This window comes from Panthera onca, chromosome C1, assembly GCF_046562875.1.
Source record: "Panthera onca isolate mPanOnc1 chromosome C1, mPanOnc1 haplotype 2, whole genome shotgun sequence".
NCBI classification, from domain to species: Eukaryota; Metazoa; Chordata; class Mammalia; order Carnivora; family Felidae; genus Panthera; species Panthera onca.
This window is the reverse complement of record NC_138346.1, coordinates 59183651-59758155: the sequence shown is the minus strand read 5'-3', so window position 1 is coordinate 59758155 and position 574505 is coordinate 59183651. Positions and strand designations below refer to the sequence as shown.

The window sequence follows — 574505 nt, the reverse complement described above, 5'->3', positions numbered from 1 at the left end:
AACTGAAAGAACTTTAAGGAGAAATAGACAAATCTGCAATTATAATTAGAGATTTCAACTGCTTTCTCTCCACAATTGATAGAACAAGTAGACAGGAAATACGTAAGGGTACAGAATATTTGAACAACATTATCAGCCAACTTGACCTAACTGACAGGTAGAGAAAATTCCACCCAACTGCATCAGAATACACATTCTTTTCAAGTATATATGGAACATTTATAAAGATGTGTAAAGGAAGAACTAAATGCCTATTTTAGAAAAGAAAAAAGGCATCAAATTAATGACGTCAGCTTCTATCTTAGGAAACTATGAAAAGCTACACAGCTATAAAAAAGGATGAGATCTTGCCATTTATAGCAACGTGGATGGATGTAGAGAGTATTACGCTAAGTGAAATAAGTCAGACTGAGAAAGACAAATACTACCTGATTTTACTCCTATGTAGAGTCTAAAAAAATGAAACAGATGAATAAGCAAAAAGCAAAATCAAACCTCTAAATACAGAGAACTGATGGTTGACAGAGGAAAGTGGGGTGAAGGGATGGGCAAAGTAGGTGAAAGGGAGTGGGAGGTACAGGCTTCCAGTTGTGGAATGAATAAGTCATGGGAATAAAAGGTACGGTCGGTGATACAGTAATAGCGTTGTATGGTAACAGATAGTAGCTATACTTGTGCGAAGCAAAGTATAACGTATGGACTTGTGGAATCACTGTGTTATACACCTAACACTAATGTAACACTGTGTATCAACTGTACTTCAAAAAAAATTAAAATAAAAAAATAAGAGCTACCTAAAACAACAACTATAAGAAGAGTAAATTAAACCCAAACAAAGAAGAAAATAAATAATAAAGATCAGAGCAGGAAAAAAAAAAAAAAACCCAGAAAACAGAAAAACAAGAAAAAACAAAACAAAAGTTGTTTCTTTGAAAAGATTGATAAAATTGGTAACGTTTAGCCAGACTGATCAGGAAAAAAAAGAGTAAAGGCATAAATTATGAGAATTAGAAATGTGAGTGGTAACTTTATGACAGACCCCATTAAAAAGATAATAAAGGAATATTGTGAATAATTTCATGTGAATAAATTCAACTATCCAGAAGAAATAGACAAATTTCTTGGAAGACACAAATAACCAAAGCTCACTCAAGAAGAAATACATAAACTTGAAGACCCTATATCTATTAAAGACATTGACTTTGGAGTCTAAAATCTTCCAACAAAAAAGACTCTCTAGGCCTAAATTCTTTACTGGTGAATTCTACAAATTCTACACAAACTTCAGATAACTGAAAAAGAAGATGAAACTTCCAAACACATCCCATGAGACTAGCATACTCTGGTATCAAAGTCAGACTAAAATATTATGAGGAAACTATAGACAAATAGCTTTATTAACATAGATATAAAAATTCTAAGCAAAATGTTAGCAAGTCAAATTCAACAATATATGAATAAGATAATATATCATGACCCGGGCATGAAAATCAATGTAATTCACAATATAAACAAACAATAAAAGAAAAGCCATAAGATCACCTCAATGATGTAGACAAAGCATATGACAAAATCTAACGTCCAATACTGAGAAAAACTCAGCAAACTAGGAATAAAAGTGAACTTCCTCAATCTGGTCAAGGGCATCCATGGAGAGTCTACAACTAACATCATATTTATTGGTAAGGATGGAATACTTTGCTCCTAAAATCGGAAACAAGACAAGAATGTCCACCCTTACTACTTCCATCCAACAGGATGTTGGAGATTCAAGCCAGTGCAGTATGGCAAGAAAAAGAAACAAAAGGCATCCATATTAGAAAGATGGAAGTATGGGGCGCCTGGGTGGCTCAGTCGGTTGGGCATCCGACTTCAGCTCAGATCATGATCTCACGGTCCGTGAGTTTGAGCCCCGCGTCGGACTCTGTGCTGACAGCTCAGAGCCTGGAGCCTGCTTCAGATTCTGTGTCTCCCTCTCTCTGTGACCCTCTCCCATTCATGCTCTGTCTCTCTCTGCTTCAAAAATAAACATTAAAAAAAAATTAAAAAAAAAAAAGAAAGATGGAAGTAAAGCTGTTTTTTTTTTCTACAAAGAAATTAAATTTACAAGAAATCTAGTAGAATATTAATAAGTGAGTTTAGTATGGTTGCAGAATACAAGATCGGTATATATGAAAATCAGGACTTCTATATATTAGCAAAGAACAATTGGAAATGGAATTTTTTTAACACACACTTTTATAGTAGCCTAGAAGTAAGTCTGATCACAAATATAAAAGACCTGTTCACTAAAAACTGCAAAAACACTGTTGATGGATATTTTAAAGGCCTAAATAAATTGAGTCAAATGCCATGTTTGTGGGTCAGAAGACTCAATATTATTAAGATATTAGTTCTCCTCAAATTCATCTAGAGATTCAAAGTAATCCCCGTCAAAATCCCAGCAGGCATTTTAATAGAATTTGATGTACTAATTATAAAGTTCATATGGAATGAAATGCAAAGGATCTAGAATAGTCAAAACAACTCCGAAAAAAGAATAACAAAGTTGGATTATTAACATTGCCTGATTTCAAAATCTATCATAAAGAAACAGTAATAAAAACAGTGTGGTATTGGTACAAAGCCAGACAAATATAACAAAACAGAAATTACAATAACAGAGTCATGCATGTAGGGGCAACTGATTTTTACAAAGACGTAAAATAGAGTAAAGATAGTATTTTCAACAAATGATGCTGGAACAACTTGATATCTACACACAAAACTAGAAAATAAATGAGTAAACAATAGAGAATAACTTTGATGCATACCTTACAGCATATAGAAATTACATCATAACCTAAAGATAGAATTGTAAACTATAAAATTTCTAGATAAAATCGTAGAAGACCTTATGACCTTGGGTTAGGGAAAGGCTTCTTATATATGACACCAAAAGCGTTTTAAAATGTTAATAAATTGACTTCATCCAAATGAAAAATTTCTGCACTACAAAAGACACGAGAATTAAAAGGTGGGCCATAGAATTAGAGAAACTGTTTGCAAATCACATATCTGGTAAAAAGCCTTGCATTAGGAGAATATTAAGAACTCTCAAAACTCAATAATAAGCAAATAAACTCAGTCTTAAAAAATGAGAATGAGTGATGGCTAATAAGCACACAAAAAGATGTTCTACATCATTAATCATTAGGAAATACAAATTAAAACTACAATGAGATATGATTATACACCTATTAGAACAGCAAAAATTTTAAAAACTGACCATACCAACTGTTGGCAAACATATGGAGGAAGCAGAACTCTCCTACACTGCTGGTGGTAACGAAACGTGATTCAAACACTTAGAAACAAGTTGGCAGTGTCTTCAAACGTGAAACCTATAGCAGCCGTATCATTCAGTCATTTCACTCATGGGGGAATATTTATTTAAAGTAGCGAAAAGAAGAGAAACAAACCAAATATTCTTAGGTGAAAGGGTGTACACACTCAAGGAGAGCCATATGCTGGCGTTCTGTTCAGCCATGGAAAGGAATAAACTACTGATCATGCTGCAACATGGGAGAATCTCAAGAGAATTATACTAAGTGCAAGAAGCCAGATACGAAAGGGTGCATAATGCATGATACCATTCATACACAATTCTAGAAAATGTAAACTACAACGTAGTGATAGAAAACAGATCTGTAGTTGCCTGGAAATGGAACAGCAGGAGAGGCAGTATAAAGGCTTCCAATGGGGCATGAGGAGACTTTGCAGGTGATGGATATGTTCACTATCTGAATCGTGATGGTTTCACAGATGCATGTGCGTGTTAATGTATGAAATTGTACAATTTTATAATGTACAATTTATTGTATGTCAGTTATTCCCAATGAAGCTATTAAAAATAGCACATGGAGGGGCGCCTGGGTGGCTCAGTCGGTTAAGTGTCTGACTTCGGCTCAGGTCATGATCTCACAGTTTGTGGGTTCGAGCCCCGCATCCGGCTCTATGCTGACAGCACGGAGCCTGCTTGGGATTCTTTCTCCCTCTCTCTCTGCCCCTCCCCAGCTCGTGCACGTGTGCTCTCTCTCTCTCTTCTTTCTCAATAGAAATAGTGTAGCTTTATTTTGGTCAAAATATCTATGGCATTTATATGGTTGGGAGGCAGCATATACCCTGAAAGATTGAAACAGCTTATTTTTCTTTTCTCTCCTTTTTTTTCTTTCTTCTCATCTTCCTTTTCTTCTTTTGCTTACTTACAATTTACGATTTTCCAAAAAATGACGTGTATTATGTGTGTAACAAAGCAAAATAGAAGAAGAACAATGAGGAGTACAGGAACCAGAGAGATAAAAAAGGAAAGCTAGTGATTTTGTTAACCAGATCAGAAGAAAGAACAGGAGACACAGTTTGGAGGAATTATAAAAAAACATTTCTTGTTCTAGAACACAGATTTTTATAAAAATTTGTCAGGCACAAAAATTTTAGCGATCAAATTGGTGAACTGTCATGCAGACCCAAGTTGTCAGAATTTCCCAAGGCAGTTTCAGAAATACGTACACAAATAAACAATTACAGTTTGTTATTTTCCAAGCAGCAACTTTGGTGCAACATGGAGTAGAAAACAAGCCCAACTGGTGGCTGAAAGTTTGGAAAGAACAAAATCATTTTCTATGTAATGATGAGTTTGGGGCTGGGAGAGGATGGATGGTCTAGGTCGAATTTACTGCCAGTGGCAATTCTGATAAACAGTTTTCTGTTTTTGGAAGAATTAGCTGCTGGATTATTACAGCTGACATACTTAGTGACCTAGATAATTTTCTGGAAGCAAAAGGATTGTGCAAATGCCATTTTTGTGTTAGAGCGGATGGCTGGTGAAAGGACATACTAGAAGATCAAATGTTTTACAAAGTCCCAAAGCCCTAAGACAGAACTACACTCCAAGACAGGACACTTCAACGGTCTGCTGTTTTGTAAAATACACAATGACACTGTTGACTGGGTGGGACGGGGAGGGGGCGGGGAAGGGGAGTGCAGCATAGCTCAGCAGATCAAGTCCACGGTTTTGGGAGTCAGACAACACAAGCCGAGATCCCAGCTCCATCACTTACTTTCTTTCTTTCTTTCTTTCTTTCTTTCTTTCTTTCTTTCTTTCTTCTTTCTTTTAATTTTTTTAAACATTTATTTATTTTTGAGAGACAGAGTGTGAGCGGGGGAGGGGCAGAGAGAGAGGGAGACACAGAATCCGAAGCAGGCTCCAGGCTCCAAGCTGTCAGCACAGAGCCCAACGCGGGGCTCGAACTCATAGACTGTGGGATCACGACCTGAGCCGAAGTTGGACACTCAACCGCCTGAGCCACCCAGGTGCCCCAACTCCACCACCTTCTATCTGGCTGCAAGCCCTTTATCTTTCTCATCAGCCTGATGCGAATTCCAACAGTTAGTTGTGGGTTGGTATGGAGACGAAATAGTACATGAAAGGCACTTATGTTCAAAACGTCATACTTACAATAATGTCCTCGATAACTTTTAGAATGTTTTGGTTCATTCATTAATGTGAACTAAAATAATAAACCAGAATAATAGAATGTTAGAGCAGAAGGACCCTTAGATGTCATGGTCAGTGCCCCTGGCTGAGACCTGGGAGGGGGAGGTTTACACCGAGGCAGAGCCAGACCCAGCTCTCTCTGTGTGAAGCGTGTCCCGTTACACGCCACAGTTGCTTGGCCCTGCTTATCTGGATTCACTGCAAGTTCTTCATCAGCTGAGAAGCTTCTACTGAGCAATGATTAGGATGTTTTAAGTAAGTACAAATGGTCAGCAGAGCTGAGCTCGCCAGGGTGCTCCGATAAGTATTACCTGGTGATGGCAATTACATGACGACATAGAGACAAGGCAAGAGACTAGTTCCAGAAGCTCCCTAGTGTGAAAATGAGTCCCGTTCTCCCTTGCTCTCTCTCTCTCTCTCTTTCACACACACATGCACACACATATACACGGTCTTTGTCTTCTTTGCCTGGCTCAGTAAGCGTTTATGCGGCAAAGCCATCTCGTTCTCAAACCAGAATGTCCTGCAATATAATTTATCCTCAAAATAAACTTCCATGTAAGGTTGTCCAGCTGTTCATCTATAATACAAACAAGTAAGCAAAATGGTGTTAAGGGAGGGGGCAAATTCTACCTTTCTCTTCTAGAACAACCTCAGAAGAAAGAGCTAGAATCCTAAATATTTGTATGGAGAGAATGCCTGGCAGAGAGTGTAACACAGCATGCCTTCTTCTGTATTTCCTTTAATGGGTTTTAGAATGCCTTTATTTTCTAAAAGGCTGAATCACAGTTTCCTTACTCTTCAGCGAATATGCTAGTCTTTAAGGATTTCTGTACATTAATCTGTCAAGTGACAATGTAACAGTGGAACCTTGTTTAACCCAGAGTATATCTGCATTTAGCTCTGCCTGAACTAGGGGATTTTGACCCCAGGACACATTATTTCAGATTTACAGACTGTCTGCCTATTCTAAAACACTTGCTTACCACATTGTTTTTTAAAACAATTGTTTTAAATGTAAACATTGTTTTAAATCAAGTTCTTACATGGTAGCTTCGTTCAAATTCCTCTTTAGCTTGGATCTGAGATTCCATCAACTCAATGCCAGCACACAATGTAGAATACGGGGAGGGGAGCCAAAATGGTGGAAATAGATGCTATTCTAGCTTCTCCTGGGCCGTGTCTATACAGTGCAACTTCATTATTAGTTTTAAAGCAAATCTCACTCAATTTAAAACCATGCATCAAAATGTGTCCCAAACATAAATACACATTATTTTCAGACTCTCAACTATTTGGAACCATCCACACATCTGTTCCTCTCTCCACTTCTTAGAAATGATCAAGACTTGACTCTGTAACTCTACAAAATTCTCGTTTGTTCCCAATTCTGCCTCCTCTTCCTGCTGTATTTTCACAAGGTAATGGAAAACAAAGTGACAGTGAAGTGAGGAGGGTCTGGTTCTATGTGTGAAGCTAATCGAATCCTCCTAAGGCGGTTGCCAACAGCATCCTGACCCTTGCTGGGAATCTTCAATATTGCGATGAAAAGTGCAAATTGTAGTTCAAATACGTCTTCACTCTAAGTGCATTGGGTCATTTACCTTAACAATGTGAATGTGCTCTCATTATCATGTTCAACTTGATTAGTGTATGGTCTAACATTTAAAAGTGCACTTCAGATAAAAGAATGTATGAATGCATGATTGGTTCCTAATAAATTGAGCAACCCCTTAATGAACTGTGAGCCATCTAGAGAGGAACTAGTATATACCAGTCACAGAAATGGCAACCCAGACAAAAATAGATTCTGTGTGTGTGTGTGTGTGTGTGTGTGTGTAGGGAGACATCTTCCATGACACAATGATTGCTAACTTTGTTGGAAAAATAACAGAATTCAAGACAACTAGGGAAATTAGTTGCTGGAACTAATTTAGGAGCCAAAGACAAATGAGCACTGTCTTTTGGCAAATGTTCGGCATGACTGAACTAGCACATCAGAATGAGAAAGTTCGAGAGGCAAAATCTCCCGTGGTTTTCTGTTTTCTTCAAAGCAAAATGGAGCTGACTTAGGATTTAAGATTTTCTTAGTCACTTAGGACACATTCTGTCCCACCCTCTTTATTCCCATTTCTCATTTTTATCCTGTCTTCTTTCTTTCTTTCTTTCTTTCTTTCTTTCTTTCTTTCTTTCTTTCATTGGCTTTTTGGCTTTTTTGGCTTTTTTCTTTTTTTTTTGCTAAACATATATTTTGTAAAGTGTTAGAACAGGTAAAGGCACAGGCCAAATAGTCGGTTCACACAGTTTAAAAGTAGCAGTGTGGTATCTCATTTATAAAATATATCTTACGTTGACTTCTGATTGGAATCTAAACATTTTCAGTTGGCTGAGGCAGTGTGCCTTTCTATTGTATTTCTTACTCATATCAGATAGATCCAGTTGAATTTTAAATGTGCGCTTGAAGAATTTATGTATTTACTCGCCGTAAGAAATTTAAGAATTATGCAGATCAGCATACCCAACAAATGTTTACTGGATATTGAGTAGATGCAAGAGGAATGTAAACAAATATGAGCCACATGTGTGCTACAGGCCATTCATACAAGGAAGGAGAGTTAGTAGAAACAGGACGGCGGGGAAGGGCTCATAAAGGAGATGAAACTTGATGAGCTTGGATGAGCTTGAAACTTGATGAGTCAGGAGATGAGCTTGACTGGACAGAGATAAAACCAGAGCAGGACAGAGGACATCGGGGCAGTAGCTTCCGCCAGAGAAAGAACACCTTGTGTCTGGGGTCTATGGAGGAGCCCAGTTGAGCCTGCAGGGAAAGTGCACGCGGGGGACCATGATGACAGGAGAGGCTGAGGGCCATGGAACTGGCTATGGATGGGAAAGTATCAAAGCCTTCAGAGGAAGCAGTGACTCCTGCAGAGAAAGACGACTCTGGCCTGGTGCGTAGGCTACATTACAAGGGGAGGGTGTCTTCAGGCAGAGTGTCCAGGGGAGGTTGTCCCAGATGGAGCAAGTGTGGTGGGGAAGAAAGAAAAGACAGTGATGAGAAGTAAGTAGTTTGAAGGCAGGATCCTCCAGGTGACGGGGCTCACCTGCTGTGGCAGATTTTCCAAAGATGGAGATAGACATGTATACGTAACTCCCATATGCTCTTCTTAAAATATGACCTTTTTTTTTAAAGTTTATTCATTCATTTTGAGAGAGAGAGAGAGAGAGAGAGGGACAGAGAGCGGGAAGGGCGGAGAGAAGAAGAGAGAATCTCAAGCAGGTTCCATGCTGTCAGCAAAGAGCCCAATGGGCCCAAACCCATGAAGCATGAGATCATGACCTGAGCTGAAATCAAGAGTCGGATGCTTAGCCAACTGAGCCACCCACACACCCCTTAAAATAAGACGTTGACACTCCTGCATGGGGCAGTGGGGTCTGTGTTGTCTCCTCTTGGCCTGGGGAGAGAACACTGTAACTGCTACAACCAACAGATTGCGGTGGAAGTGATGCCTTAAGAGGTTTGCGGCTGACGCTGGGACATAGAGGGGAAATATGGTGTCATGCTTCTCTTCCCCTCACCCCTTGTGTCTCTCTTTCTCTGCCACATGCACACACACACACACCTTGAGAGCCTTGAGCCGGCAGGCACAAATGCTGGAGAGGTCACCTGAAGAGAGCACAAAGAGACAGGCCTGAGGAGTCCTAGCCTTTCAAACCCATCGTTGTTTGAAGTCTTTATGCTGAGACCCCACATGCGGTGAAGCAGAAACAAGGCATCCCTTCTGTGCCCTTCCATACCCTCTAGAATCCATGATCATAGGAAATGGTCACTTATGCCATTCACTAAATTTTAAGGAAATGTGTTCTAAAGCCATAAATACCTGTCACACCCCATCGCTTGACTATAAACTCACTAAACCCACATAGTCTTTCTACAGCCCGTTTCAGTGGTCACCAGATTTTTTTCTATAAAGAGCCAGAGAAGAAATAGTTTCAGCTTTGAACTTACTCTGCTACTATTGTGTGAAAGCAGCCTTAGACCTTACCCAAATAAATGAGCCTAGGTGTGTTCCAATAAAGCTTTATTTACAAAAACAGGCATCAGGCTGAATTTGGCCTGGGTGACCACCGCCCCCGCCAACATCATATTCTTAAGGATCCTCAGCAGTAAGTCCCACTACCATAGTGGTACAAAGTCAGCCTTGAGGGCTGCACCAGGAAGACAGGGATGGTGCGTAGGGCCCATATCCAAGACCACATCACAGGAGCCAGAGGGAATAAAAGGCCTGGGGTGACCTAGTTTCCCACCCTCTGCCCCGACCCACTGAATAAGCTCAAACATTTCCAACGCAAGTTAAGTCCTCAAAACTGTCCCAAGCTGGAATCCCTCCTCCTCTTTTCTCCTATTTTGTTGTATTTTTAAGTGCCGCGTATTGAGTGTTCAGTGCTCTAATCCTGAGGGTTTTCCTACTGGATCAAAGCGTAACTGATTTGTAAAACCCAGTTCCCTGTTGCTAAGTGCTCAGAATTCATTTCAGAAAGCACAAGGGTGCTCTTCACCCATGATGCATGGAACTCAAGGATGGGTAAGAATGCATCCCATAGTCCAATTCCTATTCCTTGAAATGCCATCAACTGTGAGCCACGGACAGTGACAGTAGGAGAGTACAATGGACTTGCGCTTCTCTTCCTGCCTCCTGAGAGCGGAGTTGCTGTTGGGTCCTTGATATCTTTAAGTGCTGATTTTGCAATGATGGTGAAGTAAGCAGTACTGAGTTCACAAGTTCACATCACAGAATACACCGAGAAAGAGGCCTTAATGAGAGACAGAAGGACTGTAAGCTAGCCAGAAAATTCGCCTCTCCTTCCTCCTGGTTTTACAGGATTCTCTAATAAGGGGATAACTTGGAGAAAAAGGGAAGAAACTCAACTAAGTGGAACAGCAGGAGTCCCTCCAGCAATCTTCTAAGCTGCTTCCTGAGAAGGTCTCCAGCCATTCAGCAGAGCCCTGGAAGGCTTAATGAGAGCAGCCCCACGCAATGACCTGTATACAGCCGCTCGGGTGCTGGTTTCTCTGGGGCCTCTGCCAGCCCAGCATCCGCTGGTCCCTCAGGGAAAAAAAAAAAAAAAAACTGGACAGGAGGGATTCTGAGTGACCGCCATCGACCCTGGCCCAGCTGCTGTTTTATTGTGTATCTGTATCCACCTACAACAGTATCTGTATCTCCAACTGCACCTGTATCTCTAGGACTCTATATCTGATCTGTCTATATCTAAATCTGTGGTTTGTCTTATGTGAGGGGGTCACTGAAATGTAGGTAGTAAAGTGTGCTAAGATAAATGGAGAGTGAGAACAGAATTATGAAGAAAGCTTCTATTTCATCAGCCTAAAAAGCCATGGAAATCGCAAGCACTGATGGGTTGCAGGGAAAGTATGTCATCCTTAGATGGTAGACAAAAGACCCATCAGACCAACTGAAAGGGCTCTCGCGTACTGTAGCAGGTTAGAAATTTGGCAAGCTCAAACCACCAAAGTAGAAGTGGTTTGAGAATCTTTGAATGGGGAAGATCCTTTCTTCCTTCCCTACCTGTCCCCGAAATCGCGACAACTTTCTGAGGAAGCGGGACAGCAATCACAGTGCACTGTCACCTCGGGCCTCAGAGGAACTGACATATTCTTTCAGAAAGCACTTGATAAAACAGCTGTTTGTATGAGAGCTAGCTCAAACCTTCTGGGAAAACTGTGTTTACAAGGATTGCTTTGATTTATAAAAGGTAACAGAGTGCATTCCTCTTCTGAAATACCATAGAAAGGCCTTCCACAGAATTGGATTGTGCTTTTCAACGCAGAGTGCTGAATTTTGTGCCAGGCGGTGAACACGAAGGGATGGTCTGGAGAGCCTCACCGCCGGCAGGCCACGGACTATCCCTTGGTCTTCTCATCTGCAAAATGGACCTAATAAAGCAGCGTGGCTCCTCCGGCTGTTACAAGTAAGGTCCAAATGAGATCATATACGGGAAAGGACTTCAGGAGATGTGACGCTTTGCCAAGCTATTATCTTTGTGACATTTGGTACAACTATAACAAAAACTCAACAGGCAGAGACAGAGATAAAATGGAGGTGATCTGGTGACCAAGGTGTTTTTATTATTAAGCATTTATACAGCACTTTATATTTTCAGAGAGCATAACAATCTTTTTTCCTGAGTTACTCTGACAGGTTTACTTCTCACTTGCTGACCCTGGAGCAATTACCATGTCGAAACATGGCAGAAAGGGTGAAAGTTCGGAAAAGCAATAGTGCAGCCATTTCCCTTCTAGTTACACGTAGACACATCGGCCGTGGAGAAACTGCTCCCCTCCCACCCCCCACAGATCTAAACTAGAGGCAACATCAGATAGAGCCCAAGACCAAATTTTAACAACAATATTCCTCTCTCTCTGTTCACAGAACCAGGCTAGGAACCTAAAACTCAAGAAGTCTTATGAAATATACCAGCTGCAGTCCTGCTTTTCTGAGCAGCACAGTACAAGTCAGATTCTTGAGCTTTTCCCTGGAAAAGTAAGATAGACCCCACCCTGAAGCCCCCCCACCCCGCCGGCTCGTGTCCCGATGGGAGCTGCGTGCTTGGGGGCAGGGGGGTGCTGGTCAAAGGACTACAGGTCGCATACTGATTCTGTAATTGTTGATCCCTTGCAATCATGGATACCTTAAAAACAAACTAAGCTTTGGTGGCTCTTTCCATTGCTGGAGATGGAGGTTTAAGTTGAGGATGCACTTATTTTTAAGGAAGTAAAACACAAACAAAAGGTAACATTTCAACAGAGGAGGTGGATGTCAGGACAGAATGCTATTCTAAAACGGAGACATTTAGGTCCTGTGTTACAAGTTTGGTTTTGACTTGGGCTCCGTTGTAGCAACACTGGTTTGGGTTGGCCTTTTCACCCTTCCCTTGGCTGGGCCCAGAGAGGAAAGCAGGCGCCTGGTCCTTGGGAGGGAAGGACATGGACAAAGTCCCTCACAATAGTGGCAGGCAAGGGTGCAGAGGAGGAAGGACAGGGATGCCGAGGGGCGAGAGTGGCCCCTGGACCTCCTCGTGGAGAGCCGTCTCTGGTGCGCTCAGGGAAGGGGTTCCAAGTAAAGATGAGTTTTAAGTTTCTTTCTCACAGTCAGTCTTATCAGGTATTAGGTATTACAGCAGGTGAGAGAACGGTCAAGAGTCAGCAGTGCTTTGGGAAGTCAAGGGGAAAGCCTTAGGGGAGAATAACACAGCCTCTTTGTGTGACAGGCTGGGGGTTAGGATCCAGAAAGGGGGTTGGAAACAGAAGAAGCAAAGAGCTTAGAATGCAGAGATGAAAGACCCCAGGAAACGTCGCACCCCTCCCCCCACCCCATACTACAGATAAGAAAACAGGCCCAGAGAGCTTCATTTACTTCCCAAAGTTTGATGGAAAAGTTCCCATGCGTTATTTATGTGTTTGAGCTGGAGTTTTCCTGCCAATCCTCACTGCTTCCTTCTCCAAAAAAAAAAAAAAAAAAAAAGTTGGGATCTCTTATTCTGTTTTCTCCCCCAAACTGCTAAGATATACTGACTGAAGGCTAGGTCCAAGCTATAAGCCTCCAAACGAGTAGAATGGCTCACTGATAGGTAGACTTCTTGTTTAAAATTGTGCTGGGCTTTTTTCTCCTATTTTCCTCGGATTTTCCCTATCCTAACAGGTGCTTTTATTTTTACAGGTTTCCATGATGTCCCTTGACATATTCTTAGTTGCTTAGTCCATCTACAGTGTTCAGAAAGAGGTGCCATTGGCTCACCCCTTTCAGCAAGCATTTATTGTGGGCTTGCTGTAGGCGTCAGGCCTTGTTCTAGACCCTGGCTGTGTAGCAGTGGTCATGTGGGCAAAGACCCTACCCTCCCGGGGCACATGCTAGAGGTTTGCTGCATCTCTCAACCTCGGGCACAGTCCTCTATGGAATAGCACAGTCTTTGTTTTCTACTAAACCCTTGATGGGTGCTAGCACCCAGAAGTCTAGCCACAAACGAGGCAAACAATCCTATTTCACTCAAGCCCTATTGATTCTTCTTACTGTCTCCTTTGTCATTTTTAATCAGTACATCCTTTGCACCCTTCAGCTCCTACACCCCCAAGTGACTCAGGAAACACCTTTAAAATGCGCACAGTGTCATAAACCCTTGAGGAATCTCAGTGAAGCTCTCCTTCCCGTGTAGCGTCCAGAAGCCAACTCAAAAGGCAATTCACTTGACTGAGAAATGCCAAGTGAGGAGAACTTGGAAGTATTTTTGGAAGTTAGGTCTCTATTACACCAAGGTGCTTCATCATCTTGAAATACAGGATGAGTTAAGGATCTGTTAAGAGAAAGAAGGAAAATCTGGGAAGCTAGTTGGATTTATACCTGAAAGTTGAGAACTCCCAGCAGGGCACCTCCCAGTACTCCCCCAGAACCCTATGGTGACAGGGAGCCAACATCAATGTGATACAAGGCAAAACACAGGAGGCCGACCCCCATGTCTCCTCTTTGCTTTCAAGGCCGTGAATGGAGGTAAAATAAAATCTCCACTGTATCAAACCTTTCCAGATTCATTCTGGTGGAATCCACGTGAATCTTGGAAACCTCTTTGAAAGGCTTGCCAGCCCCAGGGCCTGGTGTAAATCTACAATTGCAAATAGTAGTGGGGTCTGGGCACCCATCAGTCAGTTACAACTATCAGGTCCTTGAGATGAAGTCTATCACTTGCTTGTGACTTTGGGCACTGAAAAAACCTGCAACAGATGAAGTGATCACAAGACGCGAGCCAAGCAAAGGTACCTTCTTGAGATACATACCCCTCTCCAAGCCAGGCCAAAGGGGTTCTTTAACTGATAGTAATCAATTTTAGTGATTGGTACGGAAACAAAAGCAGCTGGTTTACAATTGTGACAAAAAAGTTCCCAGATCGGCAGGAATTTCTGTGCAGGTGCCAAGCCAACTTTTCCCATCCCAAGTGACTCACCAGGGTCCTGGAGGCATTACCTAGACTGACTTCACGCTTCCCAGTCACGGCGACCCTGCCGTTCTCCTTCTGTGTTTGCTCTTGTTTGAATCATAGCATGAACTGACAATAGAATCATGGCAGGCAAAATCCCCAAATTAAAACAAAATTGTCTAAAGGGTGTGCTGCACCCCCACAGGCTCTTGCTGTGGAGATGCACGCATATCCACCACACTTGAAAAAAAACACAAATCTATCCACTTTCCTTGTTTTTTTTTTTTTTTTTTTTTTTTTTTTAGCAGATGTGTGACTAGAAGGGTCATTCTCTGCCTCGGTTTCTTCAAACTTGGGGTTTCAGGAGGATAAGATGTGCGTTTGGGAGGGTGGTAAAGCACAGCGGCCACAATATCTCAGCCCTGGAGGTCCTATTCAACTCTTTTTTTTTTTTTCTTCCTCTTCAGTGAGCTTTGCATAAAGCTTGCCCAAACCCACATGGATTTCTATAATATCCAAAAAGAATGACAATGAATGATGTGATGTAGGTGGAAACTGCCTGAAGAAATCTAAATTGTAACAGGAAAAAAAATTGACATTTTAGATTTTAAATGTTACACAGTTTTTATAAAGCTTCAGTCAATTTATTTTATTTATTCTAATGAAGAGCATTACAACTGCTTTACTGCACTGAAGCAAGCATCGATCACACCATTAATCACACCTTGTGAATAGCCACAAATCAAGTCCTAACAGCAAGCACTGAATCAGGAGCAATGAAGCATAAACTCCTTCACAATTTATGATCTCTCCAATTGCATCTTTTCAACCATTAAATTGCAAGATACCATAAATTTTTATCTTCTTCACTTCAGTCACATTATTGATTCTGCCGTGTGAAATATAGAAGCGCCGTAAATCTCGGCTATTGAATTAAATTTAAAGTCCCGACTTCAGAAAAGAAACCCAACACACTGCCATGGCTGTTAATTTACACTGAGGAACAAATGATAGAAACATTAAAATTTAAATGGACAACAGGGATTTCTAAAAGCCATAGTACTGTCAATCCTAGTCCTTGTCAACCTTGAAGGCTTTTTTTTATTATTATTAATTCAAATTTTAAAATGTAAAAAAAAAAAAAAGAATTAAAAAATTTTAAAGTAGAAGGAAGGTAGATTATTCACAAGAACTGATCATAGAAAGGTTCCTCCATGGGAATGGCTGCCAATATGACCAGAGATTTTAAAAGGCAAGACGATGATGGCATTTGCCCTCACCCCATCCCCGGGGATAGGTCCGAATGAACCCATGTGCCCCACATCCCACTCAGGACATCTCTGTCTGCAGTGATGATCCCACCGGAGGCACTGACAGTCGCTGGGCAGGTATGCTGTTGTCTCCATTTGCGATCCTGACTCCCAATGCACGTGCTGCCCTGTGGTCCCTCCCTGTGCCCCTAGCAGGCTGCCTTACCAGGCCCCCTTGCAGTCTGGCTTCCTGATGGGTTTAGCCAAAGGACCAGCAGAATCGCAAGGGGCGGGGTGTGAGAGAGGATATGGAGTAAGAGTTCCCCACTCCCTCCTGCTCTAATGCCAGAATTTGGCAAGGGTGGGGCACCTCCTTGACCACAGCTCCCGTGTGTGTGTGTGTGTGTGTGTGTGTGTGTGTGTGTTGGGAGGGGAGGCAGAGGGTACTCCTCCTTGGCACGAGCTCTTCCCAGAGTTCCACTAACACTCTTCCCTCCCTTTGCCCCTGCAGGCCTGGGTCAGGAAAGGTTTCTCCCAGTTTTCTTCTCCAGGCGCTTCACACCCCTTAATGGTGCCCTTAACCCTGCCCACAACTCTGAAAATAACCCCTTCATTAAAGTCTCTTTATCTTAACATCTGGAAGGGATTCTGCTTCCTGTTGGAAACTTGCTTGAGACAGGCAGGGCATAAAAAGATCTTAAAAGCTCCAGAAAGCAGGTGATAGCTGCCCAGCTTTACAGTAAAAAACAAAAACAAACAAACAAAACCCCCAGAGATATCACACCCCCAAAATGGTGAAAATCCTACGAAAACCCAAACCACATACAGATCAAAAAGGACAATTAGGTTTTGGCAGATGACTAGTCCTAGCTAGAATGATGTGTATGCATTATACCCAGAGGTGAGACAAACGAGACCATGAGTGGCCTTTCTCATAAGTCACCAGGCAAGCTGAGATCTCCTAGCCACAGAGAATAAGGGGGAGGTTGCCGAGCAAAGGCCGGACTAGAAAAGGAAACGGGCTTGCCTTCGTGCACACACTGATCTGACATACAGATGGGCAATTCAGGGTCCACTGTGATGTCCAGGGCTGGCTGGAATTTAGAAGACATGAGCAGGTCCCCAGCCTGTTCTCATAGTATCCAAAATAACCTCATGGTGTGTAAGTTGTGATCTGAGGGAGCCTAACGAGGCTTCTAACCTTATCTACTTTCCAAGATGCATGAATTTTCTGTCTTCCCAGCCACTCCCAAATCTCAGACCCAGCTGCTTCCCTCCCAGCTAAGAAGGTCATGCTAGAATAGCAGTTATTCAAGATGCAACTGTAATGATTGTCTCATGATCCAACAAACACTCCCCTTCCCTGCAAAAAGACCAGGGACTCTGGGACTTGAATATGCTAATTTCTCCAACCAAATAACAATCTTATGAGATAAAGTGGTTGGGTGTCTTTCCCAGTCTAAGACTGTGCCAGAAGTCAGGACATCCCTGAGAGCCAGCAAAGCCATTCTGGGACTGACCCAGGATTCAGCATACTCCAACAGACTCCAGGCAGGGCCGGGCTGAATGAGATTTCTGGGATCGTTCTTGATTTGCTTGAAACCCATGGGAGAAGTAGAAGAGCAGAGATCCACACCTGCATCGTGTGTCGTACATCCGTGTGCTCTGGACCTGGAGGTTCCTTCTCCAATGTGATCGAACTCCCTGCAGGCTATCACAGTAATGCCACAAACCCAGCGGGTGATTTCAGATATCCAGAGGAAATACTAAGGCTCTAGAAGAGGTGGCAAACTGATGATTCTCAGGCCCTTCACAAAACATCTGTTTGGTGAAATAATAACATATTCACAGGGACTCAAAATTCAAAATAGACAAGAAGGTAAGGTAAAATGTCTCCCTCCTACCCTACCACTCAGCCATCTAATTTTCTTTCCCAAAAGCACCACTGCTACAGTTTCTTTCTTACTATCTATCTATCTATCTATCTATCTATCTATGAATCTGTCTACCTAGATACAGATATATGTATGCATGTGTGTGTATAGACATATGCTTTCAGAAAATATTTATTCATATAGGAATAAGTGCATACATATCCATGTATATATTCTCTCCCTACTTTCACACAAATGGTAGGATATCATATACACAGCAGTGCACCTAACCTTTTTATTTCACAATACGTCATGAAGCACGAAAGGAACTTTCTTGTTGCTTTCAAGGCTCCAGAGCCGTTGTAGAAGATGAACCACAATTTGCCGAACTGGTCTAATATTGAGGGACATCTAGCTTGTTTCAAATTTCTTGCTCTTACAAACAACACTAAAGTAATGATATTATGCATGTCATTTCACAAACGGTGCGTAGGAGTTTTAAAAATTGATCAAATATTCTTTAAGAATCCAGTTTCATGTGAAAAGTGGATTTAGGGCTTCTCCTGGAAAATGAAAGTTCTGGGGCACCTGGGTGGCTCAGTCGGTTAAGCGTCCAACTTTGGCTCAGGTCATGATCTCACATTCGTTGAGTTTGAGCTCAGCATTGGGCTCTGTGCTGACAGCTCGGAGCCTGGAGCCTGCTTCGGATTTTGTGTCTCCCTCTCACTGCCCCTCCCCTGCTCATGCTGCCTCTCTCTCTCTCTCTCTCTCTCTCTAAAGTGAATGAACATTAAAAATTAAAAAGAAAAAAAAAGAAAGTTCTGGCAGTAGGGAACTCACACTCCCACATGGCAACAACAGCCAGCTAAAACTCAACGGTAATGCCTCTTGGGGAGAGTTAGGCGCTCTCTAGGCTCCTGGCCCCTGTGGACATTTGAAATCCTGTCTACCTCATTGTGGTAAGGAAGACACGAGATAATGACGGTAAGGCACCCAGAATGGCACTTAACACCCTGTGCATGGTTGAGACCTTTCAGGGAAACGAGATGCTTGTTAGAGGACTATTCCCTTCCACTCTCCATCCTCTCCCTTGGGTCTAAGAGTTCCTCATTCTTCAGCCTTTCTCTAGTCTCACTAGAAAGCAAACTCCATAAAGATGTAGACTTCATTTTGTTCACCACCTAGACCCCGGCACCTCAGAGAGCACAGGGCACATAAAATGATCAAGTGAGTCAATGAATGAATAAGAGAAGGCAAGAAAGCATCAGTAACTATATACTGGGATCTACGGACCTCAACTATAAATGCCTGTTTCTTGATGCTTTCCTGTTTTTATTCGTTTTCCATAGTTTTCCATTTACTTTCTCAATCTAAGCTTTTCCATGTTTTTAGCTACATAAACATCTTTCTAAGTTCCTTAATAGTTACTTTTCATTGCTCATCTTTTGGGTTATCTTTTCCATTCTGTCCACTAATTCTTTCTGGGGCTTTTAGTTGTTTCAACCTCCTGGTTCCAAACCAGAAGAAATCAGATTCGTTTTTTTATGTGTTCCCCAAAGCCATAAATCTAATTTCAAATTCCAAAACAGCCCTAACATCTTTGAAATGTTAATAACCCTATAAAAATATTCACATTAGTCCAAATTATATGATTAATGTGGCATCTTCCCCATGAACATTTCAAAGACTTTAAACACATGACTTTGTGGCATTTGCTATGTGATACAAGTTCCTCCTTAGGAAATTTAGAAGATTAACAATGTCACCTGATAAATGCAATTTTGAAATAAACAGCAAAGTCTTCGCCAGTCCACAATTATGTTCCAGCTTGCTTTATTATGTAACCACGGGCATGCCATGATTGTAGGAAACTAAAGTTTGCAAAGTGCTGGCCCCACATCACAACGACTCATTTGCTCTTCACTGCAGCTCCTATGGGGATGCGGCGGTATGTTGGAGATGGTTTGAGCGAGTCAAACTATCTTAAACTAAAAAGGGCAGTTGTTGCAAGAGAGACACAGGTATCTCACAACTTGAGGACAGGAAGTGTGGCTCCATTCAACAGGAACCGGAAGTGAAACTGCAGAAGCATCCCCTGCCGAGACCTCTGCTCCATGGGCTGCTCAGTAGGGTCACGGTCTCTCATCTCAGCTTCTCTCTGAGTCTGTTCCCCATCTCTCTGTCTGCAGTCCAGCTTTCTTTGCTGTTCCCTACACACACAAGATGGCTGCCTTGCAGCTTCAGAGGTAGTTTTCCACCCTCCCTCCTCAGTTACCAAGAGGAACCAGAGTCTCACAGTTCAAACTCTGTGAGAGACCATCTCATTGGTCCGTCTTGGGCCAGATGTCTATCTCAGTCCAACATGAGATAGGAGAGTAACACGACTAATCACAGTATATTCTTTGACATTCCAACTACATCAACCAAGCGCAGCTTGCTGGAGGTTTGCTTGTGCCTTACAGAAACCATGCAGATAAGCTTGAGCAAAAAGAGGGAATCACAGAAGAGAGATGTGGGCCTCTCTTGGCTCAAGGAAAGGAAGTGCAGTTCACTCACCCACAGCTGGGGCACCCCTGTGCATGGAAAACAGCCAGGCACATAATGTGTGGGGCCCAGTGCTGCATGAAAATGCAGGGTCCCTTGTTCAACAGTTATTAAAAATATACGATGGTGAGGGGCATCTGGGTGGCTCAGTCTGCTAAGTGTCAGACTCTTGATTTTGGCTGAGGTCATGATCTCGTGGTTCACGGGTTCAAGCCTCCTGTGGGGCTCTGCACTAATGGCACAGAGGCCACTTGGGATTCTCTGTCTTTGTCTCTCTCTGTTCCTCCCCTCCTCATGCTCTCTCTCTCTCTCTCAAAAATAATAAACATTAAAAAAAAAAAAAAAAAAGATTTTCACACTGGTGAAAGCAGAACACTTCTAAGCCCAGGGCCCTGTGGAACCAGAAGGACTGCACGTCCATGAAGCCAGCCTTGTGTGGACAGTGGATCTTTGAAAAGTGAGGACAAGGGTAGGCAAACACTCCCAAAGGTCTCTATTGTAAGCAAGTGCTATCATTTTACCCTTTTTATAGGTTTATTGTGACTAATTGACTTGCCCAGGGCTGTACAGGTTGCAGTAGACTTCTGACCTACATCTGCTACACCCCAAATGTATTACTTTAATTCCACTACATTCCCTTTTCCACAGCTTGGCAAATAATAGGCACTCAGGACACAAAAATTTCCAGAGCAGAAAAAATGATAAAACATTTATGGATAGGCTGCTAAATTCTACATTCTCTAATACGATGACCATCCATTTAGAAAGCACTAAATTTCAGTGGTAATTGAATTACAAGGCTTTTAGGTCCTTCCAAATAAAAGCATATTCTCACCATCACCATAATTTTTACATAACTACCCTAATTCCTGGAATTCTTTCTGAACCCCAGACAGAGTGCCAAATTGACATTCACTTTCTAGGAATCGTCAGATTTTCAGGCCGTTGCATATTACTCTCAGTTTCTCTCCCATCAAGGCATGCGATAACTCTCCAAAAAAGTGTTCCCCCTACCTTTTTACTTTTAATAAATGTAATTGAATTAGTCCTGGGCAGGAGCATCTGGCCTTGGGTGACCATGTGGAGGGTTTTTTTTTTTTTTTTTTTGGTCTGGAGGGCACATTTCTTGTTCTGGGGTCAATGAAATAATCAAAACCCAGTCCCTGGGGAGGAAATTTTATGGCTCTCATTTATTTGATCCACAATCTACTAAGCTCCATGCCATAGTCAATCAGCTGCAAAATAAAGGAGAGCACAGCTAGTTTGCTCTAGAAAAGGTAAAATCCATTGGATCCTGGGCTGGTTAAGTGAGAAATAGATTGATTAAACCTAGGTTGGGGGCCCGCAGGGCTGCAGGGAAAATGCCCAGTAGTTGGGAGCACACTCATTTATTTTGTTCACAAACAGAAACTGCCTTTTGAAAGGACGAGACGAATCCTAGTTAACCGGGTTTCCAACCCAGGCAATGGTCGAGATTGGCAGGCTCAGATTGTCAGAAAAGAACAGCAGGAAGGTAATGAAGGGACAGCACTTTAGAAGCTATGGGCCGAGGTTCACAGGGAGGAAGTGTCTGTTCAGAGGCGCCCACCACAGCCCGCGGCCACCCAGAGCCATCTCCTCAGTGACCCACCCCTCGCAGCTCTCACTTCTCGGGGCTGGCCCATCAATTGATCTCTAATGCCTGCCTTGGTTAATGTAATTGGAATGTCAAAGAATAAAATGTGGTTAGTTATGCGATATTCTCTTTCTCATAAAACTCACCCTTGGACAGAGGGAACCAGCCTTTGATGAGGACTGTTGCTGGGCTTCCAGAGAGCACTTATTTCTACATGTTCTCTGGGAGACATTTGAAGCATTGGAGACTCCAAGTTGAGCATAAATTTAAATGAGTGGTACAGGGGTCAGGGGGTTGTCAGACAATTGTGTGATCACGGGCTCTAAGAACTTTTTGCCAGCCCATAGAAATAGTCACCCCCCAAGGAATCCTCACACCCTGGCTGTCCCACCAGTACCACGTGCATGGAGATGGCTGTGGGGAAGGAGGCTTCCTTTCCAGGGTTTACCTGGGGACATAACCCTCTTCACCCCAGTGTTGCTGTGATTCAAAGCCATATGGCATCCTCCTGTTGGCCCTTTAATCTGTGGCCTCCAGGAGGGTAGGGACTCTGTCCATTACTTACTGCTGCGGGACTAGGGCTCAGCTCAGTGCCTGGCACACAGTAGGTGCTAATAAATGTTTGTTGAGTCATTAAATGGGTCCAAAGACTGTCAAGGGAAAACGCTCTGTGAAGAGAGATCTCAGCTGGCATGACGGGTGTGAAATGGATATTATGAATATTATCCTTGAGGTGGGGAGATGGGAAAAAGGCACATTAGTTTTGTTGGATTTTATTTTTTATTTACGATCATATTGTCACTGTGTCGGGCAGTGAGGTGAAGCAGTAGGAGCTGAAGCAGGTACAGCCTGGGGATGAGTCTGAGGTAGGGTGTGAAAATGGAAAAAAAAAAAAAAAAAAAAGAAAGAAAGAAAAAGAGTTTAGAAATGGCTAAAATATGGGTCAAGCAGGCATTGGTTCCCCCTTAGCAATGTGAGCACCCCCCCCCACCCCCCCGCCTTCAGGCTACATCTAAAGCACACCATTGAGATGAGAGCCATTGTTTGAAGGGAGAGCTAGAGAGGACACCCCATGCATCACACACTAGCATGTGGCTCGTGGAGGGCCTTCAGGTTCAAGTACAATTAGACACAGAAAGTGTCTGTGTAGGAGAACCCCCCCCCCCCCACCTTCTGCCATTGAGAGGGGTGGATTCCAAATTCAAGAGCAGGTGGCCTGCCCCACTTCAAACCTGCTACAGCTTTTTGTGTGTGTATATTTAGAGCTATTTGCTATTAGAAAACCCATGGAGATACTCTAAATTCATCTTTCTTCAAAAGTAGATGTAGCCTTTTGCTAAGAATAATTTGAGCATGAAATGGTTTTTCTGTCTAGTTTAAGCTGCTTCTGTGAATCACCAAAGTTGGAGTGGGTTGCAAGCATGTCAAATGAATCCTCCCACCCATACTGAACAGCCCTAGAAAAATGCCCTGAGAGACAGCAACCGCCTATTAAAACATGATAGAGAGGTGCTTTGTCCTGCAGAAAATGGACAGGGATGAGAGGAATCGGAACTCCCATCAGCAAACAACGAGTGTTTGCAGAATGAAAGCTGCCCTCAATATATAACAAAGCAGGCACACCCACTAGGGGAACACTTTCAAAAGCAAGTGATAAATATCTCAAACTCACATCATTTACTGTATTTTTAGATGAATACATAAGTACTGTTGATGCATGTGAAGTGTAATTATTTTTAACACTTTTTTTTTAACCCTGGAATTAGGCCAATTCTGCCCCCTCTAAGGCCTTTTGTACCAAAAAGTGAAGTGTGGAGGAGATTTGACGACCAAGTGGAAAGAGTTCCATGTTAAGAGATTGTACCCCCAAATTTTAAATCATTTCTTAATTCAGTCACTTACCTGATCGCGGAAGGCCCAGACGCTTGCAAATGCAAAATAGATTTCACACAGTTCAGGAGGAGAGTCTGGGGGAGTATTCTGGGCTGTCAGGAGACAATCCGGTAATGAGCACAAAGTCTTCAATAAAGACAAACAGAATAAAAGGGCTGTGTTAAAATTACTGCAGCCTTGCATAATAGCTGAGCTGCAAAGATGCTACAGAAATGGTAATGAGTACAATAATGCTCCGAACTTGGAGTGTTTTTATTTAAAGGATTTTAATTAACCAGAAAATGAGCATTAATCCCGGCGACTTGGAAAATAACACTCCAACTATTGCCACAAGCAGAAAGGTAAGAAAAAGAACAAGAAAATGTTATCTGGAGAAACAAGCCCTTTGAAAAATGAACAGTTCCGAGCACCAGCTAGAATCTAGAGCGCGTCCACTTCTGGATGGTCAACGCACAACGGCTGGTTATGTTCCGAAACTTCTACCCTTACGTTGCCGAGAATTCAAGTACCTTCAGTGTTCTGATTTCACAACTTAAATACACTGAATGAAACTTTCAGTCATCCAGAATCTATATTCTGAAAAAATAAATCACTCCTCGTTTCAGTCATCTTCAACTTTTGGGAAATCTGATGAGCCAGAAGGCCTCCACTGCCTGCCACCTCTCCTAAAATATCAAAGCAGTGGACACAGCAGACACCGAGGGAGACTTGTTTACCTACGAAGGTCTCAGCAGAGGAAATGCTGCCACAACCAAGTCTCTACTGCCTCTCAAAAGAAATAGTTGTTTTTATCCACCCCTCGAGCTTTTTTTCCCAATGGAAGAGAGCCTGGGTTTTTCCTATGAATAACCAAAGCAGAACTCAAAATACAGAAGTGTCCTAAAGCTTCCCGTTAGCAAGCAGGCACCTACAAGACGCAGACATCGCAGAGGCAAACTTCTTTTATAAGGAATTCTTTGAAATGCTCCCACACCATTTTTTTTTTTTTTTCTGGATTTACTCTTAGGATGCCGACTTCAAGGCTCTCTGGCCGTGATTTTCATTGCCATTAATAGTCACATGATAGCTAGAATTACAGTCACAGAGCCTCAGACTGAACACATCCCACACTTCACAACCTGTGCCTTGCCTTAAATTCCCATGACCTTCTAAGCTGAAATCCCAAAGTTATCTTAGACTCTGTCACACAAAACCTTGTCAGTTCTACTCCACAAATATCTCTTGAACCTGAGGTCTTTCTTCTCCGTCCTTTGGTTTAGCCATCCAGCCTCTCTTACTTGCAACAACTCCAATAATCTCACAAGGTCTTGCTGGTACCCTGATTCCAGTATTGGCTCCAGATTCTTCTTCCTAAGAAATAATTAACAGAATTCTCATGCTTAAAAATCCCCATTGCCCACCAGACTGAATCTATACCGGTCACCATGCCTTTCACCATCTTGCCCTACTTTTATCTCCTGCCCCTTAGCACAAATAACCCACATTCTGGACACATTGAATTTCTTAACATTTCTCATATGTGCGTGCTCTTTAACAACTTCAGCCATTGTACAAATTTTTTGGCAAAATCATCCGTTGACTGGCAAGAGGACCACATGCCCAGGTCCCTATGCTTTAAGGGGCTCCCACTGTGACCCTCCTCCGGCCACCCTTCTCCATCAGGTGGGCAATCTGTGGAGCCAAGGTCACATGCCTTCCCAGGGACTGCACATCCCCTTCTGCACCACACTCCTGGTGCCCGGGGTTCCAGAGTTCCCTGTCCAAAAGACCCAACCTGCTTCGGCGGCCTTTGTGGGCCTCTTTCCACGTGCATCCTCCAGAGGGCAGCCCACACCACTAGCCTGACCACTTCTAGGCTTGAGGTAGCTGCTTGCAGTGGGTTTGGGGTAAAAACAGAGTCCACATGTGGTACTTGAAGCCCCTTATGATACAGGATACAGCTGGGGTGGGAAAACAAAGAAAGAGGCTCCTGGAAAGGAGCCCCGAGGACAGGAACCAGTTCACTGCATGCCATTACATCCCATCATGGAACGCCTAAGAGTGCAAGAATTCAGAATTGAATTTGGTCTTCCAGGTCATTGTGAAAGTAAATTGATCAAGTTAATAGAGTGGATTATATTTTATTCAGCAGTTTATTAGCTTGATTTATAACTTTGAAATATTTAGATATATAGCATTTAGATCTTACTTATCCTTCAGCTCTGGGCCCTGCAGTCAACATTAGGGGCAGGCTTGCTTTCCTGTCCTGCTGATATGTTCTTCCTCCTTATTGCTGCCTAGTGAACTCCTATTCAGCCTCCAAAACCCATGGCAAATATTACCTCTTCAAGGAAGCCTTTTCTGGGGAGCCTGGGTGGCTCAGTTGGTTAAGTGTCTGACTCTTGATTTCAGCTCACATCATGATCTCACAAAGTTCATTAGATTGGGTTCAGCTGACAGCACGGAGCCTGCTTGGGATTCTGTCTCCGTCCCTCTCTGTCCCTCCCCTACTCACTCTCACTCTCTCTCTTTCTCTCTCTCTCAAAATAAAGAAGTAAACCTAAAAAAAAAAAAAAAAAAAAAAAAAGGAAGGCTTTTCTTTTCCTTCTAAGGCAGAATGAATCACTCTGATTTAATTGGTGTTTTTAATTGCAAATAGTAAGTAACATTGTTAGGGTTATATGTGCACAACGTAGTTTTCCTTCTCCTCTTTTTCATCTTCCTTTCCTCCTCCTCCTCCTTTTTCTTCAGTAAAGCTCTCCTCCTCCTCCCCTTCCTTCAGTAAAGTTAGGGAACAGGAATGCACCTGGCTGTAGACATGGCCTGGAGCCAGGAAGTGGGGTGTAGCCCGGTCCCCAGGCGGTGTGCTCAGCCATCTTCTGCCAGCTCTGTCTGCCACTCATCCACATGGTGGAAGATGGTCATGCTTAAGAAAATTAGGTAGGCTAGATGATCTATTTGCCCCTTCAAAGACGCACCGTTTAAAAGATTTGTGAGTTTCCTCTTCCTGAAAGTTTTATATCTCTTCCAGTCAAAAGGGCATCCCCAATAGAAGCCAGTTTCTTTTTTTTTTTTAAGTTTTAAAAATATTTATTTATTTTTGAGAGACAAAGAGAGAGAGAGAGAGAGAGAGAGCAGGGGAGGGGCAGAGAGAGAGGGAGACACAGAATCCGAAGCAGGCTCTAGGCTCTGAGCTGTCAGCACAGAGCCTGATGCGGGGCTCAAACCCACAAGCCATGAGATCATGACCTGAGCCAAAGGTGGACGCTTAACCAACTGAGCCACCCAGGCGCCCCAGAAGCCAATTCCTTAATGCCAATTCCACATTCTCAGGGAAGGGACTCTAATGTAAAGGCAGGAACAACAAATCCCATATCCTTCTGGGGTGGGATGATACCTTGAGATGATAGATACCCCCTCTTGTACACTTGTCTTTGCCTTATTGGCTCAGGGTCGTTATTGCCTTGGAGACTAGGGAGTGTGGAGAGAAAAGGCTGTTGATTTTCAAAAACCTTGACTTTCACTTCCTACAGCCTACTTGCTGAGGAGCCTCTGGACTTGGCAAAGGTGTGAAGATCAAGACCAGGCCCTCTTGCAATCCTGGATACACACACTTGGATCTGGCTGTTCCGAGAGCAGGGAGGACCTAGGTCCCATTACGAAATGGAGGCTTTATCAATGGTGAGACCCAGAGTTGCCCGCTCCCCAGGGCACCATGGTGCGGAGAAGTAGAAATGGTTAAGCAGTGTGTCTAGGCAGATGGGCCTTGAGAGGCTGTGCTGAGCACCATGGGAACAGTGGATAATTTCCTGTGTGCCGCAGACAGGACCCTTGAAGAAGCCTAGAAAGCCTCCAAGGCCTGAAGGCGCAATGCATTGCGGGGATGTACAACAGTGACCCAGAGGCAACCAGCAAGAACTGATAAACAGTCATGGATAATGACAGGGAAGGGGAGGAAACAGCCAAGGACTATGTGCTTGTGTAAGAACCTCTGACCTTCTCTTCAAGGAAAGGGGAGGATCCCTGACAGGAATGTCACATGGTTGAATGAAGGTTTGGAAGACGGATCTGGAATTAATGTTTTAGGGTTAATATTTTGAAAGTAAGGTGTATTTTTCTTGATTATGACATCTTCCTTAGTCAAGCCGCCTCAGGAAATTAAAATGCCGCATGCCTTGGAATTTACGTTTTTCCCACCCATGTAGACAAACCTGTATTTTGTGGGTGAGGGGAGTCTGATTTCAAGGGTAGTGAGGAGTAACCTTTACCCAAAGAAGTTCAACCTTGGAGCTCCCCAAGTAACACTCTGTGGGTCATGAGAGCTAAGCGGTGCCTGGCCGGGAGGCCGCGGGACTCCAAGATCAGCAGGGAGCCAGGGTGGGAGGAAGGAGCCAAATGGGGAGTGAGGACTGGTCTGCGGAACTGGCCGCTGTCCATTAGCATAGAAATTCTGGACAGAGTTGGCTCAACATACCTCAGGGGCATCTGACATGCTTGCAAAATGGCCCCAAACAGGAAAATTTGTGGTATGGGGTGACCTGTTTCTGTTGTTTAAGTGATATGTAAACACAATATCCAAGGACTTTTTTTTTCCTTCCTGGAGAGTTTTCATTTGCGGCAGCTACTGTATTGGAAGCAATGCTTTTTTTTTTTTTTTTTTTTTTAAATTAGGCAAGTTACTGGCTATGAAATTCTCTCTGCTCACAAACTTTGTCATCGCCATACTTTTATCAAAGAACATCTGAAGTCACTGTTTCATAAAACGCATTATATTATCTGAGCAATTATCTAAGTCACTGAAGACTTCCCGGGTAGTTCCTATTGTCTGCCATGATTTCTGGAAGCGGTGAACCATGCCACCTCTGCTCAGAGGACCCAGGGCCAGGGGCTTCCAGCTCCGGCAGAGCAGAGTTTTGGTTTGTTGTTTTTTTTAGTTCATTGAGAACTTAATAATCTATTTTTTTTTCTTTCCTTTGAAGACTTCAGGAAAGAAAGGGTCACTGCTCCACATGAGGGACAAATTGGTACCGTCGTCAGAGAGGGCAGATTCGAATTGTACTGTTCTGGAATGATCTGACAGATGGGGATGCGAGCGTAAAAGCACACTCACCTCTCCTGTGCGTGCCACTCTCCAGGCTTCCTGCAAGGGCAACCCGCTGTCACTTAACACAACAGCGGCGAGCATCGGCGGAACAATAGATTTTGATTAGAAAAACACTAATGCCATATCTATTTGTTAATTGTAGACTGTTAACAATTCCTGTCAAACGTGGGATTCTTTTTTAAATTTCAGAGAAGTAATCACAGCCTCCTGAAATTCGGTGGGAGCCTATCCATTCAGGCTTTTGTTTGCAGTGTGCAGTGGGGTGGGTGGGGGTGATGCTGTGAGAGTAGTTCTTTCCAAGGGCACTTGAGAAAGCAAGTGTTGAGCTTACCATTTTAATCACGAAGGCCTAAAGATAACCGACTGAAAAGTTTTTGATCAAGATGTTTACATTTGCCGTGTAAGCGCCGGAGTTGAGAGAGCGCATTGCCAAACCAAGTGCAGATGCCACGGGTTTTGTTCTTTCACGTGGAGTCTGCATGTTTACTTAGTGGCTCAGAATTTTCACGTATTTGACGTGTGCTGCTAAAATGAAGAAAGAATAAGAAAACCATCCACACGACGAGAAAATAAGGAAAATCAAAGCCATGAGAGAAAAGACTGCTTCGGGAGAGGGAGGTTGTCTGGGGCAGTCTTGTCTGAGAAAACAAGAAAATTAAACTAAACATCTATTTAAAAGCCCATCATAAAACAGGAACACTTAACAGCTACTGAACAGAGAGTATGAGAGAGTGCAGTAGAATAATTCTGATTTATCACCATTTGGGGTGGGGGTTATCTCAGCTTAATCTGTGGTAAGGGACCCGCACACAGGCAAACGTGCCTGGGCGTAGTTGACAAATAGCCTGAAATTTCTCTGCTGAAGAAGTGTGTGGGGAGGGGGGCGCGGTATATTTGGGGTAACACCTCTTCCTTAGGAAAGAAGGATCCAGGCACATTGAATCTAACCCAGGGACAGAGAGAGGGGACATAAAAGTAAACACAAGTCTATGCCTGTTAGTTGAATCTGTCTCCTAGTCTAGTCCCAGATTTGACTCATGGCTGGGTCCTAATAGGACACGGGGTAGAAGGAAGCATGAGACACTTGTAAAGAATAGGAAAATTGATGTAAGGACATGTGGTTCAAGCAACTTTGCTTGGGGAGCCTCCCTAGACTAAACCCAAGAGGAGAGCGGTCCCTTCCTACCTTGCCATCTGAACAGCAAGCACGTGTGGTCCTTCAGGGACACTGAGTGTTCCCCCTGGGGTGGAAACTCATTGCCTGGGGGAGCTCAGTGGAGGGAAAACCCATCACCTGCCCAGACTTGCTTCAGAGCACTTGTAAAGATACTCCTTGGGGACTCCCCAAAACACCTAGTGGCAAATATCATTTGCAGGAGCCAGGAGGTCAGAAGGAGAGAAGGGGATCAAAAAGCCAATGAAACAGTCATTATACATTCCAGACTTCCTGCTTTGTTGACTGGGATATTTAGGTAAGTGAATTGGTGTCACCATTCTAACATCTTGCTAAATCCCAAAGCTTTCAATGACTTATTGCTGATTAAGTGCTATTTGGCTATACACTGGACTGTACCTACCCTCTAATAGGACTATACAGTATTTGAATTTTAGGCACACAGCTTTCCTCCTCTACGATGTATTCAGATGTTTCTAACTATAAAAGATCCTTAACAAATATAGGTCTTAACCGCCTTAAAAATTACTTCTGTGTATGTTCAGTTTGTATTCATTTCATGCCAGTTATCTATTGCCACACAACAAATCACTCCAAAACTCAGTGGCTTAGACTCCATAAATACTGAAGTGTCTAAAACTGAAAAGACTGATGATACCAAGTGTTGGTGAGGAATTAGAGCAACTGGAACTCTGCTCCTCTGTTAGTGGGGATATAAAATGGTGCAATCACTTTGAAAAACTGTGGAAAACAGTTTGGAAAATAGCACTTTTGTAAAATATTAAATATACACTACTGGGGGCGCCTGGGTGGCTCAGTCGGTTAAGCGTCCGACTTCAGCTCAGGTCACGATCTCTCGGTCCATGAATTCGAGCCCCGCATCGGGCTCTGGGCTGATGGCTCAGAGCCTGGAGCCTGCTTCTGATTCTGTGTCTCCCTCTCTCTCTGCCCCTCCCCCGTTCATGCTCTGTCTCTCTCTGTCTCAAAAATAAATAAACGTTAAAAAAAATTAAAAAAAAAATACACTACTGTGTGATCCAGCCATTCTACTCCTACATATTTATCCAAGAGAAATATAAGCTGTGCAAAGAACTATGAATGTTCATAACAGCTTTATTTTTTATTGGCAAAATCTGAAAGCAAGGGAAATATCTGACCACAAGTGAACGAATAAACAGATTGTAGAATATCCATACAGTGGATACCCATACAGTAGTAACTCAAGTTTTAAAAATAAAAAGGAATGAGTATACAAGTATACACAATAACACAAATGAATCTCAAAATAATAATGCTGAGTGAAAAAAGCCAGACAAAAACCAATGTTTACTGTCTAAGTGCATTTGCAAAATTCTAGAACATGTAGTCTATAGTGACAGTTGGGAGGGGAGGGGAGGGCAGAGGGAGAGATTATGAAAGGGCACAAGGATATGTTTAGACAGGATGTGCAAATGTGTTCAATGATTAATATTTTGGAAATCTGGGTGAAGGGTATGTAGGAATTCTTCGTATCATTCTTGCAACTTTTCTGTAAGTCTGAAATTCTGTCAAAATTAAAAAAGAAGAAAGAAATATCAAAGCCAGATCTAAATTCAGACCCTCTGCATCTGAGGACTCATTCTGCTGCAAGTGACAGAACCTGCAACTCAAACTGATGCAAGCAAAGAGAATAAACCCAAATCTTAGGGTCTGCGTAGTAGACAAGTCCCAAGGAAAGGCGGTCACAGGCACGGCTGGTACCAAACCTCAGACAGGGTCTCCAGGACTCGATATCGCTCCACCTCTCAGCTCAGCCCTCTGCTTCGTTTCCTTCATTCTGAGCCTCTACCTGATGGATCCTAGCAGGTCCAGGCACATGTCTTCTTGGGTTTTGATCCAATTGAAAAGGAAGAGGGTTCTCTCACCAGCATAACAAGTCTTATTGCATCCCACTCACGTGGTTCCAAAAACCTTCTCAGTGGTCACTTCCTGTGATGTGGCCAGGCTGCATCGTAAGCTCATCTCTGGAGGCAGAGTTGGAGTCAACCCCATTCAAAGGGTATGTACTGAGAGTGGAAATGGGATTGGTTCTCCTCATGAAAATAAAAGGTAAACTTACCATAGGAGGGATACATGGATTCCGGGAGCACAAACCCTGGACCCCCACGGATACTACATTAGATATGGCTGTGTGACAAGCCCCTCTAAAACTTAGGGGCTCCAAAACAACAATAATTATTTGCTCACAACTATGCAGTTTAGGCAAGGCTCAGCAGGAATGGCTCATCTCTGCTCCACATCGTACAGCTAAGAAGGCTAGACTGGGACTGGAGGATCCATTTTCAAGATGACTCCTTCACACGAATGGCAAATTGTGCTGGATGTGGGCCGAGGCCATAACTCCTCTCCATGTAGGCTGCCCCACATGGCTGCTTGGGCTTCCTCATAGCATGGAGGCTAGAGGCTGTGTCTCAAGAGGAAGAAACAGAAGCTGCCAGTCATCTGAAAGGTTAGCATCACATTCACTGTATCTTATTGATTAAAGCAGTCATAGGCCCAGAATACATTTAAGGGGGTGGGTAAATAGAACCCACCTCTCCTTGGGCAAAATGACAAAGGATTTACAGCTGTCTTTAATGCACCACAGATAGGCTCTGTCTCATTCCATGCGCCCAAAACTGCGGAGTAAAAAATAAGAGTTCCAGTGTCTTGAAGCTTTGCTCTCACAACTGCATGTCCTGGGTCCCCACTAAACTCTGAAGAGCCTCTGCTGAGCATTTAAGAACCACCTTATCTGTGGCTCCTGGGTAGTTCATTTGGTTAAGCATCCAACTCTTGGTTTCAGCTCAGGTGATATCTCATGGTTTGTGAGTTCAAGCCCTGCATCAGGCTCCATGCTGAGAGTGCAGAGCCTGCGTGGGATTCTCTCTCTGCCCTTCCCCCACTCTCACTGTCTCTCCCTCTCTCTCTCAAAATAAATAAATAAACTTGGAAGAAAAAAAAAAAAAGAACAACCTTATCTGCTGATCACTAAAGCAGGGGATGCAATTCACATGTCTACAGAGGTCAGGCAGGTAATCCATACAAGTGAAGTGGGCAGGAGAGTTAGCATTTTGAACATGTTAAGAATATTCTTCTACCCACATACAAAAAAAAATGCACTCTCTTGTTTCTGGAAACATACAGCCCTCTGTCTGTCTTTTTTGTTTGTTTTCTAACTTAAAAAAAATTATGTATAGGACATAGATGTGTATTTCTCTACCTTAAGAAAAAAGCCATGGACAGAAGACATGAATAGATACTTCTCCAAAGACGACATCCAGATGGCTAACAGATGCATGAAAAGATGTTCAGCATCACTCATCATCAGGGAATACAAATCAAAACCACAATGAGATACCACCTTACACCTGTCAGAATGGCAAAAATTAACAACACAGGAAAAAACAGGTGTTGGCAAGGATGTGTGAAGAAAGGGGAACACTCTTGGTGCTGCTGGTGGGAATGCAAACTGGTGTAGCCACTCTGGACAATATTATGGAGGTTCCTCAAGAAACTAAAAAAAGAACTACTCTATAATCCAGCAATTGCAATATTAGGTACTTACCCAAAGGATACAAAAATACAGATTTGAAGGGGTATGTGCATCCCAATGTTTTTTATAGCAGCAGCATCAACAATAGCCAAATTATGGAGAGAGCCCAAATGCCCATAGACTGATGAATGGATAAAGAAGATGTGGTATATATACACAATGTGTACATATATATACGTATATATATATATACATATATATACGTATATATATATACACACACATATATACGTATATATATGTATATATATATATATATATATACACACATATATACGTATATATATATACGTATATATATATGTATATATATAATGAAATATTACTTGGCCATCAAAAAGTGAAATATTGCTGTTTGCAATGACGTGGATGGAGCTAGGATGTATCATGCTAAGTGAAGTAAGTCAATCAGAGAAAGACAAATACCATATGATTTCACTGTTAACCATAGAGAACAAACAGAGGGTTCATAGAGGGAGGTGGGTGGGAGATGAGCTAGATGGGTGATGGGTATTAAGGAGGGCACTTGTTGTGATGGGCACTGGGTGTTGTATGTAAGTGACGAATCACTGGATTTTACTTCTGAAACCAATATTGCACTGCATATTGACTAAGTAAAACATGAATAAGAAGAAAAAGAAAAAGAGAAAAAAACCTATGACAGAAATTGAAAAATATTTTACTCTAGGGATTGATGCAGAGTTGATGCTTTCTATGGAGACAGCTGCTACTCGGTTCTGATCAAGCACTGCCAAGTGGAAGTTAGGCCCCTGATGACCCAAATTTTCCATTTTCCAAGAGAAGATGAAAATTTAGCGATTTATGTGAAATCCTTTAATTTTACAATGTTGGTGCATCCAAAGGTCAAACAAAGCATCCGAAGGCAAGTTGAACCAATAGACTGCCAGTTAGTCACTAAAAGTATTAAGAATTTAGCATTCATTGTCAAGTATTTATATATTTAAAAAAGAAATTCATGCAGTCCTTTTATTTTTCTAAGCTAATGCTCCAGAACATGATTACGCCGAATAATTTATTAAATATGAAATAGTATGGATTATTTCATGTCTTAAAAATATTTCCAGTCCTACTTATGACAGATTAAAGACAGCCTTTTTTAAAATATATTTTTAATGTTTTTATTTGTTTTTGAGAGAGAGAGAGAGAGCATGCAAGCAGAGGAGGGGCAGAGGGAGACACAGAATACGAAGCATGCTGCTGGCTCTGAGCTGTCAGCACAGAGCCCGGTGTGGGGCTTGAACCCATGAACCATGAGATCATGGCCTGAGCCAAAGTCGGAGGCTCAACCAACTGAGCCACCCAGGAGCCCAGATTAAAGACAGCCTAAAATTCTCTGATACTCCTCACATCTAGAGGTGGGGTCAAATTCTCCTCCTCTGGATTATGGGCTGGCTATGATGATTTGCTTGTAACCAATAGAATGTGGCAGAAGTGAGGCCATGTGATTTCAGGGGCCAGGTCCAGTGAAGCCTTGCAGTTTCTGCCTTGGCCTCTTGTACATTCTCTCTCTGGACACTCTCCCTTTGGATGTTTCCACTTGGAAGCCAGCTGCCATGTTGTGAGAAGCCCACAGCACATAGAGAAACCCCATACAGACACATCAGCAGCCTGTCTGAGCTCCCAGCCAACAGCCAGCAGGAACTGCTTCCGTAAGAGTAGCCTCCATGAGCATCCTTCCCAGTCGTGCCATTGGATGGGTGTGGTTCCTGATGACATCTGACTACAACTGAATGAGAGACCCCAAAAGGGTACTGCCTAGACACGCCCCTTGGGAATTTCTTTTTTCTGTTTAAGATTTTATTTTTTAAGTCAACCCAGAGACCAAGAGTCACATGCTCTACCGACTGAGTCAGCCAGGCGCCCTGGGGAATTTCTGATCTAGAAAAATTATGAACACGATAAAGTGGTTGTGTTAAGATGCTAATACCTGGGGTAATTTATTCCATAGCAATACATAATGGGAACACTATCTTTTTTAAAAATTATTTATTTTTAAGAGACAGAGTGTGAGTGGGGAAGGGGCAGAGAGAAAGAGGGAGACACAGAATCCAAAGCAGGCTCCAGGCTCTGAGCTGTCAGCACCAAGCTCGACACGGGGCTCGAACCCACCAGCTGCAAGATCACGACCTGAGCCAAAGTTGGCTGCCCAACCGACTAAGCCACCCAGGCGCCCCTGGGAACACTATCTTAATGTGGTTGCTCTTCTCAGGCCTAAGAAAACACATCTATTGTTAGCACTATTTCCACTTAATGTTTTCTTATTGACACTGTTCATGAAGGTTTATGGGTTAATTTTTAAAAAATAAAATGTGTGGGAAAAAAAAAGAATGAAATTTTGAATCTTTTTTTTTTTTGCCTTGATTTCCTGTTGTGATGGTGAAAACATGCTATAAGAAATCAGCAAAAGTATTGTGCAGAATGTTTGTTCTTTTGTTTCTTTGTGGCTATCCAAACAACATGCCTGATGGAGGGTAAGCAGACTTTCAAGATAAAAACGATAAGTAAGCCTCTTCTAGGAAGATTTAGAGATTGTAATCAAAAGTACTCAAAATAATAGAATGGCTAATTATCTCATTAGTAAATTTATGAACTAAAGGTGCAATTTAAAAATAAAATACATAAATGCTCCCAGTTAGGCATCATGCAAGTCTGCCTGGGGGGCAACATAAAGGAGTCTAAGTTTTGACACGTGATACCCAGAGGTAGTAAGTTTTATAGTATGTGTTTTTAGAAGAATATTGTATAATTATTTGCTGTTTTGCAATGCCCTATGCCTAGCTTAGCACTTCAAGTAATACGAGGCTAGAGAAATGAATCACTTAAGGAAGAGAAAAAGAAGTCCTTACAAATGACACTGGATCCTTCCTCCACCTCTATTTTTAAAGGAACAAAATAGAAGACGCTATTTCTTTCTACTCTTGTAGAAAAATAAGAAAGGTAAGATTCCAGAAATTTAAGTGTCAACTAGAAAGCTCTGATGACTCTGAAAAATCCCTATAACCAATAAACAAAAATCTTCCTCTCCACCTGGGCTCACAGGATCCAGTCTTTGAATAAAAATGCCCAATCACTGCATTCCCTCAAGTAGCGCCGTCTGACAGAGTCAGATAATTCTTGTGATAACAGGACAGGATTTTCTTTTAACAAATAACCTTTTAAAAAATGGGAAGACTTATTACATTGCTTAGCAGTATGAGAGACTAGTCATAAAGGGGGAAAGGTGTGGGCTTGGTGATTTTTTTTTTACCCTGATTCTGCTAAGGAAACACAGTCTAGAGAAAGTCAAGAGCCAAACAGGAATGTCAGCCGCTTCTAGCCCCTAGCAATGGGGACTTCTTGTGGGAAAACCAGTCTTGGCTACATCAGTAACCTCGGACCCCTGCTTTGTAGAAGCTTGTCTTTTGCAACCGCCCATCTTGTACTAAGTCCACTGACCATGTTCACGTCTGGTAGCCTTGTCGAGGTCACCGCGAAGCTGAAGGCTCTGGCCGGGGAGCCGGCAGAGATTCAGGCTCTGTCAGTCACAGGAAGGGGAGGAAGGAAGAAAAGGCACAGATACAAACAGCCTTGACTGTCCTCGGTTTCAGTGGCTCATTTCCAGCTTCCTGTCTGGTTTGACTCTGGGGGAAAAATGAAAAAAAAAAAAAAAGGAAAGAAAACACACTGTTCTGAGTCTCATACTGTGAGCCAGAGCACATAGAAAGCCCGTCAAAGGGAGGAAGAGGACATACTCCATGTGACAAGCCTGTAGACATATGGGTGGGTGCCCGTGGGAAGGCTCAGAGACTCTCACTTGCTGTGCAGGCAGAAAGTGAGGCAAGGTGACTGGATGTCTAGTTGGGAAGCACCCTACTCCTCTTTCACAGACAGAAGAGTCCGCATTCTTCATTTATGTTCATCTGAGAACAGAAAGCCAGTCTTATGGGGAGCTTACCGTGAGAATCACCTGGCGCCATGATATCCCCGTGAGTAATCCTCTTGTTGAAAACTTCAAGAGAAGGTGCTGGATGAGCTCTGCCAAAATGTACCCACCACAGGCTGCCCTGTTCTCTGGAAGTAGAGCACGCCTACGGAAGCTTCATAAGCCGAAACGGCCCAGAGGGAAGAAGCAATTGCCATCATTTTGTATGGAAAACTTTTGAGTGTCCCCGAACCCAAAAAGAACCTCTCTTGGGCTTTCCTGATAACCTTAGGACGCGTCTTGCTCATGGATGCACAAAATAAATCGAGATAAAGCGCAGATGCTCTCAGATGCGGTTCAAAGCTACGGCAGCTGGCTGCTGAGATGCTGAGTGCGGTTCTGGGAAAGGAGCTTGGTGGGGCCACTCTCGCTGCCCGGGTGTCTACTGCCCCTATCGTGGCTCTCTGCCAAACAACGCTATTTTCATTCGTCCTCTTTTGTCCTAAAAACAAAATTGCTTTTCAGATTTTCTTCGGTTAGCGAAACCATGTACTAATGCAGGTCTTTTGTAACAGCCAAGTGGTCTAACTTGAACTTTGAAAAAGCAGGGGCTACCTGTAATCACAACTAGCCGACTGATGAAATGAGCAAGGGTTCCCTGTACGGTGCAAAGAAGGACCCACGAGAGGGAGAGATGAGGACAGAGCACATCCCCTCCCAGGGAGGGTACCCAGACTCGACTGTATCAGCCCCGTTCCTGGGGTGGGGGGCGGGGAGGAGGGCTTCTGGACTGCCAATCCCAGGGCCTCACTGGCCTCAGGGTGGCTTTTGTGCCCTCCTTCTGTTTTCTGCAGCGTCCTCTCCGCTTACTATCTCCTGGTTCTTCATTGAACATATAACATCTGGTGCAACTCTAAGGTATCTGGAACTCCTCCATAAGGGATGTTTCGCAATTTTTAGGGGTGCTTTTGACTGTCAAAATAACTATAGGAGGGGGGTGCTACATACAGTTAATGGGCAGGGCCAAGGATGTCGGATGGCCTGCAATGCACAGGCCTTGCCAAACAACAACGAATCATCCTTCCATCTGCGTCCTTCATGACTTTCAAATAATCCGCTGCACGTTCAGATACATGAACATCGTTGTAATTTCTAGCCTAGGACCTTCTTCCATTCTACATATAAACAGAAGTTTCTGCATTTTGCATGATTTTATTATGCTCTGAATTTTCTGTTTGACTGAGGAAAGATTATCCCTTGTTTCATTTGAGATTTGCCGGGAGTTGTCCCTGTTTCTGAATGTCAGTCCATGACAGTCATGCTCAGCTCTAGGTATCTGAGATGCCAACACAGCACTCCCGTGTCAGCCTGCATCTGTGGCTATCACAGGTGTGGTGACTACATCTCGATTGGCGTGTAGTTGCACGCCAGCTGTATATACGTACAGCATGTACGTATTAAAATCAAGGACATTTTATTTTAAATAACTTTTATTTCTCTTTTACATTATAATTGGACAGTGTATGTATTATGTGTAAGTAGATTATACTACCTATGAATGTCATAGGACAGTAAAGAGTGTGGACAAAATGTTTGGGATGTGGGGGTGGGCGGGTGGGGAACACAGGCCTGTCAGGGTTGAGAAACTGCCAAGATGAGCTGGAGCATTTAAAGTTAGTAAATTTTCACTTACTGACCCGAGTACTCTCCTCCTCCTACCTATTCTCGATAAAATGCTAAGGAGGAAAGAAGGGTCGAGGTGGGAGGGGGGGTCCTAAAAAATTCATACACACAGAGGGGCGCCTGGGTGGCTCAGTCGGTTAAGCGTCCGACTTCGGCTCAGGTCATGATTTCACGGTCTGTGAGTTCGAGCCCCGTATCGGGCTCTGTGCTGACAGCTTGGAGCCTGGAACCTGGTTCAGATTCTGTGTCTCCCTCTCTCTCTGACCCTCCCCCGTTCATGCTCTGTCTCTCTCTGTCTCAAAAATAAATAAACGTTTAAAAAAAATTTAAAAAAAATTTCACACACAGAGAAAAGGTCAGTAGAGAAGCTTCTCTAGTTCTAGAGCAGAACTTACAGCAGCCTCACTTGGTTTGTAAGATACTTTCTTCTGAGGCCTGATTTAGGTAGTGTCTGCTGTCTTATCTGCTGAATTCTTCCCACCCCAGCCCTGTTTCTTATCTTATCTTTCTTTCTTTTTTATTTATTTATTTTAGAGACAGAGCATGAATGGAGGAAGAGGGGCAGAGGGAGAGAGAGAGAATCTTAAGCAGGCTCCATGCTCAGCACAGAGGCCACCACGGGGCTCGATCTCATGACCATGGGATCATGACCTGAGCCCACATCAAGAGTCGGACGCTCAACTGACTAAACCATCCAGGTGCCCCATTTCTCTCTTTTTAAAACTTGTGTAATTTTGGTTGTATTCATTTAAAGTTCTCAACTCATTCTCAAATTCTTTAGAAGAAATGTGCTATGTGAATGTCTGTCCTTAACAAATATATAGTCAGCCCAGGAACTAAATGTTCATAAAATCTAACTGGTCCCTATTTTGAAAGCAACTTGCGGATTATTAAATTCCTTGAATGTTAGGGGCCTAATTTTCTTTTAGCTGATTAACTGTCTTTTTAAGGCCCCCATTTAATTTATTTTCGACCTAAGATACAGATGTGCCCTAAGATACTCTTTATAGTGCCCCGGACTTTCTTACCTTAAAACCACTTCCCAGGCATATCCAGAATCTGACCAATTCTGAATCAAAACTATTTCCAAAATCAAAGTATTTTTAAAATTTTAAGACCTTGTATCGGAAACAGCATAATTAGAGAAAGATTCAATTCAAACCCAAGACGTTTTTTTTTATTATATAAAGAATGGATTGTATAGTGTATGCTCGCACAGTGTTGTAGAATAGCTGTTTCCCACTAGAACATATACCACATTAGTCGTAAATTGAGAGCAGTGAAACGGCGGAGGTGTCCCCAGCACACATCCACGTGTTGTGGCTTGGATCCCTAACTCCGCCAGCCAGTCTTCAGAAGCCCAGCTCTCCATATGTCATCAAACACCACACAGCATATGGACTCAGTCTTAGGTACTGCAATGGCATAATCTTTAAGACGGGCAACTATAAAAAAAAAAAAAAAATCCTTTGTTTGGATTTTCACTCTCGGTTTAGACTCTGACATAGAAAAAATCGTCTACCATAATTACATTTTAAAATCCGAGAAATAAAACACCGAAGAGTGTAGCCAAGGTTAGGAAGGCAGTTGACCTATCTCTATACCTCTGAAATCAAGCAAGCACACTAGGTAAGAAACACTAAGGCAGCCATTACATTTTGTTTGCGTGCAAATGGAAGCCGGTCTCAGGCACATCAAATGGTTACATCAGGCAAGAGAACATTTTAGGTTTGGGGGTGGCTCAGTCCATTAGGTGTCTGACTCTTGATCCCAACTCTGGTGTTGATCTTAGGGTTGTGAGTTTGGGCCCCACGTTGGGCTCTGTGCTGGGCATGAAGCCTACTTAAAAAAAAATTAAAAAATGAAAGAACGAATTAGGTACCTGTCTTCAACATGTACCCACGCAATCAAAAGCATTAGTACAGAGCAATGGAATGTGCATACGCTTTAAAAAGAAATCTAAAGTAAACACACTCGTCCCTACTCCACAGGCATAGGCAAGTATCCCAGAGACCAGATTCAGATTAGGCGGATAACAGAATCTACTGTGCCGGGCAAGGGGACACTGGGCCAGGAAACCCCTTCTTGTCTGCTAGCTCCAGGGCCTGAGGGTCCCTCTTGGGTTGTCTAAGGCATTCTGTGGACCCCTGCAGGCCCCTGTTGTTGTTGAGGCAGTGTACAGCGTTGTTCACATATCCTGGCACTATCTAGTTTCACAGTGAGTTGATAATTGGCGGGAGGTGACAGGTGGAGAGAAGGGGAAGGAACAGAGGCAAAGAAAAAAGGCTTACCCTTCCTCATCTTCCTTGAAACATTGGCTGTGGTTTTCAACGTCAAATATCACAACCAAATGAGGCAGTGCAGAGCGGGCAAAAGAGAGCTGGTCTGGTTAATATTTGTTGAGCACTGATTTTTGTGCCAAGTGCATAGTCTTTTACTTACATTACATTACGTTACATTGCGTTACTCCTCCCAGTAATCCCTTATTGCCAGCACTATTATCTGCCCCACCCCCATTTTACAGAGGGAACTAAGACCCAGAGTGGTTAAGTGACTTGCCCAAGGTCACACAGTAAGTGCAGATGGTGTGAGTGAGTGAGAGTCCAGACTCTTCACCGCCAAGCTTTACTGCTTCCACTTACATCATTAGACCCTTGGTTTTACATAAAGTAATACTTTATCTTATGTTTTGAGTCTTTGATCCGTGGCACTCCAAAATCTCACATATCTATTCTCCATTAATCCAACAAATTCCCAGTGAAGTCAAGGAGTAAAAAAATGTTATCCCTGGTTCAAGATTGGAAAACCCATAAAGCCTTTAGAATTCCCTCTGACCTCAACATGTCTCTGCTTAAGCAGTATTGCTAAAGACTCCTGCCTCGAGTCACTGCCCTTCCTTTGGTGCCATTCTGCCTAGGCCAACAGGTCACAGCAGCTGGCCAAATGCAGAGGAAAAGCAGTTAAGTGATCATTTTTAAAGGAAGAAAAACAAAAGCAACAAAATACTTGATCAAGCTGTAACATTGCTCTGGAAAGGGCACAGACCAGCCATGTAAGTGTGGCTACCCTAACATATGCTAGTGACTCATACTTATCTAAGGAATGCGATATGTATTTTTCTCTAATTCTGGTTTTTATCACACATTGCAGGACTCATTATTCACATAGATATCAATTCTGGACACCATCAAAGTTGTTTTCTGGCAGGGGCCAATTTGAAATATTAATCATGCTAATGGGGTTCCTGAAATGCACATCAGCACATAAACACTAAAACACTAGACAATATAAAAACAATTCTCTTACCAGTTGTAGAACTTTTATTGACATGACAGAATCACTCTGTGATTGGACAGTAGAACACAGTTCTACCTGTAAGTATAATATAAATATTATATAATCTTATAAATGTATACATTATAATTACACGGTATTATAAATGCAACATGTTACATAATGTTCGGTGTAATGGATACATGTTATCTATACGTTTATGTACATATATATTCTAATTATCTTGTTATTCAACCATATCTTCATGCAAAGGAACACAAGTGCTCCTGAGCCATCCTTTCTGTGGTACAACTTTCATGTATATTTCCCTGCGCCCTCCAAGGAAGGTAGCTGGCCAATAGCGGCAGTTCCTGTGCTTTGCAAGTGCTGGGAAAGGCTATTAATCCTGAAGGATTTCATTCTGGATGATACGAGGGATTTATTGTCATGGAGTTTTGTAACAGTAGTAGGAACAGCAGCAGTAGTATTTTAGATTGAGTCATCTGCTTCAAATTATTATCAACTCTTTGGTTTACTTGCCTTTCAAAACTCAGGTATGTGATTGCAGAGTCTAAAGTAGGTGACACTGCTAATGATGTATTATCATTAACTTTGAGGCAGATCCTGAAAGCCATTTTCATCAAGCTGTACAGAGAATGCAAAATGAGCCGGCATGTTCAAACCCATTCAGCCAGTCAGGAAGGTAAGCATACCCCAGAAAATAAATTTTAAACCTCTCAAAGGATTAGAATTAAGCTAACATTGACTGATGCACTTTACTATTAGGATATAGTTATTGATAGGGCTTCGGTATTTATAGGCAGCAGCACAAACTTTACATTAAGAAAGTAATCACTAAAGTCAATGAGGGGAACAGGTAAGAAATAGGAAATTTAGAGTTTGCAAACCCACATGCTTACAGGGGGGCAGGCAGGTCATGGCAATGAGGGTAGGCTGGTAAAAGGCTGTGAATGGTAGGGGCTGTGAAAACCAGAGGGCATATGCCCTCCTAATGGCATACAGCAGCATAAAAACCAACACTGAGTATGGAAATACCTGCCCATGAAATGGTGCAGCTGAAGTTTGCCTCAACGTCATCCTGGCAGAACAGGAAGGGGGAGCGGGGTAGGAGGGCTCTAACAAGATTAGCTTTCAGTCAGTAAGTTCTTGAGGCTGGGGAACGGTATGTAGTTGTTACTATTCTCCTTTTACCTGCATATATTTGGAATTTTTCCATAAATAAGAGTAAAAATACTCTAAAAAAGAAGTCCATAAGGTTGCTAATTTTCAGCCTGAGTTGTAACAGAAAAAAAAAAAAAAAAACATGTAAAAAAGGCTTTAGTGTGTAGTATGTGGCCTTAAGAATGAAGACAAATACTAAATTCACTGCTGTCATTAATAAGAATGTCCCAAAGCCAATTGGGTTGTATGAGGAGTGGGTAGCTTCTGTTTTTATGTCTCTGGTATTTAATCATAATTACATATCAAATTCAAAATATGGGAGAATTGAGTCCTACAATGTAACATTTAGACACTCGCCCCACTCATCACCCCTCATCCCTGCACACCCCTCACTTAGTCAGCATCAGGCAGATTGATGCCGAGATGCTCTGAACAATGCATTATTCCTTAGTAGCCAAACATCTCTTTACTTTCCTCTTTGTGACGGGTGAATTCTCAGAAGTCAAGAGCAGGCCTTATTCATCTCCAGACTCCTGAAACATAGTGAGTAATTTAAAAATATTTGTTGAATTAATTAACAAATCAGGCTTTGTGCACTGGATATGTATACATATATATATAATGGAATATTATATTATTATACATTATTATATTATTATACATTATTATATTATTAATATATTATATATAATAGATATATAATAGAATATTACTCACCCATTAAAAGAATAAAATTTTGCCATTTGCAACATGGATAGAGCTAGAGAGTATAATGCTGAGTGAAATAAGTCAGGCAGAGAAAGACAAATACCCTATGATCTCACTCATATGTATAATTTAAGAAATAAAACAAATGAGCAAAGGGAAAAAAGAGAGAGAGAGAAACAAACCAAGAAACAGACTCTTAACTATAGAGAACAAATTGATGGTTACCAGAGGGGAGTCAGGGGTTGGGGGGTGGGGATGGGAGAAATAGGAGGTGGGGATTAAAGAGTACATTTATCGTGATGAAAAAATAAAATAAGAAAGTCTATGTATAGAAAATGAGTAAAATGAAATTATTGGGATAATTCAGAAAAATTTTAGCAAAATGTAAAGTGCGATGAGCAATGGAAAAACAACTATATTTCCCCAGATAAAAAAATAAAATGTGATTCTAAATATATTTAGTAAATAACTTTTTCTGGAATTGACTTAAAAGCAGCCCATTTCGTTCCCCATTTCCCAAGGCTGTCACAACTCTCTGGGAGTGGAATTGCAACAGACAATTTTCCAGTCAAGTGCCAGAGACTTATATAACAGGAAGTCCAATGCCAAAAGCACGACTCCATCCAGGAGGTTCCTCAAACTTATGAACGTCCTGGAGCCCTGGGGGACTTTCCTTAAAGAATGACCCAACAGTGTGGGGGGTGAACATACTTTGGGCATGAGCAGAGTGTTGCTCTACTCATGGGGTTAATTGGAGATGGATAGTGAGGGTCTCAGGTGGAAGGAAATGAAGACATCTCCTTAACATGAAGACAACGTTGTTGGCCAGGGAGGCCTGTCGTCCAGAGCAACTACTGAGCTCCCAAAATGGGTTCCTTAAAATTTAGGTGGACACATATAGGAGAGAGATATGAGTTAAACAAAATGAAACCCAATCGGGAAGTAATTCAAAATATCGTCACCATCACAAGCAGGTCACTTATTCACACACTGTGCCCTCTTTCTCCATCCTACAAAATAATAAAGCTAGTCCCCTTCACAGAAAGCACGCATATCCCAAAGCCATTTCCCCCTGATTTAGAGTCCCTAGAAACACTCATCTTTCCACTTCTTGGATCAGCCTGATTTGGTGATAGCAGACATGACAGAATAATTCAATTGTGACAGAAGTACCACAAGGGGACACACTTGTCAGTGGGCCCATCTGTCTGCTGTCATCCTCCATCCCCTCAAACGCCTAAGAGAATACTCTGCTACTCAAAGTGTTACAAACCGAAGGAGTTACACTCATCCCCATTCCAGATGGGATGAAGGAAGGTCCAGAATAATAGATGGTGCTTCCGTACAAAACCCAGTCCCTGGAAGCACAACTGACGAATCTAGAACTTCACGCCCTTGGGTGATTGTAGCCTCTCCTCTTTCTTATGCTCTAGAATTGCTCACAGAAAACCCATAATAGATTATGATGCCCTGCCCCTAACCTTTCACAAATGTTTCATGAGTAGCTACTGTACAGACAGCAATGGGCTAGGCATTATAGGAAACACAAAACAGTTTTAAAACTCCTGATTTCTGCCCTCAGTGAACTTAAGGGCTAGTGAAGAAAAGCTACACACCCATAAAAATTTAAATTATAAAATGATACAAGCCCAAGCTAATCACAGGGCCCCGCAAGTTCTATTTGGGATTTAGATAGAATAATTTAGAAGGTATAGTAAGTAGAACAAATTTTAGATCTCACACATTGACTTCTATTGACATACCAAATACTACCTTTCTGAAAGCCAGCACTGCGGTGGCACCTCCCCATTTGGCCCTCCATGGTTGTGCTTCTTATGTGTTAACCTGGCCTCCTCAGCCCAACTGTGAGGTCTCTGGGGGCAGCTCTTCTCTCCGATGCGTTACCAGACACATGGGCATTGTTGAGGGGCCAGGTGAAGACTCTACTCACAGATCCCTACTGGGTTCTTTTACTTGCCTCATGGTTTCCCTTCCCGGACAGCTTAACACACGTTACTGTGGTCATAGTATTGTCCCTGCTGAAATGTAAGTTCTAGGAGGGCAGGAGCTGGGTCTGTCTGGGTATAGTTATTGAAAGAATGAATGGCTGTCACAACTTTACTCAAACAACCATGACGATAACTAGAAAATCTGAGAGTTTGTAGAATAGTACCAAGATAGAGAGTTACAAAAAAAAAAAAAAAAAGGAACAAATAGAAAATAAGAAGATCAGAAAAACCCTAACCTATACAGGTAATATTATTGTGCATACATCCTTTTCTCCTGACTGCCCGGGGTTGTCTCTGTTTTAACTGCCATCTGGAAAGCCATGGGCCACAGAGGCCATCTTCAGCCCTGCTGACCAGCCTGCAGCCACACCAGCTGCAAGCCCTGAGCTGACTGATGAGTGATTTCCACCACTAAACTACCAGCAGCTTCTCCACTTACCTCCGAGCTGGCCCTGTTTCTGGGCTCCACCCACATACACAGAACCACCATCCACACAACCACTCAGATACTTCCTGACCTGAAATGGGGCCACGGGGATGCTGGTACAACCATGAATTCTCAACTGTCCCCGTGGTTCAGCTGGGAGACAAAAGTACAAAAATTCAGAAGGTGGGAGAGGCCCACGTAGTTTTAGGGAGGTGCAGAGATTTATCCCAGTGCATATGCTGGGCCACCAGCTCAGTTACACCACTGAGCCTTGCTTTGATATCACTAGTTCCTTTGCAGTCTCAATCTCCTCACACGTGCTGATAAGGGGCTCAGCTCTGGGTCACACGGGGAGAAGCAAATTGAGAATTTGGCCCGCCAGTGTGCAGGTAAAGAAGGTAAAAGTCAAAATATGGTTGCTGTCTTTGCTCCTTTCCATCATGCCACACTGAGTCTACAGACACACATGCACACATGTGCACACACACACACACACACACACACACAGTGCCAAGGCAGACCTCATAGTGCCAGGTCTGGATTCCAAACAGCTGGAGCAGAAAGCAGCCCTTGGCAGGAGCAGACAATAACAAGAGACACAGTATTGGGTCCAGATTGACACACAGAGTTCTTGGCATGACCACATTGCCACCCTTTTTCAGAGGGACTGGCACACTTCCAGGCCTCCCCAGCCCTTCCCCAAATGGCAAATCCTAGACCTTCTATGGAAAGGGCAAACTAATAGGTAAAGCCATTTGTTTCTCAGTGTTTTCGAGCTACATCAAATTATACCTGTTAGGCTAGGTCTCAGAATGAAATGTGCTTCCAAATTAATAAGAACAATGGTATGAAAGTAATGAGGCCCATTTCCTCACATGTTATGTCTTGAAGAGACCTTGAACATAATTATTCTAATGCTCTCACATTACAGTTGAGGAAAATGAGTCTCAGAGAAGTTATATGACTTGACGAGGTCACGCTGCCAGTTAGTGGCAGAGTTCTTGCCCGTGCCTTCCAGGTAGCAGTCTTTATTCTCTGCCATGCTGTCCTTGTGATTTATTTCACATCCGTCATCAGCTCCCTGAGAGATCATCATAATATCCAAATCATGATTTTGCAATGTCATATTCATAGCTAAAGCAACATGCTGTGATTTCACAGATACAGTTGCGTGTTCTGACCCAGCTTCAGGACACACACAGATGGCCTGGGGAGCAGGGGCATCGTGGTGTTTTGGGGGGGGGGGGGCTTTATTTGTTGTTGTTGTTGTTTTGCTGAAAATCAACCAACCAATAAGTGTCTATTGATAGTGGTTACGAGCTGATGACTTTGTAATGAGGAGGACTGGGTTTAAATCCTGGTCCCACCACTTAATGGTGAAGTGACCTTGGGCAGCTTCCTTACATTTTCTAAACCTTGGTGTCTGCATCCATAAAAAAAATTAAAAAAAAAATGCAGCTTCCTCACTGAGCTCTTATAGGGATTCAATGAGATGGGCCACTAAACATGCTTAGCACATGCCAGTTGCTCCTACTTACCTAATGAGTTCAATCTTTCATTTTTCTTTGATTCTGGTTTTTAACATACACTATAATTAGACCCATCATTCACCCATATGTCAACTCTGGACACTATCAAAGTTGCTTTCTGGAGGTGGTTGATTTGAAAATATCAGTCTTACCGGTGGGGTTCCTCAAATGTATATCAACACTTACAAGGGTGTCTAGAACACTTGGCTCTTTAAAAATCGTTCTCTTACGATTTCAATCAAAGTTAGCTATCTTCCTCAACATCCTCCTCCTCCTCATCGTTGTCCGCACCATCGGCATCCTCATCGTCTTCCTCAACCTCATCATCATCATCTACTGGGTGCCTAGCAACCATCCAGAGGAGATCTGCCTTCACAATGAGACTGGGCATGTTTATGGATCAAGAAAACATTAAGCTACAGTTTCTGAGAGTAGACATGGCAGGACACTGAGGAACAGAAGAGTGAGGGTTTCGTCTTCTAGGTTAGCAAAGGGGAAACATTTCCGGATATTGGAATCGTTTCTTCTTCTCCTCTCCTTCTCTCCCCAAAGTTCTACTTGTTGCCTCTAAAAAGTAGGCCTTCTCTTTCTGAAAACCTCCCAGAGAAGACAATATTGCCTCCTTTCCCTTCTCGGTTTTTACGTGGAAGGTACATAGCTGTAGGCTGGATCGTCTCAGACATTAACTCTGCCAACCACCTTGGTTCTTGAAATGGCAGATTCATAGGTGACAGACCCAAGCCTACCTCTTTCTCTCTCAGTCTCTCCATCTGTGTCTCTCTGTCTCTGATTCTTATCAAAATAACTTTCGCTTCTACAAAATAAATAAATAAATAAATAAGTGCCAAAATTCCATGCTCCTTAAATACAATAACAAAATTTTTAAATGTGGAAAAAGTAGGGGCACCTGGGTGGCTCAGTGAGTTTGGCATCCGACTTCAGCTCAGGTCATGATCTCACAGCTCGTGGGCACCGGTCGGCCCTGCGTCGTCGGGCTTTGTGCTGACATCTCAGAGCCTGGAGCCTGCTTCAGATTCTGTGTCTCCCTCTTTCTCTGCCCCTCTCCTGCTCAGGCTCTGTCTCTCTCTGTCAAAAATAAATAAACATTAAAAAATTTTTTTTTAATGTGGAAAAAGTAAACCTGGGTAAAGCAACTAAAAAATACTTTTTAATTATTGAGAAAAAAATGGTGAGAAAGAACACTATTAAAAATTTTTTAACAACCTTAAGTGATCATTTTCTTTTCAAAGTTTACTTATATTCTTATTTAAATTGTATTCGTCATCCAAAACCTAGATTTAAAGTATCTTAGCATAATCTTATTTACTATATTTACTATAAACATCTTGCCTATAGTATTATTTAAATATATTTTAAATTTATTTATTTACTTTGAGAGAGAGAGAGAGAGAGAGCAAGCAGGGGAGAGAGAACAGGGAAGAGAGAAAGGGAGAGAGAGAATCCCAAGTAGCCTTCACACTCAGCATGGAGCCCAACGCAGGGCTTGATCCCATGAACTGCAAGATCACAACCTTTGCAAAAATCAAGAGTCGGACACTTAACCAACTGACCCACCCAGGTGCCCCTACAGTATTATTTCTTAAATCTCACACTTTCAAATCATAGCCAAACTGCTTCTTCCAAGGAGAAATATTGTACTTCTCAGTGTTACCCCTTCAATCCCCTATCTCCAAAATGCAAAATTGTTTCCTTTTTTGTTGTAGGAGTTTTACTGTTTCAGCTTGAACCTGATCTCAGGACATAAGCCAATTTTCCTAAATTTATCTTGTGCTTGTTAGCAATTTGGATTTGTCTCTGACAGAGGCTAAACAGGGTTTAGAATATTAATTTAAACTCTTGTGCTAAAAATGTAATAAAAATCTTGGGTTTTGAGCATAAGAGGCTGCAACATTTCCATAACAATATGCAAAAAGTCTCTGTTCTTACTAAATGTACCATGGTGAAGTTAATCCTGAAAATAAAGTTGTTCTTTTTTTTTTTCTTTAATGTCTTGATACATGAACTAGTAATATTTGCTTCTAGCATAATCCCTAGCCTACTTAAAACAAAAGCTCTGGCACAGCGTGATACCAAGGCTAACAGCTGTCAGCTAGTAAAGGCACTCGCCAGATGTTGGAGCCCAGAGGCATCCAACAACAGTGATCATTACAGCCTTCAATCACCCCATTTAGAATTTACAACAAACTGAGCAGAAAGCCATTATTTCCACCTTCAGTATAAAGTTTTCCTCGGGCTGGGAGCGGGGTTCTGTAACGGACGGATGCACCATCTGTTCCAAGTTACTTCGCTCTTCGATGGAACTTCCACAGATAGAAACAAGTCCCAGATAAAGTCCAGAAATATTGGGATGTTATTTGCTATTATTTGAGGGATATCAAAATCCCGAAGGGTTCTTGATCATGCCTCAAAAAAGGACTTCCACTGTAATTAAACGAAACAATAACAAATCATAATATAAGGCATAAAATGAACAAATATTATGAATTAATCATACTTAGACAATTACAACCCATATGGCTTGTTAAACCCAATCTGCTACCTGTAGTGACATCGACTGCATACTGTATGTTCAACGCCGTAGCCCTTTCTCCCCCAGGATGTAATTACTTAATTTTGTAAATGAGAAAATGAGATGTAAAAGGCAATGTGTTCACCATTTGGTACCCTCTGGAGGCTCCCTTACCTGGTCAAAAGCATGCCTGCCACTAACAGCTCAGAAGGCTTCTGAATTCCTTTCCTCAGAGATGCTGATTCCTTGAGGAGAAAATGCCCTTTTCTCTCCTCCCACCCCATCCCGTCTTTTCCTCTCCTCCATTTCAAGCCATCCACAGCAGGAAGTTAGGAGAGCAGACATTCTTGTGCACCTTAACCAAGAAGGGAGAGTGTATTTCTCCTGTGTAATTTGACACCACAGTCAAATGACACCAGTTCCCTGGAGAAAACCTCACTTTTGCTGGAGTAAAAGCAATGATGTGGCTCAGAAGACCCCATGACTTTCCCACTTCCCAAGGTCACTGCCGATCTTGAGCAAATCTCATAATTCGCCTGAATGTCAGTTCCATCATCCCCACAATGAGAACAACAATGACACCTGCCTGTGCAGAACTGCTGTAAGATTCAGTGAAACATGCTCTGTGAAGGGCCCGACCCGGTGCTAGTCAGTGTTTGCTAACTGGGGAATGAGCCTCCATTCTGGAAATACCATTGGGAATTTGACCGGTTGAGGGAAGTTTTAAGGAACAAAAGGAACTAGGGAGCTGCCAAGAATGTTGTTACTCTGGAAGGGCACAGGTCATCCCTGCAGTGAAGATGACAGCAGAAAAATTAGGGGCTGAACCTGGTGCAGGCCTGGCCTAGATGTTTGGTGTATTGCAGAGTCATCCTGTTATCCACCAGTAGGCAAAGCCTAGAGAGTGCCACAGGGTGCCTGTAGATCACACTGGCCTGAGGGCTCAGAAACTAGGGACAGAGGCCCCACCAGCTGCACTGTCCCAACCAAACTCCCGGGGACAAGCTGTGGGCACGACGGATGTGTGCGGGCAAGCGCAGGTGGCTATGGGCAGGAGGAGCCAACTGCACACTCTTTACCTGAGAAGCTGATTCGTCCACGATCACGGTCCCCCTGTGCTGAGCAGCCGATCCTGGCGTCTGTGCGCACCTACACGATCTACTGCCAGATTAGAAGAGGTTGAGTGAACCATGAGCCTCTGACTTGAAAGGGATCCACAGAAGCAGTCGCTATGAAGAAGCCTTAATTAAGCAATTTTCACAGGATCACAGAAAATGAGAGGCGTGTGGCCTGTTTCACCTTTTATCCTCCTATAATCAGGTGCTTTGAGTAGTCCTGTAATATCTCTGACAGAAAAAAAAAAAATCCCTGGGTTAGCTCTGTATAACTGATTACAGAACTATCTTGTATCCTAATTCATTGTTTACACCACCTGTCAGGGAACCCAGAGGCTTCCTCAGCTAAATCAGATCCAGACTCTGGGAGGATGATGGTAGAGGAAGAATCCCTCCCCGAAGGGAGCCAGAGCCCCTATCCCTAATCCCTGTGTCCTGAGGACCACCCACCCCTAAGAGCGCTCTTGGAATTCTTGCTTTACCTGCAGCCCATCCTTTCAGGAATGCTCCAAGGCACAGCGGAGACCACTTAAGAACATTCAGATATAGTTTTTTTAAGAACTTGGGGAGAACGAAAAGGAAAGCAAGAGAGATTTGGCATCTGAGAGCCTGGGTTTGGGTCTTGGCTTATCCCTTTGTATACCTTGAGCAGGTGACATAACCTCTCTGAACTCCAGGTATAAAATGTAAACAGCAGTACACCCACCTCACAGGATTTTTATAGCACTAAATGAAAAAAGTACAAGTCAAATGCCTAGCATACAGCCTGGCACATGGTAGGGGCTCAAAACCCCACAAAAGTCGGCTTTATTTTTGTAGTTTTGTTTTCCGCCTTATAAAGTGTAGGTTTTGTATTGTATTCACCCTGATCCAAGCTGTCATCAGGTCTTGCCTGGATTATCGGAATGGCTCTTACCTGTTCTCTTTCTTCTTTCTTTGCCCACCACCTGGAGCCTATGCTCAACAAGGCAGCCGTAGTGACTGTACTAGTTTCCTATTGCTGCTGTGCCAAGTTACCACAAATTTAGAGGCTTATAGCAACACAAATTGATTATCCTACAGTTCAGAGTTTGGATGCTCCAAATGAATCTCACTGGTCTAAAGTCAAGGTGTCAGCAGGTCTGTCAGCCTCCTTCTGGAGGCTCTGAGGAAGAATGCATTTTGTTGCCTTCTCCAGCTTCTAGATCCCACCCCACCCCCAACCCCACCCCTTGCTCCATCTTCAGAGTCAGCACAGTGGGGCCAAGTCTTTCTCATACAGCCTCTTCTCTTATTCTCCCTTGCCTATACATTGGACCCGTCCAGATAATCCGGGGTAATCTCTCCATCTCAAGGTCACCTGATTACCAACCTTACTTCCATCTGCAATCTTTTTTATTTATTTATTTATTTAAAAAAATTTTTTTAACGTTTATTTATTTTTGAGACAGAGAGAGACAGAGCATGAACAGGGGAGGGTCAGAGAGAGAGAGAGACACAGAATCTGAAACAGGCCCCGGGCTCTGAGCTGTCAGCACAGAGTCCGACGCGGGGCTCGAACTCCCAGACTGTGAGATCATGACCCGAGCTGAAATCGGACGCTCAACCGACTGAGCCACCCAGGCGCCCCTGAGCCACCCAAGCGCCCCTCCATCTGCAATCTTAATTCCTCTTTGCCATGTAACATAACATAGTCACAGGTTCTGCAGACTAGGTCATTGGACATCTTCGGGAGCCATTATTCTACCTCACCATGATCCTGTTGAAACATACATCAGATCACACCAGTCTCTGCCCAACGCTCTCCCCCCAGCCAGAGTCCCACAAGGCACACCAGACCATGTGCTTCTCTGTGTCTCCAGTGGTCTATTCTCTTACTACTCTCCCTCCCTCACTCTGCTCTAGCCATACCAGCTTCTTGCTCTTTACTGATTAACTCAACATTCAGGCAAGCAGCCATTTCAGGGTGTTTGCATTTGAAAAAGCACATCACATACATGAAAGAGGATATCCAAGGTACAAACAAGCATATCAAAATATGCTTGATTTCATGAGTAAGTAGAGAAATATGGATTAAAACCATAATACAATACCACAGCACATGGCCAAGAATGGCAAAATAAAAAGACAGAAAATACTAAATATTGGCAAGGCTGTGAGCAGTGGGAAGCCTCATAAACAGCTGGTGACCGTGTAATTTGGTATCACTACTTTGGAAAACTGTTTAGCATATCCTATGACTCAGGAAATATCACACTATATTTTAATTGCTTTTTAATCTGCATTTCCTATTGACCATGAGGCCTTAAAGGCAGCTATCTTGTCTCGTACACAGTTGAGTCCTAAAGCAGTGCCTAGTGTATACTAGGCATTCAACAAATACTTGCTAAATGAGTGATTGAAGGCATGCCTCTCAGGACACCCTTCATGAAACACAGCTATACCCTTCCAGTCTCATCCACCCACCCCATGTGGTTATGTAGTTTCCATTACCAACCTTTGAGGTTCCGGGTTACATGTTTTGTTTTGCTTTTAAAGATTTTATTTTTAAGTAATCTCTACATCCAATGTGGGGCTCAGACTCACAACCCTGAGATCAAGAGTCACATGCTGTACCAACTGAGCCAACGAGGTGCCCCCCTGGGTTACGTTTTAAATAATTGATTAGGTTTCCTTACAACATGGTTGTTGTAAGGTTTCTTTCCTCCTCTACTAAGCCACCAAACCCTGGTTATTCTTCTGAGTTTGACCAATACCTTGTATATGTCCCAAACAGACTGGGCCTTGCTGAAGAGGTGAGTAAGCAATTGAGTGAAGTTCGCAAGTGAAACCTGCAGTGGAGCTCCATCTATGCCTTAAGGGCTCTAGCCCTTTCCTTAGATGCTTGAACCTCCCCCTGCCCCCCAGCTACTTCTGGAAGTCTCCAGACAATGTCTCCTTAGTGCTCATGAACATGTTCTCCCTGTGACCGCATGTTGGCCACCTTGTCTTTTCCCTGCTCTGCTCAGCTCTTCTCAGAGCCAGGACTCTGCTGTTTTCAAAGCTGCATGTCAACATGGGGCTCACCCTGCTCCCAGGGCCCACCAAGGGGTGCCTTCTCGCAGGGAGCCACCACTGCCCCACCCCACCCCGGTGGCACCACTGTCCTCATCAACACCCTGTAGGTTCCCAGATACCAAACCAGCACCATGTTCTCTGCAGTTTTCAAGGCACTGAAGTCCCTCCTTGCTCCTGCAAGTGTAATGGTTTGCCCCTCCCCTTTATCCTATACTTTGTCACCTGTCCCCCAAAAAGAAAATTACTCCTGTGACATTTGTCTGTGGCATCTGTCTCCTTAAGTTTCAGACATGAGTTAGTGTGTGCATCATCTTCCCAATCTCTTCCACTCTGGCCCTACGTCACAGGACCGTGACAAAAACTTTGGTCATATTAGCTAATATTTATTGTGTGCCAAATATCACCAGAACTCTTCTAAGGGCATTAAATACTTCTAATTAGTTCAGCAGCAGCACAGCCCTCTGAGATAGGTACTATTATTTTCTCCATTTGACAGAGGAGGGACTGAGGCATGGAAAAATTTAAAACCTTGTTTGAAGCCATGCAACCAAGAAGTGCCAGAGCCAGAATTCAAGCCCAAGCAAACCTTGAGCATATCAACTCTTGGCCGGCCCACCCCACCAGTCAATATTAAGAATGGAAAAAGAAGAAAAGCCAGCATTGATTTAATGCATACTAAGTAGTAGGCATTAGTCTAAGCACTTTGTCTACTGTCTTATTTGAGCCTCCCAACAATTAAGAATTGTTATGATCTTTTCTACAGAGAAAAAGAATCTGATATAGAGAAAAGTTAAATAAATTGTCCAACATCACACAGTCCTTAAGAATAAAGTCAGATTTCAAACACAAGCGCCATGACTCCAGAGCCCACGGTTGTAACCTCTGTGCCATTTGGCCTTTGCCTCTAAAGAACCACAGTGATGTCAGAGGGTCACCAGGGGAGGTGATGATGGAGCCTCAGGAATTCCTGAACATTTGTGATTTCCATTCATAGACATGGCTTAGGCTCCAGTTAGATTGCACCGGAATATATACAATATTAATACAACAAAATACTATTTTTCTCCATATTGCTATGAAGATTATAATCTTTAAGCACTCATAAAAGTCTCTAAGATCACCAAGACATCTTTTTTTCTGCCTTTAAGAAAGAATTAACGTTGAGGAAGGCACCTGTTTGGATGAGCACTGGGTGTTGTATGGAAACCAATTTGACAATAAATTTAATATTAAAAAAAAAGAAATAATTAGTACTGTAGCTGGGAGTATGGTGCGATTATCAAAGAGAAGGATACCTTTTGCCTCCCTGTCGGCAGGTGCCCTTGTTCCACAACATGTAACTTCTCCCATGACTGCTCCAAGGGGGAAAGGAATACCCTTCCAGACTGAACACATGTACCTTATTTACAATTCCCAAAGAAGAGAGAGATTTACTTCCTGTTTGTATCCCTACACTTAGGAAGTGACTACAACATGCTCCTCCCCTGAGCTTCTTAGAGCATGATATGGAGGGCAGGGGATAGCTGGTCACACAATATTTTAAGCCATCATGTCCAGTGCAAATAACACTCCCTGCAACCAGGTATGTGTGAAGTTTGCTACAATCCTACCATAAGATACTCTGAGAGCTCTTTAATAAATTTGACACAGGCAGGATTTCACAAGACATCACACCTGCCACCTGCTAAGAAGGTAATTGTCAACAAAATGCACGGAGACAGATGAACTTCCTAGTAAACATCCTGGAATAAAAAAAAAAAAAAAAAAAAAAAAAAGAACCTCTTTGCCTTAGGAAAGTTTCCCATGAAATCTCAACTCTTAGAGTTATAGAAACTATCAAATCACTTCTGTATAGTAAAAGAGAGTGAACCCTTACAAAAGGAAATGCCAAACTCTCAATGCTCTGTAGATGCTAATAAAAGTGTAAGTAATTAGACAAGGCTTTTTAAAAATTATTATCTAACATTGACACTACACTTAATGGCTGAAGAAATGTTCTCATTTAAACTCTATTTCAAAGTAAAATATTTGAAATAGCGGAAGGCCACATGACCTGTTGCTTAGAGAACCTCCTTTAGACTGAAACATTTGGGGCCCAGAAAAGTTTCCAAGGATTTTCATTCCCATGCCTCCACCATTTCACCTTAGCCACTACATCTCTCCTCTCTGTACAGGTATTATATACACTGTAAGTAGCACAAATTGATTTTATAAATGTTGTGACTGAAAAGTGAAGAGGAAAAATATCTAGCTTAAGGGTAAAAGAATAGAATTTTCCCATCAAGACTTTTCAGAATGAACAGTCCATTCTACATGGTACCTGCAATGACCCTCCTACCCATTATTACATAGAGACGTAGTCTTTAAGACAAGTCCATTCTTCACATATAGGATTCTGGCCCAAGCATTGAGGATTTTGCCATTCTCTTAATGATATCACAAGTACAATTGCTAAAGCAATTTCAATGGTCAATGTTTAAAACAGTAGACTATTGCTCTGGGAATTTACAATTAAAGGGAATACTTAAACCTCTATTTTGTCTTTATTATATGAACTATATTTCAGAGTAACCAACTAGCGCCAATTGCTGGAGGAAAGCTTTTTTTAAAGAAGAATTCTGTTTAATACATAATAAAAAGAAGATAGAACTATACAGTTATGATTTTGTAACCCTTAATGTAGTAATTGATTCAGGCAATAAACATCACTGGATGCTAAGAGTGAAAGACTGATGAAAAACTAGATATTTTTTGGCAAATTACTTCTTGTTATAAGAGGAAAACCACAGCGTTTTCATAGAAGGGTCTGGCTGTCACCAGCTAAACTCAATGATCAATCTTGGATTCACCAAACTTGTAATACCCAGGTGTATTTTGTCTCCTAATGTGAGGCAATATAAAGTAAAACCCAAAATATTTCACCTAAGTACTTTAAAACTTTTATAATTAAAATAAATACAAAAGACAGAGGAATAAACCCATTGCCAAAATGAGAAAGACATGAAATGAAGCCAGAATGTAGACCATTGTACCAGACAACCAGTCTCTTTAAGTCAATGATGTGAATTTAAAAAGGGGGCAGGGGAAAATTGTTCTAGATTTACAGAGACTTAAAAGACATACAACCAAACACAACATGTAGGCCCTTTGGGGATCCCTCTTTGTTTTGTTTTTGTTTTTGTTTTTTTTTTAACGTTTATTTATTTTTGAGACAGAGAGAGACAGAGCATGAATGAGGGAGGGTCAGAGAGAAGGAGACACAGAATCCGAAACAGGCTCCAGGCTCTGAGCTGTCAGCACAGAGCCCGACGCGGGGCTTGAACTCACGGACCGTGAGATCATGACCTGAGCCGAAGTCGGCCGCTTAACCGACCAAGCCACCCAGGCGCCCCTGGGGATCCCTCTTTGAACAAAACAACTAAAAAAAATTTTTAGAACAACTGGGGAAAATTGAATATGAACAATATATAAAATGCTACAAAGGAATTATTGTTGCAGTGCTAGAAAGGCATAATGCTATATTTGTATAGAGATCATACCGAAGAATTTACTTCAGAATATTTTAGCAAAAAAGAAAGGCTGGCAAATCAACTATATGTGTGCTAGAACTTTTTTATAATAAAAAGTTCTAAAAGTTAGACTAACTTCCACTTTTATTTCTTGAGGAATAAATAATGCTGGAATAAAATATTGGATATAAAATGGGAAGGCTAATTCTTAGACCCAGCTTTACTACTGACTCCAAAATTCCACCTGCGAAGATTCTTTTCTGCCTTTGAAATTTGTTAATGATATGAACACTACTAAAATGGAGTTATAAAATTTATAGATAATCCTGAAATATTTATGATTTTTTTGACTCAGAGTTTTTAAAAAGAATAATTTTCCTCTCTAGTTGACCAGTTGATTATCGATAATAAAAAATGCACTCAGAAAAATCTAAAATTATATTCAGTTCTCACACACATAAAAAATGTGAGCTTTAGGGTTCTCTGAAAGTTTAATGCTTCCCACATATCAAGGAATAATGGTTATAAATATGCCCACTGTAGATTTCAATGTTATAGTTACTCCTAAAACTTTTAAACTGGAGTTCAGAATGATGTGTCTTTTAATCGATCAGTTAAATTTTTTCCCTATTTTTCAAAAGATTGCATGGAGAAAGTTGTAAAAAGTTGACTTTATAAAACATGTTTTTATAATTAAATTTATATAAAATAATAACTGATTTCATCACATGCTCAAATATCAAACACACATTTCAAACTGAATCTTATTACAGTAGTCCTAATAGACCCCCTTGGACCTAGGCAATGGTGAACCAAGTCTTGGTCTTGATATTAGAAAACACAGGAACTAGACCCCGCAAATGCACCAGCACTGTGATTGACAACTACCTCCCTCTGCCTTAGCTTGTCTCTGAAATACCAGCAAAAAATGTCTACCCTGACACAGGGTACAGTCCAGAGATACTGTGGGGAGAGGAGATGATAGATCATATCCTTTGTACTGTTTGGGAGAAATTCTCTCTATATATTGAAAGAAAAATAAAACTAAAAATCGATATGAGGAATTAGGCATTCCACAAAACATTTTGGTAATCAATCCATGCAATTCATGGTACATAGTAAATTAATTTTAATTAGTCTGCTTTGCTACAGACCTGCCACAAATTACTACTGGCTCTGGCTGTACAGATTCATCACCACCCACAAAAAGGTAGTTATCGGAGATGTAAAACACAGCAGAGCAGGCATCTCCTGACCATCTGGACAGGTTTTCTTTTTAATTTTGGTCTATAGATTGGTGAAAATATTAAAAAACTGGCAAATTTCTATTTGATCAAGATTCTTCCAGCACAAGTAATTAAGATCCACTCAAACAAGCTAAGTCACATTGGTCAAGAATGAGATTACCATCAGAAAGAAGGTAGAGGGAAACTCTGAGCAGAAAATGGAGCAGGGCCCCATAGCAGACATAGCACCAGCAATCAGTAAAGCTATCCAGAGCCAAGGTCTACCTTCCTTCTAGAAAGAGAGCTTCTAGGGAGGTAGATGGCTATCTTGACACCATAGTATCTCCAGTATTTAAACAGTACATGACACAGAGTAGGCACTCAAATCATTGTTGAATAAATAACTGAATTTGCTCTCTCTTCCTCTCTCTCTCTCACCACCCCCAAGGCTAAATGGCCTTTCGTCCCTGCCTCTCTGCATTCCTGTTACAATTGATTCTCTTTTTCTCCCTAGATTGACTTTTGATGCTCCTGTGTACACAGAGCCAAGCATGGCCACACTCACAGTTCCCAAATTTACATATCTTTAATTAAAGCAATTGCAGAAACAGAGTAGCTCTCTCAGGACCAATTCCAAATTCCTAGGGGAAAAAATCTGAGTGATTCAGCTTAGGCCAGGTGTCCATTCCTACTTGACTGGACTATGCCAGGGGAATCGTCAAGGTCAATATAATACAAACATGTTCTGTGAGTCCATCTTCATGGGTGGTTGAGGGCAGAACTTAGAGGTCATGTCCTGGAGGAGCATCCCAAATGGTATCCACTTAAATCTGCTTTACTCACGTCCAAATGATCAAGACTGAAATATTCCCAGTTGGACCTTACATCAAATTAGTGAATGTCAGGGATCACAAGATGCTGTCTTGTCCAGCCTGTGCTACAACCTCATCAGTGAGTGTGCTGCATCCCATTCTACACAGCACACTTCTATCTATGCCCTCATAGGGCAGGAACTGTTCTGGTCAGGAACAGAACAGCTGGTCTGTTCACTGCTTATCCCCACTGCCTAGAACAGTGCTTGGTACATAGTAGGCACTCAATAGGCATTTGTTCAGTGAATGTTAAACACTGTCTTAGCCCATTCAAGCTTCTATAACAAAAATACCATTTGCTACCGGCCTTAAACAGCAAACATTTATTTCTCATAGTTCCAAAGGCTGGAAAGTCCAAGACCAAGGTGCCATTAGATTTGGTGTCTGCTGAGAACTCACTTCCTAGTTTGCAGATGACCATCTTCTCCTTGTATCTTTACATGTTCTCTCTCCGTCTCTCTGTCTCTTTCTGTTTCTCTGTCTCTGTCTCTCTCATCTCTCCTCCCCTCTCCTCGCTGCTCTCCTCTCCCCTGACTTCTTCAGTCTATAAAACAGCCTACAAAACATATCCAGATCTCCCCACCTCAAATCCAACCTGGATTAGGTGGGCTCCAACACCACTACACTATTCAACTGGACATGGATTGTTTTTGTAATTTAAAAAAGTTTGCCCCTAAAAAAGGTACGTACAAAAATATTTACCACGTGGGACCTGTTCTTCAAGAAGTCTTGCCTGACCCATGCTGGCCAGCTAAGTGTCTCATGGCCCCAGTGCACCACTAGAGCTACATTTGCCACATGATTGAAAATCCTCTGCATACATGTCTGTCTCCCTCCAATCTGTCAGCTCTTAGTGGACAGGGACCCACGGCTATTAAAATCCTTGACTCCCATAGGGGCTCCTGGGTGGCTCAGTCGGTTAAGCAGCCAACTTCGGCTCAGGTCATGATCTCGCGGTCCGTGAGTTCGAACCCCGCGTCAGGCTCTGTGCTGACAGCTCAGAGCCTGGAGCCTGTTTCAGATTCTGTGTCTCCCTCTCTCTGACCCTCCCCCGTTCATGCTTTGTCTCTCTCTGTCTCAAAAATAAATAAACGTTAAAAAAAAAAAATAAAAAAAAAAATCCTTGACTCCCTAGGTCCTCGCAGTGTCTGATGGTAGTAGAATTCCACTGAGAGTTTCTTGGATCAATGTCAATCATTTCTGTCAAGACAAGGAGAGGCATCTTATATTTTCGGCCAGTCTTGGCATTATATTGCACAGCAAAGTGGAAACAGCACAAGTGAAGTTAATAACTCACAGTAAATAAGTTGTTCGATTGAGTAACTCCATGTGTGGGCCCTGTAATTTGTAAAGTAATTGATTAGTCGCTTGTCCCTGCAAAGAACTTGCTGATATGTATTATAGCTGCAATTTTTAAGGCAGTAATTCAAGCAAAAAGAATCACCAAGGACTTTTCCTATGGGTACTCATTTTAAGGCCTTCCCATGAAATATGGGATGAAGAACTCTGAAGTTCTGGACTCCTATAGAACAGTTTGACCACAAGGCCACTCTCTTCCCTAAAGAGATCATGTTTTGAAGATAGATTTCTGACATCAATCTCTTTTCTTTCATCCTCTTCACTTCTCCAGCTTGTTGTGTAGAGTACCTTGAATTGATGAGGCTAACTGCTCTCCACAGGGAACACCTCCACAGAAAAGGGGTGGAATTCATCTCACAACACCATGGTCTGTACAGACCCTCCAAGTTCATGGATTTGGACTGAAGGACAGAGGGAATGAGCCAGATACTTGCTGACACCCAGAATTCATAACAGTGGGATCGAGTTCTCCTCCAAAATGGAAACAACACAGAATTGTGATCTTTTCTGATGTCTGATGTATGCAGACTATGACCTAAAAGGAAAACAAAGCATTCCTTGAAAGAGGTCTGCAAGTCTTTCCCGGGGGTTAGAGCAAAGCAGATCCCACAGCTTGTACTTAAGAAGCTGTAGCACAAGAATTAAAGAAAAGCAAACAGAATCATAAGCCGAGTTCCCCTTTCGAACCTATATGTGTACCTAGGGCTGGGGTGGAGGAGGGTTTTATGTTCACTTGGGAATCTGAGAATATCTGTTCCGGGCAAGTGTCCATGTTCTCTGAGCTTGGGAGTTAAAGAGAGAAACAATGAACTGGTATCATTTTGAGTATATTCGAGTCAATGAAACATTTGTGGGTCTAATGATACTCGACTACTTGGAGGGTGTAATATTAGATTGTTCCTTCTCATCCGTCACACACATGCCTTCATTAATTTATTATCTATTTAGACCGTACACCAGCTCCTCCTAGCTTTGTCCAATGGAATCCTCTTCCTTCCTTCAATCAGTGCTCGGCCCCACGGAAGCCATGGCCTGGGACTTTAGAGGGGAGCCAGCCGAACTGGCAAGGGCCCATCCTGCCATTTTGCCCGAGCACCACGGCCATTTGCATTTTTCTAATTTTGGATTCCTGCTTCAATAGACACATAGGACATATCTTGGCAGCGCATCCCCATATTCATGCATGAAGGTGCCTAGTCCCAGGTTGACTAATCCACTCCTCTAAATTACACGTGTTGGGTGACCACGGGGTTTCCTGACTGTGTTCAGTTTGGTGCAGCTATCTGAGTTTTTCAACATCTCAAGTTACATGAAGCATATGTTAGAATAAATCGACTGCCTTCTGCAGCTAGGCTTTGGCTTTGCTTCTGAAGAACTTCTAAGTGGGAAGATGGGAGATGCAGTTAGTTTGCAAGATCCTTTTCTCTCAGCTGGACTTGAAGCAGAGAAAACAAGGAAGTTGAACCTGACCATGGCTGTCTATGGCCTGGCATGCAGGAATCTGAAAGAGAAAGAAAGCAAAGGGGAAAGAGTCATACTAAAAGAAGATTCTCCATGGGATTGGGGTGGGATTTCAAGGGCTTCGACCCACAAGAGTAGTCCATCATGTGTTGTTTCCTTTACTAAGGAGAGACACAGGCGATTTCAGTAGAAGCTCAAACTTCAAGGGCAAATAGCTGTATAATATGTGGGGTCTACCGTTGCCTGTTTCATTAAGGGTGAGTCAGGCAGTGCCCTGGGCTCCTTCTGTTACATACCTGTGTGCTCACTGGTTCACGTATGGATTGAGGGGCAGAGGAGTCCAGGCACATACAGCAGCATCTGATGGCCTGAAGTGCTGGGGACCTGGCCCAAGGGTGAAGACTGGAGGAGTCACAATAAGAACCACAGAGCCCCTGAGACATAATGCAGCATAATCAAAGAAGGTGTCTGAATGGTAAGTAAGGCTCAACCAGTGGCCTGAGGCTGGAGAAGTCTGGTGGTCCTGGCACTCATTAGAGGCTGTGGGTAGCCCCAGGTTGTACTCAGGCACTGGGTGGCTTGTATTTTCCCTGGAGAGAAAGTGCCCTAAGTCAATTGCTTTTTCAGCTCCATGCTGGGCAGGTCCTTGGGCTCCAAAGTTGAAACACTTTGGGGTTCAATGAACCTGAGCTGGAACTTCCAATAGAAAGCATTCCTCTTTTCCTTGTGGTCTTGAAGTAGCTGGAGCAATGGGGACCATCACCAGCTCAAATCACTGGGACTTGGGGCCAGGACAATGAGTGACAAGTAGTGCTGAGTTACGTGGACACTCAGCACCATGGGGAATGCCTGGGGACATTCTCATGCACAGGCAGATTTGTAAAACACTAGAATCTCTGAATCTAGGCAGGCAGATTGCATCCATGGGACTGAACTAAATTGTCCTCACCTGAGGGTAAAAACCAAGACATTTGGGTTATACCTGGAAGAAATCGTTAAGTATAGTCATTAAGTACTGTAAGCACTATCAAGTACTCTAAGTGCTAGTGAAGACTCATATACTTTCATACCTGAGACTGAAAGGTAACCTGAGGTAAAAGGAAGATATGGAGAAAAGGGAAGGGTTAGAGAAAGGAAGTCTAAGGCCTTTTTAAAGAACTCACTCAGGGGCACCTGGGTGGTTCAGTCAGTTAAGCACCTGACTCTTGATTTCAGCTTAGGTCGTGATCTCATGATTGTGGGATGGAGCTCCATGTCAGGCTCTGCACTGGCATTATGAAGCCTGCTTAGGATTCTCTCTGCCCCTTCTCCACTCACATACATGCTAGAAGGAAGGAAGGAAGGAAGGAAGGAAGGAAGGAAGGAAGGAAGGAAGGAAGGAAGGAGAGAAAGAAAGAAGAAAGAAAGAAAGAAAGAAAGAAAGAAAAGAGAAGGGAGAGAGGAAGGAAGGAAGGAAGGAAGGAGAGAAAGAAAGAAAGAAAGAAAGAAAGAAAGAAAGAAGAGAGGGAGGGAGGAAGGAAGGAAGGAAGGAGAGAAAGAAAGAAAGAAAGAAAGAAAGAAAGAAAAGGGAGGGAGGGAGGGAGGGAGGGAGGGAGGAAGGAAGGAAAGAAGAAAGGAAGAAAGAAAAAGAAGGAAGGAATAAAGAAAGAAAGAAAAAGAAAGAAAAAAGGAAGGAAGGAAGAAAATAAAGAACTCACTCATACATGAAAAAAATTAGAGCTGCCTCTAACTCACAGGAAAGTCTAGAGAGCTCAGTCCAACAGGAAAAATCCAGAAGGATCCAGAGTCCAGAGGAAGCACAAACATTGCATTACAGCTCCTTGTCTTCTGGTCTAGCTGCACATCTTCCTCTCTCACGGGTACCAGAAAGTCCTCTCCCTCAGCCTTCTTTCCTTCTCCTTCTCCTGCCTATCTTACCTCCCTCTGGGTCCTACACCCCTTTGTAATTGAATTACAAGTATCTTCTGTCCTGGAGTCTCAAATTCTCCTGAGTGGGCCACCTATAGAACAAACATCTCTCTTATTAACACTGACTACCTTGTGTGGCAGAACTCCATAGCTTATTTTACTTAAAAAATTCACTCCCCACATAAGAGAGGATGGGGAGGGACATAGCAGAATGAGACACAGAATCCCAAATGAAGAGGGGGACAAAGGACCCCATGGTACCTAAAACAACTGGGATAATATTTGTGAGCCCTTTTTGTGTGCCTTGTCGTTGCATTTTCAGCTGTAGGCTTTGCAAATGCCTCACCTATAGGTTAGCCACATCCAGTCTCCGAGGTAATCCTGACCGAAAGGGAAGCCATTCTCCAAAATTCACAGAGTTGCTTTGTCTCTGAACCTGAAACCTAACGGGATTCCTGGATTCCAGCATGGCTCTCTCTTTGGCCTTTGGCCTTAACCTTCCTTCACCTGCCCTTACCCTCTCCTTGAGAATTGCTGTGAGAAACCTAACTACCACCCTGATCACTTCCTCTCCAGGATCACTTCCAGGGTTAGTTGATGTACTAACCCTGTCTTTTCTTCCTAGAGGGCCAGAAGCAAGGGGCTATGGAAGACTGACACAGAGTTTTTGGCCTTCCCCATTTGGAAGAGGAATTTCTCAGAGGGGACAAGAGGCAATGTAGCCAAATGGCTATCAAGAATCTCAATAAAGAGGAGTGCCTGAGCAGCTCAGTTGATTAAGCATCTGACTTCAGCTCAGGTCATGATTTCATGGTTCATGAGTTCCAGCCCTGCATCAGGCTCTCTGCTGTCAGAGCAGAGCCCACTTCAGATCCTCTGTCCCCCTCTCTTTCTGCCCCTCCTTGATCGTGCATGCACTCTTTCTCTCTTAAAAATAAATAAACATTAAAAAAAAAAAAAAAAGGAGGGGCACCTGGGTGGCTCAGTCTGTTAAGCGTCCGACTTCAGTGCAGGTCATGATCTCACAGTTTGTGGGTTCGAGCCCTGCGTCAGGCTCCGTGCTGGTAGTTCAGGGCCTGGAGCCTACTTCGGATTCTGTGTCTCCCTTTCTCTCTGCCCGCCCCCCCCGCCCCCGCCATGCTCTCTCTCTCTCAAAAATAAATAACATTAAAAAAAAAAAAAGGAGCCTAACAGCATTCTTAGGACTCTCAAGCAAAGCATTGAGTCCAAAGGACATATGGTGTCAGGAAGCAAAGTCAGGAGTTGAGAAGCTTGGAGCTGGATGGAATCAGGTTTGAGAGACCAGGAAGGGGAGCAGTCCTAGGATACCATGGTGTGGCAGGGGTCCAGTGAATTAGTTGCCCAAAGTTGCTCAAGGTCAGAACCCCCATGTACCTGAGGCTTACCAAACAACCTGTTCCTCCCTGTTTTTAATGCCTTCTCCCCCTTGTTCATCCAAAGACTCATATTAAGCAGCGCCTAACTCTGTTATTCCACATGTACTGTTATCACTGTGTGCAAGTTATTTCATTTTTCTTATCCAACTTATTTAAAGTAAAAACAAAAACAGTTCACCCATTTCTCCTATCCCCCACCGTCTGCTTCAATATACCCTCTGTTTCTATGAACTTTGTTCCCTTTATAGATAGATTTTTTTTAGACTCCATATATAAAAGAGATGTCTTTCTCTGTCTGACTTATTTCACTTAGCGTAATGCCCTTGAGGCCCATCCATGTTATTGCAAATGGCAAGATTTCATTCCTTTTTGTGGCTAAATCATATTCCATTGTATATACATATACCACAAATTCTTTATCAGTTCATCCACTGGTGGACCAAGCTAAGTATTTATTAACACGGTTGATCCTCCCCACCTCCCATAAATTGTGAACTACTTAGTGTCAAAGACTTTGTCTTCCCCCTTTTAAGATCCTAACACTCAGTCAAGCCCTCACACATGAAGATTCTCAAGAACGAATGAATGGAGATGTGATAGATGCATGTCTAATCTGACTCCCTAAATCACACTGAAACTGCAGCACAGAGGGGCACCTGGGTGGCTTAGTCAGTTAACCATCCAAGCATCTCACTCTTGATTTCAGCTCAGGCCATAATCTCACGGGTCATGTGAGCCCTGCATCAGGGGATTCTTGGGATTCTCACTGTTACCTTCTGCCCCTCCTCTGCTCATGTGCATGAGTGCATGCTCTCCCCCAAAACAAAACAAAACAAACAACAAACAAAACACACACACACACAAAAAAACTCTAGCACAGAGATTTAAAACAAACAAGCAAACAGATAAACATACAAAGATGGAAAAATGAAGGGGAAGACAACAAAAACAAAATGTGGGATGTTGGAAAACGGATGAACTTAGCTGAACTGGAAAGCTGAATCCTATGTCAGCAGGGATGAAAGCCAAGAACTAATGTGATCCACACAGTAGAATATGCAAAAGGTTTATAAATCTATTGCATCAGATGCATCTGGAAGTGGGGTGAAGGGGTAGATTAGTGCAGAGTTGTTTGAGGAGTAATCCCTTCCCAGTGTCCCCTCTTCTACAGGCTCCTGGACAAATGTCCCTCTCAGCCCCAGCAGATGTCTGGAGGGTTAATCTCTTGAGAGAGAATAAAATAAAGGGTCTCAGACTCAGAGACCCCAAGCATGATGGAAGTGTGTGTATCAAACAGGAAGAGCAAAGGAAGGTATCCTGAATGCCGAGATCCCAGACTGCTTCCCCCACTCAGTTCCAGACTGCTGGCAGCCAGGTATCCACTCCCTGGGAGAAGATGGGAGAAACTTCTCTGGGAATGTGATAGCCCAAGATGAAGTCCAGCAGAAGGGACGCCATATAGTGTCTGTGTGTAGGAATCATGGTTCTCAGTCCCTACTTCTGGTCACAACACCTTATCAGGCAGTCCACAAGAGCCACTTGTGTCCAGTGAAGGTTCCATATCTTGTGAAGTATGTTATTTTGACTAATCTGCATTCATGTTAAACCTACAACCAGAAATATGAGTAGCATAGAGCACATGTGTACCAATCAAATGTAGGAACAACATATACGAGTCAGTCATTATAAACCCCTGAGCTTTCATAACCTGTTGCTAGTGTGGCAGTACATGCTGTCCCTCCACTCTCCTAACCCTGGAAGCCTTAGACTCTGACCAGATTCTCTGGATTATGTTTCCGTGAGACCTCTCATACCACATCCAGGCCACAGCGACAATTGAGGTTGCATCTAGGGAAGGAGAGTCACCTACAAGGTGACTAATAAGCTACTAAAGACACCACAAAAAAGTTAAGGTACTGTGGCCTTCTAGCCCAACCCAAAGAAATATGTGTGTGGTATTGTTGCATACTGATAAAGAAGGTCTAGTTTCCATAGATTAAATAATACTGTACAGTCTTTTCAAAAAGCTGTCTCTGATTCGTTTCCACATTATTGCATAAAGCCACTAGAGTAAATAAAGGTCTTAGACCTCCGCTGCTCAGACAAAGGCCCAGCCAGATGACCTGAGCTGAGACTTCCCAACTGATAAGCTCTTCCAGCTGAGCCACCCACAGTGGCTTTTCCAAAACCATGCCTTAAGGCACCATGGGGCACCACAGTGAACTCACAAGAGCACTGTGGGATGTTTTGAATTTTCAAGTGAAACAGCAATGCCTATTGCTCGCCATGCAAACCAGCAGTATTCAGTTCTTTGGACCTAACTATCTAATAAACAGAACTAGAAAGGATCTCTTTAGGCCTAGTGCACTGTGAATAAAAAACTAAGACTTCAGGTCAAGGAAGTTTGGAAACCCATACCCTACGTGAAATGCCCAGGTGCCATACCCACCTCACTCTTCAGAGCTTCCAAGAATCTTTTTCTCCCTGTTCTTAAATATGAGCAGATAACTGAGCATATCAGCCATCCAAGGAAAGCTCCTAACATAAGAAAACACACACATATGCAAACAGAAAGAAAAAGAAAAAATAACTTGAGAAAACAGAGACTCTGCATGAGGGGAAACTTCAGTGATGGAAGCAAGAGAGGAAGGGAAGGAAAGAGGGAGGGGGAAAAAAAGGATCAAGAGGTTTCTAAAAGAGGATCACAAAATGGTATTCTTTCCCTTCTCTATGCAAGGGAATCCTTAGTTAATATCACACACATACATCCAATCACATTTATTCAAAGTATAGATAATCTCTGATGGCTGCAAAATCCTAACCATAATCAATACATCTCTTAATATTTCAGTCAGTCCCCAACACTCAACTCACCCTGCAGGCTTAATAGATAATTAACTAAGACTTGTGTTCTACCAGTTTCTGGTGTGCGTCCAAAGGCACTGATAATGACCTTTTTATATTTTCGGAGGTAGCCCTGTATGTGATTTAAAGTTCTAACTAGGTAGGGAGGAATCGTGCAGCACACGTACACCTCCCAGTACAAATCCTGGCCTCCTACTTATGTAAGCCCTTGGCATAGGCCCACAGGCAAAAGAACAACGACAAACAATCCCAGCAACTCATAACCATATAAACATAAATGACAACATTCTTAAAATCAAATATGCCCCCTTCATGTCAAAATACTGCCATCATTTTATTTTCGAATTCCACTTTTATAGATTAAACACAGTCTATCAGGCAATTATGGGGATATTTTTGTGTTCTAACAAAAAAAAAAAACAACAACCCTAATGTCTATAAGAGGGTCATTTTGCTATTTAGTTTTCACATAGAATTGGACTAAATCATGGCAATTAGTGTAACGGAAATGTTTATAGCAATCTCTGATGGCAGTTCCACTAATGTAATGATTTAGCTCAAGCCCAGTAAAAACATGAACATGTATCATTAGGATGAATTGGAATCAAAAGCAAAGCAACTTTTTGCTTACAGTAATTCAACATACATCATCTCATCAGCAATGCCAACTATAAAATTAAGGATATACAATTAGTCAATCAGACGGTTCCTGAATTAATTAATTAAGCAAAGAAAATCAGCAAGCAAGGACAGGAGTACATCCAACAACATGCTTCCCTCTCTTGGAGCACTCCTTTCCATTAATTTTGATGTAGTTATCCAATAAATCACAGCGCTAAATCTTCCCCAAATCTTAGGACACCTCCCAGATCAACCTTTGCAAAATGCTTATATTTGTAGCCACCACTTGGGTTTCTCATAAACTCACCCTCCAAGAGGTGACTTGGCTTTGTTTCTACATCTGAGAGTTATTTGTTTTGTAGTCTGCCTGGCAAAGCTACACCTCTAATAACCCACAAGGGTTCATTCAACAGCTGCCAATGGGATTGTGCTAAGAAATGGGGTTAAATGTGTTCCTCTGTTAGGAAGAATAAGCAGAGATTTAGTAAACTCGAGGCTGAGATTTCAAAACAAGGAATGTCACTGGAAATAAAGAAGACCATTCTGTAATGATAGAAGAAGAATTGTAAACTGTCAATGGTGGAATCTAGGTGCTGGGTATATCGGTGTTCGCTGTGAAAATCTTTCAACTTTCTGTATGTTTGGAAAATTTCAAAATATTATGTGGCAAAGTACATGGAATTAAAATGCATGACAACAGTCAAAAGACAAATGATAAATGAAGTTAAAGTGTCCTTACATGGCCAAGGAAGTGCAAAGAGTAAAATTCGCAGAAGAATCAAGTAAGTCAGAAATCCACATTGTAATTTCCAGGGGGGAGCATTAACAGAGTAATAGAAGAAGCATAACAAACTAATGGGGTGGAGGTGGGGTTGGAATAAAAGAAGTTTCTCAATCTCTACAAAAGTAAGAAAGGAGAGAGAAAGAATCTAGAACAGCTGGGTTAAATAGAAAACAAATAGTAAAATGTAAGATATAAACACAAATACGTCAGTATTTATATTAAAAAAATTACCGAATACTCCAATGAAAGGACAAAGTTGGTCAGACTTGACTTTGTAAACCATTATGCTGCTTATAAAAGACATACTTTAAATATAAGCACAATATTGCCATAAATTAAAGAATGGAGAAGTGCACACTAGACAAACAATAATCAAAAGGAAAGCTATATTAATATCAGACAAAGTAGATGTTAATACAATAAGCATTAACAGTTATAAAGAGGGTCATTTCATAACCGTAAGAGGATTAAGTCACCAGAACGACATAACAAATTAAAACTTATGTATCGACCACTATAGCCTCAAAATATGTAAAGCACGAATTGGCAATAGTAAAGAGAAATAGAAAAACTGTGAGAGATTTTAGCAATCTTCCCTGAGGAGCTAAGAGAAGAAAGAAAGAAACAAAAGAGTAGGGATAGAGAGGATTAAAACAACATGCTTAAACTACCTGACTTATATAGAGAACAGTATAGCCAACAACTGCAGAATACATATAGATACTTTTCAAGCACACATAGACCATTTACTAAAATTTACCTGAATATAAACATACCAAAATAATGTTGAGAAGATTGAAATTATACACACCATGACCTCTAACCACAATGGAATTAACCTAGAAATAAGTTACAAGAAGAGACATCTTAAAATCCCCAAATATTTAGAATTTATTTATTTTTTTATTTTTTTTTAACGTTTATTTATTTTTGAGACTGAGAGAGACAGAGCATGAACGGGGGAGGGTCAGAGAGAGGGAGACACAGAATCTGAAACAGGCTCCAGGCTCTGAGCTGTCAGCACAGAGCCCGACGCGGGGCTCGAACTCACGGACGGTGAGATCATGACCTGAGCCGAAGTCGGCTGCTCAACCGACTGAGCCACCCAGGCGCCCCACAAATATTTAGAATTTAAACAACACACGTTTAAAAAATACTGCAGATCAAAGGAGAAATCACAGTGAAATCAGAAAATATTTTGAATCAAATGGCAAAAATATGACACATCAAAATTCGTAAGATACAATTAAAGCACACTCACAGGAAGAATCGTACTGCAACTTATTATAATGTAACAATTATCAAGACAAAGTGAATTTCCCACAAAGATAGTTGAATAGACCAAAGGAACATAATTCAGTCCAGAAACAGATCTACACATTACCAATCACCTGACTTGTGACGAAAGTGCCCCAGTGCCATGAGGAAAGAATGGTCTTTCCAATAACGGTCAACTGGAAATCCATATGAAAAAAACAAATTGAAATGGATTGTGGAGCTAAAACAGAAAAAAAACCCTATACATATTTAAAAAAATGAACTTGGGAAAAACAGAAACTCTCCATGAGAAGAAATTTCAGGGAAAGAAGGAAGGAGGGGGGGGGAGGTAAAGAGGAATTTGAAGAAGTTAAAGAATTTGCCTGATAGCACAGTGATTAATCTATAAAAGTGGACCTCTAAAATAAAATGATGCTGATAGCTGACATGAAGGGGGCACATTTGATTTTAAGAATGTTGTCATTTATGTTCATATGGTTACAAATGCTGGGATTGCTTGTTGTTGCTCTTTTTAGCTGTGGAACTATGCCGAGGGCGTAAATAAATAAGAGACCAGGATCTGTATTGGGAGGTGCACGGGTACTGCAGGATCCCTCCCCAGATAGCTGTAGAGCTATGTGTGAAAACCAAACAATTAAGTTCAATCTGGAGGACAACATAGTAGAATTTCCTCATGGTCTTGTTGTAGACATGAACAAAAAGCAAAAATTAAAAAGAAAAAGACTGACAAATCATACTATAAGAGAATTGTCATTATATAAAAGTGACCGAAGAGATTTTGATGCCATATTGTGAAGCACCAGCTATAAAACCATAATCTCATTATACTCCCAATTTTTAAGAATGTGTTGATATTATGTTATATATGTGCAAATGAACAAGGGTAATTGCAAAAATGTTAATAGTGGTTATCTCTGCCTGGCAGGGGTGGGTAATTTTTATTTTCTTCTTTATGTTTTTCTGTACTTAATTTTTCTCGCATCGACATATAATGTATTTATAATCGCTCAAAATAATATTTAATTCCTGCTATGGTATGAGTGTTTGTGTGCCCCCTAAATTCATATGTTGAAATCCTAATGCCCTAAATGATGGTATTAGTAGATGGAACTTTTAAGGAGATGCTTAAGTCATGAGAGTCAAGCCTTAAGAATAGGATTAACACCTTATAAAAAGAGCTCCAGAGACGTCTCTAGCCCCTCCACTATGTGATGACACAGTGAGCAGGTGCTAGCTATGAACCAGGAAGAGGGCCCTCACCAGAAGGCAAGTATGCTGGTGCCTTGATCTTGAAGTTCCCAGCCTCCAGAACCGTGAGAAACATTCTGTCGTTATAGGCTACCCAGCCTGTGGAATTTTGTTACAGCAAACCAAATGGACTAAGACAATCCCCCCCTTTTTTTAAAGTAATAACTTTACTGACCTAAAAATGTGTTATCAATCTAATTTTTGAAAACTGGAGACTTCCTTACTGCTGAAGGAACACGCGACCAGGTTGCAATAAGTCACTCAATATCTAATTAGGTGAGGAAAGTCGTCTGCACAGGTGTTTTTCAAATGTTAATTTAATCAGCAAGAACCATTCTTCAGTTAGCATCTTTCCAAAGAAAACCTACATTTCACCATAAAGATGGAACAAAACACCCATGTTTTCATCATCCAAATGCAAGTAAGTAGTGTAAGACATTAGAATCTGGCAAGCTTATGCAGAGACATCACATTCTATAGTAAAGAAGTGTTCATGGCAAATGGGAAGATCTGGTTCCATGGTTCCAGGTTCTGACCCAACCGAAAGCACTTAGCCTCAGACCCCGGTGACAGCATTTTGTGACAAGACCGTGGTACCCTAACTGTTAATGGAGGGTGGAGGAGAGTTTGCAGACTGGGTGAACAGGAGTGTCTGAAAGAGGATCTGAGGAAGGGGGTGTAAAGGAAATGTCCTCTGGCCAGAAGCAGAAACAACCAGAAGGAGCAAAGAAAATTGAGGAATGCCAGAAAATGACCAAATCTTCCTTTCTCGCTAAAGAATACAAGGTTGGTGGGTTTTTTTGTTTTGTTTTGTTTTGTTTTTAATGCCGTGCGAGAGACTCCTGAAAGCCAACTTAGAGAAGTTAAGGAATTTGCTCAAGGTCGCGCAGTTGGTAAATAATTGAGCTGAGATCTGAACAAAGCCTGTGCCCTCCCTATGGCTCAAACACCTCCCAGTAAACAGAGAAAGGTGAGCCAGACATCCCTTGTTCCTGCCCGGGACACCAAACAGTACTGAAGGCTACAGGTATCTATAGCATTATTCTTCCAGCATCCTGAATGGCAAAATCCCAGAAGAAAACATGACTAAACAATTTCCCAATGAGGTGTTTATGAAAAGAGGGGAGGGGAACTAAGGCGGAGTTAGGATGTGCAAATGATGTAATGGGAGTTATGGTTTAGGACTCTATTACCAAGGAACAGGAGCCTCCAATTTGCACAACATGGGGGACTCATTCATTGTGTGTTTATGTTTCCTGGAGTTCATGGCAGCGTTACAAGTGGATAAATAAGTTGAAATAATGAAAGGATACATCATGGAATGCTTCTCAGATATTTGCTCATTCTAAAACATGTGACATGCACACTTTGCTGCCAAAGTAAGGACATGGCTGTGTCCAACGTCATCGCAGGCCACTTTCCTGGAGGCATTAAAGGTAGTCCAAAGCTAAAAAGAGTCCTCTGCATTGAGGATGAATCGCCAGGACATATATTCTCAGACTTGCACAGACTCTCCTCATGTGAGGATCATGGTTTTGTTTCTCAGTCTTGTAGCTTTCTGAATTAATCAAATGATAATTATATCATCTTTTTAGTTGCTATTTTTCCTTGTTTTTTAAAAAAATAAATAACATTTAACTGCATAAGAAATAAGCACATCCTTATTGAATTTCTTGTGCCAAATAATATATAATAATGCCAAACATACAATGTCCTCTTTGACTACCAGCCCCATCCCACCACCACCATCACCCAGACCCCAATTCATTCCCCTCTCCAGAGATAAAACATCGTTGGGGAACCTGGGTGGCACCTTGGTTAAGCAAATGACTCTTGATTTCGGTCCAGGTCATGATTTCGTGGTTCATGAGATTGAACCCTGCATCAGGCTCTGTGCTGACAGCGCAGAGCCTGCTTGAGATCCTGTCTCTCCCTCACTCTCTGCCCCTTCCCCCCTCGCCTTCTTTCTCTCAAAACAAATAAATAAACTTAAAAAAACAACCAGCATTGTAATCAATCTGGTATGTATCTTTCCAGACCTTTCTCAATATACTTAAAGGATATAGGTACCCATTAATACACACTATAATTATATGGTGATACCTTTCACACAAATGGTGTCATGCCATGCATATTGTTCTTCAACTTGTTTTATTAACTTAAAAAATCTGTCTTGGCAGGCTCTCGCTGGCAATACGGGCAGCTCTACCTCATTCCTGCCTAACTGCTCCGTAGTTACAACTGCTGTGTAGTCTGTGGTACCGTGGCTGTGTAACCACTCCCCACTGCTCCCAACGTTTCACTTTCACAAACAATGCCGTAATGAATGTTCTCGTATATACAACTTTGGGCAAAAGTCCAAGTCTTTCTCTGGGACAAATGTCTGTGGGTGGAATGGCTATAAATTATAACAGCTTCAACAAAAATATCATTCCCTCGAGGCCATACCAATTCACACCCTCACCAGTCACAAATGAGAGTGTGTGTGTTCCCCAGTCTTTACCACCACTGGACATTATTGGTTTTCGGTAAACCCAATGGGCAAAAATAGTGTTTGACTGTTTTAATTTTCATCTCCCTGAGTAGTAGTTAGGGTGAGCAGTAATTTTTTTAAATGCCTGTTTTCTTTGTACTTTCCTATATTTTATTCTACTACTTTGATGCATTTGTTTTTTCCAATTAAATCCATAGTCCATCTGAAGGTCATTTTAACTGCGTATTTTTGGTATACGGAAAGGCCTTAATATTCTTTATTTCTTACAGTTGGGAAATCAACAATCTGCCCACCATTTATTTAATATTCCATCTTAAATCTACATAAATCTCTATTTATCGTGGGTCAGCTTTGGAACTCTGTTCTCTTCCACTGATCTGTTCCTATGCGGGATATTGTTTTAATTACTAACGCTTAATTGTATGCTTAATGTCTAATTGGGTGACATTGGCTGTTTTGTACATTTTCTTCCCAGATGAATTTCAGAAACAGATTGACAAATTTCTCAAGAAAATGCCATTAGGATTTATTTAGGTTTCCTTTTCTGTCATTTGACAAAGTTTTAGAGTTTACAGTAAAACGTAGGTCTGCGAGCCTAATTCCTTCTGGAATCATGCTTGTAATCCAAAGCACCCAGATATCAAAGCGAATTTCAAGAACCAGTGGCTCAGTTGTGATCCTGTGACATTCAGCATCACATAGCACTCATGTTACAAGACACCGCTCATTAAAGTTAAAATGTGTTGGAAATGTTTGCTTGTCTTGCAGAGCACTCACAGAACAAGTTACTCGCAATCCAAGGCTTTACCATATTTTGTATAAATCTTACATAGTTTTTCTTCGATTTCTTTCTGAGTTTTGTTTGTTTTTGTTTCTTAGCTGAGCACGTACATTTGAATTCACGTCTGATGTGACTTCACTGCATTGCCAGCGACTACTCTAACCACGACACAAATAAAATCATCATTTTTGCTAGGTGGTCTCCAAAACTCACGTCATCATCGTTAAATCCACCATTCCGTTTCCTGGATCCATATTTTGTAATTAACTTGGTCTGTAAACAAATAATAGAATAATCCATAAGAACATCACTAAGGTGTCCTGACAGTGGTGAGTGACTGGCAGAGCTGCTTCAAGAAATTTCCGCTACCAAATTTCTTCTGTGCTGGGCCCTCCACCTGCTTTCAATGAAAGCAGCAATGCTTTTGCTATTTCATACACAAGCATTTTATATACAATTCCATTTGAAAGCAAACTCCCCTGACGAAAAAGAAAACTTTTGTTTTGAAAATCACTGTGTCGCCGTATGAAACTCTAGAGACAACAGGCCATTTGTTCAAGGCTGGAACAAAATCAAGGCTTCTTACTAAAGAAACTGCTGGCTGGGCCTGTGGAAACCCTGGGGACCCAGTTCCTTGTCGAGGTTCGTGGTCTACAACCTACCGTGTCTCCTCGGCCTGCTAAACTGGGCTTCATTCACTACCACCTATTCTCTTAATCGTCAAAATGTAAGGTTCCGCCTTCACTCAGTATCCTGAGTCTTCATCAGAGAGTCTAGTTTTTTCTCCTGTACCTACCAGAAGTTGGCTGTAACTATGACATTTAGAGAAACTGCCTGAAGACTATCTAATCTGCGTACTTATCAAGGACGCTCAAGTTTTACCTTTAGATGGGAATCAACAGTCAGAAGGATAACTATCTGGGCCTTGTACGTTCAGCTGTGACAGAAATCACTTTCACTCAACTAAATATTGTGCCCTGGTTTTGATTTAAGGTCATTCCAAAAGTCACGAATGAATAAATCAATGAGTGAATAAATGAACCATCAAACTGAAAGAGAGTCAGTCTGCAAAGTAAGAAACTATAGTTTTGTCACTGTAGACGGTTTTGGTTTTTTGTTTTTTTTTATTTTTATTTTTGAGACAGAGAGAGACAGAGAATGAATGGGGGAGGGTCAGAGAGAGAGGGAGACACAGAATCGGAAACAGGCTCCAGGCTCTGAGCGGTCAGCGCAGAGCCCGACGCGGGGCTCGAACTCACGGACCATGAGATCGTGACCTGAGCCGAAGTCAGACGCTTAACCGACTGAGCCACCCAGGCGCCCCTAGACGGTTTTGTTTAAAAGCGTATTAGAAAAGGAATGATAAACTTAACCTCTTCTCAATTCGATTGAATTCTGCACAACCAAAATAGAGTCTGATTACTGGAAATACCTCAGTATTAGTTGGAAAGGTCAAGTCAAGTACTGTAAGACACGTATTCAACATAGAATTTGTTCTCAAATTGTTATTTCTATCTTTAACAATCTAATATGCTAAAACTTCAAAATGAGTGCTTGCTACAAAGGACTTGCATTGTGTTTATTAAGAGTGATTTAGCCAATAACTTGTATGGATATGATGGCTACAAAAGCTGTCCATTTCTCCCACTACAGAAATGTGCCAGAATTGAAGAGTTTACTAATCACTTACTATGCTTTAAAAAACTGTCCCTTGTTGGGGCTCCTGGGCAGCTCAGTTGGTTAAGCGTCCATCTTCAGTTCAGGTCATGAACTTGGAATTTGTCAGTTTGAGCCCCACATTGAGCTCTGCACTGACAGCTCAGAGCCTGGAGTCTGCTTCAGATTCTGTGTCTCCCTCTCACTCTGATTCTCCCCCACTCATGCTGTCTCTCTTTCCCAAAAATAAACATTAAAAAAAATTTTTTTAAACTGTCCCTTGTGGCACTCCTTACTCAACTTTGATTGGAAAAGTTACTTCCCGACACACACAAAAGGGAAAGAAAGAAGTGGGAGACATGGAGAAAAGGAAGCCATTCCCTTCATTATAAAACATTATCTTCAGGAATATTCTACATACCTTATGTTTAAATGCGATTTCTATATAATTATTATAATATTCTAAAAATGGTAGAACTGTTGGCCAGAAGGTATATTTCCCAGAACTTTCCGTGGGTGAGAAAGACTCTGCTCTCCATGTCACTCCCAGTGACTTGCACCATAGAAAGATGTGTGCTTCTGTAGTTGCTTAAAACAGCTTTGTTCTAGCCCACTTGGGGCTAATGGTGGCGGGGGGTGTATTGTGCAGCTTTCTGTGGCACTGACTGAGACTGGTTGAGTTTTTTGGTTTGTTATTATCCATAGTCCTCTGGATAATTTTCTAATGAGGATGTACAATTTTTTATGTTTATTTATTTATTTTGAGAGAGAGAGAGAAAGCTGGGAAATGGCAGAGAGAGAGGGAGAGAGAATCCCAAGCAGCCTCCATACTGTCAGTGCAGAGCCCGACGTGAGGCTCGAACTCACAAACCGTGAGATCATGACCTGAGTTAAAATCAAGAGTCAGGGGCTTGGGGCGCCTGGATGGCTCAGTCGTTTAGCGTCTAACTTCAGCTCAGGTCATGATCTGACAGTCTGTGAGTTCAAGCCCCACGTCTGCCTCGGATTCTGTGTCTCCCTCTCTCTCTGCCCTTCCCCCACTCATGCTCTGTCTCTCTCTCTCAAAAATAAATAAACATTAAAAAAAAAGAGTCAAGGGCTTAACTGACTGAGCCACCTACGCGCCCCAATACTGCATTATTTTAGCATTAAGTGTTATCAGGCTGTGAAGAAGGAATTTTTCTCTATAGAGGAATATAAAAGAATTATAGGGACCATTTTGTATTTTCCATTCAGTTTGAAGAATTAGTGCCTAACCATTTCTGATATATATTTGGTCTTGACATCTTGAGACTTGACATCTTGGACTCATAACCCATCAGAGGAGGGGCACCTGGGTGGCTCAGTCAGCTAAGTGTCCGACTTCAGCTCAAGTCATGATCTCATGGTTCGTGAGTTTGAGCCCCATGTTGGGCTCTGTGCTGACAGCTTGGAGCCTGGAGCCTGCTTCAGATTCTGTCTCTCCTTCTCTCTCTGCCCCTCCCCACTTATGCTCTGTCTCTCTCTCTCAAGAATAAATTTTTAAAAGACATTTAAAAAAAAACCAACATAAAACATCAGGGGAAGCCTGAGGTTCTCAGTGTTTGGTCTCTTCTGTTCTAGAAGCACACACAAGTAAACCACCTACCGGTGGCTGCAGAAAGGTACTGCACAAGGGACATAAAAATCAGCAGGCATGGAAAATAGATTAGTAACTCTGTTTTATTGTAATTTCTGCCTCAGTATCTGCCAGGGGATTTCTGGAACATGCTAAAAACAAAACTCTTCCTAGCACGTGGCTGAGGGAATGGACGTTCATCCAGTCATTAACATTCCCTGGCTCTGAAGGATGACAGAAACCCACAAACACACTCAATTCATCATCCTGCCGGCTTCCCTAATATTTTTAGGCTCATAAAAAATGGCTGAGAAGTTTCCAGGAGAAGAAACTGCAGATATTAATAAGAGCCCTGTGGGAAACCTCACTCTAGCTCCGCTATGGCCAAAATATCACTGACAAGACCTAGCATAGACTTGAGACCCCACAAGACATATTTTCTCATGTGTGGCATAAGGCATTTTGTTTTCAAAGTTTATTAAAATTGGAAATTAGCTGATTACGAAGCACCGAGGTAGTAAAGTCAAGCTTCATAAGATTTTTTTTTCAAGATATAACCTTCCCTTTCTAAAACAAGTGAGCAGTGACCCACCCACAAAGAAAGGTGTCTTTTCTTATGCAATCCTGAGCAACCACTGGTGCTCAAAACTACCCTTTTATGTGAAGGAGCACTTTATCTTCAAAGCATGTATTTATTCCTTCAGCACATATAATGAGTATCTACAATGTGCCAGGTATATCAGAAATGTATTATGGGTGCTCTGATTTGAAACTGACGATGCACTTTCCCATCGAGGCACTGTCACTGTCATTATCACTCTTAGAGTCGGGCAAGCGGGAGACCTTGTCCGGAACCAGGACTCAGGGGTTCCTGTTCTTTAGAGTCTGCTCTGGTGCTTGGGACAGGCAAACCCCTGAGCCTGCACCAGGACCTATCTGTCTCCCAGCCCCCCATTTCTCACCTTCTGGGGGTCCCCAAACCTATACTGTTTCCTCACACTGTAAGATCAGCCAGATGCCCCAAGGAGTTGTAGAACAGACACCCGTGGGGTCATCCCAGAGTGCCGTGGCTAAGTCCTGGTGCTCAGAGGGCAACCTGACAAATGCATAATCCTTGCTGGCCAGTGTGGTAATTTTCTCATGTGATCAGATGAGACTGTGCATTGGAATAGTGCTGATACTCTGATTTTGTATAACTCAAATGGCTTATACAGACAGGTGCCCCCCCCCCCCCCCCCCACCACCACACACAAAAATACTAACCTAGGACTCCCTCACACCCTAGGGGCAGGTCTGCTCATTAAATCACTGAAATGTTACAAAAGCAGGTTAAGTGCCTTTGAAAAGGAATGTAATTTCAATTTACATCTTAGTTTAGGCTTAAATTTATGAGCTAAAGAATCTCATAGGGATGCCTAGGTGGCTCAGTCGGAGTTCGCCTTCGGCTCAGGTCATGATCTCATGGTTCATGGGTCCGAGGCCCACTTTGTGCTCTGTGCTGACAGCTTGGAGCCTGGAACCTGTTTCTGTGTGTCCCTCTCTCTCTCTGTCTCTCCCCCACTCACTCTCCCTCTGTCTCTCAAAAATAGATAAACATTTAAAAAAGTTTTAAAAAAAGTTCTTATGGACAAGCCTAGGAACCTACCCAATATAAGATTTTTAGTATAGGGAAATGCTTTCTGATTACCAAACAACTAATTTTCAAATGGATTTCTGGAACCAATTCGTTCTAAATTGGAGACTATCTGTACTGCTCTATGTATATACTATAGCACTCACTTACAAAGACAGTCAATTGTTTCATGAAATTCTCACTGTAAATCCCTTTTGGGAAAGGAATTTCCCAAAGGGAAATTCAAGGTGCAAAGGAAACACCATGCACATGTTTCTGTGTCTTATTTATGTTATTCATGCATATGCCTTAGAACACCTAACTCAAAACACCGCCTATAGGAGGCACTACAAATATTTGCTGATCATCATTTTTAAAATTTTAATTTCTTTCTTTCTTTCTTCTTTTTTTTTTTTAGAGAGAGAGAGAGCGAGAGCACACATTTGAGGGAGAGAGGAAGAGGGGGTGGGAGAGAGAGAGAGAGAGAGAGAGAGAGAGAGAGAGAGAGAGAATATCTGAAGTTGGCTCCACAACCAGTATGAAGCCTGACTTGGGACCTGATCCCACAACCGTCAGATCATGGCCTGAGCGAAAATCAAAAGGTGCCCCAATCATCATTTTTTAAGTAGAAAGTCTTCATTATGTATTTTTCTTCAAATAACAAATGTTTGTAGGAGCTTCATAACTGACTGAGTTGAGACCTTTTACAAAGCAAACAAAACGAGAAAACTCTTATATAACGTACGAGAATATTTTCCTCAAGAAATTCTTCTGGCTTCATAATCTTGTCAGAACTGCCAATGTTTTCCTTGTAGCTCAACAACAACACAAAAATGACACAGCTCTCCATATCACTAAAGAAGGATTTAAAAAAACCCAAACGATGGAAAAATGACATACAAATATCCTGAAAATGATTCAAATTCTCTCAGTCAGGGAAAGAGTCTTTCAGTCTCAGTCTCTCCTATGTCTCTGTCTTTCACACACACACACATTTACAACATGAACACACACATACACATAAACACAAACTCACAACACGAACACACACACACACACACACACACACACACACACACACACCACTTGCATCTGACAGGAAGCAAGAAGACAATGTGGAGGGTATGGTTTAAGTCAGTGTGAACCCAGTGAGAACAGTCAAATAATCATCAACTTCCAAAACAGACATGTGATGATGTGAAAAGTGGGAGCCATTTCCTGAGCCAAAGAGAAATTGAGTTACTGGTTCAGTTAACTAAATATTTCAGTCGTAAACTTAACAAGTGAGTAATTTTCATACTCAATATAAAAAGCAACATTTAAAGAACGCTGCGTGCACATATTTGCCATCTATGCAAATATCTATTAAGACCGTCTAGTAAATGTGTTGCATCTTTTATGTGTTTAAGTGTCAATGATTATAAAACATCGTTAATCAGCATTACATGGTCTCCATGAAGTAAATGAACTCTTGACAGTTCCATGACATCATTTAAAAAGTAGGTTCTTTTCAAAACCCAGTGTTTATGATCTATTTTTTAAAATATATTATACATGCTGGTAACAAATCAAAAATCACAAGAAGCAACTGAAATGTATCATCTGAAGAGTCAACACTCCTCCTTGGGGGTTTCTGTAGGTCAGTATTTTCACAGTTCAGCTGAAAAAAATACCAGCCAGCCCCTTGCCTGCATGCCAGAAAGGAGATAGATCGCCATTGTCTCGGGTCCACACACAGAAAGTGCACCTTGCTGTTCAGAGAACTAAAAGGCTATGTGCTTCCTTGTTGAGGAAATCATATTTAAATATGCCAAGAGAACTTGATACTGTGTTTCCACATATCCTCCATGGAATAACCATTGCTTGCTTAATATATCTTGTTATGTAAATGTAGAATTAAGGTATCAAATTATAAGGAAGGAAGGAAGGAAGGAAGGAAGGAAGGAAGGAAGAAAGAAAGGAGGGAGGGAGGGAAAGAAAGAAAAGAAAAGAAAGAAAGAAAGAAAGAAAGAAAGAAAGAAAGAAAGAAAAGAAAAAGAAGGGAGGGAGGGAGGGAAAGAAAGAAAGAAAGAAAAGAAAGAAAGAAAGAAAGAAAAGAAAGGAGGGAGGGAGGGAGGGAAAGAAAGAAAGAAAAGGAAGCAGAGGAGATGGAGAAGGAGAAGGACAAGAAGAAGAATTTGAATCCTAAAGCATATAATGTGAGTGCTCTCTCACTGCAAACCTGGCTGTATCTAACTGCATGTGTTGCCGTCATTCCCAGTCTTCACCAGTAGAGTATCCTTCTCATATACAAAAGCGATGGAGGTGCCACTCTAGGTTAGAAACAATTTCCAAAAAATAGGGCCAACTTGCTGGGCTAGTTTGGTAGAGAATACTCACTCTGAGCGTCACCACCTTTCACCCGTGGTGGAGAAGTGACCAGCCTGAGAGGGACCGAGGAGGCTCACAACCAGGTGCCCACACTGCCCCTGCAAGAGGAGGCTTGTGAAGACAGCTGCATCCTTGGAGGGTTCTGTTTAGAGTTTCCTCCCCTTCAGCCCGTCTCGGGCTCTTCCCACCTTCCGTCTTACTCCACCCTCCACCCAGTCCTTCGGGAAGATAATGACCCCTTCCTAAGTGCCTGTCTTCTCCATTATCTTTGTGCCATAGCTGAAAGATCACACCGCCCTCACCTCCAAGAGTTGTACTCTATCTTCCTCTTTTTACTCCTGTCTGACCTAATTTCCAAGAATCTTCCTCCAGATCCATCAGTTCTAAGCAAACAGGAATCCTTAAGAACTGACAGCAATGTTCCAAAGCAGGGGGCCGTAAACATACTTTTCCAACTCCAGAAATGTAGTGGAATTCTCTAAAACAGATACTTTGATTTCACGTTAACACGAAGAAAACTTTGATGACTGGTGCTCCAGAGTGAATTGGGTCCCCCCACCGCCACCAAATTCATATGTGTAAACACTAACCAGTGCGGTGATGGGATTTGGAGGCAGGGCCTTCCGGAGATAATTGGGTTTAGATAAGATCATCAGGATGGGGCCCTCCTGATGGGATGAGTACCTTTAGAAAAAGAGATGCCAAATCTGTGTGTGTATCTGCCTGTCTGCCTATCTGTTTCTCTCTCTCCTCCCCAGAGGAAGATACAGCAACAAGGTTGACAGTCTGCAAGCCAGGGAGAGAGCTCTCACCAACACTTGACCAGACTCCCAGCTTCCCGATTTCAGGAGACGGCAGTGGAGCTTAATGCTGACACATGTTAGAGCTAGTTTTTTATCTGTTCTGGAAGTTTTCCCTAGCCTTTTCTCTTGGTCTCATCCAAAATAAAGATCCCCACACGCACACCCCACCATACCTGTTACTCACACATAAAATGTTCTGATTTATAGACACAGAACGTACGTTAGTGGTTGCTTCGAGTCGGGAGGGGCGGTGAGGAGAACAGAAGAGAAGAGCTCAGGGAAAGTTTCCTTTTGAGGTGATGAACTGTTCCAAAATTGACTCTGGTGATGGTTGCACATATCGGTGAATACGTGAAAGACCACTGAACTGTATGCTTTCAATGGGTGAATTGTATGATAGACAATGACGATGCAATCGTAACTGAGTTAAACTCAACAAGGCTGTTGTTGAAATGCATGTCTGGTTTGAACCTGAGCATCCACTCCTGAGGACAGTGGACAGAAGGAAAGGGAGAAAGGGATAGCAGCCGAAGTCATGCCTTTGTGGCGTAGACTTGACATTCGGGAAAAGAATCAGGGTCATCATCTAGTTTGTTTCCCCCCATCGAACCGCCCTCTTTGGAGAGCCAGGTCCCGGCATCAGGGTCAGAGAAGGTTCTTGCATCTTATGCAGAGTAGAAGGGCATTCCTTCCCACAGCCACAGCCTGTCCCAGACCACTGACTGCCTTGTCAAAGCCCCACTCAGGAAAGATTCGATTAGCATAAGGGATCATACAGGTGGAGACACAGGGGTGAATCACGTCTTGGAAACCCGGTGGTAGTAAGCAGGCTACGGGAACCCCGGGCTGGCCTCTCCAGCAGGAACACATTAACATGCAGATCTGGCAGAATGGTTTCCCCTCCTCCTTGGAACACACCTCCTGCCTGATTCCTATCCAAAATTCTAATTAATAGGAATCCATATTTTCACACAGCTCTGGCAGTTTGAATATGCAAGTGCCTATTCAATGCTCCAGAGACCCCAAGCACCCTTTCAGAGCACATGGCTCTATACAAGGGCTCCTGAAATGCAGCCGCTGCCTCGCTGTCACCATCCTGAGAGCGTGGCAGCTGCACTCCCCGAAGCCAGCAGAGTGGGTCCCGTGCACAGAAGACATGCCTCAGCTCCCATCCACCATCTGCCTGGTTGGTGGGTGCACAGCCTCGGCACAGACAGACAGCTGCCCCTGACAATGGGGAAAACAGCAGCACTTCCTCAGCGCCGTTGGCAACAAGAAAAAAATTTCCCACAGAAAGAATATGTGAAATTGCTGCAAATTTCGGATGCGACTGCTATTATGCCTCCTCACAGCTAAATGATCACACTCAGTAGGATCGGTTCTGTTTAGCGACTGTAACAATTAGACACATTTATACAGAATAAGACACTAACAAGGCTAAAAGACTATTGTCCTGGACAAAGAGTTCCTCTCATGGGCTCTACCATAATAAATGATACCTTTTATGGGGGGAAAAAAAAAAAAGCCTCTTCCAAAACACTCTTTTAAGTAAAATGACTGTCACTAATTACCTTGTTGTGAGCACAAATAAAAATTACTTTCTTCAAAAATTCTAACTCTAAATAAATTACTCTAATCCAAAAGATGTACTCAATTAATTCTTTATTAAAATCTAAGTGATTGTTCTCGGGTGCTACATTACAAAGCTAAATGGTGCCCGGAAAACATTTATCACTTAGCTAAAGCAATTGGAGTATTTCCTTAGAAAAAGTTTCAAAAGTTAAAAAAAAAGATTCAAGGTTTGTCTATACAAGTCAAGCCTCTAAGATAAAAAATATATATACACAAATATAATTATACACTTGATCTTAGCCAAAAGGCAGAGAAGCGATACACAAATATAACTATAAAGGAAATTTCTCCTTTAAGGAATAAACACCCAAATTTTCAAATGTGACTTATTTGGATCCCTGCACAGTTCTCACGCAGCCATCCAAGTTCAGGTACGCCCTTCCTGATCACTCCCCTCCCCCGCCCCATGGTGTCATCAATGCTTAGCTGCTACAGTGATGTTGACACAGTTGTGAACTTTAGTTCTTTGGTTAAAAATAACTCAGTTTGTTTATTGGGCAAAGCACTTCCTGGAAGATATGGCACATAATCCAAAATGAGAAACTTTTTCAGAATTGTCCTACTACAGATCTATTTGCATCAGTTAGAACTATGTCCAATTGTGAGTAAAAAGAAGCCCTTTCTGACTCACATCTAACAATGGCTTACACAAGATGGAAGCTTATTTCTCTTGTATGTAAAAAGAATATGGAAGTGGGACTCCAGAATTGGTTTGTCGGTTTCACGGCATAGGCAGGGCAGCCGTCTTCTCCTATTACGCCGCTGTAATACCCTCAACATGTTTCACTTCATAGCGCAAGATGGCTGCTCAAACTCCAGCCATCTTATCCACATTCCAGCCAGTCAAGGGAGGAATGGAAAAAGAACATAACCAGCCCTCTAAAGACACCTCCTGGAAGCTGCGCACAACACTCCCCTGCATGCCCCTGGCCAGGCTTAGAGCCCTAGTAACTGCAAGATGGCTGGAAGGTGCAGACTGCATCTAGGCATCCAGGTGACTAGCTATTACTAAGGAAGAAGGGGACGGTGGATCCTGGGAAACAAACAGCAGTCCCGCTCACAGCATCTGAGAGGCAAGCTGCTGCTAACAACGAGGTGCAGCCCCACAATAATTCAGATTTCGTTGTTATTGCTGGACACTGGATTTAGCAGACCTTGAAGGATGAGGTCTGCAGTCATCCTGCTAACAGCTGCACCCACCACACCGGGGAGCGGCAAACTGCCTGTGAAGGACTGGATAATAAGTCTCTAGGCTCCGGGGGCCATACAGTCTGCTTCGTAGCACAAAGGGAGCCATAGATCATGCATAAACAAACGGGACCTGCTGTGTTCTAGTCAAACTTTTCTCCAAAATGCCAACAACTGCTCCATACCACCGGTTTTCTTAGAGTTATTGATCATGTACCACTACCAAAAAGTGTATGAGCATACTCCCCATTTAATGTTCACTTATAAAACATATATATGTAACCCCTTACTAACATATGATGTACATGCTATACCACACAAAAATAGAAATTGAAAGAGGAGGTTTAAAATACATAGGTAGTGGGGCCCCTGGGTGGCTCCGTTGGTTGAGCGTCTGACTTCTACTCAGGTCATGCCCTCGCCATCCATGGGTTCAATCCCCGCGTCGGGCTCTGTGCTGACGGCTCAGAGCCTGGAGCCTGCTTGGGATTCTCTGTCTCCCTCTCTCTCTCTGCCCCTCCTCTGCTCACAGTCTGTCTCTCTCTCTCTCTCAAAAATAAATAAACAACAAAAAATTTTAATACATAGGTAGAACTCGCCCATATTTTCTTCCTATGCTCCAAATGACTGTCTTGTACAGCCCACTTCGGGACAACCACCTTGGTCACTGGTTGTCATTTGTGGACGCTGTTTATGGAGCGCCATTGTGTGCCAACACTCTGCCTGGCCCTCAGGACACAGTGACTAATTAGCCACTCCCTTGCTCTCAGAGAGCTGGGATCCTGGAAAAAGAGGAGAAAATTTTGGAGGGCACTGTGATGCACTGTCCAGATTCTCCTTCCAGGCAGGACTGTGGCCCCAAACGTTAGGAGTGCCGTAAACAGATAGCAGTCAGCTTGCTAGAGCCTGCTCAGCTGGAGAGAGCTCCCCGCCCCCCACCCCAAAGGCACGCTCACGTCCAACGACTCATCGTGTGGGGATTTACAAGCCATCTTGCCCCAACTAAGGAGGACTCTGAAGGGCCATTCTGGCTCCAGAGCTTCCCACGGGGTCAGCCAGACTGTCACTGGCCTGCCTCACACCCCCACCTCATTCTCTGTCCACGGGCTTCCTCTCCCCTTCCTTCCACAGGTATTGATCCCAGGAGGAATTGAGTGTGAAAGATATATTAACAGCAGTGCAGTGCGATAAAGTGATTCTTTCAAGGGCACTCTGCTGGAATTCAAGGAAGGCACAGGTCAAGGGGTACTCACATCGGCTTGGGGCACCTCAGTCTATGTGTGTGGGGACAAGGGGAGGCAGGGAAGAATGTTGGTGGAGGGAAGGTCGGCCATTCTTTAAAACTTTGTAGGGGAGGTTTGGCCTCATACCAATTCTTAACAATTCTTGGTGTTTGCCAGGAGGGGAAGAGAAAGAGAAGAGCATTCCAGGCAAAGGAAGCCCCATGAGCAACGACCAACAACATTGCATGGGATGCTTGGAGAAACTGTAAATTTATGCTATGTCTAGGTCACTGATAGCTAAGGAGGTAGACAGGGGCCAGCCGGCGGTGTTTCTAACGACATTCTAATGAGTTTGGTCCGTAAGCTTTAGGTCCTTGCTACACACTTGTTTCCCGGACCAGTAACAACAGCATCTTCTGGAAACTTGTTAAAACTGCAGAAGCTCAAGCACAACCCCAGATCCACTGAATCAGAATCTGCATCTTCACAAGCTCCCCAGGTGATGTGTAGACGGGTAACGTAATCTACATAGTGTCAGGACAACACTACCTGTGCATAATGTATACATAAATACATAAGTTGGGGATGCATGCTCAGAAATATTTAAAGACCTCCACTCTGAGCAATGGGAAGGCACTGGAGGCTTTTAAGCTGGGAGGGTCATGATCAGATTTACAGTTCATCAGATGATCCTGGCAGCAGGCTGGCAAGTTGACTGGAGTAGGACAGGACAGGAGGTGGAGAGCTCTGTTAGGTTTGTTTTTTTAATTAGCTTATTCCATTTGGCCAAAAAAGATTTTTTTAAGACTTTTTTTTTTTTTTTTTTTTTTTTTTAGCAGGCTTAGGTACACAGCAATGTTGAGAGGAAGGTTTAGAGGTTTTCTGTATACCTCCTGCCCCACACCTATAACCTCCTCCATTATCAACATCACTCATCAAAGTGGTACATCTGTTACAAATGATGAACCTGTATTGACCCATCATTATCACGCAGAGTCCATAGTTCACATTGTGATCATTCTTGGTGTTGTATATTCTATAAGTTTGGACAAATGTATACGGACACGTGTCCATCATAGTAATATCATACAGATTATGTTCGCTGTCCTAAAAATCCTCATGTTCAGCCTGTTCATCCCTCACCACAACCCTCCCCCGCTGACAACCACTGGTCCTTTTACTGTCTTCATAATTTTGTCTCTTCCAGAATTTCATATGGTTGGAATAATATAGTGTGTAGCCTTTTCAGATTATTAATATGCATTTAAGTTTCTTCCGTGTCTTTTCATGGTTTGACAGCTCAGTTCTTTTTAGCCCTGAATAATATCCCATTGTCTGGATGTACCACAATTTATTGATCGATTCACCTTCTGAAGGACATTGCTTCCAAGTTTTGGCAATTATGAATAAAGCTTCTATAAACATCTGTGTGCAGGTTTATGTATAGACATAAGTTTTCAATTCCTTTGGTTAGATACCAAGGAGTATGATCGTTGGGTTTATGGGAAGAGTATGTTTAGTTTTGTAACAAACCACCAAACCATATTCCAGAGTGGCATTTTGCATTCCTACCAGTAATGAGTTAGAATTCATGTTGCTTCACATCTTCACCAACATTTGGTGTCAGTGTTTTGGATTTTGGCCATTCTAATAGATGTGTAGTTGTTTTAATTTGCATTTCCCTGATAACATATGATGTGAAGGATCTCTTCATATGCTTGCTTGCCATCTGCATATCTTCTCTGATGAGGGGTCTACCCATTTTTTAGTCTGGTTGTTTTCCTATGGTCAAGTTTTAAGAGTTCTTCGTGTGTTTTGCATAATAGTCCTTTATCAGACGTGTCTTTTGCAAATATGTTTTTCCCAGTCTGAAGCTTGTCTTCTCATTCTTTTGACACTGTCTTTCACAGAGCAGAAGTTTTTAATTTAATGAGGTCAACTTATCAATTACTTCTTTCATTGGGCATGCCTTTGCCGTTGTATCTAAAAAGGCATCACCGTACCCAAGGCCATCTAGGTTTTCTCCTGTGTTATTTTCTAGGGGTTTTATAGTTTTGCATGTTACGTTTAGATCTGTGATCCACTCTGTGGTTAAATTTTGTAAAATGTGTAAGGTCTGTGTCCAGATTCATTTTTTTTTTTTTGTATGTCAATGTCCAGGTGTCCAGGTGTCCAGGTGTTGGAGCACCATTTGTAGAAAAGGTTATCTTTACTCCATTGCATTGCCTTTGCTTCTTTACCAAAGGTTATTGACTCTATTTATGCTGGTATATTTCTGGGCTTTCAATTTTCTTCCATTGATCTAGTTACCTATTCTTTCACCAGTACCACATTTCTTTATTATTATAGCTTTAGAGTAAGACTTGAAGTTGGGTAGTGTCATTCCTCCAACTTTGTTCTTCTCCTTCAATATTGTGTTGGCTGTTCTGGGCCATTTGCCTTTTCATATAAACTTTAGAATCAGTTTGTTGATATCTACAAAATAACTTGCTTGGATTTTGCCTGGGTTTGAGTTAATTAAGTTGGGAACTAACATCTTAACAAAATTGAGTCTTCCTATGTATGAACATGGAACATTTCTTCATATATTCAGTTATTCTTTGATTTTGTTCATCAGAATTTTGTAGTTTTCAGGGCACCTGGGTGGCTCAGTTAGTTGAGCATCTGACTTCAGCTCAGATCATGGTCTTGCAGTTTGGGAGTTCAAGCCCTGCATCTGGCTCTGTGCTGACAGCTTGGTTCCTGGACCCTGCTTCAGATTCTTTGTCTCCCTCTCCCTCTTCTCCTCTTCCTTTATCTCTCTCTCACTCTCTCTCTCTTTCTTTCAAAAATAAATAAACATAAAAAAAAGAATTTTTTAGTTTTCCTCACATAGATCTTCTACATATTTTGTTAGATTGATAAGTATTTAATTTTGGAAGGTTCCTAATGTAAATTTTTTTCGCATTTCAAATTCCATTGTTCATTGCTGGTAAATAGGAAGTGATTGACCTTCATACATTATTAACCTTGCATACTGCAATCTTGCTATAGTTGCTTGTTAGTTACAGGAGTTTTTTCTTGACTCTTTAGACATAATGAACTAGAGATATGACCATGTCATCTACGAACAAAGACTATTTCATCACTTCCTTATCAATATGTACACCTTTTATTTTCTTTTTCATCTTATTGCATTAGCAAGGACCTCCAGTACAATATTGAAAAGCTGTGGTAGGAGGGAACATTCTTGCCTTGTACTTGATCTTGGTGTGAAAATTTCAAGTTTCTCACCATTATTTATGATTTAGCTATAGCTAGTCTTTATCAAATTAAGGAAGTTCCCCTTTTATGCCTAGTTCACTGAAATCTGTTGAGGTTTTACATACAATGACCAGATTTGAAAACATGGCCCATCAAGGGAAAGGAGGCTTTGGACTCTCAATGTTCATTTGGAAAGAGGAGTCCCTTAGAAGAGCCATGGTACTCTTTAATCAACTGCCAACCTCCCTTGGGAGCTACAGGACTTCTTTTATGGGTGCTGGATCCCAGGATACCAGGTTTTCCTTGGAAATCTGCCCCAAACATCGATTTGCCTATTGAAGAGTCAAGGATAGAGCACTGACCTAATTATTTCACTCCATCATTGCTCTGGGTTTTTGTGCCATTACTTCATCTTCTCCCTTCTCTTGGATATTATTCCTGACCTGAGAGAGTTCTGCCATGGGCAGCCAGAACCACCCTGTGAAGCAGTCCTACAGCACAAATCTATGCCCTTAATTCTTCCCTCTTGGTAGAAGCTCAGACAGATTCAAGAATGAATATACTTTAATCACTTAGATTAAGGGGATCAGGGAACTCTTTCCTACCAGTTTCCTGTCCCGTCCTACACACCAACTTCCACACTCTGCTTTTGAATATTCTAAATGTTCCTAGGCTAAAAGTCAAAGATTAATCTAAACTGGGGTGCTATACTGCAAAGGAAATAATCAACAAAACTAGAAGACAACCGGCAGAATAGGAAAAGATATTTGCAAATGGCATATCAGATAAAGGGTTGGTATCCGAAATCTATAAAAAACTTACCAAACTCAATGTCTGAAAAACAAATAATCCAGTGAAGAAATGGGCAGAGCCACAAATAGACACTTTTCCAAAGAATTCCATCCAGATGGACACATAAAAAGATGCTCAATGTCACTCATCATCAAAACCACACTGAGATACCACCTCACACCTGTCAGAGTGGCTAATCTTAACAACTCAGGCAACGACAGATGCTGGCGAGGATGTGGAGAAATGGGGACCCTCTTGAACTGTTGGTGGGAATGCAAACTGGTGTGGCCGCTCTGGAAAACAGGGTGGAGGTTCCCCCCAATATTAAAAATAGAACCACCCTTTGACCCAGCAATAACACTACTGAGAATTTAGCCAAAGGGTATAGGAGTGCTGATTCATAAGGGCACATGTAGCCCAATGTTTATGGGAGCACTTTCAACAATAGCCAAATTATAGAAAGAGCCTAAATGTCCACCAACTGATGAATGGATAAAGAAGGTGTGGTTTATATATACAATGGAATACTACTTGGCAATGAGAACGAATGAAATCATGCCATTTGCAGCAACGTGGATGGAACTGGAAGGTATTTTGCTGAATGAAATAAGTCAGTCAGAGAAGGACAGATACCATTTGTTTTCACTTATATATGGATCTGGAGAAACTTAACAGAAGACCATGGGGGAAGGGAAGGGGGAAAAGAAGTTACAGAAAGGGAGGGAGACAAACCACAAGAGACTCTTAAATACAGAGAACAAACTGAGGGTAGATGGGGGTAGGGGGCAGGAAATGGGTGATGGGCATCGAGGAGGGCACTTGTTGGGATGAGCACTGGGTATGGTACGTAAGCAATGAACCAGGGAAATCTACCCCCCCAAACCAAGAGCACACTGTGCACGTTGCATGTTAGCCAATTTGACAATAGATTGTATTTGTAGTTAAAAAATAATAATAATAAAATAAACTGTGGTGCTATATTATGGCCCAGATACACACCAATCAAAATAGATGCTAGCCTGGCTGGGGCAGGGCCTAGCAGCCTCCTGTTAAAACAGTCATGAGTCCTTTGGCTGCTGGATGGTGGGCCATCTAGAGGATCTCAGGGAGGGACCTGAGGGGGCTGCACAGGGTGCTCTGGAGAGGACTTTTTACCAATAGGTGAGCAAATATTCAATGTTGTTACAATGAGTACAGTCATTCTAGAGTACACCAGTTGAATGACGGACCAAAATGGGTAACATTTGTCTATTTTATTAAAGTATTTTCCCATTTTCGCTCCATTTTTATGGATGAAACAGGGGGTGCCCACTGGGGGTTTTGCCCCCTGGAGAGTTTACTGATGAAACTAAATACACACATAGTTGCAGAATCTGTCTTAGAAGTGTTATCTGAGGGAAAAGAATAGAACTTTCTTAAAAATCATAATGTAACCCTCACCATACTCTACAGATCTTAACTCTACAGCTAGCCCTGAATAAATGTACATTTTTTTCATCCTAATTGTTTTCAGACCACTGACTAGAATTACAGCATGAAAAGGCCGCTGTCATGTGCAGTATACATTTTTAATAGACATCTTTAAACATTTAGACAAAAAATTATTTTTAAATGGCAATTCTTTAACTGGTAAATGTAATTATCTAACTTTAAAGAAAAAAAAACACACACACCTGACAATCAAAATATTCTGTCACTGCTTTACCAAAGCATCTAAAATATCTTTTCAGCAAATGAAATGATTCTTTATTTTATGCTTTTAAAAATGCATTAGGGTAATTGCTCTGCAACAAATCACCTTCTCTGCTCCAAGCTTGGCTGCCACGTCCCTCACACGTCCATCAATTGTGCACATTGTCATGATCTCCTGATGATCACCCAGGGTGAGTCCCCCAACAGCATGTTTGTAAGAGTATTCAGTTGAGCAATCTGCAAAATAATTATATTTCAATGGAGATATTATGCTGTGAAAAAAAATCTATTATATGTCAAGTGCTAAATGAAGCAGTTATAGAGCCAACACACATCTATTGGTGCTTTTAATCAAAGCAAATAACTTTTGCAAGCCGCTCATTCCATTGTTTTCTTGCAATTTTAATTTGCTGCTTTAATAACAAAAAATATACATTTTAACCAGCAGTTGTCACTTTACTTCTGAATGAACAAAACATTACATTTTTTAAATTAGTCTTGGTTTACCGTCTCCATAAGGATGGAATCTATTTTTCCAAAGTCCTATAGTAAAAAATATACAGACCCTAGTTTCCCTACAGAGGCTGTCCAAAAATCCACGTTTTCCTTACATCCAAAGAGAGACAAAGGACCCCTTAACCATCTCTGCCAGGGACAGAAGAGTTGAGGAACTTTTGCTCCAATGCACTCGTTTGTTCCGTTGTAAAGGTTCAAGTTCAAAGTAAGGGAGATTCTTCATAGGCTTCAAGTTGAATGCAAACCTGCTTTGTTTCAACATGCCAGTCATTGCTACACAACGGCCAGAACTTGTGAGCTTATGTCTCAGGACTAAATGTCAAAACATTCATTTGTATTTCCAGAAAATTTTGATTATATAAAGAAGTCACTCTTTTAAACCTCAAAATGTAATATGAAGCCGTGGACATTGACGATATCTTGGCAAGGCTGACCCCAAAGGCTGTGATCTACAGTATCGATGAATTTCTCACGAGAACAGTAACTTAATTTCCGGAAGGCTCAATATGTGCCAGGTCCTACTTTAAGTGCTTTGTAAGCATCCTTTCCTGAAATACAATAATCCTATCAACTGAAGCCTGTTATTAGCCCAATTTACAGATGAAGAAACTGAGGCTAGAAAGATTAAGTCACTTGTCCAGTGGTCTAGGCAGCTTCCCTAGCTGTCCCTTGTTGCTGCTTCACAGATACTGATGGAGAGCATCAAACCTGCTCAAGAAAGCCTTTATCCACATAAAGCCATTTCAGGTCCTGCTCCACATCTCAACGGCCCACCAGATCTGGATGCTGGCCAAAGTCACTGGGACAGCAAAGTCCAACACTTAATGAAGACCTAGGAACCCAAGGCCCCAGGGGCTCCAGGCATCCCTTCCTCTAAGGGTCAACGATCCTAGCCCGAGGGGAAGTTCTGGATCGCTTTCCTTCTTCCTCCTCACGCCTGCAATCTTATTTGCGGAAAAGATCATTTGAAATCCTATCCAAACCTCACCGTAGGATTTTCCTTTCTAATATCTGCCCATTTTCCAAGCAGGAAGTGTGACTAATCACAACATTGTGATGGGAAGGACCCAGAGAGGACGTTCAAGCCTGGCTCTGATTACTCTGTGCCCCCTCAGCGCCCAGCATGCGGGGCTGCCCCTGGGCAAGTGCTCCTGGCTCCACTTCTCCCCAGACCCAGCGCCACAAGCCACAGGTAGGAAAGTGGGCGTGTCCCCGCCTCGGGCCAGCCCACCTTAATGCCACTGACCCTGCTGTTTGCTCTACCCTCTCCACCCCCTTCTCCCGCCCTCCAGCCCTGCAGCTCTACCCACTCGTTATCACTGAGCCTGGACGGTCTACAAGCTGATGTGCCACACACTGTTCAGTGCAGATCTTAGGAAGGAAAGTGCTGACATGAAGCTTTTCCAGAACAAAGAAACCCAAACAGATGCTAGGCCCTGGAGGAGAAAGCCATCTTAAGAATTGCAGAGAGGCATGTGTATGTGAGAGCATGTGTACGTGTGTGTGAGAGACAGTGGGGGGTGTGTGCGCAGTATATATGGTATTCATGTGTGTGCACACGTGTTTGGTATATGAGATGCGCCTGCATGAAGCCCAGGGAGAAAGGGATCCAGGAAATGTAACCAGTAATCTGATCTCAGCATTCTAAGGAAGAATGAGGGGGAAAATAATGCTGTTTGAAACTGAAAAGATCATCTTTTGCTGGACAGATTGCTAAAGTTTTTAGATGGAGAATTTTCTCCTCAGGGGTCACCTGAGTGGCTCAGTCAGTTAAGCGTCCGACTTCAGCTCAGGTCATAATCTCTTGGTTCGTGAGTTTAAGCCCCACGTCAGGCTCTGTGCTGACAGCTCACAGCCTGGACCCTGCTTTGGATTCTGTGTCTCCCCCTCTCTCTGCCTCTCCCCTGCTTGTGTTTACTCTCTCTCTCTCAAAAATAAATAAACATTAAAAAAAAAAAGAATTTTATTCTCAGGATCACAAGAGATCCTTGGGATTCTTTTAACTATAACACTGAACCAGACTCTGCTAAGCATTTCACATCAATCCCAACATACACCCTATGAAATATATACTATCTCCATTTTCCACATGAGGAAACTGCGATTCAGAGAGGTTAGGTCATTTCCTTACTGTCACACAGGTAACAAATAGTGAACTGGAAGTCACGTAGGGCAATGTGAAGAAAGAGTTGATGCTCTAAACTTGATGCTAATAGTTCATCTTATTCCTAAAATTAAAGATACTCATGCACTAATCACCACCTTTTTTAGCCCTGGAGCTCATACCTATTCTCACAACAGCACAGTCTGGGCCAAGGTTCACAGATGCCAATGAACAAAAAGTCACTGGGGGAGCTTGTTAAAATACTGATTCTTGGCTATATCCTAGTGATTCTGATTCCTCTTGTCTGAGTTAGGTCCTAGGAATCTGCATTTCCAACTAGCCTTCCAGCTGATTCTTGGTGGAGAGAAACAAAGACGCTGGTCTTAGGGCTCAGAATTGGTGTCAAGGTAACCTAGGTTTTCTGTCCTTACTAAACACGCATCAGGGGGGCGCCTGGGTGGCTCAGTCGGTTAAGCGTCCGACTTCGGCTCAGGTCATGATCTTGCGGTCCGTGAGTTCTAGCCCCGCGTTGGGCTCTGTGCTGACAGCTCAGAGCCTGGAGCCTGCTTCATATTCTGTGTCTCTCTCTCTCTGACCCTCCCCTGTTCATGCTCTGTCTCTCCCTGTCTCAAAAATAAATAAACGTTAAAAAAAAATTTTTTTAAACACGCATCGGGCTGTCTCACCATTTCCAGTAAACTCTCACTAGGGTTAGGGATGTGAAGGTATAAGACCAAAATATAGCAAAACTTGGAGAGATTGTTTTTCCCTTAAGGAATTTGTTTTCACACCCATAACAAATTAGTCTACTTCATAGAATCTCTAAACATACCGAAACTAAAAAGCAAGCCAAGTTACTTCAAAAGACTCTAAGTTTTGTGAGAGCAGAGACAGTGCCTGGCCCTTATGAGACATGCAATTAAGTATGTGTGGAATGGATGAATGAATGGAGAATGAAACCAATTTGCTCATCATTATTGACATTTCTAACTAACAAAGAAACTTGAAATCTTCAAAGCAGAGTTTCTCAGCCACAACACTAATGATATTTTGAACCTGATAATTCTTTGTTGTGGGGGGTCTCCTGTGCATTTTAGGATGTTTAACAGCATCCCTGACCTCTGCCCACTAGATGCCAGGGGCAACCCCCCACCCCCAGCCCTTCCAGACCAAAGCCACAACAACCAAAATTATCTCCAGACATTGCCAAATCACTCTCAGTTGAGAATGATTATTTTAAAAGAGGCAAAAAAAGTTTTGAATATTTTAATTGCTTTCAAAAGTGATTCTTTTCTAATCAGCATCTCCAGTAGCATTATACCCTTCTCCCAAAAGGTTTCTTTTTCTTTTTCTTTTTCTTTCTTTCTTTCTTTCTTTCTTTCTTTCTTTCTTTTATTGTTTGATGTTTGATGAGGGAGGGGGGTGGGGGAGTACAAGAGCTAAATCGTTAATCCTTATCTGCACAAAAGAAAGTCAAGAGAAAAAGACTGAAGCATGAAGTGATGGTGTGAACACAGGATTTGGAAGCACGCGGGTACCAGAGGAAATAGTTAAGAGTTAGAAGTGGTTGCCCCTGGAGAAGAAGAATCAAGGCGGGAGGAAGAAGGCAGGGGATTGCTGCCATTTGTTCCACGCCTTTTCTCCTGGGTTAACCCTGGGCGTGTATTGCCTTAATGGAAGCGCAAGCTGACTTACAGACATAGTGACAGCAGACCAGAACCAGCGCTCGCCCCCTACGCTGGTGGCTCGGCGGCCGCTCTCGCAGTGTGTGCCCACGGGCTGCGGGCCAGCAAGGGGCTGGCTCCCGCTCCGCCTGCACAACGTCGTGCGCACGTCAGGGAGGACGACAGTGCACTTTGTGGGGCTGTCTTGTGCTTGCAGCCTTTACCAGCAGCCTTCTTGTTGCTGCTCGCCTGGGGCTGTGCTGCACGCTGCTCCCTCAGGGGAAAGCCAGGCTCCTAGAGTGCTCACCTATTCACCACTGTCCCTCCCAAAGTCACCCGCCCACAAAGGTCCTCCCTAGCCATCCAGCTGAAAGAGCACTTCCCATCCCCTTTTACCTCTCCCCCCCACCTCCCCCCCACCCCTGTCCTGCCCTACTATATTTCATTCATAGCACTCATCACTACCTGAAGTATCTATTTACCTGCCCATTCCCTCTTTCCATTGCATATCAACTCCAAAAGGGCAAGGACTGTCTTTGCTGATGTCTCCCCAGTACCAGAGCCCTGCCTGGGCATGTAGCAGTTAAGAGAATGGGTGGCTAGGGGCACCTGGCTGGCTCAGTCAGTTAAGCGTCTGATTTCGGCTCAGGTCATGCTTTCGCAGTTCTTGAGTTCCAGCCACGTGTAGGGCTCTAGTGCTGACAGCTCAGAGCCTGGAGCCTGCTTCAGATTCTGTGTCTCCCTGTCTCTCTCTGCCTTTGCCCCACTCACACTCTGTCTCTGCAAAAATAAATAAACATTAAAAAAAAAAGTTTTAAGAGGATGGATGGCTGAATGGGCGAGAGGATGGATGAACAAATAAATGAAAACTTGTTTGGGGGTTCCAGCAGGATAGCGCAGCCACTGGCATACCCCTGACTGAAGAAAGATCCTCCTCCATCAAGGAAGGTCATCCTCTTTGAGTGCTTAGCTTCAGGAGGGACGCAGGTAGAGCAGTGAGGGAGGAGGAAGACACATGCCTAGCCAGCCACACAGCCGATCAACTCTGGGGATCGCTGGGATGACAGACATGGCAGCCAGCCCATCCTCACGTCGAAGTAAATGAGTGAATGAATACTCTCACGCTATGAATTGGGTCCCAGGCTTCAGCTCATGCAGTTCTTGGGTTAAGACCATTTCCAGGTGGCCCCAAATTATTCCCAGAGATTGGTTCCTGTGTCCTTTTATCTGCTCTACCTATGAAAGCCTGCCATCTCCCACCTGCCACGCCCCACCCCCCACCTCCACACACTTCTATCTGCAAGTCTGCAGCTCTCAGAAAGAAACCTACTTTGAGATTCAACTGATAGGTTTCAACACGTATTTTGCATACTCACATAGCTTCCTTAAGCCTTGGACATCAGACTTCAAGAGCACAGAACAAGGAGAGCTACCAGACTGACAAAGAATGCAGATGCACTTGACAGAGAGAAAGGCCCCAGGAAATTGTACTGCCATCTGTCTCATTTGCACTCCTGGGATTTTAATTTATGGAGGTAACGGAGTGGTGACATGGGGCTGCTAGTGCCACTGAAAGATTTGTATTACTTTCCCGAGAGGAGGGATCAGCCATGCTACCCAGGGCCTCATGATTTGGTCAGGAGGCAAAAGCAGGAGCAAGGGGAAAGCCCAGGCCAGTGACTTTGTTGTGTTTTCTGCAGAAAAGGCAAGGCTGGGAAGGGGAAACAGCCTTGGAGGATGGGCTAGGTTGAGTAATGTCAGCGGGTCTGGGCTCCACGGGTGGTCTAGTTGTCTGGTACCTGGCCCTGGGTGATATAGAGCAGGGAGCATATGCCTGGTGTGTGAGCCAGATAAGGCAGTGGTTTAGAGCATGGGCTCTGGATAGCAAGCGATGTAAACAACTTTGACCATTAATTTGGCCCTGTAATTAATGGATGCCAACTACACAAGTACAGACTCTAAGAAAACACAGTGAGAACATCATCACCCATAATGTTAGCAGACCTTCCTTTTACTTAATCAAAGCTGGATACTGCAAGCTAAGGAGAGAGTGAGTGACTAACAGATTCTAGACTTCTTCATGTCTTGGAGAAGTGTGCTTTGTGCAGTCTATGAGTTTCTGTTGGCACCAAAAACAATCTTTAAAAACCATGTGGAGTCATTAACAAATCAAAATCTTTGATAATTCATATTTCTAAAATTCCCTTAACAAAAAGAGATGTACTATTGTAACTTATAAGATTCAGAAACTACACTTGGGACAGCAAGGAAATGTAAAAATTCCAGAATAAGATTCTCCTTAGAAATTGGTAGAATTTGGGGGTGCTCGGGTGGCTCAGTCAGCTGAGCGTCTGACTTCAGCTCAGGTCATGATCTCACAGTTTGTGAGTTCAAGCCCCACATCAGGCTCTCTGCTGTCAGCACAGAGCCCTCTTTGGATCTTCTGTCCCCCTCTTTCTCTGCACCTCCCTTGCTCACTCTTTCTCTATCAAAAATAAATAAACATTAAAAAAAAAGAAATTGATAGAATTTTATTTTCCCAATAACATTAGAAACACCTATTTTAGAATCAGAGCAAATATTTTTTCTCAGATTAATAAAAATTAATAATCCAAAATCATAATAGGCAATTAGACCTTCACACCTATCATATTAATGATATGTATTATCACTATAATTCATACATATCATATTAATACATACATATCATACATATCATATTAATTCATCTATGTCATATGAATATGAATTGTGAAATAGAAAAAAAAGTTGACTTAACGTGTTTGGTTTGAAAATAAGTGTGAATTCCCCCCTGCCCTTGGTAAAGTTAAAATATTGTTAGAAACACTTAATCTCTTCAAGATTTGAGTAACTCTGTCCTTGAGTAACTTGTCCTTGTAACTCTATCAGCAATGCTCGGAGGCTTTTATGGAGGAGTCTTGTTTCTATCTCAACAGAACTTCTTATTTCTGAACAGTAATACCAAATAAGCCAACAGTCATTTATTGGGCTGTGCTGTGAGTGCCTGGAAAGTTATTAATCTTTTGGTGCCTAGGACTCTAGGAGACACACACAACAGAGCCATAATGACATAAGATTCGATCAGGTAACATGTATGAAATGATGAAAGAAAAGTTAAGAATTCAACTGGGTTGAACCAACTAAACATCAGGTGGGCAACAAGAACAGGACAAAGTTCCACAGAGGAATGGCTTTCAGGCCGAGGCTCCATGACTGAATAGGACTTAGGGAAATGGAAGACAAGGTCATCATTTTTCCAGGTAGGAAAAAGATTGACTGAAGGGAGAGGGACAGGCATGAGCTGACCCGCTTGGCAAAGAAGCAGAGGCTGGAACACAGTGAGTTGGATGAAGTCCTGGGCTTGATATGGTAAGTAATAGGGAGCTATAGAGGGATCTAATGGCAGGAGTGGCCTTTTAAAAGCTGTGTTTGGGAGGCACCTAGGTGAATCAGTCCGTTTAGTGTCTGACTCTTGTTTCCGTGTAGGTCATGATCTCAGTTCGTGGGTTCGAGCTCCCCGACAGGCTCGTCACTCACAACGTGGAGCCTGCTTGGGATTCTCTCTCACTCCCTCTCTCTCTCTGCCCCTCCCCTGCTCGTGCTCTCCCTCTCTCTCAAAATAAATACATAAACTTAAAAGAAATTTAGAAATAAAAAAAATAAAAGCTGTGTTTGGGAACAGATTGGTATGAGATATGCCGTTTGCAGAGGAAGCTCTTAGAAGAATCCAGGTCTAAGGCAGTAGGTCTAAGGCAGTCCTACCTATGGTGGGGACTTACAAGCCCTGGGGACATTTTAAAGAGAGGAATAGCCTAGTATTCTAAGTGGCCCAAACCCATGATTATTTAAATTTTTAAAATGGTTATTGAGAGTGAAGATTCACTGATAATCTATATGCTTCCAGATGAACAGACTGGGACAGACAGACAGAACTGGGACAGAAAGACCCCTTAAGGAGGTGGGCTATGTGTCCCAGTAAATTAAGAGTTAAGCTGAGTTTATGCAGACAGCAAGCATTCAGGTAGAGGTCCCTGGGCAATGAAAACACCACATTTTGGGTCTGAGCCCCCAGACAGAATTCAGAAAGGAATGAACTCTTCAGGAAATAAAATATTAGAGAAACTGCTCAATTTTACTTCTAAAACCTATTTCTTGCAAGACACAGCTGAAAAGAAAACTGTCGATTCTAAGGAAAGCTTTTATTTTATTCTGAGATTAAAACACACACACACACACACACACACACACACACACACAAACTTGAAGCGCCTCCTGTTAAAAAGTAGAAAGGAAAAAGAAAAGTTTCTGAAATTTGATCATTCTGTCCTGAAACTAGCCATAGTTAGAAGAGACAATTGCAGGATTTGTATTTTTTCTGATGTGTTTTTCCAGTTCTGGCCTTCTTTAATAAAAGTTTGCAATAGTCAATTCTCAATTAGCTTTGTTAACGGAGAGGAGCAGTGACACAGATAAAAACAAACTACAGATAACACAAAAATGATTTACTGCCACTCACAGGTTTTCCTCGGCCCCAGCTTCTTGCCTTCTCAAAGCCCGGCAATCAGCTCTTGCAGGCCCCCAACGTGTGGTGCCAGAAGGAGACTGTGGGTCACACAGATAATCTACTCAAGGGTAATGGATTTGACTACAATTTAGCATTGATTAATTATAGTGTCCAATTTTAATTCAGTGCTATTCACTAACTAATTAGATAAGGTTTTTCTATGTTCTATTTTTGGCACAGAAAATTCTAAGCATAGGTACTTTAAAATTAGCAGTACTGTTGAAATTTAATAATTATTTATCCCCAACTTCACAAAGAACACTGTACCAGGGTCAGGAGACTTAAGTTCTTCTCTATGATGGGGACTTTGCAACACCAGCTAGCCAATTTCACCTCTCTGAACTCATCCATAAAGTGAGGTTGGACAAGGTGGATAGCTGAGGTTGCTTCCACAGCTATCATTCTAGTCTAGGTCATAGTTATAATGCTTGGCTTGTTTTTAAACATGTTTGCCGTGAGACCTGTACTCACAAATTTATGGCAGTGTTTCTTACCCAGGGATGATTTTGTGCCCCACCGCCCCAGGGACATTTGGTAATGCCTGGAAACATACTTATTGCCATGACTGAAATGGGGGAAGGGAGGGATGACACTGGAATCTAGTGGGTAAAAAGCCAGGGATGCAACTAAACATTCGACAATGTCCAGGACCATCCTCTGCAACAAAGAATTATCTGGCCCAAAATGTTAATAGTGCTGAGATTGAAAAACCCTGATACATTGGAAGGTGTTTTGACATTGGTCAGTGGTCTATGAATTATCCTATTTTGGAAGAGAAATAGAAGTTTAAGTTGTAGGAGAATAGATTATTAAATTGGAACTTACTACTGAAGCACCAAACATTCTATACATATAAAATTCCCAAGTGAGGGTCCACACCACCATGTAGAAATTTCAAAGAGCGTTATTAAAACCTGGATAAGCAGCCCTAAAACCTGTGAGGAGGCTACAAGTGTTGCAAGTGTGGATATTGGGAGGATTTATGAAAGTCTTTCTTTTGCAGAGAGCTGCTGCCCTGTGTGGCTCCAATCCCACCGCACAGGGTGAGAGCTGGTTGGGGCCATTTTGAATTCCACCCCCAGAGAACCTTCTAGGAGCGGTGTGCTACAAAGTCTGTGCTGCGGAAACTCCAGAAAACGAGAGAGCGCATCTAGAGGGATATATATTTGTAGCCCAGTCCAGGACTGCTGTTGGAAGGATCTTGCAGCGGAGGCTCGGATGTGCCCAGGAAACGCTTAGGAAAAAAGATTCATCTTAAGCATTTACCAGACCCAGATGGTGCAAAGTTATCTCACAATCATGCCATCCAAGTAGACTTTCCTGTACCTTTTTCCTTCCAGCCTCCCTGTGCTCTGAGCCCAGAGGTACCTGAAAGTTAGAAAGTGGACGAAGAGAAGAGAAAAGAAAAGAAAAGAAAAAGCATCATCCATAGTTCCTTCCCTAAAGGCACGTGGCCTACAAAGAATAGGCCATAGTAGGATAAGAGAAATCTTACATTTAAATACATACTGAAACACTGATTAATACCCAAGCCTAGAACTTTATTTCTCAGTCAAGGCTGCACTCCACACCACTTAAATCAGAATCTCTGGATTTCAGATTTAGGCATCAGTAGTTTCTAAAAGCCCCCAGGGGACTGTAGTGTGTGGTCCAGTTTGTGAACCAAAGACCTAGACAAGTCAAACTGAAGGAATTGTTTGACAATTACATGGTGGGTTCATCAAAAGAAATAGCAAATATTCATAATTTATGCACTCAACAGGATTTGGTAGGAGTTAGGGGTAGATGACTGACATAGCACACTCTTCCTCAATCTGCTGCCCTCACTCTGACTCTCATCACCTGTCATCCAGACCATAACAGTGGCCAACTCACTGGTCTCCTGCTTCTGGACTTGGTCACTCATACTCTACATTGACCATCTATTCTATCTACACTGCCCTCCCAACCCAGTGATTTGCTAGGGAAAAAAACAAAAAATCAGACCACGCTCCTCCCTCACTTAACATCCATCAAAGGCTCACCATTACCTACCTAAGAAATTCCAAGTGCCCCAGCCTCCAAGCTTCACCTCCTGATCTCCCTATCTCTAGGCTCTAGGAACTCTTAAGCTTAAGTAAGCTGCCCAAGATGACAGTTGGTGAGATACTATTAAGTTCCATAAAGCTGCACCTTCATTCACAAATAATGATGACAATAATGGCATAAAAGGAAGGGGGAAAAAAGCACGGAACCCAATTGAACTCCTCCAAAGTTCAAGCCAGGTCCAAAGCAAACATGGTAAAGTGTATCCAAGGAGCTAACAGTATCAGCTGCTTTCCACCTAGGGCTGGAGTTCAACAAACAGCTCTTAAGGATACTAGAGAATCTTTGACTGCCAATGCTAAACTAACAGAAGGTTCTCTTGTTTGTATTTGCTTATCAAGGAATGTAATTTCCAACATAGAGCAGAGCCTTGGAGAAATAAAATACAAAGCCAAGAATATTTGTAGAGAATGCTTACACATGGTTGTTTTTAAAATGTCAATTGTGTGTACGTGGGTCTGTGATAGCTTCAGATATCAGGCTTTTCCTCCTCATCTAAAATCATGTCTTTATCAGACTGCTTCTTTCCTAGAATTTGCCCTCCACTGAGATGTGAACTTACAAATCAGCTTCGGAAGGATGTGCTAAAGGTTCAGACCACAGAATTTCAATAAAATCCCTCCTTCGTGACCCAAACACAGGTTTCAATGTACAGGTGTTTCAAAAGCGGACATCTCCTACTTCTTAGCTACACTTTGAGAAATGGAAAGAAACTTGTTTGGATCCAGCTTTTAAAAAAGGAGTCACCTGGGGCACCTGGGTGGCTCAGTCAGTTAAGCGTCCAACTTTGGCTTAGGTCATGATCTCACGGTTCATGCGTTCGAGCCCTGTGTCGCACTCTGTGCTGACTGCTCAGAGCCTGGAGCCTGCTTCGCATTCTGTGTCTCCCTCTCTCTCTTCCCCTTCCCTGCTCACTCTCTCTCTGTCTGTCTCTCTCTCTCAGAAATAAAAAAACATTAAATTTTTTTTAAATAAAAAGGAGTCACCCCTTAAAACTAAATGTATATCTTAACTTGCAGTTTCAATGCAGTTGATGTGTCCTATTTGTGCTGGAGACTCTCCAGTATGTGTTCAAATCCATTAATGTCTTCTGGATATGGTATTGTACCCCACTCATCACAATAAGAACTTAGCACCTGAAAATTCCAGATACACTGAGGTTGTCTGGCTAAAGAACACTGATCTTACAGGATTAAAATGAGAGTGGGGCACCTGGGTGGCTCAGTCAGTTAAGCATCCAACTCTTGGTTTTGACTCAAGTCATAATCTCATGGTTCCTGGGTTCAAGCCCCACAGGGGGCTTTGCACTGACAGTGCAGAGCCTGCTTGGGATTTCTCTCTCCCTCTCTCTCTCTGATCCTCCCTGGCTTACTCTCTCAAGAAACAAACAACAAACAAACAAACAAACAAACATAAAAAAATTTTTAAATGAGAATCACATACAGAGCCAAACAACAATAAACTCACATTAAAAATATCTCACACCATAGCAAGCATGCCCAAGGTTTCAGAGATGATCAATTAAGGAGCTACTGGCCCCTAATCTGAGGTTCATATTTGTTCATCAAAGTTCACGGTTATTTGTTTCCATCCTGGCTTCACAGAAAATAAACTAATGTAACATAAAATAAAGTAATAAAATAAGATGTTCTTGAACACCTCATGATACCCAAGGAGACACAATACTTCCATGTTAAATCAGAGAGGTTTTTTCCCAAGGTCAATGTGAGCTTTACTATATAAGATTGTGTTTATATATAAGATACAAGCACTTTTTAAACTGTCTGAAAATACTGGTAATCTGAAAACTATGACTTGCTTAAAATCATACACTCTGTGATGTCTTTTCAATAGTCCCTGTGATCTTCTAATATGGGGAAGTGGTTTTTACCAAGCTAACCACCAGCCTTGAAATACCTAATGATGCCCTGAGACTGGAGGGAATCATTCCAAATTGCTCTAAATTGAACTTCCCATGGTAAGAACAAAGGGTGACACTTAACTCAAGGCCAACAGCCACGGACCTTGGGGGGTCCAATTTTCCACTCAGGATTCCAGTCTTGGGAACTTCAGGATTTTAAAGTACAGTATCTCAATCTGACATGCAGAATGAACTTGCCCGTTTGCCTAGAGAAAGAGCCGGTGTGGTGGTTTTGTGATTTTCCTAAGATTTCTCTTCTTTGCTAGAAACTACAGATCTCCAGGCTAGAGATGGAGCTAACTGGGAAATTAGCCAAGTCACTGCCCCCATGTCACCATTTACCCAGATTCGCCCTAAATTTCTAAATGTTCTCTTTAAAGATAAGCTACCTCATTCTCAAAGTGCCTGTCAGCATTCTATGCCAGACCTATCACAGCAAATCATGAATGATAGAGCAAATCGATTCCCCCTCTGGGAAGAATCACATTTTATTAGGATATTTTTTGGTTGCAAGCAGTAGAAATCCACTTGAGCTAGCTTAAACAAAGAAAATATGTATTATAAAATTCTGGGGTGACTTAAGGAATTCAAGATTTGAATCAGAAAGAGCAAGAGGCAAGAATTAGAACATTTCAGGGAACGCTGAAGGTCTGCTTTCCATACCTCAGCGTCTCCTTCATTCTTTGCTTTCCAGTCTTTATGGTGGAAAATGGCCATCACTAGTACTCCCTCACTGATATGCTCTCCATTCAAGACAGCATCCAGACCAACCTGTGTGTTCCTGCCCCTAATTCCACTTTCCCGGGAAAGGAAACTGAGTGACTCAGCTTGGGTAAGTCAAGTGACTTGGATAAGTCACTCAACCAATCACCTGTGGTTCAAAGGAAAGGTCATTTGTTCAGATATGGCTGCTCACCCTGAAACAAGGGTAGAGAGACATGAAGACAGAACAGAGTTGACAGATGTAGAAAATAATAATACAGGATGCCCAGTTGACTTTGAGATGATGTAAATAACAAAATATTTTAGTATAAGTATGTCCTATACACTAATATACCATACAGAGGACACTAGAGATATTAATTAATACCCCACAGTAAAAGTTTCCATGATTAAACAGGTTTACAAAACATTGGGTAATATCTAGCAATTGATTGAATATTAGAATTAGTGCATGCTTGAGCCAGGCACAAAATTCAGCAGAAGATTTCATAGAACTTTTTAAAAAAAATATTTATTTATTTATTTTGAGAGAGAGAGAGAGAGAGAGAGAGAGAGAGAGAATCCCAAACAGGCTCCACACCGTCAGCACAGACCCCAATGTGGGACTTGATCTCGAACTGTGAGACCACGACCTGAGATCAAATCAAGAGCTGGATGATCAACCACCAGAGTCACCCACATGCCCCACTTAGAACTTTTAGTACACCAAGGCACTTCAATTTTCCAGGAGGGGAAATGGAGTGGACAGTGTTTCCCAAATGCATCTGACCTTGAAAAATCGCCAAGTACCTAATGTTGCTCCAAACCTAGTCTGAGAAGTGCTGACTTAAGACAAGTGCTGACTTAAGGCAAATGCTGACTTAAGGTTCCAATAGGCAACCACCTAGGATGTCTTGATGTTAAGCACATAAGAGGTCCCAGCAATTCTGGAGGTAGCCCTATGGAAATGCACATTATTGATAAAACACCAAGGCCTTGAGCCTGATTTCATGAATCTCAGCCCTGGTCATTCTCCTTTGTATATAGATTATTATCATAATAAACTTACTCTAAATTTTACAGAAGTCAAGTATCTTATTGAAGCCAGTTCGGCCCCCTTTTCACAGGGTTTCTGGACCATTTCTGAGATCTGTATCTCCTATCAAAATCTCTATTCTGTTTGCATACTACATTATGAACAGGAATGTTCTGATGGTGGCCAGTGACACTGTCTATAAGAAATGGCAACAAAATCATAACAGCAGATGAGTAGTCAAGGCTCTTTTTTCCCAATCATAAAAATCACCTTCTTGAAACTGCCGTGTCTTCTTCAGGACCCTTTGATTTTACCCCTTGAAACGCCTTCCCTGCTGTCTCTTCTTTCGGTACCTTGACTTTCTTCCCTGCCCACTCTTACTCAGAATGTTCGTCTGTCTCTTGAGTCAGCTAACATACCGGCCCATGACAGTTCCTTCTGAGGGCTCTGAAATGCCTCCAACGACAGAAAATTACAAACATAATCCAGTTGGAAATACCCCTATCATGGGTGTACCCTCTCGAACGGGGATGTGCCCGTTTTCAAAATGCACGTGTGTCGTGAGATCAAAGCTTGGAATTTTCTCCATTATAAGACCTAGAAGGACTCGTTATTACTGATTTAAACTAGGTTAATTGGAAATTGGAAAGATGACTGGATATCTGATGATACTAAAACTTTTTAATATTTGATGACATTTAAATGTGTTTTATGGTTATATTAGAAATAAATAGGAGAAAGAAAGAAAGAAAGAAGGGGGGGGAGCGAGGGAAGGAGAGTTCCCTAACTGCCGTGTTTTCTGGAAGTGGCTTCAAAATAGTGCAGGTGACAGGGAATGGATAATGCTGTAGATGGGACAGACTGGCTGGGATTTAGTGGTCGTTATAGTTGGGTGATATATACGTGGTAGGGGTGGGGCTGTCTATTAGATATCCTGTTTATTTTTGTGTATGCTCAGAATGCTCCATAATAAAAAAATTTTTAACAGACTCTTTTTTTGAGAGAGAGAGAGAGAGAGAGAGAACAAGCGAGGGAGGAGCAGAGGGGAAGCAGAGAGAATCTCAAGCAGGCTCCAAGATGTCAGCACAGAGCCCGACACGGGGCTCAATCCCACAACCCTGGGATCCTGACCTGAGCCGAAATCAAGAGTCGGGCACCCAACCTACTGAGCCACCCAGGTGCCCCTTTATAATAAAAAATATTTTAAATAAGTAAATGGGGTTAGCTGATCAGGACAACTTGGGGGCAGAGAGTGGAGGTTACAGGCTGAGTCGGGCCGCAGGTCCTTGATGGGGTCTGAGCTGTCAAGCTGAAAGAAAGCGTGAGAGGTTATCTTCTTGTCCGTTGTTCCAGGCTTCATCCTACAGAGCATTTACACGGCTGAGGAACCCACACGAAGGAGGTATTTCTGTTCTGGTGAGATCCTCTTTGCTCGGGCTCCGGACCAGCTGGGCACAAGACGTTAGGGAGTTTGCACCGGGTCTGGGTTTTGGACTGTGCAGTCACTCAAGGAGTGGACATCAAGCACGGAGTGTTTTTCATTTGCTGTCTGTGGAAACCTTTGTTTCTCTCCACTGGGCTTGGCAGGGTGCCGGCCGCCGTTCTGCGGCTGCTTTCTGCCACTCTCACGCAAGCCCCCTGGGCTGCTGTTCCCTTTGCTGATCTTCCTTCTGTCGCGCTGCAGTGACAAGAGGTGCTCTTCAAACCCCGGCAGGGAGAGTGCCTTTCTGAGAAGAGCACAAAGCAGGAGGCAGAGCCGACCCTCGGAAATCAAAAACACGACGACAGTTCCTGTGGGACATTTTCAAACATCCCACGGTCCCAGTTACCAGGAGTGCCCGGGCCCACCATGTGGCTGGACGAAGGAAATTCTGATTTGTGATCAGGTCTAATTAATGATCTGTTTGTCGCTTAAGTGTCTGAGAGACATGTTACTGCCTTCCTGGAAAGAGTCACTTCCTGGATCAGTCACGTTCTTGGTTTCAAACCACAGGAATCAGTTCTGGCTGATGTAAGCAAGGTGAGAATTTACTGATGAAGGAAGGACGACTTCGTAGCTCAGATTCTGCAGGAAAGCTGTCAACCAGGTTGAGAAAACAGGCAGGAAGCGAGAAGAGAAGTTGGCAGGGTCGCAGCTAAAACCCACAGCCCCTGTCCCTAAATGCGGGGAACCACCCCCACCGCCACAGAACTGGCCTTGGCAGCTGGTATTGTCCCTGCTTCTTTGCATCACTAGCTCCAGAACGAAGTCCAGCCAGGGGCATGGGATCGGCTGGGCCAAAGATCTGTCCACACCCTGCCTCCAGAGAAGGATGAGGAAAGGAGCGCCAGGTTTTCTCTGTTTTTTCTACCCACTGGCTTCCTGGGGAGAGGGAGTGATCACTGCAGGTGTCTATTTCACATGCTCCCCTACACTTCTGAAAAGCTGTGCCCTTCAGATGTGGAAGATTTGAACCCCAGACTGATGCAGAAGTTACTCTGGGGCTCTGCCGAAGAACAGGTGCTGAGTGGGAGTGAAGCCCCTGTGTTAGGACAAGTTAGGGGGAGGGAGTGAGAAGCGTCTAGCCTGCTGTGCCTCAGGGACTCAGGAGGGTCTCCCTGTCTACGGTTATGCCTTCCTCTACCTCACCTATGGGCTTCTAACATCGGCATTCAGTGCTTATTACACTCATTTTTTTTTTTCCTTTGGGGGGTGGGGCGCAAGTGAGCAAGGGCCAGAGAGAGAGAGAGAGACAGAGAGAAGCAAAGCTCACCCAAAGCAGGGCTCATGCTCACCTGAAGAGGGGCTCGTGCTCACCTGAACTCATGAGCTGTGAGATCATGACCTGAGTAGAAGTCAGATGCTTAATGACTGAGCCACCCAGACGCCCTTATTACACTCATTTTTAATAAAACAGGCTCTTGAAAAGAAAACAAAGAATGAATGGGCCGCCTGATGGCTCAGTTGGTTAAGCGTCTGACTTCGGCTCAGGTCATGATCTCACAGCTTGTGAGTTCGAGCCCCACATGGGGCTCTGTGCTGACGGCTCGGAGCCTGGAGCCTGTCTCGGATTCTGTGTCCCTCTCTCGCTCTGCTCTCTCCCCCACTCAAGCTCTGTCTCTCTCTCTCTCTCTCTCTCTCTCTCTCTCAAGAATAAATAAAACATTTAAAAATTTTTAAAAATTAAAGAATTAAAAGAAAAGAATGAAGAGAGCAAGGGGACTATAGTGACAACCTTCCCTTCTATCCCTTTTCCAAAAGAAATATGGAGTAAGAGAGATTTGCTAAGCCTGAAAAACTCCCCAAGAGACTTGACCCATTGGAATCTGCCTTTCTTGATTTGGGAAGGAGATCCCTGCCACTCCCGAACGCAGCCACAGAGCACGGTGGCGGCACAGGCTCCCGGCTGCACACATTAATATTCCCCTCGGTCATCCTTGCATCGTTCCAGCAGGTACCATACTCGCACACAGCCTGAACACGGTTATCGTAATGAGCCTGTGCTCACTTTGCAAGGTTGTCAAGAGTTAAATCAAGTCTGAACTCTTCATTTGTAATATCGTACAGTTCACAGATGGAATAATCCATGATTGCACCTTGGACTAGTTCAGAATGAACCCTACAGATTTGGGAGAGTGAAGCAAGCCTGAACTGACTGCTTCCGAATACTTTCTTTATTCATATCAGTGATCAATGCCTCTGTGCCTGCATTCATAACTCCACTTGACCCCCTGCCCGACATGTGTAATTTGCCATGCAGTAGATTGCCTTAGTGCCGCTCAAGGCTGTGATGGGGTAATCTCACTTCCCTTAATTGAGGGCACTTGTTTTCCCTTCACCAATGAGGAGAGCAATTGGAAATCCTGCTGAATCCACAGTTCCTCTCGGGGGCTGAGTTGGAAGTTATAGCCATTTCCTTTCCCAAAGTATGCCTTCCAGAGATAAGCCAGGTGCGTAATAATATAAAATACCATTCGAATGGATCCATCTTGTACTAATGGTAAACAAAATATCTGCCCATACCTAAAACCCAGGAAGACCAGTAGCATCCTGTCAAAAGAATTCAGGAGCTAACTTGAATAGGTTCCATCTGATCAAAGTTGATGCAATTTGAGTATAAAAGAGAATAATAACAGCAAGAGGTTGAAATTATTTAAATCCGTAAGTTGTACTGATAGCAAAAAAAAAAAATAAGTCACTGTAACATCAGTCACATTTGAAGGATGCTAGGGAACCAGCTTATTATTTTGAAAACTGATAAAGGGAAAGAATTAAGCATTTATGCCATTTTCCTCATATAAATGATAATCAAACAATAGATGAGGAAAATTTTCTCTTTATAGAAGTGTTCCAGAGGTGCCTGGGTGGCTCAGTCAGTTAAGCGTCTGACTCTTGATTTCAGCTCATGTCATGATCTCGCAGTTTGTGAGTTCGAGCCCTGCATCTAGCTCTGCTGTAAGAGAGCAGAGCCTGCTTGAAATTCTCTCTCCCTCTCTCTCTGCCCTCCCCTGTGTGCGCACTCTCTCTCTCTCTCTCAAAATAAATAAAACTAAACTTAAAAAAAAAGAAGTATTCCATCTAAAAAATAAAAAATAATTAATAGAATAAGTTTCACTTTGCAACTTGAAATTGATAAATGAGTACAGGCAAATCATCAGTGGATGTTCACATCACAGAAAGATGAACAGACACCATGCGCTTCCTGATGGAGGAACCCACCACTATCTATAAAGCAGTCTTGCCAAAAAAAAACCCCAAAAAAACCAAACCAGGTCTACTCCAATTACCAATCTGTTAGGTTAGAGGAACACATTAAATGGCCCCTCGAGGATGCAATCAGTAAAATCCAAACTTTGGGAAACTCTACAGGGCACAGAAACTTCTTCAACAATAGCAATGTTATTTCTTCAATACTAACAAAAGCTGGAGAAAAAAAGAAATGGAGGAGGACATACAACTCAAAAGAGATCTGAGAAAGTATAAGCCATTTTGCTATGTATGCACTTGATCCTGAGCCAAAAAATAGCATTAAATTTTTTTTTTAATTTTAAGACAATTAGAAAATTTGAACAGTGTGTAATTTGATAATACTAATAAATTATTCATTTTTAGATGTGATCATGGGATTATGGTTTATTTTTGTTTTTATGTATAATTTCTTATGTTGTAGAGATATTTACTGTACTATTCACATGAAATGACACTAAGTCTAAGATTTACCTTAGTATAATCTATGGAGACGCAAAGGGAGGGTAAGTTAGATTGACTTTATTTTAATAATTATTAAAGCCAAGGGCTTATAGTAAATCAAGGTGGTTGAACTATTCTCTCTCCTTTTACATGTTTCTAAATTCTCATTTAAAAAATTTTAATTAAACAAATTAAATAACTACTATTGATCAAAACAATTAACCATGTTAAAAAATGCTCTCAGTTAATAAGAAATTCATACAAAGAGAAAGTCAAAAACAAAATAAAATTAAATGTAACCCCAAAATTTACACATACAAAAAAAGCTTTTTTGCCATCATTGAAAGATCCTTTCCTCTATGAACTCTCCAAAGAGGCATGAGTAACACAAGAAATCTTTTTAAGAATTCTAGCCAATCAGTGTGGAAAGAAAAATGCAAATAGATCATTTTGCAGCCCCTAAGGAAATTCAAGCAGACATCATCAGTGGGTGCTGTAACCATTAGAAGAAAGGTTCATGGGCAATTTGGCCACAGCATTACCCAATAGATTACTTGGTGGTCGTAAACACAGAAGCTCAATGCTGCAATTGTGGGTCACTTATCTACTTGGGCAGCATCAAAGTGGGAGAGCCAGTCATTATGTGCTCCTGATGTGATGCAGTGGGACAAACACAGTTTTGATCATGTGCTCATGCTGAAAAATGTTGAATTCAAGCCTTTAGATCTAATTCCCAATTTATTCTAATTTCTTATATTTTCAGGAAATACATGGGATATAAGAACAAGTTAAATGACACCATGATGAAACAAATAGTCAAATCCACATGATTTCTACAGGACAAGTCAAAGGCATGGAGAGGGTAGGGGGAAGGGTGTAGGACAAGGTGACCATTCTTTATTAAAATAAATATGAGCTGTAGTAACAAAAATAGGCAATTAAATAAAACCTCTCTGTTGCATGTGGGGTCTCTGAGAAACAGGTTCTGAGACAGAATTTAGTACACTTAGAAATGTACTAAAGAGTGTCCTTGGATCATCTGTAATATGGAGGGTAAGGAAGCAGGAGTGAGCAGAGGGGGGAGATGACCTCCAATGCAGGCCCAAAGAGAGCCTCAACTGGGACTAGCAGGGCTCTTGCATGTTGTGATATAGCCAGGCAATTTTTACTCCTTCATTAATCAGCCATCAGACACAGGCAACTCCAAGGAAGACTTAACTTTGCATGAGGTAGCTCTCTGCAGCTGAGGCAGCCCTTGAGGGGTCAACAACTGAACACTCTCTGCCCATGCTGCAAGTCTTTTTTTTTTTTTTTAATGTTTATTTATTTCTTTTGAGAGAGAGAGGGAGGGGAAGGGGCAGAGAAAAAGGGAGAGAGTGCATCCCAAGCAGACTCCGCGCTGTCAGCACAGAGCCCAACATGGGGCTCGATCTCACAGATCGTGAGGTCATGGCTGGAGCCAGAATCAAGGGGCAGACGCTCAACCAAATGAGCCACCCAGTCGCCCCACACTGCAAGTCTCTCACTAAAAGGAGAGCTGCAGAGAACGTCTCTTGGTCCATTGTGGCCAACCCTTATACTGCCAGAAGCCATAACTTCCTATGTGCTCTAACAGTAACTCCCCTGAGGTTCTGGTGGGCTTCCTGCAGGAAAATACAGCCCCCCAGTGCTGTAGCTAGCCTCAGGGCCACAACTGATGCTCATCTGCACTCTCCTTTATTATCCATTTGAGATTCCACCACCTCAGGCTGAATAGCCATTGAACTCAATGACTTACCTGGTGTTGTGACCAAGACCCTCACCCCCAGTAGGTCTGAGTTGCCACATTTGCCCATCAGAATTGGAGAAGGAGAGTCAAGAGCCGCCCCAGTGGACCACGTGTGTGCCAACACATCCATCCCATTCTATTAGCCATCTCCTCACTCTCTGCATGTGGGGATGCCCTGGTTCTCCACTTTGATCTTGCCCATGACTTGTAATTGTAATAATTGCATTCACAAAAACTTAAGATTTTGGAAGTCATCAACCTAGATATCCTCATCCTGCTAGTCAGGGTTTCATTCTTTCCCAACTGGGGCCCTGACCTTGATATCCCAGTCCTGCCTTGGTCAGGAGATTTCATCTTTGGAGCTTAGTTACTCTGATGATTGCATCTTGAGCCTAGTTCTCAGCTCTCTCTGCCCTCCAGCCCTAGGAGTTGAGAGTTCTCCTGGTGCTGGTGCAAGATAACCTTTCTACTCCTGCCTCAACCAGCCATTGGATATGGGCTGCCCTGGAAAGAGGCGTGCCTTTGGGGAGGTGGCTCTCCACACTTGAGGCCACTCTAGGGGGCTGATAGGAAGTTTGTCTGCGAAAGCACTCCCAGCAGGCAGGGCAACAGCCACTAAAAGAAGATCCAGGAGTGCATTTCATTGTCCTCCACACTCCTTTTTCCTTAACCCTGTTTGATTTTCCCCTGGTTGTAAGTATCACTAAAGAAATATATCAAAGCTTTACTGTTTATATTTTAAATACTTGTTCCTTCAGGCACATAAATCCATTTTACAAATATGCCTAGAAGTCTCATCAGACAAATGTCACTTTTCTCGGCAATTTGCTTCTCATTATTCCTTTTAAAAATTATTTTAAAAATGTTAAGGGAATTGGACATAATAATCTAATGACCGCACATAGATGTTTACTATGATTGCTATAATGTTGGGCACACTGAGCACTCCACTCATGTATGAGGACAGATTTATTCATTGGATATTTTTATTAGCTCTTCTGGGATCACCTCACTTTAGAATCCCAACACTCTAGCATTTGAAAATCATCCATGGGTGCCTGGGTGGCTCAGTCAGTTAAGCCTCCAACTCTTGATTTCAGCTCAGGTCATGATCTCACGATTCATGAGACTGAGCCCCATGTCAGTGCAGAGCCTGCTTGCGATTCTCTCTCTCCCTCTCTCTCTCTGCCCCTCCCTTGCTCACACACACTCTCTCTCTCAAAATAAATAAACTTTGGGGGAAAAAATCATTCAGAGAGGTTCTTTCAGAGAACACAACAACATCCTCCTATCTTGACAGCCTCAGAGAATGCTAACACTGTGCTTATAATTCAACAGATGTGCAAAGTGTAATCTCCGATGGAGACTTTTAAGATACTTGCCCTGAATGACAAATGGGCTACATGTTCTATCAGAAGCCTGACACTATGGGCTGACAGAAAAGCATTTCCCTTGAGAATATAGCCTCCACTTACCTGGAAAAAGGCAGCTTCCTCTGAGTGGAGGAGGAAAAAGGCAGCTGGCAAGTGGTAGCTGTTCTAGACACCTTGACAGCTTAGGTATATCCCAAAATGGAGAGGAGGTTGAAGTTGAGCCATTGTCCACTTCCAGTTCAATACTCTCCAGCCCTGAAGGACTCATACACTCTATAGAGCATTAATATGGCCAAATTTGACCCTAGTGGGGTTCTAGGTGAGCCATGCTGTTTTCAGAGAAGATAGGCGTGTACTTATTTTAGGTAGTTATCGCGAGCAAGTATAAGTCACTGTCTTAATGCTTCTTGGCTTCAGGACCCTCCCCTCCCCCCAACCCTTTGGTCTGCTTAGGCGATTGCCTCACGCTGATCATTTTCCTCACTTGTACAATTGTTCACACCTCTCACTGACATAGATAAGGATGTCAGTCATCTTATATTCAGACTTCTTTCTCACAAAATTCTAACCTCAAGTTCCCAGGGAACTTGACCCTTTCTTACTACCTCTTCCATAAGGGAAAATGCTATCCCAAATGTTCTCCATCATTTCAACACTCTTGCCACCTGTTCTGCTCCCTGAGGACCTCATAAATGATTTCCAGTTGCCTCTTATCTAAAATGAGGGGATTGGATTAAAATTATCCCTAAGGTTCCTTTTAGCTCCAAAAGTCTGTGATGCTATAATTTTTTAATCATTCTTTTGCCCTGATACTCTCATTATCTAAGCTATTACTTCCATATTTCATGGAATCCTTTATAGTTGGTTATAGCATACTTCTATAATTCAAGCATAATATTTATAACAGGAGTCATTTTGCAGATGTAATGTAAAGTGTATAAATATGTGATTAGAAGATTGTAGGGTAATGGGGTATAATCTGATGATTTTAATGTATCATACAGCATTTTACAATATTGCTACACAATATAATGTATATTTTATGAGTTCTTGACAGCATTTTAAAAAATCTTCTGACACTGCTTTTCAGGTTGCTTAAGATGTTCATTAACTCTCTACTACTTCAGAATAATCTTTACTAAGTGAAACATCTGCCCTCAAATCAGACTATTTTTATCCTATTTTTATCCAAATGATGTGTCTCTGCTGCATGTTAATAGGTGCTCCATACAAAAGGATTTTATAATCAAGTAAATGTTGGGAAAGGCCGTATTAAACACTGTTACACAGTTTTTACTGCAGGACTTCTCAGGGCCTTTACGTACTTTGAAAGTAACCCCTTTCCACACTTTTTTCATGCTAACGTCTATCTAACATTTCATGAAGTACTGTTCAATGAAATGTAATTTGGGAAAGGCTGCCTTGTATTTGATGCATACTTTGTATTCTAATCTAGAACTGTATTAAAACTAATAAAGGAGAAAAAAATAATATCTTTTGAAATTTTTTGGCTTCCTTTTTTGGCCTGATCTGAGGTGGTTATGTTCTCACTCTGGGCATACTTCTGGATGCTTCTTCCAAGTGCTCCTTTTATTAAATCTCTTGGGACTAAATCTATGGAAAGAGGTAGGGACGTGAGGAAGAAAAGGAGGAGGAAGTAAATAGGAGAAAATGCTTCAACAAAGCTCTTTTGATGTTACGAGTGATGTTGAAAACTAGGCTAGTATCATAAGCAAATACTTTTTATTTCAGGAAGCATTTATGAGTCTCTTTCCTTTCTTAGGGCTGAACTTGTTTGAGAAAATGGTAATCAAATGATTTTAAAGACCACTAAATAGATTTTGAACAATTGAACATTCTTTTTTTTGATTTATTTTTTATTATTTTTTTAACGTTTTTATTTATTTTTGAGACAGAGAGAGACAGAGCATGAATGGGGGAAGGGTAGAGAGAGAGGGAGACACAGAATCGGAAGCAGGCTCCAGGCTCTGAGCCATCAGCCCAGAGCCCGACGCGGGGCTCGAACTTACAGACTGTGAGATCGTGACCTGAGCCGAAGACGGACGCTTAACCGACTGAGCCACCCAGGCACCCCGAACAATTGAACATTCTTTAAAAAAAAAAAAAAGAAGAAGGAAACCCTGGAAGCCCTGTAAGTTTTTACAGGGCATGATTTAATTAAGCTTTCCTTTCATGTGTTGTTTCCTTCAGCATTTACACCTTGCAGTCTTATAGTCTTATCCCCAAAGAAGAGCCAACTTCAGCTCCTCTTCTGAAATTCCAGGGGGAGCTTAACTTGCTTTGGAAAGAGGTAGAGGATAGCTCTGCAGCTAGATTTTTCTTCACAAGAAAGACTCAGTTTTTCATTCATCCAACAAACAAGACAGAAATGATTTGGAAACAATCCTTGCCCTCAAGGAACTTCGAGTCCAACTAGAGGAGTCCAACAGGGAGTGAGAAGGTACATAAAAGGAGAATGGACCAGGGGCGCCTGGGTGGCTCAGTCGGTTAAGCGGCCGACTTCAGCACAGGTCGTGATCTCACAGTCCATGAGTTCGAGCCCCGCGTTGGGCTCTGTGCTGACCGCTCAGAGCCTGGAGCCTGCTTCACGTTCTGTGTCTCCCTCTCTCTCTGCCCCTCCCCCGTTCATGCTCTGTCTCTCTCTGTCTCAAAAAATAAATAAACGTTAAAAAAAAAAAAAAAGGAGAATGGACCATTTTCCTGGATGGGAGCTACCAAGGGCGCATCTTGGAGGTGAATCTTACAGTGTTTGCTTGGTAGACAAAGTAAAACAAATGCAATCGTGACAGAGGGCACAGCTTGGGAAACCTCACAGAAGCATAGAGCAGTCTGCCACCCTTTGCTCAGAGCCAGTTGTTCCTATGGCTGGACATAGAGCAGGGCAGAGCTGATGAGGGATGCATGTGGGGGCCGTATTATGCATCATGCAGAATCAACTTTATCCCACAACCATTACGGACTCACCCGAGGGTGTAATGCACTGGGGAGACAAAGTGAATGTTCTATGCAGAACAATTAATGCAGGACTGTGTGGAGAACAGATCCAAAGGCACCACTGTAGAGACTGGGAGAGCAAAGGGAGGGCACGAGGGTCCAGGAAAGGGATGGCAAGGGCCTCAGTCATGGCAGCAACAATGAGGCTGTAAAAGATATAGTAAAATGAAATACCAAAGAGTAAAACACATGGAACCGGTTCTCTGTTGCAATACGCACGTGGAGGGGTTCTGATGTTTCTAGCTTCACTGACTGAGAAGACAGGGGTATCTTGTATCAAGATAAAGCATCTGGGAAGAAGAGTCAGTGTTGGCAGGGGCAGAAATGAGAAGGCTATAAGAGGTTCCCCCCTGTATTTCCATTTCTGTATTTCTGAGTGTGAGGGGCTTGTGAGACATCCAGGAGGAAGTGACAAGAGAGAAGTGGGTACGTCTGAGCTGGAAATTTTGATTCTAGAATTGTGTTGTGTAGCTGGCTGGCTGGGTGAGGTGGAGTGGGACAGCGCTGGACTCCTGAGCCACTGCTCTACCACCTGCACGATCTCCTTTCATACTCACTACTTGCGCCATTGTATACTCAAGAGTGGTCTTTAAGTCATCTCCCAATTGTCTTAATCCAATTTATTTTGTGAGGAAACTTTATATCATTCCTGTAAATTTTTAAATCTCATTTCCCATAAATAGTAGTAAATTAAAAATAAGTAGAGGGGCGCCTGGGTGGCTCAGTCGGTTAGGCGTCCGACTTCGGCTCAGGTCATGATCTCGTGGTCCTTGAGTTCGAGCCCCGCGTCGGGCTCTGTGCTGATGCTTGGAGCCTAGAGCCTGCTTCGGATTCTGTGTCTCCTTCTCTCTCTGCCCCACCCCCACTTGTGCTCTGTCTCTCTCTATCAAAAATAAAATATAAAAAGAAAATAAGTAGATAACAACCTCCCTAATACAATATACATAACAAATATACGATAATATAACTTCTTTTATATATAAAACAAAATATGGCCACAAATTAACAAGAAGAAATTATCAAATCCACAATCATAGTAGGACATCCTGGCATATTTTCCTCAGTAATTGACAGATAAAAGTAATAAAGATATGGAAGATGTGAATGCCACTACTCTTTTCAAGAAAACAAGTCTTTTTTTTTTTTTTTTTTTTTTTTTTTTTTTTCAACGTTTATTTATTTTTGGGACAGAGAGAGACAGAGCATGAACGGGGGAGGGGCAGAGAGAGAGGGAGACACAGAATCGGAAACAGGCTCCAGGCTCTGAGCCATCAGCCCAGAGCCTGATGCAGGGCTCGAACCCACGGACCGTGAGATCGTGACCTGGCTGAAGTCGGACGCTTAACCGACTGCGCCACCCAGGCGCCCCAAAACAAGTCTTTTTTAAAAATCATTTCATGGGGCGCCTGGGTGGCTCAGTCGGTTGAGCGTCCGACTTCAGCTCAGGTCACGATCTCACGGTTCGTGAGTTCGAGCCCCGCGTCAGGCTCTGGGCTGATGGCTCAGAGCCTGGAGCCTGCTTCTAATTCTGTGTCTCCCTCTCTCTCTGCCCCTCCCCCATTCATGCTCTGTCTCTCTCTGTCTCAAAAATAAATAAACATTAAAAAAAAAAATTTTTTTTAAATCATTTCATATACTGGGGCGCCTGGGTGGCTCAGTCGGTTGAGCATCCGACTTCGGCTCAGGTCATGATCTCACAGCTCATGAGTTCGAGCCCTGTGTCGGGCTCTGTGCTGACAGCTCAGAGCCTGGAGCCTGCTTCAGATTCTGTGTCTCCCTCTCTCTCTCTGACCCTCTCCCGTTCATGCTCTGTCTCTGTCTCAAAAGTAAATAAACGTTAAAAAAAAAAATTAAAAAAAAAATCATTTCACATACTAAGCCGTAAATCTAAGAATATCTATTCTACTATCTAAGAGTCCCTATCCTATTGACAGTATATTCTGACTATAGTGCTATAAGTTAGAAATAAATAACAAAAAAGTAATCTAGATACCTAGACTTTTTTAAATTTTTAAATAATTCAGGGGTCCAAGATTATATCATAATGGAAATTAGAAATTAGAACTGAGAGAATTAAAGTACTATGTATAAAAAATTAAGGTATAATGCTAAAACAACATTTGGAGAGAAATATATGGTATTAAATGAATATATTAGAAAAAAAAAGAAAGATTAAAGTTCACTAAGCTTAGAATCCAAATCAAGGAATTAGGAGAAAAAATGAAATAAGACAAAACAAAAGCCTCAACTCAGAGAAACTAGAAGAAAATAGTGAACATAAGAGTAATACTTAATGAACTATAAAACAAATAACAAAAACAATTAAAGGAATCAAAAGCTGGATCATTCAAAAGACTAAAATACAAATTTCTTTTTTTATATGTAAGAATATCCAGCTTTATTTTACATGGTTGCCTAGTCTTTGTTCTGTTTTTTGCTTTTTTGTTTTTTGTTTTAAGTAAGCTCTACATCCATTGTGGGGCTTGAACTCATGACCCTGAGATCAAGAGTTGCATGCTCTACTGACTAGCCAGCCAGGTGCCTCTAAAATACAAATTTCTTGTAAGATGTACAGGGAAAGAGTGCTGGCACAAAGAAAGATACCAAGAATGTTCAAAAAGTGCATCTGTATACAGTGGTTTGAAAATAAGAACTTTAAACCAAAATCAATAACTGAAAAATTAGAAAACTGAATAACTTCTCAGAAAAAAATATATAACTTATTCAAATGGACCAAAAAAGAAAGAAAAATATGAATAGACTTAGAACAATCACATTATTTGAATTAATAGTTTAAACACATACACAGCCACCTGTGTATCATTCCTCTACATCATCAACCTCATATCATTGCTCTACATCATCAACCATCAAGGTAATTTTTTAGAAGAGATATTACAATAGCAAAAAAGCATTCATGATATCTAGGAATAAATCTAATAAAGGATATACAAAAGAGAATTATAAAACTTCCATACAAGATGTAAAGAAAAAGTATACATCACATACCCAGTTCACAAAATGAGAAGACTCAATGCAGAGTGATGCTGATTCTTCCCAAATTATTTCATAAATTCAATGTACTATCTACTTCTTTTTTATTTTTTAAAAAAATTTTTTAACATTTATTTATTTTTTAGAGACAGAGAGAGACAGAGCATGAGCAGGGGAGGGACAGAGAAAGAGGGAGACACAGAATCCGAAGCAGGCTCCAGGCTCCGAGGCATCAGCACAGAGCCCGTCGCAGGGCTCAAACTCACAAACCGCAAGATCATGACCTGAGCTGAAGTTGGATATCTGACTGAGCCACCCAGGCGCCCCACCAATGTACTATTTACTTCTAATCAAAATTCTAAAAGAATATTTCACATAAGTTGGTGATCTTGTGATTCAAGTAGAAGAGTACAGACCAAAGAACAGCCAGGAAAAGTTTAAACCAAAAGGTAGATTCATCCTTTAAGAAAGATTATTATAAAACTATAATATGTAAGCCAGAACAAGACAGATGAAAAGAAAATAAGTCTAAAAACAGACCCAAATACAAGAAAATAACTTGGTATAGGTCCACAGTGACACTACAAGGTAATGGGAAAGGGATGGATTGATTACTCAATTAATGGTGGGACCATAGGCTATAAAATCAAACTCCTACCTAACCTCATAGATGGGCTAAAGGCCCATAGGTGAAAAACAAAACTAATACTTTTAAATACAACATAGGATACATTTTTTTAAAGAGAGAGAGAAAGAAAGCTAGCAGAAGAGAACAGCAGAGGGAGAGAGAGAGAGAGAGAGAGAGAGAGAGAGAGAGAGAATCCCAGTCAGGCTCCATGCTCAACACAGAGCCCAGTGCAGGGCTCAATCCCACAACCCTGGGACCACCACCCTAGCCCGAATCAAGAGTCAGACAGTCAACCAACTGAGCCACTCAGGCACCCCACATAAGATGCATTTATGACATCATGACAGGGAAAGATTTCTTAAATGTAAAGCCAGTACAATCCACAAAGGAAGATACTGTCAGATCTGACAGTTTTAATTAAAATTAAAAATTTTATGAAACAATGCATAAGATAATGTGAACAGATAAACAATGTGAAAAGATAAGCCAAAGAATAGAAAAAGATGTTTGTTTCTCATCTGTACCTGACAAAGTATTAATGCCCAGAATACGTTTAGAGCTTCTACAAATTGCTGGGTGCCTACGTGGCTCAGTCAGTTGGGCGTCCAATTTCAGCTCAGGTCATGATCTCACAGTTTGTGAATTTGAGCCCCACGTGGGTCTTCCTGCTCTCAGCACAGAGCCTGCTTCGGGTCTTCTGTCTCCCTCTCTCTCTATTCCTCCCCTGCTTGTGCTCTCTTTCTCTGAAAAATAAATAATTTTTTTTTTAATTAAAAAAAATAGCTTCTACAAATGGGTAAGAAAAATATAGACACTCCAATAAAAAACATAAAGCCACAGGAAATGAACAAGAAATGCACAAAAGAGAATGTCCAGATGCCCAATAAACATAAGAAAATATGCTCAATCTCACCTACAATAAGGGACATGCAAATTTAAACATAATAATAAAAAACACCATTTAATCTATTAAACTGGCAAACGCTAATTATATCTCAGCATATGAGGTGTTTGGCATAGATGGGGGAGAACGAAGAAATTCTTTCACGTTGCTTTTAGGAGTATAAATTGGTGAAAATATTTTATGAACAATTAGGCAATATGCAGTAAAACTGAAGGGGGGCGCCTGGGTGGCGCAGTCGGTTAAGCGTCCGACTTCAGCCAGGTCACGATCTTGCGGTCCGTGAGTTCGAGCCCCGCGTCAGGCTCTGGGCTGATGGCTCGGAGCCTGGAGCCTGTTTCCGATTCTGTGTCTCCCTCTCTCTCTGCCCCTCCCCCATTCATGCTCTGTCTCTCTCTGTCCCAAAAATAAATTAAAAACGTTGAAAAAAAATTAAAAAAAAAAAAACTGAAGAGAGAATTACCCTATGACCAGCAACCTACTTTTCAGGAATCTCAGAGAGGGTACCGGCTCACATAGATACGAAGATGCCTTGTACCTTGTGTTGTCATAAGAAGAGAAAAAAAAAAAGGAAACAAACTATTGATGGGGAAATGGATAAATAAACTGGTTTGTACAAATACCTTAACACAAGAGAGCTGTTAAAATAAACTATTTACATCTACATAGTCCAACTTGGATAAATCTCAAGTACATAATTTTGAGTTAAAAAAAAAAAAAAGTTGCGGAGAATGTGTTCAATATGATGCCACTCGTTAAAATTTAAAAACCCACAGGACAATATTTTATTTTTTGATACAGACAAGTGGAGAAGGTACACCATGTAGGGAAATAATACTGGTTATAATAATACCTGCTCTAGCAGATGCCACTGGGGCCCCACACATGTTTTCTCGAATTTTCCTTGCAGGGCAGTCCTAAGTGCCAAGGAGTTTACAACCAAAACAGAAGAAAGTTGGCAGGGAGATACCCCAACCTTCTCCGCCCTCAGGTGGAGCAGCTCTGGAGGTCATCCACACGGTCCCCTAAAGTCCCTTGTGGGAGCGAGCCCATTGCCCAGTTGACAATGAGCGGGGATAACCACCTCATACTGACAGACTTACCAATATCAGGACAGGGGCTACCTCACCTCTGTAAAAAGAAAAGGAGGAAAGGACAGGGGAGGGCACATTTTTATTGTATCCATCGTGCTTTACTTATTAAAAAAGAAAAAAGAAATATGAAGCAAATATTTGCAAAATGTTAGGGTGTTGGATTTATGAGCGTTATTTTATTTTATATTTTCTGGCCTTTAAGCGTTTCATAATTAAGAATTTAAAATGTGTAGTAAAGGGGCGCCTGGGTGGCACAGTCGGTTAAGCGTCCGACTTCAGCTCAGGTCACGATCTCGCGGTCCGTGAGTTCGAGCCCCGCGTCGGGCTCTGGGCTGATGGCTCGGAGCCTGGAGCCTGCTTCCAATTCTGTGTCTCCCTCTCTCTCTGCCCCTCCCCCGTTCATGCTCTGTCTCTCTCTGTCCCAAAAATAAATAAAAAACTTTGGAAAAAAAAATTAAAAAAAAAAATGTGTAGTAAAGTAAATGATAAATCCATGATAAAGAGAACACTAGCTCTGGATTCAATTAGATCCTGCCGGGGCCACATTTAGGATATTTGAGGCTCCAAGCAACTTTTTGTTTTTGTTTTTGTTTTTGTTTTTGTTTTTGCATTTTGATATTAAAATGTATTATAAAATGCATGGGCCCGTGTGAGGCAAAGTGATTTATCAATGAAGATTTAGAATGAGAGAAAAGAGCTAGTTATATATCTGTTACTGTTCTGTCAGGGAATAGGAAGATTCATCATGGTGGCCAGCCAGGCACTGTCTTTTCTTGTTCAGATCTGGGGACTGGCTCTTCACATCTTTCATTGCCAACTGCACCGTTTCCAGAGAAGTTTGTATGTGCCACACATGAAGAAAGGCGACAGTGGTGTTATTACTCACAATGCATGACTTTTCAGTACCGGCTCTGGTTTGCGGTTCCCTAATACCATTTGCTTAATTCTGGTTCCAGCATTACTCATGACGCGGCATCACCCACCACAGAGCCCATGAACACAGCTTTCTAACGATCATCTCCAGGGTTGTTTACTGTGTTTTCACTGACACTGACCATAAATGCAAGTGTTACCCAGATTATGCAGGGAAATGAGAATGATTGTTCATTTTCTGGTTGTGTTTTATTTACTATCTGGAATTTCACAGCATAAAGGTAGAACATTATATCTGCCAGCCACACCTTCTTGAGCTCTTTAGGCCAAATGACTACATTCCTAGAATGTAATCTCTTTCAATATTAACAGAGTTTCTACTTTCCACACAGGGCTACCAGCAAGAAGAGTAAGTAATGGGTGTGTGCATGGGGCAAGAAAAGCTGTCCTATTAGTTCAGCCATGTCTGTCCCCAGCCAGCAAGGCTCCAGATAGACCAGGGAGAACATCCAAGGCAAGAGACAACATCGGTTGGAAGGGCCCACTGGTATTAGGGAACAATAATCTCAAAAACCCTTGGAGATAAACTCAGCCACCCTGAGGACTGCCTGACATGTGCCACAGAGCCTGTGGAGGGCATGGGGTGTCCACACTGGAAGTCAGCAGCGGGGGTCACATAAGGTAAAGGATGCCGCCGCCACCGCTGCCTTCAAGGAAGGCATAAGCCAGAGGTAGCACCATGGTTGAAGCCAACACATACCGCTCAAATCCAGAAGGTCAGTGGCAATCCAGACCACCAGCAATCCAGAGCCCAAAACTCATCCTCACTTCACATGAATGAAAGTCACCCTATGTCAGCTTTCTGTGCTCCGTGGCAGCCCCTTCTCACGCTAACTAGCAAGAGCAACTTGCTTGCCGGGACACCCTTCTGGAACCAGAGCTGAGCCACAGGACCCAGAGGCATAAGGCCTGGAGCTCTTCGGGGCAACCCTCCAGAAGGGGTAGAGGGTCAGAGAGAAATGGGGCCCCATGCAAGTCCTGGCCCTGGTTCACGGCCACCCTGCCGGGGCGACACTGCTGACCAGCTAATCTCAGGTGGGACTTGGAAATTTTTGAGGAAGGCACAAAAAACACAAGGTCCCTAAGTGTGGGGCACGGGGGAGGGGCCGCTCGTCCCTGTCTGAGAGTAGAACGGTCCCTTGCCTCACAGATCCATACTTGTTTCACGTCCATCTGTTTGGAATTCACCCTTGATTAGGAGTTCTTTAAAGAGAAGGATTACGTCACAACCTTCTTCTGCATCCATCACAGATAACAGCACCATGCCAGACTCATACCTGATGCTCTGTGGCTAACTGCAGACCCAAGGACTGGCCAGATTCTTTCCTTGGAAGCAGGGTCAGAGAAATGCTGGTCTGGGCGTGACATTTATCGAAACACCACACAAGGCACTGAAGTTGAATCAGTAAAATTTCCCCTTCCTGTGAACCTTCCAGTCCTGTGTGCGGTCATTGAACAGCCTCTGGTGTCACAAGCAAGACTTTTGCTCTTGTCACCATCTGCTTGGACACTAACATGCTGAGACATCTTTCTAGCAATGCCAGAGAATATGGATGTCATCCTGTAGTCATCAGTGTTCTGAAAAATTATTTTCTGTATCTTTGTACAAATAATATTATCTCATAATCCTTTTGCGGTGCATGTGTGCTTGGGTGCGTCTATGCATATGTGTATGCGTATTTGTATGTTTGCGTGTGTCCATGTGTGTGCATGTGTGTGTGCTTTTTCCACTTACCTTATTGGGAAAAAAAATTGGAACAATTAATTCCTCTACCCAGGCTGCTAATTCTCTTTCTCTCTCCTACTCTCGGTCTTCTAGCTGATGTAACCTCTCCCTCCCGTGTTGCCTCTTCTCAGTGAAACTGCAGTGTTTCCACTTTTGAGTGTCATTTCATTACATTTTAAAGCAGCCATCCTGCATCCCCAAATTAACTCTTGTCTGGTGGGAAGTGTAAATGGCTTATCAGTGCATAACGTACTTCGTCAAAAAAAAAAAAAGGAAAGAAAGAAAGAAAGAAAGAAAGAAAGAGAGAGAGAGAGAGAAACCCTCACTGTAATGTATATTTCCTCGTTGTTGTGCTTGTGGGCGTCAATTAATGTCAGAAGGCTGACAATCCCTTGAACACATCCCTTTGAATACAGATGCTAGTGTGACATTTCCTGACATCTGGGCAATGTTTTCTACACATGGCTCACTCCTCTTGACCTTGATTTCCATGACATTCTTATACTTATTTCCTCATTCCCTTCTCCTTCTGGGGACAAAGAGTATAAAAGAAGTGGGTTCTCAGTGGACTATAAACCCTGTGGTATGTCTTTCTTTTTTCTCTCTTTCTCTCTCTCCCTGTCCCATAAAAAACTTACTCAAAGTTAAAAAAAAGAAAAAGTAAAACAATACTGTTTTACCCCTTTCTCTTACATTTGTATAGTTATACAACGGTTAGGTTTTAAAAGAAAGCCTCTAAAAATTGTAACTTCAGAATAGAGGCCAAGATTTTCGTCAGTGATCTTTTTTATAATAAAAACTATACGGAAAAGGACTTCCATTTGCAAAGGAAATGCACAGGATACTCTCCAAGAATGGAAATGGAGGGGTATCCAGGTTAAGCCTCTGACTCCTGATCTTGGCTCAGGTCATGATCTCACAGTTCGTGAGATCGAGCCCCACGTGGGGCTCTGTGCTGACGGTGTGGAGCCTGCTTGGGATTCTCTCTCTCTTCCTCTCTGCCCCTCCCCTGCTCATGCTTTCTCTCTCTCTCCCTTTCTTTCTCTCTCTCTCTCTCAAAATAAATAAACAAAAAAGAAAGAAAGAAAGAAAGAAGAAAGAAAGAAAGAAAGAAAGAAAGAAAGAAGAAAGGAAATTGAGACTAGGCAGACATACCTTGAGTTACTTAGATGGAGTAGGGTGGACCCATAGGGACTAAAGCTAACTCACTTTCCTGTGTTGCATAGACAGAAATTGCACTGGGTCAACACTAGCAAGGAGCTCAGAGATGAGTTGTAAAGCAATTGTATAACTCTAGGCTCCCATGTGGAGCCACAGACGGCATTTCTCGTTCTAATATCAACCCCGGGTATTCCGAAGCCCTCGGGGAGAGCCCCCTGTGTGTGTATGTGGGTGCCCTGCCTGCAGGACGGCCTGTGTCCTCTCCTTTTCTTTCTATTTGGAGAGTCAGTGGTAATTTCAGTTACAGAAGCATAACCGATGCCCAATGGGAAAATCCAACGTATCCTTTCAGAACATAGACTTGTTTCCTCACGGTGCGGCCCTCTGCATCTGGAGATGCACAAAAAACGCAAACCAGTCAGAAAGAAACCAAAAGGAAATGCCACCACAAATAATCAGGAGAGGTTTTTCTTGCATCCCTGCAGAGTTTGAGCTGGGGGGAGAAACACACTGCTTGTTTATAGGAATTTGACCTTATGGACTTCAAAGAAAAAAAAAAGATGCAGCAGGGGGTCATCGGTGAAGGAAATGCCTTTTTGTTAGATTTTTTAATGTCAGCCTTATAAATGGGTGAAGCCAAAGTGAGGTAAGAGATCCAGTAAATTGACTTTTTTTTTTTCTTCCTGGAAATCAGCTTAGTCTCACCATTCTTTATCGTGCTAGGGTCTTACCTTGGATAAAAATATGGTTTGCTTTTAAAATAAACTTGGGAGAGAGGGAAGATGGAGACCTAGAAGGATTATGGTGTTAAAACTTCAAAGCCTTTTTGCGTTGAAGCACAAATTCTAATTAACATTTAAAGGATACTCTGGAACAACCCTTCCAAAACCAAACCAGGAGAGACATCCAATGCAGCAAAGATATACCCGTTGGCAGTCCAAAAGGGATTAGAGGCAAACCCAAGAAAAATCTCTGTGGTGACAAATTGCCCCACCACCTTCAGCCCCAGTGAAACACTTCTGACTATGAAATGGCAGTTTTGTAAAGGAACATGGTTTGAACTCTAATAAAACATTTCTTCCCTGCTTTCCCTAAATTAACAAATCCAAGAAGAGATCTCTGAAGCTTTACCACGGTTGTATTTCTACAAATAAATCCCTGTCACTGGCCCCTGGCGTCCCGGGTCTAACGGTGGCCAGTGTCACCATGGCACATGGTTCCGCTTTGCTATTCTGCAGCCCTCCGATACCTGGAGCACATCTACATACGTCGGCAGGAAAAAAGAATTCTAATGACGGTAACAACTGCATCCTCTTCAGTGATTTAAAACTGCAACTATGTTTTCCAATCTGCTTGCAGTGATGGAGTGTGGAATGAAAAACCATGGATTATAGTCTCCGTGCCCATATGCTTATGAGGCTCTGTCTGCATCAAACCCAAAGATGACCTGATTTTTAAATTGGTTTCTGAACTCCTGCCTCGTAAGCTGAAAGACACAATGTATTTATTCAAGGAGAGCTCTGTAGAGGTGAAGGAGGTGATCCACGGAGACTCTACCATAACTTTTCCCCAACTGCCATTCATTAAACATGTTCCATCTCATGAACCATGAATCATTTCATTTTTAAGTACTCTTTTATTTCCTTTAAATTTATCTAAAACTTTATTAGATTCAGCTGGCACCGTCCTGACAGACAGCCTGCATACATTTTAAACCTTCCCACCGGAGAAGCATAAAACATTTAAAATCTATATTTGATCTGACAACAGCAGCACAGTGTTTGAATTAGAAACAGATTAGACATAATTGAAGATAAAGAGGACGCAAGCACCACTCCCATTTTGGTGAAGTGGGCTTTAAATTATCAGATTCATCCAGAATACATTACCGAGAAACATTGAATTGTTATCTTTAGACAGCCTTTTCTAAGAGTTTACAATTTCTCAGTTCAGTGAAGCTTACCACCAGCTTGTTATCAGAACAAAAAACGAAAAATCATTCGGTTCAGAGCACAGAACTGATCTCACCTCAAAAAGTACACATTTCCTTCTGATAACAGACACTTGATTGGACAGCCAAGGGGCTACTTGTCAGGTCCTTCCACTTCCCAGGTAATTCCTGAGTAGACTGCAAACTGGCATTGTTTCCCAAAAGGGCTCCCTGCCAAGCCCTGCCTCCATCTTTAATTAAACATCCCACAGGTCACTGGTATATACACGTACACACCCATTCACTCTTGCGCACGCACGCGCACACACACGCGGACGCACATCTTGGCTTCGCCAGAGCCCTTCCACTTTTCTCATTAACAATGGAACTAAACTCATTATGCAAAGCAAACTTACCCAATTTAATTAATGAAAGTTAAATAAATAGCATGCCATGTTTTAGGGGTTCTGTTTGTTTTAACAAACAAAATCAGACTTTGGAACAAAAATCAAACGTGGACCAGAAGAATAATTCCATTAAAAAGTGAATAACAGAGCACAAGCCTGTCTAGATTACTTCTCACTAAATATATGTTTACTCATTTTCAATGTGAGGCATATAAATATTCCCGTAAGGCATCACATCTCAAGTTTTCTAAAGACAAAATAAGAAAAGACGAAAGACGAGGAGATATTGAATTACTTTGGACAAATTTAGTGTCCAGCTAGATCATGGAAATCTCAGAACCCTTTTGGTTAAGCCAAATCTCAAACTTTAGATTTTAAATCAGAAGTTTCCACTGCAGGAAAGAAATAATATTTATAAGCAACTAAAAATATTCCCATTCTCTCTCTCTCTCTTTCTCTCTCTCTCTCTCTCTCTCTCTCTCTCTCTCTTCTCTATCTTATTTATTTGCATTCTGCCAAGCTTTAAAGAGGAGCTAAGGATTTTTGGAAATCTGCTTCGAGACAAGCATCAGACCTGGCATATAGTGGGTATTTAATAAGTAATGATAGAATTCAATGATTAATTTAATGATCATCTGGCTTTGATTTTGCGACTGCCTATCTGTACTTTAAGGTGCTTCCCTCAGCTCTTCCTCCAAAGCACATTCTTTGGTCTTCCATGTTCCTTTGCTCCTCGGGAGCATTTTTTAATAGAAAGAAACCTGAAGTGCTTTATGGTGTCCAAAAAATTTAAATTCGACAACCGAGATTTAAATCAGGGAGAGTCTTAAAGACAGACAAGTTAAGACCACATGTGTGCAGGAGGTAGGTATGTGTACATGACTGTCAGTGTGTGTGTGCGCGCACCCGTGTGTGTGTATGTGTGTGTGTGTGTGTGTGTGTGTGTGTGTGTGTTGTTGTTGGGAAAGTCAATCAGGTGAAAGTCAGAAAGTAACTTTTAGCCATATAATCCCTAGAAGTCAGCCTTCTAGACTAAGAAAGTACACAGTTTGGGGAGCCAGACAGATCTGCATTTAAATACTAATGCTCAGTGACCAACCACAGTCAAACGACTGGACCCAGTTTCCTCCTCCTCACGTGTGGAAAATGCTTCCCTCCAGGGCTGCCATGAGGTTTAAACAAGGTCACATCTGTTAGAAAGCTTCACACTGTGCAAACTCTAATTTAGAACCTACAACCTTACGTTCTGCACACACAATGTTAAAAATTGGGGGTGCATTCCTCAAAGGCACTTTGAATAATAAAAAAAACATCACAGTGATAATAAAACAAAAATAAAAGACAAACGTTTTACAACAAATGTTGATGTAACACAAACGATTTTCCAAACGTGTATTTTAAATGTAAAAACAAACTCAGATACAACATTTCTAGCAGAGCTTTTTCTTCTCTGAGAGTTTTCCAGCAGGGTGGAACCAGGGAGGGACCTTGAACAAGGCAGGGAGTTTGAAAAGCAAGCACCTTCTTCCAGCCTGGGGTAAACCTTGTGGCTGTTATAGGATTCTTGATGAAATTCTTATCTGAAATTTTTTCTTACCCTTTCCTGTATACATGACTGATAGAAGTCTGGGAAACAGTGGTAAATGCTGGGAGAACAGCATCCTTACCAGATTCCTCTTGTTTAAGGATCCATTTCAGGGAGTTCTCTTTGCCCCGCCACTGATTCCAACCATTTCCCTTCTCCAAAATGCTGATTACACAAAGTTCTTCTCCTGGAGGAGCCAAAATAGCCTTTATTCTCGCTGACAATATATTCCTTTGATGTCTCTGCCAGTCTGTTCTTCAGTATAGAAATAATAATAATAATAATAATAATAATAATAGTGCTCTTGCCAAATTTGGTACTTGATGCTCTAGACATACAAATTTCCTGCATCCAATATTGCATCCATGCAAGCAAAAGTTTTCCACCTCACAAGCCATCCCATCACATTTTCTTATCACTTTTCTTACCACCGCTGATTGCATTGACCCAAGCACTCTTCACTTCCTTCAAATACTTCCCCTGCCCTTCAGAATTGCACTGCCAGGCAAATGCAACAATTTGAAATTGCAGGCTAGCTCACCTGCTTTCATAGCCAACTCATGTAGACTAAAACACGCTTTATTTCCATAGGGGTGGGTTTTTCTTAACGTTTTTATATTATCTCTTTTGTATCATCTGTCCCCTTCTTAAGTATATCAAAGAGAAAAGCTAATTTCAAACGTTGAAGCCACTTTGCAAGGAGGTGGGAGAAGAGATCCCATGATACAGAGTCACGCTGAGGGCAGCTAGCAGAATCACTTCTGACTAGTTTCTAACAGAGTCAAAGCGGCCCTGATTATGCGAGAACAGGTCAGTCACTCATCAGGTGGCTATAATCTGAGTGCAGCTGGGCGCCTTAATTTCTTTTAAATTGTGACTTGCTTTTTTGAGGGAGGAGAAAATGGAATTTGTTTTTAGGGAAGACCCTCTTAATGAGCCTCTTTAGTCATGCAAATACGATGTCAAAGCCAACCCATTGTTCTCTGGAAGACCCTGAGCTGGAGAGGTGACCCAAACACCAAGGCTCCAGGCTGAGAGTTTGAGTGTCCTTTTTATGAATAGCAACTGGGCTTCTCAGCCTAACTAGTCTCTGTGGAGTCTCAGCGGGGCCATCCCTTCCTACCCAGATTTGGACCACCTGGAGCCTGGGAGATGGGAGGCTTGTGTCATTTGCGTCCAAGCATTTCTCCTGGGAGGATGAGACCTGAGGTGGAAGGATCAGGGATTTGCAGGTCAGAACCCCTCTTCTGGGGACAGAGTGAAGACCCTGGGTTATAGCCTTGGTACCAGTCCCACCTGGACTGGATGGCAGGTGTCCCCAACAGGGTGTTAGCTACAGCTGAACACATGGGGCTCGGGAACGGTGGGACTCAGGGAAACGTACACGGCACTCTCTCATCTGGGCTGTGGAAGATTCCATGTGAAGGAAATGGGTCCATCTCCTCTGTCAGTCAGCAGGAGGTGGAAATGAGTGTGTGTGTGGCGTGGAGGAGGTCAGGACGGGTTCTCTTTGAAACTGGGAGTTGACTGGACTCTAGTTCTGAAGGCCTGGAATTCCCATCGTGAAGGTTCTGCTGCCCCCCATCATTTGGGAAGTCTGTGGGAATTAGGAAGCAAGATTTTGACTTGTGGGTTTTGAGTGGCCCCTCCTGATAACAGCTGTGAACCACTCTGTGTTATCTATTACCCACAAGCCTGGCCTGAGTTACTCAGAGAAGTAGGGAGGGCAGCAGGCCCTCCCCAAGGCTGGGGTAGGCAGGTGCTGAAGGTGGGCTGGAAAAAAAGGCAGGGGGGCCCATCAAAGTGGCTATTTCATGAAAGTCATCAGTAGTATGGACAGAGCCTGGCATTAAGGTTAGAAGCCGGAGGGGTGCCTGGGTGGCTCAGTCGGTTAAGCACACAACTTCGGCTCAGGTCACGCTCTCGTTGTCTGTGAGTTTGAGCCCTGCATAGGGCTCTATGCCGTCAGCTTGGAGCCTGGACCCTGCTTCCAATTCTGTGTCTCCGTTTCTCTCTCTGCTCCTCCCCCACTCTTGCGTGTGCTCATGTGCGCATGCTCTCTCTCAAAAATAAACATTAAAAAAATTTTTTAAAAAGATTAGAAGGCTGAGTAGAAAGAAAAACTAGAGGAACTTGTTCTCAGGGACACTACTACATGGTTACCAGGAGCCCAGATTCCTGGGCAATTCACAGTGATAACTGAGGAGCTACTTTGGGGGGCGGCTTTCACTGCTGGAAAGAAGGTCAGTGGGAGCTCGCGTTATAATAACCTGGGTATAAAAAGGATAGGCTATTTCAGTTTCAGAAAATGCTTAAGCAGTAGGCATACAGACTGAGTTCTGATTATTACTATATGGTCTTAGTAAAATCAACAGATCACCTCTAAAAGGCACACGAGAAAGAATGCCTTTTAAAAACCTTTCTCCAAATTCAGATAGATCTCCTTTCCTGAGATTTAAGAGTAGACCCAAAGGAATACAAGATAGTTATATCAAAATAAAGAATAATAGCCTACTACATGTGTTAGAAAGTTTATGACATATGTGTGTGTGTGTGTATATATATATATATATATATATATACATATATATATATATATATATATACATATATATATATATATATATATATACATATATAATCTTTTTTTTTTTTTTTGAGTAGGCTTCATGCCCAGTGCAAAGTCCAACGCGGGGCTTGAACTCATGACCTTGAGATCAAGACCTGAGCTGAGATCAAGAGCTGGACGCTTAGCCGACAGAGCCACCCAGGCACCTCTATGACTTATATTTTTGTTTGCACTTCTAATCCCTGGAAATAAAGTGTTCTTGTCTTCAGTGTAGCCATTCACAAACGAAAGGGATGTTTGTGGGTCACAGAACACTGTCCTCTCACAGATCTTGCTTGTCACAGAAGAAAGCCAAATTTGCCAAATATCTTTTTTGTACTGACACATTTCATAGAAGAGCTAAGTACAATATTTAGCTTTGAGAATGGAAATATAAACACAATGTCAAGCCCCTTGAGATATATATCTTCCCAAAGACAGGGGCATAGAAGAGGCCTCCTTCTGATGTTCCTCTCTTTTCCATAACTCAGCAAGCCTATTACTGATTTTAAAGCATCTCCACTTACTTCTGATTTTATACAGCTAAGGCAAGGCCAAGTGTGAGTACCAGCAGCCAGAAACAGAATTTGCATGAAATCAGACTTCAAATCTAGAAGCACAGGTCTATCCAGCTACCTTTATATTTTCTCAGGTTTAACATAACTTTGCATGATTCTCAAGTTCTAGAGCATTTACCCCTACATGACAGTAAAGTTCATTTAAGGTGAGTTACAGTTTTCAGATAGATTTATCTTTGGGCCACTTTTATTGAGGCTTATATGATGCAGAGGGGGAAATGGTCAAGTTATTTAACAAATTAAATAAGTGGACACATAGCTTGATTCAATGTTTTGTTTATTGGTTCTGCAGGCTTCACTGAGGCATAACTGACATACAGTGACATACAGTAAAGTACACTTCTTTAAAAGGTACCACTTAGGGGCGCCTGGGTGGCTCAGTCGGTTAAGCGTCCGACTTCGGCTCAGGTCACGATCTCACGGTCCGTGAGTTCGAGCCCTGTGTTAGGCTCTGGGCTGATGGCTCAGAGCTCAGAGCCCGGAGCCTGCTTCCGATTCTGTGTCTCCTTCTCTCTCTGCCCCTCCCCCGTTCATGCTCTGTCTCTCTCTGTCTCAAAAATAAAAGTTAAAAAAAAAAAAAAAAGGTACCACTTAACAGATTTTAATTTCCATCTATACCGATGAAACCATCACCACAGTCAAGGTACTGAACCTGTCCATCATCTGCCCCAAATTTCCTCATGTTCCTTTGTTTGATTAATGTTTTAACCAAGGAGAATATATGCACTAGCTCTTTACTATCCTCCTTGCCTCAGAAAGTCAAATCGCCAAGAAATCTATTTATGAGCTTTATTTGGCTTTTATTTGGACAAGTTGAATAAATACAAGCAATTTGTTGACAATGCATTCTTTTTTTCAACGTTTTTTTTTTTTTTTTTTTTTTTTTTTTTATTTATTTTTGGGACAGAGAGAGACAGAGCATGAACGGGGGAGGGGCAGAGAGAGAGGGAGACACAGAATCGGAAACAGGCTCCAGGCTCCGAGCCATCAGCCCAGAGCCTGACGCGGGGCTCGAACTCACGGACCGCGAGATCGTGACCTGGCTGAAGTCGGACGCTTAACCGACTGCGCCACCCAGGCGCCCCGACAATGCATTCTTAAATGAGAGGGAAAAAAACACCTGTCTTTAAATTGCATCTTGAAAGAAGACGTTACTATAGGAAACCCTATTTGTCCCAGGAAATATTAAGCTACATGAAAGATGGAATTGAAAAGTAAGCAATCATATTTTGAAAGGTCCCTGATTTTCATCTCTTATAGGCCTGCAAATTTCTCAGAAGCTCAACCTGAGAAAAACAACAGATTCCTGACCACGAGCATTATAGTTTCCACCCTGCCTCAGACTAGGTGATAGAAGTGAAACCCTAACCTCGGGTTTTATTTTGGGAAACCACATTTTAGAAACGGCCTCTAATTAAATATTATTTAAAGATAAATAATATTTAAATAATATTATTTTAAATAATATTTAAAATAATAATATTAAAAATAATATTATTTAAAAATATTATTTAAAAATTGTTTGATAAAAATCTTAATGTTCCAGATAAAATAATGTCAATAGCCCTGTTAATATTATGGCACGACGATTTTCTCTTCTATGATCTTTGCCTCAGCTGGCGTCCTAGATTCCTGGCTCTGCTGCTTACTGGCCATGAGTGCCCCTGGGTAAGACATTTAACATTTAATATCCCCACGACTCAGCTTCCTCATCTATAAAATGGGATTCATGATAATTATAGGGTTTTCATTGAAGATGAGATAATGGAATAGACACTCGATTAATGTTAGCTGCTATTACTGTACTTAATACTTTTTCTAATGGTGCTATCTGCTAGCAATGAGAGGGGAAAGTCGCAAATTTCAGTATTGTTGCCATTCCGGAGCAAGCATTTATCACCCATCAATTTTTAGCGGAGCCAGCCATTCTCTCTCTGGTCGTACCTGGCCATCTGCCTATGGCCAAGATAAACTGCTCTCCCGGAGCATTATGTTTTAGAGAGAGAAAAAGCAACAGTCAATTGCCAGAGAGAGTGCCTCCAACAATGAAGCTTCCTGGGGCTAGAAGTGATCTCACCCTTTGCTGGAAGGCCTCAGTATTCCTCTTGTTCTCTGGCAAAGCCCCCCCGAGAAGCAGTTCTCCGAGTGTAATGTGGTCCCATGGGGGTCCAGCATGTCCTCTGTGGACAGCCCTGAATCATTAAGTACATATAATCATTACAAAGTGTTCATCTTCGTTCTGGGAGCTTGTTCGAAGGAAATCATCCAAAAAAGAGAAACAATAAAAAATAATAGACCTAGGAAAGTATACTGATGCTGATAGTGAAGAATTCTCAACAACCTAATGCAATATCTAAATTTTGGCACATCCGTTAATGCAGGAATTTAAAGTGGTAAACATAAAGACCATGTAGAAACAGAAAATGTTTCTGCTGCAATATTATTATTAGATTACAGCACAATATAACCTAACCTCATAAAAGTAAATATAATATGAGCAAAGATGGAAAGAAATATGCAAATTGTTTTTATGTTCCTGGAGTGGGTGATATTTTCCTCTTATTTTCCAAATTTTCTATACTGTTTCTCACTGTATTTTTTTAATTGTGGAAAAGGGTGGCTTCCCAGATAGCTTTGAAAGAAATGATGAAGTCCAGGGTTTTTTCTATTGGAAAGAAAGTTGTGTGCATACACTCACATGACTTGTGTGTTCGTGCGTGTGTGTTATTGTTTTGTGGCCTCTTTTGCCTCATCATTTAGCCAGGGGTTGGGGGGATGGGGTTGGTGAATGGCCATGCCAGAGTTTGCCTAGTAACCAAAAAGAATTCCTCAGGGGAAGAATTTCAGTTGTAAGAGATTTAAATATAGGTGTAGACGTGGCAGTTAAATGGTAGCTGGCTTGGCTCCTGGAAAGGGGGAGTTTTGGTAGATCTGGCTCTAGGCGAAAATGGACATAGTTTTGCATCGTGTAAGGAAAACAAAATGACTTTGGGGTATGTGTTAAAAATCCGTGTTCAACTTTGTGACCTTGGAGTAATCAATTTTGGTTCAGTTCAAGTTACTTAACTTTTCTGAACCTCAATTTCTTCATCTGTGGAATGGAGTAACTATGATCATCCTCCCCCGGAAAGCTCTAAGGAGAATTGTAGTTCGGTTGACTGTACTCGTTGCTGGGCATAAAATAACGAATAAGACACTAGGCTTGCTCTCAAGGAACAGACAGGGGAAGAGCATTCTAAGCAGAGGGTGCGAAGGCAGAGAGGAGTGATATCCCATCTTGGGCAATTACTAATGTATCAGTATCATAGGGCATGACAGAGCCCGAGAATTCAAGAGGCAGGGACCACAGAGACCTTTATATCCCATACCATTAAACTTTACCCTGTACATAACAGAAAGCCACTGAAGAGTCTATGCAGGGAGTAGAAAAAATTTTTTCCAGTGTATATAGTACACAACAGCAGCCCCATGAAGGATGAGGCTCAAGGCACAGAAATCAAATCAGAGGCCGTGGGGTTGGCCAGTGAGACATAACTGACCGAACAGGTCCAAAACTGAGCTCCTCAACTCCTCCCTACTCGCTCCCACCGCAAACCCACCCCGCCCCCCGGCTGCCGAACTCTCCACACCTTGGTTAGTGGGTGGCGATGAGCCTTCCAGTCACTCCTTGACTCCTCACTCTCTCACTTCCCACCTCCTCCCCATCAGCAAGCGCTCTTGTTGGTTCTATCTCCAGCTTGTAGTGGGAATCCAGTGACTTCTCACCATGTCCGCAGTTACGACTCTGCTATAAGCCAGTTTCATCTCGTGCCTGGAACACCGAGACAGAATCCTCACCATTCTCCTCTCTTCAGTCCCCCTTCAATACAGCGGCCAGAGGGATCCTTTTAGAACCTGGCAATCAGGTCACTCCTCTGCCCCAGTCTCCCCTACACTCTCCTTACCTCTCCCTTGCTTCTTTTCTGCTGAGAACTTATCACCTTCTAACAACACAGCAGGTGACACCTGGGCACCAGGATGAGTTGGTGGTGCCATAACCTGAGCGAGGGAGAGAGGGAGTGGTGCAGGTATGAGGTATGGGACATCCTGAAGGAGAGGGCTCCAAGGGATGTACAAGCGCAGGCACCTGGCAGACAGCTGAGCACAGAGATCACAAGGATTCCCTCTGCCACCAGACTTGCCCTTACTGAGGTTCCAGGTAATGTCTGGAGAGGGGCCAAATCCAGTTCAGGAAGTCTCAAACTTTAGGGTACTTAAGAATGTCCCAGGGATGCTTACTAAAAGTCGTAATTTCCTGACCTATTGATTCTGATATAGTAAAATCTATAAGGGGCCCAGAAATCGGCACTTTAACTCATGCCCAGAGGGTTCCGGTGCAGGCCTAACTTCTAGAAACAAGGATCGTGAACCTCTCTCTCACTTTGGTCTCTCTCGTTACGCCTGGCTGTCTGAAAAATAGGTTTACATTCCTATTATTTTTTAAAGTCTGGACATTGTCAGATGGAAACACCAACACCTGAGTAGCACATAGACTGCATGACTTCTGTGCATTTGATAAGGAATTTTATGATGATACTATATGTCATAATTATATTATGGAATGCAATTAGCACATTCCAGTGAGTTACACATAATTATATTAAAAGCAGCATTTAGGGCAATTACATCTTTTGTTGAATTGTTGTAATTTCATTAAGTATAGGAACCTGTAATGGATTAAACTCAGGAAGAGTAAAGTTTCACAGAGGTTCCCCTTGACAAGTATTACAGAATATGAGGCTTGTACTATTCTGCTGAGTCCCAATTAGGACCAAACACAATAGGGAATTAGAGGCAATTTGCCTTGTGTAACCCTCTTTGGTTTTGTTCTACCCCCACCTCCATACCTGCCACCTTCCCTCCTGATAAGCATCAGTCACTGACTCCAGTCTCCTTGGGCCTAATCCCCTACCTCCTAGACCCCCTCACCTCTCTCTGCCTTGCTCTCCATTCACTGAAAAAGACAACAGCTCATTTTCTCAGAGCCTCGGGAGTCCAACTTCTGGATACGTGCCCTCTGGATACGTGCACTCTCTGACCTCACCCACCGCAGACCTACTGAATCAGGATCTGCCTTTAAACAAGATCCCCAGTAGATTCCTCTGCACCTGCAAGTTTGAGACACCCCACTCAAAAGTCTAGAGTAGATCAACCTGGTCTACCGTCCTGATGAGGAAACCAAGACCCAAATTGATGAGCCCACTCGCTGGTGGTTAGCAGAATCGGACCAGAGCAAGAAGAAAGCCTTTACTCTTTTTACTGATAGCTACAATTAAGCACCAGCTGTGTACTTTGCATACACTTTCTCTTTTAACCCACTCAACAATCCTACAGTGTTATTAGTGCTCCCACTTTGCAAAACAGAAACCAAGACTCAGAGATGGAAACTTCCTCAAGGTTTGAATTAACCACGTATCTTAACACCACATCTTTCCAACCTCAACATCTATGATCTCAAAACAGTGCTTTTTATTTCTAACCCTTCACAAACAAATGATTGGAATGCCAGCTGTCAGGCTCATGAAAGAATTGTTTCTCTGCATTCGGGATCTGTCCTTGGCCCTCCCAGCCCAGGACCAAAGGGCTCAAAAGCTTTTGCTCCTGAGGGAGACTTCTTACCTCTTACATCCACCAGCTTTCAAAGCATTTTGTATTATTTCCTCCAATGTCCGAGTCTTCACTGGTGTGATGGTTAATTTTATGTGTCAAGTTGATTGAGCTAAGGGATACCCAGAGAGCTGGTGAAACATTATTCCTGGGTGTGTCTATAAGGGTATTTCCAGAACAGATTGTCGTTTGAATAGTTTCAATTACTCGTTTGAACTGAGTAAAGAAAATTCGCCCTCTCCAGTGTGGATGGGCATCACCCGATAGTTGAGGGCCCAAATCGAACAAAATGGCAGCGGAAGAGTGAATATTCTTCTCTCCCATCTTGAGCTGAGACATCCATCTCTTGGTTCTCAGGACTTTGGACTCCAGTACTTACACCAGTAGCTTTCCTCGTTCTCCAGCGTGCAGACAGCAGATCATGGGACTTGTTGATGGTCAGGATCGTGTGAGCCAGTGTGTGTGTGTGTGTGTGTGTGTGTGTGAGTATTTTTATCCTGTAGATTCTGTTTCTCTGAAGAACCTTAATGCAACTAGTCTGAGACATAGATTCATAGTTCCAGTTATCTCCAAATTGACTCAGCTACAGCTCCCATTTGAATTCAGAATTCCACCTTGGAGCCAAGGGGAACCCCATGCATCACTCACTCCCTTATACCCACAGGAGGCAGGGGAACCCTGTAGAAAGATTGAGATCTGCAGCTGAATATAATTGCACTCCATTTATCTCCCGTGTTGTTCTGGTGATGTCTTCTCCCATTCCAGTTTCCAAGTCAGAATTCCCTGAAACAATCAGCACAGCTCTTTCTTGAATGGGCAGTCTTACTTTTCACTTTTTTATACTAGACTTCTTAACCCCTTCCTTTTCCATGCTTCCCTCAGTGTTCCACACTAGCTTTGTTAAAATTCCTGATACCCAAGGGCCCACAGTTCTTATCTTCTCCTTTCTTCCCCACCCTGAGTCTTCATTACAGTTTTTTTTAGTGATCCAAACTTATTCATATTCCTCGTCTCATGTGAAACAATAATTGAGAATACCAACTCTAGGGTGCTATAATACCATGGCTTCTGCTCCTGTGAATCTGAGACAAACAAATTTAGCAAATAAAATGGAAACCAGAAAAGGGAAAAAATGCAGTTCCTACAATTTCCAGATTTGAGAACTGAGTTTGAATTTCTGAATAATCCGTGATATTCTGGCAGCTTGACCTATCAATCTTTGTCGAAAGTTCACCTCTACCTTCCTCTGGGCATTTTTCTTCAGGATAAATATTTAATTCAATATAATATATATGGAATTTGAGAACAAATGAAGAGAGAAAAATGTGATAGTAGTTAGAGGGGCTAACGACACGAACTGAATGTTTCACTGTTAATTGTTAATAGTAATTAATTATTAAGTATATTTAATTAATTAATTTCAATTACATTTAGAGTTACTTTAGAAGATACTTGAATAAATACCAGAGTTCCTTCCTCCAACTCTCAGAAAACCTTCGTCTCAATCTCAAACCCCCTTCAAATGTTCTAGGCCACAGTTCAGATGCAGATCTCAAAACACATTTTTAAATTATGTGTTGTAATTGATCTTAGGCATAAGGAGAAATTTTCTTGCTGTTTTATATATATTAACACAGGTAAAATATGAAACAAATAGATCATTTAATACTGTATAGATTACTTGGCTGAATTCAGCACTTCGTTTATTATTCACAACTTACCTGTGTGGAAAAGACATTAGTCTAGTTAAGCTTTCCAGGGTAGGGGTGAAACCATCTGACAGAAGGGGCAGCCATTGGGCTTGGCACCTCACCTTGGCAGTCTCTGCTTAGGGAGCACGGCTTCTCCAAAACTCTCTTCTGATTCCAATATAGACTATCAACAACTTGAGATATACATAAGGATATGGTCACTGTTCAAGAGAATCTAGCTTCCACAGAGTAAACTGTATCTGTGGCACTGACGGCTTTCCTCAAGCAATCCCAGTCCTGACACGTGGCAAGGTTTTCACCTTGACCGCAGACTCCCTGCAACCTCTCCATCCTCTGTGTCTGTTTTCATAGCAACACTCATAGGTTATTTCTTTCTGTAGGGATGAGAACTGAGTGACCTTTGGTGTTACTTACTTGTTTAAGTTGGCTCCTTCCAAAAGAATATAAGCATATCATGGGACAGAACTATAAGATAAAAAAGAATAGACCTCTTATCAGAAATGGGTGCCTGCTAAATTTGTCAACCAATTTTTTTTCATTTAATGTCATTAAATAAAAAGCGGGGTTTTTAAAATGAAAACCCCCCTGATTGCTACAGATTTATGTCACTGATTTTGTTAATATAACCAATCCAGTACTATCATGTGGGGAAACAGAGATAATATGCAAGAACAAAAGTGAGTAGGGGTTCTTTAATTCTTTTCAGTTAGATATTTGTACATTAATCTATAAAGGACAAAAAGATAGGATTTAAAACATTTTTTTTCATTTGAAAGGTTATTTCTATTTAAATCTCCTTTGTATTTTTTTTTAATTTTTTTTTTTTTTAGCGTTTTATTTATTTTTGAGACAGAGAGAGACAGAGCATGAATGCGGGAGGGTCAGAGAGAGAGGGAGACACAGAATCCGAAGCAGGCTCCAGGCTCCGAGCCGTCAGCCCAGAGCCCGACGCGAGGCTTGAACTCACGGACCGTGAGATCGTGACCTGAGCTGAAGTCGGACGCTTAACCGACTGAGCCACCCAGGTGCCCCATATCTCCTTTGTATTTTTTATTGACCACCTCCTTTATGCATTTTATTTCCTAGCTTTGATGTGCCTCCCCCAGCCATGTATTCCAAGAAGAATTTTCTGTTTGATTGAATAATTATTGCACTAAAACCCCTGCGAAAGTCTTGTGAGGAAATGCACTCAGATTAACTCAGATTTATGTAAGATCACAGTGCTCAAAAGTGGCCAACTAAGAATTAGAACCTCTGTTTTCTCCATCCGAGTTTATAGATCTTTCTACCACATCACTACTACCAAGCTTTAAAAACACTCTGGAAACACACAGAACATACTTAGGAGACTAAGCATCTCCTTTGATTTGTGGTTTGGGGCCCAGTTGGTGAAGAGTGATATTTATTATCTCTTGGAGGTAACCTCTCTTTCTTGAGTCCATATTAATCTCTTCTGGAAGCTTTAATTCAGCAGTTAAAAAAATAGAAATTGCAAGGACTGCCTACAGCCCCCCAATGAGTACTAAATGGGCTAAACCTTCTTGTCCCTTCTCTTCCTCTGCTCAACTTTTTACCATTTCATGAATAAATTGTCCTAACTCAGTTTTACTAACATGTAATATGAGAAAAGGCCAGCAGTTAATTAGGGATAAGCCTGTGAAAACTTGGGGGGAAGCTACATGTTTCAATTATATTAATGAACACACATTTGCAATCAAATCAAATGGATAAGCATTGTGTCAAGTTTTTATAAGAAGAGAATTGCATTTCACATGCATGAAAGCAACTCTCTTGTAACTTACAAAATACGTGACTAAAAATAAGCACACAGGAGAACCATTAAAATACTTATTATTTGAGTTAAATTAGAATTCTATGAGGATGGTTTCATCAAATGATTTGCGTTATTTTAATTTCCTTTCACAATCAACCAGATTCAAATTACTCTACCTGCTGGTTACACGGTTAACCAAATGCTCCTTAAACATCAAACCCCATTTTTTTATAACATTCGTCACTGATTTTTTTTTAAAGGTTTAATATTAGCTTGAAGCTAGCCTCTAAACATCCTCTGATTTTTAAAGTTGTCAACTCTTTCACATAATATTTCCTAGAAAAAGAAAAAGATCTCTGAGAGGCAAGAGCTTCATCTTTCAAAATGTTTTATGATTTAACAGTTGTCCTTGGAATTGAAAAAGATGATGCTAGACTCAGTTAAAAGTCAATACCTGTTCTTTAAAGTGTGCTAACTACAATGTGGAGCCTGGCACTCAAAGTGTGCATACAGTTCTAGTTTTTCAGCAGCCAGAATTTGACCATGGATAAGGAACCACTTCATGAATTCAGTTTTATCATCCATCCCATAAGTAGCTGTATTTCTTCAAGTGGCTTTGATACTTAAGACCATTAATAGTGACTAATTGCAACATTCTCGGGATTTCCTGGAGCATTTCCTCTAGCACACGCATTGGAACCATGTTCTTCTGTAATGGGAAAATAAATTGAAAAAAGTACGTATGGCCGATGATTTCATTTAAAGCCAGGAAGAATTAGAGGTGGACCAGAATCTCAACTTTCTACCTTCTAAAGCCCAACCAGTACCCCAGCAAGTAAGAGCAAGAGTTTATGTTACACAAGAGTTCTCAAAATGCTGTATGTTAACTGAATTTTTGTAAAGCGAGTCTCACTTTAAATACAATAGAGGATCTTGTTATGTAAGGGAATATATTGTAAATAACTTGGTAGAGTAGAAAATTCTTTTGGAAAGGGACAAATTATACATTTAATGTATCTTTCACAAGGAAATAGAGTAAAATGGTACACCAGAACCTATTTCAGATTTCTTAAAGTAAGGAAAATATGCAACTAAGTCTCTGTATAAATGGGAGGTGAATTTTTTCACCACAAACATTCATAAACCACCAGAATTAGACACCAACAGAGTGGCAGATAGAAAGGAAAGGCTCACCTCTAGCAGCAGCATCTCCTTACCACCACAAGAGCTCAAGTTAGGCAAGAGAACCCCATTTGCCACTATTTCCAAAGCCCCCTATGTCCTTATTGTAAGCAACCCAACCCTCAAGCAACCAGGAGACTGATATTTTGAGGAAGATGAAACCAAATTAGAGATGATTATCCAGTGTTGAGAATGGGTTTCTTTGCCTAACAATCCCTACTTACTCTCTTGGATAAATACCTATTAAACCAACCATTGTGTCATTCTGTAAGGTCTGGCTTCCATTTTCATGCTTGATTCACCATTATGTCATCCTTAAAAAGAAAGTGGAGAGAGAGAACTGAAGAGAGACTCAAGTATTGTTTAGGAGAAATACACCAATTATACCCTAGAGATTGACTCTTTTTAGTTGCCGATTTTATTCCAATATATCGATCATTTATCAAAACTTGTACTCTATATGTACAAGACACTGTGCCAGACTCTTTAGAGATAAAAAATGTGTAAGATAAATTGGAAAGGTTCAAATAGTGCAATGAAATGTTAGAAGACAAAGATAACCTTCTACTAGTGAGATGCGGGAAGAGAGAAAAAGGATGGAATTCAAGATGGCTTCATGAAGAAAGTGACACTTGAGAAATGGGTAGGGTCTGGGCATGTGAACATGAAGGAAAGAAAACCTGAATGTAAAGAACCTTGTAGAATACTTTCCAATGTATTATTTCATGAAACCCTTACCTCACCTCCATGAAGATAAGCTGTGTGACTGAGACTCACTAGAAGTCCCCAATCCCTTTCTTTTTACCTTGCAGCTATGTTAGAACCAAGTTACTCAGTCTGGTCAATGAGATGTAGACAGGAGACATGCCTGGGCATCAGATGCCATGTAGTCCTCCACATTTTCTCCTTACTTATCAGCCAGCCAAATGCAAATAATCCCCAGAAAACGCGAAGGAGGCCTCAGACCATTGGGATATCACAAATGAAATGTACCTATGGGAACCTGTGTCATTACTTATGCTAGAATTCTCCTCACCACACGTGTGCGCGCGCACACACACACACACACACACAGTTGCTGCCCCTGACAATGGCTTTAGGCTTTTGCAAGAGCAGGAACTAAATCTTTATTGTGTGAAGCAATCAGGGTTTGGGGAGTGTTTGTTATAGCAGCTAGCATTAAGTGGCCCGATTAATACAGGGAGTTCCTACAACCTTCATTTTATAAGGGAGAAAAACGAAGTTCACAGAGGGAAGAGCATACACAAGAATGCAAGAAGCTAGAAAAGCATGGTAGAATAGCAGAGATAGTCCAAGTTCACAGCCCTTCATAATCAGACCCCACCCAGTTTTCCAGCAGCCCCTCTAGAACTTGCCATGTTCCCAACATGCCATGCTTGTGCTATACCACTCTGTTTATGCTGTCCTTTCTTTCAAGAATTCCCTTTCCTATCTGTGTATTTCAAACATCTACTGGTATTTCAAAGTCCAGCATAAAAGTCACCTCAGTGATTGAACCTCAATAGCACCCTCCTTATTGCAATGGGATGTGGTATAGATAGCGAGGGACTGGAGCCAGAGGAAGGGTTCACCTCTGACTAACATGACCCTAAACAAATAATCCAAACTTCCTGCGTCTTTTTCCTCTTCTCTAAAATGAATTTAACAACCTCTATTTTGCAGGACCATTGTGAAGACAAGGTGAGACGGTGAATGAAAGAGTGCCACTGGTACACAGAAAATGTGAAACAATATTTGCTTCATTGATTCTATAGCCCTTTATGATTCTATTCATTCATATCTTTCCATGAAGATTGAACTCCAGAATAGTCAGAGCCTCATTTTACTCATCATCAGAGCCTTCATCTAATATTTAGTAGATGTTTTAATTAAACTCAAGTAGAGCTACATTTGAGACACACACACACACACACACACACACACACGAGGAGTTTAAATCCACAAAGGTTTTTTTCTTTGTAAAAATCCAGAGATGAGAATCGAGGGCTACTAAGGCCATTTCACAAATGAGTCAGGATCCCACGCTCCTTCTAGCTTTACTGCCTGCCACCATAAGGATGTGACCCTTGCTAGCCTTGTCTAAGATGGCAATTGGGCTCTAGGCAACATACTTATACTCCAAGTAGCACAAAGGAGAGAACGTGGCTCTCCCTAAATGGACACTTCCTGAAAGCTGCACAATCACTTCTGCTTACCTATCACTGGTCAAAATTTAGTTGTGTGGCCCCACCCCATTGCATGGGAGGCTGGGAAACGTAGTCTTTAGTCTATGCTTCCATATGCCTAAGAAATATTCAAAAGCTCTGTTATTGCCAAAGAAGACAGGATTTGTTACTGGTGGGACAACTAGTAATATCTACTATATTAAATATACAACCATACTTTGGAAAGTTGATTATAGCAGTGATATCAAATATGGAACCAAGGGGCAAAAGCCAAGAACAAGGAGAATTAGGATATTATAACAGTAATACTTACCAAAGCTACCTCCTGCTGGGTGTTTACTTTGTTTCAGCCACTGTGGTAAGCTCTTTACTCACATTAGCTCATTTGCCACTACAATTTTTCAAAGCAGCATTAGAGTTCAGATTTTAGCAAAACATTTATCCTAATTTGGGGTTGTTAGGTGCCTTAAAACAGCAATCATGATAGCTCATGATTGTGTGGATTAGAAACATGGGCCAGGCTCAGCTGAGGCAGATGGTCTCATCTGGAAGGTTCTGGACAGCTTCACTCACATGCCTGGAACCTGGGCTAACCTGGGACTGTGGACCTGAGTTCCTAAATGTGATCTCTCCAGAATGTCAGTGGTAGAGCAATAGAACTCATCAAATGACAGCTCAGTGCTCCCAGAGAATGCTTCAAGAGACAGGAAGGAGAATCTGCCACTTTCTTAAGATGTGGGCCCTGAAACTACCACAACACTCTATAATATTCTATTGGTCAAAGTAATCCCACAGCCTGTCCAAATTCCAGGGGAGGGAGCAAAGATCCCACTTCTCAGCGGAAGGTATGTGAAAGTATTTACAGCCATCTTGAATCTTCCACATGACCCTGCACTTGATCAGTAGCCAATAAATATTTATTGAATTGTTCACAGATTTGGCTCAGTTCTAGACAGCACAGTAAGAAGAGACACTGAGTGGAGGAGAAGGAGTTCAAAAATGAATCCACGTATTTGGGGCACAGGATCAGATTCTACGTGAGGCAAATGAAAGTGGAGTTCATTCCAAAACATGAGGGAAGAGAGGTAGCCATTTGTCCCCATTTCCTATACTTCACCAATAGAATGGATTGGTTGATTGCTTTTTGGAATTAACTGGGAATTTCTCTGAGATTCAAGCTGATCACTCCCTCCAGTCCTACAGACAAGAAAACAAAGCCAGACAAGAATGAGTTATTGCCTAAATACAAGCTTCTTTGGCAAGTCTTGGATGAAGGGGGTAAAAGGCAGTTGCTGGAAAATGCCCCAGGGAGAGCTCTCAAGAAAAGCAGTACCTGACAGGTATCTTTTCTAAAATGTTTAGCAATTCCCTTTACAAATGAGGCAACACTGAAATCTTGATGAGGCAGTTCTTTCCTGCCAGCGACATTTTTACTGACAGCATGGTTCCAGCAAGTTGGGAAAGTCATCTCATTGTCATTCAGGACAAGTGGGGCCCCAAATAAAGGGTTGGGTTTACAGTTGGTCTCAACGTTTTCCATTGGAGGCTGGGTCTAACTGATCTTATATGAACCCTCGAGCATCCTGGACAACCCACATAAAACCAAGTAATTGCAGTGACGACTCCCATTCATCAAAATCAGACGGGAGTAAGTTCTGCTTGTCCTGATAATGACTTGAAAATGATAAGTTAGTGAAATGAGCACTTATAAAGACTTTTCCTTTTCACCCCAACTAATTGGCCACTTCATTTGTAAAGGAGCCGTGGCTCTCTTTTAACTAGTTTTTCATTTCAGCCATTACAAGACTGCCTAGACCAGAAATCTTCCTAGGGTGCAGCTAGACCACACTTGTGTTAAGCTCTTTAGAAATGAGTTTCACATCCATTCCTGCCATGCCATGCAAATCCTTTAAAGGCTGTGAAAGTAAACACTAAACAGATCCAATCCTGTCAGAAGAATAAAAATGGGCTTAAAGGAATTCAGCCTGTGTATCTAATGAAAATCAGTAGTAACCTTTCCAGAAATATGATATATTGAATAATGTTTCTACCGTTTTCACTTGAATCCTTAAGGGAAACCTCTGTGGTACACTCACTGAAGGAAAATCAGTATTTGGTGGCTCTTGCTTAGCCAGTCTGAAAAGCCTGAAAGTTTCTGCATGTTTACAGGGAAGATGGGGTGTTGTGGGCATATGTGGGAAGGACCGATGCAGATTTAGCAAGTCAGCTAATAGCTGGGCAAATCGGACTTTTACCATAATGGTGCTATATGTTCAAGCATGTGGCGGGCCTAGATTGACTGACCTGTGAGTAACCTCCTTTGACTATGTAAACGGGATCAAGCGAGTGACTTCACTGGTCCTGAATCAGTGATTAGAAGTAGTTATCCAGCCTCCACTTGTATGTAACCAACTCCTTTGAGAAAATCTCCAACTTCACCTTTTCTCACTCGTAGAGAGTTTCCTTAACCCAAGTTCTGTCTTTATGGTAAGTGCCAAACTTCAGAGGACTGTCACTTGAACCAGCCAGCTATAATCTTCTCAGATTCTTGGGGGACAAAGAACTCAGACCATGAACGCTTCACTACCAAGGCAAGCAGACCAACTAATACATCCATCGCTCCCTCAGCATTGCTCTCACCAAAGCACCAAAGCATGACCTGGTTGCCCATACTCTCAACAGTGTTCAGGCTCACAAGAGATTCTTCCACAGCGTAGCAAAACCTGCCAGACCAGACAACATTGTGCAGAATAGCATGATGGTCAAGTGAACGGATTTGACTTTAATTTGCACGGAACGGAGCCCAGCCCTGCTACTCTCTAGCTATGGTAACTTGGGGCAAGTTATCCTTTATGTCTGGCTTCTGCATCTGTGAAATGAGGAGCCTAATGGATAGGAGGATTATGAGAAGCCATAGGACCTGCACATGAAGGGCTCAAGAAATATGAGCCATCATTGTTATTTCAGTTGCCAAGTAATGTTCTTCACTTTGGCTGCCGGAAGGAGTGGGCCAGGGAGGTCCTGACTGCAAAATGCTCTTTCCTTGTCTAATTCCACTCAGTGACTAAATTCAGACCCTGATATAAAAGCAGAACTGGTTTTGCAGACAGTAAACATGAAATTATCTTTTTTCGATCACGTTTTTTTTTTCTCATTGAGGTAGAAAATAATTCTTTACAAAAATAACTTAAACACACACACACACACACACACACACACACACACACACATTAAAATCTGCCCTGCTGGGCATCCATGTGCCCATACTTAGTAGAGAAAAAAAGAAAACTGAAACAAAAAAGGGGGAGGGCATCTCGTGAGATCATGTCCACTGCAAACCATGATTGACAAACATGTTCAACCAAACTGGTGTCGAGGACAGGCATTGGAGTACAGTTTTAACACTTCTGTTGGCAGACAGGCTAAACAGGTCTTAATTCATCGGCATTCTTTGGTTGGAGCTTGAATTGAATATAGATTCAAACCGATTGCTCAGGCTAGTTCAGCTCTCCTGAAGCTTTTTGTTCTCACCTACATCTGTCAGAGAAAATGGTCCATATTTACCTCATGGAGAATTCCTCTTTTAGGATGTAAGCATGTCAAAACTTTGAGTACGTCAGGATCTTTCAAAATCTCTAGGTACTGCACTTCCTAGGGGACAGCTGGAAGCTGCAAACATTCACAGCCTGACTGATTTTAACCCTTCACACTGAGAAGGCGATGTCGCATTATAAATTGGGGGAGATTTCCACTCACCGTCTCACACTCCACGAGAAATATTTACCATCCCCATCAGCTGCTGCTAGCCTTTGAGCCGCTCTGTGAAAGGTGTGAAGAAGGGGGGCAAGGGGAACCGAAATTCAGCTGCCAACCTCTGTAGCAGAAAAGATTTATCCCTTGGAAAATGTAGGCTATCACTGTAGAGATCCACCCCTTAATGGCTTTCAACTCTGCAGAAATTGTTGTCAGGGAGACTGAAGCGGGTGCTTGTCATGCAGAGACCATCTTGTCGGCATGTTCACCCAGACCGGATGACTCGCTCTAAGGTATTGGTTTCCACATCCCATTTACCCGGGCTCCATCATAACCAATATGCAATCGAACATACAAAAGACCTGATCTTGCCCATTAATGATAGATTCGCAAAGTGGGCCAGATGAGCCTCACAATCAACTCTCAGGGAAAATGCAGACATCTCTCCCTGGATGTGGGATTGTCGGCACAAAATGCTGTGAATTGTTCCATAGTCTTATGCTCCCTTTCTCTGAAGCCCTATAGCACTCATTATCCGTACCACACAATTTAGCACTTGATTATATACTGCCTTGTATTGTTCCCTAATTGTTTCTCCACCCAAATAAGAGGTGGAGTTTCTTGAAGACATAATTTTTTCCCTAACATGATTTCTATAATTGTCAGTAGCTACTTCCCTTATAGCTCTGTCTAGTAATTTTTCTTCCTTCCTCGTGTGTACCTCAAATCTACTGAGATGAGGGGAAGTACAAACCTCAACCACCACCCCCACCAAAAAAGACAACCATTAGAAAAATAAGAAGTATCTGCACATATAAGCACAGCAAAACAATGGATACGTAGAAGAAAATATCACTAAGATAAGAAATTCAGTAAACACTTGTTTCATGGGTTAGCAACCCCCCAGCCTGGTTTGAGCACACTTAAAAAAACCTCTTCACTCTTCTGCGTCCCCCATCCTTTTCAACATGGAGAGGACAGTTTCTAAAATAATAACAATGACAACATACAGAAACACTGATCCAACTCGACTCTGAATTAAAGTTAGCATCGTATAATCCACACCCATTACTTCCGGAATTGATTGTTTGAAATGTAACTAGGACTTCTGTTTCTAGAAGGAATATATTATATCTCCCTCATTACAGCAAATAAAAAACCATCTCCAATAGTTTTAGAAAACCAGATGGTTTTCTTTTACCCAGACGCTTCCTGAAGGGCAGAATCAACCTCACTGTGAATTCCTCTTTACACATGCAGTATGGGTCTTTAAAAAGGGGGAAATTAGGGGCACCTGGGTGGCTGAGTTGGTTAAGTATCTAACTCTTGATTTCGCCTTAGGTCATGATCCCAGGGTTGTGAGATTGAGCCCCATGTTGGGCTTCACGCTGAGCATGGAGTCTGCTTAAGATATCTCTCTCCCTCTCCTTCTGCCCCTCCCTTGTTCATGTGCTCCTCTCTCTATCTCTCAAAAGAATGAATGAATGAATAAATAAATAAATAAATAAATAAATATAAAAGGGGGAAATGGTTCTTCACAGAACTGTTATGTAACAACTAGAAAAGATAAAATCCAATGCCACATGGATTTCCTGACCTTCCTTAAAATTCTCTACTCAGAAGGGTGCCTGGATGGCTCAGTCGGTTAAGTGTCCGACTTCAGCTTAGGTGAATACAAGCCCCGCGTCAGGCTCTGTGCTGACAGCTCAGAGTCTGGAGCCTGCTTCGGATTCTGTCTCCCTCTCTCTCTGCCCCTCCTTTGCTCTCTCTCTCTCTCAAAATTAAACATTAAAAAAAATTTTTTTTAACTCTCCATACTCACAAAGGATTTGTAGACTGGCAGGCAGGTCCTTTGAGAATAATACCCAGGTCCCCCTCACTTAGGAACCACATGTTTATATATTGCAGAAAAGCAAAGTTTCATGTAATTTTGAAAACACTTCAGAAAAAAAATTTCTACAACCTCCTCTAAACCTCTGGTTTATCAACCAGCTGCATTAGAAAATGATTCTGCATCCTGGATGATTTGTGCTCCAACATGATGTGTCCAGGCTGTTCTGCCCCAACACCCCCAACCCCTCAGATAGCACTAGGGAGTACAAAATGAGAATGCAAGGCCCCGTATTAAAAACGTTATTGAGAATTTCAAGATGGCGACAGCAGATCATTAAACCAAGAGCAGTGCCCCTTGTGACTGACCTCGGGGAAGAACATGGAGAGGTCTGGCAAGCCCATTTTCAGTCCTTCCTGACTCAACGTCTTCCTCTATTTCTTCAGTGTATTTCTTTGTTTTCTTGTTTACCATCTATATTCCCCACTGGAATGTAAGCATCATAGATCTTGTCTATCTTATCCAGCACTGTATATCTAGCATCCATGCTGGCACACAGCAGACATTCAGTTATCAGGGAGAAGGGGACAGTGAGAAGGGAGGGCAGGAGGGAGGGAGGAGGAAAAGAAAGAGGAGGGAGGGAAAGACCACTGATTGTAGTTCATCCCCAGCTCTCCGACAGCCACTCATCTATTTTTAGTTGCCTTATTTCCCCTTGTACTTCTTGGGATCTCAGATCTATCCTGATAGGTAGGGATCAAAGAAAAACCTGGAGGGAGATAACAGAATATAATTAACATTACTAAGCACTTGCTAAAAGATCCTCATCTGTGCCGGTCCTTTAATACATAGACTCTCCTTTGTTTCAGCTAGAGTCTTCTGGGTGAGAGAAGCAGACACCCATGATATCCGCCGTGGGACCCAGGTTGGACAGGGACAGCACCTGGAGTGAGAATGCCTGCTCTCCTGTGCTCGCTGGCTCTCTTTCTCTTGCACTCTGTTTCTCTTGCTCAATCTCTCTCCCAGCACTTCTGCTTCAGCTGAAGCTTTTCTCTCTTACCCCCCAGCCTCTCAGATCACCCACAAATGCTTGCCCTGATAACCCCAGCTTTCACATGTTCTCTTGGGCCCTGACTCTACCTCATGACATTTCAGCTGAAAAATCCCACCTCTGGCCACTCATCCCAATATTCCAAATAGGCCAAATTCCCAAGAGAGTACCTGAGTGGTACAGCGGTAACAGGGAGCTGGCCAGGCCTGTGGATGTGCTGCCCTTGAATCAGACATCACTGATATCATGTGATATATAACTTGGCTGCCCAGGGCGTGTGAGCAGTGTAATTCCCATTAAGTGAGTCTAGGGGTGGGATGACACCTTACATGTTCGTTTTACATGTCCTTGCGATAGCCCTGATGAGGTGATCATTGTTACCCCCATTCTGTAGGTATAGAGCTTGAAGACCAGAGAGGCTAAAGCGTTTGCTCAGTTCCTACCAACGATAAGCATCATGGTCAGAAGTCAGGTACAGCTGAGCCTGCAAAGCCCCTACGAGGAAGCTGCCTCCAAACAGAGAGGAAGCCAGCAGAGGTGGCCCAGAATGCATGTTACCCACTCTGAAATTCAGAACTTCTCCTTCACACGCAAATCCCAAAAAGCTGACCTATCTGTAAGACTGCTGTAACTAAGTACTGCAGACTAGGTGACTTACCAACAGGAATCTACTGTCTTATAGTTCTGGAAGCTGGAAGTCCACAATCAAGGCATCAGCTGGGAAGCTCCTCCCTGAGGGAACCTGTTCCATGGCTGCCTCCTTGGCTTGTGGTTAGTCATCTTCATGTTCACGTGGTGTCCTCCCTCTATTGTATCTGTGTCCAAATGTCCCCTAATAACTTCATTTTAGCCTCGTGAAGTCCCAATTTCCAAATAAGGTCACATTCTAGGACTGGGGGTTAGGGCTTCATCATGTGAATTTTTGTGGCACACAATTCAGCCTCTAGCAGTGAGTGAATTGGAACACTCACAGAGCTCCTGCTCATTACACTGTTTCTCATGTTCTCAGAATCGGGGCCAGAGACAGCCATGGACAGCAAAGGCACACACAGCACTCACATGCCACCGCCGTTATTAGGACTGACCCTGGAGATGCTGGGGACTGCCTTCTTTAGTGCCTTGGAGGGACGAGGTCCACTCTTACTTTCCTTCCACCAAGGATCTCCTGCCAGCCTGTTTTCCAGAAATAGCTGCATCAAACTAACCTCAGTGAGGCCTCCTTCCCATCTCACCACCCAAGTCTCCTCCTCCACAGCTTTCGAAGGGCCTGACAGGAGCCAACTTCCAGTCACTAGCTGAGCCCCTCGCACAACAGAGGAGGCTCCTACATGCTTGTTGCACCACAGATCAGGCAGGATCCTACTTTTAAGCAAATATCATCTACCCTGTTCAATAGGATAAGCAGATTTATCGTAAAACATAACTTCAGGAAACAGCCACCTACAAGGTGTGAATGGTGAGTGCAGCAATGAGGTTAGACCATGCGAGTCAGGGCCTGGTCCCCCACACCAGTAACATACATGCGGGGAGCCATAAACACGAGCAGAGATTGGCTCGTGTCACCCTAAATGGTTAACACAAGAGTTTGGACTTAAGGCTTAGCTCAAATTCTGGTTCTGCCACTGATCCTACAGCAGTGGGCAAAGTTTTTAACCTCTCTGAACTTCAGTGTCTTTATCTAGAAAACAGGTACAATTACACCTACTTTGCAAAGTTAGGGTAAGGATGAAATGAGGTGACATGTACAAAATGCTAACACAGCCCTGGGCAGTGAAGAAATGTTCAAACAGTGGCAGTTAATGTTATCATCACTCCAAATCTTTGCTTAACAAATTTAACTTGTTATTAAATTTCATCTTAATTTTAAAATTGGTGTGCAATTTAACCCTAATAACAGGGATACCTCCTACCACTTCCTAATTTAATTGGCTTCAGGTGCACAGAGACTACCAATTAAATGCGAACAAGAAATCCAATGGATGGATTTGTAAGTCGGTAGACTTACAATAGTATTTGTCAATCTCGCAAACATAGATAATAATTCTGATTTGACAAACAACCCCCAAGCATCTGTCATTTACCTGGCATATTTTAAGACAATGGTAAAATATTTTTATTTTTTATGGCTGAATCGTACTCTACTGTGGGTGTAGACCACATTTTCTTTATCCATTCATCTGTTGATGGACACTTAGGTTGTTTGCACAAAAACCTTTTTGTTTACAAAAGGTTTCCACGTACATCAGCACATTTGATGCTCACAAAGGCTGGCACCATCTCCGTTTCCATCCTACAAATAAGAATATGGAGGCGGAAAGGTCATGTGCCTTGCTTGTCTGAAGGTAAAACCAAGGTTACATACATTTAACATCTTCGTGCCGGCACTACACTTTCTCTTGTTGCAACAACCAGGAACGGTCCCGGGAAGCCTGCTGGGTGAGGGCAGCTTGGGAGAAGACAAGGAAAAAGAGAGAAAAGAAAATTGTTTTGCATGAAAAACGAATAGGACTTTAATGAAGGAGAGAAGAGAGCACGTGGCAGAGCAACATGAGCACGTAGATAAAAGCAGACATTTCTTTAGAAATAGGAATCTCTGGAATGAAAATGTTTAAAGATCTCCACATTTCTTTGATGTAAACCTCCTCCACATTCCTAAAACTTTAGAAATATCTGCTATATACCCAAAAATCCTTGTGTGCATAGGTTTTGGTAGAAACCTAAGTAAAGGAACTGAAACATGACTTCAAGGTTGACAATAACCCAAGAGAATACATGCGCAGGCAAGTGGGAGGCGACCAGACACGGAAGGGTTCAGCTCAGAGCAGAGGTGACAAGAAAAATGAACCACACCCAGGATGCCCAGAGAGGTTGTCAGCCTGCACAGGGGACTTGTGATGGTACTCAACCCAACGTCACCCAAAATTCAGGGGACAAGCAAAGGCTAGTATGGATAACAAAGTGATTTGGTACTTTGAGGAAAGGTAGAGTCTAAGACACCTTTTTGCTTGTTACTCGGGAGAAGTTTTCAGTTTGGAGTTCTACTGGCTAGGAATGAGAATAAGAAGATAATTTAAACAGAATGCCCCGTGGCTACACTTCCAAAGAACCTTCAAAGCCCTCAGACTCCTTTGCAAGGGAGACATCAGGCAGATGGCTCTCATGACCAAGTTAATTCTGGGCACTACTAACAGCTGCCCATGGAACCCTGTGGCCAAAATGTTTGCAAATACACATAAATTTGGAACTGAAATAACTGAAGCATTGGCTTCCAAACTTCCTTCAGCAATATCCTTCTGCTCAAACAAAATCTTCCGTGGACCACACAGGGGAAGGAAGCTGGAAATACGAAGTCCCCTAAGCAAAACCTGGGAAGCACTCTTTAAAAACCCAAGACATTGGAGGTGAGGAGGAGGAAACACATCTTTCCTGAGAAAGTTTGTATTATGTTAATTTTCAGTTACAACAGACAAGGTAAATTCTCAACAATATTGTTTCAACTGATCTGTGGTGGAAAAACATCAGAATGGAGAGGGAGCAGGATATTGGTGGGGACTGAGGGAAACTTCTGGGGTGAGGGTAATATTCTAAGTGTTGATGGGCGTGCGGGTTACTTTTGTCAAAATGCAACAAATAGGTCCTTTAGATGCGTGTATTTCATAGACGTAAAGGTCATATCCAGTTGGCGGGGAGGGGGGAGACTAGCAAATATTGGACTCTAGTTAACGATATGCATGTTGAAGTATTGAAAGGAAAGTGTACAGATGTCTGCACCTTACTTTAAATTCATCAAAAATAAAACAAGATGGCTTGATGGATGGATAGAAGGATAGATAAATGAATAGACTGGTGACAGGGCACATGTCTTTGTCATGGTAGATCGGAAAATGTTAACAGTCGAATCTAGGCAGTTGAGCATACAGCAGGTTTCAACTTTGCTGTATACTTGAGATTTTTCCTAACGAAATACTGGAGAAAGAGTCTTTATCTTTTGGAGATATGTATTGAAATACCTACGGATAAAATTATACAATGTCTGGTTTGCTTCAAAATAATATGGAAGAACAAGTGTGAGGACAATAGAGGAAATATGATTGGCTAAGAGATCTTCGTTGTTGAAGTGGGTAACGGGAACATGGGCTTGTCTTAGTTCCAGCTGCTATAACAGAATCCCATAAACTGGGTGGTTTAAACAACAAACCTTTCTTTCTCACAGTGCTGGAAGCTGGGGAGAGCCCTCTTCTGGTTTGCGGGCATCGTCTTCTCTTGTGTCTTCACAGGGTAGAGAGAGAAAGAGGAAGCAAGTTCTCTCCAGTCTCTTCCTATCAGGGCACTAATCCTATCAAGAGGCTCTCCCTCATGACCTAATCACCCCCAAAGGCCCCCCTCCACACACCATCTCATTGGGTTTTAGAGTTTCCGTATATGCATTTGAGGTGGGGGGGTGGGGGAGACCCAAACATTCATTCCACAGCAGGAGTTAATTTTACTCTTCTTTCTCTCTACTTTTTGTGCATATGCTTGAAAGCCCTGTAATAAGAAATTTTTAGAAGTGAAAAAAAAATACTGCATTACATATTCTTTCATTTTTTATTTTTTTATTTTTTGAGAGAGAGAGAGAGAAAGAGAGCATGATCGAGGGAGGGGCAGAGAGAGAGGGAGACAAAGGATCTGAAGCAGGCTCTGCGCTGACAGCAGTGGGCCTGACGCCGGCCTTGAACCCACGAAACTGTGAGATCATGACCTGAGGCCAAACCAAGGGTCAGACGCTCAACCAACTGGGCCATGCAGGCAACCCCTCCCAATTTCTACTTTTAAAATATGATGAAATATTGTGTTAAAAACGTCTTAAGAAGCAATAAATAATACATTCTACCCTTTATGTACCCTGTAGTAACAGGTTCCCATTTAAAAGGTTGAAATAGCAATTGTCCTCTCTTATCAAATTCATTCAACTAAAATTGTGCATAACTTGGAAAAGGCCCAGATCCCACTCTAAAAGCGTTTCTCCTTACGAAGCGCCAAGAAAGAATTCCAAGTCGTTAAACTGTATCCAGCTCTGGTTCCTGACATGGTGACCCCGTAACGGAGATAATAAGAAGGCTACTATTTCGGATGTGGCTGCTGCGCCCAGCTATGTAAGACATACCCAGGCCCAGGGAGTCCAGGGGCTTGCCCACACAGGGACCCAGGTTTTTTGCCTCCTGGGTCACTGCTCCCACTTTTTCCATACCGCCTTTCCAGCAAAATGCTTGAACTCTCTTACCAACAAGAAAAAAAAAAAAATCACACTTTTGAAATTCATCAAAATGGAATTTCTCCTATATGTGCCCTATGCAATAAAGCTTGATTCAAAGAAACGCCCCCACATTCTGATGTTTAGCCAAACCACCTCAGGCTTTACAATGGGGCCAGAAATACGACAAAGCCCGGCTGCGTTCCAAGATCTTCCGACCTTCCTGCTCACCATCAAAAAGCAAAGCTCCTTCTCCCCCACTCCTTCCTCTCGGCGCTCTCTCCCCCACCTCAGACTTTCTTGTGGTATTTCAAAACATTTCCTTATGAACCTGGATAAAACACGAACAACCAAGGATATGGAAAACTGGAACCTTGTTTCCTGAACAATTTGAAACCTAAAAATAAATTAGCGCTTGTGTGTTCTGTTTGAGTTTTGGATGAAAGCCCAAGACGCTGTCTTTTGCACCTGAACTGGTTTGCCCATACCTGCGCGAGGGAACCGCCCTGCCCTTGGTGGAAATAGGATGGGTTATTGTTCTGTGTGTTTTAGGCTTTTTGGTCTTATTCAAGAGCATTCCCCTGAGGGCAAGAGATGGACCTGGGTGATGGATCACACAGAGCAAAGGAAATGTGTGGAGGGAGCGATCAGCCAGATGGGCCAGATGCTACAGCAGGCACTAGGTAGCCAGTGGGCTCAGTAAAGCCTGGTCAGCACGCAGGTATGACGGCCAGAGGGCGTGTAAAAAAGCGAAATGGGCGTGTAAAAAAGCGAAATGGCCACGTGGAACTGTCAGAGGGGCTGATACAGGTGAGTCAGGCTGTGGGAGAGGATGGAGCTCACTGTCAGCCAGGGCTGCATAGCGACCCTGTGAGAGAGGGCTCCGGAGCCAGCCCACCATGAGTGTAAAACTTGTCTCCTCCGCTTCCCAGCTGGGTGACCTTGGCTAAGGAACCTGACTTCTCCAGGTGTCAGTTTCCCCGCTTCCAAAGTGGAGATGATTTCAGTCAACATTGATTGATGAAGCATCTTCCACAAGTCAGCTCCTGTTCTGAGAACTCTATATTTAGCCTTCTGAACAACTATATGTGTCCGTATATTACTATCCCTGTTGGAAGGAGCTAAGTAAATTTGTAAAGGTCATAGGGCTGTCAAGTGGTGGGGCCCCACCACAGGCCAGGGAACTAACTGGACTGCAAAACCCACCAGTTAAACCAGTTAGCTCTCTTACCTCCCTTTTGTGGTCACTGGGCAACAGTGACCATTCATAAGACCCTCTGCGCCCCCAAAAGTGTTATAAAGCAATAGCTGAAGGAGTAGGCCTGTTCACCTAAGATTGCAACAACTTGCCAATAGCTAAGGTAGATGTAAATCAAACTGGGAAGAGAGAAGAGGGCTGGGGCCCCAGGGAGGACACCTAGAGGCAGACACCACAGGGACTACCAAGAAACACCAAAAGCAGCTGCCCGGGGGCAGGCAAGATGGCCTGAGGAGAGCCACAGGAAGTGCCCTCTGCAGGGAGCCGGTTATGGTCAAGATATGACTGGCAATCCCGGAAGTGACCCCTACCTCAAAATACGTATCCTACCTCAAAATCTAAGGTATTTGGTTCAGCTCCTAACCTGGAGAAGGCAGGACAGGACAATCATTACAAATACCACCTAGAAGGGGGTGGAGAGGGGAGGGCTGGGAAAAGCCGAGGCCATTTCTATCCCAGGGTAAAACTCAGAACAGTGCTCAACTGCTATTTCTTTTTTTTTTTTTTTAACGTTTATTTATTTTTGAGACAGAGAGAGACAGAGCATGCACGGGGGAGGGACAGAGAGAGAGGGAGACACAGAATCCGAAGCAGGCTCCAGGCTCTGAGCCATCAGCCCCAGAGCCCCACGTGGGGCTCGAACTCACGGACCGCGAGATCGTGACCTGAGCTGAAGTCGGACGCTTAGCCGACTGAGCCACCCAGGCGCCCCTCAACTGCTATTTCTTGGGTCTGTGTTCCTATCCGCATATTTGTTACTTGTGTCATCTCCATGGAGACACTAACTGTAAAAAGTTCTTAAAAATGAAAAACACTGTGCACTTATTTCAGTGAGAACAAGGAAGGAGGGTTGATGGAAACGACGCAGCCGCCTTTGAAGACAGCTCCAGGAGAGGGAGAATTTGGAAATGAGACACAAGTGGGCCAAATCCCAAGGGCTTATAAGACGGAAAAAAGAAACATGTGGAAGTCTGTTAAAGGCTGCAGAGATGGACCTCGGGGTAGCCAGAAGGAGGGCTGGGCTCTCCCACTCTTCAACCCGGCAGGGACTCCCTCCAGGCCTGCGACGGAAACAGCATCCACATGCTACCTGCCAACCACAAGCCCACTGGAGCCCAGGGAGGGGTCTGAGCCTGCTCTTTTCCCACCAAGTCCCTTGGTAGTCTATACAGAGTCAGCCTCTGATGGGTCTTCATCTCTCTGTCTCTGTCCTTCTGAGAGACGCAGGAAGGAAAGGGGAAGCATGTCTGCATCTCTTCAAGACTAAGAGAGGTTGAACTGGGGGCTGAGCCTGGGAAAGCTACCCACAAAGGGAGCCCGCAGAGGATGGGTCACCCTGACCGCCCTGCAGGCAAGAAACATCCCCCTCTGGCACTCGAGCCCAAACCAGCTGACTCTCCTTCTGCACCCGGGGGGTGTGCATGTGGTCAACATGCAACCCACCGCCCCTTCATCAGGAGAGACTCAGGGCCCATGTCTTCGTGCAGACCCATCAGCCTTCTGCGCATGGACGACCTCCTTCAATGCACCCCGGGGTACCTGTAGGCTAAAGAACAGAAGACGGGGTGACAAGACATCCCCACTGGGGGGTAGATGGAACAAATCAGTTGAAGACCTTTGAGGTGATAGTTAGAGGCCCCCCAGCCATGCTGACCGCACTCCGTGCAAGCAGGCCTAGGACCGTCCTGATCTTCAGAGTGGAACAAGACAGACTTCCTCTTTGCTCAGATCAATCACCTCGCACAGCTTGGCTGCACTACTGATTATTAAAAGACTCTGCTCCCACCAGATGAGAAGGATCCCAAACAATAGAGAGACAAAAAGAAAAGAAAAATGTGTCATGCTACATCCAGACCACGTGGAGAAGTCAGCCTGTATGACTTCCGTTTACTTAGCAAAGGTCAAAAAACACCATTTTACAAAGGATGACAACTATACCAAAGTTATATGTTTCAATTTCTGGAATGAAGTGTAAAGAAAAAGACGAAACGGAATAAAATATAAATTATGTTCTGTCTTGTTTGCATCTAAAGATCATCATTTTTGTGTAAAAAACACTGTTTTATAGGGTGCCTGGGTGGCTTACCTGGTTAAGCGTCTGACTTTTGATTTCGGCCCAGGTCATGAGCTCACAGTTCTTGGGATCAAGCCCTGCATCAGGCTCTGTGCTGAGCATGGAGCCTGCTTAGGATTCTTTCTCTCCCTCTCCCTCTGCTCCCCCCCCAAAATAAATAAGCATTTTAAAAAGAAGAGGTTTATTAAAAAATAATAATAAAAATAAAACTGTTTTATAGGTGGCTTCTTTCAGTTCTTCAAACATGCAAAATTCATTCCTGCCTCTGAGCCCTCACACATGCTGTTCCATTTACCAGAACTCCATGCTTTGCGTGACTTCTCTCTTTTATCCTTCAGGCCTCAGCCTGAGTGTCCTCTCTTCAGTAAGGCCTTGGCTAACTATCCCATCTAAATTAGGACCCCTCCCCTTATTGCCTGTCCTAGTACCCTGTTTCTTTCAAGGGCTTATCAGATTTGGAATCATCTATCAGTTTACTTTGATCTTTCCTACTGGAATATAAGTATTACAGACCCAACACAGAGCACAATGTAAGGCACGTAAGAGTGCTTGGTGAAAATGTACTTACATGAATGGAGGGAAGAACAAAACGTAGGATTTGGTGTAAAAGTGGGCCTGCCGGTGTGTGGGGGTTAAGGCCAGGAGCCCACCCTCACCTCGGAGGCTGTTCTTAATACCCCTTCTCCCAGCCCAGCCTTGTCCCAGCCAATTCAGTTTCAAGCCTCTAAACTGCCCTCCTCTACATACGGCCCATCAATGCCCTCACCTGCAAGAGTCTCAGTCACAAAGGAGGTACGAGGCTTAGTTTCTTGTACCCACTGGCTTCCCAGTGGGCGGCCCCCTCTACCAAACCTTTCCAAAGGCCAAAAGGGCACCCAGACAGCCATTGGTATGAGCTGAAGGTCAAGTACAGGACTGGAGTTGCAATAAGGCAATATTCCCTGTCCACATGAGACAGCTTAAATTCATGCTCAAAATATCTCACTATTAGAATTTAACCTGTTTTTTAAATAGACTTTCCTTTTTAGAACAGTTTCAGATTAACAGAAAATTGACGAGAGTACAGAGAATTCCCATATACCCCCCATACCTAGTTCTCCCTAATATTAACATCCCTCATTAATATGTACATTTGTTACAATTAATGAATCAGTGCTGACACATTATTTTTGACTGAAATCCACATTTTACTAGATTTCCTCAGTTTTAACCCAATGTCCTTTTTCTGTTCCAGGATCTCATCCAGGCATCACATTACATTTAGCCATTGTGTCTCCTTAGGCTTCTCTTGGTTCTGACAGCTTTTCAGACTTTCTTTGTTATTTTTTTAAATTTTTTTAGGGTTTATTTTTCAGAGACAGAAAGAGAGAGAGACAGGGCACGAGTTGGGGAGGGGCAGAGGGAGAGGGAGACACAGAATCTGAAGCAGGCTTCACGCTCCAAGCTGTCTGCCCGATGCGGGGCTTGAACCCACGAGCTGTGAGATCATGACCCGAGCCGAAGTCGGACACTAAACCGACTGAGCCCCCCAGGTGCCCCTCAACTTTCTTTGTTATTGATGACTTGACCAGTTTTGCATGGTTTGGGCAATCGCTCTATAGAATGCTCTTCTAACCGGGATTTTGGAGGTTTGGGATGAAGGTCAAAGAGGTAAAGTGTCACTGTCATCACATGAGATCAAGAGTACATACCGTCAACATGACTTATCACAGTAGATGTGGGCCTTGAGTATCTGGCTGAGGTAGTATTTGTCAGATTTCACCACTACACCCCCATTCACACTGTACTCTTTGGAAAGAAGTCACTGCCTCCATTTAAGGGATGGGAAGCTGTGTGTGCCCCCTCGAGAGGGAGGTATCTACATAAATCATTTGGAATTCTTCTGCACAAGACATTCGTGCCTTCTCCTTTGTTTATTTATTTGCTCAGTCATTGGAACCAGTATGGACTCTGGGATATTTATTTTACACTTCGGGTTATAATCCAATTCTATTTTATTTTGTCACTTAAATTGGTCCACCTTTGGCCACCGAGAGTTCTTCCAGTTGGCTCCGGTCTCCCTTTGACATACCTCTAATCAAGTGGAGTTTGGTTTTGTTTGTTTTAAGCACTTTCCTACTTTTCAGAACTACAAGATGTGACCTGTTTCTTAAATCATGCCAGTAGCAGACCCTGACGTAAGGTAACCCCAGAAGTAGGCAATTAAAAGGCTGCCCCTGCCTTTTATCGATGGACGGGGATATTTCTAGCCTGCATGGCTCCCTGGTGTTCACTTTTATGAAGCTCTTGCTTTGCCTCTCACCCAGACGTCATTTGTCAAGTGCCAAGGGGCACAGAAAGCCATGGGACAGGGGAGGTGGGAGGCCACAGTAGGGGGATGGCAACAGCAGAGTCTGAAAGACTGGGATTAGCTGTGGCCTCCACACTAGCTGAGTTACCTTAGAGTAGGTCACTCACATCTCTGAGCCCTGGCTTCCTCATACGTTCCTTGCAGGACTTTGTGACGACGAAAGGTAATTCATATGAATGCCTAGCACAGTACTAGGCCCAAAGTTGTTGCTAATAAATAAATAAATAAATGGTTAGCCTCATAGAAGAAAGATTGGGAGAGCCAGTCCACTCTACAGGGATCTCAGGGTTGCAAGCAAGAACAACCCGCTCGCTCGGGCCTCTCCAGCCAGCTGGGGCTCCGTCAGTTCAAAACCAAGCAAATGACTCATGAATTCTAATCCATTCTTCCAGTCTCAGCTTCCCTCCTTCATGCTGGGAGGCCAAATTACAGTATTTTATTATTTTGCCTCTTTACTGTGTATTTTATTTATCTCTGTTGTGCTGCCTAGTTTTTGGCATTTTTTCAAAAGCTCGACATGTTCCTACCTGCTATTTGTATTCTCGGTAAAACCACCAATCGCTATAATGTACCTCTCCCAACCTTCAGGAGGATTTCTATGCGGCGCGTTTGCCACACTGCTAGCTTCATTAATCTGGAACTGGATGCTGGGACTCCATGTACTGTTTCGATTTATATGTTCTCTCAGTATGTTTGTCATTTTCCTGAATCAGAGACTCTGCTCCTGGGTAAGCGGCTGCTCACGGTGGCCCCCACCAACCAACCCCCAACTGAATAATAGAACAGGTGTTGATAGAATAAAGGTAGGATATATCGGACTTCTAAACTGACCTGAAATCAGAAAGGTCAACAGTGCTATAGCCAGATGTCCTCTGAGTACAGGGCTCCCGGTCATGGTGCAAGTTGGTATCTGGCTTTCCTTCACTGAATGCCAAGAGTTCAGGACCACCTATGTCTTGTCCACTGCTGTATTCCCACAGTGTAGCACAATGCCTGACACATAGCGCATGTCCAATGAATATTTACTGAATGAATGAATGGGTTTTCCAGAAAAGTAGGCACTCCTGCTTTTCTTTCATTTCCTGGTAGGTGCAGAAGAGCTCTTCTCCTTAGTTCAAAGATTGGCTCCATTTGACGTGGCCTGCCATGTTGTGTTCTAAACTGTAATCTGAATCAGAGACTGAGAGACCCCTGGAAGGGAAAGGAGAGAACAAAGGTGAACTTGGATATGTTCCCATGGACATGTTCATGTTCCCATGAAGGGAACAGTGGCCTTAGAAAAGACCCCGGAGAACTCTCCCACCCCTGCTACCACGTGATGACACAGGGAGAAGACAGCAGTCTGTGATGGAGGAAGCAGGTTCTCACGAGGTACCAACTCTGCTGGCACCTTTCCCTGGGACCCGCAGCCTCCAGAACTGTGAGAAATAAATTTCTGTGGTTTATAAACCATGACATCTATGGTATTTTGTTATAGCAGCCCAAGCAGACTAAGACAAATGCCCTCTCACCCCCTCCAGGGAACTTCCCCAACCATCAGTACCAAACATACCCTTCCAGGCCCAGCCCACCCAGCACCAAGGTGGCTCTCTTCCACGACACCTTCCCGGGCCCACTGACTCAAAAACTTGAAACCTGTAGCATGAGCCCATGAGGCTCATCCACACGGCAGACACACACTCTGAGGCCCCTTCCCTTACTGTACAATCTCTCGTGCGCCAATCCTATATGGTGCCTGCACTTTTTACCTGTTCGCAGCTCATCTTCCCAGCTACCCTATAAATTCCTCGACAGTAGAGACGCGTCTTATATTTTTTGTTAGTTCTGTCTGTCCTGGCACCACCTCCAGCACATGGAAGGTTCTTTCTAAAGTCACCCACCTCCAAGGCACCAGCCTTAATCACTTCATCATTTCATCAAAAGGGAGGAAAAGGGAGGATGCAGAAAGGAGGTCAGAGAAAGGAAAGAGGGAGAGGGTGGGGCAAGGCAAAGAACATGAGCTAACCAAAATAAAAATAATTGAGCCCAAACACGCCCCGACAGTAGGTTAGGTTACATTTCACCGAAGTATCAAGTGGATTAAAACAAACAAACAAACAAACAAAAAAACAGTGACGGGGCACCTGGGTGGCTCAGTCAGTTGAGCGTCTGCCTCTTGATTTCAGCTCAGGTCATGATCTCACGGCTCATGAGATCAAACCCCGTGTCGAGCTCTGGTCTGGCAAAGCCTGCTTGGGATTCTCTCTCTGCCCCTCCCCTGCTCTAAATAAATAAATAAATAAATAAAAACAAGCAAACTAAAAAAAAAAAAAAAAAAAAGACCCAGTGCTGCTAAAGCAGAAGAGGCAAGTATGGCGAGCCTGCTTACCAATCCCCCCACTGCCTTTCTCCTTCAGGTTCCACTGCTAAGAGAAGAACCCCCTTTCCACAGCTCTAGCAGTCTGCTCTGTGCCTCACTGTGTTGAGTTCAATACTGTGTGCAATCAGCAGATGCTTACCACCTGGAAATCGTAGACCCATAGGTTTGCCAAGCTGGAAAAGCCCAGGCTAGGTTGCAATTCTAAACCTCATGTCCAGTGTCCCCTTCCAAAATAGAGAAGACCCTCTGGAAGCGGTATGAAAAATCTAGTATAAGCCATGTTAACTTTGCTGAGAAAATGTGTAAATTTCATCAGATTCTTAAAGGGGTCATGCTGTCAAAAAGTCACAGATCACCATCCTGGGCTAAGTTACAGACCAGGAAGCTCTGACCCAGAAAAGGTCAGCAAATACCCCCAAGGAAATAGAGCCAAGGTGGTAAAAGAACCTGAATTACAACCCAATTCTCCTGACTTCTGGCTGCCACTTTTTCTCCTGCACTTACTCTCTTCCTTTTTTCGTTATAAAGAGATTTCCTTTGTGACACTATTTGCTCTAACAGGATTTGACCTGTGGTATTCTGGATGCTTCACTCTGTTACATTTTAAGCACTTTCTATTTGCCTGCTTTCCTTCACCCTAATGATGCCCACAGAGATGTAATTTTCTCACTTCTCTTTTTCTATTATCACCTTATCTGGCCTTTGCCCACTCTCTTTTCTGCTACACATGGCATGTCTCTGGGTGCCCTTTTGTCCTCCCATCTTGATTTTATGAGAAGTATTTATTTCCATGTTTTCTGTATTTGCCTGGATGTATTCTTACAGAGCTGATAGTAAGACTCTTCTGTCTCAGCAGGAAACGATTGCTCATGGCAATTACGCCTGCTGTCTTCCTTTTCATTTTCCTCCAGCTCTTGATGAAATTGTGTTTCCAGAAACCCTATGAATTCTTTCTCAGACTCTTACATAACTCAGTATATTCAGCCATTTCTTTCTCATCCACATTTTTTGTTTGTTTGGTCGGTTGGGTATTTGGCTCATATTCTCTCCAAATAATTTGGTGCCTATTGTATCTTCGGTTTCTCTCACACTGTAGATGGTCTCCTGCATCTGAATGGACGGCTCGAGACTCAGGCACATTCGGTTGGTATTTGTATCATTAACTGCAGAATGAGTCTGTGAACCTGCCAGTTGCTGTGCTGCTTGTGACTCTGTTTTATTGATTTGTTGTTTGGGGGGGACTGTTTGTTCGCTCTTCTGTGGGGAAGGGACATTCATTTTGGGCCCAGTCTTAGGGCTAAAGTTTAGAATGTGTTCCTTTGTTCGAAGTTTATGTTCTTTATATGTTTATAGAGTTTGCCCCTTAGGCAAAGCTCAGTGTGTGTGTGTGTGTGTGTGTGTGTGTGTTCTGGGAATAATTCTAGAGGATATTTCATTGGACTTGAAACAGAGGCTCCAACATCTTCTCCATGAATCGATCAACACTTGAGGATAACTTCTCAATTCCACTTCCCCCAACCCCACCCGACCCAGTCCCATCCCCTTGCCCTGCCGCACTCTCAAGATTAGGGTTCCATCCCGGGAAAGAACGCCAGCAAAGTTAAGGCAGAAACCCCTGACAGGCCCTTACACACCACTCTGGGGTTCAGAGGAAGCCAGTAGCATCATGGGAAGGGGCTAGGGATGAGGCAGGAGGTAACACAAGAGAAGATAATCCAAAAGCAACTCGGATTCCTGGGATCCTTTCTTTGGGCCATGAGGTTCACTGATAGTGAATGTTACTTAGGAACAAACAAGACTGATGGCCTCTATCTGTTGAGACAGGGAAGGAGAAAATTCATCCCAAACCCCACCGAATAAGCAAGGGAGTGGAGGAGAGGTGGGTAATACTGAACCTTGGCTGCATTTCCTGGTTAGTTCAGAAGAGAGGGCAGCACAGGTTCTATGAGGAGGGCATGATGATCCCTTGGAAAGGAGTTGGGAGAGGCAGAGGCAGCGAGGCAGGGCCTAACATCCTCAGAGCTTTCATTATGGCAACTGCTCCCATCCACCTCATTCCCCTCCATGCATGGTACCCCTGTGAACTTTGAACCCTGCTAGGGGTGCCATCAAAGTTTGATCGATGTGTAAACTATATTTTTGCTGTAATAGGGAATACATACTGGCAATGTCTGCCCGATAAAATCTTGAGCTGAATGGGTCACAGTATGGAGCCTGGGGTCTGGTACAAGTTCCTGCCAATAGAAGGAAACAGGTTTAGTGTGATGTCAAGCCAGCCTGAAAAAGAGACTCCACATTCAATGCAGCTCACTAAACCTTTGCCCTTATGAATTTACAAGATCGTGTACCCTGCCGGTTAGCAATTCTATGCAAACAGAGTCAGCAAATAAATGATGTGATGACTATTGAAAACTTTTTTCAATGTTCTTATTTTTTTCCTTTGAAGAGGTGTTGACCTTCAAATGCACTGACAAAAAAAAAAAATTCAAGTATTCAGAAGGTTGCCAGGCATTCAGAAAGAATCGGTGAAAAGGATGATCTGATTTTAGAAAGCTAGAAATTAAAAAATAAAAATAATACCTATACATTCTCTTCCTCCCTCTGAAGATACCCAAAATGTCACCAATAGAAATTTGAGAGGCAGTATAATGGAACAAACACTGGCATCAGAAAATGAAGACTTTGACCCAAGTCTGCCTTTCACATGGCCTATGTCCCTCCCTGGGCAAGTCACTGAAATCAGGTTTTCAGCTACTTTTTCCATACAATGGAAAAGTTGAACCTCATCGTTAGCAAGGCCCAATTCAAGAAAACTAAACACATCAACGGACTAAATGTGTTCCTTTGTTCATTCAAAATGCAAATTACTTTACTGATCCCCATGGCAAAAAAATAAAAAGAATCTTCTATCAATTACATTATGGGTAGGAGACTCTGCATGATAATATAACTATGCCTTTATTTAAAAGGTTGGTATCTGGACACTTTTAAAGAAGAGACAATAAAGACACTATTTTCTAATCTTTCAATCCTTACAGCTGTCCAGATTGCATCAGAACATTCACAAAATGCATTCACAACCACTATCAAATTTCTTCCTCCAAGACACCATGAGAGAGAAGCATAATTATCACCTCCGTTTTACACGCGGGAAAACTAAAGCTCAAAATAACTTTCTAAGGACAGTGAATTGGAAGCAGAGTTGAAGCTAGAGTTAGTTCATTACAAGGGTGCCTGGTTTGGCTCAGTCGGTTAAGTGCCCAACTTCAGCTCGGGTTACGATCTCACGGTTCGTGAGTTCAAGCCCTGCATTGGGTTCTGTGCTGACAGCTCAGAGCCTGGAGCCTGCTTCAGATTCTGTGTCTCCCTCTCTCTCTCTCTCTCTCTCTCTCTCTCTCTCTGCCCCTCCCCTACTTGTGCTCTCTCTCTCTCTCAAAAAACATTTTTAGAGTTAGTTCATTACATACAATGCACAGTACAATGTGATTTTCTTATACTGTATAATGAAATGTGTCAACATTTAGAAGATCTACAGAGCTCGGTGAACCATTATGGTCCAAATGAACAATGAATAACATAAAGCCATGCATGGGTAAGTGATCCATGCAAAGTACAAGATAGATCAACGGGTTACAATATAACAGAATATGAAAATTTCATCGATCTGTTTTCAAACTTCATATTGGAATTAACCATCTAGAACTACCACTTGTTGAGCTTGAGAGTAGTATCAAGAATGAATTTCCACAATTATCTGAAACAGTTATGACAGTTCTGCTTCCTTTTCCAACCATATCTGTGGGAAGCTGGGTTTTTTGTCTATACGTCAACTTCGAACAAAACAACACACCCCAGCAGATTAGATGCCAAAACAGATGTGAGAATCCAGTGGTCTTCTAATAAATTAGATATTAAAGACATCTATAAAAATATAAAGTGATGGCACTCTTCTATGTTTTGTTTCCGAAAATAGAACTTTAAAAAAATTTAGAATGTTACTTGTGTTAACAGGCAATGAGACTGTTGCTCTTATTTTTTCATGAATTATTAAATAAATATTTTAATCTTTTCTCAGTTTTAACTTCTAGCATGGCAAATGTGAGTAGATATAATCTCTACAAACAAAATCTCTCTGGGGTTCTCAATAACTTTTAATAATATAAAGGGATCCTGAGACCAAAAAGTACAGAGAAGGAAGGCCACTATATGATGATAGAAGAATCATTTCACCAGGAAGATACAACAATCTCAAACCTGCATGGACTTAAAAAAAAAAGGTATCAAAATACATAAAGCATAGAGATTGGCAAATCTACCATCATAAAGGAAGATCTAATTGTATCTCTCTCAATTATTGTTAGGTCAAGCAAGCAAAAATGGGTCCAGAGATTGTGTCCATAAATGGATAAAGAAGATGTGGTGTGTGTGTGTGTGTGTGTGTGTGTGTGTATATATATATATATATATGGAGTATTATTCAGCAATCCATATATATATGGATATATACTCAGCGATATATATACATATATATATAAATATATAGAGTATTATTCAGCAATCAAAAAGAATGAAATCTTGCCATTTGCAACAACCTGGATGGAACTAGAGGGTATTATGCTAAGTGAAATAAGTCAGAGAAAGACAAATATCATGATTTCACTCATATGTGGAATTTAAGAAACAGAACAGATAAACATAAGGGAAGGGAAGCAAAAATAAGATAAAAAAAGAGAGGGAGGCAAACCATAAGAGATTCTTAAATACAGAGAACTGAAGGTTGCTGGAGGGACGGGGGGATGGGTTAAATGGACGAGGGGCATTAAGGAGGGCACTTGTCAGGATGAGCACCTGGCTGTTGTATGTAAGTGATGGATCACTAAATCCTACTCCTGAAGACATTATTGAACTATATATTAACTGACTTGGATTTAAATTTAAAAAAAAAAAGAAAAGAAATATGATAGTGTCACAAATACAGACCACATATCTAATTTAAAAATTGCAGTAGCCATATTATAAAAGTAAAAAGAAATAGATGAAGTGAATTTTATTTTACCCAACATATCCAAAATATCATTTAAACATGAAATATTAGAATTATTAATAAGGTGCTTCTAAAAAAATTAATGATAATGAAAATACTACACACCAAACCTTGCAAATATAGCAAAAATTGTACTCAGAGAGAAATGTATATCCTAAAATGCATAAGTTAGATCATTTAGAAACTAAGAACTAATGAGCTAAGCATCCAATTCAGGGCATTAAAAGAAAAACCAAAAAAGATGCTAAAAATGTAAACACACAAGTGAATGAAATAGAAAACAAAAGTAAAAGGCGGACGATCCACAAAGCCAAGTGTTGGTGGTATAAGGTTGAAAAGCAACAAAACAAACTGTGAAATCGGGCTCTTACAAAAGATGAGCAAGCAAGATCACACAAATAAAATCTCATCCCTGCGTCCCCCTTGGTGGCCTCAGTCCACACATCTCTAACCTGCAGCCATCAGGTGCTGTGCTTTCTGTGCGCTGGAAGGGTGGGTGGGTGTATTTGAAGTCGCAGCCTAAATGAGCCAAGGACACAACCGATCGGGCCTGTGGAGTTTCCACCCGCTGTGTCCCGGCTGAGCCATAGCTGCTCCGGGTCCGCAGGGCAAGCTGCTTGCCAGCTGAAAGAACCGGCGAAGAGCCAAGGGGCTGCCGAGCACCTGAAGCGGAAGCAGACAGGGAGCGAAGCTGCTGGGGGAAAAACACAGGCTGCCGACTGGGGAGGCTCAACAAGCAAAAGGCAAATCAGAGGCGAGTCAGTATTTCACCGTCCGCCAGCGCTGCATTTGCTACTCGTGAGGCGTGTGAACACCCCCATTCGGGGGGATGTGGGGTCCTGGAGGGCTCTCCGTGGCTACAGGAAATCTTTTGTTCATGCTGGTTGGGGAATTGTCTTTTGGTGTTCGTATCCTCCGTTTTTCCTCCGCTGTCTTCTAATACCTTTTCTGCAAGGACCGCAGAATCTCGCGGGCCCCGGTCATGTGTATAACAGAGGCCCATCCACACGTGCTAAGTCAAGATGTGTAGGCCAGAAAGAAAACACTCACCCAAATCGGCCGAACCCAAAGTTTTATAGGCATGGAAGGCCGTGAGAAGGAAAAAGAATTGCGAGTCAGGTACACAGAGTCATTTGCAGCTTCATGATCTCTGAAGAGAAGCGGCATTTCTAAACCGTAGGTGTGGAACTGAGGTTGGCTAGGACAGGTGCAACATGTTACACAGGGTACATTATCGCCAACTGGTCACCCATTGTAAATGAGTAATATCAACACTCTGCCTTGGAAATCTATTTGTTGTTAATGTACCTCAAACCACGGCCAAATAAACTCTTAAAATGGCAATACGGTGATTCATTTTCTCACACCCAAAGCCAGTTCAAGTCCTTTTGACTCTTGAAATGATCAGTCATTAATCTGCTAAAATGTTCCATGTAGTTGGAGAGAAAGCCCTGAATTCCAGTTTATCGGAAATTCAATTCGGAGTTCAATTAAAAATATCAATATTCTTCATTCAGAGAAACATCCCCCAAATAACGCTTTCATTTCCAATTCTAGTTAAAGGAACAGTCTGAGAAATTGCATGTTTTGTTGCTTTACACACCCATTAAAAAGCAGAAATAGGGGCGCCTGGGTGGCTCAGTCGGTTAAGCCTCCGACTTCAGCTCAGGTCATGATCTCATAGTTCGTGAGTTCCAGCACCACGTCCGGCTCTGTGCTGACAGCCTGGAGCCTGCTTTGGATTCTATGTCTCCCTCTCTCTCTCTCTGCTCCTCCCTGCCTCACACTCTCTCTCCGTCCCTCAAAAATAAATAAAATTAAAAAAAAAAAGAATAGAAATAGACTACAAGTGATTGATACCATTACTTCTGGCGATGACTTTACAATTCTTGCCCTGTTTATTTATAATCACCGTAAGTAAGTGAAATATGCGTCTTTATTTATTTAATCTTTAAGGAAAGAGACCTCGTTTGTTACCCAGTCATTTCTTCAACCTGATAGAGCTCAGACTTGAAAAAGAATTTTCTGGTTTCAGTATCTGGGTATGATGAGATTTCCATGGACCATTATAGTCTTTCCTATATTTTTTGATCTTTCATCTGGATTGTTTCTGTATATATGTAATGCCATCTCCTTGCTTTTTAATTCTATGACGTGGAAATCAGAAACAATCTTTATAATCTCAAAGTGTCCAGTGAATATACTGCATAATGGTTTGACCGACTGCTCCAAGGTCTGTATTATACAGGCAGTTGTACTCCTACTATCTATCAAACCAAGGATGTAGATAAGGTAATAAACCTCCAGCTAAAGCTTATTACACAGGACTGTAATTCTTCTCAATTCTTCTTAAGAATTACCGTAAGCAAAATACGAATGTTTCCTTGTTTCAGCCTATTTTTCCTCCTTTGCAAACTGAGCATTATTTTCATTAAAAATTGTCATGTAATTCTGTGATAAGGCTTACTGCAAATAGTTTAGAAATACACGTGCAGGCCTGCACTTAGGGTACCTGGGGCTCATCTTATTTAAATAAAAACATGGCCTCTGTGCAAGAGCAATGCTGAATTTTCACCCAAAATTGCATAAGCCTAGCATGTAAATGATGTGTAAATGAAGTGCTCCCTGAACAGGCATTAAGCGAGCATTAAGAGGGAAGACCATAACAGTCCATCATTTCAATGGTCCCAGCCCAAAGGTGCTTGAGTCGCTTTGACACAACAGAGTGTGACAGCTTCATAGGCATTGTTTCAGGCCGCTGAGTCCAAACTCAGTGGAAAAGAGGGAATAAAACTAGGCCCAACGAGTCACTGATGGCTGGACCCCAGCTCTTCGCCCCAGCCAGCACAGTCCATCAGTTTTCTAGATTGGGCTCACCAACTTGATCCATGGGAAGGAGGATTTTATGTAGCTTTGCTTTAAGTAAATGATGACCAGTTGTTGTAGAAATAACCCAATCAGTTAACTTTTTATTTGAATCCAAACTCTGGGCAGTGCTTGTGGGGTGCTCCCCAAAAGGATAAGAAGTGTTCCCTGGAACAGCTTGGAGGGTGCGGTCTCTCAGGAGTCCCTGCTCCAGTCTTTGCCTCACAGGTTGACGGTGTGCAGGGTGAAAGCCTAATGATCATATTTTGCTATGAGTGTTCAGGATAAAAACAGGCTGCCTTTTGCCAGCCAAGGATTAATAGTCATACATCTTTCCCCATTAAAAGAATCCCCATATGACAATCCAACCTCAGTAATAATGCATCCATTCATACAGGAAAATAGATCCAATGCCGTCGTCATAGGATCACCACACATCCCAGTACCTACTACTAAGCCTTGAACATGGTAGGTACTCAAATCTATATTACTCAAGTCAACCTTGGGTTATTTCTCAATTATCAAGGATGAGTATTTAGCCTTCATCCACAAACTTTCATCCAACCCCCTAGACCCACATTTGCCCCATGTCCAGCTGGAGGTGGGCGTGAAATCTGTGTCATAGAACCCAGTATCATCAGTCAGTTTGTGAGAAAATTACCCATCATTGACCTCATTAGTATCATTCTCCACTCCTATCAACAACCCACAGAATAGTTTATTTCTCAGTTATATTGCTGAAGGAATATGTTTTAGGTCTAATAAGGAAATTAAATATCTAGGTATCCACATCAAAGAATATATACCCAGAAAATAAAGGAATAAATATATGTATATGCCTACACAGCATTCACACACACACACACACACACACACACACACACACACATATATATATATAAAACACACACAGCATAGCAATCCAACCTCATATATTATTTTCCAAATCATCTTTTCAAGAGCAAATCTTAATTTTCATCATTTTTATGACATTTCTTTTTAATGCATGACTACGATAATGTAATTTAACCTTTTCTTAATATTTAGGATTGACTTTAGAAATTCAAGTTAATGTTCTCTCCTGTAACACAGTGGTGCTCTCAGGGCCTATTAATGTACCTAGGACTCCCTTTTTTGCTAGACTGAAAGGCTTCAATTTGGGGAGAGGAGTGTCTATTTGGGGTTACTTCTTTACCTGCTCAAGGATCTCTGTCTCCTCAGACCAGAGAACCAGAGATGATCACTGCTCCTTGCTGTCAGGTGTCTGACTCCAACACTTTTCTTTCCTCCTCATTCCCACCCCCACCACTTTCTGCTTCTAAAATGCCTGTGAGAATGGTTCATTCACTCATTTCTTCATTCTACAAGTATTTATTGAAGTTCTACAATGTGCCAGGCACCGTCCTAGGGATAGCATAGAACCTGGTTCTTGTAGAACCCACAGCCTGTGAGTGCACAGAGACATTAGTCAAAGGATCACAGAAATAAATGCAACATCACCTCTTAGGAATGAGGGAGCGATGGTGCAAGAGGCCCTGAGAGTACCAGGGAGGCCAGAGAAGGCTTCCTTGAGCAAGTGATGGTTGAGCTGATCTGAAGAGTTAATGTCACAAGGAAGGGCCTCGGGAGCATTCCTAGCAGAGGGAACACATGCATAGCTCTGTGGTCGAAGAGAATGAAGACAGCCCATGACACAGGACCCCCGTGGCTACACCCAGGCCTTTTGGTATCCATTCTACGAGCAAAGGATGTATAAGTGGGTGGGGGTGGGGGGCAGGTGACAACCAATTTTGCAATTTGAAAACACTACTTTGGCTGCAGAGGGGAGGACAGTTTGGATGTGGGCAATCGTGTGTAGTATATCCAACAGGAGAGTGTGGCACCGTCCAGGGATGGTGGCTTGGACAGAAGCGGGGGCTCTCAGTGAGGGTGCTGGAGACATCCGTGGACTTGGGTGGGAAAACAAGCAACTTCGGAGTGAAATGCAGTACTTCCTTCCATGATGAACGTCAACGCCAAACCACAGCAGTGTCAGCAGCACCTGTGACTCCAGCCAAGAGGAACCTCGGGCACTTTCAGATCACATCACAGTTGCTGCAGACAAATGGAGCTATCCCTTACGCGCATCACGACTGGAAAATTACTGTAGCTCTTGGGCTTGCCACGAGATCGGAGGACCCAAGGCATTTATAAAGAAGCCCATATATGATTGTGACTCAACTTTTAAACATATTTTGATAACAATATTTTTAAGATGATTGGCTTCCTTTGTAATCCTCTGTATTTTATTTAATGAACTTAAGTCTCATTCTGAAAAGGAGCCCAGAGGCTTTACCAGACTGCCAAAGGTTTCCGGTGCACAAAGTAAGTGAAGAGCTCCCGTGGGTGAAGGGGCTAGACCGTCTGAGAGCTATTTAGGAGGTCAGTGTGGCATGGCCCGGATGGGTTGAGCGAGGATGGAGAATGGCACCTGACCGTTCCTAGCGGTCTGGTTCCCGCGAACGGGTGGGCGGTGAAGGTCTAGTGTTTCACTCAAGACAGAAGATACCAGGAGCTCGCAAGGACATCTGTGGAGAAAGTGCAAGGGATTTTGTTAATGGGCTTGAGGGACATCTAGTTTGGCCACCTTTCTCACTTTGTAAGTCTCAGCAGACTCACAGCTAACTGAGAAATATTGGTAAATTGGGTAGGTGTCACCATACATACAAATATAAAAATATAAATAGGAATAGTTATCAAGAAAATTATAAGTTTCACAAACCACAAGAAACTTTTAAATGTAGAGAACAAACTGAGGGTGTTGGGTGGGGAGATGGGCTAAATGGGTGATGGGCATTAAGGGGGACACTTGTTGGGATGAGCACTGGGTGTTACAAGTAAGTGATGAACCACTAAATTCTACTCCTGAAATCATTATTACAGTATATGTTAACTAACTTGGATTTAAATTAAAAAAAAAAGGAGAAGAAAATAACAAGTTTCTATTCAAGCAAAACACTTTCCAGTTACAAAGTATTTTTAATACTCACAAATGAAACAGTTACCAAAAAATCTGCCAATTCCTCTCTAACACTGTTTTCCAGAGGATTGACTCTCTTTTTCCTGGAAGACAGTTTTCATTAAAACCTATAGTCAAGCGATGGATGCTGTCTCCCAACATCTTCCTTCCTTGGATCCCAATCTCCATTCTGTTTGTTTAAGACCCAAACTTCTATCGCAGCTCCTTCAAAAAAAATCAGAAACAGCATCAACCCAAATATCCTCATTATTTCTATTTCTACACATGAGCAACATATTGGCTTTGCCAAAACAATTAAACAAACTTAAATTATGACTCACTAGCGAGAGAGTTCTCTGATGACTTCATCCAAGCCTCCTGCCAGCTATCCCATCAGGCGTCTGTTGAATCCTGGACAAGAGGAGGGTTGCAAACAGAGGAGTTTCAATTTGGCGTCCGTCTCCATTCCTGTTTACCTTCAAAATCGCGTACACCTTCTAAACACTAATGCATTCAGATAGAGTTTTAAATACGAAAGTCAGACCGTGCCAGTCTGATTTGCCTTTGGCTCTGCAGAACTTGAGAGGGGTGTTCTCATTGTCTACTCTTTTCCCTTTCACCCGTGGAAAGAACATGTCAGGCAAGAATCCCTTCAAAAGCCTGTAGACAGGGCTTGAGAAAAAGTGGTTTTCTTGCCCTTGTCATTCTCAGGTGTCCATGGACACCGTGCCAGGGTTAAGACACTTTGTTTTTTCTCTTCATTTTCTTTTACCCACGTACCAGGCCACAACTCTTTCCCGCAGAAGAATCTCAAAGAAATCAAAACCGTGGGGATTTTACGTCCCCTTCCCCAACAAGCACACTGTGACTGTGATTCACCCTATGCTGAATGAGATCCATTTCAGTCGTCCTGCTCTCAAATTTCCAGACCTTCATACAAAATGTAAAGATTTGATTTGATTTGATTAGTGCACCTTCTTAGCGTTCAATCATTACCTTTGATCATGGGCTCGAGACAAAAAACAATTATTTTCAAAGGCATTAACTGCTACTCTAGGCTGCTTCTTGAGAGACCCAGTTCTTCTCTGTACTATAGAGCATTTCGACAAAAACTTTTGCATCAAACTGGTGAGTTTTTAAAGAAAATTCCAGATTAAAGTCTGCTTGGAAGACTGGACTTCCTGGCAGTTGGCTGAGGTTAGGCAGGTGGCTGGCCACATTTCTCAAACTTTATTTTTCCAATTTCCTATTACACAAATGATATAGAGTAAATAAATGTTGAAGGAAGAGAGAAGTTCGAAGAAAATAATGTAGTGAGCTTGTAAGTATCTTCCTCACACAGAGACTGTGACCTACGTTCTAGGGTAGAGGAGGCGTATTTGTTCAGTTTGTTTATCTAAGAAAGCAAAACGAAATCTGCATGTGTTAGAACTTTTTGAATGGTTCACTGCAAAGCTTGGAAACACAAACCAGCGAAAAAGAAAAAGTATCTCTCGTCTGATACCAGACCCCAAGAAGAGGGCCTCACCAATAATTGAATCAGCACCCCCAACACTGTCAAAGATCTCTTTCTCTTCCTTCTCTCCTCCTTTCTATCTGCTTCTCTCTGCTGGCTCACATCATTCTCACAAATCACCTTTACCTTCCAGGCTAGAACCAGAGCTACTTCGGTTCATATACATATATGATGCTGGGAGTTTACATATATATATATATATATATATATATATATATATATATATATGCATCCCAGCATCAAAGCAAGACAGTGAAGAACCTCTTCTTCCCTCTGACCGGCTTCTGTTTTCATAAATGCTGCAGAAAGACACCGGTCAGTCTAGTCCTGGACACAAGCCCCTTGTCAGACCAATCATGTTGCCAGGGAATATGGTCTTGTGATTGGGCCAGCTCCCGCCAGCTTCCTGTCCGGTGACAAGCACAATGCCAGGGAGGTGAGGTCAAATTTAAAAAGTGCAACTCCCTTTCAAATCATATATTAGACTAGGAACTTCCCGAAATACAGTCTCAGAAGGAAAGGAAAATGTTAAGTAAACAAAATAATGCCGTTTATGCAGCAATCGTGACTCTAGAGTCTTTACCAGGAAGACTTTGCCCTGGCGTGACACTTAAGATGCCAGAGATCGACGTAAGTTATTTTATACCAAAGCCCTTATTTCCCCCAAAATAAAATTATAATTGTGTGAATCATTAATAATGATGCAACATGGAAAAGAATAATTCTAGGGCATAAGGAAATGGGGAGATGTTGGTCAGAGGGGACAGAGTTTCAGTTATGCAGTTTCAATTATGAATAAGTTCCAGAGAGCTAATGTACAGCATTGTGACTAGTTAACAATACTGTACCGTGTACCTGAAATTTGCTAAGAGAGTAGATCTTAAATGTTCTCACCATGCACACACACAAAGGTAACTATGTGAGGTGATGGATGTGTTAATTAGCTTGATTATGGTGATCATTTTATAATGTATGCATATATCAAAACATCACGTTGTACACCTTAACTGTATTCAGTTTTATTTATCAATTATACCTCAAGAAATCTAGAAAAAAATCAATTAATTTAATTCCTTTTTAGGTTTTTACACATACACACACACACACAGAGGAATAAATTCTATAGTAACATTAGGTGAAGATTTTTTTTTTTTAATTTCTAGCATTCTCTGATATTCAAGTAGGTCTCTCGAAAGGTAAAACAAAACATTGAAGGGTTCTTTTTCTCATCATTTACAACAGGCTACATTAATAATTTTAGAGTGCCATTAATAATCTTTCCACATAAAAATAAATGTTCTAAAATTGTCCTAATTCAGCAACGTCAGCAGTGCCCAGGACACGAAATGAAAGTACCATAAACAAGTGTTATTAGTGGAAATGGCTATTTCCTTCAGCGCACAGACATAACAGGGCAACAGTAGGAGCCAGCGGGAAGGCGATTTTTCCACTCAGTGTCGACACCACAACCAACAGACGCACAGGACTCTGAACCGGAGGAACAGGAGGCTAGTGGCCATTGGCACCAGCCAGTGACCTCAGCCCTCCGGACCATCCTCTCCCCGGCTACACAAATGATAGGATTGGGGCAGACAAACTTTAAGATGCTTTCCGGTTCTGAAATATTATAATTCCAACCGAATCAGTTAGCATAAGTGGGATGTAAAGGAGCCATTTGTTTAATGGCTTGGAGGAAAGCCAGCTGTCAGCCTCTCCTTTCCGAAATGTTTATGCCCCTTGCCACCGTCTGGGCACAAGGCAAGCACATTGCAGTCCTTGTCCTCAGGGAGTCCGCAGTCTTGGGGTGCAGAGGGGAGCCCGGTATGTACACAGATCACTAGAACGCAATGTCCCGAGGGCTCTGGGAGAGTAGCAGGCAAGGGGCGGGGGAGGAAGTGACTAACCCACCCTGGGAGATGCCTAACAGAGGAGATGCTGTTCAACATGAGCCCGGAAAGGTGAGTTCAATAGATCGTCTGTGCAGATGGCCACGTTTGAGGGAAGAAAATCTGGGCAGGGGAGAAAGCAAGTGTCCAAGGAGCCCAGAATGTTCTGAGAAAGGAAATCTGGAGAGTAGACAGGTAGGGGGACCTCCCTTGTCGATGGGAAGACCCCCTGAAGGGCTTCCCCGCAGGAGTTAGGCACGTTCAGATCTGCCTCACAGAAAGCTCCCTGGTAGCAATGTGGAGGGTGAGTTAAGGAAAAGGAGCCTGAGGACAGGGACACCGGGCTATTGGGGATGTCCCGCATCAACAGCTGAGCCAGCTGAGAGGATCTGGGTTAAGGCAGTGGCGGGGATGGCTTTGGGGAGTGCGGTGGGGCAGGGAGAGACAGGACAGGTGCTGCCTAGGAAGGACAAGCTTCCCCGGGGCCCATGAACTACCTAATTTTTACCATGTTGGGGAAGAAAAATTTTCTTGGACCTTCTTAATTTTACTACACAGGGGCCCCTGAATTGAACTAACAAAGGACAAATTAACAGGAGAAAAGTCACAGGACTTTTGTTAGGATTTACGTGCACAGGAGAGAAGAACTGAAACTCAAAAAAGCAGTCAGACCCAGAGATCATGTGCCACTTTAACAAAGGCAAGCGGGGTTGTGCTTCAGAGGCAGATACATCATGGGGGAGTAACCAGAAAACATATAGGTGAACTAATGGGAGATAAGTTATTTTCCTAAGTTCTGTTTATGCAAACTTAATTCAGTGTCAGCTCCCCGTCTTGCTCTTCCTTTCCTGGTGGGAGGAGAGGGTACCTTCAAAAAGGGAAATTTATGCCCTGCTTTTAGGCAGATTTTAAAGGAAGGCAGAGAATTCTTCCCGCCATCTGTTGATTCTCAACTGCCTCCAGCTCAGAATAATCCTTACACCGAATCGGCACATTTTGGGGTGGCATTTTCTGCTCCCTTTCAACTGCATGTGTGGCTCAGAGTTTAACCTCACTGAGCCTCACTTTCCTCACCTCCAAAATGAGGAAAAAACTTTGCAGATTTGCAGCTAAAATAAAATGACACAATCCACTTGAACCACTCAAGATAACACTAAGTGTTCAACAAGCATAAATCATTATCATTTTTGTTATCACACACTGCTATCCGGTTCTCCGGTATGGCACGGGGCCAGGATGGCCGGGCCCACCCAACCTTGCCGTGAGATCAGTGCAGGCTGGGGCTCAGTGGACAGGGGAACCCAGAGTCATCAAAAGTAGAAAAAGCCAGAAAATGAGGGAATAAGTATGTTTGGGGTACCAAGGGTCAAAGCTACAAAAGCCAGAATCCGTCATCTAGGTTAAAACCTGGCCCTAGCGTGGAGGCAGAATGGAGAACCAAAGGCAAGAAAGGCAGGAAGATGTGGGGACTAAGTAGGAAGCCGAAAGCAAGGTTTCGAGAAAGGAAAGAAGGTCCAGAACAGGACTGAAGAGCCCAGAGCCCAGAGCCCAGGGTGTGGGTGGCCCAGATGGGTCAGAATGGCTTAAAAGACAGGCTGGATGGGAGCAGACAACCCTGACCACCACCCACTAATGACCTTGAGGATACCTCCCAACAAAAGAACAACCTTGTTGTGAAGAATCTTTCCACTCTCCAGAAAAAGAACAATTAAACCTTCCCCCGAAACCTTCCAGGTAAAAGGAAAAACATTCAGTCCTCATTGCCCTTCCCACCCAACACTGACACTATGAGGGAAGAGATCATTGAACAAAATAGGAACTTTTCATTGATTTGCAAAGCCTTGTTCATAATGTTTTTCCTGTTTTAATCCTTTCCCCTGACACTGAGGTAAACACAGTCATCGTGTCCATTTTACAGAGGAGTAAGGTGAGGCTTAGAGTTGGTGAGTGACCGGCGTGAGGTCATCCAGCCTGTGAGATCCTGGCTGTGCAGTGTAGGAGCACCCCCTGAACCACCTGCCCCCACTGGGGCAAAATACCAGGTTGTGGTGAAGCAAGGGGCAGTGACGGAGAGGAGATAAAAGCCCAAGTCTCTTCCTCTGAGACTGGAGGGAATGTGGGGAAGGTTAAATAATGGGCTAAGGAAGTTAACAGCCTATATTTTCTCTGAATAGCCAGGCTTGGTTTGTGTAGAAAAGTTGGGAGTGGAGTGATGGTGGGGGAGCATGAGGCCTTCTGGAAGGAGCCCATTGTGGTGTGGCCTGTGGAGAAGGCATATACTAGAACCTTGCTATTTATCATGTGACCCCGATTCAGCAGCAGGAGCACCTGGGAGGGGACTCTGCCCCCTCCCCCACCCCACACACACACTCAGATTTACTGAGAATCTGCATGTTAACCGGACCCCCCTGGTGACTCATATGCACCTTAAAGGGCAAGAAATACTGTACTGGAAGGCAAAATACCCAAGCCCAAAGCTTCAGTTTGAGCCCCAAAGTCAAGGGTCTATGGCCACAATACTGTTTTAATTCTCCTCAAAACATAAATCTCTGGAAGAGACAGAAATGTTTGAGCCTGGGTCAGCAATTCTGGGCATGGTCTAGGTATCAAAGTCCAGAAGACAGGTGGAATGGGATGATTCCACAATGTTCCCTGACAGGAGCAGAAAGCAGAACTGAATGCATAGCCTTGTGCAGGAGAGTGTTCCTGTCACATATTCTGTGGCCTAGGGGGCAGTGTGTCCCATCCCACCCCCACCATCCATCCAGTCATTATTGAACGGCCCCTATGAGCCAAGCACTATCCCAGCTGCAGGGAAAAACCACAGCAAATAAAATAGGCAAAGATCACTGCTTCCAAGAAGCTTTCATTCTACTAGGAAAAGAAAATAAATTAAGTGAAAATACACTGCATGCTAGATGGTGTAAGTACTACAGAGGAATATAAAGCAGAAAAGGATATGGATGATATCAGTGCTAGTTTGCACTTTTAGGTAGTGGGGCACAGGTAGATCCCCCTGAGAATGTGACATTAAGACCCAAAGAAGATGAGTGTGCAAGCTAGACAGTTATCTGGGGGAGGAGCATTGCAGACAGAATAAACAGCCAGTGCAAGGGTCCTGGGGCAGGAGTGTGCTTAGCTTGCTTAAGAAACAACGAGCCATCTGTGGTCGGAGAGGAATAAACAAGACCAGTAGGAGAACTGCTCAGAGAATCAGCACAGAAGCAGATCCTGTAAACCCTACGGAACCCAAAAGTTTTGCTTTTGCCACTGGTGACATGGCACCTCACAGTGAGGCGTGATGTGGCCCGACTTATGCTGTAGGATCGCTCTGGTGGCTGTATTGAGGAGAGGCAGAAGCAGGGAGAGCAGTGAGGAGGCTGCTGATAGAGTCAAGCCAAGAGAGGACAGGGACCCGGAGTCAGGTGGCAGCCGTGGCAGCGACGAGGAGAGGCTGGGTTCTGGATATTGAGAGAAGGTAGAGCCAAGAGGATTTCCTGTGGGAGGACTCCAGGGTGTTTGGCCCGAGTAACTGGAAAGACGCAGTTGCCCTCATCTGAAACGGGGAAGGCTGCAGGCAGAGCAGGCCAAACAAAAAAATCTGGAGCAATAGAGCACGGTTCGCAGCGCTCGGGGAAAACATGTGTCATGTCCTCATCTCGCATGTTCTAAGAGCAAGTGGTGTTTTAGCTTTAGTTGGAAAAAGTGGTTAGGTGGTCCCTCCTCCCCCACTTAAAAGGATAAACGAAAATATCAAATTACCAAGACTTTGCCAAATGTCAACAGTGAGCTGGCACCAAACGCATCTGGGCCAGTACATCGCCCTGAGCACAAACAGTGAAGATCCAGCTCATCGCGATGGAAACCGAGGGCTGGACGTGACCACGGAATCTGGTTACCACTAGCGGCCACGCTTCCTGGCCCGCCCCTGGCTCCCATCTAGATTCTCTCAGAATGAACCCTTTAATGAATGCTACTTGGTTCTCGGCTTCTTCAGTCACCACTGAGCAGGGCCTTTCTCTGCCTACAGGGCCACCAGCAGGGCCAGGAGAAGACCTGTCACCTTGTGGTCACTATGTGTCACCATGTGGTCACACACCAGACAGGTCACCGTGTGGCCACGCCTGATTCACATTTGGAGACCTCTCTTTTCCTTCCAGCTTCGTTGAGATCTAACGGACCTATAACATTGTATAAGTCTAAGGCCTACAATGCGATGATTTCACACGTCTCCGTTGTGAAATATTTACCACAATAAGGTTAGTTAACACATCCCTTCACCTAGAACAGTTACCATTTTGTTGTTGCTGTCATTGTGGTAAGAACAGTAAAGTTCTATTCTCGTAGATACATCTCATGCTATACATTGTACATCCCTGGAACTTAGTCGTCTCATAACTTGAAGTTTGTGCCCATTGACCAGCATCTCCCCATGTCCTCCACCTCCTGGCCCCTGGCAACCACCATTCCACTCTGTTTCCGTAGGTTGATGGTTTTAGATCCCGCATACGAAGGAGATCATATATTTGTCTTTCTTTCCCTATCTGATTTATATCACTCAGCCTCAAGTTCCAGCCATGTGGTAAATAGCAAGATTTCCTTCTTTTCTATGGCTAAATAATATTCTGTTGTATATATATATGCCACACTTTTTTTTTAACGTTTTTATTTATTTTTGGGACAGAGAGAGACAGAGCATGAACGGGGGAGGGGAAGAGAGAGAGGGAGACACAGAATCGGAAGCAGGCTCCAGGCTCCGAGCCATCAGCCCAGAGCCCGACGCGGGGCTCTAACTCACGGACCGCGAGATCATGACCTGAGCTGAAGTCGGACGCTTAACCGACTGAGCCACCCAGGCGCCCCAATATGCCCCACTTTCTTTATCAACTGACCCATCATTGAACCCTCAGGTTGTTTAGATGCCTTTGCTATTGTGAATAACGCTCAGTGGACATGGGAGTGCACACATATCTTCAAGACAGTGAGTTCATCTCCTTTAGATATACACCCAAAAGTGGAATTGCTGGATCACTGGGTAGTTCCATTTTTAATTTTTTGAGGACATGTCATACTATTTACCGTAGCAGCTTCACCGGTTTCCATTTCCACCAACAGAGCGCGCCTGGGTTCTCCCTCTCCACATCCTCGCCAGCATTTGTTATCTCTTATTTTTTGATAGTAATCATTCTAACAGGTATGTGAGGTGATATTTCATTATGGTTTCAATTTGCATTACCCTGGTGATCAATGACATGGAGCGCTTTTTCATGTATTTGTTGGTCATACGTATGTACTCTTTAGGAAAACGTCTATTCAAGTCCTCTGCTCGTTTAAAAAAACTTTTCTAATGCTTATTTATTTTTAAGAGAGACAGAGTGTGAGCGCGGGAGGGGCAGAGAGAGAGAGAGAGAGAGAGAGAGGGAGACACAGAATCCGAAGCAGGCTCCAGGCTCCGAGCTGCCAGCACAGAGCCCGATGCGGGGCTCGAACCCACGAACTGTGAGATCATGACCTGAGCTGAAGGTTGACACTTAAGTGGCCGAGTCACCCAGGCGCTCCCTCTGCTCATTTTTAATTGATTGAGTTTTTGTTTTGTTGTCGTTGTCGTTGTTGTTTTGCTGGTGCGCTGTTCCTTATATATTTTGGATATTAACCCCTTACCAGATATAAGGTATGCAAATATTTTCTCCCATTCCGTAGGTTGCCTTTTCGTCTTTTTGATTGCTTCCTTTTCTGTGCAGAAGCTTCTTAGATTGATGTGTCACACTTGTTGATTTTTGCTTTTGTGCCTGTGCTTTTGCTGTCCTGTCCAACAAATCATTGCCAAGACTGATGTCAAGGATCTTTTCCCCTATGTTTCCTTCTAGGAGTTTTACAGTCTCCATTCTTATGGGTAAATCCTTAATCCATTTTGAGTTAATTTTTGTGAGTGGAGCCAATAGGGGTCCAGTTTCACTCTTTTACATGTAGATACCCAGTTTTCCCAACACAGGGAAAATTGAAGAGATTATAAATCTCTTTATTAAACATTTATGAAAATCAGAGGCGCCTGGGTGGTTCAGTCTGTTAAGCATCTGACTTCAGCTCAGGTCATGATCTCACAGTTTGTGGGTTCAAGCCCCGCATTGGGCTCTGTGCTGACAGCTCAGAGCCTGGAGCCTGCTTCAGATTCTGTGTCTCCCTCTCTCTCTCTGCCCTTCCCCCACTTTCTCTCTGTCTCTCTCTCTCAAAAATAAATAAACATTAAAAATAAATAAATAAAGGGGCACCTGGGTGGCCCAGTCGGTTGAGTGTCTGACTTCGGCTCAGGTCATGATCTTGTGGTCGGTGAGCTCGAGCCCCACGTCTGGCTCTGTGCTAACAGCTCAGAGCCTGGAGCCTGCTTCAGATTCTGTGTCTCCCGCTCTCTCTGCCCCCTCACCCCCTCTCAAAAATAAATAAACATTAAAAAATATTTTTAAAAATAAGAAGCGATCATATTCATTGTCAGTTTAACTGAATGTTACAGAGGACTTTCCTTAGTAGAAATGAACAGCAAATGGGTTTATTCAACAAAAGAAAACAACAAAGATTTGCTAAATGGCTAATTATGTTTTTCAAAACCTAGACTCACTGACACCAAATTCACCAGGTACCAGCAATGCATTACCACTAAAATAGTAGGAGGAAATATATAGGCTCTTTGCTGAATAATCCAGCAAACAGGGGCACCTGGTAGCTGAGTCGGTTGAGCATCTGATAGTTCACAGTTCATGGGTTCAAGCCCCACGTCAGGCTCTGTGCTGACAGTGTGGAGCCTGCCTTGGATTCTGTGTCTCCCTCTCTCTGACCCTCCCCCACTTGCACATGCTCTCTCTCTCTCTCTCTCTCAAAAATAAACATAAAAAAAATTTTTAATAATAATCCACCGAACAACCAAAACAACCAAATGATAGAATGTCTCCATCACTGCTTTATTTTTTTATCCAAGGATAATGTAAACTACATTGAAATTACCATAACATTTAAGATTTGCCGAAGCTTTCCGGCTAGAAATACACGACCATAAATTAGATGAACTCACACACTTTGTACTTCCGTGTGTTTTTGTGGGATTTCAGTTGCGCACAGAGAACCTGATTTCTTCGGAGAGTTATCTAGTTCAGGATTTCATCTCTGCTCTTGTACTTAAGTTTCTCCTCTATGTCTTTACTTTGGTGGGGGGAGGGGAAATGAGAGGTCCACAGAGTGTCCTGTCATGTGGATATGCAATCAATATTAACCCAAGATAATGTAAACGATGTGTTCTTCATACAAACAGGTCTCTGTAACTCTTCATACTCTGAAGAAGCATTCACACACAAAAACACAAAAGACAAATGCTGTAATGCCTTACAAAATAACTATGCGAGTTTCCAGGAGTATTCACCAAAACAATACCATCTGAATTATTCTAGCCTGGATCCCTGCTGTTTTAACACACAAACACACAACCAGTTTATGTCACCTGCCAAGCAGCCTGTTTGATGCCTGCCAGGGAACGTCTGGGAATACTCTACTGTATTTGTAAGTGCACATTCCTACTGCTTGCCCATCCCCCCCTTCTCTTCTATATTATCAGACACGATGCTAAGCTGTCCATTGATATGTCATACCTCCAGCACCCCCAGCAACCGAAGCTGCATGCATGCCTTGCGAAGCCTCACGATTCTTTGCAGTGCACAGAAGACCTCTCAAGTCTCAGTCCCCTTGCAGTTGGGCATGGCCATGTGACTGTCCTGATCGATGGGCTATGAGAAGAAGGGAGTGTCATTTCTGGGATCTTGCAGGGCTATGAGAAAGCAACATTTCCAGATGGCACGGCTACATGGTGGGGGGCCCCTGTTTATCATGGTTTTGAGCCCCCTGCCGACTTGTGGGGAACATGCAACAGGAGCTAGAAACGAACATTGCTGTGCTGTTTAACACTGAGCTTTGACATCACTTGTTTCTGCGGTCTCCTGATGAACCTAATAACTTTAGCTGGCGTTGCTTCTGAGCCATCTGGACCAGCTATTTCCCTTATCAATGTTCTGCCCATTCTCCAGCAGATCCTACTTCCCCGCCCTGGGGAAGGACACATAAATTTAATTGCACAGATCCAGAATTCCTCCAAGAGGTGACTTCTCCCTCATGAAGCACCCCTTCTTCTGGCCTACCTTAGCACACCTCCCTTGGTCTTCCCAGTCACATTCATGGGCATTCCAGGAAGACAACTGCCGGTAATCCCTGTGCAGCCAGGTCGTACTTCCCAGACCCTGCTCCCAGGAAGCTCCCGTCCAGCCACCAGCTAGCTCCCTCCGGGTACGATCCTGGCCTTCCGGCTCCTCGCCAATCCACTCAAAGAATTCAGTTCACGGCTCGGTTTTTCTTTAAAATTTTTTTTAATGTTTATTTGTGAGAGAGAGACAGACAGACAGACAGAGTGTGAGCAGGGGAGGGGCAGAGAGAGAGGGAGACACAGAATCCGAAGCAGGCTCCAGGCTCCGAGCTCCGAGCTGTCAGCACAGACAAACTCACAGACCTTGAGATCACGACCTGAGCTGAAGTCGGACGCTCAACCGACTGAGCCACCCAGGCGCCCCATTGGTTTCTCTAAACAGCAGACCAAGAATTGCTTCAGGACTTGCCAGAGATGCTACTTTCTCCCTCTGTTCACAAAGGAACCCTCATATTTCTGCATTTTCTCTTTTCTACCATGGAAGGAATCAGCCAGTTTCTACTGAGAGCCAGAAGCCCGAATCTGAAATGTAGGCCTGAGGCCACGGGGATGATCTCATATATCGTATTGTCCATTCCAGCTCAGGCAATTCCCATGCAGATGCTTCCAGCTAGAGCTCCTCTGTGCTCCACTTCTGATTTCCAGGGTTTCCTTGTCTGTTAAGCCTGCCCCCTCCTGTTATTTTTAGATTTGATTTTACTCCTTCAAGAGGGCCAGGGATGGGGAAGGGAGAAACTTTTTTTTTCTTTTTAATTAAAAGCAGATGACAAAGACAACTCAGTCACGGAAAATAATAGGAGTCACACTGTCTCTCGGGCTCCCAGTCGTGCATTTCCGCCATCAGCCTTGACTGAACAGAGCTGCAACAATGCTAATCGAGTCTCCCCTGCCTCTTCTGGAAGATACACATTATCTAAACAGATGTCTGCTGGGATTCCATTAGAAAGCTGCATATGCCATTCTTCCTTTCCATTCCTGCTCACACAATGATTGCATTTTGGAGCTGGAGGGGGACTTCTATGACTACCTCCATATTCCCCAGAAGGAGCCCCGGGCCAAGGGAGGTTAAGGGATGCGACTGGGAAGGTGTGGTGTGCTCAGGTCCCTCCATTCCCACCCTCCAAACACTGAGCCCGTCTGTTGAATCCATGGTTCTCCGCCGCCCTAATAACCAAAATAGACCGAGAGCTCCTTCAGGTGGGACCCCTGCTTTCCATATTCTCTTCCTCAGTTCTCAGGTAACTGTACCAGGCAGATCAACGTTCATGGAGAAGCACTGGGTTTTCACACGTTCTTCCGTAAACTCTTGTTGTTGCTTACTTCCTTTCCAATGACTGTGCTTTTCTCTCTCTCTCTCTCTCTCTCAACCGAACGCAGCCTTATGCATATTCTGTGAGCCTGGACATTTGTTCGCTTGCCTCTTTGCCAACTCAAAACTGTTTGATTCCAGTTTTTCTTAGAAGACTTCATTTGGATTCAGTCTCAAAGTCACATTATCAAATGTGTGCACAGTTAAAATGTTCTATTACCATATACAATAATTCAGTAGTCCTGGTCTCTGTGCTCGGGTAACTTACATAGAACAGAACATAGCACGTGTTCTGGTCATGGCATAGAACTTCGTTTTGCATTGTCAAACTCTTGCCTTTCTTCCTTGTTTCCCAAAGAAGAAGGTCATGGGGTGGGAGTGACCAGATGAAATCACTTACAGGTTATCCATGAGACTAGGCCACAGAAGGTCTGATAAAGACAACTTCTGATCATATCATACGGCAGGGAGGAAAAGCATGTGTTCTAGAATTTCTGTCTACCTCCCTAGGAAAATGAAGAACTCTTGACTGTAAAAGATAGAAACCCAAGCTAGCTTGAGCAAAAAGACGAACTTATTTGAAGTGTCCCCTCCCCATCCGGGAAAAGCAAGAATGCCACTGGACATCAGAGACAGCTGGGACCAGGGACTCACAAACCCCCAGCATGCTCTCCTTTTCTCTGCATCGGTCTCTGGGGCAGCATTATTTCTGATGTTCCACGCTGATGTTGTCCTCGTCGGGAAACCCTGAGCTCTTCCTCATCCTTACTTTACCCATCAGGGAAAGATTAGCTCCCTCTCCCCAGTTCCTGTTGCAAAACTCCCAGGGAATGATTCACTTGGTCTGACGAGGATGAGGTCCTTACTCCCATCCCCGAATATTGGGGGCTTTTCTCAGAAGAGGGGAAATCGTAGAGGGCTCTTCGGTCACCCTAATTCACATTTACCACGATATGCAGCAACGGGCAAGTTTCTTAACATCTCTGAGCCTCGGTTTCTCATTATAAAAGGACAAGTTGGGAGGGGGCACAAAAACAATACCTTCTTCAAAGAGCTGTTGATTTCACATGGATAAGCAGTATTAATGGCTGGTGCGGTGTCTGGTCCACATGAAGCATCAATAAATGTTCATTTTTCCTTCAAGGTGAGTCTTAAAGTCAAGGAAGGAGTGAGCACATTAAAATGGAGAGGAAAAATTTTTGGAGCACAGGGAACCAAATGAGAAATGCTATACAATTCAGAGTAAGAGGCACTATAGGAGTTGTTAAAAGGAGGGTAATTGAGCCTTAAATCATTCCCACCCATAAATCACCCACAAGATCCGTGTTCTAGAAAAAGGGGGAGGGGGGGTAACATTAGCTATTGGGAACCTGGAATGTCAAGTTGACCAATGAATCTGTAGCTTGTGAGACATTCTTTGCCATCGAGGGGAAGATTATTTGAGTCAAGTAACATTTTAGGGCCAACATAAAAAGAATTGTAAAAGATTTGGATTTTGATGAACTCTGAGGAGCAAAAGCTGCATTTGCTCATATTCCCTTTATAACTTTCTGGAGTCCAGCCAATGAATATAGCCAGCTGTGCAGTAGGATAACTTGAATTGACTACAAGTTCTACAAAAAGATTCCCTATGTTGTCTTCCCTCATACATTTCATCCTTAAGTTTTATGAGAAGATAAAATAGACTTCATATTACACATTTCTTCCATAAGATTACTACATCAATGAGGCACTGAAATCAATAGATTGTAAAATTTCCAGTTTTCCCAAAGCTTTCCCAAAGAGTTTAATACATCTCAGATCTGGCTTTTTTTTTTTTTTTTTTTTTTTTTTTTTTTTTGCATTTGAATCGATTTGACTCCCACAAACATCTGTTCTTGATAAAATAATATGAAACTTAATGTCTTCATGGTGGCACAGAATCAAACTCTACCTCCTCTCCTCACTCCTCATCCAGTTCTTCCATAGTCCCCATGTCATCTGCTCTCCCAGTTTGTAAATGACCATGATGTCTTGCTCTCCAGCATTCACCTGCCCCTGGTTTCCATTTTCCTAGACACACGTGGGCGACCAAAGGTGGTGGCCACAACTCCTCATCACCTGTGGTTCGTGGCGTCTTATACAGCTGAATCTTTACACTTGCCAGATTCATTCCACTCCCTTGAGTTTGACTCAGCCTAGATCCTGGCTCTAAGACCCACTCCCTCAGTGAAGGTTTCTCTTAACTCTCCCAGCACATGGCACATTCTCCTCTAAGCTCTTACTTACACCCTCAATACTTATCAGTACTTTAAATTTTTTTTTTTTCAACATTTTTTATTTATTTTTGGGACAGAGAGAGACAGAGCATGAACGGGGGAGGGGCAGAGAGAGAGGGAGACACAGAATCGGAAACAGGCTCCAGGCTCCGAGCCATCAGCCCAGAGCCTGACGCGGGGCTCGAACTCACGGACCGCGAGATCGTGACCTGGCTGAAGTCGGACGCTCAACCGACTGCGCCACCCAGGCGCCCCACTTATCAGTACTTTAAGCAAAGGCTGCTTAGTATTGCAATTTAATTTTTACGTGCCCATGTCTGGGACCTTGTTGTCTACTTGTTCCCTGGTACCAAGCCCAATGCCAATACATAGAGGCTCCATAAATACATGCATGAATGAATAAATGAATGAATGAGTTGATGGAATGCATTTCTACACAGCTTGGCATTTTTAATCTTTGGGAATTGAGGTCTACATCAGACTTAAGTCTAAAGACAGCAGATTTTAGCTCAATCTTGTCAGTTACTCTTATCACAAATTACGTTATGGATCTGGGAGACACTAGGATCAGCAGATGGAGATAGAATTAAACAGGGAGCTATTAGGAATGGCATGGAGCTGTGACCAAGCACAGAGGTGGGACTGGTGACTAGGGATGGGCAATCATCCCAAACTCTGGTTCAGGAACCGAGTAACCTGCATTCCATCCAGGTCAACCACTGAAAAGCAGGTTCTGTGAACCAGGGCAAGTCATTGATTCTTTCTGAGCTCAAGAAAGTTCATATACATCTACCAATGTGTATACAAAGCCCCCCCGCGTCAGCAGAACAGATGACTACAGGGCTCAAGAAACATCTATGTGAAAGAAAGCAAGCCCAAAAAAGAGCTTTCATCATTTGTCTACTATTTCAGAAGAAATGTTCAGGAGCATGGGTGTTTAGGAGACCATCCTTTATGGGCTAAAATGACTAGAAGCAGCCTCTGTAAGTCACTGGAGAATTGGAAATACACTCTCGTCCTCTTGAATGTTCTTCAAGACTCAGTGAGAGGTAGATAGGTCCAAACAGAAAGGATGAAGGCTCTTCCCATCCCCTCCCCTCGACCCTTCCTGAACACAGTTGAGCACTACTAGCATTTTCATAAACATCTGACTGCTTAACAACCTGGTAAATAGTGGGACTGGGTCCCTGGGCACTGAATGACGGTGACAAAGGACTGAGGAAGAGGAGGAGGGGAGGGAAGGAAGAGGGAGAGGAGAGAAGGAGAGCCAACCTCCTTGAGACGTTCCCGTATGCCAAGCTCTGGGCCTCGGTCACTTTCTTACCTCACCTCACAAAGCAGCTCTCTGTTGCAGTGGGCAACCAAAGCCAAGGCCTTAGGAACTTGCCCATGGTCACATCTCTGAGTAGCAGAGGCACTCACCAGTCAAAATGCACAGGCTGCAAGGGACCAAGGGTGTCAAGGGACAGAAAAGAGACCCTGAGAGGGCAGATAGAGGATGCTTGAGGCTTGCTGGGGCCAGATCTGTGGCTTGTGAGACACTTTAAACATCAAGTCACCATCTGGTTTAATCCAGGTGTGACATTGTCCATCATGGGAAAGCAATGGGGGGGGGGGGTGGGGGGGAGGTGAGGAGTCATGCTCTGGTGGAGCCCGAGCAGCTGGAGTGAGGGAGAGAGCGTGGCACAGGAACTTGGGGACAGGGGCGACCTGCCCATGGGCACAGAAGGATTTCCACAAACAATCAGTACACACATTAGTGTGTACCAATAAAACATGAGTCCTAGTTTAACCCCGTGCAGACACAGAGCATAAGGTTTCCTTATGTGTAGAGTAGGAGATTAAAAAAAATTTTAAAGTCCTTTGGCAACCTCTTTAACCCATCTCTAATGAGGTCCCAGATGTCTCAACGGGGCCACAAACCCAGCACATCTAACTGCATCTGTGAGGACATGGTCCCCCCTGTCTCTACCAGAAGGCCATCCTGGGAGCTCTGTTTGGAAGCTAAGGCAATTAATTGGCATGCATGAACCTGGTGGGTAGAGTGATAGGGAGAGAAGAGGAGAGATTCCTAAAGCATTTCCCAAATTTATCTCAACTTTCACATTTGTGCTGGGAAAAACACACCCAATATATAACCAACGGGGATAGCTCATTACTTCAATGTTCCAAGTTTTCAATCCTCTAGGCAACTTCTGAGAAAATGTCATCCCCCAGTGAGGGAGGGAGGAAGGGAAGGAGAGGGAGGGAGAGGGAAGGGGAGGGAAGGAGGAGGCCCACAGGAAGGTCTGAGGATTGCTACAGAGCCAGCGTCTCAGGAGAACATGATTGAAAACAAATCACAAGTTTGCCGCTTCAGAGATGTTAACCAAATCATGGAATAAAAATTTGTAATGAAAAATATGGGCTGATATATACATATTGTTTATGCAATACTCTGGCAATCATTCTGCAGAGATGTAAGGAAATCAGAGCACAAAAAGAGGGACATCCATCGCCCACACCTATGCCAGGCGAAAGGGGAAGGGATCTCTGGTTTAAATTTTAAGCCAAACATAGGGCACCTGGGTGGTTCAATCGGTTACGCATCCGACTTCGGCTCAGGTCATGATCCGGTGGTTTGTGGGTTCGAGCCCTGTGTTGTGCTCTGTGCTGACAGTTCAGAGTCTGAAGCCTGCTTTGGATTCTGTGTCTCTCTCTCCCCATCTCTGCCCCTCCCCTGCTCACTCTCTGTCTCTCTCAAAAATAAAATTGAAAGCATTTTTTAATAAAATAAAATAAATAAATTTTAAGCCAAACATCAAACCATTAGTCAATAGTGATAGGGTAACAGTGAAAGGTAACAGTGAAAACGGAGCTGTCTGGATGTAGAATCCACGTAAAAGTGAAATGTTAACACTGCAAAGATCCCAGTCATTGGCCCAGGTTTCACAGTGGTAACAAACAACACCGAGAGAGTTCTCACTATGTGCAGGCACCTGTCCGGATGCTATTTGGTGTAACCCACTCAGCAACCCCATATGCAAAGTGCCAACCCCACACCCCGGTCACCAAGGGAGGAATTAAAAGGTCGTGCAAGTATGTGTAAGAGTCAAGGTTTGACTCCAGGCAGCCTGACTCCAGGAGTCCCCTTTGTTTATAATACTGTAAACATTTCTTTATGTCCATGTCCCCTATGCTTATAATATTAAACACCAACATTTACTGGGTACTTAGCATGTTCCAGGCACTGTCCTAAGTGGTTATGAGATGGTATTCTCATCCTTTGTTTTTAAATGAAAAAACCGAGGCACAGGGAAGAGCTATAAATGACCCCAGATCTCAGAGTATGTTGTACAACCAGGGCTCAGAACTAAGTAGCCTGGTTCTGGGACTCATGGCCCTGGCCAGTGGATAATTGCCTAAGAAACACACACATCCGGGTTGAGGGAAAGCGTTCACTGAGATCTTAAAAGCATGAGAGAATCCCACTGCCTGAAATCTGATCAAGGTCATGCGTGGGGAAATTTTCCACCTGGCTGCCCACATTAGGGACACAGAATCATGGGAACAAGATGAAAAACATACCTCTTGATATTTTTGCCACGTGGGCTTGGACCCCAGTTTAACAAACGTGGCTTTGCCCTCGGTACCACCCTCTTGGCACCCGTGGGATGGTTCTCCACCCAGGTCAGGGCACCCTTGAACTCTTCGTTTTCTCAAAAAGATAGCCCTTCTGTTTAACTTCCCAGGTACATGAATCTGTCCCAACTAGTCCCACACGTAAGTGGACTCCAGCCCTCATCAGTGAACCTATTCACAGACTGACTGCCCGACCTACTCCAGCCCAAACCCCCACTGGATGAAGTCACATTTGTAGAAAGAAAACTTACTCTAGGTTCGGTTCTTGCATTTAGATGGGCCACCAGAAAGCCAAATATCTGGGCTGTGTTATCCTCCGCCCCCCCCCCCCCCTTGCAGAATTTCTTCCCTTGAGTTGCATTTGGATATTTTGCTGTCAACATTTACCAAAAATCTTCTGTGGAGCCGTTAAATGAAACTCCTATAGCATCTGCCATAGGAAAAAAATTGAGGATATTGTCTACTGTATCACCCAGTCCCCATAGAAAAGACCCCATAACAAACTTGCTCTTTTTCAAGCTCAAAAAAGCTTTACTCATCTTGAGGAAATAGTATGTTTTGTCACTTCTGAGCATGAACATTATGTCTTAACTGCCCATCCCTTTTTCTATCTCCCTCTCACTTCTTAAAGCTTCTAGGAAGCTCAGAGTCAAACTTGAAATTGAAGGTATGGACCTTCTTAGTCTCTACAAGAGGCCATAAAACTTGTAATCTTACCATCTCATAGGAAAAAAATTAAGGTATATATTATTTGGTGTAATTAAGGTGTATATTTATTTCCTTATTTATAAGTTCTATGCATGTACCTGATTATATATTATTAGCTGATATTTTAAAGCACAATATACACAGAGGGCAAAGTTCACTGTTCATGACTAAGGATATAAATTCATATTTTAAAATGTCTTCTAATAATTTCAAAATCGTTTTGGCCTTTTCTCTCAGACCTCGCTAGATTGGACTGTCATCGCACTTGCTCTTAGTGAAGCTGAGACAGAGCTTGCCCAGGCAGCCCGGGAAGGATCAGCAGATGGTACTAGCATGAAAGGCAAACCAGCAGTTTCTTTGCAGGGATATTTTGAAGATACTATCCTCCTTTTGCGAGGAGATACTTAAGCATGGGTAATGGAAACCAGAATCCGAGTAACTGGACGCAGGTGCACGGCAAGATGCCACAGGTTGCCAATGGCAACCCAGCCAGCCAGCAAGGAGGCATCTCTGGGTGTGGAGAGTCTGCCCAGAGCTCCGCAGACACCGTCTGGGAGTGTCACGGGCTGGCCAAGGGAAGCATGTGACAGGCGCGCGTTAAACAGGATGAGATCTCAATGGCTCTCATTTTAAGACGAAAAGTCTCTAAACATTCTGATATGGGTGCTTGCCACACTACAGTTGATCTGATGTACAGATCACGTCCCTTCGGAATCCATCTATCTCTGTCCTCTATCTCGGTTTACCTTATCCTGGTCCTGACCTCCTAGTCATGTGCTCTCCTCTCGGTCACTCTATTTTTAGTCCTACTTACCATTATTTCTGGCCTGGGTCGTCCTGAAATCCTTTATGGAGTGGGAACGTACCTTCCTCCACGTCATGAGCAGGATGGATAGAAGAAACAAAGAGAAGGCTTTTTCTCAGTGTCCATATTGTTCACTTCAGCTAATGGTGTATTTGGGATTCTTTCATGTAAAAGAAGTCTCGGGGGTGAGTCAGGCAGCTCCGTGAAATTATCTGGGACTCAGCGGCCTGCAGTCACTCCTAAGAGTGGTCTTCCTGTCTGTCATCTTCCAGCAGCTAGAGCTCCAACCACCACGTCCGCTCTCCAGGCTGACAGCAACAGGACGGAGGGGTGGGGCACCCCCAGCAGAAGGGCTCCATGCCGCTTGCCCTCGCACAGCCTCACCCAGGTAGGAGGTAGAGTGAGAGGGCCGTGAGGGTGGGTGAGAAACAGTAAAAGTCAGGGAGGGGCGCCTCGGTGGCTCAGTCTGCTAAGCTTCCTGCTTCTGGTTTGCGCTCTGGTCATGATCTCACGGTTTGGGAGTTTGAGCCCCGTGTCCAGAATCTCCCCATTTGGGATTCTCTTTCTTTCCTTCTCTCTCTCTGCCCCTCCCCTGCTCGTGCTTGCTCTCTCTCTCTCTCTCTCTCTCAAAATAAATAAATAAACTTTAAAGATAATAAGTAAATAGATATGTGTCAGGGAGAATGGAGATTGGGAGAATGATAAGCAGTTTTCGCCACATCTGTTTTAAGATTCGAGATCTTTCAGGGGCTCCTGGGTGGCTCAGTTGGTTGAGTGTCTGACTCTTGATTTGGACTCAGGTCATGATCTCACAGTTCGTGATTTCGAGCCCTGCATTGACAGCACGGAGCTGCTTGGGATTCTGTCTCTCTCTGCCCCTCCCCCGCTTGCTCTCTATATCTCTCAATATAAATTTAAAAAAAAAAATTTAAATAAAGTTTAAAAAAATTAAGGTTTTCATTAGCTAAGTAGAACTCAGTATTAGAATGGCATTCAGGAGAATCCTCATTCTAGACCATCACCCTGAACCTAATTTGCATCTTTTTTTGCCCCCCATTCAAAGACCCAGTATCAATTACCACTCAAAGGTATTTAATTTTTTTTTAATGTTTATTTTTGAGACAGAGAGAGACAGAGCATGAATGGCGGAGGGTCAGAGAGAGAGGGAGACACAGAATCGGAAGCAGGCTCCAGGCTCCGAGCTGTCAGCACAGAGCCCGACTTGGGGCTCGAACTCACGGACCGTGAGATCATGACCTGAGCCGAAGTCGGACGCTCAACCGGCTGAGCCACCCAGGCGCCCCGCCACTCAAAGGTATTTAAAGTAAGAATCATCCCAGGAATACATTGTCCACTGTAGAAGCCCTAGAAAGTATGTGAATGCATAGTTAACACAGATGTACAGAAAGGCAAACATTTTTTTGTCTAAGAGAAACCACAATGGGTATCTTCTCGGACACAGTTGCACATCAGGTTTTGCAAACTGGATCCTCCTTCAGTTAACTATTTAGTGAAACTTGCAGTGAATTGGGGTGGGGGAGACCTCCATCTTGTAACATGAATGATCATATTCTAACACGTCTGTGTCTGGATTTGAAACGTTCGCTTAGACTGTTCTAAGTTAGTGCCAGCTCTCCAGACTAAAACGCGGCCTCTGACACAAACCCGAAATGCAAGTGTCACGATGGGCGTCGCCTCCTGTTTGAAGTCTCAGCTGCCACGTGTCTCCCAGAGACCCCAGTGGCAAGATGGTCCCTGGGATTTTGCTGCTTTCCCCTCGAACTGACTTCAAGAGCCAGACATATGAGCAGATGCTGAGTGGACAGTCTGCTGTTGTTGAACACGAGTCAGGGACAGAATTCATTGTGCAACGACGCACATCTCTCATCTTTCAGATGCCAAAAGTATAAAAATACCCCAGTGGGTCACTCACCAGAATAACATAGGCAGTGTTCCATTCATGAGCTCACACTGTGCCAGTGACATCACAGGAAGGCCTGTGCAGTTTACAACGAATCAACCAGAGACCCTAAAATAGATAGGCTCTCCCTTCCTGGGCCTCGCCCCTCCCACCAAACCTGGGGTGCTTGCTGGCTCGAGTTTACAGGAAAAGTCCAGGAACCTGGAGAGTTTCACTGAGCTGAAGAGTAAAACATGTTGGGGATGGGGGTTGAATTTAACTGTGTACCTTATGAGTAATGAAATCGCCACAGCAAAAGGTGTGGTTTCCAGAAGGCTGACAGGCCGTGAGCACATTCACTCACCCGCCAGCATTAACTCCAGTGCATGAGGAGGGGAGGGAATCTCTCCCTCTGTTGTGTATTTCCCCCTCTCCGAACTGCAAGTGAAAAAGGAAAACTATAAAACCAAGAGGCTGCATGTCCCCTGAGACATTTAGATTTAAGCTGGACCAAGCACTGCCCGTGTATCACAGGCCACAATTTCACCCTGGCAGGGAAGTGAACTAAGTGACTTAATGGGTATTTTCCATCTCTAATTTCCATGATTAAAAGAAAGAGGTTGAGAGGGGTACATGTGGAGCCTATTGTGAGTTTGCCAATGAATCCTAATTTAGATCAAAGAGAGTCAATGTGACACTGAACCATAAACACCCTAGTGTGCGTTACTTCAAGGAAGTTGTTAGTGCGTCCCCGATGGCTATTATGTGATATAGTTGCACTCTATAGCCTGCACCCTTTAATTACTAATATAGAAGAAAATCCCATATGAGAGGAAGGAATGTAAATGAGACCTCTGCTCTTTTGAACATTTTATGCATTTGCCAAATGAAAATTTGCTGTGGACTTTGGTTTTCCCTGATCGCTGTTGGTAGTGATCATTTGGCTCATGGGATTAAATCCGAATTTCCAAAAACGATTTCTGATCAGTGCACAGGTTTTAGATCTTTATGGATGCTTTGCACTGAGACATGGATCATCAGAACCAGATTGGGAACGACGTCTTTGAAGTTTTCAAAGGTAGGGAAGAAGCCCTCTTCCGTTCTCATCTTTCCTCACGCTGAGCGTTGCTCAGCGCGGGTCGAGGGGTACAGCTGAGAGAGGGACCTGTGGAGGCCAGAGCCTTGGTATCACCCCCAACTCGTGCACTATCCCCAACATGTGCCGGTAGCTCCTGTGTAGAGCGGATCGTGCTTTAGGGACACGGGTCTCGTTGTTGCGCACGACCACGCCTGCTGACGTGGGGTTTGCTCACGCTAAGATTTAAAAGCACAATTTTGAGAAGGATGACCCCAAGGGTGCACTTGAACAGCGCGATTTTAAAGATATTTCCTTCTCTAGGATTCTTCTACCCTTAGCCTATGGGCACAAAAAGAGGATCGACAACAACTTGGCACTTAAATGAGGGGCTGAGTGTAGGACCAGGCCTTGTACCAAAGCGAAGACGCTCATTAGACACAACAACGACTGAAGATATTAACCATTCCAGGCGATTTGCCGTGACCAACACTGCATCTCGTTCAGTAAAGCAAACTCCTGCTTTGCCATCTGTCTCATACTACAAAGAGATAATAATAATAAAATCGTTGCTTCATGAGTACACCAGGTAGAGGATAATTCTCTGGTAGACCACATCGGTGTTCTTCTCCGAAGGATGCCATATTCTCAATGAGGCAGAGAACACAGGGGAGAGTGTGTGATTATGCACAAACGGGATGCCTAAAATCAAAAACCAATGCAGCATATGTCAGTATTTAAAGCCCCATCAAAGAAACATCCAACTTTTCAGCTGTAACCCAAATACAAATTTTCCTTACCCTGTCAATTAGCAGATTACACAACTTCTGTAGCAGGAAGACCATTCTGCCAGCAGAGCCGTAGTGTTTGGAATGGGTCCAGGTCAGACAGATGGTGTGGAAAAAGGATGCAATGAGACGTTCCCGATTGGCAGAGTCAACAGTTCTTCCGTGCGGCAAACAGAACCTTTGAAGGGCGGAGCCACAAGGTAAAGTGTGTTTCCCACACCGCGGGAGAAGCACGCAGGCGGCCAGAATCACCAGGGTCATCAGTGACTAGCACAACAATGGGCTGGCTTCAGGGAAGCGTCTAGAGAAGAAAAATAGGCAAAACATTACATAAACGGAAAACTTGTTCTTTGGCACGTAAAAAGCGCCGCCCTCCTGCCCCAACCCTAAGCCAAAGGGGCATAAAAAGCAGAGCTATATCTTCTCCAAAACACAACGGTTAAATTAGTACAAGAAAGCGTTCTTGCTGTCTTTGGAATGCTGGCTATACTGTAAACAATCAAATGATGTACCCACGAGGGGAAGACAAAGGATATTTGCTATATTGTTATTAAATTCCACCTGTACATGTCACACTCTGTTTGCAAAACTGGCTCGCTTACCGACAGCACCCATCCAGCTGCACAGAAAAGCTTGATTCAGGAGCTGACTATTGAAGTTACTATGCATAGTAATAACAATAACAGCCCACTGAATTCCAAAAGTGAGCTCTAAAATGTAATCACTTTGGGGTGCCTGGGTGGCTCAGTCGGTTAAGCGTCCGACTTCAGCCCGGGTCACGATCTCGTGGTCCATGAGTTCGAGCCCCGCGTCGGGCTCTGGGCTGATGGCTCAGAGCCTGGAGCCTGTTTCCGATTCTGTCTCCCTCTCTCTCTGCCCCTCCCCCGTTCATGCTCTGTCTCTCTCTGTCTCAAAAATAAATAAACATTAAAAAAATAAAATAAAATGTAATCACTCATTGAAGATTTTTTTTTAATTTTTAAGAATTTAAATTCCCTTTCATTAAGATCAAAGAAGCAAGGCTATTTCATTAACTTAAACATCTTTAGGTCAGTAAAAGTGTCTTTGTAGCTATCTCTTTATTTTTTAATTTTTTTTTTAATGTTTATTTATTTTTGAGACAGAGAGAGACACAGCATGAACAGGGGAGGGGCAAAGAGAGAGGGAGACACAGAATCTGAAACAGGCTCCAGGCTCTGAGCGGTCAGCACAGAGCCCGACGCGGGGCTCGAACCCACGGACTGTGAGATCATGACCTGAGCCAAAGTCGGACGCTTAACCGACCCAGCCACCCAGGCGCCCCTGTAGCTATCTCTTTAATAGCAACCGGCCATGTAAGCACCATCAGTGCACTTAATCCTCTACACAACCCTGCAAAGTGGAATGATTCTCATCATTTTAGAGGTAAGAAATTAAAGACCCAAGAAAGGAGCCTGGACACCCCCTGGCCGTAGCTCGAAGTGCTGCTATTCCAATACCTGGGGTCTGGCTTAAAACCCTGTTTCTCCATTCCCCTATAGTGCCCCCCAAGGAGGAAGTGAATGTTTGTTGCAAGTTCCAAGTCAAACTTCTGTCTCCAAATGGAGAAGTACCCGGCGATGATGTGTGGATGAATTGGCCCAATGCAAAAGAGCCGGTTGGATGTATGTGCTAATTTTTATTCTCGCTACTTCTGGGCCTTCACTAGAAATCACTTCACCGTGAATTGATTTGTGCCCAAACACAAGTTGGAGTCTTACTTTTAGGCAGCTCTTCCTGAAGGGGATCCTGCATGACCAGGAACCTAATTCTGCCCTGCCACCTGTCTTCTGCTAAGAGACAGAAAGATAGGCAACTCATAAGGTGGTCATGGTACGTCTGATCTTCACAGCGCCCTTCTCCACCAAACCCTGATTCTTTTCCTTCTATTTTTGCCCACTCACCTATAGAGGCTCAGGTCTCTATGTTGCAATCGCGTAGAGAGGAAAACACGGAGGTCATTATCCGAGGCTGCTGGGCTAAGTTCTTTTCAGCTGCACTGGCAAAAGCAGACTCTGCCTTCGTACAGAGGCTGGGTTTTCTTTGACATGATCTTGTTGGAACAAAATGGGAGAGAACTCGCATGTCATGCTCTGTCTATAATAGCCCTTGATTAGAGAGAATATAGACCTGGCAACACGTTTGATGCTGTAGAGATTTCAGAACCAAAGCAAGGTCGACCTGCCAAGCCTGGCATGAAATTTTATGACTAGGACCACTGTTTTACTTCAGAACAACTATAAGAAAGATGATTCAATGATTAAAACAGCAAGTAACTTGGTCGTCAGTTTCAAGTTTTCAACCCAGGTCCCTGCCCTATATCCACACCCTGTGAAGAGAAGGGGGAAAAAAAGCACAAAAGGCTCATAGAAGTAACAATTGTCTATTTTAATGTTGGCAACGGATAAATGACAATTATGTTGTTAATTGATAGTTATTCCAATGAGTTGTCATCCATGTAGATTGTTCAGATTAGCAATGTTGTTTTTGCATTGTGATTAAACCACTGAGTTGCTGCATAAAGGCTGTTGTATTCCATAGTAGACACATTCTAATAACCCAGAAGAGAAAAAGGGCCAAGCCCCTTAAAAGAGGCAGTTGATTTTTTAAAAAGGCTGGGAGATATAAAATCTCGTTAAGATGTGATTTTTAGCCGAATGCTAGATTAATGAAATGCACTGTTTAATTAAGGAAGTTTCTATACAAATGAAGTATTAATAAGACAAAAGGCAGTAAAAAGGGAGCAACAACCGAAGAGGTTTAGAACAAATTCATACCCCAAGACTAAATAGCAGCCACCAACTCTGTACCTTTAAAAAACAAAACAAAACAAAACAAACAACTCTACATCTTAAATGTTTCTGTGGCTTTCCAACGTTGCAAACAATTTTGAAGTTTGAAGTTTTTCTACTCTATAGGAGCTTTAAGTTATAGCCGCTGATTAGTAACATTAAAAAAAGTGATCTCAAAGTCTGCAGCCAGCCATTCAAGAGGGCTTGACTGATCCCTCCCTGTGGCAGCTGCCCAAATCTTGGGTAGAGAAGCCTGTTGGAATTAAGCAGAACCTAGCAGCCATTTCATGGAATTTCGGCATGAAATTGGACAAAAAGCATCATGTTAAGCAAGCTTCTCTTTATTTCTTCTTAAAGTAGGTCCAGCCAACAAGCCTGGCAATGACTCTTGCTAAATTGGGGTAATATTCCCGTTCTTATCAACTGTACATACTTTAAAAAAAGGAAAAACCAACTCACCTTTTGGCAGTCATTTGCATCCGTGCAAGTATTTCTACGCTTCACTCCTCCACCCCTCACCTCTCTCAGTATTGACATTGCTGTACTACTGTCCCACTCGATGGAGCAGTGAACATCTGTGGTTTTAACCTGCCCAGAATTATTTCCCTTTCTTCTGATAATTGGACTCTAATTTCTGGGAACCACCCCTCATCTACACTAATCCTTATGGTTTAGATGGGACAGTGTCACACACACACACACACACACACACACACACCGTCTCAGGAGTGGACATGTATCTCAGGCCTGACTCATCAGCTTGATCCACTCCTCTGGCCACAGTAAATGGATCAGGGATGAGCACAGAACCCAGCCCGGTAAGAACCAATCTTGGAACTTTTTCTGGAACTCCTAGGAAAGAGAAAGAAGCAATTTGGTCACAACTTTATATGTTTATACCAGGCTTGAGAAAATAGGTAAATATAGTGTAGATAATGAGAGTCCAGCTTCTCACTGTCAGAGAAAAAAGTTAAAAATAAGGAAAGAAAGGGGGCGCCTGGGTGGCTCAGTCGGTTTAGCGTGCGACTCTTCATTTGGGCTCAAGTCATGATCCCAGAGTTGTGGGATCGAGCTCCGTGTTGGGCTTTGCACTGAGTGTGGAACCTGCTTGGGATTCTCTCCCTCCCTCTCTCTCTGCCCCTCCCCTACTTTCACATGAATGCATACTCTCTTGCTCTCCTTCAAAAAATTAAAAAGAAATTAAAAAGAAATAAACTAATTTAAGAAAATAAGGAAAGAAGGGAGGTTAAATGAACCCCAAGATTTTTGGATTGATATTAGAGGTACTAGTATGAATTTGTGGTTTTTAAATATGTACCCAAATGGGGGCACCTGATTGGCTCAGTCAGCTAAGCATCAGACTCTTGATTCGGCTCAGGCCATGAACTCATGATTGGTAAGATCGAGCCCTGCATTGGGCTCTGTGCTATCAGCACAGAGCCTGCTTGGGATTCCCTCTCTCTCTCTCTCTCTCTCTTCCTCTCTCTCCCCTACTCCCCCGCTCACACTCTCTCTCTCAAAATAGATAGATAGATAGATAGATAGACAGACAAATAAATAAAATACATGCCCAAATAGATGGATAGGTTTCTGATATACTCAGAAATAAATATGTGTGTGTATGCATGAGCTAGTGTATTTCATAGCCTTGTTTTTGAGAAGGCCTAGACACAATGACACCCCAGGAGTGATAAGCATACCTAAGCACCCAGATCTTGGGTTCCAAATACCATTCTCCAACAAAAGGAACCAGGGCTCCTTGGAGACATGATTGATTCTGGGACTACAAAAGAGAAAACATATGAATCTGTTGCATCTCAAAGTGCTAGAAAGTTGGGAAGGGTTCAACAACAATGACGGAGGCAGGGTGCCTGGGTGGCTCAGTCAGTTAAGCGTCTGACTTTGGCTAAGGTCATGATCTCATGGTTCTTGAGTTCAAGCCCCACATGGAGCTATGTGCTGACAGCTCAGAGCCTGGATCCTGCTTTGGATTTTGTGTCTCTCTCTCTTTCTGCCTCTCTCCCCCTCACACATTTTCTCTCTCTCTCTCTCTCAAATTAAATAAACGTAAAAAAAAAAATAATGATGATGGAGGCATATCAAAAGGCATGAAAGAGCTTCCAATAGCCAAAGATGAACCATTTGAAAAACAAAATAAATAATGACATTATTGGATTGTATAATGACAGTATAGAATAAAATAAATGTCCATAAATGTCCACAGAATAAAATAAATGTACAACGTGACTAGTCAGGTTGTAATTTATAGAATAAAATAAAAGTCCATGTCATGGACATTTATTGGTAATGATACCAATAAGTAATTGAATAAATATATCAATGGAGAAGAGACAGCTTTTTTTACAGAAAACTTCCAGCCAATAAATATAGATGGAATGAGGGAACTAGAAAATTACTATTAGAATAATACAGTAAAAATTGTTGCAGGCAAAATCAATTGATGATTTCCAAAATTAATGGGCAAAAGTTTGAGGAAAAATAAGATATTTGTGTAGTCTCAAAGTATCTCCCCCAAGATATGTATTAATTACAAAGGGAGATATTGTTAACTTTTCATTGGAGAAACCTGGCTGACACCATGTTAAATTAACATTACCAGTAATACGACATCCTGATATCATGTACCCCCAATATGACGGCCTGAGAAGAGTCTATATTATTTCTGAGGTATTCTTTTTTTTTTTTTTTAATTTTTTTTTTTTAACATTTATTTATTTTTGAGACAGAGAGAGACAGAGCATGAACGGGGGAGGGGCAGAGAGAGAGGGAGACACAGAATCTGAAACGGGCTCCAGGCTCTGAGCAGTCAGCACAGAGCCCGACGCGGGGCTCGAACTCACGGAGCGCGAGATCGTGACCTGAGCCGAAGTCGGACGCTTAACCGACTGAGCCACCCAGGCGCCCCATTTCTGAGGTATTCTTAACACAAATGCATGACCTCAGTCTCATCATGAGAAAACATTAGACTCAAATTGAGCGATGTTTTACAAACTGACTGATCAGTACTCTTTGAAAGTATTAAGGTCACTAGAGACAAAAATGGTTAAGGAAATGTCACAGAATGGAGGAGACTAAGGATATGTGACATCTAAGTAAGACGCGAGATCCTCAACTGGATGCTGAAGCAGATTTCCATGGAAAAAAATGGCGACCCTCAGTCTTTTTATTTAGATTGCAACAGTATTAAGTTCTTAGTTTTGAGCATTGTACTTTTGCCACCCAGGAAGTTAACATTACTAGAAGCGGGATGAGGGTATTCAAGAACTTTCTGAATGACTTTTGAAACTCTTTCACAAATTTAAAATGATTTCAAAATAGTTTTTGTACTATTTTGTACAGCATGGGGACTATAGTTAATGGTACTGTATTGTGTATTTAAATGTTGCTAAGAGAGTAGATCTTAAAAAGTCTCATCACAAGAAAACAATTTTGTAACTATAAATGGTGACAGATGTTAACTAGACTTACAGTGGTGATCATTTTACAATATATACAAAGCAAATCATTATGTTGTACACCTCAAATGAATATGTTCTATGTCAATCATACCTGAATTAAATTTTTCAAAAATTAAGATAGCTTTTTTAAAGTTAAAAAAAATTTTTTTTGATATAGAGGTTAAAAGTCAAGGGTCATTTAAGATTACTGAATAATGGCGCAGGAGGAGAAGAGTAGCCAGGGCCTGAAAATAGGAGCTCCTGGATCAAGCTATGACTGAAGCTAACCACGCCAAGACTTTTTGGTTGTTTCTGGACAAGGATGCAAATAAATTTATTCTACAGAACAATAAATTTAAATAAGTACAGCAACGTTGGGAAGAAAGCAAAAGAGAAGTGTACAACAAGGAGAGCAGGTAAGAGTTGCATTCTACAAAATGTTAAAATAGTGTCATTAATATTTTTAAAAAATTGAAATGTTTATAAATACGCTTCTCCAGCTTGCCCAACACTTCTGAATATCACTTCAGGTTATCCACTGAATTCACATTTTGCCTAGCGATACCGCCTACCTAGTGTGCCTGAGAAATGCAAGAAAACTCAGCCTGAAACATCTTTCTATTGGCCATGCCATAGGACATGAAATTCACGGTGTCCATTTCCTTTGGAGTTAATGCCCTAAAGATCTCTACTAAAATGGAAATCCTGTGGCCCAACATATAAAGGCCATCCAGGTTCTATCTGGAAGAGTAACAGTTTATCAACAATTAGCAACTTAGCACCAATTTATTAACCAGATTAAGCACTGCCCCCTCAGAGGGTCTTGGAGGAATGGAGCAGAGGATGAGGAAATTTTTTTAATGTTTATTTATTTTTGAGAGAGTGACAGAGACAGAGTGTGAGTGGCGGAGGGGCAGAGAGTGAGGGAAACACAGAATCTGAAGCGGGCTCCAGGCTCTGAGTTGTCAGCACAGAGCCCGACGCAGGGCTCGAACTCACGAACCATGAGATCATGGCCTGAACCGAAGTCGGATGCTTAACCGACTGAGCCAACCAGGTGCCCCGAGGATGAGTACTTTTTAATGAAAGAACCAAGAGGGAGGAAGAATTTGAAGACTAAGAGGGAAGATCTGGATAATGTGCTGACACTGGAGGTCCAGCTTGAAGGTAGCAGGCGGAGAGAGGAGAGAGGAGCACAGACAAAAGGAATAGGGAAAGAAGAATGGCACAGTGCCAAGAACAAACCCGCCAAAGATACCTGTCTGCAGCCACCTCTTGCAGTACTAATAGAATCATTGTCCAAAGGGCACATTAGAGGGGCACCTGGGTGGCTCAGTCGGTTGAGCTTCCGACTTCAGCTCTGGTCATGATCTCATTGTCTGTGAGTTCGAGCCCCGCGTCGGGCTCTGTGCTGACAGCTCAGAGCCTGGAGCCTGTTTCAGATTCTGTGTCTCCCTCTCTCTCTGACCCTCCCCCATTCATGCTCTGTCTCTGTCTCAAAAATAAATAAACATTAAAAAAAAATTAAAAAAACAAAAAACAAAACAAAGGGTACATTAGATTATGGCTGCCATATACAGTTGTGCTGGCTGTTCCCAGGCAAGGGGACAAGTCGGGATTGAAATCCAGCCCAAGATGCTCTTGCCAAGACGTGAGTCCGAAGGGGGGGTGGGGGGGGGGTGCTGCATCTGTTGAGAGGAAGGCCTTTCCTGTCGTTGAGCAAATACTTCGCAGTGGCAGCCTTGCATCAAAATAATTGTCAAGCCCTTTTCCCCGAGGGGACGAGAACGTGTTGATACTTTCCTGGTGGCACAATCTCCTTCCACTTCCAGGGAATGTGCCAATAGACCTTGCTGCCTTTCACATCCACTGTGCTCCCAGGCCACTCCCACCCAGTCGCCCTTCTAACACTCAGATGTGTTTTGGAGGTGGTTGAAGGCGGAGGACAGGGGGCTCTGGCTGGAAAGAACTTTGTAGCCGTTATCAAGTTATTTTCAAAGGCAGAACTACTGGAGCAAAGTCTGTGCCGGAAACGTTTTGTGTGCTGGTCTATCGTTCGAGCTGTTCGGAGAAGGACAGTGACAGAAGCTTCCATGCTACTAGCATCCTCAACAAAAATCGCAAGTTAAACATCTTCATCCACTCTTTTTTCTGCTACCTTATGGACTGCAAAAAATACTTGAGTCAAAATTAGGGCAATCACCATGCCCTGTGAGTTATTTATCCCTACTGTTCTCAGGACAGTGTTAACGTGCACGGCTGCTTCTGATATATTTTGACAAGGAGAAAGTGGCATATTAGCTCATTATCTCTTTAGAGCAGTGCAGAGACGCTCGGAGAAAATCCCATCTGGCCTTAGAGTATCTTACCTGATGAGCAGAACCAGCAAATGCTCACTTTTGTTTTGCCCAAACTCTTTTCTGCAGCTTTTTCTCAGGCCAGTAGTTGAAGCCAGGCTCCCTTTGGACCAGAAGTCATCTGCTGTCCCCTCAGGATTGTGGCCACTTCTGTAGAGCACCACGCACCCATGGTGAGCCCAGATGAGAGCCCAAATTTCACTAGTGAAGGAAGTTGAGGCGATCATCATTAGCATTTATTTCCTGGTTTTTCCTATCCATATTCCCAATCAGTGACGTAATGAAGATGCTGAAGATACAGGAGGCAGCCACGTAAGAGCTTTTATCTGAGACACCATCTGCCCTGAAGCTCTTCCTCCCGAGAGTCTGCTGCTGCCCAAAATATTTGCATAGGGCTACGTTCCTGCTGAATGCAAGCATGTTGCTGTAGAAGGACAGCACATTAATGGCCCTTTCCGCAATCACACATCCATTATTTATTGACCGCCTACTATATTTAATCAGGTCTTCCCGCTAAGCCCTGAGGAAACAGCGGTGACCGAAATAGACATGGGGAGTGTCATGTCCAATTTGCCATTCTTACCTAGCCAACCCTTTCCACCTTCAGTTTTTGTCACTCTGCCGGGAAGCCCTCCCTGAGCCCTAACTCTGATTTAACGGACCCTCTTCTATTCTCTCCTCACGTTCTGTGCACACCCCCATGGCACTTAATGCTAAAAGGGAACCCCCAGTCCCCAGGATTTCAAACAGGGGCAAAGGTTAGTTTACATCTCAAAATCTCCTTTCATTTTCATTTCAGTTGTAAAGGACCACATAAAATAACTCTTAAAACGTCACCCTTAAGTGCTACTGAAAGGAGGGGAAAATTGATATTCATTGCGCAAAATCTGGAAAAAATAAAGTCTATATTGCTCATAATGGCAAATGTGGTTGTGGGTCATGAATCTGGTCTAACTCACTAAAATCCATAAAAATAGTTACAACTTGTTCATAAAACACCTCTTGCGAGACTTTCCGTAAGAAACTTCAGAAGGTAATGAAACATCAGATAATAGGGAGTGCTAATTGACTCTGGCAAAGCCCTGAGAGGCTCTGCTTCATCTTCCTTAGGTGCGCCATGAATACTGCCCCCACAGACAGGTGACTTCTTCACCCAAGTTTCCAAGAACCAATAGCCAAAAGAGCCAGAGCCCTTCCTACCATGAGACCTCTAACCTAGATTTTACTTTTGAGTTTAACATGGTACCTTCTCGTGTCTTCCTGCACATTCCTGGGTCATCAGATAGAGTGATTTTGGTAAATAGATCCTATAATTGAGAATTAAGATCATTAAGGTCTCCCAGGCATGTCCCATGTTCAAAATTTAAAATTGAAACCAGGCCTATAATTCATAGTGAAAGATGGAAAACCAAAGGGAAACTAAAGTAGAAAAGAGAAAAAATTCTCACACAGGCTGAGAAAACCCTTTCATGTCTAGCTTCTCTCATAAAATATGGAGTCTTGGGGAAATCACAGTATCTTGGATTCAGAAAACCATTTTTACGCTTTTTCTTCTTTGCATTAAAAAAAAAAAATCCATGATAGTCTTGGCCCACTTCCTCAGGTTTTCCAGACCCATGAGCCATTCTGCATCACCATGGCGTTTATTATAATCTTGAGCTCTTGACAAAAGTAGAGGCAATTTTCCATCACGGTGAAACATTTGCTAAGTACTGACAAACACAATTTGCACATCTCCAAATGGAGCTAATTTTGACATGATAAAATAAAATAAGATTACTGCGTATTTAGGCTTCATAATGACCCATTTGATTTCACAAAATAATTCAAAGGGAGGTAGGGGAAATCCACCAATTACTAACTGTCAAAAACATATTAAGAGGCATCATGGCCAGTGTAAAGTTATTAAGTTAATCAATGGAAACTTCTGTTCTCCCCCCAGCCAATCTTCTGTTCAATATTGACTCTCTTGACAGTATCCTTTAATGCCTAGGAACTGCTTTAATAATCTTGAAACAGGAAAAAATAATTAGCATGTATTTGTAACAAAAGGTGTATAGACATTGATGCTGTAATTATAGATCATAATAGAGGATATAACTCAACGTCCTAAAAGACAGCTTGCCTGAACACACGTAGGAGATGATTTGGGGATGTGTGCAGGGATGGTGCAGTTGGGTACTTGGAAAATAATTTAGGCGGCAAGCAATGTGGTCTGCTTACCCAAACCACAGAGCGAATGTAATTAAAAGGGGGAATGGAAAATATTGTGGGTTTGCCCCCAAAAAATTGGGCAGGGACTTTTTCTGACTATAATCTTCTCTTGTTACAAACGTCAGCAGAAGGAAGTAGTGATGTGAAGAACATGAAACAATGGCAGATCTGTCCAGGCTATTCCTCTTAACTGCTTGGTATGCAGACAAACAGTGAGGAAGACAGAGGGAAGTCTGGATAGTAAGGCTGGTAAATTTAGATACTTCATCCCCTTTGATAAAAACTCTGTACCAGTCCCCTTTAGTCTTCCGCTGAATTCAATTGCAAGAAAAAGAAACAAAGAGAAAGGAGATAGAGAAACTCGGGGTTAACATGAAAAGAGAAAGACCTGCTCAAACAAAAACATGGCTCGCTTCTTCTGTCTTTTCTGCTACCACCAGGTTCCTGTAAAAGTATTAGAGAAGCTCTACAATAGAGTACCAGGGAAGGCACCATGTTCTCTCTCATACAGTATTTATTTATACTTTATTCTACTTGGAATTTCTTTCTTCAGGAAGTTCAGATTTTACTTGAGACTTTCCCATAGCACAATGTCTTGAAGAAAAGAACTAGGTCAGCGTAACTGGGTTGGATATTACGATCTGACACCACCAGTGTCGGGCTTGAGACCAGAGGCATCGGTCATTTTTCTTTCGTTAAAGTCAGGTTCCCCGAGGGGAGGTAGTGAGCTGGGGGAAGAGCATGAGAATCAAGAGAGGACCCTGGTGCCAGGAGCTGGGGAGATGGGCTAGGCTCCAGCTGAGGGAGGCAGACAGTGAGTTGATTATACATACAGATGTGCAGAGCAGTTCTTTGCTTTGAGCGCAGAATGCCTCTTGCCATCAATTTATTTCTCCCTGGGATGGAAATTGAGACTAATCCAATCTCCATCTTACTCAGTGGGTCCCATCTCCTCTCCCAACGGACACTTTGCACCCTCCCGTGGTGCGGCAAAGATACAATAGGAACATCTCAGATGGAAGAACCAGAATGCAGGGTCCACTTAATCATCAGGCACAGTAGGCACAGTACCTAGGCTCATAATACATTTAGGGGTCCATGCAGATGTTTTTAATTTGTTTTAAAATCAGGAGAATAATGAATCCAGCAATCATGCTCCTAGGTATATACCCCCTAAAGTTGAAACAGGCATTCGAATATTTACACGTGAATATTCATCGACGCCAGTAGAAAGGTTAAACAACCGAATTCCCACCAGTGGACGAAGGGATGACCAAAATGTGATCTATCCATGCAACGATGCAATACTATTCGGTCGTGAAAATATTCAGTCACGTAACTGATAATGTTCCATTGTGGATGAACCTCCAAGATGTGGCGTTAAGTGAAAGAAGCCAGATACAAAAGGCGACATGCCGTAGAATTCCACTTACATGAAATATCCAGAAGAGGTAAATCCATGGAGACAGAAAGCAGATTAGAGGTTCTCAAGGGACTGGGTGAAGGAGGTTATGGAGAGTAACTGCTTAATAGGTACAGGGTTTCTTTTCCAGGTAGCGCTTTGGAACTAGACAGAGGTGGTGGTTGTACAACATTGTCACGAAATTAAATGCCGTTGCATCGTACATCTTAAAATAGTTCATTGTATGTTATGTGAATGTTATCTTGATAAAAAAAACTAAGAAATGAATCCAACCTGGATCATATTTACCTTTGTACCAAGGTTATCATAAAATACAAACTTGTAGAAAATTCGTGAAGGGGCCCCCAACGCAAAAGTGCCTGCAGCATACCGAAGCCATAATGCAGCCTTGACAGAATGCACAAAGCCCAGGTGCAAGCCAGCAGGAACGTGAACTATCTGAGGAAGTGAGAGAAGCCACAGTGGCTGGAACACAGCAAATGAGGGACAGACTCCTTGAGGAAGATGGTCAAGTCAGCAGGGGATCAACCATGGGAAAGACTCAGGATGCTATTGGAAGTGCCAATAAAGAGTTTTAAGGAGACTGGTTTTTTTTGTTTTTTTTTTAATCCCTCTGGGCTGCTATTTTGGAGAGTAGACTAGTAGGGAGTCAAGAAGGGTGGTTACTTTGGTGGAGTCCAAATAAGAGGATATTGCCATAATCTGGATTAAGACAAAAAAATAATGGCTGCTGGCAGGAGAGGTGTAGAGAGAGACGCATGGCTTTGGAACATTTGAATTTTTTAAAAAAAATTTTTTTTTAAGTTTATTTATTTTTGAGACAGAGAGAGACAGAGCATGAACGGGGGAGGGTCAGAGAGAGAGGGAGACGCAGAATCGGAAGCAGGCTCCAGGCTCCAGGCTCTGAGCCATCAGCCCAGAGCCTGACGTGGGGCTCGAACTCACAGACCGCGAGATCGTGACCTGAGCTGAAGTCGGACGCTTAACCGACTGAGCCACCCAGGCACCCTGGAACATTTGAAATATCAACAGGACCAATATGGGGGATGAGAAGGAGAAGGTGGTCAAGGCTCATTTTCGCTTTTCTGGCATGAGCATCTAGATGCATATGATGATGCTATTCATTAAGAAAGAAGCCACCTGGGTGGCTCAGTCAGTTAAGCGTCTGACTTCGGCTCGGGTCATGATCTTGCAGTTCACGGGTTCGATCCCCATGTTGGGCTCTGTGCTGACAGCTCAGAGCCTGGAGCCTGCTTCGGATTCTGTGTCTCCCTCTCTCTCTGCCCCACTCCTGCTCACGCTCTATCTCTCTCTCTCAAAAATAAATTAACACATTAAAAAAATTAAAAAAAAAAAAAAAGATAGATACTGATGGTCCAGGATTAGGGGCAGACATTCAGAAATTGTGTTTTGAACATATAAATTTTGAAGTACCTGTGAAACTTTCAACAGGGAGGACAAAAGGGTAGTTCAGTATCTTGGGTGCAATTCAAGTGGGGAGCAGAGTAGGGACAGAAAACTTGGTGACTGTCCATGTCCAGAGTAAAAGGAAACCCCAAGAATGAATGAGATCAAAATGAGGAGAGTAAGAGTGCAAAATGAGGAGAGAATTCAACTCAGATCAGGACTTGAGAAAACCCAACATTTTAAGTGTCAGAAGAAAAGCTAGGAAAGGAGATGAGTGGAAAGAAGTAGAAGGAAACTCAGGAGGGCCATGGATGTCAAGGAAAGATACTGTTTCAAGAAGAGGAGGACACACAACTGACCCCAACACTTTTGAGGTCAAGCAGAATGTGAATGTTTAAATGTTACATGGTTATGCTGTGGAGGTCATTATCGACCTTTTCGAAAGCTTGTTGTTAGTGGATGGGACAGAAACCAGACGAGAGTAAATTGAGAAGAGGGTGGGAGAGGGGCATCTGGGTGGCTCAGTTGGTTGAGCATCCGATTTCAGCTCAGGTCACGATCTCATGGTTCATGAGTTCAAGCCCTGCATTGGGCTCTGCACTGACAGTGCAGAGCCTGCTTGGGATTCTCTCTGTCTCTCTGTCTCTCAAAATAAATAAACTTAAGGAAACTTTTTTAAATAAGAGGGTAGGAGAAGAGGGGGTGGACAGAATGTGGAACAGCTCTTTCAAGAAGTTGTGAAGCTGGAGGAGCAGGTGATCATGAGACAAGCCAAAGCCCGACTTCGCTCACCCTCACTGCCCATTTGGCAAGAGGGGAATGAAGGCACAGCAGAGACTGCTAATTCTTAGAGACCAGGGACGAGCATCAGAGGCCCTTCTGCAGCTGGAGGCTTGACGGCCCAACAACTTGACGGGGGCCGCACCACGACCCTGCTAATTTTGTGACTTTGCAAAGGACAGCGTTCTCCGCCCTTTCAGAGCAAAACCACAGAGAAACTGAAGTTTGGCAGCTTTCTCGCCAGCAGCTCTCAAGTTGTGGGGGGAAATCCTCAAGAACACGAAGGCATGATCACAGTGGGTCCGAGTCCAGAATGCCATCTTCAAATAATATTAAGACTCTGTACAAACAGCAAGCCAGAGGGCAAGTCGGGGAGGGGCAGAGGGAGAGAGAATGTTAATCAGGCTCCAGACCCAGCACACAGCCCGACACGGGGCTTGATCTCACAGCCTTGGGATCGTGACCTGAGGTAAAATCAGGAGTTGGATGCTCAGCCGACTGAGCCAAGCAGGCGTCCCCCGAACACATTGTTAGGAGGACACCCAGCGCCAGTGCTGAAGACGGAGCCCCGCCCCAAGATCCCCTTGCACGTTCCTCCTCACTGTTCACTTCCTTCCACCGCGCCTCTCCCCCCTGTGTCGTTAGTTTAAATTCTGGGACACAAGAAACATCAATACTGTCCCTTCATCCTTTGCCAACCGCAGAAGGAACCAGCCCAGCAGAGAGAGGCCCAGATGATACAAGCCTCCTGGTTCTGGGTGGTTTACACCTACTGGCCCTGCCGATGCATAGCATCAGGCAAATGATGCTTTCACAGGGCAGAATGTTACTTTTTCCTTCCTCAAGAACTGTGATTAGAGAGTTGGCTGTGTGCGTATGTTGCTGCCTTAGAGTCTCTAGTTTCTGTTTCAGGGTTGACTACTGTCTCCAGTGTTCGGGTAGATTCAAGAAGACTTGAACCAGAAAGACAGACCCCCACAAGCAACTTTTCTGGGTTTTTTTCCCCACCCTGAATGTGGCCTATCAAGTAAGCTTTGAGGTTCACACTAGAGCCTGAGCAAGTAAGTCTCTATGTTCTTTCTTTGAACATCATAAAATGTTTATTAGGTGTCCTCATGCATATAACCCTGTGCCAAGCAGACAGAGGGCCTACACTCTGGCTCTTACATACTTGAGGTACGATGTTCCAGATGTCGCATCTGTGGACACTTAGCAGGGTTATGCTGGAGCTCCTGGTGGGTAATGTTTAAGGGGGAAAAAAAAGCTAGCCCTCCCCTAACTTTGAAATAAAGGGAATATGTTGTTATAATGTTAAAGAGTACAGGAAACTAGATTAACAAGATAGAATTTTTTTTTTTTTTTTTTTTTTTTAAAGTCAGAAAGGCAATTGTAGTCAGAATGTCATCAGCCTATTCACCTTCAGGACAAAAACTACGAATTGATCATCTTTTTATCCCAAGTGCCAAGCTCATGGCACAAGGATCCAATGTGAGAAAGAAAAGTAAATGATAGAAACAGGGCAGAGATGTCTGTTACCAGCATTTCAGGTTAATACTAAGCTGCCAATGCAGTAAGATAGATTTTTTTTTCTTAAAAATGTTTGTTGTGGTTTTTTTTTTTTTTTGAGAGAGAGAGAGAGAGAGTGTATGAGCGCAAGTGGGGGGAGGGGCAGAGAGAGAGAATCCCAAGCAGGCTCCGCACAGTCAGCACAGAGCCCGACGTGGGACTCGAACTCACAAACCATGAGATCATGACCTGAGCAGAAGCCAAGAGTCGGCTGCTTAACTGACTGAGCCACCAAGGCACCCTGCAGTAAGATATTTTTAAAAGTAGAGGTATCAGAATTGGAAATGAAGAGACAAAACTTTTCTTATTTGAGGACTACATGACTGTCTCCATAAAAATGTTATAAAATCTATAGGCAAACTATTAGACCTAGCAAGAGAATTATGTAGGATTGTTAGACAGAAACAGTTTATAGAAATCAATAGCAAGTATATAGATCAGTAGTGACTAATTTACTCATTTAACTTAAAAAAAAAAAAAAAGTGGGGGGTGCCTGGGTGGCTCAGTTGGTTAAGCAGCCAACTTCGGCTCAGGTCATGATCTCGCAGTCTGTGAGTTCGAGCCCCGCGTCGGGCTCTGTGCTGACAGCCTGGAGCCTGTTTCAGATTCTGTGTCTCCCTCTCTCTGACCCTCCCCCGTTCATGCTCTGTCTCTGTCTCAAAAATAAATAAACGTTAAAAAAAAATTAAAAAAAAAAGTTATTCCTATAGCAAAAGAACAAAAAACCAAAAAACAACCAAAGAAACAACATAGAAAAAAATGTAAAAAGATGTGTAAGACCTTTCAAAGAGAAGATCGTATATAAAAAGAACATTAAAATAGACTTGAATAAGGGAAGATACAGAATGTCCATGGATAGGAAGATAACATTCTTCCTCCAAACTAACATATACACTCAATATACTTCCAATAGAATCCTAACATGATTTTTCAGTGGTACTTGACAGTTTAATCTTAAGCTCACAGAAAAAGCTAGGGACCAAAACAGTCAAACTATTTTGAAGGACAGGTTAGAGGTGAGCAGAGGCTTGCCCTACCAGATAGCAAGATGTGGAAGCTAGGGCACCTACGTGGCTCAGTAGGTGGAGCGTCCGACTCTTGACCTTGGCTCAGGTGATGATCCCAGGGTCGTGGGATCAAGCCCTGCATCAGGCTCTGCACTGAGCATGAAGTCTGGTTAAAATTCTCTCTCCCTCTGTCCCTCTCTCCCGCTTGTGCTCTCTCTCTCTAAAAAACAACAAAAAAAAGATATTAAAGCCATGGTATGGTTGTATGGTGCTCACACAGGGAAGACAGAAAGGACTGGAGGAATAGAGCTACATAAAAATGGAAACTTGATAAATGACAGAAGTAGCATTACAATCAGTGGGGGAAAGTTGGGCCATTCAATAATGTGCCAAGAAGACATCCATATGAAAATAGTAGAGACTTCACACCTAAATGAATAACTTCAAATTGGACTAACAAGCTAAACCGAAAAACAAAATGGTAAAATTTTTATAACACCAGAGAATTTCCTTAGAAAGACAGAATAGCTGCACCTCATAGATTCAATAAAACTCTCACAAAACGGCAACCTATATACACAAAACACCATAATGCTAGGAAGAAAAGCCCCATGTTGGAAAAAGATATTATTAGCCCATTGATCTCTAAAATAATATGTATCTGGAATTTATTATGTTTAATTTTTTTTGTGTTTACTTATTTTTGAGACAGAGAGAAACAGAGCATGAGAGGGGGAGGTGCAGAGAGCAAGGGAGAGGCAGAATCCCAAGAGGCTCCAGGCTCTGAGCTGTCAGCACGGAGCCCGACGTGGGGCTTGAACCCACGAACCATGAGGTCACGACCTGAGCTGAAGTCAGATGCTTAACCAACTGAGCCACCCAGGTGCCCAAGAATGTAAAAATCAATGCAAAAATGCAAATAATTAAAAAGGCAAAAGGGCAAAGGATTCGAATAGCTAATTCCCTTCAGAGGAAACATGGATTATAAACTTAATGAAATAGGCTCAACCGCACCAGAATAAAGGGAAATGAGAATCAAACTCATGAGTTATTTCACATCCATCATGTGGGAATATATGGTAATTCTGGGGGTCTGCAAGAGAGGGTTTCCCCAATGTGAAGCTGGCTTATGCAGCTGGCGGGCTGGTCAAAAGGACTACGTGAGTTGGAGTGGGTGTGGGGATGCCGGGAAGAACTGGAGAACAGAGCAGACAAGAGGCCACGGTGCCGTAGCAGCCTATATCCCAGCCCCTGGATGAAGGGCACCACGGAAGGCAGTCAGCTGGGCTTGAGCCTTCTTTACAATATTCCATCCAAGAGGGTGGTCTCCTGTGTAGAAGCCTCAACAGTGAGAGGCTAGGGGGAGTAGCACACCAGGGCAGGGGCTGAATTGCCAGTTAAAGGGTGGAACCAGTAAGAAAAGCACGCATTGTTTGTTACTCTTGTCGAATGCTCGCTTATGCCTGCTGATATCCGTGTCTTTATATACACGTGGCTTAGGTTTTCCGATGCCTGTTTAACTTTTTACCCTTACTTGTTTTTCTCCGAGATGAACTGTAAACCATTTTGTCAAATTCCAAAATAAAATTGCATTGCTTTTCATTGGAAAAAATACCTGCCAAGGCCAGCAGTTAGACAGTATGGGAACATGTGAACGCCTATACACTGCTGGTAGGACTGTGATTTGGTATGAACCCAGTGCAGATCAACTTGGCAATACTTAACAAACTTGAAGAATATCCTGTTGGCCAGTGACCGAAGTTCACGATACATACCTCAAACACTCACACAAGTGCACAAGGAAACATGTCAAGTATTTCATTGCAGCATTGTTTATAAGCGAAAAATTTTAAGTAACTGAAACATGCGTCGACAAGAAAATGGAGAAATTGTGATATACTCAATGAACTACAGCGTTTTTAAATGAATGCTTTAGAGAAACATGTATTCACATGGATACATCTCAACAACATGAATGAGAAAAACAAGTTCCATAAGGTTAATCTACACTATGATACCATTTATATAAAGTTTCAAAAACATGAAGACAATCCTATATATGCATATATATAATAAGCATGTAACACAGTTCATGGTATCATTCCGATAAACAAAATTGAGAGCAGCAGGTACCTCTGTGGGTAAAGGGAAAGGAATGGAATGAGACAGGGCTGCATAGATTTCACTGTAGCCAGAACTTTTTAAAAAGAAGCAAATGTGTGTAAAATATAAGATTGTAAAAGCTGGATGGTGGATACACGGGTATTCACTATATTGTTTTCTATATTTTTTTCTGTATGTTTAAATGCTTCATAATAAAAAGGCACAATACAAATAATAGCAATTTTGTTAATGTTTGCTGATAGACAGCTAGCTAGATGAAAGCGAATAAACACATTAATACATGATGGGGATAACTGTTTCCAAATGTAGGAAGAATATTGATTCCTCCAAGGCTTGTATTTACTTAATTCTTAGCTATGTATCAGGCACTGTGAGAAATGGTTTACATGCATTAACTTATTTAATCTCCTCCATCCCCCTTATGGAGATAATGCTTCTCCTATTATCATTTCACAGATTGGAAAACTGAGGCTGGGAATGGAATGTAGAGTCCAAGGTCACATAACTAGTAAGCAGCAGAGCCAGGACATAAACCCATATGTGTCTAAGTCTGAAATCTAGGCACTGTGTCTACTGTGAAAAGTTTCACCTTTATTAAACGAGTCAAGATGAAAAGCCACAGAAATTTACCAAGAGCACAAATGGGAAAGATGCAATTTACTGAAGATTTTTAAAGAATCAGGGTGTAAGGAGGACTAAGTAATTGGCTACACACAATTAAAAGTGAGGCCCAAACCAAACCTGTGTGCATAATGAAAATATGAAGGGAAGAACATATAGCATGAGAGATTAACTACAAAGCTAACATTGGCAAGAAAGCCAATATCCCTTAACCCCAAAAACACAGACAGCCCTTTGATAAGAGTCCTCAAACAGTAGATGGACTTTTCAGGCCTTTTAATCAGTTCCCTTGGGTACATTTCACTGGCCCTTCAAGGCTCACCCTTTCTGACTCACTCAGGCTCTAAACTAAGTTCTCCCTCATCTAAACCCGACTCATCTGGCACTGATGATGGTTTTTTTGTGGTACTTTCTACAGGACCAAGTCATCAACTAATTCAGACCACTTACGTTATGCAAGAAGGAATTGTATCTTATGTTTTAGTTGGCATTATTTGATAACAAGTAACAGCCTCCCAGACGTTAAGAACTAAAGGTGGAAGGCGAGGAACCTCTGTAAGGTTTTAAGGGTATCTTACTGAACCCAAGAGCCCGAAACGTAGACAGGCACAAAACATTGGAACAAAAACTGCGGTTACCAGCAATCAAGGCAGCTGTTCTCGTCATCTTTTTATTCTGGGATTGTACAGTCTTGTCTTTTATTCTTTCTGCTTCACATCCATGTCCCAAATGCAACCTCCCAAGACATCGGTTTCCCTGTTCTAAATTCGCAAATCACCTACTTGGCTCCAATTTGACCAGATGTCCACTCCTTGTCCAATCATCTAAACAACTCCTCCCTGAAGGTGGCAGAAGTAATCCTCAGAAAATAGGTCAAAAGTTGGGCAGCAATCCTAGAAATTATCTGCTACAACATTTCATTTCTGTTGTCTATTAATTGGATGCTTAGACTTTTCTTGGAGAAAATAGGCTGAATTTCTCTGATGGCCTTTTCCAACTTAAGGTTGGAGCCACTGAATGCTAAATTCAATCAAAATGAATCTAAAGATTCTCTGGTTGGTTCCCAGAAATGTTAAAATAGGATAGAATTCTACATCAGGTTGTAATTTCCTTAAGATGACACTTTCTGTGCTTCATTCTTTATTTCCATCCTTTCTGACAGGGCAGTCACTTCACTGACATTGTCCACCAGCAATTTAGATTCTATAGTTCTCTTTTCATATTTTTTTTTCCATTAAAAAAAAAAAAACTCCCTCTTTCTGAAGAAGAAAAATCAATGCATGAACTACAAACAATGGAAACCCCCAAGTACTGTCCCCTTCACCACAGAAAAATGTCTTCAGATGTGGAAGGAGAAAAAATTATGAGTTGCTGCTCTAAGCCAGAGGCACTATGATAAATGCTTACATTTTAATCCTCACAACAATCGTATGAGGGATACCATTGTTATCCCCTTTTTGTGGATGATGAAAATTAGGTTTTTTTTTTAAATTTTTTTCAACATTTTTTATTTATTTTTGGACAGAGAGAGACAGAGCATGAACGGGGGAGGGGCAGAGAGAGAGGGAGACACAGAATCGGAAACAGGCTCCAGGCTCCGAGCCATCAGCCCAGAGCCTGTCGCGGGGCTCGAACTCACGGACCGCGAGATCGTGACCTGGCTGAAGTCGGACGCTTAACCGACTGCGCCACCCAGGCGCCCCGAAAATTAGGTTTTAAGAAGGTAAGAAACCTATCTGTTCTCACATATCAAGTAGGTAGCTTAATACGGATTTATAAAAGAAAGAAAGGAATTAAAACCTGGGGAGTGGGGAAAGACTGAAGGAAACCGAGACCTCTCATTCGGCACCCTTTTAATACCGAAAAACTGCATTTAAATATATAATGAAGAAATGATTAAGAATCATGTTACTTAACAGCATATGCAGTTCTTTAAAAATTTCAAATCCAGGGGCACCTGGGTGGCTCAGTTGGTTAAGCGTCTTTACTCTTGGTTTCAGCTCAGGTCACGATCTCATGGTTCGTGGGTTTGAGCCCTGCATCGGGCTCGATGTGCAGAACTTGCTTGGGATTTTCTCTCTCTGCCCCTCCTCTGCTTGTGCTCTCTCTCAAAATAAACTTAAAAAAAAAAAAAAATTCAACTCCAGCTTAGAGGTCACTTAAATTTTTATAGTTAATATTTATTAATATAAAAATGTACCCATTTTATGAGAAACTTCAACAATTTTCTCATTCCTTACTCAGCATCTGCCTCCTTTATTCTCTTTACCATCAAATTTAACAGAATAGCTATGCTTGTCTCCATAGCCTCTTCTCCTGTGCTTTCAACCAGTCTTTTACCCAATACTCTCACCAACTGCTTAAAAAGATCAGCAGGCAACTCCTTATTGCCAAAACCAACGGTCTTTTCCTGCTTTGCATCCAACTTAACCTCTCTACTACATTTTATGTTCATCACCATCATGACACCATCTATGGTTTCTGACAACCTCCCTGATGACTCCTCTTTCTCCCAATTCCTTAAGTCTGACCGTTTTCCAAGGGTTCAGGCTTTAGCTCAAACAGATCCCCACGCAGTGTTCAAACATCTTGGATTTAAATGAGAGCTCTTGCATTTTTCTCTAAGACCCAGGATCCAAAAAGATTAGGAACCACTGGTAAAAATTAAATTCTGAACGCCTCTGCAATCTGACCACCTCCTCCAGCTCTTCCACTCGTCACAAATCCTCGTCATGTGTAACAAATCACACTGTGCCTTTCCTGACGCCATTTCCTCTGCCTTTCCCCAGATCTCTCCATGCAGAATTCTCCCTCCTCTACATTTCTGGAGCACGTTGCATCCTCTGCTGGTATATATTTATCACAATATATACAAATCTATCCAAAAGGCCAAAATCAGTATCTTTGGGTCTTCAACACTTTAGAGAAGGTGATTTCACTTAAAATATCAACCAATTCATTTTGTGCTCAGTATCAGACACAAGACTTGCTACTCATTTATGGCAAAAAGTTTTAAACATAGTATTTGGTGAACCAAATAGCTCTTTTACATTAAAAACATTCTTACCAACTTAATTAAAACTAAAAACCAAACGGTTACTAATAGGGTTAAAGCCAAATGCTATTAGTAATAATAACCACAAATTTCAAGCAATATTGAATACAAGATTTTTAATAAAACAAAAATTTTGAGATCAAAGATGCTTGCTCTATTTAAGTGATTCTAACCCAGGAGTGTTTATCAGAACCACTTACGGAGCTATTACAAAATACATATATAGTCTCCATCCCCAGAAATGTAGATTTAGGTAAAAAATGCAGCAAGACCTGTGGACGTTTTAAAATGCTCCCAGCATTTTCTGATGCAATACTGGCTAAAAATGATTTTCTATGAAGTATGTTTGACATGCCTTCAACTTATGAGTACACGTATTTTTACTATTTAAGTATTTCCACTATTTTGAAGTATCGTAAGCATTTTCACTATTTTGCCCAATGTTACTTACAGGGCACCTGACTTTTGCAACGTATTCCTTTAAAGCTTTATGTGCTTTTTGGTTAATTGCATTACTTCTCAAAGTCATTAAGTCTCAAAATACAGAAAATAAAATTTTCTTGTGATATTTTCTTTAAGTTGAGGTATACAGAGTACAGACATCTACCCAACTAGGTGACTACGTTCTGATAGTTCTGATAAAGAGGAATTATTTGCATGTAAATATACTGAATATGCACCCTCTAGGCCTTCACGAAAATAAAGCAATTGATGAAATACCTACTAAAGAGTATACTTGCACTAAGAAATATACTCTTACACAATACTAAGATTCTAGAACTAGAAAAAAATAGATCAATATATTCAGCACTTTTAAATACAAAAATAGAAATATTTGAAATGACCTAGGCTGAGGCTGAACACTGACTCTTTTGCTAGGTAAAGAGCCACAGCTCACAGACATATTCCTAGTGGGCACTCTTTAAAATCTAAAAGTGTAAATAATTTTTAGGACTACTTAACGTTCTTCATTGTATTCATGCTCCAAGAACTGATAAAATATGCTTGGAAACTCATGGATCAAAAGCACTCTATAAACTTACTGTAAAATTTCAATATTATTTAAAAACATCTCTACTATCACACTCTAGAAAGATTTTTAATCCCCTGACTTAATAGGTATTTTGCTCAAGTGAGCAACCTTCTCACATAATCCTTTTCACACATCTTCAGTAATAAAAAAACTTCTAAAAATTAACTGGAGTTTAAAGATTCAAATTATGATCCTTGTAACTTCAAAATAATTGTACATTCCATTAATTTCTATAATTCAAGTAATAATGCCTATTTCACATCACAAGCTTAAGTCTCACATTTAGGAAAGAAAACTCTGCCTGTGTTTCTGTGTATCTAGAGTTGTCCTATGCATTCAAAGATATTATTGACAGTGTCAGACTGGGCCTGGAAAACAATGGAAATCTTAATCTTCACCCCCACTGGAAACACGTGGAAAGTAACTGGATTTTTCATTTAAAAATATCCAAAATACAGTCATATTGTTAACTTTTCCTTTCCTTTTCACTCTGCCCTTATCATGATTAGACCTACACAAACTCAAAACATAACTTTTTCAACTAACTCGTGCCACGGTTACCAAAGTATGTCTTACGTTATCATTTTCAAGAATCTTCATGTAAACTCACATTTTTAATGAATCAAAATATTCTGCACTGCTTTAACTGCGGAAATAAAAACAAGGTTTGCAAAATGGGATTATTACAATTAATGTGAATCAATGTGGACTTAGAATTAAAAGATTTTTTTTCAAAAGTTTTATTTAATGAGCTCATTTTCAGGAGAAAATCAGTCATCTGCTAGTGCCTCTACTCCTCCCTTTTCAAGTAAATATCCCTTCTCCCAATAATTTCAGTGTCTGAGATCAAGAATCTGTGAAAAAAGGTGAAGAAAAATGAACCATACAGATTTTTCTTACCCCATACCACTGCAAATATTTTAAATGCATAGGAATACAACAAACTCAAAAGAAAAAAAATAGTGTTTTATTAACTACCACACTGTTATAATACACTTTAAACGTACAATAAGGTAGCCTTTAAGTTTGAGGTGGTCTTAAGAATAACAAATGAACAGAATTCCAAATTTTGAAATAGGTGAACTGCTGCAGTTATAGGTATACATTTAGGAAAATTGTATAGCTCTTACAAGACCAGCAATGAAACTTTATTTTGTACATTTTTTAATAATTGAAAATATAAACAATAATTAAAAAATAAAAAGAAAATACAGCATAATAAAAAACATACATTTCTCAATTAAATGTACTGGATACATATAAATTTTAAGGGAAGAAGCAAAAAAGGAAAATGGTTGATATTTAAGTGCAGACTGACTACCTAGACAAAAAAAAAAAAAAAAAGAGACTTAAAAAAATATCATAAACCTCTAGTTTTCTATGACTAATATCCATATGGTTGGAGTATCGTCACTATGGAAGTGATTTTATGTTTGCATATGTTATACTTTACTGGTAATTTACATGATGGCTTTTAAGGCCCTGGCAGACATATGGTTTTTGGAAACAAGATTGGATTGAAAAAAAAAAAAATCAAAAAAAAAAAAAATCACTGCTAAGACGCAATACACCTTATTTTTTTTGGTCCTCCAATATTCAAGAAAAGGGATAATTCACTTTAACATTTTCTTACCACCCAAATGCCTCAACCTATACATTTTAAACTTTTTTTTTAAACATTGGTTATATTGCCCAACTTCGTTATTGAAAGAATATTAACAAGACATTATTTTGGCAAATTAAATCTTAAACATGGCTTTTCAACAGGATTTTAAAAGGTGACTATCCCTAGAGTTCCATGTTAAAATGTAGTTTTCAAAATCTTACAAGAGTAATGCTTAAAATATTGTACATAGTTAACCTAATTAAAATAATTAGCTTCAAAATGACAAATTGATAAGCTAAGTAAAGCCTACACTATGTAACATTTGCTTGGAAACTTGATTTGTCAGTTATGCATAATAAAAATTCCAGTCATCAAGAAAATTACAAAAATTTTTTTATCATAACATGATTTCTTTCACCCACCAACTTTTTTTTTATCTTACAATAGATAAATACCAACATGTTCTCATTTTTACACTAAACCACACAGGATTGATGCATTTGGTTAGACTACCATTCGCATTGTTAAATTCAATTTTCTCTTTATATAACTTGGTAAAATTTCATTTCTTCTAGATTCCAAAAGTACCTACAAAACCCATGCAATTTTACCATTTTTAATATACTATGGAATATCATACAAAGTAAGGCATTTCAGTGTCATGTATAACCAAGTTACTGTCAATCCAAAAATTTTTGCACATCAATAAAAAGATATCTAAGAACTTAGGAACAATATTCTTCTCACTACTGTATAAAAATAACCACAATGAATAAGTATTTGTGTAATATTTACTCCATTGTCTCGTTTCCAGAAACTGTGACAAGCTGTAAAGGTATTTCAGTGTTGGTAAGGATATCCTGATTGCTGGTGGTGGAAGTATTAACAGTTCCTATCCCTGAAACAGAACCTTGTTGAATATTTGCAAGGATAAGTGTTGTTCCTCCTGCAGTAATCAAAGCATCGTCTCGTGCAGCTTCCACAGATGCCAGCACTGTACTGCTAGAGTGAATACCTTTTTTATTCTGATGTGTTTTAATATGTTTGGCAAGGTGGTCACTTCTCATAAAGCGTTTTGAACATTCTGGACAAACAAATTTCTTCTCACCTGTTAAAAAGAAATTAGGTTACTTAGTTTTTTAAATTCAACATGAATAGACTGATCATCTGCTGAGAAAGAAAATAAGCCAACACTGACAGAGACAGGAAGCAGAGTTCAGTTCCATTAAAAGCGTATTCGTTTCGTGAGCTGTCCTTGCAAGATTTCTCACATAGAGTACTCTTCCCTCAAAATAAATCTGTCCTCTTTACTTCTGAATGAAAAGTGATCTTCGAACTTATAGACTGATATTTGGATACGACTTGAATACCTCAGCTATGCCAATAGTTTGTTTTGAAACATCTGTTAGAAGACACCGTACAGCTAAAAAATGACCATCTGCAAAGAGCACACTGTTTTAAGCTATATTTAAGGTATTATTAGCATGTCATATCCACGATACTAAACCTTTTAAATGTGAATTCAAGGAACTACACAGGGTACTTAAGATTAAAGCAAAAACATAGCCTGTGCTCCAATAAGACTGATAATCCCAGGAATAATGGAGATGGCTAGCTGATGTGATTTTAGCTGGAATAGTCAAGAGCAAGCCTGATATACCATCATGTTATAGTTAATTCAAGACCCTGATGCCTAACTTTATTTCCCCAGTATGAATAAAATCCTTTTTTTAAATACAAAAGACTGACTGAACTTCTATTATGTTGAAGACAACTACAAAAGAGAATTACTGGAGGAAAAGGCAAAAGGCAAATCTAAAAGGAATCCAGAGAGAAATCAAGTAGTAAACAAATCTTGTATTTTGTGATTCTCTTCAAAATTCTTACCTATCTCTTATTTCAGCACCTCCACCTTAAGTAGGTCCTCATCAGACCTCACGCCTGAACTATGCTGCAGTGACACCCTAAGTCATTCCCCCCTCTCCTATCCAGTCAGTCAATGGCAGACAAATCTTCCTTAAATACCAAATCGTATCAGTGTGAAACTTCACCATGACACTAAGTGGTACGGAAATATAAGAATAACTTGCAGATTATGAAATAGATTCTCTACTGCCTAACTTAAAAGGACCTCCATAACATAGCTCTATCCTACTTAACAGAAATGTGCTATATAGAATCTCACCTTCACTCATGGCAAATGGTCTCTCACCTCTTCTATTCACATATCATTCTATTCTTCTGGGAAGGTATTTCCCAAAATTTCTTTTGGAATTAATCCTGAGAGATGCTCCATGGAAAATGGCACAACAATCAAAGGAGGCTGGGAAATGCTACACATACTACATCTCCCAACTTAAGAGATGCACAGTCTTCTTAATGTTCAATTAATGGTCCTAAGAGGTGTTGCCTTGAAGGTAGCTGGACTAAACCCTGTTTAACTCAGTGTTTCTCACATTTATTTGATCACAGACTTTTTTGTCCCCTTTTATGTTATTCCTTTTTATATCCTGATCAAATTCCACAGAGGAAAATTCTGTTACCAGGCCACTTTAAGGTCCCAGCCCACTGCCCAACAATGTCTTACTATCCCATGCAACACTGATCTCTGTCTCTAAGTACACTCGATCTATTTTCTTATTTTGTTTGCTGCAGCTTGAAACAGGTTAAACTCATCTGTCTAACCTGACAAATAAGACAGAAAATAAGTAGCACATGTAATATGTATACTACCAAATACTTCACAGGTTATTTTATATATTTAAAGACAATGTAGAAGGTGTGAAAGTAGAGTGAGAGACAGCTTATTTGCTTACTCTAACAGAGAACCTGGATTTGAATCCAGATCCAGAACCAACACTTTCATTTCACAATAAGCTTTATTGTGACTATAAATATATATTTTTCAATTCTTCAGTGTTGAGCATAGACTGATGAACACCTTGACCATTATATGGTAGCAGGAGAAAACTCTAAGATACATTAAGTTAGGATTTAGTTGGAGTCACTCCTAGGCTCATTTCATGTAACAACCCCACAATACCATGAAAAACAATCAAACAGAAGAGTTCTTCCATCAATAATGCCCTGGTTATTCCTCATTGAAATGTTTTTTGCTTACCTCACAGATACTAAAACAAGAAAAGGTAAAATACTTCAATTTATCAGAAAAAAAAAGAATTATTCTTTAGCATGTTGAAGAAAAATAAAGACAGATCAAGAGTAAAAGCAGACAACTAATTTAAAAGGTTAACATAATAAACAAGAATTGCATAAATGTGGCTTAAGACATTAAACAACGTTACAACAAAACAAAAAAAGCTAACTATATAAAAAAAAAAAAGCTAACCAAAGTCTGCATAAAATAAAATGTTATTTTACAAGATAAACCATATTGGCTTATTTGGAATTACTGTTCTTAAATTGGTATTACTGAAGATAAAAATTGAATGTAACTAGTCATATTTTAAAAGATTCAGATCAGTAAGATGTGGGGGGGGGGGGGGACTTCAAGATACTATGCCCTATAAGTCATTTTTTTTTTTTTCAGTGAAAAGTAAATATTAGTAACCTGTATGTGTTCTTCTGTGCCTCTGTAATTCATCACTTCGAGTAAATCTTTTACCACAGAACATCCAGTTACAAACAAAAGGACGCTCCCCAGAATGCCAACGCAGATGAGCTCTCAGATGTGAGGTCTTCCCATAGACTTTACCACATCCTGGTATATGACAAATGTGTTGCTTCTTTTTTCCAAGATTGGTACCTCTAAAAAACACACAGAGAATAATATATACTTCTATGGAAATATTCAAGTAAACATTACTACTTCTATATTCCCAAGCTGAATTTCAAATCGAAGACGTTAACGCCATGAGGTCAATCAGAAACCAAGACCATTTAAGATCAATTTAAATTTTTAAAAATGTGTGTGTGTGTGTATATATATATGTGTGTGTATATATATATATATATACACACACATATATATATCTCTAACATGTAATATCACATTATTAATTTTACTTCAGATTTAATGTGATTGCTGTCCAAATGTAAACATGCTCAAGAATTATATAATTTAAAAGGACATTTCACAAAGAAAGATTGTACAAATAAAGCTACTTAAGTATTCTGTCAGAACCATTCACAAATTCAATGCATAGGCCCAATCCATGTCCTAGTGGTATAAGAAACTAAATAGTCTCTTCAAAGTCACAATGTCAGCTAATTTAAAAATTAAATAAACCAAGAAATGACTACATAACCAATCACAGGTACAATAAAAACGATAGGCACCTTAAGCAGACTTTAAATTAACATGACTTAAGCATATTTATTCCTTTATTTGTATAGCCACACCCTGAATATACACGGAGACTTGGGAGAAAATCGTAAAAAAAAAAAAATCTAGACAAAGCTACTGTCATAGCTCCCTTAGCACTACAGAAAATAAATATAAATCAAAATTATCTTTACAGTTAAAATTCCTTTCATATTAACCATGCAAAGATACCCCAAATTACACATCAGAGATATAATAAAATACAGTTTCTCCACAGCATAAAATTTGACATTTGTTACATTTCAGTATTTGATACCAAGAACAGGGTTTGGGAGATATGTGCTTAGATGAATGAACACAGGTATTTTAGCCTAAGCAAGAAGAAAACTTTCTTGATTCCAGAACTGATATTCAAATAGTATTAAACACTATAGAAAGTGTTATTTCCCAAGCTTTAAAAAAAAAAAAAAAAAAAAAATTGGGCTGGTTACTAAATAAAAATGAGTTTATAAAAAATATGACACTTTAGACTCACTGTCAAAATCATATAAACTCTGCAATGTTTCCGAGATTACAAAAAGGTACATTTAAGACCCCCCCGCCCCGACTTCCCCTCCTCCCCCAATCTCATAGTCTAGGTATATAGCCTGTAAACTGTCCATAAGCCTGAAAATCCTCCTTTATATATTATACCTAGCGTTTTTCAATTTTTACTGGAAAAATGCATATTTCCCCACATTTATATTTTAATGTACTCACACTCAGTAGCATGTGAAATTGCCATAGGACAAACAGTGCTAAACGGTGCAGTGCTGGCTGTTAGATGCCATAGGTGTTCTGAACAGGGAGACATCAATGTGGGCTCCAGTAGTTAGAGAAGGCTTCGTGGAAGAGGTGGGTAGGATTTAGATAGAAAGGAGGGAAGGCATTCCAGGCAGAGGAATAGCATAAGTAAAGACAAGGAGGAGTCATGCTGTTGTCTTAAGGGCAAGGACGTCATAATCTAACACAATTCTAGTTTCTGCTCCAGTCCACCCCCAATTTCTATAACTCTCTTCCAAGAGCTGAGTTGAGTGAAACAGGTTTTTCTGGCTCACCTGCAATGCCAAAGTATTAACCAAAGCCAATATTTCATTTAATTTAGTTTTTAAAATTTATTTTATTCTTACACAGCCCTAAGAAAAAAGAGTAATGTTTGTGGTTATTGGTGTACAAACCAATTTCACATATTGTGTTCACCATAGCAATTTCACAGAGAACCCAATTCAGTTCACTCTTGTACTCATGACTTCTTGCCTCTATGCTAAGTGTACCACTCAGGTGAATCCATGTGCTTTTATAAACTCAAAAGTGCTAAATACTTTACTAACTAAACAAAATTTAGCTTGAGAGCACTAACAAAGCACAAGATTGTAACAAATTACAGCAACAAATCTGGGTTCTCAAAGAACCAAAGAGCTCGAGAGAGGTATTTTCAATTGAATTTTAAGAAAATGAGAAATACTATTTGAAAATGGGACAGGCATCTGGGGGGGGGGGGGGGGGGAGATGGGGACAGGATGCACACAAATATATCTAATTTAAGGGAAAAGCCTAACACCCGGGTCCAAATTTCTATTTAAAAAGGAAATTTTATTCAAGATAAGATCTAGATATGTTAGATATGGATTTATGACACGTGATGTGAAGGAAAAGAACTTTCTCAACAAATAAATATAAAGGTAATAATAAAAGATTTAGTCGTAAGTTTTCTTCTTGATTTACGTAATCAAACCACTAACACCTATACCACCTAGAAAAAACAAACAACTTTGAGTTTCTATTCCTAATTGCCTAAACTTGTTCTCAATAGTTTAGCAATGCCAAGACAGAGTGACACAATAAATAATGCTAAATTCTCAGTATGGGAATTAAGAAAAGTGAAGTAAATCAAGTACTTTCTTTTGCTTGGAATGGAAGAAATGAGACACCAACTGAAATTGCTGACAGATTTTGCAAAATAACTTAATTTTTAAAATATGGACTGATGTTTAATCCACACAAACCCCACATAACAATAATGCTTTTAGAATTTATTCTACTTTATTAAAATTACCTGCCTCTTCCACTAGAGTAAAAAGTTTCTGAGGGCTGGTTCTGCTTAATAAATATTGGTTAAATGCCCAGATGAATACAATTTTTAAATATTTAACTATATTTTACACCTTGCTCAAGAAGGTAAACAAAATTTTGTTCTCTGAATATTCCACTTGATATATGTGTATTTTTAATAGCTGAGGGAAAAAAGGCCAATATTCTAAAATGTTTGAAGTACTGCCCACCTCACCTTTGCAGAACCCTTTAGAATGCTCTGGATTTACTATATGCTATGCTTCTATTAATTAGATGCAACAACTGTCAATGATACAATTTTGCCTGTCATGTATACATCAGTTGAAGTTTGTTCAAATGAGCTCTAAGAAACAATAGTTTTTTTTCGTAAGAACTTCCATTTTGATTGCTTAGAATAATTTTAAAAAATGAACTCACAAAAGTTCTAGAAAAAATAAGTCTTTTTTTTAAGGTATTTCATAAAGACTGATTCACTAAAACTTTTGTGCATAAAACAAAGTTTGCAAAGTTTTAAGTGGTAGAACTCTTCTTTTACTTGTATAACAATGCATTATACAAACCACTGACAAAGTTGAAAGGCAATGTAAAACTAGGAAAAAATATCTGCACATATGATGGTTAAACACACGAATTAACAGATTCACAAAAGACAATTCACAAAAGAAATCTTAAAATGGTAAAATAACACACCAAAAAATGTTCAATCTCACAATGTAACAAAAAATATACTAAATGAAATAATAATGAGGAATTATTTTTCATATCAGACTTCAAAAGGTATTAAAAAAATGATGAAATCCAGTGTTGGCAAGGGTGTGGGAAAGCAGATACTTTCATACACCACTGGTAGGAGTATAACTTGAAACAGATAGAAAAGCAGACAATTCCCTTCGATCCAACAATTTCACTTCTGCCAACTTACAGTGATGAAGTAATCAGACAAAGGTGCAAAAATGTATGTGTAAGATTAGAATGACAGCAATAAACTCTCAAAAAAGATGTTAAATTCTTACGCATCCACACAACAATATTAACAGCCATTAAAAACTTGATGTAGACTCTATACAGACTTGGAAATATGGTCACAAAAATTTTCAAAATAAGAGCAGACATGTAAACAGTGAGAATGATTCCACTTTAAAAGATATGTAAAGTCTGAAAGGATATATACAAAAATGTTATAATGGTTATCTTGACATGGGGTAGAAGTTTGGTATTGTTTTAATATTCTTCTAGATTTCTGAATTTTTATGAGCACATATTAGTTTAATAAATACAAATCTAAAGGAAGTTCATTTTCAAGAAAATGCGTTAAGTAAAATATAGGCCAGATCTTGACCCTCAATTAGATTGGACTTTCACGAACAAATTTATCTTTAAAGTTCCTCTAAAAAGGAGAGTAAATTTCAGAGAAGTTATTGTCTAACCAAACTTAAATTGGCCAAAACATGTCAAAGAATAAATAATATTTCAAACAAATAATTACCCAGTAAACAAAAATACCTAAGGATCTGATATAGAAGCAAATCCACTCAAGAGGTAGTAAGTACAGTTTAGTGGTTAATGGTCTGGAGTAAGAAACTGGGTCTAAATCCCAGTTGCATGTTGCTCTTAAGAATCATTCAACCTCTCTGTGCCTCATTTATAAGACTTTCTAACATCTAAAACTCAGTAAGCCCTCAATGTTAGCAGTTATTAGTCATTGTTACCATCATTGTGAATGGGCTGGCCAATGTACAAATCAACTAATGACACCAACTCGAAGGCAGATAGGCTCTATTTCTATTAGCTTAAACTCATTAACTGTGTTAATAGTATATTTTGTCTATTTATGGCATATTTCTGAGAGAGATGTGTTAAGGCTTTTCACTATGACTAGGGATTTGATTAGTATGTCATTAAGAGTCGTATCAGTTTCTGCTCTCTATATATTTCAATGTTATGGGGGGAAAGTATCATAACTATTAAATCTCCTTTGGTGAAAACTTCATATTATTAAGAAACCTACCCCTATTTAACCATGTGATGATTTTCACCCTGATCCTTCGTTGTCTGACAGTAACACTGCTATCCAAGTTTTCTTGTTAACATTTGCCTAATAAATCTTTTTCCACCCCTTCAACATTCCTGTGCCAATTTATCTGAGATGCTCCCTATAATTAACATAAGGCTGGATTTTGTTTTTAAAATACAATCTGAGTTTTAAGGTCTTAATTATTAAGCTTAATCCATCCACATTTAATATAATCAGTGATCTGAGTTTTTCCTGTCATGTTATTCTGCCTTAACATTTATTTTTTTAAAGTACAGAATTAAAATACTACAGTTCCACTTTCTTAAAAAATTCCATCATTAAGGCTTATTATTCATTTCTGTTGAAAATAGAAAATGTTTATGCTTATCAACTATTTCTGAACTTATTTTTATATAACTGCTATTCTCAAGCTAAAAATCAACTCTTTATCTGTATTTAGGCAAATCTCATTGCTGGTTTGCAAATAGGCTAATTTCTCATATGGGCCTGTTAAATGGCATCTGTTACATTTCTTTTTAAGGCAAATTAAGTAACTTTAGTTTTAAAAAAGGCACTTCGATCTGAAAATTCTATCTTATATATTTTGTCCCCTAACTTTTTCTACCACACTCATACAGACATACACACAAAATGATCATGTAATGAGAAATTTCCCATAATTAAGTGATACCGCATGCAGTATTTCAAAAATTAGGGTGATGATATTAGCAGTGTTAAAAAAAAAAAAAAAGAGTATGTTTCATGTGTGCATACCTCCCACCACCTTCTTTACAGTTGGGACAGGTGCAAGCTACCCTTCGAAGTCTTTTTCCTTCTTGATGTTGTTGGTCCCCTTCTTCATCTACCACCTGCACTCTTAAGTGTGTTAGATCATTGGTATTCAATGTAGAATCACCACTGAGCTGCCACTCTTCAGGATCAGGTTCTTCTTCCTTGATCCTAATATCTAAAGAAAAAAGCAAATACAGATGAGAAGCAGCCCACTGGCCCAAAAAGCATGAGATGTGAGCCTCTCTAAGGTAAAGTGAATACTATGTAAAAGTCAAAAATCATGTCTATGGAACATAACCATTGGTCCTAAACATAATCATTGGTTCTCATTTCTATCTTACTCTAAATATCAAAGAATTCAGCCAAAAAGAGAATAAAGCGAGCATGAGAGCTTGCTTTTTAAAAGATTTATTAAGAAAAGTAATTTTCATATGTGGAATTTAAGATACAAAACAGATGAACATAAGGGAAGGGAAGCAAAGATAATGTAAAAACAGGGTGGGGGACAAAACATAAGAGACTCTTAAATACAGGGAACAAACAGGGTTGCTGGAGGGGCTGTGGGTGGGGGGATGGGTTAAATGGGTAAGGGGCATTAAAAGGAGGACACTTGTAGTACTAGGTGTTATACACAGGGGATGAATCACTGGAATCTACTCCTGAAATGATTATTACACTACATATGCTAACTAACTTGGATGTAAATTAGAAAGAAAGAAAGAAAGAAAGAAAGAAAGAAAGAAAGAAAGAAAGACATTTTTTTTTAAGCAAGCTAAGGCTAAATCACAAGCAATCTGAAACTTCAATTATATACTCGTTCAGCTAATCAATAAATCCAACAGTCAATTCAGATTGGAGCAAATTCTAAAACCCTTCACAGCCTATATCAATCGTTCCTATCAATAGGTACTATGGGAATGCAAAAGAAGGGATCATTCACTTGAAACTGTTACTCACAAATCTAACCTTTAAATTAAGTCATCATTACTAAAATATCTATAATGGCCACAATGTCACTATGGAAGGAGACAGAAATATGAGAGACAGTTTCTATTTTCAAGGAGTTTTATTACAAACCAGATTGGGAAACAAAATGAGGAGGCAATGGTAAGGAAGAATGGACATGGCAGGAAGTTGTGTCATTTTCTCAGCAGAGCCAAACATCTTTATATCGATAGTGATACAATATCATTTTCTACATGAAAACGAAGAGGTTTTTCATCTCAGAAAACTTTTTTAAAGAAACAATACAGGATTTAAAACAAACACTGAATATAACCATCTTTGGTAAAGCAAATTCTCACAGATTTTTATTCTGATTTATGTAGTAAACTAAAAATCTTAATGGAAAATTATTATTTTAAATCCAAAATTAGTCACTAATAACTGGGGCAAAAATAGCTTTAAAAAAATCAAATGTGTCTTGTAACTGCTGAATTTAAACTAATGAAAACTAGAATGTATAACCAACAACCAAGAAAAACACCTCAAACAGTGTAAAACTAGTTTATTTTATCAGGATAACCACAACAAAGTATCGGGGGGAAAGTAGGAAGAAAGGGAAGCATGGCATGGGCAACAGGGTACAGAGCAGTGCCATTCACCAAAATAGGAAATACCGGAGAAAGACCAAGTAGAATTAAAGAAGGACAGTTAATGAGCTCAAGGTTCAAGACCATGGAGTCTGAACGAGTACAGAAGCAGGACCTATACCTTTGGAGCTCAAAATAGAGGCAAGTGCTGGAGATACAGAAATTATCGGTATATATACAGTGATGGGATCTTTCCAAAGAAGTAGGTTAGATCACTCCACGACTATAAAGAGGATGAGAAAAGAAAGTAGCCAGTGAGGAATACAAACATTTAGGGAACAGGCAAAAGAGGAGGAACCTGCAAAGGTAATTAGTATCCAGGAAAATGTGCTACATCAATGAAAGAATGTGTTTCAAGAAAGAAAGGAAGTGGTCAACATCAAATACTGCAAATAAGTTAAGAAAGAAACTAAGAAAGTGGGCAAGAAGTGAGAATGTGTTTAATAACAAGTACAGACAAGTTTTTCAAGAAGTCTGGTTTAAGAGAGAGACAAAAATATGGCAATAGACGCTTGAGAGGACCAAAGAGGAGAATTAAGGGGAGGGAGTGTTTTGTTTTATTTTTAAAGACACAAAAAACTTGAACATGTTTAAATGCTTATGAGAAAGATCTATTACAGACAAACTGGTTGAAAATACAGGATTTTGAAACCCCTAAAAAGTGAGGAGGGGATGATGACCCATAGACCCTACAAGTTCAGCTGATGGAGCACAGCCACAACTCCCTCTATTACATGAGGTAAGAAAAGATACAAGCACATTCGTTCATACCATAAGTAATTAGCTGCTATGTGCTGTGAACAATGCTAGACTCCAGATGCAGAGAGAATTCGATGGCTAGAAATTGAAGGAAAATTGGTTTCTATTTCCTCAGTGAAAAGATGAAGAATTACACTATATATAAAATTCCTCCAAATACACAACATAAATGTGTATTGACTTCTGTTCCTTTATAATCTGATGCCCATCTGTATCACTATGACCAGATACATAAGTACTTGCACAAATATTGCATAATACTAGCTTTGTAAGTTAAAGAAAAGACATAGTACATGGATACCACATATCCAGAGTAGAGTAAGTTTGAAGTCCACACATGAGGCAGTTTATCAGATGTTTTTAAAGCTGCTCATCTTACATTATTTGTGATGAGGCAGCAGGTAAAAAGGAGGACAAAATACTAATATCAAGGATGGATAAAGCAGTCTAGACAGACAGAAGACTTGAAGACACCAAAGAGAAGAAAAAAACAGCAATTGATGAGAGAGGGCAAGAATGAAATGCAACTTAACTGAGGGAATGAAGATATTATATAGCACGTTCCTGCCCCCCATTGCTAGTTCTCTTACTGGAACCTATAAAATACGTTTAAACATTGTGTCGTGGACATAAATACTCACAATTTAGTGTCCTTTCTTACTGAATCTGAATACAGCACAAGCAAAAATACTTCACATGTAAATTGAACCCATCTTGTCCACCAACCAACCTTCTCCTGGCATCTCCTTTAGTTGACAGCATTACAAGTCACCTAATTTTTCGGACTATCAACTCTAGCAGAGTCCTGTCAGTCCATTCCCAGCCTCTCATCTTCCTCTTTTGCTAATCCATCTTCTCCACAGCCTCTAAAATGTTCTTCTTAAATAAAAATCTAATGACATCACCTTCCTGATAACCATACTTACACTAATTCTCTATTTTCTACAGTATAAAGACCACACTCATTAACTTGGTATTCAAGAATGTTCTCAACCTGGCCCCAACCTGGTCTTCCAAACCTCACTATTAAAAACACTGAAATTCTCAGGGCTCCTGGGTGGCTCAGTGGGTTAAGCATCCGACTCTTGATTTTGGTTCAGGTCATCATCTCACAGCTCATGGGATCAAGCCCCACACACATCAGTGGGAGCCTGCTTGGGATTCTCTCTCTACCCCTCTTCCACTTGCACTCTCTCCCTCAAAATAAAAAAAACAAACAAACAAAAAAAAAAAAAACAAAAAAAAAAAACAGTGAAATTCTCACCATTTTCAGAATACATGCCCTCTCTCAACGTCACTCCTTTGTGTGTGCATCTTGCCTGGACTGTTTTCTATCTCTTTTCCTTTTTCATCGAACTAACCTCTATTTATCCTTAAAGGCTACTTCAAATGTCATCTCTTTTATATATACTTATGGTAGAATTATATTTATTGGCTCATACATCCCTTTAGATATTGAGTGCTTCACTCCAAAGTGCTCAGAAAATACAATCTGACTAAATGAACAAAAACTTCCCTAAGGAGGAACTTCCAATATAGGCAATAATCTACCTGGAGAGACTTTGCCCTCTGCTTTTCTGTGCTCCTTCTATCTGCAAATAATACATAAAGAGAAGTGTTTTTTTTATAAGATTAAAAGTCATTTCATAGGGACAGGACCACTAAGTGTTCACTAAAAATAATAGATTAATTGCCCAAAATGTGTTACACCAATTTTAAATCACTCCACTTGTTCATACGCAATCTGGGGTATTTTAGAATCTTAATGATAAAATTAATTAATCCAATAAATTGGAAATAATTCCCCTTTGCTAACTGCATATCATTTTAATTACAGACACCTTAAAAATAAGTCTCCAGTACGAGGCAGTCAAGGTTACATCTTCCTCAATAGCCGAGTGTAGATGACAGGAAAATATTTTTTACTGTGCTCTATTATAATGTCTTACGTGTGGTACCTAATCATTCTTAGAAATCTATTTATAATGCTCAGAGGAAAGGGAAGTAATAATCCATCAAAATAGATCATACAAGTATGAAGAAGTACCCAATATTATTAGGTATCAGGAAAATAAAAAGCAAAATCACAATGAGGTACCATACCACCACAATGGCTAACATTCAAAACAGACCAGGCCAACTGTTGGCAAAGCAGTGGAATAACTAAAATTCTCCCACACTGCTAGTGGGTGTATAAATCGGTATAATTTTAGAAAACCTTTTGACCACATCTTCTAAAACTAAACCTATGCATACCCTATAACCTAAGCAATTTCACTCCAACAGAAATGCATACACTAAAAATTCACCCTAAATGAAACAATTCCAATGTCCACCAGTATTAGAATGGAAAATAAATCATAATATATTCATTCATACAGTTAAATGTGTTAAAACAATGAAAATTAACAACCTATATGCAACAGGAATGAATGTCACAAACATAATTTAAAACAAAAGGCTCACATTTTTTCTCTCTCTAGAAATTCTATTTTTATATAAAGCTTATTAACACAGGTAAAACTACTCTACGGTGACTGCCTATCTTTAAAAAGGGGTAATAACTGGGTCTAAGGAGATTGCTGGTTTGTTGATAATGTCCTATATTTTAATCTGGGTAATTTTTCCTAGGTGTTCATTCTATACAAATTCATCAAGGTACACACATATGATTTTACATTTTTCTGAATGTGTATTATACTTCAATATAAATATTATTCTAAATAAAAAATTTTTTGAGTAATCTATAGATTACTTAGGAATTCTGTGTCAATCAGCTTCTTTTGTTGCGGCTTCATCTGTAGTTCCTTATAATCAACTAACACCTTCCCCCAACATAGGAATTTAAAACAAAACAAAACAAAACCTTTAAGAGATGAGTGTGCTCTAAAAATTAAGTCCATAAACTGAAGTTTAGAATATAATATTATTCACTCAACAAGTATGTGAGTGACAATAATGTGCCAGGCACTGTTGTAGGTTCTAAGGATAAACAGTTAATACAACAGTTACCTTCATCAAGTTTCCTATTTAGTTGCGAGAAGACAGAACAATTAAGTAAATACACAGCATTTTAGGTGATAAAGTGTAATGAGAATGGTAAAGAGAGCAGGAAGTGAAAGGAGTGAAATACTAGCTGTTTTAAATAGAGGGGTCAGAGAAAACTGCCTGGAGGCAAAGGATGAGCAAGGTGGAAGAAAGTATTCTGGGCAGAAGGAAAAGCAAGTTGGATGCATGTTTGGTGTATTCAAGGAAAAGCAAAGAGGCCTGTGTGGGTAGAATGAAATGAATATGGAGAAAGTGTAGTAAGAGATAAGATCACAAAGTAAAAATGTGGAAGAGGAGGAGAGATGATCATATATGATGTTACACATTGCATATTACCTCACAGACCATTATAAGGACTTTACATTTCATTCAGAGTGAGGGAAGCCACCAAGGCATTAGGAGTAGAAGGGTGATATAATTTAAATTACATCTTACTAAAATAAATTCGGTATCACTCTGGATGCTGCATTAAAGAGACTGTTGGGAACAAGGGCATAAGTAGGGAAACTAATTAAATTAGGAAGCTAATACATAATTACCAAAGCAAAAGATGACAGTGGCCTAAAATTAAGGTGTTATTGAGGAAGTAGTAAGGACTGGCCAGTCAGGTAGAGTCCATGACATTTGCTAACAACCTGTTTATTACTAACAGGTTTTTTTGTGAGGTGTTGAGAACAAGAAAGGAGTTAAAGACAATTCTAAGGTTTTTGTGCTGTGTAATAAAAGAGATGGAGCTGCCATTAACTGAGATAGGGTAGACTGGAAGGTGAAAAGATTGTGGGAGAAGGGTGCCAATCAGGCCCCCATTTTTGGATATGAAAGTTTGGAGGTGCCTATGAAATAACCAAATGATGATGCTCATCAGGCAGTTGATGGCTCTGGAGTTCAGGCAAAAGCATGCCCTGCAGATATAAATTTGGACATCCATCAGCATACACAGCTGATTATTGAGAGTGACTTGGAATGGAATACAGATAAAAGGAAACCCTGGGCACTTCAACGTTCACAAGTAGAGGAGACTAAAAGGAACCAGCCAGAGACACGAGGAAACTAGTGTCCAGAAAGCAAGTGAAGCAGTCATTTCAAGAACATAATCATAGGTGTCAGTGCTTGATGAGTCAGGTAAAATGAAGACTGAGAAATGACTTTTGGATGTAAAAATGTGGTAATCACTGGTGATCTTGACAAAGACTGTTGCAGTAGAGAAGTTAGGACACAATCCTGCCTAGAGTAGATTGAAAGAATGAAAGATGAATTGCAAACAAGTACATACGACACTTCCCAAGAGTTATGCTGGGAAAGCAAGCATTCTAAGAATGTCACTGAAATTCCTAAGCTAGCCAACAAAGGCAGATTTAGCATGTCTAGTAGCAAATACATGTATTAATATATACTAACAATATAAAAAATGAATATGCTTAAAAAAACAAATGTGCTTATTTGAAAGGACTCTGGGTACATAAGAAAAAACAAGTTTAAATGCAAAAAAAAAATTGAAGCAATATAAATAGAAATTCTCAAAGAGGGGTGCCTGGGTGGCTCAGTTGGTTAAGCATCTGACTGTTGATTTTGGTTGTCATGATCTCATGGTTGGTGGGATCAAGCCCCATGCCAGGCTCTGCACTGACAGCATGGAGCCTGCTTGGGATTCTCTCTCTATTCCCCTCTCTCTCTCTGCCTCTCCCTGCTGGTGCACATGTGCAACGCTTTCTCTTTCTCTCAAACATTAAAAAAAAAGAATGTTAAAATAAACAGCACTTTTTTTTTAAGTTTATTTATTTATTTATTTTGAGAGAGAGAGCAAGTGGGGGTGGGGGGGGGGGGGGAGGAGAGAGAGAGAATCCCAAGGGCTAGAACTCACAAACCCCAAGATCATGACCAGAGCCAAAATCAGGAGTCAAAGGCTTAATCAACTAAGCCCAGGTGCCCCAATGGCACTATTTTCAAAATTATATTTATTCTCTACCTCAAAATGTTTAAATTTCCTTTTCATCTGGCTTGGTATATGGCAGTATTGTCTCACGTTTATGGTTGTTTTCATGGCCTACCATAATAAAACAAAATAGGAAGGAAGGGAGGGAGGGAGAAAAAGAGAAAGAGAAAGGAAGGAAGGAGGAAAGAAAGTTTGGCTGCTTTTGTGGATTAGGAAGATAAAGCCAGCCAGTGGTCTCCAAATCTTTGATTGGCACTATTAGTAAAGCTGTGAATATGCACCCCATAAATATTAAGCATATACACTCTAATTGACTATAAAATATTAGAAAACAAATACATATAAGAGATTAACAATTTTAATTTTATTGTTAATTACAATGGCTCAATATTAGATAATGCCACAACAAAATATTTAGGGCAAGATTCAATGTTATCAATAGCAGATAGAAAGTGACTACTCTGCCATTTTCTTGGGTGTTCAGTGATAACTTCATTTTCTTTGCTAGTCAATGCATGGCTTCTTTACATGGATATTAAAGACACTTGTCCACTTTAAAGGTTATTTAGTTAAAATCAGAAAATATAAATTCATTCAATTCAAGGATATATAAATAGCAATATGCAGCATCGTGCTAAAAGCATGTAAAAAGAGAGAGTGAGCAGGCATATCATATGTAACACAAACAGAGCTGACATGGAATCAATGAAGGCACCAGTGGTAATCTGTATGTATAATCAATATTAGTCAGGCATTAATAACCCAGGACATGCATAGATTTCTATTAAAAATATTACCAGAAAATGCTAAACGCTTCCTCCTAAGACTATTTATCAACAGAGCTAATAGAATATTTAAGATACATTCTTAACTGGTTTATCAAGTCTGGAATATGCATATTTAATTTAAATAAATAATACTAGATAAATATGAATTACCATACTGTTGATAAAATGAGATATTCTCCTTTATCAATAGTATATCATTAGGATTTTTGTTGTTCTTATCAAAGGCTTTCATATTCTGCCTTCAATTTTTTAAGCTCTGACGAAATTATTTCATTTGATTCTAAAGTTTATTTTATTTACATTTTCCCTTTAATCAGTTTCACCTGCCATAAAAAAAATCACCTGAACAGAATTATAGGATAATCCTACAAGATCTCATATATTATTTTAATTAGATTTTCACATTCATAATTATTCAGATTCCTAAGGATATGTGAGAGCTACCAAGTCTCTTTTTCCAATTTTTCTTTCAAGGAGCTAGTTCTAAACTCCAGACATTGATTCCTAGAAATATAACTGTGCTAGTCTAATCAAAAGAAATTAACACTTTAGGGGAAAGTTTTAAAACCAAACTTTATTCCTTTACTTATTTTAAACAAAATATATGTACATATATTATCTGTGCTTTAACATGAAGCAATCTCTTTCCCACAAATCCTATCTCTCTAAACCTAGATTATTCTTCTATGACTGCTCCCTTCCCCCTACTTAAAATTAATCTTTCATCTCTACTAATCTTTTTCAAATCCTCCCCTTCTCTTTTTTATAGCAGTTTTCAGAATCATCTTCGAAGCTTTTCTACCCAAGTGGAGATTATACAATAGGATTATTCATCCTAGTAAATATAGACAAGAGAAGCTTTTATCAGATACACACACAAATGTAAACATAATTAGAAATAACTGATTTTATAATATGCCTCATAGAAGACTTCACTTTATAACCATACCACAAATATATGAGAAAAAGGCTATGTGACTTGCAATTAATATACTGTAAACAGTAAAATATTAAGTCTCTGTTAAAGGGAGCAGTGTTCTATCAAATAACACTTAAGATTTACTCCTTGTTCAGACACTACTGTAGGCACTTAATATATATTCCTCTACTTAATAGATAAGAAAACAAACATTAGTAGTTTCAAGTAGTTAGAAGTCACATAATCAAAAATGGATAGAGTCAGAACACAAGGAAAAAAAATTATGCAAAACATACTCCAACTATTGCTAAAAATCGGTTCTCTACCGGGGTTAGTTCCCAGGAAAAGTAGCTTAAGTAAAGTTAGCTTCCTTACATATGAATATATGTCTTTAACTGTAGTTTGATCAAATGAAATTAATGTGACTTTTAAAATCTGGGGAGAATAAAGAAAATGTTGTATATACCTACAATGGAATATTGTACAGCCTTACAAAAAAAAAAAAAAGAAAAGGAAATCCTGTCACATGCTACAACATGGATAAACTTGAAAACATTATATGCTAAGTGAAATAAGCCATTCACAGAAGAACAAATGCTGTATGATTCTACTAATACGAAGTATCTAAAGTAGCCAAAATCACAGAAACAAAGTAGAAAGGTGGTTGCTAAGCACTAGGGAGAGGGAAGATGGGAAATGGATACAGAGTCTCAGTTTTACAAGAGGAATAGCTCTACAGATCTGTCCCATGAAGGTTGAGTGTTAACTACAGAACTATACACTTAAACATGGTTAAGATGGCACATTTAATGTCATGTGCTTTTTACAATAAAAAAAAAAATCTGGAAAAATCTTCCCTGTTGCTTCCCACCATAGAGGACTTCATTTGAGGAACCTCACAGATAAAATCTTCAATGTCACAGATAACAAGTTCAGAATAACTGTAAAGGATACACATCAATATAAGACAGTACTGCAGACAGTATAAGGCTCCTCCCTTCCCCCATAAGTTTTACAGACTAGTTTTCCTCTCTTCCTCAGATAAGAAAAGACTACTTTAAAGTTACTCTAAAGTTTAAAAAAAAAAAAAAGATAAAAGTTGTTCTCTGCCACATCCCCAGGTTAAAAAACCAAAAAGGATGACAGTTTCCAATAATCCTTGACTGCTAAGGAACAGCAAGAAAGTGATCTGTTACAAGTGGTTATCACAACTCTCTCTATTCATACCCTAATAATACCAAACATTCATTCTAAGAGTAGATTCAGTTTTCGGAGACAACTGAAGATGAACTGAAGTGACATATTACGAATATATTAAATACTTAAACTGGGAGATAAAACATTGCTCTTTATTCAAAACTGTGACCCTAACATAAGCTGGATCTTATAGAAGTTAATTAACATTCTTACCACCTAATTTCTAAATATTCTATCCCTGGAAACAACTTCCTAGTCTAAGTATATGATGACAAAATTACACTTAAAAAAACTCTTTTTCCTTAGTAAAAAAGCAACAGTGGAAATCTACAAAAACAGCAATCAAAAAGTTATGTATGATTCTTTAACCTCACCTCACACAATCCTATTCTCAGTTTTCATGCCAGCTACCCAATAAACTTCTTCCATGTTCAGATATATACATGTTTCATTACTCATCAAGAATGCAAGCAAAAAAAAAAAAAAAAAATCTACATTGATTTCATTACTAAGTCATTCTCATTTCATGTTGCAAGAACTCTCTTCTAAAATACATGGTTTGCAATCCTCTCTTAAAATATCTCTTTACCAATACTGAGTTGCATGTTAACTAAAATTTTTAAAAATATATTTCTTTAAAAAATAGTCATTACAGATTTCAGTTATGCTTTTTAGATACTACATATTATCATAACTTCTTGAAATACAATGGCAATGGAATACAGCATAATATAAACTCATTTTCTCAAATTTAAATAAGGTAGGCTCTTTTCATTAAGTTTTAATTATAAAAACTTAAAATTAAACACTGGAGAAGAGTGTTATCTACTACTTCAATGTTTATTTGTATACCACTTTATTTTTGTTAATGTTTATTTATTTTTGAGAGAGAGAGCACACGCACACAAGAGAGGGAGGGACATGGGGGGTGGGGGTGGGGGACACAGGATCCAAAGCGGGCTCTGCACTGACAGCAGAAAGCCCGTTTGCAGGGCTTGAACTCACGAATCATGAGATCACAATCTGAGCCGAGGTTGGACACTCAACCAACTGAGGCTCCTGGGTGCCCTTCGAATCACTTTAAAAATACACTGAAAACTTCTAAAATTCAAAACCTTCAAGGCATGAGTTGTTTAGGATGGTAGTTTACAAGATAACCACAGGGTACCATATTCTGAATGGAAATCTCTCCAGAAATAATTACACACTTACCTACTTTCTTTAGCAGAACCTGAAAATATTATTTAATCTTTAATGACTGCAATTCATTATTAAAATAATTTGGTACTGGACAAGCCCTAGAACACTGCACTAAGTCCAGAATTCGATTTTTTTATTTCATATATCTACTTTTTTTTTTTTTTTTTTTGCCTTCTTCCCAACTCTAGTGATATCAACCCTGTCTCCCAAGCTACACACCCATTATCCTTTCTAATGTGTATCTTCTAACCCAACTTGAAACTGGAAATCAGCCAAGTTTGTTAAAAATTGTATCTGAATACTGGAAAAATTAGGCCTAAAGAATCTGAGGCTTCTCCTGAGGCTTCTCCTAAGAAACTCCAAAAACTATGCCACAGTGGCTATACCTGTTGCAGCTTAAGGGCTTTCAAACTGTCTTTAAAGGACACTATAAACTGTAAATCTGTCACTAGAGAAAATGAATACGTAGGGTCCCAGGTCCTCATGTAAATCAGAGCAACTCCATGAGGTCAGTTTTACATACTGAGGTTCTGATAGCCATATTGCTACCACTATATGGCTAGAAAAAATAATAGTTTGGGGTTTTTTCCCCTGCCTCATTTAAAAAAAAATTCTCCATTTAAACAAAAGATTCCTTTTCCTCAATGTCTCAGAAATGCCTATTTTTCCCCCTAAGGATTATTCAACAACACTTTCTGTGGATTTTCAACAATCTTAACTTGAGTTGCTATCATCAGGAATAGGAAACCACACCACCTATGTACAACTTTGAACAATTATGTTTAGTTGTATGTTAAAAGTTTCACTGTTTTTCTATCTTTTCCTTTGTCTTCTACCTAACATCATCTCTTTGCCATACCACCTACATAAGAGGAGCACCTTGTCATTCTTGGGCTTGGCTATCACAAGGAAAATAAACCGAAAAGCCGCACCTCAGCAGTTTTAGAATTTATCCATTTTCCTTTGCCCTTAGATTCCAATGTCTTCAATCCAAACATTTAATGAGCACCTACTGTCACTAAAATTATAATCTAACCCATCAATCAGGACTAGTAAGGTTGTGCTACAGTAATAAACAATCCCAAATCTCAATGGCTTGACACAACAAAATTATTTATTTCTCACTGATTTTACATATCCAATTCAGATTTGCAGGGGGGATCGGCTGGCTCATCAGTCCCTCATGAACCTAAATGCTACCTGACACACACTTCCAAGACTGCCTTGATGAACAAGGTAAAAAGGAATGTGGTAAACAACATCCTGCTTTTAAATTTCAATTCAGTTTATTGGCCATAATTCACATGGCCACACCTGACTTCAAAAATGACAGGAAACATCAAGAGAACAGAATTGGACTATTTATGAAGAATCCTGACTCCCAAGTCCCCTTCGTGGTCAAACATTTAATTTATTCTCCTTCCTACAAGAGGAATACACCTGTCCCCTACCTGTAGAACACAACCTGAAAATTCCATCTAGTAATAGCATTAAGCTCAAAGACCAGGATCTGTTGATGGTATGGAAATAATCTATCAGATCCAGATGTGGTCCCTCTTCACAGAAACCTATTTACTAAAACAAGTTATCTACCTCTCCCTACACATAAAAAATACACAATGATATATGTAAATATAAGTATAACCATAAAAATGAGGTAAGAATGAGGTTAAGTATAACCATAGAAAACCACTCTCACTCAAAAGAAAGGGAACAGGAGACACAACAGTCAGTGGTTCATAGTAATTCATAAACCTCGCTGAACAGACGGGGTGGGGGCAGGGTATACTCTGATCACTAGGAGGAGTTTCTCAGCAGTGTTCTCTATGCCTCTTAGCTCTACCCTCCAGGACGTTTTTCCTTGTCTATTATCCTGCTTACCACAAATGAAGTGGACACAGAATGTGCCTCCCCAGCTAAGCAGAATTCTCAGCCTGCTGGTACAAGGTTAAGGGGCAGGGACTAAGAACATTAAATCTCAATCAGTTACAATTTTTTCACACTTTTTTCATGCTTGTGGTTTCTTCAGCTATACAACTCCCTGAAAAACTCAGAAGGCTTCTTATATGTTTGATTCTAGCCATTTCCAAGTGCCAGTATCTAGACCACAGATTTTTTTTCTAGATACAGCTTAGACTGACTAGATTTGCTGGCTCTCTTGTCACATGAAACTGTGTCTCTCTACTTAATTGTGAGTACTTAGGGCTTACCTTTACCTGGCTTTAGTAGGGAAGCCATACTTTCATCTCTTTTCCCTAACCAGAATGAATTAGTAGGCCGTTACTCTGAGTCACCTTAATGCATTCAGATATTTTAACAATAGATGATGGTCATCACCTTGTTTGGATCCTTGCCATAAGACTTTTAATTATTTTCTCAAAAGGCTTCTCAGTTTCATCTCTTACTGACTGAAATGTGAGAACCAGTTGCTTCTTCCAATCCTACAAATCCCCAAATAGCTTCTCATTCCTACATGCAAACCAGCCAATCATTTTCTAGCTCATTTCCTTCTTATAACTTGTCAAATGGAGCCAACAGCAGTTAAAATACAATTTGTTTTCCAGCTTCATCCCCTAAAGCTACAAATGCATTAGGTATATTACTTGTCCTCAAGTTATTGCAAACGACTCTGCACAGCATCTTCCCAGCCTCTAGTATCAGTTTCCTTGCTGCCTGATCCTTGAACCACATCTGAAGATTTTTTGTTAGAGCACCCTACAGTATTAATTTTGATTTTAGTCAGAGTAGGCTACACAACACAGGTGCTGCCCAACAGAAACATAATGCAAGTCACTTACGTAATTCTAAATTTTCTAGATGCCACATAAAAAAACTTAAAAACCGTGAATTTTAATAATATGTCATTTAACCCAATATATTCAAAATAATTACACTTCAACCCATCAACAGTACAGAAATTGACCTATTTTACATTCTTATTTTCTTGCATACTAAAATGTTCAAAATCCAGTTTGTATCTTACACTTAATCATATCTGAGTTCAATCCAGCCACAATTTAAGTGCTTCACTGCACCAGACAGCTAGTGCCTACCATATTGAACCATGCAGGGCAAAATTAGGTTGCAGGAGCAATAGCAAGCAAGCCCTGAAATCTCAGTGGTTTATCTTTTTATTCATGTCCATCATAGGTCAGCTGAGGGTGTACTGCATGCTTTCCACACTTAGGGGTCAAGGCTAGCAGAGTAGTCACTATGGTCTGTTTCATTGGCCAAAGTAAGCTATACGGCTACACCTAAGTTGGGTGTGCCCAGAAAGAAAACCAGAAACAATAGGTTAAGATAGCACTAATGACTACCATCTCCATTTTTTAAATCACATTTTAAAACTTTCAAATTACATCTTCAAGGAATTGGAATTCAACATTTTTCTTTTTTTCCAATATACACCCACTTCAAAATGCAAAACGATAAAATGGTAAACTACTTCTACTACTAGCCAGTTAAAACAGGAACTCTAGAATACGTATAGTTTCTTCACTATAGAACATAATTTTTTCTTCAAAAAGGATTCTGAAGATTTGGTAAAAGCAATTGAAAAGATGCGACTAGAACTCAAAATACTCCTTTTACTTCAATTGTGGCAAACAAGTACTTTAAATCTTCTTTAACTTCTCGTGCCAACCCTAAGTGATTACTGCTGCTGAAACAAGTCCAGGCTGAAGAAAAATGGTAGGGGAAAAGCCACATTCCTCAAAAGTAGGGTGAAAGAAAAATAAAGAGAGAAATAATGTTACTCAAAATTAAGGATATTTTTCAAAAAGATTTCCTTATGGTCCTTATCAGTTAACTTTCTGCCATTTAACACTGTAACATAAAAACCAATTGCCTACTTATTTATCCAAATTATATGGTAATACTTCAAAGCCTGATGTTTTATTTTCACAGGTTTAAGGTGAAACCCCCTTCCTCTTATAAATAAATGCTTATATTCTATTCCACCTTCATTTAAGCATTCAAAAAAAGAATTTTAGCATATTAGAGGACCCAAGATAATAGCTGGATTTGATGAAATGCTGGGAATTAAAGAGTATCCTAGTGAGTTACATGTAGTAGGCAATAAACAAGTTATCACAAGAAAGGGCTTAGGTAAATAAGAAAGCAAATTTTCCTTAGGAAATAAATGCACTGGTATATATGTGGACTGGTTTCATATAGCATTTAATTCCTCCTTACAAAATCTTTTCAAGTCTGGTGTTCTAACTTATTAAAAGACTAGGATAAAATAAGCTCTTTCAAATAAAGCAGAGGTGATAACAGAACCAATAAGCAATCCATGGAGATGCATTTCTGAGAAAAAATAATCCGACAAGTCAAATCTCAACCAACAAAACATCCAAAACCAAATCTATGGAGTCCAAACTAAATTTTCTGATGCCAGACATTAGAATAAATGCCTGTCCTTCTGCTACCCAAAGAAATTATTACCCACTAAAACTTTATAATCCTACAAGATTATCCTAGAAATGGTAGAAAATATAGCTTTTTCTGTATGTTTTATTGATGCTACCAAGGCAGCTAACTGTAGTCTCCATCCCTAAAAATCTCCTGAAAATCTTTCTAAGTCTCTTGTCCAGTTTACCTACTCTCATGACTTCATGTCCATCACCTCTACAGAATTTCAGTCCTCTATGTCTACTACCAACAGTCATTTCAACCTAGAACTACAAATTCAATCCATTAAAACTGCTTTCCCTTTGCTTCCCCTAGATCAGTTTCCCTTCCCAACTCTTTTGAAATGTCTAACATTCTTACTTCCTTACTTTATTCCTGTATAACTGAAATAGCTTCCTACCTTCTTTAGTGCTAATTTCTTCCCATTCCAATCTATTCTTGAAGTATGCCTTCCAAGAACTGATCAATTCATGTTATTCATCTATTCAAAAACCTTCAACCTTTTAACCTTCAGTTAAAAATATTAAAATCCTCACCAGTAGTATAGTCAGTGCTCCCCAGTCTTACCCAAACGTGTCCTATCAGCCACCAGTCCCCAAACAACATCCCAGCCTTCTCTTCAGCTATTACAGTATTTCCTGAAGTGTTCCTTATAATTAACCCAACAAAATACGAATCTTTAGAGATACATAATCTAAAAAAGAAAAAGGATGCTACTTCATTTCCTTAAACAGTCAAGAGGTTTATTTTCCACAGGATTTCTCAGAAACTTTACATGTTAAAGAGAATTTTCATAACTTGTTTAATAATATCTAATAACATCTCACAAACCATTTTTTTGGGAAATGCTAGGCTGTCTCCTGGATAGGCTGCCTCTATGCTCTTAATGCTTTTTGCCTTGTTGGTATATATCTTCCTTTCATTCTCTACCTATACAAATTTAGATTCCTCTACAGAAGTTCTGGAAGTTCTCTGTTCTCTGTAAGTCTTCCCAGACAACTGGAGCCCTCTTTGAACTTCTACACAATTATCTGTAACATACAATTATAACATCACACTGATTTATACTGTCAATTGTACATAGGTTTATATAGTTGATTACTGTTTCATGTGTCTGATTTAAATACCCCCAACAAATCTGTAAGCTTCTTGGAAATAGGAAAATATGCATCCTTCTCTTAACCACATAATATCAAAATTAAGGGCTATCTGACTTACTTGACAAAAGACAGTTGCACTCTAAGAAACCTGTTCAACTCCTCTCTTCTCTCAAACTCTTGGGCCTTAGTTACTATCCCTTTGCCAGAATTTAAACAGCAAAAGCATTTATAAAAAATCTATCTAGTTTTTCCCTTTCATGTGTAAGAAAAATCAAGAATATTTCATTGTAGTTTAGTATAACTGGATAGTGTCTAAAATTTATCACTTATCTTCATATTAAAGGTGATAAAGCAGGGAAACAGTCTCAACGGTCAAAATCCATCTCCCAGGTTTTCACAGAACCATACAACCTCTTGACACTTGTGATACAACCATGTCCAAGCTGTTATTATGAACAAGGCTCACTAACCAAAACAACACAGGGGATTTTAAACACCAAAATTAAAGTCCAATCTTATAAATTTCTTTTTTAAAAACTCAGCTATCCATAATGTCCCCTAATAAAAAACAGGAGAGAACAAGACCCACATTTCAAGAAGCTTTTTGGTATAGAAACTTCAAATATATACAAAATTAGAACAATATAATAAACCCCCAATGTACCCATCATGCAGCTTCAACAATCAACTCTGGTACAATTCTGTTTATCCATACCCACATTGTCTCCATGTTACTTTGAAACAAATCCCAGATATAACATTTCATCCACAAATTGTTCAGTATGCATTGCTCAAAGATAAAGAAGTTTCATTTTTAAAATCTCTCATCACGTTATTCTTAGAATATACAAAACTTAACAGAGTTAAAAAAAAAAAAAAAAGACTTCAGGTGAAGTCATTTAATTCTTCTAAATTCCCTCACATTCAGGCAAGACTAAATCTAAAATTCCTTTTGCTTCTATTGGCTTTTTTCTCCACAGGTTTATAGGTTGGTTTCTGAAACAGAATTCTAAACGTAAAGAGTCTGTTAAAAGCTACAAATTTCACACAATTACACAACTCCAAGTGGTATGAAATAAACAGGTACCACGCATCCCATACATCGGAACAAAGTTAACTGTTTCAGAAGCAAGCAGATAAAATTTACCTTATATATTACCAGACAAATCTATGTTTGCTCTGTATCCATTACTGATATTTGTTCATTTATTCATTCTAAAAAAAAAAAAAAAAAAAAAAAAAAAAAAAAAAAAAAAAAAAAAAAAAGAGGGGCGCCTGGGTGGCTCAGTCAGCTAAGCCTCTGACTTCAGCTCAGGTCATGATCTCACAGTCCATGAGTTCGAGCTCTGCGTCGGGCGCTGTGCTGACAGCTCAGAGCCTGGAGCCTACTTCAGATTCTGGCCCTCTCTGCCCCTCCCCTGCTCATGCTCTGTCTCAAAAATAAAAACATTTTTAAAAAATTTTTTAAAAAAAGAAAGAAAAAGAAAAAAGCAGACGTAAAAATGAGTGAGAAATGACTACTGAATTCCAAAAGGAGACAAACATGTAACTATAATACAGAACAAGGGAAATAGATGCTATTAAACAAGCAGTAATTTAAAGGAGGCAGGAGGCTCTAACGGCTATGGGACAAGGTAGCATCTAAGCTAAGACTTTAAAGATGTCAATCGGAAGGTTACTCCTCTCTGCTCCCAAAGTACTATCAGTTCAATGTTAGTACATCATTTGCCACTTTATATTACAATCTTCTACATGTCTGCTAACCCAATGGTTCCCAAAGGGAAGAAGAGGAGTCCTGCCCTCCCGAGGACATTTGACAATGTCTGAAGCCATTTTTTATTGTCATGACTGTAAGGTAGGGAGTGCTACTGGCATCTAGTGGGTAGAAGTGAAGGATGCTGCTAAACATCCTAAAATGCACAGGACATCCCCCACAACAAACAGATCAGCAGACCCAAAATATCAATGATGTGGCTATTGAGAGACCCTGGTTTAACCTGTTAGACTGTGAAAACTTTAGTGCATCTTTGTATCTCCAGCATCTGGCAAAGCAGAAATTCTGTAATTATCAGCAGACTCAACAGACCTCAATTTAAAGGTAATGGAATACAATTTTATGTATCAATTATACCTTAATACAGCTGAAAAGGCAAAAGAAAAGCCAGTGAAGATTTCAAGGAAACCAACAGCATGGCCTGTCTTTAGGGAAGAGAACTTATGCAAAGAATATATTGGTACAACTTCCAGTATCCTCCAAAATTGTAAATGCATACATTGTAGGGGGTGCCTGGGCAGCTCAGGTGGTTAAGTATTGATTCTTGATTTTGGCTCAGGTCTGGATTTCAAGGTCTTAAGACGGAGCCCCACCACAGGCTCCGCGCTGGACAAGGAGTCTGGTTAAGACTCTCTCTCTCCCTCTGTGCCCCTGCCCCGCTCACACATGCTCTCTCAAAAAAAAAAAAAAAAAAAAAAAAAAAATTAAATACATGCACTGTAACCTCTAATCCAGGAATTTTGCTCCTAGATATTTATCTTTCAGATATGTTTACTTTCTCTAAGGGAAAAAAGAGTACATGTATATAAGGATATGCACCACAGTATTAGCTGAAATATGACTGAAAATAAATACCCATCAATAAGAATCTTATTAAATAAATGACAAGATATTCATTCAATAGAACACTGTTGTTGCCATTGCTAAGAATGAGAGAGCTTTACACTTAAGATCCAACAAAAAAATTTTTAATGCAGAAGAATGAGGGTGTATAGCATGATACAATTCTAAGAAAGGCAGAGAACATATAGGTAAGGTATGTTAATGTCTGTACATGTATCCTTCCACTAGAAACATTTCATGCATTAAAAACATCCATACTTCATGTATCATACATTATATAATATATACATTATGTACTATATCACATGTAATGTATCATATGTTAAAAATACTATACTAGTGTCATCTATACTTCATTAATAAACTTTAAAAAAAAACCTGGTGGTGATGGCTATCTCTAGGATAGGGAACTGGGTGGTTAAGATAAGGAGGGAAGAAAACTAACTTTTAATAATTATCCTTTTATACTTTCTGAATTTGTGCCTTGTGCAGGTATCGTTTATTCAAGAACTAAATACATTTTTTAAAAGAATTTTAAATGCACTGGGGGAAGACTGAGGCATGGAAAAAGATTAAATGTTAGAAACAAGAGCCTAGCTGTAACAGTAAAAGCCAAACTACTGATATGAGAATGGAGAACAGATCACAAAAATATGGCAGAGATGAAACCAAAAGAACTTAGAACTTTCTACAAGGAAACAGAGAAGAATTAATCATGCACCAGCATCCAAACTGCTGGAGAAAAAAAAACAATTGTGCTAATTACTTAAGTAGGCACCCAGTCACCCCTGCAATTCTACATTTCATCAGTAATTTTGCTTTCCAATTCTCTCAGATGACCATTTTATATCTTCTTCCTTCTTAAATTTCTATCACCTGACCTCCTCGCCCATCTCAGCTTGTGTCTTATTACAAAGGGAAATCAGAAGCAGAATGACAAGAATTACCTTATCTTCCCACCACATATCTGCATCTGTAAGGCTCTATCTTATGTCCTTCCTGTCAAAACATGTGATTATCCCTACTTTTATCAGCGGCCAACCCCTACACCTGTGTCCTGTATTTCATCTTGCTTGCCCTCTTAAAAATTTTCCTCTATTATACCTTCCTTCTTTCTGCATCAATTTCTCACTCTTCATTGACACAGGCACATGAAAAACCCTACCTCGACCTCAAGTCCATCTCCAGCTACCACCAATTTCAAAATTCCTCTTAACAACAACAACAAAAACCTTAAAATATTAGTCTGTAATTACTACTGCTACTTCCTCTTCCCTTAAATCTCCTTTTATGTCATTCTATTCAGCCCTCCTCACCACTTGTCACCAACAACCAGAATCCCACTTCTCTATCATCTTACATACCTTCCACAATATCTGAAAAGAACACTCTCCCCCATTCTTAAGCAGTTTATTCACTTGACTTCTTGGATATTACTCTCTTCTTGGAAGTTACTATTTCCTTTGCTGGCATCTCCTCTAATTCTCACCCCCTGAATGCTGAAATGCATAGGATTCAGTTCCAAGGATTTCCCTCAATTTTGGCTGTTTTAAGTTTCAGTTACTGAATTTCTATTCGGTTCTTTTACAAATTTACTATGTCATTTTTGTTATAGTCTCTAACTCTGTTAAAAAGTGCTTAAGCTTGGGGGTGCCTGGGTGGCTTAGTCAGCGATCTTGTAGTTTGTGAGTTCAAGCCCCACGTCAGGCTCTGTGCCGACAGCACAGAACCTGGAGCCTGCTTCCGGTTCTGTGTCTCCCTCTTTCTCTTCCTCTCCCCTGCTTGCAATCTCTCAAAATTAAACACACATTAAAAAATTAAAAAAAAAAAAAAAAAACCCTTAACTTTAAAATAAGTGCTCAAGTTTGGCTTTTATCTCCTAGACCACAGTAAACAGCTTGTGTTAGTCTATGTTTGATAATTGTAGTATCTAGAGTTCAAATAAGTCTTATTTCTGTTGTCTGACAGGTCTCACTTATGCTGTCTCATCTTCTCATATGCCTGGTTACCTTTGATTCTGTGCTAGACATAACATTTAAAAAATCTAGAAAAATAATTTGAGGCTCCGAATTATACTACTTTCCAAACTCTTCCTTACCTACATTCTCTACTAAGTTATTAATTTTCAAAACACGTGCACTTGAAAATCACTTGGGAACTTATTTAAAATAGATCTTTCCTGGGGCGCCTGGGTGGCTCAGTCGGTTGAGCGTCCAACTCTTGATTTTAGCTCAGGTCATGGTTTCACAGTTTGTGAGTCTGAGCCCAGTGTTGGGCTCTGCGCAGAACCTGCTTGGGATTCTCTGTCTCCCTCTCTCTCTGTCCCTCCCCTGCTCACATGCTTTCTCTCTCTCAAGATAAGTAAATTTTAAAACAAAACAAAATAAAACAGATCTTTCCTAAGCCTCATGCATGGCAATTAAATTAGAATTGGGAGGAAGTAAACACAAGTTGTTGGCATTTTTTAAAAGTTCCCTGTGAGAGCCTACCATGCAGCCAAATATTGAAAAGCAATGATCCAAAAGATTTCATCTGGTCACATCTATCTACATTAATGACTCCCAAAGTCTCATCTCTAGCCCATCCACTGTTTATTGAACCATCTATTTGGGATATCTAAATAAGCATTTCATATTTAACAACGCCACAACAGAAGTCCTAATTCTCCATTTACTCCACCTTTCCCCACTTTCCTTATTACTAGCCTAGCCAAATTCAGTATCCTCTTTTGCCTATATTATGGCACTAGCTTTGTGCTTAAACTAGCCATTGCAATTCCCACCCCACCCCCGATCCCCATCTGCCACAGAGACCTGCCAGAGTGATCTTTTTAAAACATAAATAAAATGAGGTCATTTCCATACTCAAAACCCTCCAATGTTTTCCTATTAAAAAATAAATAAATAAAAATCCAAATACCTTACCATGGCCTATATCCTCTGGCCCCTGCCTTCTTCTAATCTCATCTTCCAACACCTCTCATTCACTAAACTCCAACCCCCTCAGTTCATTCTCCCATCCAGGAACATTCACTCCTCTAGATCTCAGTATGATAGGTTCCTTTCTTAATGTTCAGACCTGTACTTCCATTGTATTTCCTTTTAAGGAGGTTATTTCCTAAATATCCTACCTAAAATAACCACCAATCTCCATGGGGTTTTTTCATGTTCCCTACTATTCCATAACCCTATGTTATTTTCTTCATAACACTAATTATCTAAAATTACTGTTTACTTTTTTTTTTATCCACTAAAACACAAAATTCATGAGAGTGAGGACTTTGTCTCTTTACTATAGCAAGGAACTTAAAAAAACATTACCTGGAATACTTTAGCATACCCTCAAACATTTGATGACTGAATGAATGATGATAGATTACTCTCATCTAGGTTGCTGGGAGGATGATGTTACTATTCATCAGAGGAGAATTTATGAGATTTATGAAAAGCACCACATGTCAAGTACGCTCATAAAATAAAATTGGATACAAAAACTATCCCAAGAGGGGCGCCTGGGTGGCTCAGTTGGTTAAGCGGCCGACTTCGGCTCAGGTCATGATCTCACGGTCCGTGAGTTCGAGCCCCGCGTCGGGCTCTGTGCTGACAGCTCAGAGCCTGGAGCCTGTTTCAGATTCTGTGTCTCCCTCTCTCTGACCCTCCCCTGTTCGTGCTCTGTCTCTCCCTGTCTCAAAAATAAATAAAACGTTAAAAAAAAAAATAAAAAAAAACAAAAACTATCCCAAGAACCACTAAAATGACCAAGTATTTTAGAGACTGGCTTTAATAAAGTAATTCTCTTAGATTAAAAGTAATAGGGCACTATAGATCGGTGTATCAATGAAAGCATACTAATGAAAATCACACATTAGGTGATTTCCATTTTGCTGGGTCTAAGAATTCTAACTTGCATTATTACTAGTGGCTACATTATGGAAAAAATGTGGCTAATAACAAATTGAATATACTACTTAAAAAAATGAGAAAAATAACTTAAAAACAGATCCAGAGATCATTTGTTAAAGATGCATCTAATGAGTTGAATTAGTTGACCTAAGATTCCAAGATTTAAACTGCATAGCTACATCAGAACAATACTGCTATTATATTTACCAATGTTAGATAGATATTTGAGACTTCTGTATCATCCTCAAAGAATTATTCATGGATGCGTGAGCACTCTATTTCCATAGACTCTAAAAAAACAAGTGTTACCAAAAACATACATTAAAAATGATTTTACTTTGGAAGGTATATAATGTACTCCAGATAAAAGTTACGAATTGAAATTTCCAATGTCTTGCAGAAACTCGAATTATATTGGATGATTTGTAAATCAATAGAAATTAAAATCAAAAACTATGCTCCAAAGTTTCTAAATTATTTTGCTCAAAAAAGTGTCCAGTAAAAACTTTCATATACCCAAAATTCACCATGACCAAACTTAAAAGCAAATGGAGAAAAAATTTATGGTATGTAACAAAAGAGTAATGGCCTTAACATATAAAGATGTCTTAAAGGAAAAAAAAACAAGATATCTTACAAATCAGTGGGGTAGAAACATGCCAAAAAAAAAAAAGGAAGGCAATTTACCAAACACAATTTGCCAATAAAGAGGCAAATACATTCCAGTTCCCTAATAATAAATGAATGTGTTAGATTCTACTTATGCCCTCCAAAGCTTTGCCCATTTGATAAAATGATTATCCCAGTATGAATGAAGTATGCAAAAGTATAATGCTGGTGCAAGAGCATTTTTGCAATATATAGAAAAGCCTTAAATAATTAACATTCTTTAACCCAACAATTCCACTTTTAGTACTTCTGCACGAGTAATCAGAAATGTGAGCAAAGATTTCTATATAATAGGAAAAAATGAGGAATAACCTAAACATCTGACAATAGAAGATTAGTTAAATCATGGAACATCCATACAAACATACTTATCTACAAATAATCATGTAGAAAACTGTGGGAAAATGCACATAATACATTGTTTGAAAAAGTTACAAAGCTGTTGTGTACATGACCTCAACTTTATCGAGACACTTAATAATATATAATATGCACAGAAAAACAGACTAGAATATTATACAGCAGATTACTAGCAAATAATTTACCAACTTTACTGGCTGTGGGATTACTATTTTTTTTGTTTCCTTTTCAGAGCTGTCCTGAATTTCTGAATCTAGGACTCTTGTTACGTTTCTTCTTTCTGATTTTCTGCTGGACAGATAATTTTCTAATGGATTGATAATTTTCTATCTCCTGGTCTAATTTAGAAGTTAAAAATTACATTTTTATTCTTGTTACTTATATAAAAATTATAAATTTCTACAAAAAGACTAAATCTAGTCTCCATAAAGATCATCCTCCTAAAAATGGCAAGAACCTTTACCCACACCTAGATTCCTTTATTTTCATACTTAGCATTCCATTTCTTTTTCAACAATATAAACATTAACTACCAAAAATGAATGCTATATATTAAAACATAATTGATAAAATGAGTTCATAATGATATCCCCCAAAAATAAAGAGAATCTTTGATAGGACTAGGACGCCAATTCATCCAATTCATTCAAAAACAGATAAATTTCTTAAAAATGAATTTAATAGCTTATCTTGCCTTTTTTTTTTTTGAGCAGCAGGCAAAAGTTTATTGGGAATTATAAGATTGGAGAATAAGAACAGTAGGAAAACTCTCTTTACAGAGAGGGGATATTCAAAAGCTAAGGCCCTTATCTTGCCTTTTTTGTACAAACCTTTTTTTGGATAACCAAATAGCTAATAAGGGAAAGTTTTTTTATGGGAGAATCAAAAGTCGTAACACAAAAAGATTCAGACGATTAGAAAAATCACCATTGTACAAACCTTAACGAAATAATCCAAAAGACGATGAAAAGCTGTTAAAACCATTAGTTGAGAAGCGGAGAGCTGGAGGCACATCAACCAATAAAATAGTTTCTGAATCCTAATTTGAACAAATTAATCCTAAAAAAAGCCTCTACATTTTTAAAAATTTATTACTGAAGTATAAATTGGCATACAGTGTCATATTAGTTTCAGGTGTACAAAATATTGATTTGACAATTCTATACCTTACTCAATGCTCACCACAATAAGCATTAGTCACCATCTGTCACTATACGTTATTACAATTTTATTGACTATTTTACACTCCCTACGCTGTACTTTCATTTCCATGGCTTATTTAGTTTATAACTGAAGTTTGTATCTCTCAATCCCCTTCAACTATTAAAAACACATTTTTTTAACCAACTGGGGAAAGTTAAACATTATAAGGATATTAGGTAATATTAAAAGATTACTAGGAGCACCTGGGTGGCTCAGTCAGTTAAGTGTCCAACTTAAGCTCAGGTCATGATCTCATAGTTCATGGGTTCGAGCCCCGTGTAGGGCTCTGTGCTGACAGCTTGGAGCCTGGAGCCTGCTTCGGATTCTATGTCTCCCTCTCTCTCTGCCCCTCCCCTGTTCGTGCTCTTTCTCTGTCTCTGTCTCTCAAAAGTAAATGTTAAAAAAATAAAAAAAAATTAAAAAAAAGATTACTAGAAATTTAGAGTATGGTAAATAATATTGTGCTTATGTTTTTAAACATCCTTATTCATCAGAGCAGTTTTCAAACATCTTAAATCTTTTAAACTCATGATCACTTTTATACTGTCAAGGAGCTTTTGTTTGTATGACAATGTATGTCAAGGAGCTTTTGTTTGTGTGAGTTATACCGATTTGCCAGAGGATGGGGTGAGGGAGAATAGCTGACTATGAAGTGGTACGGGGAACTGGTAGGAGTGATGAAATGATACTGGATCTTGAGTATGGTGGTGATTACACATAAGTGCATGTGGCTGTCAAACTGTGCAGAATTATGCACTAAAAAGGATGAATTTCTCATTTAAGTTATGTCTGTATAAAAAATGAGAATGGTAATGCAAACTGGTGCAGCTACTCTGGAAAACAGTAGGGAGGTTCCTTAAAAAACTAAAAACGGAACTACCCTACGACCCAGCAATTGCACTACTAGGCATTTATCCAAGGGATACAGGTGTGCTGTTTCGAAGGGACACCCCCACGTTTATGGCAGCACTATCAACAATAGCCAAAGTATGGAAAGAGCCCAACATCCATCGATGGATGAATGGATAAAGAAGATGTGGTCTATATATACAATGGAGTATTACTCGGCAATGAAAAAGAATGAAATCTTGCCATTTGCAACTACATGGATGGAACTAAAGGGTATTATGCTAAGCGAAATTAATCAGTCAAGAGAAAGACAAGTATCATATGACTTCACTCATATGAGGACTTTAAGGTACAAAACAGATGAACATAAGGGAAGGGAAGCAAAAATAATATAAAAACAGGAGCACCTAGGTGGTTCAGTCGGTTAAGTGTCTGATTTCAGATCAGGTCACGATCTCACAGTTTGTGAGTTCGAGCCCCGCATCGGGCTCTGTGCTGACAGCTTAGAGCCTGGAGCCTGCTTCGAATTCTGTATCTCCCTCTCTCTCTGCTCCTCCCCTGCTCATGCTCGCTCTCTCTCTCTCTCTCTCCCCCCTTCAAAAATAAATAAAAACATTTTTAAAAAGTTTTTAAAAAATAATATAAAAACGGAGGGGACAAAACTTAAGAGACTCTTAAATATAGAAAACAGAGCTGCTGAAGGGATTGGGGGGGTGGGCTAAATGGGTAAGGGGAATTAAGGAATCTACTGAAATCACTGTTGCACTATACACTAGTTTGGATGCAAATTAAAAGATTAGTTAATTAAAATTTAAAAAGTTAAAAAATAAGAAATAGGAAAACATTTAAAATTTTTATGTACTCAAAGGGCCTTTGTTTACATAAGTATAATCTATCAATATTTACCATATTAGGAATCAAAATGGGGAAAACTTAAAGCTGTATTAATTTTAAAATAAACTCATTAGACGTTAACATAAATAACATTTTTATGGAAAATATATTTTCAAAATGTGAGAACAGTATTAAGTCTTTCCAAATCTCTTTAATATCTAGCTTATTAGGAAACAACTAGATCTTTATATAAGATTCTATGTTCAATCTGTTATCACCCATTGTGTATAGCTTCAGGAAACTCCACTGCACACTATATGTGAAGTGAGAGTAAAAAGGGCAAATAACATATTAGTATTATTATGAAAATACCTTTGATCTCACAGACCCCCATGAAAAGGGTACCAGGGACTCCCAGACCACATGCTGAGAGTGGTCCACTCCATTAACCACATCCATTTTGGGTTAAAATTACACAATTCTGAAATTTTACTTTAAAATACTCCAGAAGAATAAAATTTTAAACAGCAGAAATAGAGGAAACAAGAATGACAGAACACTGATAAATGTTGAAACTAGGAGGTGGTTACGTTAAAGTTCACTATACATTTCTCTGCTTTATGAAATTTCCCACAACTCTCAAATAAGTTACAAGTATTTTATTGTCAGTTAAACTTAATTTTTTTATTTTAGAGAGAGAGAGCAGGGGAGAGGAGTAAAGGGGGGAGAGAGGGAGGGAGGGAGACAGTGAGGGAGTGAGGGAGAGAGAGAGGGAGGGAGGGAGGGAGGGAGGGGAGAGAAGCTTAAGTAGGCTTCACGCTCAGTGCACAGCCTGACACAGGGCTCGATCCCATGACCCTGGGGGATCAGGACCTGAGCTAAAATCAAAAGTCAGACACTCAACCAACTAAGCCACCCAGCTGCCCTAAACTGTTAATTTTTTTTTAAGCTTTATTTATTTTTGAGAGAGAGGGACAGAGACAGAGACAGAGCATGAGTGGGGGAGAGGCAGAGAGAGGGAGACACAGAATCTGAAGCAGGCTCCAGGCTCTGAGCTGTCAGCACAGAGCCTGATGCGGGACTTGAACTCACGAACCACAAGATCATGCCCCAAGCCGAAGTCGGACGCTTAACCGACTGAGCTACCCAGGTGCCCCTAAACTGTTAATTTTTTATCCACTTCTGTGCTCACTATTATTTCCACATTTCCCACTCATTTCCTCTGGAACCATTTTTCTACTTAATCCTTCAGTAGTTAGTTTAGTGAGGTCTTTGAATAGTAAACTCTCAGGCCTTGAATATTTAAAATGTCTTCATTACATCCTAATTCTTGAGTAGAAGTTTAATTGCATATAGAATTCTTGACTGCTGGTTATTTTCTCTGAGTACTACGAAGATATGACTACACCATCTTCTGGCATCTGTGTGGCTGATGATAAGTTGGTAGGTCTGCAATTTCTATGTAAGTAATCTGTCTTTTCTGTTAAAATTTAAGATTATCTTTCTCCGTAATTTTAGTGTAAGTCAGGGGTGAACTTATTTTTGTTTTCCTTAATACCTGAAGTAAAATTTTCATCTGTGGACTGTATTTCTTCAACACAAGAAAATTCTCATCCATTATCTCAACGAATACTACTTCTCCTACCATTCAATCTATTCTCTTTTTATAAAATTCCTATGCTGGTGGCTCTCGATCTTTCAAGTCTCCTGACTGCTTGTTCATTATTTCTATGCTGTCTTGTGGGCAAATTCCTCAGAACATCACCATTCGCTCACTCTTTTCCTAGGTCCAGCCTAAAGATTGCCCTATTTCCTCCTTCCATTCCTCCACAAATTTATTTCACCTAATCCAAAACAATGCTGACAAGACACACCACCACCAGTAAAAAAGAAAAAGCACTATCAATTAAATATTGACATGCCATGGATTGTGATATATACTCCATGTTTCAGAAATATTAAATGTTAAACAATGTGTGTTTTAGAAGCAATGAAGTATGTTTAGCGCTTCTAGGATTTCTGATTATTGGTTTACATATCTACCCTTGTTTTACAACTTCCTTTTTGTCATTAACGATTATAAACATACTGATCTTATTTTATTATTACTTTTTTTAGAGAGAGAGCACGACCAGTAGAGGCAGAATCTTAAGTAGGCTCCAAGCCCAAAGCATAGCCCGACAGGGGGCTCGATCGCACAATCCTGAGATCATACAGGACTTGAACTGAATCAAGAGTCAAACATTTAACCAATTGAGCCACCCAGGTGCCCCTAAACATACAGATTTTAAATTAAACTCTTCAACAAGCTGTTCTTTCTTTAATCTGACATGAATTAATTTCCTAATTATTGATTTTATTGGCTATCTTTCACAGATTTTTGCATTCACCAAGCATTTTAGAATTTTGGTTTTCAAGTTTATCTTCAGTAAAATTTTTCTCTCTGTATCCCAAGTCTGGAATTGTTGCAAGTGCCTCCACAAATCTCTCTGGCCCCAGCACGGATCCAGATCTTATATTGGATTTAAAGGAAATATTAGGGATATCACAAATCCAGACTCTGAGCTAACAGTTCAGTGTTTCAGACTGGTTCAAATGCTGGTCAGATTGTGTTCCTGTCCTCCTATTCCCTGTAACTTCTTCACATTTCTCTAAGTGTACAGCCTCATTTAAGCCATACCTTGGAGTAACAGAGACCTACACTGTTTTAAACTCCCCTCTAACAAAAAGGAGCTGTACTCCAGCTCTTGGTTTTGGTTTTGTTTGTCTGTTTGTTTGTTTGTTTGTTTGTTTGAGGGAGAGCACACACATGCAAGGAGGGAAGAAGGGCAGAGAAGAAGAGGGAGAAAATCTTAAGCAACCTTGATGCAGGGCTTGATCCCACGACCCTGGAATCATGACCTGCGCCGCAATCAAGAGTTGGATGCTTAACCAACTGAGCCACCCAGACACCCGCCAGCTGTTGGTTTTAAGCAGTGAATCTGATTCTTGGCTCTTCCTTCCTCATGTGGGGTTACTTTTATCGATATTAATAGATAATTAAATAGGATATAATTCCTGACTTAAATACTTAAATAGCAGGTATGTTCATCCTGTTAAAAAAAAAAAAAAAAGGGAACTAAAAATTAAGCAGGATTAAAAAACTGTACAGGCAATAGAATTATAATATTAAAAAAACATACATGACACCATGTTTTATCTTGAGAAGAGATTAGAGACTTCCACATTCTACGTTAAAATTTTCAAAAAGAGGGGCGCATGGGTGGCTCAATCAGTTAAGCATCCAACTCTGGATTTCGGCTTAGGTCATGATCTCACACTTCATGAGATCAAGCCCACCATCAGACTCTGCACTGACAGCTCAGAGCTTGCTTGGAATTCTCTCTCTGCCCCTCCACTTCTTGCACGTGTGAGCACTCTCTCAAAATAAAGTAACATTTAAAAAAATTTCCAAAAAGAAAAAACTATTTCCATAATGTTTTTATTTTCCATACCAATCATGTACTACACTTTTATAAGCAGATCAAGCAACTTCAAGAAGTACAGAAAATACACACAACTGAATGAATAAAAAGTACTGGGGAAATCAGAGCATGAATGATTTTCCCAAGCTTTAAAATAAGAATTTTAGAAATTTCCAAAATTTAGTGAAAGACCATGACATGCATATACAGTATATAGATCACAAACGAAGAGTTCGTATTAAAAACAAAGCAGAGTATACTGAATAATATCTAACTAAAAGATCCTCAGATTGTGTTTAATGAAACACTTTAAGGTCTACATAAAACAGTAGCTAGGTTGATCCTCTATTTGTATAAGAGGGCTAAAAGATTTACCAATTACCTTAAGTCATCATGGATCACAGTCATTCACATTTTTTTTCCATTCTTTAGCTCTACAAAGACTGCATTTCCCACCATACATCCTGCTTTTCAAGCAACAGTTTTGGCCTCTTAGCAGCATTTGTCCATTCCTATAATCAGCCAATTCTGACATGTGATTAATTAGATAAAACCAAAAATTATTACTTTCACTTTGTTATAATCACCAATAAAAATGTTTCAGAAGATATTTCCCCCTACACTTACCATGAAAAAAATACAATAAGGCTAGTACCTTCCTCCAAAAAATGAAAGAAAAAAAACACATATTGATGTAAATTAAATAGCAGAACATCAAATCAGTGTAGTATAGCAAAAAACAAAACAAAACAAAAAAACAGAAAACCCACAAAGGTTAGCTGTAAAAGCCTTGGGCCAGTTTCCTTCTCTACCCAAATGTTAGAAAAGTAACAAGATTATTGCAAGAAAGAATTACATTATATATCTAAAAACACCTAAATAGTAGTTGACACATTTTTCTCTTTTACCCTTGCCCTCCAACACTTAACTATGAAAAGTTTTAAAAATCCAACTTTTTGTAATGCTTCCATTTTCTCCCTATAATTTTAAAAAGCACATCTACCAATTAGTCCACAACTATGCAGTTATCCAAGGGTAATAGGAAATTCCAAACATGAGGCTTTTTGCTCTAAAGAAGTAATGAGAGGTGCCTGGGTGGCTCACTTGGTTAAGCATCTGACTCTTGATTTGGGCTCAAATCATGACCTCAGGGTTTGTGGGATTGAGCCCCACACTAGGCTCTGTGCTGCTGACGGGAGCCTGCTTGGGATTCTCTCTCTTCCTCTCTTTCTCTGCCCCCTCCCCGCAACTCGCATGCACACGCTCTCTAAAAATAAATTAAAAACCTTAAAAAAAAAAAAAAAGAAAGACAGACTTCAAGCTGTATTACAAAGCTGTAATCATCAAGACAGTATGGTACTGGCACAAAAACAGACACTCAGATCAATGGAACAGAACAGAGAACCCAGAAATGGACTCACAAACATATGGCCAACTAATCTTTGACAAAGCAGGAAAGAACGTCCAACGGAATAAAGACAGTCTCTTTAGCAAGTGGTGCTGGGAAAACTGGGCAACGACATGCAGAAGAATGAACCTGGACCACTTTCTTACACCATACACAAAAATAAGCTCAAAATGGATGAAAGACCTAAATGTAAGACAGGAAGCCATCAAAATCCTCGAGGAGAAAGCAGGCAAAAAACCTCTCTGACCTTGGCCACAGCAACTTCTTACTCAACACATCTCCGGAGGCGAGGGAAACAAAAGCAAAAATGTACTGGGGCTCATCAAAATAAAAAGCTTCTGCATAGCAAAAGAAACAATCAGAACTGGAAAGCAACCGACAGAATGGGAGAAGATGTTTGCAGACGTGTCAGATGGAGACTTGGTGTCCAGGATCTATGGAGAGCTTGTCAAACTCAACACCCAGGGGACAAATGATCCAGTGAAGAAATGGGCAAGGGACGTGAATGGACACTTCTCCAAAGAAGACATCCAGATGGCCAACCGACACATAAAAAAAATGCTCAACATCACTCGTCATCCGGGAAATGCAGATCAAAACCACAACGGGATACCGCCTCACACCTGTCAGAATGGCTAACACTGACAACTCAGGCAACAGCAGATGCTGGCAAGGATGCAGAGAAAAAGGATCTCTTTTGCACTGCTGGTGGGAATGCAAACTGTTGCAGGCACTCTGGAAAACAATATGCAGGTTCCTCAAAGGATTAAAAACAGAACTACCCTACGACCCAGCAATTGCACTACTAGGTATTTACCCAAGGGATGCAGGTGTGCTGTTTCAAAGGGGCACATGCACCCCAATGTTTATAGCAGCGCTATCAACAAACAGCCAAAGTATGGAAAGAGCCCAGGTGTCCACTGATGGATGAAAAGATAAAGAAGATATGGCATATAGATGTCATGTGACTTCACTCATATGAGGATTTTAAGAGGCAGAGAAGATGAATATAAGAGAAGGGAGGCAGGAATGATATGTGAACAGGTAGGGGGACAAAAACATGGGAGACTCTTAAATGTGAAGAACAGGCAGAGGGTTACTGGAGGGGTTGTGGGAGGGGTGATGCGCTGAATGGGTGGGGGGCACTGGGGAGTTTACTCCTGAAATCACTGTTGCACTGTATGCTAACTTGGATGTAAATTTAAAAATAAAAAAGAAAGAAAAAGAAAGAAGCAATGATTTCCATAAATCTTTCTTCCTACCTCAAACACCTGACTGAATTTTAAATGTGCCCAGTCTTGAAGGATCAATTTGTATTTACATAACAAAATCTGGTAGAGAACTAAAATTTGAGAGCCTGAGTAAAGGCAGTCTTGGTGTGAACTCTGGGGACATTTTCTGACCAGAAAAAATGTTGGAAAAAGACATAAATCCATACTTTGTCTCTCCCCACTGATTTTCAAATACACAGCAATGGTAGACAAAATAAAACTTCAAAAAACAGAACTTCTCTAAAACAGCATGCATTTCTCAACGGGAAAAAAACAGAAATATAATAAGTGAGTGGGGTTGCAACTTGGGGCATGATGAGCTGCTCTACGTTCAGTCTGGTTTCTAAGGGATAAGAGGCACTAAACATACCCATCATGAGAAGGGGCCCAGAGTCAGATGCACTGCCTTAAACAGGCAGGAGCTGGTCATTTTTGTTAAAGGGAAACTTAAGAAAAACAAAAAGTCAAAGAAATTCCAGAGCCCCAGTAAAAAATCTGTGTCTTCTCATTTATTGTAAAATTGTTACATACTTAACAAAAACAAAAATTCAAACCAATGATGTAAAGTATTTGAAGCATTTCATCTGGGCATACTATGCTCTAACACAGATTTAAAAAACCTTATTCTTATTTTCAACTAAAACACATCCTAAAATAATTTATCTTGCTTCTTGCCAATTAAAACTCCAACACACCAAGGGATAGTTTTCCTATCACCAAATCTCCCCCAAATTAAAATTTCCTGGGTTTCATTGCTAAATATGCTGTTGTATACTATGCAGCATTTATTCTCATTTTACTTTCTCAAAAATTTTCCCCATTCCTAAAACTGGAACAAAATTCACTTTTAATGGCCTTCTTTTATTTTACCCTTCCTTGCCACCATTCAATAAACTAAATTACCACTTTAAAAAGTCCACTTCATATTTAATTCCTACAGTGTTGTTATTCTGATAGTATTTTAGAAGTAATGTATTTGAAGTATTTGGTGCTTTGTAACACTGATTTATGACCAACATAAATCCACAAAAATCACAAATAAATTCCCTAGGGATGTTTTTCTAACATGTACAGATCTCCACAACCTTAACTTTATTCAAGCATTAAAAACTGGTTTCGAAAAACTACCAGCTAAATCTTCAGAAGTCTGTCATTCTCAAACTTTTTGGTCTCAGAACTCCTTCTAAACTCTTAAATATTACTGAAGTCTCCAAAACTTTGTTTGTGTAGGTTATATGTTTTGATATTTACCATATTAAAATTTATGACAAACTGTAATTGTTTTGTTTAAAAATAGTAAATTATTATGTCAACATAAATTAACATTTTATGAAAAATGATTTTCCAAAAATATAAACAAAAAGTTTAATGAGACACCATGTTTTACATTTTTGTGAATATCTAGGTTAAAAGAAAACAACTAGAGTCTCATACTTGTTTCTACATTCTGTTTGCAACATGTGGTTTGGGCTGAAGCATAGAATATCTAGTCTTACCAAGATATGTGGCTAGAAAAGGAAGAAATAATTTGTCTTTCAATCAATTGTGGGTATTCTCTGATACTGTATCAAACTTGACAAGTGGCAGTTTCTTTTAAGTCAGTGGCAGTGTAAAATCTGAAACCATATTGATAAACTTTCCATACACTTGTTACAGGTGTATCTCAAACTTTGAATGGATCTTTTTACTGCTGCATGATTTTGTAACATGAACTGGTTATCTGACAACTACTGATTCACTGAGTTATCACACAGATCTTCCAAATGTTGGCACATTTTGTTATAATACAGTATCAAATCCTATTTATTAAGATCATATCCATCTCATCAAAAAAGTAATTAACAAGCAATCAAGTTCACAGAAATAAACTTGAGTTTTCCAAAATTCTGATTTTCACTGGAAAACCCAAATTTTATCATTGGTAGCAAATACTGTTAGGCTTTTTTTAAGTGATAGGCTCACTTAAATCTTTTTTTTTTTTTTTTTGAGAAAATATTTGCACTTAAATACATGAGTCTCTCAATAACCATAGTTTGTCAGTTGTTCTTTCAAGTAAAAACACTCTTTCACAAAAATAGCATTTAGTTCACCTTGCAACTCACACAACTGCACAATTGGAAAAGAAATTTTTTTAAAGATAATCATCTTGTTTATGGTATGACGTAGAAATTGCTTCATTAAAGCATACTTCCCATTTTGTCACAAAGAATATTACAAAGACATAGCAGGAACTGCAAATTAAATACGAGACAGCACTTCACATCCACTAGGATGGCTATAATCAAAAAGAGGGGTGCCTGGGTGGCTCAGTCAGTTAAGCATCCGACTTTGGCTCAGGTCATGATCTCACCACTGGTGAGTCCAAGCCCCACATCCAGCTCTGTGCTGACAGCTCAGAGCCTGGAACCCACTTTGGATTCTGTGTCTCCCTCTCTCTTTGTCCCTCCTCCACTCACACTCTGTCACTGTCTCTCTCTCAAAAATAAATAAACATTAAAAAAATAATTAAAAAATTTAAAAAGATAGTAACGGGTGTTGGTAAGAACGTAAAATGGTGAAATGGTGCAGCCGCTTTGGAAAAAGTTTGGTAAGCAGCTCTTCAAAATGTGAAACATAGTTACCAAACAATCCAGCAATTCCACTCCTTAGTATATAACCCAAATAAATAAAAACATGTCCACATAAAAACTGTCCTCAAATGTTCACAGCAGCATTATTCACAATAGCCAAAAGGTAGAAACACAGTCTGTCAACAGGTAAATGAGTAAAATGAGGTATATCTATACCATGGAGTATAATTCAGCCACAAAAAGGAATGAAATACTGGCCCAGGCTACAATACAGATGAAACTTGAAATTATTGTATTAAATTAAAGAAGTCAGACACAAAGAAGCCACAAAATGCATGATTCCACTTATCTGAAATAATCAGCAAATCCAGAACAGGCAAATCCAAAGAGACAGAAAGTAGATTAACAGTTGCCAGGGGTTAAGGGGAGGGAGGGAATGAGGAGTGACTGCTGATGGGCATGGGTTTTTTGGTTTTTTTTTTTTTTGCGGGGTGATGAAAATGCTCTAAAAATGGTGATGATGACTGTACAAGTGTGATTACATTTAAAAAAAAAAAAAAAAAAACAACACTGGGGCGCCTGGGTGGCTCAGTCAGTTGAGCGTCCGACTTCAGCTCACTCAGGTCATGATCTCACGGTTCGTGAGTTCGAGCCCTGCGTCGGGCTCTGGGCTGATGGCTCAGAGCCTGGAGCCTGCTTCCAATTCTGTGTCTCCCTCTCTCTCTGCCCCTCCCCCATTCATGCTCTGTCTCTCTCTGTCTCAAAAATAAATAAACATTAAAAAAAAAATTAAAAACAAAAAAACAAAAAACAACAACACTGAATTATATACTTTAAAGAGTGAATTGTGAACTTTACAGTATGTGACTTGTACTTCAGTAAAGCTATTTTTTTAAAAAAGACATGCAGCACTCGAGTCAAGATTTAGTAAAAACAACTATTTTGACTGGTTCATCAAGGTCATTCTTCAGTGAAAATAGCATTTTTCTTTAACTGCAAGCACATGGTCATGAAGAATACAACAAGCCTGGAAGTGGTACTACTTTCATTTTTGCCAGGACAGAAGCCATTTTAGCCACCATCAGGGAGATGTCAACATGATGAAAAAGGCAAATAACGTCAGTATTATGAAAAGTGGTGTCCTTGACATCAAGGACCTCTGAGAGGGTTTCTGGGATCCCCCAGGGATCCACAGACCATGCTTTTATAATGGCTGCTCTAAACCACTGCTTCAGGAGGCTCAAATGCAATTAAAGTCTTGCCAAGTACAGATCTGAGGCTTCAGAACAATTCTAATTTTCTAAGCATATATGACAAATTTCTTCAAAGAAAAAAAGTAATATCTATGGTGATGGGAATTACTTCAAAAAATTAAATTCAAGTGTCCTAATGTAAGAGTTTGGAATCTTTGACTCACTCAGGTTATAACAGTAGTACAATCAACACAATAACCCAAATACAAAATAGAAGAGTAAAACTAAGGATTTAGTGCACATCAAAACACTCAATAAAACGTTATCTAAAGAACATTAAAGTAATAATGATACCATCTCTTTTACAACTGTTTAATTTCTACACAACATTCGAAAAACAGACTTCTGAGATTTCTACCCATACTATCAATAACCATGTATCTAGCACGGTTAAATTTAATGCTCAGCTACATACCTGTAAGAATAAACTATCACAAAATCAAAGAATTTTAGGTCTGGAAGGCACCCTAGATATAGTCACCTAGTCCAACAACCCCATTTTATATAATGAGAAAACCAAGTTTGCAAGAGAAAAAGTAACTTGGCCAAAATCACAGCTAGGTAGTAGGGGAGACAGTCTTGGCTCCCAGTGCTATGTTTTCACCATGCCAACCTAATTCCCCAACCAAAAATAATGCATAAAACATTTAACTTACATCACACCAAGCACAACCAAGACACCTTACCTGCCAAATAAAAATTCTGTAATGCCACCAATCAACACCAATCAAAGGTGAAAACAGATATAAAATTGGGGAAAAACTACAAACATACTTGGCATAATGGAGAAATGAATCCTTGACTTCAAAACTTTTCAGTGAAGAACAATCTGGAAGACACTTTGATGTCTACCTTTCATACAAACATAGGGAATCGTATCATCACCTTTAAAGATACCCAGATACTGAAAACACCTTAAACCAAAAAATATCCCTACATGTTAACAAATCACTGATCTATGGCATGACATGACTTAAGACTCACCTGCAGGACTGTCAGCATTCTCTCCTGGGTGTAGCTGTATACCAGTAGAATCTATAGAGTTCACTGTAACTGTCTGTAGATTTGGCAACTGACCAGTGCTTAGACTAACTGGAGTTGAAGTCAAGGCTCCACCTGCTGCAACTTGACCAAGCGTGAGTGTCTGAACAGGCGTCAAAGTTATTTGCTGGGCAGCAGTATTCTGTATTTGTAAATTCTGCAAGTTCTGGACCCCTTGTACTTGAAATGTTTGCCAAGTTATCTGTCCAGAAGGGGTCACTGTCTGTGCCTGAATTAAAAAGGTTCCAGGATTCAGCTGCAACTGAAGATTTTGCAAAGCCTGTTGTGATATATTTTGACCACTGGCTTGCACACCATGGATTGTCTGTGGTGTAATACCTTGCACAATTTGGGCTTGACTGGTTGGCTGCTGAGACTCTTGAAGTTGTAGATGTTGTACAACAGGCTGAGCTGTAGAAACCTGAATATTCTGAGCCTGTGTCTCTTCAGAAACAGGCGACTGGATATAATTTCCCTGAAGATCTGAAGAATGGACTTGCCCACTAGAAGTAGTCAAGCTATTTGTGTTTTGTTGTAATATACCTGTACTATCTATAGTAACAGGCAACTGTGATGAAGAAGATGTTGGCACAAATAAATCTGTATCAGTATTAGTTTCATTAATATCAGGAGAAACCCGCTCACCAGTCCTTTCTGAATTGTCTGAACTATCCATAGCTTGTCCTGTGTTTATCAAATGTCCATCGGCATTAATGCCTGCAGTCATTGTCTGAGAACTGCCCGAGAGTCCCAAAGAATCTAGATCGACACTATTGATTGGTACAAAGGTAATATTTCCTGGCAGACCAAGAGGCACATTCGCAACTACTTGGGTTTGGCCAGGAAAAGATGAACCACCAATTGCAACTCCCTGAACCTGGACTTGACCAGTCTGTGGTATGAGATTCTGGATATTAGCAGGAGGTGTTCCAGAGGCAAGCAAGGTTTGATTAGAGCCAGGAATGATCTGAATTTGACCACTTTCTTGATTTATACCCCCATTATCTGAAGAGCCTGTGAAACCAATCTGAACTTGCTGACCATCTGTTGACTGAATCTGTGGTATTACTTGATATTGAACATTGGACACTGTACCATTTGATGAATCTGATCCTGGTGCAACTGAAAATATTTGCTGATTCTGCAAATTCTGAAGGGGAAGGACATACTGCCCACTCGAAGTAGCAGCACTTGGAATCTGTACTAGATTACCAGCTTCATCTTTTATAGTTGTAGGTGTGGCTGACAAAACCTCCCATCGGTTTGGTGCTCCTCCTAACTGTGCAGAAGCCAAATCGCCTGTCTGGATAAAGAAAACAAAAAATGTTATGCGATATATGTCTGTGAAATATTTGAATCAATCCTCAAAAAAATCTTAAAAACTGACATAAATCCTACTACCTGAAATTAAAAGTTCTCTTAGTAACACAGTAGACTTCAAATACTGAGACAGTACTATATAAACCATAATATTTACTATTATTTCCAATTTTGTTAATTATTACAAAGATAACCCATGCTATTTGAGCAGGAAAAAAATTCAGAGTATTCTTTGTTTTATGACCACAAACTGGTCTTCTATTCCCTCACCTATGATCTCTAATCTATACAGTTAAATAAATAAAAATACAGGTGGCTAGAAAAGATTATGAACCGCTCAAACCAAACATTATCACAAACACTGAGGAGTTCAAAAAATATATATACTAAAATATGTATCACTAAATCAGGTACATTATATTTGTGTACAAAAAGGAAACATAACCAGTACAGTGTTATCAAATCATCTAAATAAGAAAAATTAAGATTTGTGTATTACTGCTATAAACCTTAAGTCAAACTATTAAAGCTCCCCTTTTATGGCACATATTAATGTCCTCCAGAGTAAACTCTTGGCTAGGACTATCCCATTAGCAAGCCATCATATTCTTTACTTTTCCCATGAACTACAAAAAAAATATGAGACCTTAAAATTTTTTAATGAGGAAAGATTATTGCCCTGTGACCACATGGCAAAGTCACTCCACCTGAAAGGTTTTTCCAGAATCTAAAAGCTGGAGGATACAGACATGATTTTATCTACCACTCTATTTATGTTTGCAGGAAAATGACAGACATATACATTGTGTATTCTGTTACGTAACAGAATTTAGTTATCATCCTCATATTTTACAGATTGAGCAACACAGGAAAGCAGAAAGCAATAAAATCTTACACATCAACATCAAAGGGCAAAACTTTTTAAGAAAATAAAGGTAATGTCTCACATTGGAGCCGTTCTTTTAATGCCAAGTACTATGATAGTGATTTATGAGATTATTATCTACTCCTTACAACAATTTCGTAAGGTAGGTGTTATCACTATTCTCATTTCACAAATGAAAAACTGAGAAAAATCACACAGCTATCAAATGGCCAAGATAGGATTTAAAACTAGGCCAAGTCTAACTCCAGAACCTAGACCTTTAATTCATACCAAACTTGTCTCCCACTAAGATCAAGGGTAAAGACACAGAGAATAAGACTTTATATGAATTACCCTTAAAATAGTCATTCCTATGCCACTTCCTTCTCCATCTATATGTGAATTCCTATGACTATGCTTATCACCAGACAATGAAAACATAAGCAAATCTAGTCCAGCATTCTCAACCTAGGACCCATGCTTGGGCTTCAAGGGATCTCTGAATCCTCTAAAATAACACAGCAACTTTTTGAGAAAGTACAACTGGGGAGCAGAAGGATAATCTAGGGTTACACTGTATTCTCAAAGGAGGTCTATGACCATAAAAAACGGTTAAGGCATATACTGTTCTCTCAGTATAAACCAGTCCACAAAACTTAATGCAAATATTGTAGAACCACATTTTAAAAGTTTCTTAAAGAAACTCACTACCTAATTCTCATGCAGACGCGTAGTTGAAAAGCATGTATTTCAATGGATGAACCACAGTTTAATAACTCAATTCAAGACATTTGAGCATATGTGCCAAGTTGAAATAAGCATGAGTAAGCACATGAAACACACACTCTCTATTTTAAATGGTTCACAGTTTATCCAAGCAGACACAGAAATACATGCTACTACTATGTGAATATAGGTGTGCACTAGCCATAGAAGGGGAACATAGAAGATTGGGGGGGGGGGGGGAGGGAAGGTATCACACGAGATATTTAAAGTACTCTTAGAATAAATTTATGATTTCACTGTAGGCATCTAGGAAAGAGAGATGGGGCATTAATAAAGGCATAAAAAAATATTCACAAACAAAAGGAAATTCTAAAGAATGGACAGTTTGTGGAGTTCAAGAGAATCCAGAAAAGGCTCATATTCATAGAGAAAAGTAATGGGGAACAAGACATTTTTATCAAGGCCTGTAGTTAATGGCTTTGTAGATCCTGCTAAGGAGTTTGGACTTTATCCTGCAGATAATAAATGAAAGCTATAAAAGGTTTTTAAGCAAGTGATGCAATCAGGATCTGTGTTTTATAAAGATAAACTAAGGCCCAGTGAAGGAGACTGAAAGAAAGGCGGAAGAGACTAAAGACAGATAAACTGTGGGACCCAGTACAAATGTGTAAGCTTCAACTAAAATAATCATCTTTTAAATACAAACATTTAAACTTATCAAACTTAAATTACTAAAATGAAGACCAGTCATTAAAGTTGCATGTCATTCTTCAACTTCTATCTGGTATAGGCATTATAAGCTTAAGTCATCGTTCTCAATATCTGAGTAATAATTCATGTTTCATTTCAGTCTCTTGGCATCTTAAATAATCTAAAGACATTTACATCTAGACTTTATACTGAAATCTACCATAAAATATGTCTTATATCCAATCTTTATCTTCCTAAGGTTGTTGTTCACCTCTGAATTTTGACCAGCATTAAATTTACAATTATTCAACTTATATCAAAGAATACAGTATCTCAGGTACAGATTGTTTTATCATACTGGCATTTTATCTTTTTCATTCTTTAAAAAAAGTCAAATTTATGGCATCTGAAGTTTTTTGTTTTTTTTTTTTTTTTACAAAATAGTAGTAAAGGCAAATAATCAACCATCAGTGAACAGCTTTTTAGTCAAGAAATTCCTTGAAAATAAATATAACTACTCAAATGACAAATCTGAATAAGTACTATCCAAGGATCCAGAAGTTAAATAAAATAAATTGTGGTACCACTTTTCCCAAAAATGCAGGTCATTAATTGAAGGGAAATCCCCAAACGTTAAGTAACACAGCATGATGCATCTGAACTTTTTGAATAAACCTAAGGAGAAATGCATACATAAGAAATATTTATGAAGCACAAACCCAGAGGGAAGAAAAACAGCAACAAATAATTTAACCAAAAGACAGGCAAAAGGGATCTTTTAAACGAAATAAATTTAGTTTTAAAAAATTTACCAATATTAATTTTTTTAATAGAATTGGAGGAAAAACACTGATTCAGAAAACTATTAGACTTTCATGGTTTAAGCTATAATTATGTTTGGGGGAGGTAAGTATATTACATTATAAAGAAAAGAACTGACTTCTAGCTAAAACTGTGGAATTGTGTGTGATTTAAAGCAGGACTCAATTTTCTTATGTTAAAAATGGGGGTGGGGGGGCACCTGGGTGGCTCAGTCGGTTAAGCATTCAGTTAAGCATTCGACTTCAGCTCAGGCCATGATCTTGCAGTTGTTGAGTTCGAGCCCTGCGTTGGGCTCTGTGTTGACAGCCTGGAGCCTGCTTCAGATTTTGTCTCCCTCTCTCTCTGCCCCTCCCCCACTGGTGCTGTCTCTTTCTCTCTCTCTCTCTCTCTCCCTCTCTCTCTCTCTCAAAAATAAATAAACATTAAAAAAAATTTTTTTATGGGAAAACTGGGACACCTGAATGGCTCAGTTGGTTAAGCAACTCACTCTTGATTTTGACTCCGGTCAGGATCTCACCGATCTGGAGTTCAAACCCTACTTCAGGCTCTGCAATGACAGGGCACAGAGCCTGCTTGGGATTCTCCCTCTCTCTTTGCCCCTCCCCCTCCCCCTCCCCTGTTTGAGCCAGAGAGCCCACACGCCCGCTCTCTCAAAATAAGTTTTAAAAACTTAAAAAAAAAAAAAGGGAAAATTATTACCTCACAGGATCTTAAGAATCAAAATAAAGCGTTATGCTTTATAAACTATAAAGCACTATGCTATAAACCACTATGTTATAAAGCACTATCCTAAAATCCTATCATTATGATTACTCAGATTATGAGGACACAGCATGATTTGAATGCCTAGTACAATTCCTGGCATAAAGATCAGTAAATATTTATTGAATAAATAGTTAAAAGTATTTACTTTAAAATCGCTGCAAAGAAAATGACAGAAAGGAATGGATCAATAAAACTGACCTTGAGATATTAAAGTCTTCTATGAAAAACTCCCAATTTTAAACCAATTTCTTTCCATAATTCAACAGTAAGTCCCCCCAAACTTTCAAAACTATAGAGCCTTGACTAAGCCCATTCATTTGTAAGAGAAATTTCATTAGCAGCACCCCACTCAAAGAGATGACGATTCATAAAATCAAGAGACCAAAGTAAAAACATGTGATGTTAAGCTATTGGAAACACTAATGTTAGGCTTATTGGAAACACTACAGAAACAAAAGAAGAGAGACCTAAAAACACATAACCCAGGCAAGAACTAGCATTTGGTTTAGGTTCAAGATAACTCTCAGGAAAAATCCACCAGTGTTTGTCTCAGTAACTCTTCATATTCTTATCAGACAACTAACAAACACCAAGCTGACATGGAAGTTGGCATCATCGTAAAAAGTTGTAACTTGAAGGTACTCTTAGGTCTCCCTCTGTACATAAACACATAATCACACCGTAAAAAGGACCAAAACCAAGAGTAGCCCTAGGACGTTGCTATAGCAATTCATTACAAGGGCTTTCTCCAGTGCAACCAGGCATAAAAATGGAGGGGGGAGGAGCGGTTGAATGGGAAAAAAAAAAAAAGAGGCTATCTTCTCAGAGAATACCTGTGGAAGGGGGGAAAAATGCATAGCACTTATTGCATAGCATTTGGAAAGGATTATTAACTTCTCAGTTCCCACAAATGGCTTTGTGAAAGCCAGAACCCGGCAAGGACAAAGTGTTACTGGAAACAAAAACAAGTGTGAAGCTAAGGTGGAAAGAAACTAAGAACGACTCAAGTTTCTTAAAATCTTCAAGGAACACTAAAGAACTCAAACCAACTTCAAATAAAAACAATTACCCAATTAACTGATCACAACTTGAAGTACAAATGAAATAAGCAAATAAATAATCCAGAAACTCACATGAATACAGATTGGACAAATTAATGTGACATAAAGGTCTACTTCTTATATTTCTTGATTTATTTTTAAACAACTTTTAATAATAAAATACAAAAAGGGCTTTGACATCAAACCAACTTTGGGAGTCCATGCTGTGGAACATTATAGTTGAGAATGCTTTATGATTAGACCTATTCAACACTGGTCTGAAGGTAACCAAACCCTCTTGGCCAGGATCCAGAAAAAACCCCTATCATATTATAACAAATTCTAAATTCAAAATACTTAAAACAAATCTCCAGTGTAGCTCACTGGCTTTTCAATGCCCTTTTAATCTTAAAATACCAAACTCAACTAGCATAAAGTTGAATTTTATGTGTACATTTCCACTTGATTTCATACACAATACTATATGCAATGTGTTACCCTGGATTAGACCCTGGAACAGACAATGGGCATTAGTGGGGAAAAAAGTAAAATGAGAATGAAGTCTGTAATTTAGTTAATAATACTGTATTATTGTTACTTTCCTAGTTTTGACAACCGCACTATGGTTATATTAACATTAGGGGAGGCTGGGTGAAGGGTATAATGTAACTCTCAGTTCTATCTTTGCAACTTTTCTATAAATATAAAATTATTGCAAAATAAAATTTTAAAAAAGCACAGCTACAAAAGCTCTTAACAGGCCTCTCATGATTCCCAGTAATTTGAGTGATTACAGTTAGATTACCTAAGCACATTTTTAAGTAGAAAAAAATGCCCATAAAAATTGCTTAAATTTTTTCATTTTCTGAGATGTACATGTCTGAAATTCATTTTTAAAATGGAAAACTAATTTTCACACTTGCTAAGGCAAACATACTCAAGCCAGTCTTGCTACTTCTACTCAGTGAAAAAAATTTATGCATGCATACCAAACATACAAAGAAAAAAGTGCTCCTACTGATTCTAGTTCACGTTCATCTGGCGGGAAATGTGATGTCAGTAGAGATTTGGTAACTGAGAGGAGGAGTCAAAGAGGCAAGGAAACAAGCTCCCTACAAGTATATGGCCACAGGAGGATGAGACTAGAGACAGTGTTCTACTCCCAGGGCTGAGATTCCCATCTACAAGTACATATACATATACATATACATATTTATCACCCATAACTTCCTCCTTCACTCCTCCCCTCCCCCTCCCCTAACAGTGAGCTATATACACTTGCTAAGTTGTGGTTACAAGTTTTTGTTCTAATTGAAAATATTTTAAAAGATAAGTAGAAGCAATCTGCTTCACAATTTTACTTGTACAGTGGTTTTTTAAGATAAACAATTTGTTTTGGCTCTATGGGCCTAGAGGAATAATTCATTAAAAAATGCTTACCAATCCATAAGTTTAAAAGTAACAACGCCTCTCACAAATATAATTTTATGCTTTTACATTTTAATCAGCTTACAAAAGCACAAAACCTAAAATACTTTTTAAGACATTAAAACTACTCATATACCTCTACAATATAATTTGAAGCACTAAAAATACAAATACAATATTTAACAATATAGCTTAACATTAGCTTCACTTTTAGTGCCTAGACATACTAAGAATTTCCTGCAGACTATGCCAAATATCAAACTTTTCTGTCTATAGTGACTATTCAAAATATCTCTACACAAATCAATTCCCATAATCCACCTCAAAAAAAAAAAAAAAAAACAACTGGGAGAGGTTTTAATTATTTAACAAGTGAACACATCCACATGTTTAACGCAACAGCGACGATTCAAACAGATAAAATTCACAACTGATTGTCTTAAAAATTCTGTCTAGCTAATTTGTATTAAGCACTCATGAAACACACTGACCAGCTCCACCCTCTGCCCCCAAACTAAAAACACTACAAACAGGATCCCATCACATTGTATCAGACCGGTAATCATAACAAAATGGAAATACAGCTCTGCCAATCACATTCAACTGTAAGTACAGTATACGTTAGTATGCATGTAAATACAATTCCTTACATGTACTTTTGTTTCTAACACTGGTATTCCATATTCAATTTCAAAAGCCAAAGTATCGTGTAAGTAACTTCGCGGATTTCAACCGTCGCGAATGTTTCACTTACTCCACTTACGAAAAATCACAAATTTAAGTCATCTGCAAAAACTAAAATTCATCAATTTAGAATGGCCACTAAAAAAAAAGCACTCACAAAGTATTCACTGCTGCATACAGAAAGGTAATTCAAAGACTAAACCTTCATTCCTTTTTTGGTTTCTTTTTAGCAATTTAAGATTTAAATCAGTAAGATCTAGTAAGTTGCAGCAGAAAAAGCTCCAGGTTCAAAAACACTAGAAACTAAAGACACTGCCTCTGTAGTTGATACTATCTATGGCCGATAGGCTGTGCTTGAAAATTTTGTAGTGTTCAGCGAAGGAGTTTTCAGCACTGATATGAAATGCTCAAACATCCATTTTGGAGTCCTCCACCCCCGCCCTCTCTGACTTCATTTTGTAGTGAATTTGGATCGAGGCGCCACAGTGACAATTTAGAGAAAGCCGGGGCTGGCCTCTGATCCACAGAGGCACGCGAAGGAACCCGAAAGGGTGCCCCGGCTGCGCGATCCGTCCGTATCGCGGAAGACGCGGGCGCCCGGGAGGCCTTTTGGGCAGGCGGGCGCGCCGCAGGCCCGGGATGGCGGGCCCAGGGCCTTGGCGGGGGCGGGCCGCGCGCGCGAGACTTACCGCTCCGGCGGCGGCGGGGGCCCCGGCTGCGGCAGCCGCCTCCTCCTCGTCGTCGCCCGGCGATGGCGGCCCTATCTTGCTGCAGGTAGCGGCCAGCAGGGCGAGCGGTGACGGCTGAGTGTCCTACCCCCGATGGGCGGGTTCAGAGAGGGAGACAGGGGGAGGGGGTGGCGGTTAGGGCCGGGCCGCCGCTCGCACAGGAAGTGCGCCTCGGTCCTCGCAGGCTGCACCCGGGCGAGCGCCAGCCCGCGCTCTCCTCCTCCTCCTCGACTCCGGCTCGAGTCCTCCCGCTCGCACGCACACCAGCTCCACCGTCCGCGGGAAGGCGGGCGGCAGGCTGCGCGCCGGGCCTCCACCTTCCGCCCGGAACCCACCCCCGGGAGGGCGCACACGCTCTCACGCTCGCGCGCGCACACACACATACACACACACACACACACACACACGCGGGCGCGCGCGCGCGCACACACACACACACACACACACACACTCACACACACACACTCACAAAAAGGCGGCGGGAGGGGGAGCGCGGGCGGGGTCGGAGCGTTGGCGCCTCGGGCGGGCAGCTCCCGGGGCGGGGGGAGGGGAGGAGAGAGGCGCGGAGGGAGGGGAGAGGCGAGGGGAGGAGAAAGCGGCGCTAGGGGGGAGCCGGGCCGGGGCTCAGCCGCTCCTCACCTGGGCCGCCGCCGCCGCCGCCGCCACCGCGCCGTTTCCGTGCTGCTGCTGCTGCTGCTGCAGATACTCGCCGTGGCCGCCGCCGCTGCCGCCGCCGCCGCCGCTGTCCACGTCCAAGGCAGCCATTTCCTCTTGTTTCACGGGCTTTTCGGGAGCTGCAGGCACAGCGCGGGGGGGTGGGGGTGGGGAGGAAGGCGGGTGGAGGAGAGGGAGGGGGCCCGCGGGCCGAGGCGAAATTACTCCGAAAGCCCGGACCGAGTCCCCTTCCCCTCCCCCACCCGCCCCCCGGCGGCGGCGGCGGCGGATCCCTCCTCCTCTCCTGCTGCTGCCCCCGCCCGCCGCTGCCTGTAACCCTCCTCCTCCTCCTCTTTCCCTCCTCCTCCTCCTCCTCCCCGCGCTGCCCCTGCCCCCTCTCCTCTCCTCTCCTCCCCTTTCCCTTCGCGCCGCTCGCTCTCACTCGCGCTCGCTCCTCTCGCACCGTCAGTCACTCACACACGCCCGCCCGCCGCCCGCGCCCGCACACGGGGGGATGCGCTCCCGGCGGACCGGGCCGCCCGCCCCAGGGCCCGGCAGGGACACGGCGTTGCTGGGGCTTAAGGGGTGGACGGTGGCTGGCCGGGAGGGGAGGGAGGCGGAAGGGAGTGCGGCTTTCTGCCTCTCACAGACACTCGGTCGCACACACGGGGCCGGGAGCCGGCGGCGGCGGCCCCGGGCTGGCTGTGGTCGGCGGCGGCGGCAGCGGCGGCGGCAGCAAGGGTTGCTCTCTCTCGGCTTTACGTACCGGTCATAGTGTGTTTAGGGCACCTCAGGCGGGGCTCCCCGCCGCCTTACACATGGTGAGGAGCGAAGGCGGCGGCGGCGGGAGAGGATGCGGGAAGCGGCGGCGGACACGGCCGGAGCGGTCCGGGGATTTTTTTTTCCTATTTTGATTGACTGTGCGGGAAACACAAAAGGTGGAGCCTCCAGCCCAAAAGGGGGGAAGAGGGTGACAGCCCGCCCGGAAGTCCCGCCTCTCTTCTCCGCGCTCATTCGCCGCCACGCTCTTGGTCGGCAGTGCTCATTGGCCCGGATGCCCGTCAGTCGCTCGGTCAGCCGGCGCGCTTCCTGTTTGCCCCCGGGTGGAAAGAGAGAGACAATAAGCGGCCGTGGCGGCGTAGGTTCCCGAGAGCGGCCACGGCTCGACTGTTACCCCGCTGTGCCCGCCTTGCTCGCCGGCTGCCGCTGCCAGGCCCCAGACGCAGGCCTCTTTCACCTCGCAGGTGCTTGGAGCAGGCCCAGCCAAGCTGTAGAGAGCTGGGCCGGGGAGGAAATCCGTCCCCGGCGGCCCCGGTTCCACTCGACGCTTCCTCCATCCCGACAGCAGCCTCCGCCGGTTCTCCCCAGGGCCTCACGCTCTCGGAGCCGCCGCTTTGCGCTGCCAGAAGGCCGCCGCAGCTCAGGCCCGGGGCTGCCGCTACGGCCGCTGCAGCTACTGAGCAAACCAGACCCGCCCCACGAGCCCGGGGGGAGGGAGTTGGTATTGGGGGAGACACCCCCTCCGAGGCTGGAGGAGGATTTTCTCTCTCACACATTCAGCTCTTAGATTCGCAGTCAGAGCCATCTCGTTCCCATCCCCCTTAGCCCCAGGTTTTCCACGCGTCTCCCACTTGTACGTACCCTGGAGGCAGGCATTGAAAACAAAAATCTCAGTTCACCTCACTAACGGGAGAACTTTTTTCATTCTGGCCAGTGGCACCAAAACAGGCACTTAAAGTGTATCTCATTTGGTACATAGCGAGTATATATATTCAACGGGGCAGAATAATTTTTTTAATCCACTCAATCATTTTGCTGGTCAAACATACATTATTCCCTGCTTTTGGATCGTCTTGGTAACAAGTCAACATCCGAAGAAACCCACCAACTATTACCAACATCTTAAAAACAGTGATTCTTAGTATTTTTTCTTGGAACATTTTAGTTATTTACTTTAAAATCTCATTTCACGTATTGGATTAGTTTAACACTACTTTGCCCTAATCACCCTTCATATCTTGCTTTTGTCCCGGAGGGAGGGTAATGCTTAGGCTTTGTGTTTGTGTGTGTGTGTGTGTGTGTGTGTGTGTGTGTTTTGCCAACTAACATTTCTGCGTATGACCTTTAGATCTAATTGCCAAGAAAGGTTAAATTCAAGAGGTGGAAACGCTGTCCACAATAACCCTTTTTATTAGAAATCTAACTCAAACAAGAATTAATGTTTCAATTATTGTATTTTGTGTGATAGTTGTGCAGTCCAAGCAATTGAACTAGATTTTGTGTGTGCTAACTAAATACAATTCTTAGCCCGTTTGTGAGACACTAAATTTGCACCTCAATTCTAAGGCACTTATACTTGTAATCTATACTCATAGGATCAAAAACACTATATTTGGCACTTAATGTACAAAAGACATAACTTCTAGGGAAATAACCTAAAAACCACAAACATGCAAAAACAAGACTTGAAATTCAGAATTTCAAGTTGAGCTCATCTAATAGTAAGACCTTTGGTCTCATATTTAAATAGAAGAATAACTTTAAAAGGCGAGTAGTATAAATGCTGTACTATTTTACCCTTAAGTTTTTTAAAGGAAAATTAAAGCATCAGAATAAGCTGGCTTGGGATGGGGGGAGGAATGGGAGGCTTGAAGAGGAGGACAGACCTGAGAAAAGTGGAGTAGGAGAGGAGGAACGTCACGGTATTGTCACTTTTCTGGCATGGATATGTTGGATAGAGGATCATTCTGTCCCTAGAAGAGGGATTTTCAGCTGTTTCTCTAAGAGTGGCAGTGTGTTTTATGAGTCTAAGATACCACCTACGTGCCCCTTTTACAAAGTCTTAGTCCAGCCACCTATAGAGAGCAAAGTATTTGGCCACAGGAATTCATTTCCTCATTGGTGCCAACTGACAAATGGAATGCAGAAATCATTTTCAAACCTCTTTGGTTCATAGACCATTCTGACAAGATGCAAAAATACCTCACTCATTTAATCTTTCTGAAAAGGGAAAATAACCTACCAGAGCTAACTATTCCTATTCTGCTTTTAATGCAGCGCTTTTAAGAGCTATATATACCAAAAGTATTACTACTACATAATTAGATTCAGAGGACCCCCTCAGCCCACACTTAAAAGAGTGATCGTCATGCAATATCTTAAGGCTGGAAATGAAGACCAGTCTCTGGACAGAATACCTTTTTCTTGGCTATTCCAGCACTGTAGTCAAATCTTGAAGTACAGCTTATGTTAATTAAAAGATAGCAGGGTTTTCTCAGTAGAATCTACTGCCACATTACATAAGAATCCAGAACTGCAGTTGCTTATTACGAAGGGAAGCACCATGCTGGACATCATTTATACTTTCTCCTTTGCAAAGATGATTTCAGGAAGTTCTGTGCTGGCCACTGTTTTACATCACAGTAGGAGATCTGGGTGTTACTATATTTTCCTTTATCCTCAATTTCCTCACTTATTTTTGTATCTTCTATGTCTTTGTGTAAAGTTTTCTGAAATCCTTTGGAAACATAAATGTCAAAGGGCCTAAAAGATTTCTACACCCAATCCATGAACTTTAACCCATCTTCAACCCCCTTTTTCTCTACAAAGAGAAGAGGCTACTAAATAATGCTTGATTCACATCTGTAAGAGCCTAGCCATTCTGTATTAAAAACAGCAACAGCCCCGATGAACTGCGCCACAGCTGAAGGACTCTTCCCTTTCCCTCATAGTCTCTACTGCTTCTCTTCCTTCCTGAGCATCTGTGAGTGGACCATATGAAACTGCCAATACTCAACCATTTTCATCTAAATGGCAATTTTTAATAGTTGTACCTAAATCAATGTCTCTTTGACATAACCTTTGTTGCTGTGATTGTGACCCTCCTCTTACCTACCCCTGGATCTCTTTAACCTGTTCACACTGGATTTCAAGAATCTTCAAGTTCCATTTACATAATCACTATCATATTTCAGAAACATTCTGGTTGACATTGACTAGTATACTTAACCCCCTTCATACTTTCTATCTTCCCTACCTTATTAAAAATATACCTCAAAAAAGAAAAACAAAAAATATATACCTCAAAGACATATTTCTTATTTTTTCTTAATCTACCAAAAGAGAGAGTATTTTGGGGCTTTTCCTATGTGCCAACTCCTTCACATTTTTAATCCTCACAGCCTTAGGAGATATGTATCATAGACTTATCACTTTATAGATGAGGAAACTGAGGTTAAGCAAGATTATGGGACTTGTTCTGTGTTATTTTTCAAATAGGTGGCAGAATCAGGATTTAAACCCACATGTGTCAGTTTCACCAATCAACATATCAAGTTTTCTTAAATCACCAGTTTAAGAGTTTCATCTACCTATTATGGAAAAAAGAAAAAATAAAACACAATAGGGGTACCTGGCTGGTTCAGATGGTACAGCATGGGACTCTTGACCTCAGGGTCCTGAGTTTGAGCCCCACAGTCGGTGTAGAGATTTATACTCAAAAACAAACCCCTCATACACATATGCAATAAAGTAGATAAAATAGGTACATATGTATAAGGAAGATCATTTAATTTTTTTTTTATTTTAGAGAAAGAACACACAAGGGGGGAGATGGGTCTGGGAGAGAAAGAGGCTCCATGCTGAGCGCAGAGCCCCGGAATCACAACCTGAGCCAAAATCAAGAGTCAGATGCTTAACCAAATGAACTACCCAGGTGCCTGAGGAAGATCATCTTTAAAGCAAGTCTTAGGGTGTGAACTCCATGTGTCAGGGATCATATTTTGAATGCTCTAACCAATACCTAACACATTGTGGATGTTTAAAATTAAGCAGAAAGATTGTCAAGATAATTATCTTGTGGGAAAACAAATGATGAATTAAACCAATAAATACTACATGATAAAATTTGTTCAACCTTATAATAATCCTCCTCTTTCAAAATCACTTTTCCCAAGTAAGTTAGACCCTCATTTTCATTCATTCATTCATTCATTCATTAATGAATATCATCCTAGTACAAAAGGACTCATCTTTTCATAATTCAAGGGATCTCATTCTCTCGATCTAACTTATTGACATACCTAGATATTCTAAACTTTCTAATTGCCCATAACACTTATGAAAACATCTTCATGTCAGTCTAGGAAGCTAAGTGCACTGACAGATTTCTGAGTCATTGCAATTTTCTGAAAAAAGATGGTTTAAGTATTTCTACCTTGTTAATCTGTCTTCAAATGGGGCATCTGGGCAGCTCAATCGGCTAAGCATCCAACTCTTGGTTTTGGCTCAGGTCATGATCTCACGGTTCCTGAGTTTGAGCCCTGTGTTACCCCAAACCAGGCTCCACACTGACAGTGCAGCACCTGCTTGGGATTCTCTCCCTCTCTGCCCCTCGCCCCCCTCAAAATAAACTTAAAAAAAAAATGTGTCTTTGAATTATAGTGTCTTCTTAATTGCCTTTCTTAGAATAATATAAGATGCCAGAAAGTCTCTTGGTTGTAAATTAGCAAATTGATGAGGTAGCCATACTTAACAAATGACACTACCAGCCTGATTCCACTAAGGTATGATGTCCTTAAATGATGAGAAACAACCTTCAACCTGAACTATATTCATACTTTATTTCATGATTCACTGTCTTTTAATAGAATTTTTTCTATCCTTTAATCCTGTAATCCAGACATATCCATCAACTACAGTGGATCCTTGAACAACACGGTTTGAACTACATCAGTCCACTTTATGCAGATTTTTTTTCAGTAAATACAGTACAGTACTGTGTTTTTTCTCATGATTTTTAATATCATTTCTCCGCCTTACTTTATTGTAAGAATACAGTGTATAATATATATAACATACCAAATATGAGTTAATCGACTGTTTATGTTATCGGCAAGGCTTCCAGTCAACAGCAGGCTATTAATAGTTAAGTTGTAGGGGATTTAAAATAGTTAGGTTGTAGGGGTATATGCAGATTTTCAACTGTGCAAGGGGTCAGCGCCCCTAACCCCATGTTGTTCAAGGGCAAACTGTATTCCCAAAAGAGCCAACCATACCCAAGGCCTAGTTAGAGAAAGTAAGAGAAAAGGGAAAAAAAGAATCAGGTGGCAGGGAAAAAGCTGGATAGAACTGTATAAAGTATTGAAAACAGTTTTTACCTGAAGGAATAGAAGTTTTCCAATTACCACTAAAATGGTTGAAATGTCACACCATGTCATCATTCCGTTTCAACCCAAGAGGTGGAGTACAAAATAAATGCAATTATACATACACATACATCTATATATATTATATTTATAATATATAGTATAATCCACAATGATTAATAAGTTATGGTGTATTCATTAAGTAACATTTAAAATAAATGAAAAAAGATGATTCATTATGGATAAATCTCAGTAACGCTAAGTGAAAAAAGCTTGTTACAGCAGGATAAACAGTATAAACTTTATATATATGGAGTTGAAAAACATACCAACTTATATTCTGCACTACATGTGGAATAAAACTATAACATCTTGCATGGGAATGATAGACGCTAAATTTTATTTTTTTAATGTTTACCTTTGAAATAAAGAGAGCACAAGTTGGGGGGGGGGGGTGCAGAGAGAGGGAGACACAGAATCCGAAGCAGGCTCCAGGCTCTGAGCTGTCAGCACAGAGCCCAACGTGGGACTCAAACCCATGAGCTGGGAGATCATGACCTGAGCTGAAGTCGGACGCTTGACTGACTGAGCCACCCAGGCGCGCCACAAATGCTAAATTTTAGGTGGTGACAACCCTGGGTGTGGAGAGGAGAATGAGATCTGAATGGATTTCTCAAGAGGCTTTGTATTTGCAAGTTTTACTTAAGTTATGCTGAGTATGTTATTCTGGTATTGTCCCCTATTACTACTGTTTGCCTGAAATACTTCATAATCATAACTTTAAACAAAGAGAATAAATTAATAAATGAGTCTATGGCAGAGTAGTAAAATAAACATGCCCAGGCAACTGATTGACTGAAGGAGTGGAGGGGAGGGAGAGAATGATTCACATATGACTAAGTTTTCCAGCTTTAGTAACTGGAAAGATGCGTTAGAATAAGGAATGTAAAAAATGGGAATGGGTATGGGTTGGACAATCATGAGTTTCATTTTAGATGTGTTGAGTTGGAGGGGCTAGGAGAATATCCATGAGATATCTAAGAGACTATTGTAAATTTGAACCCAGAGCTAAAAAGAGAAATAAGTGTAGGGCATGGATTTGGAAGCCTGTGAAATAATAGAAAAAACATACATTGGCCTCTGCACCTGGCTCCTGGCACAGAGCCCCTAAAACTCTTGTGATTCCCTAAGCGATAAGAAGGTACATCTAACTCTAGGTACATCTTGTGTTCAAATATTTGATCTTTGACCCTGGATCTCGACACAGAGCACCTAAATCCCTTGGAATGTCCTAGATGATAGGAGCATCTTTTGTTCTAATGAGGTGACTTGGGGTGGGCTCCTGGACAGGGGCTGGTCACTAGAAAGACCAAGCCGTGATTAGAGGCTTAGAACTTTCAGCCCCACCGCCACCCCCTGGAAAGGTACTGGAAAATGCGTTAACAATCGGACATGCCTATGTGATGATGGCTCCACAAACATCCTCTAAGTACAGAGTTTGAAGAGCCTTCCAGGTTGCTGAACTCATGAAGTTGCTAGAAAGGTGGGATGCCCAGAGAGAGTATGGAAGCTACGCCCCCCATTCCCCCTGTCTTGCCCTATGTGTCTCTTCATCTGTTTATCTGCATCCTTTGTGGTAAACTGGTAAAGGTAGGTAAGTGTTTCCCTGAGTTCCGTGAGACATTCTAGCAAATTATCTACTCCTAGGAGGAAGTTGTGGGAACCCTGATTTATAGCCTGTTGGTCAAAAGAACTTGCAATTCAGGGCACCTGGGTGGCTTAGTCTGTCAAGCGTCTAACTCTTGATTTGAGCTTAGGTCATGATCTCATGGTAGTGAGATCAAGCTCCATGTCAGGCTCCCTGCTGGGCATGGAGCCTACTTCCAATTCTTTCTCTCTCCCTCTGCCACTCCCCCACAGGAACATACTCCCTGGCGCTCTCTCCCAAAAACAAAACAAAACAAACAAACAAAAAACAAAAAGAAAGAAAGACCCAAAAAACTGGTGAACTGGGCTCTAACATCAGGACAGTCTTGCGAGATTGAGCCCTTAAACCATGAGGTCTGACACTAACTCCAGGTAGATGGTGCCAGAACTGAACTGAACTATAAGGCACTCAACTGGTGTTGGTTGGTGTGGGCATAAACATGCACATTTGGTACCAGAAGGGAGAATGTTCTGAGCATCGTGAATGTGAGAATAAAGAGAAAAACCAGGGAGCTTTTCCTAGATGGAGCCCTTACCATCTTCATAGGTGCACTTAACTTCAAACATGAACAGTCTCCCCATCCTTAAAAAGCCTCCTTGTGACTCTGAAGTTTTCTTGAATTATTGTCTTCTTTCTTTCTTTCCCTTCCTTCTCCGAGGTCTCAATAACTTTCTACCTACTGCCTCCCTAATTTAATGCTATACTCAGTTTCTGTGCCTACCATGCTACTCAAAATTGCTGTCTGAAAGGTTGCCAATGACTTCCTCATTGCAAAACCATGGGTTCCCCATCCGCGCTGATTTTCATTCTTTTTCAGGTTTCTTAGCATTTGACACTTAATCCTTAAAACTCTCTCTTCCCTTCAAAGGTCATCTGCTCTCTGGTTTTCTCCCAAATGAGTATTTCTCCATAACTTCTCAATGCTGTCCAGTAATGTTATCTGTGATGATGGAAGCACTCTGTTTGCACCTACTACGTGGGGCTATTGAGCACTTGAAATACAGTGAGTATGACCAAAGAACTGAATTTTTCATTGTATTTAATACTCATTAATTTAAATTTAAATGGCTGTGTGTGGCTAGTGACTACCATATTGGACAGTGCAGCTTTCAAGTTTCTTTTTCTCCTCCTAGGTCCTAAATACAAAAACATTACTTCAGACTCAGTTTTTGATTTCCTGAACTTATCTTTAAAACTCATCCTCTGGAAGCTGAACCATTCTCGGAACTTCAGCCATGTCTCTAAATTTAATCCCCAAATCTTATCTTTAATTGCCTCCTGTCACCTTGACTTCCTCAAGCACTAAAAATTCTCTTAATCTCTTCGGGTGCCTGAGTGACTCAGTTGGTTAAGTGTCAGACTTCAGCTTAGGACACAGTCTCATTCACGATCTCATAGTTCATGAGTTCGAGTCCCGTGTCGATCTCTGTACCGACAGCCTAGAGTGCCTACTTTAGATTCTGTCTCCGTCTTTCTCTGCCCTTCCCTGGCTTGTGCACGGTCTCTCTCTCTTTCTCTCTCTCTCAAATATACATAAACATTAAAAAAAATAAAGGGGTGCCTGGATGGCTCAGTCGATTAAGCATCTGACTTCGGCTCAGGTCATGATCTCACAGTTCGTGAGTTCAAGCCCTACGTGGGGCTCAGTGATGACAGCTCAGAGCCTGGAGCCTGCCTCAGATTCTGTGTCTCTCTGCCGTCCGCGCCCCCCCCCCCCCCCCAGGCTCTCTGTCTCTGTCTCTCTCTCTCTCAAAAATAAACATTAAAAATTTTTTCTTAATAAATAAGTAAATAATAAAAAATAAAAATTCTCTTAATGTCTCAACATTTACCTCAAACTCAGAATATTCAAAGCTGAACCCATAACTCTACGGAACCAGCCCCCCTTTCCCTTATGACATTCCGGTCTCTGACAACAGTGTCCTCAGCATTTTCTCACATGCCCACACGTGAAATTACCCCTGTCACATCTCTTTCTTCTCCCATTGGCAGCCTGTTACCAGGTGCTAACAAGTCTTCCTGCAGAATGTCTCAGCTATCTACCCATTGAGCCCACAAAATTTACTGAACCCCACCCTGCCAGATACTGCATGACCTTCACCCTCAAGAAGCAGATAATCTAATTAAAAGACAAAATATTAATAACATATGAAATTCAGATAATATAGAAAAGAAATAACAAAGTCTAAAGTTCACTAGATGCGTTGTCAAAGCAGTGCCCTCTGAATTCAGAAATCACTGAGGGGCAGTCAGCTCCTTCTGAAAGAGATCAAAGCATGCTCTGCCCTGGGCTGGACTTCCGTAGCTCTAAAGAGTACTCCAGACTTTCCCTGAGCCTTTCTGTTCTGCATCTGCCGCCAAAGTAATCTTCTTTTACCTTGCTTTAAAATGTTAGTGGTTCCTGGGGTGCCTGGGTGGCTCGGTAGGTTAAGCACCTGACTCTTGACTTTGGCTCGGTCGTGCTCTCAGGTTTGTGAGTTCAAGCCCCGCATGGGACTCTGTGCTGATGGTGTAGAGCCTGCTTGGGATTCTTTCTCTCTCATAAATCAACATAAGGAAAGTTTTTAAAAAATGTTAAGTCATTCCCAAGATGTAACAAACACAGGGTCTCTCTTGCAACTCCTCACTGCCCTGTGTTTAATCACCCTTCCCACCAGGACTGTGCCTCCCACTCTCCTGCTCTCATACAAATTCTCACATGCCTTCAAGCTTCCTTTCAAGTCTTAACCTCTGCCGTAAAGCCATTGCTTCCAACAATTGGTTATTCCCTCCCCTTTAACTTTCCGTTACATTTGAATATGTACCCTTAATTCAAGACAGGGCTGTCACCGCTGTTTAAATTATATACATATTGTGTACAAGCATGATGTATCAGCTTCCCTGACTTCCCTGAATCAAGGAAGGAGAGGGGTATGGTTTGAAAACAATATAGCTCTTCATTTGTCCCCCTGGGACATTTTTCTTAAAGCTATGGCATGAACTTATTTGAATTTCCAATATTAAAGAAGAATGGTAGATGTGTATGCTTTATCAAAACACCTATCTTGTTTAATAAAAGAGTTCAAGAAACAGATCTACGGCGGTGAGCAAATCGAAGATAACCAATAAATATCTGTTGAATTATTCACTGATTTCAATAAACCACACATCTGGATTGTTGGGATTAAAGTTTCAGACTTCTTATTTTAATGGAGAAACTGCTAATAAAATGAGCGGCCACAAAACTAGGATTCACCAGCTGAACAAATCATCAGAAACTCATAAGGAAATCTTTAAATGTGTTTGTTATATGCCATTTGAAAGATATACAATATGTGTAGCATATATGTAAGTTATAAAGCATAATAAATAATCAGTTACGTGACCCGGTCAACTAATTTATTTCTGGTATTGACAGGCCACTCATAATTTAAGGGTTCTACCATACTTGAGAGCAAGTGTCATTATATTTGCTCTAATTATATATATTCCAGTGAGTTATTTGCTCAGTCTAGTACATTAAAAATATAATTAATATTTTTATTGAAATATTAACATTTACATGAATATTTAAATTCTGCAGTCAATATTCCTGCCTCACTCATAGCATTTGAATGCTTTTTATTTATTTCTAGCACAATCATGTACACATCTAATGAGTTTTTCCTTTTTTTTACTCTATTTTGAACATTCTGATTTCATACTACCGTAAGATAATCTTTCTACTTCATATTTCCTCCACACTGAACTGAATAAGCCACTTATCTGCTTATGTTACTAGTCTAGTCAAGTCATTTCATTGCTTCTTTGTATTGACTGTCCCTCCCTCTGGTTTTGTATGACCAGCTTACTGCATGTTCCTTCTTCTAAGTCAATGAGATATAAAATGAAAAAAAAAAATGGTCCTAATATTGATCCCTGGAGCTTTGTAATCCATCTGTTCCAAACTCTTCCACACGTTGATATCAAAGTCAGTGTTTAATCTACTTAAGTAGTTCATCCCTATACCATACTTCTCTAACTTCTAGATTAGTTGTTGGTATAGTATTCTTTTCATGGTGCTTTATCCCAAGTAATTGGCTCATGGCTTCCCTCAGCTGATATTTGTCGTTATATTTCACATCACCAAGGCAGATGAGATGTGAATCCATGCTGACTCTTTGAATTAAATAATAGCTTTCTGATACTTCCAATCATTGATTTTCTACAAAGTTTACCAAGGTCTTATCCTCCATGGAAATTATACTTGATACTTCTAAGTTTTAGGGGCACGTGGATGGCTCACTTGGTAGAGCATACAACTCTTGATCTCAGGGTTGTGAGTTTAAGCCCCACATTGGATGTAAAGATCACTTAAAAAATAAATACTTTTTAAAAATTAAAAAAAAATAATTCTGAATTTTATATGCAGGAGAAAAGGGATATTTAGGGAATGATCAATAATTTAATGAGGGTTTGGTTTATTATAACTGATATAGACAGTCTATAAGAATTTTAAGTCACCTTTATTGGTGAATTCAAGCATCTATTAACAATCAGGAAAAAATACCCGAAAAACAAATAACCCAGTGAAGAAATGGGCAGAAAACATGAATAGACACTTCTCTAAAGAAGACATCCGGATGGCCAACAGGCACATGAAAAGATGCTCAACGTCGCTCCTTATCAGGGAAATACAAATCAAAACCACACTCAGATATCACCTCATGCCAGTCAGAGTGGCCAAAATGAACAAATCAGGAGACTATAGATGCTGGAGAGGATGTGGAGAAACGGGAACCCTCTTGCACTGTTGGTGGTAATGCAAATTGGTGCGGCCGCTCTGGAAAGCAGTGTGGAAGTTCCTCAGAAAATTAAAAATAGACCTACCCTATGACCCAGCAATAGCACTGCTAGGAATTTATCCAAGGGATACAGAAGTACTGATGCATAGGGGCACTTGTACCCCAATGTTTATAGCAGCACTCTCAACAATAGCCAAATTATGGAAAGAGCCTAAATGTCCATCAACTGATGAATGGATAAAGAAATTGTGGTTTATATACACAATGGAATACTACGTGGCAATGAGAAAAAATGAAATATGGCCTTTTGTAGCAACGTGGATGGAACTGGAGAGTGTGATGCTAAGTGAAATAAGCCATACAGAGAAAGACAGATACCATATGGTTTCACTCTTATGTGGATCCTCAGAAACGTAACAGAAACCCATGGGGGAGGGGAAGGAAAAAAAAAAAAAAAAAAAAAGAGGTTAGAGTGGGAGAGAACCAAAGCATAGGAGACTGTTAAAAACTGAGAACAAACTGAGGGTTGATGGGGGGTGGGAGGGAGGGCAGGGTGGGTGATGGGTATTGAGGAGGGCACCTTTTGGGATGAGCACTGGGTGTTGTATGGAAGCCAATTTGACAACAAATTTCATATATTAAAAAAAAAAAAAGAATCAGGAAAAAATAACTTGAAATACAATAGTCAAAATCTAGTAGTCAAAACTCCATAGAATTATGCCTAAAAAACTGAGTTTCAGTGAATGTAAATTATATCTCAGTTTGTTTAATGGGAGAAAAAATCAAATAGAGAAAATCTTCACTTTACAAAATCTGATAGGAATACTGAAAGTGAAAGACCAGAAGAAGCGCATAGGGACTGGAACCTGTACATAGGGGAGGTTTAACTCATCATGGAAACTTTTTCGAGGAGGAGATGAGAGCATATGAATAAAGGCCAAGCAATGAATATTTTGAAAGCAGGTAAAATCCATCAATAAAGCAATGGAATGGAAGGAAGTATAAACTATTTAAAGCTTATATGTTCAAAGTGAAGGCGTAAAAAGGCAAGTGAATAAACCCACAGGGTTCCCCACAAACACATATCTCTGAACACAGCAAGATAATAAAAGAGAGCAGTATATATCTGGATATATCTGCTTTGTCCACTCAAAAGCAGGGATGAGCAGAAAACTTAGCACAGAGTAGGACTTCACTACATTTATTCGATAGATGGATATTTAACTTCTTTAGCCTATTATCCCATTATTAGTCAGTTGTCCCTAGTTTGTTTATATTTTGTTTTTAATTTGTTTTGTTGGGTTTTTTAAATTTTTTTTTAACGTTTTTATTTATTTTTGAGACAGAGAGAGACAGAGCATGAACAGGGGAGGGTCAGCGAGAGGGAGACACAGAATCTGAAACAGGCTCCAGGCTCTGAGCTGTCAGCACAGAGCCCGACGCGGGGCTTGAACTCACGGACCGCGAGATCATGACCTGAGCAGAAGTCGGCCGCTTAACCGACTGAGCCACCCAGGCGCCCCAATGTTTTGTTGGTTTTTTGATTAATGTTTTATTTATGAATACTTTTAGACTTATAAAAAGTTATAAAGATAATGCAGAGTTCCCATCTACCTCTAAGCCAGTTGCCCCTAATGGGGACTGACCAATCATCCCAGTTTTCTTGTGACTGCCCTGGTGTTAGCACCAAAAGTCCCATATTCCAAGAAATCGCATTCCCAGGCAAACAGGGATGGTTAGTCACCTACTACGTCAACATCTTAAATTACTGTGGTCTTTGCGTCAAAACTAAGAAACCAACACTGGGGAGTTACTGCCAACCAAACTCCAGACCTTATTTGGATTTCACCAGTTTTTCCAATAACGTCCTTCTTTTCTGTTCCAGAATCTGATTCAGGATACCTGTGTCTAGTTGTCATGTCTTCATGTCCTCTGTCCTGTGACAGTTTCTCACTCTTTCCTCACTTCTTATGGCCTTGACTTTTTTGAGGAATAATTGTAAAGTATTTTGTAGAATCTCAGTTCGGATTTGTCTGATATTTTTCTCATATTTAGACTGGTCTTAGGAGCTTTGGGACCCTAATTTATTTTTTAATTCTGCAAAGGTCATGCTGATTTTCTTGGCTCCACTAGCCACGGTGGACTTTAAATTCTTCAGAATATCGTTTTAATTTTTAAAAGATAAAATCACTTGTCCAAGAGTTAGAGTAAATTTTTTTATTATAGATATAGTTCTCACATTACTATTCTACAAAGGGCAAAATCAAATTGCTTCAAATTCAAAAAATTCTTCTTTAAACTTTGAAAATGACAGATAACTCGGACTCATTACCCACACAGCCTTCTCCACTGATACTATCCTCAGAGGGTAAAACTACATCACTGTTTGGCTAAACAAAGGTAGGAAGGTTTATTTTTCTTTTCTTTTCTTCTTTTTTTAATATTTATTTTTGAGAGAGACAGAGAGACAGAGACAGAGTGAGAGTGGGGGAGGGGCAGAGAGAGAGGGAGACACAGAATCCGAAGCAGGCTCCAGGCTAGAGCCCGACACGGGGCTCGAACTCACGGAGTGTGAGATCATGACCTGAGCTGAAGTCGGACGCTTAACCGACTGAGCCACCCAGGCGCCCCCAAAATATGGCACTTTAAAAAGTTGCATTTCTTTGACTACAGTGGAGGTGAGCATTTTTTTATATTATTACTGAAGTATCGTCGACACCCAGGGTTATATTAGTTTCAGGTGTATACCACAGTGATCTACCATCTCTGTTGTAAGTTATGATATGCTCACCGCAAGAGTAACTGCCATCTGTCAACATACAACACCATTACAATAGCATTCACTATATTCCCTATGCTGCCTTTCATTCCCGTGACTTAATCATCCCATAACTGGAAGCCTGTATCTCCACTCCCCTTCAACCATTTTGTCCACCCCCTCCTTCCCTCTGGCAAACATCAGTTTGTTCTCTGTATTTATAGGTCTGTCTCTGCTAGGGTGAGGTTTGCTTTTTGTTTTTTGTTTTTTTAACTTAAATCCACAGTCGTTAACATATAGCGTAATAATGATTTCAGGAACAGAATTTGGTGATTCACCACTTACATATAACACCCAGGGCTCATCCCAACAAGTGCCCTCCTTAATGCCCCTCACCCGTTTAGCCCATCCTCCCACCCACAGGGTGAGCATTTTTATATGGTTAGTGCCGTTTGTATTTCTTATACTACACTTGTTTACACACTTTAAAATCCAATGTCCAGGGTGCCTGCTGGTTGAGCCAGTGGACTGTGGGACTCTCCATCTCGGGATTGTGAGTTCAAGCCCCACGTTGGGTGTAGAGATTACTTTTAAAAATGAACTTAAAATAAATTTAAAAATAAAAAAATAAAAATCCAACTTCCCCTCAGGGCATCCATCACTTTCTTCTTGATTTAAAAGTGCACATTAATGACATTAAACTTCTCTCGTAGAGGTTTCAAATACGTACATTTCTTTACCTGTTTTTCGTTTGCCTTTTAATGATGTTTTGATTTTCAGAGGTATGTAGTGTTCTCATTTGTTTTCTGCCTCTAGTGGATGTTTTCGGTTTTTTTGTTTGTCTTCGTTTGTTTTTATGGTGAGCTCAGTCCTGAATCTTGGTTGTTCTAGTTCGGGGCAGCTCGTGTGAGTCTAGGAATCCCGCAGTGCGACCACTTCAGCACAGGTTCGTATGTTCTTTCCTAGTGAGGCAATGCCCTGAGTCCTCCCAGTCCCAAGCTTTAGGAAAGAAAAAAGAAATAAATTCAAAAGCCCACTGCCCTGAATGTTGCCAAATTCGGGCCTCCGAGGAAAAAAAATTCCAAAGACAGTAATAACTCAGTTAAAAAAACAAAAACAAAAACAAAAAAACTCTTTTAAGACAATTCAGCTCCCAAGCCTCAAAACTGTCCGTTTTAATAGCTGTAGGGCTGTACCGACTGGGGACCCCCAGCCCACTGCTTGTGAGTACCCCTGCCTCCAAGTCCTTCCCAGGCTCCTTGCTCCCTCCAAACGGGGATGAGAGTCCGGCCTCTGAAGTCAGGCTCCGGGGGGCCAGGAGTTCTCTTTCTATTTCCCCTTCTCCTTGCCTCCATTTTAGGACATCTCAAGTCATGACAATTTCAGGACAAATGCCAGGACTGAAAGTTATTAAAAAGAACCAGAAAGACTTAAACGCCTTCTTCCTCTTTTCTTTTTCTTTTTTTAAATGAAAACGTGTAGGATGGCTCACGTTTTACATTAAACTTAAGCCAAGAAAAAATAAATAAAAGAGAAAAACTTAAGGTAAGAAGAAGGCCTGGCTCACATACAGTAAACGTAGTCACTTTTGCGCCGTGAATCAAGGGGCCTGGGGAAGGCCTCCTCCTCACACATTCCCCAGAATGTCTCCCTGCCACAAACTCACCATAAATGGTTCCTTTCTCAAGTGCTTGACCCGATACCCAGATAGAGTGGGTATTTGTGAGTAACTGTGAGAAATGTGATCCTTCTCGGAAGTACTGGGGTCTGTGAACCAGGTGTTTGTCCTCAAGTCTTGAGAGACGCAGACTGCCCTACAAAAATAAAGCTCTGCTTATGGTTCTGCCTGACCTGCCCTTTCCAGTTGAGAAAGGGGCCTCGACGGAGACGAGAGCCCCCATGGCCTTGATCAAGGTGGGAGCAGGAACTCAAGCGCATGCTTACTCTGCCCATCAGATAATCCGTCCTGATGGCGATACCACACTGATATTAAATGGTATAAAAAATAGGAAATGGAATATGGTTTTGATGCTAACCTACTCACTGGTCCCAGAAGCTGCTTTCATCCCGAAGCTGTGCATCAGAACAACTCAACATTCAGCCAGCAACCCTAGGTCGCATCGCTGATTCTAAAAGGCTCCAGCCCAGCTCCTGCTCAATGAAGCTGTGTTATAGAAATATTTTCTTTAGCACTTGTAAACTGCTTGCTTTCTAGAGTTTCCTTGTTGGTGACCTTATTTTGCCATTCAGCTTCAACATTAATTCAGCACGGAAGGGAAGTGGAGGGATGTCCCAGCCTGAGCCCAAGCTGGGCTCAGAGCCAGGATTCAGATTCGTCCGGGCATGTCTGATGGACCTGCCAGGAGTCTCTCAGCATGAGGGTTGGAGGAAACTCATGGAAAACAACATCCTAAGGCAGTGGGTGTGGGGGATACATCACAGGTATCAGAATCACCAGGGAAACTTGTAAAAATATGTACACCCTGCACAAACGTGTCCCTCATCCTGGTCGTGTGTGTGTGTGTGTGTGTGTGCGCGCGTGTGTGTGTATCTATGTACACAAATGGATGCACACTAGCAGGAAGCACTGCTTTGGCACCAAAATTGGCCCCAAGATTTATGTAGAAATATATTCTGTATTAGCCAGCACCAGGGGCACTGAGTACTCCAGAGAACACAGGGTGGCTTCTCTGCACATGAGAGTTCCCTGGGCTCTGGCAGTGTGGCCCTGCTCTGTAGCTCTGAACACCAATGGCTTCCACACTTCAGGGACTCGCTGCACCAAGAATTCTTAAACTGGAGATCCTGGCTTCCTGGGAATCCAAGAATAGGCTACCAGGGTCCCATACACTTCTGAAAAGTACTTACTGGGAGTACGCTTTTCTGGAAAAGTTTCTCTAAGTGTCTCAGATTTTGAGAAAAGGAGATGACCCTCAAAAGGTCAAGAACTAGAAACTGCCAAGAAAACATTGGGCAAGCAGATGTTATAAGATTGTAAGAATGTCATAATGACGGATACAGGCAAAGCCAGAAAGACTGTGTTTTGTTTTGTTTTGTTTTGTTTTGTTTTGTTTTGTTGTACTTTCAGTTAATGTGACTTATTTTCACCTTGAGGCATCCATGACCTGGTGAAACTCTGGTTACATGAAAACATGAAATCCCACCTCTGCTTCAAGCCCACCTCAAGTGTCTCCACCTCCCTCCCACTCCCGAAGCCAAAAATCACTGCTCCCTTGGCCCAGGCCTTGTTTGTTTACCTCGTATAACAACACTTTTACCTTAGATTTTCGACCTGTGTGCACACATCACGTCCCTTCTACAAACTGTAACCTTTGAGAGTAGGAATCATGCCTTCCCCATATTCTCCTTCTTATGATGTCAATAAGCATATTGACTTAGTTCTCAACAGACGAGGGAATGAACAAATTACAAATCCGTCCCATCTACCAGACCTTTTTATTCCCTTTTACTGAAAGACTAGCCCTATTTCCTTGTAAATTATGCATTTCAAATGCATTCCTTATCATTTATATTGTCAGTCAATTGATTTACTTCTTTATGCATCGTGCATTAATTACCTGCCTTACCTGTTTTATTTGGTTGTAAACTGCCTGAAGGGTAAGGATCACACGTAAGGCACACTACGTAAACCTACGAGCCTCTTGGGAGGAACACACGGGGCTAACCAATGTGTTCAGCGTCCCAGACGGCAGGCTCAGGCTCGCGAGGAAATCTTTCGTGAGAAAACATCGGCCAAGGTAGAACAGAGGTGGGTAGAAAAGAAAACAAAAAACAAAAAACAAACCACAACTGCTAGTAGGAACAAAGCTAAAGAGTGAAATCGTCAGGTTACAGAACTGACTTCTAAAGAGGAGGTAAACCAAAGAGAGAGCAGCCTGAAGCTGCGTGAACGACAGTTCAACGAAGAGGCCCAGCCTCCGAGGGGGTGTGGCTGGACTACAGTTCAGAGCTTTGGTGTTGGCTCCGCACAGGTTCTGGAAGGGCTGCCAGCTTTTTTCTAGCCCGTTACCCTGTTTGGTTTGTTCCCTGTTTGTGCCAGGCTTTTCTTGTGTTCAAAAAACCCTGACCGCCATTATTACATGTAAAATGATGTTAATGAATCATTTTAGTCTGTTTTTAGAGTAGAACGCTGGCAGGGTATTTTTAAAATTTTTTTCTTTTGATGTTTATTTATTTTTGAGAGAGAGACAGAGTGTGAGTGGGGGAGGAGCAGAGAGAAAGGGAGACACAGAATCCGAAGGAGGCTCCAGGCTCTGAGCTGTCAGCACAAAGCCCGATGTGGGGCTCGAACTCACAAGCTGTGGGAGATCATGACCCTGGCTGAAGTCAGACGCCTACCGACCGACCGACCGACCAACCGACTCACCGAGCCACCCAGGCGCACCAGCTGCAGGGTATTTTTAAACGGATCATCAGAGAGAGGCACGGACAGAAACACGGTGGCGCTCTCTTTCTCTCCTTTACTTCTCAGTTTAATATTTACTTAACTTCCATATCCACCCACACATTAACACACCCTTCATTCCCTACAACCGAAGGCTCTAGAAGATTGCGTGATCTGCTGACCATTTTAGCTTAATGACTGAATTGTTACAGTATGATTATTCTGGGGATGTTTACTAGCTGAGGGTGGGCAGCGTCATAAATATGACACATAAATATTCCACAGGCAAGAGTCAACCTAGGGAAAGTGCAAGTGGGAGGAGGAAGGCCAGGCCAATTAGTGGCTAGGTGGATAGGAGCTTAGCTAGTGGTTCCAAATTAACCATGACTACTCAGATACCAGCCCCAGGACACAGGGGTAATTTCAGGTTGAATACAGCTAAATAAATGAGATAATCTTCCATTGTGTATATAGTTTGTCACAAGTTTAGAGTATTCATCTTTCAGCAGCATGCATTGGGTGCCTATGTGTGGGAACCATCGTTAAACAGAACGGAAATCCTTGGATTATCTGTCAGTCCTGGTGGTAATTTTGCATCTTCTCTCGATCTTCACTCTTGGAGGTCATTATCTTGCCTGTCTCTATTATTTGCATCTCTGGACCCCCAAATAAGTTTGTTTTCAGCTAAGTCTTTGGGGGAGCAGAGTCCTTGCATGTCTAAGTCAGACTGTATGTAGTTCAATTAGAATTTTTTAAAAAATCTGTGTTCCATAAGCTAATCCATTTATAGGTTTTTATCATTGTTTGCTCAGTTTACTAGGATGAGCCAATTTTGAAAGTGTCCAGTGTTGTCACAGCTGGGCTGGACTATGCTAACAGAAAAGAGAATTCCTCTAGATCTCATTCGATATCGGAATTAGGAACAACAGCTGCCTCGGCCAATACGGCTGGTGAATATGGGGCAGAGAGAGCCCAAAGCCTGGGAAGCTTGAGCTTGCTTACCATTTCACATGTTCTCTTCAAGAACCCTAACAAAATGTAAAAGTTAGTAAGAAGCCATAGGATCCAAGACATATGTACATAATTCTTTAGCTTCTAAGTCCTTACCAACTAATTAATTAGCAGTTAAGCAAAGCATGGATCTGGTATCAGAAGACTTACATTCTTCATGTACAGTTTTATGACTTGAGGCAAGATCCTTCACTTTTCTGTGCCTTGGGTTCCCCATCCATAAAGCAGAGACAATAAAACCTGCCTCATCTTCCTCTCTATATTGTGAAACCTAAGTGAGCAAGCCTGTGAAGACTTTTTAGAAACTGTAAAGAAGTGTAAAATTGTAAGGATCATTGTCAATTAACATTCAACCTGAAAACTTTCCTAATTGAACTCCATCTTAAATTTAGCAGCAATATGAACTTAAAATTCTGCTTTGGGAGGAGGGCTTACGTGCTTATTTTAAAATTCAAAGAAATAAAACCAATTCCTATAGGTATAATCCTATGAATAAAAATACATTTTCTTTTTTATTTATTTGTTTTCTTTCTTTAAAATTTTTTTTTTTAATGTTTATTTTATGAAAGAGAGAGAGAGAGCGCGCTAACGGGGCAGCGGTGGAGAGAGAGGGAGACACAGAATCTGAAGCAGGTTCCAGGCTCTGAGCTGTCAGCACAGAGCCTGATGCGGGGCTCAAACTCACGAACCATGAGATCATGACCTGAGCCGAAGTCGGACGCTTAACTGACTAAGCCACCAGGCGCCCCAGTTTTCTTTCTTTTTTAAATAACAAATACAATTTCGTTGGAGGGAAAAAGCCCATTGGGGCAAGTGTTTTAATATACAGTTTAGGGAGCAGATACTGTTTTCTCAACTGCTGAGTGCTAGAGCAAAATGAGAATCAGTAGTACCTGCCCATCCTTCCAAAGGGCTCGCAAGTTTGGCTGCTAAGAAGATCTTGCTCTTTCAGATCCTCTACTTCCATTTTCCACCATGGAAATGTTTACTTGGTCCCAAATCACGCAGACCCAAAGCTTTGGCACTTTCAGTCCCTTTGATCACAAACTGACGGTACAGATTTGGATGCTCAGGCAAGTTGACTGATGGCCAGATATTTATGAGTATGCACAGACCTGAGGGATACCCTTCTAATGCAATAATTCTTAAGTCCACGTGTGCCAACCTCCGGGGCGTAATTAACATTATTTTACTTTATTTTGTAAATTGCACCCTGTGCAACACAGCCCTCGGGGGCTTCTAGAGAAAATGAGCACATTATAACAAATAAAATATTACAGAACAACAACTAATAGCTTAAGCAAGTTAAAAATAAGAACCCATAAAATAGTCTTGTTGCTGGGCCACAGGGGAGGAACAAAGTCCTTTAACCACTAAGACTGTTAGACGCTTTAAGACTTTTCCTTCTTTCATGCAAGAGGAGCAGGAGAGGGAAGAAGGATTGGAAGAGGAAAACCACAAGCTCCATTCAGAGTGCATTAGTTCCCAGCAGGACCACAAAAGGCCCCTGAGTTATGGTAAGGGACCAGCACTTTCCTGATGCCCATAGTTAGGTAAGGTCATATTTGGTTTCTTGAGATGTATGGTCCAACTTTCAACAACTAACTAAAGACTTCTGTGCTTCACTTTCCCACCAGACTCAGACCTGATGTCATTTTCTTCATTTTCCTAAATAGGAAAAGTTCCAAATTATTTAAAAACTTAAATAGACCTTATCTATCCTATAGGTACAAATAATAACACCAACTATAAATATATAAATAAGTGCACACATGCACACACACACGTATACACGTACACTCCCACATCTGTAATTGAACTTCCAGAGGCCCTTCTGCAGATGACAATATGGGCTAACAGAAATAATCTTCTAGCCAAATACAAAGCCAGTCCACTAGGCATTTTTAAAATAAGAGTGTACTCTAATTTTTCCTTAAGCCTCCACAAAGTTTTGCATTGCTATCAAAATATTTTTGGAAATTCTGTAATGTTTCTCCTTTTCCCTTGGCTTCTTATTTCTGGCAAGGACTAAACCCCAAAATATCTTTCCTCTGGGACACTGAAATAACTGTCCCAAAGCAGCTGCCAGAGCCATAGCTATTCAGAGATTTGGGACAGATTTCCAAGGAAGGCCACTTAAAATTTTTATTGTTTGAGTCAAAAGCCCCACCTTCTGAGATTCTCAAAGAACAGGTGTGAGGGGCGGTGCTGTCTCCTGGATTCTCTTATTTTCGTTCACAACTTAGTCTGCTGTTTCACTTCTGTTTCTTCCCTCCTCTTGTCTGCCGCCCACCCTCCTGTGGGTTCTATTTTAGATGCAAAGAGAAAAAACAACCCACCACTCCCTCTCCCCACCCCACCCCCATCCCCAGGGCTCTGAGGTTGTATTTCTCCTCTGCTGACTTTCCAAAAGCTTCCTTATTCTAATGGTGCCACAGAACTGGGTTCTTCTTACCCAGGGCCACCTCCCTCAAGTTTAGAACTATGCAGCGGGCGTATCTAGTAGATTAAGAGAAGAAAGAGGTCTCTACCACCAAGCAAGCTGCCTGACTGGCCCAAGCTGGGGGTTTCCTGCAGACAAATAAGGTTTGGACTTGTTATGTAGCACACAAAGACCTTTACATCAGTGGTTCTCAGCCCTACTCGCGTCTCAGAAGCGCCTGGGAATGGTTCCCAAAAATACCTTTGTCAAAAACAAAAACAACAACAAAAAAAACCCCAAACCAAACATAACAAAACAAAACAAAAACCTTTGTCCAGGCCTGTTGAACTGAATCTCTGGCCTGGGCCTGGGCGTTGCAATTTTTTAACAGCTCCCAGATGATTCTATTGTGCAGCAGGATTAAGAACCACCGATTTAGATTCCGCTTGTGGAAGTTATCCAACCCCGAGCTTACTCCCTTCCTTCCAAATACACCCCAGGAGATTCCTCTGCCTGCTCTCACACCAAAGATTTCTGGGAGCCAGGAAATGGAGTATGGTGGTCTAGGGAATGCAGTTTAGTTTTAGAAAAGAAGAGGGTTGAAGAGAAAGGTGGCACCAAGGCATGGAGGAGGCTGGTCCTGGTGGTCCTCCCGGCCCCCTACATGTAGGGGCACACAGCTGGTGTACATGAGGCCCCTCCTCTCCCTGGGGCCCGATCCTCTTAGAACTTGGCAGATGAGGCACTTGAAGCATCATGATGCTTTCTTGCCTGCCTGGGAGAGGGGAAAAACTAAGTTGTGGGGGACACCGGAGACTCACAAACTGTGATGCACAGACTCAGGATAAGAACACATCCCAGCCAGCAAAAGGACAACTTAAAAATTAAGTCACATCTATCCTGTAAGTGTTAGGATACAATAACAAGTGTGATTTTACATGCAGATTATAGCCAGAGAGATGGACACATAGCTGCTGCCTTGACACAGTCTATTCCTGGTCATACAAAGGCCGGGGACTCCACTGACCAGGGAGAAAGTGGTTCCTAAAGCCCCAGACCACCGTGGTCTCTTCAGACCCTCCAGCTGCTCACCAAGCAGTTAGGAAAGGATAAGGAGTCCCTCCCTTGAAGCCCAGAGTTCTAACGAACTCCAGGGGGTTCTAACCCTCCCTCGTCCCAGTTGCTAAGGCAACTGGTGGGCACCATCCAGCTCTTCTAGGCCAATGACTCTGCTGGGCAAGGGTCCTACCCTGTACTTAGCTTTTGCTCAGAGCTTCTTGGCTCTCCGCCCGCCTTCCTCTGGCACATTTACAGCTGCTGTTGCACTCTTGGCTTAGTCTATACAGAGAAGGTCTTTCTTCCAATCTCTCTCTCTCTCCCCAGATGTCTCAGAGTTTATGTGGGAAAGCATATTCTTACAGCCTGTTAAAGAGACCTTCAAAGTCATGCCTTCTCCTGCAACCTTTGGAATCCACTGGATCCAGGCAGTGTGTCAAGTGGATTGAACGGGAGGGTGTGACTATTTTGCATGCGCTGGGTAGAGTTCCTAAATGTTTCTGGGTTTCCCCTAGCATGGTTCTGATTGTGAGCATCCAGAACTCGGGGTCTTGCCCTCAGAAACAACCGTGAAAAGCACGGGCAGCAGGATTAATGCAGATGTGCAATATGGATGAGGTCCAGCTACCGGGGAGCAAGGGTTTTACATTTTCTTGGCCAAATTAAAACCTTCCCCCATTCACACCACCTTGGCGCTTCCAATATAATGAAGCTCCATTACTTGGAATTTGGGGTGTGTTTCTTTCCCCACCCCACCCCCACCCTCAAAGCAAATTCAAGCAAAAAGACTGAAAGAGAGTGAATGAATGATCTCTCTTTCAGATAATGAACTGCCAGAGTCCTGGCTCCTGCCAAACCATACCCCACCACCAAACCAGCAAATGTCAGCCTGTGCCGGTCACTGTTGCTCCTTCCCAGAGCCACGTCATCCCGCCTGACATCCTAGCCCGTCTGGGGCTAGGGCCCATCCCTTCCTAAAGCTTTAGCATAAATTCGCAAACATGTGCAGCTCCCACTTTAAGAAAGTTTTTTTGCTTTGCTTTGTTTTGTTTTGTTAATGAAATGAAACCATGTAACCTACTGTATTTATTTGCATTCGAATCCAATAGTTAGATCTGGATACTGAATATGATATACCTTTAAAACTTGTCAGAGTGATCACATTCCAAGACTGGGGACAAGGAATGCCTAAAGGCAGACCCTCCTACAGGAGGGGACTGACTGGCAGGGAACGCCCTGCCTTGGAACTGATGCGCCCTGCTGCAGGGGTTTCTTGCCTTGTTTCATTTTTAGAAACCAGAAAAACACGAAAGGGCTCCAGTTCTAACCATCCCACTCAGGCCAGGCCCCAGGCAAAACTAGAAAGCAGACCAGGAGGGCCAAGTCAGGCTTCCAGCTCCTACTTGCCCCGTGAAAATCAAGGACCCAGTCAGGGACCCCATACTCCCCAGCCCAGGGTAGACAGAAGCAGCTCAGGGGCACATGCATCCCAGAAGTCTCTGAATACAGGACAGAAGAGCAGAAAAATCAGTTAGGTATGTCAGGGAGTCAATATAATAATCATCATGATGATAATAAAAATAATAATGGCCACTAGGATTCTTATCCCAGCTCTTCTACTTAGAGGCTTTGTGACCTTGAGCGTTTAACCTCTTTCTTCGCCTGTAAAATGATGACAATTATCTACCCTGCCCTTGCCCCAAGGGTTGTCATAAGAACCAGATGAGATCATGTAAAAAATTTTTTTTCAAAAACTATAAAGTTGGTTTGTAAGCTGTTCAGAATATTCATTCCTTTCTTTTTTTAATTTTTAATTTTTTTTTTAATTTTAGAGAGAGGAAGTGGGGGGAAGAGGGGAGGAGGGAGAGAGGGGGAGAATCCCAAGCAGGCTCAACACTCAGCATGGGCTGGGGGCTCTATGTCGGGCTTGGTGTGGGGCTCAATCCCACAACCCCGGGGTCATGACCTGAGCTAAAGTCAACAGTCAGCTGTTCAACCCATTGAGCCCCCCAGTGCTCCTGAATATTCATTCTCTTTAAGGCTATTTAACATCAGTAGATATGCAAAACCAGATACCACGCCTAAGTATTATACTAAGTAGATGAAGTCTTAGCTATCTATTGATAGTTAAATATGCATATGGTATTTTTCTTATAATAAGTTACTGTTACTGGGAGATCTGTAAATAGCCTCATTGCATAAAACCAGTTCCAGCACTTGCTAACGTGGGCTTCTACCTCTTGATGTGGTATAGTTTCAAGGGTCCCTAAGGAGTGCTCTGTACAACTCCGAGTGGGTGGTGCAAGTCTTTAGCTAGACCACATAAAAATTATATCTATTCTCATTGAATGCAGCTATCTCTATGATTTGTGAGTAGGCTGTTCAATGAGTTCAGAAAAACATTTCCTTCTAGCTCCAGCTGGCAAGATGTCAAGATTGAAAAACACATTTCCTGCTTCTCTTTCTTGCCCCAATTGGGATGGATGACCCTAATTCTCACCACCCCATTTCCTTAAGCCATTAGCAGTGATTGAATCTCTGCCCATCCCAATGAGCCTCACACAGACGATTACAATGCACAGCGGCACCCGTAATAGAGAGAACTATGTTGTGAAACTCCAAATTTACTTTTAATTCCGCCTTTGACAGACCAAATTGAAGCCATGGGTTATACTTTGTTATGGCCGCTTAACGCTAGCTGGAAAACTCAGGCACCCTCCAGTTTGTAAAAGTTTCCTTCTCCCATTAGCCTCAGATCAAATGAGATACCTCCATCTCTATCTTGATGGCTTTCAGTGCACAAAAAAAGAGTCCGTCATGATGGGGGAGGTTCTATAGAAAGGACAGCCAGAAGCCAATGTCCCCGAGGAACTGGGGAGCCAGCAGAAGAGACAACGAGGCAACCAAGCATTGTCCTCTTACTGTCCATACATTCACACACACTTGTTACAGGCTGCTGAGCGAGGAAGGAGTTCCATAAGACACACAAAAGCTCTGCAAGCAATATTCACTCATTCTTAAGTAACCAGGCACCACTTACCTGCTCAAGCTCGAGAGAAGAAAAAGATAATAACAGCAACACTGCCACCGACTGTTCCCCCTCTTCACTCTCACAACGAACCCACTATGATCCCCATTTGACAGACGAGGTACTAACAAGGCTTAGAAAGGTTATGTAACTTGCCTAATATGTCATAGGTTTTTGCTGCAGAGCAAAAATTCCAACCCAGATTTATCTGATTGCCGAGCCTCTGCTCTTACACTCGGCTGGCTTCATTGTCCAGAGGAGTCAGTCAGGAAGCCTTTGGGATGCTGAGGCTTGAATCGGCTCTTGAGTGCAGCGTGTGGCTTGGGTTGAGGGAGAAGAGGAGAGGGTGTAATCCAAATTGCTGAGTTTGTATCCCCAGGGCTCACCACACTGCCTACTACATGGTAGAAACTCAATGTGTATTTAATGAATGAATAGATGAGAAAATGAGAAACAGTACGAGCAAAGGTAGGGAGATCAGTCTAAGAATGGAGAGCAGATGTGGGGAAAGGGATAATGAGAAAGTGGAAGGGGAAAGAAGCGCAAGGAGACCAGACTGGAGCAGGTCTCACTGTAGCAAGGAGTAGGAGCGGAGGTCAGTCAAGCCAGGTGGAGCTATTTGAGGAAGGCTTAAAATTCTAGAGTCATGAGTCTGCATTTAGTTCTGTGCGTGGTTAAGGTAATTCCTAAGAAGGGGAGTGATAAGGTGGAAGCCTTGATTGAGAAGGTGAGTCTGGGTCTGGTGTGTGGGAGCGGCCGGAGGTGGAGCCCCAGTGAGAAACACACTAGGGAGGACTGGGGGCTCTGATTGGTGACCTAGGTACGAGTGGAGCGCAGGCTTGTCTTTTTTTTTCAGGTTTGTGTCTTAAACAGACAAGAGAGTTGGGCATGCCATCATGACTGCATTATTTAGGGCAAGCAGAGGACAGTAAGGAGGCGTGCATGTTGTTTTCATGACAAGCAAGCTAGGATATGGAGATACGATGAAAATAAGCAGCTCAGCCTCACTACACAAATAATTACTTTTAAAAATCTGCGGTCATCAGGTCAAAGGAATTAGCTACTACCTGTCTGAGCAAGTGGTTCCAAGTATGTTTAATGATCTTCATTGGCCTGAGATCTTTTTTTTAAGCCCTCAAATAATTAGAGCAGTTCTTTTGTCAAATTTAGGTGGATCCTCTTGCTATTAAGAGTCATGAACCACAGGTAACCATTACTATTTGGCAAACATGTTGAGAACAAAGGCAGGACCTTCTCCTTTAGGGGGAACCTCGCAGTGGGTTCAGCACGGAGTACACAGAAATGAGTGCCTCGCAAATACATGTGGCCTTGACTTCCTAGCAACTGAGAGAGCTTTCTCCTTATGTCCCATACAGAGCCGACACTCACCTGCTTCTAGCAATGCTCAAAGAGCTACTGGGGCTCCAAACATTTGTGCCCAACATCAGTTCTCTGACTGTGCTTTAATCACATACATTCACAGGGGGGTTTGCCTTAAGAAATGAGCCTTAGGGTTCTTCGATGTTGGTAGTATCCTGTGAACAGAAGAGGATTTGAAACTGCAGGCACATAGATGTTCATTTAATCATTCAACATACTTACTATGTACCCACTATGTACCAGGCTCTGTTTATGGCACTAGAAATATATCAGTGAACAACACAGGCAGTCCTGCCCTCATGAAGGTTACCATCTAGTCAAAGAAGACAGGTAACAAACAATAAACGTAACTAGTAAGTTGGAAAGTGTGGAGTGCTATGGAGCAAAGGAAAAGTGTGAGGATTGGGGCCAGTGTCACAATTTTAAATAAGGTGGTCAAGGTAGGCTTCATTGAGATGGCGACATTGATCAGAGACCTGAAGAAGATAATCGTCTGTGTTGTTCCTTACTTATTATACCTAAAACCTTTCTTAAAGCATCAAACGTAAGGTAAAAATGAGGCATCAACATCTGGTATAAGCGGAATTGGGGACTAGCCTTCTTGTTGCGAAACTAACCAGACACATATTCAATATACTTGCATTTTAACAAATGCGACCGGATAAAACTTAATTTTCTGAGGTAGAATGTGCTAAAATAGCACTCCAAAACCCTTTCTGGGTAACAAAGTTCCCCCGTTAAAACTCTGGCCCTGTCAGTGCCTTTCTGTCAGGTACCATACTTTCTCTGAAAACCACAATAAGAACTGCTCTTTTATCAAGATTAGAAACAGATACCAAATGTTTAAAGGGGATAATTAATAGCCAACAGCAAATCTTTGCATTAATGCAGTGGCAGGTGAATGAGTTATGAAAATTCCCTTTACCAGAGAAACAATCAGCTGCTTTACCACTCACCCTGCAGCCTTTATTTCTTGCTTGGAAAAAAGCCATATTTATGGCTTTTATGGGGGAAGAAAAGAGGCCAGGAATTCTGTGTTGGATAAATTTGATATCTGTCTAACCAATGATAACAATTCACGTTTAAGTGCGGATTGTTAAAACCATAATCTCCGTTCCAGATTCTAAGCTATCGTAATACGTGTGTTTTCAAGCCTTTTGGATTCCAAATGGCTCCCAGATCTAGAAAGTTATCTTACTGCTCAGCCAGGCAGGGGTTTGGTCTTGCACAGAGCCAGTTTCAACAAAGTCCCTGAAACACAACGTGTTCTGAGAAATTAGAAAGTATGCAGCGTGTGTTTCTTTTACATGATTATAACTCAGTTTCTGAGTGGTTTTCATACTAAGTGGTTCTGCTCCGAGATTTCACCCCCAATATCACCTCCACATTTCTACGTCCTGCCTGCATTTCTCTGGTAGCTCATATATCTTCAACTTCTGACTCTGCTCAACCCAGTTCAGGCCTTCCTCAATTCTTTTTTTTTTTTTTTTTTAAATGTTTTATTTATTTTTGAGACAGGGAGAGACAGAGTATGAACAGGGTAGGGTCAGAGAGAGGGAGACATAGAATCTGAAGCAGGCTCCAGGCTCTGAGCTGTCAGCACAGAGCCCGACGCGGGGCTCGAACTCACGGACCGTGAGATCGTGACCTGAGCCGAAGTCGGCCGCCCAACCGACTGAGCCACCCAGGCGCCCCAGGCCTTCCTCAATTCTAAGCTGCCAGAGTATCATGGCTGAAATACTTGAATACTCATGTGAAAGGAACTCAATCAACTTCTGCTTTTGTGTCATTTAGCAACAGTTGCTCTATTTCCTTCTCTTCTATTAAGCAATTCTGTTTGCACAGAAAAAACATAACCAACAAATGACTCTTCTTTTGTTTACCAAGTACTAAAAGCAGTGATAATAAACTAAACCATGCCAGACATTTACATAACCTACTCCACACTCACATGGCAATGTCACATAGGGCTACGCGATGTGAGCCCCTTCAGAGGAGAAATGACAAAGAACTTCAAGGACAAGAAAAATTGCTTTTACCAAGAAAAAAGAAGCATGGTTTAATTGTGATTTGACTTGACAAGGGACGCGTCCTGCTTTGAACAAAAACACAGGAGCCTCTTGGGCAAATTAGCAGGTTGATGTTGAATACACCGGTTTATCTTTCCCATCTTTTGCCAGATGCTCCATTTCATGGGTTGGTCTAGAACCACAAAATATATCCTATTAAAGCACAGGAACAAAATAGATGCTTTCTTCCACAGGAAGGCTCAACATGTAAATAACCACTGTCTCTTTGACCTATATCCATCCCTGAGGCTGCACTCGTGACTTTCTACAAGCACCAAGCACCCCTGTATCTCACTATCACCCCAACCATCCTGCTATTGTGTAGATGAATTAACTGTGACAAGATGAAGTGACTTGCTCAAGATCCAGTCACCAGAACTAGCACTCAGGTGCTCTTTTGCCCAAGGTTACACAGATAATTAATGAAAGGTGATATCATTCCCTGCCTTCCAGCTTCTGGCAACACCCAACTTCCCCACCTTCTAGTATCTGCCTCAACGCACCTCACCTGTGCCCTGCACTCAACCAGAATGTCTGACTGCCAAAACATGCATTTGAACCCATGTTTCTTCTACGTCATTTGGTTGAGTGCCACCTGTCTTAAAAGCAGGGCTGATGTACAAAATATTTAACCACTGCTATGGTCTAAGCACTTGACCATTCAGAAAGGATATTGGCTTAATGCTGAATCAAGGACCTGGAGGCTCCCCTCCCCCCTCAATAGGCCCTGTTAGCTGCAGGTGTGTGGGGAGATCAGAGGGACCCCTAGGGGCAGTTTCTAAAGAGAAAGGTGTAAAGGATCCAGTCTTCCGTAATCCGTGCACCACGTGTACAATGCTTCCAATTTATTATTCATTCAACAAATATTAAGCACCTACAATATGTTTTTCCTTGTGGGAAAAAGAAAAGCAGTCAGACACACCCTCACGTCCTACCTTGTTTCTCGATGGAAGAGACAAGAAATGTCTGTCAATAGTTACAACAGAAACCAGAAAATTGTTTTAAGATAGGTCCAGGAAGATGGGTATGGCTGTTGACAAAAGGAGGCATCGTTTGTGGTTATGCATCACAGAAGGCCTTCTGGGAGGCTCATTTCAGCCATGGCTCTTAAAGGGTGGGGAGGATTTGGGGAGGAGGAGCTAAAAGGGACAGTATTCCAGGCTTTGGGAAGAAGTGCACACAAAAGTAAGAAATGGTAGACTACAGATGTAGTCTAGCTGGCTGGCTGTCACTGGTGGCACGTTTACAGGCATCAGCACCAAGGAGTGTGGCCATAGGAAAGGAAGGGGTTAGCAACAACTGAATGAATACTCCAGAGCACTGCTTCCTGGGCTTCAGGGCATGCTCCCTGGGAGCCCTCTCATTTCTAAACTGGTCAGGCACCCCTCCCCCAATTTCTGACTCTACTAGAGAACAGGCAGGCATTGGCTAAATGGACCAAGGGATTACATGCCCTTGCCAGGCTCTGATGGGCCAGGGAAGAACTGGCGATTGAACGCTGCCCTTGGAATCACTGCCTGGGAACAGGATGCATTCTCCAGCCTGCTTGGAGGCAGCCCAGCACTGAGTCTGGCTCTACTCCAGCCTGGTTCCAAAGCCAGAAGTGGGAGTATGTGACAATGGGCCGTGAGTGCTCCCTCATTCCTCAGTTGGGGCTGGAGGTGGGAGAGGGGAGGGTTTGTTAAAAGTAGATCTAAAATAGGAGTAGGCAGAGAACACTGTGTGAAGTCATTTAAGAAGAATGATCGACTCTCAGAGTTTGCTCTAGACTAAATTGGAAGAGATTTTTTTCAAAGTTGCTTTTACCATCTCCTATCGAATATACGGGTCCCTCATTATTTTAGTTCGATGATGGAAACCAGCAACTTGCTAATTGGAAAGAGCATGGGCTTTGGAGTTCCACCAATCTGGCCCCAGCTCCTTCCTTGTCAGGAAGAGAACATGCTTCCTATTTACCTAGAAATGATGCACTGGCAGGGAGGGTTCACGGATTCAAGATGAGGTCTAGGAAAAAGGAAGTTAGTAAATAAGAAGTTGTCAGTGCTTCTCTACCATGATGCAAGAACGATGGAACTCTGTTCTCCCTGACTGGTAGTCTTAAACAGAAGTATTTGTACAGCAAGTACAGAGAGGAAAACCAGCTCCCCTGGTCTAAAGGCTGTGCTCCCTGCGAACAGCCAGCTCCTTCTGTTCTTATTCTACACCCCACAATCTGCCTTTACATCTACAATCCAGTTTCCTGAGTAGACTTGCTTTAGAGCATCCTGTGTATATAACCAGCTCCAATTTTCAAACAAAGCCTTTCTCCTATTGCATTGTTTTCCATATTGGAGACTTTAATCAAATTCTCAGAGGTCCACGAATTCTTTAGAATAACTTTTAAAAGTTGTGTTTTCATTTGAAAGATCGCATAAACATTTTAACACAAGCATCACCTGGATCACCATCTTTTTACAGAGTAATGCTCTGTAATATCAATGCCCAGACTGGATTTGCATTGATGACTATTTTGGTCAAGTGACCATCTAAAGTCTCATAATGTAAGTGTGAAAGCAATAGTTCTCAAATGGGGATATATTCAAGGGTCCACACGTTTTCAAGTCTGAGAAACATTTCTTAACTATCAATAACATGACAGGCTGGTTTATCTATCAGTCTCTTGTAAGTTTGGCTATGATGAATTGATCCCTCCCAGCTTAATCACCCTGAATGAAGGGACCCAATAGTTATTGCATCTGTAGAGCTAAAGATCAGATCTGTGGTATCTGTACCAATACTCTGCCAGTCAGTGAAGCAACCAGTTAAATGACCTCCTCCTGAAAAGCTCTACCCTCTTGTATGTGACACATAGATTGTGAATGACCATCAGAAAAACTAATCTTAGATCTGAAATAGAAGACCTTTTGATCTCTACTCTCAACTTTGTAAAATGCAGGTGAAGCTACCTCCACTACTATTAATAGGGATATTGGGCTAATAATTCCAGACTTTCCGCCGTGCCAGGTCTGTCTGGCCCTGCTCCTGACTCAGTACTCTTATCTTAAGGAGATTACGATGTGCCAAAGACCAGTGAGATGAAAGAGGCATGAGAAAGAACATTTGGAGAAAGTCATACCTGAGGTCTGCAGGCTAACTCAGGTAGGACTATGAAAAGTTTCTTTAGGCAAATCATGCATCTGAAAGACGTCTCTGAGTCTAGGTCAGAGTAGCAGTATTCATGTTTTGGATGCAAATAACGAAGTCACCAAGGGGACTCATTTGTTCTCGTAACTGGCAGTGCAGAGGTCGATCCGACTTCGGGTGTAGACTCAGTGGCTCAGCACTGCCATCAGGACAATTTCTTCCTGCCACTCTGCCCTGCCAAACACAGCATTGGCTCCAACCTCAGGCTGGCTCTCCTCATGAACACAGGATGGATGGCTGCCAGCAACACGTAGACCATGCGCTTCCTCCTTTGGGGATGCTTTTATTCAGCATTCCAAGCAACAATTCCAAGATTTCACCCTGATTAGAGTCCTTGAGATCTCTCTTCTCCAACATTCACATCGAATCAATCAGAAAACGATGGATTCTACCTTCAAAATATATATGGCATCCAACCACCTGTCACCACCCTATTGCCATATTTCACCTGGATTACTGGAGTCACCTCCTAACTGGTCTCCCTGCTTCTGCTCCTATTCCCCCTAAAGCAGCCTGTGTGATACTTTAAAAATGTAATTCAGATCATGTCACTGCTCAGAATCTTCCAATGGCTCCCCATCGCACTTGCAAATGAGCCAGCGAGTTTGCAATGCCCTGTTAAGTGCCTGATCTGGCCCCCGGCACCCTTTTGGGACCTCAGCCCCTGCCACACCCCCTCCCTTTCTCACACCAGGTGTGCTCAGCTTCTGATCAGGGACATTATACTGGCTGTCCTCTTTGCCCAGGACACTCATCTTCTGGAGAGCCACACGGCTCACTTCCAAGTCACTTTGTCGGTGAGACCTAACCAGGTCAGCCCATTGAGAACCGCAATGTCTGCAAGACCCTCTGCACTCACAATCTCCCTACCCTGCTTACTTTTTTCTCTAGTACTGCTCACCTAGTGTACTCATTGATTTATTGACTCCTCCCAGCAAGAACGTAAGAGATTTATGTCTATTCGTTTCCCTGATGCAGGTGCTCAAAAAGGTTTGCTGAATGAATGAATGCATCAGCCCGGCTCTGACACCTCACCTACTTCTGAACTCTTTTTTTTTTTTTTTTCCAATGTTTATTTTTTGAGAGAGAGAGAAAGAGAGAGACAGAACGTGAGGGGGGGAGGGGCAGAGAGAGAGAGGGAGACACAGAATTCGAAGCAGGCTCCAGGCTCCAAGCTGTCAGTACAGGGCCTGATGCAGGGCTCGAACTCATGAACCACGAGAACATGACCTGAGCCGAAGTCAGATGCTCAACCGACTGAGCCACCCGAGCGCCCCTACTTCTGAACTCTTATGGGAAAATGCCTAAGACCATAAAGTTAGGAGCAGGACCTACCAAAGTTGGACTACGCTGGATGTCTCCAGAGAATTCTGATTGGAATTTTGATTATGTTCTAAGAAAGAAAATGATAGGAATCAACAGACAATCGGTGGGGTTAACAACGCCTATGGTGCTTATGTAAAATGATGGTTCTTGGGTCCAACCACAAACTTACAAATCAAAATTTCAAGGGACAGAGATTATAAAAATCTCCATCTTCTTTTGTTCTTTCTTTCTTTCTCGTTTCTCCTTCTTCTCCATCTTCTTCTTTGTCTTCGTCTTCACCCTCATCTTCGTCTTTTTAAATCAGCAGCTCCAGGTGATTCTTCTGTTCATTAAAACTGAGAATAGTTTGGGGAGTGTGTATCCATACTTGGCAGGAGCAGCACAGGTGTACTGTGAGACATAACAAGTATGACAAAGACAACTGAGATATAATAAACAGTATTTTTTAATGTTTATTTATTTTTGAGAGAGAGAGAGAGAGAAAGAGAATGAGCAGGAGAGAGGCAGAGAGAGAGATAGAGAATCCAAAAGGGTCTCTGTGCTGACAGCCCGAGGCGGGGGCTCAAACTCACAAACCATGAGATCATGACCTGAGTTGAAGTGGCATGCTTAACCGACTGAGCCACCCAGGTGCCCCAAGAATATTTTTTTGGTTGTTTATTTTGAGAGAGAGGGGGAGAGAGAATTCCAAGTAGGCTCTGCACTGTCACTGCAGAGACCGAAATAGGGCTTGATCTCATGAACCATGAGATCATGACCTGAGTCAAAATCAAGGGCAGATCCTTAACCGACTGAGCCATCCAGGCACCCACAGAAGAATACTTCGAAGTCGAAACTGTTAATGAACTTTGGGAGTTGGAGTTCTCTTTAGATAATTATTTCCTTTTGTTTGCATAAATCTTTGTTTCTTGATTTTTCCATACAAATAATCAATATTCAAAAAACAATGGTATTTTTGTCACTTAAATAGAATTAGATTAACATTTTGTTAAATTTCATGCCAGTTTATAGGACTAGATTTTGCTTTTGACATTTTAATAATCATATTTAATCAATCTCTGAATCTGAAGGACAGTTTTTAGTGAAGTGCTATTTTTTGTTCAACAATAAAATTATCATTGTTTTTATCCAACTTATTTAAACAAACAAACAAAAAGTTCACCCATTTCTCTTAGCCCTACCACTCCCTGCCTCTGGCAACCACCAATCTGTTCTTTGTATCTATGAGTTTAATTATATGTTTTTTTCTAGATTTCACATATAAGAGAGATCATATGATACTTGTCTTTCTCTGGCTTCTTTCATTTAACACAATGCTCTCAAAGTCCTTTCGTGTTGTCACAAATAGCAAAATTTCAATCTTTTTTATGGCTGAGTAACATTCCATTTGTGTATTTGTGTGTATGTGTGTCCCCCAATTGCTTTATCCATTCATCTATTTATTAATGGACACTTAGACTGCTTCCATGTCTTGGCTGTTGTAAATAATGCAGCAATGAACATGGGGGTGCATATATTTTTGAATTAATGCTTTCATTTTCTTCAAATAAATATCCAGAAATGGAATTGCTGGATCACATGGTAGTTTTATTTTGAATTTTTTGAGGATCCTCCATAGTGTTTCCATAGCAGCTGCACCAATTTACATTCCCATCAACAGTGCACAAGGGTTCCCTTTTCTCCACATCCTCACCAACGTTTGTTATTTCTTCTCTTTTGGAGAATAGTCATTCTGACAGGTGTGATGGTGATATCTCATTATGATTTTCATTTGCATTTACCCAATAATTAGTAATGTAGAGCGCCTTTCCACGAACCTATTGGCCATCTCTATATCTTCTTTGGAAAAATGTCTATTTAGATTCCCTGTCCATTTTTTAATTGGATTGTTTGTTTTTTTGCTATTGAGTTGTTTGAGTTCTTTATATATTTTGGATATTAGGTTCTTATTAGATATATGATTTGCAAATAGTTTGCCCCATTCAGTAGGTTGCATTTTGATTTTGTTGATTGTTTCCTTTGCTGTGCTTTTTAGTTTGATGTCATCCCACTTATTTATTTTTGCTTTTGCTGCTTTTGCTTTTGGTGTCAGATTCAAAACATATCACCAAGACTTATGTCAAGGATCTTACCACCTATGTTTCCTTCTAGCAGTTTTTTTTTTTTAATGTTTATTTATTTTTGAGAAAGAGAAAGAGAGAGAAAGCATGAGCAGGGGAGGGACAGAGAGAGAGAAGGGAACAGAGGATCCAAAGCAGGTTCCAGGCTCTGAGCTGTCAGCACAGAGCCCGACACGGGGCTCAAACCCATAAGCCGTGAGATCATGACCTGAGCCAAAGTCTGACATTTAACTGACTGAGCCACCCAGGCACTCCTTTAATCCATTTTAATTTTTGTGCATGTTATAAGATAGTGGTTTAGTTTCATTCTTTTGCATGTGGCTGTCCCAGGTTTCCTAACACTATTTACTGAAAAGACTGTACTTTTCCCATCATATATTCTTGGCTCCTTTGTTATTATTGACCGTATAGAGGCACCTGAGTGGTTCAGTTGGTTGAGCATTCAACTCTTGGTTCTGGCTCAGGTCATGATCTCACGGTTCATGGGTTTGAGCCCTGAATTGTGCTCCTGTCTCTCTCTGCCCCTCCCCCCCCCAAAAAAATACATACATACATACATACATACATAAACTTAAAAAAATAATGGACCATATATGTGTGGGTTTATTTCTGGGCTCTCTATTCTGTTCTATTGATCTATGTTTGTTTTTAGTGCCAATACCATATTGTTTTAATTACTAAAGCTTTGTAATAGTTTGAAATAAGGGAGTGTGACACCTCCAGCTTTGTTCTACTTTCAAAAGATTGACTATTCCAGGTTTTTTATGGTTCCATACAAAGTTTAGGATTTCTATTTTTTTTTTTTTTTTTAGGATTGTTCTATTTCTGTGAAAAATGCCATTTGATAGAGCTTTCATTGAAACTGTAGATTGCGGGGCACCTGGGTGGCTGTCAGTTAAGCGTCCGACTTTGGCTCAGGTCATGATCTCACAGTCTGTGAGTTCGAGCCCTGCATCGGGCTCTGTGCTGACAGCTCAGAGCCTGGAGCCTGCTTCAGATTCTGTGTCTCCCTCTCTCTCTGACCCTCCACCGTTCATGCTCTGTCTCTCTCTGTCTCAAAAATAAATAAAACATTAAAAAAAAATTAAAAAAAAAAAGAAACTGTAGATTGCTTTGGATTGTATAGACATTTTAACAATATTAATTCTTCCAATCCATGAGCATGGACTATTTTTCCATTTATTTGTGTCTTCTTCAATTTCTTTCATTAATGTCCTAGAGTTTTTAATATATAAGTCTTTCACATCCTTGGTTAAATTTTTTCCTAGGTATTTTATTCTTTTTGATGTAAGTGAGATTATTTTCTTAATTTCTCTTTCTGATAGCTCACTTTTAGTACATAAAAATGAAACATAATTTTTAAAAAATTTTATGTTTATTCATTTTTGAGAGACAGAGTGTGAGGGGGAGGGAAAGAGAGAGGGTGAGACCCAGACTCTGAAGCAGCCTCCAGGCTCTGAGCTGTCAGCACAGAGCCCCACGCAGGGCTCAACCCACAGACTGTGAGATCGTGACCTAAGCTGAAGTCAGATGCTTAACTGACTGAGCCACCCAAGTGCCCCAAAAAATGAAACATATTTTTTTAGTATAAGTTTTGTATCCTGCAATTTTATTGAGTTTGTTTATTCTAACAGCTTTTTGATGTATTCTATAGGATCTTCCTGTATACATTATTATGTCACCTGCAAATAATGAGTTTTACTTCTTTCTTTCTGGTGTAGATGACTTTTATTTCTTTTTCTTACCTAATTGCTCTGGCTAGGACTTTCAATAACATGTTGAATAAAAGTGCAAGGGTGGACATCCATGTCTTATTCCTGATCTTAGAGGAAAAGCTTTCAGCTTTTCACCATTGAGTATGATCTTAGCTGTGGACTTGTCATATATGGCCTTTATTATGTTGAGGTATGTTCCCTCTACACCCACTTGGTGAGAGTTTTTGTCATAAATGGATGATAAATTTTGTCAAATGCTTATTCTATCTACTGACCTAATCATATTTTTATCCTTCATTTTGTTAATGTGGTGTATCACATTGATTGACTTGTAGACATCACACCATCTTTGCATTCCTAGAAAGAGCCCACTCAATCATGGTATATGATCCTTTTAATGTATTGTTGAATTTGGTTTGTTCTTTACTGAAGATTTTTGCATCTATACTCATCAGGGATATTGGCCAGTGATTTTCTTGTGGCATCCTTGCCTGCTTTTGGTAACAGGATAATGCTGACCTTGTAAAATTCATTTAAAAGGGTCCCTAAAAAAAAAAAAAAAAAAGCCACCTGGGTGGCTCAGTCGGTTAAGTGTTCAACTTTGGCTCAGGTCATGATCTCACAGTTTGTGGTTCGAGGCCCACATCAGGCTCTGTGCTGACATCTCAGAGCCTGGAGCCTGCTTCAGATTCTGTGTCTCCCTGTCTCTGCCCCTTCCCCACTCGCACTCTCCCCCTCTCTCTCTCTCTCTCAAAAACAAATAAATATTTTTTTTAATTTTAAAAAGAGTTCCCTGCTCTTCTATTTTTGAGAAAAGTTTGAGAAGGATTTGTATTAATTCTTCTTTGAATGTTTGGTAGAATTCACTAGTAAAGTCATCTGGTCCTGGACTTTGTTGGGAAGTTTTTGATTACTGATTCAATCTCCTTATTAGAAATTAGTCTATTCAGATTTTCTATTTCATCGTGATTCAGTCTTGGTAGGTTGTATATTCTAGGAATTTATCCATTTTTTCTAGTTTGTCCAATTTGTTAGTGTAAATTATTTATAGCAGTCTCTATTAATAATTTGTATTTCTATGGTATCAGCTGTAACATCTCTTTCATTTCTGATTTTGAGTCCTCTTTTTTTCTTGGGGAGTCTAGCTAAACACTTGTCAAGTTTGTTTATCCTTTCAAAGAACAGCTCTTAATTTCATTAATCTTTTCTATTATCTTTTTAGTTTGCATTTCATTTATTTCTGCTCTAGTCTTTGTTTACCCTTCTACTAACTTTGGGCTCCATTCGTTCTTTTTCTAGTTTCTTGAGGTGTAGAGTTAGGTTGTTTATTTGAGGTTTTTCTTGTTTCTTGAGGTAGGAATTTATCACTATAAACCTCCTTCTTAGAACTGCTTTTGCTCTTAACAATAGAGAACAAACTGATGGTAACTGAAGGGGAGTGGGCAGGGGGGAAGGGTTAGATAGGTTATGGGTATTAAGGAGGACACTTGTTGTGGTGAGCACTGGGTATCATATGTAAGTGATGAATCACTAAATTCATACCTGAAACTAATGTTACACTGTACATTAACTAACTGGAATTTCAATAAAAACTTTGAAAGAAAGGAAAAAAAAAACTGCTTTTGCCACATCCTATAAATTTTAGCATGTTACATTTCCATTTTCATTTGTTTCAAAGTATTATTTTATTTTTCTTTTCTTTGTTGAACCACTCGTTATACAATAGCATGTTGTTTAATTTCCACGTTTGTGAATTTTCCAGTTTTCTTCATGTAATTAATTTCTAGTTTCATACCACTGTGGTCAGAATAGTTGTTCGATATGATTCAATCTTCTTTAATGTATTAATACTTGTTTTGTGGCATATGGTCTATCTTGGAAAATGTTCCATGTGTACTTGAGAAGAATGTATATTCTGCTGCTTTTGGATGGAATATTTGTATATATCTATTAAGTCTCTCTGGTCTAACACATCATTTAAGGCCAATGTTTCCTTATTGATTTTCTGTCTGGATTATCTATCCATTGATGTAAGTTGGGTATTAATGTCCTCTACTAGTCTTGTATTGCTATTTTTCCTTTAGATCTATTAATATTTGCTTTATATATTTGAATGTTTCTCTATTGGGTATGTATTCACAAATGTTGTATCTTCTTGTCGGGTTGACCCCTTTATCATGTGACAACTTGCCTTGTCTCTTACAGTCTTCTGTCCGAAAGTCTATCTTGTCTGACAGAAGTCTAGCTATTCCAGCTTTCCTTTGGTTTCCATTTGCACGGAATATCTTCTTCCGTCCCTTCACTTTCAGATGTAAGGGTGTGTCCTTACATCGAAAGTGAGTCTCCTGCAGATAGAACACAGAGGGGTCTTGGTTTTTTTTATCCATTCAGCCACTCTGTCTTTTGATTGGAGAATTTAGTCCACCTATATTTAAAATAATTATTGATAGGTATGTGTTGGTTGCCAGTTTATTAATTGTTTTCTGGCTGTTTTTACAGTTACTCTCTGTTTCTTTCTTCCTCTGCTGCTCTCTTCCTTTGCGGTGTGATGACTTTCTCTAGTGGTATGCTTACATTCCTTTCTGTTTATCTTTTGTGTATTTACTACAGTTTTTACTGTGTGATTACATTAGGTTTATCTGTGACAACTTATATCTATAACAGTCTATTTTAAGTTGATAATGCTGGGGCACCTGGCTGGCTCAGTGAGCTGGGCGTCTGACTTTGGTTTGGGTCATGATCTCATGGTGTGTGGGTTCGAGCCCCATGTTGGGCTCTGTGCTGACAGCTTAGAGCCTGGAGCCTGCTTGGTATTCTGTCTCTCTCTCTCTCTCTCTGTCTCTCTCTGCCCCTCCTCCATGCACACTCTTTCTCTCTCTCTCAAAAAATAAGCACTAAAAAAATTTAAGTTGATAATACCTAATTTGATCCCATCCTTTTTATAAGGATGCTAATCATATTGGATTAGGTGCCATTCTACTCTTAATCTTAACTAATTATTTCTGCAATGACTCTATTTCCTAATAAAGTCACATTCCAAGGTACTGGGAGTTAGGACTTCAACATATGAATTTGTTGGGGACACAATTCAATCCATAACACCATCCCTTTCTCTTTGTGATTTTAAGACCCCTAAACAACTTTCTGGTTACTAGGATGGTTCCCCAGGTACCCAGGATTTAGCAGAGGATCGTGGAGAACATATATCCAAGAGGATCCTCTCTTGGTCACTAGAGATGAGTATCTCCATTGTGAACTGATGTTCCGTTCTTTCAAGAGTCTTCAGTGAGTCTGGCTAGCATGACTCAGTCCCTGAGAGCCTGGTCACTCTGGTTATATTGACAATGTGAATTTGGGGAACTACACAATAGTGACGAGCAGTCATTAGGCCCAGTTTGCAGAACTGGTTGACTTCTCTCTCTGACATTAATGTATCCTCTCTATAACTGCAATCTCTCTAACTCTATCCATTTTGGAAGGTTCAAAAAACAGCTAATAATGTCAGGAGATGTGCCTAGTGAACATCCTCCACCAGTCCTGTTTCTTGGCAATCTCTACACCCAACCTACTTCTAAGGTTCCGGGCCTGACATCCGCAGATATGAAGTATGTTATACAGCATGCCCTCATTAAAAACGGAATTGAGGTACCTAAGGCACAGGGGGAGATTCCCAGATATTTTACCACAGTTAGTCCATTCTATCACTGGCCCCATCTTTCTTGAACAACAGGCATTTTGAAAAGGAGTTAACTTCTGAAAGCTAGTTTGCACAACAAGGTAGCTAGAGCTATCAACCCAGGAAAATATCCACCTGTCTTTCCTATGCTCTGTGGCAGGATAGCCCCCAGTATCTTTTGTAACTTGGAGCCTTCATGGAGGAGAAGAAACGTCTGATTTCAACTTAAACAAATATTCTTGCTTGCATATCCTTTTCTGATTCCATCAAATATCTTTCTCTCCCTGGAGAGAACGCAAGGCTAAGGCGTAAGTGGAGGTTCTTAGAGGCCTCAGACATTATTATAAACTTGAAAAAATGCTTTCTTATATTAGCTTAGCCATTTTATCAATTAATCTCCTTGTTCTATCCATGGAAAAGGATATCATCAAATAGTTCAGTTATGGTTGGCTAAATATATTACATGAACCCTGTGGGCCATTAGCACCAACTCTAAGTTTGAGAGTTTTAGATCTACTCCAGCTTTAAAACTCAAAACAGAGGAGCCAAAACTTGAATGCAATGAAATTTGCAAACCCTAGTGGCTGACCCAGAAATTTAATACAACAAAATCTGAATACAGGAGAAGCTCTCTTAATGGAACATTACTTAACCAACTTACTGGATTACCTTTGCTCTCTAACTCTCTTTAACCCCCAATGATGCCAGGTGCACTGAATGTTAGCAGGCTACTCTTTATCACAGTATTTTTCAAAGTGTAAGTCTTCATATCAATTTACTGGGTTGACATAAATTCACTGAGTCATGACTGGCATTTTTAAAATGAAACAGTACAGAACAGTTATATTGTATGCTTAAAATCAGTTATTTATTCTAAAATGTGTTTATATTTATGGCATCAAAAGTGAAACATGAGTGCAAAAAAAAGAAAACCCAAAACAAGTAAATTTTAAAGCCAGACATGAAAAATAATGTAAAAATGAAGTTGAACACTTTGAAAAGACTATAAAGGCAGGTCACTAAAAAATAAATAACAAAAACTGATGTCAAATTAGTTGCAAGCTGGAAAACTAAAAAATGAGGAAAGAAATTATAAAGCCTAAAACAACTCCACACTAATATTGTTTACAAGTGTCTTTAAACTCTCTCTCCCGCTATAGAAAAACAAAGGTTGGCAATCCTAAACCCAAGGTATCAAGAGTGGGGCTTATGCAAGAAAAACAAGGAGCATTTCCAATCAGGAAACCCACACAGTGAGCCCCACACCTAAAAACTGGGAAATGAAGGTACAAGTATACGTTTTAAGTACAAATAAAAAGTTTAAGGTTTAAGTTGTCTTAGAAGTCTAAATCATACATGAAAAAAGGACTTACATATTTTTAAATTTTGGCCAGTCCGTAGAATATGATGGAATAGAATTTGAATGTTATAAACTCACTGCACCTATCAACAAAGGAAGGAATGACAAAGCATACCATTAATGTATCGGAGAATGTAATCAGATGGCTAGAGTATAAAACAACATGATCAGAGCAAAGTACAGAAGAAAATCATTGTCTCACATCAGGAAGGACTAACCACTTATAAGCTAAAGACTCATAATCAGCCCAGATAACTAGTTTTCTATGATGCTTTCCTGCCTCCTCCTTCTCGTTGTCCTCTTGCCCCACGAGAACTGGTTACTCCTTCATGTGCCACTTGCTGCTGTAAGTTTGTCTATTCAGGGACCTACCAGAGCCTCCGTAATAATTCCCTATACATCATCGTTTATAAATGTGCATGTCCATTATCTAGATGCCAAGCTCCTGGAAGATAAGAACCAGGTGTTGCCTGGTATTCTCAGCATCAGCCTGGCGCCTGGCACTTGGTAGGTACTTAGCAAATTTTGTTAAATGAATGACTGTGCACATAGAAGTCAAGGTGTGGCCCTAATTTTCAATAAAAATGGAAGGCAACTTAGTTTGAAGTAAATTGTAAATCTGGCATTAAAAAAAAAAAAGGTTATAAGGGCACCTGGGTGGCTCAGTTGGTTAAGCATCTGACTCTTGATTCGGGTTCAGGTCATGATCCCAGTGTAAGGAGATCTGACCCAAGTTGGGCTCCTCACGGAACCTGCTTGAGATTCTCTCTCCCTCTGTCCCTGTGCCCCTCCCCCATGTGCTTGTGTGTGTGTGTGTGTGTGTGTGTGTGTGCGCGCGCGCGCGCTCTCTTTCTCAAAAATAAATAAACTTTAAAGGAAAAAGGGTTACAGTAATACAAGCAGGATGGCACTGTTACATTTTTAAGCTCAAAAAGAAAATCACTGGCAAGGTCAAAGTTCAGTAGGCTGTTACAACCATTCTATTCACTTTGCCTTGACTCTGGATTTAATATGAACCTTTCTATAATTTTGGCTCCCTGTTTGGGATCTTGACACTTCAAAGGAAGTCCTCCTAAATAGTCAAGACAAGTATTCTGGTCACTGAAAAAGAAAATGTTTCCACCTCTCAAACTGGTAAGTTGATTTTCTCACACAAATCAGTAAAGACTGATCTGGTCTGGGAAAAAAAATGGAGGAAAACCATTGTTTTACTCTCAGGTATGTCCCTCCACCTGTAAATGTCCAAAATATCACTTTTATTACTTAAATTACATAATTAAAGTAATTTTCCTGAGTAATGGTGTAATACATACTGACTGTAGAAAAGTTGCAAAGATCTAAAAAGTATAAAGCAAGAGAAAACACACACACACACACACACACATACACATACTCTCTCTCTCTCTCATAATCCTACTTCACCATGGTATCAACTCTAACATTTGATGCATTTGCTTCCAATTGTCTTTTTTGCAGTCTTCTTTATATAGCTGAGATTACTATACATGATACATTTTTACGGCCCTAATCTAACAAGATAAGTTCACCTATCAAGTTTTCTTCTATTTACCCTGCCCCATGAAGAGTTTTCCTTTCCCATAACTTCAAACTTTCTAGAAAGACCTCTCTCTAGAACATAATATCAGTGAGATTCTATTCATCAATCAAAAAATGTTTATTGAACACAAGCTCTGTGCAATGTATCAAACTGATGACACTGAGTACAGACAGAAATAAAAGTGACTATGTTTAAAGAAATTAAAAAGCAGATTGAAGAAACAAACCTTCTGTACACAAAGAAAACATGTCAAGCGACCCCCTGTTTAATTAGGTGGCAAAGTAAAGAGGTACAGAAGGGGGGATACCAAAGGTAGCTTAAGAGTAAGTGGGTGCTCCTGGCTTCGACAAATAAGACTAGATACATTCTACATGAATCATTTCATTTAATCCTCCGGTGAACTTTGGGAGGTGAGTACTACTATTCTCTCCCTTTTACAGCAGTGGACACTGCAGTGCGAGGAGGCACGTAATTTGCCTCAGATCATAGAGCTAATATCTCAGTCTGTCTCCAAAGTTGGGCTCTTAACACTGCCTTCTATGCGATGTCCAAAGGCTTAAGAGAGACTGGAGAGTCCAAGAAGAGGGGGAAACATCCAATCAAGTGTTAGCAGAAAGCAAAGTATGAGCTTGCAGTCTATGGTAGGGAGCAGAGGAGAAGAGGTAAACAAACGGAGTATTTGTCATTAGGTGATCTCTTCCTCGGGCAGGACCGGAATGGAGGCTAGAGGCCGTGGTCTGCCATTAAGATGCTCAGCCCTCCGGTCATATTGGAAGACGGGACTTCCCTGGGGATTTCCTGCCATCCTGAAGTCGGACAAGCTGCCTCACCTTCAGGTAGCCCTAACCCTTCACCCCACCCCTCCCTAAAGGTCTGGCGAGCTGGGGTTCTTGGAATAAAGATCCTCATTCTCCACGGACACTCACTGCTGCTCACGTACCTCGGCACACGCTCGCATTCACACACACCTTCTGCCTGGAAGAGAGAGCCCCTCACGACTTCAACTTTCCAACGTGGGGCCCACAGAAACGAAGACCTCTGGTTCAGCACCGGGAGCCCCGGCTTGGTTGAGGACTCCCGCAGGAGTCGCACTGGAACCCCGACCACCGAGCTCCCGCCCTTCAGATCTGAGCACCCGCAGCGCGATGCACTCTTGGCCGCCGCCTTCCCCCGAGAGCACAGAGTGCCTGCGCTCCACTCTTAAATCCACGCTTAACTGAGCCGCAAGAGCAAATCTGAATGGGCCCCGGCGGGCCCTCCACCAGCCGCCCCTCCTTCCAGGTCTCTGCCCCGACTTCCGCTGAGCCCCTGGCGGCCAACGCCCCCCCCCCTCCCCACCCGGACGCTCGGGCCCAGCCCGGCGGGCGTCCAGGCGGCGGCGACCAGCGCGGGAAAGAGAACTCTACGCCCCCTCCGACGTCAGGAACGGCTCGCCAGCCACCCCCTCCCCCCCCCTCACCCCCCAACCCCGTACTCCTTCCCAGCGCCCGGCTTCAGGCGCCTTGGCCCCGGCACGGCCGGCGCGGGCCGGTCACAGCCACCCGCAGCCGCGCCCCGCCCGCGGGCGCGCCGCCCCCAGAGCCCCTGCCTCCCCTGCCTCCCCCGCCGCCCCTCCCGCTCCGCCCTCCCCCCTCTCCGCGCCCACCCCGTCCCCTGCCACCCTCTCCCTACTCGGTTCTCCTTCCCCTCTCTCACCCGAGCGCTGCCCCTTCCTCCTCCCCCGCGCTCGGCCGGGAGGGCCCCCCCCTCCCCCGCCGAGGAACGGACCCCTTCCCTCCCCCGGTTGCTGGAAGCTATGGAAGTTGAGGCCCCGGCCGCCAGCCCGCCTGCGTCCCAGCACTTCTGGACCCAGACTCAGCAAACACCCGGCGCTGAGCCTGCGACACCCGCCCAGCAGGTTAAAGGCGCGCAAGGGGGTTTCCACGAGGCTTTTTCAGCAAATTAAGCTTTTCACACGGTGGTTCCTTCCTTAGCGCCGGGGGAAGTAAGGCAAGGTTGCAGCTCCTGAGAGGAAATGTTCGGACGCAGAAGGGGTTGTGGCCCTGAGGCGCGGTGGAGAGTGGGCAAGATTTGGGGTGAAAGAGCAAAAGTCCGGGGCCAGACCTGCGTCTCCTGCGTCCTGGGCCTCTTCAAGGGGATCCTGCGTCCTGGGCCTCTTCAAGGGGAGCCCCCTTCACTTCCCTGCGTGCGCCCTCCAGGCCTTCGAGGTGCTAGAACCTTCTTTAGCATCTTTAGCGCCTTTCCTTGGTGGCCCTCAAGACTTCACTGAGAACAGCGGAGCCAGTATTTTAGGTTTAGGTGAGGGGATCACAACCCCAAATCTTAGGAATTTAGAACCAACGTTCTGACTTGACCAAAAAGCAAAAGGATGTGCTCGAGGAAGAGAGTCGGATGGAACTACAAAAAGATGGTCAGACGGAGAATAAAAAGATTGGCTTATCTTGGCATTACCTCTAGCTAGTTTTAGGCCTTGAACAAGTCAGGGAAGCTCTTTGAGACCATTTGCCTATAAAATGGAATAATAATAAGCCCTACCCTCAATGTTATTGTAAGGAAAAGCAGATTGATGCATGTGACAATGTAAACTATAAATCGCCATACAAATTTAAGGTATTGTATCTTCAGAGATTTACGGCCCAATCCAAGGAGAAAAAGAAACAAGATAGCTTAACCTTGACTTCTAAGAACACCACAGTGAAAGCCACATTTCCCAACATGGTTTTAGCCATACTTTGAAGAAGATCCCAGGGAGCTGTGGGACTGTCACAAAATTCTTGCAAAATCGTCTTAACCAGGATACTTGTATTTTACCTTCATTAAAAAAAAAAAAAAAAATTGCTTGCCATTTAGTACCTCTGAGAAGAGGGGATGTTATGAATCAAAGACGGAGTGTAAAAATAGTGAAAAAGTAGATGGAGACTAGGAAATCATTCAGCTGAACCAAATAAAACAAGTTGTGTGTTTTACTACACAATCCCTCAGAGCCTTTGAATGCACATTGTGACTCAAAAGAGATTCCCAGGAATCTGCGCGTGAGGCCTGATGGATCTGTCAAGAAATGCACCCGAACACCAAGCCTGTTCTTTATTCACATCTTCATCACAGGCCGATTGGACTAATCTCATACCCGGGATTTCTAAGCTTTGGGACCTCAGGCAAATCATTGCAATTTCCCCTTCTTCATCTGTAGCCAACTGCTTGCAAAGAATTAAAACCTCATAGATTCATTAACCCAACTTTTATTGAGGGCCTGTGTGCCAGGCCTAGCACAGCACGGTCGGCACACAAGCACAGGAAGCAAGTAAAAACTTCAGCCCTTAAGGAGTTCCAATGGCAGGAGGAGACGCACACAAACAATGAAGCGACGACCGGTGCTGGCCATTCACCTTGAGCAGCTGTCAGTTGGCCTAGAGCGGAGGGATCTGGTCTCACACGCAGATGCCTACAGGGAAGAGATGGGGAATAAAAAGGTGAGAGTCTGGGAGTGCAGAATGGGAGAAGACAGGCGTGGTCTGCAGGCAGAGCCACCGTGAAGCAGACGCTGATTGTTGACCCAGTCCTTCAAGAGAAGCCAGACATCTGAACTGTTATGTGAAATCCCCTGACTTCCGAATGTTGTCAGCTAGGTCAGGCTTTTAAAACACACTTGCAGGACCATCAAAACTCACCCCGCGGGCTGCCAGTTCGTAACTTCTGGGCTGCCATGTCACCAAAAATTATTCCATAGTGTGATAAGAACACAAGAGGCTTGAGAGACATTGTTTTATAACTACTATCAATAAAGGAAGTATGAGTGCCAGGTAAGTGATATTCAGTCTTCATAACATAGAAAAATATTGATAATGGGCATAATATGTGATGATCTTATTACTGTTTTGATTTTAATAACCTATGTGAATAAGTCATCAGGATCCAGTACCTTGGTTTACCCATCAAAAAAACAACAGAATCTTGGCTTTACCTTGGTAGCAAAACACTAAATTTTCCAAAGTAAAGCAAATAGAATAGAAATGATGAGGGGAACATGCATATTTGCTGAATTTGAAATGCTGTTTTATAATCCCACTCCCTCTAGGTTCTCAAAATACTTGAGTTTGGGGAGGAATTCTGGTACACACATACTATATTTATTTTTTTAATGTTTTTTATTTATTCTGAGAGAGACAGAGCGAGTGGGGGAGGGGCAGAGAGGAGAGAGAGCAGGCAATGTGCCTGTCAGCACAGAGCCTGACGTGGGGTTCCAACTCATGCACCTTCAGATCATGACCTGAGCCCAAACCAAGAGTCGGATGCTTAACCAACTAGGCCACCCAGGCACCCCTATAAACGTAATTATATTTATATGATTACCAATTGTTTCAAAACTGCTACCCAATACAGTTTGCATTTGTTTTTGCCAAACATCTCACCCAACTGTAGTTTTTTTGTTTGCTTTTTAAGGGATGGAGTTCTGAACCAAGTTGCTGAAGGGTTACCACAGAGGGACCCAAATACTGTCCGGCTAGTTTGGCTGAGATTACTTCAAGGAGAAACAAATTAACAATTGATTACATTGGTCTCCACTAGTTTTCTGACTGCTATTTCTCACTCTCCTTCATGGGATCCGCTCTCTCCTTCCTTGTGTTATTAAGTTAACCTTTCCTTTCCTTCTCTTCTCCCTGCAGAGGTTATTTGTGCCCACAGCTTATATTATCATATGGACACTGGGACTCTCAAATCTGTTGCTCAGGCCCATCCCTCTGTCCTGAACTCTAGGTCAGTGTGTCCAAAGACCAGATGTCTCCAAAAAGGATCCCACAGATGCCTCCAACTCATCATGTGATAACAGAATATGGGGCACCTGGCTGGCTCAGTCGGTAGCACATGTGACTCTTGATCTTGGGGTTGTGAGTTCGAGCCCCACGTTGGGTGCAGAGATTACTTAAAAATAAAATCTTAAAAAAAAAATAACAGAATACATCACCTTTACCCCGAATCCCACTCTTCCTCCTCTATTCCTGTCGTTGGCTATGATATCTGTTACCTATGCTAGATACCCAGGGGTTATCATAATCTCCTCTTCTTCCTACAGCCCCTACATCAGGTCAGCCATCAAGTTTGAACTTAGCAGCTTGTTATCTCTTCTCCACCCTCTCAACAAACGACCTTAGTTTAGTTCATCTTTTATCTGGACTTTATTAGGATAAAGTTGGAAATACCTCACCTTGCCCACAGGGCCCTCCACAATCGACCCCTCTCTAGCCTCACTTGTCCCTGCTTTACTCCTTGCATGCTCTGCTCCAATAAAGACTGTTAGTATTGTGCTCATGTTGATGGAATCCAGATGTTTGCAACTCAGCATCTTTGTCAGCCTTAAGCCTTTACTCAGACCCATTTTCCTTGCATTGGGCAGCGACCAAAGCAGAGAGTAGTGCAGACTGCCACATCACCAGAACAGGCTCTAGAGGACCCCTCCTGATCCAGTGAGCCCCCACCACAGTGTGCTTGAGATGGCTTTACAGGTCCCACTGCCTGCCTCTACCTTGTGGACCCACTGAACATCTTCACCGTCACTTCTCTAAGCCACCTTGTCTCTCATCCTTGGACCTCAGGAATGCTAATGTCTGTCAACAATGAACACACGTGTATCCCTTAAGGTTGCTGCCAGTGTCATTGTCTTATTTTGGAAAAAAATGGCCTCAACGAGGAGAGCCTGGTTTTCTCCTACAGGCCCTTGTCCATTCCGCTTCTGTTCCCAGCCAGGTCACAAGTGGGTTTTTTTTTGTAGGGAGGAGAGACCCCACCTAGCTGTTGGCTGAGGTCAGCTGACATTTCTCATCATAATCAGAGTCCACGGCCCCATGTTACCGTTGGTGAGGATGAGGCTAACTTGGGCACTCATGGTTTTCAAACATAAGTTTATTAAAACAAAAAAAATTGAATTAATAATAACCCATCCTGGTGTAGTTTTGGCCACACTTTGAGGCCAATAGTGAGAAAATCCTAACGTTCTTAACAAGGAAATGTATTGGGGTTTTCAGCGGGAGGGAAGGACTTTTCATGGCACTCTATCCCGCAATTAAGATAGGGCAAGAATTGCCTTTAGATGCTTGACTCATGTGCACAGAGGAGAAGGGAACAACTGTCACTCTGCGACAATAAATTGTCAATGTAATTATCTATTAATGTCCTGCAAACTGAAAGTCATTTGATATTTTCTCCAAGAAAACATCTCCAAATTGTCAGCAGTCTCCCCTGCGTCCTAATTATTGTGTCACTAACTGTGTTGGTTTCATTTCTTTTTTCCACAAAATGGGTCCCTCAGCATCGGCTGATCATAGTTATCATTTTTTAATGGCCAAATTTGATGGATTTACAAAGAGTTTCCCCAAAGCCGTGGGCCATTTGGGCCTCATGCATCAGTGTGAGGCAAATGTGAATTGAGTAATTCTTTCTCAGCCATTTGTCAATACCTCAGAGGAGGAAATGTCAGCAGCACATGACGGTGATCAAACTAGTTATGAATTTGAATTTGGCTGTTCTCCTTTTAAGGATGATAACCACATGATGTTAACCATCTTTTATCTTTACATTTCATAGTTGGGTTTTTTTTTTTAACTATATCGTTTAATTTTTATGCCCTAATTCTTGGCCTACCTACCAACCATCAGGAGGATAACACCAAAGGAACTAGATATTTAGTCTACAATAGTAATAATTAAAAAACCAGGGGGCGCCTGGGTGGCTCAGACAGTTAAGCGTCCAACTTCGGCTCAGGTCATGATCTCACAGTTTGTGGGTTTGAGCCCCACGTCAGGCTCTGTGCTGACAAGCCAGGAGCCTGGAGCCTGCTTCGGATTCTGTGTCTTCCTCTCTCTCTGCCCCTCCCCCGCTCATGCTCTGTCTCTCTCAAAAGTAAATAAACATTTAAAAAATTTAAAAAAAAACAACAGCTAATAGTTAACACGGGCTTACTAGGCTCTGTTCTGAGTGTGTATTGACTTTGTGTGTTGGGACTCATTTAATCCAACAAAAGCTCTATGAGATCGCTATTGTTATTATCCCCATTTTACTGATGAGAAACTGAGGCAGAGAGTTTTATTAGAGTTACAAAGCCAGGCAGTCTTCCCTTAAAACCAGTCACCTGTATCGGGAATAGCAGCATCTTCATTATCACCAAAAAACATTTATTGGATAGTTAGGACAGGCATGTGAACTGTCTCACGTGCATTCTCACATTTAATGCTCTCACCCCATAAGGAAGTACAATTATTATTCCCCATTTTACAGAAGAGAATACCGAGGCTTACATAGTTATGTGCCCAAGGTCACATAACTATTAGGTGCCAGGTCAGGAACAATGGATCTGTCAGATTCTTTCCCACTGTGACAGTTGCCTGTAAGGATAGGATTCTGAATCTGGCAGCACATTAGGCCCTTAATAAAGTCATCAGCATATCAGCAAAGAAATTAAAAATGCCCTGGGAGGCCCTCTGGAGAAATGGCAGATTCTACGGCTGGGGCTGAAAACACGGGGTGAGCTTGGGGCATTTTACACTGACAGAAAGTAAAGTCGTGCTCACAACAAAGCAAAACACAAAAAGGATGAAGGCGTGTCAGGAGGACACAGGGGCAAACCGGAAGAAGTTCCCAGTGACCAAACCTGGAACATTTTGAGCACTGAATACATACCAATAGTATTCGATTATAAGTCAAAGAAAAAACAAACACCCATGAGTCCATACTGATAAAAAATAAATGACCGAACAAATAAATGAGTAGAAGAGAAAAACTGTCCTTAAAGAAGGATTCCAAATTGTAAATGTAGAAGGAATGAGGAAAGTACAAAATCGCCTTAGAGCCCTGTGGTAATAATGGTGGCAGGCAAGATCCTCTGAGGAATGTGAAAGTTGGTGGGTGAGGCTTTAAGGAGAAACGCGATCTTTGTATCGCCCCAGGTTATCTACCCAAAAATAATAATTACTGTGGTGTTTTTCACATATATCCACAAATTCGTTGATACTCCTTCCTCTAGAATAGGAGTTTCATTCCTTTTCCCCGGAGTGTGGGCTGGATTTAGTGACTTACTGGTAACAAAGAAAGTTAGTAAGTTGGAGCACCTGGTGGCTCAGTCAGTTAAGCGTCCAGCTCCAGCTCAGGGCATGATCTCACAGTTCATGGGTTCAAGTCCTGCATCGGTCTCTGTGCTCAATCAGTGCAGAGCCCGCTTAGGATCCTCTGTCTCCCTCTCTCTCTGCCCTTCCCCTGCACATGCTGCACGCTCTGTCTCTCTCTTTCTCAAAAATAAACATTAAAGGGGCGCCTGGGTGGCTCAGTCGGTTGAGCGTCCGACTTCGGCTCAGGTCATGATCTCGCGGTCCGTGAGTTCGAGCCCCGCGTTGGGCTCTGTGCTGACAGCTCAGAGCCTGGAGCCTGTTTCAGATTCTGTGTCTCCCTCTCTCTCTGCCCCTCCCCTATTCATGCTCTGTCTCTCCCTGTCTCAAAAATAAAATAAAAAATGTTAAAAAAAAAATTTTTAAAAATAAAAAAAAAAATAAAATAAACATTAAAAAAAATCTTTAAGAAAAGTAGTAACCTTACTGTTGCAAAACCTGACAGGTACCACCTTAACCAAGTGGTCAAGGTTAACATCAGCTGTAGCGTTGTACTCATATCACGAACCCCCTGATTCAATGTCTTGAGAAAGGCACTTCCCCTGTGTGATCTTCTTCCCAACAATTCACACCCCAGTCCAGTCATGAGAAAGCAGCAGACAAACCCAAATTGAGGCACATTTTACAAAGTACCTGACCAATGCTCTTCAAAAGTGTCAAGGTCATGAAAGACAAGGGAAGCCTGAGAAACTGTCACAGACTGGAGAACACTAAGGAGACATGACAAGTAAATACAACGTGATATTCTGGACTGAATTCCAAGAACAGAAAAAAGATATGAGTGAGGAAAAAATAAAAATTAAAAAGTTGCCCCACCTGTGCTTTCGAAGTAAACAGAGCACAGAGACTCACTGAAAGTTAGCCAGAGCTGCCCTGCTTTGGCTCCAGCGACCTTGTGAGGGTGCCCAGAGGGAAGGGATGTGACAAGTGGCAGGGAAGCAGCACAGAGATGATAGCAGGACTCCGAGGAGGGGACATGATTAGCTGTGACAGGAAAGAGAGGGGTGGTGGGAGAGCAAAGGAAGGGGAGTCTGCACTTCAGGCCGTTTGTTTTACTTGGCTACCCTGCCCCATCAGTTCCAGTGCCTCTTAGCTGCCTCTCTTCCTCCTGTGCCTATTGCCTTTTAATATACTGCATGATTGTGCTAATGCTGTTTGTCTGTCCAGATTCCTCTCCACTCTTTTCCACTCTGCTCTGTGCCCCAGGGGACTCCCTGCCTGCGGCTCACCTGGGGGCCAGCCAGTGGGGGGCACAGGCAGGAGCTCTGAGAATAAAGGAGAATGGGGTCCAGTCCTGAGGCTCCCACCCCACCTGGGGTGCCTGGCCTGGCCTGGCCAGGTCCCTCTAGCAGAGGCCACAGCCCCCACCCAGAGTTCTCACTGGGTTCTGGTGACTGCCCCTTCTCTTGCCCTGTTAGGCTCACACGTGGGCACTGATTCCCCCACAGTGGGTAGTTCTTGGGTGCAACTCCGTTTTCTCTTTCTCAAAGAGAAACTCTCAAAGTCTCAAACCCTGAAGTCCGCCCACATCTTGGTAAATCCTCTCATGAAACTTGTCTCGATTACTCAATTGACTAAGTCATCTGTTTCCTGCTGGGATCACAACTGATGGAAAAAGTTACTATATTTATTGTCCATTGTTTATCTTCCCCTTTAGAACATAAACTCTATGAGGGCAGAAATGTTAAGTACTCCCTTCGCTGCCATGACACTCTGTAAATAAATATCTGTTGGATAAATGAGTGGATGTTCATTTTATCCGTACTGTCTCACACGGTAATCACTCATCGCATGTGGCTATTGAGCACTCGAAATGTGGCTGGTAGGACTGAGAAACCATTTTAAATCGTATTTAATTTTAATTTCCATAGCCACAGTCCTAGTCTATGGAAATTTCCCGAGCATAAGGCAATTCTGGAGCTACCGATGTCCGCACTGCCCCAGGAGGAGTCTGGAGGGTGGCTCGGTGGTCTCAAATGTTTGCTTCGCCCTGGCGAACTGCAGTGCTGGCCTTCTTGTAGGCAGCCCGACTCAGGAATGTGTGCCTTGTTTTTATACATTTACATTTTCATTTCCCTGCAAACTGTCCATTTCTTGGATAATAGAGTTACAGTGTGCTCACCAGGCCCTTACAAACTTGCAGCTTACAAAAGAGCTCTGGCCCCTAGCCAAGGGAGTCTCCAGCTGCTGACTGACCCTGCCTGGAAAGTCAACTTGGAAGAGACGCAAATGTCCTAATCCTCTTCCAAACCACTCTAAGTAGGTTTTATCCAGTGACCTGTAAAACCAAATTAGTAAAGGGACACTTTAATTCCAGCTCATTGGAGAGCTTCTAAAATCTTTGAGAAAGCCAACACAGCAAATTTCTGTGCTGGGGGGCTGAGAAACGCATCCCATTTCCAAAAGCAAAATGTCCTTGCTTTCTTCTGGTTCTCGCACATCACTCGACATGCAGAAGATGTTTTCTGAGGCTTTCACAGGGATCTCCAGTGAGGTGGGGAGCGGTTCCTGCGAGGGAGAAAAATATGGTGGCCTAGGGAGGTCAAGTGATTTTCCCCAAGTTCTGCCAAGTCCAGTCCCAGCTCTGGTCTCCTGACTCTGGTGCAGGGAACATTTGCACTGTTCTTATTATTACCCTAGGAGCTGGCTTATTGCACAATATCAGGAAATAGTCCATATGAAATCCTGGCCCACAAAGCATACATGTTCTGCTTTTTATTCTGCAGCTTTTTTATAAAGTGTGTTTTCCTTTCCCATAATGTCATCTGGAAGCAATTCCTCCCAACAGCTGGATTTGCTTTCACAATTGGTAAACACGTAAAATGGAAGGCAGGGGAAGATGTGGAGTGTCACCAGAAGAGCCTTTCCCCCACCAGCTTGGCTCGTGTTCTGAGGCTTATCTTGGGTCTCTGCACAAGCCTCATCAAAACTGAGAACGTCTTCAAACAAGCGACCCACACTGCATTCCCTCCTTCAGGGGGTCAGCATGTTCTTTGGGGGAGAAATTTTCTGAATACTTTGCAGATAAAATCGATCAGATGCAGACCAGATTGCCAGCTGCCAAGATCTCGGAGCTACACGTGGAGGCCAGCAAAGCAGCACCTTCTCCAAGACCTCACCATCCTGGTACAGTCAGGACCTCTGGGGTCCTGCAGGAAGCCTCCCGCAGGGCACAGCCTTCCCAGAGCCACTGCCACCAAAGCCAATACAGGACGAGAGCCCAAAGAGCACCGACTAGGTCATCAGAGAAAATGAATGTCCTCCCCACCCCACCCCCCCATATGCTCCCGAGGAACAAGTTTTCACGCAGGCACAAACAGAAGGCAGCCAGTACTCCGGAAGGCCAAGAGCACAGCTGTCATCTGGGTGTTGGCTCACACCCTCTCCACTCTGTCTCCAGGGTCTCGGGGGCCGCTTCTCTAGGGGTTCACCAATATGGTTAGTTCTGGTCCAGGAGGTTCAGGGCACAGTTTAAGCTGGAATACAGTGCCGGGGGGCAAAGCTGAGGCTTCAGGCACTCTCCTCCCATATAAGAAACGCTATTCTTTGATCAAAGTTTCAAATTTGGAAGAAATCAACCTAGCATATGGCTCAACTCTCAGAGGGAGCACGAGAGTATGCTGTTGACCAGGCAGCCCTACAGAGATGCAGAAGAGGGTATGTGTCACCCGGCCCAGCGGCGGGGATGACCTCAACACGGTGCCGGCCAGATGGGGAGAGAGTGGGGGGTAGGAGGGGCTTCCTTCCAAGCACCACCAACCCTCTGGGTAGCCAGGGCCCCCCCCCCACTTCCTGTGAGGGAGCTTCCCTGTGCTGTGGACCCTTGGCTGCAAAGTCCTCCTGGAAGAGATGAGCACCCCGCCCACTGAACAAACAAAAGGAGCCGATCAGGAGCAGGGCTCACCAGAGGACCCTGAGGAGGCTGACTGCCCAGCTCCTCAGCACAAGCTGCAAACGGAGCCCCTTTGCCTGGGCCCATGGTGGGTGGAGTGCACTCTTTCTCGGGTCTGCTTCTTTCCTGGGGTCCATCTTCTCTCTCTGTCCTCCAGGAAGAGGCTGTATCTTGTCTGGAGTCAAGGAACAGAAACTTCATTGTACAGTTTTCCAAATCTCATGCCTCATATCTGAAATGGCGAAACTCCGTGTTTCTAGTTGCAGGCCAAGGCTGCTTCCTCCAGACCCTGGTCACTCTGGTCTGATCGCCTGCACTGCTGGGAGGGCCCTCGGAGTCCACTCGGCGAGATTCACTGAAGCCCAGGGGGGTGGGTGGGTGAGAGCAACCCCCTGGTTAATACTTCAAAGTGAGACTCTAGATTAAAGCAACTAGAGCTCTAACAACCATATGCAATGCGTGCACCTTGTTTGGATCCTGATTCAAATGTACCAACCGTAAGGAGACATCTTGGGATATTTCAAGAAAATTTGAATTTGGACTGGGTATCAGAAAACATTTAAGAACTTATTGTTAATTTTGATAAGTAAGTGTGGAAAAAAACATAAAAAATAAATATGTAAACAAATTTTTATATGTGTGATAATGGTGTTGTGGTTATATAAGACAATGCCCTCATCTTTTAAAAAGTATACCCCTAAGTATTTGGAAGTGAAATATGACATCTGGGATTTATTTGAAAATACTTAAGAAAAAAATATCATGATGGGTACAGCTAGGTGGCTCAGTTGGTTGAGTGTCTGACTCTTAATCTCAGGTCTTGAGCTCAGGTTCGTGATTTCAAGCCCCAGGTTGGGCATGGAGCCTACTGAACAGAAAAAAACATGATGAAACAAAGATGGCGTCTTAGTCCATTTGGGCTCCTGTAACAGAATTCTATAAACTGGGTATAAACAACAAAAATTATTTTTCACAGTTCTGGAGGCTGGAAATCCAAGATGGAGGTGCCAGCAAATTCTGTCTAATGAGAGCCCACGTCCTGGTCCATGGATGGTGCCTTCTCATTGTAACCTAACGTGGCGGAAGGGGTGAGTGAGCTCTCTAGGGTCTCTTTCATAAGGGCACTAATTCATTTATGAGGGCCCCACCCTCGCGGTTTAATCACCTCCCAAAGGCCCCACCTCCCAATATCACATTCAGGGTTAGGTTTCAACATACAAATTTTCATGGGGACATTAACATTCAGACTATAGGATATGGTAAGATGTTAATGGTTAGATCTAGGTGATGGGTGTATGGGATTCTATATACTACCCTCTCTACTTCTATATATGTTGAAAAACAATTATAATAAAAATTTTTAAGAATAGACTATTTTATCACAAAAGCTCACAAAGGACAACAAACACACATGTTTACCCACTCAGTGGTGACTGAATCCTGTAATGAGGTTCTTCATCCTCCTCATGGTCAGGAGGGGTTAGCTCTTGCATACAATAGGGAAGTGACGGGGCCCAGTCCAAGATGATCCGTAGGAGCTTTGGGGGTGCAGCAACACCCTCAGCCCCTCCGCCTGGCAAGAAGCGGGAAGGAGCTCCTCTCCCAGAGCAAATGCAGCCTTCTTTGCTCCTGCTGTCACTGGCTTTGGGGGCTGTGGTTTCCTCCTGTGTGTGCTGCATTGCTTCATGAGCAGTTCAGGGGCCTGTGTGTGGGTGGTGGAGTAGGACACAGGCCACTAAGTACTAGGTAAAGTTCTTGCTATTACAGCTCGAGATCATTCCTGCTGCCTTCACCCCCACTACCCCCCGCATTCTACACTGTCCCATCCTGCACTGACTCATTCACAGACATGCATCAGGGTAATCCTATGCCAGTCCCCTTGCGGGGCATGGGCGGGATAATGACGGTCTTTGAAGGGCAATGGAAAAGGCCTCCAGTTAGAAAAGTCAATGCGGGCCTGACACTTACTCTTTCCCTTCTTGCCCTAGGCATCAACTTCTGTGTTCTCATTCTAGGTTAGTCCATACTCTTTAGCCTTAACCTGGTCTTGGGAAGGAGAAGATTCTTTGCCATATTACTTATCTCCTCTTTCTGGAAAAACAAGAAAACCAATTTTCCCCCTTCTGCTTTGAAATATGCTGGGCATTCTGTTTTTCCTTATGTCCTTGAGTAAAAAGTAAGTGCCCTTTACTGGTGCTGGGCCATGCCTGTTCTTTCATTCCTTTTTTTTCTTTTCTTTTCTTTTCATTTTTATTCCAGCATAGTTAATATACAGTGTTTATTTGTTTCAGGAGTATAATAGAGTGATTCAGTGATTCCCTATATTAGTGCTCAATAAGTGTGCTCTTAATCCCCATCACCTATTTCATTCTGGTAACCATCAATTTGTTCTCCAGAGTTGACAGTCTGTTTTTTGGTTTGTCTCTTTTTTCCCCTCTTTGTTAATTTGTTCATGCGTTTTCTTTCTTTAATTCCACATATGAGTAAAATCATCTGGTATTTGTCTTTCTCTAACTAGCTTAATTTGGTCTCTAGATCCATCCATGTTATTGCAAATGGCAAGATTTCATTTTTTTGTGGCTGAATAGTGTTCCAATGTATGTGTATATATATATATATATATATATATATATATATATATATATACTGCATCTTTTTTATCCGTTTATCTGTCGATGGACACTTGGGATGCTTCCATAATTTGGCTATTGCAAATAATGATGCAATAAACATCAGGTGCATGTATCCCTTCAAATTAGTGTTTTTATATGGGGTGGGGAGTAAATACAATAGTTTGATTACTGGATCACATGGTAATTCTATTTTTAATTTGTTGAGGAACCTCCATACTGTCTTCCAGAATGGCTGCACCAGTTTGCATTCTCAACAGTGCACAAAGGTTCCTTTTACTCCGTATCCTCACCAACACCTGTTGTTCCTTGTGGTGTTGATTTTAGCCATCCTGACAGGTATGAAGTGACACCTCATTGTGGTTTTGATTTGCATTTCCCTGACGACGGGTGATGTTGAGCATCTTTTCATGTGTCTGTTGGCCATCTGTATGTCTTTGGGGAAATGTCTGTTCATGTCCTCTGCCCATTTTTAACTGGGTTATTTGGTTTCTTTGGGGCGTTGAGTTGTGTAAGTTCTTTATATATTTTGGATACTAACCTTTTATCGGATATGTCATTTGCAAATATCTTCCCCCATTCAGGAGGTTGTCTTTTAGTTTTTGTTGGTGGTCATACTTGTCCTTTCTTAGTACTGACCAGAGCACCCAGTCCTTTGGAGTGGAAAGAAAGGTCTCACATATAGAGCAAGTGCTCTTGCTAAAGACCTGCCCAAGTTATTGCCAACATATTTCATAAGTAAGACTGCTCTCACAGAAACACAAAATAAATTTTAAAAATCCTATTTATACTTTGTTAGACTCAATATTTGATATTTCTACATTTTAAATAGGTTCTCTAATTTTGCTTTTTTCCTTCCTAATGGTTTCCATCTTTGTCTCAATCATAAGTTAATGAGAATTACAAGTCTTACCAATAACATACGCTTTCATTTTTTAAATGTCTCTTCATTTTTAGTGACTAATAAGGGCACTGACACTGCACAGACTGAACTGGAGCCCCAATGGTTGTGGCGTCAGGTGGTAGCTATGACATTTCACTCGTCAGCGGGTCCGTGGAAGTCCAAACTCAGTCTGCAAAGGGCGAATGGAGAAGGTCAGTGTATACAGTTCGAAAGTGTGGGTGGTTCAAAAGCCGAATGTACAAAAGTTGAAAATGTTGCCCAGCTCCAACTAGAACGTAAGTGTCTTGCAGACAGGAATGTTGTCCATTTTGTACACAGTGGTATCCCAGTGCCTAGTGCTATCCCAGTACCGTCCTGCACACGGTAGATGCTTCATGCTTTCTGGATTCATGAACTGCCCGTGCTTTGGAATTCTTGCAGCCACTTGTCACATTGTACTGTATATGCCAGTATCACATTTAACTTCAAGATTGACAGTATCTTGGAAGCAGAAGGAAGCCTTTTTTCTCTTGCAACATCTACATCATCCATAACTGAGATTCAATAAATGCATATTGACCAGGTAGAAGTACCTTTGTATTGTTGGGAGCTAGCTAGTGATTAAACAGTTTAAAAACAAAATCCCTCACTGGTCATGAGAAAAACCATAGCTCATGCTACAGAAATGGACAATTGCTGAAGCCCCCAGAAGTTTCTCAAGTACTGTGTGGCAGGGAAGTAGATTTCCTGCCCCAGAAATCTGGCAAAAGAATTCACTTGAGGATTTAAGTCTGAGAAAAAAAAGACCCAAGAAAGGAGGCAGAGAAGGGGAGGTCTTTTCCAGGGCCTAGAGATTAAGGCTATTTAGATACCACTTAAGAAAGGAACCAGATGCCAGCCAGGTTTGTGCTTCGGTTTAACCATGTTCTCTGCAAAACTTGCTTATGGGAAGATCAGAAGCTCTGACGATCATTACTGAAGAGGATTCAGAGAAATTATCGTCTACTCCCGGTTGAAGAGAGAACAAGTCCTGATCTTTTTTTGGTGTCAACCTCTACTGAAATGTGCTGTTGTCAAATCAAAAAGGGGATAGATTCGAATTTTACAACTCTGATGAAAGTGAAATAAAAGGAAATCTGTATCATCTTAATCAAAGCATGTGCCACCTGAGTCGGCTCCCTGTCTCGTCCCTTGGCCTTGGTGACTCTCATGTGCTGGAGGTTAAGGGTTTGTTAAAGAAGATGGGTTTTGATTAAGTGTCACATTTAGTGTGATGTGACATGCTCTTTATCATTGCAAGGGAAGATTGGGGGACCAGGGGGAGCTTTATAGCTAGTTCCCAATATAAATTAGGAGTCTTGGGGAATGGGTACTTTGCAGTTGGCCTTGATCTTTCCAGGGCCCAATGAATGTGTGTATGTGAGAGTGTGCACATATGTATGTGTGTGTGTGTGTGTGTGTGTGTGTGTGCGCGTGTGTGTGTAGGGATGGCAGAAAAGTCAGTTTTCACGTGCCTGCGCTAATGGGCTGGTTACCCCACTTGGAGTTTGACTTGCAATTGTAACATAAGCCTCCAGCTCTAAATTTGTCCATGTTCTTGATATGGGGCAAAGTTCTCCCTGCTTTTTACTTCTTTGGAATTTCACTGTTGCTTAGGGAAATCTCAAGCATTCATTCATCCCTTTGGGGGGCAGTGACACAAATTTGAGGAGGGAGAAGCGGGAGGAAGCATTCCAAGTGCCACATGCCATTTCTAGCCAGAGGCCATGGCCGTTGCGTCCCCTGACTTCACCTAGAGAAAGGAGAGCAGTCAGAGCCAAATCCTCCTCCCTTCAAATCGAAGATGTGCTCCACACCTTAAGACTCAGATTCTGGCTTAAACTGGAGTAGTGAGAGCACAGTGAAAACGGGGGTACAGTAAATCCCCAGAGTGCTCATGAAGGCAGGGGGTGGGATTGAGGGAGACATCCCAGAAGGAACCATTCCCATCCAAAAGGCACCCCACCCCGCCTCCAGATCAAGTTTTCTAAAATATCACTTGTGGAGCTCCTGGCTGGCTCAGGGGAGCATGCAACTCTCGATCTTGCAGCTGTGAGTTCGAGCCACACATTGGGTATAAGTACTATTTAAACAAATAAACTTAGAAAAAAAAAAGACTCTCGTCAAGTCAGAACCCTTCCATAAATACCCTTCCCTTCCCTCCCATTGCCTTTATGCCACAAGAATAAAGGAAATCCATACCCTTTGTTCCAGCATTCAATGCCACACATCCTGGCACTGCCAAATTGGCCTACTTACTGCCTCTCAAATGACTTAGCTTTTATCTTGCAGCATTTGCTTGTCACTCCCCTGTGTGGAATGCCTTTTCTGTTTCTCTCACCTATGGCAAGATGGCGCCCATCTTCCAAACATTGGCTACGGCCCTTTCCTTTTTATGAGGGAGTCACAGCCCACTTGAGACAATGCCTCTTTTTATTCCAAAAATCTGAATGGAGCTTCTACTAAGTGCCCAGAACTGCTCTAGACACCTGGATTAGGTCACAGAACAAGACGAAGACACCTGCCTTCAAGGAGCATGCGCCGTAGTCATCAGGAGGATCGTGCGGTAAACTTAAAAGACAACTCAAAAATATTACTTAATGGTAACAGTTACTATGGAGAGAAGAAGAAGAAGAAGAAAACAGAGCAGGGTAAAGGAGATCAGGAGCTCCCACTGTTTGAGGCCAGGGGCTGGCTACAGTATTACAGGATGACCAGGGTGGGTCTCATAGAGGGATGTGTGGACCAAGAAACTAGAGGAAAATCCATAATGTCGAATAACAAATGGAAAGGCCTCCAGGGGCACCTGGGTGGCTCAGCTGGTTGAGTGACTGACTTCGGCTCAGGTCATGATCTCCTGTGAGTTCAAGCCCTGCATGGGGCTCTCTGCTGTCAGCACAGAGCCTGCATTGGATCCTCTGTCCCCCTCTCTCTCCTCCCCTCCCCCGCTTGTGCTCCTGAGCTCGGCTCTCTCTCTCAAAGATAAATAAACGTTTTTTAAAAAAGAAAGAAAGGCCTCCAATGTTTGGTACAACCAGTTCAGGTGACATTAAGGAAGAAGTTAGGCAAGGAATGGAGAAATGCTTAGGTTTTTATTGCTATGTTCAAAAGTAATTTTTTTTTAATTAGAAAAATTATTTACTTTTACTCCTTCCCTACATCTTACTGTTCAGGAAACCATCTTACAGACATATCTGCAATAATGTACTGTTCCCACTCTGTTTAAAGGCAAAGCAGCATAGGGAAACACCATCAGCGGTCCAGACTTCTCAGCTTATGGGATCTTGCTTCCTGATTTTACATGAAATCCTGAAACTTAGAAGTGTTTTCTCCAAAAAGGAGAAAACAGGGCATTGTAAAAGAAAAATCACTTTATTCAGTATTACAGTTTTAGAAATGGAATATGTTTTCTTTAAGGAACGAGAAACTTTTTTCTCAACTGTTATTGGTTTGTCAGTATAGGTCAGCAGGAAGAAACATTAACAAGCCTGGCTCTTCAATATCAAGACATCTAGTCCAAGCGATGGTATGCTTTCTTCCTTTTCAGAGATGCTTCTTTTTCTGGTGCTTTCCATCCTTTTCCACGTTTCATATTAGACGATCAGTACAACCTTTAAAACTTCCTGAACAAGAGCAAATCCATAGCCTCTGATTTCTTCCCAAAAGGCTTTCCAACCCGTGACTGTTCCAGCCACCAAACAAACCAACAGGACACAGAAGAGCCCAATGAGTAGAAGAAATCTCCTGAGCTGTGGGATGTTGGGTGCATTGGATTGGTCCAGCATTATGAAACAGAAACTTCCCCACTATCCATTGTAAACAGGAAGCTGGATGCAAATCCTTCCACACTATATTGGCCATTTACTCCGTAAGCCAAGAAAGCTGCTGGCCTCTGACACCCATGTTCATCAGAGACAGAGCCAACGCTAGGAGGTTCTGCAACAACACCATCAATTGTTCCTCCCACGACGAGGATGTCAGAGGCCACCCGCAGGGCTTACACCATGGTGGTCCTGCACCCAGGGCGACCTCTTCAGCTTCAGATTGGGACCATCCAGCACAAGAACAAGACTTACTAGTTCAAAGTGTCCGTGTTGGTGGTGGCAGGGGCAGCTCTCAGCCTCAGGCCCACATGCCACCTGGAAGCAGCTAAGGTAATTTTTTAGACATTAAAATTACAAAAGCATTAACTGGCGATTGCTTCTTGATATGGAAAAAATAATAAATACACTTCAGAAATTGCAGATACCCCTTTGCTTCATGAAAAAGTCCCTCCCTGTCTTTCTTCCCCTTTCCCTGACTCAGCGATTCTCCTGCTGCTTGGCTTTGACCCTCATCACAGACACTTCCCTGGAGGCTTTCTAATAACCGGCCCCTGGGGGACGCTCTTCCAGCTGCAGTCATACTTGGAGACAACCTAGCTCTGGGATGGAATCTGGAGCCGGGTCTACACGCTTGCACTTCCTTCCCATGAGTCTTTGCGCGAGTTCCTCAACCAACCTGTGTTCGTCTGTAAAATGGGGTCTATCTTAACAGGGTTCTACAGCTCACTTGAGATAATTCTTGCAAAGCATTGGGTATAGGGCCTGGCCTAGAGCTGACCCGCAGATGACTGCTCACCTTTGCACCTCTGGCCTCGGGGAGCTGGGGGTGAGGGAGGGGTGGTTGTGCCTCCTGCCTCCTGTCTCCTGTTAGAGCTTTCTTCCTCTTTCTGCAGGAACCCCGAGAACTTCATAGCCCCTGCTGTCTGTCTCTCATCCACGCTGTCTTCTGCCCAGCCCACAAGTGGTAAGGTTTCTCACAGCGCTCTCTGCCCATACTTCCGAAGCGGGCTCCTCACAGCCACAGCCACAGGCACAGCCACAGCCACAGCACTGACTTCTACCCCACCCCACCCCACCCCATTTATATTGGTGGCCACCACTCGATTTCTCTATCCCAGCTCCTCTCCTGCACTCCAGACTGGTGTATCCTCGTACTGGGTGCCTCTGCCTACCCAGAGGTTCAAATCTGCCCCACCAGCCCTAGGCTCTACCCCCATCCCTCCATCTCCAGAGCTGGGTCTGTCTTCCCACCCCTCCCCCTTCCTGCTTTGCCTCCTCACCTCCAGGAGTATTCCCGCTGTTAAGAAAGTTCTTTACAAAGTAGCCCCTGCTTTCCGAAAACTCTCAGGGCAATAAATGGAGGCAGATAAGGACAATCTCAAGAGGAAAGTGGTTTGACTAAAGGAAGCACAGTAGTTAGGTAAGAGGGCAGGAGAGAAGCCTACCTGGCCTGGGGGTCAGCTCCGACTTCCTTAGGAGAGCTTGGGGAGCCAGTGTAAGATGTTTCCCAGGAACAGACCTAAATACATTTTCATTTTGGAGCAGGGCAAAAGTGGGATGGGAGGCCTCTTAAGAGTCGCTATTACCTGAGGGGAGAAATAAAGATTGCTTGGCCCAGGGGACTGTCACTTGTGAAGACCCCACCTTACTTGGAGTCAGGCATAATACCACAGGAGGCACAATTATATTGCCCTTTTTGAGAGATCTCTCATAATTTTGTAGGTTTTTTTTTTTTAATTATATGGCTACCAGAAAAGAATTTAATATATATCAACCATTATTTCTCTCAAAGGCCATAAAGAGTCAGAAAATCTTGAATATAATAAAAATTAAACCTATAAATTGCTCTCCAATTTAATGAAATTTTTATGAAATCAAATGTTAACAATTAAAGGATCTAATTTACATTTTGTAGCCATTGCAATAAAAAATTGTAAATTTTAATTTTGCACTTCCCGTATTTTTGAACCAACAGTCCCCCCCCGCCCAACACCCTCAGATTTCAAGTGTTTTGGTAGGACCTTGGCACACTTGTAGCCCTAGTGATAAGCTTAGGGGTTCTTCCTGGGTCATCAGAACCAGACCTACATCAGCCAGAACGGAGAGTGTAGTGGGCTTCAATATGCTCCCCGCACAGAGGTGACTGTTTTCAATGCTTCCATCCCCCCACAGCCTGCAATGGTGACATTAGGCACCAAAACCCAGACTGGCAGGAGTGTAGGGGATTTGGGAGAAGCAAAGGGCAGCACCCCCTGAGACTGAGTGAAAGGCACATGGCTTACTCTTCAAACATGACTTCCTTGACCAAAGTAATACAGACTCATTGAGTAAAATTTGGAAAACAGGAAAGTAAATATACTGCCCATAGTCCTGTTACCCAGACATGAACATTGATCACTTTTTTATCTTCTCGGGATTTTTTCTGCATAGGGGCGTTCTTTTTTTTTTAAACATAGTTATAGTTGTGCCTATAATTTCACATCCTGCTTTTCTTACTACATTGTGTTTCCTTGTGTCATTGCTCACTTTAGTGTGCTATATAATAAGTGCATAAAATGTCATCACATGGATTTATCAGCGTTTACTGACCTATCGCCCTATAGTTGAACATTTATATTGCTTTCAACATCTTACTCTTATAAATTTTTTGTTATTATAAATGACATTGCAATGCACGTGTGCACGTAACCCTTTGTTTAATGTTTATTTATTTATTTCGAGAGAGAGGGAGTGCATGCACACACAAGCAGGGGAAGGGCAGAGAGAGAAGGAGAGAGAAAGAGAGAATCCCAAGCAGGCTCTATGCTGTCAGCACAGAGCCCAACGCGGGGCTTGATCTCACGAACCCTGAGATCATGACCTGAGCCGAAACCAAGAGTTGGTCGCTTAACCTATTGAGCCACCCAGGCACACCCACATAACTCTTTTTTGACATTTAGGATTATTTCTAAAGATAGAGTCTCAGAAGTGGAATTATGCAGCTAGCAAATACAAATGCTTCTAAGATTTTTAAATTCATATTGCCAGATCGCTCCCCAAAGAGGGCTGTATTAATGTGCACTGTCACTAGCAATATGTGAAAATTCCAGCTTTGAGATGGCTTTCCACTGCACTGGCTATTATCACTAATATATGTATATATAATATGTAAAGTAAAATATAATATAATATATTATTATAATATAACCTAAGAGGTAGAAAGTGAACTTGTCTTCTTATGTAAAATTTTTGGTGAGGCTTATCATACATTCAGAGAAGTACACAAATCATAAGTGAATTTTTACAAAGTGAAGACTTCTAAGTAACCAGCACCCAGATCAAGAAACTAAACGTTACCAGAACCCCAGAAACACCTGTCATGCCCCCTTTGACCCCTCGTCCCCCACGCGAGGGTAATCACTACCCTGACTTCTCATACCCTAGGTTAGTTTTGGACAGTGGCACTGTTAACAATTTTCATTTTTGTGGTTACTAGAGGAGCTAACCCTTTTTCCACGTATTAGTTGATGAATTGAGTTCCTCTTTTGTAAATTATCTTTTCAAGTTCTTTGTCCAGGAAATAGTTGATTATTAAGCAATCTCCTAATGTCAAGTTCGGCTAAAGTTGGACTGTAGTCATCTGGACGCTGTTCAAAACTGAGGAAGTGTGCGTGTGCGTGCGTGTGTGTGTGTGTGTGTGTGTGTGTGTGTGTGTTTATGCTCCCAGGAGCTCACTCTGACCATACTCTTACTTCATCATGCTTCTTTCCTGCGAGGCAAGGTGGCACCTCTGTAGGGAACACCTGGCAGGGGTAACTTTTCAGTGACAGAGCTGAGCCTAAATAGACTCCGCTGTTCTTTCAGTGTGTGTGGGAGTTACAGAAATAGGTCACTGGACCTTTTTAAAAATAGAACTGACACATTTGGGGAAAGCATTGTTTCTGCTGAGATAGCATACAGTAGGAGATGAAATGATCTCTACAGAGTAGATGAATTTAGACATTTGGTATAAAAAATAAATATCTTTAATGGTAATAACTCACAAGATATATAATGTCTTTCGTAAGAAAGGTCAATAAACATCATTACCTGCACAGCCTACGGAAAGGTTTCCCCTTCGGTTCTAACGTGGGATCTTCTGAGGTGCAAGCAGCAGCTTGCTGGCCCCCGGCCGGCCCCACCTGGCAACAGCTGTTGATGGAAAGAGAAGGGCCACACCGTCAACTGCAGTCAGCATTTGTTCCCCCACCAAAGCCAAGACGTCCTGTCTCAGTGGGTTTGCATTCTCTCCGCTTAAGTTATGAGACAACCCCCTGCTACCCGTGTACCACTATCTGTGCTACAAAACAAGCGGGGACAGCGACCGCTGCCTGAGTGCAGCTCCATTCCAGCCCTTCCAATGGCTTGACCAATTTGTGGCAGGCCAGCCCCACATCTTTGCCCACAGGCTCCCCAAGAGCCGTGTAAGGGCCCAGGTCTGCCCTTGGGGGGCCCTTTTTGGCCCTCTCCTGAGACATCCTCAGTAAGCTCTCTCTGGCACACCCAACCTGCCGGGTTCAGAAGCTCCATGCACTTAGGGGACAGACACTTCTGTCTTCTCCAGGGATTCCCGAGGAGCTGCTGACAGTGCCATGCTTGGGCTCCACTAATGAGACAGGCAAGATGTTGGCCGGAAAAGCAAAGCTTGGGGTTACTACGGGGAGCACACTTTGATTCAGCCCCAAGGAAGGCAAGGAAGGCAAGGAAGACACAGAAGGGGGTTGGTTGTCCCACGAGTGGGGGTGAATGAGAGCAAGGGAGGAGGGGACAGACACCTGTGTTTCAGGAAAGTCTTGGCAGCGGGGGGGAGGGACAGGGCTGATAGTGCCCAGGCAAGGGAGCAGCGGCTGTGAGGGGTGGGTGGTGGCGAGCAGGAGGGGACAGGGGTGTGAGACATTTCTCAGAAGTAGAACACACGGGCAGGACCTGAGGACTTTGACATTGGCACCAAGGGAAAAAGAAAAGTCCCAGATGCAGATGCAGCATTTTCTAACAAGAACACAGTTCCTTTTTGAAGACACGCATCCACCCAATGAGCACATGTTGAGCTCTTGCCTTGTGTCAGATAGTTGTAGACTCTGGGAATGACATGGAATTCCTGCCCCAAAGGTGCTTTCACTCTGCCAGATGGTGGGTGGGCTGTGTAGACAACAAACAAATAAGCAGGGGGAAAAAAAGGATGATTTCCTGTGGTGATAAGTGGTCTTGAAAGATAATTTGTGCTTGGGGGGGGGGGGGTTGTGTGATCAGAGAGGACTTTTCTGAGGAAGTGTCATTGGAGTTGATATGAAGGAGCCAGTCAGGGAGAAGAGCCAGGTCAAGAACATTCTAGATAATCAAAATTGCCTCTGCAAAAGGCCCTAAGTAGGAACACATGGCACATTTGAGGAACAGAAAGAAGACCACTGTGGCATGACGAAGAGTTTTACAACACAAACTTGTTTTCTATTTGCTGCAAGGCCACTGCCTTAGAGTTTCATCTTTGGTTTCTAGACACTCCACATCCCTTCTAGACCCTTCTCTCATCTCTTTTCTGTCTCCCTCCAGACCAGCTGCAGTAAGAAGTGAGACCAGTAGCTATCAATCCCATCTGGGAGTTGCGGAGGGACTAGAACCAGTTCAGTCTTTGTAGAAACCAAATGGGGAGGAAGTCCTGGGGCCAGCCTGGCTCCTTTTTTCAGGTCCATAATTCTTAACCACTTTTGAACTATGAACCCCTTTAGTCACCTGATACAAGCTGTGAAAAAATACAAGTATGTGAAAAAATTACCTTATAAACAGCAGATTAGCCTATGAATACAAGTCTTATGACCATTGTATCTTCCATAGAGATATATCCATATATGACAAAATGTAACCATAATGATAATAAAAATACATTTGCACAGTGTTTTTTACTTTCCCCACACATTTCCACTTAATATCCTTTTGTCCCATTGACATCCTTGACACATAGGTAGGAAAGGCATTTGTTGTCCCATTTTGCAGATGAGGACACAGTGATAGAAGGCTAAGCAGCATGTGTGCAATAATAGGGCCAGTTGGCTGTAGCTTTGGGACAAGAACCAAGGTCTTGTCACTCCAAGGTCCAGGCTCTCCAAGAACAGGTCATGCAGTGACCATCTTGACTTCTCTTTGACTTCTTTCCCCATGCCCTTACCCCAGGGCCTGGAGACACTCACAGCAAAGACAATCTTTACACATACAACTCAGCCCACATTGCCCTCCTGGTGAGGAATCATATGGATATGATTCTTCCATAGTGATATGGAAGAAGTGATATTTTCTAACACAGGCAAAGAGGCACCGAGTCTGATTATAGAAGTCAAAATTGTGTGGATGGAGGGGAACTTCCCGCTGGGGCTTCCTTTTGGCCAGTTAAACTTAGCGAGTCATTTCCTTTTTCTTCTGAAGACTTACAGCATTTCCTCCTACAGTCCCACAGAAATGAATCTCAAGGAGTGCCATCTAGTGGCCCGGACTATAAGGATCACCGATTATTTTCCCCTCACCATCCCACCCCCACTCCATGGGGCCACCTTGCTGATCAGAAAATTGGACCCATGCCTCTTACTATCCACCAGGTTAAACACCTGGTGTTTAGAACAGTGTCTAAGTGTCTGTAACTCTCTCCAACCAGGATTCCTTGGGTCAAAAGGAGGCAATGTGGACCTCCTGAAAGAGAAACAGGTGAAAACCCATCAGACTGGTTCAGCTCCGGCCTTCATCACCTCCTTGGCAGAAGGGAAAAGAAGTCTCACTACTGTGCCTCACAGAACAGAGAGAATTAGGATATCAGGATAAATGGGAACCCAGTCCAAATGCAGCCCACCTCCCAAATAATGCTTTCTAATGAAAAATAAAATATCCAGATGCAGTAAAAGAAAATATTAGTAAATTCAGCAGCAGTTTTTAAAACCCTACTTGGGGCACCTGGCTGGCTCAATTGGTAGGGTGTGTGACTCTTGATCTTGGGGTTGTGAGACGAGCCTCATGTTGGGTGTGATTACTTGAAAATCAATCTTTAAAAAAATTATTTTAATAAAAAGAACCCCAAACCCTACAAGTCAAAACCACAATGAGATACCACCTCACACTTGTCAGAATGGCTAAAATTAACAACTCAGGCAATAACAGATGTTAGCGAGGATGCAGAGAAAGGGGAATCCTCTTACACTGTTGGTGGGAATGCAAACCGGTACAGCCACCATGGAAAACAGTATGGAGGATCCTCAAAAAGTTAAAAATAGAACTACCCTAGGATCCAGCAATTGCACTAGTATTTATTTAGTCAAAGGATACAAAAATACAAATTTGAAGGGGTACATGCACCCTGATGTTTATAGCAGTATTATCGACAATAGCCAAACTATGGTAAGAGCCCAAGTGTCCATTGACTTATGAATGGATAAAGAAGATATGGTGTATATATACAATGGAATATTACTCAGCCATCAGAAAGAATGAAATCTTGCCATTGCAATGACACAGATGGAGATAGAGTGTATTATGCTAAGTGAAATAAGTCAGAGTAAAACAAATACCATATGATTTCACTCCTAAGTGGAATTTAGGAAACGAAGTAGATGAACATAGAGGAAGGGGAAAAAAGAGAAAGGGAAGCAAACCATAAGAGGCTCTTAACAATAGAGAACAAGCTGAGGGTTGATGCAGGGAGGTCGGTGGGGGATGGGCTAAATGGGTGATGGGTATTAAGGAGGGCACTTGTTATGATGAGCACTGGGTATTATATGTAAGTGATGAATCACCAAATTCTACTCCTGAAACCAATATTACACTATATGTTAACTAACTAGAATTTAAACTAAAATTTGGGAAAAAAAAAAAAAACCAAAGAAACAAACTCCTGCTCTATGGCAAAAAAAAAAAAAAAAAAAAAAAAATAGCATGGTGAAAGAAAAACTTTGCCACATTTATCACAGATACAGGCTAATCCGTAATATTAGGAATATAAGGAGCATTAAAATATTAAGAAAAAGAGGCCAAAATAAAGGCCATATATGAAAAACCTGCAGCTAACATCATACTCAATGCTAAAAAATAGAGCTTTTCCCCTAAGATCAAGAACAAGACAAGGATATCCACTCTTACCACTTTTATTCAACGTAGTACTAGAAGTCCTAGCCACAGCAATCAGATAAGAAAAAGAAATAAAATGCACCCAAAATGGTTACGGAAGAAGTAAAACTTTCACTATTTGCAGATGACATGATACTGTAAATAGACAACCCTATAGACTCCACCAAAGACTACAAGAACTGATAAATAAATTCAGTAATGTTGCAAGATACAAAATCAATATACAGAAATCTGTTGCATTTCCGTACACTTACAGTGAAATTGCAGAAAGAGAAATTCAGAAAACAATCCCATTTATAATTGCACCAAAAACAATAAAACACTTAGGAATTAACTTAACCAAGGAGGTGAAAGGCCTATATTCTGAAAACTATAAAACACTGATGAAAGAAACTGAAGAGGACACAAACAAATGGAAAGATATTCCACACTCATGGATTGGAAGAACAAATATTGTTAAAATGTCCATACTACCCAAAGCAATTTACAGACTTAATTCAATCCCGACCTAATACTAATTTTTCACAGAACTAGAACAAATAATCCTAAAATTTGTATGGCACCACAAAAGACCATTGAATAGACAAAGCAATCTTGAAGAATCAAGCCCAGATATCAAGATATACTACAAAGCTGTAGTAATCAAAACAGTATGGTACTGGTACAAAAATAGACACATAGAGGCACCTGGATGGTTCAGTTAAGTGTCCGGCTCTTGGTTTCAGCTCAGGTCATGATCTCACAATTAGTGGGATTGAGCCCCGCATCGGGCTCCACACTGATAGCACAGTGCCTGCTTGGGATCCTCTCTCACCCTGTCTCCCAATCCGTCCCCCGTGCGCATGTGCTCTCTCTTTCTCTCTCTCAAATAAACTTAAAAAAATAGACACATAGATCAATGGAACAGAGCAGAGAGCCCAGAAATAAACCCACAATTATATGGTCAATTAGTCTTCGACAAAGGAGGCAAAAATATGCAATGGGAAAAAGACAGTCTCTTAAACAAATGGTTCTGGGACAACTGGACAGCCACATGCAAAAGAATGAAACTAACCATTTTCTCACACCCTACACACACACACACAGACACACACACACACACACAAAACCTCAAAATGGATTATGGAGTTAAATATGAAATATGAAACATGAAACCATAAAAATCCTCGGGAGCAGAAGAACTTCTCTGACATCAGCCATAGCAATATTTTTCTAGATATGTCTCCTGAGGTAAGGGAAACAAAAGCAAAAATAAACTATTGGGACTACATCAAAATAAAAAGCTTCTGCACAGCAAAGAAAACAATCAAGAAAACAAAAAGACAGGGACAATACCTAGCTGGCTCAGTTAGTGGAGCATACAACTCTTGATTTGGGGGTTGTAGGTTTGAGCCACCCTGTCCCATTGGGTATAGAGATTACTTAGAAATAAAATCTCTCTTAAAAAAAAAAAAAGAACCTGCTGAATGGAAGAAGATATTTCCAAATGACATATCTGAAAAAGAGTTATATCAAAAATATGTAAAGAACTTACACAACTCAACACCAAGAAAACAAATAATCCAATAAAAAAATAGAAGACATGAACAGACATTTCTCCAAAGAGAAACAGCCAACAGACACAGGAAAAGGTGCTCAACATCACTCTTCATCAGGGAAATGAAAATCAAAACCACCATGAGATGCCACCTCATACCTGTCAGAATGGCTAACATCAAAAACACAAGAAACAGGGGCACCTGGGTGACTCAGTCGGTTGAGCGGCCGACTTCGGCTCAGGTCATGATCTCACGGTTTTGAGTTCAAGCCCCGCGTCGGGCTCTGTGCTGACAGCTCGGAGCCTGAAGCCTGTCTCGGATTCTGTGTCTCCCTCTCCCTCCACTCACGCTTTGTCTCACTGTCTCTGAAAAATGAATAAACTTAAAAAAATTTAAAACACACACACACACAAGAAACAGCAAGTCTTGGTAAGGATGTGGAGAAAAAGGAACCACTGTTGGTGGGAATGCAAACAGGTGCAGTTTCTAAGGAAAACAGTATGGAGGTTTCTCAATAAATTAAAAATAGAATTACCATATGATCCACTAATTCTAGGTATTTAAACAAAGAATATTAAAAAAACACTAATTTGAAGGGATACATGCAGCCCTATGTTTACATTGTTACTATTACAGCATTATTTGCAATAGTCAAATTACGAAAGCAGCCCAGTGTCCATCAATAGATGAATGAAGAAAATGTGGTACATATATTCACAATGGAATATTAGTCAGCCATAAAAAAAGGATGAAATCTTGCCATTTGCAACAACATGGATGGATCTAGAGGGCATAATTCTAAGTGAAATAAGTCAGAGAAAGACAAATACCACATGATTTCACTTATCTGTGGAACCTAAGAAACAAAGAAAAAAAGAGACAAACCAAAAAACAGACTCATAACTATAGAGAACGAACTGATGGTTACTAGAGGGAAGGTGGGGAGGATGTAGATGAGTCTTAAAAATATGAAAAGTTGGGAGGCACCTGACTGGCTCAGTCAGAAGAGCATGTGACTCCTTTTTTTTTTTTTTAACGTTTATTTATTTTTGAGACAGAGAGAGACAGAGCATGAACAGGGGAGGGGCAGAGAGAGGGAGACACAGAATCGGAAGCAGGCTCCAGGCTCTGAGCCATCAGCCCAGTGAGCATGTGACTCTTGATCTTGGGGTCATGAGTTTGAGCTCCACATTTGGTGTAAAGATGACTTAAAAAATAAAAAAATTAAAAAAAAAAGATGTATACTTAAAAAAAATTAATAAAAATATGAAAATATATTCAGCTTCTGGGGCACCTGAGTAGCTCAGTTAGTTAAACGTCCAACTTCAGCTCAAATCATGATCTCATGGTTTGTGAGTTCGAGCCCTACGTTGGGCTCTGTGCTGACAGAGCCTGCTTTGCATGTTCTGTATCCTTCTCTCTCTGCCCCTCTCTCACTCTCTCTCTCTCAAAAGTAAATAAATAAACATTAAAAAAAGATATTCAGCTTCACTCATAATGATATAAAGCATATTAGAGCTACATTGACATATTAGTGTTTATCAAATTATCAAAAATTCAGAAGTTTGGTAATATACTCTGTTGGCAAGGCTGTAAGGAAAAGGGCATTCTCAGCGTGCCTGGCTGACTCAGGCAGTAGGGCATGTGACTCTTGATCTCTTGTGAGTTCAAGCCCTGCATCAGGCATGGAGCCTACTTAAAAGTAGGGGGATCCTCATAATCATTGGTGGGAGAGCAGAACGGTACAACCCCTAGGGAGAGAATTTGGAAGGCCTAGCAAGACTACCTATGCATTTACCCTTTGATCCAGCAATTCTAATTCCAGGGATTCACCCTGAAAGTGCAGTGCCACAAACATAAAACAGTATTTTTATAAGGTTCTTCACTGTGAGACATTATTTATAATAACAAAATATTAGAAACAACATAAATGCTGACCCATCAGGATACTAATTGAATAAACTATGAGGACTTCACACAATGGAGTAATATAAAGCCAAAAAAGGGTTGAGGAATATTTCTATGAATTAATATGTGGTGATTTCTAAGATATATTAAGAGAAAAGATAAAGGTGTTCAATACTGTGATACAGCATCTTCCTTTTTTTTTTTTTTTTAAGTAATCCCTACACCAATTGTGGGGCTCAAACTCATGATCCTGAGATCAAGACTGGCATGCTCTACCAACTGAGCCAGCCAGGCACCCCTATCATGTTACATTTTGCATAAGAAAAAAAACACAGGAAGAATAAACCAGAAACTAATAAAAACATTGCTTATCGTGGATGGGTGGGAATGCAGTGGAAGGAACTTAAGGATGGGGATAAGACTTCTGAATGTACATTTTTATATATAGTTTTGACTTTTAAACCTTATGAAACTTTTGTAACTTTAGCCCTGTAAGTTAACCCTGTACATTCAGGGGCACCTGGCCGGCTTAGCTGGTGGAGCATGGGACTCTTGATCTTGGGGTGGGGGTTCGAGCCCCATGTTGAGTGTAGAGATTACTTAAAAAAAAAATCTTTAAAAAATAGTTTTCGAAGATTTGAAGAAAGCAAACCCTAAAACTAAATGCAAATAGAAACAAAGAAATCTGACTGTATATCAGATTGATAATGGAACCACACACACGCACACACACACACACACACACACACACACACACACAGATTTCATTTCAATGGTTTGTAAATACTGTCCGTGTATACCTCTAGTGGGATCATTCTAAGAACAGACAGAACTGCAAAGAAGTCTTGAATTTTTTTCTTAGAAGGCTTCTTTGAAATGGTATTGGAGTAGTAATTCTGAAACTATTTTGAGTACATTGTAGGATAGAGCAAATGATGAAATACATTGATGCGGTTGGGAATCAGGGTTCTCACTGTGGAGGAAGAGAGATACAGACATGGAATGGGAATGGAAGGAAGAACTCTATGGAGCTGGATTTGAATTGAAATAAATTTCTTTAAAAACTTTTTTTAGGGGTGCCTGGATGGCTCAGTCGGTTAAGTCTCTGACTTCTGTTCAGGTCATGATCTCATGGTTTGTGAGTTAGCGCCCTGAGTCGGGCTCTGTGCTGACAGCTCAGAGCCTGGAGCCTGCTTCTGATTCTGTGTCTCCCTCTCTCTCTGCCCCTCCCCCACTCGTGTTCTGTCTCTGTCTCTCTCAAAACTAAGCAAACATTAAAAAAATTGTTTTAATTAAAAACTCTTTAAATACAGTTTTTAGCTTTGTCCACTAAAGGGGTCTATAAGCAATGATATTCCAGTTGCACTATTCTAGTGGCCAAAACTTGTTTCTGAATGCCATTCTCCACTAAAGGAAACCTTGGAGAGACGGCTGATTCCGGGTCTGGGGCAGGGAAAGTACAGAGTGAGCCAGAAAGTAAGAAAGTGCACAAAGACTGATGCGAATGTATGGGAAGGAGCTCAGCTTAAAGGGACTTCTACTGACCAAATTTGGGATAATTAGTCTATCAGAAAGAAGTTATTATAGTCGATTATTTCACTCAGGTGGCTGTTGGCAGCCTCAGCAGATTCACATCCAAGATCACCCCTGTGGGCCTCTCCACGCAGCTGCCTCACAGCACAGCAGCCGGCTTCCCTCAGGACAAGTGAGGCAAACAGAGAGCTCCCGAAATGAAAACCACCATCTTTTTATAACCTAATTTCGGGAGTGACATTCTATATCTCCCGCCATGTTCCAGTCTTTAGAAGTGAGTCACTAAGTCTAGCCTGCACTCAAGGGGAGGGAGACAAACAGGATATGAATTCCCGGAGCTGGGGACAATTGGGGCCATCCTGGAGGCTGCCTACCAAGTAATCAAACATAATGACATCACCTATAATGGGACAGACTGACATTACATGCCTCCTGAAATAACGGAGTGGTAAATACACAAGGTCACCTATGTAGCATTCCTGGGAAGAAAAGTAAGGGAACAGAGAAATCCAGAACGTGGGACACTCTATAAGAAAATTATTCCAGGGGCACCTGGCTGGTTCAATTGGCAAGGCATACCACTCCTGATCTTAGGGTCAAGAGTTCAAGCCCCATATTGCATGTAGAGCTTACATGAAAAAACAATTTTATCTTTTTTTTTTCTTTAACGTTTATTATTGGGAGACAGAGAGAGACAGAGCATGAGCAGGGGAGGGGGAGAGAGAGGGAGACACAGAATCTGAAGCAAGTTCCAGGCTCTGAGCTGTCAGCACAGAGTCCGATGTGGGGCTCGAACTCACAAACCATGAGATCGTGACCTGAGTCGGATGCTTAACTGACTGAGCCACCCAGGCGCCCCAATTTTTTTTTTAATTTTAAGAAAATTAGTCTAAATTCAAAAATATCAGGATCATGAAAAAGAAGAAAACGTCAAATTGAGGTTACAGGAGACTAAGGAGAAAAGATAACTCAATGAAATCTGTGATCCTTCATCAGATCCTGATGAAATCAAAAACAGCTATAAAATGCTGTTTCTGAACTAATTAGGGGATTTGGATAAAGACTACTTTAATGATCAAGTATATGTGAAATTTGTAGGTGTGATCATGGTGCTGTGGTTATGGAGGAAAATCTAACAGAAACATGCTGACATATTTAGAAGTCAAGTGCCATAATATCTGCAAGGTAAGCAGTTTAGCAAAAAAGCCAAAAACCGAAAAATCCCAACCCCCTAACAGAAATACCTGTATAAGGGCACATGGGTATTTGCCATATGAAAGATACACTCATGTTCCTTCTCCTACTCTTTCAACTTTCCTCTAGGTTTGAAGTCTTGCACATAAAAGTTTACAAAGGTGGGAGGTACGGGTTGGTTATCAGGACCCTTGGTATTTGCCAGGCCATCCTGGAGATTCCAAGGAACCCATGAGGGCCATAAAGGTCTCTGTGGTGCTCAGTGTACATGCTGGGGATTCTGTGAGTCAGCCCTCACTCCATCGCGCAGGGTCCAAAGATGATGGGGGGGAGTCAGACCTGAATTGTAATCCTTGCTCTGTCTCTTCCTGGCTGTGTGTCTTGAGGCAAGTTACTAAATGCCTCTGACCTCATTTGTAAAAAGAGAGATCAGGACCCCGAGATCAAGAGCCGTATGCTCTTCTGACTGAGCCAGCCGGGTGCCTCCCATCTTTTGTTGTGATGTGCTCAATAAATAATACTTCCCAATCCCACCTCCCAAACTGCCAAATCATTCATTCATTCATTCAACAACCATGCATTGTTACTCCCTGCAAGGGCAAGGGGTATACATGTGAATTCAGTTACTCCAGGGAACTCGTGATCAAACGGGGGGGGGGGGGGGTGGGGGGGGGGAATACACTGGTAAATTCTAAAAGTGCTAAGGCTGTGACAGAAACACTGGCGTCCAGAGGGGGAGGGGCTGCCGCAGAAGCCCCTGGAGGTGGGCTTGGTGGCCTGAATGGGGGATGAGGGAGGAGAGGGAGCCGTACTGAGAGGCCCCAGGGGCAAAGGCAGAGAAGACTGGAAGAGAGTCTGGCAGAGTGGACAGGGCCAGGTCGGACACTGGTTGGGGGGGGCCACGGGAGCAGTGTGGGCCCTGGTCTCAGAAGTAATGGGGCGCAGTAGGCCGCGATGTTTTGTTCAGAAAACATACCAGGGCTCAGCTATCTGAGGTTGGTTTTAAAACACTGGAGGGAGGAGAGTTCTCCAATAAAAAGAAAAAAAAATTTAATAAAAAAACACTTGAATTAATAAACAAATAGAAGGAAGTAACAGACCCTAAGCTTTCCCCTGTTGCCCTCCTCCCTGAAGGGGAGGAGGGAGGCACGGATGGGGGACGAGGTCTGGCAATAGGGCCTGCCTGCTTCTGTGAAGGGAGAGAGTGACTACCAAAGAGTAAGTAAGGCTCATCTATCACCTGCTATCACCATCTCCTCATCCAGTTTCTGTCCCCACGCACATAAAACTATGAGGTCCACCCACCACCCACCCCATCTCTGCTTTCCAAATCACGTATTTCTGGAATGCATTAATTTTTTTCCCCTTGCTGGGGAGGCACGGAGGCCCCCCACCCTGTGCCAGCACACCAGGCACTGAGAACTCCGGGGTCCCTGCCCCAGCAGGCCCCCCAGGGCCCCGCTGCTGGGCTGAAGGGGTGGTCGAGGCGGCTGGGTGGGAGCACTGAGCCTGGCTGGGTACGCAGACGCAGAAGGAAGCTTCTCGCCTAATTCCAAATCATTTTTCTAAGAACAAAAACTATGTACAAATGAATATTTCCATCTTTATTTCAAATTCTAGGTTTCAACTGCAATATTAATGCTACTCCACAGTGTAATTTACTTGTAATAATATATCATTATTTCCATTTTACAGTTCTCTTCTTAAAGTAGTAAAGCAAATGTTTAAAACAGCACAAATCCGCAGCCCCACAATTCTCCATTCAGGCTCAGAATTTGTGCTCTCCTTTCAGAATTGCACATAATTGAAAACAATGAAAACCCCCGATGTGCTAAATGCTCTAGTCATTAAAGCATTTTTTTACTTTGGAATAAAAGACGATTCTTGTGGTTATAGTTATTATTTATTTATTTATTTTTAGAAGCCCCAAACAAGCTGCTTCCTGTTCCCAGACTGACATCTGCTGGGGATGTCAGGCTGACCGGCTTCCCGGGCAGGCCCGCAGCCGGCTGCCACTCCTCCCAGCCTCGGGGGGCAGGGGACCGCACCAGGAGGCCAGGGCCCCACCGGCAGTCCAGGGCCAGAATGGCCTCTGCAGGCCAGTATCCAGGGTCGGTAACCTGCCCCAGGTACCCAGTTTCTCTCCTGCTTCCAGCAGCTGGGTTAAGCGCCAGAATAGCATTGGCTTGGTCTCCAGTGTTGAATCAGGCAAGAGGCTGGTAGACAGGAGAGAGTTTGGGGGGCAAAATCAGGCACATGGGCAGGATGATTGTCATCTGCGTGCAAACAGGCCTGCAGACTCTGGAGAAGCCCACGCTGTTTCTTTGCTTTCTCTGGGACGTCTCCATGTGCATCTTTCTTTTTCTTTTTTCTTTTTTGGTACTGGTTCCTTTGCCTTTGATACAACAGCTCCCCTTTAGGCAGTCCTGGGAATCGGGAATCAGGCCCTGTAGGGGAGGGTCTCCGTCCTTTGTGAATTAGATTTCAACGCCCCTTGGCCTCACGGTTAACAACCAGGAACGAAGCTTCCTTTTCCACCCAGAATGAGGGGCTCCCTGCCTGTTTCCCAATTTGTAGGAAGCCTGGTCTCCTCCCTCTCCTCCACAGTTTAAATCACCGAGCCGGTGGGGGTGGGGACCTGAGGGGCTGGGGCAACAGAGGGTTCTTTTCTCTCTCCTGGAGAGATCTTCCAGCTCCAGGGCCCCTTTATGATCTGTGTCTCTGGCTCTGAGCTCTGGCTTCTGGCCCCATGAAGGACATTTTCCCTAAGGTGACTTAGGCCCCCTCAAAGTCAGCATCCTGCCCCAGCCAGACCTCTAACACACCTCCTACATACCCCGGCCCTGCCCCAGCACCTCCAGTGGGGACTTTGAGCCCTCCCACCCTCCCATATCCGTCCTACATCTGTCCCTTCATGACCACCAACATTTCCTTCCCCCTGCCCGACTTCTTCTACTCCTGCCAAACTGCTCATCTCTGCACCAGGATGAAGGCACCCCCAAACCCACTTACACACCTCTAATCAAACCTCATCGTCTACAGAAAAAGCCCAAGGCCCTTGGTCTGACCCAGCCCAGACCCAGCCAAGATCTCCCAAGGCCCAGAGCTGCCCTGGGATGACTTCAGGCAGGATGACGGGGAGGCATTAGAAGATGGGGTGCCTACATGAGAACAGTGAGTTTGCTTTTTACTCTCATTTCTCAGTGTCAAGGAAAAAAGTCCGGTTTGGTGTTAGTCACCTTGTTTGTTGGCTCATTTTATAAACTTTTAACTTAGAATCGTTTTAGATTTCCAGAGAAGTTGCAAGAATATCACACGGAGCTCCTGGACTCCCTGCTCCCAGTTCTCCCACTGTTAACGTTGCCAGGGGAGGCCGTCAACACCTCCCTGTGACTCTCCCTTTCAACAAGAGCCCTTCTGCAGCCACAGCAGGGAGGGTGAGCTGGACGCTAATCACATTGCTTCGTTTGCAATGAATATCTTTTCTGTTACCTTTTATTTCCAGCAAGTGATACTACTCACCCACGTTCTGAATTCCAAAAAGCTCTGAAAAAAAATGAAAGGTTTTTTTGTAAGTTTGGAGCCAAAGCTGATTTGAGGCAATCTATAAATAGTCTTTATGCTGCTTGGTGTAAATATTCATACATTTCTCTGCAGAAATATTCATTCATTCTTTGGCCCTCTGGGGATGTTAAGTGATGTTGCATATATGCACTATATCACCTTTTGAAATCAGAAAAAAAAAATGTGAATTCTGGAACACATCTGGCACTGGGGGCTTATCGTGGGCTTACCATTTACAGTTACGATATAAAGTTTCTTTTGAAAACAAATTTATGTAAAAAGAGCAAGTCATTTCAAGAGAAACAGTAAGTAAATTGTGAGTACAGGTGACCTGTACTTTTAAGTTCCTCTTTCACTTTTTCCTACCTCCTCATAGAAGCATATGGGCGCTAAACAGAAAACAAAGAATCTGCAAGGCCTTCAAGATCTGGTCCAAACACCCCGGGTGGTCTTCACCTGTGCTCTGGCCCCACTCTCCCCACCACCCCCCAGCCTTATCTCAGTGCCCTCAACATGCCAGACTTACTCAGGCCTCCAGGCCTCACACAGTCTGTTCCATCCCCTTTCCCCACCTCTTTCCCTGGCAAACTCCCTCCCCTTCTACCAAACTCAGCCCAGATGCCACCTTGTGCAGGAAGCCTTTCCTGGTTGCACCCGGTCTTGATTCGGTGCCATCCTGTGTGGTCCCAGGGGACATAGTACCCCGGGGAAGGAAGCAGTCTTAGTTTGACTCCAGTCTGACTCGGCCCCTTTCGGCTGGGTGGTTTGGTCACTTAATTATACTCACCAACATTAATCAGTGGGATCAGTCATGATAGCTGCTATTTGCTACCTACAAATTCATTTCATCCTCACAAGCCTGAGAGAGAGAAACTGTTCTGATCTCTATTTAACATATGAAGAACTGAGACCCAGAGAAGTTAAGTTCCTTTCCCAAGGTCACGGTAGGCAGGGGTGGCACGGATTTCTTCCTCCATCCCTCTTGATCCCCACCATAGAGCAGCTAGAAATGTACTTACATCACAGGGCTGCCGGGAGGGAAAAATGGGATAAGCTTGGCCAGGTGCTGTGCCTCATTTCACAGGCTACTTCTGGACACTGGGTACCCCAGACACAGGGCACTTACGTGCTTCTGAGGATAGCCCAACCCAAGGGCTTACAAGCTGTTGCTCTTTGCTGCTCCTCTTGGCTTTCTCATCTCCTCACTGGAATCTTCTTGCCCAAGCCCACTCTGGGTGGGGCCTCCCCACAGCTTTATGCTGTAATCAGTATTTACAACTCTGGCCTCTCCCTCTGAGCTCAGCAGAAAAAAATGTGTCTTTTATTTAGCACCCTGCACAGGATCTGAACCAAAAGAGTTTTGTAAAGAAATGCAAAGAAAAAATGATGAAGTAAACGTATGGATGGATAAATGGATGAGCAGATGGACAGATACATGGATGAAATTAACAACGAATGGATGCATTTTTGTCCTTAGAATTTCAAACGCATTTGACATACCATGACTAAAGCAGAATGAAAAATAACATTATCCAGATAACACTCTTAAGCAGATGTACAGAGGCTGAAGAAAAAAGGAAAGAAAACAACCTGTCACATTGCATTGCGCTGTATGTCTGCATTTCTAGTAAAATAATGTGGTAGTAACATTCGACCCTTATGATTCTCACTTGAGATGGGAAGCCGGGAAGGGGACAACTGGCATTTATGATAAAGTTAAGACACTTCGGCTGTCATTGAATAAATGTGGTGGCATAACAACACTGAGAAGTGAATCTGAGAGGGGCGCCTGCGTGGCTCGGTTGGTTGAGTGTCCGACTCTTGGTTTCAGCTCAGGTCATGATCTCATGGTTCATGGGTTTGAGCCCCACTTGGGGCTCTGTGCTGACAGCACGGAGCCTGCTTGGGATTCTCCCTCTCTCCCTGGCTCTCTGCCCCGCCCCCACTCGTGCTGTCTCTGTCTCTCTCAAAATAAATAAATAAACTTAAAAAAAAAAAAAAAAGCAGATCTGAGGCAAGATCTTGAAAGGGGCCAGGCCACGCAGGCCCAGCTGTGATGACAGCCACCCTTGAGCACATGGAACAACTATGTAGATGACCAAACGTGACCCAAGACAGATGGCCTGCATTTCAAAGGTGACAAAGGGATGCAATGTCATTGATATTCAATTTATTAGACTACTGCCCCTTATCTGTTTTCTTCTAACTCTGGCAGTGGAAGGATAATATATGCATTAATGAGTGCAGTTTTTAAAGGTACAAGTGTCTAATTATGGGATAAGAGGAATTACTTAGCTGCAGAGTGCAGAAAAGTCGTGAGTCCCGGAATGGCACCCTCACACACAGCAGTTTAATTTATATGCTATTTATCTCCTCACTTACACCTGCCAGAAACAATTAGCACTTGGTAATTTGTTGATCTTATCAAGGCCCTGGGATTTGTTATCATAGTTGCCACCAATATAAACACTGTGTGAAATAAACAATTTAAAAATAGCCTGCTATTAAATCATGCCCATTTAACCGGGTTTGAATTTCTTTTAGTCTGGTGGAGTTTTCACATTTTGTCATTTCTCGATCAATATATTAATTTTCCAAAGGATTTTAAGATGCTTTCAGAACCCTATACTATCACAGTGGGAGTCAGGATCCTTTTCAAACGTGCCAGAAATCAGTGCCTGTGGAAACACAAGGGCAACCGTGAAGATACACTCTTCCAAGGTTTTCAAGAAGCCGTCAAGAACAGCAACCTCCCCCCCCCCCCGCCCCCCATCCCCACCCCGCTCGCCCTCAGCAGCCCCTAGGACTCCGGTAACTTGGGGTCAACCGGGATTCCGTCCGTTCCGCCCTCCCCTTCTGCGCCCACTCCAGAAGGGCTGCCGGTGCGCGGAGGAAAGCGCTCCCCCGCTGTCAGTCGCGCACTGGGGGCCCTGAGCCTTGCTGCGGCACCTCCTCGGCCCCCGGCGTGTTCTCTGTAGGCCACGTGGGATGGCACCTGCAGAGTTTCCCTGAACTGTGCCCCACAAAACTCTTCCGAAGTGACAACAGGTGTGACGGAGGGAAAGGTAGTTTTAGATACGAGCTCCTTTACTCCGTCTCTTCCAATTACATACTCTCCTTCCCCATCTAAGCTGAAAGGGGGTCCGGTTCTCGCTGCCCTAGGGGAGGCTTCTGTTAGAATAGAAAACAAAACAACCGGGCTTTCTGGCTTTTGTTATTCAAAACCTAAATCCTTAGGAGAATTCAGCTGATTCTCCAGCAAAGTCTGGATGAATAGAGTGGGATTTACCCCAGCCTGGAAAGTTCTTGAGCCGGAGGGAGGAGAGCAGGAGAGAGAGGAGGGGGAAGGAAAAGAGGACGGCGAGGAGGGGTGAGGAGTAGGAGGGGAAAGAAGGAGGAGGCATCACGGGAAGGGGGAATCTGGAAGAGAAGGGGAGGGAAAGGAGGGGGCTCGTGTCCGTGTGTGTTCAGCAGAGTTCAGGGAGGTGGCTGGGCAGAGCCCAGGGAGGTAGCAAAGGTCAGCAAAGTCACCTAGACCAGAGTTTGCACTCAGAAGCTTTCCAGAACCGGGCACAATGGGTGGAACAGGACTGAGAGGCAACAGGAAGTGCTGTGGACAGAGGAGCTGCGAGAGAGTGTGTCCCTCCCAAGGACAAGGCTTCCCATACCCTGAGTATCACAGGAGGGCCAGCCCAGACCTTGGACCCGGGCTGGGATTTGGGGCATCTGAATGGTGCCTGGATGGATCAGTGAGTCAGCACCCTCCTGGCTCCTGGAGCTGGGGCACAACCCCGGGGGGTGGGAGGCTGGTGAGGCAATTTCCGGAAATTACATACCTTCTGATACACTTGAGTCTGTGGACTAAGATTTATATCCACATCATATCTTTGGGGGATGCTTATTCACAAAATTAAACACATTTCCTTATTGTTGGACTTCTTAGAGATCTTAAAATGCTAAAAATAATACATTCTGGATCTCAGAGAATGGGATGCAATAGGTCACTTGTGCGCTGGTAAATGATCAATGACCAGCTGAGGGATCAAATCAGGGATTAAAAGCCCTGACTCATAGCATTTGCCAATTTCTGTGGTGTAAATACTCTGAGGGGCCATTCCAGCGGTAGAGCTGCCTCGGATATTTTGCTGAGGTCCTTGTTGCTCCCTGACCCCAGTCGGCCTCCACTCTCCACAGAGCTTGGTCCAGAGGGCTGTCCACAGTCAACCTCCTACAGGCACATCTCTGCCTTGGAGATGTTTCCCAGGTGGGCTGATCTAAGACTTGTCCTTTTACACATGTGTCATCAGTTTTAATTAAAGGAACCAGTTTCCTGTTCATTATGGTATTCCTACAGCATTGAGTTCAAGTGATTATATCTCTGCCAAGATCTGTGATGTAGCAGGCATAACATAAAGAATGAATAAAAGGCTGGATCCCAATGGTAGCCAGCCTCCAGGATGGCCACAAATGATTCCTGCGCCCTCGTATTCATGCCCTTGGGGAGGATTGATCTATGTAATGAAGGGGAGCAAATTTTGCCATCCTAAAATATGTGTCTTTGGCAAAAGGATTACTTTGAGCTAAAGGCAACCAAAACTCGGCAGATTCAGGAAAACCTCTTTACCTCCCCCCCCCACCGCCCCCCGCTTCAACTGCCTAAATTTATACTGGAAAAGGGGCCTGTTTCAGGGAGACAGCTATTACGAGAGACACCTTCTTATCCTAGAAACTTATCTACATAAAAGGACAGCTTTGTTTTCCAAACTTCTCCTGTGCCTTCCTGTGAATGGCCGTCTTCTGCTTGGTATCTCCAGACTCCGACCCCTTCCCTTGGCTCTGGATGTTCTATAAGCTCCAAACACCTGGCTGACCTTTGGGTCTCATATAATTACGGGACTCCCGTTTGTTTGAAATTTGTTTTTCTTCTGTTAATCCATCTTATATCAATTATCAGACCAGCCCAAGAACCTAGAAGGGAAGAAGGGAAACATTTTCCACCCCTACAGTAACAAATAGGAAACCTGGGAAATGAGTGTGGGACTTCTTCAGAGGCTAGATCACAAAAGACACTGCGGTTTTTGCCTTGCCCCTTGGGTTGCTGGCTCTGGGGGAGCCAGAGCGAGCAGCATGAAGACTTTCTAGCAGCCCTGCAAACGAGTCCACGTGGTTAGACACTATCTGGCCACAGTTTGCCAGCCGTGGGAGTGCTCTATCCTGGAAGCAGATCCTCTGGGTCCAGTAAGCCTTTATCTGGATGCCTGCAGCCCAGCTGAGCAGCTCCTGGGTCTCTGACCCACAGAAGCTGTGCGAGATAATGAGTGCTTATTGTTGCTGTATGCTGCTGAGCTTGGATGTATTGTGTGATGCAGATATTTATAACTAGTAGAACACCTAATCAAGAGGAGCTCTACAACTTTTACCAGGGGAGGAAAGATGCATGTGGACATACACAAATTTGTGGAGTCAGCCAGTATATGTATAATCAGATACTGACTATTACCTGGTATGAGAAATAGGAGAGGGGAGGGAAGAGGTTATGCAGTTGAAAAACAAGGAACCCATCAGGGAAGCTTTCAAGAGGTCGGTTTTGGAAGAAAAGGAGATTTGAAGAAAGGCAGGGCCACATTTTGGTGGCCAGGTCGGTGGGGGAGGCATCTCTCCTTTTTGGAGAAATCAGTTTCTGAAAAGTTTACACAAGCATTCTTTGCAAAATGTGAATGTCACTTGAAAATCAAGACTATCTCTTTTTTTCTTAATTTTTTTTTTTTTAACATTTATTCAGTTTTGAGAGAGAGAGAGAGAGAGCGCAAGTGGGGGAGGGGCAGAGAGAGAAGGAGACACAGAATCCAAAGCAGGCTCCAGGTTCTGAGCTGTCAGCACAGAGCCCAACGTAGCACTCAAATTCACGAACTGTGAGATCATGACCTGAGCCAAAGTCAGACGCTTAACTGACTGAGCTACCCAGGTGCCCCTGAAAATCAAGACTTTAGGACAATAAGAGTCAACCTGTTTTTAGTAAAGTAACTCATAAAATTGTGAATTTTGCACCTTATAAAAAGTACAAAAAAAAACTTACCAAGACACACAAAAGTTGTTACCAGTTTGTTGTCTCCTACCACTTACATTGTGTGAGACATAACAGAACATTTATTTATTAGTTGGTTTAAATTGCAGAATAAAAAGATCCAGTTCTTGGTGGGTTGGTTTCCATCCTGGAAAAATGGATATAAGCTGAAATAAAGGGAATGATTTCTATTTAGTCAAAAGGAATAAACAAACAAACAACAGCCCTTCAATCAACCAGAGAAAATTAGTACCTCTTTCCAGTCTATTGTTTTTCATTTTGCTTTGCTTTTTGTTCTTGTTTTCTTTCTTAAAAGGACGTTGAGAGCCATCATGGAAGTCATGATGATATGGAAACACTGGCTGGAAAAGCATCCTGGTATCTTTTTCTTTTGCCTAATTCTCCTTCAAGATACTAGCTTCAAATGACATAGGGAGTTTGCTTAAATCAAATAGAAAATTAAAGCACGCGAATTAAGGAGCTGGAAGAAAAAGTACTATAAAGTAAATGAACAAATATGTAAAAAAGGTACTCAGCCTCACAATAATTAAAGAAAGGCAAGCTACAAGGAGATGCAATTTCTAAAACCCTATCAGGTTGGCAAAGATGAAAAAGTTTGATAATACTCAGTAAATGAGAGGAAAGGGGAGTAAGTCAAATCACAGGATAGGGATGGGAATGCAAATTGGCACAATTTCAGAGGCAATTGGACAACATCTAGCAAGATGTTAAATGCACATACCCTTTGACACAGTAATTCCATCCCTGGGTATAAGTACAATTGGAGGATATCCATTGCAGCCTTGTTGGAAATCATTAAAAAAAATGGAAATAGCAATGTACACAATCGAGAGTGGCTAAATCACAAGTGATAACAAAGGCAGGGAGTGCTTGCTTGTTTTGGGATCAGCACTGTTCTAAGAGTGCTACTATGTGCAGTCACGTGATCTCGTAAGAACCCTGAGACTCCATTCTCTTCCTATCATGGTACAACCATGCCATACGGACACCATCCTGCCATCCAGATTGCAGGGGGAGGTCCACCTGTGCTGACACAAAGGCCACTTATGCAATAGAAGGGATAACAGGCAATTTTAGAACAGGTTGTCGAGCACAATCTCATTTATGATAAAGAAATAATAAAGTGTGTATATACGCTTACATTTATGCAGGAAATATCTAGAAAGATAATCCAGAAAGAGTTAACTGTGGGATCCTCAGGAGAAGTGTCCATTTTTTATTTAATATCTTCTTTATTTTTCAACTTTGTGTATGTATGTATGTGTTTACTTATTTACTTACTTACTTGCCTAGTACACATGTGTAGAGATTTTGCCTGGAGTTAGACAAACTGCACAGGTTGAGGTCACAGTTTTCAAGACTGCCTTCACTTCTGACACCAACTGCTATGGAGCACTCAGTTTCGATAATCCACTGTAAGGGCTCACAGAACCCATTGCGGCTATTCTATTCATGGTTTTGGTTTCTTACACGGGAAAGGAGGCAGATGAAAGCCAGCCAAAGGAAGAGACACATAGGACAGAATCTGGGAGGGTTCCAGACATGAGACTTTCATTGTCCTCTCCTGTGGCTTAAAGATGCATTACCCTCCTGGCACTGATGTGTGACAATGCACACGGAGAACTGCCAACCGTGGAAGCTCACACGAGCATCAGTATCCAGAGATCTTAACGGGTTTTCATTATGTAGGCATCACTGATTGATTGCCCCCATGGTTGAAGTTTACAGATTGATACTACAGGATCCAAAGCCACACACTAAATTATAACTGATCTTTCTGGAGGGGCCGGTCCTTACTCTAAGATCCAGGGTGGCCATCCTATCCCTAAACAAAGACAGTCGTATCCGGGATGACACAGATTAATTCAAGAAGCTGAGGGTGAAGGCCAGACCTGTTTTTGGGCAAGGCCAAATTCTTTATTACACATTTTTGTAATAAAAACCTGGAATAGCTATACGGTTGAAATGCTTATTGGTACACAGTATAATTTCCAAGCTGTGTTTTTATGTAAGAGGACTGGTTTGCGCTGAGACTCCCTGGTCACGTGGATTCTTGTTCTGCGTTTTCTTAGATTCTATATTTGTCTACTTGGCATCCATTGGTTACAGGGTCACACTAATGGCCAGAGCTGTTTACATCTACCTCCGTGAGCCAGCTTTTGTGGGCACCTGATAATATTACAAATCCTCCAATCGGTCATGAGTCCGTACTCCCCACCACCTCTTTTATTGCACTCACATACCAAGCCAATATTCCTCTGCCCTAATAACCCAGGGCCAGGTAGCATATAACAAGAGACCACCTCTATAGCCCAGAGCCTGCTGACTCAAACTAGCCAATATTAACCTGTTTTCTCTGCCTTGCCTTGCCTTCCTGTGGGAAACAATAAAGGTTCTGGCCCATGTTTTCCCCTCACTGCTTCTGCCTCCTGACCAAAACTGGTGCTACCCCACGTGGCCTTTGTGGCACAATGTGCTCCCTTCTCTCAGGAAATGTAAGTAATAACAATCTTCCTTCAATGGCATTAGCCTCGTTGTGTCATCTCCAAAATTAAAAGCCTGTGGGTACAACCGAGGCAACTCTGAGACCTTCCTCCAAAAGGCCTAGGTTTTAAGAGGGTAATAATCCTTACTGATTGGCACAGGCCTGGGCTCATATATGCTCGTTGAATTTATTTTATTTTATTTTATTTTATTTTATTTTATTTTATTTTATTTTAGAGAAAATGAGAGGGGGGAGTTGGGGGGAGAAGGGCAGCAGGAGAAAGAAAGAGAATCTCAAGCAGGCTCCACACCCAGCACAGAGCCTGACATGGGGATTGATCCCACGACCAAGAGCCAAAACCAAAGAGTCAGATGCTCAAAACCTGAGCCAAAACCAAGAGTCAGATGCTCAAATGAGTAAGTCACCCAGGCGCCCCACATGCTTGTTGAATTTAACGAATAAGTTTATACGACTAGTTTTTCCTACAGTGATACAGCCGATAAACTATTCATCTTGCTTGATGTGATCAGGGCCATACGTGGAATTTGAGAAGTTCCATAAACCACTTGCAGAAATATGTATCAGCTTTCAAATTCTGCACTGAGTGAATTTACTGGAATATTGATGTCCTACTTGGTCAGTGTTGTTTTGTTACTCTTTCTACTCCGCTAACCCCAATTCATTTAGTTAGCAAATACACTTATATCTATCTATTGCTAAGAACTAAAACATCCTTGGTCAACTTAAAAACTGAAACTCAGAATGAAGAGAAAATTGTACTTATTCCATTTAGGCTGGTTGCATGACTTAATTTAGGCTCTGAGCAAATTTAGCTTATGAGTGTTTTTGCTTGTTATAAAATGTCAGGGATTTCTTGGAGCTGGCTTTAACCAAAACACCTGTGTATGAACTCTCAGACAAAGATATGAAAAACAGAAATTCTGGTAAACTGAAGGTGTACATTTGATAGTTAATTCTATATATGACAGTGTTTGACCCAGTGGTCCCTGAAATGAGGTTTGGTCATATTCATGCATTTTTAGGGACATAAGGTGTAAAGATGGGAGTGGGTTAGAAAGGAGAAAAACCTCAATAATATTAAATAAAGAACAAATTTAAGCCTTGAGCAATAAAAATGGATAAAGCACTGAAGTTCTGGACAAATAAGATTATGAAATGCCAAGCCATAAAGAATGAAGAATATTTGGAGTTTTAATAATGTAGGTGAGCTTTTATAGCAATTGTAAAAAAATAATGTGATTGCCTCAGGCAATAGTAGAGCCTGTTTATAGTCAGTTTCTAATAATTCCCAAAGGCAGACCCCAATTAAGAACTCAAATTCTGAACCAGAAAGGTTGAAAAACATTTTGAAGACAACTCTAAAATGGCTCTTTGGGAATACTGACATTTTTCTAGAGATTAGTTAATGAAAAATCATTTTAGTTATACTATTATACTTAGCCAAATTATGCTGGAAAACCAGAAAAATTAAAAACACTTTGGTTTTATAATACCCTTGGAGCTTTAGCTAAAGTTAACAAGCTATAAAGGAACCATGGTTTACCAGCCAAGTGTAAGGTGGGGAATTGCTTTTGTTGAGTCAGGGTAAAGAGTGTTAGTGATAAATGCTCTTGAGCATGGCAAATTTTGTGAAGTCATGTGTATCTGGAGGCTTTTAGCTGCAAGTGACAGAATACTCAAACCAAAGTGTCTTAAACAATGAGAGCATTTCATTCTTGCACAAAACACGACGTCTGGAGGCAGGCTGATCCAGGTTTGGATCAGCACCAGTTAGTGATGTTTCTTGGTCCACTTTTATTTTTTTTTAGGTTTATTTATTTTGAGAGAGAGAGAGAAAGTATGAGTGTTGGAGGGGGTGGGGGGCACAGAGAGACAGGAAGAGAGAGAAAGAATCTTAAGCAGGCTTTGCATTCTCAGCCCAGAGCCCAATGCAGGGCTCCAACCCACGAACAGTGAGATCATGTCCTGAGCCGAAGTAGGATGTTAACTGACTGAGCCACCGAGGCGCCCATGCCCATCTTTTTGACCTTCCTTTTCCACTACTCCGAATACAGTTCTTTACTAAATCTATTATTTTCAAATCTAAAAGGAATGCTATCCAGATAGCCCTGGAATTCATCTCAAGTCCTCACAACAGGAGGGAAAAGAGCGGGGTAATCTCTTCCGTTCTCCCTCTTTTAGGGGAGGAAAAATCCACTCTTCTTCCAGCTGTGTCAAGCCCTGTCCTCAGGCTTCTTTACATTTCGGAGGCCAGAGTTGGGTCACCTGCACAGTAGAAGAGAGATTACAGGATGAATTTGGGCTAATAATGATTCATCTCCTAGAGATGGGCACACTTACTATGGAGCAAAATTGAGATTTTGTTAGCAAGCAAAAAGCAATCAGCAGTGTTTGTGATATTTGGAGGCTTTAGCAGGTGAAAGGTGGGGCATCAGTCCCCTATAGCTCAGCTGGTCATTCCTATTCAAAGGATGCATAAAAAAACGAAATTTAGGGGCACCTGGCTGGCTTAGTCCATTGAGCGTCCAACTTCGGCTCAGGTCATGACCTCGGTTCACGAGTTCAGGCCCGACATCGGGCTCATTGCTATCAGCACAGAGCCTGCTTCAGATCCTCTGTTCCCCTCTCTCTCTGCCCCTCCCCTGCTTGTGATCTCTCAAAAAATAAAAAACATTAAGAAAAAGAAGTTTTTTAAAGGAAATATATCTTTCATTTATTATATGGTTTAAGTTGGGTAAGGACCTCAGTAAAACCAGGTATCATATGTGGCATCATTTCCGTTAAGCTATGGGATAAGCTCCTTACTTAAAAAACTTGACCAAACCTAATATGGCCCTTCATTAAATCTATTTTCAAGTAAAAAAGAAATGATATGGGGTGCCTGGGTGGCTCAGTTAATTAAGCGTCTGACTCCTGATTTTGGTTCAGGTCATGATTTCCCGGTTTGTGGAATGGAGCCCCACATCGGGCTCTGAGCCCTGCATCACGAGGGCAAGAACCAAGGAATCTTACCACAAAAATAGACAAAATGCCAAGCCTCATGAGAGATTACCTGAAGCGCTGGAACAAGGCAAGAAGCAGGAGCCAAGGGGCCAGAAGGCGCAGGTTCCCCAGGGACTGACACTCAGCGGGCAGGCTGTGCAGTGTCCACACTGACAACATACTAGGACGCTTCTGAAGTACCTGATGGCTGCTGGCCTGCACCCCAAGTGCTCCTCGACCTCCCCACAAACCATGTCCCCACAGCCTAAGTAAAGGTTTAATCAGTGGCGCTTCTAGGATTCTGTGCTAGCCCGCGAAACCTGGTTTAAAAAAAAAAGGAAAAAACCCCCACAAAAGCAAAGGGCAAGTTGAAGAGAGCTGTGTGAAAGCTCTCTTTCCCTTCAAACTGCCCCCTCCACAGCCCCTCTGCTGTGGCTTTTCACTGAGAAATAAGGTACAGAGGCCCCATGTCTTCCCTGTCTTTTCTTCTATCCCAGTGGAAGAAGCATTTCTGCATCTACCAAAGACCGGGTCCTCCACCCATGTGCCAGATCGAACCCCGTCACCCTACCACCTCTCAAGGACCACACTTCTGTCCCTTCCTTTCCCTCTTTGCCTCCAGCCTCAAACCCTCCTCCTTCCCACTGCTAAAAAAATCCAACGAACCAACCAACGAACCCACCAACCCACCAACCAATCCACCAACCCCCAACCACCTCTTTTGCCTGAACATCTCCCTCTACCTTCGATCCCATTTCTATTGTCTCAATTATGGCAAAACTTTTCACAAGAGTCATCCAAACTTACTTTCAAGTGAAACAGAACTCATCAACCAGCTCACCTTTACACACATCTTTTTTCAACCGCTCAGCAGCATTTGCTTTCTTTTTGAAACTCTGCCTTCCCCTGGCTCCTCTGACCATACTCTCCTTGGTTTGTTCTGATATCGTTAGCTGCTTCTTTCAGTCTGTTTGGCTGATCTCCACTCCTTTCCTTGACCTTTGTTCCAGGCTCATTCATGGATCCTTTCCTCTTCTCTTCCTATACTCTCTCTCTAGCCTAAGTGATCTACTTCAGTTCTCAGGTTTTGAATACCACCCACAGAGTAATGATTCTAAATTTATGTATCTGCTGCCTGAAACTTTCTTCTGAACTTCAGACACATGTAGCTAGTGGCCAACAGGATATCTACCACGTGTGTTTAAAGGGCATCTTGAGCCTACATTTAAAACATTTTTAAATTGGTTTGTTTTCTTATTGAGTCTTAAGAATACTTTGTATATTTTGGTTAAAAAAAATTTTTTTTTTTTTAAATTTTTTTTTTCAACGTTTATTTATTTTTGGGACAGAGAGAGACAGAGCATGAACGGGGGAGGGACAGAGAGAGAGGGAGACACAGAATCGGAAACAGGCTCCAGGCTCTGAGCCATCAGCCCAGAGCCTGATGCGGGGCTCGAACTCACGGACCGTGAGATCGTGACCTGGCTGAAGTCGGACGCTTAACCGACTGCGCCACCCAGGCGCCCCTAAAAAAATTTTTTTAAGTAGGCTCCACACCCAACATGGGACTTGAACTCACAACCCTGAGATTACAAATTGCATGCTGTAGCCAATTGAGCCAGCCAGGCATCCCTATTTTGGTTAAATTCTTTATCAGATAGGTCTTTTGCAAATATTTTCTCCCAGTCTGTTGCTTGTCTTCTCATTCTCTTTACAGTGTCTTGCAGACGTTTTTAATTTTAATGCAGTACAGCTCATCAATCCTTTCTTTCATAGATTGTGTCTTTGGAATTAAAGAAGTTATCACCATATCCAAGATCATCTAGATTTCCTCATATGTTATTTCCTAGGAGGTTTAGTTTTTAGTTTTGTATTTTACATTCAGGTTTGTGATCCATTTCAAGTTACTTTTTTGTGAAAGGTGTAAGGTCTATGTCTATATATATATATATATTTTTTTTTTTGCATGTGGATGTCCACTTGTTCCAGCACCATTTGTTAAAGAGATTACCTTTGCTCCATTGTATTGTCTTTGTTCCTTTGTCAAAGATCAGTGGACTATATGTAGGTGGGTCTATTTCTGGGCTTTCTATTCTGTTTCATTGATCGGTCTATTCTTTCACCAGTACCACACAGTCCTCTTTACTATAGCTTTATAGTAAGTCTTGAAGTCCGGTTGTGTCGCCTACACTCAAAATACATTCTCAATTCCTACCTCCACACACTTTCCATAACTGCTCCTCCCTCGAGTCTTTTCCATTTCAATAAATGGCACCATCCATTTGCTCTGGCTAAAAACCTAGAAGTCACTCTTGATTCCTCCCTTCCCTTCTCTCATTCAGTCCATCATTGTGTCTTCCTCCAGCAAGCAGATCAAGTCAAGTTGCAGCTCTCCATTTCTGCCTAGTTCAGATGAAGAGCCAATCTCATTGGTTCTACCATAACTGGTCTCCCTCTTGCCCTCCTCCATAGTCAGCGAGCCCCACACCTTTTTATCTTCAAAAAAAGGAGAGGAAATTAGGATTTATTATACGCATTTTATATTTACCCTTAAATGAAAACACAGCCAGCCTGAGCAAAGTGGGATTTTTTATGAGATGTGTTGAAATCAGATGGGGATATGAGTTCAGGCTAAATTCCTGAAGAAGAAAGGTAAAGCCCTAGACTTGTAATAGCCACTGCAGTAGCCACTCAACCACATGGCTACTGAGCTCTGGAAATGTGGCTAGTTTGAACTGACATGTGTTTTAAGTATAAAATACACTCCAGATTTTGAAGATTTAGTATAAAATTAAAAAAAAAAAAACAACACAACCCTAAACAGTCTTAATAATTTTTTGGTTGATTACACGCTAAGGTGATAAAAATTTGGAATACTGGGTTAAATGAAATATGTTATTAACATTGTTTCTTTAAAATGTGGCTGCTAGAAAAATTTAAATTATATCCATGCCTCACATTCTATTTCTGCTAGGCAGTGCTGCCCTGGAAGGTATATAACGCAGGCCTGGTGTGGTTCTCTGGCCTGATGTCCCCTTTCCTGCTCCATCTCTCCCGGGCATGTCAGCCAGCACATTTGCTTCTTTGTCACAGGATGCTCTCATGACTGGGAGGACTGGTGAGATGGCTGATAGATCAAGATTCCAAGTGATCTTTGAAGACATGCATCAAGGGCGCCTGGCTGGCTCAGTTGGAAAAGCATGCGGCTCTTCATCTTGGGGTTGTGAATCTGAGCCCCACATTGGGTGTAGAGATTACTAACATAAATAATAAACTTAGGAAAATAAAATAAAAACACACATCAGACTGTATGGCTTTGTTGTTGTTGTGGTTGAAAAACTCTAATGGCTATCCATTTAAGTTACAATGAAAGCTCAACACTATGTCATACATACAAGGCCCTGTGTAACTGAGAACCTCTTACTCATTACACATTAGCCACCCCAGCCTATCTGTTCTTCTAAAACACGGGGCTCTTTCTTCCCTTGTAGCCTCTGCATTGGCTGTTCCTACTGCCTGCAATGCTCACACCCTCTTCACTCCTTGAGTTTTGGCTCAAATGAATACACGGAAGTTCTCAGATATGATGTCATTCTAGATGCATCTTTACATTGCCTTCACATCTTTCAGTTATTTAAATGAAAAACTGCATAACTATTTTAATCCCATTTATGTAAAAACAAATATGTATGCGCATATATGTACATACAGTAACTATTTGGAAGGATACACACCAGGTAACTGAGATTACTTCTGTAATCATACTGTACACACTGCCCCACAACTGACTTTTCCATAAAGCAGTATGAGTAAGAAATTTTCCTATGCCAGCTCATATAGATGCACTTTATTCTTTTTAATGGCTGAAGGTATTCTTTTGCATGAGTGTATTATAACTTGCTTCACCATTTCCCTATATTGATGGATATTTAAATTGTTTCCAATTGTTTTTGCTATTACGGTTGAATCTTATTACAGCTGATATGGATTTCAATTCTTTGGATCATAGAAAACAATTTACCTTCTTATGTATGGGAGTCAGTTTTTATCATATTTTCTGAAATAATTCATCCTGTTCAATTGCGAAATGTGGCCATCTTAAGCATTAACAAATTCTTTGTATGTGGTTTATATATTGATCTTTCTAACCAACATCTTTAAAAGTTCAAAGTAGGGGTGGGGCACCTGGTAGCTCAGTTGGTTGAGCATCTGATTCTTGATTTCAGCTCAGGTCATGATCTCACAGTTCATGAGATCAAGCCCCGCCTCAGGCTCTGCTCTGGCAGCACAGAGCCTGCTTGTGATTCTCTGTCTCCCTCTCTCTCTGTGTCCCTACCCTATTCATGCGCACTCTCAAAAATAAACATTAAAAAAAAACTTTATATAAGCACTTTGTGATGATTCAATAATGCTAGTAATGCTTTGTGCACAAGGGCTGTAATTATATAATTACATTTATAATTGAGGGATACACTTTTCTAAATTGAGGTAACATACAGTACAGTACATAAATCTTGATCATACAGCTTGATGAAATTTTACATATGTATACATCTGAGTAACTGCTCCCAAGATAAAAATATAGAACATTTCTCATACCTTAGCAGACTGACAGCACATTTTCATTGACTAGGATACTTTTTAAGCTGCTTTCTTTCAAATTCCCACATTCCTCATTTCTTTAGGATGATTACTTACGATTCTTATGCTAATAATAATTTGGAGAAGGGACAGTAGGGTGAAGAAATAGGGGAATCACAAGTGTCTGTTGGGTGTTTTCTCATCTGTACTCATCTCTAATCATTTATCTATTTTTAGAAACTGCTCATGGATGTCCTAGGCTGAGTTAAGGAGAAAATCATGGATTGCCAAAATTTGCAGGTTTATACGATCCAGACTGACAGGATTTTCATTCTATTGTCCCCAAATTGTTTCTATTCATTAAGGCCAATATGGGTCATTCAATGAAGATAATCCTATGTATACTATACTATTTGTAAAGTTATGAACATTTTTTAAAGATTTTTTTTTTTTTTATTTTTGGGGCACCTGGGTGGCTCATTTGGTTAAGCCTCCAACTTCAGCTCAGGTCATGATCTTGTAGTCCGGTCCCTGAGTTCCAGCCTTGCGTTGGGCTCTATGCCTGAAGCCTGCTTGGGATTCTGTGTCTCCCTCTCTCTGTGTTCCTCCCCAGCTCATGCTCTGTCTCTCAAAAATGAATAAACACTAAAAAAAAAAATAAATAAAAAATAAAAAAAAATTATTTTTAAGCAATCTCCACACCCAGCATGGGGCTCAAACTCAAAACCCTGAGATCAAGAGTTGCGTGCTCTACCGACTGAGCCAGCCAGGCTCTTTTTTTTTTTTTTTTTTTTTTTTTTTTTTGAATGGGTAGTAATGAGCTGTGCAATTTTGGTTATGCAATTTAATTTCTTTGTGTCTTTACCAGAAAAGGGATAATGAGAAAAAAAAAACCTGGAGATGTAAGAATAATAATGGAGATACATAAAATAATGAGAGAAAAGTAGGTTATGGTCAGATTATCAATGGCCTCAATTGCTGACTTGATATATTTGGATTTCCTTAGCCTTTCTTTTTACTGCTTTTTTTTTCTTGACTGTCCAAAGTCCCCTATGGTATTTTAGTTACACTGTATTGAATAGAATTTTGTGGCTACTCTGTAAATGTAATAACAATTTTCTGTGAGAAAATTCCAATTTCCAAATAACTAATTTACAACCTACTCTTTGCAACAGTTTGTGACTTGTCATTTTGTTAGCATTACTTAACCTTTCTGCTCCTCAGTAACTTCTGACTTACAGAAAAGGTGAGTTAAGCAAGATATTCTAAAATGACATTTTCAGCCTAAAAATTCCAAGATTTACATGAAGTCCGGGCATGTTATTAGCCAAAAAAAAAAAAAAAAAGTCAACATTTATCACTCAATCCAACAATTTCCTCTTTCAAAACGTTCTTTAGCAAAAGTAAAATATTAATATTTCTTCTGCAGAACAGGTATTTAAAGAACCACAGAAAAACATGCTGCATAGTTTTCTTGTGTATAATACATAAGGACTGGGCCTGTTAGGTGATGTTAAAGGGAATTATATAGAAATTTACATCTATTGTGTACCTCTTATACATCTGGAACTCTCTTTAGTCCTTTTGTGCCAGGGCATTTAATCTATGTGTCAGTATGATCTTCATTATGTATATGAAGAAGGACCAGCTTGCACAGGGCGACATCCAAGTAGTGGATGTGTTATCTGAACCTAGATCTGATCACAAGCTCTCTCCACCCTATAAAGCTGTGCTTGTAACATGGTACAGAAGGTGTGAATTCCCAAGAAGGTGTAATGGAGACAAGTATGGGAAATGTATATGTTTGTTGGGGTAAAAACCTAAGCTGCTACAAGAGAAATACAGTAGCTCAAAGAACACTGAAGTTTATTTCTTTTTCATTTACCAGCCTCACGGTTAGCAGTCAGGCAGCCGGGTGCTCTGCTCCTCAGAGTCCTTCCTGCCATATCGTGGCTCTACCGTCCTCTGGGGTGCTGTCCTCGTATGGATTTTTAATGATGGGCTCTCTGGGACCTGTTGGGAAGGAAAATCGCTCCTGAGGGAAACACACATCCAACAATTTGAAGGCCTAGATCTGGAATCAGCCTTCACTCACATTCCACTGACAAGATTTTAGTCATGCGATCTACACCTGGCTGCAAAGAAGCTGAAAAAGTTTGTAGCAAGACAGCCAGGTGCCTAGATATACTCTATTAAAATTACGAAAAAGGAATGCATTCTGGTAGCCAACTAGCATACCCTCGTATTATGTCACTTCTCAGAGTAAAATCAACAGAGTTGATAAAATAATCGGCAAGCGCCTCCTTCAAACAGTTCATAGTTATGAAGAGTAGAGTGTTTTATAAAACTATATCCAGAGGACTAGGAAAACGGACTTGCGATGTAATTAACTGAAATGAGATCTATTCCTTGTACTCTTAAGACAACCAAGATGGTTTATTTCACCAGAAAAAAAAAAAAAAATAGCAATTTGCACAAAGACCAGAAGGAGAGTCAAAGAATCAGACGCATCACTATTTATCAGTCTTTCCCACATTCCTATGGCAACAGAATGCACTGATCTTGCTGGATGGGTTCTGTGCCTTCAAATGCAGGCCAGACACAGGCACTTGAGGACGGTTTCTTTCCTCCTTAGCAGCTTGCCAAGCACGAAAGCAACTCTATCATACATGATGAGAAAGCAGATCTAGAAATGCTTCCCTGGAACAGCATCAAAATGAGCTGTGGTTTGAGAAGCACAACTACAGAGTCAAACGAAGAGTTGGATCTGAGAATCTCAACTCCAGTGATCGAGATCTCATGTTTCACTAAGAACTCTGTTGCACATCCTACAGCTTGTACGTCTGTGATGCGAAACAGGCACATCTCCCTATTACCTCCCATTCTTATGTGTCCTTAGGAGAAATACTGTAACTATCTGTGACCGTGTTTTCACTGTGACCACACAGAGGCAGGGCTAATAAAATGACTTCACTGGTCAAGTAGACAGAAGTATCCTCAATCGAAGATATCCATTAGAGGACCCAGAAGTGATTTCCTAAACAACATTTACATTTCTCTCTTCTAATTTTACATTTGCCAAGCAACTTTCTGTTCTATGATTTAGTCTTGAGTGGGTACAGATGCTACGAGAAAGTACTCCCAATGTAAGTTAAAAGAATTGCTATCATTTACTAAGCACTTGCTCAGTACTAAGCAGTTTCAGCATTGTACATGTACAAATTCATTCACTCCTCACAACCATGAGAGAGGTCCTATTACCTGCCTTTGATAGCTGAGAAAACTGGCTCAGAGTAAAGTAACTTGCCTAAACAGGGACACACAACCAGGAAGCAGTGTGGCCAGGATTCAAACCCCGGCCTCCTGACTCCTGAGTATACACCTTTATCATCATTTTCTTACTTACATATCAGGAACATTTTACTGTAAATTGAAGAACTTGTCATTCTAGTTTATAAATTAGTCTCAGAAGTTTGGAAAATGTTACACACAGCATAGGCTGAGCTGAGAAAAGCAAGTCCTGAAACCTGTAAAGCCAAGGCCCGTATCAGATACTGGCTTAAGAACTCTGCGAAGTGCTGCTGGTCCAATGAGTCCCCTGTTTTTAAAAAATATTTCCTAGTTGCAACATGGGGCTTTTCATTAAGATACTAATTTGCAAGTGGCTCAGGATATTCCTAGACCAGGAAGGCAATTCAAAAGCTGTCAGTTTTTATAGGGGCCCCCCCAAATTAATTAGGAGACAAAGTCCCTCAAAAGTCAAACCTCTTTTTTAATTTTTGAGAGAAAGAGAGAGGGGGGGGGGGGGGAGGGGCGGGAGAGAGGGAGACACAGAGTCTCAGGCAGGGTCCAGGCTCTGAGCTGTCAGCTGAGAGCCCAATGCAGGCCTTGAACCCACGAACCACAAGATCATGACCTGAGCCGAAGTCGGACTCAACCGACTGAGCCATCCAGGCACCTTTTCTTTTTTTTTTTTAAGGTCAAACCTGGCTCTTTTATTCTATCACTATAGTATATTTTTACAAGCTTAAAACGAGACCAATTTTCGTGACTAAGCAGCTTGCCATTAGGAATAATCATTTCTGAAGTCTCTGGCAAAATAAAAGAAGAGCATTTAGTGTATGTAAGTAGACTAATCAGAAAAATATGAGACAGGAAAAGAAGGGGTTTTCTGTCTCTGACTCTTTGGGGTTTTTTTAAGATTTTATTTTAAAATAATCTCTACACCCAACATGGGCTCATACTCACAACCCTGAGATCAGGAGTTGCATGCTGTCCACTGATGGAGCCACTCAGGTGCCCTGGTCTCTGACTCTTTGAAGGAGAGGGGACAGAACTGTTACAAAGAATCTTTGAGAATATAATACAAAGAGACAGCTGGAGATAAATATCAATATGGATTTTAATGCAAGAAAGTTAACTTAATCACGAGTAAGAAGACTTGCTCTCCAAATGGAGCTGGCAATTTATAAGTGAACAGAAGCTTCACTCATAACTACGTAAATAATGATAAGTATTTGTGCTTTTTTGGGCGGGGTTCTGGCTCTAATTTGAGCCATGCCTACAAAGCAAGTTATGAAGGTAATATGATAAAAGTAAACTAAGTGTTATCACACTTTTTTCAAGCTCTCAGCACAAATCTAACCTCATCTAACACAAATTTGACTCAGATGGATCTACAGATAGGTGAAGAAAACATCCACTTATAATCCTAAAAATACATTATTACCAATATCAAACGAGGGAAAACATGAAGATATAGGCATATACCCAGTTACCTGTATGTAAAAGTTCTTAGAATTCTCAACTTTTGTAGAAAATACAATTTTTCATGTGTATAGAGAATGCTGCAGAACTTCTAACCAAATTCAACATTTTTAGCATTTAATTTCAGCCCGTAGTGAACAGTTACCTCAAAACTTCTTTCTTTTATTAATGGTTCTGTTCTGCAATGCACAATTATCACATTAGAAGTTATAGAGAAAGTACAATTACACACTCTTAAAGCCTTTTTAATGAGATTTCAAACTTCTTTAAGAAGTCTATGCAATTTGGGGCATGTGGGTGGCTCAGTCAGTTAACCCTCTGATTCTTGATTTCAGCTCAGGTCATGGTCTCACAGTTCACAGGTTCGAGCCCCATGATGGGCTCTGTGCCGGCAGCACGGAGCCTGCTTGGGATTCTCTGTCTCCCTCTCTCTCTGCCCCTCCCCCACCCTCTCTTTCATAAATAATTTTTTTTTTAAAGCGTTCTCTTAAAAAAAAATAGCCTGTGCAATTCACTTTGGAGAAGATTCGAAAGCAAGAGATTTGATTTCCTCTTATATTGCTGAAATCCTTACCAATCCACTAATCTATACATTCCTCCAATACAGAAAAATAACAAGAATTTACACAACAAACTTGGTCAACTGCACCCTGAGTACCTGAGTTTCATTTATGTTTTATCTAGTTCCACTTATTCTTATTTTTCTCCTGTTTACTAATTTTTATGTTGGCAGAAGACCAGTATTTGATTCCTGAAAAGAGCATATTCACTAAAGAGCTTCTCAATTATATTCATTACTTGCCCAAATACTCTTTAAATATCCTTTCCTCTGTATAGCTAAATCTCCAGATGCTTAAAAAAATACTTATTTATTTTAAGAGAACACAAGCGGGGAGCCTGACATGGGGCAATCTCATGAACCATGAGATCATGACCTGAGTCGAAGTTAAGAGTTGGACGCTTACCCGAGACTGAGCCACCCAGGTGCCCAGCCAAATCTCCTTTAAAATCACTTCTTTTCTTGCCTTTTGTGCTACACTAAGTAACTTTCAGTGTTAAGTTTGTGTGTGTGTTTTTAATACTTCCTTATCTTTAATGTGACAAAGTAATATAGTAGAGGCAAAGGCTGGCCTGAGTGTGAACCTGCATTCCACTGAAATGGTGCTAGGATCATAGAAAATCACAAAAGGCCATGGACGGGGAAAAGGGAGGTCTGGCAGGACTGTGAACATGGGAAAGAAAGTGAGGCTCAGGGATGAGGACACTCTGAGACTATCATCGTAAGAGAAGGCTAAGTGGCAAAACGTCTCCAAATAACTAAGTTTGAAACTATTTTCTTTCAGAATTTTCTGCTACAATTTTTGAAAGTTCTTAACTTACACATACTAAAATTTCAAGTAGCCTAAAATATTCTAATAGAAAATATAAGAACAGTTACAGTTTTCAAGGTCTAATCTTTTTAGCAGTGAACTTTTACACTCACTGCAGAAAAGAAACAAGAATGTAACCCACCAGACACAAATGGTTAGTTTTCACAGTAATTCCATAATTTCAAAGGAAACATTAAAAACGAATACTCTCCTCAATATAATCAGAACCACCACCAAAAAGCCCTTAATTTTTGAAGCAGAATTTGTTTCCAGCATTATTTTCTTTTTGGTCACGGTCTATCTATGGTCTATCCTTTGTAACGTCATTGCTATCATCTTTCAAAAAAATGTCCATCTACAAATTAATTAACTTTCTTGAGACAAATCCCTGGTATACTATTCTTCTGATTCCCGTGAAAGACTCACTTTTAAGATACAATTGCAGCTGCCCCACACTGCCAGTTACTGTGTCATACACACGCCTTAAAATTCTGTAATCAGCAACCACCAGGTGCCGTATCGCATTCAGCACACCACAGTCAGTCAATACAGACATCCCCAAACACACCAAGGCTGGTTTTGTCAAATGTTTTATTGAGTGTAGACATCTGGAGTACTGTAAAACATGCATTATCTGTAGATTCAAAAAGGAGCAAGCCACATTGTCCTCACTGTCAAATGTGTCAGGCTTGGCATCCATGATGGAGATTAATGAAGTATCATGAGAGTAATATGGTTCCTGAAAAGCCTCTACAATTTGGACTAGGGTCTTAATCACGTGAAAAGCAAAGCTGTTCACATTTAGTGAACTTGCATTTCATTGGAGGTACACAGTATTTTAATTTTAAAACAAAAATAATTCTGTTTTTAGAAGATTCCCATCCCCCAACTGTATCTGTCCCTCAGTTTTCAGAAATTTTAATTTAAAAAAATCATATCCCTTTTTGGAAGTTGTACATTTATCTGAACAATAACTAAAATTTATTTCTTCTTCGGTTGCTGAGGTGTATTAAATTTGAAGAAGATAATATCTCCATCTTCGACAATGTAATTTCTGCCTTGTTGTCTGTACTTTCCAGCAGCCTGTAAAGAGGAGATAGAGAGGAAATGGGTTATTTTAAAACTAAATACATGAGGTAAATGGTAGCAGCAGATGCAAAAAGTATTCTACTTCTTGGGTCATATTAAACACAACAAGAAATACAGGAAAACATGTAAGTTCAAAACTAGACTAGGAGAAGCAAAGTCTTCCTGATTTGGGCAGAACTAGATTTTCCATATGTACATAATCATAATGTATTCTCTACTAAATTGTTGGTACATAAATGTAATTATACCAATATCATTAAGTTTCATTACATGCTGTTTATGGTACATTTCTGATGTGTCTGCAAACATCCGGCAAGTCACTGTAACAAAACAGATCAAACCAGGCAGGAAGACTAGACAACTAGTTCGAAGCTACTTTATTTGCTTAAGGAAAATATTTGGTGATACTGGTGATGCCAAAGAGTCTGCTACAAGAGAGACTATTACCAATTTTAATGTACAGATTTTAAATTATTTCCTTGAATTTTTTTTATTTAGTCTTGACAACGACCAGAGTAGTGTGTACTAAAATTCATCACAAAGAAGTTTACTGACTAACGGCCCTAGTTACAAGCAGACTCTAACAGGTTGGAACTGCAAAGACAGATATTTCTCCCACTTGTAAATTAGTCGGCAAAGCAACTGATTCCACCTGCTGGCATGCAGATCCCCAAGTGCAATCCGCCAGTAATTCTAATACAAACAAGCAGCAGTTCCAGGGACCCAGGTTCACCCCAGGCGCAGCACACACACTCCACCCTAAGCACAACAGGCTCTTCAGCATCTACACTTAACACTGCACACAACTGACACAGTCCCACAGGACCCCACCATCGACCACTCAACAATGAGAACTCAAGGATCTTTTGGGAAAAATTCTCCAAAGTATTTTCTCTCTGCTAGAATTTACTGAGAACATGAAACCTTTGCCCAACAAGATTAGTACTTCTCTTTGAGGATGTTGATAAGAATGTTCAAAGTCAAGTACAATTATACTAATCAGACACAACACTAACAAAGATCATATATCTGAGGTTAAAATCAACAAACCAGATCACAGAACCCTAGTAAGCATATTTTCAAATGTCTAGACTACTTATTAAAAATCACCTACTAACAATGTGCTATTAAAATGGAACCATTTTTTTAAAAAACCAAGATACCCTAACATTCTAAAAAGATACAGATAGATATACACATAAACACACACATACCCACATTCACATGATTTCTGTAAAGACATGTGATATATTGAAGGCCATATGCTACTTATTTTGAGAATCTAAAGCCCCCTGTTATAAAACAGTATAGACAATTTAAATCAAATACGTATTGACATGACATATTAATGTAAGTTTATATACTTTGTTAACACTCAACTTTACTACTAATTAAAGGTGACAGTGTTCCTTTAAATTCTCTAGAGACCATTTAATCCATTTCCACTGCTATCAGAAACACTGGTTGAAAAAAAAAATCAATACCCATTTGTGAATCTTGAGTATGTATTAAACAAGACACGTCTAACCAGTTCATTTGCACTTGAAAGCAGCCATCTGTAGAAGCCAGCTTTGCCTAAGCAGATATGATTGCTAATAATGTGATATCCCTGTAGACTACAAAGCCCACACAGAGCTATTCAGTATATAGTTCACAGCACTGGCATTAAATTAGTTATGCTGCACTGGTGTTAGAAATACATATATATATATATATATATATATATATATATATATATATATACATACACACATACACACATACACATGTACACAATCTTGCTCTCAAACGTAAAACCTACTTGATAATATACAAGTAAATATTTGTTGAAAAGAGAGCATAATGCAATTCATAAATGCTTTACTTGGAGTTCAAATTCTGAAATATTAGTTTTGGTGATGAAAAACCACATAAAATACTTAATGGTATTCTAAGCTGAAAAGCCAGAGGTCATTCTTTTCTAATTTATAATATAAAAGCTTCCAGTAAGTGTTAAGCATTTCTACAAGCAAGAAATATTATTGTATTATATATGATAAAGTTTCTCTGTATAGTGCAAGGAAGCATTCCCAACTTATGTATCTTTCAAGTTTATTACAACATAGACACTGATTAAGGATTGGTAAAACATGTTTATAGAATATAAAAAAGAAGCATCGGTTCTTGAATTCTAGTACTAGAAAGACATCCTTAATCATCTTTACTTCATGAAAAAATACACATGCCAACATGATGTAGCATGTTGAAAAATAATCTGAGATTTTTCAAGTCTGATTAGCATTCCTGACAAAGTTCAATCTCAGTATTTGTGTACCTATCAATACAAATGACACCATTAAAAAGTTAGTGACTTTGTTTAGTTATAAAATGTAACTTCTTTCACTCCACTTAAAAATCAAAATGGGGCTCTCACTCTACACTGAACCAATTATACCAAGATTTTTCCCTCTTCTTCCTGGGGTTCCAACAGTTCTATTAAAGTCCTGCTGTCCAGTATGATCTTTCCAATGATTACCAATGAGAATAAACTAAACTTGAAACAAACTTTTTTTGCATTCCTTTCAAATTACCAAACAGTAAACACAAGAGAGACCTTTTAAACTTCTTAATATTTTCTATGGTATTCTTCAAATACCGAATTAAATGAAAGATAAAGAAGCCTTCCTACAATGTCAGTTTAATCACTTGACCTATTTATCAATTACAGATGACACAGTATTAGATTTTGCTAAGTAAAACCTAATAAAGCCAAACTAAGCTTGCAGAATTTACGTTAAAAAAAAATCATTTATTATTCATGTATAAGCACTGCTTCGTTGTTAGTGGTTGCAAATCAAATTATACTTATTAGCTAAAATAAAGCATGATTTTGGACCTGCCCTCTAGTGTTGAGAAAGCAAATCAAATTCCCAAAGATCTTAAAAAAAAAAAAAAAAAGTACAACTATGAAGTTTTAGCAAGAACAGATTTTGATTAACTACATTTCTGTCCCTTTCCTTGAATTGATCATGAGCATATATATACTACTTTTACTTTAGATATTCAAATGTAAAAAGTATAATTTTCCTTTGGCCATTAGTGAACAAATTCTTTGAAATTATTTATAATTACTTAAAATTATTTTTATTTTCAGTTTTAGAAAAATGCCACAAATACATACTGATAATTCACACATTTTAAAAATTATCTAAAAGCATGTAAACAGCAACAGCTCTTCAATCAGCTGACAGGAATACTAAACCCTGACACACATTTTAAAAGACAGCTATCATTCATTTTAATGAGTATTTTTATATTAGTAAAGATTATAAAATATGAAACCAGAAGATAATTCCTTACCTTGACTGCATTTTCAGAACCTTCTTCTTTAAAATCTTCGTATTTCATTACTTCAGCCATAATGAATCCTTTTTCAAAATCTGTGTGAATCTTTCCTGCAGCCTGAGGAGCCTTCGTCCCTTTCTTTGAGAAGAAAGACCAGAGAAAACTAATTGCATTTAAGATGATTGATTGTAAGCGTAGAGTTTCTTTTCTCTGATCTGCAGTTGGGTTCAACTTAAACTTAGTTTAATATCACAGTTAAAATGTCAGATATACAATTAGTCCAATGCGAACACTGGGCACTGTCTGTGCAGCAGATTTTAGCACAGACAGATCAGTAGATATTAAAGAAGCATGGCTTTGTTTTTCCTGACAGTCATCCAGTTTTATTGATTTAGATGCAGTGGTCTAGTTTGGGTGTAGGTTTCATTTCGATTTTCTATTCTTCACAGTGGAAAAAAAAATAAGGATTTTAAAGTAACTTTCAAGCTGAATTATCAAAGGTTTAAAAAAGATAAAAAGCCTTAAAATTTCAGCTCATCTAAAGAACATATAAAAATCAATATACAAAGGGACATTTTAAAGACATTTCCAACAAATCATAAAAATCTATGTTCAGCAAATAATTTTGAAATTCTCATAAAATTTCAGTAATAAAATTTCCAAACATTTAACATAATACAGTCTGCCTCTAACCATCAGGAAGGAAAATTCAAGTTGATATGGGAAGAAAAATGTCTTATAATTACTCCATATGTTAAATTACAAGGACATACATTCCAGACACACACAACCATGGAAAGAAATTTGAGAAATAATGGTGACCTAAAGGCTGCTTAATAAAGCATGTTAAAGTGATAAGGAGTCTGACACAATAAAGCACAGTTTTTACAATAAAAGATGTATTGGGTTAATATGGCTACTCACTGATGCTTACCTGACTAAATATCTTAGCACATTAAATCATGGATACTTACAATCAGTCTTAAGATAAACCAGCTTTCACATTTTCAAGCCCAGAACATGTTATCTTTCCTGCTGCATATACTTAAGTTTGGAAGTTTAAAGGCTTTAAAATATATAGTGAAAATAAACCGTGGCAATTTGTTTACCAACTTGGATTTGCTTTGACATTATTTTCTTAGTCTATATAAAAGGACCTTGGTTAGAAGTCAATCAAACATTTCTTTACAAAGAGGAGAAGGAATAAAAAGTGAATCTCATTCACACAACACATTTAACGTTACATTGAACTGCCTCTGTGATTCTACCCATATTAAATCAAAATAAATCTAATGATAAATTATGATAGTCAGTGAAAACAGAAATCAAAATAGCATTAAAATTTATCATGGAGCATATACTAAAAAAAGCATAATGGAAGAATCCATAAGACAAGGAGTATTTCTAAAAGTTCTGACATTATTTTTATATCCTGTAATGCTATTTGGGACTACATATATTTCAAAATATTTTTAAGTAGTAACTACCATATTACAATATATTTACATTTAAAAGCAAGCCATTACAGTTCACAGTTTCTATTGTCCTCTGGGAATAAATTAGTCATTCTTTCTGGTCGTAATCAGTATACATCAATATTTAAAATACATATCACATTTTTAAAGAAGAAAGACTGAATATATAACATTGCAAAAATAAATACCACTTCTATGAATTCAAATAAAAAAGCATGAATTATTACACATTGAGTTTAGCTCTTTGAGCCCAACTGTGTATCTATGAAGAGCATAATGATGTCATATTGCTTTTATTGCTGAAAATGTAATCCGAGCAAAGCAAAGGAGGAAAGAACCACCCGCAACCCAAACAAACTTAGCGAATACAAAATGAAAAGCAACATCAATTTCACTGCAGACAAACCCAGTCACACAGATTAAGCAAGCACAATACTGGTGCGTCTTATCTCTGACCACAGGAGGAGGGTAGACAGATTCTACAGGATGAAGAAATTCAGACTATGTAATAGGCAGAATCAATTGTTACCTGCCTCAATCAATGCCGCTCCACTTTCACTGTTCAGCAGCTCACAAATAATTAAAGTTATCCTGGACAAAAACCTCATCTGTAATGACTAGCTAACCGCCACCATGACAAACTTCAAAGTCAGTGATATCAATCTGAATTCAATAGTGTGGAACTGGATATAGCTGATGAATAAGTATGAATCTTACCCTGATGGTCCATGCACGTACTTCATCTGGGCCTGCAGTGAAAAAGTATTCTAGTTGGAGTGCTGCAAACCCAGCCTTAATGATCTTTGGCAAAGCGCTGAAATAAAATGAAACAAATTCACTCAACATATAAGTTGATTGTGCCAGAGATCAGTATAGAGCTAAAATTATTCATTTCAAGCAGAAATGTTAAAGATATTAGTAAATGACCATTCATCTTTCATAATACACTTGAAGAGGACTGAAAGCATGTAACTGTTTCTAGAAACCCCTTCTAAAATAGGTTTTAATTATATTAGTCTGAATGTATCATTTCGAACTGTTTACTATAAAAAAAAAGAAAAATTTGATCTACCCATCCTAAAACTATTTTCCTCCAATATTAATTATTTCCAGGACATGGGTCATGAAAGCAAAATTATTTGACTGAAATCCAACGTTTAAACAATATATTAGTGTTACTCAGAAAAAATTAAGGCAACTGATTCACCCTTTCCCCTCCCCCACTGAACATGACGAAAGAGTTTTGGCGATCATTCCTTCTCAAAAATATACATAACTAATACCTATGTTATAATTAAAACACTGTACAGAGATGACAGATGACAGTTAAAAACTTAATTTAAAATAAATCTTTTCACTCTGTCTCATGGTAAAGAAAGGAGAAGATTCCCTCTTTATAATGGTAATTACTCTGTCATTTATTATTCTATCAGCGCAAGCAATTAAATTACTGCAAGGAAATAGTTGATAATAAAGTGTAGGGAAAATGAATGCTAATTAACCTTTGTGTCATGTTCGCTTCCAGATACTTCTGTCTCTCCTCAGCACTCAATTCTTGCAACTTGAGTTCCAAGGCCCCACTAAAAGGAATGACCAAGGCACCTGGGTCATACTTGTCCACCCACTCTTTAATTTTTATCAACCTGTAGACAAAAAAGGGCACAACATTATCTTGTAGTGCATGCATGACTGTACCACATTCATTATTATCAAGTAGCACATACATATTCATAAGAATTGCACGGTTTTATGATGCCATCTTTTTGTGTATAGCTTTCCAAGGTCAAGGCATTAACAGGCAGCAATTGCTTCAGGTATATGCCATGAGATTTTACTGTAATCTAGTTTTACTTTAGCACATTTTCAATACAAACTATTATACAAATATTATAAAACTTTTTAAACTTACACTAAATTTTTTCAGCATTAACACCTGTGCCCTTGAAAACCTCAATTTTATGATTTATATTATTTTCCTTACTTTACGAAGTAAAATGTTAAGAAGCAAAAACGTCAAGTTCTGTTTATATAGGAACCATAACCTAAAAAGTGCCAGCTAATTGTGAAGTTTTTGTCAAATAAATAATTGGTTCCACCCAGATATTTATATGCCTAGTTCAGTTCCCTCTGGGACTAACAAAAGCTTACAGTTACACCTGGTTGTGAGGGAGATTTCTGCTAATCAAGACAAACATATCCAGAAACACAGATTTACAAACCTAGTTGATTATATATACACACCATTCTTAACGAATCTCACTTTTGTAGGACCACAAATAAGGGAACTGCAGAGGAAATACATTCCTTTAATCACAAAGGGTTTAGAAAGCCAAATCAGTTAGGGAATAGATACCAAGTGTTTGCTGAAAGGATGTTATTGAATGATTTCTTTTTCTTCCAAATCATGGAGTATTCTGGCAAAGCAGTAGTTAGAAAATGAAGAAGTATAGTGAATATATTAACTAGGTTCTGATTCTAGCTTTTAATTCCTGGGCAGGTTACTGAAACTTTCTTTCTTTCTTTTTAATAATGTTTATTTTTGAGAGAGAGACAGAGACACACAGAGAGAGAGAGAGGGAGAGAGAGCGAGCAGGGATGGGGCAGAGAGAGAGAGAGAGAGAGAGAGGGAGAATCTGAAGCAGGCTCCAGGCTCTGAGCTGTCAGCCACCCAGGTGCCCCAAGATTACTGAAACTTTCTAAGCCTCAGTTTCCTCATCTATAAAAATGGAGATAATTATAGTACACATTATATTGTAATGAACCTAGAAAAGTAATGCCTGGCCTCCAATAAATGGTATTACTATTATTATAACTGTTAATAATAACAGTAGTTACTATTATTTTCATTCTCAGATTATCATAGATTATATGCCTATGACTCTGGAACAGGGTTTAGTATAGAAGTGAATATAGATGTCATAGAAACTTATGTTAAAAATGTTAATGCATACAAGTCTTACATAACCCTACTAGTCTCCCAAATTTAGACCAAGGTTTTAATAGCTATTATGGCAAAAAAAAATTGTGGCAGGTATCCTTTAAATAATCAATGTAAATGCCACCTTAGAAACACAAGAACTGGACCACAAATTCATCAAAACTCACCTATCAAAGAAAATGACAGGGGATCAGAGTTATTATAAAATTAAGACTATAGCCTACTGAGTAGGATTTAGGATGGGATAAAGGAGTGAAGTATTCACACAACAGTTTGTACATGTTTACATACAGCAGTTTGTACATGTTTGTTATATAAGGCTAACCTATAATTTACTTATTTAATATGTTATCAGTGGTTTCTGATCTTAATTTTTTTTTTCCTTTGGTCACATCCTAAAAGAATGGAACAATCCCTAAGATTATTTTGGAATAAAGTATGTGTCCTTTAAAATAAGAAATCCAAACCAGATATTTTATTATCCAAAATTATGAAGGACAGGTTAAAGAAAAAAGGGAAAATCTGTTTTTATTTTTATTATTATTTTTAAAGATTTTACTTTTAAGTAATCTCTACACCCAATGGGGGGCTCGAACTCACAAGCCCGAGACCAAGAATTGCACACTCATACTCCACAGACTGAGCCAGACAGGTGCCCCCAAAAAGGGAAAATTTAAATTGATATACTTCTGCCTATAAGAACATTATAAGATTCTAAGTTACTTCACAGACTTATACTATTCAAACAAACGATATGGTTTAATAACATACGTTTATTATACAAGTCAGAATCAAGTGTGTGTGTGTGTGTGTGTGTGTGTGTGTGTGTGTGTGTGTGTATTCATTGAAAATGAAATAAAACAAGCCCAGGTAAGAGGATAATATAAAAATATAATACACATTTTGTTTCATAAATATGGTCAACATAACTAATAAAACCAGAACTGTTATGAAACAACAAGATAAGAAATAATTACTTAGGCTAAAACATCAATTCAGAATAACAATAGTTCTACCCTGTCATTTTAACAGCCTTTCCTGCAGAATCCTCAGAGGGATTATTTGCATTCCTCAGGTGTTCTATTGTACAATTCAGATGAATAAAGACTTACAAATCATTCCTCTACCGCCAATGTGAGACTTTGATCTGGTGAATACACCATTGTACCTTAACTATAATTGGCAAAAAACCTGACAGTGTAGAGCATCACAAGCTTAATAACAAAGGAGAATATCTCAAAGTGTTGACAGATGATCTTCATAATGCAGAAGCAGAGCTGGTACATTTTAGCAATAAATGAGCACTGAGGTCTAAAGGTCTCTAAAGTGACTGACATCAGACCTGCTATAGCCTCACTAAAAGAAAAAGGTACCGGAGCACTCTCCGTAAAGTGAGTTAGGCTCTTTGCCTGCAAGCTTCACTTTTGTGACTTTCACTGTCATAGAAAACACAGGGAAGATGAAAAGTGAGTTAGGTTCTTTGGCTGTCTGCTTTACTTTTGTTACTTTTACTATCAAACAAAAGTGAGAAATGTCCCAAAGTGATTTTTAATTACATATTTGAAGTAAGCCTTCGGTAATGAAAACATAGTCCTCAATTTTAAGATTATAGACTGAAATACATATAATATATCTATTAGGTCTTATGGTTACAAAAGTGTGATAATGAGGCCAAGATCACAAGTTTGAACCCCATTGGGACCAGTTACCTTTTGCAGAAAAATGTCTATTCTATTGCTACAAACCATACCCCAAACTATAGTTAGTCATCTAAAAAATGTGTGCTACTAGCACAAGAGGGATATGAAAAATCAAAGTTGAGCTCAGTACCACCACCAGAAAAACAGTTTCAAGTACATTCTGTCAAAGTGACTGAATAATAATCTCCATATACAACGTTAACAAATGTCTAAAGAACACTATCCAATTGTTAGAGACCAAAATAATGAAAATGATGATGAAACTGTCACAGAATATCAAATTATATAAGGAGAGACAAAACAGTAAAGACACTACACTCCCAAAGAGTTAAGCTGTAAAGACTTTGATAATGTTCATTTTGCAAATTTATACAACCAGATTATTGCAAGGGGATCCACCCTTCTCTTGATAAGGAGCCAGAGCCACGCTGATTTCCCCAAAGTCTTATGAGTGACAAATGGAAAAAGGAATTGCCATTAGTTGTATTTTTCTCTCTGGTAATGATTCCATAGCAAGGGGACAAAGCAAAGACGAGGAGTTTTAAGACTAAAAGGATGATGCTTTGGAGATACACTGGCAGGTTGTGAGGTTAGACTGTTTGGCAGAACAAGATCTTTAATATTAAATTAGTATTCGATTTCCAAAAGATCATGTCTCAAATGTATCTTTGCTCTTATAATCTGACCTTCTCAGCAAGTCTTGAAATTCCAGATTCCATAATTTGATTTTCCTAGGGTTTATTTACATTGCTTGTATTTCTTTTCCCAGATACTAATTTTATTTCTAAAAATTCTATTTGTTTCTCTTTCAAATCTACCTGCTCTTTTTAAGAATATTTTACTCTTATTTAATGAGTTCTTAGTCCCTTTCCCTATTTTAAGCAGATTAAAAGTTCTTTTCGGACTGCTCTAATTACTTCTGGTTTCTTGGGTGAAACTCTGCCCCCCATCATTTGTCACCTGCAAGCAGCCTCTCACAACAGTTGGTTCCTTTGTATGTGCTGTGCCGTTTGGGTCATTTGTGTGTGGTCATTTGGCAGCAGCAGTCAAGTTCCAAGGGAGTCTGCTTCCCCATGTTTAGAGATCTATCTATGGAGTAGTTTTGCGCTTATTCTTCCAGGAAAGAGCTATGGAGGGTCACGGGCTCTGGATCATTTTAAGGCTTAGTTATTTCTGCATTAGGTTATTGGTAATGCAAATTAAGGCCTCCTACCTCATATAGTTCTGTCCTAGTCTCTAATTCCTGATAGTACAGTTTCTTCCTTTGTCTGGAAGGGGTGGGAATGGAAGGCATTTTTCTAGCACCTGATTATGGAAAGGATAGCTTTTTCTAAGCTTTTATGAATGAGCCTCATTCTGGTACCTGCAGTCCAGGGCCCATGCCTGGACTCTTATTCCTATGGCCACCAAGGCTTCTAGGCCATATATTAGCTGGGTTTTCCTCAAGAGCCATACCTTATTGATTTTACTCTCTACTCTCACTGAGTTTCCTCATTGTTTTTGGCACCCAGAAAACCCCTTACTGTCTTTCAAGTCCTTCTGTGTGTTCTAAAAATACCACATCATCATCAAGACCATCCTCGTCTGGTTATTTTCTCTGGTGTTTCCATACATGAGGAACAAGAGGGGAGCCTCCTGTACTGGCTCAGTCCACCATCTTTTTTGCATGACTCTGACATTTAACTCTTAACATACTTAAAAAAAAGATAATATATGCAATCAGGAAGAAATAGATTTTATACTTGATTCAAACATATGGTGCACAGACATATTATTTTCATACACATATCCAAACTGACACAGGTTTCACAAAACAATACTTACCTTTATAATGGGAAATAGGACAATCTCGATGGTGCTATTTGATATTCTACATAACTAAATTCTTGCAACTTAAACTCCTGAAATAGTTTTCTCTAACATACTTTCATAAGAACTTTAACTTTTTTTCCATACTTCATGTCCATCTAGCCATTTGACTGCATCCTAGCTACTAAAGATCACTCAACCCAGCACTAAAGCCAAGTTATATTGTCATTTATGGTATTTTTGCTGAACATGAGAACTCTCTCCAATCTGTTCACTCTAGTTTGCAACATCAAAGTATATTTAAAATCCTTAAAACTGTTACATATGATAGGATTAGGTCCTTATATACAACCTACATAATTTTCTGTGAATCTAGGTCTTACTTTTTTCTTTCTTTTTTTAAAAATCAGCAGTAATATCTTATTTCTGACCGACTGCTAGCCAAGAACCATATGTCAATATTCAGAAAATGATGCAACTTACACAAAGGAGGATCTAGGGCTGGTTCATTCAGTGACTTAATATCATTCAGTCAATGTTATTAAGGACTTGACCTTTACTAAGCTAGTTCTCTCATGTTGTTCATGGTATGGATGTACCATAAATCCAGGGGGCACTGATAAACACTGAGGTCATTTTAGTCTCCCTGCCTTACAGGTTTACTCTCTCTTCTATTAAAACTGCTCAGAGTACCAAAGAAATGACTTTAAAATATCACATTCCTTTTTTCCATTTTCCAAACATAATCACTGCAAATTAATGTCAATTTACAGTGTTGTAGAAGAAAAGAAAAAAAAAGAAATAATGGCTCACGGAAGGTAAGGTTATCCTCTTAAAGATGACAGAAACACTGATTAATCCAGTTCTTTCACAAATGGCAATAAATGACACTAGAATTATTAATACTAAAATTAATACCACAAACAATATACAAACTGAAATATATGCTGTAAGCAGTATTTGTTCAAGGCCAAAAAGTTAACTCCAGAAAATCCAAAATTCCCAATTCTTTAGAATTCTTTCAATAAAGTTATTAGAATGGCGTTACTAGAATAGGGAAGCCAATGGGGGCGGAGGGGAAGGAGGGAGAAAGGAAATACCAAAAAAAGGTAAACTTTAGTCTAATTGATTCGTGTCTAAAAACCTAATCCCTGTTCCAAAAGAGATCCCCATCTTTGATGTATGCAACAGACTTCAAATTTCAGTGTTCTTGTCTGACTTCATGGAGCTGTACAGAAGAACAATTATAACTTTGTTCCTCAGAACATGGTCACATCACTTGGGTATCTATTGGAAGTGCAGAATTTCAGAATCTGCATTTTAACAAGATCCCCAGGTATTTCATAGATATATTAAACTTTCAGAAGCACGGAACTAAAGGACTTTGAAAATAACAGCACATTAACTGAAAGGGGGAAAATGTCTGAGATAACTCCTCAGACCAACAGACAACTAAGCAGATGCTGACCACCTATCCCACTGATATGAGAGGAGGGAGAATAATAAAAAAAATTCCTGCTTACATCTTTCAGGTTCAAAACCACAAGAGAAAAAAGTCACTAGAATTTCAGGAAGTGTAAGGAAAAGGTCTGCTGTGAATCCCCTGCAATGTCAATGAAGTTCCAAATTCACAGTAAAAATAATTACTTTAGACAGAATTACTATATGGTCACAGTTTCTTACTGTGTAAGACATGATTACACGTCTCTTATTCTAATAAGCCTCAATACCTGGAAAAACATCTGTAGTAAGTTAACTTTGGAGTCTAGATTCAAATTATAAGAAGTGATTCCTACAGAGCAGACTTTGTGAAATTTAAATTCTTATCAAGTAAAAGGGATATTATACCACAAATTGTTCCCTATAAGGACCTCACAGAACCACTGTCTGAAAAACTCCACTCTTTCTGCAGTCACCATAGTAAGATGGCCTTTGTATACATCTAAGCATGTGTGTGTCTGTGTGTGTGTGTCCATGTGTGCATAAAAGGAAATAAAGTCTACAGAAATGGGCATTCCTTTTGCAGCAAATAAATAAAAACCAGGTTCCAGGCTCTCTGGTTCAAGGATTAACAAGATTTCTGACTCTAGCAGTAACTGGAAGGTTATGAAGAAACTGAAACGATAGGTGCTATGACAAGGAGACAACCTTAAAAGCAAATTAGAAAAATTGGGATATATTTATCCTAACACTTTGGGTTCACCATGACTCTGACATTTCTTTAACTCTTAACATACTTAAAAAAAAGATAATATATGCAATTATCTATATTCAGCAAAAAGGCTTTGTTTACAAAAAAATTCTTTCAATGAATAGACAGGAGGAAACAGCAGGATGAATCCTAATTAGTTGGAGAAAACCATAGTAATCCCATTCTCTAGCTGGCAACTGGTTTGAGAATGGGCATAGGAACCCCGTTCTGGTCATGGGGCATGAGGGGAAGCCTCCTAGAGGCTTCAGAAAAAGACTCTGAAAGGTTTCTTTGGCTCTTAAGCAAGAAAAGATGGGCGTCTTTACTGCACACTATTTCTGGATCTTACCCTGGAATTCTAGGGGCCACTTTGTGACCAACCGAAGTGGGGAAAGAGGAGAAAAACCCTTCTTCTTGATAATAATATCACAACCTTGAATTAAACAGGAACACTGAATTAAGCAACCCTAGAGACATATTACCTTGGGTCTTATTATTATGTATTAGAATGGTGTTTGTTATTTATAGTTAAAAGCATCCTGATACTGATAATGACCACGTTTTGGGATTATCTTCATTTAAGTATATGAGTAACTGGTCAAACTCCAATTTATTATTTAAGAAAACTGCTCCTGCAGAGTCTTCTCTGAGCTTCCACATAGACAGACGCTATTACCACGTTCCACCCTGTATTATAGATTGCCTATTTTCTTCTCTTCTCCCACTATAATAAAAACTTCTTGAGGTCAGGAACTGTCTTTTGTTCCCAGATATATCCACAGAACTCTCCCAACATAGCACTGAGACACAGTAGATGTTCAATCATCTTCTGAATGGATGATAAAATGGAAAGAGCTTTAGGCTAATAACTAGTTGAGTGACTACGGGCAGTTACTTAAGGCCTCTTAGCTTTAATTTACTAATCTGCAAGCTGATGAGTAGTTTTCAGTATGTTCTGGGTTCTCTAAAGGAGCTCCCAAGATGCTAGGAGACAAAAGGGTGGAAAGAGATGAAGGAACATGGAGGCTGTAGATCCTCCACTCTCGCATTTCAACCACAGCTGCATCATTCTTATATGTTGAATTTCTGCATCCGATTTCATCAGAAGAAAGTTCTGTTGTTTTTAACAACTCTAAAGTTCAATGAGTAGATCCTTTTTAGATGGCAAACTACCATTTTATGGCATATGCCAGAAGCTGAACAAGTGTAAGTGCTAAAGTCTTTCTGCTTAAATACTACTTTTCACCATCTTTAAAAGAAAAACAAAACAAAACACCTCTCTCTTCTCCTCTTCTGTCATTCTCTATTCCCTCACCTCATTTTTTTTTTTCCATAGCACTTATTATGTTCTCCTACCCAGCACTGGTGAACCCGCTTACCCAGTTATTAGGGCAAGGAATTTTTAAATACTTTGTTCCCTGCAGTATCCCCAGCACCACTTATAACCGTGCCTGGCACAAACAGATGCTCGTTAGGTGCTGGGCAGATCAACAAATAGGAATGAATTAAATTGAAAGTTAATCTACAGATTAGGTAAATGAACATTCAGAAGTACATATTTAACAAAAGAAGTGTCCTTGTACAAGAAAATTACAAAGTACCATTAACAGAAATTACGGACTGAAGTGGAAAGACATCCGTACTCATGCAGTCAAAGACTGAATACTGTTAAGACAGCAATATTCTCCAAGCTGATCCACAGACTCAACGCACTCTATTAAAATTCCAGCTGCCTTATGTGCAGAAATTGACAAGCCCATCCTAAGATTCATATGAAAAATGAAAGGCCGAGACAGACTAGCCAAAATAATATTGAAAAAAACAAACAAAACCCCAAACTGGAAGGATTCGCCATTCCCTATTTCAAAACTTACTAGGGACACTTGGGTGGCTCAGTCAGTTAAGTGTCTAACTTTGGCTCAGGTCATGATCACACGGTTTGTGGGTTCAAACCCTGCATCGGGCTCTGTGCTGACAGCTCAGAGCCTGGAGCCTGCTTCAGATTCTGTGTCTCCCCCAGCCCGCCTCCCCCCCATCCCTCCCCTGCTCGTGCTCTGTCTCTGTCTCTCAAAAATAAACAAACGCTAAAAAAAAAAAAAAAAAAAAAAACCTTTAAAACTTACTATAAAAACTATGTGTCGAGTAATTAAGATTATGTGGCACTGGCATAAAGCTAGACATACAGATCAATGGAACAGATGTGTGAGTTCAGCAAAAAGCCCATACACCCATAATCAATTGATTAAGACCATTTTAATTGTGGTATGGAGGGGTTGTGGGAGGGGGGATGGGCTAAATGGGTAAGGGGCACTAAGGAATCTACTCCTGAAATCATTGTTGTACTATATGCTAATTTGGATGTAAATTTTAAAAAATAAAAAATAAAATAAAATAAAATAATAAAACAATTTTCACTGTGGTAAAAGAAAAACATAAAATTTATCATCTTAATCATTTTTAAATGTATAGTTCAGTAGTGTTAACTATATTCACACTACTGTGTAATGATCTTCACAACTTTTTCATTTTGCAAAACTGAAATTTTATACCCAGTGAACACCACCTTTCCATTTCTCCCCGAACCCCAGTCTCTGGTGACTATCATTCTACTCTCTGTTTGTATGATTTGACTACTTTAGACACCTCTTACAAGTAAAATCATATAGTTTTTCTCTTGTGTGATTTGGCTTATTTCACTTAGCATGATGTGCTCAGGATTCATCCACATAATAGCATATGTCGAAATGTTTATTCAAGCCTTTGCCCATTTTTAAACTGTGTTATTTGATGTTGATTTTGTTACAGTCAATTGGTTTCTGACAAGGGCATCAAAACAATTCAGTGGATTTCCTTCTTTTTAAAGGCTTAATAATATTCCATTGCAGGTATATACCATATTTTGCTTATCCATTAATTCACTGATAAGCATCTGGGTTGCTTCTATCTCTTGACTATTATGAACAATGAGGCAATGAACATGGGTATGCAAATATCTCTCAAGATTCTGCTTTCAATTCTTTGGGATATATGCCAAGAAGTGGGATTGCTGGATTACATGCTAATTTTATTTTTAATTGTTAAAGGAATCTCCATACTGGTTTTCATTTCCACCAATACTGCACTAAGGTTACCATTTCTGCACATCCTTGCCAACACATTTTGTTTTCTTTTATAGTGCTCATATCTTAAAGGGTGTGAGATGACTGGTACCTCATTGTGCTTTGATTTGCATTTCTTTAATGATTAGTGATATTGGCATCTTTTCATATGCTTGTTGGTTCTTTGTATATCTTCTTTGGAGAAATGTTTATTCAAATCTTTTGCCCATTTTTAATTGCGTTATTTGTTTTTTGTTGTTGTCATCTTTGCATTACAGTCAACTGATTTTTGACGAGGGTACCAAAACAATTCAACGAGGAAAGAATAGTCAACAAATGGTGCTCGGACAAGTGGACATCTACAAACAAAAAGAAAAATGAACCAAAGCCCTAAATGTAAGGGTTAAAACTATAAAACTCTTAGAAGAAAACTGGTGGAAATCTTCATGACCTTGGATTAGGCAATAGTGTTTCAGATAGGACATGTAAAACATAGGTAACCAAACAAAAAAATAAATTAGACTTTATCAGAATTAAAAGTTTTGTTCACCAAAAGACACTATCAAGAAAGTGAAATAAGAATCCATAAAATGGGTAAAAACATTGGAAATCATTTATCTGATAAGGGTCTAGCAGCCAGAATGTGTATATTTAAAACTTAACAATAATTATAACTTACAACTAACTCAGTAATAAAAGTACAGAAACCCAACTTCAAATGGGCAACCATGTCTCCCGGAAATGTCCAACAAGCATATGAAAAGATGCTCAGTATCGCTAATTATTGAGAAATGCAAATCAACACCATAATGAGATACCATTCTATAACCATTAGGATGTTTATAACTAAAAAGATAGACAATCGGGGTGCCCGACTGGCTCAGTTGGAAGAGCATGCGATTCTTGATCTTGGGATCATAAATTTGAACCTCACGTGGAGTGTAGAGATTACTTAATAAGTAAAAATTTTTTAAGAAGTTAAAAAAAAAGGATGGACAATAGTAAGTTGTATATCCATACAATGAAATGTAAGTTAGACATAAAAAGAAATGAAGTACTGATACATGCTACAACACGGATGAACCTTAAAACGTACGAGGTAAAAGCCATCAAACACAAAGGGCCACATGTTCTATAATTCAACTTATTTGAAATATCCTCAATGGGCAAACCCAGATAGACATAAAACAGATCAGTGGTTACCAGGGGGTTAGGTAGAGAAGGCAATGGGGAATGACTATTAATAAGCACAGGGTTTCTTCTGGGGGTAAAATGTTCTGGAATTAGTGGTGATGGTGGCACAACACTGTAAATACATTAAAACCCACTGAATTGTGTATTTTAAAAGGGAGAATTTCGTGTACACTGATTATCTAAAAAATAAAAACCCCAAAGCCTAAACTTAGATTTTAAAGATAACAAAAATGCTAATATTCTGTACATTATGATCCTATGATGTCTGACCTTTTAGAGAGAATAGGGATCAATAGAAAAAACAGAAATTTTGGAGTAAGGCAAAGATCAACTCAAATTTCAGCTTAATTGCACACTAGCCACAAGATCCTAAAAAAGCCGTTTAGGTTTCCTGAACCTCTGTTTAATCACCTATAACACAAATAACAATACTTATCCTCACAGGTTGATGTTAGTATTAAAGTGCCTAGAACATAAGAGGCCTTCAAATGTTAGTTCCCAACCTTAGCTCTCTCCTATCAGTGAATGGGGTCATTCTTAATCATTACTGTAGAGTTAAAAATACTATTAGATTACCTGCGAATAAAGAATGAGAGTTCTTTTTAAAAATCAGGTCTAAAAAAAAAAATCAGGTCTGTATTTCTAGGAAGAACTCTTGTCTCACCAACCTTTTATAGATAGGGACATAACTGGAAGGGAAAGAATTTAAGCACAATGATTGAAAAAATATATATTAAGCAACTATGTGTACTAGTAAGCATTACGCTAGATCTTTCAAAGTTACACTTTGAAAAAGGGGGTACTGGGGGTAAAGGAGCATAATAAGTGTTATGATAGGGGAAGTAATGTGCTACAGGCATAATGAGGAGGGGGTGCCACAATCCCAACAAAAGAAGATTTTGGCCTCATTTAAATCAGAAATCTCAGAAAAACAGAAACCAATACACTTAATTGTCTTTTCAATTGTAACATTGTTTTCAGGTTTAGTTATAACAGGAAAAGCAGAAAAGGAAAGGGGTTTTTACTCATGATAGAGCTGGAATTTTGTGGGGCCAATAAGAATGTAAGAAACCACCAAGGGAAAGACAAATATGGGTGTGTATGTCAGAGTCCATTTGCACAGACCTCCTTTCCTAAATGGATCCTTCTTCCTGAAGTTGTTCTGAATTCAGCCTCTGTAGGGTGCTTCTATAATCTAACAAAAGGGACCATTCCCTCATGATCCTGTTTATCGAAATCCTCAGTTTACCATGTGGGGTTCATGTAAATTTTATAAAAGAACCAACACAGAAGGACCCAAACCCAAGGCAAATAGTCACTGTAAAAAAGGGAAAGTCACTGTTTATGTATCTGTGGAGAAAAGGGATTTGGGGACAGAGGAGAAACAAGAAGCACGAAGAAACAGAAGAGCTCTTATGTAAACTTCAATCGCTGCAAATAGGTACCTGCAATTATTCTTATTAACATATATTTTCAGAGAAGCTAAATAGAACCATGTTAGATGAGAAATGAAGTGACTTTTATCAGTGGTATGCCAAATGGCTTAAGAGAAGAATATTTTTATACAAGAAAAGGAGTAATTGGGCAACATGGGAAAAGAATCACATCTACCAAAACTTGTAGTTGGTTTCATAGCTTGTACTTTGTCCTAACAAGTAATAATAAGCCATAGTCCATTATTTTACTGACAAGACATTGTGTGCCAAATGAATTTTTGTAAATAAAAAAAGTTAATTTATTTCAATGAAAGGAATCCTATAATTAAAGAACTCCCACAGGCAATCCCTTTGCTAAGGGAGGCAGTACAGAATATAGTTATAGAGCACTGTCTGGGGCCAGACAGGAGGAATCCTAGCCATGTTATAGAAACTTTCTGAAGTCTCAGTTTCCCCACCTATAAATGGAGATAATAACAGCAAGGCTGGTATGAAGATTAAATGAGAAAATACATGTAAAATGCTTAGTATGGTATCTGACACATGGTAGGTGCTCAACATATATTAGCTTATAAAGATAAAAATGACAACTGCTGTCTTTTTTAAACACCTCAACTCGGTTCTAATTTCTTACATAAAACTGTGTTGCATCTGTGTTCTGGCTATTAATCAGATTTATCTGATAAGGCAGGTCTAAGGACTAACCACATCAAAATATCTTTAAAGAGATTTCTTTTCCTCTTTATATTGTCCTGTCTGCTGTATAAAAAATGGCAAGTTTGCTACTCATTAAAATCATAGCTGAGTGATATTCCTACAGTGTCTAAGAAGGGGCAAAATATTATTTAGGGCTGCAAATATCGTACAAGAAATAGATTTGAGGTAAAACAGTAGGAAGCATACTTTCTTTTTCTTTTTCTTTATTTATTTTGAGAGAGAGGGAGGGAGAGAACAAAGCAGTGGGTTGGTAGTAATAAACAAGACAAACATGGTCCTTGTTGTCACAGAGCTTACCAAGTCAGCCTTACCAAGTTCATCTAGGTATTTTTTATGTATACTGATATACATCTGATAGGAAACAAGGAACCAATGGTGGTTTTTTAAAACTTTACTTTTTCCATTATGGCCCTTTCTACCCAATCCCACTCCTGATTCACCATGTTGCTCTGTGTATTTTATGGGTATAAATAGGCACAATTATTCATTTCCCTACTGATAGACATGTAAGTTGCTTCTAATTTTAGACTATTATGAATAAGGCTGCTACTATTTTGTGTAACAGGAACATTTATAACATATGAGCATACATTTTTACTCCAGAAGTTGGAATTACTAGACCACAGGGTCGATGTTCATTGGAGTTTGATTCATTGAGTGGATAGGTCTAGTAAGTTTTCTTTTTAAAAATATTTTTTTTTAAGTTTATTTTTTAGAGCGAGAGACAGAGAGAGGCACAGAACCTGAAGCAGGCTCCAGGCTCCAAGCTGTCAACACAGAAACTGACACGAGGCTCGAACACACTAACTGAAAAGAACATGACCTGAGCTGAAGTTAGACACTTAACTGACTGAACCATCCAGGTGCCCCAGTACCTATTTTCATGTTTATTCATGTATCTTCTTCCATAAAGTGTACGTTTGAGACTTTTGCCCATTTTTAAAATTGGGTAATTGGTCATAACATTGTTCATTTGTAGAGACTTTAACAATATATTCTGGACATAATTCCTTGGTCAGATATATGTGTAATAAATATATTTCTTCAGTCTGTGGCTAGTTTATTCACTTTCTTAGTAATGTTTTTTGATGAAGGAAAGTTATTCATTATGATGAAGTCATAAGTGTTTTATTATAAGTGTTTTCTGTAACTCATCCAAGAGATTTTTGCCTATCCCAAGTTGTGAAGATACTCTCCTATGTTTCAAGGAAAGATGGTGGACTGAGAAAATGGCACAGTGATTTGTTTAAGGCAAATGAGGGGCTTCTAGGGTGGCTCAGTCGGTTGAGCGTCCGACTTCAGCTCAGTATACATAAAAAATACTTGTCTTGTTTATTACTACCAACCCATGATCTCACAGATCATGAGTTCGAGTCCTGTGTCAGGCTCTGTGCGTTCTGACAGCTCAGAGCCTGGAGCCTGCTTCGGATTCTGTGTCTCCCTTTCTCTCTGCCCCTCCTCAGCTCACGCTCTGTCTCTCTTTCTCTCAAAAATAAATAAACATTAAAAAAAAATTTTTTAAAGCAAATGAGAATGCCCTGCACATGAAAAGAAGCTACAGTGTCAAGGCTAATAAGCTAGGAGGCTGTTACATAACTCAGACATGAAGTGGTGAGGTTTTAGGTTTAGTTGATAAGCAGTGAAAATAAAGAGAAAAGGGTGAATAAGGGCCAGATTTAGAAGGGAAAAAAATGGAACTCAGTGATTAACTGAATATGGTATATGAAAGAAGATATGTTAAAATGATTTAAAGAATGAAGAACTTAAGCTGAAAAGATTCAAAGGGTGCCAGTACCACTAACAAAGAGGAAAGTTTAGAAGTAGATTCCACTGTGGATGCTTTATAGGAAAAAATAAGGAGTTTAGTTTTATACATCTTAAGCTTAATAATGATAATGGAATAGCCAAGTGGGGATTTTTTGTTGACAGTTAGGAATAATGAAACTTGAAAAGGACTAAGAGAAGAAACTAAGGAGGCCAATTTGCAAATTATTAGCAGAGCGGCACTCCTCAGCCTAACCTCCGTGTACCACGGCATCAGGATCACCTACAGACTTTTTGGACGTGACAGTTCTCAGACCCCTTCCCAGACTTACTGGATCAGAAATCTGGTAGTGAGGCGAACAATCTATGTTTTAATAAACGCTGCAGATGACTCTGCCACACACTAAAGTTTGAGAACCACCAGCATATAGGTTAGAGTTAAAGGTAGAGTACAGAGAGAAGTGAAAAAGGTTAAGAGTCATTCAATCACTAATCCCTAAGGAAGAGCCATGGCAGGCACAGAGAAAAATCAGTAAAGAGATTAGAAGTGAAAAGCTAATATACCTGCCACCCAAAAGCCAAGCAGAAGAGAAAGTCATGAAGTTTCTAAAGACAGTTTATTCTGGTAGGGACACAGACAGAAAGATAGAAACAGGTACACAGAATAGAGCATATTTTCATCTATTATTGATCTTCTCCCCCCAATACCATGAGGGTCATATCGCATTGAAGAAAAATATTATTCAGGATATATTTTCCACACTAGTTTTCCCTTAAAGAAGAGAAATCTGCAAACGAAGTAATACAAAAAATACTACTATAAAACCACATTTCTTTTAAAAGGAAAGGAAGAACTGACAGGCATCTGACATATGTAATTTCATTTAATATTTACATAACTCAAGGAAGAGGAGAATAGGCTGTAGTGTGAAAGGAATATGGGGTCAAAATAAGTTATTCTAAAGACTGAGACATAACAGCAAGCTTATATGCTGACAGGAAACATCCACCAGGGGAGGGGGAGGGGAACTGATGATGCAGGAGAGAGAGGAGAAATGAAGGTGAATGGGGATACATAATCACATGCACAACTGAAAGATTGTCTTTGGCTAAGTACATAGACCAGGATCAGCAAATTATGGTATGTTTTGTATCACCTGCAAGCTAAGAATAGTTTTTACATTTTTTAAAAAATTACTTTGTTTTTAAGTAATTTCTATACCCAACACGGGGCTCGAACTCACAACCCCAATCGGGATCAAGAGGCACACGTTCTACTGGGTCAGCCAGGTGGCCAGTTTTTACATTTTAAAATGATTTCTTAACAACAACAAAAAAAGAGAAGAAAATTTTGTGACAGTAAAATTATATGAAATTCAAATTTCAGTGTCCATAAGGAATATCGACACTGCCATGCCCATTTATTTACATACTGTCCAAGACTGCCTTCGCAGTCTAACAGCAAAGCTGAGTAGCTGCAACAAAGATTGTGTGGTCCTTAAAGTTGGAAATACTTACCATGTAACCCATAACAGAGAACATGTGCTGACCCCTGGCATAGTCTATTTACCTGTACTCTAAACCTTAGAGGTATCTAACTAGCATAGACAGACTTCAAATGATCTACATATTTCTAGTAATGAGGACTAAAAGTCAGTGTTGAAACATAAGGGATACATTCAACCCATTTCATCTGGCCAGCTATTCAGTCAACAGTATTTACTGAGTCCAGGTTCAAGCACTGAAAATACAAAATGCAGAAAATACGGGCAAAGTCCTTATTCTCCTGGAATTTAAATTTTCACAAGACAGACAAATAAACAAGATTGTATAGCTTGTGATAAGCGCTCTGAAGTGAATACACGTGATGCTGTGAACAAAAGGGAGTCTAGGAGATGTCTCTAGACAGGGTAGTCAGGGAAGGTGTTTCTGAGAAGGCCACTGGGGCCAACCATGGTCAGGAGAAGGGGTGTGGTTAATAAGGGGAGCAGACAATTAAGTGTTCTTAGATTTCTGCAGACACAGAAAAACACGTGAGGATGGAGAAGTTCATACACTGTGAGCGGCACATGCAAGGAACACTTTCCCTGATGAATTTTCCAATGGTATTTTTACTACAAAGTACACACAGTGTAATTATATAATGGGTTCAAATGGTTTGGGAACAAAATACAAATTACACACACACACACACACACACACACACACACACACACCCCACTGTATAATTACTTAATTACCCGAGAGATAGGAATGGCTCCAGAAAACCATTTCCGCTTATCAGGTATATACAGTAACAGTTGTTGTTGTTTTTTTATTTTTTTGTTTTGTTTTTAATGAGGAAGAAACATTCCATACAATGGAAGTTTTATAGGATACTGGCAAACGCAAAAATGCTAAAGAAAGTATATATAGTAGGCATTTCTGAATTGCTTAAAATAAAATTCAGCTTTCCCTACTTTTTAGTCTATGAATACATCACAACAAATAAATATCAAAAATGAGCATAAAAGGATAAACAATACCAGAAGCCATAAAATGTTCTTCCATTCTATTTCATACATAGCTAATGCAGCATAACCTATCAGCTGAAGCTTGACAAATGATAAGCTATGAACTTTGGGGACAGAGTTAGTGTCATTTGGTTCTTAATTCTAAATTTCTTATTTAGCATATATTAAAATAACTATTTAAGACAAAACCTGTCCCTTCTGTGGATCAGCTATGCAGTTTGTTCCATGTTAAAATAACTAATTCTTTCATTATCTTGTTTTTCAGGCACAAATAAGTTTCTATTTAAAATTTAAGCAGACTTATAAAGTACAAAATAAAACATTCAGTAATCTTTCAGATATTTATAAAATTATACAATTCCAGTTTACTTCTCCTTATGAAAAATAGAGAAAACATGATTTGCAACCATTTAAAAAGCCAGACACAGGTCTATCGAAATGTACGGTACATTCAATGTAATGATTCATAGTGTCTCTAATAGAAAGATTCAGCAGTTCTCAATCGAGACCTTTATTCCTTCTCTGAATAAATGATGCCTGAAATTTTTATTCTTGTTCTAATGGAATTTCAATGGCCTTCACTGCAAATCTACTGGAAATTTTTGCATATTAAGTGGAAAAAATTAAATGATGTTAACCACATTTTAATGTGATTAAGGCTGACAGGGTCATTATTTCTGCTAATCACTCAGTTTAAAAAGCTCAAACAAAACTTTATAACAGACAAGGTTTTTAATTTTCTGTATATCTTGCTGAAATTAAAAAAAAAAAAAAAACTGTAGAAGAAAAAGAAGGAAAAAAACCATACTACAGTCCTTGACAAAAACCAAGGAGTAGTTCCTACAATTTGCAGATGGGTTTCATTATACTTAATCTGGTGATGTAAAAACAAAAATGCAAAACAATCTTACATTGCACATGCTCCTCTGGTTTCTTTCTTTTTAAACACAAAGAGGGTAAGAAAATGCGCTTTGTAGAATTTTGAGTTCTGTGTTTCCTATTTGCTGCTAAATGGAAACAAATACAGTTTTTTCTTTAGATCTTATAGCAAACTAAAAACAGAATTAATGCAGAATACTGCCTCAAACAATTCTTCAATGTTCTATTTTTTTAGATTAATCTATGCCCTGCTACTACTAATATTTCAAATATATCAGTGTAAACTAAAAATCTTCACTGAGATAAATCTCCAAAAAGAGTGGCACTAATTGCTATTAGAAGAATAACAAGAATTCTAATGACCAGAAGTGCTTAGAGACAATTCATCTTTTCTGTTTTCTGATAGGATATTTACTTTGTTCACTGGTCATTCTATACCAGAAACTTAGAATTAATTACTTAAGATCATAGGTAGAGTTGGCGTAAGTTTGGTGCTCTACTTCCAAAAACTTATTCTTAAAAGTTCAATATTACAATATTCTTGAAGCAAAAATGAGCAGGAACTTAGCCAAAAATGCTTCACCAGTGTCTTCTCTAATTTTCTGAGCATTTCAATATTCTCCATAAAGAATAGCAGTTAAGCTAGGTACATAACCCATACAATTATGTAAGAATGAATCAAATACCTCACTACTTTTTTTGTTGGCTGTGAACTGCTTAACTAATACTGGTTGTTGAAAATCGTCTTTATCTTTCAGCTACTAAAATGGCAATTTCTAAAAATGATTTGAGGACTGTAATTCATTTTGACATATAACGTAATATAACTATTCCTAATCCAGTAGTCGTAGTTTTTACAAAAACAAAATTAATTAGCTTTTAGAAAAATATGACAAGCAAATTATTTTTTAGGAGAAACACACACCTGAAGTTCAGGCAGTCTAATTCATACTGATTCACCCCAATCTAGTAAACTTAAACCAAATTCAATGACTACAAACAAAACATTTCATACATAAAAAAGATTAAGTACCCATTTTTTTTGCATTGTAGTTTTCTAAAGCTGTATGAAACTATGATCACTGCAAATAATAGTCAAACTAACAATTATAAAACTTAAGCTACAGGTGCAGTACTTTTATCCAAAACCCCCCAATCATTCTTTGTAATTCTCTAAATTACTCAACTGCACGTGAATAGATAAATGAGTTTACTTCACTGATCAAAATCTGAGTAGCTAACAAAAGCAAAGCACCTGGCCAATAAACAAGTCCTTTGAAATACAACTTAGTACTAAAGTTTGAAAAACTGCTGTTCTGTTTTCATAGTGAAAATCATAACCAAACTACTTTCCAGCAAGAAGCTCAGCCTTTTGTGAAGAGAAAGAGATTAGGGTCTGTAGTAGATTACATAAATATCAAGATGTTCAATATTAATGCTACATTGTAGACATAATCTTTGATAGCTACACAAAGAATTAATATTGCTGAACTTAAAAAAAAAATTTAGTGTGATGCTATGCACTGGGGCATCAACTAATAATCCTCCAGAATTTCCGTGCTCATCTAAAAAGAGTCCCTGCTGAATGTTCTAATGCATCTTATTGTGAATCTTCAGCAAATAAAACTTCATGTATGAGCTCATGATGTGCTTTGCTGCCGGAAAGTCACAGACTCTGTGGGAAGCTCTTTATCTTCCCAGCAGTCCGTTCTCTGAGAACATCAGTGCAGCTACTGTAGTTACCTGTAGATTACTTGTATTTTCTCACATCTGTGTCCAGCAATCTAAACCATGATGATAAAGGGTCATTAGGTTTTGAGTGAGGAAGGGGATGGACTAGACAATTTGCTCTGATAAGCTCCTTGTTGGGAGCTCTAGTTTAGAATGTGAAATGTCGGATATGTACAGTTTTACACTAGAAGGAAAAAAGAATTTCACTTTTCTGCACTAACAATTAAAAATGATGTGATTTAATGTCTCACTATACTCTATTGATTCACGTTTTATTTGGGGGATTTATAATTAAAATTATTTAAGAGAAATAATTTTCTGCTTGTAAAATGGACGTCTACGCTCTATTAGCCACAAAGAATTCAGGTACAATTACTAAGATAACTGCTGTTTGGAGCACAGCAAAGCAATTTCCCACAGTGGGACTTACAGTTCAATTTACCAGTTGGGCAAATATTTTGTGCTCTGTAGTGGCCTAGAGAGTTAAAAGCTATAGGTAACATTTGAGCAGTGTTATACCTGGAGAAAAGTTTCTTCAATCCAAATGGATGGTTTAGATTTCAAACTAAAGAGAATATCCTAAAACATTTCCCCAAATTAATATTATATAATTTTAAAACTAACACAAACTACATTTGTCACAGAAACTGACTGACCTCCTGTCCTCCCCGAAACACGGCTCCTAATTTAGAAATCAACACTGTATTTTATTTTCGTTATTTGTGTTGGATCATAAATCGTTCTGATACTTAATCACAATTTCCTAGTAATCAGCTGATAGAATATCGTTATATTCTTGATTAGATTATAGAATGAGAATACTAATTACTTAACTTTAAATGGCTTAGAATAATTGTGTCAGGTTACAGAAATATGAAAAAGAAAAAGTGTGGGGTTGGTTTTTTTTTTTTTTTTTTTTTTGGTATCCTTCAGTTACTGTGTAGCACACCACATAGTTAGGACGACAGAAGTATTTTAGTTTAGGAAAAGAAACAGAGACATTAAAAATGCTTGCTAAATTTGCATTCATAATTTACCTCTTATTTAGGTATCCTTATCTTAGTACAATGTTGTGTCTTCTACCCACATTCCTCCGGAAGGAAATGTTAAGAGGTAACAGTGACTAGAACAAATAAAACACTGAACTGCCTGGAAGAAATGTTAAAATTATAGAAGTATGTCAACAAAATCACCCAATATTTTAAAATGAAACATCAAATAGTGCTTTGTTTTTTCTGGAAACAGTCTTAAAATGGTATTCATTTGGACCATTTGAAGGCTTTCCAATGCTGGTGAAGAAAAATAAAAAATACTTATTGTGAAAATTGTTTGGTAGCACTAAACACAAGCAAGCAATATTTTCCAATAGGTTAAAGAAAAATTAAGCATTTAAAAACTCCTGTTCTTCCTTTCAAATACATGAATTGTCTAAAATCCATTTATGAAAGACCATAAGATGGGAGGTATGTCACTATTACCAATGTAGAGACATTTTTAAAAATAAAAATTACTGTAAAATATAACATTTGGGTAAGTAACATTAATATCTTAAGGCAATATGAGAACGCAAATCTGAAATAATTATTCATACACCAAGCCATTGTAAACCTAAATCATTTCTGAAGACCTGAATGTGTCAAGAACTTTGACAATTATGACTGGAGCCAGGAAACTGTAGCAGTGCAGAATTTCTTATGAATTTCTCCAGTTACTTTTTATAAATGCTGTCTTGGATGACAGCTTAATGTGTACCACATGCAATATTTATTCTTCTTCAGTGTCAGGCTGTCTAGCCATCCAAGGGAATACAAAGAATGTCACTTATTAGGATAAAAGCACAAGGAAGGTAATCAAGGACATATGTAACATCAGCCAATCATGCCCTATTTCAACATCCTATTCCATTCATAACAGTTCAACAATTATTTGCTTACTGATAACTTGCTTTCAGGCTGTTTGTGTTCACCATAATGGTGGTTTGCATTTATTTTGCTCTTTAGAATTGGACACTTGCTGTGCTATACATGTTTGTCAAAACTTTATATCTTCTGTCAGAAATGGCTTAGCATATCAAATAATTTCTATTTGTCAGGAACTACTAATACAACAATCAGTAGCCCTTGATGTCAATAGGGCATTCACATAACTATAAAACAACAAATGTATAAGTATTAAATGTTCCACAGAAAAACATTCTGTAAGTGATACATAGTAAGAAAGTCATTATTATTGGCTAAGCCACACTCACATACCTACCTCTGCTTATGGCATTAAGGATGCTTAATAGGCACTGCTTTTTCTTTTGTTTCAGTTTTCCAAGATTATGAAACTCAATCTAATCTGATGGTCTTTGAACTAAACATCCAAAATGTCTAATACCAAGTCACATTAAAAAACACACTTGGCCACCCATACAAACTTCACTTAATAACAGATATAAAATAATGTCCCATCATACATCATAATCATGAAATGCATAATTACAGAAACATAATTACTTAATTATACTTAATCAGAAAACTAACCAGATAGGACTTCAACCATGTATTCTAGTTTCATTTGAAAGATTTTAAAAGGATTAATTTCCAGAAACCTAGACAACCAAGATGTTTACCTCTGAACACAGGAAAGGAAACAAATGGTCAATATTCTCCATATTCTCTCTCTCGGTCTCTTTTTCTTTTCTGTCTCTATCTCAGATTTGGCCTGAAATAAAATTCTACTGATGTTAGAAACATTCCACACAAACTAATCCATTTTAACTAATCCACACTAAGCCACTTTCGTGGGGGTTTTTTGATTCTTATTTGGATATTGTATAGATTAGTTTCGGTGGAATGTTTCTACATACTAGAACTTCACTTCAGGCCAAATCTCCCCACCCCACTCTACATATGCCTTGTAATGCAAATCGCATATGTCTTCCTTATGAGAGACAAAGAAATAGTGGTATCTTTGGAGTCCTCCAGCACAACAGATAACGTCTAAGGAGTGACTGGGCAGGCCACTGACTTCTAACACCTTGATGCCAAGACACATGACTTCAAGGAATCAATGACTTATGAAGGGCACCTGGACCCTCTTCTTGTTCTGACCAGTTCCTGGATCCCTAAGAAGACACGTGCACCAGACCACAATTGCCAATAAAAACCCCACACCCCATGCAAAGATGAGACTCATTCTCTTTTCCTTTCTCAATCTCCTGGACACTCTGTATCTCTCTCTCTCTCTATATATATATCTTCAAGAAACTCTGCTTTCACTTCCAAAAAAAAAAGAAAACATTTTTGTGGATTTTTTTAAATCTACATCTATGAACTATGTTGTAAACCATCAATTTTGTTAGTTATTTAATAAGTGTTACAATGTACCTACTGATAGTACTAGGGAAAAATCCATTTGGATAAAGTTGGAAAGGTATGGGGATAAGTCTTGATTAACAACAACAACAAAAAAAACCACAGCAGGATTTTCTAAGTGTTGCTGTTTCATTTAAAAGTTTTGAGAATTGGGGCACCTGGGTGGCTCAGTTAAGTGTCCAACTCTTGATTTTGGCTCAGGTCACGATCTCACAGTTGTGAGAATGAGCCCCATGTCAAGCCTGCTTGGGATCCTCTCCCTCTCTCTCTGTCCCTCCCTCCCTCGAAGAAAGAAAGAGAGAGTGAGTGAGGGGGAGGGGGAGGGGGAGGGAGGGAGGGAGGGAAGGAAGGAAGGAAGGAAGGAAGGAAGGAAGGAAAAAAAGGAGGCACCTGAGTGGCTCAGTCAGTTAAGCTTCCAACTCCTGGTTTTGGCTCAGGTCAGGATCTCACAGTTTGTGGGTTTGAGCCCTGCATCAGGCTAAACAGTGATAGTGCAGAGGCTGCTGGGATTCTCTCTCTCCCCCTTGCTCTGTCCCTCCCTTGCTTGCTTTCTCTCTCAAAATAAATAAATTTTAAAAAAAGAAAGAAAAGAAATAAATGTCTTGAGCATTCATAAAATAGTAAAATCTCACCAAACATGAGGTTTGGTTACATGCCTAAACAAATTTTTAACTGGATACTGAAGCATTGTTTTTTGTTTTGTTTTGGTGGGGAGAAAGAGACAGTAAATAAAAATACAGTGAAAGGAAGGGAAAATGTACGTGACCATACCCTTATAAATTTCAGAAGCTAGAACACTACAATATTAAAAAACCAAAAATATGTATATGTAGGAGAAATAAAAGAAAATGGAAAATTGCTTTTTTAAAAAAAATTTCAGGTATAATTAACATACAGTGTTATATTAGTTTTGGGTGTTATAATGTTTCAACAATTCTATACATTTCTCAGTGCTCATCAAGGTAAGTGTACTCTTATTCTCCTTTACCTATTTCACCCATCTCACCACCCACATCCCCCCAGGCAACCACCAGTGTCTCTGTATTTAAGAGTCTTTTTTGTCGCTTTTTTGCTTTGTTTGTTCATTTGTTTCTTAAAATTCCACATGAGCGAAATGACATTTGTCTTTCTCTGACTTATTTCACTTAGCACTATACCCTCTAGATCTATCATGTTGTTGCAAATAGCAAGATTTCATTCTTTTTATGGCCATGTAATATTCCATTATGTGGAACATTCCAAGATGTGTGTATATATGCACATCTTCATCCATTCCTCTAGGGATGAATACTTGGGTTGCTTCCAGGTCGTGGCTATTGCAAATAAACACAGGGGTGTATATGTCTTTTCAAGTTAGTGTTTTCATTTTCCCTGGGTAAATACCCAGGTAAAATACCCAGCCCTACAGTGGCTCTACCAATTTACATTCCCACCAACAATGCATGAGGTTCCTTTTTCTCTACATCCTTGTCAATATTTGTTTCTTGTCTTTTTGATTTTAGCCAATTTGATACGCATGAGGTGATATCTCATTGTCGTTTTGATTTGCATTTCCCTGACTAATGATGTTGAGCGTCTTTCCATGTATCTATTGGCCATGTGTATGTCTTCTTTAGAAAAATGTCTGTTCAGGTCCTCTGCCCATTTTTTAATTGGATTTTTTTTGTATTGAGCTGTATAAATTCTTTATATATTTTGAATATTAACCCCTTATCAGATATATCATTTGCAAATATATCCTCCCATTCATAGGTTGTCCCTTTGTTTTGTTGATGGTTTCCTTAGCTGTGCAAAAAGCCTTTTATTTTGGTGTAGACCCAATAGCTTATTTTTCCTCTTGTTTCCTTTGCCTGAGGAGACAGCTAGAAAAATGTTTCTACAGCCCATGTTAAAGAAATTACTGTCTGTTTTCTTCTAGGAGTTTTATGGTGTAAGAAAGTGGTCTAGTTTCATTCCTTTGCATGTAGCTATTTTCCCAGAACCATTTATTGAAGAGACTATCTTTTACCCATTGTATATTCCTGCCTCCTTTGTTATAGATTAATTGACCATATAATTTACTTATTTATTTTTATTTCCTTTATTTCCAATCTTCTAGCTGGTATGGGTTTCTGTGCAATTTTCACTAGAATACAACTAACCAAAAAAACAAAAAAAAAAAAAAACCACAAACCTATATTTTTTGTTCCATGAAAAGTATGCTATAAATGCAATAAAATGTTCCATACGTTTTCTCATGAGCTCGAGATAAAAGATGTCTTTAAAATGTTTAACAAGGTTTCTCACTTTATACTTCTCAAAGTAAATAGGTAAATGTTTGCATTCCAAGGTTGTTATGAGGACTAATTCAAATAAGAGAACCTATTATGTTAGTGCCCCAAAGTCTAGCATATAACACATGCTCAACAAATGGTAGTTACTATTTTGTCCAAGACTTGGTTTTATGTATACATACGTACACATATAATGTTCTTTCCATTACACTGCTATATACAAATACAGAATTTAAATAGAGTATTATACAAATTATCTATTTGTACTTCATCTAGTAAGAGATACACACATGTACAATTCCCTACTCCAAGGTCTCAAAATTCCTTACTCCTTGAAAATGCAAGGAAATACATCACTATATGGCTAAAAACACACAAACAAAACAACCAAGTGGTAGAAGAAAGTACTTGTCTTAAAAAATGATTGATAATATGTTATTTTCTATGTAAAAATATATTAACCACTTTACTGTCCCTATAAATGGCTATTAAATTGCTACATGTTTGGAATATGGTTTTCAATGATAAGTTCAAGAAAATAAACATACAGTTTAGGTAACAATTTTTACATTACCTTCAGTCGGCATTCTCTAATCAGGTTATAGTGAGTGAATCTGTAGTCTCAAATTTCAGTGTGTTAACTGTTTAAGACCAACAAAACCTTATCTAAATGAAATTTACAGTGATAGGAAATGTAGCATTTATGACCTATTGCTCAGGCCTGGTCTACCTTTCCCACCACCGATGGCCCAAAGCTGAGATACCATGGCATAGTATAGTAAAGATCATGAGCTCTGGAGATAAACTGCTTAGGTTTGAATCTTGGCATCACTGACTGGCTATGCAAAGCCAAGTTCCTCAATCTCTCTATACTTGTTTTGCCTTCCTTAAAATAACAATGGTACCTATTTCATAAGGTTTTGGGAAGTCTTAAATGTAACTGGCATATAGTTAGGGATTCAGTAAGTACTGGCCTGATGACGACTACAATTAATACAACATTTTAGGCATAGGAATTTGTCTTTATTCTAATTCATGATATTCTTTCACTTCCCTTTTCATTTACACATCAACTCCAGACAAAAGAAAAATGGCACAAGTTAAAAGGCAACAATTTTAAATATAAATTATGTATGAAAACTACTGGTGACCTTCACATTTCAGACATCCAGATATGCTCTTTGGGAAAAATCTTTTGAAACATCATTTAAAACAAGAAAAAAGCAAAAAAATGATTACCAATAGACAGATATTTTTCTTTTAAATATCAAATGGACTAAACCCAAAGATGTTTTCCACAGATTATACAGTTCTTTTTAAAAGAATTTCTAAGGAAAATGCTGATATTCATCCAGGAATACTGACAACTACTCCTTGATCTTAATGACAAATACTACAAGTACTGAAAAGGTACCTTAATATCTTTATTAATGGAAACACTAATCTCATTTACCTCTCAGCTAACTTAACCCATTCCTTTTTTGTTTTGTTTTGTTTTGTTTTTAATGTTTATTTATATCTGAAGGAGAGAGATGCAGGGCATGAGTGGGGAGGGGCAGAGAGAGAGGGGAGACACAGAATCCAAAGCAGGCTCTGTCAGCACAGAGCCTGACGTGAGGCTTGAACTCACAAATCACGAGATCATGACCTGGGTCATGAGTCAGACACCCAGCTGACTGAGTCACGCAGGCGCTCCTAACTTAACCCATTCCTAACCTAAAATGCGGATCTCTTAATCCTATGATGAAATGTTTCATTTTAGTGAAAATTCAATTCAAGGCCAAAATAGCACAGTGTTGTGTGGGCCAGGTTGGGATTTGTCTGTAGATCCAATGAACTAATGTAAATTAAAACACTGTAAAGTTTTGACCAATGTTTAGTTGCTATTTATTTTTTTTTTAAGATTTTATTTTTGAGGGGCGCCTGGGTGGCTTAGTCGGTTAGAGACTTCAGCTCAGGTCATGATATCACGGTCTGCGAGTTCGAGTCCTACATCCGAGAATCTGGAGCCTGCTTTGGATTCTGTGTCTCCCTTTCTCTGCCCCTTCCTGGCTTGCGTGCTTTCTCTCTCTCTCTCTCTCTCTCTCAATCTCAAAGATAAATAAAAATAAATTTAAAAAATTAAAAAAAAAAAAAAAAAAGATTTTATTTTTGAGTAATCTCTACCCCCAAACATGGGGCTTGAATTTATGACCCTGAGATCAAGAGCTGCATGCTCTATGGGGCGCCTGGGTGGCGCAGTCTGTTAAGCGTCCGACGTCAGCCAGGTCACGATCTCGCGGTCTGTGAGTTCGAGCCCCGCGTCAGGCTCTGGGCTGATGGCTCGGAGCCTGGAGCCTGTTTCCGATTCTGTGTCTCGCTCTCTCTCTGCCCCTCTCCCGTTCATGCTCTGTCTCTCTCTGTCCCAAAAATAAAAAAAAAAAAAAAAAAAGAGCTGCATGCTCTACCAACTGAGCCAGCCAGGCACCCCAAGTTACTATTATTTTTAGTAAAGTTCAATCTGCTTCTTTGAGGTCATACATTGAGGGACTTTCAAAAGAAGTGTTTTGTGAACAATAGCGTGGATTAGCAAGTTACTAGATAAGCATGAAAAAGGAAAGATGAAATTCAAAGTAAATCTATATATTCACAAACATGACTTTAAATGCTGTTTAAAACCCTAAAATCTTTCTGGATTTTGAGAAATTAACTATCACAAACTAGAAAATAAATGATGGTCACTCTTAAAGCCCTGAATTCACTCTTACAACACATTTAGGATATGTTTAAAAAAATCTAATTGCAATGTATTTGAATAAGAATTTACAAAGTTCTTTTCAAGCAGTTGTTTTCAGTGCTCTGTCATGCATGCCTTTGCTTTTGCTATTCCCTCTCCCCGGACTGAGTTTTCCTCAGATTCTCTCAGGGCACACTCCCTTACTTCAAAAAGGCCTTCCTTGACTACCCTAACTAAAGTGGCACCCTCTTACCCTGCTTTATTTTTATTCATTGTTTTAATCACCTCCTGACATTAAATATCTGTTCACTGGTTGTTTATCACCCCATTAGACTATAAGACTTAGGGGGGCAAAGTCTTTTTCTGCTTACCATCTAGAATGGTACATGACACACAGAAGGGCTCAATGATTATCTGCTTATAAAAGGAAAAAGAAAACATAGTAACCACCTCCTCAATGAGTTCACAGTCTTCATAAGAAACATAAATTTGAAATTTATATTAATGATCAGTTTTTATGAAATTAATTTCTTCCTTTTTAAAATGTATTTATTTTGAGAGAGACATAGAATACACATGAGCGAGGGAGGGGCAGAGAGAGGGGGAGAGAATCCCAAGCAGGTTCCGTGCTATCAGTGCAGAGCCCGGCACAGGACTCGATCCCATGAACCCTGAGATCATGACCTGGGCTGAAATCAAGAGTCAGATGCTTAACCAACTGAGCCATGTAGGTGCACCAATTAATTTCTCTTATGAAAGCATTTAAAAGACTGAATGGAGGGGCGCCTGAGTGGCTCAGTCAGTTGAGCATCTGACTTCAGCTCAGGTCACGATCTCGCAGTCCGTGAGTTTGAGCCCCGCGTCAGGCTCTGGGCTGATGGCTCAGAGCCTGGAGCCTGCTTCCGATTCTGTGTCTCCCTATCTCTCTGTCCCTCCCCCGCTCATGCTCTGTCTCTCTCTGTCTCAAAAATAAATAAATGTTAAAAAAAAAATTAAAAAAAAAAATAAATAAATAAAAGACTGAATGGATACCAGTGTACAGCCCCGAACTTTATAGACAGGGGTGTACTCAAAGTTCCTAAGTTCCTTATTTTGGAACATATTTTTAAGGAGAATTTAAAAACTGGAGGTACAAATGGTCACAGATACCAAAACATGTCTCATCGACACTGCACTATTTCTACTATGTTATGAATTAAGTAGGCTTCTGAGAGTACTTCATAATCTAATGTTTTGATGGAGAAATGTTTTCTAGGTCACATTAGAATAAGGAGACGCAACAGTCTGAGTAATGCAAGTAGCCTCAAATATAGATACGCCAATTCTACAAAGGGGTCTTATTTCTACTTTGTCCTTAATTCTAGCCAAAGTAATAGCTGCCCACGATGAGGAAAGATGGGAACATGGTGAGACCCAGAAAAGACTTATTTTCAAGGGGAAGAGATATGAAAGAGGGACAGAGTAGAAGACCAGGTCTTAACTCCAACCCAGCCAGAAAGCTGCTCATAAATTGGGTATTTGCAACCTCAGAAATGCTGTATATAGTTCCACAGTTAGAAAAATCCTACCATGACAAACCTATACATGAGGGCTGAGAAGGTTCTAGATACTTGAATAGGCATCTTTTCTTTGTGAATCTGTTAAATCTAATGCCTCAAAATCACAAAATTCTATCACTGGAAGGGAATCTTAGAGATGATCTTAATTCTTTAACTTTCACTGCCTCACCTCCAACACGCACACATACATATATTCAAAAATAGAGAAAATGAGATACAGGAGATCACAATGGAATTGTTCTGAAAGGCTTTTTAAATAATAAACACTGGGGCATGGGTGGCTCAGTTGGTTAAGCGTCTGACTCTTGGTTTCAGCTCATGTCATTATCTCGTGGTTTTGTGGGTTTGAGTCCCCAATGGGCTCTGCACTGGCAGCACAGAACCTGCTTGGGATTCTCTCTCTCCTCTCTTTCTCTCTGCTGACCACCCCCCCCCCCCGTCTCTGTCTCTCTCAAAAATAACTTAATAAACTTAAAAAAAAGAATAAGCCCTTAAAAAAATGCTATTGTAACAATTCAACAATGATTTCATCTAATGGAAGCCAAGAAATAAAATCCTCTACTCTGCCAATGGTAAAGTCACAGGGCCCAATCTGAGGAGATGGGAGTGGAGTCATGGAAGATGGTGGTGATATCATGGGAGTTTTATCGCTATTGCACAACAGAGATGGTTCTCCACCGTTCATTTTGTTTTGGAGGACAACTCTATCAAAGCAAGGAATTAACAGCTATAAACATACGTATGATACATTTTATTCCTTTATCCATATCATGAAAAGAAAAGCCAAGGGAATATATTCAGAAGATACATTTAGAAGACTACACAAGTCCTTTTTCTATGATTGTATTCTATTTGAGTTATGGTAATTAAATTTGGGAAATATTGTTTATACAGACATATTTTATGTGAACATTCTGATGAATTATCTTCAATACAAGAAAGACTAAGTAATTTGCTTGTGGTCAAAAGAGCAAGTTAGCAGCAAATAAGGACCACAACACTAATATTTCAAATTCTAAAGTAGCAGTATTCTTCCTTTTTTTTTAGTTTATTTTGAGAGAAAGAGCGCGTGTGAGCAATCGCACACGGGCAGAGAAACAGAGAATCCCAAGCAGACTCCGCACTCTTAGCACGGAGCTCGACTTGGGGTTTGATTCAGTGAACTGTGAGATCATGACCTCAGCCAAAACCAAGAGTCAGATGCTCAACTGACTGAGCCACCCAGGCACCCCTGCAGTATTCTTAATATACCAAAATACCTCATAATACACACTACCTACTTTACAAATAGACTATATGCTCCAAGTTTCTTAGAATTTATCTTCTTTACAGACACAATGTTATTAATGGTACTCAGGACTTTGGTCTAGTCTATTTAACTCATAATGTAGTAGCTGAACTACAACACTAACTCCAAAGGTAGATCTTATGACTGGGGAATACAAGAGAGAGTACAGGAATGAAGGGCCGAGAACATTATACTCTTTTCCTATTCTACACAAGCAGGATATTAGACAAAACACTGAAACTGCCCAAAAGGGCACCCTCTCCTTTCCTTCTCTATTGACTTCTCCCAGGAAAAACTGATGCAGATCCTATATACAGCATTTAGGTTCCATTCCAAACCCTTCCCAAGGCCCTGTTCTTTATCTCCTACCCCCAACAGTCCTAAAATTTCTGGGCTTTAAACTTCTCCACCTTTACCAACTACTACTAGTCAAAATTCCCATTTTATGAGTGTAGCCCATCACAACTCACAGCTTTGGAAACAAAATTTGATTTAGAGGTCCTTAAGCGCCAGGGCACAAATTTTTTTTAATAGTCCTTGAATTATTCACCAAAGTAAGTGGGGGTAGAGAGGCAGGGGAGTTGTTTTGTGTACATGAATCATTTGTAATTTGAAAAACACTGTATAAGTCAAACTTTGCCTTTCATTTCTGAGATTATGAATGTGTGTGTATGTAAGGGGAATATATATTTTAATTTCATATGAGAGAATCCTAGAGAATAATTGTTTGTTTTTACTTTGTATGGAAAACATTTTATTTGTTCCTTTTTTAAAAAAATTAATTATTTCTAGTTCACGTACAGTGTTATGTTTCAGTTGTACAATAGAGTGATTCAACAATTCCATACATTACATAGTGCTCATTGTGAGAAGTACACTCTTTAGTCCCTGTCACCTAATTCACCCATCCCTCTACAGACCTCCTCTCGGGTAAGAGAACACTTTTTCTTAAAAGAGCTTTAGTCTCTCGTAGCTAGAAACAATTTTGTGAAATGTTTTCCTACTATATGCAGTGAAATTCTTTAACTACTTTAAAAAAAGATAAATGCCCTGACATATTTGACAAGTTATATCACTCATAAATCAGTAAGTCAACAGATGGTGCTAATGAAAATAAAAATTGACCCTCCCAAAAGTATGACTTTCTCAGATTCATTGAATCATTTTGCAAATAGAAATTATTGTCTATAAACAGTGTTGGGCAAAAAATGCAAATGAGCCAGGACAAATTCTTAAAATGCACAGTATGGTGGGTCAACAGCATTATACTCCTATAAAAAGATGTACTTTCTTCTATAATCATCTTTGAGGTGTTATTTGGTTTTGTTATGATAAAGTGCTTTAGATCACTTGATAAGAATATGAAATTGCTGAAAGAGCAACCAAAATCATTTTAATGAAAACCAGAAAGAAATTCACAAGTATTATTACATGTACCTGTATGTACAAATGCTAAAGATCATCCCAAGTAAAAAGATTATTGAATGGGCAAAGATCCTTTTCCTCCCACTTCTTCTAGAGTTCTACCTCTTGTAATTAAAAATTTGTTTTGCTTTTAGTATATTCTTAACTCTCAAAATTCTGCATCAAGAAGTTATGAAATAATTCCACAAAATCCATTCACCAGAAATTATTTGAAATCCCAATTTGTAGAACATATGATACTGTTTCAAAGCTTTATCACAATACAAATTAAAAAAGCAGATAGTTGAGAATCATCTAGTAGCAAAAACAAAAGACTAAAATGAAGAAGGGTTCTTTAAGACAATTTTTTAGATTCATTTATAACAAGTAAAATTAAGAATATTTTGTAGAGAAATTCACCAATTTGATCAATCCTGTATTAAAAAAATTTTTGCTTAGACATCCAGAATACCCTTGACCTGCCCTATCACTCTTTCATCTCTGTCAAAGGAGCAAATTAAGCACTAGTCCTCATAAAGGAATCATCATTAAAAAAAGTATTTGATTTATGAAAACCATTACAAATTATCGCTCATAAAATTTAATTCAGCCCAAAACCCCCTCACATGTTAAAATAAACCTACTAGCATTACGTTGTGATTTCGAGTAGTTACCCAGAATAAGTAAAGTATCCTCATAGGCTTCACAGTGTTAGGTACTTCAAGATGAAGGAGACGTAACAACCCCCCAAAACTATATGAACCACAAGTGATAAAATATAGAAATTATAATCCCCCCAAAATGTTGCATGGATATGTCAGAGCTTTTCCTTTGCTAGACTAATGGATGATGAGAACATTTAAAAATTTTCCTTTGCCAGACTAGTGGATGATGAGAACAATTAAAAAACTCATACATGTGAGTCTTGCTTTATACAATAGGGTATGTTCCTGAAAACTTTATGTGAATTAAACCTAATTTCAAATCTACCTGAGAAGCTCTTAAACTCAAATGACTAATTTATTTCAGAATACTTATTCCCATTTTATCTATTTCAAGTAAATCAAATGTGTAACAATGTGATTTTTCCACAGTAGCATAAATTTCTAGCTTCAATAAATAATCTTCTTAGAAACTGATGACTTCTTAGAATAATTTTACAGAAATAGTTTTATATTTATAGATCTACGTACATATGTACCCATGTATACATAGATAGGTATACAGACATACAAAATTATATGTAAAAAATGAACATACTTCCTTTTGCATGCATAGTTGCTGATACAGTACCTGTAATTCTCACACAAAGTTCAAGAAAATAAGAAAATGTTGGATATATTCTCCCCCTAATCAGGTACACAATGTATAGTATCGCCAAACTATTTTTAGTTGTTGTATACAAATTATGTGGAAAACAAACAAAAACAGAAAAGTGGGGATGAGGGAGCTGAGTCACAGAATAGTAAGAATTAATAAAACCTTTTTCTATTTAAAATTCATTTAGTGAAACTGACACACTGCCCTTTTTTTTTTTTTTAATTTTTTTTCAACGTTTTTTATTTATTTTTGGGACAGAGAGAGACAGAGCATGAACGGGGGAGGGTCAGAGAGAGAGGGAGACACAGAATCAGAAGCAGGCTCCAGGCTCTGAGCCATCAGCCCAGAGCCCGACGCGGGGCTCGAACTCACGGACTGCGAGATCGCGACCTGGCTGAAGTCGGACGCTTAACCGACTGCGCCACCCAGGCGCCCCGACACACTGCCCTTTTTGACACAATCGCCTAAAAGACAGCATATATTTTGTCTACCTATCTCAAATCAATTCCAACACCCAGATTAATTGATTCATATAATATTAGTCAAAAGGTAATGTTTAGTGACCACAAGCCCACCAAGGCATATGTAAATATATGTTTATATGCACACATATGTACACCAGAAATTTGAACTTCTTAAATTTTTGCTATATTTTCCAGTTGAATATGAACACGTAGTATAGCAAGCAATAAAATGGAATGATCCTTTACCAATAGTTTTAAGAAAGACAGAGATAATAGAACACAAAAATAAAACACAATTGGAAGCTATGTAGGTATACAAGATACCTAAATTTAGTTTGCTCTACTGATTTCACAACTGGATGGCATATACTACTTACAGAGCAGCAAAGGTGCAAAGATTGAAATGTAAACCCCTAATTAAGGAATGGTTTGACAGTTCTGATGTCCTGTACCTGCCTGACACCATAACTCAGTAGGCAATCTCAAATGAAAATACTGCATAAAGTACAATCTTAGTTGTAAGTTACAAGTGATTGTGTTTAAAAAATGAAATCCTCAAGTGTTCAAAAATCACTGGCACCCACCAAAACAACAACTTCTACATAGTTTTACATTCAAAGAACAGCAATTTGTAATAATAAAAAAAGGTTTCTGTGGATTCCCCTTACAACATCTTGATTACTGTTATCTGATCATAACACAACTGTAACTAACCCGGCTGCCAAGTCAGCTTCTCTTCAAGGAGCTAGGTCTTAATCATAAATCAACAAAATGACTAATTCAACATTGTTTAAACCAGTGAGTAGAGGCCTGGAGCCATTCCAATTTTTACATCTTTCAAAAGGTCAATATACCTACTCAAAAACACAATAGACTTATCTTTCAAAGTGCTTTCTTCTTTTCTAGGATTGAGAAACAATGTTACCATTTAAATTTAAAGTGAACTAAAACCTTCATTACGTCTGAAATGGTGACCCACTAAAATATAGTTTCAGTCTTCCTCTTATGGCCCAAATCACAAATCCTTCCTCCTCCTCTTTCCTGATCATTTAAAATAGTTTTCTAGATCTAAAGACCCATAAAAATATTTATTCCTGCACCAGTCTTCATTTGCCACAGTAACATTACACAATAACCGTAAGAAACAAAACTTTTTCTTTTGCTAAAGGAGCAACTGATGCAAATGGAGCTTAGATATAAACACTCCCCCAAAACGGGATGCTAACACAAATTAAAAGGATTTAGTGGTTAAAATGTATCTTAACTATTTACATCTGCTTGCAGTGTTAGAAATGATGAAAACCCAGCGTTCATATCCTTCATAATAAAAATTTATTCTGTACTTTAATACAAAGGCTATGTTGCATAAACAGAGGATTTAAAGCTGTAGCAGAGTGGCTGAATGAAAGGAAAATGGCAATCTTTCTGGCTCCAGTAGATGCCATTCCCTATCACACAATGTTTCCCACTCATAAATACATGACAAATACTTCCTCAATCATTTTTTACGAGCAGGGATGCACAGGGGGTAGTCAATGGCTAGCTTGAGGGAAAATAGGAACAGCAGGCGGCAGAAACTGTACAGAAAATGGCTATGTGGTAAATTCTCTTCTGGAACATCACTCAGTTACCCAGTCTTTGATCTTTCAGCTACAATTACACTAACTTCCACAAGATCTGATCCCCCGCTCCCCACCAAACATACACACAACCCCAAACCAGATCATTAGTTATATATAAAATCTAAAATTTGGTTTTATAAATAGGATCACCCATACCTCTACATTTTTATAAATTAAAATTTGCTATTTAGACAAGAGTTTGCTTTCAATTGACTATAACCATATCATCATCACAACTGGTCTCACAAAAAACATGGGGTGTCTGGCGACAGCTAAATCACAGACTGGCGTCTCCCAAGCAGTCTGTCTACCATTAGGGTCTGGGAAATGGTATTTACTATACAATTAGAGCCAGGGAGTTCTACCTGTAATCATCCAAATACAGGTGTGAGAAGCCCCTTTGGGCAAGGAAACTGACTCATCCCTTTTCATGTAAACTTTGATGTCTGTATTGTTTCATGAAGCCTCAAGAAACCTTGCCATTCACACTACAATAAGATTTATTAACTGAGGTCAAGTAATAAATTTTAAAATTCCTTCCCAAAGGTAACAATTTTTAACACATTAATCATCAAATTTATAAGAATTTGGAACAAGACAGAACTGATTATTTTAAAGTTAATTATCTACTGGAGGGCAGTGACCAGGTAGAACTAAATTTTCATGTGAAGTTTATGCTTTCCAGAACACTACCAATAAAGAAGACAAATTCAGTTTCCTTTCTGGAACACAAAATGTCTTAAAGTAATATCAACAGGGCATTTTTAGTTGCAGTAATTTCACAGAATTTATTCTAATCATTTATTGGAGTTAACCATCTGACATTAATTATTGTTTTGGCTTCCAGTCTATGAATGTTTATTTTTCAGTTTAAAGCTTCTCACTCTTTGATATCATATGGAAATGAGAATTTTTAATGGAAAATTGAAACCATGTGCATCTAAGTACTTAATGAAGTACAGGGAAAAACCGACAATATATTTTAGGAGAACGCAGATATTCTGCTCTGGATAGTTTTGATTTGTTTGTATGACTTAATAGTACAAAGCACTGAGGGTCCAGTGAGGCGAGTCAAAGTGAGAGCAGTGCCGAATGTGTACATGCCCCATGTTACATGAATATAGGATGTTTTCAAGTTATTTGTGAATGAAGGAAACCCTGCACATTTGGGTTACATGTCCAAAATGGCAATCAACACATGAATGCATAGTTTTTACTTTTCTACACTTTAAGTATTTGGAACAGATACCTGATCTTCCTCTCTTCCCCCCAACCCCCGCCCGCTGCACACAGTTGTTTCCATTTAAAAAATTTTCTTAAAGCATTTAATCAGGATTTTAAAATTTACGCCCAGCTACAATCTCAAGTGGATATTTTAAAGCCACATGTAATACCAACAGTTAGAAATTCCTAGTTTAAAAAATATTATTGTTCTATGCAAATTCTCATTTGGCAAAGGAAACAAACAATAATGTCTATTAAATTTAAACTTAATAAGTAAATACGCATGATTCAATATTGCCTAATTTAATTGTTGTTTTTTCTTAAGTTCTCTCAGTGTAGATCAATTAGGAGATTCATCTCAGAATGTAAATACCAAAGCTTTCTCATCCATTTTAAGCTTTTTAATAATAAGGAGAAAAATATTAAAATCTAACAGCAGTAAGTTCGTGTGTGTGTGTGTGTGTGTGTGTGTGTGTGTGTACGGATAGAGATATGATGTCTGAATATATCTAGGAGGAAAAACTTACCATTTGTTTTTCTTTCTAATGTAGTCTTTTTCAGAAAGATTAACCAAGTAGACCATTGGTTTTGAAGTCAGAAATAAGTGTTTATTCAACACTTCAATCTAAAGTGGGAGACAGAGAAAGAATCCTTTTAAAACGTTGAGCAAATATTGAGTAAGTCACTGAAAAACTTGAAAGTAAACTCTTTCTAAACAAGTAGCCATTTTCATTTTCATAATTCTTATTTGTAAAACACTGGCTGTTATGCAATATCAGAAGTAGGGAAAAAGAAAATAATAACAAGCCTGGGAATAAGCAATCATTGACAGAAATAAAGTTTAACTAGATATTAATAACAATAAAATATAAAATAATGACAACTCTAATTCATTCTCTAAGAAATCAAAGCCAAGGCAGTAAGAGGTGGCAAGATGTTTACAACTTACCTCTTTGTCATTCCAATCATGATAGAAGCGAACAGGTTTCTTTTGATCTATAACCCAGGATTTGACTTTGCACATTATATCCTATACAAGATTGAGAAGAAAGTAATTACAGGGCGGATACTAAACATTTAGTTACTAAATAGTAAAATTAAAAGTTTTCAAATCCTCAAAATAAAAAGTCAATTTTATATGACAGGGGAACTAAATCACACAGATCATTTGTTTTCAATACCTCATTAAAAATCCAAATACCAATGAAACAGTGTTGTAGCATTAACATTTGAATATATAAAATGTGGAATACTAGCACGATTAGTAACAGTCTTAGAAATTTCAAGACAATTCACATACACCAAAGATTATAAGAGTTAATAACATTTCAACATCACCTAGTGATGCCACTTGCAAGATAAACATGCTATTAGGAAATGGAGGGAGGGAGGAATACTAGGAAGAGACTGAATTATAATTTTTTCCTTAAAAAGGAAAACAAACAAAATAGACGAAATTGAGCCTATTATTGATGATCTACCCTCCAAAATATTAAATCAACTGACCAAAACCCTTCTAATTCTGAATTAATTTTTTGCCAACACCTTCTTCCTGCCCACTTCTCCGGTCCCCGCTCCAACACCGCCCCCCCACCCAACCTGCCAAAGCCTCCATTACACAATGGCAAGAGCCCTGCACTGGTGACCTCCAACCAGCTGCATTCACTTTCAGAACATCTCTCTCTGCTGGAAATCTAAAGGCCTTTTAGTTAGCAAGCTAGTGTGCATTCAGAAGGAGTAACTGCAGGAAGAGCCCAATGTGCTTTGTTTCTCTAGCCTTTCTTCACAGAAAGATTAATCATCTGTGAAATGGAAACGGCAAACAGCAAGTGACACAAACTGAACCCTTCAAGTCTTTCCTCATCAGTTTTGTGGTTCTGAATCTAAAAGCTGCGTGTGGCAAGGTTCTTCTTACAGGCAGGTGTTAATAAAAGGCTCTTGGGTCTGAAAGGTCAAACTTAGCTCTTCCAGAAGAAGTGCATTTGAGAGTCATCTGGTTTTTTGTTGTTGTTGTTAAAGATAATTTATGGATATGTTTTAAATATGCATTTCTCAAAATTTTATTGTAACACACAATTATTAGTAATAGAGTTCTTGGGTTCTCATCGATGTATTTACCATAAATCAGTTCTTTTTCTATAAATATCCACTTGTATAAATTACCTCAGTATTTAGTATACCTTCCTTCCAAATCTTGCTGTTACCAACAGGAAAAATAAGGAAAAAGCCCTATGTCCTTAGATCCTGATTTGAAACTCTCCAGGAAAAGGACTTCCCACAGATTTTAACAAGGAAGGGGCAAGCTGAAAACTTTTAATGAAATCTAACATGTTCTGCTTAAGAATAATCACTTTTACTCTTCTATAACTGAATTTCACTCATAAATGTTTAAAAGTGGCTAATGTAACACCATTTCCTACAAGGAGAAGATCAAAGTGCTATATTACAAATGCATTATGATTAAAAAAGCCCTGTGCAGCCTTGCTATTAACTGTTCTTTAAACCCTAAAAGGCTTCCCATAGATCTCACTTGGCACTGCATATACAACCTTTGACAAGTAATGTAGACCATTTTTATTCATTGCCTAAAATTGTAGGCAATTATGTGCGTCACACTGGCCACCTGCAAATTCTGAATGCCTGCTCCAGTTGTCAGTGCAAAAAACTAATGTCGGAGGGGATTAATCTAGGGGGAGAGAGTCCTCTTTAATGGCTCCAGCAGGTGAAATGGCCCAGCTGGTTACTATGATGAGTGGCCAGAACAGCTTATGTAGAGACATGCAACAAGATTATACAAAAGGAGGAAACAGTGGTACCATCTTATATTTGGTTCCATTAGTTTTTTCAATTAAAGAAAGAAAAGAGAATAGACAAAAGAAAGCCAGACCAAAAATAAGGAAGGAAATTAAATTTTAATCATATAAAAAGTATAACATACTTTTGTAACTGTAAACACTTTTATAAAACCAAAGGGCCTCAATAAATGCTCATCACTAGTGAAGGAATTTGAGTATTTCTTTTTCATCTTAAATTAACTACATAATCACTGCAGACATAGAAATGTTATCAAAAAATCTTCTGGCATGAATCTTCCCCCTCACATCAACACATTAAACTACAAATTAGAAACACTCAAATTTTAGTCAAAGAGAATTAACTCATAATTAAAGTTCTCAAACAGTATATTCATCAAAGCCACATTCAAAACTTTTTTTTTTTTTTTTTTGACATGGGGCTCGATCTCATGACCATGAAATTATGACCTGAGCCAAAATCAAGAGTCAGATGCTTAACCAACTGAGCCACCCAGGCACCCCCACTTTCAAATCTTTCAAAAAATATATTATAGATTATAACCAAATGTTTGACAAGTTGAATTTTAAAATTTAAAATATTTTATTTTGTACTAGTACTCTCTATATTATCGCTATAGAAGATTTAACAGCCAAGAAAAGATACCTTAGATTATTAAAAGGTGCCAGTTTACTTAAGACAAATAAAAAAGGTCACTCAGATAAGATTATTTTACATAAATGACCATTATACGGTATAGTTGTAATGTGTTTTTCTTACATAAAAATTAATTTTAATTTTAGCAAAAAACTAAAAGGTGTTTTATGTTCCTTATCTGAAAAAACTCTAATCAGATTAAAGAAAACATTTGGACTTATTTGTATATAATACTTAATGAACTAAATTTTTATGCTTTATATAAACACATATATTAATAATTATGATTAGAATAATAAAAGGTTCTAGTTAATTGACTATGGCTAACTGAGAAAATAATACACATTTAACCTACTTTTAACAATTTGGAATACAATCAAAACATAAAAACACCTTAATGCTTGAGGCATCAGAAGTTACGTTAGGATTTCATAATTTCTTTAGTAACATCATTATGTAGAAATTCAGATGTGGGAGGATAACTTTTGTTTTGATAACTTTAACAAAGTCCTCACTTTCAAAAACCTATATACATAATGAAGGCTATGCAAAAATTCCTGGATATTTGAACTTTTTGGTTATATTGTAGTGATGTGAGTACACTAATTGGAGAGGTAAGAGCTTAATGCTTAAATGTGAAAATAAGCCCTAGATCTACCATTTACCAGCTCTGTGATCTATTATTTTATTAATAAATCATAGATGATGACACTATCTACTCCTGGGGGTTGTTGTGAAGATCAAGTGAGATAATGCATATAAGGTGTTTCAGTCCTTAGCACAGAGTTAAAATTTCAGTAAATGTGATCTGTTGCCATTGTTATTATGATTGTTGAAAGATTAAATACCAGTCATCATTAGTCCTTTTCTTCAAATTTCTTAAGTTTTACCAACAATAGTGTCTTTCTTAGTGAAATTTCAATTCAGGCTTCTAGTCTTAACATTCTACAAGAACTAGTTTTTACTAAACAATGATCTTTTAACTGCAAAGAAAATCCAAATTCACCTTGAAATCCTCACTCATCTGCTTTGACTCTTCTTTCTACTAGTCTCATATTTGACTTAAATGCTCTATTTTTTTGATGTATTTTATAATTTTTGTTAACAGCAGTTGTAATGTATGTAGGCTCAGGGAGAACGTGTGACTTGTCTATATTCCCACAGCTAGTAAGTGGCAGAACTAAGATTCAAATTCAGGTCTAAGTGACTCGAAAATTCACGTGCTGTCCAATCACACTGCCTATTTATCTTCCTTATTGTCTTTCTAATTGCTCCTTATTTAGCTTAGTTATTCCCAAGGTTGTTATTCTAAGTCTTCATCTCGGTCCAAGGTCATCAAGGAAATTTAGTATTCCTACTATTTGGGTATAATACCTGATTATCAATCCATGTATCACAAAAATATTTTTCTTTGCACACAATAACATAATTGACTTTCCAAGACTACATACAACATTTCTCTGTTTTGGTATTCTTCAGTTTCCATAGCAAGAATTATTAATCTGTGACCCATAAGTAGATTTCAGCGTTTCCCTAACACCCTGAAATTGTATGTAAAGTCCTATATTTATGTGCCTCTGAGGGATGACAGCACATATCTTTCAAATGCTTTTACAAGGGATTCATGATCCACGGATCCAAAACCATGGTTATGACTGACTCTGGCAATACTCAAATGCCCCCAAAATAGCCAATTAAGGAAATGTTTTAGGTCCATGGACTTCCAGACCTGAGGACCAGAGACACTAACTTAAAACTTGTTTCAGCCAGACTCTCACTCAAAATTCATCTACACTGATCAACAACATGCTGATAAAATTCCTAGCTACTATAATGTTTAACATAATTCTAGTTAAAATTATAACAGGGATGTTGGAGAATGTTACAGATTGAATATATCATTATTCTAAAAGAATGAACTGTTTGAGCGTAAAAAATATTTAGAGAGAAAAATATGTGACTTACCTTACTATGTAGTAAACCATAAAGCTACAGTAATTAGAATAGTGTGATACTAGCACAAAAAGAGAGGTACAGATTAGGAACAACATAAAAACCCATTAACTGGAGGTTTGCTAATAAATTATGGGACATTAATATAACAGAACAGTTTTTATCCATGAAGACAAGACCTATCTGCACGTACATTTGCATGGGAAAATGTCCAAAATGAATTCCTAAGTGATAAAAGCAGACTCACAACAATGAAATAAAGTTAAGAATATGGATTTTGTGGGGGCGCTTAGTCGGTTAAGCATCCGACTTCAGCTCAGGTCATGATCTCACGGCCCATGGGTTCGAGCCCCACATCAGGCTCTGTGCTGACAGCTCAGAGCCTGGAGCCTGCTTCAGATTCTGTGTTTCCCTCTCTCTCTGCCCCTCCTCCACTCGTACTCTATCTCCATTTCAAAATAATAAATAAACATTAAAAAAGTAAAAAAATAAGGAGTATGGATTTTGTCATCAAAAAGATCTGGGCTTGAGTTCTGGCTCTGCCACTTTCTACCTGTGAAACTTTGGGACACTTAACATCTCTAATTTTTGTTTTGGTAAAACTGATGTAACTCCAATTCAACATATGGTGATCATGAGGATTAAATGAGAAAATACACGCAAAGTTACTACCACAGCTCCAGGCACATAGTAAATACTCAAAAGGTATTTGGTGTTATCGTTTATGGCAGAATGCATCATGTGATTCCGCTTGTGGTTTTGAAACTATATAGAATATAAATATACCCAAATAATGAAACTAGGCAGATGCCATACCAAATTGTTAGCAACAGAAATTTCTACAAGATTGGATTCCAGAGAGACTTTCCCTTTGTGCCTTCTTTTTTAAAACTACAATGCTGTTTTATTTCTTTCTAACCAAAAACACATCATCTTTATAGGAAAAAATATATATTTACAGTGTGAGGGGGAAGGGAGGACTTCTCCTATTCTCTGCTCACCATCTGTAACCCTAAAATTTGATGACTAAATAGATAAGACCTGGCAGTTTATCAAGGTGACTCACTCTTATTCTGTAATAATTATAGCTTCCAAGTCAGATGCTTGTCTCTAGCCAAATCCACTACCCCAGTACCTGATGCTGACACCCAGATGAGCTGATCTGTGCTGGTTAGGTGGCTTTAACTTAAAACACAGCCAACAATGCACTCACCAAAAGAAAGGGGACCAGGACTTCTGCTCAAAATAGTCTGGCTACGAGTCCACCAATATACCTTGTTCTTGCTCCAACACAGAGTACCTCCTTTTAAATATTCCAAATTGAGGAAAGACCAATCTATGTTTTCTCTAATGAAACAGACAGACCTCCATTGTACATTCTAACATGACATTTAGGATCTGCCTGAATCAGAATATTAAACATTTGTTGCTCTATTAGATGAATACTGCTGTTTATGGAGACCGGAGTACTGAACCTTGACTACCATCTTTCTACATACTTCAGGGACTAAAATTCCAGAAAGGAATCAACAAAGGACCAAACTGTAGGACAACTAACTGGCAGCAATGTTCTGCATGGGTGTGGGTGTAGTGTAAGAAGGATATCATCCAGAAATCAAAATAATAGGTTAATTCTAGCAATAATCTGGGTAGAATGTATGTTGGCAGTTGTGGGTTTTCCGTTGTGTGATTCACTGAAGTAAACAGTGAGAACTTAACATAGCAAAGCTCTTGGCTTCTTGGCCATAAAGTCAGTGGCAAACACCCAATTCATTCATGAGGTATAGATTTCAAGAGGATTTGAACATTACCAAAAAGAAGAAGGCAACAATCCTGTACGATTCCTGTAAATAAGTCTGAATGGATTTCATCATGTTCAGGGAAGGATGGGGGCAGGAGTGGAAGAAGTCCACAAATTTGATTTTAATAAAAAGGCTACTGAATGAAGAATGTTATAAAGGAAAAAGGAAATGATCATGCACATGCACACACACACCCTCTTAGTGAATTATCTGGCATACTTGGCAGAATTAAAAAAGATATAGATATATGCAAAAAAGATTCTGTTTCTATGAAACAGAAGCATGAGGCCATAAAGACAGAACACGGTAATGTCAGAAAAAAATGGACGAAATGTCAAGAGAGTTGACAAACTAAGAAAAATTTGTAGAAACCAAACCAATGCAGAAAGTAGGAAATAGAGGTAGGAAAATAAAGACCCAAAATGAAAATTCAACTGATACAAGGCAGAAGGTAATCATTGGTTTGAATGTCAAACTTGAGAAGGTGTACCCTGAGTATCAAATATACACAGTATAAACTATGTAAGCGTATAGCTTGATGAAGTATCACAGAATGAACACATACTTTGATCAATATATAGAATATTATTAGTATTGCAGTCACAATGTTCCACTCCTCTCCGGGGACAATCACAATCCTGGCTTCTCTGTATAACAAAGTAGCCCGTTATTGAAATTTATAGAAATGGAATCATATAATATGTATTATTTTGCATCCAGCTTCTTTTGTTCAACATAGTGAGATTCATCCATGTTGTCAGATGTAGCAGTAGTATGTTTTTTCTTTGTCACATAATAATCCCCTGTAGGAATATTCCACAGTATCCTTTATACATTCCACGGTTGATGGACATGTATTGTTTATACTTTAAAGCTATTATGAATAAAGCTGCCATAAGCATTCTTGTACATGGAGTTTGGTAAATCTGTGCATGCATTTCTCTTGAGTATATACCTAAGCCTGGAGGAGTTCTGTCATAGTTCATACATTCACCCAAATTTAGTATATGTTGCCAGTTTTTCTTTCCAATACTTGGTACTGTCAGTGTTCTTAATGTATGGGGTAGTCTGAACTTGCATTTCCCTAATCATTAATGGAGGATTTCTTCCTTCATGAAATACGTGTTCAAATCTTTTGTCCATTTTTCTATTGGGGTGTCTTTTCCTTATTTATCTGTAGTTCTCTGCATATTCTATAGACAAATTCTTTGTTAGATGCTGCAAATATCTTCTTCCACTCTGTAGCTTATCTCTCCTTTCTCTTGTTTAACAGAAGTCTTAATTTTATTTATTTATTTATTTATTTATTTATTGAGAAAGAACGTGCGTGTGTTGGGGAGAGGGTCAAAGGCAGGGAGAGAGAATCTTAAGCAGCTTCCACAATCAGCACAGAGCCTGACACAGGGCTCGATATCACAACTCCAAGATCATGACCTGAGTCAAAATCAAGAGTCATATGCTTAACCGACTGAGCCACACAGCACACCAACAGAAGTTTTAATTTTAATGTCCAATTTTAAAATCCTTTCCTTTATGATTACTGATTTTTGTGTCTTGTTTAAAAATATTTGTGTATTACAAGGTCATGAAAATATTTTATGCTGTATAATAGATGCTTTATTCCATATGAGTTTCACTTTTTACGCTATGTAAACTTTTTTTTTTTTTTGCATAGGGTGAGGTGGCTGAGGATTTATTTCCTCTCCCACGAGGATACACAACTGACCCAATGCCATTTCTTGAGAAAAGCATTCCTTTTTGTTGCTCTGCAGTACCATCTTCACCACAAATCAAATTGTATTTGTGGCTGTACAGCCACTGTTCGTGGTCAATTTGTCTGTCCTTGACTTTCTTAATCACTGCAGATTCAGAATAGTCTTGATATAAGATTCATGTGTACCATATCCTCTCTGTTTTTCTTTGAGACCATCTTGACTATTTTGGGACCTTTGCATTTCTAGCTAAGATGCATATCTTTTTTTTTTTTTTTAATTTTTTTTTTTTAATGTTTATTTATTTTTGAGACAGAGAGAGACAGAGCATGAACGGGGGAGGGGCAGAGAGAGAGGGAGACACAGAATCGGAAGCAGGCTCCAGGCTCTGAGCCATCAGCCCAGAGCCCGACGCGGGGCTCGAACCCACGGACCGCAAGATCGTGACCTGAGCTGAAGTCGGACGCTCAACCGACTGAGCCACCCAGGAGCCCCTAAGATGCATATCTTGTAAGCAGCGTAGAGGTAGACTTTTAAAATCCAATCTGACATTTCTTTGTCCTATTTAATTTTTAAAAAATTTTGTTGAGGTGAAATTCACATAAACTCACATAAATAAAAAATTAATTATTTTAAAGTAATTTTGTACTAAAAACTTGGTATATTCACAATGTTACAGAACTATCACCTCTATCTACTTCCAAAACATTTCTATCACACTAAAATAAAATCCCATATTCACTGAGCAGTTTCGTCTCCCCAGTCTCTTAGCCCCTGGTAACCACCAATCTGCAGCTCTGACTCTATGAATTTACTCATTCTGGAGATTTTGCACAAATGGAATCATACAATATGTGACCATTATGTCTAGGTTCTTTCATTTAGCGTAAGGTTTCCAAGGTTGATCCACAGCTAGCATCAGTCATCATTTACTTTTTAGGTTTTTTTCCCTTTTTTCCTAAAATTCCAATATAGTTAAAACGTAGTGGTGTATTAGTTTCAGGCGCACAAAACAGTGATCCAACAATTCCATACACCACCCAGTGCTCATCGTGACAAATGTACTCCTTAATCCCCATCACCTATTTCACCCAACTCTCTCCACCCACCTCCCCTCTGGTAACCATGTTTGTTCTCTATTGTTAAGAGTTTGTTTCTTGGGGCACTTGGGTGGCTCAGTCTGTTACGTGTCTGATTTCAGCTCAGGTCATGATCTTGCAGTTTGTGAGTTTGAGGCCTGGAGCCTACTTTGGATTCTGTGTCTCCCTCTCTCTTTGCCCCTCCCCTGCTTGTGCTCTCACTCAAAAATAAATAAACATTAAGAAAATAATATATATTTTTAAAAAAAGAGTCTGTTTCATGGCTTGTCTCTCTCTGGTATTCATTTACTTCTTTTTTTTTTTAATTTTTTTTATTTTTAGGTAATCTCTACACTCAATATGGGGCTCAAACTCACAGCCTTGAGATAAAGAGTTGCATGCCACACCAACTGAGCCAGCCAGGTGCCCCAATACTCATTTACTTTTGAAGGCTTAATAATACTCCACTGTATGTATATACCACAATTTGTTTAAACACTCATCCCCTAAACACTCATATCCGATGGACATTTGGGCTGTTTTCCACATTCTGGCTATTGTGCATAGCACGGCTATGAATATGCACGTACATATATTTCTTAACTACTCGGTCATATGGTAATTCTATGTTTAACTAAGTTTAACTCTTTGAGGAACCACCAAATTGTCTTTTAATTGGAGTATTACTCTACTCTTTTACTCTATTATTGCCTCTTCCCACTGATTGTGTTATTATTGTCATGTATTTTAACTGTATCTATATATTAAAATCATAAGACATTTTCTTTTCATTTTGAAATAATTTTAAACTTAAAGCTACAAGAATAATAGAGAAATATCTATACATCCAAATTCATTAATGTATTATCTTGCCACATTTGTTTTATCCTTTCACTGCCTGTATATATGTATATGTGTACATATACAAGAAAACATAGGCATATCATTATATCTACATATTACATATTGCCAGAATTCAGTGATGGACTAGATATGTGAAAGGATGTAAAGAGACTGTGTCAGAGATGAACAGGTTTCTGGTTTGCATAATCTAACAAGTAGTACATTTCACTGAAATCAAAAACACTGGAGAATCAGATTTGAGGGAGGGTACCCTTGAGTTCAATTTCAGGTGTGCTAACTCTGAGATATCTTTGAGCTATCCATAAGATGTTAAGTCAGGAATTAAATACACTAGTCTGGAGCTCAGAGGAAGATAAGGGCTATAGACAGAAATCTGGAAGTCATCTGTACTTAAATAGTAATTGTAGCAAAGGATATGGATGATATCACATAAGAAGAAAATTGAGAGAGGAGAGCCTTAGATTCAATTTTAAGTAATGTCAGTATTTAGTAGCAAAGATATAAGAGGATGAGCCTGCAAAAGAAACAAGTTGCTAGAGAAGGAGGGAAAGCAGGAGAATGCGGTCATGGAATCCAATGGAGTAGTTTAAGTGTACCCAATAGTGTCCACTGCTACTGACAAATCACAATGACTGAAAACGTCCACTGGATTTAAAACTACAAAAGTCACCAATGACCCTGGTGAAAGCTGTTTGAGTCTGATGAGCAGATAATCCAGATAGATCAGACTGAGTTATCATGAGGTAGAAAAAACAAACTCTTTCAAGAAGTTTTTAAGAAGGAGAGTCATGAGGGGCACCTGGGTGGCTCAGTCGGTAAAGCAACCAACTCTTGGTTTCAGCTCAGGTCATGATCTTACGGTTTCATGAGTTCAAGACCCGTACCGGGCTCTGCGCTAACAGTGGAGCCTGCTTGGGATTCTCTCTCTCTGGCCCTCCCCTACTCATGCTATCTCTGTACCTCACAAAATAAATAAATAAACTTTAAAAAAAAAAAAAAAAAGGAGAGTAGTGAAAATATGGTAAATGAAGGATGAGGAGTTTGGTACTAAGGAAGAAATTTTTTTCCCCCCTTGAGATTAAAAAGGGCATCTTTATATAGAAAACAATCTAGCTTGAGAGGGATAAGTTGTATATACAAGAAAGAAGGGATTACTGGTGATCAAAACACAACTTTGTGAATACACTAAATGCCACCTGAATAGTAAGGGTAAACTTCATGATATGTGAATTTATCTCAATAAAGTAATTTAGGGGTGCCTGGGTGGCTCAATCCATTAAGTGGCTGACTCTTGATCTCAGCTTAGGTCTTGATCTCACGGTCCTTGAGTTCAAGCCCCATGTTCAGGTTCCATGCTGGGTGTGAAGCCTACTTAAAAAAAAAAAATAATATAAAATAATTTAAAGGCAATGAAGAGGGGAATAAAGAAAGGATGACTAATAGTGTAAGGTTTCTGAAAAGTTGGGACATGATAAGATTCAAAGAACTGGAATAACCACCCACTGATAAGAGGAGTGAATAAGCAGGCTTTTTAGATTTGGCTTGTGGGAACCTGAGTGAATTTCTGTCTGGTAGTTTTTATTTTGATCTCTGAAGTAGGAGGCAGGGTCATCTACTGAGGGTAGGGATGGGTGAAACACAAAGTGGGCATAAATAAGATGTTTGAGGAGAAAAGGGAAGCAGTTGAAGCAGAGAGCAGGAAAGCAAATAAGAAGGCTAGATATAGGTAGGGCTCATTTGAGGCTGCTAATAATGAGTTAATGGGGATACTAACACGTCCTACTTAAAATTTTCTCCATCTATGTTTTGTTGGCTGCAGGCAAGGAGAAAGTGGACAGGAAAGTATGTCTATAGCATAGTTACCGTAACATCAGTTCATTTAGGAATTCATTCCCTAAATGTATTAGGTATACATAAAATTGATGATTCTAAAGTAGTCTGGCCTCAATGAGTCTAATCCTCCTTGCCCAACTACAACATATTCTTTTGCGTTACCCTGGAAGTCTTAAAACAGCTTTGCACTTCCTAACTGCTATCCTCAAATGCATAACAGTGAGCACTGAGGACCTATAATGTGCCAAGTCTCCTACCATTTTACATAGTATCCCAAACACACTAATCAACATGGGTTTACTCTCAGGCCACAGGTTCTGCTGAGGAAACGGTTCTTACTCAAAAACAGTCTCCTGGCCTGAACTGGTGGGTCTTTGACCTATGAAGGGGTCTCATGCAAAAACGACTGCCAAAATGGGAATAAACTGAGGCAATTAGATGCTTGCTCTCAGGAAATACTGAGATAAGAGAACTGGAGACTTAAGCTGAAAGGACACACTGAGCCAACATAAAACAGAGTAAATTACATGATGTGATAAACAGGCTAATTAGAAGTAAGCAGAAATTGGGGTGCCTGGGTGGCTCAGTCAGTTAGGCATCTGACTTCCGCTCAGGTCATGATCTCATGGTTCGTGAGTTCAACCTCCGCATGGGGCTCTGTGCTGACAGCTCAGAGCCGGGAGCCTGCTTCCGATTCGGTGTCTCCCTCTCTCTCTGCCCCTCCCCTGCTCACACTCTGTCTCTCAGTCTCTCTCTCTCTCTCTCTCTGTCTCTCAAAAATAAATAAACATTAAAAAAAAATTTTTTTTAAAGAAGTAGAAATTACGAAGAAGCAGAAATGAGGAATAAAAGCAATATACAAAACAGCAGATGAACTGTAGTGGCAGCAGAAAAAAAGTAGAATTCTAGTGAAGCAGAAATGAAGGCCATCTGAGTTACGTGAATGGCAGAGCACCACACAGAGAAGGTGCACATACTTTCAGATTCCTGGGTGATGCCCTGGGCTGATTTACAATTCTACTCCAACAGGTCTGGCTATATACCACACTTCCTGATCTCAACATTTTTGGATTTCCATTTCCTTTATTGTCTTGTATTTTAAAAATAAAAATCCATTTCTTGAAATAGCCTAAGTTGAATGCCTCGTCCTTATGACTAAATATTAAAAAATACAATAAAACTTCCGAGACTAAATCACTCAGGGGTTCCTGGGTGGCTCAGTTGGTTAAGTATCCAACTCTCAATTTTGTCTCAAGTCATAATCTCAGTTTGTGGGATTGAGCCCCGCACTGGACTCCACACTGAGTGGAACCTGTGTAAGATTCTCTCTCCCTCTGGGGCATCCAGGTGTCTCAGTTGGTTAAGCGGCCAATTCTTCATTTCTGTTCAGGTCATGATCCCAGGGTTCATGAATCTGAGCCCTGTGTCAGGGCTCTGTGCTGACAGCATGGAGCCTGCCTGGGATTCTCTCTCTGCCCCTACCCTGCTCCCACTCCCTCTCTCTCTCTCTCTCAAAAATAAATAAAAATAAACATACACCTGCGTGACTCAGTTGAACATCCTACTTCAGCTCATGGGCATTCTACGCCAGTCATGATCTCATGGTCTGTGAGTTCAAGCCCTGCTTCGGGCTCGCTGTTGTCAGTGCAGAGCCCACTTTAGATCCGTTGTCCCCCCCCACCCCCCGCTCCTCCCCCTGCTCCTCTCTCTCTCTCAAAAATGAATAAAAACATGAAAAAAAATTTTTTTAATCACTCAGAAGATTTTCATCTTTAGTATATTTTACCTGTATGTTCACATACTACCAAATAAGTAAAAAAATTTTTCCTAAAACCTTAAAAGAAAAACAATGATTTGTAAAATATCTTACACTGTTAAGATAATCATTAAATTAATCCTGGTCAATTACATTTATATTCTCATTCTTCCCATCTCAGTTCAAGAAAAAGGAGACACTTTGCCTCAATCCTTCCCATTGATGAAAGCATCATTGTCAAAAAATACCTCCTTTATGCTTAGAATACTTACTATGATAATCACTTCTCCTAAACCCATCAAGTAGTCCTATCTCCCATAGTTTGACTCTCAGGATGGTATTGCCACATTAATTTAAGCAACTTGTCATTCTGATTTTGAGAATTTTATAACCTCTTTCCTAGTTTTGGGGTATGTGTATTATGTAGACTCAAATAATGTACTACAATAATTTTTTTTTAATGTTTTATTTTTGAGAGAGAGCGTGCGTGCATGTGTGCGGGGAAGGGGCAGAGAGAAAGGGAGACAGAGGATGCAAAGCAGGCTCCACGCTGATAGCAGAGAGCCCGATGTGGGGCTCAAACCCATGAACCATGAGATCATGACCTGAGCCGAAGTCAGAAGCTTAACTGACTGAGCCACCCAGGCATCCCTGAACTACAATAATTTCTAATCACATTCCTGGTTTGTGCATTTGTAAATGGGCTGCTATATTTAATAAATACTTTTTTTCTTTAACTCTGGGTTCATTTCCATACATTTATTTTATAAAAACAATAAAATTAAAATAGAAAAATATTTTAGGGGGAAGCATTCATAACTCTCTCTAATCCACTATTATCACTTAATATCTCCTTCTGGACTATTTTCAATGGAGATTTCTTCAGTTACAGCCACAATATACTTGTACAATAATGTTCATAGCAGTATTATTCACAATAGCCAAAATGTAGAAACAATCCAAATGTCCACAGAATGTGGTACATACATATAATACTATTCAACCTTAAAAAGCAATGAAATTCTGATCCATCCTATAACATGGATGAACCTTGAAGACACTATGCTGAATGAAATAAGCCAAGCACAAAAGGACAAAAATTGTAAATCTACTTATATGAGGAACCTAGAACAGGCAAATTCATAGAGAAATAAAGTAGAGGAGAGGTTTCCAGGGGCTGGGAGGGGGAGGAAAAGATGGGAAGTTATTATTTAAAGGACACAGAGTTTCGGTTTTGGACGGTGAAAGAATTCTGAAAACAGACAGTGGTAACAGGCATATAACACTGTGAATGAACTTAATGCCACTAAATTGTATGCTTAAAATGGTTAAAATGGTAAATTTTATGTTATGTACAGTGCATCACAATCAAAACATTTTTTCAACGTTTTTTTGTTTTTTTTTTTAATTTTATTTTTGGGACAGAGAGAGACAGAGCATGAACTGGGGAGGGGCAGAGAGAGAGGGAGACACAGAATCGGAAACAGGCTCCAGGCTCCGAGCCACCAGCCCAGAGCCTGATGCGGGGCTTGAACTCACGGACCGCGAGATCGTGACCTGGCTGAAGTCGGACGCTTAACCGACTGCGCCACCCAGGAGCCCCCAAAACATTTTTATAAAAAGTAGGACACTTCTCTTTAGGCCATGTCTGAAAGGATGACTAAGAAACAGGGATGGAGAGGCAGCAAAAGGAGGAGAGTTCTAGTAAACGAGCTCATGTGAAACCAAAATGTTTAGTTCACTATCAGGCAAGTTGAGAAAATTTAAGTCAGGAAAGGCTGAATCACAAAGAAATCTGCGAGACATGGACTTTATGTTGGCAGTACCTTTATAGGAAGATGGTGAGGTATTTTAATCAAGGGAATAACAGATCTGCACTTTATGTTTGCGGAAAACAAGGGACAAGAGGGCAAAGAAGTCAGGTAAGCTGCAAAAGTAAATGAAGCATAATGATGCCCAAAACTAAATAAGTCATGAAAATAAGAAGGAAGGAAGGAAAAGATATAGGGAATATTCGGGAGATAAAATCAACAGAATGGGATGTAATGGTAGAGAAGAAAGAGGAGTCAAAGATATTGGTTTTCACTTCAAACAATCTGATGTCATTAACTGAGGTAGAGACTATGAAAACAGAGAGAATATAGGGAGAAAGATAAATGAATGCAGTTCCGCCTCACCCTGTACTTGCAGCATTTTATTCTTTTAGAAAACAATCTAAGTCATATAAGAATAGTTCTGGAAGGGTACATAAACTTTCAAGAGGAGAAAAGTGTAAATGAGAAGACAGAAATGGGAGGATTATACCCTTTTGAATTTTTTTGTTTTAGTCAAAAATATACCTATTACATATGCAAACAATGTTAATAATTTTAAGTTATGTAAAAATCAACTTTAAAAAGTGCCCTAAGAATAATGAGAAGAAATCTGCTCATAGCTATATGTTTTGGGGGACATTAATTATTTAACTCAGAGATACTGACAGAAAAAAAAAGACTCAATTACAATTTCTGGTTGTTTTCTTTGGTTGTCTAATTAATTGCTGGTTCTATGAATATTTTTTAATGTGATAATTTCCAAATAATTCATCAATACAAAATAAATCCTTCCTTAAAAGCTTCTACTTACATTTTCCAAAATTTGTCTTTCCAAATGAAATGTACACACACTTAGAATAGATTTAAAAATCAGCCTTGATCTTGATGCCCTGGTGTTAATGTTAAATCATAAACCGTCCCAAAAAGGTACGCTGAAATCCTAACCCATGGTACTCCGTGTGATGTTATTTGAGAATTAGGATGAGGCCATATTGGAACAGAGTGGGTCCTCAGCCCAATTATGGCTGGTTTTCTTATAAGAAGAGGGAAATTTGGGGGCACTTGGGTGGCTGAGTCAGTTGAGCATGTGACTTAAACTCAGGTCCGTGAATCTGAGTCCCACATCCAGCTTGCTACTGTCAGTGCAGGGCCTGCTTTGGATCCTCTGTCCCCCTCTCCTTGCCCCTCCCCTGCTTGCACTCTCTCAAAAATAAATAAACATTAAAAAAAAAAAAAAGAGGAAAATCTGGATGGAAACGCAGAGGGAAGATGGCTTATGTGAAGATGGAAGCAGAGACTGGAGCTATATAGCCACAAACCAGGGAATGGCTGGGGCTACCACAAACTGAAAAGGCAAGAAAGGATTCTCTTCTAGAGGGCTCAGAGGATGCATGGCCCTGCCAACACCTTGATGTTAGACTGCTAGTCTCCAGACTGTGAAAGAATACATTTCTATCATTTGAATCCAGTTTATAGTATTTGTTATGGCAGCCCTAGGAAACTAATATACTTGGCTAATTAATACCAACAGGAAATGTTTATCACACACTTGCCTTCATTAGTGCCTCAGTTTTACCACAGACAGCAAGATACACTATACAAGGTGTTTTTATGTCAGAATATATCAACTTTACACTTAGGAGAGATTCTGTTTTAGCATTAAAAAGTTGGCTCATGTTTTATGCTAGAGTGTATCTAAGTTTATTTACATAAAAATACTAATGATACCCAAATCAAGAAAATAGAAATTTCGTAAGAAGAGAGGCTTGAAATGTTGCATTTTTGGAAGATTACCTAGAAAACAGACACCACAGAATGAATATTAAGGAATAATCATATACCTAGTAAACAAAATGATCTATCTAATTTTCTTATAACTTTCAAGTAGTTATCTCTCTTATAGCCTAGGGTCTATGTCCAGTTAAAGTCCCACCAATAACATTTTATACCTTTAGACCATTTGTTAGAGAATATAAGGAAAAAAATTTTTAAGAACTCTCCTTTAAGAACCAGTTAACATAATCACATAGGTACTCTCTTGTGAAAACTAGAGATAAATCAGAAGCAAGGGAAAATATAAAATACCACCAAATTAAATTTGTGATCCTAAAAAACATTCCAAATTAAATAGAATGATTAGGACAAAAAATCTAAATGCACATTGAATGAAGGGATGTATAGCAGAGACTGTTGTTTCCTGTCCATAACCCGTTTGCTCTCACAGGTCAAGTAAATGCTGATGGCTTCTTATACTGTAAGCATCTGTAACGTTGCCTAAGCACTGTGCTCAGACCACACAGACATCAGGTGCCAGGGACTTAACACTCCTAGGAGCAACTCATAGCCAATGACTAATGGAAATCAGTTGATAATCACCCCAGCTTCCTCATCCTTTCAATAGAAAAACAAGACATTTTTTTTTCTTTCTTTCTTTCTTTCTTTCTTTCTTTCTTTCTTTCTTTCTTTTTAGAGAGCATGAGAAAGGAAGAGGGAGAGAGAATTTTTTTTAAGTTTATTTATTTATTTTTAAGAAAGACAGCATGAGTAGGGGAGGGGCAGAGATACAGGGAGAGAGAGAATGCTAAGCAGGCTCTGCACTTCTAGCGCAGAGCCTGATGTGGGGCTTGAAGTCATGAAACCATGAGATCATGACCTGAGCCAAAACCAAGAGTCGGATGCTTAACCAACTGAGCCACCCAGGCACCCCAAGATGCTTTCTTTTAAGTTTATTTATTTATTTTGAAGGAGAGAGCAAGTGGGGAAGGGGCAGAGAGAGAGAGGGAGAGAGAGAATCCCAAGCAGTCTCCGCACCACCAGTGCAGAGTCCGACGTGGGGCTCGAACTCACGAACACCGAGATCATGACCCGAGCTGAAGCCGGATGCTTAACTGACTGTGTCACCCACATGCCCCTAACAGACAATTTCTACAACCACTAGAAGAGCTTGTTAAAACATATTCCCAGAGATTCGGATTTAGAAAATCTGTAGCTTTAGTTTCCATTTCTAACAAGCTCCCAGGTGATGGTGATATTGCTAGTCTGAGGACCACACTTTAATTGTCCTTGATCTAAAATGAAGACTGGGACAGCAGGGGACAAGGAAAGTACAGAAATGATTTGGGGAACACACAGAAGACCAGATTCTGTGTATCAACCCCTCATTTTATCTTAGCCTTCTCACCTTCACCACTCAAGAGGGTTGGGATCCCACTGTCGCTTTTGGCCACTTTTACCTGGGGGTCATCTGCCAATCCTCAGGAAAGGGCTAAGATGCCACAGCTCTTTGATTTATGACAGAGGAGACACTTCATTGGAGTAGGGAAACACAGTCTTTAAAAAAAAAATGGTGCTGGAGTAACAGGTTTTCCATATGGGGGGGAAAAAGTCAAATTGATGCCTGCCTTCTACTATTCACACACACAAAAAATTCCAGGTAGGCTAAAGACCTAACTGCAGATGGTAAAATAATAAGGCTTTTAGAAGGTACAAGATCATCTTCATAACCTTAGAGTAGGAAAGATTTAAAAAAGACACAAAAGGCACTGTACTTAACACTGAGTCCTGTTCCTCAAAAGATACCATTATCTCAGAGTCGGAGAAGATATTTGCAATCCATTTAAAACAAATGATCAGTATCCAGAATACATAAGTAACTTTAACAAAGTAATGAGAACAAGACAGTGATCCAACAGAAAATGGGCAAAATTAGAACTAGCACTTAAAAAGTGGAAATCTAAGAGGAACAAGGAGGAAATCTAAGAGTCAACAAATATTAAAAAAAAAAGAAAGGTCTCCAATCTTAAATAGAGAACTACACATCAGAACCCTAACCAAATGCCATCATACCACAGTTTGCAAAATGAAACAAAATCTGACAATACCAAGTGTTGGCAAGAGGATAAACTCTCATACACTAGGAAGCAGTGTTATCTAGTAAAGCTGAAGATACATATACACTCCTACTTCTAGATGAATGAATGCCTTACACTACCCTTATATGCACCGGGATGTAAAAGAGCTGCATTGTTCATAATTATCAAAAACTTGGCGGGGGGGGGGGGGGGTGAGGGAGGGGGGTTCAAATGCCCAGTGACAGTAAAATGGATTTTTAAATTATGATACATTTTTTCCGTAAAATATTTTACAGTAAGGAAAGCAAATGAATTAAAGGTAAGTGCTACATGAATGGGTGCACAAAATAATGTTGAGTGAAAAATGCTCATATAAATACATATAAAATGACACTACATCAAGTTTTAAATCAGGAAAAACTAATTCATATTGTTTTAGGTGGCACATACACTGGTATAAAAAAGCAAGGATATTATTATAAATTTCAGAATTGTGGTTAGCTGTGGGAAGATGAAGAGGGTTAAGACTGGTAAGTGATGCAGATATTTCTGGATGCTAATAATGATCTATTTCTTGACATGAAAGTAGGTTTTACTAGCCTTTATTTTACAACTATTTTTTAAATACATATGCATCTTTTTGGAATACATTTCACAATTTTAAAAAATGTTAAAAAAAAAAAAAAAAAAAAGACAGGGGTGCCTGGCTGACTCAGTCAGTAGAGCATGTGACTTGATATAAGTTCAAGCCCCATGTTGGGCCTAGAGCTTACTTTAAAAAAAAAAAAAAAAAGACAAATTGGCCCTGCAGTCAGACTGATCTTGCTGAAAAACTTGTTCTACAATTTACTAAGCATGAAATCTTGAGCAATTCATAAAATCTCTTGAAATTTAGGCTTCCTCAGTTTTAACATGGAGATAATTTATGTTTCACATGTTGTGGGGTTTAAATAAGATGACATATATAAAAAGTGTCCAAAAATGCCTGGCTCAATAAAAAGAAAAAGAAGATCTCCCTGCACTAAATGATTCAATGCTGTAAGAGATCTTAATTCTCGCCAAATTAAGTTACAGATCCAACCCAAATCCTGTTTCTGCTAACAACTAAAAAAAATTTCTAAAAGCCATGTGTTTCTAAAAGCCCCGTATTTACCAGTACTGGGTTTGCAACAAAAATCTATGGCATACATTCTCAGTGAGGGTGATATTACTCCTAGAGGGGCAAAAATTAATTCTTATGGGGGAAAAAAACCTTAGTTATTTAAATGGCTTGTGGCCCTCCAAAGTTCAACCCTATCCAACAAATCCTTACTCATTAGTATCTAATTTCTCATTAGTAACAAATTAAATTAATTAATTTAAATTAAATTTTAATTAACTTTTTTCCTTTGGGACAGTCATAATGAAAAAAAAAGGTTAAGAAATACTGAACTGTAATTCATTCTGAAGCAGCTGAGTCTAATATGAGGAAAGAAACTGATGGAATGATCACAGTTTTGGGAAACAAGAAAATTACATAACGCATTCCATCTATCCAGAAGAGCTGAATGGGGAGAAGGTGTTCAGATTCTTCTGTAAACACAAGTCCAAGTGATGCTTTCAAATCTGATACAGAAATTTTAGGAATATCCTTAGAAATAAGAATAAAATACTGTTACAGGGAATTAAAAATAGCACTCAACATTCTAGTTTTCTTTTGAGAGGAAAGGCCAGGAAATGGTAGCTCAAGGACTTAAGAAGAACCTGATGCCCCTTTCTCCCATCTAAAAAGCAACATTGATAAATTTATTTTTAAGATAGTTGATGTTTTTGAAAGACATAGGGATGTCAGTAACTTTCAATAAACTAAGGAATGACTGCTTAAGGATTTATTTTTATCAGTAACCATGCTGTTTAGGGCAAATGAATTGTTTTCAATTTTGACCAACATCTTTCTCACAATGTTTTTCCCTTTTTAAAAAGGAGTATTTTTCATACCCGTACTTTCAATCCCCTTCTCTGTCCTAAATCTTATACAATTCCCTCAGACAAATCTCCCTCCTTTCTCTGTTCTATTTGACTAAGAAATGACTGAAATAGCCATGATGTTAAGAGAAGTAAAATGAATTGGGCTTGTTCCAGACTACCAAGGAAATCAGTGGTCCAACACAGCTCTCCTTGTTCCAAGTCCAAGCACTATTGACCATAATTTACTAATAGTCTGCTCAAGCGTTGAGGCTAATTCTTAAGAGTGTAGAACTCTCTAATCAACTGAGTTTTCCAAACTTACTGCAAATAAATTAAAAAAGGGAAAGGATACTCAGTTTCCAGACATGAGAAAATTAAAAATAAACACATGTATTAAAAATACATGAAAAATTAAAAAGACAGAAAATCCTTCCTATGACAAAAAGCATAAAAAGCAAGTATGGTTTAGGGAAGATACTAGTGAGAAAATATGTAATTTTTAAAAAGATTTTATTTCTTTTAAAGTAATTTCTATACCCAATGTGGGGCTTGAACCTACAACCCTGAGATCAACAGTCATCCTCTCCACTGACCAAGCCAGCCAGGTGCCCCAAGAAAATATATGATTAAGGCCATCACTTTTCTAATGTAAAAGACAATTTGACCATAAACTAAAAGCTTCCAAACTGATTTTGAAACACTAATTATATTACTAATAATTTCTCACTACAACGTGATAAAAAATACATTTGAATATTAAAGACAATGACATGTGTTTTCATTCCATAAAAGATTAAAATTATCTAATACTACATTCATTCAGTCAGCCCCTATGGAAGACCAATTCCTTATATAAATCACTTCTTCAAATCCACAAAACTCATATTCATTCATTTCTCTAAATCCATAAGGTTTTCATCATAAAACCACACTTTCCTAACACTACAACTTGAGGATACACATTGTAACCATGTAAATACTCAATATTCCTGCTAAACATGCCTTGCTAAGAACACCTTAAACAGACTGTCATCATGACGCTTTGTTGCCAAAAGAAAATGAAGTTTCTCCATGATTTTTTAATGGAAATTATCCTTGGATTCTAAAGTTCCATAACAATATTAGATATTTTATTAGATGCATTATTGTAAAAAAAAAAAAATTTTAAAAATGAACTCAAGTATCAAATAAGCTGTAAATTTTTACTTACATATTCAGGTTTTAATTTTTTATCTCCTCCTCTCACAGCCACTTTTTCTAGTTTATCTATAATGGGCCCAATCATTTCCTCATCTTTAAGCTGAAGCTCTTCGTGTATTATTTCTATATCTCGAATAGGATCTACACTTCCTTCAACATGCGTGATATCATCATCTTCAAAAGCACCTAAAATGAATTAAAGAGAAGCAATCCAATAAACAATACAGAAGGCCATTATCATAGATTCCTGGAAAGTTAACAATTTATTCAAATTATTCTGAATTCTTTCAAGTAGGACATAGTGGTTTTTTTGTACTATTTAGTAATATTTAGGGCACTAGCAACAAAAACAGTAATTCAAGAGCCTCAACATTTCAAAAACTGATTGAAATAAATAAAATTAATCTTTACAGAAAGAAAATTATGCTCCAGAACTACTGCTATTTTCAGGTTTGGTACATTAAAAGACACTGAATTCCAGGCATGAGAGCCTGAAGTTCTAAACTGCACTATTAGGGTTTCCAAGGGAAACCGGATTTGGGGTGGGGGTGGGGGGTGAAATCATCTGGCAGACCTCTTCCCTGCTTCAATCTACTTTATCACTGTGGTTCTGACGGTGATTAGATAATGAACCACTCAGACACACAATTTACACAGCAGCTAATTTCATCGGCCTGATTTGAGGGTATGGTTTTTAGGGGGCTATCAAAGAAGCAGATGAAGGTGCATTTGTCATATATGAGTGACAACCATTCACACTATCTGAACAAAATGGTGCTGGCCCTTATTAGAAACACATGCTATTATCACATATTTAAAGTGCAGTTGAAGCCATAATTTCAAATTGCCAACTGGAAACATAAGGGTAAAACAACCAGATATTACTGAAGCATGTGTACTGACTTTATGCCCTTTTGAAGACATAATGTGGCAACATAATTCAACTGGATTTACTCAAATTACCAGATAAAGAACAGTATCACAAAAATGAACAAATACTGAGAAATATTATAAACAGAAAGCAGTGATATACCCACAAAACAAAAAACACATTTATAAACAAATTAATTCAATTTAAATTACCAACTAGATTATATACCCAAATTGAGATGTTTTCAAACATAAAACATCGATTATTTTAGATAAAGATATCACAGGGATCATGAGAGACAGTTTGACTGAGTTTAATGAAAGAAAAACAGTGACCATAGCTCATTCTTCCATACCAAAGACCAAGATATTCTCATTACAGGTTACAAAGAATTTTTAAATATAATTTTCTAGAATTAAAAATAATTGAGCCATTTGTATCTTAATGTGGAGCTACTCAGTAATATAAATAAAAAAATGTAAGTATATTGTTACAATTAAAATCTAAGTATTTAAAATACTTGGCATAAAAAATTCTTGGCATAAAACTGATGATATGTTAAATAGTGCCATATAAATTATATGAACAAAATTAGCAAGAAAGGAGAATGCATATTATATCTTACTCGTAAACACACTAGACAGACAGTGATTTAGGTAAATTGTATGAATATTCGAAAAGCAAGAAAAACGTCTCCCTGGAAGCACGGTATTACTTATCAGGATTTGAGGCATCTTACACAAATGGCACAATAAAACAGGAAAATAAAAACAAAAGCTTCTTGGCAAAGCAACAAAGGCAGCATGGTCAGTTCAGTTATAAAAAGAACTACATTTTATGACACTCCAAGTGAAAAATATCCTATATAGTCATCTTTATGTACGAGCCAGTAAGTAACTATAGCGATGTCCTCAACAATAGTAAATGCATCAGCAGGTTTCAAATGGCAATTTCTTGATTACATTCCTCAATTTTAACTGAGCAGATAACAGAGAGAAACTTAGGAGTCGTAATTCTTCTAAAAGCAAAGAAAATAAAGCTCTCTGATCATCTGAATTAATCCAAATAGAAAACCAGAATAAAGGGAAATAGCACTTGTCTATCTTATAACCTTCAAATTATCCTCTAGGTTGCACTTTGCCTGGAGTCTGCCAAGGATTAGGCTAGAAAAGGAGTTATGACTGGATCATCACTAATCCATTCCCCTACTACAGGAAAAAAACTCAAATCACAGGCCCTATACACTGTGGATTGCACTGCTGTTCCTATGCCTGAAGGTTAGTATTATTATATTCACTTGTATGTGAGTGGTAATATAGTACAAGAACTTAAATTTATTTTTGATACTAAATATTGCCAAAATTAAGATAAAAATTAAGTGAAGGAAATATTAAAGTTATCCTTTAAGACTGAATAGCCTTGTGATGACATGAAGCCTAAAACAGCTATAAAATATAAGTTTACAGAAAATTTGGTGGCCATATGCTCCAAGTTGAATAGACTTCACTGTACACTTATAGCATTCCTTTGCATCTTATCTGATTTAGTACAAAATTTAGTGGTTAAAAGTAAGGGTTCTGAAGTCAGACAAGCTTATTGGTCATAAATTCTTAAACAAATCACTGAACCTCTAAGGATCTCATTTTCACATCTTTAAAATGAAGATGTTTCTACCTCTCAGAGAATGGGTATAATTAAATCAGATAATATATGTAAAGTGCTTGGCAGACAGCCCCACACATAAGCTCTTTCAGCAACTGGGGCATATACTATTTTTTAAATGATGTAGGAATTAGTAATTAAAAAAAAAGGAATCAGTAATTTAGAAGAAATTGCGTAGTAACATACTCAAACATTAGTTTTGAGTAATACCGTTTCATATCATTCAGTTCACCTTGGGACAGGTTAAAATAAGTTTTGTGAGATTTTCCCCCACTAATTCTTACTAGTTCACAACATTTTACCCTAGTCCATACCAAAGTTATTTATTTCAGCTTCACTTTAAAACACTGATTATTATGATTATTACAATTATTATAATTCCCCTTTGGGGGAAACACTGTACTGGTAAAGAAGATGACTTTAGTCATCTTGAAGACTATACTATATCATACCGAACTGTTAAATGAGAAAGTTATTTCCATTTCAATTCTCTTCAGTCCTTCTGACTATATCAAAGAGAAAGTATCAGTTTGATGCTGTTGGTATTTAATATCTAACATTTATAAATGTATCTCTTTATCAACAGAGCAGGCCTCAGTCTCAGAGCTTCTAAAGGCTAAAAAAATTAGTAAGTATGCAGTTTTCATTGTATTTGTTTTTATTATCTCAATATCTACAGGTGATACTAATTTTCTACTTACATTAGTGACAAAGTTTCCTGTTTAATTTAGTAAAAAAATGTGAGATCAAAAAAAATTTTGTCAAATCAAGAAATTTCTTTGGTGATGGGATTTTATCTGATTTTTTAAAACTTTGCAGGGGGGGGGTGGTGCTTGGTGGCGCAGTCAGGTTAGGCGTCCGACTCTGGATCTCAGTTCAGGTCATAATCTCACAGTTTGTGAGTTTGAGCCCCACATGGGGCTCTGCTCTGATGGTGCAGAGTCTGCTTGGGATTATCTTTCTCTGCCCCCAACCCACCCCCCACCCCCCCCGCCCCACACTCAAAATAAATAAACTAAAAAAAAAAAGACTTTTTTGGTACTGTTCTGTATAAAATAAGCTAATGTGATACAGCATGTGTGTGCAGGGAGGGGAATGATCACGCTGCTGTGCCATACTTTAGCTAGGATAGTAAGGGAGGCCTCTCTAAGGAGATGACACTAGTCCCGAGGCCAGAATGGCCAGAAGGAGGCAGTAATATGAAGATCTGAGTGCAAAGGATCTAAGAAGGAAGTATAAAATCCTTAAAATGGGAACAAGCTTGAAGTGCTTCAGAAATAGAAATAAAAGGTCAGTGTGGGTGAACCACAGGAGAGGATGGTAAACAGAGGGTGAGTTGGAGAAGTAAAGCAGTTCACATTCATTCATAAGTGATGTGAGCATGCATTTTATTCTAACTGTAATGGGAAGCCATTAATTGGAGAGTTTTAAGTAAATAAAGAGGAGACAGGGTAATAACATATGATTTACGGTAAGAGGCCACTTTGGCTACTTTAAAAAGAACACACTTTAAGGGAGAGGACAAGAAGAATGGCAGAAAGACTCATCAGGAGTTGGTGGTAATGGTACAGATGAGAGATGACCAGATGAGTGGTTAACTTGAAATAAAATGGAGGAGAAATGTTTGGACTGGGAATATATTTGAGAGATGGACTAGATGTAGGATGAAGGTCATGACTAAGATATAAAGTTGGGAGTTATCAGATATGTTTAAAGTTATGGATCTGGATGATGTCATGTGAAAAGAGCACTCCAACACTCAAATGTTTGATGGGAAGGAAGATTTGGCAAAAGAGACTAAGAAGGGGTGACAACGTGAGAGAAAATGTAAGGAAATGCTCTTATGGGACTGAGGGGAAGAAAATGTTTCAAAAAGGGCAGAGTACTCAACTATAGCAAATGTTGCTTAGAGGTAAAGAAAGGTAAGTACAGAAAGCTGACCACTGATCTTTGGCAAAAAGTGATTCTTTAAGAAATACTTTAATGGCTGTATCTTCTTCACTATTTCTTCTAGATATCAGTGATGGGAATACTATAACTCAAGGATCTGTCCCCTTATTTATTATAACTCTAGAGCACAAAAGAACTAAATCCTAGCATTTCTAAGTTCATTCAGGTTTTAATATACTCCTCTCTAATATACTCTAAATGGACTAGTTACATAAGGCAAACACCATTATTTTTCTCACAATCTTTGAAAGGCATCCTATCAGTTAAGAAGGTGGCCCACTTAAAAATCACGGCCACGTTCAAAGTTTCACATTCCAAATAAGCTGGCATAAACAAACACTGAAACAAACACTGACCAGCTGCAAGTTGGTAAACCAACTGATACGGAATCATTGACACCATACAATACACATCACCAAGAACAAAATCTGTAAAATCAAGTCACATATAAGGCTTCATTCAGAATTTTCCAAGGCCGCAGCTCTATGCCAAAAGACAGTGGAGAGAAGTCTTCTAAATTCTAAGGAAAGAAACAGTGACTCAAGAATTTTAAATCCAGCCAGCCTGTTTTTCAAGGATAGATTTTGACAGGAATAGAGATTAATGGCAAACAGACTGCATTAATACATTCTAACATATAAGTAAGACTGAACAACTACAGAAATAATGCAAACAAAACAGAACATATGTATTATAAACTATGAAAAGTTATAAATAACAAAAATTCAGAGATAAGGAAAGGGAGGTAAAAACGTTAAGTGTGCTAATTTCCTCATCTTTCACAATAAGGGATCAACAGATGGACATATAAAGATGAAACATGTAATTAAAAAATAATTTCTCCAATCTCTCAGTGTTCTCATGATCCTATTTCTTAACTCTATCTAGCAGAATCATTTAAGAAAACATATCTTTTGTGAAAAAATTACCTGAAGTTCAGTCATTTCTTCTATATTACTTCAGTTTTTTCTTTCCTTCAAACCCAAAATAAAATGTAGCATTCTATTTAAAATAGCATATACATTAGTGATCATATTTTTATGAAATTGTTTCTCTCAATAACACTGACCAAATGCTAATAAAATGATGCCTGGGCAGTGAGCTATTGAGCAATTTTCAAATCTTCTTCATCAGTTTGGTCTTGCTTTAAAGTTTTTATAATGAACATGTACTGTTTGCGCAAGTCATTTTTTAAGCACAATAAACCGGTTTAACTTCAAGAGAAATTTGCACAAATTTTACTTGAAATTTTGGCTTTGCACTGACTAGCCACAAGGAGAAAGCCGCTATTACCATAAAAATTATTTTACACTATACATTTTTAAACATATAAAAGAGATGAATGAAAATAATAAACTATAGTAAAGCCTTCTTATCAAATGATTTGTTACAGGAGAAAATGACCCATAAGCTAGGCTTATGGATTCCATCACAAAGACTTTTTACCCATCAATCCTGCATCATTTCCTTTCATAACAAAGCACCTTTCTCATATCTTCCTGACTTCTCTCACATTTCCAATACTTTTTTCTTCTCTTTTGCTACTCAGCAGCAAAGACTTCATCTTGCTCACTTCATTAGGGAAAATGCATGTGATGTTTGGAAAACCAAGGCCCCTTTTTGGTTGTACCCAATCTTTCCTTCTTTCCAGCAGTGAAACAGAAAACATTACCTTCTGTTTATGGCCAATCTCTCTAGCGTCTCTGCTATGAATCTTACCCTCTCCCAAGGAAATTTGCTCCACAGATTGTTCCTTGTATCCTTGTATTTCCTGAGACCTCAATCTAGTATGCCTCTCTCTCTCCAGTATTTGTAGCATCTCTATTCACTAATATTCTCCCATTAACATTTAAGCAGCCTTAAGATTCTACAGTAAATCAATCATGTCAGCCATCCTTGGACATTAATCCCCATTCTACTATTGCTTTCTTTCCTCTAGTTCAAGGTCAAATTTTTTGGAAAGAGCTGTCTGTACCTGCCCTACTTCTTTCCTCCCTCCTTAGAACTTAACCCACTGCAGTTTGGTATGCTTCCACCATGCTCTCAGAAGCTGATCTCAAAAAGGACACCAATGATTTGTCTTCATGATGCTAAGTCAAGTAGCCATTCTTCAGAAATCTTGAGTTGCCTGTCAGTAGCGTCTAGCTTCAGAGCACTGATATAATCCCTTTCGCAGATTCATTATAACCACATTCTCCTGATTTTCTTCTAGTTTCTCTGGCCATTTCTTCTTAGGCTATTCCTTTACTTGCTCAAACTACCACCTAAATGTTGATGTCTTTCTTAGCTGTCTTCTCTTATCCCTCTATTATACACTCATTTACAGAATTTCCAGCCCAGAACTTCCCTGAGTGGCTCCAGTATATTCTGAGGTCACAGCAAATAAGATGAGCCAAAAATTCTTTTTAGTTATTACAGAAATCATTTCTATCATAAAATCTATTCACTAAGTGAATACATGCAAAATGTCAATGCTTATACTAAAGTTGTAACTTTTAATATTTATGTGCCTTCTTAACTAAGAACCAGTCAAAAGAGAAATATTTTACTTGGTGAGACGTATTTGACTACTCATATGGCACTGGACATTCTGAATATTTATTTTCTGGTGTGATGTGGCAGAAGTGAGTTCACCATTTTCGATTATTATAAATGGATTAAAGTTTGATCAATTTACTCATTCATTCAAAGTCTAATATCTTATTCCATAAGATAAGATTTGAATAAGAAAGATAAATCTAGTGTTTAGGATGCTAAATCTAACTAGGAAGGATTTCAGAAATAAAAATATACTTCAGAAATTCAAGACTTCAGTGAACTGCTTTGCTATATTTCTACTTAAATCTAGGCTATATTCAGTTTTCAGAAGCATTCTAGTTAGATGTCGAAATAGGTTTTAAAATACATGATGTATCTAAGTATATAGGCTTCACAGCAGTACTTTATGTAAACCACCTGTCACAGAAACCTTATATTCCAAATTGCATGTCTGGTGTTTTCTTGGGAATAAGAGGGTATATGGTCAAGATGAACCTATTTGACTTATGTTTTTTTCTATCTTCTACCACTACACAATACAGAGATAAGGAATTCCTTGGTATATAAACCAGTATATAAACTGTCACCCGCTCAACACATATATAAGACCACAATATGCTTTGCTAAATAGAAATTCCCCATTTAAAGAAAGCTTGCTTATATATCTAACAATAGGCTAAGTCTTTTGAGAATTAAAAACAAACAAAAAAAAAAAAAAATAGGACCTTAGTCTCAATGAGTGGACAATGTGGTTGGAAAAACAAATCTTATCTAATAAAAAGAATAATATTCACTAACAAGGACTTTAAGTATAGGTTCAATTAAGAATTAATCATCAAGGCCTTTAAATATAGGGGAAAAAATATATTGGTAAAGAAGAGGAAGAAAGGCATGACAAGTAACAGGGAAAAGCATCAGAGAAAAAACAGGCTGAAATAAACAAGGCTTACCTGAGAGCTGAGTACAGTAAGAAATTATACTGAGGAGTAGTAGAAGATAAAAGTTTATCACATCAGGTTGGTATGAAGGATAGGAAAGTCCAGATAGGAATATAAGTCTGGATCTCAACTGATAATCAGAGGGAGCCAACACTGGTTTTTGTGTTAGTAACAAATGGAAAGCAGCATTTAGAAAGACTAACCAGAAGTAGGGAACCAGCTAAAAGAGAATTGCTGTACTCTAAATACACTGCCAAAGTACACTAGGATACTAGTGTACTAGGCAATCAGGATGAATAGTGAGACTTAACTAAAGAAAACAATGTCAACCAGATAAAAGCAATGAGAGAGAGAGAGAGAGAGAGAGAGAGAGAGAGAGAGAGAATTGTAAGGTTTCAAGCCAAAAGATCTTTATTTGCACTCAAGGTGACATCAATACCTATAAGATTCAAAGCCCAAATCCAGTATGAAACCAAAAGGTATTATATAATGAAAGTACAGACTCTTACAAATATAAATAAAAATAAAAAAATAAAGTACATACTCTAGAAAAAAAAATATTACATGTATATACTGAACCTTAAATCATAGCACCAAATCCTGCATGCCACATAATTTCACATTCTTTCCAGTTTCTCCTATGTGGTAAGAATAAATGTTTTGAGGGGTGCCTGGGTGGCTCAGTCAGTTAATCATCTGACTTTGGCTCATGTCATGATCTCCTGGTTCGTGAGTTAGAGTCCAACGTCAGGCTTTGTGCTGACAGCTCAGAGCCTGGAGCCTGCTTCAGATTCTGTGTGTGCGTCTCTCTCTTTGCCCCTCCTCCTCTCGTGCTCTCTCTCTGTCTCTCATAAACAGACAAACAAACAATGTATGTATGTATGTTTTGACCATCTGTATTCTAACCGAGAGTCTCACCACAATTACTAAAAGGTTAGGGGGCACTTTACCAAACCAGTAGAAGAAATATTATTAAATACAATGCTAGAAATCAAGATAAGGATATCCTGCTCAAAAAAATCTTTTCCTTTTCGAATTTCTAATCCACTTTTCAAACAAAGTCATACCTTGTGTCAGAACTATGATTCCCAACTTCCTTAGAATTCTATAGGTCATTAAAGAGAAGGGAGAGTGCTAAACTTGTATTAGCAACTCAACATCTATAGTTTTATTCATAAACACTGAAAAATGCCAGTTCCTATTTACTTTCCATAAATGACATGACAAAAATTCCTCAAAAATTGTTAATGTTTATGTACTCAATTACTTTTAAAGGTATATAATACATACATATGTGTTTGCATCTATATCTATATCTATATCTATATCTATATCTATATCTATATCTATATCTATATCTATATATTTTATTGTCAAGTTAGCTAACATAAAGTGTAGTCTTGACTTCAGGAATAGATTCCCGTGATTGATCGCTTACATACAACCAGTGCTCATCCCAACAAGTGCCCTCCTCAATGCCCATCACCCATTTTCCCCGTGCCCCCCCAACCCTCCACTGCCATCAACCCTCTGTTCTCTGTATTTAAGAGTCTCTTATGGTTTGCTTCTCTCTCTGTTATTTTTCCTTTTCTCCCCCTATGGTCATCTATTAAGTTTCTCAAATTCTACATATGAGTGAAATCATATGATATCTGTCTTTCTCTGACAGACTTATTTTACTTAGCATAAGAGAGAGAGTGCAAGCAGGGGAGAGGCGGGGGGGGGGGGGGGCAGGTTCTGAAGTGGGCCCAACGTGAGGCTGGAACTTATGAACCATAAGATCATGACTTGAGTGAGTGGAAGTTGGACACTCAACCGACTGAAACACCCAGGTGCCCCGGTGACAAATTCTTTATCTTATGGTGGAGAGAAGTGGTTGAAAGCAGGAGTTAAAGGGGCGCCTGGGTGGCTCCGTCGGTTGAACGACCAACTTTGGCTCAGGTCATGATCTCATGGTTTGTGAGTTCGAGTCCCGCATCGGGCTCTGTGCTGACAGCTCAGAGCCTGGAGCCTGTTTCGGATTCTGTGTCTCCCTCTCTCTCTGCCCCTCCCCCACTCATGCTCTGTCTCTCTCTGTCTCAGAAATAAATAAACATTAAAAAAATTTTTTTAAAGCAGGAGTTAAAGCTGTTTATTGAACACTCCAGATGCTCTGATTTAGTAGTGTAGTTTAAGCCCAGGTTTACAGGTGCACTTAATTTTTTTTAAGTAGGCTTCAGACCCAGTGCAGAGCCCAACGTGGGGCTTGAACTCATGATCCTGAGATCAAGACCTGAGCTGAGATCAAGAGTTGAATGTTCAACAGACTGAGCCCCCCAAGTGCCCCGACAGGTGCACTTTAAAACTCTAGCCCTGGGGTGCCTGGGTGGTTCGGTCAGTTAAGCATCCAACTTCGGCTCACGTCATGATCTGGTAGTTTGTGAGTTCAAACCCCGCATTGGGCTCTGTGCTGACAGCTCAGAACCTGGTGGAACCTGCTTTGGATTCTCTCTCTCTCTCTCTCTCTCTCTCTCTCTCTCTCTCTCCCTTCTCCCACTCACACTCTGTCTCTCTCTCTCTCTCAAAATAAATAAACATTTAAACAATAAAAAAAAAAAACCCTCTAGTCTTAATCTACATAAAGCCCCTTCTCATCTTGACAATGAAAGCAATTTGAGCAAAAACAGAATCTAATTCATAGCTGAACCTCAAGCTTATAATATTTCTCTACCTCTGTATTAAATAAGATGTGCAGTTTTAGCTACCTTCCTTAAGTTACGAAGTGGGGAAAGGGCATCTTGATTTATTGTATTTACTTCAAAAATCAATTTACCTTCTTAAAGAATCTAGGACACAGAAAAGAACCAAAAAAACCATTCTGCTAACAAAATTCTGCTAAAAAGGCTATAGATTTAAGCCTCTTAAGCTTTCAGAGTCTGAAGCAAATGAAAAAGGGTTCTATCAATCAGATTTTAATTACCTCAAATGGATATATTTACAGTCCTCTGGAAAAATAAAATATTGTGTAAACATACAAAAACGAAAATAATTGTCTACTAATGTAAGATAAACTGTTAATTACTTGATGCACAGCATAAATGGAACCGCATAACAAGACTTGGTGGGTTGTACTTATTTACAGTAACAAATCAATCAAAAGTAGCCTTTAAAGTCTTTAACCTTCATTTTCCAGGAGAAAACTTATTATCTGAGACATAGCAAAGGCCCCCAAATAATTCAGTCTATGCTACAGGCTAACTGTTTAATGCTGGAATAGAAAATAGAACTATGGGTAGCCAAAAAAATTTGCTTTTGCTTTGCTTCTCTTCCCTCTCCTCTACTCTTTCATTATATGAAAAGGCTCAAAACAAAATCCTGGTCAACAGGAAAAAAACCGACCCTATCTCTGACATAATAAAAAATTAACCAAGGTTTTCAAAACGCTTAGTAAAATAACATGCACATGTGGCTGACTTTGAGAGACCAATCTAAAATTAAAGAAATTATACATGACTTATGCAGAACTTTTAACAAACTAGTTAATTTATATGAAAGCAATCAAGCAATGCTAGAAATAAAAAATCATCCCCAATCTTGAGACAAATAGATATTTAGGAGAGAATAACAAAGTAGGTCAGTCAGGTTGTGAGAAACCTTACAAATTTTTATTATTTTCTCCTAATAGTAAGAGTTCGTATAAATTAAAAATAATATGCTTTTAAGGAGTAACTCAAAAACAAAACATTAAGTAGGAAGAACAAAATGAACAAAGAGGAAAAAAAAAAGATATAGGTATATAAACATGAAAACTGGTAAATATGAAGCTTATGTTAGTGTAGTAGGAAGGAAAAAAGCCTTTGGTTATTACTGATACCACTTAACTGATCAGAAGCAACACACTACAAAATCATACAATATAGTTCTTTAAACGTACAGAGCACCAAAAAACTCTGCCTAACAGTTACTGCTATTGTACTTATATTGTAGATAATAAGACATCCACACCATTAAAGATTTCTTAAAGTCACTTAAAAGTTATGAATTATAACCCAGAGTCAACACCTGTACTTAATCATATTCAACTGCTCAAGGGCTTGACATTTTTAGTTGCTGAAACCTATCAACTCTTTTTTTATATATCAACTCTTTCCAAAGAAGTAGGCAGAAAGTACCTTAATGAGAACTAATATTCATCTCTCAATAATATTTTCACTTCTTATTCTATATAAGATACCTGAAATGTATAAAAGGCAATTTTAATCAATGATATTTTAAATTAGTATTTATCGAGATTCTGCTCTACCTCCAATATTGAGCTAGCTGCTTTTGTTGTATTTAACCTTTCCAATAACCATCTCACTAACTTCCTAACTTCTAAAACGGCATTAACCCTTCTGCCAGTAGAAAAATTCCTCTATAAAATGGCTTTGCCCCACACTCATTCTCCACAAATCCTCAGTTCCAGTCAAACTTGTACTGACTCAGGAAGTCCAGAAAGTTCTTCACATTCGACTGTCACTGTATTTTTGCCCATTCCCTTCCCTGGGTCTCAAAGACATATATCATTTCCATTACAAATCAAATCTATCCCTAAAATGCATAGTTAAATTTCCCCTCATCTTACAAGGCAATCCTAGAGGAGTCCGGGTCTATATTTCTACAATTCCAGAGTCATAGGAGGAATTGTAGGGACTTGTTTGGAATAAAGTATGGTAAAATTAGTGGCTTAATATATTACCCCAAATAAGGCTCCTGGGAAGATCCATTTTTATACCTTTTATAGAATTCTGTTGTAAGCAGGGGGAAAATGCAGAGAGAAATTAACAAAAACCAGAATCTTATCTTTACTACCAGTACTGTAAGCAATGAATAAAAGAGTCATGTGGACTCTGCCATTCACAATATAAGCTAAAGAGCAAAGCAGAGCTTTAATTTTTCTAATGTCAGTGCTCACTGATATCTCACCTTTTAATCAAACTGATCCATTCTCAATAATTTCATTTTACAGTTTTAATGCTATTACTCATCCTTCTGCATGGAATAGTCTTCCTCCCCACTTCTGCCTTTCAAGAGAAGTTACGTATTTTTCATGGCCTTAATCAGATGTCACTGAAACGATACTTCCACGATACCTTCTCCAACCATACCTGCTTTCTGAACTATTAACAATAATCTATTTTATTCACATGATCTGTAGCATGTATATCTAGTATTAGAATGTATGTGATTAGTATGCGATTAACTGTGATTAGTATGTGATTCTATCTCTTAGTTGCCTAAGCTGGAGGATTCTGTCTTATATGCCTTTCTAGTTCTCTCCAGTGCCTTGATCAGAGCTGATACATAATTAGGCATTAGGTGAAGCGAAGAATAAAGGAATTAATGAATGAATGAATGTTTCAAGCACTCATTAGCACTCCAAATGAAAAACTGTTGGAGGGGAACTATGGATTCTAGATGAAGCTAGACATGTAGCACAACAGCAAAGGATCAGTTTCACAGCACACAATAAGATATTTAGCAAGTATTTCAAAGGAACCAGTGCTAAGCATGTCAATCACATAAATTAAGAGTAAGTAAAACACAAAACACGGCAAACTGCAATAACAGATGTGAGAAAATTTTGTGTTTCACCTCTTCACCTTTGAACTGCATGACTATTAGTGATGATTATTCATTTATTTTCTGAGGACTTCTTGGGTGTACTGTACTGGATTAGTATTATGATAGAATTTTTAAAATTTATAAATCAAATTAAGAAAAAACATACCTATAAACTATAACTAAGATCAATAAACACAAAAGGAAAGGAGAGACAGGGATTAATCAGCACAAATCAGGATTAAGGAGGGAAGGCGTGAATATAGATGAGGACTTTCAGAGACCGATAGCAGCAAACAGAAGCAGAGTCAAGAGGACATTCCAGGCAGAATGGAAATATAAGTATGGCAGAAGTGATTAAGGGCACAGATTCTGGGATCAGACTATCTGGATTCAAACCTGGGTTTCAGACTATTTGATTCATCCGTTGTAGGATTATTTAATTTCTCTGTGCCTTCGTTTTCTTATCTGTAAATATATAAAATAATACCTACTTCATAAGGTTGTTCTGACAATTAAAAATGATAACATATGTAAAGATCTTAGGATGGTGCCCGGTACATAGAAAACACTCAGAATATGTTAGCTATACTGATAAACGAAATGATAAAGACAAGGTATATATCATGGTTTTTCAATCTTGCTACTACTAACATTTGGGTCCATGTAATTCTTTGTTGCAGGGGGCTGACTTGTATATTATAGGATGTTTAACAGCACCCCTGGCCTCTACGAACTCGATGTCAGTAACATACACATGTGCACACATGCACGCAAGCATGCACTCCGACTGTGAATATCAGAAATGTCTTCACACAGGGGAGCATGGCTGGCTCAGTTAGTGGAGCGTACGACTCTTGGTCTCGGGGTTGTGGGTTCAAGCCCCATGTCGGCTGTAGAGATTACTGAAAAATAAAATCTTAAAAAAAAAAAAGTAATGTCTTCAGACACTGCTAACCCACAGTTGAGAACCACTGGCGTACATTAAAATACAAAGGTTGTCCTATACAGCAACCAAAAAGATACTACCATAGGTGCAAATATGCAGGTGTCAATTGATGGAAACCTTCTAACAGTGATTGAGGAGTTGAAATTTAATCTCTTATATTAGAACATGCCAACAGAGATTTTCAGAGAAGCACTGTTATGATCTTGTTCTTGCTTGCTTATTCACTCATGCTCTCTTTAAATGATTCTATCAGTTTTGTACAAGATCTAATAGTTTGAGGGCACCTAAGTGGCTCAGTCTTAAGGGTCCAACTCTTGATTTTGGTTTGGGTCATGATCTCACGGTTGGTAGGACTGAGCCCTGTATCGGGCTGCTTGGGATTCTCTCTCTCTTGTTTTCTCTCTCAAAACAAACAAACTTAAAAAAAAAACAAAGCAAACAAACAAACCTGGGGCACCTGGGTGGCTCAGTTAGTTAAGCTCAGGTTTCAGCTCAGGTCATGATCTAGTGGTTTGTGAGTTCAAACCCCGCATCCAGGCACTATCAGTGCAGAGTCTGCTTAGTATTCTCTTTCTCTCTCCCTCTCTCTCTAACCCTCCCTTGCTCATGTTCTCTCCCTGCCCCCCTGCCCCCACCACCTCTCTCTCAAACTAAATAAATAAACTTTAAAAAAAAAAGATCTAATAGTTTGGAGAGACATCGAGGGTCACAAGCAAAGCAGTTGACTGTTGGGTACTAGTGCTAGAAATAATGTGAAAGGGGTCAAATCTAAAAAAAACAAAAAAAAAACACTTAAAATCTTTACAAAGATTTTTGTTGTTGTTGTTGTTGTTGTTATTGGGTAAGAAGAATGATATCAAATTGAGAAGAAATGAAATGTAGCCAGTCATAAAATTAGAGGTATGTAATATTTAGCTAAAAATACAATTTTAAGGCATATTTTTAAAACGTTTACTGAATGTTAATCAGAAAGAGAATGGTGCCAGGAGCCAGAAGGCAAATTTCAGAGATGAGAAAAAGTTGAATAAGATTAGTTTCTGCCTTCAAAGATGTTTATAATCTAAGAGGGGAGACAGATCAGCACATAATTAATACAAGTAAATCCAGGCTGAAGGGAAGCAAGGAGGGGGTCAGTATTCAGTATAAGCTGATGGAAAAAGATAGTCTCAAGGTTTCAAACTGGAACACTGGAGTCATGTAGATGCCATTTAAAATTTAGATTAAGATTCATGTACAGGTTTTGACGGAAGTATAAATTATTTTTTAATCCCATATTTAAGTGTATTGATGCTGTGATAAGAGATAATATTGTCTCCACAAGAGTTTGAAACTGGTGTTTAAATGCTAGAAAAATGTAAATATGTGACAGGTATTAGTCAAGTAAATGGCTGGCTATTAATTTTAAAAATAACTACTTTATAGCTTTATCTATAATATCAATGGACCATGACTTTTACCCAGATTTTGTACAATATGAAGGTGCAGGAGAAGGAATAGAAAAAGGAGGACTCTGGTATTAGAACAGGGAAGTGATGGTTTGACTGAATCCACATTAAACAACAGGGAACACATCTGTGGGTCCAGATGAAAAGTATTATGAAGGTAGAGGTCTTAAAACCAAATAACATACCTCACAAAATAATTACATCCTTAAATACAATAATCCACAGTTCTAAAACAAGAGCAGAAACATGGAAGAACAGGTAAGGCCTAGAGACTACATCAAAGACAGGCAAGCAATCACACCTTAGGGAGCAGACTGTATAAGGTAGGTCATTGCATCCCCAGTAGTCTTCCAAAACAATCCACTCTAATTGACTCAGCAAAGTGAGTACCAACTATCTGAGAGCATCCTAGAATTCTAGTGCCATCCTAAAATCCTAAAGATCCAGTCATCACAGTCACTATTTAAGCCCTGAGCAAACAATCACCACCAGGTGGTGCCAAACCAAAGACAGTACCAGAATGGACCTGGCTGGGCCAGCACCTTGTCACACCCTTCACCCTCCTGCAGCTAGCTTTGCAGGTTCACCCTAGTCATTTCATTCATTTAGCACTAAAATCACCTCATATTTATGCAAATGAAACTTTGGGACCCATGTAGCACATTATGTCGAGCATTAAGGGGTGGTTACTGTAATACATTCTTCGGGGGGTGGGGCTCAGGGAGAGATGACAATCTGGGCTTACGTGAGAAGCCTAGTTACAGTAGTCCCACTTATCCATGGTTTCAGTTACCTGCAGTCGACTGTGGTCTGTAAGCAGATGCTCTTCCTTTTGATACATCATCAGGAGGTCAATAGTAGCCTAATACTACATACAATGCCTACATCATTCACCTCATTTCATCTCATCATGCAGGCATTTTATCATCTCACATCACAAGATGGGTAAGTACAGTACAGTAAGATATTTTGAGAGAGAAAGAAAGAGACACCACACTCATATAACTTTTATTACGGTTATTGTTACAATTTTTCAATTTTTATTATTATTCTCTTACTGTACCTAATTTATAAATTAAGCTTTATCATAAGTATGTATATGTAGAGAAGAAACAATAGACCGGGATTAGTACTATCCATGGTTTCAGGCATCCATGAGGGGTTTTGGAAAGTATCCTTCACAGATAAGGGGGGCCTGCTACACACAGGAATAGACTAAATTTTTTTTTTTTGCTTTATGCCTTACTTCATTAATATAAATGCAAATAAAGTCATAAAAATAATCAGAAAATAAATTAGAATGCAGTATACTAAAAGTTCTAACTAAGACTTCAAACAGTTAAATATGAACACGATGAATACTTCAAGCCTTTCCCACATGGCTCTACTAATGAACCATGATCTTCAACAAGAGTGAAATGATATAATAGCACCAATCCCCCCCCCCCCCCGAAGAAAGTTAAATGATCCTTTGGTTCTTTTGTCTTTAGAGCATAAAACATGGGGACTACAGTAAAACAAAGGAAGACAAATCTCCCTACCCCCTCCCGAATGTAAAAAATATATAAAAGTTCCTTTAAATTCCTTTAAAAATTACCTCAAATTTTCCAGTAAAAGACTTCATGGCAAACTTACTCCCCTCCATCTCCACCACCACCAGATTTTAGCACTGCTTATATGTTATACCTGTCAAGATCTGATGACTGTATGTTATGTATTCATCTGAACAGAACCACTACACTTAGTTACAGGCTATCATCAACCAATTCATTCTCTTGCTAAAATCAAGTCATCCAATTACTCCTTGACTAATCAAGGCTGTTTTGGCTTTTTCTTTTTTCAAAAGGTACTCAACAGCATAAACAGTTCACTTACAAGAAATGGAAAGGGGCTAATCAGCAGAATTATTGTTTTGCTGCTACAATTTGCAGTATTTAAATTTAGTTGCTGATTGGACTGAAAGTTTTATGATATAGCATATGAAACTAGTTTAATACAACTGGGAAGCTGTGTAGCAGTATTGTCTTGCCATGGCTATATTGGTCTACTTTGTAGGATAGATAATTGACCACTTTCCTTAAAATAAAGATATTTTAAAAATAAGTTTTAGTATACTTTCCCACATACATTGGTTTTATAAAGGCAACATGTTATTAATTCCTGAGCGTTATTTTTAACGTTAGCAACTATGTGCATACATACACATGCTGTAAAAACCCACAATTGCTTGGGGTTTTAATTTACATTTATTTGGGCTTCTAAGCAGCAATAAACTAAGAGACATTATTTAATTATCTTCTTATTTAAGAAAATAAAGAGGTACATGTTTTATATAAATCCACATTATCCCTTATATAATAAATAAAACAGTGAACACTGTATTTCTAAAATGGGGATTATTTCAATTCAAGAATAATTTTGGGTGCAAACTATAAAATGAAACTATTATCCATCAACATTATTACTCAATATAGAATTTCTGAGAAAATATTTAACAAAATGACTAAAGACTAAAATCTAAACACTGAACTAAAACCTTGGACTTTTTCACTAAAAAGAAAAAAATTAATATGTCAAAATCTTGACAAAGTTTTGGAGAGAGATGATGAGATCCATTCTTTAAATTCAGATTACCTTGTTAAGTACAGAGATACAATAACAAAAAGGATAGGCTGTATTTTGCAGGAGGAAGAGATGCTTTTATAGTAAAAGGGATAGTTAGGGTTTTTAAAAAAACAACAACAAACTTAACACGTAACCAAATTTCTTACACATTAAATAATGCTGTGCACTAACCATCAACAAGAACTTACATACAGAAAGGAAAACATATACACACATAGATAAGATTAAAACAATTTCTAAATCTTTTATATATGTGCACATAATTACATAAGTAATACTCTATAGGCATATGTTTTGCATGCTAAGACCCATATAGAAATGAAATTCTATACAGAACTGTGAAATTATACTTCCATTAAAATGTCTGACAGGACCACTTAACATACACACAAACATTCCAGAAAGTCTTACTTTCACAAATGCACTTACAACGTATACAAATGCTAGGACACTTCAAACCAACTATGTTTAATTTCTAAAAAATGTTATTTTAGTAATTTTTTAAACAGGATTCAATCTAGCTTACCTATGCTGAAATTCAAGGAAGCAAATAAATTAAAAACTAAAATACATTGATAGAAAACTAGTATTCTTTAAAGATGAATATTTCAGAGTCGGCACACCTGCCAATATATTAAAAATAAGTAAAATCAACTACAAAAGTGATAAATCAAATGCCATGGTAGACTTGACTTCTCGAGACAGCATTTTCAGCCGTCTTTTGTGGCTTTGTTTGGCGCCATAGTCCTTTAAGTTTTGTCTTCATAAAGCCCTAACTAGTTGTAATCATTTGCAGCCTAATTGTGGACATTTATCTGCTTTTCTTATGCATAGAACATAGCTATTAAAGCTGAATGGTGATGGTGTGAAGTATAGGTTAAATTGGGTGAAATTAAAGCAAATTACTCCGGGATGTGGAAATCTGAAAATAGAAACCACCAATGATTTGCAACCCTCTTGATGATCAGCTTCACAGAACCCTAAACGACAAGAAAACTTACATATTTTAAAGTTAACTAGGTTTTTAAAAATAATATGTATAAATGTATTTTTAACTACATGCACTTCTTAGTAATGTTGGAAAGATTATTTGTTTAACTCAGCTGCAATGTGAAAAAGATCTCAGGTTTCTATTTTAAATAGTGCAGTTCATTTCTTAAATGAGATTTCCTTTCCGTCATATAAATTTTTACCTATACAAATTCATCCAACTATGTCAAACACAATCTATACACATTATCATATATTATTCTGCTAGCAAAGTTTTAACCCTGAATAAAAGTATTAATGCTGTAGATAATATAACACTGAAGTTATACTAATAAAAGTAAATTAAAAATGTAAACATAAATTTATCATATCTATAGGCATATTTATATATATATGCCATACATAAATCTGCGTATGTGACTAGCATACAGAAAAAATATACAGAGGCCTAGAAATAAATATAAAACATTAAAATACAAAAATTTTATTTTCATGTATCTAAAATCTTACTGGTTAATCCACAGTTTGGATTAAGACAATAAAACATTTGCACCTTGCATGTTTTCTTAGGCAAGCAAACAAAATAGTATAAAACAAATTACTAGATCACAATTTAGACGAGCTTACTCTAAAGCTGGAAAACATTTCTAGCAATGAAACTGACACCTTTTTATTGACTGCTATGCAGAAAGCATATTTAGGTATCTGGGAAGAAAGAAAATTACATGACATGTCCTAAACCTTCAAGGAGCTTACAGTTCAGTTGGAGAAATAGGACAAGCATATGTAACTAAGTCATGGCTGCATGAAATGGTACCTACTACCATGAAGAAAGCTCCTAATCTCAAAGATAAGAAAGAAAAGGGGTTTTAGGGAGGAGGATCACAGAGGATATGGACCTTAGAGAATAAAATTCAGCCAGAGGTACATCAAAGACACGGCAAAATGCATAAGTTACATTCAAAGCACAAAGAACAAATGCATCTGAGGAAATTTAAGAACAGATAAGAAAGCAATGAAAAACATTAATGCTTGACAATGAAGAGCCTTGAGTATTAAGCAGAAAATGTAATTCCCAGTAAGGCATGAATGTTTTACAAGAGGCAGTAACAATCCAATGCAATGACTCACAAACAGTGATATATCTTACTTCTCAATGACTATAACACAACTAAAGGTGATATGCCAAAGACATGGCCCTCCGGAATATTAGTAATAGCCCTACCCCCTCAATAGTCCCCTTTTCTTGCCTCATATCAGGCTACAAAGATACTGCTTCCTACTTAGTAATTGTATCCTTGTGTATTCATTATCTTTGTGTTTCAGAGATAGCATGGTACAAAATTTAACATTCAACTACTGGTAAATTTTTATTGGTGTATATTTTACAACCCTAGCAATAATACATACTTCTAAATAATATTGCAATGTTAGTAAAACTTGAGTTGGCAATTTTAACAAAATGCACACAATTATCTTCTGCTTTGTGAAAATTAAGCATTTTTTTTGCCCTCCATAGAATGACACTCAAATTCTTGGACATAGTTGCTATGGGTCATAAGAATGATTAGAAACCATTACTCTTAAAAGAAGAAACTAGAAAAAGGAGAGACTAGAACAGTGATTTTCAAATATCTAGGGTATAGATGATTCCCAGTCTCTCCTTGATTCTAGATCACTAGAGTACACAATAGAGTTTAAAATTCTGCATTTTAAACAAAATTATGTAATGCATGTGGTCCCAGGGTCACACTGAAAAAGGGAGGCCCAGCAAGAATTTACATACTAAAGTCCGTTATAACACATAAGAATCTGAACTAAAAAGTGGTAGTGAAAACAAAATGAAGTAGAAAAAGAAAAGAAGCACTTCTAGAAAGGACCAACAAAAGTTGATGATAGATTATAGCAATATAAAGTAAATCATTATTATCTCTAAGCAAAAGTATGGGTGCCTACTTAGAAAGCTGACCCAAAATTTAAATCTATATACAAAAGACTGCACCTAAAAAGGAAAAAGAGAAAACTCTGCATTTGAACACAATTCCTTTATTTAACCAAATAAACAAAGATGGTGTAAAAATAAGTAAAAAGAAATATAACTTAAAACATGGCATTTAATAGAGTTTTGAATTAATACTATGTCTTTTTTTTTTTTTTTTCATATAAACAAGCTTAAAATTTGCACTAACCAATACAGAGCACGATGTACCATTCTGCTTTCTGTTTGGTGATTTTACAAAGTAATATATTAGTTTCATTTTCATGAACAATAAACTTCACCACATATTTAATGAAGAGGAAACGTTTTTATTACAACTCTAGTAATGAAATTTCATCAGAATTGTACTGCTCATAATAATGGGATGTTTTAAACCAGTATCATGAGGTAATACCTGAAAAGAAAGATGATGTTTGCCAGTCAAAAATCAAACTAAATTAGTACCTAAAAAGTTTTAAACTTAAAATTGAATGGGCATTTTCTCCTTTCTACAAATTAAAAGAAATGAAAATAACAATGTTCAAGCTTGGAATCTGGAATGTACAGACTTATTGTCAACTCCCAACATAGTTGGGAGATGGCTAACCCTCTCCTAGCCCCACCCTATTACTTCTTAGGAGTTTAAATGGCTTCAGGTAAGGATGATTCATCTACCCACAGTGACTGGTCAAGGATTGGCCATGTGAGTTAAGGAGTAAATCTCAAAACTTTTTATTGGAAGGCTGGGCCAAAGCCACTTTGTCTGCCTTGATTGATGTGAACTAGAAACCACAAGGACGCCATGTTAAAAATCATGAGAGTAATCAGCCTTAGGATAAAGTTAGTCAAGTCAGAAGGCAGAGATAGAAAGAAATGAAGTTCTTAGGGATAGTTTGAATCAATGGATAAAGTACTGCCTAAAACCATTTATCTTATCAGCTCAATAGTGGAAGCTGACAGATTATCTTAAAGCCATTTTGAAACAAATTTTTATTGTAACTAGAAACATCACAACTCAGACATTATGCTTCCTACCATAAGTAAAACACTGTAATAATGAGTATCTATTATTCCATATTTAAAAATTAATGCATCCAATTGTTATAAAGTATCATGGAAAGGGTAAGTTCAGGCCAACAGTCCTGGCTCACAAATTACGAGTTTTGCCATTAACTTGTGTCAGGTCGTGTAGCTAACAACAATCTTTCTGACTCCTAGTTTTTTCATCTTCAGAGGTATTATCTACTGAAAAATAATTGTGCAACACAATATCTCTGACACAAAGAAGGTACAGAACAATTGCTGGTGCTATCCCCTTTTCTGGAGAATCCATGCCAAGGAAAAAAACATTATTAATGTTTATTTTGAGAGAGGACACAAGCAGGGGAGGGGCAGAGAGAGAGAGGGAGAGAGAATCCCAAGCAGGCTCCACACTCAGCATGGAGTCCTCCCTGTATGGGGTTAGATCTCACAACCTGAGCTGATGTCAAGAGTTGGATGCTTAACTGATTGAGCCTCCCAGGCGCTCCATGCCAAGATAATTCTTGTTTCCTTTTATCTAAACAAAGTCTACCCAGTTCAAGTTTTATTTCTTCCTTAAACATAAAACATTTAAATGTTTAAGCCCTTATTGACTGTATTCAAGAGTATGACCTATCAAGAAATTGGATTAGTTTAGCAAATAATCTCGGTAACGGAGAAAAAGAAATGCGCTTTATAATAAGACATAAAGAATGTCTTTCTTGTTTCATTGTCTACCAAATAATTTATCTCTCATAGTCAAATGTCACCTCATAATACTTATCAGAAGATAATACCTGGTAAGATTTCTTACGTACCATGAACATTTTACTTTTGACCCAACTTGGGAAATTTCAATTCAAACAATAAAAGTAAACCAATGTTACTTACAAGTAGAACTTAAATTTGCCTCCTATGGAGAAGAATTAACAAAACTCTGAGAAGCAGCTTCTTAGGTAGACTGAAGACAGCTATTACTTAATCAGCTATAAGCATACAGACACAACAGAAGACTAGGAAGCTCTGACAGGAACCCAATTGTGCGAGTAGCAGTCCAGTTCATAAACATGGGAAATATGATCTGAACATGAATTAGGAAATCTCAAAAACAAAAACAAAAACAAAAACCCACTTTATTTGAATGGGGTTCTGGTCCCCAAGAGAACTGTTTTTATTGCAACGACTGGAGAGTCCAACAGTGGTCCTTTATCATTTTGCTAAGTATCTCCACCTGTATAATTTTAAATATCTGCAAAATTCTGTTCTGTAATAATAGAGTCTACTACAACATTTCTGTTAGTGATAATCATCAGTATTACCTTTAAAATAACGGGGCACAAGGATGTAATAAAACATACTTCTTGTACTGCTGATTTATCCACCTACTAATTCTAATTTATGGCCCCTAATTACTCTGTTAAAAGATATTATTAACTTGGACTTTATTTAAGGGAAAAATATTTAAAGTTCTCTTCCCTTCCCCTATTGTGAATATTTAGTTAAGAATTCACTTAATAAGTCTTTTTTTAATAATACTATCATAATTGTTATGCAAGTTAAAGATTAACTCACATTAAAAGGTAGTAACTATCATGTCTTAAAGAATCTTGAGTAAATTAAAAAAAGGAATGGGGGGAAGAACCTAGAAATCAAAATATTTAGTCTATCCCCAACAAAAATATTTCCATTATAAGTCGGTAAATATAAACTAGTTACAGTTTGGTCAGTAACACACTGGACTAAATCTTTGCATCTTAAGTTCACCCCCAAAGGCTATACGAGAGACAGCACTCCAGCAAAAGTAAATTCAGAATGTTTAGAAATATAATCCTTATAATTCAACAAAATTTTATTACATAATAACCAAGATATGATGACAGTATGTTAATAATAAGAATACTGTATAATAACCAAGATTATGAATATACTTTGGTAATAACAACATTACTAAATATAGTTTAACTATATTTTAACTATAAATTTCAAACGCCTACTTCGTAAGATTCAAAATCCACTGCTTCAGCGCATATGCTATCATTACAGGAAGTACTGATATACAAATATAAGAAATGTATTCCAATTTTGGTGTGCCACTGAGTTATTATAGATAGCATGTAAGTTCACCCAAGGGCTTCCATTTTCTTTCTTCAAAAAAACCACAAAAACTATTTATTTATTTTGAAAAAGAGAGAGAGCAGGAGAGAGGCAGAGAGAGAGAATCCAAGTAGGCTCCACAATGTCAGCACAGAGCTGGACACGGGATTAGATCCCATAACTGAGATCATGACCTGAGCCGGTATGAAGAGTTGGGCATTCAACCAACTGAGCCACCCAGGTGCCCAAGGGCTTCCATTTTCAATAATAGCATAGTTAAGATTCCCTGGACAACTACCACTCTCCACCATGGAACAAAAATAAGATACTAAAAAGCAGCTATCTAAAGGCATCAGAGAACAAATACAGACAGACTGGTTGGGAATACATGCTTAAAGGAGAGGAGTTTTATGAAGTGAGTTCCTCTTTGTAAGACTTGCAGCCTGGGGCCAGGTGTAGGCAGTACAACCCAAGAAGCAGATAAACTATATGGACAGGGGAGCTAAAAACTAAAGCCAGGGAAACTATGGCAACGGAAGAGTACAAAGGAATAGGAAAAAGAAAAAAAAAAACACACAAACAGAGGAAAGCCCCCAAAATCAGTACAGACACCTCTTTGATGCCAGAACCATGCACAGACAGGGCACTCTCAAAGCAGACTAGCTAAAGACAAAATATGTGAAGTGAACCTGAAGCTGCCAACTCAGGAGTAGTCTTTGCAGTTCAACCCCAACTGACTACTAATAGAAAAGAACACAAGTTGGAGAAAACAATGAAATCCAGAATCACAACTTAACATTCATAATGTCCAGGATACAATTTAAAATTACCTAAGGAAAATCAAACACATAGTTAAGGGAAAACAAGTGAGACTAAACTTGAGATGAGCCAGATGTTGGAAGTAGCTGAGGAAAACTTGTAAGTGCCTATTAAAAAATCTTCAATAAATAAAAATATACAGGGGCACCTGGGTGGCTCAGTCGGTTAAGCATCCAACTTCGGCTCAGGTCATGATCTCACAGTTTGTGAGTTCGAGCCCCGCGCCGGGCTCTATGCTGACAGCACAGAGCCTGGAGCCTGCTTCACATTCTGTGTCTCCCTCTCTCTCTGCCCCTTCCCTGCTCATGCTGTGTCTCTCTCTGTCTCAAAAATAAATAAACATAAAAAAAAATTATTTTTTAATAAAAATAAATAAAAATATACAGGCACACAATGGACAAAAAGATACACATTGTCAGCAGAGAAATACAAATGGTTTTGTAAAGAAAAGAAAAAATGTAGTACTGATGAACATAATACCTTAAAAAAAACCAAAAAACAAAAAACCTGTGTGAACATAGCCAAAATTAAGATGACTGAGGAAAGAGGAAGTTAACTTTTAGATAAATCAATACAAACTAGCTAGTCTAATTTTGGGGGGTTGTATAAATTAGACTGAACAAAAAAGTGAACAGAGCATCAGCAACCTATTATATAATATGAAATGATCCAACATGTACGTAATTGGAGTCCTAGGAAGAGTGGGAAAACAGGGTAGAAAATATGTAAAAATAGTGTATTTAATGAAGAAATGTTTACCCAATTTGTTGAAAGACAAAATTTATAGCTTGAAGAAACTCAATGGACACTAAGGAGAAGAAACTAAAAAATAAAAATCCATTCAAAGACACACTCAGTGGCAGACAGAACAGCAGAAGTAGAACACAAATATCAAAAGTAAAAAGCAAGTCTTGAAAGCAGCAAAGGAAAAGTATTTCAATTAATGGTTGACTTCTCCTCACAAACTAAGAAAGACAGAAGTGAATGCAACATTTCTTAAGTGCAGAAAGGAAAACAAAACAACCAGTCAACCAAGAATCTTATATTCAGCAAAAATATTCTTAAGGAATGTAGCTAAAATAAAGACATTTTCATATAAAAGAAAGCTAAGACAATTCATTGCCAACAGCCCTGTACTATAATTAACGCTAAAGAAAATTTTCAAATTTAAGGGAACAGAACTTAAAATTTTCAGAAAGGATTAAAGGGCATCAGAAATGGTGACTATCTTAATAAATACAAAAAACTTTTATTTGTTCTTTTATTCTCTTGATTATTTTATAATATAAATATATGTTTAAATCAAATGTTGTTTATGGGATGTACTAAATGCCATCAAAATGTACATTTTTTTTTTTTTAATGTTTATTTTTGAGAGAGCACGAGTCGGGGAAGAGCAGAGAGGGAGACACAGAATTGGAAGCAGTCCAGGTTCTGAGCTGTCAGCACACAGCCCAACCTGGGTCTCGAATCCACAAACTGTGAGATCATGACTTGAGTCGAAGTCGGACGCTCAACCGACTGAGCCACCCAGGTGCCCCTGTACACTCTTTTGTAAAAATATTTTATTTTTAAGTAATCTCTCCCCCCAACATGGGGCTCAAACTCACAACCCCAAGATCAAGAATCAGTTTCCACCAACTAAGCTATCCAGGAGCCAAAACGTATGCTTTAATATGTTTAATTTTATATTATGTGCATTTTACCTCAATTTTTTTTGTTAGGTTTATATACGTAAAATATAACATAAAACAAACTATAGCATAAAGGACTGAGAGGGAATAAGGGCTTATATACTTGCAAGGTTTTTATATTTTATATGAAGTTATACAATACAAACTATGTAAAATGTAAGAAAATTTAAGATACCTATACATTACCTGTGAAAAGTAAAGAATGTATATTGTAATCACTAAAGCAACCAGTAAAAAGGTGAAGAAGTCTAATTAAAAACCAAGATGAATAGGGCACCTGGCTGGCTCAGTTGGTAGAGCATACAACTCTTAATCTCATGGTTGTGAGTTCAAGCCCCACATTGGGCACAGAGCTTACTTAAAAACAAAAAAACAAAACAAAACAAAAAACCCTCAAGATGAATATAAAAATAAAACTCCAAGAAATACTCAAATAACAAAAAAAAAAAAAAAAAAAAAAATGCAGAGGGAAAAAATCCCAGTAGAACAAAACAGAAAAGCAACAAATAGTAGAACACAAATATAAAAAGACAAAACTAAACCTATCAATAACTACATGAAATAATACACTTTAACAGGCACTGTCAAAATTGATAATGAAATAGAACACAACTCTATGCAATGTAGAACAAATGCACTTTAAATATATTGATATGTTGAAAGTAAACAGATGGAGAATAAGCATTAAGATTGTGGCTGTATTAATAACAAATAAAGTTAATTTCAAAATAAAAAGCATTATCAGAGCTCCAGAAACCAATATTGCACTGTACGTTAACTAAAATTTAAATTAAAAAGAAAAGTATTACCAGAGATATAGGTATATTTTATAAAAAGAAAAAGCAAATTCATCAGGAAGGCATAATATTCACATATGGGTATATGCCTTGTAAAAAAGCTTCAAAATTTAGGAAATCAAAACTGACAGAACTCAAGACTAAATAGACAATTCCATACCAAGAATTGGAGATTTTAATACCATTCTTTTATTGATAGAACTAAACCAAAAAAAAAAAAAAAATCAGTAAAGACAAAGAAAATATGAAGGATGCTATTAATCAGCTTTACTCAGATGATATACATATATAGAAAATTACATCTAATAAAAACACATTCTTTCTAAGAGTACATAGTTCATTTGGCCTAGACTACATAAGGGGTCAAAAACCAAGTCTCAATACATTTATAAAAACTGAAATAACAAACAATATGATTCCCAACTACAAGGGATTTCAATTAGAAATCAATAACAAATTAGGAATGCAAGCTGGTGCAGCCACTCTGGAAAACAGTATGGAGGTTCCTCAAAAAACTAAAAATAGAACTACCCTACGACCCAGCAATTGCACTACTAGGCATTTATCCAAGGGATACAGGTGTGCTGTTTCAAAGGGACACATGCACCTGCATGTTTATAGCAACACTATCAACAATAGCCAAAGTATGGAAAGAGCCCAAATGTCCATCGATGGATGAATGGATAAAGAAGATGTGATATATATATACAATGGAGTATTACTCAGCAATCAAAAAGAATGAAATCTTGCCATTTGCAACTACGTGGATGGAACTGGAGGGTATTATGCTAAGTGAAATTAGTCAGAGAAAGACAATCATATGACTTCACTCATATGAGGGGTTTAAGAGACAAAACAGATGAACATAAGGGAAGGGAAACAAAAATAATATAAAAACAGGGAAGGGGACAAAACAGAAGAGACTCATAAATATGGAGTACAAACTGAGGGGTACTGGAGGGGGTGTGGGAGGGGGGATGGGCTAAATGGGTAAGAGGCACTAAGGAATCTACTCCTAAAATCACTGTTGCACTAGATGCTAACTAATTTGGATATAAATTTAAAAAAAACAAAAAAAGAAATCAATAATAATTACAAAAACTGGGTAGGGGTGCCTGGGTGGCTCAGCTGGTTAAACATCTGACTGTGGCACAGGTCATGATCTCATAGTTCATGAATTTGGGCCCTGCATCAGGCTCTGTGCTAATAGCTCAGAGCCTGGAATCTGCTTCAGATTTGTATCTCCCTCTCTGTCTGCCTCTTCCCTGTTCATGCTCTGTCTCTCTTGCTCTCTCTCAAAAATAAACATTAAAAAAAATTAAAAAGAAAAAAAGAATACTGGGTAAACCAAAGCATTTAGGAATACACATATTTCTTAAGAATTAATGGATCAAAGAAGAAATCACAAGAGAAATAAAATATTTTTAAATGATAATGAAAACATAACATATCAAAGTATGTGGAATACAGCTAACGCAGAACTTAGAGGGAAATTTATAATTTTAAGTGATTACATTAGAAAAGAACCTCTAAAATCAGTAATCTGAGTCCTCACCTTAGAAACTAGGGGAAGAGGGGAAGCAAATAAAAAACAATTAGGTATAAATGAAACAATAAAGATATGGCAACTGGTAAAATAGGAAATGAACAAATAAAGAAAATGAAATGAAACCAATGGTCCTCTGAAAAGATTACTAAGATGAGAAGCCTCTTGACAGACTGTACAAGTAAAGATAAAAAATAAAAATTACATTTCATTCCAGTATCAGGAATGCAAGAGAGGGCATTGTTACAGACCCTAAGTCACTAAGCATTTAATAAGACACTATTATTAACAACTCTATGGCATAAATTTGGCAGCTTAGATGAAATAACCAAAATGCTAAAAAGATATAAATCACCAAAATTAAACCAAAAAGAAATCGAAAATATTAATAGCCCTATATCAATTAAAGAAACCGAATTGTAAATAAAAACCTTTCCACAAAGAAAACTCCAGCCTCAGATAGCTTTACTGGTAAATTCCATCAAACATTTAGAGGATAAATAACACTAATCCTCCACAAATTCTTTCAGAAAACTGAGGCAATACTTTCCAACTCAATTTACAATGTTAATATTATCCCCACATCCAAATAATAAAAAGATCACAAGAAAACCACAGAACTGATAATCCCTCATTAACACAGATGCAAAAATCCTTCAGAAAATTATAGCAAATGAAATCCAACGTAATGTAAAATGATTATTCATTATAACAATGTGAATTTATCTTGGTAATATGAAAAGCTTATCTAAAAATCAGTCCCTATAATTTACCATACTAATACAGTACAGAAGAAAAAATATGATTTCAATAGATGGAAGAATGCCATTTGACAAAATTCAGTACCTACTCAGGATAAAAGCCCCTGGACAACAAGAACAGAAAAGAACTTCTTCAACCTGACAAAAAGTATATACAAATAACCTATAATATCATTTATAAGTGCAGAAAAATATTAACTACTTTGGGATATATAGTTTTTAAATATGTACAAGACCTATATACTGTGACCTACAATATATTGTTGAGATAACACCGACATAAACTGAGAGATCTACCATGTTCATGGACTGATAATCTCCACTGGTAGTTTGAATACAAAGTCAAAACTCAATAAAATCCCAGCTGGCCTTTTTTTTTTTTTTAACTTGTGGAAGGTGACAAATTTTTAAATTTATATAGAAAACCTAGAAAAGTCAAAACAATTTTGAAGAGGGAAAACAAATTTGGAAGACCCATACTATAGGATTTCAAGACATACTAAAGCTACAGTAATCAAGATAGTTTGGTACTCATAGAATAGACCAATGGAATAAAACAAAAGCCCAGAAATAGACCTACACTTATTTGACTTTCAAATGTAGACAATTGATTTTTGACAAGGTGCTGGGTGAATTCAATGAAGAAAGACACTCTTTCCAACAAATAAGTCTGGAACAATTAGATATTCATATAAAAAATTTTTTAACTTCATTCAATCCCTTACCTCATGCCATACATAAAATCAACTAGATATGAATGACAGATTTAAATGTAAATGCTAACATTATTATACTTGAAGAAAATAAAATCTCTGTGACACTAACTTGGGTAATTATTTCTTTCTTTCCAAGTTTATTTATTTTGAGAGACAGAGAGAGAGAGAGAGAGAGAGAGAGAGAGACTGAGAGTCCCAAGAATGCTCTACACTGTCAGTGAAGAGCCCAACAGCGGGCTCAATACCGCAAACCATGAGATCATGACCTGAGCTGAGATCAAGAGTCAGACGCATAACCAACTGAAGCACCTAGGTGCCCCAGGGCAAATATTTCTTAAACAAGGCACAAAAAAGCATTGAACCACTGGTTCATTGGTTGTTCAGTAGCATGCTGTTTGATCTTAACATGTCTGTGAATTTCCCAGTTTTCTTTATGTAATTTCTAATTCATACCATTGTGATATTGATAAAGATGCTTGATATGAAATCAGTCCTCTTGAATTAGTTAATACTTGTCTTGTGCCCTAACATGATCTATCCCAGAAAATGTTCCATGTACACTTGAGAAAAATATGTACACTGTTCCTTATGGATATTCTGTATTTATCTGTTAAGTCCACCTGGTCTAACATGTCATTTAAAGCCAATGTTTCCTGGGGTGCCTGGGTGGCTCAGTCGGTTAAGCGTCCGACTTCGGCTCAGGTCATGATCTCACGGTCCATGAGTTCGAGCCCCACGTCGGGCTCTGTGCTGACAGCTCAGAGCCTGGAGCCTGTTTCAGATTCTGTGTCTCCCTCTCTCTCTGCCCCTTCCCTGTTCATGCTCTGTCTCTGTCTCAAAAATAAATAAATGTTAAAAAAAAAATTTTTTTTTAATAAATAAATAAAGCCAATGTTTCCTTACTGATTTTATCTGGATAATCTATCCATTGACGTAAGTGGGGTATTAAAATCTCCTACTATTGTTGTACTGCTATCTATTCCTCCTTTAGGTCTGTTAATATACGCTTTATACATTTGGGTGTTCCTATGTTGGGTGCATAAATACTTACAAGTGTTATATTCTCTTGTTGGATTGATAACTTTATCATTATGTAACACCCAACTATGTCTCTTACTACAGTCTGTACTTTAAAGTCTATGTCTGATATAAGTATAGCTACTCCAGCTTTCTGTTCATTTCCAGTTGAAAGGAATACCTTTTCACATACTTTCACTTTCAGTCTCTTGTAGGCAGCACATAATAGGTCTTGTATTTTTATTCATACAACCACTCTATTTTTTTGATTGGAAATTTAATTCATTCATATTCAAAGTAATTTTTGATAGGTATGTGCTTATTGTCATTTTGTAAATTGTTTTCTGGTTGTTTTCGTAGTTCCTCTCTGTTCCTTTCTTCTTGCATTGCTCTCTTTATAGCTTGATGACTTTCTTCAGGGGTATGTTTATGTTCCCTTTTGTTTATCTTTTGGGTTTTTTAGTATAGGTTGTTTTTTTGTTTTGTTTTTGCCTTGTGGTTACCATGAGGCCTATAACAACTCATATCTGTAATAGTCGATCTTTAGTTGATAAAAACACTTAAGTTTGGTCCCATTCTAAAGCTCCATATTTTTACTCCCTTCCCATGTCTTATGCTTTTGATGTCACATTTTACATCTTTTCTATCTTGTGTATTTCTTAATTATTGTAACCGTCATTACTTTTACATTTTTGTCTTTTAACCTTCATGTTAACTGTATGTGATTAATCCACTACCTTTTTATTATATATTTACCTTTCCAGTGAGATTAATTCTTTCATGTATCTTCTTGTTATTAATTAGCACCCTTTCTTTTCAGCTTAAAGAAGTTTCCTTCTGGGACGCCTGGGTGGCTCGGTTGGTTAAGCACCTGACCTCGGTTCAGGTCAGGATCTCACAGTTCATGAGTTCAGGTCCCGCATCAGGCTCTGTGATGACAGCTCAGAGCCTAGAGCCTGCAGCCTGCTTTGGATTGTGTTTCCATCTCTCTCTGCCCCTTCCCCACTCGTGCTCTGTCTCTCTGTGTCTCTCAAAAATAAACATTAAAAAAAATGATTAAAAAAAATCTCTAACATTTCTTTTAAGGCTAGTTTAGTGCTGATGAACTCCTTTAGGTTTGATTGTCTAGAAAATGCTTTATCTCTCTTTCAACTCTGAATGATAACTTTGCCAGGTAAAGTATTCTTGGCTGGAAGTTTTTTTTCTTTCAGCACTTTGAATATATCATGCCATTCTCTATGGGCTGCAAAGTTTCTGCTGAAAAACCTGCTGATAGTTTTATGCGGGTTCCCTTGTATATAATGAATTGTTGTTCTCTTGCTGCTTTTAATATTCTCTCCTTGTCTTTAAATTTTGACATTTTAGGGGCGCCTGGGTGGCTCAGTCAGTTAAGCATCTGACTCCCGATTTCAGCTCAGGTTATGATCTCACAGTTCTTGAGTTCAAGCCCTGCATCAGGCTCAGTGCTGGGAGTGCAGAGCCTGCTTGTGATTCTCTCTCCCTCTCTCTCTGCCCCTCTCCTGCTCATTCTCTCTTTCTCTTTCTCTCAAAATAAAGAAACTTTAAAAAGTGAAAAACTTTTTTTTATATTAAAAAATAAAAATAAAAAATAAAATAAATTTTGACATTTTAATTATAATGTGTCTTGGTGTGGGTCTCTTTGAGTTGATCTTACTTGGAACTCTCTAGACTTCCTGCATCTGGATGTCTTTTCTTCCACCATGTAGGAAAGTGTTCAACCATTATTTCTTTAAATAAAATCTCTGCCCCTTTCTCTATCTTCTTCTTCTGGAACCCCAATAATGCAGATGTTAGTCCACTTGATGTTGTCCACCATGAGACCCTAAAGCTATCTTCACTTTTTTTGAACTCTATCTGGTACACTACTTATTTCCATTTCATTAAGGTTTTTTCTGTGGTTTTATTTTTTAATTTGGAACATATTCCTCTGTTTCTTGATTCTGCTTTACTTTCTGTTGGTTTCTATACAGTACAGTACATGAAACTACCATTTCTCCCAGTACTGAAAAAGGGACCTTGTGTAGGAGCCCCAGCTCTTTGTTGTCTCTCAAATCTCTGTACTTGTCCAAGAAGGCTATTATATTTTTAGTAGCTTCCAGTAGAATGATGTGCCAAGGCCTGTCAGTGTCTCTAAGGGGAGGATCTCAGCACATAGACGAAGACTTTTTGGAAGCTAGATTCTCAGGCAACAAATAACCTTTAATAGTATGCAAATATATACAGTCTCATTAAACCGTAAGCATAAGCCCCACTGGCCAGGTGATCTAGCAGTACCCTTAGGCAGCAATCCTAAAACTCAGGGCTTTAGATGAGTATATATGCTTCTTCTGGGGGGGCCACTAGTGAGCTAGAGCAAGGCAGAGGGAGAGCATCAAGATGGCATCCACAGCCTAAGTTCCTTGAAAACAGCTCTGCAGCCCACTAGATATGAGCCAAACCTGAAGAAGCACCTCAAGCGAAAGCTCCAAGACAAGCAAAGATGCCTCCTTCACAGGAAGACTGTGGTTTGTCTCAGTTTGCTATCTACACAGTGCCCTGGGCATGGGAGCCTGCCAACAACTTGTTTTTCTAATTACCACAGTCTTGTAGGACCCTGGAATGCAAGCCCCTTGGCCAACAGAGTCGGGCAATTGAGGGGCATCTCCTGGGTAGCAGCTGCAAACACCAGGACATCAGACATAAAAACAAGAGCACCAGCCATGTGTAAAGAGCTCCCTTACAGGAGACACTGGTGATGTGGAACATGGCAAAAGGAGACTGTGGAGATAGCACCCACTCTCCAAGGTCCCTGGAAAGGATTACAGTCAGCCCCTAGATGCATATTTAATTAGAAGCTTGTCCCCCAGGCTGGGGCCAAGACAAATAGGCCTCCTTTACAAAAAGACTAAGCTCCGGCCTCTGTTGCCTCTTGCCGGGGGTTGGGGGTAGTACCTGTTCAAGAAGCCTTTCTCCATTGGTTACAGTCCTGGGTAGCCATAAACACAAGCGCTCCTGGTTGCCAGACTCATGCGATATAGAGATGTGCCTTGGCAGCAACCACAAAAACTGGGGTATCAAACAGGGTGTGTATGAGCTCCTTTCTTGGTGACACCTATTATGACAGTCCCGTGGGACCAGAAACACAAACTCCCATGGCCTCCAGCACCAGCAGTCAAGATGCAGCCCCGGGGCAGCAGCTGCAAAGATCAAGGCACACAATGTTTGTAAAAGCTCCCTTCTGAGAGAGAGTGGAACTCTGACATATGCAAACAGAGAGCATGAAGATGATGCCTGCCAGTCTCCGTCCCTGAATGTTCCAGCAGGCTCCTAGATGTGTGTATTAAATTAGATGGCTGCCCCTCAGACTGATATAACATAAGCTGGTGAGCGTCCTTCACTTTATGTCTGGACAAAATAAACTGCCTCTGAGCTGGGCCCTAAGGCAGGTAAGTCTGAGCCCATAGGCCCTTTAAATGCTGTCTCCCTAGGGTGCCTAGGTAGCTCAGTTGGTTGAGCATCCAACTCTTGATTTTGGCTGTAATGATCTCATGGTTTGTGGGTTCGAACCCCAAGTCAGGCTTCATGCTCTCAGCGCAGAGCCTGCTTGGGATTCTTCCTCCCTCTCTCTCTCTCTCTCTCTGCCCCTCCCATGCTCAGGCTCTCTGTCTCTATCAAAGACACATAAATGAACACATGGAAAAAAAAAAAAGGCTGCCTCCCAGAGTGCTACAATCTTGTGGGTCTTAAGAAATAAGCCCCACTGCTTTCCAAAGTTAGATGTTTTCGGCAGGGGGCCGAGGGGAGGGTGGAGGGGGAGGGTCTCTCAGGTGCATGGTTATAAAAGTAGGGGCCTCCCAATATAAGGGTCAAACCCTTTGCTCCCTGGGACAAACTCCAAGTTGTCTCTGAGCTCCTTCCTAGTTGTGAGTGGCTTCACCAGGAGTATAGTTTGTGGCAAGAGTGTCCCAGCCTCTGCTACCCACTTCAATGTGGTTTTCTTTTTGCTTGCCCAATGTGTAGCTGTCAGTCATCGAGGCTTTGAATTTAAGAGGAAATTGTTCCATATGTAGCTACAGACTCGGTGTGTCTATAAGAGAAAGTTCAGGGTCTTCCTACACTTCCATGCTGAACTAGAACCACGTAACACATATTTGAAAAAGCACCTATATCTGGAATATATAAAGAACTCTCAGCTCAAAATAAGACAAGCAATCCAATTAAATATAATATATAAAATCTGAACAGATACTTCACCAGTGAAGATAAACAAATGGCAAATAAGCACATGAAAAGATGCTCATCACTAATCATCTGGAATATAGAAGTTAAAGCCACAATAAGAAACCTTCTAAAACATCTAGTTTAAGCAACTGACAATATCAAGTGCTGAAGAGGATATGTAGAACCTGGTACTTACATACTGCTGATGAGAAATGAAAATAGTACAGTCACTTTGGAAGACAGTATACGGCAGTATATCTTATAAAGCTAAACACACATTTACCGTACACTTCTTCAATCTCACTTCTAGGTATTAAAAGAAATAGAAACACAAAAATGTGTATGCAGATATTCATAATAGTAAAATTGGAAACTAAAATTCAAATGTCTATAGAAGAAAAAACTACTGAGTGGATAAGCAAATGGTGATATATCCATGCTGCTAAAGGCTACAGAGCAGTAAGAAGGAACAAAATATTAAAGAACATAATATCAAAAGTCTCAAAAATATTATGTTAGGTAAAAGCAAAGTCAAACACAAAAGACTACATACTATATGATACTATATGAAATTCTAAAATGACAAAACTATAATAGAAAGCAGATTAGTGGTTACAAATTTTTGGATAACTAAAAATTTTGGATAACTAAAACATTTATTGATTGTGACAGAATACACAATAAACAAAATTCATCAAACTGTACACTAAGAATGGGTGATTTTATTATATGTAACTTATACCTTAGTAACGTTAGGGGAAAACTCCATACCTAGAGAAACTTGATAGATAAAATTATCTCTGATAAGTTTTGACACTTTGAGGCTCAATACTATAGGGTCTTATGAAATTAACTAAGATTAAATTTCATGTATATTGAAATCTTAATATAGGAGAAGAATAGTTTACAATGATTTGCCATCAAATGATTTTCAAAATTATTCTGGTCTCAGATTTCTAGAAATAAAAATGAAAGGTGATAAAAAAAAGTTTCGTAAAAATAGTAGAAGAAAAATTGTAAAAAATATCAATTTGAAATACATGTCACAAATAATGGATAATGACAAACAAATTTGAGGGGAACAATTTCCCATAGGAGTTAATTACAGTCTACTCCTAATGATTTAAGGACTTTCCTAGACTCATTCTCAATGATTTGGGTGCTTTTCTAAACTCCTTCTTATGTGATCCTGTGACTATGCAAAGAGGCTCTTGACAGAGTACTTGGGATATTAAAAGCTGACCATTTCACCATGGTTAAGTCCTTAGACCTAGAGAGATAAAGAGTTTCTTATCACAAAATTGGGGGGGGGGGGAGTTAAAACAAAGAAAACAAAGCATGTTTCTGCAAAAACTTTATTTTCAAAAGGAACCATTTTGTTTTAGATTTCAAACTCATCAATGTAAAATTTTGTTTTCAAAAGATTTCCTCAATGAAACAGTTCATTTCTATGCTATTTAGTTCACTGTATTTTTACAAGCACCAGGCTGAGCAAACCATGATTGAGAGAAGCCATCTTATGCACATTGCTGTTGTCCCACATCATTCAGAACAAACCTTTTTAGATCGTTAACTACCACAGGAGTGCTGATTACACAGGCACCAGCAATTTCCTAACCAATGACCACCTGAACAATGATGTGTTCAGCTTCTCAGACCCTGCAGCCTTTCAAAGGTGAATCATTTCACAGTTTGGAACTAGATCTCCATAGCAACTTCCCTTTGAGGGTTTTAGAATCACCATCCAGTAATTCTATGATCATCAAGCTCAACCATTCCCAATGGTTCTTTTCACAGCAGATGGAAAAGGAAGCCTTGAAATTTTACAGTCTATTTCAAGCAATTCATCTGGCAGCCTATTAGAATTCAAAATATTTCGACCTTCAATCACAAAGCATGTTATCTGAAGCTGTGGTGATCTCAAGTCAAGACAAGCAGACGTTTTAGTCTAATCATCCATGATGAGAAGAGACTGACAAAAACTCTTAATTCAACCACCATCAAAATGCTTATTTTAACTGCATGAAAGTCTTTCAACAGGCAATGAAAACACACCATGTACCATTTTATCACAACCTTCTGTTCAAGGAAAATATGAATTCTGAATATTGACATGGATCTCTGTGCTTCTTAGACTGCTTGGAACAAATACATTTCTTAAAAGTCAGCATAAATCCAATTTAAGAGCACTATTTCTCTCCCTTGCAAAAGCCAAAAACTACAAGCAAATGGCAATGGACTTTAGATAAAGTTAGTCAGCAAGTATATCTGGACTGCTTAAGTTTTTTTCAGGCAAACTTTAACATTAATAATAAGAAAATAACAATTCCTCAGGAAATTAATCAAGTAAGAGGCAAAGGCAGATCTTAAAGAAAAACTTAACTGACAGAAAGTCACTGACTTTTCCCTATTCCAGTAATTTTCTAATGGTTTCAAAATATACTAACCCTCCTTCTTTAAAATATTGCATTCAATCACATTTAAAAAACTATACATTTCCAATTGCTAATAAACACAATTAACAAGTTCTTATCCAGACGCTTTTTACTTAAAAATTCAAGTGTATGTCATAATTTCACTAAATAATTTTCAGAATCTATTCCACATGTAAACCACATATGGGTATTTATTTCAGTATTACAAATGTTTAGTGGCATATTAGAAGCTCCATGTAAAAATTTTAAATGCTATTTTCTAATTACTAATCAAATCAAATCAAATCAAAACACAGTTCCCTCTGAAGAACTACACCAACTTAAGAATACACTACACATTGGCAAAACAGGAATCACTAAATCAATTCAAAGCAGATGATAATTTTTTTAATATCAGAACATAACTATTAACTATTTTTGCATAGTCTGAAACGTAAAATAGAACAAGGAAATATATATGGTTTTCTAAGTGACCACCTAGAGTCTTCACATAGTTAATGACTGTTGAACTAAGCCAATTTTAACTTATAAATCCACAAAGACAAATTCTGAAGCCTCAGTGCTTTAGAAAAAGTAAGATTAAATTTAATTATCTCGTAAGTATGAAAAAGTTTAATAGATTTATTCTACTTCCTAAAGACAAAGACACAAACATACACACACTTCATACAAACTATATTTTATACTTTCTGTATAAAATGTGGCAGCTAATTTGTCTTTATATGAGCCTATGAAATAAATATCTCTCAAATCAAATACATATTTATAGTTTGTTGTCTGCCTTATGCTTGACTTAAATATCTAATCACAAAAAAGAAGATAGCAAAATTATTTCATGTTGTATAATTAGCTCTCCAAAACTTGTGCAAACTAGATAAACTCCGGACTTCAGAAAACTAATGCAAGTTTCTAAAGGAAAAATAAACAATTTAACAATTATTTCAATGATAAAATCATTAACTTTCCTTCTAAGGAGAATCCCCTCTTATTTTCAAAATCTCCACTTCCACTAGGAAGTGAATAAGAAGATGCCGTAACGATATGCCTTACTTGCCTTATGTTGGATGGGTTTAGTTTATGATCTAAGCTATAGAACTTAAATTTAATCCAAGGACAAAGCTTACATTAAAAAGATAATGAGCAGAAAATTATATACACAGGCATTCGTGCATTTTCTACTTTTAATTATAAGTAGTTTATTTTACTTATATTGGGGGAGGAGGCACGGGGTGAACAACCAAGGGAATCACAAAAACACTAATGCAATTCTAATACCTAAAATTCTCAAAGCACAATTTAATGGCTACAGTTTGACAACAATGTGGAAAATTGCTGGCTATTAGTACCATACATCAAAGTTTAAATAAACAAAAACTTCTCAAAATAGTTATGCGTGAGCATTGTATCATATAATATCTGAGTTCAGTTTACTAAATATTCCAAATTTCATGTATGTATGCTGGATATTCAAATATATATCTTTGTTGGCCTACAAGGCTCTGTTATGGGCACTCTATCTCAACTTAGAAATACTTAAAAACTCTTCACTATCAATAATTATGGAGTCTTTAAATATTTTTGCTCAATTATCTGTAAAACAGAAGCTCACACAGGATGGCCTGAGAATATATAAAGATTACATAGACATTTCTATTGGGGGTAACAACATTATAATAAACTTCCTAAAACTATATGCCCCTTAGAATACAAAGCAGATTCACCAACTAATTCTGAGTTACCATGAATTTCATCATTTGTCTTAATTCTCCATTTGGCTGTGAACTTTTTAAGAACAGATATATTATGCATTTTACTAATCTAATCCTTTAGGGTTTTACATCTGATATTGTAGACACACAATAAATGCCTGCTATCAATTATTAGATAGTAATGATAGCTATAACATAAAAACTCCATGTTCTTAAAACATTCTAGACTGGTAATAAACTTACTTTTCACCTGCCAGTCATATAATGAGAACCAGAAATTTAAAAAGATTAATTTACTGAGAAACCTTAATGAAAGAGAAAATATCTTGATATATCTTTATTTTTTACTTTTATCTTCCCTTCTCACCCATTTACAAGAAACTGCTCCTAACAATAAGCTACCATGCAACTACTGAGTTTTGTAGCCTAGGGTAACACTAAGTTTATTTTATAACGTATATTCAAGCAACATATCATAACTGAAAAACTCTTAAAAACTAGCTAATTAACAATAGCAGAAGCATTTCTCTCAAAGAAGGAAAAAAGTTGAAGACTTCATAATAAAATATGTTAGGTTGTTAGGTTAAATATAATATTTAAGTTATGTGGAAAAATGGAAAGCAATTTTACATTCAAATATAATACTAAGAACAACTATAAAACATGCATCCATTTTTATTTTTATCAATAGCTATGCCTACATTTTCACTACAAAATACTGGGAGCATATAAGTAAAACCACACTACTTAGCTTTAAGTCCAGCATTAGAAATTTGGCCACATAAATCAAAGTATAAATTTGTGTATGCGTGTTTATGTGTGTGTGTGTGCATGTGTGTGCTTCTTCAATCAATATAGCAAAAGTATAGTTACCACAGTACTTGACCTCTGACTGGGGCAGCAATCTAAAGGAAAACTCCTTTAGCAAGTGTGTTATTCCTCAGGTAAGACAGCAGGATGCAGTATAATGGCTGAAATCTCTTTCATAAAGACAGTCATACTACTTCAATAATATTCTAAGTCCCTACTACTCTGCACACAGAAAACTTCAGGAAGACCCTTTTCTATTAGACTATCCAGACCTGACAAAATATTAAAGTATGCAATTGCAAGTTACACTGGATTTTGGCATACATAATTTGATCCTGTCAATCTGGGAAAAGATACAAACCTAAAACAATAAAAGTATCTAAGAGGTGTTCATAATAAATGCCAAAGCCTTAAACATAAATGCTAACAGTATGTTTTGGTTAAGGAGACAGCTTACAAACAAGTAACACCCTTTAAGATGTATACACCCTTTGACTCAGTAATTTCTACTTTTAGGAATTTACCTGAAGGAAAAAAAATCTGGTGGATAGAAGGTATGTACAAGGAGGTCTGTAGCATCATTCACCCACTCATTCAACAAATATTGAGGAGCACCCATGTGTCTGCTGTCATGGAACTTACATGCTAGAGGGACAAAGGAATATTAAACAAGAAAATTGGTTACTGGCTAACATTCAATCAGAGAGAAAAATGGTGGAAAAAAAAAGCATTTGGCAATATGAAGGTCATTGGTGACCTGCACAAGAACATTTTTTTTTAATATTTTTTAAATGTTGATTTATTTTGAGAGAGAGAGTGGGGGAGGAGCAGAGAAAGAGGGAGAGAAAATCCTAAGCAGGATCCACACTCAATGCGAGCCCCATGCAGGGCTGGATCTCACAACCGTGAGATTGTGACCTGAGCCAAAATCAAGAACCGGGCACTTAAATGTCTGAGCCACCCAGGCACCCCAACAAAGGCATTCTTTAAATGCTCTTTTGGGAGCAAAAGCTCACTGGAGTAGGTAAAAAGAAAACTGAATGTGGAAAAATGGAGACAATATAAACAAGATCTTTCAGTTTTGTTGTGAAGGAGAAGAGAGAAATTAAGCAGTAGCTGGAGGGAGTCACTATACCATGTTTGTACTGTCATGAGTGAGAACAAATCCATAGAGAGGAAACATGATACAGAAAAGAGAGGGCATGGCAGCAGGATCATAGTCCGATAGGAGAGAGGAGGAAGCAGACTTTATGTGCAAGTGCAGGGGTTAAACAACTCACCTGTTATAATAAGAGAAAACACTTGACTATGATACAGGTGGAGATGGGATGACCAGTCAAAAACACCAGGCCCCACTCTCAAAGTCCTTTAATTTGCGGTTGCATCTGTACCCAATTATTCACATGATCCCTTACTTCCTTCAGTTTGTTACTCAAATGTCAACTTTTCAGGGAAGCCTCCCCTTGTAGTGTTTAAAACTGCAAACCCCTTGGTTCATCATGGGATCTAGCCCATGTTGGGCTCTGTGCTGAGGAGCACAGAGCATGCTTGGGATTCTCTCCCTAACTCCCTGCGCTTCCCGCACACTCACTCTCTCTCACCTCTCTCTCTCAAAATAAATAAATAAACTTAAAAAATAAGTAAATAAAATTGCAAACCTCACCCCAACACTACTATCCGCTTTCCCTATTTTATTTTTCTTAGTATTTATACCATCAAATATACAAATATTTTACTTTTTAAACATTTTGTTTATTGTCTATAATAAATCTCTAGTGGTAAAGGACCACTAAAGAAAACTCAGACATCTCTTTAATAAAATGGGATGCGATCTCAACAAAAAGATTAAAAGGTCAATTTTTGCTAATATCTGCATGTAACTTACTTCCATAAAAATAATGTCTATTTCATTGCATTCAGTTGTAAGGGAGGAACAAGTTATAATGCAATGGCATACAAGATTCCAGGTTGGCAGAAAGTAGGTCACTGGCATCACAATAAACTAGCCAATGGTAGCCAGACTTGATAATCCAACCACCTGCTATGCATCAGTGAGCCAGAAGTGTGACCAGCAGAAGCTAGTCTCTAAAGAGTTTTTTCATATATGCCAGAAGTATACACTAGGGCAGAGAAAATGGGAGAGGAAAAGAGGCAGCACATGGCCTAGGTTTGGGAAGCGAGATCCTAACCTGAAAATCTAATTACATCATATACCATTAATGATCTTTATCTCTTCATATCTATTGAGTATACCAAACAGCTATCATATCCCTCTATTTAATGATAATTAGTTTGTTCTCACAGATGTAAAGACAAAAGAACTGGTGATACTTGTGATATATAAAAGGACCAAAATGCAAACAAAAAACAAACAAAAATACCCAAAAAACAAAAAAGACCAGGATGGGGAAGGCAGGGACGGCCTTCATCTGGATACTACCGTTTACAAGTTGAATGACATTAGGCAAGTCAAAATCTAAGTCTTAGATTCCTCATTTGTAAAATAAGGAAAAATGAAAAGAATAAAATGAAGACAATAGTGTAAAATATACATAACAGTGGTACTTCCTCTTAGGACTGTGATAAAAGATTAAATATAATTCAGCCACCTGGGTGGCTCAGTTGGTTAAGTGTCCAAACTTGGCTCAGGTCATGATCTCACAGCTTGTGAGTTTGAGCCCCACGTTGGGCTCGGTGCTGATAGCTCAGAGCCTGGAGCTTGCTTCAGATTCTGTGCCTCCGTCTCCCTCTCTCTGCCCCTTCCCCACTCACACTCTCTTTCTCTCTCTCTCAAAAATAAAAACATTTAAAAAAATTAAAAGATTAAATATAATTCATGTAAAAGGCCTAGAACAGTCCTAACCTCAAATGAAACTCAACAAATTGTACTCAGTAAATCTTGGTCCCATCAATATTGCCAGAAATGTTCAGATCTCCAGAGACTGTACTGAACTTCGATTTCCAGATCAAGATGACCAAGAGAAAAAATGCGGCATTTGGAGAGGGACACAGGTATATTCTTTGATCCCATTTTTCCCTCTCTTATTCCCAACTAGTAAGCTATACTCCGTCTAGCTAAAGAAGAAAATTTCTACCTGGTTCCATGTTGACTGGTCAGCTATCTGTAGCATCAAAGCAGAGAAATTCAAGCATCCAAAGTTTGGTGGACAACCACCAAGTTGGTATCTACCAAATTAAATTTAGCCTTCAAAAATGGGTATTTTCCCCTTGCCCTATGAGTATAGGCTATATTTGACTTGTTTCCAAAGAAAAGGAAAACTGAAAAAGAAAACATAACTTTACAGTGGAGAAACATAACAAGCACCACCTTCACCATGTGATAAAAGTTTATATCATCACTGATGTAAATGTAGATACCATGTACTCCTGGACACGATTATGAAGGGCACTTCACCTCTGTGGTACCTTTTCAAAACTGACAACCCCAATCTAATCATGAGAAAAACATAAGACAAACCCAGTTTGAGGAACATACTACAAAAGATTTCAAGAGTCAAAATCATTAAGGTCATGGAAAAGAAGGAAAGTCTGAGAAGTTATCAGAGACCAGAGAAGACTAAGGAAACATGACAAGTAGATATAATGTGGAATCCTGAATTGGATCCCAGAACAAAAAAAAGGACATCAGTGGATAAACTGGTGAAATCCAAATAGTCTGGAGTTTAGTTAACAGAAATACACCAATGCCAGTTTCTTAGTTTTAACAAATGTACCATGGTTAAGACGATAAGGGGAAACCGAAACTGGGTGAGAGGGATATAGGAGAACTCTCAGTGCTATCTTTGAAACTTTTCTGTAAATCTAAAATTATTTCAAGTAAAACATTTATTTAAATACAAATGGGCACTAATGGCATGGCTAGAAATTCAGGATATGTTAAATGAGAAAAAAAACCAATTTTCAATATAATACATATAATATGATCCTACATTCTTTGAAAAATAGATTTTTTTAATTATAAAAGTAATGTGTTTTCACATATTTAGAACACACAGGTGCATTAGCTACAATAAAACTAAATAAACAAATCCAAAAAAAGTGCATTAACAAACAAAAAGTTTATTTCTTTTTAATTTCAAGCTTGAAATGAATGGTCCAGCCAGTGAAGCGATCCTGCTCCTTCTAGTCATTCACGAATCCAGGTTCCTTCTGAGACATGACTCTACTATCCTCTAAGGCATCATAATCACCTGCATGGTCTAAGCACTTTTAATTAAAACAGCATAAAAGAACTACTAGAGGAGCTACAACCAATGTTAAAAAATCTAGGACCACAAGTGTCACCTATCACTTCCTTTCAGAATCCACTGCTGAAAATGAAGACACGTTTCCATTCCCAATGTTTGGAAATGGAGTAAAAACTGTAGTAAAAATGAATAGCCATGTGCCTGGAAGAAGAACATGGATTTTGGTGGATGACAAGTAGTTGCCACCTAAAGAGGTAGGCAAAAAGAGGAAATTATCTAGAAATCTACAAATAACCATTATTAACATCTGAATACAAAATTTGAGACTTTTGCGGGGGGGAGGGGGACAACAAAACCAGAATACTTCTATATATACTGCTTTGTATATAACCTTGCTTTTCACTTCAAATGTCATGGACACTGTCAACTTTAATATAAACTGCATTGTATTCCATTGAATTAAGGTACTATATCTAATTTCACCGAATCTATATTTTATCCATCCTTTTAAGGCCTTCTCCAAAACCTATGTTATCTAGTAAGGCCTCCCTTACATTGAGTTTATAGATTCATTATGCTGATGCTGGGTGGATCATTAGGTCTCAGTTATAGTTTGAAATGCATAGTAAAGATGTGAAGGTAAAGTATTCTGGGTATTTCAGATATATAAGCCTTTTATATTCAACTTACGCATTAGTCATTCAAGAATATGGAAAATTTTTCACATTTTTTGAGTAATCTCTACAGTACTTAAAGAATCATTAAACAGACTGATTTTTAAAATATTCTTAATACACAAACATCACTCAGAAACATCATATAACAGAAGGGAAGACTACATTTATAGTACCAGCGACAGGGTGCCTGGGTGGCTCAGTTGGCTAAGCATCTGACTTCGGCTCAGGTCATGATCTCATGGTTCGTGAGTTCAAGCCCCGCATCAGGCTCTGTGCTGCAGCTTGGTGACTGGAGACTGCTTCCAATTCTGTGTCTCCCTCTCTCTCTGTCCCTCCCCTGCTCCCTCCCTCCCTCCCTCTCTCTTTCTCAAAAATAAACATTTTTTAAAAATTTATAATACCAGCAATAACAGAGAAAAGATAAAACACCTGAAATAAATGTTTTATAAGAAATGTGCAAAACCAACCAAAGGGGACACTTAAAACCTTTCTAAACACTTCAAAAGTAGACTTAAACTTTTAAAATACTATGTAAAAGAAAAAGAATACTATGTTTTTAAATGGAAAAGAATGTAAATTCTTGTTAACTGACTTATAAATTTAATGCCATCATAATAATTCCAACCAGATTTCCTTTTCTGGTATGAGGAAAGCTGATTAATAAGTTTATAGAGAAAGAATAAACAAGCAAGAATGGCCAGGAACACTCTTAAAGGGAACAGCCCTACCAGATATTACAATATATACTAAGTCTTGATGATTTTATTAAAAAGTGTCACATTAGCAAATAAATAAAAGGACACTGATGAAAGAGACTAAGAAGATTCAGAGTAGACCCAAACACTTAGAGGAATCAAGCATATGATGAAGGTGGCATATAAAATAAATAAAAGATGGACTTCCTAGTAAATACTATGACAACCAAAGAGCCATTCTCGAATAAGTAAAAATAAAACAGGACCCTTCCGCACAGTGTATACAAAGATAAACTCTAAATGAATTAGAGATTTAAAAATAAAGAATGTGGGGCAGCTGGGTGGCTCAGTTGTTGGGCGTCCAACTTGGGTTCAGGTCATGATCTCCCGGTTTGTGGGTTCAAGCCCCACGTCGGGCTGACAGCTCAGAGCCTGGAACCTGCTTCAGATTCTGTGTCTACCTCTCTCTCTGTTCTCCCCCACTCGTATTCTGTCTCTCTCTCCGTCAAAAATAAAGATTAAAAAAAATTTTTTAATAAAATAAAATAAATAAAAATAAAAAGAATGAAAAGAAAATAAAAAGAATGAAATAAATAAAAAGAATGAAACCATAGGGGCACCTGGGTGGCTCAGTTGGTTGAGCGTCCGACTTCAGCTCAGGTCATGATCTCGCAGTTCAAGAGTTCAAGCCCCATGTCGGGCTCTGTGCTAACAGCTCAGAGCCTGGAGCCTGGAGCCTGCTTTGGATTCTGTGTCTCCTCCTCCTCTCTCTGTCCCTCCCATGCTCATGCTCTCTGTCTCTCAATAACAAAAGTTAAAAAAAATACATATATATATGCATATATGTATATACATATATAAAAAATGAAACCATAAATGTACTGAAAGAAAATACAGGCAAATTGTTTTATAACCTTGAGCCACGGAAGGCCTTTTTAGTAATAATTTAGTTCAACTACCAAAAAAAAAAAAATTTATAGCAAAACATACCATCAACAAAGTCAAATACAAATGAGAAACTGGGGGAAAATATCAGCAACTCATATAATATAGAGCTAATATTCCCAGTACATAAAGAATTCTTAGCTGTTGAGAGAAATAAAAGAAAAGTACAACCCAGTAGGAAAATGGGCCAGCAAAATAAACAGGCAATCCATAGAAAAATACAAATAGCTACTAGACATATGAAAAGATACTCACTGTCACTAATAATGAGAAAAGCAAAGTAAAACTATACTAACATACCAATTCTTCTAATGGCCTGCAAAAATTCTGTAAGATGAACACATACTTTGTGGGCAAGGTTACGGAGAAATAAATAGTCTCATAAATTGCTGGGGGCAGTACAAAAATTATAACCCCTAAGAAGGAAATCTGACAGTTATCTGTCATAAATACCAATAAATATGTTTTCCCTTTAGCTCAACAAGCCCATTTCTAGGAATCTATCTCTTATAAATTTAAATGTGTATGAAATGACATATTCACTACATTATTAATTGTGACACTGTAATATAATCAGATCAAAAACCAGGGAGCAATCCAAGTATCCAGCAATACTGAACCTTCTGAATAAACAATCCAACCATACAATGAAATACAATGCATTTGTGAAGAAAAATGAAAATAATCTCTGTGCATGGATATGGCAAGCTCTCCAGGATATTTTAAATGTCAAAAACCAAGGTTCATCACAGTGTATATGGTAGGCTTTCTGTTTAGGAAAGGGGAAGAAAATATATTTAACTGTATTTGCTAGTATTTGTAAGAAACTATAGAAGGATAAAAGAAACTAGCAAAAATAAATACTAGAGTTGTGAGGAGGACTTGGTAGATAAAGACACAGAGCAAGACTTCTCTGTAATCCCTTCATATATAATTTTTCCCTTTTTTAAATAAAGATTTCTATTTATTTGTATTTATTTTTAATGTTTATTTATTTTTGAGAAAGAGAGACAGAGCATGAGTGGGGGAGGAGCTGAGATAAAGGGAGACACAGAATCGGAAGCAGGCTCCAGGCTCTGAGCTGTCAGCCCAAAGCCCGACAGACATGGGGCTAGAACTCATGAACCATGAGATCATAACCTGAGCCAAAGTCAGACACTTAACCGACTGAGCCACCCAAGCACCCCAAAAGATATTTATTTTTTAAGTAATCTCTATTCCCAACGTGGGACTCAAACTCATAACCCTGAGATCAAGAATCGCATATTCCACCCACTGTGTGGCCCAGACACCCTTATAATTTTTCCCTTTGAACCACATATATAATTATTCAAAGCAATGACTTTTCCATTTAAATTTGTATAATATTTCTCAGTATTTATGTTTAGTGCTTGACATACATTATATTTAATTTAAATCTCACTATGAGTCTATACACCAGGAATGATGATAATCTCCACTTCATTCAAGAAGCTTTAAGTGTTACTGCTTACCCAAAACTAGTTAGTGAGTAACAAAACTGGAAGTGAAAACCACACATCTCTTTCCAAATATTGGGTCACTTCTATTTTGAGTATGTGAAATTCTATCTTCAAAGGCAATAAGTACTACTCATTGAAATCATTTACATGAAAGTTACCGACACAATATTAAACACAGATTTTTATCTACCAAAGAGTAACACTCTGCAGAATTCCCAAGGAAAAAGTGTACTGGTAACAGATTCTATTTCACAAATGAATCTTGAAAACTTCCTACGTTAAAAATAACTCCTGATCCAATATCATTTAGGAAATGGATAAGCCAGAAAATTGTCAATGTATGTTTACATAATACTTTTTTCCTTTATTTCAGGTTGGTATTTTTGAAGTCTTAAATACAATGTGCCTTTTATCTCTACTCACACCCAAGTTAATTTGATCCCTTAAAATGAAAATTATTCCTTGAAAGTCAATTACCTTTAACTGGTGGGTACCACTGTGAAATAGTGGAATCCCTCATCATACATATATAGGAGTATCTAAATTTTAGATGCCCTATATGTCCAGGAGCTCTCTTGATCACTGCATACGTATACAAACAAGTGAAACTAGGTGGAAATACTTTGCCAATCCCTGATTTAGATCATCTACATTTAGTGTGATTACTGATATGACCATTTGCTGGCTGTTTTCTATTTGTTCCATCTATTCTTTGCTTCTTTCTTCCTCTAACTTACCTTGTGCTGAGGATTTTTTTCATAATTCCATTTTACTGCCTCTACAGATTTATAATTTATGCCCCTTGTGCAAAATTTTTAGTGGCTGTCCAAAGGTTTACAATATACATTTTAAATTAATCTGAGGCCACCTTCAATAGTACCATACCATTTTATGTGCAGTGTAAGGACATTACAGTAATATATTTCTAACTACTCTCCTCCATGTTTTATGCAATTGTTCTTATCTTTTACTCTTATATACATCATAAACACATAATACATTGCTACTATTTTTGCTTTAGGCACTTATCTTCTAGAGCAAGGTGCGGCTCATGGGCCAAATCTAGCCCGTCGCCTGTTTTCAGAAATAAAGTTTTATTGGACCACAGCCATGCTCATTCATTTACATATTTCACACTTACAACCACAGAATTGGGTAGAAGAAACAGGCAGTATGGTTCTCAAAGCCTAAAATATTTAGTATCTAGCCCTATTTACATAAAAAGCTTGCTGTTCTTACAGAAAAAAATAAAAATTTTTTCCATTTCCAATGGTCTCTGTGTAGATCTAAGCTGTGCAGACCATCTTCTTTCTGCGTGAAGAATCTGCTTTCACATTTCTTATAGGGTTGGTCTGCTGGCAATGAATGCCTAGTTTTTGTTTGCCTAAGGAAAACTATTTCTCCTTTATTTTTGAAAGATATTTTCATTGGGTATGTATTTCTAGGCTGACAGGTTTTCTTCAATTCAGCACTTTAAAAATGTCGCTCCAATGTCTTTTGGCTTCCATAGTTTCTTAAGAAAAGTCAGCAATAGACCAAAATTCCTATCTTTGTTCTTGGTTTCTTTTTTCTCTGGGTGCCTTTCAAATTTTCTCTTTTGACTTTTGTTTTCAACAGCCTGAATACAGTGTGTGTGTGTGTGTGTGTGTGTGTGTGTGTGTGTGTGTGTGTGTTATGTACCCAAGGCTGTTATTCTCTGAGCTTCTCAAATCTGTGGTTTTGTGTCTCACTATTTTTTGAAAATTCCCAGTCATTATTTCCTAAAATATATCTTTTACCTCATTCTCTCTGTTTATTTCCTGGTATTTCAGGCATGCCTACATTAGGCCTTATGATGTTTTCTTGCTGTTCTTGAATATTCTTTTTTTCTTTCGTAAGTTTTCTTCTCTTTGTGTTTCAGTTTTGGTCACTTCTACTGACCTATCTTAAAGTTCACTGCTTCTTTCCTTGGTTGTGTGGAATCTACTAATGAGACTGTTCAAGACATTCTTTATCTGTTACTGTTTTCTGTTTGTTTGTTTTTAAATAGGCTCCATGCACAACACGGGGCTTGAACTCACAATCCTGAGATCAAGAGTCATGTGCTCCCACTCATTGAGCCAGCCAGGTGCTCCTACCACTGTGTTTTTCATTAACAGTATTCCACTTGACTATTTTCCCATCTCTGCTGAAATGACCCACATGATCATGCATATTGTTCACTTTTTAGTCCTTAACATGTTAATCACAGTAATTTTAAATTCCATTTCAGATAGTTGTAACATCTGTGTCATATCTGAGCTTAGTTCCAATAACTGCTTTTTATCTTGAGTATGTTTTTTCTTGCCTTTAGGTATGCCTTGTGATTTCTCTATTGAAAGGTGAACATCTAGTGTAAAATAGCAGAAATTAAGGTAAATAATTTTTTTTATGTAAGTTTATTTATTTTGAGAGACAGCCTGCATGTGTGCGCATACACACAAGTCGGGTAGGGGCAGAGAAGGGGAGAGGCAGAGAGAAAGGGAGAGGGACAGAATCCCAAGCAGGCTCCACTCTGTCGGCACAGATCTTGACTCAGGGCTCAAACTCACAAACCACGGGATCATGACCTGAGCTGAAATCAAGAGTCAGACACTTAACTGACTGAGTCACCCAAGCACCCCATGGTAAATAGTTTTTATGCTAGAAAAGAGACAAGCTTCTTCTTCTCCTAGGCCTCTAGGGGACTTTTGAGTGTACTCTGTTTGACTGTACTTCACAGATACTGTGTTTTTTTACAAACTGAAAAACAAACCCATGTTGAACAAGTCTACTGCTGCCATTTTTCCAATAGCACTTGCTCATTTTGTGTCTTTGTGTCACAATTTGGTAATTCTTGCAATATTTAAAACTTTTTCATTATTATTATAATTGTTATTATAATTAACACTGTGACCAGTGACGTTTCATGTTACTATTGCAACTAATTTGGGGCACCACAAACTGTACCTATATAGGATGGCAAATTCTCAACAAATGTTCTGTGTTCTGACTACTTCACTGACTGACCATTCCCTGGTCTCTCTCCTTCCCCCTGGGCCTCCCTATTCTCTGAGACACAGCAATATTGAAACGAAGCCAAGTAATGACCCTACAATGGTCTCTAAGTGTTTAAGGGAAAAGAAGAGTTGCATGTCTGTCACATTAAATCCAAAGCTAGAAATGATTAAGCTTAGGGAAGAAGTGTCAAAAGCCAAGAAAGGCCGAAAGTTGGGCCTCCTGTGCCAAGCAGTTAGCCAAGCTGTGAATGCAAAGGAGACGTTCTTGAAGGAGATTAGAAGTGCTACTGGAGTAGCACTTCTAATGATAAGAATGTGAAGAAATAAGAAAGCGAAACAGCCTTATTGCTGATATAGGGAAAGTTTCAACTGTCACGATAGGAGGTCAAACCAGCTATAACATTCTCTTAAGTCAAAGTCTAATCTTGAGCAAAGCCTCTCTTCAATTTACAAAGGCTGAGAGAGGTGAGGAAGCTGCAGAAAAAAAGTTGGAAGCTAGCAAAGATTGGTTCATAAAGTTTAAGGAAAGAAGCTGTCCCATAACCTAAATATGAAGCAGTAAGTGCTAAGGCAAGTCATCTAGAAAACCTAGCTAAGAACGTGAATGAAGATGGCTACACTAAACAACAAGTTTTCAATGTAGATAAAACAGCTTTATATCAGAAGAAGATATCATCTAGGACTTTCATAACTAGAGGAGAAGTCAGTGCCTGGCTTAAAAATTCAAAGGACAATCTAACTCTCTTATTAGTGCTAGTGACTTTTAACTGAATCCAATGTTCACCAACCATTCTGAAAACCCTTGGGCCCTTAAGAGTTATGCTCAATCAACTCTGCCTGTGCTTTATATGTGAAGCATAAAGCCTAGATGACAGCACATCTGTTTACAACATGATTTACTGAATATTTTAAGCCCACTGTTGAGACCTACTGCTCAGAAAAAAGGATTCCTTTCATTGACAATGTACCTGGTCCCCAAGAGCTCTTTCGGAGATGTACAGCAAGACTGATATTGTCTTCACGCCTGTTAACATTACATCCATGCTGCAACCCACGGATCAAGGAAGGAATCTGACTTTCAAGTCTTATTATTTAAGAAATACATTAAGAAATCACTGTTATAGACAAGGATTCCTCTAATGGATCTGGACAAAGTAAATTGAAAACCTTATAGAAAGGATTCACCATTCCAGATGCTATCAAGAACATTCGCGATTCATGGGGAGAGGTCAAAATATCAACATTAACAGAAGTTTGGAAGAAGCTGATTCCAACCCTCATGGATGACTTGAGGATGACTTTGGTGGAGGAAAGAACAGCAGATGTGGTAGAAATAGCCCCACAATTAGAAGTGGTACCTGAAGATGTGACTGATTTGCTACAACCTCATAATAAAACCTGAACAGATGAGGAGTTGCTTCTTATGGATGAGCAAAGAAGGTGGTTTACTGACATGTAATCTATCCCTGGTAAAGATGCTGTGAAGACTGTAGAAATGCCAACAAAAGATTTAGAATACCGCATAAACTTAGTTAATAAAGTAATGGCAGCATTTGAGAGGATTGATTCTGACTTTAAAGAAGTTCTACTATGGATAAAATGCTATCAAACAGCTGACAGAGAAATCATTTGTGAAAGGAAGACTCAATCGAGGGGCAAACTTAAATGTTATTTTATTCTGAAATGACCACAGCCACCCCAACCTTCACTAACCACCACCCTGATCAGTCAGCAACCATCAACACAGAGGCAAGACCCTCCACTAGCAAAAAGATTACAACTTGCTGAAAGTTGAGGTGATGGTTTACATTTTTTAGTGAGAAAGTATTTTTAATTAAAGTATATACAATGTTTTTATAGATATATGGCTTTTACATACTTAAAAGACTACAAGTACAGGGTAAATATAACTTTTATATGCACTGGGAAACCAAAAAAATTCATCTGACTCACTTTATTGTGATATTCCTTTTATTTCCAAGGCATACCTGTATTTAGTTAGGAGTTGGGTTGGGTTTGAGGTTACTGCTATTGTTACTCCCTCCCACCCCATCCCCTACTCTCTCCGGTAGCAATTTTAAAACTATAGGAATGTTCCAGTTCAGAAGGGACCCAAAATATAGGCTTCTGTTTTAGTTAAATATCCTATCTGAATCCTGCTGTGTTTCAGCCTCCATCTGGATTTCTCTCTAGTTGTAACATTAGTATTTACAAGAAAATTTCCTTTGGTAAGCATCTATGGGTTTCTAATGTAAAATCCTACCATAAATAACCATTTTAAGGCATGTAAAAGTTTATAAATTTTTGCTATCCCTTATTACTATGCTCAAAAAAAAAAATGTTGTAATTTTTTTTATTCAGATATCATAAGCCCAAATTTTCTAGTTGCATGCATGAAAAAAAATTTTTAATATGCTGTCTTCATATAGTAACTAATCCAAAATAGAAAACTATCCTTGCACCAACTGAAGTCTCAGGGACAGATGCACTGATTAGAGACTTCAACAACATAACTTATGCTGTCTGAAAGGCCTTCTGAGGCAGATGTTCCATCTTATGACTCATCTAATCATTTACTTATACACTAATGTCCACTATATTATATCAGTCATATCACAGCAACTAAGCAGTGCAAATGAAACTCCAAATTTTGCTCCTGCAAATATAAAGTTCCCATTTAAATTCAGACTATTTCTGAAAAGAACAAAAAAGCCTTATTTGTAAGTAGCTTTCTGCTTTTGAATCATTGAACTCATACAGAGTTTCTGCATACAAACTATTGTCAGTGTAGCAAGCCAACTATATTGCAGAGATATACCACGGGCTACTTTGGAAAATACACTTATATGTACTTTACCTCTCACTTATTACGAAAATAAAAAGTGAATAGTGAGTGACATTCCTAAAGCTTTTTATAAAGTACAAGATAAATTTGCATTAAGTTATTTTATTCTGTTAGTTTTGAATTCTGTTCACCGCAAAAATTATCTAAAGAAAATACCTGTCAACTAGATAATGTCAATATATTAGTGCCATTAACTGATTTAAATAAATTATAACCAGGATTATTTAACAAGATACCAAAAGGGAGAAAATTACTTAGAATCCACTGGTAAAGTTCTCTAAGCACCCAGATTGCTGTGTTAGAGTTAATATTACCTTAAGTATAAAAGAAGTTATCTAACAGTCTAAATATTTATCCTAGTATCAATCTTAAGTCCTAATCAAACAGTTATACTTTGTTCCTTTTTAACAGAAGGAAATGAATAAAAATGACTGCAAAATGCTTTTAACTAGAAATTTAAAAATTAGAACAATATTATTAAAGTGATCACAAATGTATCATATTAGGAATATTAAACTTCATTTGAAAATCAAGTTGTATAATTGAAAGATTTTTCACACACATGTGGTTTTCTACATTTTATCTCTTAATGGAACATTTAAGAAGGCAAATTTCTAAATTGAGAAAACTTTAATAATATAACTACCTTTCTTTGCTACCAAAGGGGGGAGTTTTTATGAAACTGTCATGTTTAATAGTAGTCAATAGCTGCATACAATCTGTAAACAAATTCAGTTCAAGGCAAGAACTACATCACCATTTAGTGGTTGCAATTTAGATTATTCTAGCGTGTAATACTTTAATTGTATAAAACAAAGCTGATGTCACAAATACAAAAGAACTTCTTGCGAAGCGAGTACCACAAATAATCTCTGTGCTGCCACTGATGGCTGACAAGTGATGAGCACTTTGTTCAAATGTATACACTATGCACATCAGGCAACAACAGGTGGTTTATAAGAAGAAAATACTGAATGAAGCTCTTAAATTTTTCATAATCAACAATTTCATAATATCTTGCCAGAATATCTGCTTTTATCTTTGAACAGCTGAAAGATTTCTTGTACAGGGAAATATAATATTCTCAGCATTAAAAAGGTAAAGATGAGCCAGACAAACTAGGATTGATCCCTGGGCTAAAACTGTCTAAATGAGGCAATGTATTAATATATTGCCAATGCATTGACATATTATCAATGTATTCCATGGTTTAGCAATTTAGGTTAAAATATTTTTAAGTATTTTTAAAAACCTATCCTTATTTATTGATATCTGAGCACTATTAGTGCAGGAGAAAATCTCTCCATAAAAGCAAACACACACCTAAGCTCATTAGGCCTTATTTAGCCAACGGTGTTAGAGGTATTTTCTCATCGATGTTAAAAAATGAAACAGATGACAGTGTCCAAAATGGCTAGCACTCCCCACCACAGCCACCGCCCTAATGTAAGGATCTAAACTTGTAATAAAGCACTAGAAGCTATGTTGTTTTTTAAAAGAGAATAATACAAAGTCCAAATGAAATAAAACTTAAAAATTTGAGACACAGGTACTTAGTACCACAACCTCCACTCCAAGAACTAATCACAGAAAAAAGATTGTTTTGATAAGGAATGGGTTATGATTAAAGGATTCTTCCTACTCCCCCACTCCCAAATAATCCTAAGCACAAAGGACCCTTATTTGTCTTGAATTATTTTAACTGTTCTAGTTCAAAGAACAATAACTGAAAATAGAACAGAGTAGAATTAAGCCAGTAGAATTAAGATGAGGAAAAAATAAATAGGTAAGTGTGATCTTCTACAACTTCCCTCACAGTCACATTAACACAACCAAGGAATACTGAATTACCTCTAAAACTCACATTACAACAATTTTGAATTATATATGCAACACTCAATTTATTTATATGCTGTAGCCAAATGTTCATTTGTAAGTAAGGTGCCTGAAACATGCAATATCCATTATTTGAAGTCATCTCAAATGACCTTGCAGCTGAAAGCATTGCACATTTGCAGTAAGATTTTTTATGCAATGCTTGCAAAACAAAAGTGGCAAAATTGAGTAATAAATTATTTTCATCCGCTGGAATAGTAGAACTTGAAGAAATCTAGGTTGTATTAACAGAAGATGAGAAAGTAGGCAGATTCATAAAAACTAACAAAGACTTCTGGGCATTTTCAAAGAACTTAGAACAGTGGTTCTCAAAGTGTGGTTCATGGACCCTTGGGGGGTTTGCAAGATCAAAACATTATTTCATAATAACGCTACAATGTTATTTGCCTTTCTTGCTGTGTTGACGTTTGTAGACATGGTACAAAATCAGTAGCAAAAACTGCCAGGATCTTAGCATGAATCAACGTGATGATGCCAAACTGCACTGGTAGCCACTGTACTGTGTGTGTTGCAGGAGCTCACACACACACATACAGACACACACCAACCAAGTTTCACTTAAGAGTGTCCTTAATGAGATAGTAAAAATAATCTTAATTTTTGTGCACACATCTTTTTAATATGCTGGGCAACAAGACAAAAGCACAAATAAAACACTTCTGCTGCATACCAAAGTACAACAGTTGTCAAGAAAAAGCATTTGAATTGCTAGCCACTTTTTTTGTGGAATACCATTTCTACTTGAAGAACAACCAACGTGCAAACCATGGCTATTTAACCTTTGGTATCTGCCAGCCATTTTATTGTAAATTATAAAACTCAGGCTTTTAAGTGAAAATCAGAATTCTGGAAAACTTGAATCTGCCCCCATGTACATGACAGCTTCCCAATATTTTCTTGAAATCTGTGGTGATATTAATCAATGTGATTTCTTGATACTGTATAATGAAAACATGTCAAGATTTGGAAGATCTGCATCACCCACTGAGAATCAGTATTTCCCAAATTACTAAGTGCATATGCATGGGCAGAAGAGCCACTCAAAGCACAACATACACCAATAGATTTCAAAGTAACCAAGTACAAACAAGTCCATTGCTATAGTTGCAGATTCTACATTCTCATTAACTTTTAAGAAACTTAAATTTGTCAACTTTTAATGTAGTGCTGAAAAATAATATTCACAGTTATCTGAAAAGGTTATTAAAAATACCCTTCCTTTTTCCAACCACATATCTGTGAGGCCAGATTTTCTTCACATGTCTCAACAAAAACAACATAATGCAAAAGATTAAATGCATAAGCAAATACGATGATTCATCTATCTTCTACCAGATAGATATTAAAGAGATTTTGCAAAATATAAAACAATCCCACTTTTCTTATTAAATATTTTTGCTTTAGAAAATAAAATTAATTTTGAAAGATATATTATGTTAACATATAATGGGTTTACCATTGTTATTTCAAAATGCATTAAGAAAAATAATTTTTTTAATCTTAGGTTTAATTTCTAATATGGTTAATACTGATTGATATTAACCTGATAAGCCCAAGATTTGGGGAGGCCTTAATAATTTTCAGAATATAAAAGAGTCTGGAGATCAAAAAGGTTGAGAACTGTTGCCTTAGAGGTTATTAATCCTAACTCCTCTTAAAATATTATTCTATTTTTCCATATGAGTGAAGGGGCTGAGAAGTTGCATTCTTTTTTATAAAAATGAATTTCTCTAGGGGCTGTAAAGAGAGATAGTTGAGTGAAAAAGATTATGGCAGTTAGAAACAGGAACCAGAGTGCTTTAGATACTTGGCTTGGAGCAGGATGGAAAGGATAAGCCAGAAATATCCTTCAATATCATGCCAGACAGCATAAAGCTTTCAAAGACCACTAGTGTGGTATCAAGAGAGTTCAGGAGCCAACTTGAAGAGAGGCTCCCTCGGCCAAAGATGGTACAACCTGATCATCAGTAAGGATAATAACTGCAATGAACTTAAACATAGTAAGCGTTTAAATCTATGAATTTATAATGATCCAGAAAGTATCATTATCGACCTCTAAAGGATGTTAATAAACCACTCACTACTGTGCCAACTTTATCCTAGGAAAAAGTCAATATAATCCCACCCACACACCCAAGAGGGAGGAAAAAGTCTAAATCAACGTAATCCTTATTTGGTAAAAATAAGCCCCTGTAACGTTTAAATACAATTTTTTTTTAAATTCCAGATAAAATACTGATAAGTTGATGCTAATTAACAGTAAGCATCTATTTTCTAAAGGAAGCTGTATTTCCCTTGCCACACATAAACTGCCATCAAAGAAATCTACACAAAATATCTTCAAAAACCAAACAAAATTACAACTTCTCTGACTGAACATGATCTCTCTTTCCCTCAGAACTCTATCCCTAGAAGTGCTTGTGAACATCAAAGTAATTACCATGACAACTTTAGGTTCAAAAAAAAGAATGTGAAGATTTTCTTGGACATAATGAGGTTCTAAGGTAAAAGGGACTAAAGACTTAAAACATGGACCATGAATGTTATAGTCAATTAACTAAAAACGCACATAATATATGAGAGATAGTAGTTAAAAGGAAGGGCTTTCGATAAAAAAAGAGCCCAGATTCAACTCCCAGTGCTCCCATTTACTAACTTGAGCTACTTAACCACTCAAATTGTTTCTCTAGTATGTAAAATGAGAATAGTAGTGCCTACACTTCATGTAAATATGGTCAAAGAGTAAATGTGGTCACAGATGTAATGATAAAGCCTTTAGATACTGCCTACAACATATAAATCTTCAATAGATAAAGCTTCTGGTAATAGTACTCTGCTATTATTCATGTCATGTAAAGATAAAGAAAGGAGATGATGGGAAAATGGGAAAATGTTGGTCCAAATGGTTCCTTTCACCAACTGTCACTCACTCCAGTAAAGGTTAGCTACCATTCTGCCTTTAGCTGGTATGGGGCAGTTATCAAAAATGAAATGGAAATATAACACATGAATGTGTACACAGATACTAGGTGTAAGTATACTATCTAAAATAACATTAACCTTGCTTCCTTTTTTTAGATTTCCTAATAAAATATTATCCAACTCAATTAGTGAAAAGACATAGTGATGTTTATAACATAATAATCCTTCTATGTAAATACTCAATATAAACTTTCCATTTGCAAGTAAAATAGGCCAGTATCCTAATGCCTCTTAAATCAAATAAAGCAAACTTTTAAATTCTCATCTATGAATTACAATGGTAGCCAAGAAGGGCTGACAAAAAGAACAAAAAGGGAGCGTAACAAAGGATTCAAATTCAAATTATAGTCGTCTTAATTCACATCAACTGTAACTCAAGAGATTAACTATAAAACCCTACAGAGTATAGCAAACCAGATACAAACCATCACCCACGGCATTCAGGCTACTCCATTTTTTTTCCAGCAACTGTCTACCTAGGAGAGTCACATTCTTTGGGGCTTCTCCAGCTGTTACCTTATGAAAATCACCCACCTCTTCGCCTTTGCTTTCCACAGAGTAAATAGTTACTATGTAATCTGATTTCATCGATATCTGTACACTTTAAGTTGTTCCCAGTATATATTGTAGTGTTTACATTTACAATTGGTTAGATAAGGTAATTTCTACAAAAGCAAATGCAAGAAACCCTTTCAAAAATGTCTAGCAAGAAGTGAAGTGTAAAAGAAGTGTATCCTTTGACTCATTAATTTCTAATAAATATTTCTTAAGAAAATAATACAATAGAGGCAAAAAGGCACATGAGTAAAGTCACTCACTTCAGAGTTATCATAGCAAAACAACTGAAGACATATTCCAATATTTAAGAAATGATAAATTGTAGATCACTAACACATTATCCTCTCATTAAAAATTATTATTAATATTAAGGCTATTCTAAAACAAGAAGAATGTTTTATGATATATTAATAAAATACCTTTAGGAAATAAATATAAGGTAGCATTTAAAGTATGGGTTTTGTAAAAATCCTGATTCTGTCACTCAGTAACTGTGATTTCTAACAAGTTATTTAAAGCCCCTGAGACACAGTTTCGTCATTTCCAAAATGGAGTAATATGATCTACCCAGAGAATCAAATGATATTTGATTTATACTGGTACTGTATATTGCTATAAAGTACCTGGCCCCTAACTCAATAAATTCCCTTCCCTATTTTTTGATTCTTTCCTACTACTGCAATCATGAGTTTATAAACAGCAGATCATATCTAAAATGATCCAATGGTGATAAGATTGTGGTTCTATATTTAAAATTATTACCTATAGTACATTTCTTTAATGTTGCTTATATTTTCCTCAGTTCTTTAAAAGTAAGACATCAATCCTTGGTCTGACCATAACCCCTAATATAACTCTGTTTCAATGTTTTTAAAAATCATATTGAAAATAATTTTAATTAAGACTTCTTTCCCAAACATGTTACCCATAATACACAAATCAGAACTCAGCTCATATATACCAAGATGGAAAAAAAAAAAAAAAAAAATTTAGGAAAATGGACGGAATACATGCAATCCTCTGCACTTTCACACTAATGCTTTATTAAAATGTGAGTAATAAATTTAGTTGGGAGGTAGAGGAAACACTACTCCCAAAAAACTATAAACTGATATATAATCCATACTTTTGGTTCTATCCATCTGACAACCTGGCATGGAGACCTTTACAACTGGTCTGTACAGAACATGGATACAGTTATCCATCAGCTCAGGTACAAGGGGAGAGGAATAAAACCATCTTCCCCGACCCAACTCCTTACTTAGTGAAGTGCAAAATATCTCAAGGTCTGGTGGTACAATGGGGTCTTCTTCAGGTCCTATGGCAACAGTCGAGTCAGTGAAGTCCAGGTCAGCCAAGCAATACTCCCTCTTCCCTCCCACAGAGGAAGTAAAGACAGCAGAGGCAGAGTTGTGAAGAGGAAAAAATAGATCAGGAAGGAAACATCACAGACCTGGACAAATAAATTCCAGACTCATGGCCACTCTGGGGTTTCTGAGGGACACCATAATCTTACCAAAGGAGAGAAGAGGAAATCTCTGGTTATAAAATACCAGTGTTGCTACACAGCCTATAGCCCTTGGAGGAAGCCTTGCCTTTCCTTCAACTGCCCAGGCTGGTAAGTAGCACTACCAACCAATAAGCTCAAAATTATAAGTCACTGATGTAGAAATACTGTATCTGGCATACAATGGTGGTTTAAAGGTGTCAATGTAAACTCTGCAAAGGACAAGTTATAGGGAAATTGAAGACTCACTGGAATAAAACACAAGTGCTCATCTGATTTCATTCATGCAAGTTAAGTATAACAATGAATGCACTGGTTTTCAAAACCAAATCAGTCTCAATACTTACATTTTTAACTTAACATAATGACAAGTGTTCTGACAACTAAGAAAAATGTGGTTCAAAATTTGATGCTTAAAGATCAAGAGACTCTCCAGGACCTTAGAAGTTGCCCTCACATCCTGAGTAATTTCAACTCGTTAGTGAGAGAAGAGTTTTTAAAAGAATCCACGTAGTTGGCTATTTTGAGCAGAAAGAACGGGAAACAAGACCTCTAAAGCAGGTCAGAAAATACACTGAAGAAAACAACGAGAATGCCTCAAGCACCTAAAGCAGATATTAAGACCACCATGAATATGACGATATGTTCAAGCAATTAAACTGTAAATAGCTAGTAGATTAAATAGTAGCTTCATATAATATTACAATGCAAAGTAGCAGGAAGTTTCCAACTGCTACAATATTTTCCACAGTAAACAGAAGTTGGTTATTAGAATGCATTGTATATGTAGATGAGAACCACTGCATAATTACTTAACCCATTGAATTTGTACCAAAGAAACAAAGAAAACATATGTTTTTTGGTCAGTTTGTTTACTGAAATCCAATCCTAGATTAATTTAATAAATACTGCTGAAAAAGAAAATTACAGGACCCAAAGAAAAAAAACTCTATTATTTTAGGATACAATCAAAGACAGTTTTATATTGGCAATTTGTGTCCAGGCAAAAATGTGTGACTCATTTTAAACTTTTAAATGATATGCTTATGGGGGGGAGGGAAGGTGGGCTCTTGAAAACAGTAATTTATGTTCATGGTAATTAAAGGTGATTTACAAAACATATAAACACCTAACTTAACCTAAAGGGGGAGACAATTAAATGAAGGCATTTTTACCTTCTCATTTAGGAGTTCAATAAAGTTGTAGTGCCTTCAGGGTATAATTCCATATAAACTAGAAAAGGCAACTTAAAACCTTTGTCTTCCATCAGTGCTACCTTCGTCTCTTTTTAGCAAATGAGGCAACAAAACTGAAGGACCTCTTTGGAATCTTATTGGTAAAGCTCTAGCTAAGCAATTTAGACATAAGAAATTCAAACAGATACAGAGGGACAGTAATAAAAAACAGAATGAAGACACATCTGTCATTAATAACAAAGGAGAAAGGATAAGGGCTTCTATTTTCCCTGGCCAAAAATTCTAACCATCTGCACAGAAATCATCTACATAGATTAGTCTTAGTTCCATCTCTGTAAGAACTTGTCTGTCCAGTTTAAGAGGGGTGAAAGCTAAGACAGAAGTGAAACCAGTCAAGGACTTAAAATCCTACTGAGGGGAAGGGACAGAATATTTTCTAAGAACTGCAGAGATCTTTCAAAATGAAAAGAAATGACATCAAAAACCAACAATACAATTAGCAGTTATTACAAAAATTGACATACTCTACTTACTAAATAAATAAGACTATTTTTTTCTTTTTAAGGAAAATAAACTTTGAAAAGTAAATTTAAATATAAAATACTCCTTCATACAATCAGGAAGACAAAAAAAAAAGCATATATCCCTTTCTTTGGATTTTAAGAAAAAAGGCAATTACTTCTGGAAAATGGGGGGAAGGGGACAACATGAAATTTTATTGTGAACACTGAATTATTTTCTATTTTGTTTATAATAAGAATACATCATTTTGAATTTTTTAAATATAACAAATATATTTTTTTACAGCATCTGTTTGGCCACTTACAATCACACAGTAGAGTGCAATCTAAGAAAAACAAAACTGTCTACTCATAAGGTATGAGGAGCAGGGGTATAAATACCTTATTAAATTACAATTTTATAGGCACTGTGGAATGAAGCTCATTTTTTCTCAAGTACAACTTTCTGTACCTAAATTACATATAACTCAATCTAACATAAGGGAACACTTTCTGATATCAAGTAGGTGGCTATCCCAACAGTAGGCTGGCATGACTAGTAAGGGTTTCCCTTTGCTTTGACAAACTAACAAAGGAATGCCTGGGGCACCCGGGTGGCTCGGTCAGTTAAGCCAAGCGGCTGACTGTTGATTTCGGCTTAGGTCATGATCTTGCTGTTCCTGGGTTCAAGCCCCACACTGGGCTCTGCACTAGCAGCACAGGGCCTGCTGGGAATCCTCTTTCCTTCTCTCTGCCCCTCTCCTGCTCTTTCTGTCTCTCTCAAAATAAATAAATAAACATTAACAAAAAGAAATTGGAATTCTGTTTAGGTGACTGTACTCTGTGCATATTAAAAACTAATATAAATATAATAGCATTGCTAAGAATTTATTTAGAAGGCTGTATTTCTTTCCCTATCATCATTCTTGTTCTTGGGGGGGGGGGGGGGGGAGGGGAGGAAAGCCAGATGAAATGCAATACTGAATTCTCAATGAGTTCCTGCAATCTTTTCCTCTTTCAAACCCAGTTTAGGTGAAGTGGTCAATTCCTGGCTCTACCTGGCAAAGGGTAAAGATAAGGTTCCCTCAGATTCCCAAGGTGGAAAGAGGAACTTGGACAATATCCCCCTCACCAAAAATATACAGACTGGATAAGAGATCATTGCATACAAAGAAATTAGTTTATTAGAACAGAGAGTTGTATAAGGACAGTCTTATACATATATGTAATTTAGGTACAAAAAGTTGTACAGGCAAGTTGTACTTGCCTTTCCCCACAGCCTTCCTTCCTCCCCTCAACACCACATAGGGAAAGACACACACACACACACATACACACACACAGACACGTTTACTATGCTACATTCTATATCTGCTCCATTAAAGTTTCTTAGAAATGCAAGTAACATTTTATCCAGGAGCAACCATGCAAACAAAATACTATGAGAATAATCAAGGAAATAATTTCTTTAATAGTTATCTGAGAGTACACTCCTTAACTAAGTCATCCTGGCAAAACCATCCTAGTTAGAACAGCTTGAAAATCAAACATTTTACAGAGATAGAAATAGATACATGACAACTCCTGAATCACAACATTCTAGGCCAAAGCCATCTTCTTGTTGTTTTAACACAGAACTCTAGAGTATTTTATTTGAATCATTCGTGAATGCCTTACATAGGTATTTAAATTGAAAATTCCTCACGTTTTAAAAATCAGAATAATGTCCACATAAAAAAAAAGCCATGGGTCTAAAGTAAAAAAGGAAAGTCACCCATCTCTCCCCCAACCCAATTCTATTCTTCAAAAATCTATCAATAATCTAATGTATCTTCTTCTAATTTCCTAGGAGTATAGAGTTTGAGCTGTCCACTACTGTAGACACTAGCCACATGTGGCTATTAAATACTTGAAATGTGACTAGTCCAAATTGAGATGTGCTCTAAGTATAAATTACACACCAGATTTCAAAGACTGGAAATCTGGTCTTTAAATATATTACTTAAATATATTTAAATTCATTATTTAAATATATTATTTATTATTTAAATATATTATTAAAATTAACTTCACCTTTTCGGTTTATTTTTTAATGTGGCTATTAGACAATGTTGAATTACATATGTAGCCACATTTATGGCTAACATTATATTTCTACTGGTCAGCAATGGTACAATCCAGATTTTAGAGTCAGACTTGCCTTACTGATTACAACTCCCAACTATCTATTCAACCAGCTGTGTAACACTGGACAAATTTCCTAACATCTCTGTATCCATTTCTGACTTGTTCTGAGAATTAAATGAAATTACTCACATAAAGCACTTAGCACACAGCCTGGCACAAAGTAGGAGTTCAATAAATATTTGATAGCAACAAAAGAACAAAAACGAAAACATAATTGTTTTAAAAGTCACTATATGGTACCTGTCTCTTCAGGCACTATATATTTATTGTGCCAAACAGGTATTCTGAAAAACAATGTACACTAACCACTTGAATTTTCTCTCACACACAAATACATAGATCTTAAACATGTCTAATATACAGATTCTAAACATTCAGATCTAAAAATGTATGAAAGCTGTATGATATGGTGAAAGACTGGAAAGAAAAAGAACTTTAAAGAATAAAGACGTGCTGTATGTCCAGTTTACTAGCTATGTACCTTAGAAAAATGACTTAACTTTTCACTATCAATATGCTCATCTGTACAACTGGGATAATACCAATCCTGCAGAACTGTTAAGATTAAATAGATTAATTAGAAATAACCTACCATAGTACCTAACATATACCAGGTGCTTAATAATCATTTCCCTTCTTCTGGAAATCAAAATAAAATGCCAACAATTCAGACACATGCTACTAACATTTCCACTTGCTTGCTATGTCACAACTGTCCAAGCCTGTTCAAACTCTGAAGAGACAGCTTAAAAACACGCTAATACCACAGTCATCTAGATGTCCTACATTTTACCCCTTGTATGAATTGCAGTTACAAATCTGTACTACTGTATAACAGTATAAGTAAATACTCCAGAAAAGGTAAATACTTCCAGGAAAAAAATAATTTAACTCTATGGCCTTTGTTTTTATCAAGTGTTATAAAGAGGGTAGAAGATTGCTTCCAAATTACTGCCTTTTATCCAAACTAAGAAAAAACACTGTACATCGGCTATGCCTCAGGTCTTTTACAAAGATGCAATAAATGTCAATTTAGAGCTAGGAAAGGGTATCTCTTCTGATATACACCAGATACATATGAAATTAGACAAGCTATATTTTTTTCTCTCTTTGCCTCAGCTGCCACAATGCTCAGCAGTAAGATTTATTCTCAATTTCAATATCTTATTTGGCATGGGTTATGTGTTACCATGGACCTAGGCTCCTCACCATCCATCCACCCCATTCCCTTTAATTCTCACTCTTCATTAATGGCTTTCATCATTTTCCTGTCGTTTTAATGTATTTGTCTTTTATTGTAAGACAGCTAAAATTCCTTTTAGAAGTCAAAACAAAATAATAAACAGAACTGAAGTTCACAAAGAGTGCAAAATAAATCCACAGGCAGAAAACTTGAACAAGCAACTGGAGACTAGAACTCAGGAAAGAACAGGACACTGTATCCCACACTTCCACCGTCACCACCAATATCACACAGACACATACATGCATACACACACCAATTTAGCTGAAAATAATCAAATGTATTTGAAGTTTTGTTTTCTATAACTATAGATGACTACATACTTTATAATTAACATTCCTGCAAATCAGAACCTCCTTTATGTTTCTAAACTGGGAACAAAACTGTCCCTAGCTCAGAAAGCAGCACTCTTGTTTCTAGCCTACAAGGTCTTATCTCTAAGTACCTGTTGAGAAACTTTAACAAGTTTTATCTATAAATAGCTTAACAGTAGGTGCAGTGATACTGACAAAGGTGCTGTCCTTCAGATAACGCACAAACACCTCAGCTTCCAGTTGAAATATCACTTCAAAACTTCTAATGCCAGCTTAAAAAAGCTAAGGATTGAGTGAAATCAATAGGCAAGTCATGTTCAAAGCTTTAAACACCTAACAATAGGAAGTTATATTGCTTCTAAAAATTGGTAAAAACAAATCACATTGACTCACTAAACTATAGTGAAAAAATTAATCATTTTTCTAAATAAAACACCTGTAATCAGAAGTTGCTGCATGTGTGAATTTAAAAAGAATTTGTTTATCATAAGATGGTTGCTGTTTTCCCTATTCTGTATTGAATCTTTGGCAAACAGTCTTATTTGAGGAGAATTCTGTTTATAGGAGATATAAGAAAAGCCTATCATTTAGTTCCATCCTTCTTCATAAAGTCTCTCAAATTTGCTTTTCTATTCAACTGACTGTTTTCTGAAATTTAGCGCCCATTATTTCCTCCATGAAATACTACAAAAACCTTCTGGTTGTTCTTTTTGCCCCAAACTTCTTCCCTCTCAAATCCATTCACAGTGTGTTGATATGCAGTTGTTAAAGCATCAACTCTGTTTACTAAGTGATACAATCCTGCACATCAGCCCTAAAGTCAGTAAAATCCAAATTTCTGACTTAACAAATTACAAATGATCAATGCCAATATACAATAGGGCTGAATCTCACAGGCATCATGCTGAAAGAAGGAAAGCACAAAAGAATACAGAATATATGATTATATGAAGTTCAAGAATATGCAAGCATAATCAATGATGACTGAAGTCAAAAAAATGATTACACTGAGTGGGGAACTATCTGAGAAGGGTGAGAGAAATGTTCTAAACCTTGATCTACATGATTCTTACACAAGTGTATACATGTGTACAAATGCATGCATATCTCAAAAAAAAGAAAAAGAAACTAGAAGAAAACAGTTGTGAATATTTACCTGGTCATGAGAAAGATTAAGAACTTTCTAAGCATAAAAGTATAAAGAAATCAAAGGAAAAGATTGACAAAAACATTTTCAACACAAATGACATAAATATATAATTAATATATTTCACGTACCCATACTGCATAAACAACTCTAGAACAAAGGTCAGCAAGTTAAAGCTTATGTCCTATTTTTGTTTGACCCCAGAGCTAAGAATAATTTTTACATTTTTAAAGTGCTCCAAACAGAGAGAGAGAGAGACAGAGAGAGAGAGAGAGACAGAGAGAGAGAGAGAGAGAGAGAGAGAGAGAGAGAGAAACATGCAACAGAGTAAAATATCTATTTGGGCCACTAAAAAAATTTCCCAATCCTTGCTCTAGTAAATAACACAAGAAACCAATAAATACCATTATACATGAAGGCAAAACAGAGGAATCCAAATGTGGGTAGGAATAAGATTTCTCCATGTAAACCCAATGTTGTATCAATTTTTTTTTTTGAACCATTTAAATAGTTTATCTATTCCAATCTGAGACCTATCTAAAATTATTCAAAAAATAAAAATTTTAAAACATCAGTATCCCATGGGATGGAGGGGGAGAATTGGGGTATATCTGATAGAATTCTAAACGTATATGCCCTTTGGCCTAGTAATTCCACTTCCAGGAATCTCTCTTAGAGAAGTACCCAGACATGTACCAAAAAGAAGCCTGCACAGTAACGTCCATTAGCAACATTCTCTGCAATTAAAAAAAATCAGAACTAACAAATGCCCATACGTTATGCTAAGTGAAACATAAGTCATGCAAAGAAAGAAAAATACTGTATAATCCTGCTTACATGTGGAATCTAAAAATGCTGAACTCATAGAAACAGAGTAGACTAGTGTCTGCAAGGGACTGAGGTGGGGGAAATGGGGAGGGGCTGGTCAAGGGTACAAACTTTCAGTTATGAGTAAGGTCTACAGATTTAATGTACAGCACGGTAACTACAGTTAACAACACTATACTATGGAAGTTGCTAAAAGAGTAGATCTTAAATGTTCTCACCACGCCAAAAAGTTAATTAGGTGAGGTGATGGATGTGTTAACTAACCTTACTATGGTAATCATTTCACAGTATTGAAGTGTATCAAATCATACTCTACACCTTAAACTTACACAATGTTGTATGTCAATTATATCTCAATGAAGCTGGGGAAATAAATAAATGCCCACAAATAGGAACTACTTCAGTAAACTCTGGTACTTCCATACTATGGATAATGACACAGCAGTTAGAAAACAATGAAGCATGAAATAAGCCAGTCACAAAAAGACAAATATTATATGATTCTACTTTATATGAGGTACCTAGAGTAGTCAAATTCAGAGAAAAGTAGAAAGGCAGCTGTCAGGGACTGAGGGAGGAAGGAACTAGAAGTTATCGTTTAATGGGTACGGAGTTTCAGTTTGGGATGATGGAAAAAGTTGTGGAAATCGATGGTGATAATGGTTGCACAATATGTCAGTGTTCTATATGCCACTGACCTGAACATTTAAAGACGGTTATAATGGTAAATTTTATTTTATATATGTTACCTTAATAAAAAAAATTTTTTTAATTAAAAACGTATGTTGAGGGGCGCCTGGGTGGCTCAGGCAGTTAAGTGTCCTACTTTGGCTCAGGTCATGATCTCACAGTTCGTGAGTTCAAGCCCCGCATTGGGCTCTGTGCTGACAGCAGGGAGCCTGGAGCCTGCTTCAGATTCTGCGTCTCCCTCTCTCACTCTGCATCTCCCACACTCATGCTCTGTCTCTCTGTCTCTCAAGAATGAACAAACCTTAAAAATTTTTTTTCTTTTAAATGTTGAAATTAAAAACCTATATTCATCAAAAAGGTTACACCAATGTAACAACATGAAAAATAAGTCTATGTGCAGGGCACCTGGGTGGCTCAGTAGGTTGGGTGTCTGACTGCAGCTCAGGTCATGATCTCGTGGTTGGTGGGTTCGAGCCCTGTGCTGGGCTCTGTGCTGACAGCTCAGAGCCTGGAACCTGCTTCAGATTCTGTGTCTCCCTCTCTCTCTCTGCCCCTCCTCCACTCACGTTCTGTCTATTTCTCTCAAAACTAAACATAAAAATTTTTTAAAAATAAGACTATACGCAATGACATAGAATGATCTCTTAAACTTCAAATAATTTAACTCTAGTATTACAACCCACATTTTACATGAGAAAAATGAAGTTCGAAGACTTAGTATTACTTTTTCACAATCATATAGAGCCATAAATCACATTCAGTTTTGTGATTCCAAAACCCACACTCTTTCCACTTTAAGCACTGGACTAAAATGCAAAATAATACAATATTTGCCTTATGCTAACATGATTCTGATTTTTTTCCCTTTCATTTTTATCTTTACTATTATTTAACAAGTAACTAAGGTACCGTTTTGAAAAGCACATCCTAAACATCAAACAGTTGCATTTCTGATCCAAAGTAAATGAAGACTTAGGTTTTGTTCCAAATTTTAAAGAGCTCCTTCAGGGGCACCTGGCTAGCTCAGTTGGTAGAGCATGCAACTCTTGACCTTAGGATCCTGAGTTCAAGCGCCATTAATTAATTTTTTTAAATAAAAAAATTAAAAATCTCCTTCAGCTTATATACATAACCAGCCTATTAAGGAAATATGGTAATGAGTTTCAAAAAAATTAAAAAAATAAACAGTGTTTAGCTTTTTACAATAGATGTTCACAACAAAATCTCCCATAAAAGTGTATATACGAAGTATAAAGGATATCTATTTTATTTTCAAAAGTTGTTAATCCATTAAAGAACTTTTAGAACGTTAATTTCTAGTGTTTTTTTCAGACACCAGAAACTGTTATTTCTTTCTCAATGGTAAGGTCAGTAAAAAAAAAAAAAAAAAAAAGTTAAAAAGAATATATTCACAGAGAATTCATAAAGAATTCCTGATCTACAGTTAGTATCACATAATTAGCAATGGGCATAACCATAGCTATTCAAAGTTGTTTACCCAAAATGTGTGACAATTATGCCAAAAATATGGAGAAATTTTTTCACTTTTATTTTTTTTTTATTTTTTTTTTTAATGTTTATTTATTTTTGAGACAGAGAGAGACAGAGCATGAACGGGGGAGGGGCAGAGAGAGAGGCAGACACAGAATCGGAAGCAGGCTCCAGGCTCTGAGCCATCAGCCCAGAGCCCAACGCGGGGCTCGAACTCACAGACCGCGAGATCGTGACCTGAGCTGAAGTCGGACGCTCAACCGACTGAGCCACCCAGGCACCCCAATTTTTTCACTTTTAAAACATCATACAAACCAGGGGGTGCCTGGGTGGCTCAACAGGGTAAGCATCTGACTTCGGCTCAGGTCATGATTTCCCAGTTGGTGGGTTCGAACCTAGTATTGGGCTCTGTGCTGACAGCTCAGAGCCCGGAGCCTGCTTCGGCTTCTGTGTTTCCCTCTCTCTCTCTGCCCCTCCCCTGCTCACACTCCGACTCTCTCTCTCTCAAAAATAAGTAAACATTAAAAAAAATTAAAAAATAAAAAATCATACAAACCATTAGAATATGTTCTGTGTGGCTCAAAAATCCCAAAAGCAGTTAGCTAAAAGAATAATACAGTTTGTCAACTATACCTCAATAACAAAGAAAGAAACAAAGAAGGAAAGAAGGAATGGAGAGAGGGAGAGAGGAAAGAAGGAAGGTAGGTAGGTGGACAGGTAACTAGGAGATAGATACAGCTAGCACAAGAAAAAATTTCTGCATAATTTCAAACCTTCAAGATACTTTCGGGGTGTGGGGGACAATTAAGTAGGGGAATGATTATTTAGAACATCACCAACATTCAAATAGTTTGACATTGAGACCAAAGAAAACAATTTATATTTCAGATAAATAACCATCCAACTGCTTATAGATTTTTAAGCACTGCCAGCTGCATCATTTCAGGCAGACCTGAATTCAAATCATAGCTCTGGTGGTTCATCAGTTTTGTTAATTATGGCCTAATTTCCTAGTCTCTTAAAGCCTCCTCGGTTTTCTCATCTTTAAAACAGACATACTACCTCCCCTACAGGATTGCTATGAACAGAGCACATTAAGTCACATTAAGTCACACCGTCAAATGTTACATGTTAGTTCCATACAACCTCCAAAAAGAAGTTACCATCTAAAAGACTAATGAAGGCTGCTACAGACACTGCCAGGACCTCGGTTACTGATCACTTGTCTATTTATTCACTTCATAAATAAAAAAATGAAAATACCAGAAAAAAGAACGTGTGAGAGTAAATTCAAATGCATTCTCTTTCTGACCTATGTTTTGTCATCTTTGTTACTAAAAGCCTAAGCCACATTATATTTTTCTCTAAATAAAGTCATCCTTTCCCTTTAGGAATTTACAAAGCAAATAATTTTCCATGGTCTTTTTATTACGTAATTTGGGTATTATTTAAAACTGCTTGACCTAGAACTGATAAACATCAAGGCAACTTCTCTGGAATTTAGACAAATGTTTTTCAAAGTGGGTCCATAGACAAAAAGTGTCTACACTTGATCTTAGCCAAAAGGCCGAGAAGTGATGCATAGACAAAAAGTTTCAAGAGCTCACAGACTAATAAAAATTTTTGTGATTTAAAAAAAAGACTTCTTTATTTGCATTGATAATTATCAGCATAGATTAACAGACTAAACCAACACAGAGCAAGGACTTTGTAACCAGAAGTAAGTTTAAAATCCGATTCTACCTACTGCTAGCATTACTAACAATGTAATCTTGGGCAAGTATTGTAACTCCTCTACTCTTTGGATTCCTCATTTACAAAATGAGGATAATAACAGGACCTTTCTTACAGAGCTGTTAACAAGAGTAAACGAGTTAGTGTTTATACAGGGTTTATGATACTGCACCTTTGTTAAAATAAACATGGCTAGACCGTAGTTTTAGTTAGCATTTCTCAAATTGTGATCCACAACAAAATCTCAGAGATAATGCTCTTTTTTCCCCCTAATTTCAATTATAACCCTTTATCCTTTCATGGAAGTACATTAAATATAAAATACATAAAAACATATGAGGTAAGGTCTCTGTGTTGAAAGATAATTAGCCTCTGAAATTTATTTCTCATCTAAAGTTTATCTTCTGTGATGTCATAAATAGCTACTTATAAAAATAACTGAATTACACTAAAAAGACTGCAAGTATTTTTGCAGGAAGCCAAAACAGATTAATTCCAACTGAAATACAATTTTTGTGGCATTCTTTGTGTCAGTATTGAATGTTCATTCAAGCAACACAAGCATAGAGAATAAAAAAAAAAGAAAGAAATCCTTCGAAGTCAACTATTTGTTTTGTTTAATAGCTTGAAGAGATAGGCCATAAAATAGGCATGAAACCTTAGAAACATGTATGAACATTTTTTTGAGTTACGCTTAACTCAACATATGTCTAACATTCTAGAAATTCCAGCACAATAAACAGCACCTTATTTTCAGGCATAAAATGAGTGTTGGGTATTTTGGAAGCACAACTTTGCTACCTGAAATTATGAACTTCAAGCTCTTCCCAACTCCACTTCCATGTAAACCTGTATCAAGAGAGGACTGACAGGAGCACAGGAACAGCCTACCAAACCGTGCTCCCCTTCCCCCACATACAACCCATCACTCTCATTCACAGGGCTGCTAAAACTAGACCTGGTGTACATGTTTCTTCCTACCTGCAACAAAACATTGAAAATGAATATTATGTCTTAGATGTGTATATTCAACTACCTTGGCAGGGAAGAAGTAACTGAAAAGACAATAGGGCTTTCATAAAGTAGACTCGTTAACATTTGCCTAAATTAGTCAACAAATTTTTGCAATAGCTATTCTCTCTTAAAGTTTACTTTAAAGTCCTCTAGGGGCGGGTGGCTCAGTCAGTTAAGTGTCTGACTCTTGGTTTCAGCTCAGGTCATGATCTCATGGTTTGTGGAGTTTGAGCCCTGCATCAGACTCTGCACCTCTAGTGCAGAGCCTGCTTGGGATTCTCTCCCTCCCCCTCTTTCTCTGCCCCTACTCCACTTGTTCTCTCTCAAAATAAATAAATAAACTGAAAAAAAAAAACCCTAAAAATAAAAATAAATAAACACAATCCTCTAAATGATTCATCTCACTTGTTAAAAAGTCACTTATTAAAAAAATCACTTAATGTGTCATCCAAATGTATTATGTTTTGGTTTCCTCAAGCTGGTAATTTATGTATTAAATTTATAAAAACCTTATTCTTATCTCACATTTAACCCTCCCCCCTCCATCTCATGTTTTCAGGGAAAATTAACTCTTCAAGTTAACTTTAATCTTATTTAAAACTCTATCTAAAAAGGTTTTGCTTTAGTCAGCATGTATTAATAACACTTTTCAAGTTAAGAGCTTTCTTTTACATTATGAAAGTACTATATCATAAACTTAACCCAAGCAGAATTTATATTCCATTTAACAAACAAAAGTACATGTATTTTCCCCTATCAATAGAGCTGACAGAAGATTTTATATTCCACTATTTTTAACTCTTAATAGAAGTTTTTAAAGACCCCCTATCTTGTTTACTGAATACAGGTAAAGCAAATTGAGAAAGGTACATTCTAGGTGCTAGAGAGAGACAAGAAATCTACTGGCAGTGAATCCATCAAAACCCTTTACTGACTTTCTACTTAATAGAATCGTCAGACCCTATGTATTTTGTTCAGCAATACAAATGACTGGAAACAAAATATTCTACCTGGATAGGTACTTACAAAAGCATGCACATATTACAATGTAACCTGAGTCCCCCAATGCTACTCCATGGAGCTCTGGCACAGGCTTCAAGAGTAAAAGCTACCTTTACAATGGATTATTATTCAGCCATAAAAAAGAACAAAATCTTGCCTTTTGCAACAACACGGAGCTAAAGAGCATAATACTAAGTGAAATAAGTCAGTGAGAGAAAAAGAAATACCATATGATTTCACTCAGATGTGGAATTTAAGAAACAAATGAACAAAGGAAAGCAAAAGAGAAAAAGCAAGAAACAGACTCTTAACGATAAAGAACTGATGGCTACCAGAGGAAAGGTGCGGGGGATGGGTGAAATAAGTAAAGGAGATTAAGGATGACACTTGTGATGAGCACTGGGTGATGTATGGAATTGCTGAATCACTGTATTGTACATCTGAAACTAATATAACACTGTATGAAAACATACCGGAATTAAGAATTTACACACACACACACACACACACACACACACACACACACACAGCTACCTTTAGTCCTCAGAAAATGAGGTACCTTTTCCATACACTGTCAAAGTTTTCACTCAAACATCTATTTCTTCCAGACATTTGACAACACAGAGTTACAGTTAATGATACGGGTCATGACAGAGTGGGAGAGGAAGGACTGATGCCATACAAAGTTGGTTTAATCACAGGGACTGACACCTTTCAGTTATGTGACTTGGGCAAATCATTTTACCTATCTAAGCTTTGGTTTTCTCATTTGAAAATGAGGATGACAATAACGAATACACATCTCACTGGGTTGCTTGATGATCAAGACTTCACAATTTAAAAAGCACTAAAGAAACAAAATGCTATAAAGATAGTCATTATTATTATAAGCTGGACCTAGTTGTTTGGTCAGATAGGTCTTTTGATAGGTCTAGGGTGTTTATATCAACCTACAATCCTGCTTCTCAAGTTGGGGACTGCATACTGCTGGAAGTACAGAGGAAAGTAAACCATGAGATGCCAAAACTTTTCCCTGAAGTCAAGTGTCTGGGGCTGCACTGTGTACCAAAGGCCCTCAAGTTCTTCATCCTTTGCTGTGAGAGCTCTTTGGTAGAAAAGTCTGACAAATACAGTATTCTTACCATTTTCATAACATTCTGTATTTCCAGGCACTTTTATGTTTTAGAGATAGGCAGTTCTACCTGTTAGTTCAAGACTTAAATTTTAAAATTTTAACAATTTTATTATGAATTTTTAAAAAGCAAGCTTTGAAAGGAAAAAGAGTAGTATTTCCCAAAACACCAAGAGTGAAAGAAACACTGTGTTGTTTAAAAACACTTAAAAGATCCATAAAAGAACAGAAGAATGAGATCAAAGAAAACTGAAAAAGTAAAGAACAAAAAATACTGAAAACCAATGCCCTCTGGAATAACTTCAGCCCCTCCTAGGTTCCAGAAACATGTCTGATGGATGGGCCCAGAGGATATGCTAATAACACCATTAGTTTTCATCCTTAAACATCTTTCCAAAATGAAAACACTGCACATTCCTATTCTTTCACTGATATAACATTCTCAAAAAGACAAAACTCAAGTGATGAAGAACAGATCAACAGCTATCATGTTTCATGGTGACAAGAGTGTGACTATAAAGGGATAGCCTAAGAGGATTTTTGAGGTGAAGTGTTCTGCACCCTGTGTGCCAGTGGTTACACAAATCTATACATATGCTGAAATTCAAAGACCTGTATGCCAAAACAAGTCAATTTTACGATATGGTAATTTAAAAACTAAAATACACACAAATCCTGAACTTTACAAATGAAATTTTTTTAAAAGGTTTTGCCCAGGGGCACCTGGGTGGCTCAGTCGGTTAAGCATCCAACTCTTGATTTCAGCTGAGGTTATGATCTTCCGGTTTGTGAGTTTGAGCCCCACGTCAGGCTCTGCACTGTCAGTGCAGAGCATGCTTGGGATTCTCTCTCTCCCTGTCTCTCTGACCCTGCCCTGCTGGTTCTCTCTCTCTCTCTCAAAATAAATACACTTAAAAAAACAAGTGTTGCCCAACAAACTTACTAACAAAGTTGCCAATAAGTAATATTTTGGAATTTTTAAGGAATTGTCTAGTTGAAAAGAATCTGTACTTATCAGATTGATGTATGAAAGAGACAGATAATTTCACTTTAATTGCACCAAAATCCAAGTTTCTTCTCCACAAATCCCCAGACTCATAAAATGTCAGGTTGACTTCTGATTTGTAAATCAATACAAATAGTGTACCAATCTGCTAATTATTATCTAGAAATATGACATCTTCAATGCTTATACTACTGATACAATCAGGTAAAAGAGTCTAATCAAAACTCCCCTAGAAGGAAAAGTGACATAAAAGATTGTGTGTGTGTGTTTTTTTAATTTCCACATCCTTTTCCTTTTTTTTTTCTTTTTCTTACTTTTATGAAGTAAAAAATTAACATTTAGTGAACTGTGCATAAAGTGTAAAATTTGGTATACAGTATGTATATACCTGTGATACCATCACAAGATTATGAACATATCCATCACCCCAAAAGTTTCTTCATGCCCCTTAGTAATCCCTCCCCCTTACCCCACCCCATCCCCTTGACCCCAGGCAACCACTGATTTGCCTTCTGATACATTAGTTTGTATTTTCTAAAATCTTATGTAAATGGAATCATATAGTTTATGCTCTTTTTTTGGACTGGCTTCTACTTAGCATAATTATTTTGAGATAAATCCATGTTACTATGTGCAGAAAAAAAAATTATTATATCTACCTCCTATACAAAATTAGTCTACGTTTGCTACAAACTGGCTTAACACACTAAAGGAATATCTTCAATAACCTACCTAAGAAGTTTCACATAATGAACACATTATTAGATCATTCTTCAATTAATGTTCTTTTGCAAAAGTTTTCTAAGCATTTAAAATAGAGCAAGAAAAAAAAGTCACCCTGCAATAAAACTGATTCTGTTTTCAAATTAATTTTAATAAGAAAAGACTCATTGGTACTATTAAAAATACTTCCCACAAAACTTTGTTTATAACATTCACCAGAATAAAAAGATTAGCTTTAATAGTTCCCATTATACAAAGTCTGGCAATTTTTTTATTTTTATGTGTCCCATTAAGACTCACTCTCACTGGGTGCCTGGGTGGCTCAGTCGATTAAGTGTCCAACTTTGGCTCAGGTCAAGATCTCATGGCTCATGAGTTCAAGCCCCGCACCAGGCTCTGTGCTGACAGCTCAGATGGAAACTCTGTCTCCATCTCTCTCTGACCCTCCCTTTCTCATGCTTTCAAAAATAAATAAACAGAAAAAAAAAAAAAAAAAAGACTTTCACTTCAGCAACCCTTGTTGCTGAAACATTAAATTCTTATTTATGTAGCTGAATCCATAGCTATGAGTTAGTATTCAGTCACTTTAAAAACACACTTTAAAAGGTAAGTCTATCTCCATATCTGCGTACATATGAACAAGATTATCTTTCATTATTTCTAGTATCTCTCATTACCTTATTAGAATACTTTACAAACAAGAAACCCCCTGAAAATAAAATTTTAAAGACAACTCTAATGATTAATGGAGAAGGGATCTGAAATACCTACACATTAGGCAACAAACCTCACAAGGAGAAAACACTATTTAAGAGGTAAGCAAATTTAGTAATGTGTATAGATCCTTTTACAAAAGAAGTATTCTATGTTTTTCATGCCCAGACATCTATGGAAATCATTATGAGCATCTTGAAAATAATCTTTTTATGACAGAATGAAATTTCAAATTCTTGGTGTAACTCCATTTTGATTTCTTAAAACATTAAAAATATAACTCAACTGAGTAACTGCAAAGTAAGCCCCTGGAACAATTTAATCTGCATTCCTACCCCAACTCTCTATTTAAAACTATTCAGGGGAGCCTGGGTGGCTCAGTCCGTTAAGTGTCTGACTTCGACTCAGGTCATGATCTCAAAGATCCTGGGTTGGAACCTGCATTGGGCTCAGTGCTGACAGCTCAGGGTCTGGAGCCTGCTTCAGATTCTGTGTCTCCCTCTCTCTGTGCCCCTCACCCACTCACATTCTGTCTCTCTCTCTGTCTCAAAAATAAACATTAGAAAAAAAACTCTTCATATTCAAGCCATTAAACCTTAATATGGTGGACATGGTGATCCCCAATTACCTCCCTGGCTCTCTTCCATCCCTCCTATTCCTCACCATTCATCTTACCTACACTGACAGTTCTTTCTTTAGAGCCATTTACTCTAAATAATCAGTCTCTCCTTCTCCTCCTCCTTCCCCTAATATATTTGTTCCCACTCAGTCTTTACCTGTCAGCATAACCATCACTTCCTCAAGGCAACACTACACACTCACATGCACACTACTGTCTCTCCTCTTTGTGCACAGAGAATAGCATCTAGTGTTTATATGACCATTTGTTCAATGTCTGTCTCCTCCATGTATTGTAAGTTCTCTGAGGGTAAGAGTCTTACCTGTTCTTACCCACTATCACATCCTTCAGCATCTAGCACACTTGAAAGAGGTGTTCCATAAATAATGTGTCAAATGAGGGGCACGTGGGTGGCTCAGGTGGTTAAGCATCTGACTCTTGATCTCAGCTCAATGATGATCTCAGCGTTCGTGAGTTCCTGAGTTCCAGCCTCACATCAGGCTCTGCACTAATAGTGCAGAACCTGCTTGGAATTCTCTCTCTCCTTCTCTCTGTCCCTCCCCAGCTTGTGCTCGCTCTCTCTCTCTCTCTCTCTCTCTCAAAATAAAATAAACAACATAAAAAAATTTTAATATGTCAAATTAATAAGATAGAGTGAGCTAATGATTTAAAGCCAAAGAAAACCTGTCAAAGTATTTATATTTAAAACAAGAATTTTGAGGCAATGTAGGTATTTACAAATGCCTAATAACCAAGGGAAGTAAGCAAGGTGAGAGAAAGTTTAATTTTTTTAAATTAAATTAATGGAGAGAAGCATAGCATTAATAAATTAATAAATAAACCAAAATTTCCCACTCATAATTTTTTCTCTCTCCTAACTTTCACATGTTCTAATGGAAAGCTTAAAAGTGCCCTAGACACTAATAGATATCATCACGATGCTGTCCCTTTCCTTAGTAGTTTTTTTTTTTTTTTATTTTTTTTCTTAATGTTTTTTATTTATTTTTGAGACAGAGAGAGACAGAGCATGAGCGGGGAAGGGGCAGAGAGAGAGGGAGACACAGAATCCGAAACAGGCTCCAGGCTCTGAGCCGTCAGCACAGAGCCCGATGTGGGGGTCGAACTCACAGACTGTGAGATCATGACCTGAGCCGAAGTCGGACGCTCAACCGACTGAGCCACCCAGGCGCCCCTTAGTAGTTTTTTTTAAAACCATCTCCACACCCAATGTGGGACTCAAACTCATGACCCTGAGATCAAAAGTTGCATGCTGTGCCAACGGAGCCAGCCAGATGTCCCATCCCCTTTCTTGGTAGCTTTAATTCAACTATCTAAAACAAAAACAGAAAAACTAAAAAATATAAACACAGAAAACTGATTTTTTTCACCAAAATAAGAAATGATGAACTTAAGAATTCAAACAAGTTTCAAACATGGTAATAAGCAAATAAGTAAGTAATTCCCCAGTGAGGTATAAAAAAAAAAAAAAAAAGTACAAATCCAACAATGTGATTACACACTTATTAATATAATGATTCAGTGTTTATTTCCACTACCAGACTAGAAGCTTCATAAAATCAGAGAATGTTAGATTCTGCCACCCACTATCTATTTCCAGCACCCAGAACACAAAGCATTTACTATTTAATAAATAAACAAGTCAACTGCATTTCTGGTGACTTTAAGATATTTGAAGAAAATAATCTTTAAATAATGAGTAATATGAAAGATAAAATCTTTTTTCACACTCATTCCATAATCTGATTGTTAAAGACAAAAATATATTATAATTTAGAATTAAAGAATTCCCAATTTTCACAGCTTCAAGGTAATCATTGTATCTATTTAATCTCTACAAGTCTTTTTTATTGATTGTAATTCCATGAAGATGTTTTGAAAATTCTGGTTATACAACTATCATCCTAGGTTCTATGCACTATACAATAATATATACCGTATATCATCAATTTTAAGATGCATATTTTTACAAGTTAATACCTCTGAAATCAAATTACTATAAGAAACCAGGGTATCTAGTTTAAACAGACTTTTTTTTTCTTTATAATAGTTTTAGCCTGAATGAAATGCAATAAAGTATATATGCTCCTAACCAAATTCATTTTCCCTAAGGGTTAGAAAAACAGATGAATGTTACACAACAGATAACAAACCAAAGACTTGATTACATTTACTGATGGTTTTAGGCCATTATCAGGATCTTACCATCACCCTGAACTGCTCCACTTCAGAAAATTTTAAGTCAAATATCCCTTTCCTTTTTTTTTAATGTTTATTTATTTTTAAGAGAGAGATGCAGAGCATGGGTGGGGGAAGGGCAGAGAGAGAAAGAGAGGCATAGAATCCAAAGTAGGCTCCAGGCTGTCAGCAGAACCCAACACGAGGCTCGAACTCACAAACCGCAAGATCATGAGCTGAGCTGAAGTCAAATACTTAACCGACTGAGCCACCCATGTGTCCCCAAATATCCCTTTCTAAGCACACACCCCATTATACCCAACATATCTGTTCTTGAACCTCCTCAGGTAATCAGATCCATGACCTTTCCATTTTTCAGTCCTCTCCTATGTTCCCTGCTACCTCATGTCAAGCTCTATTCCATCCATCAGTCCAATCCCTCTCACACCCAAAACTTCAGTTCTCTTACCCCCATCTTCCTGTCACACCTGCCCTATCAATCCTACTTTCTTAAAGATATCTTCTATCTGTATGTCCTAGGCTCAAAAATGCAAAGAAACTGTCCCAAACTGACCTCATCAACTCTCTCCCAAGACTTCTTGGTCCTTCTACATTTAACATTTCAGTGAATGGCATCAAGATTCATTCAACTGGCCCAGTCCAAAAACCTAGGAGTCACACTTGATTCCAAATCTCTTTGAAACTCTCACATTGGGGCGCCTGGGTGGCGCAGTCGGTTGAGCGTCCGACTTCAGCCAGGTCACGATCTCGCGGTCCGTGAGTTCAAGCCCCGTGTCAGGCTCTGGGCTGATGGCTCGGAGCCTGGAGCCTGTTTCCGATTCTGTGTCTCCCTCTCTCTCTACCCCTCCCCCGATCATGCTCTGTCTCTCTCTGTCCCAAAAATAAATAAAAAACGTTGAAAAAAAAATTAAAAAAAAAAAAAAATTAAAAAAAAAGAAACTCTCACATCAGTCACCAGAACCAGTAAAAAGTCAAAGTGTCGGGAAAACAAAGGCTCTTGTCAATGTAAGGCTTTAAGCAACACTACTCTACATTATTGAATTCCACCCTCCCACCCAAGCAACCCCAACCATAACCCTAGTCTTCACCTGCACCTCAAACCCTTCCAGAAGGTGTCTATATACCTCCACCCAATTAAATCAGTGCTTCTCAAACTATCTGAGGTGGACTTTTGTAAAATACAATAAAAATGAACTACTACGCAAATGAATTTTTTAAAAAACCTACAAAAATACTAGACAATTAATACTAATTAGTGTAAATACTAATACAATTTATTTTAGTATTTAGTATTACTATTTTATTATTTTATAAATTAGTATTAGTACTTTATAATACTAATTAGCATAAATGCTAATACAACTTATTAGATTCAAATGACAAATTTCTCAGTCAAATGGCTATCAAATTTTCTAAATGCTCATTTATAATTGCTATAGTTATCTAGTCTTGGACCAGAAACAAACAAAAGCACTAAATCAGACCACAACGGGCCTGTACCTCTAACCTGAGTTTCCTTCATTTGCACGGATTTGTTCATTACAACACCATATTATAATGGTGCAGTGCACCATTATAATATCCTGCAGTGCAGTCTTGACGTGAACCTTAACCGAAGCCCAACCTAAACCTTCTATCAGAGAATTACTATATTCTTGGCTCACTTTTGTAGTCAAAAGAACATTAACACCTAGTTCTAACAGGTTGTTCCCTTTGCTGTATATCCCCCCCCCCCCCATTAAGGAATAGCTGGTCTATAGTTTCTCCTTAACCCTGTGATCTCTAATAAATAACCTCTGAAATAATGGAATCCTCTCCTGTATCAATCCTGCCCTCTCAACACATAGAAAACCAAGAATGCAGAAAAGTTCCACAAGTTAAGAAAATGTCAAAATGCTTTATAATCAACAAAATTACTTCCACATAGAAACACTTCCCAGTGGATCTAATCCAGAATAAGGGATGAAATTCAACTGAAGTATCAATACAGCATATACTTGCTTTGGAATACGCCTTCTTATATGGAAATGACAGTAAATAACACTAAAGTCACAATTAGCAGACCAATCCATGATTCATCTTGTGAAGCTAGGCAAATCTTCTATTAGTAAGTCATTCCTAATTTCATTTGAGCAATAATGGAAATACAACTGATTATTAATGAAATGAATGAATTAAATAAACAACTGTACTTACGTGTTAGATGAAAGATTCCATCACAGGCACTGATATGAGATAAAAAGGCATTTCCCAGGCCTTGCCCATTGTGAGCTCCTTTCACAAGTCCAGCAATATCCACCACATTTAGAAAGGCAGGAATTTTGCTAAAAAACAAAAGATGGTTTTATTATAAAACAATACTAAGAAATTGTTTTCGTGAGATCAAGCCCCACGTCCAGCTCCACTCTGTCAGTGTGGAATCGAACCTGTTTGGGGCTCTCTCTCTTCCCCTCTGTCTCTCTCTGTCCCTCATCTGCTCACTCGCTCTCTATCTCAAAATAAATAAACTTTTAAAACAAAAAACAAAAAACTCAGGGTTCCTGGGTGGTTCAGTCAGTTAAGCATCCGACTTCAGCTAAGGTAATGATCTCACAGTTTGTGAGTTCGAGCTCTGCTATCAGTGCGGACAGAGCCTGCTTCAGGTTCTCTCGCCCTCTCTCTCTCGCTGCCCGCCCTTCCCTCACTCGTGCACATTCATATGTGCACATGCTCTCTTTCTCTCTCAAAATTAAGTAAACATTAAAAAAAACCCTCATACCATTAATTTTACTATACTGTTCTGTTGGCCCATGCATAAAGACACAAAAGCAGTGGAGAACAGTTAAAGAGTACACTGAAACAAGGGAAGGTAATCGCCACAGAATGAGCCAACATAACTTGTGAGCCAACATAACTTGTGACATGCTTTACATGAATCACTCAAAGTTCAAAACAACTCCACTAGGTAAGTGCTACTTATTAAACCTACTTTAAAGATGAGGAAATTGGACCTGAGAGGAGTTAAGAAACCTATTTACATATAGGGGATCACTCAGCTAGTGGTAACAAAAATAGGATTCAAACACAGGATATCTGGATTTGCATTTAATCATCATGTAGGCTGGGGCGCCCCAGTCAGTGAAGCAACCAGCTCTTAATCTCGGCTACGGTCATGATTTCATTCATGGGATCAAGCCCTGTGTCAGGCTCTGTGCTGGCAACAGGGAGACTGCTTAAGATTCTCTTCTCCCTCTCTCTCTGCCCCTCCCCCCTCCTCAAAATAAATAACTTAAAAAAAATCATCACATAGGTTATATAAATAAAAAATGTATGTAATGATGTGAACCAGTTATCAGCACAGTAATAACCTGGTTGTTAACAACAGCAACACAAATAGAGGTATATACGAAATAACTTTTGCTTTGCTCAAAATAAGGTACAATTAAAACAAGTTAGAAACCAAGTTATGAAAACCAGTCAGTCAGTCATGTAAATATGGAGATTAAGTTGACCCTTGAGCAAAACAGGGGCGAGGGGTGCCAACCCCGTGCAAATATCCACATATAACTTTATTTTTTAATTTTTTTAATGTTTACTTGTTTTTGATAGAGAAAGACAGAGTGCGATCGGGGGAGGGGCAGACAGAGAGGGAGACACAGAATCTGAAGCAGGCTCCAGGCTCTGAACCATCAGCACAGAGCCCGACACGGGGCTCGAACTCACAAACCATGAGAAAACCTGAGCCCAAGTCAGCAGCCTAACCGACTAAGCCACCCAGGCACACACCCCCATTCAATCTTTTTATTTCCATTAAGGCATTTAATCAATGTTCACTGACAAAAGAAAAAGGAAATTTTGAGAAGTTAATTCCCTCACTGCCTAAAATTTCAACAAATTTGAAGTCTAAGAGCTTTATTGCTATTGTTTTTCTCTTCAGGTCTCTGAAGAATTTCAGCAATGTCACATGACCACACAGTCTAGCAGTGACAAGGGCCAACATCTAAAGAGTCAGAATGGGGAGAAAAGGCAGCACAATAGCAACCGGGGCCTGTACAAGGCATCTTGGCAGGAGAGCAATCTAGCAGTAGCCAGGGACCAAATCAGCAGCTCCAAATCAGTCAACAAGCCAGAGGGGTCAAAAGACTGGCTAGATACAAAGGAATTGAACAAATAGGCACATCAATGGGACAACTGGAGAAATCTAAACGGAATCTATGAATCAGATGGTAATACTGTATCAATGTTAATGCCCTGATTGGTGATTTACTGTGGGAATGTAAGAGAATGGTCTGTATTTAGTAAATACAAATGGAAGAATGGAAGTGCAATGTGGCATCATGTCTGCAACTCACTCTCAAAGGTTCAAAGAAACTTGGGAGAAGGGCACATAAGCATTCTATGAGTAATTTTGCCTCTTTTGTATAATTTGCAATCTTTTAAAAATAAAAAGGTTTTAAAGAGAAAACAGGGGCTCTTGGGTGGTTCAGTTGGTTAAACATCCAACTCTTGGTTTCGGCTCAGGTCATACTTCACAGTTCATGAGTTCAAGCCCCATATTGGGCTCTCTCTCGCTCTCCCACCCCCCCACCCCCTCACACAGGCACAAGAGTTCTCTCTCTCTCAAAATAAATAAACAAACCTAAAACACACACACACACACACACACACACACACACACACACACACACACACATTTAAAAAGAAAACAGAAGTCACTTTGAGGAGCCAATTTCAGGAATGTAATTTGAACTATGCCCAATGACTGTGACATTGTAACCAACTGAGTAACACATGAATGAATACATGAGTGAATAAATGCAGACAAGAAAGCTCTTCCTTACAGAAGAATGCCAATAAATGATAAACAAATGGATAGAATTATAAAATCATATGGCAATCATCATTATAATTCTTAATTCATAAAAAAAAATGGATACTCAAACAAATGGATGAAAGTAGAAAAACTAAATAAATGGGGTATATATTTTGTGATTAGTACTCATAAGAATTGCTTATAGACTAGATCTAGAGATGATGAAAGAGGTATCAAAGATAAATCTTGGACTTTGACTTAAGCAACTGGGAAAATAATAGTGCTATTTACTGAAATATGAAAGTCTTAAAGAACAAACTTGGCACAGGCAGGATGAAAATCAAGAGGTCCATTTTGGACATGTCAAGTCTGAGGCGCTTATTTAGTCATGCAGGTGCCAGTATCAAGAAGGCAAATTCAGGAATAGAAACAGAAACTTAGGATTTATCACCACATCTAAAATAGTGAGAAACTAAATTGTTACAAAAACCTCAAATGATACAGAATATGAAAAAGTAAAAAGCGCCTAAAAATTCCACTACCCAAAGATAACCATCAAACAGCTTCATATATTTTCCTATGAATATACATGCACACACATAATTTTACATGAATGGAATTTTTTTTAATTTTTTTTTTTAGTGTTTGTTTATTTTTGAGACAGAGAGAGACAGAGCATGAATGGGAGAGGGTCAGAGAGAGAGGGAGACACAGAATCTGAAGCAGGCTCCAGGCTCTGAGCTGTCAGCACAGAGCCCGATGCGGGGCTCAAACTCACGGACCGTGAGATCATGACCTGAGCCGAAGTCGGACGCTTAACCGACTGAGCCACCCAGGCGCCCCACATGAATGGAATATTATACAGGCTGCTTACTCCCTCTACTTCATACTCCTCAGAAAAAAAGTAACTGCAATGTTAACTGCCAGATGTATCCTTCCTCACCTTTCTCTATGCCCTACATTATTTTTATAATCACCCATAATACAACCATAAATTCTGGAGAAAAAAAACTTCTAAATGATTTTATTTATTTACTTACTTACTTATTTATTTTAAAGTAAACTATACACCACACTTGTGGCTCGAACTCACAACCCGGAGATGAGGAGATGCATGTTCCAGCAACCAAGCCAGCCAGGCGCCCCGTATATGATTTTAAATACATCATTTACACACATTTACTGCATCTATATAGGGCCACCAAATAAATAATAGCATAAAGATTTTCTTACCTTGCTGGTTTGTGGTACTGGCAAAGAAAGTCAAACCTTTCATCTGGCACAGGTACTCTGCTCTCATTAGGATCAATAGTGCAGAATGGGAAGTTTTCTGCTGAAGCCTGACTATTGGTTAATACATTGAAGAAGGTGGATTTCCTAAAAGAAACAAAAACAATTTCAATCAATTCTTGGGCTAACACTGAGAAAAATTTATCTCATTCTCATTTCAGTGCTCAATAAGATCCATGATAATTATAAAACCAATCAGGAAAAGGAAGGTGGAGAATAAGAGAAATGAATGAAATTTGCTTATAAATGAATTTTTTTACTAACAGAAAAGAATGAAATCTACAACAGTAAAACTCATGATTTATAGATGATGTTCCTATCTCAGTCTATCTGAAACTTGAAAAGCATTTTCCCAAAGAATCTTTGTTATAAGTGATAGCTAGTTTCACATATTATAAAAACTATTTTATTCCTAAAGTATTTGGTAGTACCAGTATCACTTTGCCTGTATCTAATATAATCTTCTCTAGCATAAAGAGAGGTGTGCATCTAGCTAGGTCACTTCCCAAGCATTCTGAATTGGGAAACAGATGCTAATTGTCTAATAGGAAATGGGAAGCTGGAGCTCCTAATTGTTAGTCATAAAGATTACTGTCAAGTCTAGAGTTATGAATTGTGAATTATGAAAAACCAAAATGTGAATTTTTTCAAGGTACAACAAATCAAGAAAAAACCCATTCATAATAAATAAACTGTTGCTAATGCTCTAATTATCAGATTCTTATCAGGTAATGCATGCTCAGAGAATGTCAACTCCTATTAACATCAACTACATTTCTAAAATATGATAATCATAGAGTCAAAAATCATAGAGTAAAATTGATCTAGTCTGTACTATTTTCCAATTCCATCACTAATATGGATAGCAGAGAATTCACTACAGTAAATTTTCTTGCTCCAGAAATTTCCAGGACTATAGCATTCAGATAAGGATTTAAAATGAAAATTACCATTATACATAATTTTTTTTTTAACTGGAAGAATTGAGGAAATAGTTACAGATTATGTCGTTATTGTCAAGCTGGTACTTTCCTTCAAAGGAGACCTGGAGGACCCGAAGAACATGACCAGTTTTCTGAGATATTTCAGAAATATCTCAGTATATTTCTCCCAACAGGGAAAACTATAAAATGTGCTGAACTAAATGGTGACATAAACTGATCCACTCCCTTTAGCTTATTCCTCTCCCCACAAAAAAATAAACTGGTTGCCAGAATCACCCATCAGTCCTATTTATCTAAAATTTAACTAGAACATTTTATTCCTACAATGAAAATATTATAAAATAATGTTACAGTAGAAACACTTAAAGTAAAATGTAAATATATTAATTAATACAAACACTTACAGAACACTTGCGCCTTTTGTGGGGGGCACAATTTTATTTTTTTATATTATAGTTTAAAAATTATAGTATTACCACAGTCATCGTAATTACAATATAAAAAGGCCAGAGGATTTATGGAGTTATTTTCAAATTTATGGCTATCATTAAGATAGTATTTTGAGGACACCTGGATGGCTCAATCAGTTAAGTGTCCAGCTTTGACTCAGGTCCCGATCTCACAGTTAATGAGTTCAATCCCCACATGTGATTCTCTCTCTCTCTCCCCTTCCCCTACTCGTGCATACTCACTCTCTCAAAATAAATAAACTTAAAAAACAAAAAGATAGTATTTTTGACTGCCCACCTTAACAAAAATGTTTTATACTTAGACAAAAAAATTATCCCTTAAAACATACAGAAAAACATAGCAAAAGAAAGTCCCATTATCTCTTAGGCTGAAAAAATTCTTATATACAGTCAAACTAAACTTGGAAGACAAATCCCCATTTACACAAAATGTCTCAACTCAGCCATCGATTTTAAATTTCATAAAAGGTCATTTGTACCTTCTAAGAGTTTTATAAATACAAAAAAGTAAAAATAAGGAACTAGAAAAAGGAAATTTTTCTAAGGATTATTACTAGAGGCTTCAGTGACAAGTTAAGACATTTTGATCCATTCAAATCTATTAAAAGAAAGCCTTGTAAAAGCAAAGAATTTAAAAGCTTTGCCCTCATCTAGCATGTTAAAGCCCATAAGTCTTTTGTGAAATGAGGATTTTACACACACACACACACACACACACACACACACACACACACACACATTTAGATCCCTTAAGGTTATTATTAAAGCTTCAAAATAGAAGAAAGATTAAAAATTGTTAAGACTCTCTCTTATAAAAGAACGGGCTTACATAAATATTATTTCAGCAATGACAGCATTAAAAAGAAAAAAAAGAGTCTAGACTTAATGAGTGCCCCCTCCATTTAGGACTTAAATATTTGTGAAATTACATATATTACTGTAATAAAGTAAATCTGACTGAAAAGTTGTTTTATCTAAAATCTTATGCAAAATTACAATATGTATTAGGAAGTCAGGATGCCAATGCAAATTCCCACAGCATTCTGAATTAACCATTTATAAAACACACGTCCAAAACATGGAAGAAAGTAGAATGTTCTTTCACTAAACTGTCAAAAAGTATCTATCTGATAGGTAACAGAAATAAACACAGCTGACAGAAATGGATACCAATACCTGTATACATGAGTTAGTATAACCACATGTATTTTCTAACTCTATGAGGTGACAGGGTCTACAAGCAGTAACACCTCAGCAGCGAAAATCATACACAGAGCCAGATCTTAGTTTCTAAATACCATTCTCCAATTACAGAACCAGGGCTTCCTGGAGACAAGGCTGGGACAGGAAAAATATAATAATAGCCTGAAACATCTTACAGTGTCAGAGAGGAAATGGTTAAAAAAGAAAACAAAAACAAAAAAAGATGCGGGTATGTCAAAAGGACACAGGAGGCAACCTGAAAAAATTCCCAATGGTCAAAGCCAGAAAAATTTGAGTAACAAAATAAATACTGAGGACACTGGATTACAACTCAAAGAATAAAACGAATTTCAGTGAGTCCAAACAGAACTACGTAAACAATCAAATAAATAACTAAATATGGGGAAAAAGATAAATCTTCCTTACGGATTTCAAACAATAACATAAAAGGAATAGAGGAAGTAGAAAATCACCATTGGAACACCATACTAAAATAACTGGGGCAGGCAAAATCCACTGAAGAATAATAAAATTTAGTCAGGGAAACTGTAAAGAGAAACAGGATATTTGAATAGCCTCAAAATATCCTTCCCCTATCATATTAATAATACTGTGGGTGGTTTTAACAAATGTCCATAAATTTTTTGATACTCCTTCCTTCTGGAGGTGGAGCTTCATTCCCTTCTTCTTGAGTGTGGGTTGGACTTAGTGACTTGCTTCTACTTCATGGAGTATAGAAAGGAAAAAAGGATACTTCTACAGTGAAGAAATCTGGCAGATACCACCTTACCCAGTGATCAAGGTTAATATCACCAGTAATAAGTTGTGTCGATATCATATACCCCTCAATATGATGCCATGAGAAAGATACTTCACCTCCATGGTATTATTCCCAAAAGTCCATAGCATGATTTCTGTTATCAAAATATATTACAAAGTTACAGTAAAGCTACAATAGTAAAAACAATGTGGAACTAACGTAAAGATAGACACAGAGACCAGTGGAGTAGTATGTAGAGAGCCCAGAAATAAACCCTTACATATATGGTCGAATGATCATCAACAAGGCTGCCAAGACCACAAAATGGGGTAGAAACTGTCTCTTCAACAAATGATGTTGAGAAAACTGGACAGCCACACGCAAAAGAATGAAGTTGGAGCCTTACCTTATACCATATACAAAAATTAACTCAAAATGAATTAAGGACCTAAATGTAGGACCTAAAGCTATAATACTCCTAGAAGAAAACATAAGGGAAAGACCTCATGACATTGGACTTGGCAATGACATCTTAGATATGATACCAAAAGCACAGGAAACAAAAATTAAAATAGAAAAATGAGATTCCATCAAATTTTACAACTTCTGCACATCAAAGGAAATAATCAAGGGAGTGAGGACAACCTATATAATGGGAACAAATAATGGCAAATCATATGTCTGATAAGGGGTTAATATCCAGAATATTAGAATAAAGAACTCCTATAAGTCAACAACAACAAAAGTAACCTTAAAAAGTTACATACATGGACAAAGGACTTGAATAAACATTTCTCTAAAGAAGATAAACAAATGGCCAATAAGCATATTAAAAGATGCTTAACATCCCTAATCATCAGAAAAATGTAAATCAAAACCACAATAAGATATTATCTCACACTCATTAGGACGGTTATCATCAAAAAACAGAAAATAACAAGTGCTGGGCCAGATGTAGAGAAATAGGAACTCTAGTACACTATTGATAGAATATAAAGTTTTGCAGCCACTATGAAAAACAGTAAGAATGTTCCTCAAAACACTAAAAGTAGAATTATCACATGATCCAATAACTCAACTTCAGGGTATTCATACAAAATTCAAAGCAGGATCTTGAAGAGATATTTCTACTTCCATATTCATTGCAGTATTATTCACAATAGCCAAGAGGTAGAAGCAACCCAAATGTCTATCAACAGATGCATGGATAAAGAAAATGTGGTATGTACATACAACAGAATACTATTTGGCCTTCAAAAGATAAATTCTGTCCCATGCTAAAACACAGATAAACTTTGAGGACACTGTGCTCATGCTCAGTGCTGAGTGAAATAAGCCAGTCACAAAAGGGCAAATACTGTATGACTCCACCTATGAGATAGCTACAAGAGTCAAAATCATGTAAACAGAAAGGAGAATGGTGGTTGACAAGGGCTAGGGAGGGGGGGAAATGGGAAGTTGTTGTTCAGTAGGTAGGGAGTTCTAGATCTGCAAGGTGAAAGAGATCTAGAGATCTGTTACCTAATAATGTGAAAACGGCCCCACTGAACTGTACACTTAAGAAAGTTTAAAGAGTAACTTTTATATTGTGTTTCTTACCATGTATTTTTTTAAGTTCACACCATGAAAAAACATCAAACTTGAAATGAGAGACATACAAAATACCTACATCCATTCATTTCAAAAATAAATAAAAATTTCCATGACCTTTAAAAGATCTGTACTAGAAAAAAAGGACATTGGTGGGAAACCTGGTGAAATCCAAATAAAATCTACAGTTAATAGTAAATAAATAAATGAGCAAAAAAAAAAAAATCTATCTGAAATTACATGGCAACACAACAACAGAGACCAAAATTCTGAAAAAAAAAACTGAAAATTAAGATTTAAAAGAAAGCCATCTATCAAGTACTGTTAAGGGATGTAATTACTGCCGAAATAACAGTCAAGAGTGAAAAGGAGAGCAGACTTGTCATCCAAAAGATTATTCAAAACACATTAAAAAGAGAAAACAAATGGGGCTGGGTGGCTCAGTTGGTTAAGCGTCGGACTTCGGCTCAGGTCATGATTTCACAGTCTGTGGGTTCAAGCCCCATGTCGGGCTCTGTGGTGTCAGCTCAGAGACTGGAGCCTGCTTCAGATTCTGTGTCTCCCTCTCTCTCTGCCCCTCGCCCGCTCATGCTCTCTCTCTCAAACATAAGTAAACATTAAAAAAAAAATGTTTTTAATAAATAAAAAGAGAAAACAAGGGGCACTGTGGTGGCTCAGTTGGTTAAGCATCCAACTTCAGCTCAGGTCATGATGTCATGGTTCGTGGGTTCAAGCCCCGTGCCAGGTTCTGTGCTGACAGCTCAGAGCCTGGAGCCTGCTTTGGATTTTGTGTGTGTGTCTCTCTCTCTGCCCCTCCCCTGCTTGCATTCTGTCTCTCTCTTAAAAATAAATAAACATTTTTAAAAAATTAAAAAAGAAAAAGAGAGAGAAAGCAAATAATTCCCAAATCACGTATTTCCACAAAAGAGCAGGCGCACTAGAATGCTGACAAGCATACAATAAGATTTAAGTTCATTTCAAATGGTATTGGGTAGTTTGCTTTCCCTTCTACTACGAAACTACCCTGCTGCCATAAAGAGCTATAAAACTAGACAAAACATATAAAGTAACAGTTTTCCGAGAGAGGACAGTATGTAGCACAGACTGTGTTCCCTGAGAGCACAACAAATGAACTAAGCTCTACAACTGGCCCCACTCACAGCCTAAAAGTGATTTCAAAGTCACAGCACAGGGAGGGAAAACCAACAGGACCTGGTAGTCATGCCAAGTTGAAGAGACTGAGATGAGAGTATGAGGAGGCCAAACCAGCTAGGATTTATAGGGCAGTGTAATAGAAAGGAAGGAGCTGCAGAGAGAGGGGGCTCTGGAGATCAACAGAAGGTATCCTCAAGACTGTGGCTATGTAATGCTTTATATATGAATAAATCAGTCTCCAAAAGGCTGGGGGTTGCGGGGGGGGCACTCAAAACCAACAGAGTGAACAATTCTCAGGCTCACACAGAGCATGGAATAGTTCACAGTCCTACCAGCCCCAGTAGAGAGATCATGTAATATAAGGGAACCTGGGTAGAGTCCTCAAAAGAGTCACATCCTAGTACGAGGGCCAAAGGAGGACAAGAACAAAAACTATTATGAATTCATAAGAAAACATAATAGGAAACCTCAAAACAATCAAAATGACACACAAATAACTAAATGCCAGAACAAAGTCCAACACGCTTTAAACAAATACTATAAATTCAGTACTCCACATAAAATCCAGTGTCTGGAATAAAAATTACAAGGTATGTAAAGAAGCCAGTAAATACAGACCAAAATCAGGATAAAAGCCAATAAATACAAACAAATCAAGTAATGATAGAGATGATAGAATTGGCAGAGAATGACCCTACTAAATATTATAAATCTTTTTAGAATTTTTTGAAGGATACAAAGGGGAATATGAAGACAATGAAGAGTGAAATGAAAGCTATGAAAACTCTGCACACAGAACTATTGTATGAAAAATACAACATCTGAAATAAAATAAAACTGAAAAACACGCTGAAAGTGATTAGCAACAGATGAGACACTAAAAAAAGGTCAATGAACATGAAGACAGGGCAACAGAAACTATCAAATGAAGCACAGAGGGAAAAAAAGATTGGAGAAAAAAAATAATCAGAGCTTCAGTGGAGTATTATTATCTAGAGGATTAACACACTTATAAGAGTCCCAAGAGGAGGGGCAGAGAGTGGCTGGAGCATTTGAAGAAATATTGGCCAAATATTTTACAAACTTAATGAAAATCATAAACTCACAAACCTAAAAATCTCAACAAACTCCAGGCAAAGGAGGCATAAGTAAAACCACACCAAAGCACATGAAAATCAAACTGCTGAAAACCAGTATCAAAGAGAAAATTTTAAAGGCAACTAAAGGAAGAAGCAAAACCTTATGTACAGAGAAACTAAGATTAAGAATAACAGTTTTCTCATTGGAAAGCTAGAAAAAAGGAGAAGATAACTTCAAAGTGCTAAAAGAAAAACTGTCCCTAGAATTCTCCCCAGTGAAAATCTTTAAAAAATGAATGTGTAATAACCACCTGAAAAGATGCTCAACATTATTAGGCATGAAGGAAATGCAATTCAAAACCACTTTACGCCTTGGCCATAATAAAAAAACAGTAAGTACTGCTGTGAATGTGGAGAAATTGCACATGCACTGCTAGTAGGAATGTAAAACGGCACAGTCACTTTGGAAAACAGTTATGCAGTTCCTCAAATAGCTAAACACAGGTCACCGTACAATGCAGAAATTCCACTTCTAAGTATACAAAAGAGATGAAATCATCTGTCTACACCAAAATTTGTGTATCCCAATGCTGGCGCAGAGAAAGTACCAACAGCCTGGAAAATACTGTGGTAAAAGAAAGTAGAAAATACTCAAAAAATAGAGAATAAAAGGAATGTGAATGAACAGGAAGGCTCCTGATGGCCAAATATGGGCAATCTGAACAACAAAATAAGTAAAATAGTAACAGATTATAAGCAACAGAATAAACTAAGAATCCAATCCTGATAAAAACAAATTATAATCAAACACATGAAAAATGGGGAGCTCTTCCTTACAACAGAATTCTAGCCAATAGAATTTCCATTAGTCCTTCTATAAATTGTTCCCACTATAAACATCAGTAGTGAAAAATCAACATCATATGCTTCATGATATGATGTACTAAGAAGTACATGTCACTTCTGTACCCAAAACTGCATAACCCAAGTTAATCAAAAGAAAACATTCAGCAGACCCATCTCACGCAGTGGTAGCAACCAGAAGAGCTACCACATGGTACGGTAAAGAAGTCTGGAATACCAAAATGTAGTTTCTCAAACAAAGGCAATACAATAGAGCAAAGATAAGCTTTTCAACAAACCTGGGGCTGGAACAACTGAACATCCACATGCAAAAAACGAAAACAAAAACAAAAAATCTGGATACAGACCTTACACCCTTCACAAAAATTAATTCAAAATAGATCACAGACCTAAACATAAAACACAAAACAACAAAACTTCCTAAAGAAGAAAACCTAGATGACTCTGGGTATGGTAATGACTTTTCAGATACATCAAAGATAAGACCCATAAAATAAAATAGTAATAATAGAAAAGCTCGACCTCATTGAAATTAAAAACTTCTGTTCTGTGAAAGGCATGTCAAGAAAATGAGAAGACAAGCCACAGACTGGAAGAAGGTATTTGCAAAAGACACATCGGATAAAGAACTGTTATCCAAAATATACAAAGGACTCTTAAAAATCCACAATAAGAAAACAAACGGGGAGCCTGTGTGGCTCAGTCAGTTGAGTATCCAACTTCGGCTCAGGTCATGATCTTACAGTTTGTGGGTTCGAGCCCCGCATCAGGCTCCGTGCTGACAGCTTGCTCAGAGCCTGCACCCTGCTTCAGATTCTGTGTCTCCTCTTTCTCTGCCCCTCCCCGGCTCATGCTCTGTCTCTCTCTGTCTCTCAAAAATAAATAAATGTTAAACAAAATTAAAAAAAAAAAAAGAAAACAAGCAACCTGATTTTTTGTAAATGGACCAAAGGCCTTAATAAATACCTCACCAAGAAGACATAGAGATGTCAAATAAGCATATGAAAGATCGATGCTTCACATTAGATGTCATCAAGGAAACTCAAATTAAATTAATAATGGGATACCACTATACAACTACTAGAAAGGCCAAACTCCAGAACACTGACAACACCAAATACTGGTAAGGATGCAGAGCAACAGAAACTCTCACACAGTGCTGCTGAAAATGCAAAATGCTACAACCACTTCTTACAAAGTAAGAAACTTACAAGTTTCTTACAAAAGTAAACATTTAATTCAGCAATTGTGCTCCTTGGCATTTACCCAAAGAAGCTGAAAACTTATGTCCACACAAAAACCTGTACATGGATGTTTTATTCATTTCTGCCAAAACTTGGAAGCAGCCAAGATATCCTTCAGTTGATGAATGGATAAACTATGGTACATCCAGAAATGGAATATTATTCAGCACTAAAAAGAAATGAACTATTTAAGCCCTGAAAAGACATGGGGAACTTCAATGCATATTACTAAGTGAAAAGAGCCAATCTGAAAAGGCTTTAAGATTCCAACTATATGACATTCTGGAAAAGGCAAAATTATGGAGACAGTAAAAAGATTAGTGTTTGGGGAGGGTGGGTGAATAGGCAAAGCACAGAGCATTTTTAGGGCAGTGAAAATATATAGCGGGTACATATCATTTTGCATTTGTCTAAACCCATGGAAGATACAATGCCAAGAGTGTATAATGTGGACTTTGGATGATAATCATGTGTCAATGCAGGTACATCAATTGCAACAAATGTACCACTTTGGTGGGGAATGTTGATAATAGGAGAGGCTATACACGTATGAGTTCAGGGAGTATATGTGAAATCTCTCTGCCTTCCCCTCAATTCTACTGTAAAGCTAAAACTGTTCTAAGGAATATATATATATATATATATATATATATATATATATATATAATATAGAGAGAAAGAACATATATATATGTAAACTATATATATAGACTATATATAAAGTATATACATATATATAATATATACATACAATATATAATATATATGTGTATATATATACATATACACACACACACACACACACACACACACACACACCCGCAATAATACCCTGGCCCAAGAGGAGCTAATTTACAAAGGCTTAGTGAGGTTAAAAAAAAAAGGGGGGGGGGGGAGAGGCAAAACAAATCTAGAAACCAAATCTTCATATCATGGTTTGGTATTCTTTCTACTTCATTAAAAGCAGCCATTAAAACATGTGTCCTTATCATTAGGCCTACACACTACATCAAGGGGAAAAAAACTACCAATTGACAAATAATTCCTGAATGCCTAATAAATTCCTAATACCCAGCCTAAGTGCTAGAAATATAACAATAAACAAGAACAATATAACCCTTACCTTCAAAAAATTTAAGTCCTTTTTTTTAAAAATGTTTATTTATTTGAGAGAGAGACAGAGCACGAGCAGGGGAGGGGCAGAGAGAGAGGGAGACACAGAATCCAAAACTGGCCTCAGGCTCCAGCTGTCAGCAGAGCCTAACATGGGGCTTGAACCCAGGATCCATGAGCTCATGCCCTGAGCCAAAGTCAGACGCTTAACCAACTAAGCCACCCAGGCATCCCAAAATTTAAGTTCTAATAGGCAGAGGCAAAGGGGTATTAAAGAGCTGATTAATTTAAACAATGCATATAAGACACTCGGAATAGTAAATGTCATACAGTAAGTGTTCAATAAAAATCAGCTATTATCAGCTGTAAATATTACCTTTACATTTCTAAGTAATCAGCCTAATGTATACTAAGAAGAAAATCTTATTTGTCCAGATCTCTAAAAATCAAGACATTCTTTAGATGTTTTGGTACCAAATGTCCTTACTTTTGATCAGCAGGTCAGCTTTTAAAGAACTATCCCCCTCCCCAATCTATCTCTTATAGGCCTATCCAGAGGTAGACATGTCCAGTCAGTTTCCTTATACAGGAATCTGAATCACTGCAGAGGCAGCAGGAGATAAGAAATACCAGAAGTTCAGTTCATACGGCTGAGCTCCACAGGGACCCATCTCTATCAGCGTTACCCTGGTTCCCATTCTTCCTGAGGTCTGCTCAGCTTGTCCTTCAATTCTATCCTTCCAATAAGTCTCTTTTCTTGCTTAAGACAGCCAGACCTTGTGTAATCTTACAAAAAAAAACAAAAAAAAAAACAAAACCCTGATATTGTTAGATAATGTAAAATCACTCTACAAAAAGGAGTGCTCCCAAACCCAAATGCCAAAAATCAAACTGAACATTATTAAAATGAGAAAACTTCACTATTTGTAAAGCAGACCTCAATAAAACCTGGGGGGCAGGGGAGGTAGGATAACAGTGGGATGTGGGTATGTAATTTAAAAGCATAAATAGCACATTTATACTGGATAAAATATTTTTAGGTTATTTTCATATACATTGATTACATTATGTTCCAATACTAAAATGTTTACATAGAAAACACTTCTTAACATGTCTCAGTTTAAAGTAGTCCCATTTAGGGGCGCCTGGGTGGCTCAGTCGGTTAAGTGTCCGACTTCAGCTCAGGTCACGATCTCACGGTCCGTGAGTTTGAGGCCCGCGTCGGGCTCTGGGCTGATGGGTCAGAGCCTGGAGCCTGCTTCCGATTCTGTGTCTTCCTCTCTCTCTGCCCCTCCCCCTGTCTCTGTCTCAAAAATAAATAAACGATAAAAAAAAAAATTTTTTTTAAATAAAGTAGTCCCATTTAAAGCCAAGCTGCATTGACTGCAATGATTTTAAAATAAGATATGTTAATGTCTAAAAACTGTATTACTGGTGAAATAAAGCTCACAACATAATGATCATATCTTGCTTTCAAGTTTATTGACAACACCCTACAGTACTTTGCTTAATTATTTGTTTTGCTTACATTTCCACTCTCTATTTAGTCTTACTTTGCAAGCAGCCTATATCACAGCAGGAAACCCCTTCAAAATGCAAACCTCTCCAGCTCCAGGAAAGATTGAAATTAGGACAGCCACACTTGCTCATGTTTTACATTATAAGAATTTAAGAACTGCCTTACTTGGCCATACCATGCTTCATTCACTAAAAAATCTCTAGCACAGGGGCTCCAAGGAACACATGAAAGAACTATGGTTGTCCTACTTGCCACCAATCGAAAAGCCTAAAGCACATGCCAAAATATATTCATTCACCTTAATAAACCCATACTGGATCTGAGGGGCGCCTGGATGGTTCAGTCAGTTAAGTTTCCAACTTCGCTTCAGTCATGACCTCATGGTCCATGAGTTCAAGCCCTGCATCAGGCTCTGTGCTGACAGCTCAGAGCTTAGAGCCTGGAGCCTGCTTCCAATTCTGTCTGCCCTTCTCTCTCTGCCCCTCCCCCCTCATACTCTGTGTGTGTGTGTGTGTGTGTGTGTGTGTGTGTGTGTGTGTGTGTCTCTCTCTCACAAATAAGCATTAAAAAAAAAATTTTTTTTTAAATCCATACTGGATCTGTTACCATTAGTCCACCCTCATCAGTTTTGAGACATTTTATATTTTAAGATTAGTAAAAGGTATTAAAATAGAAGGACAGGGGTGTCTGGGTGGCTCAGTCAGCTGAGCAGTCAACTCTTGATATCGGCTCCAGTCATGATCTCCCAGTTTGTGAGATCCAGCCCCCCATCAGGCTCTGGGCTGCCAGCACAGAGCCTGCTTGGGATTCTCTCTCTCCCTCTCTCTCTCCCCCTCCCCCACTCGCACGCACACTCTCTCTCAAAATAAACATTAAACAAAATAGGACAAATAATGAAAAAAGTAAACTGAACACCCAGGGGTACCTCAGTAGCTCAGTCGGTTGGGCATCTGACTTTGGCTCAGGTCATGATCCTGGTTCATGGGTTTGAGCCCCGTGGTGGAGTTCTGTGCTGACAGCTCAGAGCCTGGAGTCTGCTTTGGAATCTGTGACTCCCTCTCTCTCTGCCCCTCCCCCACACATGCTCTGTCTCTCAAAAAATAAATAAACCTTAAAAAAAATTCAAATTGCATGTGCACAGGTTATATGATAAACTCCACATATATTTCCTACCGCTGCCTTATTTGCAAATAAATGATTTGTTTTAACTTTAAACACTATAAAACTCAAAGTTTTACTCCTGTAACTTTCAGATTTAGCCACTTTACAATAGATACCCTTTTATCTAGCAACTTCCAATATTAAACTCAAACTTGTTACCTCTTTCTCCAGTAAAAATTAATCAACTTTATAGTGGGGCTTTTAGAACTACTTCTTAAATCATCCTACTATAATGGCCTCTGGCAGCCAGCCTAGGTAGGTACCTTACATACCAGCAAGCATCAAAATCAAATTTAAACTACTTCAATTCCACTTAAATTCAATACTGAGTGTCTCCCAACAGTGTTTCAAGCAAACAGAGATGATCTAAAACTTGATGTTTCAACTCTCATTGCTTCTTCTTCTAGTGTAGGGAAACAAACATAAGTAATTCAAGTTTGAACACAGTATCTGTATAGAAAGCCAAAAATAAAATACATCCAAATGAAAACCTTGTTTTGCAACATTAATATTCCAGCTTCCCAGCCTTTTTGCAATTTAAGTTTTAATAACCACATAAGTTCCCATTTCTACAACAAGACCCAAAATATTTACAAGATGAACAAGAGTAAAGCCCAACAACATTCACCTACCCAACATTTGGCAATCCAACAATACCAATTTTCAAGGAGGTTCCAAATCTTCCAATGATTGGGGGTGGTTTAATTCCATCACCTCCCTTTTTGGGGGGCATCTGAAATGTCAAAACATATATATAAACAAAATCTTTTACTATCCCCATTAACCAAAAACATTTCATCACACAAAAGATATTACTGAATAACAGATTTAAAATAAAACATACTGTATATACCAATCCAAAACCGACACAGAGCTAAATCCACTTTATTTTTTAAAAAGTATTTTAAAAGTTCCAGAAACAGGTCTGATTCTGATAGTTGTCAAAGCAGTCACTCCTAAGAAGTCCCAGAAAGATTAATCTAAAAATATGTGACACCATAAATCAAAAATAAAATTTAGCTGCCAATCTTCCATCCATATTGTTCACAAAATTCTTTCTTTCTTAACCAGATATAAGGTCACAAGAATGAAAGCACTCAGAAGCAGGAATAGAGAAAAGAGAGTCAAAGAAAATCCATTCTAGTACAACCTGCAACCAAGTCACCTCCCCCCAAACCATTCCTCGTACCTGGAACCCATTCTTTCCCATTTTCCCCACAAGCACCATTTTCACACGGATGAGCACACACCAGTATCAGAGTCTTGGCGACCACGTCTCTCCCACCTTTGGCACTGTAGATACGACTCAAGGGTCCTCATAAGCAACCTCCAGAATCTACGCTCTGGTTATTTCTAGTTCTAAATGAATCCACTAACTCTTTTTATTTACAAACTGAAACTTTCTAGGTCCCTGCTAATCTGGCTCCAAGTTCCTCCGTGCAGAATTAATCTCACTTTACTACTGCAAGCTGAACTCATGAGGACTACCAACCTCACGTTCTACAAACTAGGAACTAAAACTGTCCCTGTCTTCTGGCGCCTGCTGAACCTCCAGCGGCCACACTGACGCCCTGCTCACAAGTGGTATTCCAGGCTCTTGATCTCTGACCCCTAGGGCCAGGGACCTCCCTTCTCAGGGTCTTAACTCACACCTGTTCCCAGCTTCAAAGCCCAGGCCTCTGCAAGAGCAGAGCCTCTCCAGTCCTCTGGCCTCCTACCGAGGGGTGGCCAGCAGCCCAGCCAAAGCGGGCCTCCACCCAACATCTACCCCCGTGGACTGGGCCACTGGCCATCCCGGCCTCTCAAGAAGGCTTTCCCAGTGTGCCGGGCGGAGGCGTGGGCCGCTCTCGGGACGCGCGGCCTAGTCCAAGAGCGCCTCATTCATCCACACACCACACGTTTCCCGCTGCCCTCGCCCATCCCGGCCACCCGGCCCCCCGGCCCTGGCCTCACACCGGCCTCAGGGCCACAAGCTGGGGCGCCGAAGACTCGGCGGAGGGGGCACCCGCGGGCTCGCTGACGGACTCACCGTGCTCGGGGCGGGCGATGACACGGGGTCCCAGCGGCAGGGTAGACGGGTACTGCCGGCAGCGAGAGGAGGAGAGGAAGGAGGAGAAAGCGCAGGCCCGGCCCCTCCGCGGAGCAGCACGCACGACGGCGGTAGCGGCTGTAGCGGCGGCGGCGGCGGCGGCGGCGGCGGAACGGGCGGGCCGGGCGCCGGGCGGCACCTGCGCGCAGATCGCGGGCCCCGCCCCGCCCCTCGCTCCTGCCCACCCCGTCCATTGGCCCGACGAGCCGGGAGGCGGGAGCAGGGTGGGAGGAGTCGCGCGGCGCCCGAGCTGGCGGGAGGAGGAGCCGGAGCTGGAGCCCGTCTGTCTCCCCAACTCTTCCCCCCCTTCCCGCTCCGCTGGCCCCGGGAGCGCGCGTCTTCCGCCTTCTCAGCACGTGGAGCTCCTGGGACCCGGGTCTCTGCTTCCCTCCCGGAGCGCGCCCGGCGTTGCCGCACACGCTCATTCGTTGGCCTGCAGCCGCACATTTCACCCGCTGGACCTCGAAGCGCCCTCGGCCAGACCGCCCGCCCGGAGATGGGTCTCACGAGGTCTGGCGAACAGCCGTGCCAAACCTGCGGACCTCCTGGCTGCTAACCGACTCCTCCGGGGCCAAGACCCCAGCTTGCCATCCTTTTCTTATAACTTTCTTGAGTCAACCCAAATGATGAGAAGCTGTTAAATAAACTTAACTAAAGGGGAAAAAAAAAAAAAAAAGGGCCAAGGGAAGCTTGTGATCTAAGGACCCCTTCATCACTTTATTGTCCAGGCGTTTTACAAGCACTGGATCAAAGAATGCATTTAATAGAGCCAGTTTCCCCTACTTTTCCTCTGGATGGTTATGAGCAAGGGGCTTTGGAATTTGGGAAACAGGTTCCCATCTGGATTCCACTACTTGTGACCCTGGACAAAGTAACCTCTCTGAGCTTTAATTTCCTCTTTGATAAAAGTGAGACTATTGAGACCCACCTTAGGAGGTTATTATGAGGATAAAACGAGATATGTGTAAAGCTTACAACAACAGTACCTGGCACATACAGGAAGGGCTCATAAGTGGTCCATAAAGGGTATCGTTAATATTGGGGTTTCATCCGATCTCACCCACACATACTACACCATGAGCTCCATCTGTAGAAGGAATTCCTTCTGTAAACTTTCAAGTATTTGTTGCAATGAATGTAATACCTTTCCCAAAATTGTGACCCTAGAAGCTTCTTTCAAGGAGACTAGTTCATGGGGCGCCTGGCTGGCTCAGTGGTAGAGCACGTGACTCTTGATTGGGGGGGAGGGGGTTGTAAGTTGGAGCCCCTTGTAGAGACTACTGAAAAATAAAAAAGCAAAGATATTCATAATAAAGGGAAAAAATATGAGCTGGTTACTATCCCCATTTTATAGATGAGGGAACAATATCAGAAAGGCAATGTAATTTGGACGTCACACAACTAGTAAATGACAGAGGCCAGATTTCAGACCCAATCTAACTGAAAGATCTGTTCCCTTTAAGCCAAATTTTTTTCTAATATAAACTCCTTATAAGCAACAACTGAGCCATTATTTATAATAAAATTGCATTACGGTTTTTTTAATCTTTTTTAAGTCTATTTATTTATTTTGAGAGAGAACAAGTGGGGTAGGGGCACAGAGAGAGGGGGACAGAGGATCCAAAGCAAGCTTTGTGCTTACAGCAGAGAGCTGATGGCAGGGCTCGAACTCACAAACCATGAGAGTATGACCTGAGCCAAAGTCAGACATTTAACTCACAGAGCCACCCAGGAACCCCAGCACTAAGGTTTTTCTTAGCCCTATGAAAATGATCTACTGAGGTAGGTTAAAAAGCTGTTTCTGTAAATTTGGAATTCTCAAAGACACAGGCAACTTGATTTGATTTTTTTAATATCATTCATAAACATGCACTGTTTATATTCTCTCAATCTAGCTCCCTTGTTGCCACGTCCATGCATTTTTAAATTTTTTTTTTTAACGTTTATTCATTTTTGAGAGAGCATGAGCAGGGGAGGGGCAAAGAGAGAAGGAGATACAGAACCTGAAGCAGGCTCCCGGCCCTGAGCTGTCAGCACAGAGCCCAATGCAGGGCTCGAACCCACAAACCATGAGATCATGACCTGAGCCGAAGTCAGACGCTTAACTGACTGAGCTACCCAGGTGCCCCTGAACCATACATTTATAAAACAGGTATCTGAGTACACTCTAGCTATGAAACAGAGGGGAGCTAACTAGCCCACATTTTGTACCCACCATCAGTATAAAATTATGACTAGTCCTAACAGAGTAATTCCTAATCATTCACTGCTGTTTTAGTGGTGAGATTCTATAGTTGGTTTTCACACTGCTTGCTGCTTATGGAAACAGAGAGGAACCATTACTTAAAAAGCTGAAAAATCCCAGAGAGCCTGCTCTGCCCAGCAACCAGCCACTCCACTACTAATTGAAAGTGTTCCCCAGTCATGGAGTAGTGGAATCATCTTCAACTTATCACTGTCTTTTAGCCAAATATAGCTACTTTTTCAATCTCAGTATCTCTCACATCTACCCATTCCCTTCAATTCACACTATCAAGTCCTTGAGTCAATCATCTGTTTTTCTATTTGCAGTTACAACTTTCTTGCTTGCACTTTTGACCACCTTTAAAGTGTCTTGACAAAGCAGGTCACACAGATCTCAGTGAGCTAAGCAGACTTTCAGGAGAGGCCATTTGCTACTGCTGAGTTACCTGATAACAGGACTCCATTTCCAACTCAGTCACTGGGGGTCAATTCATGTTAACAAGATAGAGAATCTGACTGGCCCAGTTTAGGTAAAGTTCTAGCAAGGGCCCAGTCAGCCTTGGCCAAGCAGGTAGAGGTCATATAGTGGAAACAGCCCTATGAATGACCTTTACTACTAAAACAGGCAGTTCTCAGGAAAGATCTTCACAGGCTATCTACTATTCCACATGACAAATGAAGACTCAGTGAGACAAACAGGATAATAACTTTAGGGGGGAAGGGAACCACTTGCAAAAAAGAAAGTACCCCAGGGAATGGGAGAATTGGGGAGGTTTTGGTCAAAGGGTACAAACTTGCAGTTAGAAGATAAGTTCTGGGGATCTAATGCACAGCCTTGTGATTATAGTTAATACCATATTATATACTTGAAAGTTACTAAAAGACTAGATCTTAAATGTTCTCATAAAAAAGAAATGATAATTGTGTGAGGTGATGGAAGTGTTAGCTAGGGCTGTGGTAGTAATCATATTTGTATATCAAATCAACACTTTGTACACCTTAAACTTAAATAGTTATATGTCAACTATGTCTCAATTTTTTAAGGTACCCTATCCAGTTATTAAGTAGCATTTTTTCTCTGTTACCTACATCACATTTTTCTCTCTACATTAAACTTCTATCATATATCCAGTGTCCAGAAAATAGTCCCCATATATTTAGAATATCCTATTCTTCACTTTTTGTTGTTCATATAAAATTATTTTCTTAAATACCTACCCCATGCCACTGCTCTAGGCTTTGAAGCAGTGAAGAACAAAATAAATATGCTCTTTGCCCTCAAGGAGCTTGCAATCTGTTAGATAAACAAGTCATTATACAAATAACCATATAAGAACCTGGTAAAAAATCTATTGGATGCCTAGGTACTTGTATTACAATTTGAAGATGTGTAATAACCCACCTTGATTGTCCTTACTTTCAGGACTTCTTATGAACCAGGCAGTGCTTAATCATCCCCTTTCTCTGTTTCATGAAAAACAGTACACACACACTGCAAGGCATCAGCAAAGAAGCAGGTTTTTAGTTTTCATTCTTCCACTTAACAGAGCATGATTTTGAATTTTTGCAACTGGACCGTAAGTTACCTGTGAAGCAAAACTTATGTTTAATCAACTGTTCTCTCTTCTGGAATTACTCGTAGTATTTAAAAGAATGCTGACTAATTAAACAGTCCAGGGTGCCTGGCTGACTCAATCAGAAGAACATATGACTCTTGATCTCGGGACCGTGACTTGGAACCCCATGTTGGGTGTAGGTGATTACTTAAATAAATAAAACTTTAAAACAAGTAAATAGGGGCGCCTGGGTGGTTCAGTCGGTTGAGCATCCGACTTCGGCTCAGGTCATGATCTCGCGGTCTATGAGTTCGAGCCCCACGTCGGGCTCTGTGCTGACAGCTCAGGGCCTGGAGCCTGCTTCCGATTCTGTGTCTCCCTCTCTCTCTGCCCCTCCCCCACTTTCACTCTGTCTCTCAAAAATGAATACATGTTTTAAAAAATTAAAAATAAATAAATGAAATGAAATTTTAAAATAAAATAAATAAATAAATAGGTATAGAATCCAGTTATCATCCCAGAAACTACTAGAGTTTTGTCACCTAATCTCTATCATAATCCAAAGATGAAGATTTAGGGATTCTTGAAAGAAAATTTGCATACCGTTTTCCCAGAGGCAACATAAAAAGGCATATGCCAATCTAAAAAAATGTATATATTACTAATGTACTTACCTAGGATGCTTTTAGCTACAAGTTACAGAAATTCTGATTCAGTGGCAATTTATACTGTGTAACAAAGTCCAGAGAGAACTTCAGGATTAACAGCTTCTGTAGCTCAATACTATATTCAAGGCTCTTGGTTCTTTCTGTATCAAGGCTGTCTTCTCCGGGCTTCCTCAGTTGTCATCCCCAGGCTAAAGAAGAAGACTGCTATGGCAGTTCCAGGCAACACACCCAGAAATGACTATGTTTGGGAGCGGGGGAGAAAGCATCTCCTCTAATAGCCCTGTCTTAGAAGAAAGGAAACAGGGGCACCTGGGTAGCTCAGTCAGTTGGGCATCCAACTCTTGATCTCGGCTCAGGTTGTGATCTCACAGTTTGTGAGATGGAGCCCCACACCAGGTCCTACAGTGACCTCGAGGAGCCTACTCAGGATTCTCTCTCTTTCTCTCTCTCTCTGCCCCTCCCCTGCTGGAGGGCTCTCTAGCTTTCTCTCTCTCACTCGCTCTCACTCTCTTTCTCCCCCATACCCCCTCTCCTCCCGTGCTCGTGCGTTCTCTCTCAAAACAAATAAATTTTTTTGAAAAAGGAAACATGTCAGAAACCCTCCAGCAGTCTTCTTTCACTGGGCAAAATTGGGGTTCATGCCTATACCTGAACCAAACACTTGCAGAGGAAATGCAGTTACCCTTGGACCATTCAGCCCACCCTAGGCGTTAGAAGAGAGATCAACTTCCTCAGACATATGGCTATGTGGGAGATGGATAGGTATCTGAGCAAAACCAGGGTTGTGTAAGAAAAGAACACCAGTTATGTCCACTATACTTTCTGAGCCGTTTTTTCAACCTAACAGTTTGAGCACTGTCTGATAATTCTGAAAGAAGTCAGTGGCATTGGTAGTCATCTGATCTAATGTACATAACTGTAATAAATGTTGGCACACCTAGTTCACTAAGAAAGCACCAAAGAAAACTGATCTTTTTCTAGTAATACGTAATGGTCTTATAAAATGAGAGCTTATGAAAATACTATTTTTACTAACCTTTACAAGACACTTAATGTTCTAGTCATGGAAAGGGAAGATTACTTACCGAAGGGTGTCATAAGAGTTTCATCAATTGAACTGGAAATTGGGGGATGTTGCACATAGGCCTAGGTTACCGAACTTACAGCCTCTCCTACTAACTAACACGAGCTCTGCAAAATATTTCCCCTTCATTACAGTTTTGAACTTGTGTTATTCATTTCAAAGAATAGGGTACTAGTCAGGATAGGCTGGATTATAGTAACAGACAACTCCAAAATTAGAGTCTTAACAGAATAGAAGTATTTCTCTTAGATGAAGTCTCCTGGAGATCCTCTAAGTGGCCCGTGAGTTGGCATGGCACTTCTAGGCTGCTCAGTCTCTAAATCCTTCCAATATCAAAGTGACATTTCTTGGCCAATATAAGGCACATGGCCACATCCAATTTCAAGGGGCAGGGAATCCTTGTACCCCAAAGTAGAAAAAATTAGATATTGATGAAGAGTGATAATGCCCAACAATATTCACAAGTAGATGTTTTTTCAATATCATTACCTTTCCTTTTTTTTTTTTTAAGTTTATTTATTTTGAGAGAGAGAGAGAGAGAGAGCGCATGTGCATGCATGTGAGGTGGGGAGAGGCAGAGAAAAAGGGAAAGAGAGAGAATCTGAAGCTGGCTCCACACTGTCAGTCCAGAGCCTGGCTTGGGGCTCGAACTCAGGAACCGTGACATGATGACCCAAGCCTAAATCAAGACTTGGACACTTAACCGACTGAGCCACCTAGGCACCCCATTCACAAGTAGATTCTATGAAGGGCATTCTTTCTAAATCACTTTGTTCTTATCAATATATGAAATACTGCAACCAAAGCTGCCCTTCTTTCTAAGATGAGTCTTAGAAAAAAGTCATGACTGATGTTACTTCGGTGGTGCCTACTCATCCCACAGCCCCCTCATTTTAAGAAAAATCCATTCTCCTCTCCCTACAGAGGGGTGGGCCTAAGTCTTCCTGTGTGTATCACATGAACCCTCCAGCCACGGTAGACTGGACTAGGATTGATGAAAACCAGACCCAAGCTGGGCAATCAAGATTCTCTTGAGAAGTTGGACGTAGGACATAGCAATAAATACTGTCAACTGCTTGAAGAACACAGAGTCAGGGCCATGTCAGACACTTTCTCGACAGGTACAGACAAAGCTCCTCAAAAGAAAGGAAAATAAGACAGGGCAGGCAGGAAAAGGGGGAGGCAATCAACGATGTGGTCCTTCAATCACAAGTGCTGACTTTCTAGTTCAAGTCTAGTCCTCCTAAAGCCTGATGTTTTTGGACGTTGGACTGTATGAGATAACCCTGTGTTCTACCAAGACCTCTGGTTTTCTGTTCACATTGGTTTGCAAGGTGTTTCTGTTTCTTACAGCCAAACAATGGTTGTAGTAACCAAAGCAAAGAACTTACACTGTCCTGAAAACTTTTAATGTACGTTAGGGGCACAGTGATCCAATATGCCTCTTGCCTATAGTTTTAAATTACAAGGCATTATTTCCCGGGGTGTGTTCTGTAGAACAGTGATCCTCCAAGCTGCTCTATGGAACAAGGGATCTAGGATCAGGTAAGTTCAGGGAGTGCTGCATACAACATCCCCCTTCTGGAAACTTATACGTTAGTATATTTAAGGTTCTGAGAAGTTCTGCTGTAAAGAGACCTATTAAGTCTCTTTAACCCAGCATTACCAGATGTGTACATACTTTTCCTTATAATACACATTAACATCCCTCAGAACTTGTGCTCTATAGGGTCGCAACCCTTCAAAAGTTGCTATTATAATGATTCAGGAAAAGTACTTTTTGGCTGGAGTAAAAATCTGTTGAACATTGTCTTCCCTTGCTTTTTTAACTACCAAATGACAAAAAAGATTCTTTAACAAGGAAAAAAAGTGAGCACCAAACCTAAGAAAAGCATTGCTCCCACAAGATGTCTCACTACCAAGTTGAAATTTAGAATTACAATGAAGAGTTTTGTGCTTCATCTTACTCTGCATGAGAATATGCCTTTTTAAGAGGAGTAAAAGATCTCCAAAGAGGGGGATGAAATTTGGAGGCTTTCTTGAGCGACTCAAGAAAATTATTGAGGAAATCTCCCTCTAGAAACTACCTTTGGGATATCCTGACGGCTGATAGGAGACCCCCTGAATAGGCTAGCCACTGCTCTCCTGCTCAGCGCTTTGACTTCCTGGCCAACTGAAGCAATAAATAATAGCTCAGGTCCTTGCTCCTTTAAAGTAGAGCTAGATTAAAATGACCTAAGTATCAAGGGAAGAAGCACTACTCACAATCATCTTCAAGATCAAATGATTTCTACTGCTTCTGTTTGTCTTCAGAGGTTTTTAGGTTGAGAGAATGAAATGCTTATCAAACCCCTCTTGTGTGCCAGATACTGTGCTAGACATTTTACATTTGGGACCCATTTTACCAACTCTATAAGTATATATTGCCACGCCTCTTTTACAGCCAAGGACATCAAGTCTGTAAAAGGTTAGGCAATTTTATTACAGTCTCATTGTTAGTAACTATTAGGCTATATAAAACCAATTCCATCTGACTCCAGAGTTCTTGTGCTTTGTATTTAAATATGCTTGCCCCACAACATTCAAATATGTTTTTCACACGGTAAATGATGCAGTCTAACACTATAGATAAAAACAGGTGTGTGTATGTGTGTGTATCAGATAACATATTCAGTATATCAGTGGGCTTTGGTATTCAAGGACAAACAAGACCCTGGAAACATTAAGGCTTCAGTATTCATGACATGACCAGGGTTATCTAAATTGAGGCAACGATTAAGATGTTGTGTCAGGGAACAGTTTATTCAGGGAATGCTAGATGAATTGCTCTGAAATCACTGTGAACTATTAAACAATGCACGTTAAGTAGGACGATGAAGTCCCAGAACTGTGTTTCTTCTCGTTTCTACTGTCTTTTAACCACGCTTCGCATTACAGCTTGAAGAAAAGTATTTTCTAACGATGCTTCTAAAGTAAACAAAGGACACTGCCTGACACACTACCAAGACGACCACTCTAAAACAAATGAACTTAAGTACATATCAAAGTTGGTGGTGATAAAACCACACAAAAGAACTATTTTAAAGTTTTTTTTAGAACACAAGACTTTGACTACATTTATTCCTAGAAAGTCAAATTTTAAATGTCATTTGATAGCCTAAGGAGTAGTAAAACATTTTTTTTGATTTCACTTTTGAAATTATTTTATGGGTATTATAGAGTAAATAATTATGTTAATGTTTTTGGATCCCAAACTTTCCATGTAGGAGATGCATCATATAGAAAAGCAAAAAAGTGGGGTACCTGGGTGGCTCAGTCAGTTAAGTGTCCGACTTCGGCTCAGGTCATGATCTCACAGTTTATGGGTTCAAGCCCACATCAGGCTCTGTGCTGACGGCTCATAGCCTGGAGCCTGCTTGGATTCTGTATGTGTGTCTCTCTCTCTCCACCCCTCCCCTGTTCACGCCGTCTCTCTCTCAAAAATAAACACTTTAAAAAATAAAAATAAAAAATAAACAGTTAAAAATTTGTTAAAAAAATAAATCATCATACTCTTATAAAAAAAAAAGTAAAGCAAAGAAGTAAAAACCCTATAATTTTTTATTTCCTGAAAGAAATGTCTGAAAGAGCCTAGAAACCATGACAACCCAGTAGCAATAAACAGCCTTAGCACCCAGATTTCACCATATTTAGGATAGCTGATCCCAGGTCTGAAACAGAAATGTACAAAATGAGCCTGGGATGTCATCTACTTGAAGGCAGGAAATTATCAAAGACTGTTGGGGTCATAGCAAAATGATACAAAAGTCAGCTTCCTCTGGGGCTTCCTCTGGCCAAATACAGACCAATTTAAACATCCAACAGGAAAAATGACTGCACCTGACTGAAACACATGGAAAAATAAAATCCATGAGTTCACAGAGTTAGGAAAAAGAAAACTAATCACCTAGTTAATTAAATACACAAGTCACTGGTCACCATTAGAAGTAGGGCAGTGTAGGGGCACCTGGGTGGCTCAGTCGGTTAAGCATCCGACTTCACCTCAGGTCATGATCTCACAGTTCGTGAGTTCGAGCCCCGCATCAGGCTCTATGCCGAATGCTCAGCCTGGTGCCTACTTCCAATTTGTGTCTCCTCTCTGCCCCTTCCCTGCTCACACTCTATCTCTCTCTCTCTCAAAAAATAAACAGAAAACAGTATGGAGGTTCCTCAAAAAACTAAAAATAGAACTACCCTACGACCCAGCAATTGCACTACTAGGCATTTATCCACGGGATACAGGTGTGCTGTTTTGAAGGGACACCCCCACGTTTATAGCAGCACTATCAACAATAGCCAAAGTATGGAAAGAGCCCAAATGTCCATCGATGGATGAATGGATAAAGAAGATGTGGTGTATATATATACAATGGAGTATTACTCGGCAATCAAAAAAGAATGAAATCTTGTCATTTGCAACTACGTGGATGGAACTGGAGGGTATTATGCTAAGTGAAATTAGTCAGTCAGAGAAAAACAAAAATCATATGATTTCACTCATATGAGGACTTTAAGAGACAAAACAGATGAACGTAGGGAAGGGAAACAAAAATAATATAAAAACAGGGAGGGGGACAAAACAGAAGAGACTCATAAAGATGGAGAACAAACTGAAGGTTGCTGGAAGGGTTGTGGGAGGGAGGATGGACTAAATGGGTAAGGGGCATTAGGAATCTACTCCTGAAATCATTGTTTCACTATATGCTAACTAATTTGGATGTAAATTTTAAAAAATAAAATTAAAAAATAATAATAATTAGGGTAGTGTGTTGGTTTGCTAAGGCAGCCATTACTGAGTACCCCAAATTGGGTGGCTTAAACAACAGAATTTCCTCACAATTCTAGAAGCTAGAAATCCAAGATCAAGGTGTTGGCAAGGTTGATTTCTTCTGAGGCCTCTCTCCTTGGCGTGGAGTTGACCACCTCCTCCCGGTGTCCTCACATGATCTTCCCTCTGTGCATGTCTGTGTCTAACTTTCTTCTTATAAGTATACTGGTCATATTGATTAGGGCCTATTCTAATGAGCTCATTTTAACTTAAGTACCTCTTTAAAGGCCTTATCTCCAAATAC

The 574505-nt window shown here is 39.9% G+C and overlaps 2 protein-coding genes, 4 long non-coding RNA genes and 1 pseudogene across 7 annotated transcripts; all 7 read right to left on the bottom strand.

Moving 5' to 3' along the window:
- Nucleotides 1–86574: 86574 nt before the first annotated feature.
- On the bottom strand, nt 86575–86678 carry LOC145715709 (U2 spliceosomal RNA; annotated as a pseudogene).
- A 76477-nt stretch (nt 86679–163155) lies between these two features.
- On the bottom strand, nt 163156–175360 carry LOC132671209 (uncharacterized). Of its 2 annotated transcripts, XR_009607002.3 has the most exons (4): nt 174946–175360; nt 171612–171683; nt 167922–168281; nt 163156–164212 (listed from the first exon to the last, which is right to left on the bottom strand). It is a non-coding gene; the product is annotated as an uncharacterized LOC132671209 (long non-coding RNA). The 2 variants fall into 2 exon arrangements; XR_009607001.3 differs by lacking the exon at nt 171612–171683 and having other exon boundaries at nt 174946–175359.
- Nucleotides 175361–229261: 53901 nt separating this feature from the next.
- Nucleotides 229262–288688, bottom strand: SP3 (Sp3 transcription factor). The gene is made up of 8 exons (XM_060621749.3): nt 288475–288688; nt 288004–288326; nt 287223–287377; nt 286545–286667; nt 277459–278818; nt 239108–239300; nt 233494–233690; nt 229262–231030 (listed from the first exon to the last, which is right to left on the bottom strand). Exons 2-8 carry the CDS (start codon nt 288008–288010, stop codon nt 230714–230716), a joined length of 2352 nt encoding a protein of 783 aa, XP_060477732.3. The 5' UTR covers nt 288011–288326; nt 288475–288688; the 3' UTR covers nt 229262–230713.
- Nucleotides 288689–321433: 32745 nt separating this feature from the next.
- LOC144617156 (uncharacterized) lies at nt 321434–334338 on the bottom strand. Its single transcript, XR_013557272.2, has 3 exons — nt 333862–334338; nt 331377–331446; nt 321434–322882 (listed from the first exon to the last, which is right to left on the bottom strand). It is a non-coding gene; the product is annotated as an uncharacterized LOC144617156 (long non-coding RNA).
- A 1806-nt stretch (nt 334339–336144) lies between these two features.
- Nucleotides 336145–371801, bottom strand: LOC132671216 (uncharacterized). Its single transcript, XR_009607009.3, has 5 exons — nt 371217–371801; nt 370156–370179; nt 356411–356512; nt 353788–353928; nt 336145–336363 (listed from the first exon to the last, which is right to left on the bottom strand). It is a non-coding gene; the product is annotated as an uncharacterized LOC132671216 (long non-coding RNA).
- A 4487-nt stretch (nt 371802–376288) lies between these two features.
- On the bottom strand, nt 376289–389403 carry LOC132671217 (uncharacterized). The gene is made up of 4 exons (XR_009607011.3): nt 388590–389403; nt 388237–388364; nt 376515–376702; nt 376289–376428 (listed from the first exon to the last, which is right to left on the bottom strand). It is a non-coding gene; the product is annotated as an uncharacterized LOC132671217 (long non-coding RNA).
- Nucleotides 389404–393062: 3659 nt separating this feature from the next.
- OLA1 (Obg like ATPase 1) lies at nt 393063–563979 on the bottom strand. The gene is made up of 11 exons (XM_060621750.3): nt 563783–563979; nt 562386–562486; nt 548595–548738; nt 544766–544893; nt 460847–461022; nt 438525–438605; nt 438103–438200; nt 399879–400019; nt 399094–399190; nt 396917–397039; nt 393063–393571 (listed from the first exon to the last, which is right to left on the bottom strand). The coding sequence occupies exons 2-11, from the start codon at nt 562484–562486 to the stop codon at nt 393470–393472; spliced, it is 1191 nt and encodes a 396-aa protein (XP_060477733.1). The 5' UTR covers nt 563783–563979; the 3' UTR covers nt 393063–393469.
- Nucleotides 563980–574505: the final 10526 nt, after the last annotated feature.

What these genes read in the sequence shown, in the direction of transcription:
- SP3 (XM_060621749.3), bottom strand. An exon ending in CCCCCGCCGCCGCCGGAGCG is followed by an intron (nt 278,819 to 286,544) that starts GTAAGTCTCGCG and finishes TTCTTTATCCAG; the next exon opens with ACAGGCGATTTGGCTTCTGC. An exon ending in GCACAGAAGAACACATACAG is followed by an intron (nt 231,031 to 233,493) that starts GTTACTAATATT and finishes TCTTTTTAACAG; the next exon opens with GTGAGAAGAAATTTGTTTGT.
- OLA1 (XM_060621750.3), bottom strand. Translation starts at nt 562,486, where the DNA reads ATGCCCCCCAAAAAGGGAGGTGATGGAATTAAACCACCCCCAATCATT. An exon ending in GAAGCGAACATGACACAAAG is followed by an intron (nt 399,191 to 399,878) that starts GTTAATTAGCAT and finishes ATTTTATTTCAG; the next exon opens with CGCTTTGCCAAAGATCATTA. An exon ending in GTTCTGAAAATGCAGTCAAG is followed by an intron (nt 393,572 to 396,916) that starts GTAAGGAATTAT and finishes TCCTCTTTACAG; the next exon opens with GCTGCTGGAAAGTACAGACA.